Below are 556,358 nucleotides of genomic sequence, written 5' to 3' on the forward strand. Positions count from 1 at the left end.
CCCAGGTTACTGGGCAGCTCCTGCCCCTCCTACTGTGTTGGAATTGTTTTCTGGTAGCTCAAAAATATCTTCCTTCCAGGTGACCTTCCTGATGGGCAGGGTGATGGAGCGAGTGCTCTATGGGGTCCTTCCCAATCCTTTTATAGTGATTCTGTGTTACTGGTACTTTAAGGACCAAATATCCTGTCCAGCCAGGGAAGTTACTCAAATGGGCTAGAGCAGGAAGCAGAGTAGGTTTCCGCAGGAAAAGGAAATGCACAAGGAGCAGAGGCATCAGTTTGTAAATACAGAGTGCTTCATCCCTATCACCCGAGGAGCATGGGGCGTCTTCGTGAATCTTGGAAGTTGTCAAGTGCTTTTAGGTGCCTGCAAGGTTCTGTTTTGAATTTGTGATGGCATATGTGATGTCTCTGAAAAATCATCTTGGAGACTCCTCACATAGAAAATAGTTGAATTGGATAAGAAAAGGGAGCTAGAAAAAAAATCACTTGTCATTTATGAGGTGTGGGACAACTGAGCATCCTCTCTTTAGGGTTCCATCAAGTCAGGAAGATCTAGCCCTTGTTATCATCAGCTTTGCCTCAGTGTAATAGTTCTTTGAAGGCTCAAGGTGTCCTGTTCTTAGGGAGCAACCCTACGAACAGAGTTGTTTTCTAAATGTTTTTAAGGATAGAACTTCTTGAGCTGATGCAGAATATTGCAGTCAAAGAATGTGACTTGCTTTTAATGAGATGGCAGAAAGCTTATCATTGAGGCTACAGAGCATCACATTCTCAGAAGCAAAACACAATTTAAGTCAAAATGACAGCGTGGTCAGAATGCCATCGAATAGGTCAGACATTCTGCTCCAAAAGGGCACCTCTTTCATCAAAGTTAATGCAAGAAAAGCAGCTAGTTCTTGCATTTTGCTATGGCAGAGGCAGAAGTGGCTGTGCATAAATAGGAAATAGGTGTGGGATTGGGGTTCTGTGGGAAGAACTTTCTGAGCAGCGCAGCGTGTTTGTAGAAGGAGTGGACAGTCAGTGTTTAGGTAATCTCTGGCTCCACCTGAGGAATTAATTGTGCTCTCTTGGGGGTGTTATACAGAGGGAGTTTTTGTATTGATTTTGGTGAGTAAAAAGCGGGTCCTGCTTGGAAAACCGGAGTGATGAAGCAGTTCTCTGAATGCCTGTACCTCAGCCAATCCTTTGAGCAATTCCCATGTGGAAAGATGTTTCTCCTCTGGTCATTCCAAATGTGATTTTTCATATCTAGTCCCTACAGAGCCTTTCCTTGATTTCAGCAGTCTCCAAGCACAGGGAAATAAAGAGGCTGAATAATAAAAGCTTAGAAACTATTGGATATAATATAATATAATTCACTTAAATTTCTAAGATACATTATTTTTAGAGTACTAGATGTTAAGATTCCTCCTGTTCTGTAGAAATAAGAGTTCAGATCTAGTAAGAAAGGGAAAGATGCAAATAGAATCTTTATAACCTGACAAAACCACAGATACAAAGAAGAGTGTAACTTTGTTCTTTGAACTCTGAATTTTGCTTTCAGCTCAAGCACTTTCAGTTTGACCCTTGAGACACGTGGGGTTGTACCCACACTCAAGCAATTACAACTGTCTGTGTGATTTGGGAAGAGCTGTCATGGGTCAGAAGCAAGGTAAAAGTTTGTGGCATGGCATTGGGTCACACATTATTCCTGCCCACTGATGAGATGTCTGGAGTATTTTAAACAAGGGATGTCAAGTGATAGATTAATTCCAGTGTGAGGAAGGGCATCATGTGAAGATAAAACAGATCAGAGTGAGAACGTTCATGAGCAGTGACTGCAGAGCATGGGCTGACACAAGCAGGTGAAGGCTCGAACTACAGAAAACTCAGGTCTATTTTTCAAGAGATTCATCTGGAGCAACCCTGGGTGGGATGTATACAGTGTATTCATGCCTGAACACGTGTACCCATAACCTGATTTTACCTCTAGGAGGGCTTTATACAAGCACTGAATTTTTAAACAGACAGACTAGACACAGAAAGAAGAAAATGCCTTGCCCAAGCTTGTCCACTGAAAATATGACAAATGAGCGTTTTGTGTGCATTTCCTTGTTTCTCTTGAAGCTTTATAGCTTATTTCTGTAGATCTTTTGATCAGCACCTGTAAACCTTTTTCTAGTCATTGTGAGGATTTTGACCTTGTATTAGTCAGCGGACTTAAGAATTGTCTGTAATGTGATAACAGCTTTCTTAAAGAACTCATACATAACATCCATGAGCAATATCAGGTATCCTTGGGGGTGTCCTGCCACACCACACCACTTTGGAGTCCACAGTTGCCTGGCAGCACTCTGTGCCAGCCCTGGCTCCAGGGCTGCCTGTGGCTTTCAGACTGCAGGGAGAAACCTGGTTTTGTAATGCGTGAGTGTCCTCGTGCTGTCTGAAATTGTCAGTCAGCTACATAACCCTGTCTCCATCATCTAGCCGTCCTTCTGGCATTCACACACACAGCGTGGTTTGAATAGTTTAGACTTCAAGGAGTTTCAGTTTCCTTCAAGTTTTTCCAGTACGTTGGAAAAGCACAAAGGGACAAACCTCAGGCAGCAACAAAAAGAACAGGGAGTTTTGGAGAGGAAAATACTCTATTGAGAAAGATGTGTGATCGAAAATAAGGAATGTTATGTAAAGTTTAAAATACCTGTCCTTAGTCCTAATCAATCGATTCTAATAGAATCAGTTATAATGTATACATATAATGTTTGAATGCTTTACTAGCCCGTAACCTAAAGCTCTGTGGTTCTGTAAAGTTACTCTTGAAGTTGCTCACTCTCTTTCTACAGCTGTGAGTTTGATGTGCAGGAGAACAGCTGTCCAGTGATGAAATCTGTAACAGTGCTTCGAAGATTCCTTTGTTTTTCCCTATTTTAACATTGCCTGTCAGGATGCAAAAGCTGCTCAGTGTGATACAGCGTCCTTGTCACAGAGCACACGTAGAGATAAAGGTTACAGCACACTGAGCCAGAGGGAGGAGATGCTCCCAACACCAAACACCGGTGGCTGCTCTCCCTCCTCCCATCATGCATGTTTTGTAATAGGGCAGCAGCCACACGCCCCTTGGGCTCTAAAGGAAATGCAGGACACTTTGGGATTCCCCTTCTGTCCACTACCCGTGTGTAGCCTCACTCTGCTGTTTTGCATACATGGTCCTCAAGTATAAAATGCATTTGCCTCACAGGAGAGATACAGAGCCTGGGAGATTAAAGGAAAGGAACTTGGACAGCGAAGACAATCTCGTGGCAGGGCTGGAGAAGTCCCTCACAAAGCACGGTAGGACAGCACTGAGTCCCCAGTGCTGGGTTTGCCACTCGTGTGCTGCAGCTCACAAGTGGACTAGTTATGTGGCAAATTGTCTTTTTTTGTTTCCTTTTCTGTATTAGGAGTGCAGTGTTGGAATCCGTTTCCTGCTCTATTTCCAGCTGTTTTGCTGCTCTGGAAACTTTATCTCCCTTTCTGCTGATTTGAAGGTTTGTGCATGTAACAGGTAATGTTGTAAATGTTATTTAAAGGACTATGTGGTGGAGAACAGGAAGAACAAGTTTTTACTCCGAATGCTTAGAAATGCATGGAAAATGAGAGTCTTCATCTTTGGTTTTCTTTCTCTTCTGTATATTTTGTTATGATTTTTATTTTTCCTCTTATTATTTTTACTTTTAATTTTTTCTTATCATTTTTTCTATTGATTTTTCTTTCTCTCATTCAGTCTTTCCTTTTTCTTTCTCTCTCTCTCTCCCTGTTTTTTCCTTCTCTTTCCCTGTGTTTTACAGAAATGTATAGGCACACTGCAGCATTTTATTGCAGAACAGGAATTTAGATTTGTTCCTATTTTGTAAGGGTAGAGAACTGCTCATTGCACACTGTTTCTTTTACTTGGAGTAACAGACAATGTATATTTGTATATACATGGCAATGTGTATTTTCTTTCTTTAAGTGTTTGGAAATGTCAGGTTTTGATTTGTGCTATGAACCTGCTGGGGCTGATTTTGCTTTACCTGGCTTGAACTAGTCTGCTCCTTTTCTTCTGTCACACCTTCCCTAGTTCAAGAATCCATTGTAGGATGAGAAGCTATCAGAAAATGTATGTTAAAATGAATAGCATTAACCTTCTTATATTCTTAGATAAATGCTTTATATTATTTAAATACATGTATACATCTTACAAAATACAGAATCTCAGAGCTCCATTAGTCACTGGAGAATCAATACATTGCAAAACCTTTTGACTGAATTACAGACCTGTGTGAATAACAGCAACAATTTACATCCCTTTTCCTATTGTATAGTGGTGTGAATTTACAGAAGGTTTAATAACCCTTAGCAAGCTTCTGAAAAACACAGAACTTACAAAAGAAAGTGTCAAGTGTCAAGGCATGTTTTTCATACAAGCAAAGCCCATGAGTGGTTTTCTCAGACACTGGTGTTTGCTGGTTCATCAGCTGTGGGACAGTTGAAATTCTCTTGCAGTATTTCAGAAGGAGGTGTGGCTGCAGCATTACAAAGAGAACTGACAGCTTCAGCATCACTCCTCTGAGTCAAGCAGGTTTCGTTTTAAAAACAGGATATTAACCACATGAGGTCCGTTAGGCGGGTGGGTTTGAGCAGTTTTAAAGAGTTGCCTTCTTAGATAAAAGCTGACCTTGTTGGGTTTTTTCCCCCTCAGAAGTGTTTCCACATCCCACAAAACAAAATTTCAGCACTGAACTAAAACCATAAACAAAGCATACACAATGCTGTGCCCATGGCAGTTTGCATTCAGACCTCGTGCTGCTAAGAGCCAGTCTCCTCCAGAGAAGGACATCAATAATAACGTGGATGGGAAGAGCCACGGGTAAGATCTCTTACTGTCTTTTAACTGTTTCAGTTTCTCTTCCATTTGGCAAAGGAAGATGTTAGGTGTCATGGGTTCTGCAGAGCCCTGTACTGTGTTCCCAACGCAATAATATTAACCAAAGAACAGTTGTCCCTGGGAGCTGCTGGGTGGTGATGACTTGGTCAGGTACTTTAAGCTTGTGTGTCTAAGTTATGCAGTCATTGAGGAAATAAATCATCTTCCTTTCTCTTTCATAGCTCTAGATTTATTTGGTGTATTATGAAGGTTTCACGTATGCTAGGACTTAGGAGGCATGTGTCTGCTGTAAAAGTTAGCAAAGTGGTTATTAATGCTTTAATTCAGTTGGTGTTTATACTGTTTTCACACAACACTGAATAAAATAAGTGGCACATTCATGTTAAATCTCTCAGTTCTCAGGCTGTTACTTATTTCAGTTTTCTATTGCATATTGTTCTTTCTCTGCCCATTTCCTACCCAAATTAAAAAGCAGGAGTTCAGAAAGTAAGGCTTAATGCAGAAACAAAAGGAAATTAATATCAAACTATGTTATTTGCTTAATGGGCTGGAGATTGGACCTAGCTGCTCTTTTCACACATTTTCCAAAGATTTCAGCCTCTTTGTTTAATTCCTCTGAGTATTTTTTGGCCAGATCATAATTGTACAGATGTCCTTTGTTTAACTTACAGCAAGGATACTCAACCTTTACCATTCCAGGCCATATCTGTTGTTTTTCTTTCCACATAGTGATCTGAAAAGGGTTATCATAGCTTTACTACTGACTTCTAGTCCACTCCACCCCTCATGCTGCTTGGTTGGCTGATTGACTCAGTGCGTCTTTCAGCGGCAGCTCTGAGCATCCTCTACTGATGCTGGGGGTAAAACTAACAAAAACTGGTACACTGCATTATACTGAATTGTCTTTCTCTCTTTTAAAGCTTAGAAAATGATGATGCCAAATTGTATGATCTGAGCAAGAAGTGGGTAGAGATGCCACCTGTAACTTCAGCGAAGGCCACTGATGGCAGAGAGGTCTGTTTCTAGCATTATTTGATAATAACAGTTCAGACAGGTTATGCTTACTGCTCAAAGCTTCTCAGTTCTCCTGTGAGTACTGACTGTAGTTACATGAGGTTAGGACTGCTGTGAGATATTTGGATGCGAGTAAGATCTTGTCTGCAGATAAAGGAGCTTTGGTAAGACTTAAGGGAAGGAGGTGACCCAGTGGGGACTGGAGTGCCTGGCTCCTTATTCACCTTTGAAAACCCAACCTTTCTCTAAAATTGTCTGGTTCACTGTTCTCGTGAGACTGTGACTATTAAGAGGCCTTATTGAAATAATAAAGGTGTTTGCAGTGGCAGATTTAAAGTGAGTTTAAAATGGCAAATTTAAAATGCAGCTGTAAGGTATTCAGTAGGTCTGAAGATAGAATGTGTTTTTATCTTTTCTCTGTCCAGAACCCCTCCCAAAAGGGTATCAAAGCTTCAAAGCAAGTATCAAGATGTCCAAGACATGTAAAAGTAAGAAACTTGGAAAATGGCTCCAGCTTTCTTGACACACTGCACCTGACAGCAAAGGAGGTAAGATCTGGAGACCTGAACAGGGACTTTTCATAACCTTGACAAGATACAGAGTGCAGCCTTGGGTTTTGATGTTTTCTTGGGTTTCAGGTTATCAACTGCCAGACCAAAGCCTGCCAAGGGGCACTCATGACCCCAAAGGGCCTGGTGAGAGGTACTCGAGATGAGCCAGTTCCACCAGCAGAGCTCTTACCTCAGGCAACAGACTTCATCAAGCAGTGCTACAATTCATTTAAAGAGTAAGGCAGCTTTACCTTCAGTTTTCATATAAACTCCTCTCCCTACTCACCAGTCTGTGAGACTCTAGGAGTGCTGGGTTTCCTCATAGGTGCTATAGGTGACTGTCCTGTTCCATAGCATCCATTCAAAATATAGATAAGGACTATTAGGAAAGCGAAATAAAACTATTACTGCACTTCATATGTTCTATCTGCCAATCTGCAGCCTTGGGAATACAGGAATGAACTCTGCACCGTGCATTCCTCAGCCCTCTCCCTTCTCAGTGTGTTACATTATAGTTCACTTGTAATAAGCAGCTTGGTCAGGACTCTTAGAGAATGTCAGTGTTTCCTTAACACTGGATGTTGTTGGGATTAGCTCCTACTCAGATCAGACCTGGATGTGAAATATGTGCATAATGTTTTTCATTTGTGCTGTTCCAAGTATCTTTGTGTTCTTTTGTTCTGTTTGACTCTCAAGGCTTTAACCAAAGACTGGAAGGCCAGTCTCTTGCTTCTCAACCTTGCTCTGTGCTGTCATCAGCATAAGCTTGCTGAGCATGCTGAGAGGTGCACTCTAGCTTCAGAAGAGGCTTGTTCTGGCAAAAATGGGCATGGTGCAGAGACATTTTGTTGCAGGAAGAGCTGGAATATCAGATTGAGGTCCAAGAGTTTGCGGTGCCATTTCACATGATAAGTTTTCAAGTGACAATTCAGTGTTTGCTCAAACTATTAGAAAACATTATTGAACTTTCAAAGGGGCTCAGCCACATAATAGCTGCTTCTTTAGACACTTTGAACTCCTTCTACAAAGCTTTCTTCCATGTGGATCTTTCTGAAAGTCCCTGTCTTACACACAGGCTGTACTCACTTGCCAGCCTATTACATTTGCACATTGCTGTATTTCTGCTCATGGCTATTTGATCACACTGATTTACACTATCTTACATGCTTGCCCTTGATCTTTCATCTTGTTGCAAATGTGAAGCTCTCAGACAGTGCAGGCTGTTTTCATTGTGTCTGTGAGCCAACAAAACGATTTTTGTCTGTGCTGTGATAAATATTTCCTAATATTTTGACTTCATTCTCTGTTATCAAGCTAAAGAATTTTAGAGTTGGTTTCACTGACAAAGGAATTAATCAGCACTTCCCTTTAGGAATGAAAATCCTACTTACCTTGCTCAGAAGACCTGTGTCCCTGTGAAAATAATAGAACTTTGAGAGGACAGTCACTCTAATCCCACTTTGGCTGGAGCCAGCCTGTTCTCCACTGTTCATTTGCTTGTCATTTGACAATTTTCTTTTCCAATCTAATCTAGAAAACCCCAATTTAAACTTAAAACTTACACAGAGCAGCTTCTGATCAATCCATGTATGTGCTGCGGGGTGAAAGGAGGGTGAGGCTGCTTAAATACTGTGTAAATTACATCATTAGACTAGTGAGCTCTGTTGTTTGCCCTCAGTAAGGGCAGTTCCTAAATTCTGAAGCCAGGAACAGTTCTCAGCAGTCCTCAGTCAGTCTATGCCGTCAACTCATCCCTTTAGCTAGAAAACTCCTGCTTTTTGATAGCAATCATATCTCAACCTACGCCAGTGCCAATGCCCTCCCCAGAAGTTTACCTGCATTCTGGCAGAGAAAATCAGTGATGTCAGTAAAAGTCATCTCATGCAAAAGGATACTCAAAAGCTTTATGCCTTCTGCAGTGCCTGTGCTTTTCCTGACCCAGAACTCAAGGAGAGTGTCTGCAATTCAGATCAGATCTAAGTAATGAAGTTCTCATTGTGTCTTTTTGTGTCTGTTTCCTATCCAGAAAGCCAAAAATAGATGAGCACCTGGCCCGACTGGAAACAGTGACCAAAGAGATAGAATCAACAGGAACCTACCATCTGACTAAGGAGGAACTGGTCTTTGCTGCCAAACAGGCCTGGAGGAACGCACCTAGGTGCATTGGGAGGATCCAGTGGTCCAATCTACAGGTAACTGAGGAGTCTGGACATCATGTGTCTAGTTGTGATGTGCTGCAGTCATGTGCATGTATTGGTGAAATATGCCAGTTGCTTCAGCTGAGGCACTGCTCCCTCCTGTACATACCATGAGATACTTGTGGAGCTGCAATTAAACTGAGAAACACTGATTTTTCACTTCACTTCTTTTGTTAATCTTTCCTTAAATGCATAAGGAGAATACTAAGCTTACATTACTGTTTCCAAATCACTTTTTTTCTCTGTGTTTCTTTTGGAAACATGTAGGTATTTGATGCACGTGATTGTAAAACAGCAAAGGAAATGTTTGAACATCTCTGTCGCCATATTCAGTATGCCACCAACAATGGAAATATAAGGTACATCTCTTCAATTTCATTTTAAACAACAGAATTCACATCCAGTTCTGGATTCAAAACTCCACCTAAGACCTGGAATGGTCTATCTGAATATTTTGACAACTTGTTTCTGCTGTTCTCCTCCTGGTGCTGCATGTTCCTCTCTTGTACCATCAAACAGCTTGAAAATCTGTAACTTTCATGGCTCATGTTGCAAAGCCTTTTGTAATTCCTGGAGGAAAGGGATGATTTGAAGACTGAGAGCAGTGGGTAGAGAAGAGGAATGATTCTATTGCTACTGATATTTCAGAAATATAAAATAATTGCTGTTGGTAACACTTTCTTAGTAAGTAGAATGTGTTTGGTGTGCTGCTGTGCTGTAAGGGGTTTGATTGTTTCCCTGGGCAGATCAGCCATCACTGTCTTCCCCCAGAGGACTGATGGGAAGCACGATTTCCGTGTTTGGAACAGCCAGCTCATCCGCTACGCTGGGTATCAGATGCCGGATGGGTCTGTCATCGGAGACCCTGCCAGCGTGGAGTTCACACAGGTACATACAGAGCCCCAGCTGCTTTCCCTCTGTCCAACCCATCTGGCTTTTATGCTTTTTCCTTGCAGGTTTATGCAGAGGGGAGGGAAATGTGGTGGTGAGAAGTGAATGGCATGTTCTGCCCACAGGTTTTAGGTACAGGCTGAAGCAATAATTTCCTGCAATCCTGTTACAAGAATACTCCCCTTCACCGCAGAACAGGGTGAGCTAATGCCCCCCTTAAGTCAGGGACACAGTTAGTACTAGAACAACATGCCTCAACATTGTTTGAATGAGAAAGATAACCTTTACCACTTAGAATTTACCTCAGCAGCTTTTAGAGCTACCCTTTAAATGTTAACATCCTTTTGTCTTCAAATCTGGGGGGAGCGACCAACCTAAAAACCCCCAAAATGTACTTTCTTTATTTACAGCTGTGCATTGAGCTTGGGTGGAAGCCGAAATACGGCCGCTTTGATGTAGTTCCCCTTGTTCTGCAAGCAAACGGCCAAGACCCAGAAATATTTGAGATCCCGCCAGAAATTGTCCTCGAAGTTCCAATGGAGCATCCAAAGTAAGCAGCAAGATTTAGATAATTGCATTTCTGCCTCACCTTGGCAGGTTATCAGTCATTTTATGAGTTCTTTGTTAGGATGAAATGATGGTAAATAGTCCTGAGAGACCCAGTTACCACACTGTAAAGGGAAACTGCTCTGAGCTTTTGCAGACTGTGCTTCACAGGTCATTTCTCCTAGAGTTACTGCTCTTTATCAACCTGGACTTTTCTGGGTATTGCCTAAAGGGGGAAAAAACACATAAAGTGATCAAAATGCTTGTTCAACAGGTATGAATGGTTTAAGGAGCTAGATCTGAAGTGGTATGCGCTGCCTGCTGTTGCCAACATGCTGCTGGAGGTGGGAGGCCTGGAGTTCACTGCGTGTCCTTTCAATGGCTGGTACATGGGCTCAGAGATTGGAGTGCGGGACTTCTGTGATGTGCAGCGGTACAACATCCTGAAGGTAACCTGAAGGGGGACGTGCTGGTTTGTGATCACACTTGGGGGGTGATGGCTTCTGAAAAGAGACACCGTCAGTCTCTGCTGGGTCAGGTGCTGTGTTTGCATCACACACTTCAGCACTAACCTAACACAACACCCTGGCTACTGTGGGACATGTTGAACTCCTGCCAAGATCAACATTGCCAGATTGTGTGGCTGGTTTACAGTGTCCTGACAGTGTCTGTTCCAAACAGCTGGATAGAATGGTGAAACTGCTGCTGTAAAAAGTACAGAAAATGGTGTCCAAAGGGAAGTCTTCCCTGATTGTACCCTGAGTCCTGCTGGTTCAGGACTTCTGGACTCTGACCATACGTTTCTCAGAGGTGTATTTCTGTCAGTTCCAGTCTGCTGTTGACATGGCATTCCTGGTGGGTAAGTGCAGGTCTTGGTCACTTCACCAGTGCAAATTAAAAATGATGGCTTATAACCAGAAACTGCCACTTTTTAACCTGTTTAGTGCAGGAGAAAATCACTCACTGCTTTACCAAACTCCGTAATTCAAGTTATCTCTTCCCCCTTCTGCAATACATTTTCCTGCATATTAGTGTGTTGAGGTGGAGAAATCATGAGGTCTAAGTCCCACATAATGATTTTGCTGTTCTCTTTTCTCTCTCTTTTTCACATGTAGGAGGTAGGGAGGAGAATGGGGCTGGAAACAAACAAACTTTCATCACTATGGAAAGACCGAGCTGTTGTAGAGATAAATGTGGCTGTGCTTTACAGCTTCCAAGTAAGTGAATGAGTGAGGTATCTGGAGAGACACTAACTATCGGCTGCCTGTTTTTCCTCTCACTTATAACAGCTTTATACAAACACAGTGCCAGTGGACCATGCTCAAGGGGGGTTATCAAATGATTCCAAAGGAGTTATTCTTGATTTACACCTGAGAAAGCAGAGGAATCTGTATTTCCTGTTGTTGACAGAAAACAATCTCAGGTGAAGGCAGAAAGGAGAGAAAAAGAAAAGGAAGTTAAGGGCAAGATTGCTTATCCTTTTAATACAAGTCTCAGAATCTATGTAAAGTATTGGATGAGTATCTTTTATTTACCGTTACAGTTTATTTAACGTATCATAACAATATGAAAGATGGGTAAAAATGAATCCAAGGCTTTCCAGCATGTGCTCCAGTGCTGGAGAGGTAAAATGATGATGTTATAAAAAAGAGGGAGGGGCTAAGAGTCCTTAATCAAAGGTCCATCTGTATCTGTATCATAGTTGCTGATAGGAATTATTTCCCAGCACTGAATATAGTCCTTTAAATAGTAACCAAAGCAAAAGCAGTACGTCAGGAAGAAGGGCAGAAGGATTCTTAATGTATGTCTGTCTTTTTGCAATTCTAGAAGCAGAATGTGACCATCATGGATCACCACTCAGCTGCTGAGTCCTTCATGAAGTACATGCAGAATGAGTACCGTGCACGAGGAGGCTGCCCAGCTGATTGGGTGTGGATCGTACCTCCCATATCAGGGAGCATAACTCCTGTCTTCCATCAGGAGATGCTGAACTATGTCCTCACTCCCTTCTATTACTACCAGGTACACATTAGCCAGAAAAAGATGATTCTAGTGGACAACTTCAGCAGTGCAGATACAATAATATTTCATTCAGAAATCCAAATGAAAAGCCCTGGTTAATGAAAGCTCACCAGAGAGATTCATAAATACAAATCATGATTTTATTGTTCCACATTTCTTACCTGAAGCTCAACTTTTTCCTGTTTTTAAAGGTGGATGCGTGGAAAACACATGTCTGGCATGATGAGACCCGGAGGCCAAAGAAAAAGGAAATCAAGTTTAGCATCTTGGCCAAGTAAGTTGTTCAAATAAGAATCCTCATTTTGTCCAACTCTCCAGTTCTTGTCATGTTTCTGTTTCACCTTGGTTGGGTTTTTTAATGTTAATAATTACAATGGGGACCACTTGAATTGTTGAGTACTAGACTTACCTCCCATGATTAGGTAATATTAGTATCTAAGATTCTTACTCAGGGCTATCCCTAGTGCTTCTGAACAATCTTCCAAGGAAAACCATGCTCAAGTTCAGTCTTTCCTGGCTTGGTTGTGAATAAATTTGAATTACTGTTTATATTAAGAATTGTGTGTGATTATTTTTCCCCCAGGGCTGTCCTCTTTGCATCTTCACTCATGCAACGAACGATGGCAACCAGGACCCAGGTCACTGTAATCTATGCAACAGAGACTGGGAAATCTGAAACACTCGCCAACAGTCTGTGCAGCTTGTTCAGCTGTGCCTTCAACACCAAGGTGAGAAAGCCTTAATCATCCACACTAAACGGAGGAAGATGTTTGGATGGTTTCATCAGCTTCTGCAAGCCTAAACCTATGTTTTGAATATGCAGTAAATACAAGTTGGATCAGGACTTTGATTTTGTATTCATTTAACGTAGCACCTTGTAAACGTGGTCAGTGGTCATCTGACAACCAGGGATATCTAATGCTGGTTCTTATGTCTGCCAGCAGTTTCTCATGAGTTTTGTACCTTCCAGATTCTGTGCATGGATGAGTACAACATTCGTGACCTGGAAAAAGAAACACTTCTGTTAGTGGTTACCAGCACTTTTGGCAATGGAGATTCTCCAAATAATGGAAAGGTAATATTCACCTCAGAAGTATGTATGGGGCTCAACTCAAATAGTAAGACCAAAGACAACCCTTTCTTTTGCCCCATGTACTTAAGAAAGATATAGATCAGGGTCTCAGTTCTATTTTAAATCAGAGTATTTTTCTAACCTGAAGTTTTTTATGGATTTTCATACAGACTTTGAAGAACTCCTTGCTCACCCTGAAATCACTGAGAAAAAAGATCAGGTAGAACACTTTGTTGTTTGATTTGCATGTGATTGAGTCCTGCTGCATTTCATTTAGCGTAACACAGTGGTCTTTCTTTTATCTCCTCCTGCAGATACGCTGTGTTTGGTTTGGGCTCCAGCATGTACCCGGAGTTCTGTGCCTTTGCTCATACCATTGACCAAAAACTGGCCCAACTCGGGGCTTCTCAGCTTACTCCAATAGGTGAAGGAGATGAACTCGGTGGGCAAGAAGAAGCCTTTCGCTCATGGGCAGTCAGTGCATTCAAGGTGACCACATAAATAGCTCATATTTTAGTTTGTTCATTCATTCCTTTTACTTCAGTATTCACTGGCCTCCATAAAAATGGGGGGGAATGAAGGAAAACAAACAACTGGATTTATATTTGAGTTTTGAACTCCCCTTTTTATACTGCTTGCCCAAGTTGAAGAGGGAACTGGGCCCCTTTCCTCTTTATTTTTTTTAATATACACATAAAGTTCCTTTGGGATGGTGGAATGTTGAGGATGAACAAGGGTGGTAGCCTCAAACATCAGGAGGTTTGGGAGTAGATTGGGTTTTGGCTATGCTGGTCTAGAAGTGGAACCTTTCTGAATCCCTGTCACGTCACTAAACTCAATAGAATCAATAAAATCAGCACTGAATTCTCAATACAGCACTAAGATTTTTTTATATTGTCCTTATGAATAGCATTCTTTTCCTTTGTTCTAGACTGCCTGTGACATTTTCAACATCCGGGGCAAAGCCAGTATTCAGTTGCCTGAGATTTATACCTCTGATGAAAGCTGGGATCCTAAGAATTACAGGATAGTGCATGACTCTCAACCCATGGTCTTGGCTAAAGGTATTACCTCCCACGTCTTGCCTTCTCTGTCCATTTTGCTTCAGACAGGTCTGAACTGGAAAGGTTTATATAGTGACATTGGTCCTGCTAGGGGTAATGAAGTGCAGTGGTCAGAGAAAAAAAGACATTGGTTTCCATTGCATTAATCATGATCTTTTCCATCAGAACACCAGAACTAGGATACATTTGACAGCCCCAGAAGAACAAAAGCTGAGATGAACTACTTTTAGTCAGGGAAGGCATCACACACACAGGACACATAGGTGACTAATTCTAGGGCGAGCATGGTTCAGGTCTTTTCTGCACGTAGTTTGAAGACATTTTAAACAAACCTTATCACAAAATTCCCATGAGTCATGTCCATATCCTCTTTTCTCAACAGCACTTGCAAGCATTCACAGCAAGGATATCATTCCCATGAAGCTGAAGTTCAGACAGAATCTTCAAAGTTTAAAATCCAGGTGTGGTGCCTTATCCTTTTGAATATTGCCATACTACGTTTTACTGCAGTCTTAAACGTCTGAAATGTCTGGTTATAGACATCTTCTCCTGCAGTTATTAAGAAATACATACAAGTTTCAAACGATCATTAGAAGTAAATCATTATCACAAGTCCACAGTCATACATACAGTCTTAATCCTGGCTTAAATAAGAGCTGGCTTCCCATTAGAGTCTATGAATGCAGGGGAATAAAACACTTTGTGATACAGCCCTTTGCTCTCTACTGAACACGAAGCACTGAGCTGGTCTGCTGGTTTGGGGCTGAGCACAAGTAAGCTCTTGCCAGCTGCCACCTCAGATTTATTCCTGTTCTGTGCAACTCAAGGGAAATCCTGTCGACGTAACCGAGCTGGGTCTGGTCTCTTTCCTCTCTACCCAGCCGTGTTACCATTCTAGTCAAGCTTTCCTGTGAGGCTGATCAGGAAGTGCACTACCTGCCTGGAGAGCACATCGGGATTTTCCCAGGCAACCAGCCAGAATTAGTCCATGGCCTCATTGCACACGTCAAGGATGCTCCTCCAGCTGACCAGACTGTCAGACTTGAAACCTGCACCAATGGTAGGTTGGTTCTCTGCAGATCAGATAGCAGAGGATGTTGGACAGGTTTCTCTACAATTCTGAGAAGTTTTATAGACTGAATTTTCTGTATTATCCTTTTCTTAAGTTTCAGTAGGTTTTTGTGGAAGCTTTTAGTTACTCTTACAGTTCTCAAATCTGATTTTGCATACTCTGGCAGCCCATGGTAGCTGCACCAGTGTTTGCAGAGTTATCCTGGGTTGACAATGTAATTCAGTCACCGAATTGGCCACTGCAATTAAACAGAGTTTGCTCATTGTTGCTTTGTATCAGAGTCCTGAAATAGATTTGCATGTCGTGACCAACTTTCCATCTTAGTAGGAGCAATCTGCTAAATCCTAGGATTCTGACACCCAGAAAGATGATTTGTTCAGATGGAAAACTTAATTTGAAGTGGTGCTTTGTTATCAAGCAGTCCTCTGCACCAGAGCCTCCCCTTACAAAAGTCTGCAGCCTCACATTAACACCTCTTCAGAAGGGCCCTGTGGTCCAGACCTGCTGCAGCCTCATCTGAAGTGAAGGACACTGAGTTCTGTAAAGCTCTGCAGCTGTCAAATGCCGTGGGAACTGAGAAGTGTTCTTTTGTTTCCCTGGTTCCCAGGTGGCTGCTGGACAAGGGACCAGAGGCTTCCAGCCTGCACACTGCCCGAGGCGCTGACGTTCCTGCTGGACATCACCACTCCACCCTCCCAGCAGCTGCTCAAGAAGCTCTCCCAGCTGGTAACAGCAGAAGGAGACAAACAGAGGCTGGAGGTTTTGTGTCAGGTAAGTGTTAGGGCTACATTTACATTAGGAGACAGGGCACTGGGCCGTCTGATGCCCTTCCACTGGGCAGCAGAAGCTTAAGGAGTTTTGTAGTGATGGTGCCCCATTTTATGCCTCTGTTATGTGTTCTGTGTGCCTGTAAAGCCAGCCCCAGAGAGAAGGGCTGGTCTTGTGGCTCACTTGGGCATAGGAATCGAGATGTCTTCAGATGTGGCATTTCCTGTGGGGCTCTGGGTGGGTTGTGTTGCCTGCCCATGTCTCGTGCTTCCCCTGGTGGCTCCTGGTGATGTGCCACTAGAGCAGCTCACAGCTGGCAGGTGGAGGGGCTGCAGGGGTGTTTTTGTCAGCGGATTTGGTACCATGCAGTAAGGGGGATGTCACGTGGAGTAACCAGCCTGGGAACCACTGGTGTGTAAGGGCTTGCTTCTCCTGCTGGGCTCAGTGGGGCTCAGGAGGTATCAGGGCCTGGGCCCATAGAGTGTTGTGGACGCCCGCTAGCAGGGGGCTGAGAAACAGGTTCAGTCTCTATATCCGCACTGAATGAGCTGGAGGGCATGGCAGGTGTTCTGTACCTCCGTGTTCAAAACTGAAACAGCTCCGCAGGAAACCCCAGTATCACTTTAGGCAAAGTTTTGAGAACTCTGTTGATTCGCCTGCACATTTCATTGAACATAAGGCAGAAATCTTATATATAAATGACACTTCAGATATCCCCGCTCTCCTGATGCCGGTGTGAATGACCTGCTAACGTTGTCATGGTGGCTTTTGGCTTTTAGAGCCCAGAGGAATACAATAAATGGAAGTTTTACAACAGCCCGAACATCCTGGAGGTGCTGGAGGAGTTTCCCTCTGCTGAGGTCTCAACAGCTTTCCTGCTGACTCAGCTGCCACTCCTGAAACCCAGGTACTATTCTGTCAGCTCCTCCCGTGACGTGACAGCCAGAGAGATTCATCTGACAGTTGCGGTTGTGAACTACAGGACGAGAGGTGAGGACATCTGGTTTCACTTCTCTCTGAATTAAATGATGGTGAGGCTGCATGGAGGTTCAGGAATTAACTGTGGCTGCCATATGGCATGAAGCATACCGGTAGCAACAAGTTTGTATTGGGATACATACAGCACAGCGTACTGCAGTGCAGATGTTCATGCTGTGTCAGGATGGGCATCATCATCAGCATATCTTTGTTTTATAAGTCATTACTAGATATTACTTACTATTTATATTACTTACTTAAAACCATAATTTTAGGTGTAAAATGTGTCTTTTTAGAAGAGAGAGCTTTAGAACTGACAGGTGTTTTCCCTTGCTCTGAGCAGATGGACAAGGGCCTTTGCACCATGGGGTTTGCAGCACGTGGCTGAACACGATAGCTCTCAGTGAACTGGTTCCGTGCTTTGTACGCAGGTGAGCATCCGACAGAGAAACAGAAAGAAACAGAACACAGTGGTTCTTGGGGCAGCTTCTTCAGTGGGTTTTCACTGGGTGCAGGTGGTTCTCAAGGGAGTCGTGGGTGCAGGTTGGAATTATCTGAGTGTGAGGAGAGGGAATGCCCCATCTCCTGGCGATGGGATCCTTTACCTTGTCTTAGGTTGAGTACAATCAGACTGTGCTGCTGAAGGTCAGCCAGGACACAGCCACTGAGCTCCCATCATCAACTAATGACACCATTAACGTGGTTTTGCATTTTAGTGCTAACGAATTCCATCTCCCGAAGGAGCCAAGCAGGCCGTGCCTCCTGATCGCCTCAGGAACGGGGATTGCTCCCTACAGGAGCTTCTGGCTGCAGCGTCTCCACGACTTGGAGAAGAGAGGTACTGATGCGGATTGCCACAAGGGGGAGGCCCGAACCCGCCTGGAGCGGGAGACATCCCTCACCCTCCAAATGAAACCTCTGCAGAGGGGCACCCAGAGACACTGCCCCAGAGCCCTGCCTGAACCCCGCCCTCAAACAGCTCCTCTGTCCCATTGGGACCATTCTGAGGAGCAGCTCCTGCGTCCTTGCAACTGCTCTGTGTTCAGTGACTGCCCCAGGCACTCAAAACATGGAGAGGCCTGCCCAGTCAGCCCACTTGTGGAGCCTGCTCCAGCAGGTGATTCCATGTAGCTCCCCAAGGGCTTGGGCAGGTTCAGTCCTCCTGCAAGACCCTAAAACCTGAACACAGCATTCCAGATGCAGAACAGAACAGCTCTACACAGCCAGTTGCTGTGGCAGCGGGGCCCGCTATGGGATAGTCATAAGGGATAATGGGCCTTTACCAGGAAAGACAAGCAACTTGCCAATGTTGGTTTCAGGGATCAAAGGGGGTGACATGACGTTGCTGTTTGGCTGCCGGCAGCCAGACATGGATCACCTCTACAAAGCAGAAACTGAGGAAATGAAGAGGAAGGGAGTCCTGAAAGAAGTGTACACAGCCTACTCCAGACAGCCTGGCCAACCTAAAGTAAGGCTGCCTCCTCTGCTCTGTGCCCTTGGCAGTTGTAACTGGGTCTGAGAAAGAAGAGCCTCACTCTGCTGTAGTTAAATCAGGCCCAGCCTCCAAATCTGGGGCTTGTACAGACAGCGTGAAGCTGTTTTCCTGTCCTGTGCTGTGGTGCAGCACGCAGCGGGGCCAGCGCAGTTAAAACCTCACTGTATCAGCCCCCATTGAAAACCTTTTCTGGTCCTTTTTCTGTTTCCAAGGTCTACGTTCAGGACATTCTTCAAAGCAAGTTGAGGACCAAAGTGTGCAACCTCTTGCATAAGGAGGAAGGGCACCTCTATGTCTGTGGAGACGTGCGCATGGCCAAGGACGTTGCTCAGGCTCTGAAAAGGATGCTCACCAAAGCCCTGAGGCTCAGCGAGCAGCAGGCAGAGGAGTATTTCTTCCAGCTAAAGGTAGGCTGTGACCCACGAGGTGGCCTTCCCAGTGACACAGTGTTCCGGGGAGGGATATGGAAGTCTTCAGTCACACTCCAGACTTGAGGGCTGCCATGAGCATGCACAGGGAGAAAAGCTTTACGTGGTGAAAAAAGCTTATCCACCCTCTGTGATGTAAAACACCGTTCCTGTTTGGTTAGGGTGTGAGAGTGACACCTGATGCTCTTCTCTTACATCTGCCATGTGTTTCTCTTTGGGTCCTGGACATCAGCTTTGTGCTGGGTCCAGAGCAGCAAGAGGTTGAGTCTGTGTTGTGCCAGTGGAGCAAAGTGAGTTTGAGCAGTCACGGAAAGCAGAGAGGTTGCGGCTTTTTAGGACCCTTTTGCTACCAGAACTTGTCCTGCAGCAGCACACGTGTGCTGGGGGTCAGACAGGTTCATTTACCAGCAGAAACAAAAGCCACTGGCGCAGAATGTAAAAGAGCTTTTGGCTACTGAGCTCTTGCACAGGGCGCAGCGCTGAATTCATCTCTTGGCTTTCCTTCCATTTCTGCAGAGCCAGAAGCGATACCATGAAGACATATTTGGGGCTGTGTTCCCACCGGAAGCCAAGAGAGGGGCAGGAGCTTTGCAACCCAGGAGCCCAGGAGCAAATCACCTCCTGTTTTAGCCGATCCTTGCACGTTGGTGGTTGTTTTCAAAGCGCAAGGGCTCAAATCCTCTGTCTCATGCATGTTCCTGTATGTGTGTGCATGCGTGACACATACGTACGTGTATAGAACATGTCTGTGATGGGAGGATTTGAGCTTTAAACCTCAGCCTTAAGGAAAACATGAAGTTTAACTTTTTTTGCTATTTATTCTGAGACTTCATGGATTTTCTCAGTCGTGAAGATGCAAATTATTTTTGTAATGCTGTCTGCAGTCTGTATTTGCTGTTTTCTGTAAATATGAGGGAATTCCAAGGTTTTTTTACGGTGTGAGCTGCAGGTGGAACATTTCTTGAACCACACTGTATCTGTGTGAGGGTGTTGCACCAGATTCTTTCCCTGTGCACGTTTATCCTTACCCTTTAAAGCAAGTAACTGGATGGTTGTGCCGCTTGGCTACATCTGCAGCAATATTTGCAGATGAGATAATAAAGTGATGGTTCGCAAGTGGCAATACCTGCTCCAGATGTGGGTGCCTGAGGACGCAGTGGCTGCAGTTCTGCTTTGTGTGTTTCAGGTACTCGAACCTGAATTGTTGTTGTTACACAGCCCGGGGCAGTAGGGTTCGGAAGAGTCAAAAGCACTTGGTACATTTGAGTTCTGTGCTCTGATTTACTGCATTGGTGTGTAATAAAAGATGCTCGCTTCAGTCGGGTGCTCTGTAGCCTGGGCTGTGTTGTGGCTGTTCTGTGGTGCCTTCTGTGAATGACCCTGCTCTCTCTGCCCGCGCTGGGGTGTTCTATGGGATGGCAGAGCGCTGAATGGCCAGCGAGGTGCGGCTGGGCTGGCGAGGGGATGGTCCCCGCTGAGCTTCAGGTTCGGAACGCAACGGAGCGTTCCAGGGCCAGGAACGGGCTCTGCTTGGGCTGAGGTGTGAGCGCCGGCTGCTCCCGGAGGAGCGGGGGGGGGAGCTTTGGTTGTGTGCGAGAAGCGAAGGGCTCGGGGCTGTGCGGCAGGGACCGGGCGAGTCCTGCGCGGAGGGCTCCGCATCCGCAGGGATGCTCTGGCCAGGAGGGGGCGCTGCCGCGCACACAGCGCCCGGTACCGGCGCGCAGGGGCTGAGGTTTCCCGGCAGTTCCTGGCTCCCTGCTCGTGTTCGGCGGGGTCTGGGTGGGAGCTGGGACCCGCGGAGCTGAGCAGGGCCCCGGCCCCTGAACTGGGACAGAAAAACACCCGGGGGGGGGGGGCCCAGAAAGCAACCGTATCCTGGGCTGCATCCAAAGGAGCGTGACCAGCAGGTCATGGAGGTGATCCTGCCCCTTTACTCTGCTCTCGTGAGACCTCACCTGGAGTATTGTGTGCAGTTCTGGTGTCCTCAACATAAAAAGGACATGGAACTGTTGGAACAAGTGCAGAGGAGGCCACGAGGATGATCAGGGACTGGATCACCTCCCGTATGGAGATAGGCTGGGAAAGTTGGGGGTGTTCAGCCTGGAGAAGGCTGCGGGGAGACCTCATAGTAGCCCTTCAGTATCTGAAGGGGCCTATAGGGATGCTGGGGAGGGACTCTTCATTAGGGACTGTAGTGACAGGACAAGGGGTAATGGGTTAAAACTGAAACAGGGGAAGTTTAGATTGCATATAAGGAGGAAATTTGCTGTGAGGGTGGTGAGGCACTGGAATGGGTTGCCCAGGGAGGTTGTGAATGCTCCATCCCTGGCAGTGTTCAAGGCCAGGTTGGACTGAGCCTTTGGTGACATGGTTTAGTGTGAGGTGTCCCTGCCCATGGCAGGGGGTTGGAACTGGATGATCTTAAGGTCCTTTCCAACCCGAACTATTCTATGGTTCTAAATGGTGGAACCCTCCTGTGGCTGCTTCACTGGGCCGAGGGAAGGGCGGAGGTTGGGGGCTCCCAGGGGAAATGGGCTTGTGTTTTGTTTGGCTCCAGGTATGGGGGGGGGGGGGTGAAGCCACGATTCGGCACCGCTCGCGTTACCCAGAGCAAAGGTTTATTCACCCAAGGGCTCCCACGCGTGCAGCGGCCGCGCCGATGCCGGCTGCAGGAGCCACCGCAGGCCCCGCTGGCAGCAAATACAAACCCCAGTGTTCCGCACAGCGTGTCCATCGCAGCACCGGGCTCCTGCAGCAGCAGCAGCACAGCCGGACCACCACCAGTGCCTCCCCTCTGACAGAAGGGGGCAGGAGGCCGGGTCTGGCTTTCAGGAGCAGTTTATGGGTGTTAAATGCAAACCCGCGGTCAGGTTGAGTTCAAATCCCAGATCTCGTGGTTCAGGCCCGTGCTCCTCTGCCAGCCCCGAGCACCCTGAGCTGCGGCACCGGGGGTGTTGGCTCCCAGGGAACGGGGCAGCTCTGCCTGGTGCAGGAGCAGCGCATCATCACGGACAGGGCCTCAGTTAGACCCAAGGGCAGGCCAGGAAGGACAAACAGTGATGGATGGGGCTTGGTTGGGCTTTAACCACGCTGTTTTAATCGGGCTCTGGAGCAGTGCTGCCCGTCCTGCTCCTCACCAGGCACAGCCTCAGAGCAAACCAGGGCTCTGCTGCTCCCCCAGCGAGGCCCCTGCACACGGCTGCAGCAGCCGATGCGGGACGAGCTCCAGTGTCCATGGGCTTGTTGCTGACTGCTTCCTGCGGGGAAGTTCCGGGTGTCCCCGCTCCCCAGGGCAGTGGTGAGGAGCACAGGGGGCTGCTGCCCCCAGGACGTGCTCAGAGCCGTGGCTGCAGCCCCAGCAGCAGGAGCAGGGTGAAGCCCGGAGGGTTCCTGGCTTAGCTTTGGGGGTGCTGCTGTGGTTTACGCAGTGCCCACTGGGCAGACAACAGCTTAAAACCGCTGACACAGCAGTACTGAGGGGACAAACAGGAGCAGGTCTGGAGGAGAGCAAGGAGGTGAAGGCTGAACACACCGGGGTGCAGGGGGGGGTTTGTGACAATGGGGAGAGGAGGGAGGGCAGAAGCAGTGCCTGCTGCCACCAAACCCATGTTTTGTAGGGGACATGGAACAAAGTCACTGCCAGAGCACTTGTGGGAGCGCTCCCGGCTTGCCCGAGGCAGGGGAGCTCTGCCCAGCACAGCCCAGGGCTTTCTTTGCCATTGAATTCTATACAAGTCACCCGCCTGCCCCCGCATGCCTGCCGCCTTCCCTGCATCACCGGGGCTAGAGCTGCCCCCGTGCCCCTCACAGCCCCCATGGTGAAAGGGGTGTGTAGGGGGGTGCTGCTGGAGAAATGGAATCTGGGGGCTTCCACGGACCCCTCCTCACTCGTAACTCATGCACTGGAGAGGGCATGGGGGGGGGGGTTGTCTTCAAATCACCCTGCTGAGGCTCAGCCTGGGCAAACCCCACTGCAAGAGCTCCACTTTTACCGTCAGGAAAGGCAAGCTCGGGCCTGGCCTCGGGCCCTGCTGCTGGGGCCAAGGGCTCTGAAGGCAGAAGGTCGCTGCCGTTCACCGCAGACCCCGGAAGGAACTCGAAGCGGTTCTGGTTTGGGCGCTGCTGGAGCGCGGCCGCGGTTCAACCGGATTCACTGCTTTATTGTGCTTAAAAAAATAGAGTTCACACAAAGATCCATGTAAACATTCCTTACACAACCGCTGGTGCTCGGGCAGGGCCGGGCCGCCGGGGCCGAGTGCGGACACGGGCGGGAGCAGCGGGGCCGGGGCCAGCGACAGCTACAGCTTCTGGTGAGTGGGTTCCAGGATTCCCAACCCAAACCTCTCAAAGCGCAGGACAACTTTGCTACTGTTAATGCTGGAGAGAGCGGGGAGGGGAGAAGGGAGGGAAAGTCACTTACTTTGGTCTCCTCACCAAGCTACAGCCCTATAAAAGGAACTACGATGGGTTAGGTTCTGATCCCGTACAACTCCAGACTGGCCACAAAAGAGGCTTAAGTAATTAAGCAGCAAACCCTTGCCCTTGTTTGTCCTCTCTGGCTCCTGGCATGCTCTCCTCAGCCCTGTCCTCTCCCCTCCAGGACAAGGTGGTTTTGAAACTCATGAACTGGTACAGAATGGAAGCAGAGCTTCTCTACAGAGGCTGCTGTGTGACCTGCACCTCTGCAGAGCCCCAGGCGTTAGGGCAGGGGTTCTGCTGCGGAGGGATGTGAACAGAAGCAAACCTAAGATCCAGAGCACTGATCTGCAAGGGGAGGAGCAGGAGGACCTGAAGGGTGCTCTGGCTTTGCTCCTCTTTCACGCAGCAGTGCAGCTGAGCCCCGCTGACCCACGCACACCACCAGTGCCCCTCTGCCCCAGGAGACTTGCCCAGGTGACCCCAGGCTCAGGACCCCCACCCTGCTGGGCAGCGCCGGTGGCCGCCCGCTGGAGCCTGGTGCCGCGGTGTTAGGCAGTGGCCTCTTGCAGACAGGAGCTGTTATTGAAGCGAGCAGCCCACACCCAGCGGGAAAGGCAGAAAAGGAGGAGCTCAGATCAGTGTGGGTTATGTCCAGGTTAATTTCGTGGGTTGGTTTTGCAATGGGAGGTGATTGTCCGAGTTGCCGGTTAGGATACAACACATGGAAACATGCAAGTTGGAGCCCGTTATTGCACCAGTAGCTACAACCTACAGAGAAATACAGGAGGGAAGGGAAAAAGACACCGTGAGAGTTAGTTTCCAGTTATTTAAAGCAAGCCCTTGAGAGCTATTGTAAAGGTTACACTGGAGCTCAGCGCGGGGTTAGTGCCATGTTTGTCAGAGGGGAGGTGAACGCATCTTCTGTGGGTCTGGAACCTGAGCCTCCTCCCAGGTGTGACCCCAGAGTAAGGCAGCTGAACACTGAGATGAGAGCTGCTGCACTCTCATTTCACTGAGCAGTAACTAATGCTGGTAACTGATACCAACACCTCAAGTGCTTCTCCGTGTTAAGGGCTTTGAGCAAAGGAAGAGCAGGACCATGTGTGAATTGCCACGAACCACTTGTGGGGTGGGGGGGGCTCAGTTTGTCACTCAGGCAAAAGTAACTTTGAAGGGAAATAGGGACATGTCCTCTGGTCCTTCCCTTCCTCAGCATCACAGCACAGGGGAAATTCTAATGATGCTGGGGGCAGTGTGGGCCCTTTGCAATGCTCTTGGTAGATCCTCTCCAAAAGCAAACGTAAAGCAGGGTAAATAATCTACTGAGGGAAGGAGGGAGGGAGGGGAATACGTTAAAGTAGGAAATGAACCGCCTGAGGCATGCAAGAAGCTCAGTGTCAGAACCTCCCGGTACCTCAGAAGCAGAGCAGCACGCAGCTGTTTGCCAGCCCCCAGGAAGGCAAAGGGAAGCCCAGAAGTGGCAGTCAGCAAACGGAGCAGCAGGGCTGTGCTCACAGCAGCCGGTACTCACTCAGCAGACTTCCAGAAGTGCCCCGGGTGGGAGAGCCGACGGTTCAGTTTGGGCAGTTTTTCAAGCATATCCATGAGGACGGTGAAGCTCGGCCTCTCGCAGGGGGCGAAGGACCAGCACGCCGAGAGGATCTCCTGCAAAGGGTTTGTGCCTCGTGATCTCCACTCGGGTCAAGGCCAGCTCTGCAGGGCAAGCAGCTGACAGCACTGCCTGGCTCCAGCCCAGCCACAGATACCTCCTCTATTAAGGGGTCTTGGGCTCCTAATAACCCAGCAGTAACCTGCCCACTTCTGTGTGGCAGTCAGGGGCAGAGGCTTGTACCTAACCTGCTGTCCATTCTAATCTGTATCTCCCCTGCCTTTTATCTTTAGACTTCCAAGTAGGTCTCTGTAAGCAGCCCCTCTTTCCTGATCAATAGCTCTGGGGCAGGATTCCTGTAACCGAGGTACTCACATTGACTTCCTTCCCCAAGCTGACAGTTGCAAGGACTTGCTTCACCCCTTCGCCACTCCCAATCTGCCAGATGAGCGCCTCAGCGGGCTGGGTCTTGAAAGGCCACTCTCTTGCTTGCAGCTCATACCACACAGTCCTGCAACACCAACAGTAAATCAAGCCTTCGCCTGCTTGTGAGGGGAAGATGCAAACCCTGCCACCGCTCCTGTTCCTGCAGCCAGGCTCTGGAAGGTGTCTGAGGCTGAGCAGCAAATCCCACGCACCCCACGCACCTCCTGCTTGTGGCTATTGTAGGGGAGGAAAATGCATCCTCACTGGAATCCCGCCTGTGAGCAGAGGACGGCTGACCCAGAGGGCTCAGCCTGGAACTGATCTCACTTTGGAAGTTCCCATGGCATTCCCGGGTGTCTCTTTCTTACCCAAAGGCGTAGATATCTGCTGCTTTGGAGAAAGGCAGCTTGTCCTCATCCTTCCCAGGGGCCATCTCACGAACAATCTCGGGGGCCAGGTAACATAACCAGTCATGAGGCAGCTTCAGTTCATTCTCCCTCCTGAGTTCCAAAGAGAAGTGGCACTGAAACACTGCTCCATAAGCCAGGAACAGAGCACATCCGTGCCTCACCTAATGCCTGGGCTTTAGTCACCCAAATGTGTTTGCTGACATTTCATTTCCCATTTTAATGCCATATGAAAACCCACGCATGTGTTAGCCTGGCTCCCCAGCTCATTCTGGGGCTTAAGGATAGGTTGGTTTGTCAGTGTTCTGAGTCCTAATCCACATGGAACTCCCCAGCCCTGAGCTACTGGAACTGTAGCACAAACTCTGCTTAGAAAAAGAAGCCAAAGGGTATTCCAGAACTGTGTGTATGTCCTATGGCAATTGACATTCCTCATGTGCAACCGTGTTTCCCTATCTGACCATTATTTATCATTCCAGAAGCAGACCCAGCACTGAAACCTCCACTTACCTTCCTTCCTGAACCACACCCGAAATTCCAAATAATCCAAAGTCAGTGATCACAACTTTCCCATTGTCATAGAAAACATTCTTGGATTTCAGATCCTTGTGCACAATGCCCTTTGCGTGAAGATAGCCCATGCCCTGGCAAACACACGCAGAGAGAGAAACTTTTAATTGTACTATTGCTGCTTACAAGCTGCTAACTCTGCCCATGCTTTGCTTTGTAGCATACACTGACCCTCCCTACTGCAGCATCAATGATGAATTGTGAGTGGGGACACAGCAGCAAAGGTGCAAGGGAGCAGATCTCTGTAGGCTGCAGGAGGGGTACCCTGAACTGGAGCATTAAGTGGCTGTGGACCTCACGCTCTGAAGTCTGTGTGTGTCAGATGACAGAGTTGGCTCTCTGAATTCACACCATGTTTCTGCCAGAGACGAAACCGGCAGCTTCAGAAACGCTTCTTCAGTTGAGCAATATTGAAAGCCCAGAACAGACTGTGCAGCTCTGGCAGGAAACGCCATCTGCTCCTGAGCACATCAGCTCAGCTGCAGCTACCGACAGGAGGAACCCTGCCCCACACACCTTCCTTCACTGCTCCCCTCCACCCTGCACCAAAGCATGGCATCTCTTACCTTAATGATCTCCTGGGCTATCTGCCGGGTTTTGTTAATGTCCAGGGATATCTTGGGGTCCCTCACAAACGAGTGAAGTGTTCTTCCTTTGCAGAAGCTACAGGAAAGAGGAACAACAATCCCAAAAAAGGTCTTTAAGATACTGGAGGGACATAAAAGGGTAATACTGATGTTCAGCTCGGTTTCTTATCATGGTGACAGAATCCCAGTGCTCTTCCACTGCTCAGAATCACCTTCTGGACTAGGAGAGTGGCATGCCCTTGGCCTTACATAAATTCAACCTGCTCAGGAACACTCCAAAAAGCATTTAGGAGCTAAATGATCCTCATCTCAACTAAATACTAAAAACAAAGGAGGGGACAAAACCAGTACCATTGCTGCCAAGTGTCCCTCAGAGGAACAGAAAAGGTAACTGGTGCATTACCAGCCTCACACAACTGCTTTGTTGTCACTTTGCTGCACTGGAACCATTTGGAAGGAGATGGCAGAGGAACAGCCTGTTCCAAATTTTTTTCCTCCTACATTCTGGATTTTATTATTTAAGAATCCAAAAAGAAAACGAAAATTGGCAAAAAATATTGTATGTTCCCTAAAAGGAGACAACGTTTGTATCCAAAACTGAGCAACACAGCCTGTGTGCCTGCCACCTCCTGACAGTGAGAGGGTTCTTTTTATAGATAGAGAATAAATATTAACTTATATGATACATATATATTAAAATACTACTATGCTGCTCTATCCTTACCTTGTAATGATTGCTAGATGAGGGGGGTTCATGCATGCTCCCATGAAGAGTACCACGTTCTCATGCCGGGTCTGTCTGTAGTTCATCACCTCCTTCTTAAAGAGCTTCAGATGATCCTGGTTGTTCCCATCTATCTCCAGCAGCCGGATGGCCACTTCCCCGTGCCACTTCCCCTTGTAGACCTTCCCCCACCGCCCTTGGCCAATGGGATCCCCCAGTTCAATCTGTTCAAAGGGGATGTCCCACTCCTGCAGGTACACGCTGGTCTGGCTGGGCTTGCGGTAAATCATCCCTTGCAAGCGGGGCCGTCTGTTTGGCAGATCCTCCACCTCATCCTCGTCATCTTCAGGGTCTGATTTATTAGCCTCTGGTTCCTCCACCTGCTCACAAACGCAGAAGGGAAACGCATGCTGAGAGCCCCCTCTGAGGGGCAGTAGCAGCCCAGAAGCACAGGCTGCTCTGAGAGAACCTCAGGGGTTGGATGTAGGCTCTGACATCTGTATGTCTGTGTGCAGGTGCAGGCAAGAAAGGCTTCATCCCACATAGAGATGAGTTTGTAGAAAAGTGAGGGGCAAACCAGACAAAAACCTACCTCTGCTTCACATTCAACTTCATGTGTGCCTGGCTGTTGATCAGCACTGACAAGAAAAGAGAGGATTACAGTGAAAACATTTGCATATCCACCCGAGTCAGAAAAGTGGGCTGCTACATGTGCTGTTAGTGGAGTGAAAGAGGCAAATGGAGAACAGATCTTGACAGCATCAGAGGAGCTCAGAGAAAACCACACTTACTGCTCCATTTAACAGATAAGGACTTTCTAAGGTTACTTTAGCAAATGAGGGACAAAGGCTTTGAAGGGATTTTCAGTTATTAAGTGGTAGGAATTGGTCTGGCAGGGGCATGGCTACATTACTACAATGTGTTTTGGTAATGGATATTCCCATTCATGCTCCTGAGGCACCTAGATCAGAGAAGTGATTGTGAGCACCAGCAATGTGGCTTAAAATCTTTTGTATGCCATAGAATTCAGATCTTTGAAAAGATGTTTGCTGGCAGCCAAGTGTGCCATCCTCTTCTTATTAAATACCCTGGGAGTTCTCCGATAAATTCAGTTTTGGACATAACACAGAGCTGTCAGACGCACCTGAAGATCATCAGGCAACTGCTGTGCAAAGAGGAGTTTTTAGAGCTGTACTTACTTAGTGTCTGTGGCTGTTTCTGAAGGCTGTGCTGTCTGGGCAGGACTGGGAATTTCTGGGGAAGTAGAAACATGTATGATATATATTTTACACTTTAATCTCCTATAGATTGAAGTTTTAACATTGCAGTTGTGATTACTTGCTGCTTATTCAGGACTTACAAACTCAGAAGCAGACAATACGATTTCATCCTTCTATTCAGTTAAAACTGTGTTCACCTTTCCCAGTACCTCTGTGGCTGTATATTGATCAAGCCCAGCCTTCCTCCCCTTCACCTACTGATCTGTAATGTCTTTCAAGTGCTTGTCTGTGAACTGCTCAAAGGCCTTCAATCAGAAATACTTAAGTCCTCACAGAACTAGGCTGTGTGAATGCATTTGTACTGCAGGTCCTGTATTGCAAATGCACCCAGTTTGTCCAGGGTCCTTTTTTATTAGATACAAACCCCTAAAAGTGAGCCTTTTAAAAGAAAGAACACTGCTGTGTATAGATCCCCCCAGCAGAAAGCTGTTTTCCAACTGACTATTCAGAGTTTCACCTGAGTACATAAATCACATCAGTACCTCCTGCTAGGAGAGAGGGCCCTGAATTCCATCCTGAGATAAGAGAAAGTCTGAACTGGTTTACATACTCTTTTTAAAAGCAGAATTACTGTTCTCGGGCAGCATGCAAAGTTTACAACCAAGTTACTTTTAGGCAGTAGGAGCTGGTTAGTAGAATTAACCCCATCAACTCACCTGGGAAGATGAATTGTTGTCTGTGCTGAATGTAGTAGGCAGCTTTTGGATTAATTGTTTAAAAAAAAAAAAAAAAGAAAGAACAGCAAATAAAAAATACCAGGAGAAAAAAAAACACAACACAAACAAGTTAGAGGATCATCAGAGTGCTCCAAATGCATTCCATGAATTAGTCCCAGCTCAGGGCTGGGAAACAGATTAGTAGATTATCAGCCTGCTTGAGGGGGTGAATTCCAGCACATGCATTTTGGGAAGACTACAACAGATGACGCTTGTCAAATGAGAGCTAATAAGCAAACAGTCTGGTGGGGAAACAACACATTCAGACTTCAAGTGGCAGAGGCAAGCTGAGGGACCCAGGGATGCTAAAGGGTGGTGCTTTGATGCCCTCTCCTGTCTTCAGCTTTTCAGAGGGGCACCCAGAGCAGCTGAAGCTCTTGAGCAATCTGCAAACAGCTCTCTGCAATTCAGTGAATTAGAGCAGAATGTCCCAATATAAAGTAGTTGCAGTAGGATCCTTGTGTTAAACTGGCTCCACTTCTGCTCCTTCTGACTAAGCGAAAGTAGCAACTTCCACTCACAGATCAAAAGCTTGATGCAAGATACAGCAGTGTTGAAGGCTAGACAGAGCAGTTACAAAGTCACAGGCTGCTCAATTTCCAGATCAAAGGGATTAAATTTATTCTCATGATGTAAATCTTTGCCATTGTCAAGAGATTCTGGCTTCTATCGACTGTTAAAGACTGCACATTGGGTTCCTCATCTGTAAAGCAGGTAAGGTCAATTCTTCTCCACCATATGTGTATGTCGGTGGTTTAAAATTGAGTGCTTGTTGCTGGTTATTCTTTTGGAAGGGACTGGTAAAGTAATTCACTCAGGTTCTCATCTGTATGTTTTGCTCTAGCAATCAGTTTAGGATTTAAAGCCTCTGGTGACCAGCACAGCAGGCAGCATGCATTTCACAGCACAGTGAGAAGGGAGGAGAAAGAATATAATGGGTTTTTTTAGTCCTTTTCAAAAAAGGAGGAAATTAAATCATATAAGAAAGCTGCAAACATTCCTCAATAACCTGTCTCCTGCAAAGGTATCTCGTTGGTACCACTTACAAACTTGTAAGAATAGACATTTTCTTTTATCAGGTAACAAAATACCCCTTCACACCTTGCTTAAGACCCTACCATGTATTCAGAAACCCACCACTGCCTATGAAGTCTCTGTTTATATAGAGTCCCTTCTAATTTTGGTAGGGATCTCCTGAAAAGATATGTTTACCTGGGAAGTTAAAGCGTCCATCCCTGTGGCCCATAGGAGAGGGGTTTGGGGGAGGTGTTGCACTGGGAGGGTTGGAAGACTGGAATGGGGCTGGAGAAGAGGGTGTGGAGGAGGTTGTAGAAGAAGGATTACTGCTGGAGTCCAGATGGTTTATTGCTGGTGGATGCTCCTGTAAAGTAAAGGAAGTCACTCATGAGGAGACAATAAAAAGAAAGAAAGACAGACAGAATTGCCCTCAGTGTCTACTGAACATAAAGGAAAGGAAAGCTGTCCCAGCCTTGGGCACAGCAGTTTTATTACAGACACCAGACACACTGCAGTCACCATGTACCTTCTTAGTTAGTGCTTTGGGAAGAGTTCCAAATTGTGGTTCTGTTGGTCTGTCTACTGGATTATTGATATCAGAAGGGACAGACTCTGTTCTTCTTATTTTTGCTACTGAAAAACAGGTGGGAGAAGGAAGGAAAAAAGCTTTAATCAGACTTCTTAATTCTTGCGATACCATCAATGACATTGAAATGCTAAGAACTTGCAGAATATTACTTACTGGGAAGGAAGGAGATTCTACAAGCAGGTGCCTCTTTAGTACATTTGTTGTGACATTTTAATCTGAAAGAGATACATTACATGTTAAATAGCAACTTGTTCTTTCCCCAGAAGAGGAAGCCTACCCTTAATTTTTAATTCTTATGCTAATCTCAGAGGGAGTTCTGGAATGCTCCCCAGAGGAGCATGCATTTATATGAGGAATCCTATAATGTGTGTCATTAGGGTAATGAAAACCATATACATATCTTAGCATCTGATTTATTTTTAATGCAGTTACCTTCACTGACAGTCATCCAGCTACAGTCAAGCACTAAATCTCAATGCTCTGGACTAACAACCCAGAGAGAGAACTAAAATCCTCACTGTTATTCAGGTATCCAGCTCCCAGTGCAAGATTTACCCATGATCAGGTAGGAAGCCTGTGGCAAGAAACTGCATTTAGTTCATCCATGTGTTAGGCTTCCAGCCCGAAGTGTAAGTTGTGCCACAGCCTCCCTTTGCCAGTTAAGAAGCTCACAGAAAAAACGATGCCACTGCTAAGGGTGCAGCATATCAAGGGACATGTGTTACTGGCAAATTGTAATGAATCACATGCAAAGTTCTTCTGAAGATGATTGCTGTGTGCTCACCTGCAGTACTTACACTTCACCCCGAACATCATGCTCTTCTGACAGACTTGGCAAATCTGAGATAACCAAGACTTTGTAGAGAACCTAAATAGAGACAAGCAGGGAAAAATGGTGTTAACTCATGCTTAAAGGAAAATTAACCTTTGCAGGTAGTGACAGACGGGCTGGACTGCTTTAGAAATGAAGCCGAAATGCATACTTAAGGCTGAAGTTGACAAATGAGGCAACTGACCCAAGTTCAAACCTCTCTCTCTCCTGCAGCCTGTTGCTTACCTGTGTGTTACAGCTAAGCCAAAGTCTCTTCGTACCGTTTGAGGGGATCCTTGGGAGAGTTCTGGTGGAGAACAAAAGCATGGTTTAGGGAAGCATCACTCACAAGTGTACTTACCAGTCTAGGCAAAAATAAAGCGATCGCTGTCATAGATAAGGACCCTTAGCCACAACATAGCACAGCTGAGATCACTTTGCCTTCTGCTCCAAAGCTACTACCAATCCTACTCCGGTATTTGTTCTCACATGGAAGCAATGTAAGATCAGAATTGGTTGGGGAATCATAAGTCTTCCTTTTTTTTTTTGTTAAATCATTATGTTTTACATATAGGGATTACAGAGTCCATCTGATTAAGTCTAGCCCATTCTTAAAAGTGGAAAGTCAGGTTTTATTCCCTATTGGTTTACCACAGATACCATCACCCAGCTCTCATGCAGTGTCAGTACACTTCACAATATTCTTTTACACTCTGTTTTATAGACAGGGCCAGTGTGACCCAGAAGAATAAACAGATTTCTGTGAGATCACTCCAGCAGCTGGAAGTGCAGACCATGGAATGCCAGCTCAGCACTGCAGTGGTTACACCACGTCACTTCCTAAAACCCCCCAATATTTAGATTCTGGCATCTTTCCTGACTTAAAGCTACAGCCATATTGCAGGTCTGGAGGAAACTCAAGTCTGCAAGCATCAACACAGCTTCAAGGCTGGACACTGTCAATGCTTACAGAAAGCCAGTCTCTTTATCTGACCCTAGATGGCACCAGATTCTTTCTTATCGTTATTCCAGTAAACTTTAAAGGCATCTGTGGCCCTCAGCATCTTAGAACAGGCTGGAAGTTGCTTTTTTAAGGAATATCTAGTGCGGCCATCCAACTGCAGAGTCATCTGAATTAATTATAATACACCAGTTAAGATGGCTAAATCCAAGAGGCGCATATCTCTCTACATTAGCTTCCAAAGTTACAGGTTGTGCCTGGGACAGACACACATGGTCAAATCAGGTTAGCTAAAGCACTAAATGGCATTAATATGTCACTGGATAAAAACACAATACCACTAAACTATTAAACACATGAAGAGATTCATCAGCATCAGGAGAGCATCCCACATTTAAGCACATGCTCAAGTGTTTCTCAGAAGGTTGCACACAACTGTCTAATTTCATTACAGAGATACTTGGCAATGAATATACAGAGATACCAAATAGTTTGGTCTGAAGTTATTTCTAGTACCAAGAGGCATCGATAACAGCTATCTGAAGTCACAGACAGGCATCTACACCCAAACCCCTTGCTTTAGCCCTTTAAACATCAGTATTCCTTTTCCTTGCTCTTGTCATCCGAAGAGATACCAAGTACAAAAAAGACCACGTGAATATCCCGCAGATCTCCAGTAGGCCAAGCTCTTGCTAGAGTTAACAGCAGCTCTGGGACAGAAGGCCCTGTTGAGGACCTCCAGCGGCTGCATGGATGATCACAGAGCTGACAGGACAGGGTCTTCTCTCTCACAATGAAATGAAGTCAGCCCTGTAAAAATCTCTTACCGAACCTAGAGAGAAAAAAAACAGATTTATTAGACATTGACACTGGTGTGACAGGATACACACTTTGCTAGAGCAGAAACTCTTTCCTGCAGCTTTTAATGTTGGGTTTACAAAGGTCTCTCATTTTGGCTCCTGAAGTTGCTGCATAGCCAGTGTTTTCCTGCCTGCAAGGGGCAGTGTTTGCTGGGCAGAGCTCCAGCCTGTGAGGACAGTGTAAAGAGCGCACCTGAATTGTGTCTTGCAGATGAGAATGTAATTTGGGCAAAAGGGTCCTGAGTGGAACAGGCTCTGTGAGCTCTTTGAGGTGGTCAAAGAGTGTAAGTTGTAACGCCCCAGTGCCTGCTGCAGCATTTGAATGCTGACCTAAGTCTCTGATGGTTTGAGATGGGCAGCCTCTCTGGAAGGTACATAGCTTTCTCCACTTCAACCAGTTGTTATATGTTAGATTAATACACTCCATTCTACCTACACAAAAAAAGTGTATCTCAAAGCCTGGCTCAGTAAATAAAATGGTGCTGCCTTAGACCATTTGCCTTGCTATGGAGCTATAACAATGTCATAAATGTGTTTGAAAGCTCACACTAGCAGCTAAAATACACCCTAAGATAAAAACATAAAAGGATAACAACCACTGATAGCTGAACTGTGAGGAACGTTTAAAGACAGAATAGAATTCTGGTACCTGGAATTGGCTATTAGATGCTTCAGGAGAACTGGTTGGGGCCCTTAAATAGCAGCAGCCACCCCAACCTCCCCAGCAGGTGCAATTTCAAATGAATTCAAATAAAGTAAAGAACACCATTAACAAGCAGGTTTTGTGGCTATCTTAGACTATCCCACTGATACAGGTTCTCAGACTACAGCGAAACCATGACAAGGCAACTCTTTCAGAGTCAGAACTGGAGCACTGAATGCCCTTTGGTATAACACAGCCACCAGTGCCTGTGGGGAAGGAGGAAGTGTCATGCTTACTTTATTGGAGGAACTTCATCTATCCTGTTCCCCAACTGGGATTCGTGGGACTTGCTCCTTGTGAGGGTTGGGAAGTTAGGTAGCAGCTGAAAAACCTTCCTGCAAGGGGGAGGAGGAGTCCGTGGGGGCTTCAACTTGTGCCGCCGCTTGGTTTGAGGAGTGGTTGGAGGGGTGATGGTGATGCTGTGAGGAGTCCTTGGCGTTAACCTTCCGCTGTGTGCGGGGAATGCAAAAGGGTCCAGGAGGTTTTCTGCATAGATAGAAGGTCCGTGACTGGAGGCAAGAGAGTCTGAAGCTGGGACTGTAGAGACTGACACAGAGCGTGGCTGCTGGCTGTTGCCCTTGGGAGGGTGCAGTGCAGAGGGGCTCCATGTGAGCGCAGCGGGGCCGGGGGACTCGGTGGTGCCGGTGGAGCTGTTCTCTCGGCGCGCCTCAGAGAGGTTCATCAGCACATCATCCCTGAGCTCCCCGCCTGCTCACCAACCACAGCAGTGTTAGTGACTGCTTACAAAGAAAAGCCAACCTATATACACATACCACATCTTGCTGCTTTGGGATATAAAGGTGTTTTTTTTCCTCCCCTGTGTTGTACCCAGCCAAGGTGCCAGCTTAATTTCTCCTTTCCTGACAGCCATCAGCTCCAGTAGCCTTTAAAACAGGAATGGCAGCCACTACCCTTCCTTCTAATCTGTAGTTGTGTATCTCAAAGACTAAAATCAGGTTCTGTGCTCTAAGATGGGGTGAGTTTTAACAGACTGGGCCTATTGAAGCATTTGGGATATACATACCTTCATAAAACAGGCACCCACATCCCACTGCAAACCTGTGTGGATTTGGTACTAGTCTGTGTAGACAATTGAGTACCCTCTCTGCTTTTAGACTGGTCTTTGGTAAAGAGAGGACACTATTTTCTACTAGCCAACAGATGTGCTAAATACCACTTAAACTGAGAAAGACCATTAGATTGGAAATAAGGAGCATGTAGGAGCTCCTCATACTCGTTGGGCCACTTCTGTCTCCCTTTGCCATGACCCATACTGCCTCCTGCTCTGCCTAGCACTGTAGTTCTTTATGGCCCAGCACAACTTGTAGACCAATTGTGGGAATAAATGGGGAAAAAAAGGCTTGCAGGCAGCAAAGTGGGAATGCACAGAGTATTGGGATAATTTCAGAGGCTTAATTCATCAGGATAACTCTCTGTCCCTAATGACTTAAACCAAGGTGAAAAAAAGCTTCAGGGCCTGATGTCCTGTTGACCAGTCAGTGGCTGTAAAGAGATCAGATACCTGGAACTGAAAAACTACCTCTTCTTTATGAGGAGTGAATGCCATGACCTCTGAGCACAGCTGGTTTTGCCACAGTAGGGATGGAAAGATTTAACAACCCAGGACAGAAAAGATTAGAAAAAAGGAAATCTGAAACTGGGCTGTTTGCTGACTTTTCCATTAACTAATCTTTCTGATTTGCAAATGGGATGAACTGTCATAATACCAACAGGAAACACCAGCTTGCAGTGACAGACTGGTAATTGCTATGGAGAAAGACCTGATGCACATTAGTACCAGTGAGCTGTGAGGAACTCTCTCTACAAACAGATTTCACAATGCCTTTGAGCATAGCCTGGTGAAGGTGACAGGGAAGATGGTGATGCAGCACCCTGGGAATCTTGAGCCTGACTGATCTTAAATAAGTTTGTCAGATCCACTTGCCTGCTGAACACATGCATTTCTGATTACACAGTACCCTGCTTCCCATAATTTCAAGGTAAATCAGGATTCTCTCTAACTCTTGAATCTGCAATTGGAATTTAGCTAACGATTCTATCAATTTTAGCAGTCAAAGAACAATAGCAGGAGGCAAGGGGATTTAAAGAGAAGCGAATCAACTTGCACACTATGCACTACACAGTAACAAAGGGCTGTTGGAGCAATGTTTTTCTCTTCCAAAGCACTGAGCTGAACAGTACTCAGGCTTCTGAGCAAAGTAATATCTAACAGAATTACACCTTCCCTCTGAGCTGGCCATATCTGGGGAGGGAATTACCTACAAGAAATCTGATTGTATCCGTTAGGTCAAGGATATGAATGATGGAGGATTAACTGGAGCATTAGACACAACTCTGAACAGAGAGGGGATAAGGATATAGTCTATTGAGTTGGAGAGGATATTTCTACATAGTTATTTTCATTTAGTTATTTATTTGACATGCTGTCAAAACCAAATCAAATCCACAGCTCTAGATGAGTCTAATCACTGCAACTTCATGTAGATCCAAGAGCCTGGTTACAGAATATGCCCAGAGACATTGTCTACAGGACTTTGCAGATTGTCTCATATCAAAGGAAGCAGGAGGGGGCCGGGTTGCTGAAAATCTAATGCCACAGCACAACAAGGCAGGCTGTACCTGATTCAGTTGCCCTCCGTAAGCAGCTCAGTGCCCCATTGAGCCGGGAGCATTCCTCATCTCTGGCACCACATCTCTTCATTGTTTCTTTCACCTTTGACTCATTCATTTCTAGTAAGGCATCTAAGGTCAGCTCCTCTGGTATCCTCTGCAGAAAACATGATGCATTTATATATATATATTTAATACACATATATAAGGCTGTCACATGTTGTTCTGATATACTTTAAATAGTGCCACTGTCTCACTGCCTGGTCTGACTCATGGTTTAACTCATTTTGGTAGTGTATCTCTTGAGGATCACTAGGTCGGTGAGATCTCAGCAGTGCTCAGCTCCCTCTCCCCTCTGCATCACAAGAGACCAGGCGTTTGCTGAAGCCTGCTCTGTATCACTAGCGTGTCATGGTCATTCTCTGGTGTTCCAGTTAGGACTGGGGGTGATGGAAATATTCTTCTCCCCTTGTGGGAAGTCTTCCCTCAGTATTTTTGAAAGCGTAACTTTTTAATTGAAAGTAGCAGTCAGAAACAAAACAGGCCTATAACCTGAAAAAATGGCAGATAAAAGATGTCTGGCTTTTCAGTGGGGAAGTGACAAGTAAAAGCAGTGAGGAAAATGACTTCTTTTGTTTAACAAAATGAAATGTTTTGACAACGAGATAGTGACCTCCTCCTCAAGTAATTTTTCCTTCATTAGAGAACTAGCCTTACCCATATCTTGCTTGGAAAGATATTTGTGCAGAACTCCCTGTACATCTTAATACACCAAAGCCCCCACAGTGATAAGGTGTAGGTCAGGCAGACACAAAAGACACGAGAGCCTGGAAAGCATGAAATGATGTGGTATTTCCTGACACAGAACTGAGCTGTGTCACCTCCCTCCTCCCCCATTCAAAGGTTTCCAGTGTAAGGCTGCAGCAATTGTGGTTAATAAACAAAACCAGGATATTTAACCCAGATACCCAGGAATTTCCCTGAAAGTTTTGCCTAAACAAACCTCCCTGCTCCCAGTGAGATCACAAATTTCACAAGATCTGGCCTCTTTCCTAAAGTTTCAACTCCTGGAATCAAACCCTATTTAAAAGAGTTTTAACGTTTTTTGAAGGGGAAGCTCAAAAGTGTGTCTCACTGTCTGGAGAAACAAAAAACTTGAAATCCTCCAGATTCTCAAACCCCACTTCCGACAGCGAATCAAGTCTGAATGTTGTTGAATGTCCTTTAACAATTGCATCTTTCTTAATCCAGGCTCATGCCTTTGAGGTCTGACGCATGACTTTTGACTTTAACTGTGACAGTGCTAGAACAGCCCCAACCTTGGGAGCTTTGTAGGTGGGAACACAAAGAGGAATCACACAGTTTCCATTTTTAGTAACTGTTGTGTGGAGCAGAGAAAAAAGAATAACTTAAGAAAGGGCAGAAGCCTGAGAAAGGCATCCTGCATCCTCTGTCACATGCCTGAACCGGATGAAACACAACACAGCTGACGTGAGGAGAGGCCAGGAATTTAAATGAGCCGTAAGCACAAAGCACGGCCACAGCAGGGCTGGAGTTCAGTGAAGTTTGGGTATATTTGCTTGTTCTGTAATTAGTATTAGCAGAATAAAAGCACAGATACCCCAGCTGATGCTGGATATCATTATTTCATTTCTCTGTATACCCTCACCACCAAGACGCAGCAGTAAAACTGCCCCAAAAAGCTTCTTCCTGAATGACTTCCAGTTGGATAAAATGCAGGAAGCGGAGAGACTCCAGTGAAAACACAGCGCAAAATCTGCCCTCCTGGGATCCCTAACCTGATACTACACTCCAAAGGACAAAAACCCCCAGGGGTTCAGATCATATGACTTGAAACTGGAATGGGTTTCCATGACTCAAATATTCCAGCACCAAGCCAGTACCGGTTTGCTCACACAGAGCCCCAACCAAGCTGGGCTGATAACAGCAGAGTTAATGCAAGCCTTGCAGTTAGTTCCTTCCCCAGCTCCCCCTGAATTCCTCTCCCCAGTTGACAGAGGCATCTTTGTTCTGTGGTATCACAGGGGCGATTCGATGCAGGACACCCCAGCAGCTGTAAAAGGGACAGTGACGGGGGAAAAACACGAAGCAAGATTTAGTGTAATATAGTAACAAAGTAAATGGGAGTAAATGTTTCCCTAGGAAGCACCAGGGAAAGCCAGTGCCTCTTACAAAAACATTTATCCCATTTCATGCTTTTACACGGTCCTGGAGTAAGTGGGATTACAGCAATGTCCTTGAATTATCCCAAAACACTTCCTCACCCCCGCTAAGGAAACAGCCCAGATGATGTAGGCACTGTGCTCATACCATCATTGCAGATCCCAGTGCAAGTTACCCAGTCACGTTACCCTGCATCACCTCCCCTCCCCATCCCTCGCATGACACACGTGTAACCAGTAACTTATTAGAACTATTAGTAAGTCATTCAGTGAAGTGGAGGAGGCGAAGCTTTCCCATCCCAGGCAGGTCTATTGCTCAACAGTTTAATTTTAGCAAGACAGAACAGCAAGTTGTAGGAAAGTATAAGTACAGAAAAGGAGATTATATTTAAACAATCCCAGTGACCTTGAGCTGGCAGCCCAAAGGCGAGCTCAGACTTTGTGAACCTGCTGCCAGCCCCCATGACACGCGACAAAAGAAATAAGCCTTTGAAGAGGGGGGAGGGAGGGGAAGTAAGAGGCTTTCTTTAAACAGCCACTCATGTGCTGCACATATGTGGTGGCTTAATATAAAACTGGTCAACCTGATCCCTGCAAGACTGGCCTGATATGCTTTAGCTCTGTGTTAGCCCTTCGGCCAATGTGATAATGTGATCACCACTAGTTCAAGGCAGCTCCTCAAACAGGTTCTGCTGATGCTGATGCTCCAGCTCAGCTGTTGAGGGAATGAACGTCCACTTCAAAGCACCACAACAGGGTCCATCTTGGAGGAGCATGTGGTGGGCTCCAAGCCCCCAGTGCAAATCGAATTCTGGGCCCTTGCAAAGAGGGGCTACCCCCCATCTTCAGCAGTGAGGGTGAGAAATGTGAGTCCCTCTCTACCTGCTTCCTCATGGGTGTTGTGGCTTTAAAAAAATGCAGCTTAAAGGCCTGCATTAGGGCCAAGCCAAGCACCACCTCCCTAGGCATGTCTCGCCTTCACTGCAGTGACAGGGGAAGCTGCAAGATACTCAGATACTACTCTAATAATTAGGCCAGATTAAAAAAGGAACAAAGAAAAAGCAGGAGAGACAGAACCTGCTTTCAGTCCTTCAGCACCTTGAAACTGCCAGCAAAAGCTAAAGCCTTACTCACCACACATTGCTCAGCACAGGTGACGCTAGAAAGCTCAAGCCAGGAAATTACTCCACTCTGTAACAGGTAAGAGGACTTTTCTACAAAGCCCTCCTGCTTATCAGACATACAGACAGTGCACGTCATGTTACACGTGTTTGAAAGAGACAAAAGTAAATCACAGGGTATGCAAGAAGCCATCCAAAGGTTAGCCTCAATTAGTCAGGGTGAGGAGTTCACATGAGTCTTTAATCTTGTCTGGTGTCCAACTTAAATCCCTGAAACATGGCAAAAATGCTGGTATCTACCTCAGTGGATGGGCTATTTTTGGTAAAGATTCCACCCTGCAGATAAGCCCCCAGATCTAATACTGCTGCTCACAGCCTGCAGCATCAACCTGACCTGCTCCTCGGCCTGGCAGACACAGATCTTCCTCTGAAGCTGGGTAGTTGTCAAGGCCCCAGATGCCTCCTCTTAAATCAATACATTCCCTCCCAGTCATCCCCCCCATAAGGCAGCAGATGCTAGAAGAGAAAGCCCATTACGTAAAGTGCTTAAATTCCCACTGATAGCTCTAAGCAAAGCATGTAAGGATGCTCTTAAGAACATCTTGTGCCTGCTAGTTGTTATTTTGCTCTAGTTTTCTGGTGGCCAGTGGAGAAAGTACTGAAACATTGTTGTGCTATTTCTGGAGATCTAGTGGGCATTCTGGAAAGTCTCTCTCATGGAATTTCTAGCTTGCATTAAGCTGTGAGCATCCACAGGCTATGGTTTCATGCAGTCTCTCCCTTCTCCCTGTTCCACCTCTCACCCAATGGGTGGTGGAGAGGAGGTGACAGTCACAGGGCATTCCTGTCTGGTTTGCTCTTTGTGGCCAGGAGAGCTGCTGTCACTACTGCTCTGTAGGAAGGCAGATGTAGATGTTGCAATATTTCAGTGCAGGTCCTGAGGGGTAACATGAGCCTCATACTGACCTCAAGCTATGAGTGATTCACAGTGACAAGGCTTTGAGGGGCAGTTGGACCCCTTGGCAAGGAAGGGAACCCTGGCAGTGGGAGAGAATATTTTCCAAGAGCTGTTTATGCTGGGGAGGGGCCTTCAGCTGGACCATCGTGATGGAGTTTTGGATCCAGGAAGCCTGCAGGACACAGTTAATTTGCATACACACAATTAGCACATTCAGGGTCCCTGCTATCTGGCAGTCCAGCCAGAGACTCTGCTGCCATGCCCATGGAAATCCCCCCAAACAGCCAAAGTCCTCATGGTCTGTTCATGCAGATATGCTGACAGAGAAAGATGAGAGGATACAGCTGTGGAAACCTGATAGGCTCAGGCAGATCTGCCTCTCCTATTCCCTCAACCAAAGTAAGGATGCACACACATAAAGCCCATGCTTTTCCTCCATCAATTATCAGCTAGATCATAGTCTGTGCAAGTACAGCCATCTGCCACGGTCTCTCAGTGTCAACCCATGCCTGTGTCTTTGGTGTAAACACTAAATGGGGAACAAGACAAGTCTCCCAAGCAAACAGGAGGTATTACAAATAAACATATAAATTAGGAGTCAAATATATTCCCCAAGTGGAAAAGCCATAACCCATCGCTGCTCCATCTGCCCCAGCAGTCTCCCTGGTGGCACAGTTCTGCTTAGAGCCAGCAAGCCCCAGGCAGGATCTGCCCCTCCCTGTGCATGGCAGTTATCTACTCTAAAAACAGCTTTCCGAACTTGATTGACTGGAACCCCTGCTACACGGGGAACAGGGCTGGTTCAGGCATGTTTCAGAAGATGATAAGGAGATGACTATGTTCTCATGCTATTTTTTAAGATTGTGACAAGTTGTATGTGGGAACAAATAGAATAGTTAAGTTTCTGGGAAGAACAACAGTAAAGGCAGAGAGGACTTTTTTCTGTGCTGAACAAAATAAGCCAATAGAGATTTTTAATCTCTCTGTTTTGGTAGCCATGCTCCAACCCCAGAACCAAGTACCTCTGCAAGAGGCTTCTTCCATCAGCCTAAGAGTAGGGACAGCACTTCTGTTCACACCCTCCTTCCCTCCCTCCCCATCTCAATTCTTGACTCCAGCTCTAAATGGCAGCAGGACAATCCATACCAGTATATTATTCTAGGTCCCTTTTCAGAGTAACTTTTACTAACTGGAGACAACTACATAGCTTAAATGTATCTTCTGTCTATGGTTCTTTGGTTCCTTGCCCTGTCTTTTCTAGTTCTTAGTTCAAGTATCTCTTTTCCCAGTTTCAGTCCACTGTATTTAACCGTTTATGCATCATTCTCAGTAGTAAAGCATATGCTCACAGCACTAATCAATCTCTAGGACTCCCAGTCAAAACCAAGAGCATTTCCTAGAAAAATACTTTGGAAGACAGCTCCAGAACAGCCTTAGCCAAGCTCCCCAGCAGAGCCTGCTCCACACCAGCCACCATTTCTATGATAAAAATCTGTCTGGCAACTGATGAGAGGAACAATAACAAAGAAACAGAAATAGCACAGGTTGGGGTGGGGGTTCAACATTTCCTCACCCCTCAGAGCTGTGTGTTCCCAGAGAGCAAACAGCATCACCTGAAGGAGCTTTAATAGGTTAGATTGAAGCTTGTATTCACCACCTACCTCCAAGTCTGCTAGGTCCACACAGAGCAGCCCTTTCACCCTGCGCAGCATGACTGGCTCACTGTTATCCACCTTCATCGGAGCTTTAGCTGTTGCCCAACGCCACAAACAGTGCATTGTTATTACTCTAATCTCTCACAGAACTAAAGGATTTTACAAGCAGTCATTATTCTTGTTTTAAATATAGGTTTTCAGAGAAAGAAAGGAGCCCGACAAGACGACAGCAATTATAACAGCAAGAGCTTTCAAGCTTCACAAAGTCTAGAGCGAATCACTGAGCAAAAATAGTCCTCACTCTGGACTAGAGGAGTCAGCAGATACTCTAAATTAGAGCCAGTGCTCTATTTCTGACAGGAGAGCCCGGGAGCTTCTGTGCTTCCCTGCGTGGCAGCTTTATTTGGGAGAGGACTGGGGGGAAGAGAGGGGAGGGGGAGAAAGAGAAAAAGAGCATTGTTTCTCTAGCTGAGCTAAAAGGCTGCTTGCAATTAGGCTGGTTTTCAAAGGTGTTATGTCACAGATTAGCACAATCTTGAAATACTCTCTCCAGCAACGCTAGAAAAGTAAAGGGATTCAGAGCCATTTAAAAAGGCAAAACCCCATGAACTCAGGTCTTTCTCCCTGCTGCACTTGACAGGCAGTGGGCCCAGGAGAGCACCTCCTGCATCCTACCTGCTTTTCTGTTCAGATCTCAGAGGTGGCCAGGCAAGGGCTCTGCTGCGGCCGTGCTCTGAGACCCTACAGGTACCAGGCAACTTCTCCAACTACTTTCAGAGCCTGAAAGTCTCAAAAAGAGAGGGCTGCATGCATAATATCTTCCTATTAGGCATATTACAACTATACCTTAGAGATGAAAAGTCATTCCTCAGTGTATCCTGTTCACCAGCCACAGAACCAGTATGGAACATGGGTGTCTCTGTTTTTTACTGTCTGGCCTGATCAGCCACCTCTTTATCCCCCTTTCCCCAGTCATGTCACAGGCAATGTGCATAAAGCTAAGGGAAACCATTACATGTTTCTTAATAGCTAACCTATTAAAGCTCCTTCTGTCAGTGGTTTGCATTGAAAGCATTTGGCTGAGGTGTAGTTCCCGCTGTGTGAAATCTGAGCAACAGCAGGAATGATCCCACGATACCTGTAACAGTTCTGAAAGACAGCTCCTCCCAGACAAACCTCTCCCCTGCACTGTGCTGTCCCTGCCACAAACACCAATACTGGCTGCACTGTTTCCTAAGCACTGAAATAACAGGATAAAAAAAAATCACTGCAAGAACAAAGCTATTAATTTATAGCCCAGCTATTTCCCAGTTACAGCCCGTTCCAACATGTCTACTCAAAAACCATGGAATGACCCATGGGTGTTGCAGGCCTCCCGTCTACCTCCTACACAGGCTACAGGAGCTCTCTGCAGCTGCATGAAATAGATGCAGAACCATACATTTGGAATAATAGATGAATTAAACTGCTTTGTTACACCGCTGATGTTTCTGTTCCAGAAGGAACACCGTTCATTACACTGTTCATTGCCTGGGAGGGAGTAGCAAGTGAGCATGAATAAAAATAATAAACAGCTGGAAAATATTCTCTTCCTGCACAGATCAAAAGTCAATTTGTCACCCTTTTTAATGTCACACACAGGGAAGGGCAGCCTCAACCCTCTTTGCTCCCTGAATTAACAGGATGTTGCAGATTTGAACTGTCCACCTCTCCCCCTTTTCCCTCCCCCCTTTCTCTTCACCTCTTCCCTTCCCCCCTGTGTTCTGCAGCATCACAAAGGATTTTAAAAAGAGCTACAAAGACATTCTTTTAGGCTCAGGCAATTGCAGTAACCTTAGAAACCCACAATAGTTGGGAGCCTGGCAGCTTGGCCGCAGCAACAGGCAGCTTTGCTGTTCCCTCACTGCACCTTTCGTGCTACCCAAAACCTGGCAGGGCTGGAGGGTAACATCCAGCAACACATGCAAAATGAACAGTATTAAAAGGAACAGCTTGGTCCTGAACTCATCCTGTTTCACCAGAGTCGGCTTAGTTACACCAGGTCCAAGCTGGAATAACTTCCATGAAAAGCTGTGGAATTTTTCACTCAGGCAGATCCCTGCTGAAGTCAAAGAAAATTTTTGCTTGTGTAAGGATCAAAGGAAACGGAGTGGGAACACTCTGGTCTGGCCTGCAGATTCAAAAATGGGGAAAGAATGGAAAAAGCTTCTTCTGCTTGGTTTAGCCATCAGTGGGCTGAGCTATACTTATATTGTCATTAATGTTACACTGAAATGATGTGTCCCCAGGGCAGCCATGCCCAGTCCAGGTCCAAGGGATCAATCTGATGTCAGAGCCCTGCAGTCCTGGAGTTCCCAGTAACCCTCTAAACACCACTGGGATTCCAGGCTCCCTTCCAGAAAACCCAGAAGTGTCAGAGACAGGAGCTGGGGCTTGGGATGATCTCATCATTTCCAATTCCAGCACAAGTGTCAGATTATTCTGTGCTGGAAAGAGGCTTTCAGTGATTTGCATGTTAAGAATTGAATTGTAAAGATCAGAAGGAGCCATGGTCTGTGAGCATGAACAGCTGATGCTGGCCACCATGGGAGGGTTATTCATTCCGTTCTTTTACACTGATGCAATGCTCTTTGGTAGAGACTTTACTTGTGTGTATAAAATGAAAAGACCTCATTTGTTTCTGAGCACAGACTCCCACCCAGCCAAAACCCAGATCAAAATCCCCCTGACCATTACTAGGTTGCAGTAATGTTGTAGTCTGAGTGTTGTGTGAGGCTATACAGTTTAAAGCCATCATTCTGCAACAAACTTGTAAACTCTAATGCCCTTTGCTGGTCTGTGTTTAGAGGTTTATTTTGGGATCTTTCTAATTTATAATCATGGCATATATACTTTTAGAAATAAATAGGCTGTAACAACTCATCATTTTGCCCATTTGTTGGACGTGTCAGTGCACAAACTTCTAAGTCTTGGTCCTTTTTTGGCTAATACTCAATGCAGAGTATAGTATGGTACAGAATTATTATTACTTAAGAGGCAGCAAGTGATGAAGTTATGGCACCATCCTCAGACCAGCAGGCAAAAGGAGGGAAGGTTGTGGTGAGGACCTTTGGCTCATACTGAGCAATACAGCTGAGGTGTTGCTTCAGTGATATGAGAAGATCCCTCCTAACTCTGGGAGGAGGGCAAAGGGAAGGGAATGTTACAGCATTCCCGCTGGGTGGCCACTGCTCCCATGTGAGAGGAAGCTTCCTTTCCCTCACATTTCCACCTTGCCTGGAAGTAAGTTCAGGAAACTACTGTAAACCTAGCATGCAGCTGGAATGTCTTGAAAGGGTGGGAAGGGTCTGTGTGGAGCGTTGTTTTCCCCTTACCTGAACAACTTCTTTCCTCACGTTGACAATGTCTAACCAGTCGTGGAATCTGGGGTAGCTGTTGAGCTCTGCTGTCCTGTCATTGAGGGGCACACTCAGCTTACACTGCCGCTGTCTGTGGATGTAGTCAATCAGCTTCACCTGTTGGGATGCAGACAGGATGCAGTTAGAATGTGCTGTGTCTTCCTGGTGATGTGTGTATGGTACCTAGCAGGAGGGGATGCTGGTTTGGGAGTTTGTCTCTGCCCACTTGTGAATTCAGACAGCAGTGCCTGTTTGTAGTTTGTAGTTTCAGATTTATTAACAAATGGGTTCATACAAAAGTGATTCAAACTCTTCATGCCATTAACACAGAAATGCAAGTGCCACATCCTAGAAGGCTCAGCCATCCCTTTGCACTTACACTCTGACCACCCAGCTGAAACCAGAGGAACCTTTTAACTGTAACTTCCTAACATGGCTTTGGAGCTTAAGACCTAAAAGAAATTACCTTGGAAACCCCACTCGATGGTTCTCAGCCCTAGTACCTGTTTTTGTCAAAAGGGGATGACAGCACTTCCTTTCTCTGCCCTGGCAGGAGAAGTGAGGGGAGCACATTTCTCTTCCTCCTAAAGAACAGGGGATCTTGGCAACCCCCTGGGCTGGAAGTGAGGTTAACCAGGAATACAGATTGGGAATAGAGGCAATAGGAGCAATGAAGAACTGGTATAAATAGAGGGGGAAGGTCCCCTCTCGAGGCAGAAGGAAGAGGTTGCAGGAAGTTTGAGGACTACTCAATAGCCCCCAATATGCCAGAAGTCAGCTTCCCAGCTGTGCAATAGATATGTCATGGAAAGAAGGAAGCCAGAAATCACCTAAGCCTCCTCTTTTTCTGGAGGCCTTTTGGTGATGATATGCACTTTGATGTACAAACCAAAACTACAGAATCCAGCCAAAGGCAAACAAGCCAGCTGCACGTTTGTCAGCCGCGGTATGTAGGATTCCCAGGGCACTGTGGTATGTTACTGCCTCTTTCCCTGGGTCACCTCATCCCCATTCCTGGGCATACCTCAGGGTTGCTAAGCACTTTGGGAAAGAAGCAAGACTGAGGAGTGGTTCTGAAACTGGTACAGCCAGCAAAGGCCCTGACAGGTCTGTGTGTAAAAGTCATGGCTCAGCTCCTCAGTCTGATTGTGATCTGCTACTTCAGTGCAGGAACCCCCATCAGGCAAGAGCCATATTCCTGAAAGAAGGATGAGATACCAGGATACTCTCTAATGCTAGAGCTCCATGCTTAGTTATACGTAACTCTAATTTTATGCAAATGCCTAAAAAGTAGCACATGACCCAGTACAAAGCAGGGAACTGAAAGCACTGACAGTGGCAAGAAGAGGTGTGGGAATCTGTTCCAAAACCCACAGTGGAAAGCAAGAAGCACTTAGCAGCTATTTATAAGTGGAAAAACACAAATTAAGTAAGAGATTATACAAAACTCTATGCCCCACATACACATATGCAGTATCATAAGGACAGCACGCTGCTTTGAGGAAGGATATTCCTGAGGTACAGCCACTATTCTTGCATTCCCCACTAAAGTTCTCCTCACCCATTCAAATGTAACCTCACAGCATCACATTTAATGGGTAAGAGAATGGGCCTGGGCTGCAGGGAGCTGGACTCCACTCCCAGCTCTGTCAATGACCTGCTGGCTGACCATGAGCACAATAACTAACATGCCTCCTCCTCCCCACCCTGCCTGTGGCTCTCCGGCTCCTACTGCACCAGCTCCCTGGAGCACTTGTCATCCTCAACTCCTTCTGTGATGCTCAAGAAAACATGGGTTCAAGTATTTTCACTTGACAAGTCCTATCCATAGCATAATCTCCTAGAAGGATACTGCTGGAAGGCTCTCTGTGCAGCACAGATTTCAGTGTCAAACTTCTCATCATTGTTGGGACATAACAGAAGAGGAAAGCAGGCTGACAGCACAAGCCTGAGGATCTCGGATCGCCAAGTCCCGTTTTCCCATGGTAACTCCTTCACATTTACTCTTCAAGTCCAAATTTGTTGTCTATAAATAGTGTATGTGAATTCTCTCCCACCCTCCTCGCACCACGCTTCTCCCCTAGGATGAGTTTAATTTTGTTATTTCCTGCCCAGACTTTAACTAAACTACAGGGTTCAGCTTTAATGGCTGAGCTCTTGCAAAACCCTTTTCTGAGAATATAATAAAAATTCTGGGTTCAGTGACGCACATAAAAAGCCACAAACAACATGCAGGTCTCCAACCACAACCTAGACAGAGCGATAAAGCCAATAGTAAGCTACTCACTGCCTGCCTGCCAAACAGCACATCCTACTCATCACAAATGGCAAACCCCACAACAGAAGCAGCGATACTCCAACTGCCTCAAACCCACAGAGATGGGAAAGAACAAGAGCAGAGACAGGATATGGAGCAGCTGGAGTACGTGGCTGGTCGCAGGGTGTGCTCCAGCAGAGCCCTCCTCCTCTCACTCTGCTGGAGCTGACGGCCAGGACACCCCGTTCTTGTTTAGAACTGCACATGCTGCGAGGTGTGCTCCTGGGTGCACGCTGATCTCCTCCTACTGCACTCCTAAAATGAATGTCCCTTCACAGCCTGTGTGAGAATCAGGCCCAAGATGTTTAGGAAAAAGCTGCCAAGCTTGTACTTTTTTATTTATTTATACAAACTAAACAGCAGATCTCTCGAGATACAAGTTTTCCCATTTCCAGGACCTTAAGCCAGTGGTTGGGAGTTTAAATGGTGATGAACAAAAGCCAAACACACACAAGTTCTTCAGTTCACTTCTGCAGGCATGGCACAAGAAAGCAATGGCATCTGTGAAACCACTGGCACTGGGGCGCAGAATTCAAGAGCCCTTGCCAAGCAAGGAGATACGAGTTGGAAGAATTCAGTATTCCAACTGGAGCCCAAAAATTACTGACCTCTGGTTCACTGATCAAAATCACATCCTGACTCTGTCAGGGAATGTTAACAGTGGTGGTCCCTCACCAGAGAAACTGTTTCACACGTCTGGGGGTCAAGCTTCTTGTCAATTGTGGTTTATTCATGTTTAGAAAAGTGGCATCTTATTCCAGCAGGCACTGAAGGGGAAGCACATTAAACCTGCTGCAGCTTTGGCACTTGGCCTAAACCCAATTGGTCTGAATTCAATGCAACTCATCCAAATAACCTGGGAGGAAGAAACAGAGGATGGAAGAGTGCATTTTTCTGAAGTCTTGCCTAGTTTTTCACATGCTTTCAATCCACATAGCTTGGAATACCCTATAAATGCAGAAAGAATAATTCGGTTCACAAAAAAAAGGAAAACGAGGCACAGAATGGGAATTATACATTAGACATCTTGTGGGCAGCCAGAGGGTTTCTCCTCAATGTGCAGGCCCAGATTTCTTCGGAGCATCAAGTTTGAGCCCAACTTTGTTTCAGTCACACATTTCACAACCAAATGCCATGTTTTCACACTTTCACAAAGGCTCTGCTCACTGATGCCTACAGCTTTTCTCGATGACTTGAAACATATGCAATGTTTAGAAGAGGGGGTTTCACAATACCTAATCCAAACGATTGTCATTTAATCAACAAATCAAGCACTTGTTCAAAAGGAGATCAGATTTCTCCTGTCCCAGGAGATGAAATCTCATGGAGTCTGAAAGCACTTGAAAAGACAATAAATATGAGCTCACACCAGTGCTCCCGAGCTTACAGCTGCTCACTGCCCTGCAATTTAACAAGCTGGCAGCTGAAGCTTTAAAAGGATCAGATCAATGCATGACCCAGCTCTTACATGTGGCCAAGAGAAATGCAAATCATCTATCTTCCACCAGACAGGAATTAATCAGGAAGGAACTCCTCTATTAACCTCCTGCCAGGAACAGGCCCAGAGGGCAAGGGTGCGCTCCCCGAAGCAGCAGCAGTAGCTGCTGTGGGTGCAGGACACTGCATCGGGAGGTTCTGCCCCTCTGCCTCCTGAACCAGAGACAAAACTTCTGAACTCAGAGTGTGTCTGCATGGGACACTGGTGAAAGGAAGATGAGTCACTGTAAGGCATCCAGTGAAAGTGGATTCACTTCACACCTTTAGCTGACTTATCTATTTTCCCCAGTGTTGTTATATAGAGAAACCCTAAGCCAGGGAAGAAAAAAACCTTGAGCAACCTGAGCACTGAAGAGAACATAAAAAGGTCAGAATCTGACTTGCCAAATTTGTCTCTGAAGTCATGCTCAGCAACCATGTGAGAACGTGATAAAGATCTCAGCAGCACCAGGAGCCCGGCAGCGGTGCAGGTGTGTTTCAGGACACCTTTGTCCAAGTCAGCGGAGTTAAAAAGGCAGAGAGTTGCAGCTGAATTGATCCATGCAAAGGGAAGAACCAGTGTTTCGTTTCAGACCTTCTTCCTTGGGTTCGGAAAAGATGGTCATAACAGAGCTAGTAAGTCACCTGGATACCACAGCAACAGGGTGGGAATACCGAATCTATGGAAAGTAGCAAACACCAAAGCAGCAAAAGTGCTGGTCAGGACTCTGCATTTAGGGCCGAAGCGCAGTGATACCAGGTATGTCCAAACTCAAACATGTCTGCAGCTCCTGCACCACACAACCCAACACTGAACTGCTCCTTTTGTGAACTTAAGCTTCTAGCAGCTGATTCATGTGAATGCCTCCTGGCTATCTGAGCTGTTATCATCTGATCACAGCATCACCAAGCGGCAACCCAAGACTCAGAAAGTCTCATTTCCCCTCTGTGTTCGGAGAGCTAAGTTGTTCTGTGTGTAGGTATAAAAATACCTTATAACAGCATGGACTGTTCCCTTTCCAGTATAGGGCGAACTAAACTAATGCCTGATTTTGAGTGGTTTAAAACCAAATCTGCCTGGTGAGACAGGGAGAGTGGGTCTGTACCCTTTTAACATGGCATATGCTTGTTTAGCAGTGCGAACTCATCCAAACCTGTTCATAGAACATTTCGTTCAACACAGAAACCCATCATTCCCATCTGTGCTTTCATTAGGAACACTCAGATGATGCAGGATTCAGCTGGAGAGCCTTATAATCCCACAAACTTTAAAGCTACGTTGAATTCAGCATGGAATTCAAACAGCTCTGTTCACGGCAAGCACAAAAGCTGTACAGGAGGAAAATGCACAACTCAGAAAAAGAAGAAAAGATAGAAAAAAACAAAGCATTTCAAGGAAGTATTTGTAGCCTAAAAGAATGAGGCCACTCAATGTCTCATCCATGTGACTTTGCTCTCAAAACCAGGAGAACTGAACCCACAAAAGGATGGTACTTTAACATCTGTCTTCATCAGCCCCATATGAGTAAGGCCACGCCAGCAGATAAAACAGTACAAAGAACTATCAGGTAGCAGATTCACTTTTTTGAGATGATACCCGAGAAGAGGAGCTCACATTGTCAGACACCAATTTGCAGTTTGTGGAATTCATGTTCTCTTCCTTGGACCCAGCTGATTCCTTCAGCAGGACTCCAAAGTGCAAACTTGGCTTCCAGCTCTGCTCTGCTGAAACAGCGGCCAGAGCATTCGCTTCCTTGGCTCTTTTTCCTGTCCCCACTGATGATACAGGGCAGTCAAAGGCACCAGGTATGTAGGTTACCGCTATGCTGGACCACTGGCACAGCTCCCTTAGAAGCAGTTTGTAGAGCAGAGCCACTGCTTTGGATGCCCAAACCAGCCTATGACCATTAACATACTCACAAGACCCCATGTGGCAGCACCTTATTAAAAGTAAGGAAGAGGAAGAAGGATTAAAAATAATTTGCACAAAGTGAAGGAGCAGCTCTAAAAAGAGGTCACAAAAGAGTGAACTCTCAGTGCTCTGATCTAACCACCAGATCACGGCAGCATCGACTGCACCAGAGCTGCTGAAGCACAGAGGAAATCAACACAATGACAGGCTGGGCACCAGAACTCCCTGGTCCCATCTGCAGGCTGCCAGGGCAGGGAGCATCACATCACTGGGTCACTCACATCACCGAGAGGCTAGCTCAGGGAGTTCCAGTGCCACCAGTCTTGCAGCAGCTTCTGCACAGGAATGGCTGAGTGCTTGTGCAGAACCCCCATGCCTGGGCTGGCCTGAGGACTTTTGGTTTTGCTTATAGAAGAAAAGGAAATAGTTTCTCAATGCATTGCTAAACAAATGCTGCAAAACAGCGCTCACAAACAGAAAAGTGCATGGAAAAAAGTCTGCGGAAGGAGGGGGGAAAAGCCTTAAGAGAAATCAGTATATAAAAGCACAGAGAAGCAGAGGGATAGGGAGAGCTGGAATACCAGATGGATGGATTTTCCTTTGAACCTTCAGTCATGCCTGAGGCTGACACAATAGCCACTGCCCAAACACTACAGTATGTTATTTCTGCTTTGTCAGATGATGCAGACGACATCATTTCTGGGTCACTTGGAGGCCACATACCACTGCTTTTCTTTCCCCTTCTTTCCTTTTCACAATCCCAGCAACTGAGAGCTGTAAACACTCAGCTGAGGCCTCCCCAGCAAAGAGCATGAGTGGGAGGATGAAACTGCACAAGCAAGTGGTTCCCTGTGCCTGAAAACGATTCTCTTCAAGGATTTCATCCTAGAGAGGCACCCAAGCCTAATGTAGCTACAGGAACAGTCCTTTGCTTAAATATCAAAGATTTCACACCCACTGAACACTAAAAAGGAAAGCCCTCCCCCTTCCTTTTTAACCTCAGGACATGCAACTGCAACAGAATGATTGAGAGGCCCTGCAGGACTGAGAACTTACCATTTGCTGAGCACAACCCTGCTGCTGCCACATCAGATCTGCAGCTCAACCTCCTCTCAGCTCAGACTTCTCTCCAGCACCCATCTAGCTTTCTTAGCTCAGCCATGCTTCATTAGGCTTAACTGCATTTCCATATGGAGCATAGGAAGACTAAATCTTCCCCTTGCACAAAGCATATATACTGAAGGATATCATTACTCCAAGCTGGCCTAGAGAACTGTTAAGGTTTCCCATCCACTCGTTACATTAGTGCCTGTGCCATTTAACAGGCTTATGGGTTTACCCTGCTATGAAGAACACTTCTGTCCACGCACAGCACACCTCCTGTTCTCACTATTCCATCCCTTCCCCAGATCCTGTATCTGTTCACATGCAGCCAGATCAAAAAGAGCCCAGACAAACCCAGTGACCATCTGGAAGAGAATCACCATCAGTCCAGAACCTGGTCCTCAGCAGCTGAGGCTTCACAAAGCCTAGTTCAACAGAGTCTTGGCTCTCAACCAAGGTCTTTAACAATAAGTTAACAAGCATCTGTCAGAAATGCACTAGGCAGAGCGGCTCATGCCTTTGGCAAGACAGCAAAAAGGATCTCCAGATCCCTTCCAGGGATTCTGTGTTGGCTGAAACACTGACCTGCATTGTAACAACACTGAAAAAAATCCAGAGAGGCTCAGGAGCTCAAAACCTTCTATCTGCATGCAGCAAGCAAAGATCAGCCCTGAGTAAATCCTTCTGGACAGTTGGGGAAACCTCAGCTCAGATCCTTCCTCTTCTTCCTGTGCCTTGCACGCTCCCAAGCAAACCACTGGAGAGCCCCTGCAGACTTCAATAGCGAGTTAGGAGCTTACATGCTTTGATGGTTCCACATCTTACAATCTTCAAGGCTCAGTTCCTGGTTCATCAGAGCATACACAATGCTCTAACCCTGCTTCACCCAGCTGGGGAAGAGGGAGGAGTTTAGACGGTGCGCAGATGCTAATGCAACCCAGGCTTCTCAAAGGATGGCAGGTGAACAAGTACTTGTCCAATTCAGCTGTGCTAGCCCATAAAGCTGTAGAGAGGTGAATGCAGTCCAGAGATAACACTAATACTATACTTCTCCCTAGAACTATAGTTATTCAGTGTCTTGGCAAATCCATTGTATCTCTTCTCACATAAAGAAAACTACCCCACATTCCATTCCCATTTACAGTGACTGCAGCCAGAAAGCAGCAAGTGATAGGGAGAAAGATTATGAAAGGTTCATAATCTGGGGAGGAAGCAGCAGGTCATGTTTTGGGCATCGGGGCTGTGTTACAACTCACAGATATATCTGTGAGATTTTAAACTTAAAATGCCTTTAGAAAGCATATCCTCCATCATTTTTATGACTGCACTGATCATTCTCACACATCTGTAAAACAACTCTCAAGTACATTTGGTTGTCTGGAGGGGGAGGCAAAGAACCCAACAGCCTGTGCATGTGTGAACTTACAGCAAAAATACAGAATCAAGAGTTTACAGCAAAAAATGTAAAGCCAGACATTTCCTTCAGCAAGGTCAGGAAGGGAATGACTAATTCTGGGTCCCCGGCACTTTCTTGCACTTCCCTTTCCTTCCCGTTGCAAGCCTCATCCTGCAAGGTACTGAGCACCGGCAGAGACAGCGAGGGACCACGGGGCAGGACATTGCATGTGTAGCAGTACTCTGAAGGCACTGAGCTACTTTAATGAAGCAGTTTACTGCCCAGGATGCTGTCCCTAATCCCAAAACAGTTTTTCTTTTCTCTTCCCCTGCCCTCCCAACCATCTTCCTTCAGTCTTCCACATTTCTATTTGTGTACCCTCAGTAAAACACATTTCCATTCCCTCAGGTACTGGCTGGGGAATGAGGTGGATTAGCAGCTTGTTCTCGACAGGACTCAGACTTCCTATTAGACCAAGGAAAACAACCAAAACACAACAAAATCCAATCCTCTGCTTCTTTGACTCGATTACCTGAGCACTTCAAGAGTTCCAGCTTCTCCTACTCACTTCGACAACACTTCCCCAACCTGCTGCTTTGGGGAAGAGAAAGTCAGACAGAAAGAGAATCTTGGGCAGAAAAGTTTAAGCCTGTGCAGGGGCAGGTTGCAGGTCTCAGAGCTGAAGATGTTCCATCTCTGCACCCTGGGAAATCTCAGCTAAGAAACCTTATTCTCTGAAATGCTCCAAATTATTAGCTTTCCACTAGAAAGAATGGACCTATTTTGGCAAGGGCTGGGGTCACATTTCTCCTTTCACAGACACTGCCTGAGAAAGCTGCCATGGCTTACTGCTCACATTCTGTTCTTCCAAAAATCTGTCTTGCTGGTTACCATTTGCCCAGAGCAGCCACATGGGGTTTCAGTCATTAGTTCAAGCACAGAAATAGTATTTAGAATGGAGACACCTGAACTCAGATTCCCACCCAGAAAAGAACAGTTTCAGTTTGTGACTCTGAGACTTTCATCCAGACATTGTTGTGCCCATTTAGAAAGTGAAGGAAAATACAGCTGCTGACCTGGTTAACAGTTGTATGGGGAAGAATACACAGGAGACTGATAAGCAACAATTGGCCATACAACGGACAGCCTTGCAACAGCTATTTGGCATCATAGAGCAGCCAGGAAAGATTTTAATCAACACTTGAAAAATGATCACACACATGCACAAAAACAAGCTCCAAGCTGAGGATCCTTAAGCCAGATACAATATCCATTACTTCTGGGACTTTCCACAGAAGCTCCACACAGCACATTTGTCCCTGAGCCTCGTCAGAGCAGGAGCTGGGCTTTGGGATGGTTTTTCTTTGGTTTTGCTTAAGAGAAGTGTATTGTCACAGTCACTCAGTGAAAACCAAGCCTTCTCCGTGGAAGTGGGTTAGGTAGGTTGCTCATTTTCAAAGGGTTCTATGGAAACAGATCAAAGTTCTCAAACTAATTTTCCAATAGAAGCCTGTATTAAATATGTAATAAAAGGAAAGGCACCAGTGCAGGATCAGAATGGAAGCATTTTGTGTATGTGTGTGTGTGCAACCTGAGCCTGAGTTTTCTCCTCAGCTGGGGACTGGGAAGAAATCTTGAGACCAGGGAAGTTCATTTGCCACCCCTTACACCCAGATCACTCCAAGAGTCAGAAAACAACCCCAGAGCATCAACCTGTAGAAGCATTTCTAAAGTGATCTATGCAGTTGTTCATCCCCTTTCTCTGCCGAGCTTTGCAGTGTTTTACATCTTTCACTTTTTGTGCTGTACAGTGTCCTTAGGAAACACTCTTCAAAACACTTCATCACCCCTTTTGCATTCCATGTGCTTAGTTAGATCCTTTTTGTCTTAAAGTATCTCTGATCAGCACCTGGTGAGCAAATCCAGCAGCCTCTGGGCTTCACGATTTCTGCTCCATTCAAGAAGGGGCTGCTGAGGGACAGCAACCAGACATGAGAAAAAGCCATGACTGCTTAGGGAAAAATAAAAAGCCATTGTAAGAAGCCTGTGTGCTATTCTGTACTGGAAATCCTCCCCTCCTCAGGAGCAGGGGAAAGACAAAGGGATTCTACGTTGTATCTGTCTGCCTGTGAACTCACAGTTCTGAGTGCAGATACAAATTCATTCCTTAAGCTTTGAGACTTTTCACTGCAGCAAACCAGCTCTTGGTCGTTACACAAAGATCACTCATGGGATTTTTAGACTCCTTTCATTTACAGTGTTTAATCCTGATCTTTCCAAAAGGGACATACATGAATAAGTTAGGCCTTACTGAAAATGCTAACTTCCTTAGGATGCTTTCAAAACTGAAACACCACACCTGTACAGTGGAAGACTATAAACACCATTGGTACCCTACTGCACCTCCTGCTAGGTGGGATCTAAAACCCTGCTGGGAGTAAATCTTACAACACTCCTCCAGTGTAGCAAGGCCAGAAATAGAAGGCCTGCAGAAAATACTCACCTCACGTGTGTTAAGTACAGGGACAGGGGTTCTATGTTGTGGTTCAGTTTTAGTGGGTGTGTTTTTGTTGTTGTTTTCCTCCTTGCAGTCAAATGGAGGAGGGAGATGGCTGAGAAAACCATGTGGGGTGTTTTTAAATATGTCAACTGTAGGAAATTGCTTAACTGGAATGTGGCAACTTGCCATGATCTCTGAAAGTGTCTTAAAAGAGCAAAGCAGCTTTATTTTAACAAGCTGCAATGAGACTGCACTTTCTGATTGTCAGAAAGAACAAAATGCACTAAACCTGCTCTGTTCAAAATGCTTTGAACCTACAAAGCAAACTTCCTTATTTCAGCTTTTAAGAGGAAAAGGGAAAATCTTTGGTATGTTCTGCCATGGAGCAGGGATCAGAGGGTTTCAGTTTGCTCATCAGTTCTGCAGAGCACTTCCAGAGCGCTATGGACAATGTGCTGAGGCACGAAATACAAGAATGAAAAATCTGTGCAAGCATATCCGGGATTCAGCTGCCAAGCAGAAAGCAGCTCCCCCACAGCTCAGCTCTGGAGAAGGCTCCTAAAGCAATGAAAAAGAAAATGGAGTCAATGGATTATATGAGATTTCTTTACCTTTCCTCTAGGTCTGGCCTGTCAGTAGTAAGGGGGGATTCACACTGAGTTTGCTTCCTGAGTCAGCTCTCTCTCAGAAAACAAACACGTAAACCCACACAATTTATCATTCTGATTCCCTCTCTTTCTGTGTCCTCAGGTTTGCCTCCCTGTTCTCTCAAGATCAGGATCATCAGAGTCTCAGGAGATCTTCTGTGAGGTGTAGTTGAAGACAATGTAAGGCAAGGAGCACGAATCCTTAGGACATGCCTCCCATCAGTCAAGCATCCCCAGGCCTCCTCTCACGCAACACGGTGAGTAAGCACATCTCCCAGTTAGGTTACAGCACAATGAACACAAATTCCAATGATGCCTGAGGTAGCCTCAGCTGAAGAATCACTTCTCTAAAGCACTCCTGGTTTCCTAGTGTGGAAGTGTATTCCCTTCACTGTGCTGGCTGCAGAAGGCTGATGATTCATGAGATATAACACACTTTGAGAAATTTACTTCCATGCAATCAGGAACAAGAGAGAACAGAATCCTGGAGAGTCAAGCACCCCAAGACACAGTGGGGACAGGAAGGACTTCCCTGCAGGGGACTTCAGGTAGAAAAGTCCTCTCTGAAACTCCAGCACCATCCCCTGAAGCAGTCAGTGTTATTGTAATGAGAATGAAGGACTAGTTGAAGAAGTTTGGGCTTAATGTGAGATGGAGGGAAATGCTCTGAAGCAGAAGAGTGGTGTTGCAGGATGGATGTATTGATTGTTCTTTTCCTGATTTGGTTTGGCAGTTTCTGGGGTGAGCTGTGTGCATAAGCTCTACTGGTTTGCTCTGTTATAAAACTGCTGTTTAGTTGCTGGGTTTCTTTGACTGTGTTGAATGAGGTTTTGTACTGAATCTGTTCTTCTTCCTTCCTACTCCCCCTGCTATTCTGCAGGGACACAGGCAGAAAGAGTGAGGCAAGAGGAAGAGTAGGAGTCACCTCTACAGAGACAAAGCAGGATATGACCTCTGTTCCCTAAATAGGGAACATGACATCCAAGCTGGTGTCTCCCTAAAGGAAAGACTATAGCAAAGTGAAGCTGTTAATCTTGGGTTAGAAACTGTTGATTTAATGTCATCAATGGTGCTTTGTAGGAGGGACTTAACTTCACAGAACTTAAATTAGTGACTGTTCTGATGGACTCTTGCTAAACAAAGCTCAAACACTCTAGTGGTACCTGGTGGAGCCTTGACTTTGCTAAACTTTGATCTTACCAAGTACTGGTGCTGCTCCTACCTGAGAGCATCCAGCTCCCACAGTCTTGGTGCTCTGCTCAGCTGGGACAGAGTGTCTGGAAACCAGTGGGACCTGTCTGTCCAGCTCAGTGGCTCCCCTTCCCCACTGTGGCTGCACTGCCCTATTAAACTTTGCCTTTGAATTTAACAGCCTATGACACTGGTTTGTTCCCATGAGCTGCCTGACCTCTGTTTCCCAGGGCAGCACACAGATTACTAGCTGGGACAAGGCAATGACACTGAATTACCCTAAGGTAGCCTCATCTCCAGGTACACATACTGAGCTGTACCAAGCGTCATTTCTGCCTCAAAACTGTATTAGCATGCAGCAAAGTACAGCTGAAGGAGGCTTTACTGCTAGTAGCCAACCATCTTTACTAACTTAGTGCTCCTGTGCTGGCTGTAGTTACAGTCGGATCACTGATGTTGGGACTGTACAGACACCCAAGATAGTACCCCAGTGCTAGAAGTACATATTCTGAGGGTAATGATTCACCTAGTTCAGCCTCTTTAATCCCCAGTCTAGGAGAGCACACCAACAACTTCTGAACACGCTTGCCTTCAAAGCTAGGGCCTTGGGTGATCTTGTCTGTGAAGGATTCCTAGTAGTGTCCTAGATAATAAGCAAACAAAAGAGCATTGCAGTTAAGAGGACTAGCCTGGTTAGTGTAGGTAGGATGCCTGAACTCCAGAGCAGCAACACCCACACACATACCACCACAGGGGTGTGACTGCAGGTGTAATTGCTCAAGCCATTACTCTCCAATAGCCACATCTGCTGGGGCCACTGACATCTGGTCCCAACCCAGCCAAGTAATCCTGATGTGTTCTATTCAGCTATAGCCCAGTTCAAACATGGACTGAGACAAAGCTAAGAACTGTCCTCAGTACATCTCTAGAGACTAAAAAGGTAAACTTCCACTGGTGTTTTAGAGCTTAGTCCTCCATGTACATCTCTTCTACTGGAAGGGACTTTACTAGTTTATCATGGACGTCTGAAGCACTTTAACTCCATCTTGCTATTCCTGTTTAGCTGTAACACTTGTATATGAAGCTAAGTAAAACTGACCTAGAGTTTATCTGTGCTTTCCAATGGTATATGTTCTGTGTTGGAAATGAGCACCTCTAACCAGACTGACTCTGTCCTACGATAATAACTGGAAATGAACTCTGGACCATTGGTTCCCAGCCACTCTGTGCTAGATCATGTTGCGTAGATAATAGCCAAGTCTGGGGGCAGGGAACACTCAGTGACAGGGAGCAACCTGCCTTCTGCAGCCTTCTTCTAGCAGCTGCAGAGTGCTTCAGACCAGTGATGATATACATGAAACCAGCAAGCACAGCAGTGGGAGAAAAGGAGAGGAAAAACCTTTTGGGTTACACAGGAGCAGAAAGGGACGAGGCTATAAAACCAACGCTCTACAGTTTCACTTTAGCTTGAACCTTGAGACTAGCAGATAACCTGGCAGGAGTGTGCTCCAGATATCCAACCCAGATAAGCAACGCTAAGGCTCCATTTGTCTCATAACCGTGCCATCTGTAACAGCCACTCCAATGTTAGAATTACAGTGCAATACAAGTGAAGTCCCCTTTTATCCCAGCTTCCACATTGTCTTGTCCCTCAAATACTAAATAACTGAGTACCAGCCATTCTCTGAAAGGCACCTGCCCAGCTACTTGCCAAGAGAGATTAGAAAACCTGTGGCTAACTGAAATGCTGTCACAAACAGGCCGGCTGCTTTCAGTTCCCCTCAGCTGAGACTATGGTGTGCTCAGCTTTCACTTACACCAAAACTTCCCTTCTTGTTGGCCATTCTGGAGAATGAGGAAGGATAAAAAAGCACAAGTGTAAGCAGTCCTCCCTCTTATTGCAGGGGGGGAATTGTAGAGTACACAACTTCTCACCCCAGTTGTTCATTCTCAGGAGCCTTTCGAAACATGCATCCATTGTGCCTACACAATAAGAGTGTAAATTGTCTTTTCCTTCACAAAAAGCTTATGACAAATGATAACAACAAGACTCAATGGCCTGCTAAATTGTCCCTTGGTCCCTTATGGGACCTCTCTGAACATCACTTCCTAAATTCAAACATCTGCACTTATCCACTGAAAGGATACATGGCGTGTGTCATGGGAGAGTCACTTTCCTACGTGGTATTCTTGATTCCTAACTATACTGCTAAGTTCATTATCAGCATCAGGGAAAGGTTCAAGGTCTTAAAAACGCAGAGAAAGACCTTCAGAGGAACTGGACTTCAAAGCATTCCTGTCACCATTTCAGTGGCAGAGATTTTAAAGCCAGGTATGAACAAAGGAAATCTTTATACAAACAGTGAATATTATTTAGGTCATGGGTAGCAGTATTTGCATGTTATGGGGGCATGGATGAGAGCATCATGTAAGAGATTTCTTGCCACTTACATGGCCCAAAAGGGAGGAACACAAATATGAGCTGGCTCTGGATGCTGTGAAGGGGCTGAATGAGCTGGAGCAGCAAAGGATAGGAACTAGGAAGAAGGCTAGACTAGAAGGCTAGAACTAGAAGGAGGGTCAAGAGCAAGACACAGGCTTTGAAAGGTAAAACAGCTCTGATAGCATACTGTCAGTCAAGGTGTTACGTCAATTTATTGTGGTATTGGTCCTGTATGTAAGTTAGTAGCCCTTGTCACATGGTCTTGTAATCTTGGTAACAGTTCTTTGTCCTTATGCAGTGGTGTGGACAGGTAGCAAGTTGCAACTTTTGGTCTCAAAGCATCCTCCTTTAGAGGGCAGGGCACTTTCTGTGTGAATGATTCAGGTTTTTATAGGATGGAGCCCTGCAGTGACAGAATAGCTGGAAACAGGATTCTTACAATCACTGTATTCCCCTCTAAGCCCAGTTTTAAATATGCGCAAGATCACTACATCAGATTTTGTACTTGGCTGTGCAACTACAAAGTCTGCACAATTTCTGCATCAACTTTTATAGATCAGATGTAGAGGGTAAGCCAAGCCAGGATTTACTGCCTTAACATGCGTATGGCAGAAATAAAATCACAGTGAAGTCATTGGGCTGATGTCAGATATGGCCTTCATAGTGTATTAAATAGCCTTTCTCCAAACACCCAGTTGAGATTTGTGCTTCAAAATGAATATTACTGTCCTCTGTCTAGCTCAGATCACAAAGCTTCAGCTGAGCTGCATTTCTGTATCTCAGCACTATGAACCCATCAAGTGAAGCAAGACACCACGAAGAACCTGCAAAACTATTCTTTTAAATACTACACTGGAAGGAATTTGATGGAAACAAGAGAGACAAACTCTTCTTCAAAAGGATTTAGTAATTTTCCAGTCATTAATGGAACCTGAGCTGCACCCACAGACTGCACACTAAGTGTTAAAAACACACCCAAGCTCATGCTGATTGTAAATACCAAATAAGCATAACAAATACCTGGAATGAGGTTTCCATAGGTGACAGATCTGTAAGACTGATTATACATCTTCAAACTGCATCTCAATTCAGAGCCTGTATGTAAGCAGGAATAGCAGATGGTCATTGGTGTGAACCCAGGCTGAGATCCTCCTGCGCTGGAGCTCTCACAAAGAGTGGGAGCTGAACTGGGGAAAAGTAATGTTGCTGAAACAAACATCCAACAGCATGGAAGGAGATGAGATATCCTATAGCTGTAAAATTATCACCACTTAAGGGACAGGTGAAATGAGGCAGAGAAAGACTCCTTCTGTATTCTAAAAATGTCCACATTCTCACTTTATTATCCACTGCTATTTAAGTGTTGTTTTTTACTACCTTGCCCATTTAAAAACCACTTACTTTACATCAGACCAAGCCTGAAGACAGCACAACAGCACTTCTGTTTAAATAGCTGGAGCTTCAAGTGAGGGTCAAGGCCACGCTGTTTAAGGTATTCAACCTTGAAAGGCACTTAGAAAAGAACTGAGCCAGCAGAGACTAGAGCTAAATTCAGCTCTTACCCTAGTTTTGAACTGCTTCAACAACTTTGTTTTCAGCACAGTCACACTCAGTTTCTACTATTGTAAAGGAAAGTGGGCTCACATAACCCCAAGGAACACAAGCAGGGTCCTAAGTTAAAGCCAGCTGTACTCTTTGCTAGAGATATGTCACTGATGTGATCCCTTTAGCAGACCAAGTGTTCCATCAAGTGATACGACTGTAAATAATTTACCAGCAACCCCATAATAGTTGATTAAAACCTACTGAAAGAAGATCTAATTAAATTGTCCCTGAAAGAACAGATCCTGTTATGACGACTGTGTAAGAGGCAGATGGCAAGCAGAAGCTCATCAGAACATGAGAGAATAATTTAACAGAAGGTACCTTTATCTGTACTGAGCTGTGGTGATCCCCACCTGTCTGATGCTGGCTGTCCTGGAGGTCATTCCTTCTTTCTGCCTTTGGGCATCTGAAGTGACAGCAAGAGTACTGGCTGTCCTCAGGAGTGGCATTTGGGTACCTGTAGAGTTAAGTACCTAATCTCTTAGGCAACCAGGTTAGAAAGTGCTTACTGCATGCGTTAGTGATGAGCAGCAGACAGCAGGTCAAGTTGGGAACTGCAGGAGGCACGGAACAGGCGCTCTTCTTACAGAGGAGTTAGAGAGGACTGTTGGTAGCAGTGAAGCCATGAAGGAGTACAGGACTTGGTAGCCAGCACTGTAAGTGCTGCAAGAGGTGGTACCAGGCTTCTTAGAGGAAAAGATCTCAAAATATTTTTTCTCAGAGAAATGAACCTTTATTACTGATAAATGGAAAATCCCTCATCCATTCAGGATGGCTTCCAGATTTTCCTCATGTTCTCTGCCCCAAAATTTGAGGCCAGACCAATCTCAGAACCACAGCTACTTGTATTAGGGGCTGAAGGCTCAGCATTTAGAACTCTGAAGAATTCCAGCCATGTGGAGACTTGCAGTGCCTGCTGGTACTGTTCCCACAGCACTGAGGCTTTGTCAGGAAAGCTGACACAGACCGTGCTGCTAACCCACCCTGCAAAATGCTGTCTGAGTGGGGAGACTTTATCCTGTGCAGCACAAAGGCGCCATGCCTGGATTGAAGAGACCTCACACCAGGCTCCTCTTGTCAGGAATACAGGAAGGCGGAAAAGGCTGAGCCAGCCTATTTACATATAAGATCTGTAAGGAGTGAAAGGGAGAGGCAGGGATCAGACCACGCATTTCCTCGTGTGTTTCCCCTTCCCCCCTGCACCTTGGTTTACAGCTGCAGGAAAGATCAAGCCAGAACTGTGGAAAACTGCTGAGTCAGGCTATGGCTGTGGGGCCTCAGGGAGTCTGTCCACAAGGCTTCGGCCAGAGGAGAAAGCTGAGTGGCTGGGAAGGCACTGCTGGATAGAGACACTCAAGCTGTATGGGGTACCCACTGCAGGCACAAGCAGGATTCATTGGGCTGAAGGTACATAGTGGAGCTCTGCCTAGGAAAGATTAAGAACCGGAAACATTTTGCATTAACAGAACTGGAAAGGGGATGCAGGTTAAGCCTAGTAGAAGGATTTAGCTAGTTCTGGCTAAGTTAGTGCAATGAAGGCAGACAGAAGCGAGCAAGGATGCTTCTCTGACCTCCCAAGCACCCTGCTCTTTCCAAAGACCTGCACATCAGCAGTGTGTTAACCCTGAACTCTCTGGGCAAGAGCACCCACAACCCTGCATGGTCAGCATGTTTTCCAGCTCTTACTGTCCAATTCCTACAGGACCAGGCATGCTGTCACAAACACCAGCATGGGTTGATGCTTCCTCTCCTCAGTCTTCCTCACCCCCCATTCCAAATAGCTCCTAGTTGCTCCACTGCATCAAAGTTGACTACCACAGCAACAAGATTTCTGTACATAGCTTTGAGAAGGAATATCTTGTAGTTGTCAGCTCTGCATCTTCTCCCACTGCTGCCACCAAAAAAATGGGTACCTCGAAGCCAGTTGCTAAGCCTCTCCCAACTCACCCTTCTTGGCATAACAGTTCAAAAGGACACTGAAAAATCTGTTAGTAAAATGCTACAGGCAGGGTCTGCCCCTTCATTAAGGAACACAGTAAAGGCAGTTTGAGTGGACTCCAGAGAGGAGCTGTAAGGAGCACTAGCACTACCACGGGCTTCAGCTAAGAGCTGCATCACCACTGCACTGCTGGTGCCAAGCTACTCATTTCTCACTCAGTAAAGGGACAGATGCCACCACCTTCAATTTGAAAGCCAGTGTTGGAGGTGTCCATTAACTTCAAAGCTCTTTGCCTCAGACCACAAACTAGTTATTCTTGGCAACTGGGGCAATTTGAATAACACAGTAGAAAAAATGAGGGAAAGAACACATCAGTGGAACTGGAGCATGCCTTGGCAGCAGAATAGTGTTGTAGATTCAGCTTCCATAAGAATAAAAAGCTAAATATTAGTGTCACCCTAGTAGAGATAGCTAGCTTCTTACTGCTAGCTACACCTTCAGTTATGATAACTTCAGTTATGATAACGATTGGCAGATGATAACTGATAAGGCCCATTTAGTTAGATGCAAATGGGTAATTACTGCTACAATGCTGCCTTCAGCATCATTATAAAAAACATCTTCCCCTAAAGTAGGATTGTATTTCCTACAGATACGGTCTCAGCACAAGTTCAGCCAGTGCTTCAGTGCAACAACTGAAGACCTGAACTTACAGCAGCTCTCCTTCCTCCTCTGGAAACTGAGGTTTCCAGACTCCAATCAAGTCACTGGCCATGACTGCAAATGGCCCAGGAATTTAGAGTGCACACAGAGGTGTCCCACAGAAACTCTGCCTCGTTATAGCCATACCAAATGCCACCAATGCAACAGTGCTTACGTGGGGCCTGTAGCCATCAGCCAGTGGTTCTTCAAATATTACACTTGACCCACAAAGCTATACCAAACCAGTTTTAACACACATAATATCCTGATTTGACACAAATGATGCTGACAAGCCCTTGGATAGCTACTCTGGGGTTTCTCCCAGCTTAGTTGTGTGAGCAAGTGCTAAGAGACTTTGGTGCTTGTGCTCACCTTGGTTTACTTCAACAACTCCTTCCTCTTCCAGAGAGCTTCCAGACACCCTGTGCTTCAAAGGAGAAAGAAGGGGGGAGAAGAAACCTTTCTTTTTCCAAAGAGAGTAGGCTGAAACCTATGCAGATCTCTCCAGGCAGATCAATCTCCTGATAACAATACCTGTGTAGTCAGTTGTTTCCTTAAAACAAGGGGGAAAAGGGCATAGGTTCCATAACTGACTAAAATGAGGCGGGGGCGAAAGTACTGTCTTTGCTCTACAGTAGGAGAGTTTGATACTACTAGCTGGTGCTGGCCTAAGGCACTTGAACGGTCTCTAGAAACTGTGGGAGAGTTAAAGTCAGAAGCCTTCATAAGAAATGTTTTACTGTGTGGAAAGTTTCAGGTTTGGTCAGCAAGACAAAAGGCCCGTAAACTGAAATGTTTGGCTTGGCAGATGAAGAGCAGTTTATAAGAGGGAGACATCTAAAAGAGTCAGGAAGCTTTAACAAAATCTTACTACTTCTGCTTATTTCATTGGAGCTACGCAAGTGTATCCTAAAGCAGAACATGGTCCGCTAGCTTACTGTAAAGGTAAAAAGAAGAAAACACTGCCTGGAAGATGAAAACTAGAAAAATTGCTAGAATATTCTCCATGCTTTAAGCCTGGGCAGGGAAACAGGTAGAAAGGTTCTGCTACGGCAGCCTGAGAGGCACTGACACACAGCTTCCAGTACTGTATCGACAGGTCCATGTATCTCCCCTACCCAGTATCTTTTAGCAGTAATACTTAGCTGAAGTTCACACTCTGTAAACCAGAATAATTATTACTTCTTTCCACTTTATTCAGCATCATTAATAACTAAAAATAAAACCTCACACTGGAATCTCCAAGCCTTAACAATAGCCCACACACAGCAGCAGTGAGAAGCTTAAGACTTCCTTTCTAAATTTAGATTGCTTTAAACAGAAGTGAAAGTTCTTTGAGAAATCAACAAACCATGTTTTAGAAGCACGTCGGGAGAGCAGAACTGGGCAGGAAAATGCTTGTCTGCCCTGTTAAACTCACTTGCAAAAGGCTTCTGAAGGTTTTCAGGGACCCAGAGGCTCCTGCTGCATTCTGAACGCTGTGCTCAATTACCTGTCTTGGCAGAGTCAGATCAGATCCTGGATCTGCTGTATCCCAGCAGGAGTCCTCAGTGTCATGTTAATGACTGTTCTAAACTGGATCGTGCAGCTTCTGCTATTAGAGGTCTTCCATTTGGGATAACTAATAATCATGAGAGTCAGTCCACAGCCCCTGATCAAAGCGTGATTCCTTATGCTACTGGTTAAGTGTCCTGTGATTCCTCTCTGATTCTCCAAGGTGCACACAGTACAAATTAGATTTTCTCTCTAGGCAGAAAGGCAACAACAGAGACCTGGCCCCTGTTCACTTTGGAATACATTCCCGAGAGAAAAGACAGCTATGCTTTAACTTTAAAGCCAAATTTAAAAGTACCAAAAGCCATCTGGCGGCAGTGGATACAATTCTGCCTGCAGACCCTGAAAGCAGACAGGGAATGGCTAATGGGCATGAAGCAGCTTCACTGCATCTTCTCTCTGAGTTAGACCAGCAAATATCCAGGCAGGTTCTGCAGAGGGTATTTGTAATTCCATTTACACTGACATTAAAAGAATAACTACTCTTCAGCTACCTCCTGGACCGTCACTGCCCTACCTTGAGGCACGCTAGTGTTTCCTTGTAGACACATGCAACACTGCTTTGCCCCAGTGGCAAGTCTGTAGACTTGGAATTAGTCCTTTAAAACATAAAGCATCAAGATAGATTCTCCCTACTGAAATTTAAAAGTAGGACACGCTGGAGAGTGGCTTGTTTTGCACTGTGATGGACCAGGACAGCTTTGTCTCTACGGGGAGGGTTCAGAATATGATGATGATACAGTCACAGAAAAAAGTTCAAGGCAATGACAAGGAGTCACTGACCTTATTCTTACACAGAGGATACCATGGGCCTGCAGTGGGGTTCAATCCTGGCCCTTACTACTGTCCCCCCAAGGATAGCCAAAAGAAACCCATGGAACTCCTTGTTTTCTCCTTTTAGGAAAATCACTGCTAGAAAACCCCACAACAGGAAGTTGTCTCTTTTTTTCCTCTCACTCATTGAAGCATGGAAAGTGTATTTGAGTCACAGCCACCTAAGTACACATTCTGCAGGCACCACCTGTGACACCCCTTCCCCACATCACGTTTGCCTGACCAGAAGTGTTGCCAGTCAAGCTACAAAATTCACAGTCTGTATTTAGGTGGGGAGAGTTTTACTGCAAAACTGCTGCTTTTACCTGCCATTGTGGCTTTACTTGGTAGGAAGCAAGTAATTTTAGCTGTTTTGAACAATATCCTGAGTAACACCTGAAAAGGCTCAAATAGAGCCAAAGCAAGTAAATGTTCTGGCTTTGAGTTCTGTTTTAGTCTTTTTCACACTAATGTCTTCCTGTTATCATGGGCTTTGGAAGCAAAGCCACTAACCAGCTCCTCATCTCCTGTGCACCTGCATAACCACCTTGATTTCAGCAGCAATTTAAAGCATCACCATACAGGTTGTGTTGCTGGTTGAACAGTCTGGAGCTGAGGTGCATAAATCCAATGCCATTTGCACCTTCCATCTTCCTACATCCCCAACAGCTCAGACTTAAGATACATATGCTGCACTTGGAGAAAGATGAACAAAAGACTCTGCTGTCAGACTGGGCTGTGATACATGCCCAGAGAGATTAGGGCCTAAACTAAGGTTTGAGTTTTCACTTCAGGAATGCTCCAGTTAAACAGCTCGTGCAAAAGCAGGTTTAGAACACAGACAGTGAGCTCAGCCACAGAACCAGTGACTGCCAACTAGCACAGGTTCCAGTGAGCACTACAGCACCACCAATGATTACTTCATGTTTCTTGAAGTGAGTACAGCAGGAGTACAGCTGGGCTGGGACATGCCTGTGGGATCTGTAGGTGGCACAGTTCTGTGCTGCTCTGGCTTGAGGCAAGAGAGTATCTGACCACCTCTGTACTTTGGTGGTTCTCAGTTGTCCTCCCACTATAGCAGCAATATAGTTTCTCTAGTTTAACTTGGGACTGATCTTGTCCTAGATTCTGGGGGCTATGCCAGTAAGGAATAGCTGCAGTCAGAGCCAAGCCAGATTGCCAAGCTGTTTCTTAAGCATGTTGAGCTAGTTTTTTAGTAGGTTCAGACTCCTAACAAGAAGCAGGAGTGCCTGGGACACTTCTCTGCACAATTGCTCACAAGTTATTTCTTGGAAGAACTACCCACTTCTTTTGGAAGAGGTGTGTTCCCAGATTCAAAGAGTCTCTGTTCCCCCCATTTGCTAGCTGTGGCAACTCTGTGCTGCTGGTACTGTCAACTGTGTGGGATTACTCCATGGGAGCGAGAAATGAGGAGGGAGGGAAGTCTCTAAGAGATGTCTGAGTCAGTATCTCTGGGTGGTGTCATCTATATTTCATTCTGTGCCTTTCACCACAGCAGTAATCTAGTCAATACATTCTCAACCCCCCCAAAGGGTGAGAGATAGCCAGGTTTGCTTTCATTATATTTCCCTTTGAGAAGAATATTCCCTATGGGCTGAAAACAAGGATAAGAAGTCTTAGCCTTAAAGGAAAGGTGAGGGGTTTCCCTCAAGCATTGGAAAGATTATATGCTCTATGCTGGAAATATCATTTTGAGCATAACTACTCCCTAAACAATTTGGTGTGTCACATGATTCCTTTTGTTAAGTGTTCCTATTTATGAACAGAACCAGGTGATACATCTGTGTGCCACCATGCTGACTCAGAGCTGTAAATGTGTCACTAGTGTGCAGCTGTAACACTAACCGGGGCTTTCCTGGTGTAAGGTGCAGTGAACAGCTCACATTTGAACTTGAGTAGCAGACTTCGCTCAGGTGGTATCTGTGCAAGCATGAGTTTAGCAAGATAGAGCTGAGGTTCAAGTCAGACAACTTCACTGATTAGATCAATTCTGACCACGCAATAAACACCAGAATTGGTACGTGGAGCGTTACGTTTGACTGGCATGACAGACTGGGGTTCCTGTCAATGTGTGTAGGCACGTATGTACAGAGGTCTCAACTCCAGGCTCTGCCAAACCTCTTTATTGGAGTTCAGTTGCTGAAAAGGATCTCTGAGCTGACTCTCCATGAAGATGCGCAGGAGTAATTCTATTTTAACATAATACAGTGAGCATACAAGCAGCCTTAGAAAGACACAGGCAGAACAAAGCCTTACTCTGATGCTTTCTTTCTTGCTTCCCAATCAGTGCATCTTAGAATCCAACCCAAGTCAAGAAGTACATAGAGACCTTGGCAGAAAAGTGAAGAGTCTCTTGTCATATCTTCATCTTGATGACAACCTACTCATCAGAGCTTGTCCAGAAACCCCAGGTAAGTTACAACACTGCTGCTGACTTTTTGTGTCAACATTAATACAAAAATCAATGGTAGGAGATGAGATAAATTCCTTTATGACATGCAAATTCTGATCATATACTGAGATACGCTATCACAAAGAAAAGGTGATGTCTACAGACTTGATGACAATAGATTATTCTCCCTCAAACAGAATCTCTGCTGAACCCTATCTTATACAAACAAGCACAAGTCTAAGAAAAAAGTCCTAAAAAAAAAAAAAAAAAGAGCATACCTTTAAGAAAACCAAATATCCTGTATATATGCAAAAAGTAAGATGAAGTAAGAGACTCTCTTCTTCTCTTGCGTAAGGTCTGCTGGAAAAGGAAGTCTTTTCCGCTGAACAGGAGTCATAAACATGTGGCTACAGGTTGCAGTTTGGCCTGAAAAATTCACTACTCCCAGTACTTCCAATTTACAAACACACAGTCTTCCTTTCCTTAGGCATAATACATGCCCAACTTCCAGTCTGCAAGTTTGGATGATTACAATTCCTCTTCCTCTCCTTTCTTGCCTCCCCCCATTTTCTGAGCATTTGTTTCTACTTAGGGACTGCTTGGTAAGAGATAAGCCTTTTCTAGCCAACTTGCCAAATGAATCGAGATAATGCCAGAGCAAGTTCAAACATATTTAACCCACAGTTATCAATCAGCCGATATGAAAGACTGATTTGTGGAGTAGTAACTTACTTATTTGTGACAAAGCACAGCTGGAGTTCAGCTTTCTGATCTGGTGTGATATTTTCTGGAGGTGCTGACCAGAAGACATTCCTGAGGAAGAGGTCAAAGGGATCTTTGCATACAAGCCAAGAGTGTCTCTCTCACAGATATAATCCAGCCAAAGAGTAATGAGAATAGGTTTTCTTAAAAAGCAGGCAGATCTTAGCAATGTGTGCCACCACCCCACCCTTACCAATGTAAGTCATGCAAGGCATTAGCACAGGGACAGAGTAAAGACCAAGTTCTTTCCAAGGATGCTTGGAGCAACATTGAATGCTCACTGCGTAGCAAGACATTTTTCTCTTGTATGTATGGGTTAAAATTACCATTATTTTCCATTTCAGTTCTGTAGTCAACTTGAGAAGTGAGTAAACCTGCTGGGACAGAACTGAAAGCAAACCCTATACCAAAGCGTTGGGCAAAAACACTCAAGCACTTACTTGGCAGAACATACAAAACTTTTTAAGATATGCAGGACCTTGTGGCATTGGAGAACCTGTCTGCTAATAACCAAACTAACACAGTCTACTTTCCACTACAGGGAAACTCCCTGCCCTTCTAAGAAATGGCCTTCCTACAAATGCAACAGTCAGCTCATGTAACACATGTACACTCAACGCATCATTTGCAAGCAATTCCCATAGCCCTTTCTTCCTGTATTACAGAAAGTCCTCCTTGCACTCATTTGAGCTATCATGAGTGCTTATCTTTACCTGTCAAGGTCCCGTTTTGAAATCCTTATCTACCATGTGCTTTATTTTGAGAAGAGCTTATACACAAGAGGAATGAGGAAGGACTTAAAGCATTTGAGTAAATTGGGAGGGACATAAGCATGCACTCAGATACCTTTAGTTAGGTTGATGTGCTTGACTTTGAAACATGCACACATTATGAATCATGTGGTGTACATGACAGCTCTCTAAACTGTGAACAGGCACAGAGGGAAGCCGTGCCAAAAGGACCAAACTAGTATGTCTGGTGTAAAAACTAAAATATCACAAGCACTTAGATGAATGGCACTGGTGGTTTAGGCTATCAATCCCATTCACATTACAACTACTTTCAGAACTTTACTTCAGGGCTATGCTAACTGTGGGATTAGAAATGGCAATAAGCACACAGTGCTATCTGACCTGAGCTGGTATAGAGCTGAGACAGCCATATCCACCCGAAAGCATTCACCCCTGTGCATGGGTTCACTAACAGAGAAGACTGTGGTTAAGGAAACATCCCTTCACCTGTTAAGTTCATGGGTTGATGCCAAAACTAGACATTACAGAACTTTCAGAGGTGTACGAGCTAGGTACATATCGTATTATGGAAGCTTCCTGCCTTTCTGTCCCTTCCAATATAAATTGAAATCAATGAACATATTTTTGACTTAGTACACAGAGCTGTCTTCAAATCACACACATCCAGCCTCACATTTGGCCTCAGGAGCTACTTCTTCAACTTCCAAAGTCCCCTCCCTTCCCAAAAGAGTACTTCCTGCTTCCAGTTTTCTGCTTTTATCTCTCTCACGCTTTATCATTTCCTTGAGGCTTTGCTACACAGTTTACCAGTTATATTGATGCACCTATATTTTCATCATTCTTTTCCCATTAAAAATTTCTCAAGAACAGAAGATGCCTAGATTCAAATCCAAAGTACAGATGAGGCCCAGGAATCACTAGCAGCCATTCTTCAGGATCCACTGGACTCCTCAGCGACTCGTCGTGGCCACTCCAGGAAAACCACAGCAGGCTTTGGACATCTCCAGGCCTCCAGCTTCTGGGTGAACTACTGACTCATGAGGAGTTACCTACAGTCTGCACAGAGCTGTGCACAGTGAGCTCATCAGTAACACTGGCTCTCTGCGAGACTGGAGCATCCATCTGCCCATGCAAATGCCCCTGACCACGTTAACTAGGGCACAGTAATTACACCCTGGAGTGTCACAGCCGTCTGTACTGTGTACTGAGACCACACTGCAGCCCACCACCCTCTGGTGCACCAGGGGAAACAACAGACCCATCTCCAGCCTGCTTCTTCACTCTGCCCCTGCGGATGGACCCACTGCAGACTGGCACAGAGAGTTAAGAGCAAGAGTCAGGCTGCACTTGACAACACATAGTCTGGTACAGGCAACAGAGCAAAGGCTGCAGACCCATATCCATACCCACAGCTTCATGTGACGGCAGAGACCCAGTATTTGGTTGAATTCCTAGAAAAATCACATACTGGACTGTGCCTTGAAAAGAATTCTTTCAGGTAAGATTTTTTTCTGATAGTAAATTGTATGAGTATCATACAATGATGATCATGGCACCCATTTGTTTAAACAGATAAATGCTAAAGAGGAATGCATGCACACACTTGACAACGGCCACTGGAAACACCTTTTTGTTGCTTTCACAAGAATCCAAAGATGACAGCAGGTTTCCTTTCAGAAGAGGTCCCCAGCAAAATACTGATGATCGTTTCCTGAAATGATGCCGATTGACATTGTTTGAGCATTAAAAAGGCCGTCAGTAGGGTCGCCAAAAGCCTGCACAAATATTGTTTTATAAAGAATAGCCTTTTGAACATTATTTAGAGGTGGCAGGAGGAAAAAGAGTGCTACAAATTTGAAAACACAAAACACCCCACAAAACAAACCGACCAAACAAAACAGGCACACGAAAGGCAGAGGAAGAAAAAAGGAAGAACAATACATTTCCAAGAGGTTGTGCCAGAAGCCATCTACCACCTATTGTTTCACGATTTTTTCCCCAACCTTCATTTCTCATGTGATGGACTTCGCAGTATATGTGTTTGTTACGGTTACACTCTTGTAATGATCCTGCTCCCTAAAGGCCAGATGCTGTAGCTCCACAGCCTCCACTGTCAGGCTAGAGAAAAGGACCATTTGCCTTCACATGAAGCTTGTCCCAGGGGGGGTGTCATTTACTCTGCTTAGAGCAGCACTACCTGCACACAGGTAAAATGAAATGTTACTCCACACAAAAGAAATCTACATTCCGTTTCAAATACTCGTTCAGACAGACAGCAATTCTTTGAAAGCATCACAGCAGCACATGTTTCACGTTTAAAGAGTTTCATGCAATCTTTCTAAACAGCAAACATCTCTCCAGCCCAGACCGTGATGCCGTTTTGTCAGCCGCACCAATGGAGTGAAAACGAGGATCAGATTGTATCAGTGAAACTGAGCCAGGGATAGAAAGACAGGCTTGGAGTACAGGGTGGGAACCACCAGAAGCGAACACCAGAGACCTGAGGCAAAGCGTGACTGCATCCAGCCTCCCAGGACAGGGGACCCGCCTCTGCTCCGGAGCTCAGGTCACCTCTGGTCCCCATCTCACCGCATCTACCTTCACAGCGACACCCGAGCACAGCCACAGGCCCCATGGCCGCGGAGCACGGCCACACGCACCAACCGCGACCCCTCTGACAGCCTGGGCACCCCATGCCCGCCCGGGATGCGACCGCAGGGATGGTCAGCGCTGCCCCGCACCTGTCCTCAGCCTCCTCCTCCCGGCCGCCCTCGCCTCCCCTTCAGCACCAGCCCCGAGGGACGCGGTTCGAGCGGCGGGGAGCCGGTGAGGGGCGGGGGCTGCCTCACGGCCCTGAGGGCGGGCGACCCCGGTGAGGGAAGGGCTCCCCCTGGGCGGTGGCGGGTCTCCCCTCGGCAGCTGCCGAGCCCCGTACCTCCAGGGTGCGGATCTCCTGCTGGGTGAGGTCGTTGGACGCGGCGCACTTGGTGCGGAGCCCGCGCAGGTTGGACAGCGAGATGTCGATGAGGTCCTGCAGCAGCCCGCACTGCTGCAGCGTGCTCCGCACGGCCGGCAAGCCCCGCGCTGCCGCGCCCGCCCGGGGCCCCGCGCCGCCGCCGGCCGCCGCCTCGCCACCGCTCCGCTCCTTCCTCTCCAGCATGCCGGCGGCTCGCAGGGCAGCCGCTCTATCCATTCCTCGGCATCAGGGAGGCCGGGGAGGAGAGGCGGCGGCGGCGCGGGGGGAGAGCAGCGGGGAGGGAGCGAGGGAGGGCGGGCACCCGCCGGATAGCTCCACCCCGCCTCGCCTCTCCGGGCAATTACCGAGCATTAACATGCGCGGCGGCGAGGCACCGCGGCCGCGAGCGGCGCCTGCTCCGCCCAGCCCGCCTCAGCGCCCGCCTCAGCGCCCGCCTCAGCGCCCGCCTCAGCGCCCGCCTCAGCGCCCGCCTCAGCGCCCGCCTCAGCGCCCGCCTCAGCGCCCGCCTCAGCGCCCGCCTCAGCGCCCGCCTCAGCGCCCGCCTCAGCGCCCGCCTCAGCGCCCGCCTCAGCGCCCGCCTCAGCGCCCGCCTCAGCGCCCGCCTCAGCGCCCGCCTCAGCGCCCGCCTCTTCTCCTCAGCGCCCGCCTCAGCAGCCCGCCTCTTCTCCTCAGCGCCCGCCTCAGCGCCCCTGCTGCTGTCTCACCCTCTCTCCGCCCGCCTCAGCCCTCCGGCAGGTATGTCAAGACTTGCACTCTCCCTAGAGGAGCCTCGCCACTGGTCCGCCTAAGGAAGAAGGGCCGGGGCAGTGCTGGGCCTGGCCTGTTCGCCCCGGGGTGTGCAGCCCCTCGCTGTGGGCGGCGGGCCCAGCAGAGCTCCTCACGCCTCTTGGCACGGGTGCACAAGGTGAGCCTGCAGGCACGAAACGCTGAGGATTTGGAGGTCCAGAGGTTAAAAACAGCATCAAAATGGCGTTGTGTGTGTCCACAGATGCCCCTTGTGCCTTTCTGGATGAGGTGGTCTGGTGCAGGCAGTGGAGCTGCAGCCTGTGGTGTGGCATGAGCTGTTACTGAGTTCACGGACACTGGTGACCCCATTACACAAACCCAGTGCCAGCTAGAAACAAGTCACCTAGTAAGGCCATGGAGAGTCTTCCTAAAATAGCCTTTCCCAACTGCTGAATAAATCGATCAGGTACATGTTTTGTTTGACATAAGCGTTTACTTGGTAAAGACTAAGTGCAGGTCTAGTACATGAAGTGGACATTATTATAAACAACTTTTAGTGACTATAGACACTTCAGTGCAATAGTCATCTGGGCTCATTCATATCACGAGTTGGAGGAAACTTTATTAAGGCCTTGGGAACCACTGTGGTTTCAGCTTTCACAGGGGAAACACAAGAAAAAGGGTGCAGGTAACTGCTTTACTGGAGCATTGCTTGCGTATCCTGTCTGATGGACTCAGAACTGAGGTGTTGGTGCAGGAACCACACATCTCCCAGTTATTAGAAGAATTAGGAATGTTCATCTGATGTGAGGGATTTGGAAAGGCTTTTTCCTTGCTCTTTGCTGATGGAAGAAGATTGCCTCCTTAGTTTAGACTAGATTGACACCAGGTTTTAAAAGCTAAAATGACACCTGAGCTGCATGTGGTAGTACAAAGGAGATTTTTATATGTTAAAAAAAAAGGGGGGGGGGGAGAGGGAAGCTATGAATCTAGGACATGAGGCAGTGGAGCAGGGCAGATTGTCTGACCCTGAGCTGTTTTTCCCATGGTCAGAGGGTTGCTGGTATCCACATTAGGTGGTGTGTGCTTGCATCAAGTAGTGTGGCATATGCTGTTTAGTAATTTTCTCAAGAATGTGGGTCAGGTTAAGTATTTGATTTCATTGTCATTATTCACATGCTATAAATGTCATACGCACTAAGGGCTTTGCTGTATTAGGGTTTAATTAGTTTGCCATCTGATGAGTCCTGTGGTTTGGGGAAAGTAACTCACTTTGCTTATTACCTCCATATTTCTGACCTTGTGAAAAAGAGTTTTACCAACCCTCTCTTCTTTTAGCAGCACTGGAAGTTTAGCACTTGAAATTTTAGTTTCTAGAACTCTGACAGCTTGAATTCCTCAAGTACAGGTGCCCATGGAACCAAGAAATAGTGGTAACAGGGGTATTATTCTGTAGACATTCTCTATATACCCACCTGAGAACATCAGTTTGCTAACAGACAAGAAACCAAGTGTATTGCATAAGAAAGCAGACTAGGAAAATTGTGGGCTGTGCATCACAGGATACTTGGCATTCTCTGCAAGTGTTTGCTCGGCATTGGGAGTGCCGGCCTCATTAACTGGCTACCATAAGTGGGCAGCATTCCAGTCCCAGCTACAGGACTGCCCTGCGGGCCCGCATGGAAAAATGTGCTGACTAAACACTCCACATACGCCATGCGCTCCCGGCCTGCTCAGCGCTGCCGAAGGAACACGATCTTTGTGTTCATGCAGCTGTTGTGTTCACAGGAGAAGTGGGGAATCCTTGAGTGGTCCCTTATGGAAGCAGATTCCATGCAGGTGAGCTGGCACTCTGGTAGCACAGCTGAAAGAAGGGACAGAGGTGAGCACTGAACCATGGCCTCATGCTGAGGTGGATCCAGAGCTGGGCTAACACGGGGCTACAACCTTGGGTGTCCCACAGACTTACAGCCTGTGTCACCCAAGGTGACTGCTGGACAGATGTGATGCTGAGTTATGTGTCTCCTGCCCACACAAGTTCTCTGGGACACAAAATTTCCCTTGCTGACTGCCACAATAAAGCCTTGCCCTTGCTAATCACCTCTACAGAATCCTGCCCTACAGACCATATCAAGGCTTTTCAAGCTCACTGGGGAAAAACAGAGACCTTTTTCCTTTTTTCACCAAAGAAAGAAAAGCACTGATGCATTTCACATGCTGCTTTTCAGAAAAGCTCCTATTACCTTTTTAGCTAGCTTGCCCCAATTTCATTTAGCTATCACAACACTGAATTTAGATGATGAGACTGAATTACTTTATTTGATGTGTCTAACACATAATAGAAACCTGGAATTTGAAGAGCTGAAATGTTTGGTGGTTCAGATAAAAGAGGCCTTTATTACCGATGACTCCCCTCAAAGGCTTCCTCCTACACAGACAGTAAGAGTATTCCTTTCCTTTCCTTCTCATTGCAGTGCAGCACAATAACACACAGTTGTTCTGGCATGCTTGTCTGCTGTGAAGTTGAGAAATTTAAGTCCTATTTTTAGACCTGCTGCTGGATAATCTTTTTAGGATATACAGAGGGAGTAAAGATGGTGAGATGGTGATCATGGGGCAAATCCTCATCGTTTTCTGTAGTTTAAATGGCTCCATTGCCTGCAGCTGAGACAAACCAGTTCATAGCAGTTTAACATTTGGCCTGCGCCTTCCAGAACTCTTTTTGTGTAGGTCCACAGAGTTGTTCCTGCTCAGCTGCGCATTTGAGTTCATGCACAAATTACAGGAGAAGCCACCTTGGGCAGGCAAAACACCCACTCCTTTCTGTCTGCATATTTTTAACTTCTTCTCTATCACCTGTCATTAGAGAACCCAGGGATTTAATAGGAGTCTTCTGCCAGTTAAAATGGCAAGGTCAAAATTAAGGGATGGAACAACAAATCCACAGTAGAATGTGCCAGTGAGATAGGGATAGATACAGGAAACAGGACTGTGTGCTGAGAGGTGTACAAATTAAACATCACAGTTGTTCTTAAAAATCGTTTTCATGGGTGGGGAAAACCGGTTGCGCTTGGGCAATGTAAGGGAAACAATTCCTGCTCCACAGAAGGAGGACACAAGAAATTAGCTGGGTAGCTACACTCAATGTTTTCTGTAGACAGGTGAACAGAAAGGACCTTTGAACTGAGACTGAAAGGAGGATCACTGGAGCGATGCATTCATCTTACAAGACCTTACCTCCTGGAGTCACGTGAGTAAGAATTGCAGCTGCTACAGCAACCAAACACTTTCTACCTTTAAGAAAGCTTGAACACATTTTAATAGTCTATAAAACAAGCAAGAAAACTGACTTCTTTTTAGAAAAATCTCATGGGGTTTGCAGCCTTGCTTTAGCATTAGCTGTGTCGCAATAATGCTGCCTCTTTGTCTGCTGTTTGTCACCAGTCTCCTCTGTTTAGACTATAAACTGTTTGGGGCAGGAAGTGTCTTTTACTCTCTGCTTGCACAGCAACGCCTGGATCTCAGCTAGAGGCCTCTAGGCTCTGGTCTAATGTAAATACTAAAATAATGGCAGTCCCAGAGGATGTAGCCCCCACCCCACTTGGAGGCCCGCCAGGCTGCGGGGCTTGTTCTAGCAGCAGACATGCCAGCAGGGAAAAGTGACAAATTCTGTTGGGGAAAGATATTCATAGGTCTAACAGGGATAAGAAACACCCGCCTCTAGAAACAGAGGCTTATGTCTCTCTGAGGATAAACACACCCAAGATTGACTCATGCTGGCATAATCCCCTTGTGCAATTTGTATACTGGCGTTCGATGTGTGTGAGGCAAAAAGACAAATATTTGGTTAATAAAACAACACAGGGATAATAAAAAATAATTAGGCAGTTTTACCTCTGAAAACAGTGCAGCAGGTGGGGTTTTGCTCATCCCCTCAGACAGGCACACCCCTCCCTGTAAGTAGAGCTTCCTTGTGCTTGTTTTATCTGCAGCAAGACAACCAGTTCATTCGGTTAAATGTTATAAGGGTAAAAATAATAAATAAATAAATGAATAAATAAGTAAGTAAACAAAGTCCTGGAGCCCTCAGTCTGGCAAGGGAGGGGGTATACACTGTGGTGGAAAAAGCAGGCTCATGTTCCACAAGAGAGCTTTGTCAAGTGTATTGCATAAGGAGATTACAGCCCTGAGACTGAAATGCAGCTGAAGGTTTGAGTTGCCGCTACCTCTGTCATTAGCACTCTGCTGAGCTGCATCACAACAGCCCCTCTTTCATCTCTGTGAACAAGGCTCAAGGTCCATCATTACATTTTCCAGCGCCGTTACTGCACATGGCTATTAGCTTCATTCCCCAAGCTCGCTCTTGTTGTTGTTTTAAATAAAGGGAAAGGAGTTGGACAGGTTAATCATCTGTTCACATTATACCCTGTGCTCCTGAATTTCTTTGATGTGACAGGCCTGCGGAGAGGACATGAGTCCAGATTCTGCTGTGCATGCCCTGTGTAAGGCTCATCCTGTGCTCGAGGTTTTGATAATGTAGTTGAGTAGCAAAATGAGAAAATACTCCTCACAGCCCAGTGTGCCATACTTCTGTCAGGAAAACCTTGACTCAGTGCCAGTTCTTCTGGCAAAAAGGAAAAAGACCCAAACTCCTGATGCAGCCTCTTCTGTGTGGAAAGAGATTTTACCTCCAGTTCTCATGTTGTTCTGTGGGAGGCCTCATTTCCAGTTCTGCAACCCTTCTCCCACATATTTATGTGCAGTGCCTCAGAAGTGGGCTGACCACATACATTTCTCAAGCAATTTATGATGTCTCTCATCACATACTTAGCAAGAAGGCTGTTCTGGGCTCAGCAGGGCCTGCTGGATAATCCACATCCCTTTCCATGGGAGGAGCAGGACCACGAAGACCGCTAGATCCAATATCCGCATTCTTCCCAAGATTCCTTTGCACATCTGATACAGCTGTGTCCCTCCATTGCATTAGTGCAGCATCAACCCAAATGCATCTGGTTGGCATTGCCTGTTGAGTTTCTTCACAGGAGGTGGAATTCTGCAAGTAACTGCCTGGGAGTCCTGGTATTCTTCCTTGGCTCACAGCCTGCTCCTGCTCTACTGAGACCAGGTCTATGGAAACCCTGCAGGTAGTCTAAAGGAAACTTGCAACATTATTGTGAATATTTAGAAACTCAAACCTCTCCCCTGCAAAAACAACAGCTCAGCTGTTGTTCACTGCAGTGATGGTAGTAGAAAGGACACTTTATGCACCTATCAATCATTCTAGCTCTTGATGACTTGAGAATTAATCTGCAGGAGGAAAAGCAAACACAGGTCTTTTCTTCCTTCCGATTCTAAGTCCTTTGAAATCAGTGTCTTCCCAGTCAGTAAGTTTTATATTAGGTCCTTATTCCACCTTCCTTTCCTCTGTCCCTACAGTACCATGAAAATTCAGGCTGTTTCTCTTGACTTCCTTCCTCTTCATAAAATGTCTAATAATCAGCCATCTGGTGTCCAAGATGCCTTGAATATTAGGACATTTCCTTTATCCAGGGGAGGCTTGTGAGAAGAAAGATAAATGTGCTCGTGACCCATCCCTGCTGCGTGCTGATTAGGGTCTGGCATTTTTCCTTTGTTCACAATGAGTTCTGTAGTGCTACGTTGTTTGGTAGAGAAACATATTGAAAAGAAGAATCTTAGTTTCTGGTCTAGGAGATTTCATGACATTACTAAAGTATTAATTAGATTCTGTAAAACAGCATCATAGTTGTAATATATGACAGAGTGGGGTTTTGAAGGGAAGATATATAGAAAATAGTGTGTATCCTAAAGAAGTGCAGTCTGGATTCATTCTCATTTTAATTCTGTCTTACAGTGGTACCCTATTTTTCAGAACTAGCTAAAAACCTTAACCCTTTCCTTTTATTCAGTGTTGCAGAATACAGCTGAGACACAGGGCTGCAATACAAGCTGTGTGCATGGCTCTGCTCAAGTCAGTGCAGTCCCTGGGGAACGAGGGTACTGTGTACCATGCTGTGGAAAACTTGGTCAGGTCTCAAGGTAGCCAGTGGATTGAGATTCAAGTTTCAGAGGACAGCACTGAAGGGCAAGAGAAACTGTGGCAGAGCATCCCCTGGACCACTGCATTTTATTTGAAACAAAGCCTGGGGGGAGAGGGCAGATCAGATTGAAATGAAAACAAAAGCAGCAGGAAGATTCTATGGCTCATAAATAGAAGACAAAGAAAAGTACAACCCCTTTTATTCTTTGATAACTTGTAGGCCAAATTCTTGACATAAAGGAGGGTTGTGTCTTGGTTTGTGAGCAAGTTTCAAAGTTTTTGTTACCTTGACTGTGGTAGCACAAGAGATGCCAATAAGGGACTGTTCGTATTCACACAGTGATACTCCCTTCCCATCAGGATGTGGACAGTCACTAAACCTTTGTACTAGGAGTCTTCACTTGATGGTGTGTTTATAAATAGTGAATGTTGGTCAAACAGGAGTTTGCCAGGTGGAAGAGAAGTAAGAACAGATGTCCTTAAACTACTCTGAGGCTGTTTCTGTACACCTGAGTTCCCAGCAAACAGATTATTTTGAACTTTTTTTTTTTTCTTTTAAAAGTCACCTCTAAGTGCATGTGCTATCCAAATCCTTGCTGGAACTCTGCATACAGCTCAGACTGTGGATCGTGGTACTCATACCATACTTGAGCTATTTAGTGCATCCATGAATTAACCAGCTAATAACCATCATGAGTGCAAGAAGGAATAAGATAAACTAAGCTTTCTGTGCAAGACTATGCAAAACTTCATTCAAATGCAAACATTTGTGTCAGTCACTGTAAAGAGACAGAGTTTCATGCATGTACTTCTCACACAGCAGGTAGTCACTGCCCAAAGTACACACCAAGCCCAAATGTACATGCAAATGAATGTTTTCCTAATGATGCTACAGAAAATAGTGACCCACATACTCTGCAAGTACACCCCAGCACAGTAAAAGTCTTTAAAAAATCCAATGGGCATTATTTTTACATTAACATTTGACTTAAATTCCTTGTTTTGAAAGCATACCATGGTACAAATGCTCTCCATTTTGGTCCTGTGGTTATAATATATGGTATTCCTAAACATGCAGTCATAATAGTCAGAATGAAGTCTTGAAGAATTGACCATTTCAGACAAATAGGGTCAATGTAAAACCATACACGCAGAAGGCTGATTTCTGATCCATTTCATGTCAAAAAACTTCTGAGCCGCTTGTGCTGACACTTTTGCCTGCAACAGGCACTAGCAAACACTGTTAGTTATATTTATGGTTGATCATTTTTAGCACTTTGTGGTCCTGCTTCAGTGCACTGCAACACTCTGGGGAGGCAGGATGGGTAAGGTCTAAACAATCTGAAGCCCTGGGCTGTAAAGCTGAGCTGCACAGTGTTACCTTATAGCTCCTGATGCTGGCCGTGACTCAGCCAAGATTTTTAAACACAAGCTGTTGTGCTAGCATCAGACTTGGAGATACAGCTCTGGGACTTGCTGAATCAGGGCACATACATAACAAGGTGATTTAGGAATCCAGCTCTGAACTGATGCTCATTTTGCAGTGGTCAAGCTTTTATTCCTGAGCTGTGTGGGCACCCTGCAGTCCCACTGCAAACTCAGCACTGCAGTTCTGCTCTTCTGCCTGCTTCCCAGAGCATAGCCTGCTGCTGAGGCTCCTCCAGGTACCTGGGGTGGGTGGCATTGCTCTGATTTTAGAAAATCTCCTTAGACAGAAAGTGCTGGAAAGCACAGCCTGGCTCACTACCCTATTTCTGTCAGGAGCTGCTAGGCTGGTAGGGCTCAGCTGCCCCGATTCTGCACAAAGGCACATCTAATTCTGCTGATAATGGTCATGACCAGTTCTTGTCAGCATTTGACTTCAGTCTCTTGGTTTTCTTCTTGGTTTTCTCTTCTCCCTTAGTTTCCACCACAATCACTGACTTTCTCAATAACACCATCTCTGGAAATGGGTTGCACCGGAAGCAAGATAAGCAGAACATGAATGTTGGCAGAAGCTGAGCCAAAGGCTGAAAATTCTGGCTCTCACCCACAGCACCAAATAGGAAGCCCTTTGCATTCATGGCAGGCAAATATACAGGAAAGGATAAAGTAAACCCTTACCACTTTCCCTCATATTTGAGCTTTTTCCTGATCCAGCAGCTCACGTTTCTTTACCTCTGCTCTCACTGCAAAACTGAAGAACTGAGGCAGCTGAGGAGCAGTCAGCTTGCCCTGGCTCCTGCCTGCTCCTGCAGTTCACAAGGAAAAAGTCCCCATTGTTTTCTGGTGGGCAGAATTGCCTGACAAGACCTGAACACTTGATCACAATAAGGACAGAGGTCTCAGTGCAGGAAAGTGGTTTTATTCAGGACATTGCATAAGCATAGACTTAATTTTAAGTCCATACTTAAGTGCTCCAGCAGTCAGTATGACAGAAACATTTACACTGAAGTCAAGTTAGTATCTGATTTGAATTGCTGCTGTTTGGGCTTTGCCTATGCACTGCCTTGGAAGGCAGCACAAACCAGCACAGGCATCAGTATTTTCTAACTCAGAGCTTCTTGCAGTACATTTACTCACTCTGGATGGTCTCACTCTGCTCATGGAAGAGAGGGAGAAGAAACCCAGCTTTTGCCACTGGAATGATCTCTGTGCACCCCAAACTGTAAGTTATTTTCATTAGAAGAAAAGAGTTGAAAAAGCTAACACAAAAGACTTTGTACTTCCACAGGGCACTGGTTTTTCAGTCTGTAAGTAGCTGTGTAGGTCCAGTTCAGAACCAGGGGAGAAACTCCCTTGACTTCAGTTAGCTCATGGTCAAGTTGTGAGCAGAAGCCACAAGGCTGAATGACCTGCTTATCACTAGAAGAAGATGATTCACAGCCTCTGACTGAGAAGTCAGGAATTTGAACTGCAGGTCCTGAGATTGGTGCCACTCTGTTTTCTGAGCATACTGGCAGGGGAGAGAAAAATCTCTTTCAAAGCAAACACCTGTAAAAAAAAAACAGAAAGGAATTGCCTTAAGAAAACAAACCTTTTCCTTGTCTCCCGTGTGGTGTGTCCTATGGGAGCTTGGACACTCATCTGGAGGAGGGGAGAGGGAACTTTTAATCTTAGCTTGCTGTCATGAAGAGGCAGTTGGAAAGTTGGATCTGTCTGTGCTTGGGGATGACAACCAGTTTACACAGACCTCTGCCTCTCTGGAATGCTGTCTCTTGACACACACACCGATAACAACCCCCCAGTGTCAGGAAGTAATACCAGCACATCCTCTTTGCAAAGCTATCTAAAAACACAGGGAGGAATTTGTTTCTGGCTGAAGTAGAGTGACACCAGTCCTACAACAGCCATCTGCATGCCTCTCCTGCTTCCTTCCTTGTTTTTATTCTCCACTCTTTTTATAGCCAATACATTTCCAAGCACAACACAGGAGATTCTGAGTTGCCAGCTCATGGTTTCTGGTCATTTGCACTACACTAATGTGACATATTTGCAGCAGCCCTCCTCCTATAGAATTTACCAATACCACTGGAGTAACCCAAAGCATAAGCACTAAGCCATGAGGGGAAGGTGGCAGCCTACAAGGAATCAATTAGAGCAGTGTGGTGGGTCAGTTCACTAGTGTAGTGTCTCTCACATTGCAGGTGCTCATGTTTCCACCATTTGATGCAGTTTTCTGTTTGTTCTTTGCTCAATTTAATCCCTCTTTTCCCTATGAATAAAGTCACAGTTAAAGGGAAAGGAGATGTTGGCACAAAGCAGTGTGTTGTGTTTCTTTCCCATGGGAAAGTCCTGTTAAATAAAAATTGAGAAAGGCTTTCAAAACCAACAGATTCATCCTGGTAAATCTGTCTCCTCTTTGTGTCAGAATATGCTTTTATGTGTGAAGAACTAAGGAAAAACTTTATTTAGGCAGTGAAAGGAAAGCCTGTGATTGTAGCTTGGGGGTTATTGGAAGTACGTATTTCCATTACTTCAGCTTCCAGTCAGTATAATCAGGATTTCAGAAGGGAATGATGGGCCTGTGGTTGAGATACTGAGACTGGACCAGTCTGCTTCAGTTCCTGGCTCTTTCAGAAAGCATAGCTGCAGGCAGAGCATCTAATCTGCCTACTCCTCCCTGAAGTAGAGATGGTCATGTTTCCTCTATCTATTTAAACCATATATAGAGCAATTAGGATTTAAAATTACAAGGATGAAAAGAGTAGAGGTGATCCACATCTGTGCTTCCTAGGATCCTTTTCAGAAGATCAGGTTTTGCCCATTACAATGAGCAGAATGAAAAATAATCCCATTGGTTTAGTGGAGTTACTCCACATATTCAGAGAGCTAAATGAGTCGGAGCTTAGATCAGGTATTGTAAGTGCTTCATGTTGTTTTTTCTTTGATGGGCTTGTGGTCATGGCTGATTAACCAGAATGTCTCCAGCTCCCATCCATTTGTGAACCTCTTTCCAGTTTTAGCCTGTTAACATTGTAGTTCTGCATCATCTCTGAAGTTTGCAAACTTCTCCAAATTCAGCAGCATTGCTTGATTGTATTGTCTGTCTTGCCAAAACATGAAACAAAGAAAGCTCCCCTCAAATCATAACCATCAGAATTTACCCAGAATTATTCACATTTAAAATGGGAACTCTGTAATACCGGAACTACAAGCATTCAAGTGTTTCCATCGGGATGTTGGACTTGCTAATAGTTTTGTAGGTGTTCAAGCTATGAAAGGACCCATATGGTCCTTTGCAGTTCTTACTTCTGTCACAAAGTGATGTCTGTCTAATTTCAGCAGTGTTGGCTGTCCTAGATGCCTTCAGAATAGCATGTGCTGTTCCCTATCCTGTGGGGCTTGGGATTGTAGCCCAGCCAGTGCTCCCTGTACTTTCCCTACATCCCGAGCCCTCTGTACCCTTCAAACTGGGAAAGTTTCACATCAGAAAGGTCGTTAGAGAAATTTGCCCAGCTCTGCTTATCAGCCTTGGTCCCTCTGGACCACAGGAGCTGCAGATGTGTTTCTGCTCACATCTTCCTGCTCTGCCATGCCCCAGAGCTACATGACAGGGGAGCTGTTCAGGGTGTCATGGTGCAGTTTTGCCTCTAGCTCTGTGCTGAGCAGATACAGACATCTGCAAAGAATCCACAGTTCAGGATACGCTGATTCCAGTGTATGTGAAATCGCAGGCAGTCAACAGGAGTGGATGCAGTCTGCATTGCCACATGCCTGGGTGCACTCATAGAATTGCATAATGCAATGTTGTGAACCCTCTCTTCTCAGACAATGTGTTTTAGATATTGACTGCACAGAAGGTCAGCTTGTGCTAGAAAAACAAACAGGCTGCTTTGCTTAGCACAGCAGCACAGGGAGGGCTGGGAATACGCTATGGCAGGAGATATTTCGCCTTGTTAATTATTGTTCCTGTGATGTGGTCAGAGCATTTCAACCAAGCTTTTAGCAGGCCAGACTTGATGTGCTTTTTTTCGTAGGGTGATGTGTAGAGGCATTAATCCAGATTGGCTTCTGATGACATCAGTCATTACACAGGCACTTTTAAGGCCAAACCACTGTCTAAGGGCATGAGACGTATGGGTAAGAGGTGGACTGTGCATGAGGACACATTGCAGGGTGCAGGAACCTCTGTTCCACGTGGCCTCCTGCCTGTCCTTATGAGAATCCTGGGTACATCAAGGCAGCTTGTGTGACTCCCTGATAAAGTGTTAATTGATTTCAAGCAAATTTCATAGAAAGGAGAAGATATTAGAGAGAATTAAATCCTTACCTGCCTGGGGAAGATAACCTTATGATGAAAGTGTCAAGCCATAGCATGAACTCATTACTGATCAGACACCAAATACAAGTTCTCGTCAATGTCCTGCCCATGAGAAAGACTTTGTTTGGAGCACACAGTTAACCACAAAATCCAAATTGCTCTTTGCTCACGGAATTACTTGACACATCCGAAAGGTTCCACAGGCAGCCCAGCCAATTGTGTTAGGCCGCATGGCCATTCGGAGGTAAAGTGGAAATGAATGGCTGTTCCCTCTTGTGCTTGTTCCTTAAATCCAGTCATCCAGGCTCTTGCAGTCAGCACAAGAGGACATCCCCAAGCAGAGAAGCTTTGCTCCCAGAGAAGCAGTCAGGAAATACAGAGAGGTATTAAAAGTGCGGTTATGCATTAGCAGCTGAACTGAGAAAAGCACATGGGGTTTGTGTGCACCTGGAGCGAGGGAAAAATAACCACGATGACTGCAATGTGTCAGGTGTGTAGGGACTTGTCTGTCTTACAGAGTATTGCCAAGGGTCTCAGGCTCTAAATATACAGGATATTTTGCTAAATGGATGCAGGTAGTTTGACACAGCCATCCCTCACTGAGGACATGAGAAAAGCAGAAAGAAAGGGCTTAATTAACGCATAATTAATTTTTGGTTTTTGCAGAGGCTATTGCTATTCTGTGAGACACATAAAGCAAGACACAGAGAGGCACAGAAACCGTGCTGCCAGGGAAACCTGACTTCTGTTCTTGTTTCCTTGCTTCCTTTAATCCCACATACAGCATCCCTGCTGAGAGCAGGCTGGTGGAAGCTGGTGAATAATGGAGAGGCAGAACACTTAGCCAAGTCATCCCAACGGGCATCTGCTGCACAGAGAGTATTGTTATTTAACCTTTTATTTTTAATAGGTGCTTCAAAGATACATATGTGAGACAATTATATGCAGAGAAATCAAAAAGGTACCACAACAGCAAGAAATAAAAATACCAGGAGATGCAGAATAGTTACTGTGGGGTTTTTCCTAGAGTAGTATTTTCTAAGATGAAATGACAGTTGTAAGCATATCAAGACAGCCTTTTTTTTTTTTCCTGGACAGATGAGCAATGCTATTTAACTTGTGTGAATTAGGGAGAACACTGCTGAGCAGTGCCTCACATCAACCTCCTTACCACCACCCTGCAGAAGAGACATTTTCTTCCCAGGAAACACAGATGTCCTGGTGAATTAAGTGAAAATAGTGCAGGCAATAAGATATAAAAATATGGGGTGTTTCCTTGATGGGAGGTATGGAGGAGGTGAAGCAGTGTGGAGAAAGTGCATGCTTCCAACATGTTTTCAAGAGAATGTGTATTGTAGAAAGTGAATTAAAGAGAGAATTCTGCCAAGAGAGTGAGGTGCTGCTGCAGGCTGGGTCTGGAGGCAGTGCACTCCCTGGGAATCGTGACATGGCACTGGGAGAGGAATGCAGTCCTGGCTTCCCTTCTGGTTGTGCGAGATCTGTAGCTTTGGGCATATCTTACAGGTGATCTTGTGATCTCCTTGTAAGCTGGGGCTGATAAAACCTGCCTGGCTCTTTCCCCAGGTTTCTGGAAGGGTTCATTATTTCATTAACAATAATTTCTCCTGATGACTCCTATTTAGAGGAACTTTGAGAGGTGCAGGCTGGGCCCTGCACTGGCTTTAGGGACAAGTGCTCCTCAAAGCCTTGCAGGACCCAGGACAGACAGGAAGGAAAGAAGGACAGCTGGTGTCTGCCTTCAGCTGTGGGTTACTGGCAGAGCTGCCAGTGGATGCAGATCTTTCATCTGTAGCCTGGGAAATGCTCTGCAAGTGTGAAATGATAGAAGAAACTGTTGTCCCTGAGCATCAGGAAAGAGACTGGACTAGCTCATCCCCCCATGACTGGGCACTCCCTTCTGGCTATTACCTGGGATTATGATAGCAAAGAACAGGAGCGTAGTCAGGGAATTGCAGGAGAAGGCTCTGACCTGAGTCGTCCAGGAGATCTGTGCTGGATGGCCAGGACAGCTCTCTTCTGTTCCCAAGAGCTGGGAAAAATTCAGTGGAAAGCAGTGGAGCTTGCCTGCAGCCACTGAGGTTCTCTCAAGGATGGGCAGCATGCAGGACTGTTAGTGCCATCCCCTGCGCCTTGAGGTGACCAACAGTGAGCAAACAGCTACCCGACAGCATTGCACAATTCTGCCTTTTCTCCCAGTCCGGGAAACCACTTGAGTAAGAAATCGAGCTGGTTGAGCCAACGTGTTTATTGCTGCTGGCTGTGGCTTGCAGCCACCACCCGGGCAACAGAGTCCCTCAGGCTGTAAATCCCCCCCCCCTCCCTTGTGCTCCGGTTGCCGGGGGGTGCCGGGGCAGGAGCCCCCTCACCCGCACGGGTACAGCTGGCGGCTCAGCAGGGACGGGCCCTCGCCGGGTCCTCCCCGGTGCTCTGGTGCCCTCTGCAGCCGGGCGGGATGCGGGGCTGCTCCGCGGGCGAACGCAGGTCAGGCAGCAACGGGACGGTGCCAGGACGCGGCTCTTACCGTGGGGTGAACTCAACACGCCGGTGTGCCGGGGCTGAGAAAGGAGAGTGCAGCCACGGAGAGTGCCCGTGCGTGTGTGCGTGCACGGGGCTAGGGGGTGATGGTGGCTGTGCTTCTTTCCTCCCCTCTATTCTGTGTTTTCTCCGCCCTTATCCATGAATTCTGTAACATACAACCTAGAGAGCCCCCTCTGTGCTGTAACTGAGCCACATGCAGGACAGATAAAGGACCTGCTTTCTTTAAACGTGCATCAGTCAAGAGCAGCCTCTGCAATAACAGTGTTGAGGCAGGTGATGCTCAGATGCCTGATTAGTGAGGCCACAGTAGCTATTGTCTGTGCGAAGTAAGAGAGGTAAGGGTATCAAGGTACGAAGGTGCTCAGTTGGCCCTGGCTTGCAGTGCATGTCATGCACGTCACCCCAGGTCCCCTCCCTCTGTAAATACCACTCATGCGTTTTCCCAAGCATTCTCCCATGCTCTTGCTATTTTTAGCCTCTACACTCCACTGAAGAGGCTCTCTGGCACCCTCAGGTATTTCATGTGACTGTGTGAACTCCAGCAGCGCTCACTTCGCTATCTTCATCTTTATAATAGAAACAAGTCCTCAAAGACTCACTCTTAAACTTCCGGTTCAGGCTTCTTCCTAAAAATAGTGCTTGGATTGCATGTGGGCTGGAGACATGATTTCATACCTGTTATTCCTGGAGTGTCTTCCTGACCATGAGCACCACCGGTTATAACCCTCCTAAACACACTTCCTTGAGGAGACTTGGAAAAGATAAATGATGGGTGTGATGTTGCAAGCCTGAGGTTGCTTTGTCAACAGGGAAGAGGCTCTTTGTCCCATCCCGTGCTGTGATAACCACTGAGGAAAAGAGTGTTATTGATACAAGTATTCCAAGAAACCCGCGTTCCCACCACGCCTGTTCTACATGTGTTTCCTCACACTGATGGTGGTTCCTATTACTGCTTTCTTACCAGAGCTATAACATAGTAGCTTCATCTCTGTCAGCTGCGTAACTCAGCCCCTCATACTCATCTGCCTGGTCTCATCACTTAGTGTTACAGTGTTTTCACTTAAAAGCCCCATTTCCATGTAGGAGTTGTGTGGTTTCATGTAAACCTCAGCTTTCACTTTAATAACAAAAAAAATAAGCAAATTCTTCATGACTGCAGGAAAAAAGAAGCTTGCAGGTCTGGTGCTGGATCCCAGGAGAAGGTGGCAAAAAAACACATTTTTATGGAAGATTTTTAAAGTCAGCTTCCTATTGCTTTTCAGGTGTTTGAATGCATGTGTTTAACAGGTCATACATAAGGTAATGGATTAGGAACTGACACACCAAGGTGTTAAGGCTGCATGAAACTGGAAGATGATTGCAGAGATGGAAATGGAATCAAGTTACCTTGAGTCTTAAATCCAGCTTTCCCACAGCTGCTCTGCTGGAAAGGGAACTGTTACTTTATGGCAGTGAAAGATGTTATTTGCAAGACTCCCTTGGCCATGGTGAGCAAAGCAGAACATTGAGATGTTAAATTGCAACAAAACCTCAATTCTTTAACAAAATGTCATCTCTGTGTGGCAGAGAAACAAAGTCGTTACAGAGCTGGAAGCCTCTGAAGTGGTGACTGATGGCTTCATTGTGTTGGGGCAATTTCAGAATGCAATTCCTCAGTACTTGCTGGAAGAGCAGTGTTTCCACTCTTCCCTAGGCCAGGAGCCAGGCTGGTCTTTCCCAGAAGTGATGAAAATGTTAGCTGGAACACTCCTGACACTTTCCAGCAAAAGGACTCTTCCAGTACAGCCCCACCAAACAAAAGCACATTGTTCACAGGCCCATACAAATCCTGCTGCAGATGTCAAGTGAGCAGCTTCAAAAGGGGGAGCCATGTTCTGATAGATGCCAGTCTCTAGTCACCATCTGGCTGCCATCACGCTCTCAGGCTTCACAAGCAAAGTGTATCAAGACAGGCCTAGAAAGCTGTTCATAATGTGTCATTTCCTTCCTCTTCCTCTCCCAAGGCAGCAGTTCACATGTGGCCCAACTGACCTTTGCTCTCTGAAGGGATCAGAGATAAAGGCTGACAGAGGTGTGTACTTAGGGAAAGAAAGCACTCAAGTCTTACATTTGTTTGTTTTTCTGTGGCTGCTGGTGTTTCGTGAGTTGGTTCTTTCCACATTAAAGTGGGGAAGCAAAAGATGTGAGAGGTTTGTCTCCCAGCCTTGGCAGAGCTCTTTTACACTCACTGCTGCTGCTGACAGCGCATATGAGCAGATCTCCACTCACAAGAAGCCAGGGCACTAATGGGACAGAAAATCCCACCCCACTCAGTTCCCTCTGTAGAGCTGACACATGCTGTGTGCAGCAGGGTGCTGTCATGGTGCAGGGTGGAGGTGCTGCAGGAGTCTTGCCTCCAAACCCAGGCCAAGCAAATCCCTCAGCAAACACACCTTTGTGGGTTTATGACCTGCTAAAGAGCCACTTTCTCCACTCTGACCTCAGTCTCTGCCTTGGTGCATAAACATGGCCTTCCCCATCAGCCTCCTTTCCCAAATGTCCTCAGAATGGAAATTCTGCCCCTTCAGCTGGTCTGTAGGAGAAGCTTGACAGCTGCAGCCTCACAATACCTTTTGAGGAAAGGCAGTGTTATAACCATTGCAACTACTGAGAAATTAGGTCAGGAATACACCCCTGGATCTGGTCCCATGGCAGCTGACACCAAGCACATGAGATGCAGAAGAACAGAGATTTGCTACCCCAGGATGCTGTAGTTTTGGACACATTTCTCTTGTTCACAAACGATTTCTGCAGTTACGAGCAGGTGGCATCTTGAAGCTTGACAAAGGAGAGTTCCCCGGGTTTTTTCCGAACTGTGACCCAGGGGCCGTGTCCGGAAGGAAGCAGCTCCGTCCGTTTCCATCGGAGGCAATTTCCACTTCCCACCAGGTGAGCTATAGCGTGTGCCACCGGCAGAGAGCAGTGCACACCCAGCAAGGGCGCTGGGAAGGAGGATTCTCCCGGCTTTTCCCGTCGGATGAATACAGCAACAAGTGAAACCAGTCCCGGCTTTTGAGGAGGGGTTGAACAGATCCCAGCCAGGGTCAGATGGGAAAGTGAAGGCTCATTAGGATACACACAGGGTCAGGGCTGGGTGTAGGGCTGTAGCTGCACTCCTCTGAAGTGTGAGGGGCAGTGTAAAATGCTGAGCCTATCTTCAAGGTGGCTTTAACATTGATTCAGGTACTTTGGTACCTCTTGACTTTGGTACAGAAATAGAGGTCATGTTCTCAAACATTTCTTCACAAATAAAACACAGTTCTGCTCCTCCTGCTTTGAGATGAGATCCATCTCAGATAATTTTCCTCTAGAAATGGAGCTTTCGAGAGTGTTGATTCTTGGTGTGGAATCACAAGACTGGTGTGCTGGAAGAGCAGAGGAAACCAAGGCAGCAGCAAAGCTACATCTGTGATGAGTGGAGCAGTCCCTGCAGACCTGTGTTGACATTTGCTGTGTGTTCTGAGGTGCCAGACAGCCGTGTGCCACAGGGACCATCTCCCCACAGCAGGGAAGGAAGTCACATTCCAAGTCTGACTGCACTTTCCCTTGGAGTCCCTTTCTGTGCCTCATTTATTTACCTGTAAGTGAGGGATTTTGTTTGCTTTTCACAGCTTTGTCTCTTTCCTGTTTAACTTGGGGATCTTTGGACCAGAGAGATGTGTTTATTAAAGGCCTGGATGCTGCTGAATGGCTCTAATGGGGATAATTCAAACATTTACGGATTTCCATAAACATTCTAAAAGCTGTTATCTTTACATTTCTCAATAGATGCTGCTGACTTACATTATGATTAAAGTATGGTTTGAGATAATTGGTTATTCAAAATACTAAATAAATCCACAGTTAATCACATCTTCTGGTAAAGCCAAGAATGGTTATAGAGTTAAGAAAAAAACTAGACTAAACAACCCTCAGCACCACTTTTCTGATGAATTACTAGACAGAACTGATACTAAAAAGAGGAAACCATTCTCTACACAGCATATTGCACAAAGCATCCTCCCAGCTGATATCTAAGGATCTCTGGTGAGGGGAATCTGGGGTCTGCTGCTGGCTTTGATTTCTGGGGCGAAGAACTCCATAGGACAAGGGCAGTGTGAGAAGTTCTGCATCCACACAAATGGACATCTTGAATTCATTTCTTTTGGAGGCTGTTGCCAAAAGAACTCCTGATCTGGCCTATGGACATTGTGCAGACAGTAGCAGCTTTGTTTAAATCAAACCTTCCAGGTCTGATTGTGCAGATTAGTTGCAAAGAGACACTTCCTGGCCAGGCCCAGACTGCTGTGCAGTGTGGGTTCCACTACAGCACCAGGTGTTAGGCCACAGCAGGTCATTTCTGATATGAGGTGGCTCAAGCCTTTATCTCAACAGGGTCACATCAGTAGATGCAATACTTGTCTTGGCTGAATGCCTTTCTGGCAGCTCTTCTCCAAACACAAGCCCGTAGGCAGGTCAGTCCCCTGCCAGCTTCCCTCCTGTCTCATGAGCCAGTGGACATAGTAAATAAACCTTGTGTTGCCAGACGTTGTCTCTGCTTCCCCTAGGACACAGTTGCTACCTCTCCCAAAACAACATTGTCCTGCCAATCAGAGCACAAGTGTTGAGTTTTTCCCAGGCTCAGGAACCTAACCTGGTGGTCAGTTGGCACCAACATGTTTGAGTTAAACACACATGTCAAGCCATAGTACAGCACAATCGATACATCAGTCTTCCCTTTCTTTACTGCAAGTCTTTCTTTGCTGTGCATGTGACTCATTAGGAGCTGGCCATTCACTGATCACGTTGCTGGCATGATGTACTCTGCTTATTCATGATGTTATATTGAAGTGTAGTCAAGAGAGGCTTCTCTAGGCAGCGGGTCAAACTGTTTGGCAGGGACGTTGCTGGGCTCTCTAGGCCTCGGGTAGTTCCTCATCTGCCCCTGTTCTTGGGGGGATCCTTAGTTAGAAATGTCTATGGCCTGACCAAACCCAGAACAGCTCTCTGCACTGGGACAGCAGCAAACAGACACCTCAGTCTTGTGACATGCCACATCAGGAGCAAAGTTCTTCCCAAACTAAGGCTTCTCACTCCTGTTATCAACAGTGGACCTTGGGTTTTTTTCCTTATTTTTTTCCTTTCCCCTGATGCAATAAGATGAAGCAACTTCTTAAACCTTTCCTCTGGGACCACAAGGAGTCAGTCAATAACGAATAGTCCCACCAGAACACGGCCTGATGGCTGCCGTGCAGGAGCACAGGGAAGTGTGAATTTACACTGCTGATAGTACACACCCATATAGTGTTTTCATATAATTTCAGTTTAATTTTTCCATCCTGGAATTTATTCTGGTACAAGATGCTTTTCTGCAGTGGCTGTTATGTCATTTGAAAGCAGATTAAGAAAGTCTTCCCAAAGAGCTGCTTGTCTTTTGGAGCAGGAGGTAACAGAGAAGGAAGTAGCATCAGTAAAATCTTAGTGCTTCAGTTGTATGGTATAACTGAAAAGGGAACATGTTTCCATGGGTCTTTGACCTGATGAGCTCTTTGGTTTGCCATGTATATGTAGCACAACGGGATTTCTGTGGTCTGACATGACTGAAATAGTAACAAAAAGCCATAAAAGACTCATTTTGAGTTGTCCCAGCACTGGATGTGAACAGAGCTGCTCCTCCCCAGCTCAGCTTAGATTTTGAAGCTCCCTCAGCTTTGAAATATTAGTTACTGCAGGTTTAAAATCATATGTAGTGCACAAAAATGCATTCACTTACAGGATCTCACTTCATGTGTTATAGCAACACATCTTTTCTGTTTTGTTTTTTTTCAGGAGTCCAGTTTCCATAATTTCCTGGCAGTAGGAACATTACTCCCTTAGCCAGGAAGCAGATCGCCATTCTTCTCCTAGGGATCCACTGTGAAACACTGCCCCAGCCTAATAAGTGAGACCTGTTTCATAGCTGCATTTACAGCACAAGCACCTCTCTTTGGTCATCTTCTGACCTCGTGTTAGAAATCCGTATCTGCCTACCCAGAACTTCTGTCTGGAATTCTGCTAGTTATACATAACCTTGCTGATATCCAATACTGTTATAATTACTTACACAAAGTTAGTGATTGCTTATCTGAAGTTTACACTGGCCTCTTTTGTGTTCCAGTACGTCAAGAATCAAACCTGTTCTGAAACAGCTTGTTGCAGCTGAATGTGTGCTGGGTTCATGGTGCTGGTAAAACAAAATCATCCTGTGTGGGAGCCAGCCTGGTGCATCAGCCGCATCTGCTTTGCTTAGGTGGCTCTAATCTGAAATCATTACTTGGATAAAGTTTCTGCCTGGTATCTTTACCAGATTTCCCATGGGATCTTACAGAACCTCTGGCCTTTATGACAGTATTGCAACATGTGAGGAAAAGAGATAATGGAATTCATGCCCCCCGTTTCTAACCTATTCCAATGGAAAACTGTTCAGTATTACAAAAATGACTCATACAAACACTTTCCAGTGTTCTCGGTCTCTCCCAAAGTGGTTCAACTAAAATGCTGTATATGAGCATACGCTTCTGCCTGAAATTCCACTTTGCCCTGAGCCTTGCTCCTTCATCCTGCAGCTCCACTCAGTGCTGCAGGGCAGATCCTTAGGCAGAGGCCACTCTTGTCCCCTGGCTCCCAAGGCAGGCAGGCACTGGAGCCAGACTGCGAACTGTCCCTGCACCTTTGGGCCCTCCTGCTCCTTGTCTGAAGGCCAGAAGGATGGTTTGTGGGGATGGAGCTCACAGGAAGCTATGTGGAGCTGGATTTTCAGGTGAAAATCTATTTATTCTCATGGTATTTACACTGTGAGAATCCAACCTAATAATTCTGGTGCCTGCATGAAAGAGACTTTGGCAGTTAAAGCACAGACATTTCCAGGGTGGCAGAATATGGGATTTCCTTTGGAAACAAGAGGAACATGTCTGAAATGCTCCTCCCTGCTTACTCTCCATAGTCACTCCCAGTCACAGCTGCTTGCTAAGGACTGGGCTGTAAAAGCATCTGTCTGCCCAGCCTGCCTGAGCCAGAGCTTACCCCAGAACAGAAAGCACCCAACTCCATGCTTGTCCCTTCCTGGATCATGGCACAGGGGCTTTATTGCTAACTCAGATTGTCTTTTTTCTTTCCTTTTTTTCCCTTTTGCCTTTTTCCCTGATTCTCCTTGACAGCTACCACTTACAAAGAGCTCAGGGGGAATTGCTACCAGCCGGGATAGGCCTAATTGCAGTCAAGCCCAAATTGCATCCTCCTGAAGAAGCTCCTTCCCTACACCTTTAATCCTTCAGTTCCTCCCACCCAGCCCTTATTAGGGAAGGGCTTTCGTGGGGCATGCCCCATTTTGTGTTTTGCGTGAGAGCTGCTTCTCCATAGATGCTTCTCTGCTAACTGCATGCTGATCCCCAGTGATGCCCCAGACCTGCCTGCTGCAGCTCCTCTGTAAGTCATTTGTGGGTTTTTATGCTTCTGGAAATGTTATTATTGAAGTTATAACTAGCTTCAGTTCTTAAAGTTTGTGCTGCTCAGGCATCCAGGTTTGTCAGGAAGTGCTATGAGCAAGGATAATGCTACAAGGGATAGCAGCAGCTTTGTAACTCATCTATCATGGCACTTCTCAACCAGGATTAATGTCCTGAAGATACCTGACTGTCAACCGGGGCTTGAAACATAGGTGTCCTAGAACAGTCATGTGTCACAGTGATACTGGGGTTTTACTGTGCTCAGGCAGAGGAACAGAGCAGGTTAGTTAATACTCCACGTAGTACAACACGCCTCCAGTAGAAACATCTGCTCTATAATGCTGCATGGATTTAATAAGCAGTAGCAATAAAAATGAAAGCCCATCAGCTTTTCTAGTAGCAGTGCCCAGCCACAGAGGAAATGGCCAAAATCTCCTCACTGAATTACAAATTGCCACTTTGCTCTTGCCTGTTTTGATTTCCTCTATTGCCCTTGTATCCTCAACACCCTTTCCTTTTAGAAGAGCTTCTGGGCCAGTGAATCTCAATCTTTTATTTGTTTCTTTCTCTCTTCCCTCGCATTGTTTCTGCTCCTGCCAGGAAATTCTGCAGGCTCTTGCATCATCCTTCTCCTGTTAATTGCCTTTGCTGCCTGCCCTGGGGAGCTGTGTTCCAGTGTGGTGCTGTATTGCAGGACAGCTTCTGGCTCCCTCTGCTCTGTTCCTGTCAACTTTGTTGGCTCTAATACCCAGAGCACGTCTCAGCAGAGCATTGCAAAAGGATTTGTAGACATTAATTACACTCACCACAGAAATACTTGACACGCAGAGCATGTTTCTAGATGGCTGTGACCGGATCTAAACCCACTTCTGCTCAGCCCTAGCTAACAGCCACCAACACCACAAAGGTGCTGCTTTGCTCACTTCAGATTTTCTCTTTATGAGCTGTTTTTAGTGAGGCCAGACTGGTTGCAGCAGTGTACGTCAGTTCACAAGCCACTTCCACCCATCTTAATAACATTCTGGGGTACAGGTTATTCCCTTCACTCCTACTTTACAGTTTCTGTGTGTTGTTCTACCTGGCAGTTTCTGTGTGTTGTTCGAAGGTTGTAGAAGAATTATTTCCTTACTCGGTAAAAGCTAAGTGCATACTTTCTATTTAATCTTTGCTGATAACAGTGATGCTGGTGAAGAGGTGCTTTTTGGTTTGGGGTCTCTGATGGGACAAGGCAAATGAACCTCCCAGCAGAGAGCAGAGCATTCAATGCTCCAGCTGATCTGATTGACTGTGTTTAGAGATATGGAAGCTCCCTTGCAGGAAACTCTGTGCCTGAGTGCTATTCTTCCCTCATATCTATGTTCAAGTTGAAAGATGTTCTAGGGGACAGAACTTACAGTTCTTCCTTTATGTGGGCAGTGTATAAGAAGCCTTGTCTTAATCATATATATATTTAGAATAAACAGAAAGAGGGAAATTCTTGCTTTAATTAGGTAAAAAGTATTGTGCCAAAGGAATGAGTCATGGAGTAGCCACATGTACACTTTCTGTGTCTTTGCAAGCCAGATTTTAACTCCTGAGGAAGTTGTGTCCATTGGCTTTGTTCTGGAGTACCTTGTAAAGTGGAAGTTGATTTATGGTGTTTGGAAACAGCATGCAGGGAAATCTTCCTGGAGAGCAGGGCTGGGGCTCACCAAAGCAGCACGCAGAGAGTAAAGAGCCATGGCCAGGGTATGCCCCTGGACAGCCAGTGACCATCAGTCCAAACTCCATTTCCCACAGAGCAGGGGAACGAGCACCACATCTGCTTTTGACCTTTGCCCACATACCAGGTTGTGAGATCAAATTGTAGCTCACAGTGAGTTTCACCATGATCAGTGTGCTCTGTCCTGAAAAGGAGAGCTCTGGAGGGTCCTGCAGCAGCAGATCCCCACTACAGCTGCTGCAGGTGGATAGTGTTGATCCGTCAGTCACCAGACATGATGTCAGGGAACTTTTTATACAAGTTTTTAATAAAAAAATTCAACAAAAAAATATATAATGAGGCATTTTCTGCAATGCATACATTCTTTGTATCTGCAGGTACAGATAAATAACAGAAGGCAAAACCAAGTATTTTGCTTATCTTTGGCCATTAACCAATAATTACCCTGAAGAGGTATTACAGGGTTGAAGAATAATAAACCAAGTCTGTAACTTCTCAATTACAGACCAAGTATCAGGCAATGATACAGTAGTTAGATTTTCAGACATGCAAGGAAATTGCTTTAACACTGCCCAATACTGAATTTAACCTGGTTTGCTGCTATAGAACTTAAGGCCTTCTTGAGCTGATACACAGCCAACATTCCTGGGTTTACATTAGATGTACTCCAACCCTTCTCTTTCCTACTTCCCCTCACCATACATTGCACTAAAAGCCAGGCTGTACCTCCTCATGACATCAACCAGCATGAATTCTATCTGGATCAGTTTCCTCAACCAATGTACATAAGGAAGCTTAACTGCTCTCTGCCTATAAGTCAATACTTTTCTAGCTCAGTGTACCAGGAAATAACTATCCCTCCTCTTTACAGCACAGATGCAACTGATGGCTCTATCAAAGCAATATATACACGATACACATTAAAATCAAAAGCAATTTTTAAAGGTACATTGCTAACATGTAGCAGCTTATGTCTATATATGTACATGTTTTCACAGTTACAGTTTAGAAAACTGAGAACACCAGGAATACTTCTACTGTGTTTTCTATAAATAGTAAAAATTTACTTGTCAGGCATTTTGACAAAATAGGATTTAGGTATCACTTTTAAATAGCTCTTGAAAACCTGTAGAGTCTTAAGCTTAAAGGCTGTAAAGTCTGAGGCCTCTTTGATGTGTTCAGCCAGTTTCAGCAGCTGGGCCCCCTGCCAGTTTGATTTTTAATGATTCAGATCTGGTAACAAAGGAACTCCAGAACCTTGGATGGGAGGGGCAAGTTCTTGACCTGGGGGGTGGGCATCACTCTGCGAATTGCCATGCGACACAGATGCTGGAGACTGGAAACTTGTCTTGGAGTTGCCCAGAAATACACACTGCCATCCTGTGTCCTGCACAGAAACAAAACCCACCAGGATCACCCCACCTGCATGATTTTAGCTTAGTACAAATGCTCTCCTATGTCACTAGTTAGGGGGAAGGTGCTCTGGGCTATCTGTGCTTGGTTCTGGCTGTTCCAGCTCAGTTATACTAGATGCCAGTTCTTCGTTTAAGCTACAGCAGCACAGTAAGCCACTTCTGATTATCTGTGTGACAGGCCTGAGCAGATCCTCCAACAGCTACTGAGGACATCACCTGAAACAGAGCAACTGCCCTTGATTATCTACTGGTCTCTTGCCAATCCACATGTTTGTGGCTCTGTCTCTTATTTATTCTCAGAGATAAGAAACAAGTTTATCAGCTTCTTGATTTTACTGCTATTCTAGGCATGTTTAAACAAATAGTAAAAGAAATGCAACCCAGTGCTTCCGACCTGGTTTTCAGTCATCACAACTGAAGATGTTTACAACACTTTGCCAACCCTCTGTACTACTTTAATATTTTAGGAGGGAAAAACCCCAGTATATACTTACCCTGCAGCTAGAACACTGCCATCAGTAGAAAAAGTACAGCAGAGCCCATTGTTCAGAGGAGCAACTTGTACAGGATATTCTTCATCAATTCTCCAGAATCTTACCATTCTGACAAGGGAAGAGCAAAAGAATGAGTTATCAGAGCAGATGTTTAATTCAGTATTTCCTCTGATACTACATGCGTCTGCAGCAGAGCTCAGGAAACATTTATAAATACTTTCCTATGCACACAAGGTGTTTCAGATTTGGCCTGAAAAACTATGACTTCTTCATTCCTGATACAGACCTTGATCTGTATTACTTTCATCATTTCAACCCCACCAGTTAGAATAAGACTGCCCTCAAAGCTGAAATCCAGTTCTTCCAATACTACTTGCAGTGTTAGTGGAAGTTGAATGTGAGATCACAATACTTTTTACTTTGGAATCTACCACTATACAAAAGATTTATATGCACTAGTAACTCCGTCTACTTTTTTCACTGCTTACAACCCCTCTCTTCCTGGTTTAAGCTATTACATGCTTGAGTTATTCTGCTCCTCTAAACATGTCTTTCTACATTCAGAATGAACATTAACATGTACCAGACAACTCAGCTACTTCTACCAAGACCATTAGAAGTCGTTTCTCCCTTAAACCCCAAAAAGTTGACTTAGTATTTAAAAGCTCATATCATCTGGGAATAATTAGGGGAGTAAAACCCTTTCCTCATACTTACTTATCATCAGCCAGGCTTGCAATGTGTAGTCCATCGTGACTAAAAGATACTGATCTGACCCACCGGTCATTTGCACCTCCAGCAAATATTGGAGTAGGAGGAGGAAACAGATGCCTGGAGACAGAGAGACACTGAGTTAGTGGTGAAATGCTTAAGGACTAGGAAGTGTTTCCTTCAGGCCTGGCTAGCAAAGCTGAGGAAGAAAAAACAGCCTGATTTCTCCTATATGGAAACTATAGTTTTGTGGTACCAAACACTTCAGCTTTGTTGAAGATGCTTAAATTAGCACACGTTAAAACATCAGCTTTTACATTTCTCCTCAGATAGAAAGATGATCTTCGCTGCTCACGATTTCCATCAGCCACTGCTTGATTTTTCCCAAGTCTGATTTTCAGTTAGACACATAAATCCATTAATTTTCAGGAGTCATCTCCACCCCAGAAGGAAGTTCCCAGATTTGACTGCTTCACTTACCCAAATTCCATAAGAATAACTCCAGTATGTGGATCCCAGACATAGACTCGGGTATCATAAGATGCAGTAGCCAGTAAAGCTCCATCAGGAGAGAACTCACAAGCTACAACATCATTGTGATGTCCTTCAAGTTTCCGTATCATGGAGTATTTATCCATATCCCAGAGAAAAACCTGCAATTAAATAAGCTGATGTTATAGCTCTGCTCAGGGCTGCAGGGAAGCACTTACTTTGTTTTAAAGTATAGTTGCTAAGTCTTATTTAGGATTATATTAAAATCAGGCATTATGAATTACTACAATTAAGAAATATGCTCAGTGTCATACTCAGATTAAAATCAAGGGTTTTATAAAAATAATTAAAGCAGACATGCAAGTTCTAACTCAGGTTTGTTAAATGTTATTAACAAAATAAGCCAAAAAATAAGATAAAGGCAACTCAATTTAACCATGTAGCTTACTGAAATTCATGTATTACAAAACTATTTTATTAAAATGTGCAGAAATAAATAGGGTTAAACTCTACAGTCCCCTCTTTTTGTAACTACCAAAATTGTAAGAAATATACAGACAGAAAATGTAAGGTTAACATATTGTTACTCCAGTGGCATCCCTTTGAGTTTAAGATCACTTGTTTACAATTGGCTTGGATCACCAACGTCAGCCTAGGAAGAGAAACAGATACTGCAAGCAAAAAGAATTTTCACAGCCAAAAGTCATGTCTTTGGCAAAACAACAGGGAAGTCTAACCACATTATTAGAAAGGATTTATGCATTTTAAATCAAGTCAACAGTAAAACACAACATTAATATTACAATTTATCCAGGTAATTGCATATTATATTATAAAAATCAATAAAAGCTGATAGTATTCTGGGATTTTACATGCACTTATACATTAGATATAATATGGATAATCAACACTGTGCAGAATTACTTAATAGGAATGAACTATGTACTGCAGCATAATTTCATAGAAAACTAAGACTTTAGCATGAGATGTTATGTCCCTAAACAGCTCATTAGGGTCCTTGATGTCCCTGACTCACTTTTACTGCACAGATTAAACACTGACAGCTTGGATAAATGTATATGTTTGAACAAAGCAAACAGCCTTAGTGCCTCATGTACTTCCTCAAACCGACCCATTTACGGTCTGTTATAAACGTGTTGACCAATTTCTCCAAGGAGACCCCAACATTCCATACAAGTGGAAGCTAAGTTTGAGGAGTCAGGGGGTTTCACTGCTGTGAAAATTATTCAAAAACAAACAAAAAAAAAAGGAAAGAAAGAAAGCAGAAGGTGGACATCAACCAGCACCTGCGTACGTACAGGACACCTTGCAGCCGAAGGCAAGGTTACTTCGTCCTACGGTAAAGTTCGCACCCAGCCTGGTAGCCAGAGATGCCACTCTCTGCCCAGCTAACACCATTGTGCTCCTGTGTGAGTGGTGCCAGCTTAACCTCAATCACACCAATATTGCTGCCACCACCTGTGACAGGGAAAGCAAGAAGCTTATGGAAAACACACAGCCTAAAGACAGCAACGTATACATCCATATCTGCTCTAGTTAAAGAAAAACCAAACCCCAGACCTCAACTATTCTCTACCAAGTCTGCACTGAATTTAAAGTATAAAAAGCATTTGAACAGTCACCCATATAAAGTAGTATCCAAGGATTAAATTGTGCTTTTTATTCAGCATCACCAAGCTTCATTAAACTACTTACAGTGCCCCTGCCACTAGGCTGAAATACCCTCTCTGTTTCATCCTAATTCTTCAGTGCCAAGAAAAGCGGCTTATGGCATACATGCTTTACCTGCACTACTTTCAGTTCTCTAGCAGGGCATTAGAATAGGGGTGAAAAAAAAACCAGTATGCTGCTCTTCATTCTAGTCTTTAGATATAAGGACCATTTGTATTGGAAAACTGGTAGAAACATTTTTGTTCAATGGGAGACACAATGCCTGGCTCAGATTTGAAAAGCCCCTTTCATTGAGTAGGAGACAGAAAGGATAAAATCAATAATAAAATAGTTCTATGCATTAATCTAAGCATCTTTTAACACTGGAAGCTTTAGTCTGGTTTTATACTACGAACATGTGCATAACTATTTCTCAAAGAACTTTTACAGTTTCTGCAGTTAAAAGCAGTGCAAGTTCAATTCTTAAATCAGTGTCTCGATGCACCATTTGCTTGTTTAATTTCATGCACTTTTACATCATCGTAAAACATTAGAAGTTCATGACACCGAGCACAAGCTTGATGTTACTTAGATTTAAAATGATTATGCACTCAATTCAGTAGATTTAATGAACAAGGAACTCTGACACATACTGCTTTACTAGCTCCAACTGAACAGAGGATGGAAGAGTCTGGAGAGAATGCACAACCGTATACCCAGTTCTGATGTCCTCTCAACACTTTCATCATGTTTCCTAAAAAGACAGGTATTCCCATGAGAATTGGTTAAATATCACACATTTTGCAGAGGCATTTTACAGAGAAATAAAAATTCTGTCATGCAGCCTTTAAATCCCATGTCCCTGTTAAAAGAAGTCACTTTGCACACACTTAACTTAATGTGATACCAGTTTATACCTTTAGGAAGCACAGAAAGAATTTCAACAGAACACACAGGGTGATTAAGAGAAGTGATTTTTTTACCTAACTTCATTTACAGCAATAAAAGAGGAGAGTATGTGGCTATTTCTCCTACATATCGCAGCAGATAAACTGAATTCCTACCATCATCTTTCAGGTCCCACACTCGCAGTGTTTTGTCTCTAGATGCAGACACTAAAATCAGGCTCCCATCTGGGGCAAAGGTTAAATCTCGAACAACTTCTGTATGGTCCATCAGGTTAAGGAGGAGTTTTCCTGTTAAAACACCACAATTCCAAATGAAGGACAGCTTTTTCATTCACATCAATGCTTTATGGATACAAAATAGAGCAAGTAAAGCCAATGGTCTTTGTAGAAATACTGCCTCAGCAGGAAGCACTTTCAGATTCTTCAGGAAATCACCTCTTGATACAGAAAGCTAGTAAATCTCTACACTAAACCCATATGCCTCAGAAATAAAGCAAGTCTTGTCTTTTGATACACATCTCTGTTCTCAGCTTAAATTTACAAGACAATATAAATTACTCAACAGTCTTCAGTTTCATTTCTTTAAAGCTAAGGAGTTCTCTCCCAGCCTAGCAGCTGTGCCACCAGCTACTTGAGACTCCCTCATCTCAAATTCAGGCTCTTATTTAAACAGTTACATACTTTTAAAAGGTTCTCATCAACGTAATCCCTCCCTGTACTCAAAACAGAGAGTAACTTCAGCTTCTGAAAGTTTAAGTCCAGGGAAGATTTTAGTGTAAACTACCACTACACAAAGTCAGTCACATACGTAACCATTTTGCAGCAATGGAGCTTCATCTTATGTCACTAACATCTTGAAGCATGACCTGAACCTGTTCCTTCCTCCAGCAGTCTTTGAACATTTTTAGTTGGAAGAGTTTATGCTTTTTTTAGATTAATTTGTATTCAAGATTCAATTCCCGATTCATTCTGTGTGTGAATGATGACACTTCACTGTCACTTTGTGCACTAGTAACAGTTCCTCTCTCCCCTCTACCTGTGTATACATCCCATATCTTGATGCGCCCGTTGTTCAAGCCGGTGGCCAGGAGGAGCTGGTCCTGCCCAAACTTGAAGCGGTGCCATTCGATGTTCACGCAGCGGCTCTGCTTCTCCGGCACCGAGGAGCCGAACGCCAGGCTCCACACGATGTCTCCACAGTCTATGATATGCTCACAGGGTTTGTTTTTCTGAGCACTGTCACTGTTCTGCCTTGGAAGTCTTGTGCCGAGAGAGTTGGCAGCATTCTTTGTGCCGTGCACCAAGCTGCAGAGCAAGCACAAAAGAGAAACGGCAATGGCATGAAGTATCTTGAGAAAGAAACAGAACAGGGAGGTCTTTAGGATGTGCTGAAATCTGGGAGTTGCTGTAATGTTACATTTTGGTGATCTATAATGGTGTGGGTTTAATGTCAAATTATAAAAGCAGCATTTTACTGTAACTGTCTTATAACTAACGCCTGGAAACTTTCTCACACAATATAATACTAGTACTTCTTTACCCCATTTACCTCTACAGGGAACAATGCGTGAACTAACCCACTGTGAAAATAGTATTTTTAAAGCATTTACAGAAACAATAGTTACAAAAATTACAGACTTTGGGCTAAATGAGCAGGAAGTTCCCTGCAAATCACTTCCACAATAAGGGATACTGTGACCAGATCATGGAAACCAAATAACCCCTCACCAGAAGAGGGAAGAAAGGGCAGGTGGGATTTGCTGTGAGGGGAATGTAACCAGCTACAAAAATGCAAATGCTGGTTCCTGACCTCATTAAAACACCACCCAAAAGTGAAAATACAATGTGTCTTTCGGACCTTCCTTGCATTCCAGTGAGAATGATGAGGAAGGGGTTTGCCTTCAAGTGAATTCCTAAAAACTAAACAGCTTTCTGATAGGAAATTTAAAAGTCCAGCTCTTCCTGAGTCTTTACATCCCTTTTCACTGTAACTTCCTCTTATTTAAGAGCATCTGAATCAAACACCAAGTCCCCCCTGCACAGCCTCTGGGAGGCTGCAGTACAGCTGTTTCTCCCGCTGGCCCAAGCAGCAGAGATAAACCAATCGCTGTTCCTTTCCCCAAGCCTGAAAAGCTGCTACATGTGTTTAAATCTGTCAAGAACTTCCCAACAGGAGACAGCTGTGAAGCTGCTCGGGTGCATGAAAAGCCAGGTAGTTTTGTCTTACAAGTTCCTAAGGCACTGAGACCAGGGGACCAGCTTCACCACGCGGTGCCCTTGTGACCATGCAAAGTAGGATCCATCCGGAGCAAACGCCACGGTCCAGTTTTCACGTCCACACTTCTTGTCAAAGGGAGAAGTTGGGGCCAGGAGTTCTCCCACGGTGCGTGATCGTGCTGAAAGAACACGAGATTCCTGCTTTAAAACCTGACCGCAGATCTCCCAGGGTTATAAGGGAGCCTGGCAATGGGGTTAGTGTATGACTGTTACTGCGTGTTAATTTCATGGCACTGGGAAGGTGTTTCACTTATAGGCAGTGAAAAGCTCAGCTGCCAAAGGGACTGAGTCACTGCAGAGAAGCAGCTCAGCGTTAAAACGTCCTGATCATCGTGTAAGTAATGGCTCATCTCGCTACCAGAGGCAGAACTCAAACACACCGAGGCCCCGCCGCCGCCCTGCGCTTCCGTTCGGGAAGAAAGGGCCAGCGCCTGGGAAGGGACCGATGTCGCCTCAGCGCCGTTTAACGAGCTTGTGCCTGTCCCTTCGGCCGCAGGAAGATCCGAATAACGCAAGCGGTTCCCTACCGGGGCTGTGTAACCCCCGCCGCCCCGGCGCGTACGGCACCGCTCCTTCGGCAGCACCGCCGCCACCCGCCCCATCCGCGCTCCCGCTGAGACCGCCCCGCCGCACCCGCCCGCCCCATCCGCGCCTCACCGATGAGCTTCTCGTTAACCCTCGGGGGAAAGCTGGCCATCTACGGGGCCGCCCTGCGCTCGCCTCAGGACCTGCAACGGAGCGACACCGACCGCACTCACCGGGACGCGGGCACTGGGACAAAATGGCGGCGGCGGCGCAGGGTGAAGCGCGGGGCGGGGAGGGGCGGGGCGGGCGGCGGCAGCGCCCTCGCTGGCTCCTCCCACCGGCCCCGGCCCGCAGCGGGGCGGAACCGCGGGGACCCCTCCAAACCTGACCTAAACCGGGGTGTTCTGGCCGCTTTAGTGCAGCGGTACCGGTGGGGTGCGGCGTGTGCACTGCTGAGGGGCCGCCTGTGACATAAGGCACGTCTCGTGTTGCTCCAGTGCCCCGCCGCCAGCAGCAGGTGACGGTCCTGCAGCAGCGAGTTAGACAGAGGTTGTCTTCATTATCTTTGGAGCCGGGTTGTGACATCCTCGGTGGCTGTTTGACCATGGGGCTACAAGGCAACACGTAAACCAAGAGAGATGCAAAAGCTTGTGTGACCGCCCTGCGGAATGTGTGTAGGGCGGTGACGTGCACCCCTGAGTGCATCCTCCCTAAGCAGGGGCTGGAAAACTCTTGGGAGTTTCCCACTCTTCAGTGTTGATTTCTTAATGTGTGTAATTCAGCGGCTAAATCCAGCAAGGTCTGGTTTGTGATAAAGCGTTGAATTTACTCTTAACTTAATGGAGTTGTCCATAGCAACTTGGAGAAAGAAACCCCAAGGCCACGTCCTTCTCTGTGTGATTTTGTATTAACATCTGTGTATTCCCTCATCCCCTTCCTTTTCCTCTTGCTTCATCCTTTTGCATACCTAAGTCCCCCCCTCCTCTGGACTAGGTGACTCTTCCTTGCTTCCTCCGGACTTCAGAAAAGCAGAGCCAGATAATTAACTGCAGAGAATAACAGTGATTTCATTCCAAAGCAGTGGCCAAGCTGGCAGAGGCACTGGAATAGCTGCATGGGTTGGCTCTTCAGCTGCAGCAACACCCAGAAGTTACCCTTATGTAAGCAAGGCCAGCAGAGCAGACTTCAATCCTGGAGTGAGATGATGCCAAAGAAAGGAGAGGGGAGAAGTTTTGAATACTTCTGGTGGCTCAGATGCCAGCATGGTTTGTATAAACCTGGTAGCACATCACAGCACTAATCTGACATGGTGCTTTTTAGCAACAAGATCCTGCTCTATTAATCCTCTGCTGCCTGCAGATGGAAGAGCCCTATCTTCACTTTATCCCTCAACAGCTTCTTATAACAAGGCAGATCTGTGGCCAGTGAACATTGTGAAATGCTGCTCTGCAGTTACTCATAACTTGTGCATGTTTGAGCGAGGCCAGAGCTGAGCTGAGTCACGTTGTAAGATTCCTCCTGAGGGTCTGAGCCTCACACACAGCCAGGATGAGGCTGGATTCTGTTTGCTTACCTTGGGGCTGGTGTAGCCAGGGGGAGATAGCAGCTGGGTTACGCAGCTCTGGGGGAGTGTTAGCACTTCTTGCTAGTTGGGTTTAGTTTTTAAGCAAAGTATTTGTCAATTTCTTACGCATTTCAGTCCCTGTGTTTCTGTAAGTACTGTTCTAGTAGCTGCTGCTTCCTCCTCTGTGTGCTTTCTGCTCATTAACGTAATAGATTTGAGGGCCAGAAGGGACGATTCACTCATTAATCTGGTCTTGTGTAACAGAGGAGTATAGTTTAACCTAATGTAGTGCACCTTCAGACAATGAGGGTTTCCAGCAGTTCAGCCTTTACAGCACTGGAGTCCTAATGCCAATCCTTGAACTTCTCAGCCCACGTTTTGTGTGTTATGGACACCAGTTGTGAGATGTGAATTCCCAGGTGTTTGCAAGCTTATTATTTGGTGCCACAGGCTGTGCTGGAGACACTTCTGTATTCATGCTTGGCTGGAAGGGCTCTTGTGCCTCAAGCACAGAGGAGAGGTGGAAAGCTGGGATCTGCTGCAAGCCACCACCCCAACCATCCTGGTTGGTAAGATTCAGTCAAAGAAGAGATAAAGAATGCTCAGCACCCTGGCCATGTAAGTGGGCCGGGATGATTTCCCTGCTCTCCCTGGTGAGGTGTAGCTATGGAATTGGGGGTGGCACCAGCTGCACACCCTGCACAGTCACATGCTGCAGGGGCCTGCAAGGCTGCCCCATGACTCCGGGATGATTTATGTGTTTTCCATGATCCTCCTTTTCGGATGCAGTTGCCAAGCCTGCACAGCGCTGTTCAGCTGGGAGGAGGCTAATACACTCAGTGCATCTGCCTCCAGACTTTACACACTGCGAGAAGCTTTCACAAATGAAAGGACTTTTGTTGTCTGCCTGCCTTGGAAATACTCTCCAAGATCCAGGTTATGGAGCTCTTTCCCAGGCTGCTGAAGCAGCAGGATCTGCTTCTTTCACATTCTCCTGTAGTGAATTTGGTTACACTCATCGCAGTTATTTTTTCTTCTTTGATTTTTTTATAACTGATTTGTGATTGTGTGCTTCTTAATCAGTTTTGCCAAAGTCTTTTTGACTCGCTCAGTCGTTAGACTGCAGTAGGAAAGGCATCTGGAATTAATGCATGTCCCAGATAAGGGATTGTGCTGCTTTTACAGCAACTGGTTTGGGTGCTGTTTTCTTTGTATCCCCTGTAACATTACCTGAGGTTTGTAAAATGAACCCTAGTGTTTGCCTGTCTTTTAGCTACTTGCAAGACTCCGCAGTGTGTTTCCTGTGCTCCATTTCCATTGCTATGGCTTCCTGCTGGAAGGCTTCCACCAGTGAAAGGCCATTCGTTCCGGTGTGTGAACCTCAGATCTCCAAGTTCTCATGGTGCTGTTCCCTACTCAGCTTGCAGCAGAGACCCCACCAAGGTTACTCTGCTCAGGGCCCACGGGGGCTATTGGTTCCTGTTAGCTGAGGGGTTTGGACTGCAGAGCCAGAGCTCTAGGAGGAGATCAGCACAGCAAGTGTGAGATCCGAAGGACCAGAAAAGCCCGTGATGCTTTTGCAGGCCATGAGTTATGTTCCCCCTCCTCACAGCTCTCATTTCATAAAGCACTCCTGACAAATGAGAGGTGAGGGAGCAAACAAGGCCAGTCACACTAAGACCAAGGTGGCTGATCTGTGCACCAGTGCATGCATCTTGGTGGTGTGGCTGTCATTAAATATTACACTATTTATAGTCTACACTGTTAATAATTCACAAGCTCCTGCTTGTTTTGAGAAGCCTCCTTGGGATGGAGAAAGTTCAGCAAGAGTTTGTGGAGGAACAAGTGAAGGTGAAAGGAAAAAGCAGAATGGAAGGAAGAGAAAGCAAAGAAAGTTGAAGAGGAAAAGGGACTGCAGTGAAGAGAATGGTGAGAAGTTAGAGGAGAAAACACCATCAGAGTCCCCAGACGGGTTAGCTGCTGCTATTGCCCCAGTGCACACTGGAAAACTGCTACTTCTCTGTCCCCTTCTCCCCCGTTGTTCTGTAGCTTTTACTCCCTGTGGCTTATTGTGGAAATTAGAATTAGTTTTCTGCAGGGGGCCATAAATTGATGCATGTCTGGTACCTGAGGGGTTAATCTGCAAAGGTCTGCTAGAGGAGTACACTGTGGAGCAGTTGCACAGATGGAATAGCAGAGATAGACCACAGTCATTCGCATTCTTTTGGTCTCTTTGGGATTTTATAACTCTTGGACCACATCTTTGGGTATAATAAACAGAGCAGATGGCTTTGTGTGTGTCTCTGTGGTGAATTCAGCCCTTCGTGATGAGTCGCTGCGCTGGAATAAGGGAGACGGAAGTTGGAGGTTATTCCTTTCAGGTTCAAACCCATCCCTCTTTGTAAGCTCACCAGGGTGCCCTGCAAGGGAGCTGCTTCCAGGAACATCTGTGCTCAGTTTACCCACTGAAGCTGCAGGAGCTGTTATCTCCGATGGCTGAAGGTCATGCTGAGGGTTTTGGACTTGAACTGTCCTAGATGAGGATAACAGAAAAGGGTCCCTGTGATGCAGAGAAAGGTGCTCAGCCTTGCTCAGGGCCACCGTGCCCACAGCCTGCTTTATGTCAGTGTAATCTCAGTGACTGACCTCTACCACAGCTATTCCACTTCTCCTGTGAAAAATCCTTTCCAAACCGTACTGTTTCTGTGTGTTCCTCTTTAGCCTGGGTTTGCCCAGCTGCCAGTCACTTGCATTATCCGGAGCTCAGGCTCCTTGCTAGAGGAGCACAGTGCCCCACGGGCATCAGGACTCAGGCTGTGGCGTTCCCTGGGTTTGGAATGACGCTCCTGTCCACTGTGCACTGAGAAACATTACTGAGCTGATTGGCGTTCCTCTGGCTCCAGAGGAACATAGGATGTAGTCAGCAATCAACTGCTGACCGTGTTTACAGTAGGAAGAATAGGTTTTGCTTTTCATGAAACCTGTGTTTGGCACTGGGCGAGCAGGATTACACAGAAGGAAAATCAGTTGCATGCAGGGTGTCACTGTAACCTTCAATACATTGTCTGTAAGTGCAATTTCTAGAAGAGCAAGTTGAGTTTAATAGGAACAGTGAAAGGCACAGACCACCTCCAGTCTGTAAAGCAGATCAATAAAATCAGAAGGACAGAAAAAACTGGCATGTTGGGGAATTACAGGGTTGGGTCTGACAGCTTCTGCCTGGAAACAGAGGAGCTGCATTCCTGCTGCGGCGGGGTTGGGAAAGAGCAGGTTGCTTGTAGATAAAGAGTGTTTGCTCACGGATCAGAGATGGGCTGGAGGTGATGTGGAACTGCGCTTGGAATACTTGGGTGGCTCATATCCAGGCCTGTTGCTACAGGGAATGTGTGCAGAGTGCAACAGAGAAGAGTTTGAGGCAAATGGAGGATTAACATTTTAAGGCTCACAGTGTCTTTGCTGGATAATGTTAACATTGTTTTACAGATGGATACGCAAATTCAGACTGAAGATCAAGGATTTACCACAGTTGGTATGGAACAGCCTAAACAGCTAAAACTCCTCCAGAGCAAACAGCCAGCACTTCAACCTAGGTACTACCTGTTATCCCTCCTGAGGCTGATGCAGGAGCTTCACATGGGTGCTGAGTTTCGTGGGTCCTGGATACTTTCAGCAGCTCTCCTGAGCTGTGCTTCACTTCAGGCTAGAATCAGTGTTAGGGCACACTGCTGGAGCCTGCCCTGCCTCTCCCAATGCAGATATCATGTGGGAATGGCAAGAAAAGCAGTCCGTTCAGCACCCTCACACATGTGCAGAAAAGCAGCCCCTGCAAGAGGAGAGGACTCGGGATGGGTGTCTTGTCCTGCAGTTGGTGTGATGGGGCTGATGCAGGTGTAATGCTGCTGCAGGGAGTAACGCTGCATCATCATCTGATGGTGCTTGTCAGGCACAGCCATAGACATGGCAACAGTCCTGGTCTCATCCCAGTGACAGTCCAGGCCTCCAGCTTTCTTCCGGTGACTTAAACTCCTGCCCTTTCTATGAGATCACCCAGGAGAGAAGCCAGAAAGTGCCAGTCAGTGCTGAAGTCACAAGGTCTCTCTGGTCTTTCTCTCCTGTGAATCCTCTTCTTTTTGACCCCTGTTATACAGTAAATGAGTAAGGAAACAGAATGGTGGGGAGAGGCAGTGATAACCTTGAATTATCCTTTGGGGCTGAGCTGATTAGTCATCCAGAACAATTAAAATGCTGCTTTATAGTATTATGAGTAAGAACCTCTGGAGATGCTGTGGGAAAGGCACTGCTTGCAAGGGGAAGAAAAAAGTAGATGCACAAAATGATCTCATTCCTCTGCAATTTTTAGAACATAAACCCAGTGAGTGGGAGTGATTGTGAGCAAACAAACTCCAACGAGGACTCAACAAGGAGCTTGTTTACACCTCTGGGGCCAAACGGCAAACACTGACTGTGTCTTTATCCGTTTCCAGTGCATGGCACAAGTCTCCTGTTCCATTAAGTTCCTTTAGAGTATCTGAGCTCTTGTGACATCTTTATAATGCCTCAGATCAGGTATCAGGGATTAAAATCTTGCTGTTTTGCATCCAAGTGAGATTTCTACTGGAATAGAAATACTTGCATTTAGAAACTGATTGTGTGCTACAATTGTAATTATCATATTGTTGATTAGACTTTCCGGGATGAAGGTTCCGGTGTGAATATTGTGTGTGGAATCTCTGCTTTCTCTGAAGTATAACCCCTTATTCTGTGATCACTGTTAACCTCAGATCTGTTGTATTTAACAGCTCCTATTGCAGTCAGAATACAAAGGGAAATCCACGGCTTAAATCTTTAAGGGGAAGCTTCTTCACATATTGAAATCCACTCCGCACATGTCAGGTAAGTCAGTAAGAGACAAGTCATGGGAAGAATACAAAGCCACCGCTCATTTGTCAAACAAAAAAGGAATACAGGCCACTTCCTTCTCTGGTTAGTTCGGAATTCAGGGATTTGAGTGGCCTCTAATGCCCTCTAATGGACAAATCTATTGGAGCACGGTCCTCTCGGGGTGAATGAAACCATCCAGGACTCGTAGCGCTGCCAGGAGCCTGCCCAGCTTTCCCTGGGAGCCTGCCAGCTCCCAGATTAAACCCATGTTTAAGGGTTTGGAGCTGAGAAATATTAAGTCACCTCTTACCCAAAACTTGGCAGCTCTTTCCGTCCCTCCCTTCCTTCCGCATCGGCCCAGGTTTGTTTATTTGGCTTCACTTAAGAAAGGTGGGAAAATGGTTTTTGTCCCTGATCCCAGATTTGGCGCAATCCTTCCAGGATGAAATTGCCTCTGTAAATGGTGGGGGGTTTCTGGAGCAAAGCTGATACATAGAAATCAAAAAGTGTCACTTGGTGTATTTGAGACCCTTCTGGAGTGTTTGACAAATGTGGTGAGAATGAGAAATGGGATGGGAAGAATGCAGAGGAGAAATAGCAGTATGAAACACAGACTGCTGGGAGCAGGAGGAAAAAGAGGTAGGCTAATAAATAAGTAATCTGAGTTGAGAATACATGGCAGAGAAAAGCAAAAGGTACAGATGTGGGAGGAGAAAAATCCATATTGTCAGGGACTTTCCTCTTACATGTGACTCCTACCACCAGTGCCACTCTTGACAGCCACAGTGGGACATTTTTAGTGAGGAAAACCCACTGGCATTCCCACAAAGCCTGACAAGACTCTGTGGATGCCTTAGGCTGTAATTTCTCATTTTGGTTTGCACATAAGCTTAAGGAAGTGCATTAAGAAGCTCTTGCCAAAGTGTCTTAAAATAATCCACCAGCATAACCAAGAGGCACGAGATTGTCAAGAGCTGCCAAATAAATGGTTCCACAGCTCAGGAGTTATCTGGGGCTGGGGAACTTGGTGTGATTTACCTTCAGATAATACCTAACCAGCAGTTACAGACTGGTATGTGTCTGCCAGCTGGGGACAGAACCGTCTGTGTGTTCATGTGGCCAACAGATGGGATCTAGCACAGCAGTTAACAGAGACACTGGTTTTTCCTAGGCCAGCAGATCCCTTCTGCGATAGTGGGTCTCAGGCACTTTATATCTAGCCTAGGGAGAAGAGGAAGCAGTTAAAAGGAAGCAGAGAGCTTTGGGAAAGAATCATCTTGACCAAATACTGGCTGGAATTTTCCAGAGAGGTTTTGAGGAAACACTATGAGGATTTCCAGCATCACCATTCAACCTCTGAAGCTGTCCACTGTCTAAAATCTGGGAATACCACAGCAAGCTTGTTTGCTTTTAGGGAACAGATTTGCTTTGGGAAAAACACTAGGAGAAACAGGAAGAAGCACTGTTTGTTGTGTTTAGTAAGTTTTGAAGGGAAAAAATAGCCTTTTTCTACCTAAGTCAGGAGCTCCCAGTTGCTTTTCTCTCTGACTAGCCTTGGTTTCTTTCTTGGTTTCAGGACATGTTTTCAGAAGCCTATCAGTAAGCTGAAGCTCTTTCCTGCCCCTGCATGGATTATTATTGTTTAGATTTTGGCAGAACGTAGAGATCCCCATGAAGATTGTGGCTGTACTGCCTTAAGTGGATATTATTCCTGCTGGATTGCTATGGGATACTTAAGGATCAAGTATATAAAGAGCTGGAAAAGGAGACTGGGCATGTTGATAGAGGAGCACACCACTGGTGTTCTGTGTTCATTCCCTCTTGCACTCTATGTGACAAAGCCTTTTCTGTCAGCCCAAACAGGTTCTGGATGTGAACCAGAGGGACTCAGAGCCATCCCTGTCCCCAGATGCCTGCACACCTCCTGGGGGAGCACAACCAGTGGGGCTGGAAGTCCTGGAGAACAGATCCCTACCCTCATCCTGTTTTCTGGAGTCCAAGTAACCATTTACATTTGCAAGGGGAGAATAACAAATGGTGTGGGGATGCAATGTGCCTGTTTGCTTGGCTTTTGGTGGAGCCTTTCCTTGTGCTCAGACAAACACAATGGGAAAGGCGTCAGGGAGCAGCTTTACTTACATTCTGATCCAGAAGAGATGTCTGTAATTAAGTACACATATACATGTATCATGTAGGTTTGACTCTGATATGAGTATACATAGCCAATACATTAGGGGACTTTTCTAGACCAAAAGACAGTATTTGTTTTAAAATCCTTTATGAAATGTATTAATGCTGACCATTATAGAGCACTCTGCTGCAGAGTGATCAATGGCCTTCACACCACAGCTAGTTACAGCAAATGGATCATACAAAATCCAGGGCACTTAACAGCCCAGTATTGGTCTCTGCAATTTATATAAATCAGAATGCCCTCTGCATTTCCTGAATGACAAGACCACAAGTACAGACAGAAATTACAATTTATTATTCAAGCAATTGTTTTTTTCTTAAATGAAGTATTTGCAATTGATTTTCATCTTTCTGTAGGACAACTGCTTCTTCAAATACTTGCTGTGAGCCACACTCCTGAGTTTATTGCTAAAATGCAGTGGTACGGTTCATATTGTAAATCCATTGTTTGCTGTTTACAGAGAAAGTTTCATCAAAACCAGGATTTATTTATGTTGCTGTTGCTGGTAATAATTCATATGTGCTACGACAGTGGCAAGAGTCTGAGCGGAACCAAGGCCCCGCTGAATGGAGCTGTAGCGAGTGAGTCCCTTTTACTCTCCAGCTCTTCCCTATGTTTGGCCGTTTGGGAGGTTTTACCTCAAGTTACATCTTCATTGACACCGCCAGGACCTTCACCTGGCTCTGCACTAAAGGACGTTACCTTCTGCTCTGCAGAAACAGACCAGTTTATAGGGATAAAACCCTTTATAGCGACCGTAACCGTTAACATTGACCCGCAGCTCTCGCCCCTGCGTGCCTCGGCCCCGCCCCTCCTGCCCTCGGCCCCTCCCTCTCCAAGTCCCGCCCACACCGCGGGCTTCGCTCGCGCCGCTGCCCCTCGAGCGGCGCAGGCGCGGGGCGGGGCGGGCCTGCCCGGGGGCGGGGACGCGCAGGCGCAGCACGGCCCCGCCCGGCCGCCGCGCAGGCGCAGTGGGTTCCCCGCCGCCGGCTGGGTCTCGGCGCTCCCCCTGGCGCGGCGGCCGCGGCGCTGCTGCTCGGGCGGGCGGGGGCGGCCTTGGGCTCCCGCTTCCGGTGTGGTGTCATGGCGGGCCCCGGGCGCTGATGGCTGAGGGGAGCTGAGGGCCCCGCAGCGCGCCAGGGATAACGGAGACCCGCCCGTGCCCTCCCCGCGCCCGGCGCCTCTCCTGCCGCCCTCCCCGCGGGGATCCGCCCCCCTCCCTGGCCGGGCAGGCGGGGGGACATGGCGGCCCACAAGCCGGTGGAGTGGGTGCAGGCCGTGGTGAACCGCTTCGATGAGCAGGTAGCGCGGGCGGCCGTGAGGAGGAGAGAGAACGGGAGGGCCGCCGCTGGAGGCGCGGGGCTGCTGCGGGCCGGAGGCGCGGGGATGGGGCGAGGAGCGGGGGTGGCTGCCCCGCGGCCCGGGGCGCAGGCGGCGCTGAGAGCGCTGCCTCCCGCCGAGCCCCCGCCGCAGGGCTCCGGGCCGAGCCGGGGGACCCAGGGAGCCGCCCCCGCCGCTGCGCCCATTGTGCGGGGCCGGAGGCTGGGTGGGGCCGGTCGGTCCATCCCTTCCAGCACACCCGGGGCTCTCCGCGCTCCTTCGGGAGTGGACCTGGGCTCGGAGGCGAGCGGCTCCCCTGCGCCAGCCTGCTCGCGGTGCAGTGTGTCAGCGGGACTGTGCCGGGGTGAGGTGCCCGGGTCCTCGTCGCCTCTGCTCCCCTGCGCTTCCAGAAGTGTTTGCTTTTCATAGACATTCCTGGGAAATCTGCTTACTTGCTTTCACACCATCTTTCTCGCTATAAAGGCAGTAAAGCCTCCAGAACGAGTTTAAGGAGGGCTCTGTGGAACTGCTGAGGCCATTCTGCCTGGTTGCCTGTAGTGTAACCGTGGGTGTTGGTGTGCGATTTCACCCACATCACCGGGAGCACAGGCGTGTGGGGTGAAGAGTGTTTTCTAACCAGTACTGTTACAGTGACAGGCATTTGCTGCTCTTTACAACAGCCGGTGCTCGTAGTTGGCAGAAGGATTTTCTGAATGGAAGGATGAGGGATTTGTTGGCCTTTGTGTTTCTTTGATCCACATGCAGAAACTGCTTACTGGGATTAGGTGGCATGACTTCCTCAGGGAGGCTAAGCTCAGTGCTTGGACTCTGCATTTCTGCTCCCAGGATGCTCTCCTGACATGAGGCGTGAGCTTGGTTTGGGCTGAATGATCAGCTTCTGGGTTGCCTCCTTTTGCTGCACTGTGAGTACAGCCGTTGTGCCACACAAGGCAGCTCTGTGAGCTCGTGTCACGTCTGTCAGAACCATTAAGCTGGATTTATAGATTGAGTTTTGTTCACCTGCCTCGTAGCCTCGTGTCCCCCTTGGTGATGTTTGGCTCTTGACAGCTCGCAGGAGGACTGGCCTGGTTGGATAAAAATAAGCTCTTCCTTTTTACATTTATATTAAAGCTGCTGTAAACTGAGTTTATTTAGTAAAGGAAAACATCAAACTTTGTCTTTTGACATTAAAAGGATGCAGATTTTCCCAATATATTTTAGGCATATTTGCATAGTTAACTTATTCCCCCCCTTATCTTGAGTCATAGATCATTTTTTCCATAAGCCTAAAAAACATGGTACTGATTATGCTACCAGTAACACAAGAAAATGTTTCTTTGTGTACTGGTGTTAAAAGGCCCAAGGCTCTGTCGATTGCTTTGTTATGTATATGGTGGAATTGGGCTTGCCAACATCTGTTAGGAGTTAAGAACTTCAGCTTTGAAACAGAATTATTTCCCTATATGTTTTATGGGATAATTGCAGATAGGTGAATGGGAGGGATCCTCTCTTGGTAGGGAGAAAGCTGGGCTGAGTTTTGAGATGCTGAAGTACTGGATAATACACACCAAATAGTGTTGACTGTGGTAGTCATAGTACAGCTGGTGCTGTAGGGGCTATTTACACAATTTTGATCAGTTTATTGCATATTTTTGTGGAACCAGTGCACTTTTAAGGGAATACTGCACCATCAAGCAGTGAATTGAGGATGAGGCGCTAATCACGACTTCCTTGTGAGGAGTTTTCTCTCTCATTCATTAATTTCAACTCAGGGTCCTTAATTGTGTGTGTTTGCTTTTAATACATTGTTTCTTCTGCCCTGCCTGGGCTGCCAGTGATCATCACGGAAGAAAGGTGCCTGTTCTTAGCTGAATACCCAAATGCCAGGTTACAGTGACACCATTGCTACTACTGGATGTGCTGCCAACCAGTGGTGATATTTACATGCTGTTGTAACTCCTTACATCTGTGTCATTACTGGGTAGTTGTGTGGTCATTAAGTTTTCTACTTGCTACATTTTACACTGCTCAGTTGAGCATCAAGTTCATAGTCCATGAAATATATTGAATATATGCACATTATTTTAGTGGTGATGATGCAGTTTTGAGTCTGCATGCAACGTCTGCTTTTCTAAATGCAGGACCTCTTGATTCAGCACTGAGGGAAGCACTACTAATTGTATCATAGGTATGTTAGAATGAGGAAAGGCAGCTCCTCTTTGTTGTGGCTTGTTTAGTTTTGTTTTGTTTGGGTTTTTCTTTCTGCTTGGGAGAACACCAAGCTTTTCAAGGTTCCTTCCTTCCTTTACAAAGGAGGGAAATGTTACCATCTTTCACCAAAATTTATAGATGTAGACAGGCTTCCCATTCATTTGCTAAGGGCTTGAATTCATTTTAAGACAGATGAAACAACAAACTGAGAGAATGCTAATCTGTATTGAAAACCAGAAAAATCAGTGCAATCCGGCCTGCTCTTGTCTGCTCTTGTTTATTGTTAGAAATGCTGCTTTAACCCAAATCTGCTTTTGTGAGGACAAAATGACTGGCAAGAGCAGTGTTATGAGTTAACCAGTGACTGGCTTCCTCAAGAGATTTCTCAGATATACCACGTTGGAGATGACAACTGCTGCAGTGGCCTATTCCATGAGCCACTCTTGAAGGCTGTGGGAAGGGTACAGCTGGTGCAGAAGGAACCCATTGTTGGTCCATGTGAGGCCACATCTCATTCCTCGTGTCACACCTGTGTGATCTCTTGGCTCATTTCCTATGTGGTACTAGTTAGAGTTTAAAACTTCCCAGGGATCAGGGTGGCATTAGGCTGCAGTAGCACAAAGGGGCCAGGCTGTGTTTAAGGGCAGTTCTCTGTGATTTCAGACACAATCAGGTCTTTGTAAAAGAAAATTATCTTTTCTTCCCCCCCCCCCCACCCGGAAATGTTCACTTACAATTTCATGTGCTGTATTTTTATAGTATTTTTAAATGTGTTACAAGCTGAAATCATGGGAAGGCTGATGCAGGGGTGAAGAGCATAGTCAGAGGAGCCTTACTGCCTAAACCATTTAAATCTAGACTGTTTTTAAACTGTCAGATACTATAAAAGGTATTAATCCTGTATAAACTTGTGGTGACTTAAGTGATTATGATATGCTTTAAAAAAAAAAAAAAGCCCTTTATTATGTGGATTATGGTTTAGGCTTCCTATTTGTAGTTTATGAGATCTGATTGCTTTCAGTTAAGAAAGCTTTTGTATAAACTGAAAGCCAGTAGGAACATTCCACTCTTACTTTCATTAAAAGGCATTAAATTGAAGCAAATATTCCATCTTCCTGTTGATTCTCTCTGCAGCATCTGAGATCTGTATAGAGGCCTCAGAAAGCACTGGCTGCAAGCACCAGCTCTGGGGTTTTCATTGCTGTTGTGCATCTTGGTTTGTTAAGAAACCACACAGTAGTAAGTTGTATTTGAAGTGTTTCACTGAGTTCCAGTGCCTTGTCCTGTAAGGCAGGGCTGGTCTGTGCGAGTGATGGAACTCTTTTCCACAGCTGCTCTGCCTGAAACACATTTCCACAGGAGCAAAGAACAGAGCCAGATGATAGCACTGCCCTTAACCACACAGGGTGCTACTTCATCTGTCTCTAACAGAAACCTGGAGCAGCTTTGATCTTATTTTTCTAAACCAGGGTGTGTAATGTATTTCAAACCCAAGTGCTGTACTGCACACAGATGGTGTCTTGCCGAATAGATAAAGGAATGGCCCACATGCAACAGATGTTACCTGAGTCCAGTAATGAGCTGCTGACAAGCATCAAGGTGCTTTGATGGTCCTTCTGTGTGTAGCACAGCGGTTTGTGTTAGCAGTAAACACACGTTTGTTCACAGTGCCAGCTTCTAGTTAACCTTTTGAAAATACTGATTTTAGGCAACCCATATGAGATACTTTCAGAGTTCTGTGTTCTTCTGAAGCTTTAGTTGTGAGGTTCTTTTACTAAATAATGCCTTTGTATAAGGTTTATAGTTAGGAGCACGATGCCTGTTGGTTTTTAAAGACATTTGTATCTGGTTCTGATCATCATTTGTCCTGATGCTGAGGAAAGAGTGGTGCTGTGTATATTTTGTCTCTCACCAGTATGTTTGCCCAGTTCCAGTGCTGCATCAGCAGCAGATCTGGAGAAGCTATGTAAGGTAAACGGGGCTGTGTACGTGGAAGTCAAATGCATTTCTAGGGACAGGGTTTGACTTAAGCTATGTGGTCAGCAGATGCATTTTAACAGCCAGGGACCTTGCATGGCTGGTGAAAGCTGGTGGATGCTTCAGTGCTTCATCTTGTAAGTTTGGTTTTCTAGTTGTTTCAGCAATACCTGATACAGAAGATGACTTGTGTCCTGACTTCTGGATACACTGCATCTTGTACTGTACTATTGCAGCTGGCAGGCTCGGCTACTTAATGGCTTTTCCTTGTCTTCTGCAGCAATGTTCTTTAATTGATCCTAAAGGTTCCAGATTTCATCTACCTATTTTGTCTCTGTCCACTGCATTATATAAGGCAAGCAGTAGTCCAGAACACCGCTCCTTGTGCTCTGGAGCTTGTTTGACACTTCAGTGAGACACAAAGCGGATTAGAGGTGTATGACAGCATGCTGGCTGTGTGTGCATCAACATGGTTATGAGCCTGTTGGCTATTGCTTCCTATTTCAAGGGTGAAAAGAGCTGAATTAAAGCACTGGACCATCCCTTTGCTGAACAGGGATGAGCTGACAATGGTCCGTGTGTTCATAGTTTGAAGCTCCAGTTATAGTTTTTTGCTTTAATTTCTGTTTCTAAATCTAATAAAAGCTATCCAGGAAACCATTTGTGTTGGTCCTTTTCTTTTATAAAATAAAATCAAAGGCAATGAAAGTAAAATTTCAACTTTTTCTCCCTTTTTTGTCATGTTTAAATGTATGGATATTTGTATAGAAGTGAAATAGTTGCATTTTGGTCGCTCAACACTGGCATTGCGTTCCATGTGAGGACATACAGTGCTTCAGCATGCCAGTGAGCAGAGGAAATAGCTGAGAAACTAAAAAACCCAAACCAACAGTGCTAATATTTCCTTTTTATATAGTTTCCTATTTTAAATGGTAGTATAAAAAGCAGTTTTACTCCTCAGTGACCTTGCTGTTGTGGCAGGAAGCTCCAGAAGTGTGCAATCCGATGTTTCTGTAGCATGGAAGCATGCAGGGCTAGGTCTATGACACAGATTCTTTGAGAGGCACTTCTGAAGTGTTTTATCACTCAGTGCTATTGAGCTTTTCTGCTGTTGTCAGCACGGAGACTTGAGAATTCAAATAAAATTACTAGGAATGGTGAAACTTTTAATTAAATGTATCTATCTTGCACTAATGACTTCCGAAAATGTCTTGTAAAAATAACATCCAACAATGAAAACAAAGCTTGAGTCACAACTGCTGTTGGTTCTGCTTTTTCCAGTTTTCCAGCGAGCACGTTGGGACACATCTCCCTGGTTTAAAGCATTCATTGCAGCCTGAACACTAGCAAGAGAATCACTAAATGGAGTGGAAGGTACCTGGGGTGTCCTGTGGAACACTGTGGCTGTAGGAGGCTGTGCAGGCAGAGGGGTGCTCCCCTGATGCTGCACTTGCTGCAGAGATCCCACAGCCACTTTGTGAGTTTAAAGTGAGTGGAAATGAGGAGTCCTCTCACCGAGTCTGCAGAGACCCAGCCTGGCAGGTTGACCTTTAGGCACTTTGCAGCTCTACAGCTGATTGTAGCTCCTTGGAACCCTTCTTTTAACCTCTCTGAATTTACTTTTTTGTTGAAGATACCCTTTCTAATGCAAAAATACTACATTGTGGCACTCACACCGAGCTGTTGGTGTCTTGCAGAATCCACATTTCTCAAGAATTCTAGTTAAAATTGGTCAAAACATGTAGTAGCAATTCAAGTTTCTATAGGCAGTGAATTCCTGGGTCACGTTTTAAAATACAACTGGCATATGTGAGTTATAAAAAGAGGTGATGATGGTGATTCCTTTGTAGTTCCCTTTGCTTTAGAAATTCAGTAAAATGGAGTTTCTGGAGCTCCATTCCTCACATTCTCATGTTCATGAGGGGCTGGTGCTGGTGGGGAGCACACAGGGAAGGTGAGTGTGAGCCTGGGAGGTGACTTGCTTGTGACCCTCGTAGAGTCTGGGTATGGCATGAAACAAAGTGCAAAGTGTTCACACAGCAGGAGAAGCATCTTGGGTTTGTGCAGTGATTCTGAACCTTATCTGAATGGGAACGGATGCATCAGCGCGGGGCTCACAAGCTGTGGTTGGCTCCTGGGTGCTAGAAGTGTGTTTGAGGCTGACACCTTGTTGCCTGGCTGGTGGGGGTGTCTGTGGGACCCCCCAGTAACCCATGTCCTGCAGAAGTTGTTGGTGGTGGCTCCTCCAGGGACTCAGTTGTACCTCTTGGTTGGTTCTGTCCTGTGAGAGAGAGGAGGACACGTATGGAGCCACTGTTCCCACCTCCCAGCTCGCCTGCTGGCTGAGCTGCTGTGGCTCTGCCTCCTGTCACCTTTCAAGAGGCAGATATTTTTCCTTGCAGCTATCGGCCTTGTGAAGATTTTTAGTATTTAACAGCCAGTTGTTGAAATAAAGAGACTTTTCTTCTGAGAATCCTACCTTAGGTTTTCCTGCTCCTTTTGACGGTTTTGACATTTGGTTTGTGGAAAATTTATCACAAAATAGAGGTTTAGTTTCCATTCAGGTAAAGGAGTAGGTGAACTTCAGTATTTTGTTTTACAGAGAACTAAAAGAAAGTTGATGTAGAGAAAATGAAATAACCAACGTGTTTGTAGTTGTCTCCTGTAGAATGTTTATCAGGTGATTCAGAATCTTCAACCTGTCTTTAAAGATGCAGTTTTCCATGTAGAAAAGCTGACAATACTTTCCTCTTCTTGCAGCTTCCTATAAAGGCTGGCCAGCAAAATACCCACACCAAAGTCAGTACGGAGCACAACAAGGAATGTCTCATAAACATTTCCAAGTACAAATTTTCCCTGGTCATCAGTGGTCTCACCAATATCTTAAAAAATGTTAATAACATGGTAAGTTTTCTTATTTTGGATTGTTGGGTTAGGGTTCATGTGGGATCTCCAAAGCAGGTAACAGAACTGGCCATACCCTAGCAGTACTGGGGTTTATGGCTTTAGTAGGAGACTTTGCAGCAAGCTCTTCTGGATGTCAGCTGTGTAGAGATGTGCTAAAGCACTACAAAGGATTGATAAGGTCTGAAAATAGATTGTCCTGCTGATGGGGATTTTAGGCTGCTTAAAGTTTGAGAGAGAATTTGTGTTAAATAAACCCCATAGGCACGAAGGAATGTGTTGATGTGTAAGATGATTGATAAATGAGAACTATGCAGTTATAACAAGTATCTGTGTGTGATATATAGATTTTCAGAGGAAAGATCTAGCTAAGAATGCCAATAAAAAAAGTCAACATTTGCTTTGCACTGAGTTGCAAGACTTAACGTTTTTTGTGTTTGATGGATGGAGCTACTGTATGAATTGGCAACATTTTGGAAGGATTTCTGTAGCTGAAACCAGAGACCAGCAGACTGTCAGCATGGTCTTAGTTTAGCACACAGAGGGTTTGCACTCTGCTGAAGTTGAGGTAACCTCTCCAATGGTTTAAAATACAGCTTCCTTTGGGTGACTTCTACACGTGTCCCATGTGTAGGCCTATTTTTGGTGAAATCTTTTCTGCTTTGTTTTGCTTACTATTGCTGGAACTAGTTGCTACTGTTGGCAGTAAAACTGGGTGCTGGCTTCAACACCCAATGGCACTCTGCCGTCCTTCTGCATCTGAAGCGTGGGGTCTCTTTGGAGCCTCTCCTGTGTTTGGTCCTGTAGTCTGTGCTAACTTCTGCAACACCCTAATAAGCTTGTCAGTATGGATTTGTTGTAACATCAGTTCTATTAAGATGTTGGCAGTTAAATAGGTAAGTGGGAAAGAGTCAGCAGTAACTGATACCAAAATAGGTTCTGGAAAGGTATAACCTTCATTTCTGAGTACATTACAGGCCTGATGGAGGTAAGGGGCTGCTGTGCACCTCCAGTCGTGCTTTGTGGTAACTGTTCCATATTAGACTTGGCATTGCAGACTGGCCAAACCTATTTCTTCAGCAATAATGTTTTAATTCCTATTTTAATCTGATTTTCGTTGGCTTTGTTTCTAAGCTCAAACCCAGAGCTGTAAAGGAGCCATAACTTCTGTGCCACTTTGCTGCATTAATGCATTACAAGTCAAATTTCTGTGTCTCAGATGAATCTGTGTCCTTTCTACTTCTAGAGAATATTTGGAGAAACTGCTGAAAAGAATTTGTATCTATCTCAGCTGATTATCTTGGATACACTGGAAAAATGTCTGGCAGGGGTGAGTAGGCTTACACAAGCCACCGCTAAGTTGGAATCAAATGGGTTAGAGCACACAAGTCAAATGCTTGTGTATCTGTTACTACTGGTGCTAAAGTTAAAACTCATCTGTTTAGAGCAAAGTAGGATTAATGCCATTTAGAAAATTCTAAATCTTCCTGTAACTGCAATCACTTGATATAAGTGAGAAATGAATGATTTCGGGGTGCTTTTTTCCTGCCTAAAATCAGTGGGTTTTTTTCAGCTAAGAAGATTCAAATAAACTTTTGAATTTGCCGTTCCCACTACTCCACTGATTTATGGAGCTACAAATAATGTTTCTCTTTTAATAACTTGTTAACAAGAACACAGCCGTACTCAGAGACATGTGTGAACTGGAAGAAGGGAAGCCACAACCCAAATGAAGAATGAGATGTGGCTGTGAAGCTTCGCTAGGTTTTTTTGAGCTGTGAGTGCTTGTGGCATGTCCTGCTCACTATTTTTTAAGTAGGTGCATCAACACGTTTTTGTCTTAAACACTTTTAAACAATTTAAACAGAAAAAGTAAGGAATGGTAAATCATGTTAAAAGTAGCAGAAATTCAGTTCAAGTATCTGTTTTCTGCGCAAAGTGGTGGTTTTTCCTTACATTTCTTAAAACTTTCATTTTTTTGAAGTAATCTGTCATGAGCTGCTGTATACAGCAGAGACTTTGCTATCGCTATTCGAAAGATTACTTTTGCAGGTGTTTCCTAGATTGCATTAGTTCACCATGTCCAGACTTCCACTGGGAGTCCAGTCCTGAGCTTTCCAGTCAGAGCTGTGCTGCAAGGCAGTTTCTATTACCTTTGGGATGTAAACGGTTCTACAAGTTACTGTGTGAAGCTGTGTAATTGCAAAGCCAAGCTTCCCAGTGAGCATGGTTTGCAGTGGTTTATTCCTTTAGCAAGAAAGGAACTTCTTTTTGAAAGCTGTATTCCTGGAGGAATGGCATGGAATCAGCTAAGCTCTTTGCTGTTTCTCTGCAACAGTTTCTGAAGTTCTTTCTTTATAAGGTATCGACCTTACTATGGTTAGCTTTGTCAAGCAGCATATCTTGCATTACAGTACTAAAACAGGCTGAATAATTGTGGATTCTTCTAAAATCACAGAAGAGCCAGGTAAATACCTTCTCCAGAATAATCTTCAGCTTTTACAGCTGAGGTAAATGCTGCTTCTTGGCGTTTCTTGTCTTTGGTGCAGAGAGTTGGAAAAGCTGTTTTAACCTCAGAAGTTAATTCTTTTAAACTACTCCTTACATGCATGTTGTTTGAAATGTCAGTGGGTTTTTTCCTGATGATGGTATTTGAACAGCCTAAAATTGCGCTGAATACTTCTTGCTTTGTCAATTTAAATGAGAGCAAGTTGAGCCAGTGTATGTTTAATAAGACTTGAGCCAAAGTTCTATACAAAGAGCGTTGTGTTCTGCGCTATCTTCAGTCGTATTTCTTGCTCCCTGTTCTTGCTCAATGTTTCATCCAGTTCTCATGGCAACAGGACTCAGGTCAACTAAGTGGGAGTCTCTGAAACTTCCCAATTCCCTATGGTAAATTCATTGGTAGAATTTTAGAAAGCTTTAATGCTGACCCTGTGTTAAAACTTGCTTTTAGTAGAGCAAAGTTTCACTTTGAATTCTTTTGTAAATAGTTTCCTTATGTCTCATACTGTGCAAACTGGCAAAAATGAGATGTTTCTGTTGCAGGAAAGTTAAGCCATTTTTGACTCGTGTAGAGCAATCCCAGGCAAGAGAAAGGGAGAACCTCTTTTTCAGCTCACTTTTTTAATATAAAATACTTGCTGTCAAAATACAGTGGTTCAAGTCCTACCAAAAAGAGAGGTAAGGGTGGGTCTTTGCTCTTTGAGCTTCCATTCCAAACCGAGATAGTTAATGCTCTACTGCTAATACTTTACACAGATCAACAGGCATAAAGATGCTTTGCTTCAAAAACTAGTTTGATCTTTTGCTTGGTCCTTGATAACATTGATTAACCCAGTGTCCTATATATTTTGGAGACTTAGCTGAAAGTGTAAGATGGTTTGAATGACATGAGTTACTGTTCAAATGGAAAGAAGCCTGTTCTGTGCAGACTACTTACACTATGGCCAGGGGTAGCCTTCAGGCAGTTAGGAGTTTCGATTCAGGTCCTGTGCCTACTTACCAGTGGCAGATGCTCCGTGGTTTTTTGCCTCCAAACCGGAATTTCATGCAATACTGCATGTTTATTTTTAGCAACCAAAGGATACCATGCGACTAGACGAGACTATGCTGGTGAAACAGTTGCTGCCAGAAATCTGCCACTTCATCCACACCTACCGTGAAGGGAACCAGCACGCAGCTGAGCTGCGGAGTTCGGCCTCTGGGGTTCTTTTTTCTCTGAGCTGCAATAACTTCAATGCTGTGTTCAGCCGCATTTCCACCAGGTAGGTGCTCTCAGTAGCCTGACAAAGTGTGTTAGAGGATCTGCTACATAGTGATGTGTAGAACATCCATCATGAGGTGTAGTCTTCCTAAGTTCAGAAAAGTTAACTGTTTACATGGTAATTAATAATATGGTTCCTTAGTTCCTAAGTGAAACTACCCCTCAAAACTTCACTTGAGTTTCTGATTACCAAATGAACCTGTTTCATTCCCATCCTAGGTCACTGCCAGCAGAGTTTCTGTGAGCTGCATTTACTGCATCTTTAGTTTGCTTTCAAAGTATGTGTTAAATACTACTGTAGACTGCAAATAATAGTAACTCAGTTGAGTAAGTTCTTGCAAGGTGTTTTGGAAAACAAAGGCTGCTGAAGATGATGGTTGCATACATTTGCCTGTGAATTTAGAATGCACAATTTCAGCTTGTCTGCAGCTTGACTGGAGCCCAGTGCTGTTTTCCTTCTGAATTTTTCCTGCCTGAAGGCTTTTATGTCAAATCTGTCTTAGGCCTGAAGGACAAAACAGCTGGGCAGTTTGTTGGTTGTTGGGAAAGACCCATTTGTCTTCTGCCTGATTTGAGTTTCACAGCACATTGACTGTAAAAATAACTGTCTTTGCTAAGTGAGAAGAGAGACAGGCCCAAAGTTTCCATCTATTCTTTGCTCTGTTTGCCTTGTTCCACATCCTTCTGATGCTTCAGCATTTGCCAATCCACTGGAGTTGTGCATTATGCTTTTTATTACTGAAATACTTAGATGTTTTTTGGAAGATGCTTGAGACAGCTTAGCTCCAGGCACATGTCACAACTAAATCACCCTTGCTTTGCTAGGAGTGGAGCTTCGGCAGCCTCATGTGGTCCCATAGCAATGAGTGTGCCAATTTAATCGAGACAAAGATTTATATATTCCTTCTAATGGAAGAACAGTTCCTTCCCACATGCTGGAAAACACTTGCATTTTAGAAATCAGTCTAAAATTATTTAATAATTTTAAATTTTAAGTATTTTTAAAGCTTTTGCAGAGCTATAATAACTTCTGCTTCAAGAACATGGACTTGGCAGCTGGGATGGAGGATGTGGTTTTACTCAATAGGTTGATTATGTTTTGTTGCTTATGGAAATGGAAACAATTTCTTTTGCTCCTTTTATAGGAAGTACTTTTCAGTTGAAGTCTTTTGACAGTCTTTGAATCTGGTCCATGGATCTATATTTATTCATATGTATGTAGCATGGTTTAGTTCTCAAGCTCCAAATCCCTTCCTGCCATCCCTCTGAGCTGGCACACAGCGCTTTTTCCCTAACCTGTTTTTCACTTCAGATGGCTTGTACATGAACAGTTAAATATTTGACCAGTTGTTGCTGATCTCCACAGGGGTCAGCTTGCCGACAGTTAGCATTGCTGATCTTTTGACCTGTGCTTCCTGTTTAGGCATATTTCTAGGCCTTGTACAGCAGCTGGGGGATTTTTGGCACGAAAAGCACAGCACTGGGGACCTTCCCATTCCCAGCGAGGGCTGTTAAGTTGAAGAAATGAAGAACTGCTTTTGTGTGTAGTACTAGAAATCACATTCCATGTCTAAAACACATCTGTAGCTTTGGAACAAGGCATGGCAATCTTTAGTTTGTGAGAACATATGATTTAGTTATTAGTGGCTTAGTATCTGATGAGATGTTTAGTAAATCATCGGATGCAAAAGTGTAAAAAGATGCTGTTCTGTTTAAACTGGTGTGATTAAACTTGGTCCTCTTTGATCAGACCAGAAAAAATGTGGCCCTTCTTTAGCTTACAAGGGGTGGTTGTAGCTCAGTGATGTTAAGTACCATCAGTCACTGCTTTAGTCTTGAGAAATGATCTGGGGCAAGACTTGCTGTTAAGGAGCAGTAGTCTGAAGGTGTCACGATTCCACAGATTTAATATTTAGTTGGAAAGATGACAAGATTACTGCTACAGTATGGTAGATAACAGAAGGATTTAGGCAACTCTTGGGCATAAACAGACTGTCACCAGATGGTGTTGGTATCCTGTAAGACTCATCACTGATATTTCTAGATCCATTTTTCAGTATGAGGATGGAGCAAGATAAAATGTTAACTCTTAATCATTCAAGCTCCATCTTCCATTTCTAAACCTGGAAAAGTTTATCTGAGGAGATAAGATAACCCTCCCCTGCTGTTCCAATGTGTACAACCATAGGCTTGTGTTCATACCTCTCTGACATAATCCCATTGAGAAGTTAGTTTACTTTGCATATTTTTAGATTACAGGAACTGACTGTTTGTTCAGAAGATAATGCTGACGTTCATGATATTGAACTTTTACAGTACATCAGTGTGGATTGTTCCAAACTAAAGCGACTCTTGCAAGGTATGATTTGAGCCTGTGTTTTAAAATACTGTTACCTGAATATGGCTAGTTAGAGCTGACACAATGCTATTGATCTGGGTATCTTTTTATTGCTGTGGTTTACTCCAAATAGTCACGTATTTACCAATATATTTCAGAATATTTAAGTCACAGAAACATTGGTTTAAAAACTGCTTTGCACTTCAGATGTCTTTTATAATCTGTGTTGCTTTTTAGAACCAAGTATCTTTCCTCAATGCAGAAATGTTTTACCTTTACAGAGACAGTATTCAAGTTTAAAGCGCTTAAGAAAGTAGCTCAATTGGCTGTTATCAACAGTCTTGAAAAGGTGAGTATTTTAATGTTTGTCTTCTGTTTCATTGTTTATTTGCACACTTGCTCTAATTAAGGAGTAGTTGCAATTCAGTAATTTACCATGAAGTGTAAGTCGGTGCGTCCCTTCGATGCATATATGTTTTGCAAGAGATGTTGAGTGATCAGAAGAAGAAAATCTTGCTTCGTTTGAAGACATAGTTCAGAGAAAATATTTGTAAGCTCTGGAATGTAAAGATGTTTTTCATTATCTGCAGGCGTTTTGGAACTGGGTGGAAAACTATCCTGATGAATTCACAAAGCTGTATCAAACACCTCAGACTGATATGGCTGGTAAGGCATAGCCAATGATACACTGTTCCAAAGACACATTCCCTTGCATTTTTGACCCTGTCTGCTTCTTGTGCAGCCTACAAATAAGAACAACCCCAAATTTGTGCCAAGCCCTCTGAGGGCAGGCAGGGTTTATCATTATCTCTTGTCTCTCCTGACTCATGTTTTAATTAAAAAGTGATTCATTTTGTGGTTCACAGCACAAAGAAATAAAACCTAAAACGTGGGAACTCTTGAAATATATTTTTTTCATCTTGATACATGAAAAACCTTGGAGACCATCACCTGCATTTGTCTCTAGGCAAAAAGAGAGGAAAACTTAATATTTTCAGGGAAACCATGTCTTTAACTGGGTTGAGACCATTTTGCCCCTAGTAGCGTGCCAGTAACGTGCAAACCAAAACTTTTCTTCTGTGTAGCTGGAGCTATCCCTCTGTCCTTTTATACCTATTCTTTACCTTTTCATCATTAAAACTGGTATTGAACTTGGGCTTATATTTTCTGCAGATTGTGCCGAGAAGTTGTTTGACTTAGTGGATGGCTTTGCTGAAAGCACAAAACGTAAAGCAGCAGTTTGGCCACTGCAAATCATACTCCTGGTCCTGTGTCCAGAGATAATCCAAGATATAGCAAAGGACGTGGTGGAAGAAACTAAAATGAACAAGGTAAGAGAAGAAAAGTGTCTGAATTTGGGTTCTGATTTCTAGAGGATGCTTGGTTTTGCTTGTTCTGTATTTCAGGTGTATTTTGTCTTTACTGCCTAAAAAGCACATTACAATTCCATATTCATGCACTCTTTTTAAGTTCTCACCTAACATATGTTCTGTCACTGTCAATCCTTCATACAGATAGCGTGTCCCAAACAGTGTTACATCAGGACTTTTACATCTCCTTGGAGATTTAAATCCCAGCGATCTGATTTTCCCCTGGGAGCATTGCTTCTAGCTGACCAGTGTGGTGCTGGCCTGGATGTCTGCAGTGCGTGTATTGGGCACTCCCTAATAGCAGCAGCTGTGGCAGATGTTGAATTAGATGAGGCTGCAAACATGATGGTTAAGAGTAAACAACCATCTATCTTCATACCATTCTCATTGCCCTAGATCATAATGAACTTTAGTAATCATAAAGTTTCTCCAGAATGCTGCATCAAGTTGGTTTTTGCAGTCCCAATGTCCATGATTTCTGATGAGAAAACAAAGTGTTGTTTGGTTTTAATATGTAAGGATCTAAAAACCCTGCCCACAGATTACCAGAGCTCTGGCTATAACTATTCCTGGTTTGAATTGTGCAGAAACTGTTCCTGGACAATCTCAGGAAGGCACTTGCAGGCCACGGTGGGAGTAGACAGCTGACTGAAAGTGCTGCTATTGCTTGTGTTAAACTGTGCAAAGCTTCTACCTACATCAACTGGGAAGATAATTCCGTCATTTTCCTACTAGTGCAGTCCATGGTGGTGGATCTTAAGGTAAAACTGCCTGTTTCCTATTTGCAAGGAAGAAATCTGAATTTTAAGATACTGAAATACTTTACTTTTCTCCTTAATTGAATACCATGGTGGGTGGAAGTGGAAAATGTTGTATTGACAGTAGACATGGGTAGTCTTGGTGTCTGATTTATACATTTCTGGTTTTTTGGAATACACAGAATTTGCTGTTTAATCCAAGCAAACCTTTTTCAAGAGGCAATCAAAATGCAGATGTAGACCTTATGATTGACTGCTTGGTTTCCTGTTTCCGCATAAACCCTCATAATAACCAACACTTTAAGGTGAGAACTCTGCCTACTGGTAAGTCATTCTCCACATACTTTTGATGACCTGTCAGTTATGAAAGATACTCTAACAGCAGCTGGAAGCTCATGGATGAGTTCAACTGTATAGATATCTCTTAGTAATAAATCGCTCCATGTTTTTATAACTCTGTCCTTAGCTGATTTCCTTGTTTAGATTTGACAGCTTTGTCAGTTTAATAAAAAGGCTCCACTCTGTTGTTCAGTGTGATAAGAAAGATGGCAAAGACAGAGATGTTCCTAAGTAGCTTTTATGTGTTTTTATTGTAGATCTGCCTGGCCCAGAATTCCCCATCAACATTTCATTATGTGCTGGTAAATTCGCTCCACCGAATCATCACAAATGTGAGTTCTGAAAATATTTCATCAGCCCAATCTGTAATTTCTCTTCACATCAGCATCTGCTTATTAAATACAGTTTGAATGGTACACCAAATTCTGTAGCCAGAATCCATGCAGCAGGAGTTGGTTGCTAGTAAGGAAGGACATACAAATCTTTGTTCATGCTGTCCACCAGTTGGGTTCCCAGTTTAAGAGCTTGTGTTCCAGTATAACACTTCAGCAGAGATATGCTTTGATATCCTCTAATGTAGGATGACAAATGAATCTTTATGTTTTCTGGTCATATAGTAGGTAATGCTTTATTGATGCATGAAAAACACTCTCAGGACATGCAGAGTTACTCCACTTCTAGCATATTGCCATAAGAACCTGGGAGAGGAGCTGCCCTCATGGTTTCGTCCAGGGCTTTGATCCAGTATGAATTGAAAGAGTGTAAAATTTGTAGTAAATGCTGAATACCAAAAGTAGTTTGAAAGTTTGTGCAGTTGCTGACCTTCAGTTTGTTACTGTGCTTTAAGTCACTAAAATAGCACTTTAATTTTTATTCTGTTCAGTATGAAAGTAGTCAGTACCAAGAAGCAGCCAGCCTGATTTAACTTACAAAACATGTTCTATTTCATTTATCCCAACAACATAATGAAAAAGCTATACTTCATAAGAAACGGTATTAGGCACTTTAGCAAATGGGGGAGAAAATGTTCCTGTAGATGCAGTGGTGCAATACAGCTTTTCAGATATTATCAAGTACTTCAGACACCAATTTTCCATTTTGTTCAGTGTATCACAGTGAATTGAGTGCACATTGTTTGTTTTGAAGTATTACACAGGAGCACTCAGTATCCCGAAATCCCCAATGGCTGCCTGCATTTGTGGGTACAGAGTTTGTGCTTGCTCAGAAAGAGTACCATAGGAAGCAGCTGAGTTGGAAGTCTTCTGTTATATGTTTAAATCAGTAATGTTTTAAATCCTAAAAGTTTCAGAATGAGAATACAAGATTAAGGTTTGAGTGATGCAGTGTAAAATACTCACGTGTAAAGGTTGGTTACACCACAGCTTTTGTAACCTTTGGAGGTGTGAAATGAATGATAATCCAAGCCCTGCCCTGCCAGTTTGAACATTGCTGTGTTGTGGTTGCAGTCGGCTCTGGACTGGTGGCCGCGGATCGACGCTGTGTACTGCCACTCCATGGAGCTGCGCAGCATGTTCAGCGAGACCCTTCACAAGGCCATCCAGGGCTGCGGGGCCCACCCGGCCATTCGCATGACTCCGGTAAGGCTTCCAAAGGAGCTCTGCAAACACAGCCCCGCAGTTTTCCTGTGTCTCCATCCCATTCCAGCTTTTTTATCCATTAACTTTAGACTGGAAACTAGAGGGGGGGAAGAACATTGCCATCCAAAAAGCAACAGAGAGCCATACATGCTCTGTAAACCTTGCAGGCCTTGGTGTATTGACTAACTGGTTTTGGTCAGTTAGTGATGTATGTTTCTCAGTTTTCATGCTGCTTTTAAATGAGCAACATAGAAGTATTTCTTCTGTATCTGTCCTCTGTGGCTAACTGTTCATTTTAAGCTTTCTTGCTGTGTGAATAGCTAGGTAATATGTCCGTTCTTGTTTAATCTGAAAACAAAAGCATTCTGTATGTGAAGATAATGTCTGAAAACTGCAGTGCTTTTCCCACGATTGACACGAGTATCTCTTTCATTTCTCTTGCTTTCTGTTGAGCTAATTGACTGTTTGGTCTTGGTGACAGCATCAAAGTGAAAGATTTTTCAGGCATTATGAAATAAAGTCAATATTCTTGCTTGACTTGGAAAAAAATCCTTGGTAAATGCAAATTTGTAGCTCATCCAAATTCTGTAGCAAGTTCACATGCAGCTGCATGGCCTTTCTTCCACAGTTCCCACTTAGGACTTTGGATGTAGTAAGGGAACTTGGTTGTTTTAAAAGGCCTAAAATGTTACAAATGAAAATACTCCTATTGGGGTTCTCAAATGAAAGCAAATGATCAAAATACCTTCAGTTGAAAGCTACAACATGTTTAACTTGCTTTTCACATGTCTGTATTCATCTGTTGAGAAAATAGCAGGGGTTTTGTAATGGCAACTCGGACATTGATTGGTGGTGCTTTGTCTTCTGCTTCTTATTTTCCGTTCTTATTGCCTGCTGTCGCTCACATGGTCAGATGCCAACCAGTCACTGTTTTGCATGGCAGTGGGCCTCTGTTGCTGTAAGTATGACCCATTGTAACTACCGCAGAAAAGCCCTCCCTTGCTCTGACTTTTCTGTGCATAGTTACCACTGCAGTCACCTCACTCCATCTGGGGACAGAAGGTAGCGTGGTTTACACAAGAACATAGGATGGGAGGAGATCCCAGCACTACCCCTGGCAACTGCAGGGTGATCCCTTGCACAACCAGCCGAGGTCCTTCCTGGGAGTAACAGCCTTTAATTGATTCTGGTCTTTTCTTTCTACCCCCTTCTCCATCACGATGCTCTTCCAGAATCTCCCCGCTCTAGTGGTTAGAGCCATATCTAATTTCCAGCCTAAACTTATTTGTGTCTAACTTGTCCCTGTTGTTCTTGTTCCAGTGTTGCCTGTTAGCTTCAAACTGGTGTCTACCCCCTTGCTGTACCTGCAGAGAGCAGTCATGTCCCTGTCTTTGTTTAGCATAGGCTTTAGTTTTGATTGTGTGAAGTAATAAATTGCTTCACAGAACAAGTTGGCTTCTTTTGCCATGTGCCTCTTCTCAGAACCCCCTTCACTGTAGCACACTAAACTTTAGGAGAGAATTAGTTAACTTGACCAGTGTGGAACCAGTTTCTTGATTAGACGCTTTTTGTATAATGGATTTTCTGTATATTTTCACAGTAACTATCATAATAGCTCTGTCATCATGAGATTCTGTTTTGTTGTAGAATTGAGCTATACAATGTCATATCTCTTCAGTCACTGGGAGGATTATTTCCAGCTAATTTGGGTGGGGTTTTTTTTGTTCAAAATTTGTAAAGTTCAGTGAAAATAAAAAACCAGTTACTGTTGGAGCTTCACAAACTATAAACTACACAGGATAGTTTAAAAAGCTGTGTGTCTAAGAGCCTTATATCCTATCTTATGGTGAATATCCACAACAGCGATTTATTTGTCCAAGTTACTGTCCTGTAACTATTTTGGTACCTGTAAGCAAAAGTGCAATTTCAATCCCTCCTGGTATAAGATTGAAATTAATGAAAATACAAATTCTGTAAAGTAACGGAAGAGATGAAGTTCTTTTGATTTTGGACATAGTGGGGATCACTCAAGTTCACCTCTTTAATGCATGTATTTATATGTGTGTATATATGTACAGACATGCACACATACATATATTGTGTTTCTCAGAGTTTAGCATGTATCCAAGTTATTTTTGGTTGAGATGAAGGAAGAGCAGTCACTTGCCATACAGCAGTAGTAGAACATGATATGGTTCATCTTGGAGTCAAACCAGAATACCTAATGTGAAATCTCAGTGCATACCTTGCCTGTCCAAATGTCCTTCATTTCACAAAGGAGAAGGAAGTTGTCCAGAAGTAGTTAACTGCTTTTTCAGATGGGGCTAGATTTATTTCACTGAAGCAATGCACTGCCTACCTTGTGAGAACCAAAAGGTTCTTTTTTCAGAGGTCACAGAGAAGAAAATGCTAAAATCCAGACTGATGATGACAGAATATAGAGAATATTTTGCCTTTAGAAGAGAGTTCCCTGCCCTCCCATGTGTTCAGACTCACTTGGAAACATTTACTTTTATTTCTTTCTTAGACCAGAGAGAATCCCTGTAAATATTTTTGGTCCTTTTATACATTTTTCTTTGGCCACAATTCGTCTTATGCACGAACTTTTCTTATGCTCACATGCAGCTCACTAGAACAATTCGGAAGGAAACTGTAAAGATACTAAAGGGATAGAGTATGCAGATGTAAAAGGGGATTTTTAAGGAGACAGCTGTGTGCCTATACTGGAGTGAGTGTTAGATACTTTCAAAGTTCTGAATGAATTATGGATTATAAAAGCAATACACTTACAAGATGTTTCATTACAACTGCTGTGTAGCCTGCCTTACTGACAGTGACTGTGGTTTTCCTTCTGTCAGAGTCTTACCTTTAAGGAGAAAATGACAAGCCTTAAATTTAAAGAAAAGCCTACTGATCTGGAAACCAGAAGCTACAAGTTCTTGCTGTTATCCTTGGTAAAGCTGATCCATGCTGATCCAAAGCTGTTGCTGTGTGTAAGTATATCATACTACTCATCCATAGGAAAATTTACTTTTGAAGCTACTGAATAAAGCTACAAACCTGGCACTTAGGGTACTTTCCTACTCAGTCTTCTGAGTTTAATGCTGCTTTGAAAGGAGAAAGGCAAAAGTAAAAAGAAACTGTAAAGAGTTGCAGCACAAGGAAAGGGAGCATAAAGCTCTAACTCTGGAGGGGGGCAGGATGAGAGAGGAACAGAAGAAGAAAGCTAAAATAAAGGTTGGGGGAAAACAAGTCATCATTTCACTGAGTCGAAGGACAGATGTGGTCTTCGATCTCCCGTTTTTCTCAGGTCTGTTTATTGTTTAAATATTTCAGTTGTGTCAAAGATCTGATGTGCACAGGGCATTACAGCTTAAAACTGACATAGTCACTGAAAGATCCAGAAATCTGCCTGGTTAATCACAGGAAGTGGTCGGTCACTAAAATGCTTTACATTCAAAGTAACATGGTTGGTCATTAATAAGTTTTACAACTTAAACTTTGTTTGCCTGTTGCTGTTAGAATCCAAGGAAGCAAGGGCCTGAGACACAGGGGAGCACGGCTGAGTTAATTACAGGCCTCGTGCAACTCGTTCCGCAGTCCAGCATGCCAGATATCGCACAAGAAGCCATGGAGGTAAGAGAGCATGTCCTCTGTGCCGGATGAGGGGTGCACAGGCAGATCAAGGCTTTTGCAGAAGCTCTGAAGTCCTGTGTTTTGGAGTTTGGTCTCTATCGATACTTTTCTAAATGCCTGCTGCACTAAAAGTCTTCCAGGAGGTGCCAGTTACATTACCCTGCTGTCTTCAGATTCCTATTCTGAAAAATGCACTATAGTGTCTGTGCTCCATTGGCATCTTTCATGCTTTAGGTTTTCACAGGTAGACTGAAAAAGGGATTATTAAAGCTTTGTATAGTTGAATTTTAGTTAGTAATTAAGGCTTTTTTGTTTAACTTCCCCTCAACAAGAATTGCCACAAATAGTGTCAATATTCTATTAACCTATCAATATATGAAGTACACATTCTTGATAGTTTAATGGTAGAATTCAAGAATCTTTCTTGTATAAGAATAATCCTTTTTGGTGTGAAAGTCTCTGTGGGAGTTCAGGTTGGGTAGTAACATCCTGACAGTCATTTACAGGAGCTTAGAGATGGAAAAGTTCCTGCCATTATGTAATTTGATTTCAGTGTTTTGTTCAGTCTTGATTCTTTAAAAGGTTTCTTTAAGGTAAATCTACCTTTTAAGTGAAGCTCTACTTTGTTTTGAATTTAGGCCTTGCTAGTTCTTCACCAGTTAGACAGCATCGACTTGTGGAATCCTGATGCACCTATAGAGACATTCTGGGAAATAAGGTATGTAAGTTAACTTGTGTGAATTAGAGAATGGCTGGTTTGATTTGTCTTGTCTTTTGAAATAGCTGTGAGTGTTTTGGGAAAGCTCTGCAACACCAGCATGAATCTGCAGTCAAAATTGTTACGTGTATTCGTGGAGAAGTATCTTGGTTGTGCTATATGCATCTAACAGAAATGAAAGAGGAAACATTCTGCTGGTTTACAGAATGACCCTTCAGCCTGATGTTAAGGTGCCCAAATGAAAATTAGTTTGAAAAGTCAGAGAAGTTTCCCTCTCATTCAAGTGTTTACTACTTGTTTAAATTCTGTTTTATTCTTTGGGGGCTGAGGAAGTTTATGCTGGTTCTGTAAGTGTGTGTTTGCTGATCTTGACTCCGAAGCCCTCACCTAAAGAAGGTGGTAGCTTGCCCTGACCCGAGATCTCCATTTGTCTTTCTTTTGTATTTAAATAGCTTTTTATAACTTCACAGCAGCTATTGCAGTTATTTCTTGGGGAATATTAAGGGAAATTTAAGTTCTAAACTAGGAATCTGTAAGCTCAGAATGCTAAGAATTGCATGAGCTGAATAATTAATAGTAATTTGGTGATCCAATCTGGTCGGTACTGGTGTTTGAGTTAGAAGAAAGGGAGCAACAGCCTAGGAGGAACTCTTACAGCATCAGCAAACGGGCCTGCATGACTGCTGAGTGTGGCTCAAGGGGCTTGTTATGGGCTAGGTTTGGGGCTGAGCCCTGTGTAGATGGGCAATAACTGGAACTCATGACACTAATTCCTAGCAGTAGGAATGAGTTTGTGCTGCTCGGGGTGGGGGAAACACCCATTAAAATTGACACTAATTTGGACCCTTTGGCAGTTTTAACAGAGAGTGTGAGGCCTGAATGGATAAGAAGAAGGAACATCCCTAGATGTGTTCCTTCCAGAACAGAGTTGAGACACGTTGTCAGAGCAGTGTAGGTAAACTTGTACTGCCACTGTCTGTGCTGTATCTGTTCTGGGGATAAATGGAGGATTCCGAAGCGGCAGCCCTGGAGTCCGGACTTCTAACAAGTACCCAAATTGCTTAACTTCCTCTAGGGAGCTGGAGAGGCAGCTGGGCGGTGGGAAGGGTCACAGGGGAGCTTCTCATTTAAACTACACACCTATCTATTATACACTGTAAAAGATGGTGCTAGTATACGTCTAGGATATTTGGGCTAATTGCCTATTTCTATGTAAAATGCAATCATATCTTCAAATGTTATTGCTAGATTATAAAGCTAATGCTGAGTTTCATTTTGCTGCAGTTCACAAATGCTTTTTTATATCTGCAAGAAGCTAACTAGTCATCAGATGCTGAGCAGTACAGAAATCCTCAAATGGCTGCGAGAGATTCTCATCTGTAGGAACAAATTCCTTCTGAAAAACAAAGTAAGGAAATGGTAACATTTATCTGTCTCAGTTCCTGCTTTTCTGATCAGATATAGAATGTGTAGAATGAAATGTACAATACTGCTGAGCTTGGCTTCTTCAGACTTAATTACATCCAAATTACCATTATGTTAGCATGTATTCTATAGAGGAAGCCCAAGAAGCCTGTAGGGCTTTCAGAAGGCAAAGGCATCATTGTGTGCTTGCCTCAAGGTGATGTTTTTTGAAGACGACTCTCCAGATAATTTCTGAGGGGGAAATACCAATCTAAGATACGTTAATATGGGTAACTTTTTAAGTCCCTGAGAACACCAGCGTTAAAAGTATTGTGTAAATGGTGAAGAGCTTTTTCTTCCTGAAATCCATCAAAAACTGATGTTGATTTATTGTTTTCTTCCCTCTCTTCACAGCAGTCAGACAGGAGTTCCTGCCACTTCCTCTTCCTTTACGATGTCTCTGGAGGTGGAACTAGTCAGATTTCTCTTGACCATGAAGAGATGATACGCTGTACTCCAGGAGCTACCCTCAGGAAAGGGAAAGGGAATTCTTCCATGGTAAGTAAGATATGATAATAATTCTTTTTAACACTTGGAGAGGAAAACCTGTGTGCAGTACTGTAAAAGATCACAAATTCCAGCATCTGATAAGGTATACCCTTTGACAGACGAGCTTCTCAAGCCTAGTTTTGCTGCTAGTTCTGGCACATCTTTTTATGAGCAAAAATATTAATTTTGTTTTTTTAAGGTGGTCTTTTCCAATAGATTTTGCAAAGTACATGGTTATCCTTATGAAAGGAGCAAGTTCTTAGCCACTTTATATGTGCAGCAGCATGGAAGAGCTCTGATCTTGTTTAGGATTGCTTGTTCCTGATAGAATAAAAGCAGCTTTAAAGAGCAGTTTGGATAAAGCTGGATTTTAATGAAGTTGCCATATTCATAAGGAGTATTACCGAATCCTGAATTCTCTGTTTCCCAAGGAAAGCACAGCAGGTTGCAGTGGAACTCCCATCTGTCGCCAAGCCCAAACAAAATTGGAAGTCGCCTTGTACATGTTCTTGTGGAGCCCGGACATCGAGGCAGTGCTCGTTGCAATGTCCTGTTTCCGGCACCTCTGTGAGGAAGCTGATATCAGATGTGGGGTAGATGAAGTCTCTGTGCATAACTTTTTGCCAAACTACAATACTTTCATGGAGTTCGCATCTGTTAGCAATATGATGTCAACAGGTAAGAGTCGTGGAGCAGGGAAATACCTTTGTGCCTGTGTAATGAGACTGTTGTTTGTGTTTTAGCTTTAAACAGGTTGAGATTCTTGATTGGATTGCTGCTCCTGTTTTCATTAGAATATCTTAATCATTGGAGTCACTAGAAAGAGCTGGGAACTTGGGTGACTGAGTTCATGATTTTAAAGTGTAATAAGAAGAATCCTTTTCTGAACACGTTAAGGGGGTGTGTTCCTCTGTTAATAATTTAATTATTATTACTTCTAAAGATCTCATAATTAATGTGGGTGGGTTTTTAAAAATCATGGTTAAATGTACTGTGCCCCTTTGCAGGTAGAGCAGCTCTTCAGAAGAGAGTGATGGCGTTACTGAGGCGTATTGAGCATCCGACTGCAGGCAATACCGAGGTAACCTTTCTGAGTTGATGTAGTCTTTGCATGCATATTTCTTGAAAACAGAAAATACTGTTGCTGCAAGTGGTCTTGAAGTTAAATTGTGACACAATCTTCCTCTTATTTTAGGCCTGGGAGGATACACACGCAAAATGGGAACAAGCTACAAAACTAATCCTTAACTATCCAAAGACCAAAATGGAAGACGGGCAGGTGACTATGAACTTTTCCATAGTTTCAACCCTTAGAAATTCACAGTAATTCTTTCAGCTTGCTTATTTTAAGGAATTGGATTTGAATCTAGAACTTGAGCTTTGTAGGCAGACTCCATCAAAGCATCCCAGAAAAATACTTGTAAGCAGTCATTGACTGTGCTTACCAAGAAGTAATTTGACTTGAATTGCTGTAAGAGAGGTAGAGGCTGAGCTTACAAATCTGAGTAGTGAAAACTCTGGACTACTACTAGGGAAATGGTGAAATCCCTTTCACTGGAAGGTTTTAAACAAGCTGCTGCCTATCATGATTCAAACACACTTTATCCTGGTGCAGAGCAGGCCGTTCAGCCCCTTTCAGCCTTGCTTTGTCAACTTATTTATAAGCAGAGGCTCTGTGTAGGTCTCTGTTCTGCTGTTACAGTAAACTGTAAAACGGGAATCTTCAGAAAGCCTGGAATTGTAAACGCAGGACGTGTCACAGAATACTTTAAACTTCTGCTCTCTCTCCGTTGGTTTTGATTAATTGAAACAATTTCATCTCCTGCCATTCTCTTTCAGGTCACTGAAAGTCTGCATAAGACAATTGTGAAGAGACGAATGTCGCATGTCAGTGGGGGAGGCTCCATAGACTTGTCTGACACAGACTCTCTTCAGGAGTGGATCAACATGACAGGGTTCTTATGTGCCCTGGGAGGAGTGTGCCTGCAGCACCGCAGCAATGCAGGGCTGGCCACCTACAGCCCACCCATGGGCCCAGTCAACGAGCGCAAGGGCTCCATGATATCCATGGTGTCCACCGAGGGAAACACGGAGACTCCTGTCAGCAAGTTCATTGATCGGTTATTGACTCTCATGGTCTGTAACCATGAGAAAGTGGGACTTCAGATACGGACTAACATTAAAGATCTGGTGGGTTTGGAGTTGAGTCCAGCACTTTATCCAATGCTGTTTAACAAACTGAAGAACACCATCAGCAAGTTTTTTGATTCTCAAGGACAGGTAAAATGTCGATACATTCCTCCTCGTTTGTGTCTTAGTTGAAAGCATCAGTCATGTCTTTCACTTAGGAATTGACACTGAAACCTATTGGTGTCCTGTACAAAAGACCTTCAGGCATTGGGATTGAATTTTCCAGCGTGCATTAATAATTACTGTGTTTGTGATTCCAAGCTATGGTTAACATGGAGTAATTGAAAGCATTCTTGAATTCTTAGTGAACTCTGAGTACAGAATCTGTGAGAGTGTTCTTGGTGTCATTATGGCTTCTAGTATTGACAGACTTAGTCTTGGCATGTGTTGGGATTCTTTTGGCTAGGTGGTAACTGGAAAATGCTTGTACATGAGATTTTTGCAATGCTGCAGTATATTTAGTACCCTTTATTTTTTATTTTTATGTGTGTGGAGAACTAAGACCAGCGTTTTCTTTCTGTAGGTTTTGTTAACTGAGACCAACACCCAATTTGTAGAGCAGACTATTGCTATAATGAAGAATTTGCTTGACAATCACACAGAAGGGAGCTCAGAACACCTTGGACAAGCTAGTATTGAGACAATGATGCTAAATCTGGTTAGGTAAGAAATCCTATCCACCTTACTGTACAAAGTAGTTCTTGTAGCATTCCTGGTTTCCTTTCTGTACAGTGGTGGTAGTGGTTAAAAACCAGCTGAAGGGTGGATTTCTGCCCAGTCTTACACCAACAGAAAACTTCTTTAGCCAGATGAAATTTGTTGCTTGTCTTCAGTTGATACAGGGCCTGGTTTTCTGGGAGGGGGGAAACAAAAGTAGCCCAAACACTTGATTATGCACATCTGCTGGGTCAGCCAGGTTGCAGGTTCCAGCATGGAGCTGAAGAGAATTATCAGCAGTGTGAGCCTTGGAGTGTGACATAGCATTAAATATTTCGTTACTCTCTTTGCCTTTTTTTCTCCAGGTATGTGCGTGTCCTTGGAAATCTGGTGCATGCAATTCAAATCAAAACTAAGCTCTGTCAGTTAGTAGAAGTAATGATGGAAAGGAGAGATGACCTTTCCTTTTGCCAAGAAATGAAATTTAGGTAGGTATTGAATTATGCATCTTCTAGGACAGTGTAATGTGGACAAGTGTAATTGTGTTTGGTTATATGGTTAAAAATATAAACCAAAACCATTCTCACCTATTCCTGCTATAGGGATGGTTTCCCTGTCTCTGGCTTCAGAATAATTTAGAGCCTGGTGCTGCATTAAAATGTTATTCTTATAGTGGGGATACTAAACACGTGTAAAAATGTGTGTGATGCAGACTGGGGAATTACTTGGTATAATAAAATCAGTTCATCTTCAGTGTGTGGTCATTCAGTTTACACTGAACTTGTGATAATTAAGAATGATGCCAGCAGTAGTGAGTGTGTTTGAGGGAAGGGCTATTTAAAAACAAAACCAAACCTCCTCCAAATCTAAAGCAGTATATCTGTATGTAACAGGAACAAAATGGTCGAGTATTTGACAGACTGGGTTATGGGAACATCTAATCAAGCAACAGATGAGGATGTGAAATGCTTGACAAGGTAAGAAAGAATACACTTAAACTGTTCCTAACATTGCTAACAGTGTTCCAGGTGGCATTTCATATCCACAGAGGAGCTGGCACATGTGGACTGCCATAAGTGGTAGTAATTTGAAGGAAAAGAAAAAGGCAGAAACATAAGTTTTGGAGAGCATCAGCAGAATTATATTTAGTGTTAGCCTTAACTAAGGTTTTTATGATTGTTTTGTTTGTTTAACCATTGAGTTTATTTAATTCCATTTAATATCCTTTCTGATTTAGCATTAGGACTGAATGCTTTATTTTGCTGTATCTTTATATGATGCATTTTGAATAAAATCATCAAACACGATAGTGTTGAATTTGTACTTGACTGGGTTTTTTTTCAGTGGCAAATTTGGGTTGCAGTTGTTGTCCTTAGGAGATACATTGCTTGAACCTGTACCACAAAATGTAATAGGCGTTTTTCTGATAGACAGAACTTTACTAGAATAACTTTATTCTTAATGATTCTTTTCACCTTCAGTTGGATATATAAGGAAAAAAGACCTGGTACTGGATGGGGAAATTATCAAGGGGGAGGAGAGACTAATTCTGCTGAACTGATTCACAGCTTCTTATAATTCTCTTTTTCAGAGATTTGGACCAAGCAAGCATGGAAGCAGTGGTCTCTCTCCTTGCTGGGCTTCCACTACAGCCTGAAGAAGGAGATGGTGTTGAGTTGATGGAAGCGAAATCTCAGTTATTCCTTAAGTAAATAGTGGCTTTGAACTCTTTTTCTGTACAATGATGTGAAGTACATGCACTGTGTGGCACTTACTGAACGCTATGGTTTTTCTTGTAGCAGAGATTATTTCATTATCTGAACAGGAATTCTCTTTTATATATCCCATCTCACAAATCTCTGCCTCCTAGGTTTATGCAAACAAGTTCATTTAGAAAATAATTATAAAATTTGTTTTTGTTTCAGCTTAATGCAGGTGTGTGCTTAATTCCTGGAGGGACTAGCTTGCTTTGGTATTCTGTTTTTACCATGAAACCATCTCTTACAAGACATCTGTTTGTAAAGGCACACCTGTGGAGTTCACTTGCTTGGTTTGAGAACACTTCCATACATGTTAGGACAGTGCCTTCTGGTGGATACCTCACATCTGAAAGTTTGGACTCTGCTACAAGAAAGATTACTTGGGGCAGTTAGGAGATTTTTGGGGAGAGAGTCTTGTTGTGTATTTGCTCCTGTATGCACATCATTTCAGACAGCTGCCTTTGCAGGATCTATTTTACTTATGCAGCTTTTTTTCTTTAGGTACTTCACGCTGTTCATGAACCTTCTCAATGACTGCAGTGAAGTTGAAGATGAAAGCGCTCAGACAGGAGGCAGGAAACGTGGGATGTCTCGCAGACTGGCCTCGCTCCGGCACTGCACTGTCCTTGCTATGTCCAACTTACTCAATGCAAATGTGGACAGTGGTCTTATGCACTCAATAGGTAATGTAGTTAGAGATCACTGTGTATAAATGAATACATAATGAAGACATTGGTATTTCATTTATTTTTACATCTTCCTTAGTAGTTCTGGGTTTTTTTGATCAGGCTTGGGCTATCATAAAGACCTCCAAACAAGAGCTACGTTTATGGAAGTCCTCACCAAAATTCTGCAGCAGGGAACAGAATTTGATACCTTAGCAGAAACAGTGCTAGCAGATCGGTTTGAGAGATTGGTGGAGTTGGTTACAATGATGGGTGATCAGGGGGAGCTTCCTATTGCTATGGCTTTAGCCAATGTGGTGCCTTGTTCTCAGTGGGTAAGTTGATTCACACATTTTATTTCCTACATTTTTGAAAAAGTTAAGACTTGAAATAAAAAATAATGCAATTACTAAAGGTCTAACAACAGTCTGCTGAAGAGATTAGATCTACCATGCATTATAGATAGCCCTGCTTTAGAGGAGTACTGGATCTGGTTGTCAGGTCCTGGTTATAAGCTGCATTTTATAGTAAACTTCTAGTTAATGCCTAGGAATAATTTTATACACACTTATTGTAATAAATGCATTTGTTTGGGCTGGTTATTTAGTACAGATAGTATCTGCTGTATTGCAGACAAACAGAACTGTATTTGCTCCTCTGGGTTTTAGCAAGATGAATTGGGCTTTGTTACATAGCAGAATAACTGCTTATCTATCTGCGCAAACCGTTATGAATTTGCATGACTGGATATCATGAGGCAGATTTGTAGACAAGCAGTAGCATAGGAGAGATTTAAAGAGATTGTGTGTGCTTAGTTTGATATTTGTATGCAAGACTCCTCAGCAAAGACTGCTCAGTGTTTTTGCCTTGGTTCTTTGTTTTGTACTTGGCCTGGCTCACTGCTAGTCAGGTTAACATCTCATTGCTTCTTTTAAGGATGAGCTAGCTCGTGTCCTGGTCACGCTCTTTGATTCCCGGCACTTGCTCTACCAGCTCCTCTGGAATATGTTTTCAAAGGAAGTTGAGCTAGCGGACTCCATGCAGACACTCTTCCGAGGAAACAGCTTAGCCAGTAAAATAATGACTTTCTGTTTTAAGGTAAGTTACCGAATCTTCCTCCTGCTACAGATCACCTCAGTAACAGGAAACGTTGAGTAATGTAAAAATACAAAACTACCACTGTATAAATTGATCTGTTTCAGAAGGGAAACTACGGTATAGAAACACCAATATAACAGAAAACTGGCTTGTGCCAAAGCAAATCGAGTGTTTTCAGGCTCTTTTAACACAGAATTGTGGAGTGTTCCTGTGAATTTTGATGTTAACCTGGCACCCATTCGGGTTTTCTTTCTACACAGGTGTATGGTGCTACGTATCTGCAGAAGCTTTTGGAGCCTTTATTAAGGACTGTGATCACATCCTCTGAATGGCAGCATGTTAGCTTTGAAGTGGATCCAACAAGGTTTGAGATTCAAGGGGGGGAGCAGATGTATTTCTAATCATGATTCCCAGGCATTGGAAATATAAGAGGATTCCTTTTTCCTCGTTGCTAATACTTTTCTCATACTGTTATGCTTTTCCACTCCTCACTTTAACAGACACATAATTGTATCTGCAGTCCTTATACCCAGAGCTGCCCAACAAAGTGGAATGAGTTTTGCTGCATGTCCTCTAAACCCTGAGAGAGTAAGGAAGACAGGGAGCTCTTGCAGGGCCTCTTCTACTTGCTGCTTCATACTTTTATGTAGGCCACCAATATGGGGATTTCCTGCAGTACCAGAAAGCATCTGCTTTAAGTCATTGAGTTAGTTACAGAAGCAAGTTGGAATGAATGCATGTTGTGTGTCATGTTTTTGCTTTAGTTTCTCTTCTGTCACTTCAAAACTTGCATTCAGCAGCTGCTGCTCTGTTGCTTTGAATTAACTCCTGGGAAAACTCTAAGTATTTGTCTTTGAAGTAACTTACCAAAAGCGAGGCCTTCTGTTAATAGTTAACTCTCAAATATCTGTGTCTACCTCAAGAATTCCTTTCAGAGAAACAATCATCAAATTGATAATGCAGTTATCAGTTGGGATTATGTTATGCATGTCTTTGCATGGAACAGTGGGAGAGAATCCCACTTAGAGCTGCCTGGTTGTTGCTGAGTTTTAAGTGACCTTATGTTTGTACTCTGGTTTAAAATACTTGGATTGAATGATGGAAACTTGTGTGTGAAAGATCATAAAGATTTCTGTTTGCCCTGGAAGTAAGTTACTACCAAACCTAATACAGCTAATAGCATTCGCTTGATTGCTGGCCATACATGTGTGGGTCTGTTTCAGGCTGGAGCCCACGGAGAGCCTTGAGGAGAACCAGAGGAGTCTCTTGCAAATGACAGAAAAGTTTTTCCATGCCATCATAAACTCCTCTTCCGAGTTCCCACCACAGCTCCGCAGCGTGTGCCATTGTTTGTACCAGGTATGCTGGCACTGGGTGCCTGCCCAACCCCTGGGCTTTGCTCTTTGTAGCAGTAGCAGTTTGGAGCTTGGGCCAGTACTGGGTGCACTGTGTCATTGTTAAAGACCATTTTCAGATGTTCGTTAAATAGCAGGGATCTAAACATAGGGACTCTGCTCTGTCTCACTCCTGTTGCTCTGTGTAGCAGCTCAGGATCAGGTTGCTGAGTCCAGAACACTTACAGGTCTGTCTGCTCTTTGTGTGTTTCTGATGGATTTAGCTGCTGCTAAAAATGCCAGTGGGGGAATACTCCTGCTGCCCTCAGGGCCCATAGGAAATACAACTTCTAGTCCTGTTGGAGGGTCTTAGAGGAGAGCTGTGCATGGCATTGTGTTTGAGCTGTGGTCTCAGTTAAGTGGTCTGAAGAGCTGCTTTTGGCCTTTCAGCCATGGAGTCTGTATCTCAGGTCTGAGGTGAAGCAAGGAAAAGAGATTTTCAGAGTTGTGTGAACTCATTGTGCGCAATAACAGATTCCACCCAGGGCAGCCTGGTTGTATTCTTGCAGTGAAGCTATATTAATAAATACAACAGCTGTAATTCTCAGAACTTGCAAGTGGGAAACGGTGAATTTTGTGTGGTGACTGTTGTGGATCTTGGGTTGTTACCGTGAGCTGTTGGAGTGAATTGGGCATGTGAGTGACGTGTCCAGTGTAAGTTGTCTAAATGGCTTCTAATGCCATCAGTTTCTTTTCCTGACAGTGGTTGGGTTCAGGTTGGTTTGGGGTGATTTTGGTTTGTTAGGATTTCTTTTTGTTTTAAACTGGGAAATGAGGGGTGAGATTGGTTTCCTTCAAGTTCATATGGCCACAGTATACAGGCATTGGCTGGGAATATATTTGAGTGTTACTGAAGATGTCACACACAGCCTTGGGTGTTGCTTCTGTTACTTGATGCTACGTTATCCCTATGTCTTTTCCTAGAATTGCTTTTATATGCTGGGATGTATCAGCTTTATTTCCACTTCAGGGATACATTGCTAGAAATTCTTTTCTATGCAAACCATTTTTAATTCCTACATGAAATGGGATTCCTAAAAGGTACTCACCAGTGGCATTGCCAGAGGTTGTCCTATGGAAGCATATCAGTCTGTTTGCTTTACTTTTTAATTGGTAACAAGGATAGTTTGTTCCTGAAAGAGGTGGTTTACTGGTAAATAACTGATGCTCAGCTTCAACACATATTACTGTTTCTAGTAACACCTGTATTTGTATACAAATAGTGTAGCAATTATTCCTGTACATTGAAATTCCAGAGTTTTGTAGAGTCTGAGCTTTATCTGAAAGAAAGTACAATTGAAATCTGATTTTTGGTGGGTATTAATCTACTTTTAATCTTAAGAACCAAAGAGGTGATTTTAATAAGGTAACTTCATATTTGTAAGGTGAACGTGTGCCATCCCAAGCAATAGTGTAAGTCTAAATGGGACTGCATTTTGTGGTCTTTTACACTTGGATTATTAAAGTAAATGTATGTGTTCTGTAACTGATTTGTAGCTAATTTTAATCAGCGTAGTAACAGCATGGCAGCAGTTCATTTAGTTGGATATTGGGTCTACACTGGGTGTTTCCATTACCAGAACAGAGCCCTGTTTTCATCTGGGAACATAATGTAACAGTTACTGTGACAGATGTGCCCTGGCTCATTCTCAGGTAACGTATGTGAGAGTTATGTGGTCATGAACAAGCCTGATCCCAGTAACTCATACAAGGAATTTGTGCTGGATGCTTCATAAAACCCCCACAAAAAGATGTGATTTTTCTTAACAGAGGGTAATTCTACTTGCTTCCAGTGCAGCAGCCAATGGATAGAGAACGGATATGACTGCTCAGAGCTAGCTCTGTCGAGTTTGCACAGTCAGAAATTTGGCAGAGGCACCTTTGATTAAATCTTAATAGGTCCTGCACAAATTGGAGCTATTTAATGTAGCGGGGTTAGCAGCAGAGCTGGCCCTGGCTGGCTTTCACACTCCCAACCCACCTTTCTTTTTACTCTGTCACATTCTAAAGTTGTAGAAATTCTCTTCCAGTTCCATTCCATGTGATATTCTAAAGGTGATTTGAACTGTTGCTCTCAAACTGCTCGCTATGGCTAGCTGTCTATTGATAGAGGTGGTGCTTGCTTAGGGGTGCTAATTCATTGTTACAGCTGCTAGAGAGGATGTGGGATCAGGCACAGAGGCCAAAACATACCTCTGAGCAGGGGAGCAGAGCCCAGCGCTGGTGTTCTATAGCTTTGCTCAAATCCTGATGGGAAATAATGAGAGAGTGTGATGCTTCTTGGTGGGTCCCTTTACATTTAGATGCAATGCAGAACTAAGCACCAATGAAACAGTCGGATACCTTGATTTCAAAATCTCTAATAAATTAATGTAGCCCCGCTGGCTTTTTTCTTCCTTTTTCCACAGAGTGTTTTGTGGCAGTGTTTAGATATCAAAGTAGTAATAACCATGGTGATTCAGATCTCCCTAAATTGAAGGACACACAGAGAAACATTGGGAAGATTTAAAACTCTAAATTTAATTTAAAAGTAATGTGTATTTCAAAGGTATAATGCTTTACTATTTTTCCTATTAACACTATTTGGGGATGGTGAAATACATTTAAAAGCTGAATATACCATTTAACGCCCAATATCGTGTATCATGAGCACATTAATGTGGTTTGACGTTTAATCTAGCCAGAAATAGTAGAAATGATTGAAACGCAACATTTGCTTGTTTTGTATTTAGTGCTCTGTAAATAAGATGTAATAAAATCGTGGAATAAAAACTCCATCATCAGTCTTTAGTTGATATATTTCATTTTCTGTTGGTTATGTTTGTTACATTTTACTGTGTAATTTATGTACAAGTCAACATTGGTTTTTTGTTGCTGTATGTAGTTGGTGCTGTGACTTGTTTGTGCTCATCTCTGTTCTGTAGGCAACTTGCCACTCTCTACTGAATAAAGCTACCGTAAAAGAAAAAAAGGAAAACAAAAAATCAGTAAGTTTGGAGACCTTTTTCTTAGCCATTTCTTTCAAAGCACAACAGAAACCTTTTGCTGTTTGTTCAGAACATCTTCACTTCAGTCTATTTGACCTCACTGTAAAATCATTCTACTAATTCTGGCACAAAATAGCTTTCATTTCAATTAACACTGGAATTAAGTTCTATTTAAAATATTCTCTGTGTGCCTATTTGAGTAAACAAGAGACATTTTAACGTGGCTGCTTAGTGTTTAATACTCTGGTTCTTCTGCCCTTGCCACCATCTTCAAATTACCAAAAACACAGAAGAAAAATGTACTCTTTGGTTTGGGGGAAAATCTGAGCCTGCTTTAACACTCTGGCAGATAACTTGACTGCAGCTTGCTTCCCGGGGGAAGAACAAGTAATGCATATGGATTACTGAAAAGGAAAGAGCCTTTTATGACCTGTTTCTGATACATTTCGTTTTGTTTGCCTTGTGACTGAGCAATAAAATTCAGCGCTTATATTTATTTACAGAGAAAAGCAGATTTCCCAGGATCAGCGCCTTGCTGGCTAAGAGAGATTGGATACACAGATAGTGATAGTGGTGTCATTAAAAGATAAGACTTAGATGTTGACAGTGACCTCAAAATAAAAAGTATGAATAAAACAGGCAGAATGGAAATTCAGACTTTTCTTAAATGCTCCCTTATTTTTTGCTATAACTGAACAGAATAATAGCCATGTTTAAATGCAAAATCTGTGTGCAAAGTAGTATTTTACAAAAGAATAGTATCAGTAATTGCAGCACAAGGTAACTGTAATGAAGTTCCTATGGAACCAAAGGGATTCTTGGTATATAGTCTATATACTAATGCCTTTACCTGTTTTAAGAAGCATGATTTGAGATTGCACTAGTTACGTGTTGAAGTGTTTCAGTAAAATTGGGTTTAGTTTTTATTTATCTTAAACAATATAACCTAAACTACAAAGCTTGCTAATTTTGTTCTATGAAAGGTAGAATCTGTCTTGTTTTGATTGACTGTTGTTGCTCATAAGAAAATTCATATATAAATGTTGGACCATTCTGGAACCACATGTAGTACGTTTAAAAATATCAGGGAGCTTATCTTTAACTTTCCAAAGTCAAATGAAAGCTATCTAGAAATAGATCATCCTCTTAGTAATATGTAGTTGGTATGCTAAAAATAAAGGAGATTTCTCTTTTCTTACAACATTTTCAGATTATTTTATTTTCCTAGATAGCAATGAATGATGTTTTAAATCTGTAGTTCTTCTATCATATTCCTACTAGGTGATGTTGGACAGTGTTGACAGTAGAACACTGACCGTGCAGCTCTGCCTCAGTCTCTTTCCTCCTTTGGCAAATCTGTTGAGATGTAATGGTTCTGAAGAGTATTTCTACAAAGATCTCCTTCCCCAGCATTTAAAATTCCTCCTGAAGCTTTACAATGGGTCTGGCTGCTGGAGAGGCTCTTGCAGCAATGCTGACATTATAAATGCACAGAGAAAAGACCCACTAATGTAAAACAGAATTGTCTCTATTTGATGGGAAGACTGTGCAGCCCAAGTACGAGCATACAGCATTTGTCTGCTGTACTGTCAGGGTCTGTAACTCTGAAATACACCTTATCTTTGTCCAGCAGCCATTGTAGCAGTTTCACCCTAGCAAGGAGGATGGGTGAAAGCTGCAGTAAAGCCATTTAGTGCCCTGTTGCCCTGATCTGGCTGTCTGTCAAGGCAGGAGAGCCCTGCACAAATGTACTGAGCTTGATCCATGTGGGAAGAGTGCTAAAAGCTGGATTACCCGCGAGGCTTTGCTCAGCGTGCTTTCCCTTTTCCTGAATGCAGAAATATTGTTTGTAATTCTCACCTTCATAGGTGGTTAGTCAGCGGTTCCCTCAGAACAGCATCGGAGCCGTCGGAAGCGCCATGTTCCTGCGGTTCATCAACCCTGCGATCGTCTCCCCTTACGAGGCAGGGATTTTAGATAAAAAGCCTCCACCAAGAATTGAAAGGGGATTGAAACTGATGTCAAAGGTGAATCAATGAATGGTTTTCTTTGGCCGTTTTGTTCTACCTGGTTAAGTTCTGCTCTTTGACCACTGTGACTACCTGCAAGTAGGTAAACTCATAGCTGTTTGTAGCAACCACCCAGTTCATTTAACGTGCAGAGTCTGTACTGAGTTTGCACATCATGACATTAACATTGCAGCTCTCAGCAGTGTAAGTATGAGGAACAGTCTGCATGGAAAAAAGTGCTTTGCCAAAATGCTGTGTAAGGTGACAGAAAGCCTTCTGCTCCTCACTGGAGCTTCTCACCTTGCTTCAGATCACAAACCAATGTTACTTGGAGCACAGTGAGAATAATAGCAGCCAGCTATTGGTTAAGTTCATACTGGTGCCAAGGAAGTGATTTTTCCCATCTTTAATCTCATTTGGTGGGGTTTCTTGCAGAAATTTTAAAAAAGGTGTAATGATGGAGTACAAATTCTGTGCATATCACCCATTTAATGTTGCGAAATTACAGTTTTCTTTAAAAAGGCATTGCCTGTACGTGTCTGCAGCATTTCCAGAAGAAATAGTTGACATGTAATAAATGGGTTTGAAAGGTGATTTGTTTTCCTGGTCTAAACCCAAATAAGGTTTATAAATGAGGGAAGTAAATTTCTAGTATTAAAAGTATTTGAAAGAAAATACTTTGCAAGTGAACATGTTTTGAGTTTCTTGGCTTATTGGTCTTTTCTTGTCCTGGGGTTTCACAGCAAGTTAAAATGAGTTTTCTGACAGTGAAGTTACACTAACGACCACAACACTTAGTACATTCAACCTCTTTACCGTCTTTTTATGATGTAGATTCTTCAGAGCATTGCCAACCACGTCCTGTTTACAAAAGAAGAACATATGCGGCCTTTCAATGATTTTGTAAAAAGCAATTTTGATGCAGCACGAAGGTAAGGCCTTGGGGGAGCTTGCGCAGAGAGTGTTGGGTGTAGTGTTCTTCCAGCCTTTTAATTGACATCGAGTCCTGTTGGCAGATTTCCTTGCCATGCTTATGGTTATTACTGGTTTTGAATCTAGGTTCTTCCTTGACATTGCATCTGATTGCCCAGCGAGCGACACTGTCAATCACAGCCTGTCTTTCATCAGCGATGGCAACGTGCTGGCTTTGCACCGGCTGCTGTGGAACAACCAGGAGAAAATTGGCCAGTACCTTTCCAGCAACAGGTAAGTCTTCACACCCATAGTGAAGGGAGTTGCTGATGGGAAGCAGCTGTAGATGTGTGTGTATGAATAAAGAAGGACTTCTAAGTAACACGCTGTTTCTAGGGACCACAAGGCTGTTGGAAGACGACCTTTTGACAAGATGGCCACTCTTCTTGCCTACCTTGGTCCTCCTGAGCACAAACCTGTGGCAGACACCCATTGGTCCAGTTTAAATCTCACAAGTTCCAAATTTGAAGAGTTTATGACGAGGTAATGAGATTGTGTGAACTTAAAAGTTGTGAATAAAGAGGGTTTGGGGTTTCTTTTTTTATATAGTTATTTTTTACGAGGCTGTTGTTGAAGCTGATGTCAATGTATTCCTTTTCAGGCATCAGGTACATGAAAAAGAGGAGTTTAAAGCGCTGAAAACATTAAACATTTTCTACCAAGCTGGGACTTCGAAAGCTGGCAATCCTGTCTTCTACTACATTGCTCGGCGGTAAGCAATCTTCCACCTTTCTTGTCTGGAATAAGCATGTAAAGTCAAAAGGATCAAGTGTGTGTAATTTCCCCAACTTGGTAACAAACGGTCTGAAAATAGATGATCTGTCACATTTTGGTGACAGTATGATTTCTGCATTGGCCGAATATCAAGTGCAGGTGAATCTGCTTTTCATAATCATGCGTAAGGGCTGTTGATGATGAGAACTGTGAGGTTTTATGAACGGTATCTTCATGCCCTTCACTTTCAAACAACTCAGCTGCTTTGGTTTGCATCCTTATCTGAGATAGCACAAGACCATTAGCATCATGAAATGCTGACTGGGATTTGGGTGTGCGATATTCCTTGGAAAAAGGTGCCAGCTCAGTGGGTGACTGTTTGTACACAGATGCTTGAGAGTAAACCTTTCCAAGTCTGGGCAAGCCACTAATGGGCCCTAATAAAGCCAGTGTATAGATGATAAAGGAGGATGCCTCTTGTTTATCATGTCACTAAGTGCTGAGTGCAACTACAATAATCACAGTGTTGTTGTGTATGGGGTGTACATTGAAATTTGGCTGCGAAACACATCCAGAAGAGAAATTGCCTGTTGAGACAATATGTGTAAAATTGGAAAAGGAGAACATTAAACACTAAGGACTGCAAAGTACTTCTTAATTATCAGTTTACTGGAGCTGATCACACAGTGAGATAGCACTCATATAAAAAATGACAGGCAACTATTTCATCTTCTGACTTGCCTGAAATAAGTTATTTCATCTTCATCTTTGGTGCTTTGTCATCTTTCCTACTAAGAGGGATGTGGCCAAGTGGTGCCTATTTGTGGTGTTTATCTTGTGGTTCTGAGCCTGACGTCGTGTTTAAAGGTGTGAAATGTGGAAGGACCGTTTGGACCAGAGCTGCCAGGATGTTTGAGGGCTGGCAGCAGGCTGGGGGCTTTTGGTGGGGGTTTTTGGGGGGGTAGATTGAGATCTTGTTGCTAGGACATTGCTGAGTCATTTCACTGATCCCTCTGTATGGGTTTATACCCTTCTTGTGCTGTGAAATTTTAATTCCTTCTGTCATTCTTTCTTCACATTTTGTTTCCTGGGCAACAGCCTGGCTTCCGAAGCCAGTGTTCTCCTGGCTTTAATCTCCACACTGTTAAGAAATGATCAATAAATATTGATCCTGAAGTCCTGCCATTGAGTTTTAAAGCTGATCCCCAGCTAATTAATAGGAACGCAAACCTCTGAGTTACTGCTTCAGAGCGCAGCAATTTTAACCTTTCAGAAGCAGCGTGTTGCTGTTGCACCGTGTGCCAGACCTTTTTTTTGGGTGTTTTGAACGTTGTGCTGAAATGCTAAATGGTGGTTTTGGAAAAGGGAATGTCACTGGGAATAGATGGTTTGGTATTTAACACGGAGTCACTGACCAGCGTGTTTAAAACCCGGTGGCACCGGATTCACATCTGTGTCCATCAGTTTCCTTTCAATCTGACTGCACTGTTGCCAAGCAACAAGTGCACGACTCCCACGATTCCCAGCCCACTCCCTGTGCCGATATCACCTCATTTGTATTCCAGAAAAATACCAGGAAACCCAAATCACAGTCTGCTTGGTTGGAAACAGTCTCAGTAAGAGCCCTCCTGCTTGCACCGACCCCAGGCAAGGTTTGAGTGGAGGGCATGGCCCTGGGACTCGGGATGCCATCTTGCCTTGAAACCCATCCACGGTTGTTTTATATCCTAGCTTCCCAATCCTGAGTGTGTGGAAGTCCTGTGCATTTGGAAAACCCCACAGCCCCATTTGCACTTCCAGGCTTTGAGCAGCATGCTCAAGACTTTGAAGTCATCCAGTGTGGGGACTCGGTTTGCCCCAAGCACCTTCTGGAAAACAGTGTTTTTTCATAGCATCCCCTAAATCATCTCATTGTGGGTGAAACATTCATAGAGCGTTTAAAGCCGATTTCAGGCAGGATTTTTGCATGCAGTAGAATTTGCTGTCCTGTATTGCATTGTTCAGCAAAGACACGTGGAGTATTTGATGTCATTTCCTCAGCTCGAGGCAGCTGAGTCACAGCCCCTCATTTTGTGATGTCTGTCCTACCTTGCAAGCGAAGCTGCTCTCAGCTGTGTGGGATGAAGCCATATGGATGGGATAATTCTAGGAAATACCTAGTTCTGAACACAGTAAGCAGGTTGATGCTGTTTGGAGCCAGTCAGTAGTTGGCAAATACATAGTCCAAAGAGGGTGGCAGGCAGTGATGGTTTTTAATCCTGATCCCAGGGAAAATAGGTGGAACTTGTGCAAGTGGGCAGCTCTCTTGCACTGTTGGTAGCCACTTGTGCTGGCCATTGAAGGTATCATGCACAAGCTGCTTGTGGTGTACGTTGTCTAAACTTTGACTTGGATAATTAATTCTTGTATAATTAAAATGTATATGAAATGTCTTTGGGCTTTTATAAGTCTTCTGCTCTATTAAACATTGAGAGTAATTTCTGAGAGGGAGAAAGAGCTGCCTTTTTCTGCTGGCCTTAAGTGTTTGCAAGTTCTAGATGGTAGGAAGGGGAAGGGCAGACCTGTTACTGTTAACTCATCAGCTTACTAATAATATTAGTGATACATCAGTATCCAAATAATATGATTTGATTTAACCACAGTTTCCCTCTGTAAGAAATGAAGATTGAGCCAAATGTCTGCCTGCAGTGGGTTTGTATAATAAAACAGTACCTGTTCAGGGATGCTGCCACACTTGTTTGGAAGGAAGCACTGTCACAAAATCAGTTCAATACAAACGTAACTTTATTTTTACTGAAATGCCAATGAAATAACTGTACAAATTCGTTGTGTAACATTTACTGTTAGAAATTAAAACACATTTCTGGTTATAGAAATACTGTTCACAATTGGAAAGTTGTGATTTCTCTGGTACCAGTGGTTGTAAATGGTCTACAGCCCTCATTGACACCCAGCAGGAAAGGTAGAGGACTCCAGTGTCGGTAGTGAGGTTTTCTGGGTTTTGCAGCACCTTCATGCTACAATAACTGGAAATTAAATGGCCTGAAATGAATGGAAAACGTTGGATAAAGATTTGTGATTTTAGGTGGATAATACTTTTTCAATGAACTTGTTCTTCAGTTTTCAATTCATGCTGTTTGCAAAACTTCATCTGTAGCATATCGGGTACCTTTGCCACGTTAAGATATATTATTTTCCTAGAGTGGACAGGACCATGCGTGCAACTATTTCTACTCGCTGGTGGTGCAGGTGCCAGGGAGAACAGCATTCATGCTCCCCCGTGGAAAGCAGGGGGTTGGCATGTTCAAGGCCATGGACTGAGTTCAGTTCTTGTTCAAAGATTCCAGGGTTGTTCCAGTGACAACTAATCACTTCATTGATTTGTTACATAACTTGTATTAGAAATTGGCTGAGATTTCATTTTACCGATCAGAAAGTAGTAGTTTGATTTGTGATGTTCTTCTAAGCATCATACATTAACGTTTCAGACCTTCGGATAAAGTTAAGGAGTTCCAGTTCATTAAGTTGTGTAGGTAACTCCTGCTTGTTGGAGTGTCATGGCATTGAACATCTTGTGTTTTCCTCTACTTTTATCTTTCCTCTTTAAATATGGAAAGTGAGAAATAACTTGCCTGCAGCCTCTAAGTCAAGGCAGAGCAAAAAGAGGTATCAGCCCATATCACTTTTCCCATGCTTAGTTAGACCGTGTTGCCTCTCAGTTTACACCCTCTAGCAGACATCATAGCATTGTCATATTTAATTCCTAAATTCAGAACTGTTGTTCTTCACAGTTAAAATATGCTAATACATACGAAGCAAACATAGATACACATGCTAGCAGGTTTTCTCAGGAATAGCTTCTGGTTAGTGGAACAGCAGGTTTAGTGCCTTTATTTTTTCCCTTCCTTTCGCATGTCACCATAACTTACAGAGAATCTGTGCTGCTATATTACAGGAGTTGCTCACTGGCAGGTCAAGCAAGACAATGCAGATATGATACAGGCCTTCTGTTTTTTTCCAGTTGTGTAATGACAAAATCATACATGAAATCAGTACTTAAAATTCGGATGGTTTATTCTGTGCAAGTAAAATGAAAAACGTAATTACAAAATAAGCACATCTTTAAAACCAAACATGAGTTAGTTGCACTCAATTAAGACATTAAAATAAGTAGCAGCTTAGTATCAAGACATTAGTGTGCACTTCTTCAATTAAGAACTGTTATTTTCTCTAGATCGGAGTCAGAACCTTGGATTTCTTGTATTTTGATTCATCACTTCAACTGGAAGTCTGAACTCCAGCTATGTATCACAGGAACAAACTCAGTGATCTCACAAGATACAGGCTCTTAGTCAGTAAACACTGCCACTGCACTAAGCATCATGACACAGAGCAGACACATCTCACAGGTACTTGCTTGGGAGGGCACGTGAGTATTCAAAACGTGTGTAGTGGCTTCCTCCTTCCTTAAGGTAGCAGTTGTGCTTTGAGGCATTTTGGAGTAGTTTGTTGGCATTCCACTGGTGATGCTTAAAGTCAGAGGAGTCGTGGAGGATCCCATGGGAGGCGTCAGGCTGGAGTTCTCATCAGTTGAATCTCTGATGTAGATGGTGTGTGTGGCTGCTGCTTCTTGAGAGCTGACCTGCCTCGTTGTCAGCTCTTCTGGGTAGAGGAGCAGTGGTCGGTCCGTGCTCGTGAACACTACGGTTGGGCTTGAGGTTGCCAAGGTGGCGACTTCCTCAGCTTTAAACTGTTTGTGCATTTTTGTCATCTGGCTTGCCCCTGGAGAAGCAGCTCTGTCTGCTGCCTTCATCCCTTGGATCATGGAGCCGGAGTCCGTCCTTCTGGGAGCCGCTGACGTCGGTGGGGCATCCACCCAGAACACAGAGTGATTGGCACAGGGAGCCCCGACCACGCTGGCCGCGGTTCCTTGCACCCATCTGAGCAAATAAGGGATGTTTTGTTTGTCACTGCAGGCCCAGGGGTTGTTATAAAGTGTTACCACTTGGAGCTGAAGGAGCTGGTCAAAGGCTTTGTCAGGAATGTACGTGAACTTGTTGTTGTGCAGGTAGAGGCTGGTGAGGTGCTGTAGTCTCACCAGTGTTCCCGGAAGTATCTGGGACAAGAAGTTGTTGGATAGATCCACGGTCTCTATGTTGTAGGGCATATTGGTTGGAACCGTCCACAGTTTGTTGCTACTGAGATTGAGAAACTTGAGACTGCTCAGGGTGTTGTTGATCAGAACAGCTCTTTCCACCATGTTCCTGGAAACATCGAGCACTCTGAGGTTCCACTGGTAAGCTGTGTCAAGTTTCTGAAGAACTTTAATGTTGTTGTTTATGGCATATAATTCCCATAAGGACTTGGGCAGGTGAGCAGGAATGTTCTTGAGCCAATTGTTTGAAATATCAAGGGTCCTCAAATTGGTGAATCTTGTTAGCTGATGGTCGAGATCTACAAACTGGTTAAAGGATAGATTTAAATAGGTGATGTTGTCCTGAAGTCCCTGTGGCAGCACAGTTAAGTTTCTGGCTGAACAGTCCACATTCCTGTCGTTTCCTGAGCATGTACAGTTAGAAGGACAGATACCCCAAGCAGTGGGTGTGAAAAACAGAAGGACCAGGAGACAGGTAGATAGATTCAGTATCTGGTATTCCATTGTTGCCTGAAAACAAATACACCAAAATGACACCCTTTAAATCCATGTAGATGTATTTTATTTGTGGTTAAGGGCTGTCTCTGCAATGGCCACTTGCAGGAGAAATGAAGTAAAAACATCAAAAACCCCTTTGTGGCATGGTCCTTTTTAGAATTGTTCAAGAGAGACTTTACAAAGCATCCCTTCATAGACTGTCATGTTGTCTGGCAGAATGAGACTTGTTTTTTCATCTCCCTTTCCCCCTCAAGCTCAAATGAGGGCTTTCTTCCGAAAATGCAAGTCCCTTCCAAACGTTATACAATGTCTGCTTCTTGTTTTTAGTGATTTCAAGCCTATATTATGTTTGGAATAATGTGTTCTTTTATACAGGATGAAAAAATGGCTGTCAACTGGATCTGCTTTACAAATCTCTGCAGTAATGTAGCATCCCCCCCATACATGCATCCTGTTTGCTTAAGTAGAATTGGTTAAAAATACATCTTAAATTGTTCGGAATTCAGTCTGAAACCCCAATTCCATGCTAATGCTAACATGCACGTTGTTATTTTCCCTTATTATAGTGGTAATGGCATTCTCAAAGCTGGTAGCACATGTTTGGAAGCTGAATTAATGTTAGTAAGAAATCTCTGACGCTGCAGCAAATTTCTGGTGCAAGCATCTATCATCAACTGAGAATTTCGTTCTTATTCCATCTCGGGTTCGGGAGCAGGGTTTTGTGATTAAAGACAAAAAAAGCCCCAACTTACCGGGATCCTTCTGCAATATCAGCACATCGTTCCTGGGAAAGATGGGAGCTTAGAGGTCGCCTTGTTCTGGAGAGTAGCTCCAGTTGCTGCCTGGGTTGTGCCTCTTCAGCTGCATCGTATTGCTGCTGGCCGGGCTCTGCAACCACCTGATCTGCTCGACACGGGGACTGCAGCGCTGGCACTGACTCTCTTCAGTGCAAAGGGAGCATGTTCAGCAGCACGCTTGGGGTTTATAATTCCAGTTAGTTAACTTCCCCATCTCTGTGCTTTACGCTGTGTTAACGCCTCACAGCACATGCGAGATCCCTTCAGAAACAGCACCGAGTGCAGTTCCTGTCGGCTGCTTCAGCTCCAGCTCCGATTCCATTTAACTCTTCCTATTTAAAAAGTCACATTGTGATCTTTCTTTCCCTTCTGTTAACCCCTCCTCCTGTAACAAGGGTTAGTGGTAATTTAGGCTTCTTGCCTGTAGCTTTTTTTATGCTGCTGTGCCAGAATATCCTTCCCTCATTTTAAGCCACCCCGTGCTCTGCTCCTCAGCTCAGTCTGTCACTGCTCTGTCAGGTAGGGAACACCCCAGCCTGTGGGGTTGTGCAGATCTCTGGAGGAATTTGTTATCTGAATCTATCAAAATAATATGGGAAGAGTGGGTACAGTTTATAATGCTGCTAATTCTAACACGATGCAACAAGCCTGAAATCCTTATGTCATTGGGATGCTGTTCTTTAGGTGTATGCAATCGCACAGCATATATAAACGGTAAGAAGAATCTTATCCTATGCCCATGGCATGCACAGCAGCCTGGAACTGCTTTGTGCAGCTGATTACTTTATTCAGCAGGAATTTAAACATTTTAATCTGTATTGGTATAATGTGTGCAAACGTGTGCTCTGTGCAACATCCACAAGTACGTTCCCTCCCCAGGCAAACTCAGAACTACAAACTCTTTGCCCCTGTGCAGGGCTGGCATGGAAAGCTGCCCTCAGCACCTAGCAGCTTCTTTCCATAAACCAGAACATTCAGTGCTGGTTGACAAAATATGGAATGAAATGAATTTACCTCTGAGACCACCCTCCTGCTTCCCACCAGAAAGTCACTGTGCCACTCACCGTGGGTTTAGAGGGGACAATGAGCTTTGCTTGTGCCCAGGGCCCATCAAACACTGAAACACCTTGAGTTAGAGGCAGTGTGGCATCCACACAACACTAAATTAGTTGTAAAGTTCTATTAGGAATAGTGAGTGCATCCTGAAAACAGTGCTCCAGAGGAAGGAATTAGTGAACATGCACAACTATTTCTGCTAATCATTTGCTGAGTGTTCTGCAAAATGTCTCTGCTTTACCCATAAAAACCAGAAGTATCGAGGTATAAGGCAGCCTTCTGAGCTAGTTCTTCAGGTGGTTGGAGCCATTTCAGCATGCTGGTGACCACTGTGTTAACTGTTTTCTCGCCCTGTTCTCTGCTTTACCCAACCATAATGTGATGGGATTGTTGATGGTACATCCAAAAGCTTATTGGTAATATTTGATCTAAAGGAAATCTCATTGATTTTAGCAAAGAACAGCTGTTCAGAGGGTTTACTTACAATAGCTGTAAGCCGTTGTTATCCAGTCACACATGGAAAATGGCTTTGGTTTTGAATTCAAAGCTTTGTGTCTAAGCAAACAGTTGTACTTTGACCAAAACATCTTTGAATTGGAAAGCTTTATTAGAATTCACTTACATTCATTGCATTCACTTACGCAGCCCAGTAGAACAAACCATTTTTAGAAGCCCCAAGTACCTCTAGAGCTGTGCTCTTTCTTGAAAGTTCCGCATCCGTGTATGTTCCATACAGGTATGTACTGGCACACAGAGATGTGCATGCTCTGTTTCTGTGCTCTCCACCATCTGGAATTGCTGGTCCCAGATAACCAGCGGGCACAACCCATATTGTGTTCTGAACTGGTTTGTTTCAGGCAGGAGGAGGTGGTTGCCTTCTGTGAAAGCTGAAGTTAAGAAACGCTGGGGAAATGCCTGTGTTGGGGGCTCCTGTTCCTGCGGGCCTCAACTTCTCCTTTCTTCAGCTGGTTGAAGAGTACCTCATTCAAGACAAACGTGAAGTATGAATTTGAGCACTGTGCAAAAGGTGCTGTGGCTGGGGAAGTGGTTGTGAATCTCTTGAATAAGTAACTCAGGTGGTGGGGGCAATGGTTCCTCTGGTTCCGCGTGAAATTCCCAGTACTTGCTGGGATCTGATCCGTGATGCTTATGGTTCCGTGAGCCAGTCCGGTGGAGGGGGCAGGTCCGGCGAGTCGTGTGAAGGTGCTGGGTGAGGACCAGAGTCTCCTGCACAGCCTGTGGCTTCTGGGATGGGAGCTGGAGATGCCTCTGTGTCGGAAGCTGGACTAGCGGCTGCAGCGTGGTCCTGGGGCGGTGGCGGCAGTTCGCCGTTCTCATTGCAGGTAGTGCAGTCGGGTGGGTGCTCTGAGGCAGTGAGCTCCTGCTGCAGGCCTGGGTCTTGTTTGAATTTCCAAGGCAACATAAATAAAGCAGAGGAACGTTTGGTGGCCTGGTCAGAGTCCATGGGGACCTCTGGTGTGTCTCCATCCGCAAAGGGGGAGCGGCCAGCCCAGTGCGAATAGGCTAGACCTGGCCTCCTGCGGCATTTCCACAGGAGGATTATAACAATAGCTGTTATCATACTAATCAAGATGATGCCGATTATCAGTGCTGCTACCCAGCTTCCATCACTCTCTTCTGTGGGGGCTCCGGGGAACTGAGCTCGTGGTGTTACACCCGGTGCTCCAGCCAGGGCTCCTCCAGCCTTGGGGAAACTGGCTCTGGTTGCTTGCAATGGGTACAGAGGAGCTTTGCCCTCCCTTGGACTCCCCATGATGGGGGTTGCATTTCTTGTATCCATGGAAATGCTTTGAGGTGTTGCTGTAGAAAGGGATTTCCAGATTTCCCCAGAGAGAAGAAGCAGGAGAACGTGGTTGCTGCCTGTTTTCCTGCAGCCTCTTTGATTGTGTCCTCTCCTGTTACTGGGATGAAATAGAACATACTAACATGAGAATTGCATCAGTGTGTTACCAGCCACTGACACCAGACAATCTTCTGTTAACACTACCATAGTGAAAACACTGTCAGACCCCATGTTCCATTTGCATCAGCAGCAGGCTTGTCACTGACTTCACAAACAAGCACGTTTCCAACATTATTGGTCACTGTAATTAAGTGCCTTTTTTGAAGAGAACGCCTTGGTTACTGTTACCTTTATTCACCTCATCAGGAAAAGGCATCAGCAGGGGAGTCCAGCCAGTGTTTCAAACTAACATTTATCAATCATGTAAATGATTATGGACCTGGAGCACTTGCAGCAGCACTGACAAACAGGGTTGTCAGGAGTAAAGGCTGTCTTCTTGTGATGGATATAAGCCAAAACTTAAGTAAAACCTCTTCATGGTTCTCTTCTATTTCCTGCTCTTGCCTCTCCTCAGCAGTTTTGGGTACAGCGTAATAGTTTTTGCAAGTTTGCTAATAGCGATGCTGAAACAGAACCATGTTCTAATGTGAAACTGGTTTTAGAAATAACTCTCTGCATGTGGGGCACTTTCTGTAACGACAAAGATCGTGTTAGTGTGAGGTTGCTGGCATGACACAGGTTTCTCTTTCCTGTACTGTTTAGAGTTCAGGTCTCTCAATATCTCTGTGTCAATGATAAAATGCAGCTACTACACAGAGGGTTTCTATGGGAAGGCAGTGCTGTGCAGTTTGAGCTCAGTTATTAGTTACTCTAGTGGTAGTCATGGGAGGCTGTTTCTGAGAAATGAATATGTATAAATCTTTGTTGGTTTACAAATATGCAAAGTGAAATTCCAGCTGCAACAGTGAAAACACGAGCAGGGAGTTAGTGCTTCCTGAGCACATGGGGGTTTAGAACAGGTAAGAATGATTCCTTTCAATTTTCATTCTGCTCCTCTCTTTCCACTCTAAAGTCACATCATAGGAGTTCATGATAGTTCATAGTAACAGCATCAAACAACGTGCATCCCAAACCCTAATACCTTGAAGACAGACACTGCACAAGAGCTTTGAACACACCCTGCGGTCAGACATAGACAGCCCAGTTCTGTTTCAAACCAAACCAGACAAACACTAACCCTTTCCCTGTTGAAGCTGATTCTTACCTGCACCGTTTATCTTGTGTCAGGCAGGCATGGGCTCACTTTTCTGTTGGAAGCCGGAGGAACATGGACTGTGCTGCAAGTCGAGCAGCTTCAAATGGCTTGTGTTATGTTCTGTAGGTTTCTGCAGCTAAAGAGGAAGTTCAGCAGTGCTTGCTGCAGGAAGTGCCAAGAGTGGGAGAGGTACCAAGAGCCTGGTCTGGGAGCTTGAGTGTTTCACAGCGAACTTTTGAGCCCTGTTGTTTTTATCAGACTCAAATATTTACATGTTTGTGGCTTTAGTTGGGATGTGTTATGTACAAACTCACATAGACTCATTTGCTTTGTTAAAAACAGTTATTGCTACGTGAGTCAAAAGTTATGCAGATCTGGGCTGAATTTGGATCTCACTGATTTAATTTTGGTGCTGGGTTTGGTGTTCTGCTGTGATTATCAGTGGAGAAACAACCTCAGGCTGGTTGCGGTGAGTCATGGCGAGCTCTGATCACAGGGTGCTGGTTTGCACATCTTCATTTGTGCAGTTGCAGTGGAAGGAGATAACTGCAGATTCACCCCTCTCCTGCCCCTGCTCGCCAGGTTATTGTTGTGTGGGGACAGTGTTGGAGCCTGCTGCCATCACTAACAGAGCAGCAGCTTTCCCAATGCCTGCCTTTGTCCATACCTCTGTGTGTCACCCACACTATTTCCCTTTGTCTCCTGAAGCATTTTTGCCTGGAAAGGCTCCCTGGCAAGAAGAAACCCACATCTAATATGTCCTCATGGCATTCTGCAAGTGTATTTCTGCCAGTGCCAAGTAGCTGCTGCCAGCTCCTTCTGCAGCTTCTCCCATCTCCTCCTGCTTTTCCTGTTGTACCACTCTTCTGACTGCACCAGTTCTCTTTTTCTCCCTCTCCTGCAGCAAATCCTGATCCCATGCTCACAATGTATCTCAGTTTCTTTCTTTCTGATTCCTTCACCTCATCCCCATTCTTGTCAACCCTCACTGTCTCCTCCGATCTTTTGCCACAGCTCCCATCACACTGAAGGTTCTTTTTACTTCCTCTTTTTCCTTCCTTCCACTGATGTGATTGTGATTCTTGCTTTTTTTATCTGCTTTTTTCATGACCCTGCTGGTTTATCTCTGTAATCTGCTGCCTACGAGCATCTTACTGCATGCAGTGTCTCACTCTTACAGACCCTTCCCTTTCGGTTCCGTACCCGCCTGGCTGCGAGCAGTTTTACACCAAGTTAGAGTCTCACATCTGCTATCTCAGATGCTTTTTTTAGTACATGCACAGCCTCTGCTGTTGCCCCCTGTGCTTGTGGTCATTCTGGGGAAGCAGAAGGTGACTGCAATGCAGCATCCCCCTGCACTGCCCTTCAGCTTTGTTTCTGTCATCAGTGTGAGATGTTCCTCGGTTCATCTCCTTTAAGTACTAGTTGTCATCACTGATCTCTCACAGTTTGATCTCATTCTTTTCCTGGCCTTTCCCATCATGTTTAAAACTGACATAATCCCCTGTCCTCTGGCTTCTCCGTTGCTTTTTACTTGCCCTTTCAGCCACTTTTAGGGGTGATGTCATGGAACAGGAACTGGGGACTCAGTGTTTTGTCCTGAATCATACAACCAGCTCTTGTGGCAAAGATGCTTGGTACAGCTGCACAGGATGCTTGGCGCTTCACCATCGTGTGCTGTTAGCACATGTAACCAAGGTACAACAGATCGCCTTTGACCCAAGCTTCTCATCTTTCCTTAAATCAGCAGAGCTCTGCTGTAGTGGGAGCAGACTCAGCCCTCGCCAGGTCTGGGGAAGTAGAGTCTCTGAGAGTAAAGAAACGAGAAGTTGTGGTGGGTTTGAAGACACTTTTGGCGTGTTGTAATCAGTTGTATTGGGACAGACTGGAGTGTGTGTCTGTGGGGCAAGACACGGCACAGCCAGTCATCAGGGGAGACCTTTACTGACCTTCAGCAAGTGGCAGAGGAGTGTAATATTCCAAACTGCTTTGTCTGCTCTGTATTTGGAGTATTTTGACTTAGAGAAACAGTATCACGTGAGTCGTTTAAAAATGGATGTTGCTGGTTTATTGCAGATAACAAATTGAAACCATTATCATATTCTAACATATAATACAAATGCCCTGTCTTCACACACAAACTCAACACAATAAATATGATTCATGTCTCAATCTGGTTCGAAAGCAATTAAGCTGGTTTCAGAAGTTCTTGATGGAAAAACCTGAAAGGGCATTTGGAGGGGGACTAGTTCCTGATGCAGTCATTGCATCAGTGGTTACTGAATTACAGCTTTCTGGAAAAAGCAGCTTGGTTTTACCACGTACACCTTATGGTGTGCTGCATTCATCACACTACCAGGCCTTCCCTTTCTTTTCCCAGTGACCTTTGAGAATGGGCAGGCTTCTGTCCTTTTTTGTTTGATGCCCTTCAGCTCCTATCACCATGAGTTCTTGGTCACAGGAGTAAAGCCAGTCTTGACTCTGGTTTATAGAAAGCTATTTAACACAGTCTTATTCCCTTCTAGATCTCCAAGTTGCTGCAGCATTCCCACTATGGTAGATGGAAAACCCTTAAGATCTGAATTCAGCTTTCTAAAGTAACAATTCATGTTGCTTTAAAGTTAAGTTTCTGCCTTATATTAATGATGTAAAAAAGGCAAGAGACAACACTTTTTTTCCTTGACTATGAATTAAATCTCAACTACAAAATTGGTTAAAATGGGTTTGTGCGACTTCAGTGGCTCTTTGCTTCCCTGCTTGTTGTCTGCTTCTTTACTGAATTTCTTGGTAGTTTCACCTTCGGTTTCCCTTGGGATCGCGCTGTCTCTCCCTGGTATCAAGTCCTGCATTATCAGGTCAGTTCCAGTTGTCTCCTTCATCCTCTGCCACGTCCCTGCAGCCATTGGCCACAAGCTGTTGGTTGCCAGGATGTCACCGTTGCTCCTGGGCCTGCGTTTTCCCTGCTGAGCTTTCTTGAGATAAGACATTTTGTTGGCTATCACGACCGTGGACAGGAATAAGAAGGTGCAGATGAGCACGAGCACTGCTATCACAATGAAGCAGATCATTATGAGAGGCTTGCTGTCTTCACAGGTTTCTTTTGCCCCTGTACTCTTGGGTTTGCTGGAATTCCTGGGTCCTCCAGTGGCAGAAGTTGCCACTGCAGTGCAGACAGGGGAGGATGTGAGATTTTGGGCCGTTGTGGAGGATACGGATTGCATGGTCCCTGTCTGCATTTCCAGAGTAGTCGTTTTGCTGCTGAAGTTGATGCTCAGAGGAGAATCTGTGTTGGCATCAGTTATGTTCTGGCTTCCACTTGGATTTTGGCTGGTAGAATTCCAGGTTTCATTTATAAGCCCTGGATAATTGGTGTGGTTTGCACTTGTTTGCAGATACAAAGCAAAGATTATCAGGACAGGGAAGGCAGAGCCTGGTTTGCTGCGTCTGGTCTTCATCTTCCTGTTTAGTCACCTGCAAAAGTACAAATGATGGGATTTGTTTAGCAAGGGCTGGTTCTCAGAGGTTTGGGTTGGGCTCCTCAGGGAATAGCAGGCAGCAGCCTTTTATCAGAAGAACATATAACAACTACATATGTAGTGGATACAGGGGGTGGTGGGCAGGTACTTGGTGCTCTGAAAGAATGGTTGTCTCGAGCTTCTGGCAGTTTGAGGTTTATAGAGAATATATGAAGATTGAAAAAGAGCATGGACCAAAGGGCATAGGGAAGTGTTCCTCACTGACTGCTCCATGATGTAGAGGCAGACTCTGTAGTTCCCCCTCTTTGGTAGTTCCTCCTCTTTAAAGCTGGCCATACTACAGCTTGAGGTCCATCACTTCTGCTTTTACAGCCAAATGAGAAACCCGTGTGCAGGTTACAGATGGCTGCTGCTGTCTGCACCCGCCTGGCTGTGGGAAGTGTAGCTGTGCACATAAAGGTGGTCAAGTGAAAAACCTCAGTCTGAAATGTGGCTGAAACTGTTTTCTTTGTTCTTAGCACAGGTGTCAGGAGCGTTTCACAGAAATCTTTGTCTCTCATTTTTCTGCTTTACTGTACAAAAGGCAATTTTATCACAAATGTACTTCTCCTTTTTCTCACAACCATGCTGCAGATTGTGACATTTTCTGTGGAACGCCTGAGAATGATGCAAATGGTATTACCAGTAGCGTGTTCTGTCTCACATTTGTGCAGTGTTCAAATCTGTACCGGTTGAGTTTGTCTGGAGGGCAGGAAGCTGAGCTTTAGGCCAGCCTGATACCAAGTTGATAACCTTGGCTTTGATACTAAGTTTGATAACCTCAAAATGACAGTGACAAATCAGAGAAGGAGTGAAGCACTTCACTGTTGCTGCTTCATCCCGTCTGCACGTGTGAGACACTGTCAGAGTTTAAGGCTTATCCCATCCAGTGGCTTTCCCCTGTCTCTGTTAACGGAAGAAAATATTAGCTTTGAAAGTCACAGGATGTGTTTGGTTCACATATGGACAATGCAGAGAATGACCAAAAGGAACAGTGCTGTTCTTACAAATGCATTTGCTTTTGGAGGCACTGCTTTCCAGGTAACACGTATGTCTGTGGGGTTAGGTCATTCAGAAAGACTCCAGCCAACGCTCATGTCTATGATAGTCAGAAGCTGCCATGCCTGCCAGAGAGCTTGCCCCATTCACTCCCCAAAATCAGAGCGTGAACTTGCCTATCTTGCAAACCCCTGTCCTGCTGATGGCCTCCAGGAGCACGAGAGGTGACACGGCTCGTGTGTGACCAGGGAACAGTGATGGGTGCCTCTCCTTATGGGACAAAGCAGCAAAAGATAGAGATAACTTTGCAGCTTTTCTATGACATACAATCAGACTCATTCTGAGATGATTCCTTACTGCTAAGTTTGAACTAGAAACTGGTTTAGAAATCAACTGCACCTCAGGTAGGATTTTTATCTTCATAATAGTGAAGGTTGCCTCGACAGTGCCTTGTACTGTAATTTTAAAGGAAGAAAGCAAAGCCAGCGAAGTCTTTGGGAACAGAACAGCTTTTCACACAGTTTCTGCATGGCCTGCAGAGCTGAGCTCCATTTGCCAGTACAGATCCACTCCAACTTGGATGTTATGGCCTGAGAGCTGCAGCTTTCTGCCCCCTCCCTCGAGGGTACAACAAGTCCAGTGTTAATTGTGGTGTTCGGACCAAATGTGCTTTTCTTCAAAGTAAATAAACTGATGTTAAAGGCTTCACTTACAATCATGAGAGCAAAGAACTGCATTAAAGAGCTGCTTTTTCTTTTTAGTTCAGCCCTTTGTGCCTAGGTATGGACAGGGTCTTCTGTGAGAGCTCCCTGAAATCTGCAGTAACAACAGAGCCAAGGACCGACTGTCACTGTTCATTCTTTGGAGTCTGATTGTGAATAACCTTTACCAGTACTAAAAATACATCAGCCTCCCAATTCAGTGGGAGATATTTGTGCAGGGTGTTTCTGAGTCACCTGAACTTCTTTAGAAATACTTCTGCATGCAGTTTTGTACAACATCTGAGAAACTTCCAAGGGGAGCTTACAATAAGAGAAAGAAAACGTGCACTTACCTTGCCAAGATGTAGTCGAAAGAAGATTGGTGTTTCAGGTATTTAGTCCTTCACCAGTAATGTTTCTTTGTGCGTGCATTTGCTTGCTGTGAGGATGCAAGCGACCATTCACACAGAGCGAGTCGGTTTAGGCAGTGCTGGTGTTTTTTAAGCAAATCTGTAACTGAAATTATACGTCGTTTAAGTGGAGAGCTAAAACCACAGCGATGACACACTTCCTTTTCGTGACAGCTCTGCCATGACACGGTAGAGGGGGAAAACACCAACTTGCCCAGCTTAGCTCTCAGAACAACAGGAAGTAACATGGGAGGGAAGAGTCTCTTTGGCAGAGAAACATTCTGCCTTCATGAAATTTACCTCCTCTGTTACCCTGTGCCCCGGTGGTTTAGCTGAGGTGTGCCCAAGAGCAGTGTCCCAGCACACTGCAAACTACATCTGTGCTGGCAGTATTTGTTACCTCCTTCTGCAGACAGTCACTTTGCCTTGAAGGAGTGGAGCTCATGCTAGCTTGAAACAGTGGCAGGTATTTGAAGTACCTCGGATGTCCACGAGATGTTGAGTTTGATTTTCAGTTAATCCTTCCTGGTAGACTTCTGTCTGATGTGTTGGCTCTGGAGGCCTGGTTTTGGCTGATGCAGGGCCCAGTCTCCTGAGATTCAAAGAATCATTAAATGAGAACAAAAAGGTTCTTAATGTTTTACGTTATGTGAAGTCCCAAGCGAGCTTCATGATACTGGGCACTAACCTTGGAGTTAGCGTGAGCCATGGCACGCAAACCCAACCGTGTCTGCCCTGTTCTCTTACAGGTTCAAGACTGGTCAGATCAACGGAGATCTGCTGATCTACCACGTGCTGCTGACTCTGAAGCCATACTATGCAAAGCCATATGAGATTGTGGTGGACCTCACTCACGCTGGCCCCAGTAATCGCTTTAAAACAGACTTTCTTTCTAAATGGTTTGTAGTTTTTCCAGGCTTTGCTTATGAAAATGTCTCAGCAGTTTTTATTTATAACTGTAACTCTTGGGTCAGAGAATACACCAAATACCATGAAAGGCTCTTGACAGGTTTGAAAGGAAGCAAAAGGCTTATTTTCATAGACTCTCCAGGGAAACTGGCCGAGCACATCGAACACGACCAGCAGAAACTCCCAGCAGCTACCTTGGCTTTGGAGGAGGATTTGAAAGTATTTCACAATGCTCTCAAACTGGCTCACAAAGACACCAAAGTCTCTATTAAAGTAAGTCCTTGGAATGCTCTTCCTAGTGGATTGGTATATTTTCATAAGAATACATTTGAACAGGATTTTACTGTCTCTTAATTCTCCTCTCCTGTCTTGGGGAGAAAACACAAGTTATTAGTATGCCTCTTTAGGAAGTGTGTGTTTATAACATTGGAGGTGTCAGACTTTTCTCTCTGCACTGTTAACAGTAGGTGCTGAACCACTTTTCTGTTCTCTTCCTAAGGTTGGGTCGACCGCTGTGCAGGTGACATCAGCAGAACGAACAAGAGTCCTGGGACAGACAGTGTTTCTAAATGACATCTACTACGCCTCTGAGATCGAGGAAATATGTCTCGTGGATGAGAACCAGTTTACGCTGACCATTGCCAACCAGGGCACACCGCTCACCTTCATGCATCAGGAGTGTGAAGCCATTGTCAGGTCCATCATTCACATACGGACGCGGTGGGAGCTCTCACAACCAGACTCCATCCCCCAGCACACCAAAATTCGCCCCAAGGATGTCCCTGGGACGCTGCTGAACATCGCACTGCTCAACCTGGGGAGCTCCGACCCCAGCCTGCGGTACGGACCTTTTACATTAGCACCAAAGTGTGGATCATTTCTAGGCTTTCCTCAGCGTGGGCAAGTCTGACTTGAACAGAACGATTTCTCTTTCACCACAGCTCCATAAAATGTACATTTAATTTAAGCAAGCTTGTGTTTTCTATAGAGGAAGAAAGGCACGTGCACTGTCACAGTTACTGGAGGTGTGTAGGAAGCTCAATTTCTCTTTATAAGGAGAAACACTTCTGCTTTCCAATATATGTTGTTAGGTACGTCTGATTTCCATGGTGTTGAACTTGTTTAACACCATGGGAGCTGCAGCTATAGAGTAGGCTCTCAGTGGTGGCACAAAGCACTGCCTCTGCCTGCGGGCCGTGGTGGTCTCTCTCCTATTAGCTCAGGTGCACATGGAAATACATAGAATTTCCTAGAGCCGAATGCTGTTCTGAGAATTCCAGTGCCGGCTCCTTCAAGCACAGTCTTTAACCTCATCAGGAATTGTTTAAAGCAAGTGGAGGAGTAATTTCTTTCATCTCTTCAAGGCAAATGTTTTTGTCTCTGAGTCTTAACTAGTGCAGGGAAAAAGTTCAGGATTTAAATGTAATCTCTTGCATAGCAGTAGTGCTGTGAGTTGTCAAATGTCACTGTTATCACTGTGGTGCCTTGGTGTAATGCATGTGTTTTAATACGTGTCCAAGAAAACTCTTACAAGTCACGTTGCTTGCTTTGTTACAGGTCTGCTGCCTATAATCTCCTATGTGCCTTAACATGTACCTTTAATTTAAAGATTGAGGGCCAGTTACTGGAAACGTCAGGACTGTGTATTCCTGCCAACAACACACTATTTATTGTATCTATTAGTAAGACTCTTGCAGCTAATGAGCCCCACCTCACCTTAGAGTTCCTGGAAGAGTGCATTTCTGGATTCAGCAAGTCTAGTAAGTACCTCCAGTATTCATTCATGCTTTACAACTTTGCAGTGAACATGAAAACCAGTTCCACTGCACATCTCCTTCATTTGGAGGATCAAGTTCATTCAGAGAGATCACAGCCCGGGTTATTAGTTTTGTATCGCTGTTGATAGCTCTGCACAGTGAGCTCTCTGTCAGGCTCTTATTAATTCATTAGAAGTAGAGAATATTGCAGAATGAGAATCAAAATTTGAGGTCCATGATAGTGAAGGTTTGAACTCTAGAATATACACGGAAGAGTTACAGGGCTCTTTAGTCCTGTCAAGATCAATCTCTTGAGGTTGACTGTATCTCTCAGTTGGACATCTGGTTCTGTTGCACTGCTTATTACTGGAAAAAAGGATAGCAAAATGCAGCTCTGCCTTTACTGTTGGAAGCTGTTTGGAATACATGCTCAAGATTAAAAAGAGATTATCTTAAATACTCCTGCCTAATCCTGAATGTTCACATCTTTGTCACATCTATTAGTAAGAGATTAAATGTCAGCATCTCCTTGCCAGATTGCAGCCAGTGTTTCTTGGATGTGGTTAACAAAGTGTGTATCTTTCTGAAGCTCCCCTGCTTGCCCAGTGTTACTTGCTCAGCTCTGACAGTGATTATTTTGGACAATAAATACCAAGAGGAAAAGTGCTCACAAATAATTGTTTGCTTATAAATAGAGACCAGTGTTGATTCAGTGCTTTACTGCAGGTATTGAACTGAAGCACCTCTGTCTGGAGTACATGACTCCCTGGCTGTCCAACCTGGTGCGGTTCTGCAAACACAACGATGATGCCAAGCGCCAGCGGGTCACGGCCATTCTTGATAAGCTCATAACGATGACAATAAATGAGAAGCAGATGTACCCTTCCATCCAGGCCAAGATATGGGGAAGTCTTGGACAGGTACACGTTCTGCATAATCTATTGCTTTGTAAATAAAAATAATACAATCTGAATTATAGTTTCTGTGCAGTTCTGTAGCATTGTGATCTGGAGTAGAAGCTGGGAGAGCTTTACACCTCTAAAATACACAGTAGGCTTTTCTCCAGCAGGATAACAAATCACTGTGGTTGTTATGCATCTTAAAAAGGAATGATTGCTGATTTAACAGGCTGTTTACTGTGGAAAAAGGAAGTTATTCTGACTGATCAAAAGGAATTTATCATCTTTAACAGATAACGGATCTCCTTGATGTCGTGCTGGACAGCTTTATCAAGACCAGTGCCACAGGGGGCTTAGGCTCCATAAAGGCTGAGGTTATGGCAGACACGGCTGTAGCACTCGCTTCAGGAAATGTAAAGCTGGTTTCAAGCAAAGTGAGTTCCTCTTTTGCCTTGATTTCCTTTTATAGAATAACTTATATAATAATGTGACAGAGAGAAGCTTTCTGATAACTCGGTACAGGCAGTAATGCAAAGAACATGATAAAACAGGTTCCAAGCAATAGGATAATCCTAATATTAAGTTGTAATGGGGTTTATTGAAATTCGAGCTGGGCTTTTCCTTTATGTGAAACAAAACTGTTCCTTGTTTTCAGGTGATTGGGAGGATGTGTAAAATAATCGACAAGACTTGTCTGTCTCCGACTCCTACCCTGGAGCAGCACCTGATGTGGGATGACATCGCTATTCTAGCACGCTACATGCTGATGCTCTCCTTCAACAATTCTCTGGATGTGGCAGCACATCTCCCCTACCTCTTCCACGTGGTCACCTTGTTGGTGGCCACTGGTCCCCTTTCTCTCAGAGCTTCCACTCACGGTCTCGTCATTAACATCATTCATTCCCTGTGCACTTGTTCCCAGCTTCACTTCAGTGGTAAGGGTTGCCAGTTAGGCTGATTGCCGCTTCTTTGTTTAAGAGATATTGGAGTTGTATTTGCACTGTTCTGAGAGTTTGAAAATCCCGTGTTGTGGTTCTGCTTGCTGAGGGTTTGATCTGCAACAGACGAGTTTGGTGTTAAAACTGTCTGGTTTAGAGCAGGTGCATAATGCGAGTTGTTTGTATAACAGGCTTTAGAAAAAAGAAAGTACCAGCAAGATCCTGTGATGCAGAGAAAGGAGAAAATAAGGTCTGTGCTAAAAGTGGCTGATGTGCATCTTTTGAGTGGTTGCATAATGTGGTAGCAAAAAATATCAGTTACATAAGGGAATTGTGAAACTATACTGTTAAGACAGGTATTTTGTGTGCTGCTCTTTTAGCAGTCCTATAATAACTGGTGTAAGCAGATAAGTAGCTGTCACTTCTTACCACAGACTGTAAAACCAGGGAGGAAAAAAAAGTTTATGTAAATCTTTTTATGATGTGAAAGCTCATTTTATAACTATATGTATTGACAGTGAGTGTGTGAATACACATATGTGTATGTATATGAAAATAAAAGCTCTAATTTGATGCGGAGAGAGAAGGGCAACCCTTCCTGTTCAGAGGATGAATTGGAAGTGCACTGAAATGAACTGGAAGTTCAGAGCTGTAAAAATACTCAGTGCTGGGAGCAGGGCTGTCATTTTCCTCTGAGTTAAGTGGCTTCTTCAGTGCCAGAGCCAAAGCAGCGTTTGATTGCAGCTTGAACTTACAGCACGGTTGGGATTTCAGAGCAGGAGCTCTCCAGGTTCCCATTTTATGAATCAGTGTGAGGAGAAGTCTCACAGAACCACATCTTTAAGGAAGCTTCCTTCAATCTGTTTTTAGAATACACCATCCCAGTGGCTGGCTTCAGCAGTCTGTGCACAGACCAAGGTGGTTGTGGGGTACTCAGGGAATAGCAAAGAGTGATCGGATATGCAGAGTGACCTATAGGATGATTGTCTGCTTTGGTGTTCATGGGAGGGTGAGCTGTGGTGTTTGCAGCACGGGTTGAATTTCAGTGCTTTAAATCTAATACCAAACATTCCTTCCTCAGAGGAGACCAAGCAAGTTTTAAGGCTGAGCTTGACCGAGTTCTCTCTGCCCAAGTTCTATTTGCTGTTTGGAATCAGCAAAGTGAAGTCGGCCGCAGTCATCGCGTTCCGCTCCAGCTACCGAGACAGGTCCTTCTCTCCTGGCTCCTATGAAAGGGAGACTTTTGCCCTGACCTCCTTGGAAACTGTTACTGAGGCACTGCTGGAGATCATGGAGGTACGTGGGTCAAAGCAAATAATCCCTGCTTGTGCTTCCTGCGGGTGAGTGGTGTAGGGGTGCTCTTCCCAGCACGTGGCAAGGGATATTAAAGAACTTGACTTGTGAGAACTGCTCTAACTGCACAGTCTGAATTGTAAAAGTACTCAATGGTACACATATTCAAACAATATAATTCTTTTCAGGCATGTATGAGGGATATTCCAACGTGCAAGTGGCTGGACCAGTGGACTGAACTAGCTCAAAAGTATGTGACAGCTCTAAGACCATAACCCCTGCCTGCCTGAGTGCACACCTACAACTGTCAGCCTGCCTGTTGTCTCTCCATTAATGTTCGTGTTTCCTCACAGGTTTGCATTCCAGTATAACCCATCCCTGCAGCCAAGAGCACTTGTTGTCTTTGGCTGCATAAGTAAGCGTGTGTCTCATGGACAAATAAAGCAAATAATCCGAATTCTTAGCAAGGTATGTGGGTCTGTGTCTGTTTTCCTGCATGGCTCCTAAATAGCTATTTTAGCTATCCTTAATCTTCCCATCGAGTACAGAACTCAGTGTAATTTGAGGATAAATATATTTTTCCAAGCCTGTTTTATGGAACTGATCGGTTGGAAATGCACTTCATGTGGACCAAGCTTTTTATTTGAAATCAATTTGGTGGCAGTAAGTTTTGTCACTGCTGTGGCTCCTGAAGTAACAGTGGCTGGCAGTCTTGAGTTTCTGATCTCAGATGATGAGATGGATGGAGAAGCTGCTATTTAAATAAATGAGCAATGTTCTGTTAAAGCATTTGGCTGCATGCACATGATTCACAACTTCCTTGTTTTTAAAGGCAGTTAATAACCTAATGTGTTATAAATAAATGCAATAAAGAGCAGGACAGTCACTTAAGAAAACTTTGAGCAGACTGCCTCTCTTGGTGCTGGTGCTCCATGTTCCCTGAAGAAGGCTGCATTCCGTAGCACAGACACCCTGTGCTAAATGTGTTTCAGTTTAACCATTTTTTGAAGTTGATGTCCATAAAACTCTCAATCTGAGCAGCATCTGCACTGTAGAAGAGAGGCTCTGTAATCCTTGCACCCTTCCTTTTTCAACACACACTCTGCAGCTGCTCTCAGCAGTGCCTGTATCACTTCTGTCTAAATCTCCATTTGGAAAAGTTCTTGAGAGTTGGTTTCAAATGAGCTCAAGCTTTGTAAGCTCATTGAGAGTAACCATTATTTAGAGCTTTGATCCTCTTTTCCTCAAAATCTAATTACGGTTTTATTTTTAATTACTTTTTTCTTTTCCCTCTACACAAAGGGACTCGAGAGCTGTTTAAAAGGGCCTGATAATTACAATAGCCAAGTTCTGATAGAAGCTACGGTTATAGCCCTCACCAAGCTGCAGCCTCTTCTTAACAAGGTAAAACACTGGGGTTTTAGAGTTAGCAGAGAACACAGTTTATAAATGAAGAATACAATTACGGGTATAATCTTAACAAAACAAGTGAATGCTGGGGCCTCTGAAGTTCACGCTTCGCTGCTATGGCTCATGCCCAGATGCTGCAGATGGGCAGTGTCAGATGTTTCCACGTGGGACCTGTGTGATGGCTTTAAAAAGACCTCAGCCTGAGCTGTTCTGCTCCATCAGCCACAGCACTGGTGGAGCACAGGCTGCCAGTGGCTGGGGAAGGTTCTCAGCCTTGGCCCTCAGGGTTTGCCAGCACAGGCCTGGCAGGGCATGGCTTGCAGTAAATGTCAGCCTGCTCTGATTTGCCACTAACTTGGCCATCTGGATGGTGCTTTCAAGTTCATGATATGAGCAGCATTCCAGTAGGTATTCCAGTAACAAAGAGCCTCAGGCACCTAATATTAGTACATAAACCTTGTTCCTAGAAAAATCTGCTTCCTGAGACCCCAGGGTCTGCATTCCTCCTGGGTGCTTTTTTGACCTGGAGTAGAAATTGCCCGGCCAGGTTTGTGTGCAGAGTTTCAGTCCATTTTCAACATGTGCTTTCAATCTGAGGACAGGTTTCTGTTCAGTCTGGTGTGAGGCATGGTGTGTCTGACGTGTTGTGAGCAAGGGAAGGAGTACCAGAGAGAAGGAATGGCTTAGGGGGAAATAAAAGGCTTGAAATCAGTTCACTTTCTACTCTTCACCTGTTGAATGCATGAAGACGACAGGTTCGTATGAACATCTGTGTGTTGGAATGGATGTGGTTGAGGACAGAACTGGCTACAGGAAGGGTTGTAATGGATGTGCAAACCCGTTTGTTAGTCCTATTTGTCTTTCATTTACAGGAACTGACTTGAAAATCGTGGCTTTCTCTCTTTCCCTCCAGGACTCGCCGATGCACAAGGCCCTCTTCTGGGTAGCCATGGCAGTGCTGCAGCTGGATGAAGTAAACCTGTACTCAGCAGGTACAGCCCTGCTTGAGCAGAATCTGCACACCCTGGACAGCCTTCGAGTATTCAATGACAAGGTGAGCTGTTAGCAACCAGCTCTGACTGACACTGGGTTTGTGTGAGCAGTTACATCTGTTAATACAGGAAAAAAACACAGCTCCTTGTCCTCCTGGACACTGGGTAAGCAACTAAAACTGCATTAGGGATTGTTTCACTTGGGTAATACCAACTGAGATGTATGTAATTGTGTTCTGACCTGGGACAGAAATGTACAGATGTGTTGTGTTCAAAGGTGTGCTGGGTATTTCAGTGTAAGCTCCTAAAATTACTCTGTCACTTGTAAAAAGAACACCTGGAGCTGTCATGAGCAGCTCTTGGGTTTTCTTTTTCCTGGTCAGAGCCCGGAAGAGGTGTTCATGGAGATCAGGAGACCCCTGGAGTGGCACTGCAAGCAGATGGACCATTTTGTTGGGCTGAATTTCAACTCCAACTTCAACTTTGCACTAGTGGGACACCTCCTGAAGGGTAAGAACATATCTTGCTTCTTCTGGTAGAGTTGTGCTTCCTTACCCTTCATGTGAGCATGTCCTGAGAACATGCTAATGAACATACTAATGCTTCGTAAATATGCACCGAACATTAAATACGGTATTTGGTTTTTAACCCCATTTCTTAGGGTACAGGCACCCTTCTCCTACCACTGTAGCAAGAACTGTGAGGATTTTACACACACTACTAGCGCTGGTTAACAAGCACAGGAACTGTGACAAGTTTGAGGTGAACACCCAGAGCGTGGCTTACCTGGCAGGTAAAGTCAGACAAACCAACGTTGTGCTCAGTTGGTGCTGACTGAAATGAACAGATTCTTGTGGGAATTCTTATGGGTTTGGGTTGATAAAATTGTACCAACGTGAAGGACGCTTGTAAGTGGGGGTGGACGAGGGGCTGGGCTAGGCTGGGGTGCATCAAAGACAGCGTCTGGGGGCTGAAGGCTTCACGCACAGGGGAGCGGCTGCACAGCAGTGGAAACCCTTCAGGGAGGCTGAAGGTTTCTTGGTTTAAGCCCTGCAGTGTGTACCTTACAGTGTTCCAGTTCCCAGTGATCTGTGAGCAGAAACTGTGACCATATGAGGGCAAGTGTTTAAATCACGTAATTGTGACTGGATGGGGATCAGCATTCTTTTTAAATGACCTGGTTTGAATCAGAACAAAGACGACCACTGGGATGTAAGCACACCGCACTGCAGTGCACACAGGAGAAGTCTGAAGTGGGTGGGATGCTGCTCACCTTCAGTGTTGCCTCTGCAAAACTTACCTTGACTCTCTTTGGTGTTTTAGCTTTGCTGACAGTGTCTGAGGAGGTTCGAAGTCGCTGCAGCCTAAAGCACAGGAAGTCTCTCTTGTTGACAGACGTTTCAATGGAGAATGTTCCCATGGATACCTACCCCATCCATCACACTGACACTAGCTATAGGTTGGTTGTCTGACTTTTAGATATTTCACACACATTTCAGTGTCTGTGTCCTTTAATAAATTACCCCAAGGTAACTAACTTTTGTTCGTTAAAAACTCAGTCACAGAGAAATGTGGGTATCAAAATTCATACAGATTTAATTCTGAGGTCTGTAAAACTATTGCAGAGCTTAACTGCTTTGGAGGTTGTTAAGCTCTTTGCTAACATCTTTCTACAAGACCTAATTTCATCTCATTTATATTTTAGAAGAAGGTTTTGTTTGTCCTTCTATAAGTAGTCACTTTATCCGTGTCACTGGAAAATCTCAACACCTTAGAGCCTGTCTATCTGCAGCACAGATACAAGCTGAGAAACCCACCTCAAAGTGATGGGGAGAGCCAGTTTCTCTCAATGGGGAGCACTTTACTCAGTGTCTCTCAGCATCCAGTTTTGTCTTGCCTTGTAGGCTGATTTGCTTGTGTTCTTTTCATTGCTTTATTGTTTATCTCTTCAGCATTACATCCATATCAGATTGTTAGCCTTCACTAGTCAGTTTTGCAAGCAAAGTAATTACTATTCTTTGTATGTGTTTTGGGGAGATTAACCTGTTAGGAAAGATGGGTTTAATACAGGGTAGTTTGGCTATTTGAACAATTTATGCCTAAATATGCACAGTTTTAAAGATTTTCTTAATTGAATTTCTCTGCACTTTCAGGACACTAAAGGAAAACCAACCCTGGTCATCACCAAAGGGGTCAGACAGACACCTGGCTGCCAGTTACCCGACAGTGGGACAGATAAGCCCTCGAACACGAAAATCCATGAGTTTGGATATGGGGCAGCCGTCACAAGCGAACACTAAAAAGCTTCTAGGTTATTCACATAACTAATTCACTCCTTTGTCTGCAGAGTACCCCAGGGAGTGTTACTGGCGAGACATTATGCTTGTATTTGTTCTGACTTTAAATGCTTATTCCCTAGACAGAGGAACGTATGCAGTTCCTACAGAGTATGATTACAGAGCACTGTACAGTTAAAGAGGACTAACTCGGGTCTTTTGATCACAAAGGGGGGAAGCAAAAGCGACACTCAAAATATGTGGAGGAAAAAGGGGAAAAAGGAAGAAAAAGAGGTACTGCAGACACGGAAGATTCATAGTGCCAGTGTTCTGCCACCAGCCCTCTTTCACCAGAACCAAGAAGCCGAATAACGTAGCTTAGCTGCCGAGTTGAGTTCTCTGCCTTGTGCTAGAAGAGAGGGTCCCAAAACATTTTAGATGTTTTGTAAGCAATCTGATTTTTATTCATGGCCTCTCAGTGCATCCTGTGTACAAGCAAAGCCTCAGTGTCAGAGAAACAAGATGAGTTGCTTGGTGTAACTTGTGGGTACCCTTTACATTCCGTGGTGTACGTGGGAGAAGAGGAGAGTGATTTCATTATGATCCTGTTACTGCTTCCTTCTCAGTAGTCACATTTTGGCATGTTTCTTGGATGTGATGTGGTGACCAGGAAACCATAGCATGCCCCAGCATACATCTCCGAGTAAACTGCATGCTTCCCTCATACATACTGTGAAGCATTTTGGAACCTGTGATGGAGAGCGGCATGGTGTGATCGTATTTTCTTTACCATCCCTGAAAATGGTGGAAACGTCCCCAGATTCCTGTCAATGCACTGTAGATAGGAGAGTAGCGTGGCCAGAAAATCAGGAAAAGTTAGAATATGGATCTAGGTTTAATGTTTTTAATTGCCTGATAAATTGTTTTTAGGTACAAGGAAAAGTTTTGACCATTTGATATCGGACACAAAGGCTCCTAAAAGGCAAGACATGGAATCTGGAATCACAACGCCTCCCAAAATGAGGAGAGTAGCCGAAAATGATTATGAAATGGGTGAGAAACAGGACTAACATTTTCAGAATAATACTAATTATAAATGCTTTGTATGCACATACAAAGAATTATTTCTAAATTCAGTGTTTATTTGCCTAGGACACTACAAGGTAAGGGAGAAATATCTGTCTGAGCAGTGGCTTCTGGAGAGCAAAGTGTTCCTATCACTAGCAACTCAGGTTTGAATTAGAGTTGCTCAGTTTGCAGCTGTAGAGCTGTACCTACAGGATTGGACTGAAATAAACCAAATCTGGCTTTTTCTGAGCTAACAAACCCGAGCTGCAAATTCCTGCAGGAGATGGAACGTGACCTAATGCCTCGAATGCCTCTCTTCATCGTCTCCCACATCTGCTTCCTGTGCCCCCACCCCCAATTGCAATGCAAGACCAGGGTTCTGCTCTCGTGTCTGATGGCAGTCTGCTGCCAGAGCCGGAACGTGGGACTTGCCACCCCTGGGCCTGTATTTCACTGATGAGGAAATTGGGGTTATTGTTGACCATTCGATAACACATCCCATGGAACGGTCCAGTGCTGCCGGCATTCCAGCGTAGCTGTTGCTTTTCTACCTTACGAATGCTGGTGACCTCAGAGTTTGCATATGACCGAGTTCGTTGTGCAAGAGCTGGTTCTGGTTTGCTTGGGGTTGCCTTTGCTTTGGATGAGTTGCTCTTTTTTATCTGGCAGAAACCCAGAGAATATCACCACAGCAGCACCCGCATCTCCGAAAGGTTTCTGTGTCCGAGTCCAACGTCCTGCTGGATGAAGAAGTCCTGACTGACCCCAGAATACAAGCGCTGCTGCTTACGGTTCTTGTAAGGTTTCTTTCTGTCTATTCCCTGGTATTTTCTGAGTCTGTTGTGCTGTGCGTGCTCCTTGCAGTGTTTCCAGCTTCACATGGATCAGCATCCCTGGGATGTGCAAGTCGATTCTTTTGATCCAGCCTTCTAGGAATCACTATTAGAAATGTGTTTAAATGCTCCTCGAGAGCAGATACTGAATTTTCATTATTCCATCTTGCTTTGTAGAACTTGTCCAACAATTGTCCCTTTTCTCCTGGCAGATTATTATCACAGACTAATTTTATAGGATAAAATGATAGCAATACATTATACTTCTAAAGTCAAGAAGTGCAAGCTGTTGGAATCCCAGCGTAATTCAGTTTTTCAGTGATTAACTGTTAATAGAGTATGATGGTGCTTTCTACAGCTGGACCAATCCAGTCGCCATTCCTGAGGTAATTCAGTCAGATTCAGTTGCCTGCTCTTGACAAAAAACAACTAGCTAAATATTTATCAAAATAGAAGCCACTGCCAACCGGTTTTATTTCCTGCATAGACACAAAATGACTCGGTTCCATGTCCAGAGGGGACACAAATGAATCTTTTGTAATGCTTCTTTCAGAAATCTGAAAACCTTAAACTACAACCACAAAGCCTGTGTAGAACTACTCACATTCCAGATGTGCTCATTTAACCTTTTTTTTGTAACAGGCGACATTGGTGAAGTACACTACTGATGAGTTTGACCAGCGGATTCTGTACGAGTACTTAGCAGAAGCCAGCGTTGTCTTCCCAAAGGTCTTTCCTGTTGTGTAGGTATCCAACACTGTTCATGGGGACTCTCGACTTGGCCCTTCCTTTAAAAGGTCTGCACCAGAACAAGCTTGTACGAAGGGCTTATCTGTCCGTGGCTTGCTGGGACCAGTGTCCATAGCAATTTGAGAATCATCCTTTTCCCTCTTAAAAACTAATCCAAAGTTCTTCCTAGACCAGGCCTCCTCAGGTATCGCTGCTGGTGCTTCACCCCAGTCACGCTCAGGTTTTGTACTTAGCATTTCACGTGCCAGTCAAAACTGATTCAAAGCCAGGTCAGGACACTAGTATTTCTTCAGATACCTGTTAAAAGTAGTATTTGCTGGAGTCAGTCTGCGTAAGAGAAACCCAACCATCGGGACTTCAGAGGAGCAGACTCTTAGAGCTGACCTGAGCATGATGTAAAAATCATGCTGCGATTTTCTGGTTTTATAAATGGGGAAAGCACATACAAGTTGTGTGAGTTACTGAAACCACAGTTATAAGTAAGTGGCATTTGTATTAACAGAGCCCAGGGAGGGAACACTGCCACAGGGTGAAAAAGGTGCTTTGAAACTGCAGCTCTGAAATGTTCCCAAATCTAGTGAATTGGTTTTGGGTTGAAAATAATGAAACTCTTTGCAATGTAAAGTGTGAGGTGAATGCTTCAGTGGGGCACATGGCGAGTGCAGCCCTTTGGCAGCGTTACACTGAGCGCACGTAGGAATTGTGTTGTACTTCTGAAGTCACCGAGGTTTTGAAAATCCCACCTTAGCTGAAGTCATTTGGGAACTGTGGCTGGTTTGTGTTTAATGAGCAACAAATAAACTGCTTCTCTTTTCCTTCAGGCACAATTTACTGGACTCCAAGATCAATACCCTCCTATCGCTGTGCCAGGATCCAAACTTGCTGAATCCAATCCATGGGATCGTTCAGAGCGTTGTCTACCATGAAGAGTCGCCGCCCCAGTACCAAACTTCTTACCTGCAGAGTAAATGCCTTTCCTTGGTTTAAAAGCAGCCATATCTGAAGTTAGATTTACTACTGACAGTGGTTTGGAACTGCAGCCCTAAATAGAACACTCAGTCGGTCTTGTGTGGCACCTTGCCAATGTCATACTCTTGTAAACAGAAGAGTTTGCATATTACAAACCCTGCTGCCATGAATATTAAAGCTGCTCCCTGCTATTGTGCACTAAAATTCAAAGTCCTACACCAGCTGTGTGTGTCAAAAGAAGCTGAAGCTCAGTATTGTGTCTGCTAAGCAATTTGAAGGAATACAGACCAGGAGCAGGGGTAACCGATGAGTTTCAGTTTAACCCTGTAAGGCTGGGCAATTCCATAGTTTCTGCTTGTTTTCTGTCAGTTGAGAACTGTGTGTTTGTGGTAACATTTGATTTGTTGTTGCAGGTTTTGGATTTAATGGGTTGTGGAGGTTTGCTGGCCCCTTCTCTAAGGTAAGAGCAGTACATCCCCTGCACGTTTCTGTAGAGAGCACACTGGTGCTCCGGGAAGGATGCAGATCACACGATTTCTAGAGAAAAGAACCAGTCTCTTTCTTCTTCCCCCACGATGCACAGCAAACACAAATCCCGGACTACGCTGAGCTCATAGTGAAGTTTCTTGATGCCTTGATTGACACGTATTTGCCTGGAATCGATGAGGAAACCAGTGAAGAATCTCTCCTGACGCCCACCTCTCCGTATCCCCCTGCAGTGCAGAGCCAGCTGAGCATCACTGCTAACCTCAACCTTTCCAATTCCATGACCTCCCTTGCAACCTCCCAGCACTCCCCAGGTCAGTGGCTTGTTCTGTTCCGTCTTGAATGCACTGCTTTTGTAGCTACTCGGCCTCGTTGTTTCCTGGGAGGTGTTTATGCATCAAAACTCATTGCATTCTTGAGTCAAATGAACATTAAACTGTTCACTAAGCTATTAATTACACTGATATTTCAGATGTTGGGATTTATCCAGCACAAAAGTTGTCTTCCAAGTCGTTCCACATAAGCCAGTACCCTGCTTAGAATGAACCTCCCTGCGTCACCATGGCGGAATTCGGTGCCATCTGGGCTGCGCCATCCCTCTTGGTCCAGGCTGTTGGTCCCCTCTGGGGCTGCAGGATGCAGCGAGCTTAACCCCAGTCCTTGTGTTTCCCCAGGGATCGACAAGGAGAACGTGGAGCTGTCGCCCACCGCCGGGCACGCCAACAGCGGGAGGATGCGCCACGGCTCCGCCAGCCAAGTGCAGAAGCAGCGCAGCGCGGGCAGCTTCAAGCGGCACAGCATCAAAAAGATCGTGTGATTGCTCCTCTCTGAGCCCTTTAACTCTGTCTGGAGACTGACGCACGCGGGCCCCTCGCAGGGCCCTCACCGGTTGTGATGCTGCACTTAACTTTTCCAGTTCCCATCCTGTCAGCCGTGTTGCCAGATGATCAACTCCTGAGACATTGCCTGAGTTTTAATGCCTTCATTTCCTCCCTCCTGTGTCTGGTTTCAGTCAGTGTTTCAGAACCGCTCCCCTAGATCCTGACGGACTTTGCAGCCGAAGGAGGTGTGGAGTTCTTTAACACTGCAGAACCGTGTCGTGTCCAAACTCGAAAGCCATTGCCCGTAGACAGTTCTACCTTGCTTCTGTTGTCTGCCTTGGTTGCCTCTCTTCTAGAGGGACGTGTTCGTCCTTAACCCTGTTTGCACACATTTCAAGGTGGTGGCTTTATGAGCCAGAGGAAGTTCCTGTAATCCTGGTTTTAATTCAAACCTGTAAGATTTTTAGCTGTGGACTTTTTTTTACCATACTTTAAAAGAAACTTAGGACAGCTGCAGTGCAATGAGCTTAACCATCGTGGTGGGTTAGGTTAAATTCCTGGTAATCAGCAATAAATTTGAGAGGAGAAGGAGGCCCCACGAGTCTCTTCCATTCCCCACCCCATAGCTGCACATGCTTGGACTGTGTATGGACCAGACTGGACAAACTGGCTTTTTTCCAAAGCAGGGTTTTTTGCTTGTCGTGGTTTAAGCCCAGCCGTAACTCAGAACCACGCAGCCGCTCCTTCACTCCCCCTCTTCTTCCCCCCCTGCTCTCGGAGGGATGGGGAGGAGCATGGAAAGAATGTAACTCCCACCGGTTGAGATAAGAGCAGTCCAGTAACTAAGGTATAACACAAACCGCTGCTGCTACCACCAATAGTAGTAATGATGAGGGAAATAACAAGGGAAGAGAATACAACCACTCACCACCCGCCGACCGATACCCAGCCTGACCGAGCAGTGACCTAGCCCTTCCGGGTAACTGCCCCCCAGTTTCTATAGTGGGCATGACGTGCTGTGGGATGGAATACCTCTTTGGTCAGTTTGGGTCAGGTGTCCTGTCTCTGCTTCCTCCCGGCTTCCCCTCCTCCCTGGCAGAGCAGGAGGCTCACAAAGTCCTTGGTCAGAGTAAACATTACTGAGCAGCAACTAAAAACACCAGTGTTATCAGTGCTGTTCCCAGGCTGAAATCCAAAACCACAGCACTGCACCAGCTACTAAGAAGGAGAAAAATGACTGCTACTGCTGAACCCAGGACATTGCTGTACTTGAACTGCACTAAACAGGTTGTATAGTGGAAAGAAACTATCGAGAACTGACCATTATGCTGTCATTGTAGCAGTCTTGAAAACTTAATTGCTTCTTTCTTCTATTTAGCATCTACTTTAGTTTTGCCCTTCCTCTGAGGAATTCCTGGCAGAATAACCCGTGGGGTGTGTGGGGAATTAACCCTCGAGCTCTGGGAGATGGCGTTTGGCAAAGCTGCTTCCGTGCTGCCCGAGCAGCACTGTAAAACCAGCAATGTTTGCTTAAGGTACATGAATTTAAAGCCAGCCGACACCATGTGGAGTGCAGGTTATGTCTGAGTGTTTGCAGTGCAATCCCTGGTGTCAGTCCAGGCATCCGCAGCCAAACCCATCTCACAGAACAACCCTGGGCTTTCAGTCCGTGAGGGTTCGTGCTTGGGGGTGACACAGAACTGAAGCTGCTGTCGCTGTTAAGCACTTGTCAGCTCAGTCGTGCGTCGCGGTGGACGGCTGTGAACGTGCTGCTATGTCTGAGGTGTCGGGCGCAGCGCTGGGTGCTGATCTTGGGGTGAGCAGGAATCCTGGCCAAGGGCCCATCCATCAGCTGGGTGCTCACTGGAGGGCTCTGCATCTCCTGCTAAAGAACAGCTGAACTGCCCAGTGCCAGAGCCCTGGTTTATGTTAGGTCTGCAAGTGGCTTTAAAGGAAAACAAAGGCATATCCAGTAGCTGCAGTGAGACCCTCCAGTGCAATTTCCTTAGTGGCTTTCAGTAAATCAAACTCCACAGCTAAATTATTAGAGAATGGTACAAGTAAGTGTTGAGACTTTATTGCTATCGCACATAACTCACATGTATCCACACAGTAACGATGTAACATGTATGTAAATAAAAATACCTTTATTGTATTGATTCCTAACATAACAATTTAATTTCTTTAATTTGTTTACAGTCCTGGAAAAACTCTGAACACAAACTTCATATGCAAATAGTTTGCCAAAACAAGAGGAAAGCTTAGAATCAGCAGTGTTGGAATAGAGGCGCTGGGAAAGGCAAAGGCTTGTGCAGTCAACCAGACCTCTTTATTCCTGGTGGTAGGAATGTGGTTCCTGAGCTGCCGTGGGACTGTGAAAGGGGTTGTGAGGCCAGAGCTGAGCGCAGGAGTAGAGCAGTGGCTGGGGCTGTCTGGAGCTGCTGTGCACAGACAGCTCCGGGGGTCACTGATGTAAAAGCTGTTCTCATCTCATAGGTGATGTTGCAGAGCCACCTTCAGCATCGCTACCAGCGAGTGCTTGTTAGTCCGAATCGAGCTATTCCAGCCCTTTCTGCTGTGCTGAAGACAATGAATTGTAGAAGCCTGAAGGTTTGTAGGTAGGAGGGAAAAAGAATCTCTTGTAATTTGCTGGTAGAAAAACGTAGTTTTCACTTTTCTCCTACAAGCAGATTCTCTGTAAACAGAAAGAGTAATTCCAGGGAACAGCCAAAGGGGTTTTGTTTGACTGGGAGCATGCGAGAGCACCTCTGCCAACGTTTTTGCATTGCCTCTATTAAGAGAGTCCCTAAATTAATGCATTGTTTGAAACACAGAGAATGTGAAACCAAAATGGACAGCGATTGCAGTTACCTTTCCTGGGAGAACTATTCCAGACTCCCAGTCCCTTCTGAAAAAACCTGGTACCTTCATAAAGGAAGTCAACAAAACTGAATTCATCCTGTTTCCTGGAAAGAGGGGGAGTCATTTCATGTCTTCACTGCATGGCTCAGTGAGAGGACCTGAACATTCTTAGAGCAGGGGTGTCAAACACGTGGGTCACGGGAGCTGGATGCAGGCATAGTTACAGCCGATGACCAGGGTTTATTTTGGGATCACATGCACTCTGATACATGGGGACATCATCTCCCAGTACCAGTGGTTGAGAAGCTTGTGCTTAGATCAAGGAGGGGACCACGGCCTTTCTTTACTGATGAAACTCCTATTAGTAATTAGTCGTTCAGTGCCTTACTGTCACATGCATCACTTGGCCTGCTCCCTGTAACAGCCAGTGCTCTTATTTTGCCTTTTTGTTTTCTTGCTCGCATCCTCCTTCATTTGCTCTCTTTTCCTGGTTTTTCTCCACCCCGCTCCATTTCATTCTGGTGAGCACCCCTCAGCTCCCAGTCCAGCCTGCTTCCATCCCCTCCTTGCCCATTACTGCTCTCTGCTCATAGTGATCAGCAGGTAGTTAGTTGCTGGTGAGGATTTGAACCTGATCTAGCGAGCAGGAGACAGATCCAAGCGTTCCAACCTGCGACTGGCTCCTGCAGGCAGCCCGTGGGCTTCCAGGCAGTCACTGCTGCACGGCTGCTCCTGCAGCATGGAGTCAGTGTACTTGGACATGAGACTTAGCTTCAGGAAAACCCAGGTTTCACACGCGGCCCATGCGAGGACATCATGGGGACTGTATGTTTGACACCCCTGGTTTAGAACACGTTACCCATCACGCACTAACTACAGTTCAGTACTGTAAAGATGATTAACATTTTGTTTGTGTTTGTATTTTCCCTGACTTAAAGATAATTCAGTAGTATTTGAATAGTGCATAACCTACCTGTTAATTATGCCAATGTTTCTGCTTTGATGTGCATGAGGTTTCTGAGAACAGGAAACATTTCACCTAAGTATTGTGGACCCGGGAGCATTCTAGTGCTCTATTCCTAACTGGGTTGTAGGTTGTAGGGCCTTTTCTGTTCCATTCTAAGGTTAATTTCTTTTCCAGTGTAATGAAGCACGTCTTATTGTTATGCAACAAACTTACCACAGAAAGTCACTTTTAGTGTTGGTCCCACCATTTTTTTTTAATGCAGTATATTCACCTGTAAATAGTTTTTTGTGTAAAATTTGACAGAAAGGTATATTTACTACACTGTAAATACATGTGACAATATATTGTATTATTTTGCTTTTTTTGTAAAGCAGTTAGTTGCTGTATATGTATAACATACAAATTTGATTATTCTAGTGTTAGTAACTGGTAACTACTACTACTCCTTCCTGCTGTTGCGTTATGTCATTTAAAAAGAGATGCTGTGTACTATAAACTCACACTGTGTATGATACCTTACTAGTTCCAGTTGGGCCTCAGCTTTGAACCCGTTTCCTTGATCCACAATCCTGTTGCTATTGTAAGCAAGAGTGCGACAGCTGGCAAGAGCCCGGCCAACTCAAAACGCCAGTGGTAACTGTAGGTGAAAGGGTAGAAGGCTGGGTTCAGGTAACTCTTGTTCACCCCGTTTCCCCTCATGTATGTACTTCCCCTTTTTTTTGAAGTAAAATGTAAATTCAACCTGCTTCAAGTTGTTTGGAGGTCATTCGCTGGTGCTGCGCGGTGCAGTCTGCAGTCCCTTCTCTGTGACAGTGAGATTCGGATGGGTCGCTGGGGTCTGCATTGCCACAGGTGTGGGATCAGCCCTAATCCCAGGCCTCAAACCCCTCTCTTTCTGGGGAAAATGAGGATCCAGTTGAACTCCTGGGATTTGTCTTTCCAGCATGGTGCTGCTCTGTGTGGGTCATCTTGCACAGCTCTAAATAATGGCAAAACCGATTGCCTGAGGATAACCGAGGACAGGATTTGGACAGAATAAAGCCCACTGTCATGAATTTCATGTCACTTCAATAAGATTATCATAATTGAATAATAAATCAGAATATTTCTTTTTAAATTGTAAATTTAATATTTTAATAAAGCAGCTGCTTGGTCTTTAAAGAACATTTCAGTATAATTTGTCTATTTGAGCTTTTCTAGCTTAGAAGCTTGAAGTTTCAACTGTCAGGCAACTTTTATGACAAATAATTAATCAAATCTATTTTTCTTTCAAGGGAATATATTACTTTCCTATTAAAAATGTATAAGTACTTATATTCTGGCTTTGTGAATCATAAAAGGATGTAAAAACACATTAAAGCTCGACTGCATTGACTACTTCTGAGACATCTTGTTCCTGTACACTGAACAGACCCCTAGGCCCACTGAGCTGCAGACAGACAGACATTGTGCACAGGCCTGGTAACTCACTGCAGTGCTCCTGTGCTGTAGGGAGTGCATGACTGGAGAAGCTTCTGCATGGTTCAATGGCAGGAGCACATTTTCTTTCCTTTAGAGGAAACGTTCATTAACCCTAAAGCAGAAGCAGCACTGCAAGGAGTGGGGAGCCACCCAGGAGAGATTTCCTCAACAACACTGCTGCTAAAACCACTTCTTAAGTACCTCTCTGGACAGCTGAGCTTCCCTGCTCCTTGAGATCACAAAACACACTCCAGGCATGGTGAGGGAATGAAAGGAGGAAGAGCTTTATTTTAGTTATGTCTTTAAAAGGTTAGAAAGTCTATTTAGGGAAGAACTTGGAGCAAGCAGTTCTGTCTTAGGAAACAGCTTCCAAATCCCTGCCCAGTTGCTGCCAGTGCTGCTAAAATACTTCACAAAGCAAAAAGATAAAGTAAAAATACACAACTTTCTTATGTGGGGGCATAAATTCTGCTTTTGAGTTAAGTCGGGCAAAACTACAAGGAGGAAGAGAAAGGAAGTTGTTATTCAGGGGCAATAAGACTGACCCACAGTGTGAGTGGCCGATGATGAAGTATTCAGCTGTCTCACTGGCATAAGTATTTCCAAAAGCCTCTAACTTGGAATAACAAGTCTCCACAACATTCCTGTTAACACATGAAAATACATATGCATTTTCTAATCTGTTACAATTTAAAATACATGACTCTATAACCCAGAAGTTTCATACTAAGTTTTTTGTTCCCTTAAGAGAAGACTTTCTCAAGTAGGCTGAAAAAGTGCAAACATGCACAAACATTAAGAGCCCTTTCCCAAGGCTGGTGAGATGCTGCCACTACAGGGAACGGTGGTGCTAATCTCATGATGAATGTGATGCCTCTGACTGCCAGCAGCCCTGATCCTGTCAGGGATGAGGTGAGCCTCACCTTGGGCTGCCTCACAACTGCGAGACGCCAGTCTCAGGGAACGAATCAGGTGCGCAGGGGAGCAGCGGTCCCGTCCGTTGCAGTGAGCTGTTGTGAGGGTGGGCAGAGAGGAGCCTCCTGTTCCTGCTGCAGCTGCTCTGGAGCTACCTGTGAAGGTGACAAACACTGCTGTGGGTTAACTGTGCTACAGCCACACAAACAGCCATAGGCGGGACTTGATGATCTTAAAGGTCTTTTCCAGCCTACTTGAGTATCTGATTCTATGGGGTTAGATGTGGGCCCTTGCATCCTACCACAAGATTAACTTCTACTGCTACTTGAATGTCTACTTCAGCCATTGTCTACTGCATTTTCTTACCCTCCCCTTAGGCCCATCTGTATAGGAACGATGTAGACTAACACCCAACCTAAATAGATACAACAAGGTAAGTCTCTGGGTGTCACAGAATTAAAGCCAACCCCTTGCAGCCACAAATTGTGCTACTGGCTGTTCCAGTTCAAAGCGAGGATGGCCTTTTCCCACTGCTACAGTTCACGATTTATAGGTGTGACTCCTTTGTGTCTTGGAACATCAGTTTCTTCACTTGATGGCTGCCGTGTTTAACAAGCTCTCAAATGAAAACAAATCCCAGGGTTGTGTGGGTGGGGAGTGCAGAAGAGCATCTCCCATGGTGTGACTTGTTAAAACAAGTACGGGTTTGTTCATCAAAGCAGCAATGAAAAGAGTCCGATGATGCATCTTCAGGGATATTGAAATGATAGTGCTATAAATAGCTGTGAGTAACTAACTGCATGTTCCAGAAATCCCCACTGAACTATTACATTGCAGTTTAATTTTTTCTCATAGCATCCTGAACTTTGGAAGAACTAGAAATGTCTGTTCTGCTGCTTCTCCCCCCGTCAGTGTGCGGAGAGACACATTCCCTTTCCACCAAATTAATATCTATGAAGTTCCTCCACTGTGCTCCCCAGCTCCTTGCACTATCAGCCAAGGTTTTTTCCCCTTCCTTAGTGATTCTCGTTCCCCTTACTAAGTGGAGCTCACTGTGATACAGCCCTTGTCATTTCCAGTGGCCTGGAGTGCATTTAGGGCAGCATCAGTCAAGAAAGCAGGTTTTCAACAGCAGCACATGCAAAATGCTCTGTGTAGCATGAGAGAGACGCACAAAACTGTCTATAAACGGGCATGACTGAACATGGGCCAGAGACAGTGGCTCTGAGACAAAGAAGAGGCTGGTTCAGAGCAATACAAAACATACAAAGGCTTAAAGGCCCCACCATGCAAACACACGCGAGGCCATTGGGGTGCTGGAGGCACTGCAAAATGAAGGAAGGAATTTCTGCATTTGCCCAGAACAGTTGGCATCCAAGCCTCTGTGCAGTAGGGATCAAAGAGCAAAGTGTGCTGTATGTTAACAACTCACGTGAAGAGATGCTCAGGGAGAAGAAGAGGCCTCCACAGGCTTTGTGTGCTCTGCCCTTTCCAAGCCTGCACTTGTTCTCCAGGGCTGACTCCCCCTCCAGCCAGGCCCATCCTTGTTTTTAACTCCTGATCTCACACAGTTCCTGAAAGAGAGAAAAATTACTGCTCAAATCCCCTGCAAAGCAATTGGGCAAGTACACCTCTGCTGGCCTCAGTCTGCCAGCTCTGTTTGAGATGTTAATGGCTACACCTCCAATTTATAACAAAGAAGAATAAATTGGCCTCGAGGATGCCGACATACCTTACCTGTTCTTTTCTCAATTTCAGTAATCCTTTTACTTTGTAGGGTGCCAATTTGCCTTGCTGGGAACATGTATTTGCTTTTTAAATGACCATGAAAATTGAACTAGCAGGTTAGAAAGCTGTTCCTCACTCAGGCAAACTTCAGACCCATGAACTGCTTCTGTAAGAACACAACTTGTCAGACCTGGAAGCAGCCTTTGTTTTATTTGACATCCCTGTCATTTTATTAGTACTCAACAGAATGTATTTTTCTTTCCACTTTAGTAAAGCTTATGGCCTTTGAGTGCTCCAAGAGCTTGGCTGTGCACTGCACACAGAGCATGACAGCAGGTTTGTCCCAAGAGCTTCAAATGTTGATGGTCACCCTGTGTCTGACACAGGCCGCCCCCGTGATCTTGGTCAGATCCAACACCCTACAGTCAGGAGCCACCAACACCCCAGCTGCCCGACTGTAACAGTCAAGTATGGCTGTCAGGAGAATTCCTGCCAGAAACTTCTGAGCTCTTCATTTTAAAGACATTAAATGGGCAAAGTCTGAGCATTGTGTTTTTTCTGCTTCACACGTGGCATAATTTCTGGTCTTTAAGCAGGATTTATTAGTAATTTCTGCCTGCTCTAAACAAAAATGTTGAGGCAAATCAGGAGCTTTTCATAGAGAAATACCTCCACAAATTACAGATTCTGGAAGGCCAATCCTGCTCAAACATGACTGTGGTTTTCTTAAGTTACTCATTGACACTCTCTAACGTGATGCTTGCTGCATACATGTGTAAATAAACAACTGAGTGGGTTTAACTGCAGGCAGGCTGGTGAGCTAACCCAATGAAAGCCCAAGCTAACCCAAAGGTTTTCATGCTGCACTCTGGCTCAGGCTCTGCAGCTCCAATCCTGCACTGCATGCTGTACCTGCCGCCTCATGCACTTGCTTACTAACGCGTTTTGTCACCAGCAAAGCATTCATAGCATGTCTAAAGCTTTGTATAAGACAGGCTCACCTCTGTTTACTTCTCTGAACAGCAAGGGTGAAGACAGCAGCGTCTAGCTGTGTAAGGAGACAATCAAGTGCTTTGGCTCTGGGGCAGAGATGAGCTTCATAATCCCAGCAGAGAACAGGGCTGAGCAGCTGGAGTGGGTGAGGGTGCTCAGACGCAGCCTCTAAGAACTGTGAGAGGAAACAGCCTTTGAAGAGATGACTCAGGTGCCCAAGGCCTGGCCGATGCACAGCACACAGCAGGTCCTGCCAGTGAGAGGAGGCAGCTCCGCACCTCGAAGGAACGCCGGGGCAAAGCTCCCCAACGGGCGGGCTGGGGGCAGGAAGCGCTCCCCACATCCCGGGGCTGGAGGGGGCTCCCGCGGGCCGCGCTACGCCAGCAGCGGGGAACCCTCCATTACCGCGCTCCCGGGCGGAGGGTGAGGGACACCAGAGCTGAGCGGGCCGCAGCGGCTCCGCTCCGCTCGCCTCATGAAGAGCGGGCGCGCGCTCCCCACCAAATGCAGCGCGGAGGGAGCGAGGGATGGGGGCGGCCAGAGCCCTCCCCGGGGCACGGAACAAGAAGAACGGACACGAACCGGACCCATTGCCGCGCTGTTTGCCTGAGGTACCGACCTCCGGGGCAACGGGGAGTGCAGAGGGCGCATGCGCAGCGTCTGAGGAGACGGGGTCTCGCGAGAGCGCTGCCTCTCGCGAGAGGGGCGTGCCGGGCGGGAGGGGCGGTGGGAGCCGCTGCAAGTCCGAGCCCGGCGGCCCGGGCGGGCTGCACGTGAGCGCGGCGGCGGCACCGGCACGGGCACCGGGAGCTGCTGCGGCACCGGGAGCTGCTCCGGGCCCCGGCGCGGGGAGCGCGGCGCCGCGCCGGACAGGCCGTGAGTACCGCGGCGGGGCGCTGCCAGGCCTCGCAGGCAGCGGCGGGAAGCGGGCCGCGGGCTGTCACCGGCAACGCTCGGTGTGGGGCTGAGGGACTGAGGTGGCTGAGGTGCTGCCGCGCTGCCGCCGCGTTGTCAGCCCCGTGGGCCGCTGCTCCTCAGGCCCCTGCACGGTCCCGCCACGTCCAAGGTCAGCGGCGCCGCGGTCCGGCCCTCAGGTCACCCCCGGCGGGAGGGGGGCTCCTCGGGACCGGCGGGCTGAGGGCCGGGCTGCGGCGGGAAAGGGCCCTCAGGGTGCCGGCAGCTGAGGGGTGCTGTGCGCCGGGGCGGTGCAGCAGGCAGAGGGGTGCCAAGGCCTCCTCAGTGACCTGTGGTGGTTTGGGGGTCTCTGAGTGGTTTGACGTGGTTTTTACTGCTTATTTCCCACTTGGCAATGGCAGAGTCCGGGCATCGCTGAGGGGAGCGGCTGTGCAGGCCGGAGGAGCGTGTGAATTGGTGTTGAATGTGATTCACTCTCGCGGTGAACTCTCCTGTAGCTCCTTAGAAATGAAAGTGGGAGATGACATAGGAGCGGCAGACGAGGTAGTGAAGATTAAGGGTGCCTTGTGTTGTCTCTTGTGTGTCTGGTAGGGCAAGGCTTGCTTATGTTATGGTAATGGTCGATAACAACTGTTATTAGCAAGCTTTTCATATAGTGTGGTGACTTCTACTTGTTTGTAAGGCAGCCTGGAATACATTCGGGAGCAAAGGATTTAAATTGTGTTGCTGTTGAGGAAGGAATGTTTCAGTAGCCTTGCTCCCTGAAAGAGGCCTTGTTATTTGACTTTTATCTTTTGTTTTTCTTTCTTCAACCCCTTCTCGAAGCAAGTGAGATCTGCGTTACTCATGTACCAGAATGGGGCTGCTTGGTCTGTGCCTGGCTGAGCTCTTTATCACAGTCCAGTAAGTTATATCATGAAACAGGGAATGCCAAATGAATGGGCACCCTTTAATGAGAGTTATCTGCAATAGTAAGGATTAGCAGCAGAAGCTGTGGTTGACCACAGCCAGTCTGCTACAGGAAAGTAAGGGGCTGCAGAGTGGAAGCAATTCTGGCTTTGCATGTTCACAGGGTCTTGTGCTGCCTCTGTGGGCTTGGTGGTTGTGCCTGCTGAGTGTTATCAGAGCCTCTGTGGACTTTGTCTCAGGTGAAAGGAAATGGCTTATTGCTGGGGGAGGCAATAGTGGGAGATGGTAACTTTCCTTTTCTCCTGCTTGCTTTCTGCCTGTGAATGATCTACTGAGCTGCAGCCCAGCGTGTGCGTGCGGTGCAGCCAAGGAGGAGCACGTGGCGTGCTGGAGCGCGGCACAACTCGTGAGGGAGGGATGGCTTTCTCTTGGAAGCACATGGACCGGAGCTGTCGGAGCAGTGCAGCTGAGCTTGCTCTTCTGCCAGGGCTCGCTGTGTGACCTGGTTCAAGTCACTTAAACCCTTCATTCTTTAAAGAGCTAACTGAGCAAAGGGTGGAGATACCGTGCACTGTATGGTACCTGTCATCTACTAATGTCATGTACCTGTGCTCCTGGTACAGGACAGTATGGCTTCAGTGCATGTATCTTGATGGCACAGTGTAGTTCTTAATTAATTGGTTTGCTTGCATGTGCTGCTCATGCACTAAATCATAGAATTCCAACCTGGTTTGGGTTCGTAGGGACCTTAAAGCTCATCCAGTTCCAACCCCTCTCCAGATTTCTTGTTGGCAAGGTACTTCAAGGGTGCAGTAAGGTCTCCCAGGAGCCTTTTCCAGGCCAAAGAAGCCTGACTCAGTCCATGCATATGTCCATGCATACTTGTGCAGCAGTGGAGTGTGCTAGTTTAGCTGAAGAGCAGAATGTTTTGAAAACAACAAACTGCACTTATCCGTGGCTCTCGTCTTTCATGTGCACTTACCTGATATCAGTTATTTAACATATTTCTAGTGTCCAGGGTGACTGTAATAAGATGAGGTGTCCATAGCAACATTTAGGAGCAATAACAAAAGTTAAAACAATTAATTACTTTTAATTGTGTCATGTTTCAGTTCTAATGAGTGGCTTTTTTAAATCCTGATTTCTAGCTACAGTGCTCTTCCTGCAGATGGCTGGTTAAACTTCATGAAGCGATGATTAACTTCAGGCAGCTTCTTTCAGACACTTGGAAGAAGCTGTTTTATTCAGCAGGTGCTTAATATTTCCTGGAAATGAAGGCCGTTGAGTTTGCTTCTCGTAGGGCTTGCTGAAGGTGATGAGGAGTTTGCCTGTCACTGGCTGCTTCTGTAGATGATTGTCTTAAACTGTGTTACTGTGGGCTTTCATTGTCCACTACATGGATTCTGTTTCACTTTGCTGCTCCTGGCTGGAAGCTGACCCTGAATTGATGGGTCCTGTACCTTACTGCTGGCAGAGCCGAGTATTTCATGGCAGATCATTTAAAAGCCTGCCTCAGCAAGGCAAATCACTGCTGGCAGACCCGAAGAGCTCCTGGTTGCCTTTGACCTCTGCTGCCACCTGGCAATGAGGATGAGAAACTTTTAGCATGTGCTGTGGCTGATTTTTGACTCCTCTGTAGAAATAGCAGCAGTTCCTGGCAAAAGCTCCTGATCTGCGTGTGCCTCTTGTGGTGGGGACATCAGCTTTGCATAGGGATGAATCTGGGAATTGGGAATACGGAATGAGGATTGGAGCGTGTGTCTCCATAAGCCTTAGGGCCTTGCTTGTTACTAGCTTGGACTTGTATTCCGTTTCTTGTTGAAATGCAGAGTTAAGGAAAATATTTTGGTGTTGGGGGTGCAGGGAAGAAATCTGCACATCACGTCCCTAAAGTATTCCAAGTTGGAGTGTAGTGTTCTGTTTGCCTGGGGAGAGGATGGGCTCCTCTCTCTCGAGTTGGAGCACCCATTTGCCATTCATGGGTTTCCTTCAGCGTGACGTGACCATAGGAAGGTGACTTAATCTGTCTTGGCTTTGCTTTTTAAAGGAAGGGCTGCCAAAGCCGAGGCAGGGAGGCAGCCTGCAGGCTTCAGGGGAAGCCTTTCTGTCTCTGAGAGCAGCCCCTGGTGTAATTTGGGCAAGGGCTCGTCGCTGCTACTGGAATAGAGATCCAAGTGAAACAGGCCTCTCTCATCAGTCTCAAGTCCGTTGTGGGACTCCTCTTAGCAAGCTGGTTCAGTGCATAGCAGTTACCTTCCTGTTTGTCCAGTCCAAATGACTCTCTTGGAACCTCTGCAGCTCCTTCCTAGCGCAGATGAATATAAAGTGCCTTTTCCACTAATATTTCTGTTATTCTCTGGGTGCTTCTGCTACTTGCTCTCAGCAAGCCAAGCCTCAGGCACAAACCTTCCAACTGAAAACCACTACTCCTTGTGTTCTGTTTATGTCTAGTGCAGCTTTTGTTTTGAGGAGCTGCTGATCAAGCTCTCATTGCTGTGCACAGTAAATCTAGGGAGTAGGTCTTGATGCTGTTCTACAGATACCTGCTTGGTGTCGGTGCTGCCTCTTTTCTCACTGTTCTTACAGTGGTATCAGCGTGATGTGATTTAAACCTTGCCAATCTGTCTCCTTGAAAATGCAAGTCTGGTTCTTGTCTCGTGTGCAGAGAATATTGGAAGCCTTTGCTTTCTGCAGTCTCTGCTCCAGAGTGTTGTACATGCCTGTTCTGTGGGAATCGATCTGGATATCGGGCACTTGGCTTAGCTGGTTGCTTTGAAATGTCCCTGTATAAGCTGCCCTGTAGTGGACACTCCACTACTGCCCATAGCAAGGGCTGCGTGGGCTTCCCTGTGGAGAAGCAAACACAAAATGCTAAGCATTGGGTGTAGTTTATGAGAAATTGTGCTTTGCCTGGATTGTGGAGGACGCTTTTAGAAGTAATGAGCAGACTAAATGCTTTTAAAAGAGTGGAATCTGGCCTGGAAGGTGTGTTGGGGAGGCAGCCCTTTGGAAAGAGTCCCGGCAACTGTTACTAAGCGGGTTCTTTGTGACATCCAAGATCACCCGTTGGCTTTAGGAGCGGTGTTGATTCCCCAGTCAGAGGTACCTGTGCACAGAGTGCATTAGCCTCAACCCAAGGACTTTCACTGCAGTTTAAAGACAGGTGAGAACAGAAAGGCCGTGTGGCCTCTGGGTGGCTTTTGGGTGGCTTGAGGCAGAACATTTGACCTGAGTGCTTCTGGAGAGGACCCCAAAGCTGGCAAAAGAATCCAGCAAGAAACTTCCACCGAATTCTGAGGAACAGCCAAGAAAGATAGAGGTGCTGTTGGTGAAGTGCTGCAAAAGCAGTTTCTGAAGCCCGCTTCTGCATCTGAGACGCCTTTCTGGCAAAGCGGTGTCTGTAATAGAGGATTCACAGGGAAACGTTCCTTGGCTGAGGAAACCATGAATGATGAAATGGTTGGAGCAAGAAGATAATAGGATAGAACATGCATTAAGGAGCTTGATAGTCAGATAGGGTTAATGTTAACTACTGAGTGTAACCTGTGTTGAGTTGTGTAGCAGGAGTGATGAGCTCAGGGGTCATCAGTGCCTGCTGGCAGGGTTGCTGGTGGTCGGTGTTAGTGTATACAGGTGCTCCTTGGTGATTTCCAAAACATCAGTAAAAAGCCTGCTGCAGTTTAACTAGGCTGATGATTGCATTGCAAACTGAGTGTAACATAGAAACTCTTTGGGGTTCTGCTTTGGCCCAGAAGTGGTGCTGTGGAGTGTGGAGCTGTGCTGGGACAGTGTTTGGTGCCTGGGGTGTGAGAAGGACACAGAAGAAGTGACTATAAGATGAAATACTGATAAAGCCTAGGCCATCAGCAGAGCAGCCTCATCTGCAAAGGTGGGGAGTGAGCTCTGGTAGGAGCATCAAGAGCAGCTTTTTATCTCGAAGATAAGGCAGCCTGGTGTTGGTAGCAGGTCTTGTTCCACAGCCCTACTTTAGCTCTACAACAACCAGCTTTTTCAGCCTTTTACTTATGTCATAATTTACTCCTCTGCACATAGGACTTAGTTCTTAAATAGTTTAAGGTTGTGGAGTGGCTTCACTGGTAGCTTTCATTCACAGAGGAGCCTGTTTCTTGAGCTCTGTAGCCTGTGTTGGCTGGGCTGTGAAAAGGTGGTATTGCTGAAGGTGTCTCTTGCTGTTCTTGTCTCGCAGTACTGGTGTTTGAAGCAGCAGAAATTGATGCACAGCCCTTACCTTTAATTACTGAAGCACAGAGACACTTACCTGTTCAGTTCTTTTCAGAAGTGCTATCCAGATGAGACCTTGCTCGCCTGGCTCCTGCCTGTCTTTGGGTGCTTGCAGCTACTGAGGCATTTGGTGGCCCCCACCTCTGGGTGATGGTTGCTTACCCCACCAAAGAGAGAGGTACATAGGAAGGCTGTACAGCCTGGCTGGTGCTCAGAGTGTGCTGTGCCAGGGCCTGCAGCCTGGGGGCATGGGCACCAATTCAGCTGTCAGTGAAAACACACCTGATGGCAAGGGTAGGTTGAATAAGTCTGTTTCTGTGCAATAACTGATTTTTAAAGGTGTGGCCTCCAGTTCTTTGTTCCTGTGCCTCCTATAAGGCAGAGCATGTGCTACTGGTTATTTTTAGCATGGAAAGTTTTAAGAGCGCACGTGGTCCCAGTTAGTTTGAGCTCTGCCAGCCTTGGCCAGTCTCTTTCACCCAGATAGGATTTATTTCCATGAGTGCTCTATCACTGACTATAGGGTCTGCACGGAGTCATCCTGTCTCTGCTATTGAAGCTGCATTTCCAGTTTAGCTGCCTGCTTGGGTGCTCTGTGATCCTTCAGGATGGTCTTTAATTCCAGCCTCGGTTTCCACTGCTTTTGGGGTTTGGAAGCGTAACCTCTCGAGTGCTGGGGCAGGAGGGAAGTGGAAGAGCAGGGACCGGCAAAGCTGTGGGGAGCGTCCCTGCAGGGCATGGGGGCTCCATCATTTGGGAACTGTCCTTGTCTCCCTTCTTCTAGAGACTCGAAGTGGCTTGCCCCCAGAACAGGCCTTCCTGGCTGTGGAAAGCCCTGGAAATCTGGAGCAAGGGCCTGCTGAACATTCCTTTCAGACCTTGAGAATGAATTATCTGGCTTCTCTGAACCTCGTGCTGCCAAACATTTCTAACCTTATACTGATATAAGGAAAGCAAGTGCCTGGAAAACACAGTTAAGATACTTTTAACTTTGGTCTAAGATAGAGACCAATGTTTGTGTTGTAAGTCTGTGGTGTGATAACATAATTTAGTAGTCTTACTAACAAGAGTGAATTATTTCTTTCCATCCTTCTAATGAGTGACCATCCTTCTAATGATCAGTTAGTTTGGAGACAGTGACTCCCAACCATCTGCTAGCTTGGGAGGCAGTAAGTTTTGTGGACGAAGGTCCCACTGTTTGAAATCTTTGCCAGCGATCAGAAACTTGCAGATACGGCTGGTTTCAGCTCATTTGTGATTACTGGGGTATCTGGCTGTGCCAAAGGTGAAAAGTGCACCCTGAGGAAGACTGCTTACTTCATCTTGAAGACCCCTGCCCACGGCCCTCAGAAGGCAGTGTGCAAGTGCCAAAAGGGAGGAGACTTATGATAATGAGTACCTAAACTAATTGTTATATGCATGTTTGTATGTAATAAGTATCTGCTTGCTTAACCCCTTGGTGTGTAAGTTAGGAGGAGCCATCCCCCTTGCACCCGGTGCCATAACAAACATACCTGCTTTATAACTCTCTTTGAGTTGTAGAGTCTGATTTCGTGCTTCAGTACGGACATGTCTTCCAAAGGGTTGGTTGTGCTGGTTAGAGAAACGAGGTGGCTTAAAACTGCTCTGGGATCCTAATGCGAGCCAGTAGGATAAGTTGACTGTCCTTGCCTTTGCTTTGTAAGGTAGGCGAGTGTGTGGGTTCATTCTTGTCCTCATCCCCCTGATCTTTACCAGGAGTTTTCCATAAATCAAGTCAGGATACAGATTTGGAGAGCGTCTGACCCCTCTTCTCCCCTTGGTGTCTTAATCCTCTCCTGACCTACCCTGGGCATTATTTAGCAAGTTGGAAAAGCCTCGTGCCCTCGCTGCAGCTCCCAGTGCCTTGACAGAAGGTGTGACATTTAGAGTGGATTCCTGACATGCCAGGAGGAAGAAGTGGAAGTGGCTCATGGTGTGGGGCAACCACGTACAGTGCATGAGCTCTGCACTGTTTATGGTGCAGGACTGCACAGAGCCCTGTGTGTTGGGGAATGGCACTGGTGCATCCAGTGTTCACACTGGTTCTGGCTTCCCTAGCCTGCTGGTGTGTGGCCCAAAGCTGCTGTGCTTCCCCAGCTGGCTCCTCCTGCCTGGAGAGCGCAGGGGGTGCTGGGCCAGGCTCCTCCAGTTTGGCACTGCTTAAAGCCATGTGATTTGACAAGTTGCCATGTTCTGTTCTGCTGCTGGCAGGAGAATCTCAGGCTTGCTTCCCCCCCTCCATGTGTTTAAATGATCCCTTTGCTCCTGTGGTCCTGAACTGGCTGTCGAGTTGGCAATGGGAAAAGGGTTTTGTCACTTTTCAACCTGTTGGACAAAACGGATGCAGGCTGTAGGAGCTCCCCTGTGGAAGAAATGAGGGAGAAGTATGTGCTGCATCTTACAGTGGTTGTGTTGAGCAGGTTAAAAACCGCTGTCTTCAAGGCATCACATGAAAGTGGTGTTGTGACCAGCATATTAAAATCAGGCCACCAAAGTCTTCCTGTCATGTTTATGCAAGGAGATGTTTGTTAATGCTAGCTGTCCCCTGGCCAGCCCAGTGCTTTAGGATGTCTGCTCATGTCTTGTGCAGAGCCACTGCCTTTCGTCCCTTTCTAGCTGATGGAAGGATGTGGAATTCCCATTTAACACATCATTGGTAGTATAATGCAGCTCTTGCTGAAACTAGTCAATTTAAAAGCATGAAATGAGATAAGCTTTGCAAGGAGCGGTCAGTTAACCCACCATCCCCACTGATCTAAACATCACAGAGTAGAGATCTTTAACTTAAATATCAATGTTTAAAAGGACTCTTGAAATGGCTTTGTCTGCCAGGCTTTGGGATGGGCCTGGCCCTCTGTGGGGCATCCTGCTACTGTCTCCCTGTGCTGCAGAACTGTGTGGGACCATTGTACAGTTGGTGCAACTTAATAGGGAATGAGGTGATAATAGGGCTGTCTGTTTAATCAGGGAAGCTTGCTGGGAATGGACTTGAGTGCTACTTTGAGTTTGTGGTGTGCTGGGAGACAGCTTGTGGAGTGGTTCTGCATGAATTAAAACAACTTAAGCAGGCAGCAGATGAGCGCTTGCAGTCACTCACAATGTGCCATTGTGCTGGAGAGCAGAAATGGGTATCTTTTGTTTCAGGAATGTGTGTACAGGCTTCATGTTTTCCACTTACCAAGTTCCCAAACCCAAACATCCAAATCGCTGCATAGATTTATTGTGGTGGTCTGTTTTTTAATTCCAAGTCTCAGGTATTGCTGTTAACTGGAAGTTCCTCCTCAGCAATAAGCCCTGCTGTCTGACTGGCAGGAACTTGGATTGAAGAGACATCAGACACGAGTGTCACAGAGTGAGCAAGACTCAAGTTTCCTGTGTAGATCAACACTGGTGATATGCTGGAGATGTTACTGGACTTCTTAAATCCTGTCTGCAGCTGACTTTGATTTGGGGTTGAGCAAGACATTTCCGAGCTCCTGTTTCTGCTGTTCATTTCTTTACTTGCCTCGGCCAGGTTGGCCTTGGAGCAACCTTCTCTAGTAGAAAGTGTCCCTGTCTGTGACAAGGGTTTGGAAGTGGATGAGCTTTAAGGCCCCTTCCAACCCAAACCATTCTGTGACTTGATGACTGTGTGACTCTGCAGCAAGCGGTGCAGAAGGCAGGCTGGGGTCTGAGATAGCTTGGATGAGGTTGTGTGTTTGTTCCTGTGGGACAGGAGATTGTGGCTGGAGGAGGTGAGAAATCTGAAGTGTGTATTAAATGCTCCAGGTCTCGGAGGCTTGGTTTGGGTCTGAGGGAGGCATGGTTTTGTCCTTAGCTAGAGTGTGATCGGCTGCTGTGAAGATCAAGGCCCTGAAGGGGGTATCTGGAAGGAGGTTTGCTCTGATAACAAAAGGTGTTTTCTGGTTGAGACAGACGAAGCATAGTCGAGAGACTGTCTCATCTTTTTATATGCCTTTATTTTTATGAAGAAGAACTCGATAGCACTGTTCTTTTGCAGTGGGTGGTTCCCACCCCTAGGATTTTATCTCCTGAAAACAATCTTTCCCTTTGTTGCTTACTGGTGAAGGTCTTGGGGCCCGTTTGGAGAAAAGCCTGTTGTGTGTAAGCGTTGTCAGACACGTGGGTTCTGCTTTCATTCCTGCCCAGTGAAAATACAAACTGAGTGTCCTTTGCACTCTTTGTTCTGGGGATGTGGGGAACTTCAGCTCTGTGTGCCAGCTGCTGGCTTTCCTGAAGGAAATGGAAAGGCCTCTCAGCCCTGCCTCCTGGAACCTAGATGAGGCTTGTAGATGGAGGAGCATGGCTGGCACATGAGTCCCAGGCGTGTCCAGTCAGGGAACGGTTCACACACTTTCTGGAGTGAAAGCTTTCAGCTCACAAGTCAGAGCAGCAGCTGTCCATGTAGGGAATTTAATGTGGAATAAACTGTTATGAACCCAGCCTGCTGCTGGAGAGACTGCAGTGCTGGATGCTGTCCCTGTGGGTAGCAAAGGGGAGGCAGGGGAAAGAAGGTGAAACAGGTTTACATGGAAAGGGGGGGTAAGGTGAAGCTGGTGACTGTAATGGTGAGAAATGGCCAGAGATCCTGGTCTTAGGTAAGGATCTCATTCTGTGGTCTCTTGTAGAGCAGAGATGTGAATGGAGCATGTGTAGAGCAAATGGAAAACAAGCCTGTTCATACTACTAGAGGTACCTCAAGGCATTTATGAAACTTTAGTCTTCCTGTTCCCTCCCCTGTGGCTATTGTAACATGTTTTCTGTTTCTCCTTCTAGGCAGAACTGCTGAGACTTTCTAAAATGCCTTTATGCTTCCGGAGTTTCGTCACTTTTGCCGTACCTGGAGTGCTGGCACTTCTTGGGTGCTGGTGGATTTATTCCCATAGAAAAAAGCATGGAACCTATGAAGAGGAACCAGCAGTAGCTGCTGAAGAGCAGCAGGAAGAAGTGGCAGAGCAGGATTCAGCACCAGGAACAGAACCATGTGTTCCACAAAGACAGCTCTCCTTGCTGGAAGAGGAGCACATAGAGAACAAAACCTCGACCTCCCTGCTGACAGCAGGGTTGACGATGCCCTCTGTTACGTGTCACACTGGTGAGAGGCTGGATCTCTCAACAGACTTGCCAGTAACAACAAATCAGCCCAGCACCCTTGAGAACGACAGTGAAAAACTAGAAGAAACGGGATCTCAAGATGAAAAGAGTGTCCCTGTTTGTGTTTCTCTCCCTTGGGAGCCTGCCTGTTCAGCGCAGCCAGGGGAAGAAGATGTGTCCAGGTCAGTTGCCAGTACTGTACCTGTGTGTCAGGAGGAGGAGGACACACAGCCAAAAGGAGATGAACTGAGAAGAGAGAAGGTCAGAGGAGTGGGTTTGTGCAAGGAAGACATTGAGAAAATTGAGCAAGTGACAATACAGATTGTTTCTAAGGTTATTTTGGCAGCAACTGAGGAAGTGCTGTCAGGTGTTGGGAGTGATGGGTCCACTCAGCTCTGCCAGGCTGCTGCTAGCCAAGCTGAGACACCTCTGGAGATGGCAAGTGCTGTTTCCGCTGGTCAGACACTTGTAGAGGAAGCTGCAGTAGCTGATACGAACACTGCTGGAAAGAACGATGCTGTGGTACTGACATCCCCACAGACAGAGGAACAGGCTCAGGATGTTACATGTTCAAGCTGTTCAGCACAAAGCCCCACTGAGGGAGCCACAACAGACTGTCAGATGAAGGCTCCTGTGTGCAGTGAGTCCCAGGGAGGTGGTCGGACTCCTGTGGAGATCCACAAAGGTTCTCCAGAAAAGTCACCTTTGGTTAGGGAGGGCTCTTTGTGCAGCACATCCACGTGTGAAGGTGGGGCATGTGTGGAGGGCCTGGTGCAGAGCACAGTGCTGGCTGTTGCATCGGGCCAGCATTCAGAGTTACTGAGTTTACCTGCAAGCGGAGACACAAGTGCTGGGCAGAGCTCCGGGCCAAGTGAAACTCAGCCTCCTGTGAGGCTGCCTGAGGACAATGACGTGCCGTACAGCACTGGAGTGCTGCGAGAGGATGGTCCAGACCTGTGCAATGAGTGTAGCAAGGCACCAGGAATAGACGGAGACTGCCCACAAGGTAAGCAATCTGAAAATCCTCTTACACGCACATGGTGAGCAAGCATTTTATGTGCCGTAACCCTCCTGCATGTGCAGATAAAGCTTCCTGTTTAATTTCTCCAGGCAATGCCTGTTTAGCCCTCAGGTGCAGGTGGGTCTGCATTTGCTCTCAGAATTCGTATCTCTGTAGGATCCAGCGTTAGCTGGGTGATCTTCAGGGTATCTGCAAAGGGGTGAACAGGCTGGTTGCTGTTCAGCACAAAGCTTCTTGTCTAAGGCTGAGCATGTTCTCGAGTAGCCCAGTGAAAGGACTGTGTCTGGATGTAGGCCAGGCTGCTGAACACCTTGCTGGTTTGAAACACTCTCGTCCCAATGGTTTCTGCTTCAGTTCCAGCAGCCTCTAGCAAGCCCTGGGCTCTTCTCTGTGTCTGTGAGCTGCTGCTGTAAGGGGCCATGAGGCAGGTTTCTGAGGTGCTGCTGGATGAGGCAGGGAAGTGCTCTCATGAGCTGGGATCAAATCAGTTGGTTGCAGAGCAATTCCCCTGAAGCCTTTTTACTTGGAAGGGAAGGTGCGGGCCAAGAAATCCCAACAGGGAACGGCGGTCCTGGAGTTTCCCCGTCTGTCTATGTTGCTTTTGCCTTCTAGATCCTGGATGATGTGTGTGTGGCAGAATGCAAAGCTGTCTGAGCAAATGTTAACCTGGGTGACCTTGGGATGGATGTTCAAGTCCCTTAGAAGACCCTGTGGTGCCAACAGCCCTTAATGACAGGGTGCCTTTTGTAATTGCTGCAGAGTAGTTGGAAGGCTGCTTGTTGCAAGGCATGTCGATGGAGTTTGCCAACAATTAAGGATTAAACCCCCAGAACACTTCCTTTAGTGAGAATCACTCTAGGAAGATCGTGGGTTTGCCTTGTTGTGAACGCTGGTGTGGCAAAAGGTACAAATGTGCTGTGGAGCCTGGTGGTGATGAGCTGAGACCTCAGCACCCAGAGAGCTGATGGGCAGGGAGAGGGGACAGAGCAGGGTGCTAATGTGGGATCAGAGGTCACACAGCTGACCCTCACACCCAGGCTTTGAGGCTTCCATCCCCATCCTTGCCTTTCCAGGCATCCGTGCTGTGTTCCTAGTTAAGATGTGGCAAATGTGAAGCAGGTGTTTGGTTTCTTTTTCTCTTTGGTCCTGCACTGGATGGCCTGAATACTGGCAGGCAAGTGAGGGTCTTCACGCTTCTGCTTGTTAATCTGAAGGAAGGATCAGCCGTGTGTCACACTGCTGGTATGTGGGATGTGAGCAGGAGGAAGACTTTCGGGTTTGTCCCCCTCCCAAGTAGACACGTTCCTGGTATCAGCTGATGGTTTGGGAAGAAGCTGTAGCTTGGCTCTGGCACCTTGCTGCTTCAGGCCTAGGACAGATTTGGGCAAGAGGCAGTCCCCTACCCCCACTAGCAGTGGACCACCCCTGGCACTCAGGTCCCTGTGCACCATCTGCTGTCAGCACAAAGAGCAGATGAAGAGGTTGCACGTCCCTCCTTGCCCGCTCAACTCCCTGTGAAGAGCCCTGCCATTCCCCGTGGGTAGAATGCAGAATTCCTTGGGCAGCAGCAGGCTCTCCTTCAGCTTTCGGTAACTTTGGCTTCTGGTGTCTGTGTCAGCCGCTGCGTAAGAGGTGCCTGTGTTTGAAGGCTGATGGCTCAAGGCGGGCTGCTTCCTGTGGCATTCCCAGAGCTGCGCAGGCTTTTCTCCAGGAAGAAAAGGAACCTTTCAGTAGGCTGCACGTGATGGGAACCCTTTCTGACACACTGGAGAACCCGATACAGGAGCACCCTGAGCCAAGGCGTGAGAACAGCTCTATGTAACCTCTCTATGAACTGATGTCTTTTCATGGCCTTGTGCCTGGGAGCTGGGCTGGACTGAGGGGGTTGTCTGCATGCTGACACGTGTGCGTGTCTTGCAGGATTGGATGGACATGGTACGGGTTTTGTGAACAGTGGCTGTGCCATGAAGAAGGCAGTGACTCAGCAGGACACTGAGATAGGGAGAGAAACCAGCAAGTGCAACCCCATCATCTGGGAAATAGTAGTCCCAAAGGTAAGCAGCTGCTGGCCTGCTCCTGCATCCTGCCCTGCCCTACACAGCCATCTTCTGGCTCTTCCTGTCCTGCACTGGCTTGGTGCCTTCCCAGGGACATCAACAACAGGGGAGGGTTGAAGTGATTCGCTCCCATTAGGACTCAGCAGGAGGGAAGAGCCAGGACAAACTGTAACCATGAGGCTGTGGCACTCATTATTCCTTGTGATCTTCCACCCCAATCTGTTGGTCTGATGCTCTGAAAGCATTCAGAAGGTTTTGAGGGTACACAGTTCTTAAGAGCAGGTGATGAAATAAGCTGCAGAGAACAGCGCTGTTTGATCAATATTTCTCTTGCTGACTGTTCCTTTCTTGTCCCCTTCATCAAGGAATTAGTTCACCGCTTGATCGGCCCACAAGGAAAATTTATCAGCTTCCTGAGGCGGAAATCTGGTGCCAAAATCTATGTCACGAGAAAGCCTTATTTGCGTGACTCCCAGGTCTGTCACATTGAAGGTAAGTGGAAAGTCTCTTCATTCATTGTCCAGTATGTACCTTGGGGGCCTTAATTAGATGGGCAAGGAGTTTAAACAGGGTTAGTGCCTCTTAGTCCCGTGCTTTACAAAGCTTTCTGTTCAGTGCTCTTACGGTAGAGGTCTCTGCCAGGTCACCTGTGCCTTGGCATGTGAGCCCTCTGTTCTAGAGGTGAGAATGTGTTTTAATGTCTTCATCTGCTCTAGTTTAGCCAACAGCGTTTGTAGGATCACTTTGGGCCTCCAGGAGGAGCTATGGGATGTGTATCAGCTCGTGCTGCTTTCATACCAGGTTCCATGGCCAATGTGCTGAAACTGAAGTTGTTGCAGAAGGCTTCTGGTAGCTCTGTTGATTCAGGTGGCAAGGCTGGGGTTGTCTTCACCAAATCTGTGCTACAGACCTGTGGAACTTGTGTCTTCCAGGTTTCCCGCATCGAGTAGAAAAAGCACTGAGTCTGATTGGCAGGAAGTTCAAGGAGCTGTGTCTCACCAACATCCACAATCTACCTCCACCAGCACCACTGACATTTTATCCCCTCATGAGTGCCTGGGTGAGCCCCAGCTTGCTGGCTATGCTGATGTCAGGGTGGAAGACTGTTGCTGGTCACTGCCATTGTAGGATGCTGTATCCATGTGGCTGGCTCACAGATGCCCTCCAACCCAGTTTACTTTTGTGTGGCTGGTTGTTGTCCAGCTGATTTAACTGTTAAGAGATCAGGTTTATCTACCTGTTCTTCCACTACTGTTCCCATTGTGCCTGTAGTGACTGTGCACGTAACTGTTTCCTTGGATGTGAAGATAGGCTTTATCCTGGAGAGCTGCATTTATGCTGGGAAATTCAAGGCATTTTGGATGTATTCCAAGCACAGGAATGCTCAGAAGCTGCCCAGCACAGTGGCTCTCCAGCAGCCAGGGAAAATGACTTTGAAAATGAGGCCTCTGTGACAAATCTTGGACAATCCCTGTGAAGATTCCCTAGATGTTTAAAACCTCCATGGGCAGGGAATCCTGGCAAGTTGCACAGTGTTGATAGTGCAGCATGGCTTGAGCCATCGTTCCTGACTCTGCTGGCTGATCTCCTTGGGCAAATGAGTCTTGCAGCTGCTCTGTGCTGATAGTCTTTTTGGGTGCAAGATGGGCCCCAGCCCAAGTCTGATTTCCTGGAGAACAGCACGGAGTTAACAATGGGTAGCCTCCTGCTCCTGATCCAGACCAGTCTTTAGAAGTGAAATACTACAGTGCCATGGCTGTAAGCCTCAGGAGGTGCTGGTGGGACAGGGAGCTGCTGTGAATGAAGCTTGAGTTGCAGTGAACACTAATGAGAGCTTCTTTCCTCCACGCGACAGCTCTTCCTCCCGGATGGAGTCACTGTGGAGGTGGTTGTGGCACACCAAGTCGATGCAGGGCACATGTTCCTGCAGCAGCCCACTCACCCCACTTTCCATGTCCTGAGGAGCCTTGAACAGCAGATGTCTGTCTTCTACTTTCAACCCCAAATTCCAACCCTGCCAACTCCAGTAGAAGGCAAGTAACTTGGCTGCTCACAAACTGTTCACTTGAGAAACTTCAAGGGTCAGGTGAAATCCTGCTGCCCTGCGTTAGGCTTGGGAGGCTTCCCAGTGCGTGAGAATGTGATCGTTCCTTTGGTATTCCGTTTATTTGGGCCTTTTTTAATAGATAAAGCACAAGGTGTTGCTCTGTTCTTCCTTACCCCACTCATCCCTGAATACCTCTCCAGCCACTTAGTTGCACACTGAAATTCAGAAGGAGAGCACTCAGTCTTGGGTTATTTCTTATCTACCTGGCACCTGGTCTATTTCTGATGACAAAGTGTGGAGCTACTCCCACATCTTCATAGTGTCACTGTCTGTACGTGGTCTGAAGTGGAGGGTGCCTCCCATGGAAAGGAGTTACTAGTCATAACTAATGCCTGAAGTGCTGATTTCTGGAAATCCACTGAGCTTTCTTCTCTCTACCCTTACGTTCTGCAGCTGGTATTATCTGCGCAGCTCCAGGCCTGGATGGGGCATGGCTACGGGCTCAAGTTATCAGCTACTTTGCAGAGACCGGTGAAGTGGAACTCAGATATGTGGACTATGGAGGATATGACAAAGTGAAGGTCAACACCCTCAGACAAATCAGGTCTCTAGCTCCTCTTCCATGGCCTGAGGCCATACCTGGCTCGAATCTTCATCAGAGGCATCTGTATTGTTTGAATTACTTGTAGGTTTTTCCACAGCTCAAGTGGGAATTGGTAGGAAGGTTTGTCTGGGCAGCAGGGGTGGGCTCCCTGGCAGCACAGCAGGCTCTTGCAAGGCTTTACTGCAGGGGAGGGAAGAGGAAATTGTGACTTGTGTCAGTTCAGCGTGGCAGCTGAGCAAAAGGATGCCTTTGGGAGGCCCCAAGGTGTAGTTAGCTGCTGAGCTAGGAATAAGATTAGGATTCTCTATGCTCCAGCCCCGCTGTCTGGAAGTACTGTATTGGAAGAGGGTTTTCTTACACAAGCCCCTTAAATACTTGATTGTGCCCAGAGGTGGGAGGAAAGCAGTCCAGGCTCCATGGTGGAGGTGTCTTCTGCTTGGAGCCCAGTCCAACCTGGCACGTTCATCAGACAATGGATTGCTGCTGCTTAGGGTGCTGGGAGGTTGTTTTTGACTGTCATCAATTTTAAACTAAATCCCTGTTACAGCAATTGATTAATCAATGTCACCTGAAAGAACACAGCAGTGACTTCAAGCCCTGTTCTTATTCTGATGGATTCTCTTTTCTTTAAGGTCTGACTTTTTATCGCTGCCTTTCCAAGCAGCAGAAGTTTTACTGGACAATGTGGTGCCTCTTCCAGGTAATGGAGCTCCTGACAAGTACTGTTGGCAGTCCTCCTGCAGTGTCAGTGGGTGCCAGCAGTGGGCAAGCAGGGATTGTGCCTGAAGCTTCCCTCTCCTATTGCAAGCAGAGCCTCTGGTGTGACTAGAGCAAGGACTGGAAAGAATGAATTTTATCCTTCTAAATGTGCTAGCATGGCAGAACCTGTCAGACTCCATGGGAAAGATGATAAATGTCCAGGCTTTTTCCTGCTTGGAGGAGAGAGCGAATTACTCTCCTAAAGAGCAAGTTGGCAGGGCTGGCAGTGTATTGAGTGAAGTAGCTGTAACTACTCTGCCACCTTCTGTCATCAAGTAGCTGTACATGCAAGCTTAGTTCTAATGTGTTAAACCAGTATCCGATACTTTCCTACTGAAGTGACTGACGTGTATGGTTCTGTTTTCAAAATGCTACTGCTCAAGCCCTGGCAGAGTGCCGTGGTGGTAGAGATGCCTGATGGCTGGGGGCCTAAAAAGCTGCCTTGTACGGAAGGGGCTCCTGTAGGAGCTGGGGGTCAGGTGGGTCAGTAGTGTCTTCAGGGTCAGTGAAGTCCTGAGGCCCTTGAGCTTAGTTTATTAAGGATCAAAATCCTAACAACAGCTCAAAGGTCCTGCAGATATGCCCTTTTCTATCTTTAAAGCCTCCTAATTCACCAGCCACTTAAATTCATATTAACTTAGCTAGTGGCTTTAGAAAGCGCTTCATTCTTCCCTTCAGCAACACAGCAGGCATAATGCTTGTGTGATCTCCAGCTTAATAGACTGGTTTCAGCAACAGTGGGTGAGGATTCAGTGGCCTAATGGTCAGGCAGGATGAGCTTAATAGTCCCTTCTGGCCTCTAAAGCCTGTGACCCTCCTTTGTTTTCTCCTGCTCTTCCCCAAGACGAGGATCGCTTCTCCCCTGAAGCTGACGCGGCTGTTGGCGAGATGACCAGAGGCGCGGTCCTTGTGGCGCAGGTACGTGGAGCTGTTGGGGAAAGTCCTGCTGCTGATGGTGCTGCTGCTGCTGCGACTCTGGGCACCCTGCATCCTGTGTGTGTGTGAGCACAGACAGCAAAGCCAGAGCCTGCAAGTCTGGCTGCTGGGCAGGGGCTTGCTGAGAAATCGTGGTGCTGAGAACTTCCTGGTGTAGCATCAGGTACCGCTGAGGGCTGTGTGGCTGGGAAGGGATGAGTGTTCTCTCTTGTGAGTGATGTGGGCAGAAAGCCAGGGGAGGGATTCACGTGATGAAACTGAACTTGCCCACAGGGTGTTCCAGCTGCTGCCTGGTGGCAGGAGCTGCATTTCCTCCAGCCTACACATAGGAAGGGTATCTGACAGGGAGGGGAGGATGCTGGCCTTGCGTCCTTCATGGCTCACACCACAACTGCTGCCCACTCTGGTTTTTCTGTGTTTCCAGGTAGCAAATTATGACAGTGCAACAGGACTGCCACTGATACAGCTGTGGAACTTGATGGGCGATGAGGTGCGTGTGTTGACATACCTCTTCTGTTGGAGTTGATGCTGATGCAGGCTTTCTACTGTTGATTAGGAACTTGCTGATTGTTTTTTTTCTAATGGCTTGTTCACCTTTCTACTTTTTGTTTTCTTTCTTTTCACCTCCCTTTAGGTGGTGTCCGTAAACAGAACTCTGGTGGAAAGAGGCCTTGCTCGGTGGCTTGACTACTAGCAATGTCCTACCATTTCCCTAGAAACACATACCTCATCTCAGTGAAAGGGGGGGTTATTAAAAGCCATAATGACAAATACTGTAGCTTTAAAGCAAAAAATCGTCTCTGGCCTCTGTTCAAAAGCTGAATGGGAAAAACCTTAAAACCTTACGGCTCATTTGAAGGTAGCAAATGCCCCTTAAGCTTTGGTCGTTCCACATGTATAATACCCATGAACTTCATGTCTGCTTTTCCTTCCAAGTTACATTGGTTGTCCTTTTTTAACAGGCTCTGCCTATGAAATTAACGAATGTGATTAAGGAATTTAAGGTTCAGTTATGGATTTCTCTATATTGTGCCACTAGCCTGCATAAACAATATTCATCTTGTGTCTTCCTTATGCCAGGAGGGAGATGAATTGCATTCGTTGCACTTACTGTGGCACATGTCTCCCTGCAATCATGGTTTTTAGGCTTGATACGCTTAAAGAAGAAAGCTGCTCTGTGCAGATGCTTGAAGGCAGGATGTGTTACCACTACAATTTTTGCTCTGAAATGATGTGTATTTAAAGAACTGATTGCCAAGCCCAATTGTAGATTATATTTTTCTAGCTGTGCAAGTCTGTAAATATATATAAAAAACCCAACACTGTAATATTTTGTACAAGAAAAACACTGGAAACAAAGGGAACTTTACAGAAACTTTTTCACACCAAGATGTCCTCTGTAGGTAGAACTGGTTTGGAGTGCATTAGGGTAGCCAACATTGGAGCATCAGAATGTTGGGAGTGTTTCAGCTCTGCTGTAGACAGGATTAGGATTCCCTTAGGTTGCTGTCTGGTTGGCCTTGTCATCACTGCGTTCTTTACTATGTTGCTGTACAGTTCTGTTTAAAAAGAAAGTGATAACTTGGTATTAAAGCTGCAGTGGTGTTCCCCTCTCTTTCCTTTTATTTTCTTTTTTCTCCTTTTGAGATTTCTGTGACATACTTAAAATTCTGCTCAAATAATTTAAGATGACTTAATACTCTTTAAACACGTGGCCTCTAAAGTGTATCATGTTAGGTATGTATTGAGCTGGGATTTATGGCTGGCAGAGAAGATACTTGCCAGGAAGAGGTTGATGTAGTCAGTCCTCAGAAGCTTTTTCAGGTGGATTCAAGTATGTCTTTGCATCCTATGAGCTAACATGTCACTGTTTGGATAGGTCCCTACAAGAGCATTTGGTCCAGCCATTCTGATAGGATGTGGTTATATCTCTTTCTTTTGAGTTCTCTCCTGTTCAGTGCTTATGATTTAACGTTCATGTTTGCAGTAACATCCGGTGAAAACTCAATTTGATAACTAAGTGGAATCTATAAAACATTATCTTGGAATGTTTCTTTCCATTTCAATTAAAGCTCAAATTTTAAGCTGTCTTAATCAAACTGTGATGACTGAGAGCCTTCATTTCCTGACCTCTGGTGATGTAGGGCTGGGAAGGGAGCTTAATGGGGTAAGCAGGTGAGATCAGACCCTGATCCTGGCTTTGCAAGAGATGCAGAAAGGTCATGCTTCAAATCTCCAGGGCTTCATTTTACTTCCAGCTGAAACCCAGGTTTATTTTTTATGATGAATTAGTTATTAGAAAGCCTTAGTCTGAGCACTGGTACTCAAGGCTGTTGAGACTGTTGCGTATTTGTGGAATTAACTTGCTCTGGATTCAGGGTGTCCCTTTTGTCACACTTGTGCGTTGAAAAGAGAAACTGGGGAGTCTGTTTGTGTTGTGCAGGCTATAAAATCCCCTCTTTAAGATGATGACAGGTTTCTTGTTGAAGGAGTGCAATCAAGCAGTGCAGTGATGTCAACAGTTTGTCCTTGCTCTCAATACTCAAGATATTTGAGCACCTTGCAACCGGAAAAGTCTGTTCTTGCAGTAAGCTGTATTCATGCTCCCTGTCTGGAAAAGGGAGGGCATGGGCTGGACTGAGCACAGCGGGGCTGCATCGAACCAAGTGTGTTAAACACGAGTTACTGCAACAAGACAAAAAGACTTGAAGAGAAACCATCCCACAATCCTTTTGATGCTGTGAGCTTGAACCTGCCAGTGCTGGTGCTGCTTCTGCGCTTCTGGAGCCGTGGTGCATCCTCCTGCTGTTGGCGTGTCTGGTGGTGGGAGCGCTCCACCTTCTCACAAGTAAAGGAGCAGTTCTCTAAGCAGGGTATTAGCAGGAACTGCACAGAACAGGCAAGTCTGGAAATCCTTACAAGACCTGTGACCACCCAGGTTCAGCTCCACCAAAAGCAGGAGGCTCACAAGTTGAGGATGAAACCAGACAAGCTTTATACCTGATGCGTGTCTGTTCCCGAGAAGCTCTGGATGTTCTCTGCAGGCCGAGGAAACTGTTAAGTTTTGCTAAAAGAGTAAAAAAACAAAGTTGAAAAAGTGCTTCCTGTTTGTTTCCTGGATTGCCTGGAAGCATCCCTGGCTAATCCATCATCCTGAGACCATGGGAAAGTGAGTAATGGCCCCTGCTTTGGCTTGTCTGTGCTGCCTGCGAGTTTATAGACTTCTCTGTCACCTGTCTCTGTTCCAGGCTGAAGCATCTGAGGTGTTTAGCACCTTGGGTTGGAGCTGGTGGATACCATACCTCCTCCCTGACACCCAGCCTCGGCTTTCTTAGCCCTGTAGTGCTTTTCCTGAGGTGAATGCATGCCAGAAGCTTTCCTCCTTTTGCTGAATCAAGTGGAAAAGGTGCTGCAGATTCCGAGGTGAGTATTTTGGTGTCTAAAACCAGGGTTGGCTGTTTATGAAGGTTTTCTCCATCCTTGTGGAGAGCAGGAGGTGACAGGAGTTGTGCTGTAGCTGTGACTGTAGCAAGGTTTCAGCCTTCCCCTGGGAGAGGGGAGGTGGATCAAAGGGACTCACTGGTTTGTGTGATTCCTGTTGCTCCTTCCCCAGGAGGCCGCTAAGGTTTGGTGGCCTTGGTTTTAAGCACGAGAACAGGGACCCTCAGCTCCTGAGCCCAGCTGGGTGAGCAAAGCGTGGTGCTCATTGCCTGCCCCATGTTGGAGCACTGGGAGCAGTGGGAGAGCAGCAGATGGCACTCGAGCCTCAGCCGAGCATCGCCGCCGGCCGCCGCTCTGCGTGGTTTCCGCACTGGAAGCGCAGCTATTCCGGCTCTCAGCCCTTGAAGGACCACGTGTAATCTTGAGCCACAAGATGCGGCTATAGGACCTTGATTTACGTGCTTTGGATGTTCTTCTCTCCTCGCAGGTCCAGATTGTATCTCTGCTTGTGCTGATCTGTCCTTACACAGCAGCTGGACTTGAGATGATAACGCAGAAGTGTTACTTGTCCCTTGCAGAGACGGACCCCTGATCTGCTTGGGTTTTCCTCCGGTGGCTGTGCCTTTCTGCACACAGCTACCCCAGAGCACAGAACCAAGATTGCTTCTTCAGTCAGATAGTATCTTTCCCACCCCCAACCAAACTGAAGTGAGCAAACTGTGCTCGTGCTGAGAAGTGGACCTGTGGGTACTGAAAAGCACAGCTCTGTGTGCTCTGTGCAAAGAGGCAACGGCCACACAAGTACCAGTGAGTCAGCAAAGGGAATTCCTGTGAGATGCTGCAAAGACAGTGCGTGAAGGTGTTCTTATTCTGTTTAATTACAACAAATTCAAACCTTATTTTCATATTTCTAGGCCCATTTGTATTTGAGGCGGTCACAAACTGAAAGCATGGCGTTACTCTGACACAAGCAAACCCTGTGCTTTTAGGAGCCTTTAGGTAGGTGAAGGATGCTGTACATCACTACTGTAATCTCACTTTGTTTATTAAGACCCAACAGAAGTAGTTCAAAGCTGTTCTCAGCACTCAATGGCAGTGAGCACTGTGTACATCTTCTTGGATGTGAGCTTGTGTTATCAGGCGCAGAGTGTGGCAAAGAAATCATCTTGCACCAAAGCCTGGCTCTTGCACAGGTCTGAGTCAGGCTGGGGACCTGTGGTGGTGTCTGTGCAGACACACGCCTTTGAGGGCTCTTTTTGAGCTCCTGTAGTGCTCTGTGCTGTTACCCTGTTCCCTGCTGTAGAGCCCAGCCTCAGGCTGTGTGTGCCTGGACCCTCCGTTATGGAAAATGGGGAGAAAAAGCTACTCCTGAGGCCCTAGCTCTCTCGTGTGAGAGATCCATAGAAATACATGGACTTTTGTTAGCAGCTTGACCTCTCTGGCACTGTTCTTGCTCTGTAGTGAAGAGGTGCACTCTTTCTTCTACTCGTCTGACTCCTGTGTAATAGAAGGGCTAAATGCTTATTACCTTTCTGTAGCCTTTTCCAGTTGCCAGTCAAATGTGTCTGGTTTGGGGTTTTGTTTTGTTTCTTTGTTGCTGTGACTATGCAGGATGCTCCATCTCACTGTAATTATGGTTCCATCATTGTTGTGGCATGGAAACATCTGCTGTCTCCCTGCAATCTCCACTTCTGTTTCTGTAGAGAATTTCATGGATCACGATGACCTTCTATTTTCCATAACATCTCATGCATCTCGGCTGTTTGTCTTGTGATACCCTGCCTCTCTATCTACTTCTTTTTCCTACCAGCATCTCCACTGCATTCAGGGTTTCAGCTCATCTGGTTGTCAAATCAGTATCTCGCTCACCGTCTCCTCTGCATCGCATCCACTGTAAGCACAGCACCTCTGCACCTGACTGCCTGGGCTGTTTTCTCCTCTGAGCTCAATTCATCATCCAGCCCATGTCTAACGTTTTTGTTCTTCTCATTTAACATCTTAAAGTTAATTTTCTCAGCCTTTTCTGTTTGGATGATGTTGTACCCTCTGGCTGTGCGGGTTTGAGGCCGCTGCTCCTCCCAGCAGTGATGTGCCACAGGATGGATGGAGGATGTTGCCATTCAAGGTGAAGTTGCTGCTGGCTGCTTGTGACAAACTGCAGTGAAGCCAGAGCATGGCCAGGGTTGGAGCTGAGGGGCTGGAGAAATGCAGGTTCAAGTACTGGGTTTGTGTGACCTTGTTTAAAGATCACAGGGTCCGTGAGTGTGATGAACAGAGACAGTTCAGTTTTTATTTCATTCTGGCACCTTTTATCACCAGGACTTTACTGGTGTACCTGTTCTCTTAAAAAATATTCATAAAAGAAGTCAGTCCCATATCTGCTGCAGAAGGGCCAATAAAACTCTTGAGAATGACAGGGTCTTAAATCATAGAATCAGTTAGGTTGAAAAGACCTTTCCCATCAGAGAGTCCAGCGTTGCCATACCCCAAAACCTTTGACCAGATCAACTTGAGGGAGTGAAATTCTTTCAGTCCTGTTACCTCTTCCAGCACTCCTTGCTTTGTGCCCCACCTGTAAAATGCACATCCCAGTTCTTCACCTCCTGGCCCTGTGTCTCTCCTGGCAGCAGGAACCCCCCATCCCACAGCTCCTCCGTATAGCTCTAGCACAGTGGCCACCAGCCTGGCCCAGGGCGCTGGGATGATGCTGCAGCAAACCTAATCCTGAGAATATTAAAGCACATGTTTGGGGTTTTGTTCACCCTCAACCCGTGGTGTTCATAAACTGAGGCAGGAATGTCCTATTCTTGAAAAGCTTTGGCACCTGGAAGGTGTGACTGAGAAATGGCTCTTTATATGCTGGCAGAGAAGAGGGTGTTGGTAGAGAGCAGAAGGCAGGGTGGAGGTTAATGAATCATGCAATAACTTCTTAGAAGGGTGGAAATTAAACTGTGCAGACATAGTTTCTTTCCTCTTTCAGGAGTGTAGCTGTTTATGAAGGGATGATGTGTGTACTTTTTTATACCATTTTATAATATGCAGTACTTGTGTATACTTGTATATAACGAAGCCTGCAGAGTCATAGGTGAAGGGACCTATTCATCCAAAAGGAGTTACGTGGCTGTCAGTGCCTATGTGTTTGGTCAGGATTTGGCACACTGTGTCCTTGCCCAGGCAGAGCTGCCAGAAGGGCTGCATTCACATGGACCTGGCTGGAATTCCCTGCAAGCAGATGAAGCTAAACAAGCCTCTGCATGGAGGGATGCTGCAGTGTGAGGGATGCTGCGGTGCAGGTGCTCCTCTGCTCTTAGGAGGCTGCTTGGGAGGGTAACACCAGTAACATGAGGCACGGGCTGGCTCTCTGGCAAAGGCAGATACCTTCAGAACACCCTGGTGCTGGTTTCTGCCCTTACCTCCCCGTGGCTGTGCTGCCTGTCTCTTGGGCAAATGGCTTAGCCCCTGAGCCTGTTAAATGGTGTGATGAGGCTTGTGCTTCTGTCTCTGTAAAGGGAAAAATGCTGTAGTTCCCAAACAGGGTTCAAGTGCTGGGCCAAGTGTTGATCTGGAATGGGCTGAACTAGAGCAAACCAGACAGAAATCAGCTAGGGAATAAACATTATAGGAAGTAATCTCCATCACTTCATGCTCCAGTGGCTTTGAAATAATTGGCTATTTCCTGGGCACATCCAGATGAGCTGATCCGTGTTCTCCCTGTTCCCTTTTCTGTACTTGTGCTCTTTTGGAGACCTGATTGTCCACTTCTCCCTTCCCCTTCCCCTCTTGGCTCCCCCCTCCCCTAAATTTCTACTGGAGTTTGCATTTCCCCCCCAACAATGTCTCTGGAGAACCACAAATGTGTAATATGTGTCCCAACGCTTGTATTTCAATAGCGTGAAGCAAAGCACATCAGCAGAGGCAATTTCCCATTCACCACATTATTGCTATTTAAAGCACAGAGGTATAAAGATGATTGGCAATCCAGCTCTCCCAGCACTGCTGGCTGCTGCTGCCTGCCAGATTGGGAGGGTTTAATGTTGGCTGCTCCATGCAGTCATTCCCTCACCTTTGACTTGCAGATTTCCTGGTGTTGAAATAGGGAAATCATTTTTTGGTGGCAACAGGCACATTGCTTGCTGCTGAAAAGAAGGAATTATTAAGTATGTATACATGTGTATATGCACAGCACCTCCATCCATAGAGGGGCTGGTCAGGTTTTCCAGCTGAGCAACCTTCTGCAGTTCCCAGTTTTGCTGATGTGTTTTACCTGAGGTTTTGGGGGGGAAAGGGGCTGGACAGGAGGTGAGAGATGGTTTTGTGTCTATTACTGTTATGGAAGAGGGAGGTGATCTATGAGGGCTGGTGGTTTTCCTTCTCTCAGGGCTCTAATAGGGCTCTCTGGCTGAGCTGAAGGGTGGTTATGGTGTCAGTGCTGTTTACAGAGATGTGTTGCTCTGGGTTAATGTGCAGTGTGATTGAAGATTAGACCTTTATGAATTCCTGTTTAAGACAACCTTGCCCTGGTTATATTTAAGTATGAAGTGACAAACAATAGCTATTCTTACATGAAAATAGGACTTTGTCTTTACTGGAAATAGTGGCCTTGGAGGTGTTTTATATAGATGCCGTATAAAATCTCATGAATACAGCATAGGTGGGTAGGTTTTTTCCTGATGTTGCTTTTTGAGGTCTATACTCCGTGCCCTGCTGTGGGGTGTCCTGTAGCCCCATTCCTGCCCGTGGCTCCCAAACCTCCCTGTCCCGCTCTGCACTGTGCCACGCGGGCTGGAGCTGTCGTGCTGTGTTAACGGTGTTGGGGGACACGAGTGGCTTCTTCACCCTGAGGTGGTGTCTCCATGCTGTGATGCTGGTCTGCTTGAAGCAGTGGTGTTGGTGTGAGCAGAGCTGTTGTGGGGTGCTCTGGGCTCTCTGTGAGGGCTGTGGGAGAGCCGAGAGCTCCAACAGGCTCCTGGGCTGGGAAAGGGAGGAGCTTTTGGGTGATCCTGGAGGAATGTTGGTATCCTGGAGGGGCATGGACAATGCAGAGCCCTGGCAAAAGCTGCCTTTGGAGCCAGGGAGCCGGTGGCAGCACTTTGTCACCATATTTACACTTGTACTGGCCCAATGTGAAGCATTTGGCTCTCCTCCACTTGCGGAAGGGATTAGTTACTTCATAACATCCAGACAAGATAATCTCTCCAGTTTTGCCTGGAAGAAGTCCCTGACAAAGAGCAGCAAAGCTACACTAACGCCAGATGAAACAGTAATTGAGTTTGCCTTCTTATTACTTTCTTGGCTAAGCTTGTGTTGGTTTTAATTTCATTTTTGTTGCTGTTGATAGGGAACAGCTCAATACTGCCCCTGTATTGATTCGAACCAGCAGCACTGCATCTGTGGTAAACTGCAGCCACCCAGGGTGCTGAGCACGAAGGGGAGGGAGGAGGAACTCCACAAAGTTTGGAATGATTCCATGGGGTTTGAAAAGAGAAAGGAATGGGAGCTGTTCTCCAGACACCTGAAAATGGTCCCACCCGTCCCAGCTGCACACCCAGAAGGGAATAAACCCAAGGATCAAAGTAAATAGTCCAAGTTTCCCAAAGTTCCTGAAAACAATGAGTGAAAAAGTACTGTCTGTCCTGAGCTTGCTCTTGCTGGTGGATGCTGGGGTGGCGAGAGGCTAACACTATGTGACGAGTAATGCATCACTGGAGCAGTGCTGCTCTGATGATGCATTGCACTAATACATCATGGGAGCAACAGAGCCCTAATGATGTATTACACCAAAGTGGCCTCGCTCGGGAAGAAGGAGCCCAGGAGGCTCTGTCCACCCCAGCTGAGCACTGCACAAATCCCCCAAGTGTTTTCTTGCCTTTGGAAGAGTATCCTGATGGGACATGAAGGGCACAGCTGAGGATGCTGGTGGGCCTCCAGGCCTGGTTCCCAGCTCGTGGGGATCTTGATGTGGAAAGGTGAAGCTGAAATGCTCCCAAGTGCCAGCTAAGCAGATGTCACCTTCTGGAGTGCTGCCATGCCCTTAGCCCAGCCTCCTCAAGCATCTGCACCAGCTCTGCTGGAATCAACAGCTCAAGTGCAGTGCCTGGTCCTGCAACATACAGCAAACAGCATCCGTACAGGAGACTTTTTGCCAGTGCCAGCTTATCCCACCACTGTTTTAAGGGTAATACAAGAGGCTGCTGTCAGTTCTTGCCTCTGAGCAAGACCTGTCATCCTTATTTCCTTTCTCTGCTCACTAAGTAATAGCCTCGTATATTTTTAAAGGGATTGTCCTTTGGGTTCTTATTTGTGATTTGGTATCAGAGCTCTAAAGGTCACGTCCAGCCCTTCCCTTGCAGCTCCAAAGACCGTGCATTTATTTTAAACAAAGAGAAAAAACCCAGCCATTTCAGAAAACCACTCCACACCCAGGGACCTGGGAAGGCTCCAGGCATCACCACCAAAGCTCAGTGATCCCAGCTCAGCTCAAGAGCAGCTTCATTTTGCTTAGCTAGAGTTGGTTCACAAGTGTCTTTACACTTAGAAATCGCATCTCTGTAGCTGTGCCTGTTCAAAACCAAGTTACCAAAACCGAGTGTTGAATCCCCAGTTCTTATTTGAGCTAAATGTGGTGTCTATGGCAGTTTGATCTGGTCCGGGACAATATGCAGTACCTCATCTGGCATTAAGTTAGAGGGGAGGGAGGAGACGATGCCCCATCCAGCTGAGAGCCTTCAGTATGGAATTAACCCATCCTAGTAGTTGGAGTAAGTATGAAGTGGCAGAGTGACTTTATACAGGGTGCTGCTCCACATGGGACCATGGCGGTTCTTTATTCGGTGTCTGGAGCCTGAAAATGAGATTTGCTGTGCTGTAAGGTGTGGCTTGCACAGGCTTTTATACATGGTCAAGTGTGGATGTGAGCTGCTGCATGGCAGGTGGATGATACAGGAAAAGAAATGAAGGACCCAAAGATCTGGATCTGGCTCAGGACCGTAGGAAGCATTATTACAGATCCTGTTGCCCAGAATCCCTTTCCTGAGGAAGCCTGTTCAAATTATTTGCATAGCTTGATCTTGACATCGATGAAAACTCCAGCTGAACTTCAGCCAGGAAGGGACAGGTATGTCAGCACCGATTGCTTAATTATGTTTGCATCCAAATTGCTGCAGTAGATCTTTCCTTCCTCGAAAGTGATTTTGCTCTGCTCTTTAATTCCATGGAACGATATGAAAGACATGAATCTTCATGAAACTGCACTCCTAATGCAGCAGAGGCTCCACAGCCATTGCAGGCTTTGCTTTTTATCACAGGAAGTCCCGGGGGAAGTTCAAGGTAGGATCCTTGCCATCTCAGCTCAGCAATCACAAAGAGGCAAATAAATAAAGCAGGAATTTGGCAAAGCCCTGATTCAGCAAAGGCGCAAGCACAAGTTCAGCGTTAAACTCTGCTGAAGATGATGTGGAGCAAAGGAGTGAATCTTGTGGATGCCCGAAAGTCAGACCAGGAATCCAGGACCTTGACAGTCAGTGCATCGGTGTTTTAAATCTGTTTTAAAGGGGAGAGGATGCTTAAAGATGAGGAATTTCTTGAACATGGGAAAAGAGTGCTTCTCATATGAGGATATTTCTTGGTATTAAATCAAAGACTAGTTTTGGTCCATGGCTCTGGCATGATTTTGGCCAAGGCACTGATGCCCTGAGGGAGGCAGTGTGTGTGTATGGACAAGTCCAAAGGAGGCTGTTGTGGGGGCCCAGTGACTCCTCTCTCCCATTGCTTTGTTGGGCTCTGGGCTGGGATGCTGGAGATGCCTGGATAAAGTGGGGAAGGGCTGGGCTGGGGTCGTTGTGTCCCAGCAGAGCCTACAAGTACCAGCTTCATCTCTCCTGAGGTCTTTGTGCTTATCTGATCTGCGCCTCTGTAATGATGTGGTTAGAATTAAATTAGGGTGTTTTAATGCAGTTACAGCTACATTTACCAGGCACATCTCTTCCCGACGTACAATGCTGGAATTTAAGATATGGCCAGAGGCTGCATAGGAGTTTTTGTCTCCCAGGCTTGTTGCAGCTTTCCCACTGGCCACCCCCAGGCCCTGGCCAGAAAGGCAGACTCGGGATTCCAATTCACATCTGCTGCTGGAAGGCCAGGGAATGATGCTAAAGGTAAATCCAGGAGGGAGAGACCAAAGAGCCTTGGTAACGGCCTTGGTCATAGCCAGTGGCTCCTGCCAGCACGCAGCCGTACTTGAGGCTGTAACGGGACCAAGTGTTGCTGAGGACACAGCCCCTTGCATGGAGAGGTTCACACAGTGGGACTGGAGCCTTTTTATCCTGGCTTTTCATCTGCAGGAAGATACCTTCAAAGGTGATGCACGAGCGTCCCTTGTTAGTGGAACCCTGACAGCTTTATACCCATTGAAGATCTGTGCTGAGATATTCCTTGTTGTGTGGTGGTTCCAGATCTCGTAATGGGCTCCCTCACATAGTCCCTGTTAGGGGTGAACTCACCTGACATGTGGGCATCCCCAGTGAGCCTGACTCCTCAGCCTTTCGGGGTGTTTTCATCAGTGTTGATGTGCCTGATGGAAATTCATAGCGACGATGCCCTCTAGGGAGTGCCTTGTTTTTCCTGCCCCTGATTCAGCTTCAGACTCGTGCATTTTAAGTGCATATGCATATCTAAATGTGTGTATTTATACAGATCCTGCCAGTGCGTGTTTTGCAGTAATTCTCCTTGGATGCTCTTGCTTTCTCCTGCAGTCAATTTGTTTGAATGACATGGAACTGATAATGAATGTGGTTTTGGTGCCGAGCGATCGGGCTGGCTCCTCTTCATTCCACCTCTCCTCGTTTTGAGCAAGAACGTGAGGACTTGCTGTGTCTGGTTTAGATTCCATCATGAAAGGAATAATTGAGATTGAGATTCTTAGTCACTCAATGCAGAAGGTCAGGGAATTAATGCTGTGTTACATTCAGACCATTCATTTACTGTGCCTCCTTTTTCTTCCTCCCTTAACTGTCTGTGGAGGAAAACAAATGTGCCACAGAGAAGGTAACATATCTTCAATGCTGTGCACATCCCCAGCCTCTGATAATGCACACTGTTTATCTTTATTTTGGGGGTGTTCCAGGGTACTTTTATCATCATAATTGATTCGTGGTGGCAGGGGAAAAAACATCCCGGAGTAAGAGGAAGAAATGATTCCAGTGAATCCATTGACTCCGTTGTAGCATTGATCTCCTTCTGGAAATTATTTATAGGAGAAGATTCATAGTTACTAATACTGGTTTGGACGTGGGGAACAGTTTATCAGAGGGTCTTAAAGGCCTTTGGTAACAATCAGGTAGAGAAATAAGGTAGGGAGCCTTGTTTGGGGAGAGGGGAGGAAATGGCATTACTGGCATAAATCTAGCTACAGGTATTTGTGGGCTATAAAGTGTCTCCTTAACACAGGAGAGCTGCACAGGGGCAAACCCAAACCTCTTCTTCCCCTGCCTCGCCTCCCTGTTCTGTTTTTAACTTGCTTCGTCTGTATCCTGCAATTCCGCAGGAGGAAAAGCACATCTGAAAGGGCAGGGTTTGTTTCAAGGGGTCTGGCTGGGGTTTTTTGGTGTATATATAGAGAATTGCCTGGAAGTCGTGAATAGAATTAAACACTCCAGTTCTGAACAACAGAATTCTCAGGGCTGTCTGTTGGTTTCAAAGCTGATGAAAACAAAGCAGGCTTTGAAATCTTTCCTCACAGAGCTTCCCCTCTCCCCCTTATCTCAAAGATGGGCCTGATAATGTTTGGGTTTTATTCTTCTGAAACAGTTGGAAAATGCTGTTTTCCCAGTTCAGATGAAAATCCCGATGTTTTTAATGAGGTCAGCGTGACATCTTCATTAGCAAGGTGCTGAAGTAACTTCATGCAGACCTGGAGCTTGCACTGGGAAAAAAATAGTGTCTACCCCAAGTCTAGAGCCACGTTTGCCCTAGGTGGGAACTGGGATCGCTTCCCGAAAACTAAGGGTTCTGGGGTAACCTATTTCAGTTGGGGCACTGGCTGGGGTGTTTTTAAGCATCTCCTTTGTGTGCAGTCAAACTCCAGTGGTTTTCCCTGGTTTCAGGGAGCTGCGAGTCCCATGGAGGGGCAGTGCTCTGATGCTGGGTTTGGGGTTTAGCTTCACGTGACTCCAGGGTAGTTTTGTTGTGAGTATTGATTAGTGATTGAGCAGCTGGTAGTGGAGAGGGACTGACAGTGTGGGGACGGGCAGAGCTCTCCACTCAGGGATGCAGGTGGGTATTGAAGGGTGGGCAGCCCGAAATAGCAACATCTGTGTTCTGTGGAAGCTTTGCTCAGAACTATCACAGGGAAGCTGCTGGGTGCTGTGTGTGTGAAAGCCTGTCCTCTGCTGTGACTGCTTAGGGTGCATGGAAAGCCTTCACCAGCTCTCTGGAGATGTCCTCTGTGTCTGACCAACCTTCCCTGACCCCCAGAGAAGTCTGAAACCGTGGTCCCCAAAGACATCGCTTCCTTTCTTTGTGCTGTATCTCCTCTGAGGCAGAGCTGATCTCCCAGTGTGTTCCTGTACCTTGCTGCAGACACTCAGGGGAACACCAAGGGCAGAGATGCCCCAAGACCAACTCTGCAATGACTTGTTCTGCGTTTCATGTGATCTTTGATCTCCTGGCAGCAACCCATGTATTGCACCTCCGTGATGCTGCCTAAATGATGCTTGCAGGTGAAGCCACATCTGGGTACCAGGAAGCCAGGCCCCAGTGCACACTGTCAGGCACCAGGGAGTTCCAAAACCCACCAGCCAATCAATCTCAAGAACTAAATGATAGATGGAATATAATATAGGTTATTATTTCTTCCTTATGCACAAAAATGAATTACTCAGTAAAGATTTAGATCCTTTTTATTATGACACTAGATTTACAGAGCATACAAAACATAAATGCAGATTTCTCCAGCACCAGACAGATGAGCTCATCCTCCAGGCAGCCTGAGTTAGATGCAGCCATTCAGCATCGCTGCACGGCAGAGACAGGATGTCCCGACAGCTGCAAGGTGGGTACCAAGGACCTACACCTCCTCAGCTGCCAGCTTCCTTACCCTGCAGAGGATTCCCCAAAGCCCTATGTTGGTTTAGGAGCCCAGGATGTGTTTATTTCAGGAAGCAGGCTCTCAGGACCCATGCATCTTGTATGGCATTTAGAATCACGTGTCACTTGGGCCCTATAAATGCTTACCTTAAACTCTGCATCTCAGCCTCTGATCTGGACAGACCTGCTGTATATCAAAAGGAAATCAATTGTTAATGAGAAGTAGGTGCTATATGACTATGTGGATAGTGTTCCTGAATAGCTGTCTATGGAGCTGCCCTCTGGAATTTGGGTTGGTTTGTATCAACAGCAGTACCTGTTTGTCAGTGGAATAAATGTTCCTATTTTTAATAGTGCGGCTGGGGAGGTGGTTCCCAGTGACCAGCAGCTTCATTAGCTGCTTCTGACAGTCTGCTGGGAGCTCAGGCTTAGCATGAACAGGTCAGAGAGAGGAGAGCAAGGGGCAAGGCTGGCAATGCTCCCTGGGTTGGAGAGGAGGCTGGAACAGCACCTTTGGTGATGGGTGGTACCCAAGGAGCAGGACAGCAGGTCCTGGTTTGTCACTGTGGGCTTCAGGCACTGAAGCCACCTCCAGAGCATCCTTGCTGAAGTGGGTATGGCTTTTGCTTGCTGGGACAGGGAAAGGGGTAGGATACTTTTTTGGGGCTGTGCTGACCATGGAGGGTTTGCTCCTCATAAAGGTGGGGTTTAATCGCTTGTCATGGGTGTGTGCTGACCAGGATGCAGTGGCAGGGCACTGGGCTTACTGGTTTGTAGTGACATTCCAGAGCATCACATGCGCTCCACAGGTGCGGTTGGGCAGTGGTTTGCATTGGGCTGTTACCTAATGCTGCAGCATCTCCCACTTCCCTGGGGCACACTGTGTTCTTAGGAAGCAGAACTGGTTCTGGGCAGCTGGAGCAGAGGGGAGAGCCCTACACCCCTTGTCCTGCCTGTGCTGCCCTCGGGTTCCTCACAGCCAGTCCTTAGTGGGGTTTCCATCTTTACATATGAACAGCATTTAAAGTTTGTAAACCTCAACCCGGTGCAAAACCAAACACCGAAACTGGAGCCAGGTTGGTGAATCTCAGCTGCGTGTGCAGGGGAAACAGGGAAAACCACTGCACAGGTTGGAACTGCTCACCTGCCCGAGCCCGGCTGTGGCGGGCGCTGGGAGAGGCGGAAAAGAGGAAGTGCGATAAAGTCCTTCAAGAGCCAGTTGACCTTTACTGCTCTCTGACGGGAGGATAACAGTGCCAATGGTGTTGTAAGAGAGAGAAATCCACGTTTTCTTCTCACGGGAGTTCCCTCGGTCCAGCAGCCAAACCTGCCTCGTGCTTCCTGACCCCAGGAAGGCGGAGGGACTGAAGGGGTGATGGGAAGCCCGGGAACCACACTCCTCACTTGCAATTGACTGGTGATTGTAAGGAGAAATAGCCACGATCGACAGGAGGGAAGGAAAAGGCTCTTCTTTATAAACCCCGTCCCTTTATTTGCACACTGGTGCTCCTTGCCCCGCGGGGCCAGGGCCTGGTTGGTTCCCGTCCCGGCTGGAGTAGGGATGCGGTAACCCAGGCCGTGGGGGTACCGGGATGCAGGAGTCTAGGCGCAGGGATGCGGTAATACTGGGGCTCGGCGGAGGACAGAGCGTGTACCGATGGCCGCCGGGGCTTGGGGACGGGATAAACGCCCTGCTCCCTAAGGCTCCGCTTGGCCTCCTGGGCCGGGCCCGTCCTTCCCGCTCCAGCGGGCTGTTCCCAGCCTCTGGAATTACCTCATGGGCATCAGCGCTGCGGGGAGGGAAACGGGGGGGGGGAGGAGGAAGAGCTCGGTGCCGCGGGGCGCGCGCGCGGCGGTGACGTCACGGCCGGGCCACGCGACGGCGGCGGGCTCCGCCCCGCGCGCGCGCGGGGAGGGCGGGGAAGGAGGGGCTGAGGGGAGGGGAGGGAGGGGAGGGGAGGGGAGGGGAGATGGCGGCGGGGGGAGGCGGCCCGGCGCGGCGCTGAGCTAAGCCGAGCCCACGTGTGACGGATCTGGCTGCTGCCCCAGCGCCTCTCCAGTGAGATCCTCCGGTAGCGGAGGGAGGAGGAGGGGGGAAGGGAAGGGGAAAGGCAACCGGAGCGAGCCGAGCCCCAACAGGAGCCGGGCCGGGGGGGGGCGGGTTGGGCGGGCGGGGGGGGTCCTCTGAGGGGGTCTCGCTCGGCGCGGCCATGGAGGCGGACGGCAGCCAGGCTACCTCGGGGAGCCCCGGCGAGGCGCAGCACGACCCCGGGTAAGTCGTGGGGCGGGGAGCTCAGCACCGGCCGTTCCCCCCCCCCTTCCTCCTGCCTTCACCCCTCACCCCCCGCCCCGCTCCGCGCCGCGCCGCCGTGAGGTGCCCCGTCAAAATGGCCGATCCCGCACCGGCGCTCAACTCCGCTCTCTTGTCTCCCTCCAGCAAGATGTTCATCGGCGGCCTCAGCTGGCAAACCTCACCAGGTACGGGCCGCCGGCCCCCCGTGCCCCTCACCGCGCGTCCCGCCCCGCGTGGGCCGCGTCCCGCCGCGCCGGGGCCTGCCCCCCCCCCCCCCCCCCCCTTGCCTCCGCTGCCTCTCGGCTTCTCTCTCTCCGCAGACAGCCTTAGAGACTATTTCAGCAAGTTCGGGGAGATCCGGGAGTGCATGGTCATGCGGGACCCCACCACCAAGCGCTCCAGGTAACGCCGCCGCCGCGCTCGCAAACTTCGCGAGTTGCCGTCGGGCCGGGCGGACCCCGGCCCCCCGCTCCCCTCCGCTGCCCCTCACGCGTGGCTCTGGGAGCTTCCCCCGCGCCGCGTCCCTCCGAGCCGGGAGGAAGGGAACAAAGCGGCCGGTGGAGGCGCAGAGGGGCCGGGGGGGGGCGGGGGGGAGACACGGGACGACAGCGCTGTGGGTTTGTGGGTTCTCCCCCAGCCTCTGGTTCTCATCACCCCCCATCCCCTCGCTCTTTGTCTCTCGCAGAGGCTTCGGGTTCGTTACGTTCGCGGATCCGGCGAGTGTAGACAAAGTCCTGGCTCAGCCCCACCACGAGCTGGACTCTAAGACGGTAGGTCCGTGCGTGGGGCTGCCCGCCCGCCCCTCGTCCGCGGCGTCAGGGTGACAGGCGACGTTACAGGGACCCTGCCCTCGGCCGCGGCTGCGGCTTCGGCTGGGTTTCTCTGCGGGGCGGCGTCAAGCTGTCATTGAGCGGGGACTTGGCATGGCCGCGTTTGCCCTGGTTTTTCCCCCAGGCTCTGCCTTTAACTCACCGAAAGCGGTAACTTTGGTTTATTTTTCAATGCCACTTCCCCCCCACCGCCCGCTGGCTCCTCCCCCAGCCGCGGGTTGCATCGAGCGGTGACATTGAAAACATCGTGGAGTAAAACCCAACTTTTTTTGTCGGTGTTCCGGCGCAGAATGCTTTCTGCAGGGAACTCTCCGCTTCTGCCCATTGATTGTTCCTCGCTCGGTGCGCGTGTGTCAGGGGGGGAGTGCCCTGCTGCCAGATCCCGGGAGCTGCTTCCCGTGCCGTTTCCCAAAGTCATTTTTTGGCAGGAGCCCCCTCACCTGTGTTGCCGGGGCTCTTGGGAAACGTGGATGTTCATCTATGGGAGGCTCTGCGAGGGCTCCGGAGTGGATGCGGTGGAAAAGCACAAGTCCTCGTTTGTTGTTGTTTCTCCCGAGCTTTTTGCTGTGCTCAGTCTCCAGTGGGTAACGTAAGGAATATGCTCCAGGGATTCAGCTCAGCTCTTTTTTTTAATGAGCATTACGCTTGCTTTTATTCAAGCAATATTTTATATTGCTTTTTTCAGTCAAACCCCTATACATGCATTTTCCCCCCTTGACCTCGTACTTTGGATTTGACCTGCCACTGAAACTGCCGTATGGGGCGTGTGTATCTCTAGGCCCTGTTTTGTCCGTGCCATCAAGGCCATGCACAAAGAATGAAGTTTTGTGCCTCTTACTTTGTTGCCATGTAAAGCCTCAGCAAAAAAAAGGAGGGAAGGACACTGGTAGAGGTCATTATCGCTTTGGTGCTGGTCGGTCTGGAGGGGGCTGTGTTTGGGAAGGGAAGGATGGTGTTGGTGGAACTGTGTCTGGCAGAGCTGCTGCTGGACGTACCGAGTGTGCTCGTTGCTGTCACTGTCTTTTGTAGTGTGCATGCTGGGTCCTGAAGGTTTGATTTAACGTGAGCATGGTGCTAGGAGGAATCCTGACTCGGTGCTGGAACGTCTTGTGTGTGCCTGTGTGTGCGAGATTACGGTTAAACGAGGGAGAGACAAAGCAGGGAGCAAACACGAGTGTGTGACTTTTTCCAAATGTAATTTATATGGAAACAAAAAGCCCAAAGCTCTCATAGAAGCAGGTGGAATCTCGTGTTTTAATTCGACCCATAAATTCTGCTGGGCTTGTCTAAACATGTAGCCCATGCTTGCACATGCCTTAATGATTTGATTTTAGGTTTAATCAGATACGGTAAGATAACTGATTCAACTGTGCTCCCTGAGATTAAACTCCCCAGACTTTTTGTGTAGAGCTCTGTTCTCTATATGTTTTTAAAGCTAATTTTAGATAAGAAGAACAAAGGCAAACAATGTCTTGAACGAGGGTTCTTAAAAAACCAAATCCTGGGAGGACACCCTGTCATATTTCTGACTATAATTAGGTCCTCCCCCAGCTTTTTCCTGTAGCACAGTCTCGTCCCTGCAATGTATTAATTTGCTCAGCTCTGGGGGAGGGGTGAGAAGCTTCGCCAGGGCAAATGTGCCTCCGTTTTGATTGTGTGATAATGACTGAATCAATCTGAATCAGAAATTAACCTCGGAATCAGTAAAGCAGCTTCAAAGTACCATCCAGAGCTAGGCAGGTTCCCCTTCAGCCCTGTGTGTGTAGACATATTGTAGTAACTGTTCTTTAGCATAACATAGCATTTGACTCTGTTTCAACGTTCAGCGCAGGAGGCAGATCGGTTGGGTATTGGCATGGAAACGTCGCTCTTGTTTACAGTTACGTTAAAAGCTTTGTTTAGGTAATGGCCATTCCTATCAGAAATAGTATTAGAGTCATTCCTAGAGGACTTGTAGATACAGTAAGTAGAGTTGTACCTAACTAACTAATTATTTTTTTGGTAGAAGTTTGTTTCTTTTATTTTGGTTGTTTTTTAAATAGTTGACAGGGATATGCAAAAGGTATGGATTTGCCGTGTCCACAGCTACTGTTCCTCTTGAAGCCCCACCGGTGCTTATCCAAAAGGTTTTGGGAAGGAAAATCCAGTTATTTAAGCAGGGCTGTCGCTGTGGTGCAAAGAACTCCATGCTCTTTGAACTGACCTTCAAAAATGAATGTGTTGCTTTCGAGCTTAATGGCCCCTTCCAACTTTTTCCCAGCGGGACTCTGCAGTGATGCCCTTCTGGTGGGACTGGTGCTCTTTGCTGGGGAAGACTTCGGCTTTTGAAGAAGCAAATGTAGAAACGTGCACATTTGCCTCCACATTTGGGTATTGCTGTGGAAAATCCGTACCTGTTGTATTTCCCCAGTAGACAAATGCCTAGTCAGTGCTGAATATATTTGTAGATAATGTTAATCTCTCTGAAAAGGTTAGCTTTCTAGAGAAATAATTTTACTTTTGATGCTTTTTGAACAATAAAGTGGCATGTAATCGCTCATTTCTCAGGTGTGTCCTAAAAAAAAGCTACTACATTTATATCTGATGCAGGCGAATCAGTTTATCAGTTGCGCATCAAATGTTTGTGATATTTCCAATTTTGACAAATTAATTGAGTAAAACTGCTTTTTAGGAGAGTCTCGTGGTTACTGATCAGTGACAGGAATACATATCACCGCAGCAATAACAGTACCAAATGGAAACAGCTCCTTTTCATGATCAGGGTTAGCTTGAGGGGGGAAACCTGATAAAAACCAAACCGAAGCTACTAATGAAAGCCTCTGCTTCAGAATATGCCTTAACACAAGCAGGATTAGTTTCATCAGCGTGTTATAGTCAAGACACTGAAAGCAGTTGCAGGTAGCACAGTTAAGGTAGGATTTAGACCTTTAAACCCTCCTTTTCCAGATTCTTTATTTAGAAGATGCCTGTGTGCAGATGCTGCTAAAACCAGAGGTGAAATCAGCAGCACGGAGCCGTTTTATTGCAGTCATTTTTACAGATGACAATTGAGGCTGGGCAGTTGTTGGAAAGGTTTTTCTTCCCCTCCAGCCATGCCTCTGCGGTGGTGTCTTTTTGTTCTTAAGTGATTTTTGAGTGGTAGAGAGGAGCCACTTTCTGAACATGACCTGTGTGAAAGTTGGTTTTAAAACTGCAGAATTAGCATTTGGGCACACTTGGGAATGGGAGTCGATGCTGCACCTTAGAACAAGGGAGCAGGGGCTAAACCAAGGGTATTTTTGCTTCCTTTTTGTCTCTGTGGTGGTGTGCTTCACTGGGGAATACTCCAGGTAATTCCTTCCTGGAAAATAATTAAGAATTTGGTTTCTCTGGTTTAAAACACTCGTACATTTTATGTGCCTTGCTCCCCTCTGCCCACCCCTTCCCATAAATGCCCCTTTATAATTTTTATTACTCATATGTATTCTTTGAGGGGGAGCAAACCAGATCAATTTGGCATCTTTTTGACAAGGATAACCTCGTAGTCCTTCTAACGTTTTAGTTTTAGCAATTGAAAGGCGAATTGGCTTTGTGTTCTCATTTCTCTCTTTGTGTGGGGTTGCCAAGTCAGTTGACAAAACAAAGCAGAAAAGAAAAAGCAACCCCAAACCCAACTGAAGGAAGGTGCAGGTGTCAGGAACAGCAGGTGAAGATCTGATCAGGCGTGCTGGCCGTCTCTGTGCGGCCTCCAGAGCATGCAGATAAGGGTTAACACGCAGTTTTGGTTGTAGAGGCAGCACCTAGAGACTAAGAGAGAGCTCCCTGAGCACCAGTGGAGGTTGTTGCCTGGAAGATGCTGGAGGAGGTGTACAGAAGAGATGTTTTCTTCCACTCTTCCTGTCTCCTGTTCCAGAGCAGTTCTGGATGAGCCTGTGTGCTGAATGATAAGCCTGAGAAATGAGGGATTAATAATTCAGTGATTTAAAAACAAAATAATATAAACTGACAACAAAAGCTATCTTGTTGATTTCCCCTTTCTTTTTCCTCAGATTGACCCTAAAGTTGCATTTCCCCGACGAGCACAGCCTAAGGTAAGTAGGAGGATCGATAATAGGATTTTAGGCACACAGAGAATCATTGTTGCCAGGCAGTTCAGGTTTCACACAGGGAATTGGCAATGAAAGCTTTTAAAGCCGGTGCATGGCGTCTTAAGGGTATCAGCGTATGGCTGTGAAACTACAGGAGAGCTGCTCTGTGCACTGTTACATGTCTCCAGTTTAACTGTCTCCGTGCAGAGTCCTGGCCGGTCGAGGCTGGCTGAGGAGGGGAGGCTTCTCCCGTGGTGGTGGTGGGAGATAGTTGCTGCATTACTCGTGTTCGTTATGCTGTTTTACGCAATGTGTTTTGCCTGGTGTTTATGAAGAGCAGTCGGATTAAGTGCAGACTTCAGGCTTGTTTTGAGCTGAGCTTTCAGTTCTGTGGTTGTGATGGATGGGAATATATCTCTGCCTTCATTGTTTGCAAATTTCCTTTTGTATAACTTCAGAGATGTGCTTGGAGACTAATAAGCGCTGGGTAGCAAGTTGCTGGTGAAGCTCTGAACTCTTCAGGCCACGGGGTATTCTTTTGCAAGAACAGTGAAACAATGAGCTTTAAGTCTCCAGCCGATGAGGCTGGCTGGAGGAGTGACCTCCTCCTTCCAGGGGACTTGTGATAGTGCAGCCAGCTTCCACGCTGGGACAAAGGCAGTGTAGTGATGTGCAGAGGAACTTTGTGTCTGCGTGTGCTTACTCTGACACGTCGCTGGTGCCATTGCTGCTGGAGGAGTTGATTATGGACTGGAAGTGGTTGTTGCTCTTCAGGCTGTGCCTAACAAAACCAGCAGATCCGTTTTAAATCCAAATGTGCAGCCGGTTGGATTTGGATTTGGAAAGCCAGAGGTTGAAAGAAAACTTTTGTAATTGACATTTTCTTTTGTGTTTGAGAGTTGGTTCAGCTGGTGTGTGTCACTTGTATCCACTGATCAGCTTGGGCTAGCTCAGTATTCCCCTGAAAATGGAAGGGCAAGGCTGCAAAGCTGCGGATGCAAGTCAGTAAGGAAAAGTGCTTTAAAGTTGGTGGCAGGAGATGTCTGAACAAGTCAACCCAACAATTTTATTGCAGATAGCTCCTCAGGAAAGCAAGCAGTTTAATAGCGTGTGGAACCATAATGTTAAATACTGTACAGAACACACAGCTAGTGTGTAATTTAAACCCCTGGGTGTGTAGCAGGAGAGGTGCTAGTGATTTCTGTAAAAGAAGAAGAAAAAAAGAGATAAACCCCAGCATTCTACTTGCAGAATTTTAAACCAAACTAATGTAGTCAAATATATAGAGGTTCTTTTCCTCATAGGCCATATCTAATAACTACATAGTGAGTAATGACGTGCCTGGCTTGCTTCTGTGCTAGCAAATTGCTTCTTGTTTGTAGGGTTTGTGGCTTGTGGATTCTGCTGTTGGAGTAATGCTGCCTTTAAAATCCAGTTCCAAGTTATCAGGATTTTGAAGGGTTTCACAATGGAAGTATGAAGATGATCTTGTGCTGTGACTGATGTTCCTTTTCCCCTTCCCAGTACCTTTTAAAGCCTTATTTACATTTTAAATTGTCTTCAATTACCTCTACAGTGTTCTTTGTACAAGTTTAGAACTTGGAGCAGAGCTGTTAAGCTGTCCCGTGTGATTTCTTCTATAACAATTAAAAAAAGCAGGGCATGTCTTATGCCGAGGATATTAGCGAGTTAAATTTCCGTGTTAATGTAAAACCAGGTCAGTTTTACAAAGGCGAGTTTGTTTTTCTCCACGTAGGGTTTTTTTTGGTGGTGGTTGTTTCTTTTGGTAACAGACCTCTTTCAAGCGTGGGGCAAACGCTGGAACGCAGGCTGGATTCCACTCTTAGCAGGGACTCACTCTCTGTAGAGGTCATCAGGATCTGCTTCTGCTTTTTACACACGTCTCCTCCTTCCTAAAGTGTCAGGATTTCTATGGGCTCTTGAAAGAAAAGCTGAAGATTGGAAAGAGCCTTATTAGAAAACTGGAGAAAATACAGCTGCAATAAAGAGCAGATTGGTATCAATTGTAACGTTATCCTGGGCAGCATTTCATCATCTGCATTTTCTTGTTTTCTGTTTTTTAATTAGATACTGAATTAAGGTTTTGGACTTGTTCCTTCATCCCAGCTGAATAGCGAATGCTCAGTGTTCAAGTGTGACTGTGCTTTAGTCTAATTAACCAGCGAATGCTGGGGTCTGTGGAGATTAATGGCATTTAATGAAATGTCTGTGTCTTTCGCTCTGTGCAAGGGGAGATATTTTTTCTGGTCTTCCTTCCTGGTGCGTTCAGCAAAATGGGGATTGGGTTTTTTCTGTCACCTTCCTGGCAGTGACTGGGTGCTGATGTGGGGGCAAGGCTGGGGCGCGTTCCCCCTTCTTGTGCAGACAGACCTGGCAGGCTTCCTTCCATCCATCCATCCCATCCCCTTCCTTCAGGAGCCCTTTTGACCTGCCTCGGCAGGATTAACTCTTCAGTGGGCAGCAGTTCCCGGGCTCCTTTGCCAGCTCACATGCTCGCTGTGGCTGCGGGGTCACGCTCCCTTATTTGTGCAGGCACAAGAATCCCTGCTCGCTCCTTCCCCCCCTTTCTGATTCACTTTAATTGGCGAGTCTTCCCCTTTCAAACGGCAGCCCAGTAAAAGGCTTTCTTTGGGGCTTTTTAAACTGCATCTCCATGATTTGACACCTCTCTGGTGATGCAAATTGGTTCCTGAGCAAGAAGTGGCAGGTTGTAAGAGCGGAGCATTCTTCCCTGATTTTCTCAGAATGACCCTGGCAGAATATCCTGGGTGATTGCCTCCAGTGGATGAAGCCAGGGTTTGTAATCCTGCTCTGCTCCTGAAGTCCCAGAGCACTTGCAGCCATTGTTTTAGGAAATTTGCTGCAGGGTTGAACTTGTTGAGGCTCTGGTGTATGGCTACCAGCGAGATGGAAAGAATAGAATAGCCCTATGCTTTCTCCTGGCTGCTGTTCCTTGATAAGAATCTGTCTTGCTTCCAAGTGCTGGAAGGCGCTTTGTAACAGTTGAGCATTTATAACTCTGCTGACTTAAAAATCCTTAAAAAGCAGCAGTGATGGGGTAGTAGTTTTGTATCTCCTTTTGAATACTGAAGACTACGGTAATGGGACTTTAATATACGTCGCCTGTCAGTTCTGACGGTATCTGCTGTATTAGGTGGAGAAGCCTTATCAAATTTAGCATGTTCAGTAGATATTCTCAGTTGTAAGCAGTTCCCTCCCTCACCCCTCTGCCTTGGGGATTTACTTAGAGAACAAAATAAACCTGAAGAGCAAAAGGACAGCAGCCTCAGTCCATGAAGCAGCTCCGTGGCCATGGACGTATCTTTGTGTGATTTATTAGTATAGAAATTTGGGTGCTTTGTCATACAAAACCACATATGAAACGGAGGCAGATAAAGCTTCAGTCAGAGCTTACAGTTGGTGAGATGACCCACTGAGGTTTTTGTGCTCAGGTTTGTCCAGAGTGGGACTGAGGTCCCTGTTCTCCCCAGCGCTTACTACATGGGTGTAACAGATGTGGCTGGGAATTGCTCTGGCAAATCAACAAGCTGCAGCTCCTTGTAGTAGTATTCAGTGTCACAATTTTGCTGGCATTGTGGATGTGACCTGCTGGCTGTAGTCTGTATCCTTCCTCTTCAGTGGCTGTTAAATGAAGTTAAAATCGAGTCTGTGTGGATTGGGTACCGTCTTCTGGTGACCATTTCATCACAAAACAGCAAAAGGGCTTTATTTGATGAAGGACATCAGATGGTGATGCTGAGTATTGATGGTTTTGTCAGATGTATTTTATTCTAACGGGGGACAGTTCAGAACTGGTAACTGGTTCTGAAATCTGCACTCCAGTCAGTCTTATCTGCAAACTGTGTACCCTGTGTGTGGAGTAGCTGGTTTCCTGTCTGGCAAGGCACATGGGCTGTAAGAGGTGCAGTTGTGCACATCTGTTCCTCCTTCTTGGGCAAAAACCAACGGTGTCAACATCTCTCTTTTCATTTGCGTGGCTGCTGGTTGAGCCCCCGTGAAGCTGGCTATTCCAGAGCAGAGAAAGGAGGGCATGCCCTTTTGGAATAACACCCAGGCTAACCTGGGAGAGATTTTTAAAAGCTAACCAGTGGATGTGGATGTCTGATTCCAATTAAGTTGAGTGTGGGTGGGGTGTCTGCATCCATTGGCTGCCTGATAAGTAACAGGGAGAGAGTTCATTCCAAAGCAAATGGTGGACCTTGAAAATCAAGAGTTCTGTTGCTTGTTTCCTCCCGTGCTTCTGCCTGGAAACTCCTCCAGGTTAGTTCACTGCTTCCCATCTTATTTTAAGTATTGGGGAGGCTTTGAAGTCTTTTTCAAAAGAATGTGAACTGAGAACTCCGGGTTCTTCCTTTCCTGCCACCCTTCCTTCCCCACCAGGCTGTGGAGAGCAGCAAGGTCAGACCCGTTCCCTAGGATTCCTTTTTGTCTTTTTAAATTCCTCTGCATTTGCAGGTCTGGATGGAGTAAGAGGAAGTGTTTCCTGCTCTTTCCAATGGGCGTTGATGTGTACCTTAATAACGCTGCTGTATCTGCTGCATACAGAAGTCCTTACCAGGCAGGATTTCTTTTCACGGTTGATGGCTAGTGTTTGGGCATCTTCTTCAACCAGCCTTGGTGTGTAGGTCCCTTGCCCAGGGTAAGCTGCTCCTAGAATTTGTCTGGTTTTGGCACTGGATGGTTAAATGGAAAAGTTCATGAGCCTGGGTATTGGCAAATCAACCCAGGTCTTCTCAGGTAGGAGAGGATCAGGGTTTTGAAACCCGTTATACTGGACTCGGATTCCTGCTCTCTGTGACCTGTTCAAGCAGAGCATGATCTCTGTTCTTCGATGCAGCCAGAGGAAGGAAGTGGCTGTGCAGGCTGTTTTGTGGAGTGTAGTGAGTTGTGTCAGGAGCAAGAGCTGAGCTGGGGGTTTGTTATTCTGCTGGTTTGGGCGATACAAACACTCATTTCTTCCCCCCCAACTACTCAGGTGGATTGTTCACATTGACCTTAACCCCCACAGACTGTCTTTACTCGTGTAAAATGGATGTTTTTCCATCATTACTGTCTAAGGATGTCTTTCATGTTAAGAGTAGTGCTAATGTACTAATGTCCCTTTGCCTTACTGCTAAAAATTAAAATGAACATCATCTAACTTGGGAGTTTTAATTTTTGGGGTGTTTCTGAAGAGGATTCTCCATTCCCTGTGCTTCTCTGCATTGCTGGGTTCTTTTTAATGGTGTCTGCCAGGTAACTTCTGTACCCTGAGACTTTAGTGCTTGGATACACCAGGAAAGGGTCGGCAGTGAGAGGGTCAGGGAATGGGAGAGCAGCACCACGCTGACACCCTTGTGCGCTCCTCTCTGCTTCCAGATTGAGCACATCGAGTCTGCAAAGTGCTGAGCCTTTACCAGCCCGGGGGTAGGTCTGCTAATGACTGATCTAAAACCATCAAATTCATTTATTTGTCACTGCCAGTGACAGGCCAGTTAATGCTAATGGATTCTTTTTTTAGCCTGTTGACTCTGGTGATAGTCTCATAAATGTTGTGAAATCCAAAGCATTAAGGGAACTTTTAACTTATTTTCAGAGAGCTATTGAAACAGGGTAATGTGCTGCATGTGGACCAAGGTATATGTTATGTTGGGAAGGAAAAAGAGCAGCTCCTCTGTTTCATTAAGCTATACATAGATGTCTTTGCTGTTCCTAATAGTTACTTGACTTTTCAATTGTGTTTTTGTGTTCTCTTTAAACACATTTTGGGTCATGCTGTAAAGGGAGGAGAAGCTGTAAATAGAGCCAGTCATCTTGGGAAAAAAGGGCTTGTTTCAGATAATGGCTCATCTGCAGGGCCTGAATCTTCTCTGTCCCTATTGTGTGAAAGCACTTAAGCGTATACTTAAGTTGGCATAAGCATGTGGGTGAGTGCTTTGCTGAATCAGGGTGGACTAAAAGCACATTATTAAATGCTTTGTTGTACTGGGGAGCCTGTAGCAGGAAAAGATTGAGGTGACTTTGTGTATCTGACAGTACTTTGTATATGGTCACTCCCATCACTTCTCTTTCAGAGAGGGCCAGTTTCATCTCTCCTTTTCTCCTCCTACCAGATGATCTCACTCACAAGAAAATATTAATCTGCTGATTGCTAGGTCAGTATTTAACAAAGGATAAAGTAAAAAATCATTGTCTAAGCTTAATTTAGTCTTGGCCTTGCAATCACACATTCTCTTTGCCTTAGTCACCGGAATAATTCTTTAAACTATGTGAGCAGTGTTCAACATGGCTTAGGTTGGGAAGAGATTATTGCTGTAGAAGTTGTGGTTTGCTGAGTAATTTGGAAGTTACTGTGGGTCTCTGTGCTCAGGGCAGCATGAGGCACTAATAACTTACTTCTGACTGCTGGCATTTTGCTGCTCTCCTCTTGGAAAGATTTCCTTCATTCTCTGAGTGCAGAGAAAATCTGGAGCATGTTGGGAAGTTCTTCTCCCTGCTCAGTCATTCCTGGTGCCGGGACATCTGCAGCAGCTGGGTGTATTGTTGCGTAGGATTGAATTAAGATTGTACTTTGGGTACTTTGTATTATAAAGAAGGAGCCTACCCTGCCAAGACTTGAGCAATTCTACACATGAGGAATAGCTGCAGAGACCTCAGCAAGCACAGATAAACGCGGACAAGGCTTCTTAATATGTTGGTGAAGTTCATGTGGCAAGAAGGGTGATGGAAAAGAAGTATTGACAGCAGCAGAAAGCGTTGTTCCCTCTGCCCTTCCCTCCCCCAGCAAAGACTTGCATTAATTTCCCATTGACTCTGATGTACAATAGGGAAGAGGTTTCAAGCTGACTGAAGGGGCAAAGGTCCAAGGAAACTACTGTAGCAAGAACTGATGCAGAGTGACAGTAATGAGGTGGCCTGGCAGGTGGGAGGGAAAATGGTGGGGTGGGAGAAAGAAACTAATATCTGCTGAATTAAGTAGTTCCCAGGGTTTGAAGTTGTTAAGTCCTCTTGGGTTTATTTCCCCCTGTATGTGCCCTACAACTGTGAGATACGGCTGGAGCTGAGAATATGGGCAGGGTCCTGGTGCAGGTCCTTGTGCTTCAGTGCCCGGTCTCTGGCAGTGCTGATGCTGCCCAGAGGACACGGAATTCTTCTGCAGTGTCCCCAGACGTGCTCTGTGCTGTTTTCCTTTGTGTTTTAGTATTCCTGACTTTGAGCTCATGGTTCTGTTGTTCTGGGGGGCAGTTTTACATCAGAAAAGGAGGTGAGGAGCAGAGGGTGGAGAAGTGTTCTGAAATTCTGATTTATTTAAAGTCGAGACTGCAAAGTGCTGGTAAGACTTCCAGTTTCTTGAATGCTGGTGGAAATGCAGTGCCTGTTAGAAAGTCAGTAGAGGGTTTTATAACAGCTGCTGACCAAACATCACTCGGGAATCTTCCCAAAGGGTTATTTGGTGTGTGAAGAAGTTGCAAGGAGCTGAGCATTTGTCCCAGGTATCTGTAAATCCCACTGGACTGAGAGGTATGGCTCAAGTGAGGGGACAGCTTGTGGCAAGAGCTTGGTTTTGCCTGCAGACCCCCAGTGCTGCAGGTTTGCTGTTCTGCTGCTGGAAAAGGTGTTGCTGAAGAGGATGTTGTGGTTGTTCTTCTGTAGCCGTGCTGGAAAAGTGGAACTTGTGTATCGTTTCCATTTGACCACGTCATCAATCATTTATGTTCAGAGATGTGTCAGTGCCTGGTACATAACAGCCTCTTGCAGATTGTTGTGAGTGACTGTAAGGATGTCCATTTGCTGGTGAAATTCACCTACTCCTAGTGACCTACAGAGCCCAAAGCAGTGCTGGGTGCTCAGAGAATGGTGGGAGGGAGCAGAAAACATTGGAAAGCACTCTGAAGTTAATGCTGAGCTGTCAAACAGGAGGAGTTTTCTGAGGATGCAGTGGGGATCAGCCCCACCTTGGGGTCTGAGGCTGCTACCAACCATTGGGTTGGATGGTGTCTCTACCATGTCTTTAGGGCCCCTGGAGATGTCTCCTGAATGAGCCAGCTGCAGTGAGGGATGCTGGCTTCCTGCAGCTGGGGCTTCCTCTCCTCCAATAGTCTCCAGTATAAGGTGTTTGGGGTTCTTTTGGTGTGTTTGTACTGGAGAGCTCGCCTTCCTCCCCAGCTGCTTTCTGTAGGTGAGCTCTAACTCCAGGCCTGGATGGGTGGCCAGCTGAGTCCTCAGTGTACCTGCCATTCGAACCCTGTCCCATTCAGATGTTACTGGGTGGAAAGGCCCCTTTGAACCCTGCTGTGATCACGTCCCAGGAGCACTGTTAGCTGGGTTTGGCTGCTGAGTCGATGCTGGTAAGAGTTTGGTCTTTCTTGGTACTGATGGGGCCGTTGAGCCTGGAAGAGGCAAGGCTGGGAGGGAGAAGGGCAGTGGGATTATCCAAAGCATCTCAGTGTGGCAGAGAATGTTTCCTGGTGCCCAGGTTTGGGACCATGCAGTAAACGTCTGCTTCTGGCTGAAAAAGCTGTTGGTGGTGTCCCTGGACGTTGGGAAGGAAGTGTGTGAGCGCAGCGCTATCGAGCGCTGCCAGCTCTTTGTGCCTTGTGTCCAGGGGTTAAACTGAGGCTGCTTTTGTGTTTTTAACGACTTTTGATTGGAAACCTTACAAGGGAGGCCCTGCCTGGAGGGGCAGCGCTGCGGGGTGAGGCAGCGCTTCCAGCTGCGGGGTGCTGAGGTTCCAACTGCTGTGTGCTGGCGCTTCCGAACGGCAGCAGTGAGGTGAGGCTTCAGGCAAGGGGGAAGCGAGATAAGAGACTGGGAGAGGTAGATTGGTGTATGAATTATGGCTGAGGCCGGGTGGTTACAGACTCATGCTGGGCCTTGGGAGGCAAGGGGGGCACTGGCAGTGGATTTAAATGGGCTGAGCAGTGTGTTGCAATGCAAGGTGGATCCTGGTGCCCTCAGTGAGGAGAGGAGGGGAGGAAGCACGCTCAGCTGCAGGTGGCCTGGAGTCCCTCTGCCTCCAGATAAGCACTGGGCATGTAGACATGCCGGGCACTCCTCCACCCCATGGGCCTGCTCCTGGAAGCTGGCTTTCTCCTTTGTGCTGTAGGACCGTGCCCACTGCTCTCTGGGTGGCCTGTGCTGTCGTTCCTCCCTCTTGGAGCTTGAAGGGATGGATGCGATGGCTCCTCCATGGTATGCGGAGGAGGAGTGTGTCCTGACATGCTTCCATTGCAAAGTGTGGCACTGGAGATGGGCTGTGCTGTGATTGTTCCCCCTCTGAGTGGGGTTTCCTGCCCTCGCCAGCCTGGGATCCAGGGGTGGGTGGATGCAGGGAAAAGCACCTGGAGAGAGTCTGCTGCTGCAGTACCTTTGTGCATTAAATTCCTGACTCAAATAATCCCATGAACTGTGATCAAAGCAGCAGCTGATGCATGCGATGTGCTGGGCAATGTATGTATGAAGAGGGAGTTGTGATCAGCTTGTGTGATTTTTAATCTCCCACCCCCTTTTTCATCTGGTCCCATCCTCTGTGTCATTAATCTTCCAGATCAAATAAAATGATAGTTGAAAGTCCTCCATAGTTATGATTCCCCTGAAATTTTGTGAATATGGCTTTGATTTTGTTGTAGTATTAGAAGTCAGTTTAGATTTCTGGAGCCGTGTTTTGTAGGTGTCTCCAGTGGATATTTTAGTAGGGATATTTCTCTCTCAATCATGTATGTGTATGCCAGAGGAGAAGAACAAAATATATTACAGAATAAACAGCAATTTAGTTACCAGTCCGAAAGCTTTAATGCTAAGGAGCCATGAAGTATAGTTTATTGAAGCTATAATTGCAGACATAAGCAGTGATTATCTGTCTTCATGCTTTTATAGTCCCCATCACTGTCATCTGAACACATGAAGCTGATGAGAGTGTGTGCAAAACGTTATTCAGCTGATGCTGTTTAATCCTCATGTCTTGCAATATGTGGAAAGTAAAATAAAGTGTCAATTCATTTGAAAATTATGGGGAAAGAAAAAGGAGGGAGAGGGCAAGTGTCCTTGCAGAGAACATAACCTTATTGCATCCAGCTTGGGGCTGAAGGCATGCAGTTGACAGGGTAAGCATCTTACATGGATGTGGTCACAAGGAATTTTGCTGTTCCTTAATGGTCTTGGAGGTCCTTGGCAAGTGCAGGACTTCATCTTTGGAGGAGCCTCCCCTTGTTGCCTTGGAATGCTCTGAATTGCCTGCAGCTGAAGGGAGGGCAGCAGCACCTGTTTGTCCTGTGCTCTGGAGAGCGTTGGATCAAGGCAGACAAATGGATGCTGCCAAGTGCTTCTTGAGGTGGAACAGAGATCAGAGAGCAAGTCCTGAATTGCTTGGCCTGATTATTGGTGCTGGTTATGCAGGTGAAAATGTGCTCTGGGCTGTGAAGAGGCAGAGGGAGGAAGAGGGGATTTGGTTGTGTGCAAGGTTCTTTTCCTGCTGCTTGGCAGGCCTGAGGATCTGAAATGGATGGGCAGGGTTAACGGGAAGCCTGGGAGCCGTTGGTGAGCTCACTGGGGCTTCAGAGGGCTCAGCTGAGCTGAGTTTACTTGATTGAGGTGGGTCTGCCTGGGTCTGCTTGCGGTGTTGCTGCCCTGCTCTTCACCCAGGTGTGTTCATTGACTTCAGTAATTGCCTAATTATCACTGAAATCACCTGTGTGGGGCGGGGGGAAGCAGAGAACAAAGGAGTAGGAGGCAGAAGGTCTGCGACCTCGGAGGGGACAGCACAGGAATGGTGCAGAGCTGCGTTTGGGCTTTAAGAAGGGACCTGTTCTGTGGTGATTTTGGGGTTGGGGGGTGCATGTCTTGGGCAGGAGATTGGTTGTACTTTATTTCCTTTTTTCCTTAAAATGTGGTGACAAAAAGCCTCTGTTTTGAGGGAGGAAAGCGGATGCAGAGGAATCTGGAACTTCTAAATCTGTTTTTATGTACTCTAGCACTGAATTAGGAGCAGGTCAGGAACAGAACTGGCAATGTATGTGTTTGGTGGGCTTTTCTGAATTTTGTAGTGAAATTAGCAGGAGTTAACCACTAAATCCTGTTACTAGAGCAGGTTAAACTATTATTCAAAATGTAGCTGAAAGTGTGTGGGACATAGGTTCCTGGAGGCCTCAGCATCCTACTTTCACCAAAGACTTATCTGCTGAAATGACTTCAACTAGTTTAAATCTGACCCTTGTTCTTATCATATGGAGATGAGCTAAGAGATTGTCATCACTCTTGTTTTATGGAGGAGGAAAACAGGAGTGCTGTTCATGTGTTCTGCAGTACTCAGAACAGTGGGAATTGCTGGTGCCTTGGGAGAGGGTTATTCCAAACCTGATGCACTGCATGTTTCCATGTGTTGGTGAAGAGGAGATGTGGCTTTGGCAAGCCGTGTCCTGGCTGTGCCATGGTCAGTGCTCTATGAGTAACTCTGTTTTCTTCAGCCCCCACAGAGTGACGAAGTGATGTGCAAAGATTGCCTTAGTGTTGCATCACTGGAGACAGGCATGAGTCAGGCGTGAAAACCCTCTGCAGAGGGCTTTTGGAGCTAATACTGGCTTATTGGAAACAGTTGTTGGGAAGTGGCCTGGTTTCACTGTGCATTTGAAGCATCTTAAGAATGGTGCTGGTGGTGCTCAAAATCCGAGCAGGGCACAAGCAGAGGCTATAGAATGTTTAAGATGGAGGGGAGTGTGCCCATCTGGTGCTTCAGAACCTGTAGTGTGGGGCAAGGAAAGCAAAGGGCACAGAGCTGCTCCCTGCCAAAGGTTGATTAATTTCTGGGGGAGGCTCCATGTGTGTGTGAATACACACAGCACAAAGCAGTGCTGGAAGCAGGGCTCTGTGCACGGAGATGTGCTGCTGAGGAGTCTTGCTGTCTGCCTGGTAAGGGGAGGCAGTGCTCTGTGCTTGCTTCTGAGCAGTATTTAACCTCTCTGTCTGCTTCCATTGCTGTGAAATGCTGCTTTCACAAACACCACCACTGCTGCCATGGCTCTGAGCACCCTGCACACACTCAGCATCCTGCTGCCTGTGGAACGGAGCTGCCCTTCTGCACGCAGATGACTTGCTGCATGGCATGTCTGTAAAGGAGGGATTGCATCCCGGGCTTGGGGTCCCAAGCTGAACACCCTGCAGACCTTGCTGTCCTCCCTGGCTGCTGCAGGCTCCTCTGCCAGGCGAGCTTTGGGATCCTCTGGCAGGCAGGGCTGTAGACATGAGGAGTATCATTGTGTTTTATTGTGGCTTCTAAGAACGCAGTGTGTTTGTGCTTCGGGGAGCCCCAGGGGCTTTGTTTTGCACCAGGCCCCAGCTATTCTTCAGCAGAGCCTTCCCGGAGCGTGATCTAGTTGTGCCCATTAGGAGTGAGAGACGGGCCTGACTGATTTCTGCTCCCTGCTGCATAATAAATCTGATACTAAAATTAGTGCTGGTCTCCCTAGGCCATAATTCTTGCTGAGATTATAGAGAATTGTGTGTGCAGAGAGGAATTGTGGTTTGTGTTTGGGTGTTTTTTATAACCTTGAGTGTCCAATTTCCAGGTTTTTTACTAGCTCCCCCCTTGTTTTTCCCCCTTTTCCTCTCTTTTGGGAAGTGCTTAGCCTTTCTGTGTATTTTGGCTATTTAAGCCTCTGTCACTGCAGGCAGATGAGTTCCTTGGGAGCTCTTCTGAAGGTTTTGTAATTGAGTCTTTTACCACGGCAACAGGATATTATTAACCTTCAGTAAAGCAATTTATTTCATAGTCCTTTGTGGGGATAAGCTTTTTTCCCCCCAGGAAAAGACGGCTGTGGGAAGGGTTGTACGTGCAGGGGTAGCTGGACTTGCAGCAGTGATTATGGTGTAAAAAAAATTAAGAATTACCATGAAAAAACAGGCAGTTCTGTTGGTGTCAGTTTAAAGGAAACCTTTAGTCCTGAGTGGCTCCCGCCCCTGCCCAGTGCTTTATTTTAAAGAGCATCCCTTTTGCCTATCGGTGCCTTTGAAAGGAGGTTGTATTTCATCTTGCAGCTCCGGCTATTCAGCCCCCGTGAGCACTAAAACATTTTGTTTTCATCTTTGAGACGGCTTTAAAACTAAACTGAGAGCTGGAGGCAGGAGTTGTGTGCGGGTCTCCCTCTTGGCATGGCCTTTGCCCTCCAATCAAATGCAGACTAGTCCCGAAGCCGTTAAAGATTGGAGAGCGCCTGGAATAGCAGTTTCCAGTGGGCAAGCGGGAATGCTGGATAAGTGGCCAGCCTGGCTGAATAACGTGTATTTGCTATTGAGCATGGGGCCAAAGGATCCGGGCTGGTCTGTTGTGTCATCGCATCTCCCAGTGCCTACGTTTGTCTTCTAAAGGAGGATGAGTCTTTTCTTCCCCCCTGTTTAGTTAGACTTGGCTTTTTGCTTAGTAGACTGTTAAACTTTAAATGAGCAGCATGCTTGTCCTGGTTGGTGTCTCACTTCAACCTTTGCACTGTGGCAGAGCCTGCTTTCGAAGGAGTTCACCTTGCCTCGCTCTATGAATCTGTTCTCTTAGCAGCTCTATGAGATAGACGTGGTGTTATTGCCCCATTCTACACGAGAACTTGGACGAGAGTTCAAGTCTTTTGTCTAGAGCTTGACGTTGGTTAGCACACTTGAATCTCTTGGCGCTGTGTGCAGGCTTTAATTGCAGAGTCATTAGTTGTTCTACACTGTGTGTCCTTAGCATGTGAACTGCTTCTGCCTTCCTGCTGAAACGAGCATCCTAGACAAAGTATTTTGGTCTGTGAGGGTTTGAAGTGACCTCTGCTAGGGCTGTGCTCCAGAACCACAGGCTCCCAAGATGATTTTCCTGCCTTCTACCACTTTCTGATTTTCCAGATGCATTCAGTTATTTTTATCCAGGCTTTCTAGCACCAATGCAGTGGTTCCATCCCTTTTTACATTAGATTTCCATAGGCTGTGTCAGGAAGCTGCTGCTCTGGACTTGCTTTTGCTTTGAATGTGGGCTTGTCGTGGCAGGGGCACTTCCAACTTGATGGCCAGGACTTTCAGCAGCACTGGTGTGTGCCTGGCACGTGTCTTGGTGCCAGAGAGAGGAAGGTTGCTGGCCCTTGCCAGCCCTGCCATCTCTGGGATGCTACAGGAGGTCACTGAGCTCTGCTGCTCATGTCCACAGCTCAAGTGGGCTTAGGTTATGCACTGTGGCACAGAGCAGGGAGTAGGGCAGTTGCAGAAAGGATGGGTCTGAGCCCAGGGGCAGCAGGCACACTGCTTTGTCTGGGGTGTGTTCCTGGGAGCAGGTACTGGTGGTAATAAACATGTTTTGTTGGGATAAAGGGGAAGCACACTGCCCTTCAGTGGGGTGCATGGGTCTGCAGACCAGACCTGCCCCTTCCTTTGAGGTTTTGGGTATCTCGGTGTTGTGGGTAGCATGAACTGAGACTTCTCAGAACAAAGATAAATGCCACAACCTTGCTTTGATCCTGCAGTGGTCAAACACCAGCAGTTCAGATCCTGTTGAGTCCTGTGGCTCTCCAGGCACGGTGTGATGGTGGCGATGCTTCAGGGGACCAAGGGGCTGCTCCAGGAGCTGCCCTCCCGTGATGCCTCTCCTGTGCTTATTCCCCCCTGTGTGGTCCTGCAACCTCTGCTGAAGTTCCAGAGATGTGTTACACGCAGCAGAACCTTTCTGTTGCCAAAAGACTTTCTGGCCCCTCTGCATGCTGGTTTTGTAGAACTTTGCAGCTGGTTGATTTATTCTTAGGTCTTCAACCAAGAATCTTTCTATTTTAAGATGCTCAAAGCACCTTTCCCCCCCCCTTCCTGCTGCACCCATTGTTGTCAATGAGCCCCACAATCTGTAAAAAAACATTTTTCTTTAAAGCTTCCCCACCAGAGATTTAATTAAAATATTGTGAAAGGCAGTCATTGAAACGAGAACCCTTTGGAGTGGAAGGCACCCTGGTTTCCCTCCGCACAGCTTTTTGTCACCATAGAGATGAAAAGAGAAGCTCAAAATTGCACTTTCCCCTTGTGTGTTGCTACTGAGGCAGGTAGCAGCTGCTGAAATCCGAAGGGATGGGCCTGAGGGGAGCATGGCTGGGGCTGCAATGTTAACTCTTTAGCACTGGATCAGGATTTCTTTTCCCAGTGGAAGTTTTGTCTTGGTTTGTTATTCTGGTTTGATTTCATGTAGCTCAGGGCTGGAATTATGTGGGCTCACGAAGGGGAGGACCAAGGAAGCCCATCCTTTCTGTGTGGATGAAGCAGAGCTGAGGAGCTCTGTTGGGTCTGCACCGGGGTGTTGGGAGCACCACACTGTTCTCAAGGTGGTTTTGTATCAAGCCAGTGTTGAAATCCAGCTCAGCCTTTTAATGCCATCGTGTGAGCGTATAAATCAGAGCTGCCCTTGCTCTGCAGCAGGGTTCAGGCCTGTCTGGGCCTTACTCAAAACATCTCAATGTTAGGGCTTTTCTGGTTTATTTTTCTTTTAAAATGAATGGGTTAAGGTTTTTTTCCTTCCAGTGACCCCTCTGGAAGTGCAGGGATTAAACCAGGAATCCGTGCTGCGAGCGATCGCACTGCTCCGATGGAGTTCTGCAGCCAGTGAGCCAGATGAAGAGCACTGGAGGGTACGTGGCAATGGGCAGTGTTTGGCTTTTAATCATTTTAAAAACAAATTTTTCTCCCTAATTGAGGGAAGAGGAGGCTCAAGTGGATTCTTGGCACAAACACCTCAGACAAATGAAAGCACAATCTATATCCAGGCTGTCTGCTATTGTGTATTTTACACAATACCTGTGTCTGTGCCTGCTCTCAAATGGATGCGATGGTTTAATTTTAAGCTGTTTGAGCGAGACCTGTTGTGTTTAAACTTCCAGTTAGAAAGTGAACATAACCCATGTAATGGCATTATTAATGGGGAGTAGCACTAAATTGTAATTTGCAAATTAATGGTTTAACTCTGAGATTAAATATACAGCTGGGTTCTTGTGTAATATTACAAGGCAAAATTAGATCACGTATTTAAAACCAGAAGGGCCTCCTCCAAAGCCAGCGGGTGCCTTCCCAGGGACTAAGCTTTTGTGTTCAGCCTTTTCCACCCCATAGCAAGGTGCAGACCTGTAACACCAGCAAAGTTACTTGAGTATGGATTGTGCCCTCAGGAGCGGGCTGTCAACCTCTGACTACCTGCGTTACTGGTGTATTTGGACCAGAACAATAAAATGACCTGTTTCCATGGTGGGAATGACTAGGGCCACCCATCTGTTGGGTAGGTTCAGCTTGTACCTGGCAGGCTGGTCAGAGCCATGCTGTTGTACGTGTGTGTTTGAGCTCTTGCAAGATTATAGATGAATTTTTAAACAAGGCAGGATTTGGGAGCCGGGCTCAGCTCTGATGCAATTTGCCCTTGTGCTTTCCTTGGCTGTTGCTAATAGAAGTGCTGGCCTGAACCAGTGTCTTGGAGACTCATCGATTTGCTAATTGCAGATAATCAAGTCCCTGCTCACGCTGAGACCACTTTTGTTCTCTGCCGTTGCACCAGGATTCAGGCAGTGCCACAGCCAGAGAGGTGGGGATTGAGCTCTCCTGTTGTTAGCTCCCGGAGGTGATGGAGTGTTTGGTGTTGCAGCTCCATGAACAAGGAGCTGTTGTGCCACTGACCTTTCCGGCCGGGGCTTGAGCTGGGGGAAAGGGGTGCTCAGGGGGCTGTGTGTCACAGCCTTCAGCGCTTGCCTACATTTGGTACAGGCCTTTTTCCATTCCCCAGCTTCATTGAAGGATGGGGGGCAAGGGGTGGTAATGGCTGACAAGCCTTTCTAATGGGTGTACGTAGAACAGCAGCTGATCTCAGGCCATCAAAACCCAGGAGGAAGTAAGAGCCTCTGAGGAAGACCCCATCAGCTATGGGCATGCCTTCTTTTTGTAGGTGTTGCTTTCCTGGGTCACAAGAGCAGGGCACATCCTCTTCAGCTGCCCTTGCTTTGCTTTGCAGGTGGGGAAGCTGAGCACACTGTCTTGGCTGAAGCATTTTGCAGAAGGAGTGAGGGTTTTTCCTTTTGCCCATGTGTGTGCAGGGTAGTGCATGCCTCAGAGGTGGAGGAGCAGGTTGGCTTTTCCCAGTGCTTACTGCAGGGATTGAAGCAGGATGCAGCATTTGAATGGCAGAGCAGAACCAGCTTTGGTCTCTCACTGTGTAAAGCGTGTTAGCGGATCTTGCAGAACTGAGTAACGTGTGTGTGTGATGCTCAAAGAGCACAACAGTTGCAAGTGTCTTGGGGTGCACAGGATGAGGGATCTCAGCCTGGGTCTGCCTAGGGCCTGCTGTCATTGTGCTGCTGCTTTAAAGCTGACCCAGAGGAACAGATGATCACTGGACAGCTTAGGCTACATAATCTCTTTTGGGTTTAATGTCAGGCCTCCCTGAGCCCCATCCAGTGCCAACTCCCAGTCTGGCTCGTAATGCTGCTGAACGTCCTTTTAATTTCTCTCTTTATTAATAGTTCTCTCACTGTAGCGCGCTCTCTCGCTGGCTCGGTGCGGTATGCGTGCCTCGGAGTCTGTTCCTCTGCTCTCTGAGGGCTCCGCTGCCCGTGCCTCCTGCTCCTCCACCAGCCTGCAGCTCTCCACATGGGTTTTCTTTGCTGATTCCAGAGAGGTTTATGAAGGCGGCTGTGGGGAGGGCAGTGGGGGGCTGGCACGAGGAGTTGGCTCTTTGCATTCATGAGTGAAGCTGTGAGGGAGGACGCAGGCCTGGGTAGGGAAGACCAGCGCAGTGGTGGTGAAGTGATGAAGCTGATGGCAAAGGTGAGATAGGAGAGGCCGCGGCTGGATGGCTCTGGCTTCACCTGGGTGGAGTCCTGCTGCTTGCAAGCACAGATCCATCAGCCAGGCTGCATTTTACTTAAGCTTATTTGTTTCTAAGAGAGCTGTTTCATTTGTGTATGGAGTTACTAATTGTTGTAAGTAAAGTTCAGGCTCTTGTTTGATCTTCCTCTGATCACTGGCATGTAGTAAAGACCAGCAAATGTGTGCAGTAGAGCAGTGGTGGTTTTAGGTGCTCAAGGGTTGTGTGTCAGGATGCCAGTGCTTTTTCCCTCATCTCTAACTCCATTCCCCCCACCTGCTGGGATTGTTACTGATATGTTTTACGTGTCCTGATGGCAGCATGTTTCTGGCAGTCCCAGCACTGACTGTGCCCATGTCAGTCCTTATTTAAAAGAATCACATAATTAAAGTATACCCCTACATATGTATGTATATTTGCAGGGGGGAGGAGGAACTGAGATGTTCTTTCAGATCCAAGTCTCCGAATCAAATGGAAGTTGCAGGACGTGTGTTCAGAGCAGGCTGTGATTTAGCAACACCCTCGAGCCCTCAGAACACTTCTGCACCCGGCGCGGCAGCTTCCCGTGCATTAGCTGTTGTGTAACGGTGTCGTGTCGGTTAAAGCAGTTGGAAAACGTTGCAGGGAAAGTATTTAATGTGTTGTGAACATCAGTGCAATGAGGCAGCTGCTTATAAAGGTAACAGTAAAGCCCTGAAGAGCAGAGAGCAGCACTGGGCTTTCTGCAAACACACTGGTGCTGTGCTGAGCCGAGGTACAGGATTCGAGCTCTTAGTGTCTTTTAATCTCATGGGTCCTTGATGTATGTTTGCTGCTTTAAATGATGGCTTAGCTAGGAGGGAGGTTAGGTGAGGGGGGAAAGGGGTAGGGAGGTGGGCAGGACAGATATGTTCCCTTTCTGTTGTGAACATAAGCAATATTGCCATTCCCACCTTGTATGGCAGTAGCTAGGACTTCCTAAACTCTTAGTGTCAGTGAATTATGAAGCAAAACTGATAATGCCATCATGATCTTGACCGGGAGCCAAATTGTGCATAATCCGGTAGTGTTTCTGGATGTCTGAACCACCCCAAATAAATCACAGAGTGCTGGTACTAGTCAGCTGTGGCTGTTTGCTGAAGTGGTGGATTGCAGGTGCTGATCCCGAGGTGAGGAAGTCTGTAAATTGTGTTCAGAGATGGTGTATGGCATTGCTGGAGCGCTACAGCCTCGTTGCACTGCACAGCATGAAGGAGCAAGAACCCAGGACTGCTGTGTTTTCTTTGTTTATTTTGTTTTATTCAGTTTATGGGTTTAACATTTTGGGCTGTGTCATTTTGATAGTAGACGTGTGCAAACAGAAGTCGGGACCGAGATGTGTGGGGAACATTGATTTGATTTTATATATAAATGTATGAGCACACATACACATGTAATGGATGCCAGCATCTTTTACATATTAGTGTTTGTTCAAGTGTACAAGAAATGTGATTGACACCACTGAAAAAGGGAAGGGGAAAGCAAAATGAGTTATAGCTTCTGGTCCCTACACCGTTATTTCTTACAGTATCCTGGAAGAGCCTTCCTGCTAATGATGCTGAGCAATAAATAACAGGGAAGATTAATAGCCACCTATGGTAGCAAATTATAGTTGATTTATTGCCCATAATATATACAGGTGCAGTTAATTTAATTAAACACAAGACCTTTTTTAATGCTGTGAACACATGGTGCTCTAAAAATGCAACAGCACTCTGGTACCATAATAAGGCTTTAAGTGAAATAAGCATCATTACAAGCAGAGCTTGTTGGGCTGATCAGCCTCCCATGTATTTGGGGGAGGGAGTATTTTTCCATAACCATTAATGCCACTTTGAGTCAACTTACGCCATAACAAAGTCCAATTTAATAGACTGATGCAAGTTATCCCATCTCTGCTTCCTCGTGGAGCAGCAGCTTCCATGAAGCAGCATATGTAGCTTGTTATTTTCTTGGCTGCCTTGATGTTGCTGTGCGGGGAGGGCTGGGGCTTGGTGGTGTGGGATCTCACCCCAGGGATGTGAACATACAACAAACAAGAAGTCATCGTTCCCTGGAGCCTCTCCACTTCTAGTGGGTTGTCTGCTATTCATCCCCCATCTGAGGCTGAAACAGTGGGCTGCGTTAAAACAGGCTCTGGTAGGAGAGCCTGTACAAGGTGTATGCAGTCAGTGCTCTGGGTTAGCTTGTCTGCATGCTTGCTTTTTCTGAAGTCCCTTCTTTCTTTCAAATCTAGTAAAGTTGGAGTGGGTATTCATGGCTGTGTGCATAAACCCACAGCTTTGGCCTGGCTTTAAGCTGTTCCCCCTGCTCTGTATCCTCACCGAGCAGGGGATGGTGAGCCTGCCCTGCAGTGGAACCTTTTGCAGCTCATCATGATGCAGAGTCAACTACTTCTCCCTGCACATAATGGGAAGATGCTCTATGATACTCTGCCACCATTACTTGATTATTTGTGAAAGTGTAAAAGGCTCAAGTAGCTGATTGATTAATTTTTCTCTAAGCTTTTCTTCCCTCTGTTGCCTTCATTTGGAATATGTAATCAGCAAAGGAAAGTGTATCAAGAATAGATGGGGATGCATATGAATGCTTAATTTTCTCTAATTCAGGCATTCCTGGGGGCCCGTGTATCCTGGCGCATGCTGTGCCAAACAGATCCCTTCCAGCGTTTGCTGGGGAGGGCAGAGAGGAGTGACAGCGGCTTTGGTGTGTTTTTCTTCTTGTGCGCTGTAGTTTCTCTGTTGTGCAGCAGTGGAAGCTGCTCGGGGAGTTTGAGGAGCGTCCATGGGCACGGCTGGAGGGGGCTGCGTGCGAAGCGCGGTATCTCCTCACACAAATCAAACATCTACTTGACCTTTCTATCCCTCAGCACTGGGAAGAAGTCCAGCAGCTCTTTGTCATAAATCTTTCCAGCCCGATTGCTTTGGTCCAACACTTCAGTTAGGCACTGTTAAGGCTTCTGATTTTAGCTTGAAACAGAGACTTGTTGTCAGGAGCTGGGGGGAATGCGGGATCACCCACGAGGGGGTTGAGGTTGAGAGGAGCTGGACAGTGGTCCATGTAACCCTGGGTACCTGCAACCATGTGGTAGAGGGAGAGCAGTGGCTGTGCTCGGTGTGGTACTGAGTGCTTCCGTGGCTGTGCTTCCAGGTTCGGTAATGGAAGCCTCCAGGTAGTGTGAATTAAGGCACAGGAGGAAGAAGAGCAGAGATTCCTCATTTGGGCAAAATGTGCTATTTTAAATACTTTTCCAAAATGAATAGCATTCCCAAGCAAAAGAGAGCAAAAACTATGCTGATGGCAAGTACAAGTCCATACCTGCCTGTATGAAAGCAACTGCTTCCTTTCTTTCCCTTTTGGGTTCTTTTTCTGTAGAGGGCTGGCTGCCTGTGTGCTTTCTCGATGAGGATCTCCACATCTCGGTTTCTTACCTGTTTAATGGATGGAGTAACAATTAATCTCGCTTCTCAAGGATTCTGTTGTGAAGTGCCTATGAGCAATTGGGGCTGAAATGTCACATTTGATAAGGCTGCTTGAGAGCTTCATAAAACCTGCTTTTTAATCCAAATTATGTTTGATGATAAAATACTGCAAAATGTACTGCTTCCCTCTGGCTTTTGCTCTTTCTCTTGGTCACTGTCTATGTTAGGATGTGGAAGGGAGCTGAGAACAAAACCTGTACCGTTACTTTTATGCTTTAGGCAGAGGGGGGAGAGTTAACTGAAAACTTCATTGAGAATGGAAATACTAAAGGTATGTTTTAATTTCCCATACAAATGAAGGCTGTGTTCTAACGAGGTCCAGTGTTTGCCCTTCTGTGCTGTACTAATGCTTCTTGTACTCATAGTTCTGATTCCGTTCCCTCAGCCGGTGCTTCAGGAAACGTGTTCCTCTTTGAGCATGTCTGGTGACTCAGAGGCGTCTCCTTAGCATCTGGTGAGCCTAATTGTCATTATTAATCTGCCCCATGCCAATCTGTCTGCAGAGCAGCAGTGGGAGGAAGGGAAGGTGCTGCATGACTGGGTGTACATCCCTCTGCCTTGTTCTGCAGAGAGCTGGGACTTGGGACGAGAGCTTAGTGAGAAGCCTGGGCTTGACTGATACTCTTTGGCTTCCCATCATTGCCTCCAGTACCATTGGAAATGGTTAGCTCTTGATGGATGTTGTTGATTTGATGGGTTAAGTTGTGTTTATGGAATCAAAGTGTGTGTTGAAGGGACCTTAAAGCTCATCCAGTCCCAGCTTCTGCCATGGGCAGGAACACCTTTCGCTAGATCAGAGTGCTCCAAGCCCCTGTGTCCAACCTGGCCTTGAGCACGGCCAGGGATGGGGCAGCCACAGCTTCTCTGGGCACCCTGTGCCAGCGCCTCACCACAGTCTCCCCTCTGTCAGCTTAGATCCATTGCCTCGTGTCCTTGTTTAGGGCATGAATGTATGCGGAATAAGAGTCTGAAGGGAAGCAGCTCTGCATGGATGAAATACTGTGAGTTGGTTTTTAATGTACACTGCTACTCCGGCTGGCTTGGACAGCAGTGGAAAAATCTTGGTGTGAGCAGTTACACTTGCACGTTACCTCATTAGAAACTGTGATGAGATTCCCTGGATCCCACTGGATTTTCCTTAGAAGCTGCTTAGTTTTCATGCAAGCCTGCTGGTGTCTCTTACAAAGCCCCTACACGCTGCTCTATGGCTCTGCTGTGGTACAAGGCAGCTTCCATGGCTCTGAAGGAGGAGTTCCTTGCTTCAGTGGCTGGAAGCAGTGTCCTGCCTCACTCGGCCATCCATGTTCTAATTATGTAATGCTTCTATTCTGGATGCTGTGGGCGAGTGTGGGGTAAGCTAATACCTCACTTCAGAGTCCAGAGACTCACTGGAACCAGATACAACTTGGCCTTATCTCCAGAGCATTCTCACTTTTAAACACACTTGAATGAAATCTCCCACAGTGAAATCCATTCTCCTCTCTGGGTCCTGTAAGGGTTCTGCTTTCCTCTGCTCTAACCACAAGGTGGGCAATACCTTGGTTTTGAAATCATCTTTTCCCTTAAGCCCAGACACTCTCTTCCAGTGCCTGTTCCTGGGGAGGGCTTTCAACACCTTCTCTGCTCTCTATCTTTAGGGCTGTAACTCTCACTTCCCCGTTCACTTAATCACAGGCTTCTCCTTGGTTCTCGTCGTTCATCAAACTTGACTGGCTGCTTAATGCCTTTTTTCCCCCCTTTTTTATCCTGACACAGTGATTTTTGCTATTACTCCATACCAGCACTTTGTTGCCTTTGGCTCCACAATAAATTGGGGAAATTAATAGTGCATGATTGAGAGCGTCTACTTTAAAATAGAACTAGAAATAGATATTTTTATGACTATAAAACCCCCTCTTTTTTTGGCATTCCTTTTGTTTTGAGCGAGGGGCACATTCTGCTTTAACAATTTTATCGTATGTGTGCTATTGTAATTTACATAAATGAATTTTAAATACAGTTACGAGCTGTGGGAAGATGTTATTGTCTCTGCACAATGAGCGTGGAGATTTATGCTGTGCATACATCTTGTGTTAGATTAACATTTGTTCCCCTGTCTCTGTTGGATAGTGTTGTGATGGAGACTTGAAATCTTTACATAGGTACTTCTCAGGCTCATTTGAAGCAGCAGTGGAATTACTCTTCTTTCAGTCCATTCATTTCATGTAAATATGCTTTTTGGATATTTGACTTAATTCTGACGGCATTGACAGAAATCACTTGTGTTAGAAAGGAGATGGAGCTGCTGATAAAGGCCCTCCCATCCCCAGAGATAAACCAGTTCCTGTTTTTGCCCAGGTTTGTGTGTGTGGCAGTCAAGCGCTTGAGCTGTTCCAGTGAAGTGGGTCCAACCATGTGCTGAACCTTCTGTTGCTGTGATGGATTGGGACCTTCATCACAGACGTTTTCTGCTGTGTTTGTCTGCCTTTTGTCCAAAGCCATCAGTGGCAGAAGTTGGTTCAGCTCCTGCCAGCGCTGTTACAGTCCTCAGCTCTGCTGCTCGTGACCCGAAATCAAAGCGGGTTTACACGTGGGGAGTTGGCAGCCTTGCCATGGTTGGTGCAGGGTGAGCAGACCCCTCCTGGGGTGAAACCTCAGGGGAGTGCAGGCGTGCTCTGTGTGTCCCAGGGGAGGTGATGGCAGGGTTGTCAATGGAATTACAGCAGTTTGGACCCAGGATCCGCGCTCTTCCCATCCAATTCCTGCTTTTCCTCCAAAGGGAAAACCTGCAAAATGCCTGTTTGCAAATCCTGCACGTTCTTGCTCAGGATGATGTGATGATGATGAAGCATGCCATGGAAGAGAGGACTTTTTTTAGCTGGAGGTCTGGGTTTGGACAGTCTGGTCACATAGCACCAAAATGAGTAAGAGACCATTCCCAAACACGTCTGGAGAGGAAAGCTACCCAAGTGTAGCGAGGCTGCTTGCTGACTTGCCAAAACCCAGCCTCTGGTAAATGCTCTTGTGGGAGCAGTTAGCATGCACGTTGTGAGGGGGGAATACAATTTGACTTCAGGCTGCTGATTATCCTGTTGCAGTGGTTGAATTCCTTCCAGCTGTGGTGGTGGTCTGAGTTCTGGGGACAGTCACCAGCTCTTTTAGATGTCCCTTTATTTCCACAGCTTAAAAACGGCCATCTGGAGCAGATCCACCTGGATAACATGGCTTGCTTTCAAGGCTACCTATTGAATCCTGGTTACCAAGAACTGGATTTTAAAGAGCTTCCCAGTCAAGTAAGGGCCTGTTGCTGGGACCTGGTGCGCACAGGCACGCGGAGGGGTGTGAGTGAGGGGAGGGTGCCCACAGGTTATCTGTACACACCAAAGGGAATAGATTGTTATTCTTAATTTATCCTCCGCACAAGCCTCCATCTGGATTATTTAAAGCAGACTTCCTTGGGCAGCTGGTCAATTAATCTTGGTTTGTGTCAGCGTTGCCTAGAGAAGGGGGATGGCTTTTCAGCCGCCAGCGGCACAGGCACCCAGGCAGTGCTGCTGCACATGCACGGTGCTGGCCATGGCAGACCTGCTCTGTGGGTGCTGAGGTGCTCCTGCACACCCTGGTTTGCTGCTCTGCAGGTGAGGGTGTGCAAAGCAAAGTGGCTGAGGGAGGGATCCTGAGCCGGGTCAAGCATTCCCCATCCTCCAGCCCGTGCTGGGGGTGTCCTTAGCTGCCAGAACGTGTGTTGGTGGTGTTTGTTAACGTCACAGCCCTTGCTTTCCTGCCAGCTGGAGGCTTGGCCCATTGTGACTGAGAGCAGAGCGCTCGCCAGAAATGTTTTCTCTTAAAATAAAAATGAAAACAAGAAAAGCACAGAGGTTGGGTTGTGCCCGAGGGCTCCGCTTGCAGAAGGGAGCACTGTTATGCAAAGCCATGGTTTTAAATCTTCCAGCTGATTTGGGAGGATAAGGGACAAGAGAGGGAGACTGAGGCTGAAGAAGGGAGAAAGCTATTCAGATAATCCACCTATTTTCTGTTCCCACTGTTTTTTGTTTAAGAAGGAGTTTATGTGTTCCAGGGCTGAGTAATGACTGGTTATCTGCAAAGGGAAGTTTCTTTTAGGGGGTCTTGGAAAGAAAAGAGATTTGGGCTCATGGGATAGTGTGGTTTTGGTCTTTTTTTGTTTAATCGTTACTTGACTGAACCAATTCTGCTTCTAAACTGTGCCTGAATGTTTCAGTGAGGGGGGCTTGTGTTATCCAGTGGGTACAGTGAGAGCACTGTGTGCTCTGAGCTTGCCCCCTTGCTCTTTCCACTCCTGCTCTTGGCATTGCCTCTCCTGCCCGAGTCTCGTTTTGGGGCTGTCATTAGCTTCCACGGAAGGGCATCAATAACAGTTTTTGTTAGGTACATGAAGGTGCTGCATGGTTTCCCATAGCCCAGCGCTCGCCTGGAGGTGGTTTCAGACCTCTCTGAGGAGTTTCCTGGAGGATTTGGTAAATTAATCTGCTGGGAGATGTCCTGCTGGGCAGATGTGGTCAGGATCTTCTGGCATCTCTGAGGCCTCTCTGGAGGCCTTCATCAGGGGAAGTGACTCATTGGTGCTGTGGGAGTGTATTTGAGTTACCTTCAGGTGCCTGTGCCAGTTTCAGGGCTTGGATGCAGGATGCCTGCTGTAACTTTTTGTGTAGATCAGCTGTTTGTTCACTGAGGGCTATGAGGGAAGGCAGCTTTGACAAGATATTGCTAGGCTGGCGTTGCAGCCATTCACATATGCCAGGGTTGATTAAACTGCTGAGGAATAAGTGCCCTGGAACACAGTGCTGCTGGTCCACTGATGGTCCCTGCCTCCCCTCCTGGAGTCATTGCAAAGGCACCAGGAAAAGCATCTGGAGTCAGAAGCTTTATCCTCTGAGACAGTGACTGCACCGGCCTTGCCGCAGAGGAGCAGCGTGGACTGGGAAGTCAGGGTGTGATTGTCACCGAGGTGGATGCTGTGTGCAGGGATGCTGGCACAGGGTGCCCAGAGAAGCTGTGGCTGCCCCATCCCTGGCAGTGCTCAAGGCCAGGTTGGACACAGGGGCTTGGAGCAAGCTGCTCCAGTGGAAGGGGTCCCTGCCCATGAGCTTTAAGGTCCCTTCCAACCCAAGCCAGTCCCATTCTGGCAGGAATTGTCTCCTCTACTGGTACTGCAGCATGGGAGGAGCTGCTGCTACGGACTGTGCACTGGTGGAGGAGCACACGCAGCTGAGAGGTGGTCTCCTTTTCTAAAGGCCTTTCATCCTGTTGACAGGATGGGGCTAACGTGGCCATCCCCAGTTTGACCTTACTTCTTTGGCTGCACAATAGCTGAGGGAATGGCCGAGCCTTGAAGTGGATGCAAGAGTTCTGCTCTGCAGCCTGTTTTGTCTTTGGTGTCTTTGAAGGTTCCAGCTGGTGTTTCTGGCCAGCCTCACCCATCCCTTGGGAGAAAACATTAGGTCATTGCGACTCCATTTGCAAGGGCACTGAGCAGGGTAGGAGGCAGTGGTTATTTTGAGCTTTGACTGACCAAGGCAGGATTTTAGACAATAAAAAGGGTTTGTGTTCTGCTGCCCATTGGCTCTGGTTGTCCAGATGCAAGAGGTTATATCATCTGGTGTGGAAGGAACCAGGCAAGAGGAAATGACTGGCCATGGGAGTATGTTTGTGCAAGTGTTTCTGGTGGGTATTATGGAATGCTTGGGCAAGCTTGGCTCCGACAGCCCTGTGAGGTAATGCAGTGTATTGACACACTTTGGGTTGTGCTGAAACCTGCCGATAGTGGCAGAAGCACGTGGCAGCCCTCCCTCTCACCCCCAATAGCTGCTGCAGGGTTGTGTGTGTATTTATAGTCACGTCTTTCGCTTCCGAGTTTCTCCTTTCCTGTGTGCAGTGCCTCATTCCCGAATTCCACACTGCTTTCCAAAGAAGACCTGACTACCAAAGCAATGCCAGGGCGCCGGGGTGCTGGGCAGCCTGCTGTGCTGGGTGTCCGACCTGCACCCAGCTCCTTCCGGGTGAGTTGGGGCTCCTCGTGGAGCCTCCAGCGCTTCCCTGTCTCTGTTTCTCTTCCCTGCTTTCTCTGTGAGTGTTCTGGAGCAGGACTCCTGCTCTGTCAATGGGCAGTGCTGTAACAGGGTAGGGCCTCATCCTCTCTAGACCTCCGTGGGTGCTGGGATAACAGGAGGAGAGCAGCAGTGCTGATGGAAGCGTCCTCAAATGCCGTTTGACACGCTGCAACTCGAATTCCACCTCTGCCAAAGGAAAACGTTGTAGGCAATTTAATCCAGAACGCAGGGGAATGGCAGGGAGTTGTATAAATATTGCAGGGAAGAGCCACTGGTTCCAGATGCAGGGAAATGTTGGACTGAGAGAAGGTGGAAGTAGTTTGATTCAGGTCTTGTTTGTTTGCTTGGTTTGGGTGCTTTTTGGTTGGGTTTGGGGGTTTTGTTTAGGTCATTTCAGTTCAGCAGAGTCTCCTTGATTTGGGAGTGGAAGGGTGGAGGAGGGAATGTTTGCAATTAGCTCCTTACATGATGAACATATATATCAGAGTGACTGATCTATCTATCATAATGTGATTTCCATCACTTTGATATATTTGGGTGATACTGAGGGGAGGGGAGGCTTGCTTTCCCTGCAAAACGGATCTGAAGTGCATGTTAATGTTGTTTTCTGTCCTTCCAGTCTCCTCCCTGACAGAGTTTAAAGTCTGGGGGGGAAGCAGCTTTAGTGCCATCACTGTCGTGCCTTTGCATCTTGAGATGATGCTTGCAGCTGCCATCCTACAGATAAAAACTTGTTTCCTGAGCCAGCGGGACTGCTGCTGGAAAATCTGATGCGTTCCCTTTTGCAGGCACTGAGGATTCCTCTTTTCCTTGGGAGTGAGGCCCAGGGACCCTTGAGGTGCCCTGCGAGGTTGTATGTATGATGTTAAGCAAATAACTTCTCTTCTGCTTGCTGTTTTTTATGGCTTTCCCCTTGTTTAAGGGTGGGTGCTTGGACTCGGTGTTTACTGAAATCCCAGTTTGCTGTGAGACCGGAGTATTTGCCAGAATATAAACAGCCGTGACCTTGGGATTTGGAGGCCTTATTCAAGGAGCCAGGGTAGGACAAGGTCTGCTGGGATATGGGATGTGGCTGTGCGTAGGGGAGGGAGCCGCAGGGAAGCGCCATTGGAGCTTTAGGATCCAGCTGAACTTGTTAAGGATGTTCCTTGCGGCAGGAGCTCTGTAGCCCAAAAGAGGAAGAGTTTGCTGCCTGGATCAGGAGGGGAATATTGTTAAACATGTTGCAGTGTAAAGACTATCTCTTATTAATGAAACCTGAAGGGAAGTTCTTACTGGAAGGAATCTCTTGAGCTCCCTTTAATGAAATGTGAGGAGCACTTCTAGTGCTCTCTTTTAGGTAGGACAGTGAGTGAAAATACAAGAGCCTGAGGGCAGGACCATGGAGAATGCATTTTAAGGCCTTAGTGGAGACTCTCCTCTCATTCCTCCCTGTCTTTAGCCACCTTTATATTGTCTGATTGTGGTCTTCTTGCTCCAGCTTCATTTGCACAGCACCGAGGTCTCAGCAGCAGAGGTGGTGCACTGCCAGAGTATGGTTTATTGCACCCATTTAATGATGGAGCGGAGACCCAAGACTGACCAACGTGAAATGGAAGAGATTGAAGCAAATCTTTCCCACCTCCTCCATAAAATCAGTATTTTCTATCTTGAGAACTTGAATGTTGTTTCTCTTCTGTTGACTTGTGTAAGTTATGTCTCCATGAGCAGCGGGCTCCTCCTCTTCCATAGATCATCCTGAGATCCCTGGTTTTGCTCTGTTGCAGCAGGAGGGCGGGTGGCACGAGGAGCTGATCCATGCCAACTGGGTTTTAAACATTCCTAGTTTCAGCAATTAAATGTTGTACCAGACTTCCAGATTTGAGGTGGTTTTAACCTCCTGCCTCTGAGCTAAGACAGCTCATCTGCCTCTCATTTTGTATTTGAAGCCATATGTAGAATATGTAAGAGCTTGTAGCTCTCGTGGTAGCAGTTAAAGAAGGGGAGGGAGTGATGTGAGTGCCACGGGCTGCTTGACAGTTAATACTCCCCCAGCTTCTGATTGGAATTCAGAGTGGGTTTGCACCATTTGCCTTCCATCTCCTTTTACAGCATTAGTGGTTAACCTCAGCAGGACACTCCCATATTAGTATTATTTTCTTGCAGGAAAATTGCCCAGAGAAAATGAAGTTCAAGTCATATCAGGCAGGGATTTTAAGCCTGTAAGGGGAATTCCTCTGCACGGGGCACCGCTGGGGAAGGAGGAGAGGCACCAGCCTTGGTTAGAGAGAGGTAAATCAGATCTGTCTCCTCCCACAGCCAGCCAAGGCTGGGAAATATGATGGTGCAAGGGGCTCATAGTTGCCCTCCTCTTCCTCTTGCACAGCTTCTGATGACATTGCCAGAGGAGGTAGTGAGGAATATGAACTGTGGTGCTACCAAAGCACGTGTTAACACGTGCACTGCCAGCCTGCTTTCATTTCACTCTTTCAATGAAGTAATCTGCCCTCCCAAAACTCCATCATCTTTTCTTTCTTTGCTTCCGGTCCCTTGTGTTACCATTATTGTGTGTTGCTCTGGCGATGGTTCTGCACATCTGACCGTGCTGCAGCAGATAGGTTGAGTCACTTTGGAAGGCAACTGGGATCCTTGAGGACTGAAAGGCTGCATGAATGAAGGGGATTTTCTGGCTTTGTGTGTATCCTTTGTGCAAGTCTGTGTCTGTTTTTGTACTTCTGGTTTTGACTAATGATGGTTTCAAGCTTCTTTAAGGGGTGTTTTACAGAACACGGTTGGTGCATGCCCTCTTCTCTGGTTCTTAGTGTTCAGGTAGCAAGCTGTGTGGCTGAGTGTTCCTAACCGAATGTGGAATGCTGCGCAGGGATGCAGGTGGTTTGGATGATGCATGTTTCCATGACTCTTCAGCTGGATTCTGATTCCAGTGGTCAGGTTTCCATGTTCGGAATGGTTTTGGCGATAGGAAACGCTTACTAGAAAAAGTGATTTACTGTGCATTTCTCTTCCCCCTAAAGGCAGATTGAACACTTGGTCCTGCTCTCCTAATCTGAAGTGCTCTGTGAAAGCTTAATTTTAGAGTGTGCTCCTGAACCAAATTTGCTGTTCCCCACTGGCAGGCAGTTTTGAAAGCGGATCTATAACATACACACAGGATGGTGAGGGGGAGTCATTTTAACCTCTGCCAAGAGGGAAAACACAACAGTTGGGAGAGGCACAATGTAATGATAAATATTTTATTGACATGTTCCAAGCATATTGGATGTAAATTTACACTCGCTGAGGGTTTCTTGAAGTTTCCCTGTGAATTTTCACATTCCTGTGAATCTGCGTTCACTGAAGTAGCTGTAAAGGAGCAAACCTCAAGCCAATCCTTCTCCAGCAATGGGACCTGTGGGAGCTGTGATGGTGGTGGGAACCCCCCTGTGTGGATGAACCCCCTCGGACAGCCCTGCTGTGTGCTGGGCTTGCTCTTCTTCTCCTTGGGAGGTGCTGGCACATGGAAGGTGTGCATGAAAACCTGCTTGGCTTGGTCTTTCCCCCAGTGCAGTGGAGAGAAAACCCACCTTTGTGGGAGTGAGTGAAGGATGGGGCAGTAGGTGTAGGAAACTATTCCCCAGCTCCTAAAGAGAGCTGGGGGCTCTAGGAAGGGGTAAGTTGGGTTTCTTGTGTAACCTTAACTCAGTTCTTGAGTAGCTATGGAGAAGCAAAACAGCCTGCAGCAGAAGCAGACATTGATCCCTCTGCTCCATGTCCCCAAGCACATGGGATTCTCATCCTCTGTGTTCTCTTCATAGGGCAGGAGCAGAAAACTTGGGGTAGGAGGAGTGAAGAAGAGCTCATGGATGGCAAAGTGACCCTGGCTGGGGGGCTGGTTCCTGGGAACACTCACCCTCCCATTGCCAAGGAGCAGCTTGCTGTGGTTGTACTGGGATTTTAGAGGTATCCTTCTGAGTTCATCAGCCTCCTCATAACTTGAAGGGTCTCCATTAGATATGCAGTAGCAGTTTTGACTCTCCCAGCGTTCTGCTGCCTGCCCTTGGCTGTTGGCTTTCTAATTGGGGATGGTTAGAGAGAAAAAAGGAAGCCCAGGTTTGGATATACGATTTGGCTGCGAAAGGTTAGACAGCACTTACTCCATTGCAGTTGTACAATTCCTTTGCTGGAGTGTTTTGAGGCTTTTGTGATTTTTAGTCTGTCTAATTAGATTTCTGGGGCTTGGAAGCCTCTGCTCTGACAGAGCCCAACTGGCAGAGTTAGCCAAGGCTTTGATGCCATGAGGAATCCAGAGGCAATAATGATGTCTGTGTTTCAGTAGTTAACTGCAGGGGTTTGCAAGAGCAAGTGACTCGAGCTGTGTCTTTCCAGCTGAAAGTGGCCCGGTGGCAGCGATTGCTCTGCTGCGTTGGTTGTAACACCGGGGGGATGGTGTGTGAGTGTGTTTGTGCCTTCGTTCTTCCATGGACTTTCCAGGAGTCAAATCTCCCATTCCAATGCAAGGTTAGGAAAACAGCCTTTGAAAAATAAACAGAAGAGGCTTATCTGCTGCAGTGAATCTCCCTTCTGGAGCCTCAGCCTGACTGAGGCCGTGCTAGCTTTGTTTGAAAGATGCTTTAGAAAGGAAGAGCTTGGGGGAGTGAATAAATCACTGGAGGTGCCGTGGGCCTGGTGCAGGGGCTGTTGAACTGACCCTGTCTGCAGCCTTCCACCTCCCACATCCTCACGGTTCAGTCTCATCCCCTCCAGAGAGCAGGCCGTGGAGATGAAGACTTGAGTAATGCTTCCAGGAGGGTGCTTGCAGGCTGGGACACCTGATGCTGCTTTGTTAAATGTGCTTTTTCTGATGTTTGCTGGATTATCACAGGAGGCAGGCAGGAAATCTGTGTAAGCGTGTCTCATCCTTCATTTGGTAGCATGTCATGCAGTAGATGTACCCGGTGATAACCCATTTGTTCATGTTGTGCATAGTTAATTCTGAAGGTTTTTGGAGCCTGCCCCGCTCCTGCACTCTCTTGGTGACAGCATCACCTCTGCTGCGAGCTCCTGCTGCCAGACCCCATAGGACAGCACTGTGGGAGCCATTGGAAGTGTCCTGCTGCCCAAAGTCACGTTCTAGGCATGTGAATGCCCCTGACAGTAATGGGAGAATAGAGGCTGTTACTATGGAGGCTGTTCTTTGCCAGCTACTAGCAGTGACACAAATCCTGTCAGTCTACACTGTTGCCTTCTTACCTGCCTGACTTTGGTGGGTTTTTTCCCCACTGTCTCTCATTAGGTTAGCTGTTGGATGAGATGGTGGTTACAGTCTCCAGCTCTGCCTTTCAGAAGCAGGACCTTCTGGGTAACCACAGCAGAGCAAAACAATTAAACTTGCCAATAGCCCCAGGAAATGTGGCTTGAAGGAAGCAGGAAGCACAAGGCATCTTTACCTACAGACTTCATTAGAAATGCTCTGCATCATGCAGTGTCTTTCTGCTCTGTGCCCATCTGGCTCTCACGTGGCCCTGTTGAGGAAGTGAGTTCATATGCAAACACCAAGGAATGCAGTTCACAGGTCTGTAGCTCACCAAAGAAAATGCCTGTAAAAACTCTGTTGAGGAGGATAAAGGGAAAGATCAAAAGGAGCCAACCTTTTGTCATCTCCAAACAAGCCAAACGCTCTTCCCAACTGTTAGCTATGGAAATATCCCTCATACAGAAAGGAGTTTGGTCCTCCCAGCGTTGTGTCTAATCTCCTCCTGACCTGAAAGCAGGCAGCCTTTATGCACATGGACTTCTTTTCCTCCTGCATCTGCTTTTATCTTGCTTAGCTCACCTGGCTTGGGCCTGTCTGGTGGTATGTGCGAATGTGCCAGTGCAGATGTGATAGGACTTGAAGAGAGCTGAAGATTAGCTGAGCAATGCTTTTTCTCCCTCTTTTGCCATTTTAATCTTGGTTAAACCTCTTAGTCAGAGGGTGATTTCCATTTCATCTGTAGTTACTCTGGGCTTCCATGGCTCCTTTCAAGCTATAGCTTGCCTCCTTAAACTTCTGATGTAACCCCTGTTAGTGCATTACCCTGTTGGCTGTGAGGAGCCGTACCTGCTCCTGGGTGTCTAAATGTGTTCTCTTCTTTGCCTTCATTTGTCAGTGGTTTGGGTTTGGAATGAGCAGAAACAGAAAAGTTTATGCTCGTTTCAGGGGGAAGGCAACAAATGTTTATCTGTGATCAAAGCAGAACTTACAGGGATATACAGTGGAAACTATTCCTGGCTGTTTAGAAGCTGAGGTGCAGGAGTAAGCCAAGAGGAGGAGGGATGAGTGCACCAAGTTCACTTTTTCTTCCTAAGTCGGACTTCTGGGCCTTTCCTGCTCCTGAGCTGCAGCATCCTTTCACTAAGCCCATGCCTTTTCTTTGCCTGTGTCTGATACATACTATGGATTCATGATGTGAAAAGCACCGGCCCTACTTCTGATGTGCTACCTCAGTGGAGCCACAGAAAGTGATGTTTTTATTCTGAGTTGGTTGGTACTGGAAGGGAGCTGATTCTGTAGGAAGTAGGGGTTCATATATGTGCCTTACATGGCTTTAGCAAATATATTTCAACACTTGCAGAGTGTTACAGCCAATGTAAGATATGTCTGAAGGCATACTTGGCATGGAGTTGTAGCAAGTCTGCCGCTACAGCAAAGCTGTAACTAAACCTGGTTCTTTGATAAATGAATTAATTGTATGCTGTGTTTTCCTCCTCTCCTTGCATCAGGGAAGTGCAGGTAGCTGGTAAGCTGACTCTGCAGCCTCACAAAGAGCCCCAGGGAGGTTGGTAACCCTTTCCAGGCCAGACCTGGTGGGAATTGCTTTTCATCTGCAAATGGTAGTCCGTGCATGACCTGGTGGCCTCATTCCTTGGCTTTGGCAGCCCATGGCCTCTCCTCAGAGCACAGGAATGCCTCTTGATTTCCTGACTGAACTGCTTGTTCCTGAGGAGAACCGAGTGTGTCTGCAAGGCTCATTTGGTAACAAACCCCGTGAAGCCTCTGTGCTGTTTGTTTTACCACGAGTTAGGATCCTTTAACTTGAGCCAGCTCTCTCCTGTCTTGTTGAGAGCTTGCCTTTGGGCCTAGGGGATAAGACCCTCTGCCACCACAGAGTGGGCTCTGCACTGATCTTTGAGAGTGGGTATGTCAGTTACATCTGCCTCTGCTTTCTTAAATACTTTGCCTCCAAGTTCAACCTGCTGCTACCGGATACATCCCGATGTGCCCTGGACAGGAGCGTTCCCGTAATACTTTGCTATTCCTTGCAATGGCAGCTTCAGGCTGTTGCTGGACTGACAAAACCCTTTCATTATGAAGTGGAAATCAATGTAGTTAACATCCTACCAGCTAAAGCTGGGCTGTGTTTAGAGGACTGGAAAACTAAAAGTGTTCAAGGGCTTCTATTGCTTTCTTCAAATCCATCAGCCCTCTCCTTGCTGTTTTATCTGGAGATAGTCCTGTATAGCTTCTGAGATCTTGCAGAACAACATTCGTGTTGTGGAGCTCATGTGGGCCATTTCCAGATGGATGAAATAGCAAATGCATGGAGAGTGTTTTAGAGTGGGAAAAATAACTTTGTGTATCTCATATTTAACGCTTTCACTGTCTTTTAACGACAACCACCATGGCACATGTGTCACTGGGCAGCATCACCTTGTGACGGATGAGGATGAGCTGATGGGGAATTGGAAGAGGGAAGAGCTGCCCTGTTTGCACCTCATCTCCCCCAGCACTCCGCAGAGCTGCCAGTGCAGCAGGACCCTCCACTGTCTTCCTCGTGATCCCGTGAGTGCAGCCTCACTCAGCGCCAGGTTCGAGCTGCAGAGCCAAAGGTTAGTGCAGCTCTTCCAAATCAGCCGTGGCTCCCTCCCACACTTCACATCTGAGCAGCAGCCTCCAATTATGGCCCGAAGACGCTGCAGGAGCCTCACTGAAGGGTCATTATTTAGTCACCAAGGTGACAGTTTGTTACCCTGCCAGTTGTCTGGAGTGCAGCAGGGCACTTCACATCCAGCTGACGTGGGTTAGACACGTTTTAGTGCACAAACTGGAAAGCTGTATCTGTGGTCCTTGCCTGTCTGAAAAAACAGTTCCCAACAGTTGCATCTGTGATGAGGCTGCTTTGAATTGGTGACTTCTGCAGCAGTTGTCTGCTTTGTCCCTTTTCTGCTCGAAAAAGGGGACGTGAAGAGAGTTGTCCTGATTTGGAAGTGCTTTTGGAAACATGAATCTTCAGAAGGCGCTGGGAGATAGGGAAGTGCTGGTCCTGTTTCTCAGATGGGTAAACTGAGACGTGGCACAGTGACTTGTGCAGAACTGCCAGAGGCCACCCAGGGTTCTCCTCTTAGACTGAAACCAGGTTTCTATGTTTATATTGACATATATTTATAATACCCCCCTTTAGGAGGGCTCTCCAGACTGTCCACTGTGGATTTATACTGCTGGTCATGAACCTTTGGGGATGCCAAGTATAGGTTCAGGGTTTTAATTCTTCTTGTTTGTTAGATTTTTATGATGCACCTCAGTAAGTAATGCTGAAGGTGCTGCTTTGCCAACAGCTAAGTACTGAACAACCATCCCTTGCTACAGGGGAAAGAAACAACATCTCTGCTGTGTGCCTCTTGCTCTTCTTCAGGGCTGGATTATGTGCACAGCATTGAAGTTGTGTTGCACGTAACATCGTGGTAAGCATTTAACAGCTCTGGTTGCCACAGGTTGTGTTTTGGAGGAATCCTCTGCTGTCTCCTCACAAGAGGGATGAGATTAATTTCAAACTCTCTTTCCATTTTAAGCATGGGCTTTGGCAAGGGCTGGGTAAGACTTTGCCTTGTCTGCTTCTCCTGCAGTGCACCCACCTCGTGCTCTCTGCAGCATGTGGGGCAGAGCTCCCAGCAAAGGAAACCAGTGGAAGGGGAGCCACTGGGAGTAAAGCAAGCTGCTGGAGCTTGCCAGCTGGCTTTTCTTAGTGCTCTACCCTGTGCCACCTCTCGGAGTTGCTGGTTAACAAAGGTACCCTCAGCCTGGGGAGCGCACTGTAATCCTGACGAGTCACTTCAGGCAGTGTAGGCAGTTAAAGATTAATTTTGCATGCAGTGACCTCTTTACTTTTAACTGCTTTTGCCTCCTGCATCTTCAGCAATAACAAACAAATGCTCCGACCCCCTTGGAAAGAGTGATTTCACTGGGGCTGTGGACATGCCATACATTACATAAATATTGGTGCTTCCATGCCTGCTGGTTCTTTGTCCTTGGATGCTGAGCCCTCCAGCCCCGCTGGTCGTGTTTTGTAAGAGCCTGGGAGGAAACACAATCAGCATTTAAGGCACTGATGTCACTTATGGGTCAAAACTGCTTCTTTAGCTCGGGCTGCTTAGATGTGTAGATCTCTATTAGCGTGATCAGACTGGTTTATCTGTTACTCCAGTTTAGCAAACCACAGCTGCTGTTGCGCTCATCTTGAGCTTTCAGATGTCTTTGTGTTGGTTCTTGCAGCATGCAGAAGAGCTTTACAAACACAGTTCAAGCCTTGTGTCATCTCTGGAAGAGAAGTAACAAAGCCTTATCCTTTTGAAGGCAGGGGGACGTAGAGCAGTGATGCACAGGGAAATTGTCCTTGTAGCACACTTGATGTGTTGCATTATGCCCCTTCCTCCCCCAGGGCTTCTGCACGTGGACAGCAGTGTTCTCCTCCCGCGATGCAGTCATGCTGCTCTTTTAGCTCAAGTAATGGGGTATTGTGTTAAGGAGCTGCAAGTCCCAGTTTTCAAACCCTGCTGCTGGCTGGTGGTTGAGGCAGTTCTAATTTCCTGAAGGCGACATAAAACTCCAGTGGAGCTCGGAGTTGTTCTCTGCTTGTTTCTGCAGCTAGGCCACACTGCCTTGCAGAGAATGAAATCTAAATCTCTATGTGATCTAACAGTTGTTTCCTAAAATATGAGCAGAATCAAAGACTGAGGAGTGTGTGTTGTTAGAGCAGCTTGAGAGGCTGAAATACCCACTGAGGCAGCCGAGGGCAGAGAAAGAGGGGGTTTTATGGGGTTTTTCTAGAGTGTATAATGTGTTAAATTAATCTTTGCTAGCAGAGCCTTTTAAATGAACTCAAAGTAATTGCGTATATGTGCTGCTGTAATTGTAAGGTCACTACCCAGATCCAGGCCCCGGAGAGGATAATTCTTGGTGCATTATCTCACTGCTTGGATCAAAGATCCTTCATAAAGAACTGGGATGGATGTGTAAGATAACTGAAGTGTAACCTGCAGGAACGTGGGGCTGGGGGAGAGCCTGGTAGACTTGTTTGACCTTTGACTGCCTCTTGGCTCAGTGGCCCTTGGATACTGCTACTTCATGGAAAAAGCTCTAAGTATAGCTCTCGTTTGTTGTTGAATAATGACTTTAGAGGGTGGATGTTGGAGTTCCCAGCTCCTTGCAGGGCTAAGCAGTGCAGGAGCTACGTCCTGTAAATGAGACCATTAGTGAGGATTGAGGTCAGTAATACTGCTGAGCACTGACACAATTTACTTGTTGATTTATTTGTAGAATATGCTGTTCAAAGTCCAGCTTAAAAAGCTCCCCGAGATGAAACCTGAGGCTTGGTTTTGCCCCTAAATGATGATGTTGCCTTTCCAGTCCCTTTTTGCCTGGTACAGATCAGCTGCCAGGCACAGGACCTCGCTGTCTGTACATCTGCTTGTAGAGCTGGAGGGATTTTGGAGGTAAACAGAATGGGCAGGAGATGTTTTGGGCAAAGGGATCAAAATGATCATCCCTGCCTAGAAGAGAAGGGCAAATTGAGGGGCAGGTGAACAAGTTCACTCAGAAGTCTGTGATGAAGCTGGGGTCTGAACCTCTTGTTTTTCAGCAGCCAGTCCTTTAAGTGGACGTTCAAAAACCCTCTTGGTTTTAACCACCCAGTGGGTGAATCTGCTTCCTTTGTTGCTCTGTTTTCCCAGAGCTTTTACCTTAGAAGACCCTGCCATCTTGAACAGTTTCCCTGTATAATGCTTGCTCTGCTGCTGTTACATTTCACTAACTTTCACTTGAAAATCAGATGCTTCCCTATCTTTCCTTTTTACTTCCTTATACAGCTTTTCCCTGTGCTGTAGCTCATTAAATTGTGCAGCTGTGTGTTATTTAACATCATAAAGCGCTTTAGAGATATCATTCATAGCAAAGGATACAAAATGAATGTGCATTGTAATTCCAGTCTTGAGGTAGCCAACTTCTCTGCGGAGTTGCGACTTTAACTTTATGGCTTTGTAGAAGCCCTTTTCTTTATTTAGTGCTTTTCTGATTCGTAATGATTTGTGTGTAAATACGTTTATGATGCAGTTATTAAGTAATCTGTATAATCATGTACGTTAATATAGGCACGAAGCTGGATGGAAAATGTCAGTTGTTTTTCTTTCCCCCAGTTAGCAGTGGGTGATGTGCTGCAGCGGGCTGCTGCTGCCTGGCACAGCCCACGGGTACATCCTGACCCCTGGGCAGAGGGTTCCTGCTCTGCTGCAGGCTGATGCAAACAAGAGCAAGCAGCAGCCCATGCCCTCCAGGAGGCCGGTGTGCTAATGCCAAGGGGCTGACCTCGGAGACAGAGGAGATGGCAAAGCTTTGCTTCTCAATGGGTTGGTACTGGGAGTGTTGCTGGAGCCTGGCAGCGCAGGTTTGGAGCAGCCGGGCCAGCTCTCCTCTGTTGTACTGGGGATTCATAACTCAGGATTGAAGGGTAGCTGGCTTCTGCTCTGCTTTGTTTTTCCTTTCTAAAGCACGTTACTGAGCATTTGTGTGTCTGGGTTTTCTCATCTGAACCATGGAGGTCATGTATTTCCTCCCCAGGAACACGGAGAGCCTCAGTTGATGTCAGTCACTTAGGAAGCCGGGGACGATTCGACTGGCTCTGTCTATATCTGATTTTCTTGATGTTTATTTTGTGTGTGTGTGGTTTGTTGTTGTGTGGGCTTTTTGTTTGGTTGGTTTTAAATTCAAGTGCTTATTTTGGGGCCTAATTGCCATTGCTTCTGCCTGGATCCCTGTCAAGGAGCTTGCTGGTAGCTCTGCAAAGCTGCTGGTATTGGAGCCCGCAGGGATGTGGGGGCAATGAGGGCTGGTGCTGGGAGCTCCAGCCTTGCTCCTGGCAGGGAGGTGAAGCAGCCTCTGCTGCCTTCAGTGGTGCTCAGCCTGGGGTGATGGGGGAACTGGGCCAAGTTGTTTGTGGGTGCACGTGTACAAGCTTGCGTTGGGGCAGTGGAATCTGTCGATGTGGAAGTGTGTCCCACGGGGCACAAGCACGGTGCTCTTGAACGTGTGCTTGCTTGTGTTTCCATGAGGGATGGATTGTGGATCTTTTGCCCAATAGTGGTGGGTGGGAGATGGCTTTTCCCAGCTTCACTGCGTGCATGTGAAAGCCGCGTGGTCCCTTGCATGTTTTGCAGTGGATGTAGGATGCCTTTAGGAGCATCCTTGTGTCTTCAGAACATCCCAGTTAATACCTTTCCACATACTCCCTTAAATAATCATTCAAAGCATTTTTCTCCTTTTCTTTTTTAATGTAAGTATCCTGGCCAAAGCAAATAGGATGAGGAATTAGAGCAAGCTGAGGCTGGTATAATGTACTAACCCATGACTCTAACAGCAATTAATGCAAAGGAATGAATGTTTTACAGTGCCCTGCAGTTATCCTTACTCCTGGTGGTAAACTGCAGTAAGCCTGGTATCTGTGTGCTCACCAGACTAACTGCCATCTTTATTACATTACACGGTTTATTGCTCAGTTTTTCCTCCATTTCCAGGCTTCTCTCAGGCTACTCTCCATCCCCTTCCAGAGTGACCCCCAAAGAAGAATATTATGGTTGGTGCAGCTGATTTGTGATACAGTTGAGCTCTGATGCTTGTGCACTGCACAGCTCAGTGTTGCACCATATTGTTCTGCTGCCAGGGTTGGAGGTGGCTGGGACAGCCTTTCCTGTTGGAGGGGGGAAGAGATGCTAACTGTACCCTGTTACTCTCCAGTGCTTTGTCTTGGACTCCTTAACCTGTAGTAAGTTTGGGGCAGAACCTGTACATAGAATAGCACATGTGAGCATGTTTTGGCTGTGCAACCATGAGACAGATAAGAGCAGAGCTGTTGATGCTTCCATAGTCAAGGTTACCAAGTCTAGCCCCTGAGTCTTACCAGTGTTTGTGCAAAGGAGGAGATGGGAGGGAGCCTGAGCTTTAGGAGCTTGCTGCACATGTATAATATTGATGAGTGAAGACCATCTGCATGAAAACTTGAAGAGCTGCACTCTTCAGGCAAGGAAAAGAATGTGTAATGCAAAACGCTGTTACTTAATACATTCTTTGCTTGGAAGCTATAGTCAACACATGCTGTAATAGTTCTCACTCGTGTGATACAGTAGCAGCGTGACACTTGAGATTTATTACTTTTGGTTTCTCTTTAAAGAAACCCGGACTCTGGAATCAGAAGAATGCTGCTTGCTCTTGAGCTACAGAAGGGAAAATGTTTCAAAATGACATAAATCAAAAATATATTAAAGGCCAGCAAAAGAGATGAAAAGTTTTTTGGAAGATTGTCTATAATGTTTGGCAGAAGAGCCGAATGTGCTGTGGTTTTTGGCTGAATTTGTAGATGTGAAATACTCCAGGGTCCATCTCCTTGAAATGAGCTGGCTTTATGTATTTTATATATAAACCCAGCAGTACTGGTGTGTGAATATGATGTATGTGTTAGCATGTGTATAATTTGTCAGATATATATTGCATGATATAAATTCATGTGCAGTTTTATATAGAATACTGAGTTACTTTTGTAGTGCACTGGATACCTTGATCTCAGCCAACACACTCCTGTATCCTCCTTCCTGTTGACTACAGGGCTGGCAGTCCATAACTGTTGATGTAGATTCATTTCTCTCTGATACATGCATCTGTAGATAGATTTTATAACAAGCATGTTACTGTATGGATGTGCTAAGCCGTTTCCTGATGAACTGCACCTTAATCCTTGGGAAGGTGCACTGGGATTGAGGGAAGCCAGCGTTAGAGGCTCGCCTGTGTCCTGGGGCGACCAGGTGGGAGTAGTCAGGCCAAGGGGACCAGAAGGAGCTGGCTTTGTGTGTGTTTTCTTTCAGTGAACTTCTTCATGACATGTTTCTTCTTCCCCTTTTAATGTGTTTTTAAGTTCAGTTCTGTGGTTGTGCTCTGTGTAACCAGCTCACACCACAAAGGACATAGTGTGGGATAATCAGTTAAAGCCACTGCTTCCTCCTCTGATGCTTTGGCCTTCTGCCTCTGATTTCGAGGAGGATTCTGACATTATGGGCAGTCACCCTCTGACTGTGCCTGTTTACTTCTAATCAGGGGTGGTTGTTTCAAGTCAGGTTTCTATAGCCCTTCCTCCTTGATGGAGGGATCTGGTACCATCACTGCCCCATTACTCATGCATTACAAGGCTTTTCCCTCCTTCCCTTTTTCTCCCTAAATAGAGACTGAAGTTTTGCAGGGGGAGAGATTTGAACCCTCATACCCCAGTCACTTCAGTGACCCTGTCGGGCACAGTTTGCACGCCTAAACTCAACTGCAGCCCTAGGGCTCAGGTCTTCTTACGGAGATCTCCACATTTCCATCTTGCGTGTCTGTGGATATAGCAGCTCCTAAATTGTTACTGACACTCTTAAAGTGCTTATGAGAGGCTGACACTTGAAAATGATCCATTAGAAGTGAGTAGAGTGATGTGAAAACAGTGATGGGTTTGGCTTCCAACATGAACCTCCAGGCTGACCCTCCGGGCATGGCTGCTGGGTTTGGAAGTGAAGTGCTGGAGAAGTTGGAGCCTTCTTCCCCTCTGCAGGTCAGTGCAGACTGAAGCTAACAGTGGTATGTGAATGAACAGACTCCAAAATAGCAGAGACTTACCTTCAATCTTTCACGGTAGAACACAGCCAGTGGTTAATACCAGTGAGGAGATGTGTTATGATGAGGAGTCTGTGCACCTTGACCCCAAAGGACTTCCCTTTTCAAGGCTGTTGGTGCAGCATCTCCTGCTTTGCCTTGAGTTGTACCAAGGAATGCATTGTACAGCAGGGCTCTAACTACGCTTACTTCCTTTCTGCTATACATCTTTCCCAAGGTGTAGCAGTGCCCATAATGCTCTGGAGTTTTGCTGCTTGCAGCGGGGCCCTAACAACTAAAAGCTACATGTAAACAGCTTTGTTGGCTACTTTTACTTTCCTTGCTTATATTGTACACCTTAAATGTGCTGTTTCTTTTGGCATAATGGCAAAATCGCTGCTTATGGGAACTGCCATAGATAATACAAAAAGCTCTTTGAAAAGAGCTTTATCAGAGTACAAAGTACTTGGAATTGAAAGCCCCTAGAGGGTTGCTTTATTTTCCCCCTTCATTCAAACTTGTAGTGGTGCAGGATCGAGATACATCATGCCCTATTTTCAGCTGATTTGCATGTTAGAGAGAACGGAGTAATTGGTGTTTAACCAGAACAAAAGAGGATCTGTTCGCTAAAAGAAAAAAAATTCTTGAAGTAGACCCTAATACATATACTGCCTTTGTCTCTCCTCTCATTAAGGATTGAATAGGATGGCCTGGTAATTAGAATGTGGAAGGCATTGCTTTGGTGTTGATGCTTTTTGAGCTAATTGGTTTGAAAATTATATTTGATGTAGCTCTGAGGGATGTTGGCACAACACCTTCTTGGGACATGGACATCCTGTACTCCATTCAGCTGCAGGAGCAGGCGCTCTGAGGCAGGGGTTTGTCTTTTGGGTCTTTTATTTATTAAACCCATATTTACCTTCCCAGTTGAATACACAGGATGCATTGTCACATGTAAGTCATTCATCTCTCGCTGGTATGAAAACCTTGAAGTGACCTTGGAAAGAGATTAGCCCCTCTTTTCCCAAATAAGTACTTAGACCTCAGCAGAGCAGAGATGGGAGCTAAAGTGGGTTTGGAATTCTGCCTTTCTGCATTCTTGGAAAGGTTTCGTTGTTGTTGCTTGGTTGTTCTTTTGCTTTTGTTTTGACAAAAAGATTAGAACAAATGCAGTTCTGGAGCAGGCTGGAAGAGGAGGCAGATCTGGAAGCATGAGTGGGTTGGCTTTGGTCAGCGTTTGTGCTCCTCCTCTTCCGATGGTGAAGACACTGGGGAGATGTTGATTGCCTTTGTAGATCCTTCCCTTAAATGCTGAAATGGGATCGCTTTAACCTGGAAACCTGCAGTCAGAAACTTCAGAAACATGGTTTGGATCTCTTGGAGCTGCAGAGGGAATCTTTGCTTTGAACAAGCCCATTGAGTGTGTTTCTGTTTCATATCCCCTACATGCACAATGGACTTGGGGTGGGTGGAGGCGCTGGGGAGTTCAGAGAAGGGAGATGTCTTGCTTAGACCAAGCGATAAAGGGTAGAGAAGCAGCTGTACAGAACAGCACAAACCCAAGCAAGATGGAGTGTTGTCCATAAAGGCTTTTACCCTTGGTATTCATCCAGCACATGGGTGGCTCAGGCGGTTTCCTGGCATGCCATTCCTTCTTGGCTGCAGTTTGGATATCCCCAGTGGCACCACAATGCTGCTCCTGAGGTACCCACAGTACCTGCAAGTGCATTGGGGTGTATTTGTGTCATCAGTAGCATCTCCATAAGATGGAGCTTGGAGGAGAAGGGTAGGAAGAGAAACTTGAAAGACCACACGTATATTGGAGGCCGCAATGCTGATACTTCCTTTTGTTCCTTTCTTATGAGTTCTCCCTGTGTAAAAGTGGGCCTAAAGGACAGAAGATTTATCAGGGGTTAAAGAAACTGAAAACAAAGGCAGTGTATTTCTGGTCAGAGTTAAAACAAGATGTTGTGGGTTGACTCAAAATGAAACTTTTCTTCCTTTTGCTTTCCCCCCTTCCCTTTAAGTTTTGCCAGCAAGCCGAAAACATGTTTGTTTAATCACAGGCAAGCTTCTCCTCCCGCTTTGGTGGCTCTGTTTTGTTCTCAGTTTAGCCAGCAAATTGCAAAATGAAACTGTTCCGGCAGTGCTGCTTCCAATTGGGATTGCTCCGAGGAAGCCGCGTGCATCTCCCTCTCGCACTTAGCTCTAGGAACCATCCGAATACCTTCACTGATGAATACCTTGGAAGTTATAAATGAACCATATGGAAGTGCTTCCCTTCAAGTAACTTGTATGTTCTGATGATAGCTAATCCCCTTAAAACATGTTTTTAATGACCAGTTTGCTTTCACCTGGGGTCATTAATGCTCTGAAAATGGTCGTTAACTGCACCAAAGACACAGTTTTTTTGCCCAAGGAGGAATGCTGCTGAGCACCATCTTTAATGGTCTAATAACACTTTATTCCTGCCCTACCTTCCGGATACACTGGCTCTGCTTTTAATGGCTGTGTTGGAGAAAAGCCGTTTATTTTCTGTCTGCTAATGACTGATCTTGCAGGCTCTGGAGCGAGCCATGTGCAGTGTGCGGGCACTGAAGCAGTGCCACGGGGCTGTGCAGGGACCGGGTGCGGGGCTGCGATACTGGGAATCGTTGAGTCCTTAAGGAACATTGAAACTTCAGACCAGGGGCTGTGGTAATTCTCCTGCCTCCTTCTGCTTAATTTGGGTGCTAATTTATTGCTTCTCTCTATTCCTGCTTCTATCACCTACATGCAAATGCCCTGGCAGCCTGCTTTATGGATAACACTTAAAATATAATGGTGCAATAATGGCTGGTGAATTGCAGTGGAGATCTTGCTGAAGTGCTTGCAGTATCCGCATTAATTTCAAATGAATTAATTGCAGTTAATACTATTGTATTAAAAACCTGTCAGAAGCCATAAGGATGATTAGGGTGTAAGTGTAAAACGTTATTTTGGAGCAGCATCAACATGTTTTAAAATAGCAACATGTGGTGTTAAAGCGTGCCTGACCTAATGGCCATCACCAGCATCTTTTGTGCGAAGAAGAGATGAATCAGAAGTATCTCATTGAGGAAAAAGAGGGGCCTTAAGCCCATTCATTTTTATCCTTGATATCACTGAGCTCGTTCTTTACCCCAGTGCTGTAGTTAAGCGCAGTGGCAGGATGAAGGAGGGGGTTTATCCGGTTGGGCTTTGGATGTTATTGATCTCCGGTGCTTGCACACGCTGCTGCTAAACCTCATCTGTCACCAGTGGGTGGTTCCAGCACAGACGCAGGAGAAAGTGGAAACAGACTGCATGGAGCTATGAAAGAAGCATTCATTTTGTGTTTATTTCCAGTCCCTCAGAACAAATTGATGCTGTGGCAAATATATTTATTACTCAGCAGTTAATACTTTAAACCAAAAATGTCCCAGTGCTTTTTGTTTGAGTCCTTGCGAGTGATGCCTTGAGCATCTGCAGCAGTGCTGGGAGTTTCCCCCTTGGGCATGTGTCTTTACTGAGATGTGAGTGGTGTGGTTGGTACGTGTGTAAGCCTTCATGGGATGAGCTGACACTGGTTGGAATGAGGACGCCTGCAGCACTGCTGGGCTGCCGGAGGGATTGCAGGCGCATCCCAGCACTGCTCCGGTGCTGTGCGAGAGGCCGGGATGCTCCTCGCCTCCGGGGGTGAGGCACAGAGCTGCCTGCCTGGATGCGGTGCTGTGGCGTCGGCAGCGCTTGGTGATTCAGCCTGCAGAGCGGGTGAGAACGGGATGTGGGCTGAGGGCTCTGCGCTTCCCACTGCCCCCGCTCCCGCAGGGCCGCGTGGCCCAGTTTGAGCACCCTGGGAACCGGAGGGAAGTGACTGAAACACCAAGAGATCCGCAGTGGTGCTGCAGGGAGGATGCGCGGGAAGGGGCCGGTGCCACGGATCGTCCCCATGATTGCCTCTCTCATAAGGTGTTGATGCTGCAGCAGAAGTGTGGCCTTCCCACGTGTCAGCCCCTGTCCCCATGCAGAATCTGCTCTGCTGGCTTGGACCCATCCACACGACCAGCCCCAGGTCCTGCTGCATCTTCATCACTGTCCACAGTGAATGTTACAGCTGAAACCCTTTCCCAGCATTTACTGGTGGGGATATGGGGTCCTTAAGGCTGGACTGGTAAGGTCAAAAAGATCAAGTCTTTAAGGTGAGACAAGTGTGAATGGAATTGAACTTTATTTAGTGCTTTCCCCAAGGTAAGAGCAGTCAAAGGCTAGAGCCAAGGATGTGGTAGCACGTGGGCAAAAGGCCTCTGCTCTGCTACACCTTCATGAAACCTGGGAATTTCAGAAGAGCAGGGAGTAAGAGCAAGCCACTGCTGATGTTCTACAGTCATCACCTCATTCTGGGCTCCTGCCACACCATCAGAGAGGGTTCCACATCCTCACAGATGGCTTGGAGAAACAGGCATGTGACTTGTTCCAGTTTACACTTGTATTTCTATTTTAGTTCTTGGTGTCTGCCTCTGCAGAGCGCTACACCTGCAGGTTGTCCCCTGATGGTGGAAAGCACAGGATACAGCTAACAGGTTAAGACAGCTGTGTTTTGTTCATCTCAGGCATGAGTTCTCTTTGATGACTTGTAGATGTAGTTTCCATCTGACACAAAGGTAGGGGTTCCAAGGCACATCTTTTTCTTTAAAGCACCCAGGAAAACCCCCTTGATGTGTTCCCTAGTTCAATAATCAGTTTCCATGGTCTCTAATGAAAACTGTGCTTTAGCTGGTTTAGCTGCATGTCTTGATACACAAATGATTTATAAAGGCGGTGAGCAAAGGATGTGCTAATCCGCAGTGAGTGATGCTCTGTGCTGAAGTCACTTTGTGCTGCTTGTGTTAGGTATGCTTAAGTGTTCGGTCCTCCCTTTAGCAAGGAGTTTGACTTTGTTCTGTGAAAGGAATGGCAGTTGTACTGTTAAAAGCATTTTATTGGTGTAATTTGTATGTGTGTTTACATCTATATATAAATGTAATTATTTAGTGGAGATTAGCAGGCAGTTGAGGCCCTATCTTTCCATTTAGTGTGTTACTAGTCATTTGCAAATTCATTTCAGTGCGGGTCAGAAATTCTGGTTACCATTAAATATAGTACATGGAGAGTTCCTGATGCACCATTTCCTTGGACAGCCCTTCTGCTGCGAATCTTATCTGATTTCCTAAATGCAGCAGGGAGTTCATTGTCTTTCCTGTTGTTAATCCATCCTGACATGGTAGTTTGGTAGCCACTTCCTGATGAAGAAACCCAGGCTGTGGAATGTACTGAAGCCACAGATAACCCTCTGTTTAGTCAGTTACCTGGTAGTGGAGATGTAGGATTACATGAGTGCATCTGAGCTGTGAACATGCGTGTGGCGTTGGGCTGCTCTGTGTGGATTTCTTGGGTCTGGTGCTGTTGGCTGGTGGGGTTTCTTCATGGTCAGAGAGCTGCCCCATTGACAGCACTGTGGTGCGTGCTAGTGTCACCTCCCTCCTGTGCCCCAAGACCAAGTGGCTGCTGGGCTTGGTCCACGTGGTGCTCCAGGAATGATTCGAACCATTCTGCTTCCTCCACTCTCTCTCCCTTCTCTGCAGTGAGAATAGAATGTGGGGCCTGAGGGTGTCCTGGCTCCCTCCTGTAATTGCATCATTCCCACTATTAACTGAAAAGAGCAGGTTCTTCCTTTTTAATAAAAGCTTTCTCCTCTGCATTCCTGAGCGTTGTTTCAGTTTGCAGCTCCTCAAGCTGGAACACATCCAGACACCGAGTCCTGTTTCCTTCATGTCCCCAAACTCTCTTCCAAGCAGTTTGCATTCCAGCCCTGCTCAGTTGCACTATGCTCAGTGGAAGGGAGGAAGGCCCGTGTGGAAGCGTATGCTGATGTACACATGGTGCTAGTAGGAGCTAATTGCAGTGTGGATGCTTGGCTTCCTCCAGGCAACCAGAGCAGGATATTTCTGTTGTAAGATCCTGTTGGTTTAAGGTGAGAGGTAAGTCAGAGCGCGCTCTGCTTGATTTACAGCTGGAATCTTGGTTTGAGGTTTGGTGGTGAAGATCTGAGGCGCTCGGGGGGACGGGATCAAAACCAGGGAGCTGAAGGCTGTTCCTTTAAGAGTTGTTGCAAAAACTTAGGAAAACAAACTTTGCAGTTCACTAACTGAAAATAATAAAGGGAAGAAACACTGCAGGGCACTGGTGAGGAGCAGCATGACGTGTCATTTGATGGCTCAGCCTTTAGCAAACACTACAACATCACAGGCAGCTGTAAAGGTTTGTCACCATGTCCCAAGGGCAGATTTGTTGGAAATACATGAGTTTCCAGGTATCAGAGCATGCTGATCCGTCTTCTGTGTCGTGTAACAAAATCAGGAGTGGAGGGGGAACGAAACAGGGAGGGGAGACTAATAAATCCCAGTGTGCCCAGGTAGGAGGTTTCCGTTCCTGTTCCATGGTTGTGTGAGATGCAGATGGTTCTCAAGCCTCCCAAAGAAAGCGTTTTCCCTGCTTGCGTCTTCAATTTGGGCTTTCCCTTCCCAAGCTGGTGGGATATCCTGGTTGCTTTTCTCCTTGTGTTTTGTAGCTGCAGCATGGCTTCATGATGGAAACGAACCTCATACTGGAACTCTACGCAGTTCTCGCAGCATCCTTCCCAGGCGCTTCCCAGGGCTTTACATGGCTGTGGTCTGACTTTGGTAGCAGCAAACACTCCGTGTTTTGAAACCCTCTTAATTTGTGCTGTGAGGAAACAGCCATACAAATAAAATGGGACTGCGCAGAGACATCAGGTTGAATTTTGACTCCACAGAGAGGGCTGCAGGTGGTGATGGCGCAGAGCAGCGCGTTGGGTCCTTGTCAGAGAGGTACCTCCTGAGAGCTCTGGAGCTGTTCCCTCACCACATTATCATCATCATTAGTGTTGTTGCTATGATCATTGTTATTATTGTTGTTATTACTGTTAGTTGCAGTTCTGGGAGTGAACAGTTCAAGACAGGTCGGGTGCTACACAGAGGCTGACCTCTGCTCACAACACAAGGAGCCAGTTCTTGCCCACAGGCCTTGTTGCACATTGCAGTGGCAAGTGGAATGCAAAGCTTCCTCCCATTCTTGCCTTCCTTTGATGAAAACACTTGAAACACCTTTTTAACTCTGTTTTAAATGCTCTTTTATAGCCATGAAATATACCCTTCTGTGGTTTTCAGGGCTGTTTAATTTTTAAAAGCCCTCCTTATTGCTGCTGCATGAGGAGAAATTTTTAGATTATGGGCAGAAGCAAATGTGACATTCTGTTCTGTATTAAAAGTTAATTTAGGGCAGAACGGCAGACCAGGAAAAGTGTCTTTTCTTTTCTTATACCTCCTTGTAATGTAACTGACCCCTGGTACCTCTGCAAGGTCTGGCACTCCAGCAGTGGAAGCCGACTGCCCTGGGGTGCAGCGCGAGCGCAGGGGAAGGCGTGTGCCCAACCAGAATATATACAGCTTGCTGCACCGGAGGGTTTTAAAGCAGGTCTGTTAAAGCATGTTCTTGTCTGAAGCAAAGCTTGAGGCTCCAGATTTGGGCAGGGAGGGAGGTGAAGCAGGTTCCTTGTGAGGGCAGAGTGGGGAAGGCTGCTTTGCATGGGTCTGGAGGGGTGAATTCAGCACAAGGCTCAAAGCCTGGTTAGTCTTTAATGTAGATGGGTACCTGGCTGTGAGGACTCACCCCTAGGCCACTGGGCCTTGAGTGCAAACCATGTGCTTTGTTACTGTGAGCTATAGTATAATTGCTGTGCCCCAACTGATGTGAAAGATATACCTCATGCTACCTCCAAGTCTTAGCCCTGAGCCAGTTTATGTCCTCATCTCTTACAGGAATGCTTTGGTCTCGTGCTGACTTTATGCATAGCAGACTATTAGGAATAACAAATTATGGTGATGGAAATAAGGTTTCCTCTAGGACAGCTGTTGCCACTGTAGAGGTTGGTAAAAGCCTTTGATACCATGAAGCTGGAGAGAAGATTTGTAAAACATAAAGGCAGGAGACATCCAGGATGCTCTGAGCCTTCTGGAAGGCAAAACACAACTGTGCCGTAATCCTCATGGCTCCCTTCCTCCCCTGGCAGCATTAAGTGAAGCCTCTCTGCGACTGCTTTCTGCAGGCCCTGGTTTGAAGGAGTCGCAGGCATCTTCCATCCCTCCGAGCGGTCCCTCCACGCTGGAGCTGTGGGGAGGGCAGCCCAGCAGCATCCCTCGGCCCTGCGTTAGCTGTGTGGTCTCCACAGAGGTACCAGCTTGGGGGTTGCTACTGAGCCTTAATTATGCACTTGTAATTTTCTATAAAATGCATCATAAAACCTGTTCGTGCCTTATATTGGCTTGAAGGGGTTATTCTCCTCTCCGGTTGTGGAATACCCACAGTAGGAAATGGCCTGGGTCTGTGTTTGTGTTGGAGCAGCGCTGGGCAGCCCCACAGCTTGCTAATAAATATTTCATAACCTATGAAGGAGTATGAAAATAATTCATATATCTGTGTGACCAGCTGTCCTTGGCCCAGGCAAGTACCCAGAAGTTCTGATTCTGTTCTGGGACCTCGCTTGGCATGCCACTGGAATGCCCTAAATTGTAGACTCTACGTAAACAGCGGCTTGTTCTTGTTGGCTTTGAATGCCTTTGCCACTGAATCTGATTCACTTCTTTTTAGCAGTAGTAGGTAAAATGTATTTTTGTGCTTCCACAGCACTTGCAAGGAAGGATTTAAAAATATCGAGCATGCATTAATTTAGCATGAGCCCCATCAGGGCTGGGAAATGCTTTTCCCATTTCAGCAGTCAGAAGGGTGGGAGGAGAACCCATGTCTCCACCTGCCTCAGTTCTTGTGTTTTATCCCTCCCATTGGTAGAAGAAATTAGAAGGGGGAGAGAGGCTGACACAGCAATCAGCATAGCTGAGAAATGGGTGAGTGTAACATTGGTTTCCTACAGTGTTGTATTTATTTCCAGAGTGAGCTTATGCCAGTTAAGCTCACAGAATCCCAGACTGGTTTGGGTTGGAAGGGTCCTTAAAGCTCATCCAGTTCCAGCACCCTGCCTAAATCCACTTAAATCAGCTGCTGCCTTGCAGGGTCCCTGCATTGCTGACCACGGTGGGGCTGCCCAGGAGTCTGTGGGATGGAGCCCCTGGAGCAGAGCAGTTGTACAAGTCATTTGTGACAGTGGTCAAGCCCAGATCCAGAACTGAGCGTGCTGTGTGATGAGCTGAGCTGGGATTGCTCGGGAGCTCGCATCCTACACGTTGGCTGAGTTAGTTACTGCTCAGTATGGGTAGGTCTGACAGCCCATCTCTCTTTATGGTGGGGTTACTCCCAGCAGCAAGTCGTATGTTTGATGGTGTTTGTAGGCTTTTAAAGCTCTTCATCGTGTTAATTTGACATTATTGAAGTTCTGTTTCCCAAACTGCTGCGAGTTAAAGGGAGAATGACAGCTCGATCTTTATTTGAGTGCGCAATATTTATCTATGTAAATTGCTAGTATATTTGCCTTTATCTGCAGATATAAATAGAAGAGATGTATACAAATATAATGAGGAGGCACAGGAAGCTGTTTTGTTTAAGCAAAGCACAGCACATTAAGCCGTCATGCCCTGACACTTGTTCGGTGGTGGAAGACAAAAAGGGAAGCATCTCGCTTTTGTTGGGAGACATGGAAGTTGCTGCTTCTTTACATGTGGGGTGTTACGGCTTTAGCACGCTGGAATCGCTGGGGGTTTTATTATTATTATTTTTCCTTTTGGCAAAGACAGAAAACAGAAAGACAAAGGCTCAGAATAAAGCCCCTAATTTGTGCTGGAAGTGTGGAAACGGGGTTAGTTGTGCCCCAGCAGGCGGCTGCGGGGCTGGATCGGCGGGAACCAGCAGCGCGCTCCCTGCAATCAAAGTTAAGTGCAGAGATTTAATTAAATGGCAGCAAGTTTGTCAGGCAGCAGCACATTGTCACACCCAGCAGTTACTTCAAGGAACACAGCCCACAGATGGCGTCTAATTGATAAATGAAGGTCCTGGTGCCTGATTCCGCTTACGTTTAAAGGTTTCTCTTTCCTTAAACAAAACCTTAAAACCGTGAGTGATGTGAAAGCACAGCGAGCTGTGTTTCTGCACTGAGGGATGCCCACTTGCTGTGTTAAATGGAGAAGGCTCTTGTGTTACCTTTGCCTTGTCTGTTTTCCATCCTGAAAAAGGTGCAGCATGTTGTTGGTGAGGTGCTTAACTGGAATCCCGGGTATTTAGAGCTCAGCTCCTGTGGACCTCCCCCGTGTGTGTGCTGGGGCAGGTAGTCACAGAATCCCTCCCAGCTTTCAACAGCTTTGCAGCATGCTCATCTCTATCTTAAAGCTCTCTGACAACTTCTGGGCCTCATTAGCAGCAAATGGAGATCCTTCAGAGCTCCATAACCTGCTTGGCAGGGCAAGGCTGGTCAACAAGGGGACCAAGCCTGGAAGGACTTGGTGACTAAGTGACTAAGATCTCACTGCCATGGTCACCTGCATGTATTGCTGATCTGTTATATCTGTATTATATATGTAATACATTATATCTACGTACCAGAACCCCTGTATATTTTGGGGGTGTGGGCTGGTTTGATGTTTGCCCCCTTGCTTGGGTTTTGCTGAGAGCTCCCCACTCTGTTGTGTTGTTGTGAGGGAGCCCAGAGTCCTGCGGCAAACCCGGGTAAAGCTTCATGTGACATTGTGGATGTCTGTAGTTGAGTAAAGCAAGCCAACAGGCCCTGTTTTCCCTCTCTTAACCTGAAGATAGATGAGGAGTATTTCATCTTTCTGTGTTTTTGATTTCCATGGGTAAATACAGTTCAAGGTTTAGCACAGCACTTCAGAGGAGGGGACAGAAGAGATTGCATCCAGCTCTTCAAACACACTTTGCATGATGCAAGATGCTGGAGAGGGCCTTCTGCCTGAGCTAGTGGCACCTTCCCTCTCAACGTAAGTGCTTTGAACGAGGCTGGGAGTTGAGAGGGAGGGCATCAGGCTGTGTAATGGATCTATGTACTGCATGTGTGTATACACATCTATAAGCATTTGTATATCTAAACATACAATATTCATTTGTCCCTTGCTAAAACCAGAAGAAAATTGTTGACCTTCCAATGTCATACTTCAGTCAGGCAATTCCAGAAGATGCATGCGAGAGGGCAGTGACCATTTCACTGTAGATGGGATGTAAACCCAGGGCACAGACAGATCCCCTAATTGCTCTCCTGAATGTGTTGTGTGTCTTTTCTGGCATTGCCCTTGTGGTAGTAAATTCTCCATTAGCTGGATTCTACGTGATGGAGCTGAATCCGTTCTGAGCGATGGAGCTGAATCAGTGCTTGTTATTTTTGGTTACTAACAGTATACTTGAATTCAGGAACTCGACTGCTCCCTTCCCCCTTTCTCCCCTCTGTGCCTAAATATATCCAGCCAGTCAATCAGCACTGGCAGGCATCAGTGCTATGGCTGTCAGATTGAGTTAGCTGTGGATAGCCTAAACTACCCGCTTGTTTTGGGGCTTGAAAATGTATTCAAATAGTGGCATCGTAATTTGACTTGCAAATAAGTACAGTCTGGTAATGGGGCCCTTGTACAGAAAGAATGATGCAGCACTTTAGACAAATATATGTCTCCTTCCCGCGAAGCAGATTAGGAATAATACAATACATGCTGATGTTTATGGCTGCATGCTCAGTGAACAGAGACCATTCTGAATTTTCATTAATGGTGGGTTTTGTAGTTTTTAATGGAACAAAGGAAAAACACTGGAAATTAAAGAGACGCTAATGGCTTCCTGGGAAACTTGGCAAACATTTGGGTTAGAGGCAGATCTGCTCCGGTCATCGCTTTCACTCTTCATTTCTCCCCCTCCCTTATCTAGGCTTGTTGGTTGGTTTAGAGCAACACTTCCACAAACACATTATCTCTGTTGCTGCTCCTTCCCAAAGTGAGGGACCGGGCTGTGCTGGTGACGGCATAGCTATTGCCACAGCAACCAGGCAGGATGTCACAAATTCACAAGTGTGGTTTTACATGCAGAACAGCAGCAGGAGCAGATGGATACTGGAAACAGAATCCCCACCCCCTCCCTCCGCCGCCTTACGCTCCTTCCGAAAGGAATAACAGCGTTCCTCACAGGGTCTCTGTGCGAGCCCTCCTGAATGCAGCACAACTTCCATGGCTTGCTTCTGTGCTCTTGTTTCATTGGCTTTGATCGTGGCCCAGCTCTGAGGTTAATCCTGAACTTAAAAGTGAACAGACCAACCCCCCTCACGTGGGGCATCCAGACACATTTGGTACCCATCTCGCGTAGAAGTTTATGGTAACACCCACCCACCGTGTGGGCAAAAGCCTCAGGAACATATGCTCAGTCTGTTTGCTCAAAAGAGATAATATTGGGAACAGAGAGAGGGGTTTGCACTTATCACAGGGGGAGTCAGGGCCTCTGCTTTGGAAAACATGGAATTGGTTCAGTGTCCTGGTTGAAGACTCTCCGAGCAGCTTGCAGAAGTCACCGTGGGATGGACGTGCACCAAGTAAAGGTGGGGTGCAGGAGGAACCCAGACAAGCTGTTCTTGGTGCTCCCTGCTGAAGCTTGATGAGTGCAGGAGCAGTGAAGCCCGATGGGTTGGAACTTGATGATCTCAAGGTCCTTTCCAACCCTAACCATTCTGTGATTCTATGTCCACTGTTTGCACATCCCCAGCTCGTAGGAGATGGTTATTACAGCATCCTCAGATGGGCAGGAGCTGTAAGAACGTGTTGGGACACCCCGTGCCAAAAGCAAGGGCAGAGAGGGGTCAGTGTCCTGTGCGGAAGGGTTGGCATTACCTGGGAGGGATTGTCCCCACTTGCCGATGGGCTAGTGCTGTGTAGGGTTTCTCCTTACTGGTAAGCTGTGGATAACAGATCCTGCGGTGCTCAGTGTATTCCTCCTGGTGTGTCAGAGGAGTACCTGCAGGGTGATGGGTGAAGGCTGAGCATCGAGGTGCAGCACCCGTGCCGCTGCTGACCCCCTTTGTCACGGCCACCTCTGGCCTTGCATTTCCTCCTCCCGTTGAAGTATCCTTGGCACTTCTTTAGGAGCCTGATTGATCTTGTGGTACTGTAACACAAGTGCTCGGGTTTCAGGAAGCGTGCCAGAGCCTCGCAAATGTCAAAGGGATGCGCCCCTGTGGGCTTACCATTGACGAGAAGCAGGGGAACCTCGGTGATCCCCGTCTCAGCTCCTTCTGGTTGTTCCTACAAAGCCTTGAGCAGCGTCTCCTGTCAGCCCTCCAGTTACCAGCAAGTACATTGTAGTTGTGTGTGTGACAGCCACTTCCATGCTGATGCGGGAAAGGAGCAAGACCTGGGGAGTCCTGGAGCCCTGGGGAGTTATGGAGCTTCCATAAACTAGCCCTGGGGTCCTCGGGGTCCTGTTGTGGTGGGATGCGTAGGCTCTGCTCTGCTGGGCTGAGGCAGGCTGAATTGCCCTTAAGTGTAAAGTTTCACAGGAGCTGGGTGTCAAGCTTGCACTGCCTTGAATTTCAGCAGGAGCTGGGTGTCTATTTTTGTCTCGTGGCAGCAGGGTTGCAGCCCAAGATCCCCTGTATTCTTACGTTGTTATTTGACTTTGAACACACTGGCTGTGAGCCTCTGTACCGTCATGGGTATGGATCACATGAAGTTCTAATTAGCTTGGGTGAAGGGAAATTGTGTAATTGATTTAATATACAAACACCCCTCTGCTTTCTTTGGTTTATGTGCTGGAAAGATTGTATTAGAAATTTTCTGTTACAGGGGAGATTTAAATGAGGTTTTAGGATTTTCTTGAAATCAAAACATGCCTCTAAACTATCTAGATGTACTATTGATATTTCCCTATTTCAGATAAAGTAGATAATAAACCCAATATTATTATTGTTATTATCATTAGCTTAATAGAACCAGTGGTGGAATTGATGCAGTTGGAGGTGACTCAACAAATCCAAGTGCTCTTTGGTTCAGCACAGTCCCTTTGCCATGAAGGTTACAGCACATCTTTCATTGCAGAGGGATATAAAGTGTTTTCATCTGCATGCAATAGGGATTCATGGATGTAGCATCCTCTTTGTGAAATGCAGCCTGAGGTTCATGTCGTGGTCACTGAGCGAGACCGAAGCAGGAGCCCAGCTCTGCTGGGGATGCTGAAACGTGAACCAAGTAGGTGGTAGTGCTGTCAGTCAAGTGTCCTCTGAGGCATGGCCAGGGTGGGCAGGCTCTGCTGGTGTCACTGTGTCACACGTTGGCGGGTGGTTTTGCTGGTGGTTAGTGCATTTACCAGGTTTACCCTCGCTGTCCCTCGAGGGGCCTGCGCTGGGTAACAAACGCAGTGTTGGTGGTTTCTGATAAAGGCACCTTCACCGTCAGATGTGGGCACTGGGAAAGTCAGGCTGTTGTCAAAGGGCAAAACTGAGCAGCTCCAGGAATGGTCGTTTCCTAGGAGGAGATCCCAAAGCTGAGATGTGTTTGATCTGCAGCTGGTTGTGGACTTCAGTCATCCTCTTCGGTTTTTATTTCTTCAGAATATTATGGCATTCGCTTTTATTGTCACTTTCCCACAAAATTTCCTGTAAAGAATGACTTTTTTTCTCTTGGAAAAAAAGAAAGCATCAAAACAAAAAACCCAAGCCTGCAGGGCTTTGTCAGAAAGCAATTTAACCTGCCTTAGTCCATGTTTGTTCTATAAAGGGCCATTAGTTAAGCTTCTCGTGTTCCAGTGTGCCCAGAAATTCCCTTTTGGGCTACGGAGATATGTTGTCTTCAATGCTTTATGAGGTACAGCACTGGTCCTGGCAAGCTTTTTCACTTGGGAGATGCTGTGATGGATAATGTCCAAAGAAACATTATCCTTCCACTTTGCCCTTTGAGGCTGGTGCTGCGATCAGGGGATGCTCTCAAATCAGGACCTGTCAGGTACATGTTTCTGTTTCAGGAAATGATCCTTTCCTTTCCCCATTCCCCTTTCCTGGTCCATCTTGCATTCGTCTGCAGTGCCACTCCTTTCACTGTCACTTCAGTCTTCCTCCCAGTTAATTGACTTGGGAGATGATGCTAATTTTCCCTGGTTGGGGCTGCCACCTTTGCTTTCTCCTCATCTCGCATGCACATCCTCTCTCATCACCTGGCTCCTCGGTTCCTAAAAGTCTGTAGGCAGATTCCCTGTGCTGCACAGGGAGAAACCCAGCACGTGATAGCAGCTTCTGCAACAAGTGGTTGTGTCTCTGTGGACTGGCTTTATCCTGGAGGCCAGGTTTTATTTCTCAGTGCAGACATTACTGCCAGCAGCAGGACTCCTGCTCTTTACCTGTTCAGAGCCTTTGGTCTTTCCTCCTACCCCTGTTCCTCACTCATTTCATTCCTGTTGTTCTTTGCATTCTTCTATTGCATGCTGCTTAAAACCCCATAGACCCGGAGCACCTCCAACCTCCGCAGGTTGCTCCATAAGAAATACAGCGACCCTGATCTTAATACCTGTTCTATCAGGGATAGGCTCTTAGCGCTGGAAATGATCTCTCTTCTCCCCCAGTACTTTACAGATGAGCACTGAAAAGCGTCTTTATTCAGTTTGACTGTTGCTATTATGTGGCGAGGCATTCAATAAAAGTTGTGATTTATGAGATGTGTGTGGCCGTTGTTGTTTTTCGCTCTGTCATCTATCAGGGAGAAGAAAAGCCAGGCCTGATAATTCTTGGCACAGAGCTTTTTCAGTTAAGAATGTCAGCTGTCAGCCTGTCAGGAGAAGTTATTTCTCCGGGTTTGTTTTAAATAGGCAGAGATCCTGCTTCTTGCTGCGCCCCGTTGATAAGGGAGCGCTTTCTGTGCTGCTGAAAAGTGTGTCCCATGGCAGGGCCCTTAGTGCGTGCCCACTTCAACTTCCCCAGCTTTGTGTTTTCAGTGTCTGACAGCACTTGATTGCTTAATAGAAAAATGCATTCAGTGGCTCTTTCGCAGCTTTTCTGTGGGATTTTTCCCCCTTTCTCTCTCACTGAATGCAGTGCCCTTTCCCCCCCTTCTCTGTGACTAGGTGTTTTAAAAGTGGTCTTTTGCAAACTATGTGCACATTAGATAATCTGGTGTTGCATAAAAGCTCTTTCGTATTTGGGGGGGCTTTGTGCATGCATAAAGTAGACCTAATTGAAGGCAGAGGCTGTTTGGCACGAATGCGAATACAAGTGTGGGGGACAGAGGGGAAGAATTATGTTAACTCAGGGTGCTGGGGTTTTTTTCTTATTAGTTATTTGCACAAATGTCTCAAAAAGTCATTTTGATGCAGCGTACAATAGTATCACAAACTTGTGCTCTGCATCCTAAGTGCCTGGTTAGAGCACCGTTAGAAGCTGAAATCATTCCTCGATTAGTCCCTGGAGTCCTATCTAAGTCTTTAACTCTCAGCATGTGGTCTGTGCTTTAACAATGGATGAAGGATTGCTGAACTCGAGCTGAATGTATAACCTGACATTTCCAAACCCGCAGCCCCTTTGCTTTCTCCTCTCCCCTTCCTCCTGGAGAAGATCCATCAAACCTCGCCGCAGCTGGCAGCGTATTTGCCTGCAGGGCAGAACTTTGGAGCTGGGAAGAGTGGCAGACCACGGTTCATGAAAATGGATGGGAAAGCACTATCAAACAGAGGCAAGGAAGGTGTCTGTGCAGTTCTCGGGCATTGCATTAGGGCTGTAAGTTCTCTTGGAAGGCAGGAGGGAATTGGTCCTGCTGTCTGCATGCAGCTGTGGGTGCAGCTCATGATGACCTCCTTATTTTGATGCTTTAAGCCTTCATGTAAAGGGAAAACATTTCCCATGCATTAATTCAGTCTGGACAGCTCATTTACATACTTCACATCATTTTAAAGATATGAGGCTGGAAAGGTGGGATGTAAACCTCTGTGAAAGGTTTTGTTGTTAACCTGCATGAGCTATTTTGATGTACAGCACCACGCACTTAGCTTATAGATGCTCTCATGGTTCATAGGTTATTTCTGACAAATGCTGGCGTGGTCTCCAGGCTATGGGAGTCCAGGCACAGGGCTTCTATCTTACATTGAAATGCCCAGTGTAGTCACAGAGCTCGTGGTTCCTTGGGAGGAATGAAATCCCCCCCCCCACGCTGTGAAGTGGCTTTCTCTCTGTGTGCCCTTTAGGACTTCAAGCTGAGGGAGGTTTCTCCAGTGCTAGCATCTTGAGGGGTGACCTGCTGGGAAGGGAGTTGCTGCTTCCCTCCGGGCACTGTATCCTCTGCATCTCTCTTCTCTGATAGAGTTTAAGCTCCCATTGCAGGAGATAGCTCCAGAGGTCTTCAGCTCAATACCCATATACCAGGCAGGAGGCACATGTTAATGGCCTTCAGATTTGGCTTGAGTCACACTACGCAAGCGGCTGTTCATGGGAAGTTGTCCCAGCTTTTCATGTCCTGCCGACCTGGAAATCCACTCATCCCAGTGACTTGGCCTTTTAATGTGAGCTTTTTGGCAGTGTTATAATGATGTAGGTACTTTCAAGTCTGTAAGTGTATTGGGCTGTGATAGTCTTTGATACTGGCAGAGTTCTCGTAGTGGGGAAGGGAGTGTGATTGCAGCCAAATGCTTATTTTCAGTAACAGAATTATTATTGGAGACCTTTTGGTATTACAGATCAGGGAGAACGAGTCCCTTCATCATAGCAGGCATTGCTCTGGGAGCCAGCAAGGCACCTACACAGGATAGAGCCTTGGGGGGAAGGAGGGAGCCAGAAGCCCCTCTTGTGATCCTTCAGGAGGTAGGAGGCTTAAGCCGGTGACCGAAATGCCACAATTCAGTGATTTCTTTGAGCTCTGCAGCTCTTGCAGCCCCAGGGGGAAGAGGAGATGACAGGACTGTCAAAATGACAACAGTTTCCTTTTAATCCACTCCCTGTGCCAAGTTCTGTGCGCGCTGGAACATGGGGGCCTCGAGTTTGAGAACAGAGAGAGAGGCACAGGGTGAAAGTGCCTGCGGTTTTGATGTCCTGGTCTGCAGGGAGTTCGTACTCGCTGATCTCACTGGAGGGCCGGGCTCAGAGTGGAGGTGCTGCCCAGATGTTCAGCTCGTTTGCATGCTTGGCTGACAGGGAGCAGAGTCTGTGAGCTGCGGGGTGGTTTGCTGGCTCCCTGCCTCCTGTCCTGGAGCTTCCCCTTACCACATCATGCGTTTCTTTGCTCCACGTCCTCACTTTGCAGAGGAAGCTGTGATGAGGCCGTCCCAAGGATCAGTCAGACCATGGCTGCAGCACAGGAGTTGGCTTGGTCTGGTGGATTAAGTCCGCCTGAACCCATCAAGGTCTTGCTTGGAGATGGTCTCATTAAAGCCCGGGTGCTGAGTCACTCGGTGTGTTCTGCCATCCAAATGCTAATGTATAAACACATCCGTTTGCACAGAATCTCTTGCCAAGTACTTGGGTTTACAATGTTAACAGCTTTAAATAAATTCTTCCTGGAGATAACTGATTTATTAGGCTCCTACCCTTCTGAAGGCAGAGCTAGTCACAATTAACAAACAAAGCAGCGTGAGGCAGTTATCATTCTGGGTAATAAATCTCTCAGTGTTGGGTACCACTTGCTAATGGGCTTTGGAAGTGCAACTATACGTCAGTCAGAGCATGCCTTCAGCCTGGGCAGCGTGTGCATGCAGTGCAGTAGCTGTCAATGTGCTGCAGTGCTGATTGCTGTTTGTGCACCCAGGCCCGTGCTGGGGGGAGTGATGGGTTTGTGAGGAGCAAGAGGCAGCTCTGCGGTGGGTGCAGGGTCCATGCACTTACCCCTTTTCCTGCCCCTGTGTCTCAATGCCAGCTCCTCTTTCAGCCCAGCGTCCTCTTCTGACTCTCGGTCTTGATGGCACATGGCTAAGAAATGAGCCCTCCAAGTTTTGGTGGTAGTTGTTGTTGTTCCCTGACAGCATCTTTGGTTGGCAAACACTGGTCCAGGACCTGTTAGTGTGGTTCCCAGCGCTGGGAGAGATTTCTTGCCGGGGTTTGTAAGAATGATGTAAATGGATCCGACATCCTGGCTATAAAACATCTGTAACATTACACATTTAGTTATGTTACTAGGGACTTGAGTTCATTTTGATGGGTGATATTTTATCTGCTACTTTCCCCCTTCTGAAAGCAAAGCTTTCTGGAGAGGAGGATTTATAGAAATATATTCCCAGCACAAAAAAAAGTCCTGCACATTAAGATGTTGGAGTAAAGGAGAAATAATGTCTTTTTGTGGAGACCTTGGCTGATTTATCTCTTGCTTGGTAGTTTGGTGTGACCTTCCTAGCTAGGAACAATATCTTTTTATTCTTCCTTTAGTAACAATAATGTCACTAACAATGTCTTGCGCTATTCCAGCATCTTCAGATCACCCTTTCAGCGGGTTGGATGTTTCAGGAGTGAAGCCTCACGGGCTCCATTGAGCTGTGGGGCTATATTTTTGTTCTTTTTGTGGAAATCAAGGCACATCGCACTCGATCGTGCAACGTACTCAACCTAATGAGGCTTCCCCAGATGCTGGGTGTTAAAACGTGTGCCTCAATGCTGAGCCCTGCAGCCTCCAGCTGAGCTGCTCCCCAGGCTCTTTGAGACATCAGCCCTACAGAGACTGAAGTGACTTGCCCCGTGGTCAAGAAGGGAGTAAACATCACACAAGGGAAGGAAGCTCTTGTAGCTGCACGGTGCTGCCTTCCCTTGGAAAAAAGGAGGAATGTTTTCTCTTGTCTTGCTTCCACTCTCCATTCGTGATGCTGCTCCTCAGGGGCCCTTTTATTCCTCGTCAAGGGTTATTTGATGTGCTTTAGAGCGACAACTATGTTGCTTTCATAATGGCTGGTGGGTTTCCTCCCTGGCAAGGGAAACATCTCTCTTTTGTGAAGGTAGGAGTACTGTAATTCCTGCAATTCACCAACCCATTTGTGGGGGGGGGAAGAGGAGAGAGGAAACTGCAGCATTTGAGAGAATGGTGGAAGTGTTTCAGCAGCAGTAACAGGCAAATCTGGACATTTTTCAGGATTTCCGTGGTCTCGCATCAGAGGAGAAGATCACCCTTGTGAAGAAGCCAAGCAGCATGTTGCATAGACATTAGCTTGACTCAGCAGATGAAGTAAAACTTGCTCATCAGTAACTGATTGCCATGTGCATCCATATTATGTAGATGAAATTAATCAAGGCTAAGGGTTAAAGTTTTCCATTTGTTCCTTTCAGAGAAATCATCTGGAGTACGCTGGGAGGGAGGTGAATTGCTTCACCCGTTTCTCTTCCCTTCCTGCGAATTCTCCTTGCTTGAGCAGAACATGATGGAGACTCTTAGCAGAGAGCTCTCAGCGCTGATTTGACAGGGTTATCGTGAGGAATTAGTTGATGCTAACTTAGAAGTATTTAAATTATGTTCTGCTTTCTGCTCTCTAGAGGCAATAAACTTCTCTTTGGAGTGACCTCAGTGCTTGGAGCTGGGAGAATTTATAAACTCCCTCAGAATGCCTCTTCTCAGGCTCTGCATTGGGCTGCGCTCTTGGGGTTTGTTGAATGCTGCCTTAAACCTCCAAGTGCATGTCTCCCTTCTCCTTTTCGTGAGTGCATGCTGAAAGAAAGGGTCATTGCCAGCACTGGAAAGTCCATTGTAGCTGTAGACCCACATGTGTTTGGGCATACTGACAGAGCAGGCTGCTTGCGTGCTGGTGGAATGGTGCAAGTGCTTTCTCCATGGTGTGGCAGTGTGAGTTCATGGGCTTGGGAAGCCCGCCTGCTTGGTGGACTACGGCCTGTGGTTGAACGTGCCTTTGTCTGAGCTTCCTTGGGCCATTTGATGCTCAGCCTTGGGAAGGGCTTGAGGCTGGCGAGTGGCACCACAGCTTTTCAAGTGTGGGCCTTTGGGATCAGCTGTCTTGGGAGCCTTCCATCACATTGACCTTGAGCATCCCTTGTAGACATGTTCTTTCACAATTGGAGGACACAGGTTTTCTGGTTGTATTGTGGGTGTGGCACATGGTGGTCATTTCTAGAAGGAGGTACAGTATAAATAGTGGAATTGATGAAGGTTGTAGTGCTCACTTAATGCTCTGTTCCCATCAGATACTGCTGCCATGTCTTTGAACGCGAGGTCCCTGGGCACAAAGCCATGTCTGCCTCTTGCCTGCACAAGGTGAAGTTTTACCAGTAGCCTGTAGATTTAGGACTGGAGTCTTAATTGCTTCCCACTGGGACCCTTGTCCCTGCATTACATGGGCATTGCAGAAATCCCCCCCAGTGCACAGTCACACTGGGCAGTGCTGTGCATCTGTAGTCCTGAGGTGTGTTCATTTAGAAATAATTATCTTAATTTAACCTTACTGCTGCAGGTTTTAAGCTGAGGAGTAATCAGGCCTTAGAGGAGCTGTCTGCACTCAGCTGATGTGGAGAGAGAGCTCCCTTCCTCACCATACCGTGCGTGAGGAGCTAAAGCAACCAGGGGCACTGACATAGCTGTTCCTCTGTGTTCCCCCCTTCCTGCCTCTGAGCCTTCCTTCTGTCACCCCTACAAGAGTTATCTGCTAGAGCAGGGTGGAAGGGAGCAGCCCTGGGGGATATGGTATAACTGGTTATAGCAGGGCTGTGGGGCTGTGATCTGTTCCTGCTCTCCGGAGGGGGGGCAGTTTGGCTCGGGTGGTTTTTGCTGTATCTTTTGATACGAAGCTTGAAGCCAGATTCTGGGGCTGATTTTCAGGAGATTGGGTCTGCCATGAAGGGAACTCTTTGTGGTGGTGCATGGGAATGGGTGGCTGTGCCCAGGGTGCAGGGGGTGGCTTGCAGGGTGCTTTGGGGAGGGTATGGGATGCTCCCCCCTGTTCCCAGGGGTAGGCTGTGGCCTGTGATGAGCTGCTGTTGGTTACCTGTACCTGTGAGTGAATGAGGGGCTGGTCCTCCCAGGGGGACAAACAGGAGGGTTCAGTTTGGTCGTGGTTGGGGAGATGAGCAGGAAGGGCTGTGCTGGCCCCAGGCCAGGTTTGCTTGTGAAACTCCACAAATGGCTTCAGTGATTGCTGCCAATTCAGTCTGTCACAGAAAAACCACTTTGTGTGTTCTGCCTCCTGCTGATGCTATAGGCATGGAGGGAGAGAAGGCAAACACCAACCCAAACCTGACCCTCCCAAAGGTAACAGCAAAACCAGAGACAGCCAAAACAGGGACAAAGCCAACGGTTTCCTTTATGGATGGCTATGGAGAATACAACCCATCTGTAATGTCCACAGCAGTCGAGGGAACTGATTTAGCCAGCTGGGAATCTGTGCTGCTCCTCCGGATCAAAGAGCCCTTTCATTCCTGCATACCTTCCTAGAGCTCGAGTTGGTTCTCAGGGGATGGCGTTAGCTTGCACAGGGGTCAGGCACAAGGTATTTGCCCTGGTTAAGTCTTGCTGAAATCCTGTTTTGAATCCTTAAGGCATGTTACCTGTGGCATGTAAAGCATTGCTGCCTTAGCACAGGATGGAGTTCCTCTTGCTGTTGGGGAGCTCGAGAGTCTCATATTTGCTTAGCTGATGGTACACGGTCAGCAAAACACGTCCATCATTTGTCAACCGCACAGTAATGCCTGGGGGCTGGGATGCATCCTGGGTGTTCTCTTGGTGAGCGCAGGAAGGATGTCAGCTTGCAGCACATGTTGCTTTGTATCGTGTTCCAGTTTGGGGTTAATAGCTTTTTGGAACTTCCTGCAAGGAGCCTGGAGGCAAAGGGGAAAAAGCCTGGAGAATTCTTGCTTATGGTTTGTGCTCTGCCAAAGCAGCCCAGCAATTCAGTTAACAAGATCACTTCCCCTCTTACATGAGTTAGTGTTGGTTTTAATTAGAGGTAATGCTGTGTAGTTTGAATGTACAACACAATGGGGTATAAAATGCAGTTCAGCATATATAGCAAAGATGATTTTTTCCAATTATAAAGCTATTTAGAAGCACCTTCTAAACGTTAGAAGTGATGCTAAGTCAAGCTGCAGGTTAGGTGAGCAAGCTGGAATGCGCGTGCACACACACATCCGTGGGGCTGTACAGGAAAGAGGGAAGTGCTCTGGAAAACAGGTCTGTGGGCAGAATTATCTCAGTCTGACATTAATGCTAATTTCAGCATTAGTGATGCAGGTTCACTCGTAGTACCCTGGTCCACTCCTACCCCACGGAGAAGTTGAGGATGCGAAGCTGTAACGGATTCCAGAGGGTGTGCACCAGAGCCGAGTTCCTGCACAGGTTTCCGGGGTGTTCTCCAAGCCTTACATGTATTCCTTTGCTTCAGTGCCTCTTCCTGCCTCCTGCTCATGGAGAAAGTGCTCCTGCTTTAAATAGAGGCTTGGAGAACATCCCGGTGTTCCTGGCTCCGCTGCTGAGTCACTTCTTAACTGTATCGCACCTCTGGGTAACCCGTTCTCAAGGCACGTGTCTGAGATCTGAACTTCTGGGAGTTCTGCAAAGTATTTCCTGAGCTTAAACTCGCCTTTGGTCGTTTTTAATGGCTGCAGTGTCAGACAGTTTCAGTGGGGAGGGAACAGCCTCCAAGAGACTAAGTTGGTACCCGAGTATGTGGGGCTGCGAAGGGAGATGGAGCTGGAGGCCCAGTTCCTTCATTTTCCTTGAGCGGTTTGGGGTTAGCTCATGGAGTGTATTGATGTGTTTGGGGCAGGATTTTTGTTTCCAGGGACTTTGTCTTCATCCTGTGGTAGAGATTCCCCCGATACGTCCCATTCCAATCTTAATTACAGCCTTAACCTTGCAGGAAGTGGCATACAATCAGAAGACTCATCCTGCTAAAGCAGGGCGCTGTTTCCTTGCTTCTGCACCACCTGGAGCGTCTGCTCAGCTTCAGAACACAGAGGTGAATGTGTTTCTCAAAAGCCAAGGCAGTGAAGAGCTTGTCACCTTGCCTGGCTCTTCACAGCAGTAGTCACACGTGTTTTGATTAACTGCAACCCCAGCACAGCACACAAACAAAGCAATTCTGCAGGTACTTACAATTAACGGGCTCTGTAACCAGCCTTAGATCCCACTGTCCCCTGTCGATTCCTTCTGCAGCGACACAGAGACGCCTTCAGTATACAAAGCTTCAAACCCATCTCAGATCTGCTTTTGCAGAGCCCTGTGATAGTGAGTGATAGATGAATTCTGCTGCAAATTCCAAACAAAGACATGAAGCTGGAAGTGGTGCGGTTTTGGTGTGACCCAGACCTCTCGGAGTCATTCATAAAACACAGGCCTGTGATTGATTCACACAGATCACTTCCCATTGCCCAGATGCTGCTGTTCCACCCCAGGCAAGGAGCAGATGGAGCCGCTCTCTGAGGGGCATGAACCCCAAATCACTGCGGGTGACTGAATCCCTTTGCTGTTTGTGGGAGCCCCCCCACTGCAAATGACCTCCAGAAAGCAGATTCTAAATTAACTCACAGGGAAGGATGAGGCTCCTCAGTGGCTTTCACTGGGGAAATGCAGGCTGGGACCCGTAGGTTATAATAAAATAATTGGAATGTGTGTTTTTCTTAGATATACACATAAATGGTTTTTTATACTTATGTTTTCTTGTTATAGATATGCTGATTTATTTTCTGAGCCAAATGAGAAACTTTGATTTTAAAAGCCCTTCAGTTTTTAGAAGAGAAACTCCTCAGTTGGCTCAGTTCCTTGTGCTTCTGATCATTTGTCATCTTTAATGTAGTTATTTCTTCCTAATCTAACTCTCCCCTCTGGCAGGTTCAAGCCATTCCCCTTGTCCTGTCCCTACATCCCTTGCCCAAAGCCCCTCTTCAGGTTTCCTACAGCCCCTTTAGGAGCTGCTCTAAGGTCTCCCCTTCAGGAGCCTTCTCTTCTCCAGGCTGATGCATCCCAGCTCTCTCAGCCTGGCTCCAGTTTAAAACCTGTCACTGGTGATTCAGTGACTGAAGGTGCAGTAAAATCCCGGAGATGGGGAATACTTGTGGGTATTTGTGCTGTTTCTTGAATGCTCTCTCATGTTTGGCCAATGTGTTTGCAAACCTTTGGCATTGGGCTGTTTGTGCTGCGAGGCTCGGGGCTGTGGGTCTGGTGTGGGGCTCTGGGGGAGCTCTGCAGTGTTCCCCCGATGAAGCCCTGCCTCCTGCCTCCTCTGTTGGGCTGGAGAAGGAGGATTTGCAGGTTAGAGCAGGACTTGGAGGCGTTGTTTGCAGTTGGTCCCAGTCCCACCGCAGTCATCTCATACTTGCGGAGCAGTGAGGCTGTACCAGCACGGACACGTCACCAGCGTGCAGCAGTTACCTGGCATTGGGGTTGCAGACAGCACCAACAGCAGCTCCTCTGCTCACCTGGGGCTGCCCTGGGTGCCATGGGCTCCATCCAAGCTGAGCACAGTCACCACTGGCTGTGGGCAGCCCCATGGCACTGTGGTGAGATCCAAATCCATAGGGGCAGAAGGCTGGTTTTCCACCCCATCGCAGTGTCTTGGCCATGTCTCCTGGGCTGATGGTTGGGTTGGGGGTGAGAAGAGGACTCCATGGTTGAGTCAGATGGGGCTGAGCCCATGGTGGGTCTGGGGTGTGCTGTTACCTTGTGCTGTGGGTGAAGGGAAGGCGATGAATCCTCCTGTTGAGGCATGTCAGGATGGGAGAACTGCCCAGGCTACCCTTTACCTCTGTTCCTTTGCTGAGGGGAAGACGTGTACCAGGGCAATCGAGCCGTCTCTTCAGGAACAGGCAGATTGTAAAAGCAGGCTTAATTTTGTGCTTCACTTTTGTACCAAAGAGCTGATTTCTGAACCCATTTCCCAGCCCGCAACACATCTCAAGGCATTAAAATATTGTGAATTTGCTTGTCATTGCCAATATTTCCTTTGACTGAAGCTATTGAAACAAAGTAGGGTTTTTTTTCCTTTCTTCCTTAACCTTCAATCTTGCCTCTAAAAGAAGGAGCTCTTTTCTGTCTTTCTTTCTTGGTCAAATATAAAAATGATGATAATTTCAAATATTGCTTTAGAATAATTGCTTTCCTCCCCCTTTTGTATGACAACAGAAGCTTGGCCTGATCTTAAATCAGATGCTGGCAGGCAGAGGGCTCTTGACAGCCCTGCAAAATCCTTTAGTTACAAGTCGGCTTTAGCCAATTCTTTATTTGTAAATGACAATTTTCTACAGAAAAATATATGCTTGGGCTTCAATTTGGGAGCCCAGATTGCGGCCAGGGAAAATAATTGAATTTTTACACTGTTTTTTTCTGTCTTTTCTTCCTAACTTAGGAAAAAAAAACCTCAAGTGAAGCTCTGTGAAGCACGTTAGGAGGGGAAATATCCACCCCGCTTCATTTGAGCAGCAGTGGAGACAGCAGGGATGTGATGTTTAATGTGTTCTGCACTCCGAGTGTTTGGGGCTCCTGCTAGGTTTGGGGGGGATGGCTCAGTTCTGTGCCGGTGCTGCACAGCACTGTGTGTCACAGAGCCAGGGGGGCAGTTTGGGGAGCCCCACTGCTCACAGTGGGTCTGATGTGTGTCCGGCCAACTGCCCTGTGGTGTTCCCTTTGCATTGCTTCAGCATCCGCCGGCCGTTGTGTCACCAGGCAAGTCCTGGTGCTGGAGTTTAGGGGGCATTTTTTGCCTCTGGTCTTTGTAAGTTGGCTCCTGTTGTACAGAAACCAAACTCGGGTGCTTTACTGCATGAATCTGTTAGTGATGTGAGTGTTGGCTTCAGAACATCTCGATGTGGTGGGGTAGGCTGCTAATACGAGGTGTCTCCAGTTGTAAGGTCGCTGCCTGCTCTAAGCTGGGGCATTTCCCCTCTGTCCAAGGGTATGGGGAGGATGCCAACCCCATCAGAGCATGGTGACAATGTTGTCCTGGATCTGCCTTGATTTAAGGTGGCCCACAAGGATCAGATGGTTTTGGATCAGCCCACCAAAGGCACCAGCTTCCACTGGCACTGTTAGGGATTTGGATCCTGCCCATCTCAAAGGGCTTTGAGCTGTGGGTGATGGGTTATGTGACAGAATGTTCTCCGTAGGAGTCCAGTGTCATCCCTGCACTCAGTATGGACCAAACTCAGGTGTGGGGGTCAGCAGGAGGAGCTGGGTGCTCAGCTGGGGTCTTGGGGAGCGCAGAGGAGCTTCTGATGGGCCTGATCCAGCCCTAATGGATAGTGATACGATAAGCATTTTGGGTGGAAGGTGGTCTGTGGCAGCTGGAGGAGCACTGCATCAGCAGCATTCACCATCTTCCTTAGTGTGATTGTTTCTAAAGTAACTGCACAAGTTCCTTTTAAACTGACCCGTGGAAACTGAGTAACACAGCTCTTCAGTTCCATGTAATCACCTTTTGCCTACCAAGGAGCGTGCGCTCTGCCTGTAGGAGGGGAAATGGCTTGTTGTCTTTGCGGCAGCTATGAGGATACCGCACTTGGACTCCTTCACTTCTCTTGGCATTGAGAAGCACAATAAAACCCACTTATTAAAACAAAATATCCAGGGGCTGAAGTTGTTATTGAGAGGCTGTGCTCAGCCGTGCCTCGGATAAAACCCGAGCAAGACGGGGGGCGGAAAGCATCAAATCAAATAGAATCTGAGCTGCTCTGGAAAGGAATATTCCCATTAAGTGGGTTAGGGATGCTGTTGCTGTTCTGCACTGTGCTCTTTGAAATAACCTGGTTAAACCATGTGCTTGTCTTGTAATTTCTTACAGATGGTCACAAGAACAAAGAAAATATTTGTAGGTGGATTATCGGCTAACACGGTAGTGGAGGATGTAAAGCAATACTTCGAGCAGTTTGGCAAGGTAAGTCCTGCCCCCGTGCGCGGCGTGGTTTGAATTCCTGTCCTCTGCTTGCTTCCTCCTGTCTTATTGAAGTGTGGCTTGAAAACAGCAGTGCAGGGAGTTCTGTGCTCGGGGGAGGCCAGGCTTGGTGCCTTGCAGGGTAATCTGTTGTAGCCTCTGGAATCCCTGTTCCGTGTGGTGCATGTGTACGACATTGCCAATGCTTGTTTCGTTAAAGAGAGTCACTGGGAGGTGAATCTGTGTGTGTGTGTGTACATCAGCCTTCTGTTTAGCCCTGACCAGTGGCAAAAGGAGCAGATAGACCTGTTGGAGGGAGCTCACTGGGTGGTGAAAATGCCTGGAGGAGCCAGTGAATAGGCAGAGTAATGTGGAAGTCACCAGAATCTCCATCCCATTTCTTATTGAAGCATCCTCATGCAAGATCCTGTGGAAATTTATGTAGAATCCTGACATCATTTAAAAGAAAGTGTATGTACAGCAGGAATCCTGACCCTTGCCAGAACAGTCCTTTCTGTGATGGAACAGCTCAGACCCCAGGCTGTGACTGGGGCTTAGTGCCATCACATTCCTGGACCCCAAGGCTTTGGGATGCTTGCTCAGGAGTCCAACAAGGTGAAAAGCTTGCAGAGCCATCTGCTCCAAGAGCAGTTCATGGTGTCACCTTCCATGGAGACTCCTGTCAGCCCCACTGCCTGCAGGCTCCATACAGCTCAGTTCCTATCTCTCAGGTACACCAACTGATGGTTTGGGTACATGATTGCATGAAGACACAACGGGATATCCCAAAGCAAAGCATCTCCCACTCCTTGGAGTTCGTTTATGTTTCTCTTATCTACCCCCAAAGCCTTGGTCGTGCAGTGCTTTGCTGGGGGCTGAGGGGGTGAGTTTATAAATGGTCCCTGTGCTGGACTGATGGTTGTTTTGCAAACCTTTCATGTTATTTGCAATAATAATCTTCGATTCTGGCAGGATGTTTACAGCCTGCTGAGCCTTTTATTAAAGGATTACAGGAGCTTTTGGTTGTTTCTTCTGTAGTTACTTCTAATTGCAGAACTCTTCTAACCTGTATTTTTGAAGTTAATAATAGTTTCAATAGAAGTGCTTTGCATATTGTCTGGATGCTGCCTTAATATAATCTTTTTAATTTCACCATCTGGTAGTTTCATGCTTGCAGTTTTCCAGTCCCTGAGATTGCAGACAACGAGGCTGTGTTTTTCAGGAGTGACTAGTGATTCGGGACACTTGAGTCCTGCCTTTGCTGAGGAGGCTTAAAAGGGGTTTTCCTTTCCAAAGGCAATGCTTTTGGAAAACCAAGCGGTTTTTTCAAGTGTCTTAATTTGAAGGCTTAAATTAAGGTGCTGGGAATAATTGCGCAAGGTGTGATGGAGGCTGGAACCTGTTCCTCTGGCAGTCAGTGCTGCCGAGGCTGCGTGATCCAGTCCTTAGAGACCAGCTCCTGTAGGACTCAGGCTCACAGGGCCTGGTCCCTGTGATACCAGGCGACATCTTCCAGGTGGATCCCTGTTTGATGCTTTCCCATTCTAGCCTGTGAGGAGGAGATGAGTTTGGGGAGGTCGGTGATGTTTTGAGGAGAGGCTTCTTGGGCCTGTCACTGTGTCTCAGCCTCGCATACAGGCATTCAGGATCTCTCTGCTGTGCTTTGCTGTTCATCAGAGACAGTTTGGGTTGTGGGGTGTCTCAGGTGCTTCTCCCCAAGGCTCTGGTGGTGAGGAGATGCAGAGCTGGTTAATGACCCAAGGAACCTGTGGTCCAGCTGAGTTAGAAGACTCATTAATGTGCTGCGGTGGGTGTGATGTTACATTCAGCTATAATGACCCAGAACTGGTCCTGTGTGACCTTCTAGGAGCAGCTTCCTTCTCCATTTGCTTTCCCACCTTTCCTTGACTCCCTTGCTCACATTGCAAGCTCTTTGTGGCAGGTACTGGTGATCCATCCATGCATTGCTTAGAGGACAAGCTTTGCTCTCCACTCCAGCCATTGCAATGCAGACAGGGCATGGTGATGGATTAGCAAGGTTTGCATTTGCTTAGCACCTCCTTAAAATAAAGCAAATTGCCTTAGCTAAGGTGCAGAGGAGCCGCCCATGTTTGATAAGAGCATCTCAGGTGACTTGCTCTTTGAAATGCTGAGCTTATTTATTGGTGTGGAAAGAATTGCTTACCTGCTGCTGCGATTCCTGAAATCCTGTTTGTACTTGCTGCAGAGAGGAGCTTTGCAGCCAGGGGAGGTTGTTTTGGTAACTGGATGTAGCTCTCAGCATACCCAACGTGTTTAGAACAGCTCCCAGCTTTGGGGCTCGCTCCTTTAACTGGAGCTGGCAGCGAAGGCCGTGAAGTGTTGAACTGGAAACTGCAGCTTTTGGGGAAGTAAATGCCAGGAGCTTTTTGTCCTCCAATAAAAAGTGCTTTAATGAAGCCTCTTCCCTGACTGCACCACTGAAAATGCTTCCTGTGAGAGCACCAAAATGTGTGGCAATAAAAACTCCTGAGACTGATTGTGAAATTCCTGATAGTGATTATTATTTCTTCCTATAAAGCCCAGGATCTGCAAGAGTCCCAGCTTTGATTTCAGGAAGATGGGCATCCCTGGCTGCTGTAAGCTGTGGAGGAAAACTGGGGAATCAGAATCGTGGAATGGTTTGTGGCTAAAGGGAACTTAAAGCTCATCCAGTTCCAACCCTTGCCATGGGCAGGGACCCCTTCCACTGGAGCAGCTTGCTCCAAGCCCTGTCCAGCCTGACCTTGACTGTCCTGGTACCTGATCCTGGTAGTAGAATGCAGATGTTTCTGTGATGCTCTGTTATTTCAGTCAAAGATGTTTCTAACATTCTGGCCAACAAAATACTTCATTGGCGACATGAGCCATGAGCAACACTGCCCTTGTGCTGAGTGAGAAGCTGGCTGTTCAGACCAGGTTGTAAATGAGGAAGTGCTGGAAGTGAGGAGATCCAAAGGGAAGCTCAGTGGGGCTGCGCTTCCCTCTCCTGTGGAGATGCCACAGGCTCTGCCTGGAGCCATCAGCAGGTCTGTGGCTTTCTGGAGGTGTAAGCAAAATAGTGCTGGAGGAGATCAGGACGAGTTGGAGCATTTCAGGCTTCTGGTATCACTGAAATAAAAGGGGGAAAAGGAGCAAGAGCCTCTGAAAGCCTCACCCTGGTTGTGCCCAGCAGCAGAAAGCCCCCAGCCGCTAAGGAACTGCACTTCTCAAGACGTGAGTGTTCTGCACCTTGTCAGCTGGAAGGGGCTGATGATGAGGGGGTTCTTAGGGTCCGTTTTTACTGGGTAATGCTCCCTTTAGAGAGCTCCTGTGAAAGTTGTGCAGTCCTTAGTTTGCGACTTGCAATTATACTTCACATGGCGAGCTGTGTAATTAGTTTGGAAGACTTATGCCTAGTCATTGGTTTATCCTAATCGGCTTTGGCTTTTCCCAACAACAAAGTGAGCTTATTTTCCTAAGCTGAAACAACTCTGCTCCCTTTGTTCCTCTCTTTTATTGTCTCATTCCTTTCATTCTGTTTTACTGCCAAAGTTTTGTTTCATTAGGCCTACAAGTCATTTCCAATCCAGTGGGCTGCTACAATAAGGCCTTTATAACTCAGCTGCCCTGGTTCCCATGTCCCTTCTGGTCTGGAGCCAGGACTTGCTGTTTGACATGGGATTTTAACCCTTTCGGTGCCCCAGCTGCCAGCACCCCCTTTATCCTCATCAGAGAGGTGAAGGCTGGGATCAGGGTGGATTGGTGGGACCATGGGATGAGCCCATGGACCCAAACGGTGGCGTGTGGCTGTTAATGGATGTGTCCATGTGGTTGGGCTCCAGGTACAACGTTTGGACCCAATTACCACAAATCAATTCCAAGTAAAATTCTTCGTTCTGGAATGCTGTAATGAGCTTGGTGGGAACAGCCCTCTGAATGAAAAGGCCCCTGTGTCCTTGCAGCCGCTGCTTCCAGCACGATGGGAGCAGGGCTGTGTTAAAGGTACGTTTCAGTTGTCTTGAGCGATTAGATCAGCCCGTGTATGAGTGGTGGTGTCGCAGAAACGCTGCTTTGTTGTGTGGGAGAGAACCCGTTCAGATTGATACCCTTGAACAAGAATGGTGATTTGTAGATGAGATGTGGAAATAGTTCTGTGGGTAAACAGTAGTTTTCCATACTGTTATTTCTAAGTGCTGCAAGAGCAGTGCTGCTGCTGGTGCTTCCAGCTGCTTTCCTCCCCCGAATAATCTCAAGCAGGAGCATTTGCTCTGCTTTCGTTCCTTCACAGCAATCCTAAAGCAATTCTGGGGGAATGGGGCTGTGGCATCTGCTTTTTACTTGGGATTTTCAGATGGAATTGGAACCGTGCGCTGTGCATGAATCCTGTTTTCTGTTCTGGCTTGCCACGAGGCCCCAGACAACTTGCAGGCGTGTTTCAACTCTGCTTGGAGTATGTTGCTTCCTCAAGAATGGCTTTTAAGGTTTGGGAATTTTGAAACAAGGCAGGATTTCACAATTACCTCTCTGGATCTGGAGGGTTTTGTGCAGACACTTGTTATTTCCTGTGAGACGCAAAGCAGGCCGGTGGAATAACAGCATCTTGCTGCTGCTGATGGGGGGGGTTTGCTGTGAAACTGTTGAGCTGCTGAAGGCTTGTTGTTTTCTCACCTCTCCCTTCTATAGGCAGGACTTGCTGTTTAGTGGCAGTTGAGCAAGTGAGAGGAGAGTCACTTCTTTGCTCCAGGCTCAGCTCAGGAAGCTAAGCTGGAAGCAGCGAGGAGCTTGTGGACACAGAGTGTGAGAATGAGAGTTTCTCCTTTGCTTGTCCATCCCGACATGCTATAACACAGACAGCAGTGCAAACAGGGAGCAGTTTAACTGCTGCAGTTGGTTGTAGCAGGGTCCCTCTGCTTTCTCTGTGTATTGGGAAGGGGAAGGTGTGATCCGCACCGAGGCGTTGAGCCCGATGGGGTGGTTTTACATCCCGTGCTTCCTGCATGCTTTCCTCTGGCAGCTGTGCAAACAGGGGAGAGAACTCCTCCTTGTTGGGCAGAGCTGCCTGGCTGTGAAGGAGTTAACGCGCCCTCCCAGCATTAACCACTCCAGTGGTTTACTTTTCCCTGAGACCTTGAGCCTGGCCTCTGAAGATGTTATTACAATAGAGTTGTTAGCATGAGAAAAGGTGCTTTTCTCGCCATGGGTTCATTTGGGGGGATTTGGGAGTCTCTGTGAGCTGGGGCTAAGGCCAGAGGCAGGAATTCTGCTTGTCTGAAAGTGAAAGCTCAGTTAATTTAGCCTTGGCATCCAGTTTGAATTGTATTGTTAGTCTGGGGGACATTGATATGTAGATTTAATGGTCAATAGGATGGTCTATTCTTAAGGTATTTGCTTTGCAGGAGAGTTGGGTTTTGGTCTGACAAGTTGTTAGCCTTTCATGTTTTCCAGCGCTGTATTTCCAGGTTCAGTATTGATGAATTGGTGACATCTTATGAAATGAAGGGACAGATCTGGACTCTAAGTTATGTTCCAGTCTGCAATAGCCAGAGTTCCCAACACATCTGTGATATGCAGTAAAAGAGGGAACGTGTTGGCATTGTTTTAACTGCTGCTAACCTCAGCGTTCCCTTGCAGAGTGACTCTGAGCTCAAGACCTGGTGTGAAGTAGCTTATTGCTCATTATATTCTTTTTTCTATCTGCATTATGTACCCTGGGAGAAGCTGCTCCATTTGAATTTCTGCACCTCCTCAGAACAGCAAGCAATAGGCAAGCACATCATCGTTTGCAGCGTCCGATGAGTTTGGGGTGATAAGAACCAGAGGTTGGGGGTGCTGTTCCATTACAGTGACATGGAACAGGGTCCAGCCTTGCTCATGCTCCTGCTCTGCCCTTTGCTTGTGCTTTAAAGTGCCACTATGTCCAGACTGCCTTATCAGAATGTTACATCCATGATATTCCAAAGGATAATGAATGTTCTTCAAGTCTTTGCTTTGCATTGTGACAGAGGCATCTGGGATACAGGGGTCCCTCATGGCCTAAAGCACTTTGATCGCTCCTCCTCCCTCCCACACCCGGTTGCCTCTTCAGTTTTTCAGCATAGGAAGTCATCTTTAGGTGGTCTGCGATAAGACGCGCGCATTGTGGAAGTGGTTTTGTTCCAAATGAGACGTTGGTTTCTACCTGCACTTCATAGAAGAGGAAATGCTGGGCAGGGTTTGTGGGCACCGAGGCTCTATCAGGGCTCGGCAGAGGTCAGAAGCAGCTTTAGTTCCCTTTCTACTCTGGTTAAATGAAATGGGAGGAAGCTTCTGTGCTGCAGCGCTGTAACCCGTGTGAGGTGAGCCCCTGAGCATCTGTCTTCTGTTTCCTATGTGCCACCCGCTTGCTGTCTGACTTTGGGCAAGCTGCTTTGTCTTGCCTTACGTTTCCTTGCCTTTCCTACGTGGGGAGCTCTGCAGGGCATGGGAAATGCAGATAGGCCAACACTTGGGACACACTTTGTCAGTGCGGACTCGATGCAGATGGGCACAGGCATCCCGACTGTGTCCATGGCCATGGTGGCAGCACCCAGGCTGGTTCAGGTCACAGAATCGCAGCCTGGTTGGAGTTGGAAAGGACCCCAAAGCTCATCCAGTTCCACCCCACTGCCACGGGCAGGGACAGCTTCCCCTAGCCCAGGCTGCTGAAAGCAGCCCAGCTCCAAGGAGCCCTAACAGCAGGGCCTGCATCCTTTGCTTAAAATGCACTGGTTTTAAGACAAACAGATGAGCTTTCGGGTTCCGTCCAACCCAAACCATTCTAAGACTCTATGTTTCCAATACATGCTGCAAAATTGCATCAGATTCTGCTTTGACACTTGAGGTGCAGGCTCCTGGCCTCTCCAGGAGGTTCTTTACAAGTGGAGGCGCTGCTCCTGGCATCCATCAGATGCTAACCTGCATCCAGAACTTGTGTTCTTTGGGTAGCTCCAGCTGAGGGTGCCAGCGCTTGGTCTTGGGAAAACTCAGGTTTTAACATTAGTTCTCCAAGGACAAAATAGCAGTGGTTATTTAGAACTTTGTGGGGAGCAATTGAAGCTTGCACTGGGCTGCTCACGGATTTGGGGTAGGCTCGCCAGGTAAAGTGAGCTCCTTAAAGCTCAATCAGTTGGAGAGTGTGTTTGATCCTTGTCATTGTGCTCCATAATGAACACAGCAGCACTGAGTGACAGGCTGTGAAACGGGAGGGCTTTTTAAAGGCAGCTCTGATTCTGGGCCCTTAAGAAGAGGGATTTTAAATGTATCCATGAGGAACTTCAGATCAGTTGTTCCAAATGTGGAAGAAGGGCACAGGTTGCTGGAAGGAGGTGTAACATCTTTACCATGTGAAAATGAGTGGTACTGGGTTACCCATCATCCACTGAGCTGGTGGTTCTTGTTTTGGTTGTGTGCTTGTCTTTTATTTATCCCTGTGGTTTTCCATGAGGGTGCTAAAGCTCCACAAGAGAGTTTTTGGGCAGTGCTAGAGGTGCAGTAACCCAGCTTTGCTCTCACATACAACAGTGAGGTACAACCAGCTTAATTAAACTCATACTACTTGTGCAGAGGTGGAATACGCGGTTCATTGACATCCCTCTCCCACACGTGTATCTCTCTTAGGAGAGCTCAGTGTGTCTTTTTCTGGGGAAGAAATGTGCCTGAGAACATTTTTTTCCCTAGAAAACCAGTTTCTGGTGAAAAAGGTGTGTGTTGGTGCAGTGGAGCAGCAGCCAAGCGTGGCAGCGTGGTCAGCATCAGTCCTGTCAGTAACCATCCGGTACTGGGTGATGTGCCAGCCCAGGGAGGGGGAATTGTGGTGTAGTGTATGTATTTAGAGAGAGGCATGTGGTGCAGTATATGTATTTATATAGATAACTTCAGAAATGGGGACAAGGGCAAAGTAGCTCAAATGAAGAGCCAATTAAGATAATCTAAGCAGAATGGGGATTAGCTGCCTCTTAATCTGAAGGATACCTAAAATGCATGTGGCCAGTTTAGATCCATCAAATGTTGTCTCTGTCAGGGACATTCAGAAGAGATTGGGGGTCAGTAGGAATTAACAGTGGTGCTTTCAATTTAAAACGTTGTTGAAATAGTGATCTGGGCTCTGGTGGGCCCTGCCAGCAGAATATATCACAGGATATGCCTCTTTGCTGTAATGTCATGGCCGTGGAGGTTTGAAGGAGCATTGGATCTATTGTAAAGATTGCTCATATAAAAGGAGTTCAGCTTTTGCAGTTTTCAGTGGCAAATCTATGAGGGAAAAAGCTGCTGTGTGTTTTCTTACTTAAAGTGGGTTGCAGAGCCCATCATGCCCTTTGCTGAGGCTCCAGTGGGACAGGTTGGTCCAAAGGAGCCAGTGGTGTGCGTTCCCGTACCACTGGCTGGTTGTGACGTTGAGGTTATGTTTGCGCCGCCGCTCCAGGCTGTGGATGCTAAATCTCATCCAGCACACACGTGTGCAGGGTTCCACTGGGTATCTCCATTGTAGGGCTGGTGTTGGAGGAAGGGGTGCGTGGTAAAGCAGGCGCTGGCTTTTCAGGAGAAGGTCCCTATGTTGACTCTATTACTCTGATGAGTGGTTCAGCGAGTTCAGATCGGTGCCATGTTAATTGTCAGGCCTGGGAGGGTGGGAGCAGATTTCACCGGGGGCAATGGAAGAGATCCAATGAATTTCCACTCTGTTTCCCTGCTTGGCAAACCAGCACTTACTGTCACTTTGCATAAATAGGTTTATTTCCAAGGGTCAGCCGTCACCACTCCCCCCTCCTCGCCTCCCGGCCCACCCTCCCCTGAAGGATAGGAGGCCGACGAGCATTTAATTTCCCCAACAGCAGGTGCTTGTCATCCATCTGAAGATAGCTGCCAACATCTGGTGCAATTGCCTCAGCAAACGCCGTAACAAGGCGGCCTGCAGTTCAAACGCAGAGAGAGCATTGCCTCTTTAATGATAACAAGCTGTTGGCTTCCCCTCGGAGATGAATTCATCTCACAGATGTTTGTCTAGTTTTGGCAATCTTATCACTATAGCTTTGGTGATTATGCTCAACTGGAGACTATTACTATAAAGGAAGTTTGAACTTGTTCCATTTTTGCATTATTTATTTATTTAGCCATTTATTTCTTTGCTTTCTGGATATAATTTGTATCAACAACTGTAACGTTGGGCCCATTACCCAAGCACCCTTATGATTTTGTACTGCATCTGTTGAACAGTAGCTCGCTACTTGACATTCCCCACCGGCACATGTCTTTCAGCCACGCTGACGTTTCTAACATTCCCCATCAACAGCTTTGTGGTTTGAACCCTCTATTTAACACTACATTTTCTGGGATGACTTGGCTCTCACTCTGCCTCTTCTCTCTAATAAACTGCAATAGAATGACTATTTCTGCAAAGCAGGAGTCGCCAGGAATGTTCTGGGTACTTCCATTTGGACGGGGGCACGCTGGTGACCTTGGCAGGCGTTTGTAATGATAACGTGGGACCATCTTCATTGTTGTCTCTTGAATGCTTCCAGCCTCAGAGTGATCGTGTGGAATGCGGGGACCTGGAGGCCGAAGCCTTCAGAGCTGTTTGCTTTTCTAACATGCCAGTTTCGTTGTGTTCTGTTTGGTTTTTAAGGAGATGTTTTCTCCTGAGCGTGTGGAAGTTAATTCTGGTAAATAGGGTTTATTTTTGGAAGCATGCTTGTGAATAGGTGACTCATGCCTCAATGAAGATGTGTCACTGTTGGTGGGGACACCACGTATAGCATTTCTTAGCCTATAAATAGATGTCAGTCCGAGTATTGGTGACACGGTGATGCTTTGCATGGACTCATTAGCTGCAGAGCGGCTTCTGAGGAGAGCGCTCAGTGTCAGTCCCTCCTGCTGGAGCAGTAATTCCTGCTGATGCTTAAGGCATAAACATCAATAGCTTTATAAAATACTGGGAGTGCTTTAATTGGCCCAGGGAAATCAAAACTGAGGCACATTCCATGGCCCCATCGTGGGGTGTGCATTCATAGTGCTGCGTGCCACTGCAAAGGTGGGAGAGACTGAGCTGGGGGGTTTGGGTGCTTGTCAGAGGCCAAGGGTATCTCCTGCATGGTCCTGGATTCAGACACACTTGCTCGTGTCACGGGTGCACTCAGTTCTGTCACTGAGGGGGATGTTAAACTGAACACTGAGGATTAGAGATCACCACTGTTTTCAAATACAGGAATTAACAGTTCCTTTTTTCCCCATCACTGATGCTAAACTGGTTCCGTGTTGTTGATGTTTGCTCAACACCATTTACCCACCGACACAGCACATATGGTTTAATGTCTGTCCTTTTTTTCTGCTCCCGCTGTAGTTACAGTATTATTAAAAATCCATTAAATTTTGATGTACATCATAAAGTGTGTGCTCCCCTGAATGCGAGCGCGGGTAATTATTTCTGATGAATAAACCAAAAGGACAAGTATGTAAGAAGTTCATCCTGCAGCTTTCAATTTTCATTATATACATCTCCTTCAGGGGCAAGCGCTGTGATGCTGCAGCCGGTTATTTCTGTGGCCTGGCTCTCCTTAGGGATGGGTGATGACAATGCAGGCTTGAACCGGCACAAGTGGGTTTGTGGGCAGATTTGCAGAGAAATGGTTAAGCAGGGGAGGTGCCTCCTGGGGAGGGGGAGGATGCGATGAGCACTGCAGCACAACAGCAACTTTCTGTTGAGTTTGTGTGTGTTGCGTGCGGGCTTTGTGGGATCTTGGAAAGTAACCCAATTATTTCTCATTAGGGTAACCCAGAAATCCAGCAACAAGCAAGGTGTCATTGCTGAAACCCCACCAGGAGGCTAGGCAAGCTCCTCTTGGTTTCCAGGGCCTGAAGCAGGCAAGGGAATCATTAAAAATAATGCATTACAGTGTCCATAAAGTTTCATGCAGTATATAGCGGTCCATAGGGGCCTCACCTAGTTTCCTGTATATGATACGTACATAGTGGTTACAGCATCTCATTAACTTGCCCATAACACTGAATGTGCTTCTCTTTAACACCCCCTTCAGGCTTCACGTGATGTGCCGAGCATTTCCTGATAAGCAGGAACTTCAGTGTTTATCATGCTTGTCTCCTGTCCCCACCAGGCTGAAGAAGCTGTTGGCTCTCTCCTGTCCATTTCATTTCCTATCCCTGGCTGCTTTGGACAGAACCCAGCTCTGGCAGGGCCCACTTCTCTCCCTGACAGCATTTCCCAGGCTTCTGCTCTGGTTTTGAGTCACCCCCAGGTATTTCTTGAGCTTAAGAGGGAGTGTCTGTACCCAGAGAATGAGTCTTGTACATAGAACAAGGGCCCTGCGAGGGTTTTAGCAGCAGCAGCACACAGCTTTTAGCTGTCCTAAATAAGAAAGCTCAATTATCCCACAAGTCCTGTAGATCCCATCAAATCCTTTGTTACCTGTGTGGTTTTTTGCACTTGGGTATTTGTGCTGAAACTGCTCAGGACTTGATGGGTCCTCCAGGGTGACTTGGTTGCTTTTTGCCCAGGAAGGATGCTTTTCAGGGCTTTGCACTGCTGAGCTGGGAGGTTTAGCTGAGTTTCGATAAGTTGGCACTGAGGAGAGGTGATGTTTTGAGCTGTTGTGGCTGTCAGGGGAGCTCAGGGGGAAGGAGGAGGAGGACAGAGTCCTGATAGTGCTGAGGCCGCAGTTTAGGAGTTGAGCTTTGCGACGTGGCACTGATTTGCTTTGTTATTTTGGCCTTATTTGGCTTTCCATCCAAAATCTGGGGCAAATCGCGTGGCTTTCGTACTGCTGCTGGAAGCACAGGCTGCTCCGAGGGGGAGCGAGCGTGGCTGCGTGCAGCACCTTGCCATGACCTTGATCAAAGTCACCGCGCTGCTGCGATACCCAGGGATGACAAACAAGCTCACCTTCATGCAGTTTAGTCTGGCTGGCTTTGTTCCTTCACCCCCACCCTCCCTGGGAAGGATTTTGTTTGCTTTTCCTGAATGGAAGAGGCCCTGTTATCCATAGTCCTCTTTGAAAAATAAACCTCCAAGAAGGAAAACAGAAGGGAAGGAACAAAGCTCAGATGCTGTCTGATAACACAGAGCAGAGGCTGATCTGGAGTTCAAGGCAACTTGAACCAGAGCTTTGTGTAAGCATAACACAAATCCTAACATTTTTGGGTGGTTTGAAACTCCCCCTCTCCCTCCTGTACCTTTGGAAAACAGGCAAAAAAAGAGAAGAATTCTGGAAGTAACATGTATTAATCTTTTTGTTATTGTTTCCTTCCCCCCTCTCCATCACCTTCAGTTAGATTTATGCTCTCGAGTTCACAAAGCCCGGTGCTGTGGAAAAGCTGTATTTCATTTGACCTTCTGACTGTATTTTCACTTTAAGAAAGTAAAAAGTACTCAGTAAAGAGCAGGCTGCATCACTTCGAAGCCCAGCAGCAGCTTCTCAAACTGGGAGGATAAACAGGAGTAAGAAAGAGGGGATGCCTTTGCCTGCTGCCAAGGGGACCTGTGGGACCACAGTGTCCCACCCCATGGGACAGCAGCTGCACAGGCCCCTGCCAGCTCCATGAGCTGCACTTTGCTAAGTTCATCAAGCTTTTGTTGCTTTTATGTACTCTCTGGTCACTTGAAATGCCTTATTCCTGTTTGGAGCCTGGAAGCTCTCCTGTCTAATGGACATGAGGTCTCCATAGCTGGTGATGTGGGAGGAGAGTGAGCTGTGCTGGCTGCTTATGAGATCTGGAGTCATTTACTTGATGGACTCTTTAGGCTGTGATGGCTGCGGAGGAGCCTGTCGTGTCGGAAGGAAGGAGCCACAGAGATTAAACACCAGTGGCTGTGAAAGCAAATGAATCAACACAGACATCACTCCATGGTGCTGCTCCCTGCAGCATCACCTCCTCTGCTGGTGCTGCGGGGTCCCCGATGCCACCACAGTACCTGTGCAGGGGAGAGTGTCCTCTTGATGTGACCTTGAGTACCCAGATCTGCCTGTCCTGTGGCTGGGATCTGCATCTGCAGGAGGAGATGATGGGGAGAGAGAAGGGGGCTTGGGTTCCTTGTAGTGAGGAGTTCAGCTTCTTCGTCCTGCAGGTGGACTAAGGCTGTGTTGGGTTTTTACCAGGAAAGCAGGAGTGAGCATTAGAATCACAGCTGGTGGCAAGGTGCCCTCTGCCTCGCTGCTGTTGATGCTTCAGAGCACACCACATAGCATAGCCGACTCCTTTTGGTCAGCTGGGGAGGCTCATGCACCTCACCAGGCTTCCTGGTGGCAGTGGCAGCGTGGTCATTGCAACCCCAGTGCTTCCCTTGCTGAAAGTGGGGCTCAGGAGCACACACACGAGCGGCTGGGTCACACGTGGGAGTGCTTGGGGCACTGCAGTCATGTTGGGTGGCTCCATGCTGCTCAACAAAGGGCGTGAGGCTTCCTGCCTGGCTTAGCTGGAACCCAGCCCCTGGAGCACCACTGGCTTAAATACCTTCAGTGGCACCAGCACATGCATCTTTAGCACTTTGTGGTTGCCTTTCTGGGGTAAATGAGTAGTAAATATTGACTGTTCCCCACCCCCAAAAGGCCGAGGAGGATAAAGGAAAACCTCAGTAATGCCAGACCTGCACCTTGCTCATCAGTAATTAGGGTGCCGGTTCCTGGAGGAGGGAGCTTTGTGCTCAGTTGACTCATAGGTCATGTTTTCCATTCCTGCTTCCCGGTTTAAGTGGATGGGTTTACATACTGTCCCCTGACCTAAAAATTTGCTCTGTAAAATGTACAGAAGGTGCAGTCTGAGATAGAGCATCTTTTGGGACTGGAGGCTTGCTTCTGACCTCTATTTACTTGATGTAAATCAAAGTGGAGTTAGAGTTGTGGAAATAGGACAGGCCAGCTCTTGCGTCAGGGGCTGTTCAGCCTTAGCCGTGGTAATAACGCAGTGTAAAAATGCTAATGCGTGGTACAGCTCTGCCGTGGCCTTTGGTGATCAGAGAGCAGCTCTAAGAATAAGAGAATTGGAGATAATTGATGATGCCAGCCAGATTGGTTGTGGATGCGAACTGGCAAAGCCCCTTGAGATGAAAGGAGCTGTGCTGGTGCCATGCTGGTTGACGTGAGCTGTGAATGGGATATGCGTGCTGGAAAAGACATCCCTAGTGAAGGAAGGACCTGTTGTGCTCTTCTATATCTCATTTCTCTCCATACTCATGGGGCCTCCATGAGCAGAGGGTGGTAGTGCAGCACCGGTGTCGCACACAGCCCCAGCAGGAGCCTGTGCTGGTCTCTTACAGCCCAGGAAAGAATCACTCGTTTGCTTCTAGTGCTCCTGAAATATTAATGCAGAACAAATCATCCAGTTTAAGCCAAACATCAGAGCGAGGAGAGAGAAATGGTGTGTGATGCTCTCCGTGGTTTGTGAGGGAAGTGTGCCTCTGCTGTGACTGAGGCCTCCTGGCACAGAGCCCTGTGATGGGGGGGCACAGCATCCCTGGTGCTGGGGCAGTGAGAGCTTTGGTCCCTCACCCTGCCCCGGTCCCTGAGGAGCTGCACTTACCCTGCGTCATCTGTGGATGATGGGGAGGCTACCTGGGGACTTGTTCAACCAAACTGTTTAAAGTAGTTCCTTTTCCCGGATGGTGGATACAGGAGACATCCCCAGCAGCCTGCTGGTGATAATAACACTTACATGGCACTTTACATTTTCAAGGTGCTGTCCACGTAGCTGATCTGTCTTGTCTTTTGGAGCGATGTGTAGTTAAACTGGAAGGATATTGGCCTGAATTTGCAGCAGTTGATCAGCCACGCCTGTGGGTGAATTTACTTTTCTGCTGTTTTGTGCTATGCGAGTAAACTGCTTTCTCCTGTGTAGCTTGACATTGATTCCAGCCTTTCATCTTGGTAGTGAAGATGATCTTTAAGCAGAATGGAGGGAAAAGATGTCTGCCTGCCTGTTGCACTACAAAAAAGATGAGACAGCTTTACAGAAAGAAGATGTTCCCTTTTTTCAGCCTATACAAGTACAAATGAACTTGGACCCTCTTAAGAGGAGTGTGCTTTCTTCCAGAGGAGTGACCTCCCTACCTCTTAGCCACACACCAGCTCAGTATGGGCTTTATGTACTCAGGTGCAGCTAACGGCAGTCAGTGTTTGTTGTTTCCTTGTCACTGGGGTGAAACTCAGCCCTGTTCTGCCCGATGGAGTTCTGGAGCTGTGGGATGGTTCACTGCCTTAAACCCAGATTTAAACTGGTTTCTGTTTCCTTAGTTCGGAGGCAGGGACAGGCAGGGGGGCAGAGGTACTGCAGCTGACAGCTTGCACCTTGGTGTGGGTCAGAGGAGGGTCCTTGCAGACCCCAAGCAGGCTGGATGTGCTCTGTGCCCTGGTTGCCTGTCTCCATGTGGCACCCAGGCTGCCGCTGTGGCTCTGCCATGCATCTCTTGGATAACCTCCCCAAGGGTTTTCTCTCCTTTAAAGGTGTTCCCAAAGCACATTAGGTGAGGCAGAGGAGCTGCCTGCAGTCAGGTACGTTGTTTTTATGCTCCTTAATGTTTTATGACAGTCGCAAGCACAGCCTGTGCAATGCAAAGCTGTTGTTAAGCCAAGTGCATAACGCTCACAAATGAGCTGCTCCACACCCAGTCCCTTTTCCTATTCCCTCAGTGCCTCCTGCTCCGTGCAGTGGGCAGGTAGGAGCCCAGGATGTCCAGCCTGGGCAGGAACTGGAGCGCGGAGGCCCCCCAGTGCTGGGGGTTGTGGGGAGGGTGGAGGAAGGAAGCAAGCATCCTTAATGAACGGGGCCAGGGAGAGAGCGCCAAGTTCCTAGAAAGAGGACCTCACAAGGAATGTGCAGATGACATGAAAAAGTAATTAAAAGGAAAGCCCTAATGCGACGTTAGGGGGAGATGCAGCTGGAACTTGAATAAGCAAATGTAAAGAGGGAATTAGTTTGCAAGCTTTCCTCTGAGGAACTGATGGGGAAAACACGGCAGCAGCTTCTGCTGATGGAAATTGGCATCGAGTCCCTTTGCTGAAGAGCTCTGGCTTGCGAGTCTGGTTCAGCTTACATTTGCTAGTCCTAGACCTTGAGAGCACACAGGGAAGAGGATGTGGCGCTTTGCAGAGGTGACTTGAAGGACACCAAAGCGAAGGAGACTGCCTTCAAAACCAGAGTGAAACCCACGGTAGCATAGCTTGCCCGGGGCAAACCAGTGGTTTGCTATAAGTAATACTAATGGAAGTGTAGAATGCTTTAAATTATCGGGATGATTTAATCTGTGTGATTTAAAAAAATCATTTATCAGCGCAGCTCTTGAATAAAAATAAAACCCCAAGTGAAACAGAAACCTTCAATTAATATTAGCACTTCTCGCTGCCTCTGGAGGGTAAGACACAGAGACATTTATTTTTAGCCCCGCAGAATTTGCATGTGTGTTTCCAGATGTATTCTTAGACTTTGTTCTGCTTAAAATTCAGCTCCCACAGTATGGAGGAGCCACATTTCCTTCTCGTTCGTGGCGTGCTGCCTCGGCCACTTTGGATGTTATTTTCCCCCTTCTTTTTCCCCTCTGTTCGCAGCAGGGTGCTGGGGAGGGGATGGTTTAGGCAGCCGGTAGAGCTCTGCTTCCTCTGAACTTTGGTCCGTCTGTGAGGGGTGACCTATTTAGATGAGGCCCTTTGATGCCGTGGGGAGGTCAGGGGAGGTCGGAGCACTGGTCCTGCCAGCAGTCCCACAGATGCAGGAAGCCAGGCTCTTGTGGAGGCTGCGGTTGAACCAGGCCCTTGTTCCTTTCTCTCTGTGTGCATTTGTTCTCTTCCTACATTCCTGGGACACAGAGGGCCGGATCCTCTGCAGGGCAGGGGTGAGGACCCGGCGCTGGATTCCCTCTGGCTCCAGTTCCCTGATGGGTGATCGCTCAGGGCTTCCACAGCCGCATGCAGATTGCCACCCTGCCTGCCCAGCTCCTCCTTCCCAGCCCCGGCGGGGCTGTCTCTTCCCTTACAGCTTGTTTGCTGGAGCAGGGGGCTCTGCAGATGTGTTACATCCTCCATCCAGCCTTCTGAGCCTCCCTAATTGCCATGTGGAAGAAAGGGAAGGAGGAAGAAGGCTCCTCTCCTCAGCTTGGTTGTCCCAAAGTAAAATCCCAGCTGAGCAGCTTAAAATAGATGGTCAGCTGGTTGTGAGGGCCGGGACTAGCCCGGGGAGCATGGCATCTGTCTCCCAGGAATGCTGCCTGGCCATCAGGCGGGATAAATCAGGGCTAGTGCTGGTCTGTGTCAGCGTGAGACAGGCTGTGCTGAGGATGGGGAGCTGCCTTGCTCCAGTCCTCTGACATCTGCCTGGGACTCTATAGCTCACCGAGCATGGACATCGCAGCTTGAAATCACTGATGTGGTACCGCTGCTCCTCTTTGGTCTGCCCAGGAATCCCTGTCTATGAAGCCACTTTTAATGGTGCATCTAATAGATGAGCCAGCTTTAAAGGAGAGTTAAGAAATAGGATTATGGCTGTGCTGTCAGCGCAATGACCAGGTCTGTGTTTTACCTCCTGGTCCTTCCCTCCACGCGCTGCCTCCCTCCATCCCTCCCTGGGGCCGGGCTGCTGCAGTGACAGCGCTGCTTTCCCTCAGATGCAGCACAAAACACATTTTTCTGGTGGCTGAATTTAATCACTGAGATGCAGAACACTGATAGACTGAATCAATTTAATTCCTATTGCTCACGACTGGGAGGGGAGAGAGGGGAAGGGGGGAAGGTCATGACAATTTAGCAAACAACAGCTTGGCTTAGACATGTCACCACCAGGTCACTCGTTGGGGTGGCTTTTGAACCTGCCCAGGCCAGGGAATGTGGCAGACTTGGGAAGTGGGAAAGATGCTCTCACACGGCAGGGAGAGGTCATTTGTTGCTGTGTGAAGGCTGAGATGCTGGGGCTGCTGCAGAGCTGGAGGAACACCTCCCGTCAGGACATGAAGTTGATGCTACCCTTTCTCTTCTTGAGGGAGCTGCTGGAAAAGCATCTTTTGGGTCTCTAAATGTCTGGAATGATGCGTGGTGTCTGGGTATTTTGGTGCTGTGTTTGCCTCAGAACACCTCTGCTGATGGTGCCGGGAGCCCTCAGTGACCTCCTGTGGCACAGTCCTGCTCGCAGAATAAGGGATTTAACTGGAAGTGGAGCATTCTGTGAGGCTTCTGTCAAAGTAAGGCCTGGCTTTTCCTAGTACCCCTTGCAATTACACTGAACCCATTTCATATGGAGCCCAAAACTGAGGGTTTGTGGCAGGACTCTTGTGATTTTTCCAAGGCTCTTCAGAGCATGGGATGTGTGGGTGTCCGTCCAGCCCCACATCTGGGATGCAGCCAGTGCTTTCAGACAGCACTGCACTTTCAGTGATCCCAGGAGATGAGACTCCAGTGACAAGAGATCCCTGGGATTCACCAGGTGAGCTGTTGATGTCAGATTCATCTTTTACAAGCATCCAGTCCTCCCAGGAGAAACCTGAGGTGCCTCAGCCAGCCTGAGGTGCATTTCTAAAGGCTCTTTAGCAGTTTCTCATCCAGGTGGGTGCTGTCACTTCTTCACTGGGCAGTGATGCTCTGCTGCCCTTTGTAGGGAGCCCACCTCCTCCAAGGTAGCGTCCTGCTGGACCGGGCAAAGCAGCAGAGCCCCGCATCCAACTGCTGCAATGCCCCGGGAGCTGGCATTGGAAGCAGCCTCTGTTCCTCAGCGAGACACGCAGTAGTAGTGAAGTAAAAAGCAAACTTGGCCAGCTTGCCGGCAAGCTTGGTAGCCTGCCACAGCCATCAGCCCATATGTACAGTGGTAAATAAAAGCTGTAGTTGAATTTCTGTCAAGTTTTATATAATAGTCGTTATGATATGGAATGGAGGGGGAATCCCTCTTCGGAGTATTCCTACCAAGAAAGAAATGTGAATCTCTCCTTCATGAAGTAGCTGTGCAAAGGGCAGTGATGCTGTTGCAGAGGGAGATCTTGTTCATTGCAGCCTCTCTGCTGCTTGTGGTAGCTCCAGGAGCTGCCCCAGGGCTGCCCTGTGCAGGCTGGTGGTCAGGGACAGCCTGAGGCTGAGGAGCTGCACAAGGATGCAGCAAGCTCCATATGCAGGCAGCTAACACAGAGGTGTTTGCCTGCTCTGCTCCTGGAGCCTGCTGCTGCCTGCACAGCGGAGCAAGGACGTCAACCCCAGCAATGACAGTGGGAGCAGAAGGGGAGGAAGTTCGACTGTGCTTTAGCCGTGGTCAACTTAAAAATAGAGCCCTTTATTTATAGCTTGGCAGCACGCTGCTGCCCCGCAGCGAGTGGCACAGCCTGTCTGCAGCCACGTGTGTGCAGGGAGCTGATGTGCGGGCCTCAACACGCTCCGTGGGTGCAGGGAGGCCACGTTCCCGGTGGGATGGGGGTGCTGGAGCCGTGGGGTACTGGGGGTGTTGCTCCATCGCTCCTCTCCCAGCCGTTTGCTGGTTCCTCTCCAGCACAGGCCCGTGCTCCTTGCTGTCTGGTCCCCATGTGTGGGGTACCAGTGACATCCCACCCGCCACGGGGCTGTTACTGTGCACGTCCTTGTGCTGTGTTTCATTCCAGTGGGGCAGAGCCGTGTCCTTCCCTGAGCTCCAGCACTTTCCTCGTGATTGGCCTAGGAGCAGACCAAGACTGGGGGGAAATCCAGCAGCACAGTGCCTTGTGTGCCATGGCCAGGAGGCTGCTTGTCCCCGGCACTGTGAACCAGGTGTTGTTTGCGATCCTAATTCACTTCTTCCTTCCTTTTGTTCCTACACAGATGTTTTTGTCACCACTGATGTTTTCTGAGCTGGCTTTTTTGAATGTAAGTGGAAAATGGAGATGGTTTTGACCTAGTGGGGAGGAGAGGAGTTAGAGCCTGAGTGGAGAGAAGCTCTTAGGATGGCTCGTGCTGGAGGTGACGCGGGGTGATGGTGTAGGGTTTTAGTTGTACAGTCCCTTGCGTATTCAGTTCTGACCTATGGTATTTCTGGAGTAATCAGCAGCAGAGTGTAAGCTTTTGACAGAGGCAGTGTCAGTCATAAAGGCTGGCACTCGTGAGAATAAACGTGGCTTTTAGGAGGGATTTGAATAGAGAGGAAGGTCCAGTACCTGCCTGAGCTTGACTTCCCAACTCGCAGCATGCGAGGCGGAAGCATTCCAGCCTTTCCAGCAACTGCTGACTCTCTGCCTAAATCTATTCTTACCTAGAGGACCCTTTGCCTAAATTAGACATGAAGCCTCAGTAACATTTGTGAGGGAGTGTTTTGCGCTTGAAATGAAACCAACTGGTTTGATTCCAGAGAGCATATTGAGGGGAGATGAATGTCTTCCCATGCCCAATCCATCTACGAGCAGTTGTCGGTTCTTTTGGGGGCTGTTTTGTACTGAATAGGGATGTTGTGTTAAGGTTTCAACCCTGGACTGGCAGTTCAGGTTAGGAAGTTGGGGCTGCTCTTGCACTCGCTGCTGTACACTTAGGGGTAGGATTTCTGCTTCCGTTTTCAATCTCTGGAGCTTTTGTCATTTTTTCTCACAACCTCCTGTGCTATTTAAACACTTTTTTATTTAATCAGTTATTCTTTTAAGCAGGCTTTATTGTATAAAGATTATCATGCATAAGAGACGTCTATAATTAGAAGGGGGAATTGGTGCTATCAGACAGTGTTTTAGTGAAGAAAATTACAGTGTTCATAAACTGTTTGGAGAATGGAGGCAGCATATATTAACATTGAACAAGTTTTGTGTAACCCTAACCGAGGATTGCCTCTTGCTCACTTGGGCTGCTCCCGGCTTCCTTCTGCAAGCTTCATCCTTGGCTCTCATCCTTCTTGTCCTGTCTTTCCTCCTGGCAGGGAAGGGGAAACAATCCTGTCTCTGCTTTATTGCAATGCCATGGGGCTGGCTTGGAGAACTGAACGTTACGTGCAAGGTTTAGTCCATTCAGTTCAATGGCAGGTGATGCTGAATGCTGGTCAGTGGAAAGCTTCCACAGTTCCTGCTCTGGCTGGTTTGTGAAATCCTGATGCAGGCTCTGGTTTGGAGTTCTCTTTTATGGACATAGGAAACAAAATCAGAATAGCTTTCCCCTCCTGCTTGGAAGCAGGCATTACTTCTATGGTGAGCATCAGTTGGCAGCTTGACATCGGTTGGGCTTTCAAAGCCTGACAAGAGATGTGGCATTACCTGCTCCACTGCCTGTGCTCCCCTGCTCCTCTCACTAGTGCCCAGTGGCTGCTGGGGACCTGCCATCATTCAGATGGGCAGCCCAGATGATTTCCAGCTCCAAGGATTCAGCAGTGGGATGAACACAAGGGGATTTGTGGCCTCCTTGGTGTCCTCCTGTTAACAGTGTGCATAAGCAACAGTACAAATGAACATACAAAGCTATTGCGGTATTCCATATGCAGGTAGGTAATTTATTGGCAACAATTACTCTGCACATCGTTTGTGAGTAGGAATGAGCAGGAGAAGGTGGTGTGTGCTGCAGCTTGGCACTCTGCCTGCAGAAGGTGTATTGTCAGAGTTTCTTCTCCCTCCATCTCCTCCCCTTCCCCATTGAGCTGACATGGCAGCGGGGGACCATTGATTTCTGCTCTCCACGTTGGTAATGAAAAATTCCTTGTTGGCTCCTACTTCTCTAAATCCTTTGAGACAGCTGCAACAGTTTAGATACCCAAGGAGCAAACATGCCAGCCCGTGATGGATGACTTTGTGAACTTTCAGGGGACAAAAGGGTAGGCTTTTGTTGGCTGAGAGAGACTCCTATCCATGGAATTACTGTGTTTCTGTAGCCAGTTTGCTGAGCTCATTGTGGTAGCTCAGTACACAGTTTCCATCTCGGGTGGCAGATCAGATTTATCACATTTCTTAATGCTTAATAATTCTATTTAGAAATTTAGATCCAGCCCTGAGACTTGGTGATGCTAAATAAAGGCTTCTCCTCCGTTTCCTAGGACTCCAAATGCAGCCCTGGTTTTCTTCTCTGCTGCACATCTTTGCCAAGCTACAGCCATTAATTTTGAGAGAAGGGAAGTATTATTTTAGATCACCTTGTAATGCTTTGTTGCCACATTTTATGTTCCTGGACAGCACGGTAGTAGAAAGCTCTGTTTTTATGAAGTGTAGGGTACAGATGGCAGCTCATTAAAACTTTAGTGATAATCACCCTTCCTATGGAATTACCACTTAAATCTGGTTGGTGGAGGAGGAGTGTCACGGAAACATGCTTCTTCAGGGTGATTTAAAAGCATATGGGATGGAGTGTTTTATGTGCACCCCCTTGTCAGGAGTGCCCAGAGCAGATTGCCAGAATTGGTGAGCAGTTAGAGTTTAATGGAGGTACAGGAGCTTTTGCTCCCGATCCCTTTGACAGTTGAGCTGTTGCCTTCAAGTGCATTTAAAAGGAAAGTCTTTTAAATACCCCTCTTTTTTCTAGCAGAATAAATGGAGGCCAGAACAAGTGTGTGAGGCAGCTGGTGAGGAGCTGTTTGGTCATTTCAAGGTTGGGAAGTGTTCTTTGGGGAGTAATGCATCATTGTTAGATGGCTTCAAAGAAAAAAAGGTACTTGCTTGTTTGTCCTCACTTGTGCAGATGGGAAGAGGAATGGTCCCAAGGGCTCCCTGAGAGCCTGGAAGTGCCTGGGAGCTAGGAAAATATTTGGATTCAAGTCGCAGCACTGCTACAGATTTTCTTTGGGGCTTGAAGCAAGTCACTGATTTCTTTTCTGCCTCGGTTTCCCATCTGTAAAATCTGATTGTCACTGCTGTTACTGGAGCAGAGTACCGGAGGTGTGTGCAGTGGAGATTAGGAAGTATTGAGGTATGAGCAGGATTGAGCATTAGCTATGGGCAGACACAGTCTTGCCATGTATTGTGAGAGTTGGAGGTAGGAGTGTAACTGGTGAGGCCCTGATTCCCAGAGGCAGGAGGGGATGTCTCCTCCTCCAGACACCTGCATCCAGAGGGTACTGAACAGCATCCTGAATGTACCAACACATTTCAGCCCAGTGGTGCCTGGGAAGCCCCCCATGTAAATTGCTCTTGTTAAAAATGTGACCATTTTCTTGTAAAATACTGTTTTAAAATGGAGCTCAAGGGTTTGGGTTTGTAACCCTGGAATGGGCACCAGGGTTTCTGGCAGTGACATCCAAGGCTTTTTCCTGGATTGTTTTTCCTCCGGTCACCCCAGCATCCTTTAGTGCCTGTTTGCTGCGAGGAGGGCTTTTCATCTCATGCTAAACTGCTTCGAGTTGGCAGAGGGGATGTGTGATGCTTCCTGGCTTTCCCTGTTCCTCCCTGTCCTCTTTTCTAGCAAGTGCAGCATCTCCAGAGGTGACTCGTGCTCAGAGAAGCCAGGACGAGGATGCTGGATGAGCCCAGCACACCTTCACACAGTGCTATCGCATTGCAGCAGTGTGAGCAGCGCAGCCCAACTTGGAGCAGCCCAGCAAGTTATCCCTTACAATAGCCTGAATTATCTGGGTAATGCAGGTACAGGCAGGGCCTGGAGCCCTCTTTTCCCATTCCAGGGACTCGTGTGGAGGTGCCCCTGTGTGCACAGCCCTGCAGAGCTGTCTGCTCATGAGCTGCACTGGAGGGCAGCCAGTGCTGGGCCGGGCTCTGCTCCTGCTGTTGGCTGCAGGTTTGCTGGCGTGTGTGGGGTGAGCCACCAGCCCGAGCTTGGCTCCTGCCCCCTCTGAGTCACATCTGTCTGCTCTTCTGACAGCAAACAGAAAAGCTTTGCTGCTTTTTGGGTGCTGCAGAGCCAAGAGCTGCATCAAGCCTGCGCCCTGCTTCACTCTATAGCTGTTGTGGGCAGGCCTGTGCCTGGCTACAGCGCTGGCCAAGAGCTTGCATTCCGTGTGCCAGGGAAGAGGTGGATGTTTGGGGGAGCAGAATGAAACGTTTCGAGCAGCATCCTGCCCTCAGTTGGTTTTTACATGGGGAAAAACATGATGCAGGGTGGGACTCGGCAATATCTGTTACATATGGACCCTCGTCCTCGTTACATCTATATTGGAAGCGATAACTGTCTATTTAGTGTATTTGAATGAATCCCTGATGGTGTCCGTGCATCTTGCAGGCTGGCTGTGGCTCATCTCCGCCCTGCACTCCGCTGTCACTCAGCCAGTTGTTGGAGACTGGATTTAAGTGCCTTTGGGTGCTTTGTGCTTATCTGCTAGGCTGCGTTCTGCCTTGTTCGTCAGCAGTCAGAGCTTCCTGCAGCCTGAGCCCTTGCCTGACAGCCCTGACATGACTGAGAGACAGCAGAGGTGACCAGCAGCTCCCTCTGGTACCGCTGCGGTAACGTGCCCTCCTGTGAGCTCTTGAGGGACCCCAGGACCATAAGTGAGGACACGTTGGGACCTGATGGATGGGCTCGTCCATTGTCTCGGGAGCGTGGAGGTGCAGAGGAGCCCCATGTGCTCACCCAGGGAGTAGGGCCTGCCCCCTCCAACAACCAGCAGCTCTTGGCCTGTGGAAGGATCTGAAACCACAGCCCAGGAGCTGTGGGGTGCCATAGAGCATCACAGAATGGTTTGGGTTGGAAGTCGGGTTCAAGCCATTCCCCCTTGTCCCAAGCCCCTCTCCAGGTTTCCTGTAGGCCCTTCAGGCACTGGAGCTGCTCTAAGGTCTCCCTGGAGCCTTCTCTTCTCCAGGCTGAACAAGCCCAGCTCTCAGCCTGAAGAGGCTCTCTCAGCTTTGGAGCCACGTGTGCACTGCCCTCCCCTGCGGTGGCTGTGGGAAACTCAGGCAAAGCAGCTGAGTGTGGGGTTTTCTGCCTGTGTGTTCGTGTGCAGGGCAGTGAGGAAGAGCAGAGCCCAAGCTCCTGAAGGGGTCATCTCCACACAAGGCACACTGCACAAAACACAGTAAGATCTGTGTGGGTCGTTTGTTCCAGGGTAAACACGTGCTCAGCAGCAGCAGCAGATGTGGAGGCCGTGGGGCTGAGGCATCACACGTGCGTGGCTGGGGAGCGCTGTGACCCGAGCGGAGCTGCTCGTGTGTGCATGGAAGTGCTCAGTTCTGCTTTATCACCACCCCTACCCCCAAAAACAGGAGGAAAAGGACATCTGCTATTGCATAGCTTCAAACAGAAGCTGCAAAGGAGATCCCGCTGCCTTCCCTGCTGCTGAACTCAGTGGGAAGCTCACCGAGGGCCATGGGAGCTGCTCTGTGGTCAGGCATCACACCTTGACACGTGTCTGTGGCGCTGCTTGGCGGGGTTTACGTGCAGTTATAAATGGTGTGTAATAATAGGCAATGCATATTAATTTTTAATGGCACTCTGCAACAGCTCCCGATGCTGAAATATGGTGTCTCTGTTGACAACTGCTATTTTTGGTGGATACAAACCCCGAGGCCTCTGCAGAGCTTCTGTGTGTTTATAAACACTGCGATGAGGAAATGTGGTTTTTAGCATCTCAGAGCAGTCCGTAATTCTTCTCTCTGATACATTGGAAAACTTCAAAGCCACTTGCTTGGGCTACTGATTGCAGCAGTCGACTGTTAAGTTCCCTTTATGCCCTTCTTGTCTTTTAAATGCATTTAGCTATCAAGTGCACAGATACTGGGAAGTGGGGGTAATTTAAACTGAGACACACACACACCCCCACACCCCCCATGCTTTTTGTATGGCTCCAGGAAAAGTCTTCCTGTGAAATCACAGTCTCGAATGCATGGGAATGCTCTTGATGCTGTAAGCACGATGTTTTGTTTGTTCTCTCAGAAGGAAGACCAATTCCAGGTGCTGGGGCATTGCTGTTTGGTCTCAGGCACTTATAGCTGCCTGTTCAATCACCTCTTGTGTTTCTAGCATCTTTCCCAGTGGTCTTTGGAGATTTAGAGGCATTTTTGGCTCCCCCAGGAGCATGAAGAGTCCTTGTGGCTCTTGTGGGGGTCTGTGCATGTGTATATCTCAGTCTTTTCCCAGTTACAGTAGTTTAAACCGGGTGAGGTCTCTGTGCTGGTGGGGATGTGCAGTGTGCTTCCAGCCGCTGCAAGGGTATTGACCAAAACCTAATAACGAAATAGATCTGTTTTAGACCAAATAATCCTCACTCAGCTCGGTACCCAGCAGCCCTGGGCAGGCTCTGAGTGTTGTGCTGGTGGCGATGGTAGGACACAGGGGACCTCTGTCAGGCTCCCCAGGAAGGTGAGTGAACAGTTAAAGGCAGCATCTCAAAACTGAGCAACGCCTCTGTAAGGGATCCAAGCTCTCAGTGTCTGCCATGGAAGGGTTTCTGATATAAAAGGAGAACAGGTCCAGATCTTCGTTGCAGCACAGCCCAGCAGTGGTGGTGGTGGTGGTAGCGTTAGGCTGGCAGAGCTTTGAGCTGGCTGGGGCTGGCTTGGAGCACTCTCTATCAGGGGTTCTCACTGTTTGCCCCCAGGCAACCCTTTACCCCTCGAATGAACCCATTACCCCTTGTCCTATCACTACAGTCCCTAGTAAGGATACTGGGGAGGGACTCTTCATTAGGGACTGTAGTGACAGGACAAGGGGTAATGGGTTAAAACTGAAACAGGGGAAGTTTAGATTGGATATAAGGAGGAAATTCTGTCCTGTGAGGGTGGTGAGGCACTGGAATGGGTGCCCAGGGAGGTTGTGAATGCTCCATCCCTGGTGGTGTTCAAGGCTAGGTTGGACAGAGCCTTGGGTGACATGGTTTAGTGGGAGGTGTCCCTTTCCAACCCTAACTGTTGTATGATTCTAGCCATGGTAAACAGGCAGGCAGCACATGAGTTAGGATTTGATCATTACCAGTTCTTTTGCCCCTCTGTCTTCCAGCTTTTCCTTGGTTTCAGGGATTCTTCCCTTTGCCTGGAGATGAGAATTCCTCTTAGTCATTTTTCTAGGAATTGTTTTCTCCCCCTTCCTGAAAGTCAGTCCAGAAACAGCTGGAGACGGATGCCTCTAGAGAACTTGGGGCTGTTTACCAGGCACTTCAGTCCCTGCAGCAGTCATTGCAGTGTGTTCTCCAGTGTCAGCTGGGTCATCTGCACGGGTTCGCCTTTTACCTTTACCCTGCACCAGGAGCAGACACCGATAGCCACGACGCTGCTGCTTTTCCCTGTGGAAGGGTTGGGATCTGGGTACCACTGACTGCTCACTCATTGTTGAAGAGGGTGAGCATGTACGTACTGACTTTTTCACGGTGAAGGTGAAGATTGCCACTGCCCATACGCCTGTGGCTGTGTCTGTCGTTTGCCAGCCCATCGAGAGGGTTTGTTTTCCCAAATAACCCTCTGAATGAGTCTGTGTAATTAACTCATGAACTGATTTGAAATGATAACGGGGTAGGGAGGAGGAGAGGAGCCCAGTAAGCCGATAGCAGGGCCTCACCTCTCCCCACTGCTCGCAAGGTCGCCTTCGACAGCTGTTGAGGCGTAATTAGCCAGCGCGGGCTCCATGGGCTGAACAATTGAGAAATTACAGGGGTCAGTGCCTCGCTGCCTGAAATTTTAATAAGTACATAAAAACAAAGTGCTGGGGTATTAAAAATTAATCCCACCAAGCGGCGCCTTCGCCTCCCTGGTGATGGAGAGCCCGAGCGGGGCCGCGTGTCCAGCGGGGCTGCTCTGCAGGCAGCAGTTCAGTGGGAGCATGCAGTTTGGTTCGGAATGTAAGCAAGGTCACGTTCTGTTTGTGCAGCAGCAGAGTGAACTGTGGCCCTCCGTAATCCTTCCTCTCCTCGCTAGCTCAGCCTTTGTAATTCCTCTAAGCTGCTCATAGAGCAGAGTCGGGATATTCACACAGTCAAGTGGATATTGTGCAAGTGTTGATGATAGTGTGCGGCTCGTCGCTTCCTAAGCCCAGTGATGTTCTATTAACATGGGGGTGTGTGTGTAAATCTGTCAGCATTAACATTATGAGCCTAATTTCTTTACCTTATTTTTCTCCTCTCCCTTTTGGAGCCTGGTTCTAAAACTTGGATCAGAGCTTAAGCACAGCGAGGGCGCTCTCTCCTCTCCATGCGTTCCTCGGGAAGCATCCAGCCAGGGTGTTTGTACAAGAACAGCTCCGGGAGCTCTGATGTTACAGCTTCTGTGAAGCCCCCAGGACTTGGTGCAAAGCAGGAGACCCCCTTCCCTGACCCACCTGGCGCTGTGCTCATTCCAGATGAGCGGCACGTAGAGCAGGGAGGATGGCTTGAGCCTGGGGGTGGGTTTTGGTAGGAGACATTTATTTCCTTAAGTCGTGTGCAGGAATTCATAAAGGAATCCAATGAGAATATTTGCTTTTATTTAAACATGAAAGTATTGGGAAGATGCATGTTATCAGAGTGCCCCGGGGTAGCTAGGAATAAACCAGGAGGTGCATTAGACACACAAGCTGACTTTTCATATCGCTGGAGATAGGATATTAGATCTTCTTCCTCCATTCCAAGCACAGTCTTCTGAGTTAGCCGAGGTTGTTGCTGACCAGCTTCCAGCCTGCATAATGTGATGGGGTTATTATAGCAGTTCATAAACAACAGCTCCAGTGAAACTTTGGGGACCTTTTGGCCAAACTCCCCTCATAGGAGGAGAGAGCTGGGGACAGGGATATCCCTGGAGCTAAGCTTCCCAGTCCTGCTCCGCTCCCTGCCAGTGTGACATTGCACTGCTGGAATGCACAGCCAGGAATATGAAGGTTAAACTGCTGCTTCTTTTCCCTAATTCACAGCAGAACGTGCCCTGCCATGCAGCAGGGTCATGGTACAACCACTGGACAGGCTGCAGGGGCCATAGGTGCTCTGTGTTCAGACTGGGTGAGAAGGTGCATACCCACCAGCATCACGATGCTCCCAGTGGAAGGAACCTGCTGAAAAGAACACTGCTACTTCTGAGCGATGCAGGGTGACAGTGGTGATGAGAGGTGGCTCCCTCCAGACCTATTTCTCCACCCTGCAAAGAAAGTGGGGTTTTTTTACCCCCACCCCTTCAGTAAGGACTCAAGGCAGGGTTGCATGGGGCGGGATGTGGACCTCTCCCTCATCTGGCTGTCCTGAGGGGTGATCGCATCCTTTTGGAGCTGGCTGACATGGAGCATCCTCTCCTCCCCACAGCCACCTGCACCCAGCTGCCTTTTGCCATCTCCCCTTTTGTAAGCAGGGAGGTAAAAGAATAGCAGGAGCCTCATTAAGATGTCTTTAGATAACGTTTGCTCAGCTGCGAGACGGCACAAGGGTTCTCGGCGTCTATTGGGCAGCCGGTGCCGTTGGATCCCGAGGCTGATGTGAAGAATTGGCCCCTAATGGCTTACAACTGGAATAAATCCCCAGCAATTGGACCACGGAGAGAAGCTCGTGTGTGCAGGGGAGCCCGTGGCCCTGCGAGGGGCTGCGTCTCGCTTCAGTCACCAGCCGGGCCTTTCCCCTCCTAATTAGGGAACGTGAGGAGCTCAGCTCAGCCTCTGTTCACTGCTCTGTTTTGACAAAGCTGTTGGATGGGGAGCGGGTTGCTGGGGGATGCTCTGCTCCCCGCTGGAGTCTCTTTCCCCCCTTCCCTTCTCCTGCTGCGTTTTGTAAAGGCCAAAGCCAGAGAATTCCTGAAAAATTAATGGGGCCTCAATGGGTGCTTTGCATCTGCTGCTCCCCCTTCATCCCTGCCCACCGCGGGGCACTGCTGAAGAGCTCGCAGCATAATAACTGCACAGCGGCTGCTCTTTTGTATGTAAATACGACCTAAAGCAGTGCAGGGAGCCCCTTGGCCGCCGTCACCCCAGTGTGGACTCAGACCAACACGCTTTGGTCTCTGAGATGCTCCGTTGGGATGCCACAGATGTCACCGGGAGCTGCATCCCCGTCCCGCTCCATGGGTGCCACCGTCTCCTCCATCCCCAGATGCAATCACTGTGCTGCTCAATAATTTAAAGAGCTGCCTCAGAGGAGCCGGGGGTAGGGCAGAGGGCTCTGCCTTCAGAAAACATCAAGTCTCTCATTTTAGTGTTTGAAATATTCAGGAGCATCCTAGAGGGCTCTGAACTCATAAGCGTCTGCCTTTTTTCCATTACCAAGCAGTCCGGTGTGGTTTTCATTACTGTTGTTATTACTCTATTTCCAGTTAGCCCGGGCTTGTTTTCCAGCCTGGCTTTCAAATGGAAGGTGCTGGGAAAGCTTTGTTTTAAAGTCAGGCCTGGCTGTGTAAGTCTTCCATCTCCTAAGGTTCCTGACTGTATCTCTTCCACCAGGACACAGACATTTGCTTTCCTGTCCAGGTTTGGAGCTTGGCTGAGAGTGCTTATGTTAAATCTCTCCTCTTTTCCTTCAAAACTTGGAGTTTGCAGTTTGCTGTAGTGATTACTTGCTTCATCCAACGAAACAACCCCAGCCTGAGTGCTAAGCCACGTTTACCATCAGGGATGGGACTGGGGGCTATGCTCCTGCATCTCCCGGGCTTCCCAACCTTGACCCGGTGCGTTAAGAGTGGAGGTCAGAGGCCTTCCTCTTTCCCTAAGTAGCCTGCTGTTGCTTTTATTCCCTTTGTTAATACAACACACAGCCCCAAAGGGGAAAAAAAGCCCAAAATGAAGTGAGAAGTCTCCTCAATTTGGCACTGTGTAAAGGCTTTTTAAAGCTAAACAAGAAAACCAATTATTTTTCTAACTGCTTTACTCCTTCAGATCTTTCACTGTAATGGAGATTTAGAATCCATCACTGTTTAGCTATTATTTCTGTGTAAAGAGTCATGCCCTATTGCACCAAGCAAACAGTCAATTTTTTCCATTATACTTAGCTGCAAATAACAAGGGTATAGGATAGATGGCCCGGGTTGGAGCCTATTTTTCTCCATGTGGAGCTCTGCATGCCCATGGCCCTGGAGGAAGGTGAGGAGGGGTTAAGGCATTGCCTGGGCTTTCAATGGACATGCTTCTCCTCACTCACCATAGCTTGTGCCCAGGGAAGAGGATGCAGGGATGACAAGAGCAGCCACTTGCACATCCAGACCCTTCTGAGCCCTTCTGTGAAGGCAAACTTGAGGACTTAAGAGCATCACAGTGACTGTATCCACAGCCCCAAACCTGTAGATGCCTTGTGGTGAAGAGCTGGCCCACAGGGAACCATCACCATGGCTGGTTCTCTTCTGCTGTTGTCTCCTTTGGGTGGGAGCTGCCTGCACATCCCCATGGGCCAGCGTCAAACCGTGTTCTAGAGGGATGCAGGGGGTGCAGGATGTCCCTGGCTGCCTGGGAGCAGCTGGGACTCGGGAAGGTTGTTCTCATTCCCGTTTGAGTTGGCTCCATCTGATGGGTGTTTGAAGCAGGAGCCTCACGGCGCTGTGTTGTGTTAAAGTGTGGCACACAAACATGGAGCCAGCAGCTGCTTTTTAGACTTAAACAGACACTTGAGGTTAAACCCCCCCGAGTTCAACGTAAACTTCCTTCTGTGCTATTGAGTTTGGATTGCATCCAAAACAGGGATAATTTCACTTTATGTCGTTGACTCTGTTTAGGTTTTGCATTTCATGCACGTGGCACTGTTGGGCTTTGCTGTCCCATTGGTTTCAGGGTGGGGTGGTCCATACCCAAAACCTTATTCTATCGTATGAATGACTATTTATCAAATGTGTTTTAATGAAATCAGTGCTTCTGACACGGGCACAGGGTGCCCAGAGAAGCTGTGGCTGCCCCATCCCTGGCAGTGCTCAAGGCCAGGTTGGACACAGGGGCTTGGAGCAAGCTGCTCCAGTGGAAGGTGTTGGGACTGGATGAGCTTTAAGGCCCCTTCCAACCCAAACCAACCTGTGATATAGGATGTCCCTTCCAGAGCTGAGTTCCCATGACTTCCCCAGTTACATTTCACTCCTCTTCCATGTGTTTGACCTGCATGATGAAGAAAGAACTCTTTTTTTTTTTCCCTTCTTTCTTTTAAAAGTATTTCCTGTATTGCCTGTTCCCAATTGAGGCCTTATTGAGAAACAAATGCTTCTGGTTAGCTTCTGTATGGAACACGGCCAGCTTTAAACCATTGCCATGAGCAAAATTCATTGATGGTGAAAAAACCCCAAACCCAAACATTCACTGAGTTGGGGCCCTTCTGTCTGTGGGCCAGTGGGAATTGCTTTAAAGGAAAATAACATTTCTGTATATTACAATGGATTAATGTATACATGCACATGTAGACAGGCAGAAAGAGCCCCTGCGCTGCTGGGCTGCAGAGCAATGCCGTGGGTGGGTTGGGTTGTTCCTTCACTTGTCTTGCTCAGAGAGCACAGATCAAACCAGAATCTCATGGGGAGTTGGGTCCTCCTCATGCAAACCTGTTTGCCTCTTGTTTTATCTCCCTTTGGGCACGGGAAGAGCCCAAAGAAGTAAGGGAAACCCAAAGATCAGCGCTGTCTCTGCTGCTTCTGTCCTCCTTCTCCCCTCTTTTTTCACTGCAGAGCAGCGTATGGAGTGGTTTGGTTTGGTTGTAGCTTTAGTTTTCCCAAAGTGATGCACATGTGTCAGGCAAGCAGAATGGAACCATTTGCAAATAAATAAATACAAGGAATGGCAATAACCTCATGTCAAGTGGCAGGAAAGCCCCAAGATCAGCAGCATCGGCCGCGCTCCCGACGAGCCACACAGATGCGCATCAAAGGCACATGTGCTTCCTGTGAGGACCCCTGTATGGAGGCATCTCTGCGATGCACCCGCTTCTGGGGCTGCACGAGGAGGCTGTGGTGAGTTTGTGTTTGGGTTGGTTTGGTTATTTTATGGTTGTTTCCGATCTGCTGGGGTTCTGATACAGCCTCTTCAAGAGAGCTGTGTGAAAAGCAACACTGCTTAAACCCAAACCTCCTGCCTGACCTGTGGTAGGTTTTCCCTTCACTAAATGCTTGGAAGGATGGGAATTGCTTTGCCTTGCTTTGGTTTCCCATGTATCAGCACCTCACCTGGTTTGGAAAACCGTGCTTGTTAGGAGGTGCTTGTGGTGTGGATGTGGGGCCCTTGGGTCATTATGAGGGTTATTGTTAGAGTATGAATGAACTGAACCCCATCCTGTCACAGGAATCCTTAGCAAGATATTTATTTCTCTTTAAAAAGGGAAGCCAAATAGTTTCTTCCCTTTTTTATTAAACAGTAATATAGGTTCTGTTCTGGTGAGTCTTTAATTGGCACAAAAGGGCAGTTTAGCTTCATCTTAAGGAAGAGTTGTCAAACCAGCTGGAATTGTTTGCTGCTCAGAAGCAGAGAGAGCTATATACTGTGATTTGCATCTTCTTTTCAGCCATTATATAGTGCAGCAAGTTGCTTCATTGGCATGAAAAGAGCATCTAATGAGGACACTTCTCCATCTCTGATGCTATCCCTGCAAGAAATAGACTTCTTAATAGAAATCTAATTTCTGGGCTGGAGATGGCAGATTTATACCCTGTGTGTCGTGTCTGAGGGTGAAGTAGCTCACTTTGGCTCCTGACTCCATGGAGCAAGGACCTAATGAGCCAGGCTGTAATAGGCTCCGCATTAAATAGAGCCCAGGCCTGTGGTTTGTCATTCCCTATCCCCATCCCCTGCACTTCTGGAGGTGATAAACCCCCAGATCTTGTTTTGATCAGCGTGTGGATGTTCTGGAGCATCTTGGCTTGAATCAAAGCAGCAAGAAATTGGTTTTTGTGAAGAAGCTTCTTAAATGAAAGAATTCCATTATGTAGTTTTTATATTTTTAAATCCACGCAGTAATTCACAGTAATTCCTTTCTGTTCTGCTGTGTCTCTTGTATAACACAGTGGTTTGGACTGTCAGCTGCAGCGTATTTCATTTAACTGGTTTTCTACTTCCTGAGTGTGTTCTGGGGTTCTCTCTCCTGGTTGGAGAGCAGATACCACCCCATGCTGCAGGCACTGGCATGGGTCAGTGCATACTCAGGGTAAGGGTGGAGGAGAGAGCGCACTGTTATGGCTGATAGTACAAATACCAGCCTGGGCCTGTGGGTGATGGCACAAGTCTTGCTCAGCCTCCAATGGTCACTTGAGTTTTACATCAGAAACCGAGGCGGTCTTCTCTGCCAAGATGTTCATTTAACCTTTTGTTCTAATCCCTTTTGTTGCACTGATGGTTTAGGAGAAGCCCAAGGAGGGAAGGGAGCGCTGTTATTCTTTATAGGTCAGGACCAGCATTGCCACTGCTGCGTAGGAAGGAGGCATTGAGGATGCAGGAGAGGGAAGGCAGAGCACAATGAGCAGAGGTACAGCACGTCTATGAGGAGAGCACTGGGGAGGTGAAGAGGGGCTGTGGTTGAGTGGCTGCTCCATAGGGAATGTGCACCCAGCATACTCAGGACAGTTGCTGACGCTCTCTGTTTGTCCAGGGAGTTCTGTGCCCTGTGGACACGGGATGTGCTGCCGGAGCCTGATGGGAGCAATGCAGCCAGCACGGGTTGTGTCTGGTGCTTGTCATGGCACAGATCTCTGCTGCCCCTTTGCAAGCGTTCTGTGCTGCATCTGCAGCACGGCATCCCCACGTGTGGCCTCCAGCACGGCACTAAGCAGAGCAAGGCTGGCACTTAGCAGCTCCTGGAAGAAGCTGCACAGCCCAAACAGTTGGCCATTTACTGCAAACAATGCACCAGCATGTCTTAACCTTTAGGTTAGCTGGGAACAGCAGAGATCTGTCCTTTGGGTTTCATTGAAGTACACAGCAACCTTTTAACAGCGGAGGAGCTGCAGCAGCTCTTCCAGAGCCTGGGTCTGATGCCACTTATTGATGTGGGGGGAAAGGGGCACCCGCTGTGAGTTCAGCTTCTGCTGCTTTATGGCACAGAATTAAAACTTCCTGGCAGAATAATGAGGGATTCAGCCTAAACCCTCTCCATTGCCGTGCTTGTGGCTTGAGTGCTTGTCCCCAGGCATTGCTCTCCTCCTGGGATGGGATGTCCCGTACTGGGTGGGTGCTCTGCAGGGAGCATCAGTCTAGTGCTGACCACTGAGCTGTCTCCTGTATGCAACGCTCACTGAAGTCATCAGCAAAATGCCCCCCCCCCTTTAAAGGTGGCAGGTGTTTTAATAGCAGTGGTTGAGAATTTTGCTTGAAAACCCCGAAAGGAAGTGATTTTGTGAAGCTCTCGGTGGCTGTGTTGTGATGGTGGTGCTTGGTGGGCTCCGGTCTGAGAGCAAACCATGAATGCAGATTAAGCTGCACAGTGGGAGCAGGTAATGTTTGTTATTCCTGCAGATTAAGCTGCACAGTGGGAGCAGGTAATGTTTGTTATTCCTGAACTGTTTTATTTGAAAAATGATCAAGATCCATTTTATTTTATGGCCTTAGGAAGATGGGAAACTTTTCCTAAAGGATCTGCTTTAAAGGAACTGAATAACCTGGTCCCCTCTGGGCAATGGTCAGTGCCTTGGGGGCTGGTATCGCTGGGCTGGGGTACAGTGCCCCGGGCAGTGCCCGTATCCCAGTTGTAGGCCATGAAGGTGAGGTGCCAGCATTGCAGGGTGCCTGGGGCAGTGTGATCAGTGCTCATGAAGTGCTCAGCAGTGTCTGTGGCCGGTGCTCTGCTCCCATCACACCACTGAATTCCTGGGGTTGTTATTTTTGCTGGTTCTGATGCCAACGAGCGCTGTGATGCCTGCCCTGCAGTCCAGGGGAACTGGGAGGGAGCAAGGAGCTTTATTTGGATGGAGACAGCTTTCAGGTCTTGGGTTTCATTTTGTTGTTGTTATTGTTGTTCTCCAAATTCCCTTCCAATCCATCTGCTCTCCTGACATCCCTTTTATGTTGTTGGAAAGGCAGGCGGGTGGCTGCATTGCGAGTGTGCTCAGGTCAAACTCCTGGCTTTTATCTTTGTTCTCTTGTAGGTGATGGGTATTTGGGGAATAAAATGCTAAGCGCAGGGTTTAACAGGCCTTTGTTTGCTATTGTCCAGCTGTGCTCCAGGCAGCAGCAGAGATGGGGAACAATAAACAGTGAAAGGAAGTGGGGATTTTAAACAGAACTCTTTCTTTTCCTCTTATTCCGGTGTTCCTGGAATATGGCACATTCTGCCTTTTAGTCCCAACTACATTAGTAAAAATAACAAGGCAAGGTGCATTCAGCACAGCTCTCAGCAGTTGGGGTTTGGCTTAATTTTTTGGTGCATGTATCTCCATCTTAGTGTATTTGTGTTTATGGGGGGTGAATGTATGTTCTGAAGGTGCTGAAAAAGAAGTAATTATGTTTAATGACTAACCCTCCTCATGTCGATATATTTGCCACATAATTGTCCCTTGGGTACCACGATGGTTTAGCCTGGGCTTTGGGGAGCACCACGCTGGAAGGGGCTTCAGAGCCAAGCTTCTTGGGCAGCCTCCCAGGGTGACCTTTCCAAGACTCTTCCCCTCCCTAGCACTGCTGAGAGCTGGTTTGGCACCTTGCTGCTGTGATGGCTGGAAGCAAGTGCCAGAGTCTTCACTTGTTTCTACACTGCCAGGGATGGGGCAGCCACAGCTTCTCTGGGCACCCTCACAGGGAAGAGCTTCTGCCTCAGAGCTCATCTCAGTCTCCCCTCTGGCAGGTTAAAGCCGTGTTGCACACTGAGGTAAAGCTTTCCCACTTAAACCCTTCTCCGTGCAAGCTTTAGTCTGGTTTTGCTCTGCCAAGCACTGCTGAGCATCCCCAGACGCAGCTGGTTCTTCCCCATCACATTAAAAAGCCCAGGGCTCCCATGTAATAAAATAAAATGTCCCCACTGTTCTTGTTTCAGATCATAAATACCAAGTAAGTAATATTGTGCTCTCCCTTCTTTCATCTGGTTTTAAAATTGAATCTCCAAGTGATTTGCCTGCTGGGTGCCTGCGGACTCGTGGGAGATGCTGTTTGTGTCCATGGTCTCTATGGGCTGTGCCAGCACCAAGTGCTGCCGGCTGTGCTGTGCCATAGAGCCCTGCCTTGGCTGCTGTTCTCAGATCCTGGGCTCTTAGGACAGGTTTAAGGAGGTGTTGGTGCACCCAGGCTCTGAGGTGGGGCTGTCTGTGTCCCCCTGTACTCGCTGGGCTTCAAACCCACCGCTCCTCAGTGTAAGTTACCTGAATCTCCCTTTGAAAATCACCTGCTTCAGAGCCAGTGTTTTTAATAGCTGCAGTGTTCTTCGGTTTTAAACCCCGAGAGTGGCTCTCCAGTAGGAATAGAAGCTGAAAAACAAAGCAATCAAAGGGAAGCTGTCCCGCTCGCTGGGCATGTTTGGTTAGCAGCATCCCGCGGGATGCTGGATCTAGTTCTTTACACTGATGCCTCTCCATGGGGTGAAAAGCTGGAAAGTTGCAGCCCACAGCATCTCTCAAACTCATCCGTGGCTTGTAATGTCTATGGAATGGAGATATCCGTTCTGCTAGGGAGCGTATAGCAAAAATAATCTAACCTATTCCACCCAAATAAATCAGTCTGAAAATAAATCTCTCGTCGTGCTGTCTTTATAAATACCTTTTAAATTGAGTATGAGTGACAAGATGTGGTTGAGTCACTAGAAGAGCATCTCTGATAGTGTTGGAGAAGCCTTTTTAGATGTATTTTATATCCCAATTGTCATTGCAGCCGTCCGTACCACCTGCGCTGCCCTTCACTGGCTGCAGGGTTTAAAATGACAATTGGGAGATTGAAGATGGAGATAGACCTCTGAATGCTGCTTGGGGCTTCCTTGATGGGGCCTGGATAGCTGGGAAGGGGAAAACATCTCCCTGCAAGCAAGGGGCACTGCTCCTGTAGGCCACCTCCCCATGCATGCCCTTGGTACAGGGGACCAGGAACACGGGACGTGGGAGATGAGGCTGCGCATCCCTCGCCCGGAGCAGGGCGCCTGCATGTGCTTATTAGATTTTCAAATGTTATTTAGCTTGATTGCAGCCTTTTTACAAAAGGAGTTAAGACGTGGGTATAAAAGATAATAGAAGTATAAATTGCAAGGCAGGTTCTTATGAAATCAGTGGATTACTCATTTGAGCGCTCGGTGCGTGCTAATTTCACGTTGCTATGGCACCTCCAGGTGGGGGGGGGGGCAGCCCGCAGAACACGGGGCCCGTGGACCTCTGTGCGAGGCAGATACCGCCCTGCACACAGCCTGGGCTGAGTGATGAATTGCCTCTATCTAGCACTGTCCAGGGCACACAATGAAAGAGGTGTCTCTCAGTAGCGAGTGTTTTCTGGACTTAGACCCAAAATCGCCCATTTCAGCCTGAAAATCTGTGTGCATTGCCTTTAGTGGCAGTGCTTCTCCGTCTGGCTCTGGGGCAGACAAATCTCAGCAAGGTGAAAGTGAATAGCTCTTTGGTCCATTTGCAGAGCTGCAAGGGGCTGTTCTCAGGGTTCTCTGTTGATTCCTGTGTTGTTGGACACTTGCATCTTCACTCCTTGGCATTCCCAAGGTGCTTGGACCCGTCATGCCTTTCTCCAGTGGATAGTGATGCTGTGCTGGGGCCACTGAGCCATCCTGAGAGAGGGCTGGCACTGGAATGTGATGGGAAAGGGGAGGCACAAACTTGGTCTGGAATGTTTGTGTCTAAAAGGTGCTGAGACTCGGTTTCAGTGCAGAAACAATAGTTTTGGAAAGCATTGAGTTTGGAGTTTTTTGGGTGCAGCAGCCAGGCAAGACAGGTTCTGTATTGTGCTTGTGTCTTAAAAGTACGGAGTGTTCCCTAGGCAAGCGGATGTAGGACAGGCAAATCCTCCGGGCTCATAAACCCCAGGTATGTTCCATCAGACACACGACTCCAGGCTGGCATCTTCCCTCCCCTGCTGGCTGTGCTCCCTGCAAGCTCTCATCCAGCTCTGAGCACACTGAAGCAGATCTGGGGGCCTTTGGTACCCGTGACCAGAAGGAAGGCAGCATTACCCAGAGGTAAACCCCTACTGTTCCACCATGCTGGTACCTTCTCCTCAGTGCTTGGTTAATTGAGCCCAGTGCGAGTGCTCAGGAGCACGGGTAGCTAATTCTTTTCCCCCAAGACACCAAATGCAGAGAATAGCTGTGTGTATATGGGGAGGTATTTGTGATGGTTTGCACTGAATAGTCTTAAGTCTTCCTGCTGGCACACGTGCTGACTGCTGCTGCACTTCAGGTAAGAAGATAATGATCACATCATTAAGACACTACTACAGCTGGCATTACTTGTTAGGTCAACATATCGATCTTGACATTACGCTGCAAGATTGTTTTTAGATAATGCCTGTCCATCCTGCCTCTTGCTCCAGGAGGAGGAGAGGGGAAATGCAAAACCAGAAGCACCTTGGCACAGATCTTTCCCCTCCAAATACAAGCTCTTTGCTCCTAAAAGGCCTGTTCTGCTGCAGAGGCTCCTGCCTTGTCGCTGCTGATTGGATTAGTGGAAGATTTCCTTTAAGTCAGTAGAAATCCCAAGGGTTTCCTGGGCTTGTGGGTGGGTAATTTGGTCATTCTAAGAAAAGGCTCTCCTTCAGCCTTCTGTGTCGTGTTTGTGGGTGATGCTGGTTTACACCCACCATGGATGATGCCCAAAGAGCTGAGGCAGGAGTCTCAAGCTCCGATGTGCTTGGGGTCCTCCTGGACTCAGTACATCCTAAGAGGAGGTTGTGTCTGCCATTGCATTGGACTTTGCAGGGCTCCGTGGGTGATGGGTGCCACACCAGACACGCTCTGTGCTTGCCATGGGCACCAGTAGCACCAACAGGCTGTTGCCCATCCACAGGGAAATGGCCCATCAGCTCACTCCCTGTAACACAGAGCTTCCCTCTGAAGCCTGGTGTACATTTGCATTGTGCCTGTATTCCGAGCATATTAGAAACGTTGGCAATACCATTTCTATCTTGCTGGAGAAGAAAACACCTCTCACTTTTTAATAAATCTCTGCTTGTCTTGTTATCTCTGCTGTATTGAAGCTGTCCAAGGCAGTTTTTCTCATTTCATTGGGCTCTTTTTATAGCAAACTACTTACAGGCATTTTGTAAAAATAGCAGTAATGTTACTTTTTATATATCAGTGTATGTGTTTTATATCACTAAGGCTTTATTTGGTATTTTAATCTGGGCTTCCTGACTGCACTTTCAAATCAAAAGTGATAGTTCACAAAATGTGTGATGTTTTCAAGTCTCTGGCTTGCAGGGAAGTGATGCTCGCACAGTGCTGAGCTACTTTAGTATCCCCCTCTAAATAAATTTCATTAAGAACGGTCCATATGGTGTGTCAGGGAGAAGGGGAATGCAGAGCAGAACCTGTGTCTGCCAAAGAAAACTGTTTTGATCTATTGCTCAGCATAGTACAACTTTGGGGGGAAGAGAAATAAACACTGTCAGATGGGTGCTGCCAAATCCCATGAGTTACCGAGGGTTTCAGGCTGTTCAGTGATGGGTTTTTTTCTTCTGGATACTCCAGTTTCTGGAGCCTTGTGATTTACACAGGACTGTTCATTTCCATTTAAAAACACTGCAGGAAACAGCCTCAAAACACAGCCCCAGGAGGCTCTGGTGTCACAGGTTAATAGAACCCTCAGCTGCATTCGATGTGAGATCTGGAGGCTTTATAGGTGCATCCCCTGCTTTGGAGAGGGTGGGTTGTGCAGTAACTTGCTGCAGAGACAGTCGATGCAGAATACCTCCATAAATAATAGGAATTGATGTCTCTATGATGCTGTGTTTCCATAGGTTTTGGTAGTGCAGAGTTGAGAGGAGCCAGGGGGCTTCATGCTGATGGGCAGGAGCTTTGGTTACCTAAACAGGGTGTTTCACAGAGCTCCTCATGTGGATCAATGTAAAACCTCATTCAGGTTGTCAGTGAGCTTGATGTGAGTACAGGGTCTGTTTTCATGGTATTACAGAGTGACCCTTTATGGTAGCTGTGTTGTGAGTAGTGACAAGTAACTAAGGTAAAACATTTCTTTCCATCACCCATACTCTCCTGGCATTAAACTGCTGGGAACGCCCTCGGGGACAACAGGGCCTGCTCAGGAAGGGAAATCACTGCGTTTCCTCCTGTCTGGGTACCATTTTGGCTAATCATTACAGCAGTTGTTCTAAAGGGTGTCCCAAGCTCTCACTCAATGGGCTGGAGGAGGGGAGGGATGGTGAGTGTGACAGGAAGGGCCAAGCAAGTGGGTACCCCTGGGAGGAGGAGATGCCGAGTCCTGCACAGGGTCTGTGTGCTGGGGGTGGTTTGTGCCTCAGCCTTGCGGAGGTGGGATGGATCCTTCCCCTTTTCCTTACAGTCGTTCCCCAGCTCACAGCCAGCACCTGGAAACGTGCTGTTATAAATCTGTGAACCTTTTCATTGCTGGTTTCAGGTCCTTTTCCTTTCCTTCCTTTTCCTTCCCCCCCCCTCAATGTTTTTAGCATTGGCTACAAAATAAACGCTGCGCTCACTACAGCCCTTCATCATCGCAGACACTCAAGAATTAAATATGTACAATTTCCATAATACTGATTATCCCTGTTTAAGTGCTATTTTAGAGGGTATTAATTTCTGTTGCACTCACAGCCTCAGCACTTACCACCACCAGCCCTGCTTCGCTCAGTGCCTGAGGCTCGCTCTGAGCCAGGATTTGCCCTGCGTCGCTGCTTCTAGCCCTCATGTCCATGGTGGGGAGTTGGAGCTGGGTTTGATGAAGGCTGCCTCTGTCACTTCTGATACCTTCTGGGTTTTTGCATGCAGCAACACAAAGCACAATTAGAATACAGTTATATATTCTCATAGTTATTAAAGCTTGGATTAACATGACATAAAGTTTTGTCTGGGGAGCCTTTTGCTATGGCTCAGGGAGCATTTTTGTGTGACAGTAATAGGCTGCAGTTAATATACTTGAATGATACCAGAATCTGTGTAATAAGACAGAACAAAGGGGGTTTATTTGAAGCTGAATTACAAAGGTGGAATTATCATTGTGAACAATCCACTGAGATCGCAGCTTAATTATTGCATCTCGCGTTACTTCGGCATCATAAAGTGCAGTCAGTGAAGCGAAGTTAAGACAAACACGTACCCACAATGCCCTGTCAGTCATCCGGGATTGAGGTGTGGACCTGACACCTTGTTCTGAACACCCAGATCCTCTCTTTGCCCGTTTTTTGCCGTTTGTTTGATTTACAGAGCCTGTTTGCTGTGATTCAAGAGGCTCTTGTAACGTTTCTGGGAGAGAGTCGTCACTGGATGTAATCCATTCAGATAGCTGTTGGGCAAGAAATAAGGAGTGTTTGAAGCAGGGAGGGTTCAAACAAACCCTTCAGAGGCAGCTGTTGGGCCCTGCAGAGGAAGAGGAGGGAGGGCTCTGTTGTTCCACGGGGCTGGGGAGAAAAGGAGTGAAGAGGTGGGAGCTTCCTTTGGAATCGTGTTTTCCCACTGTGGGTGAGTGCACACAGGTCTCTGCAGTGAGGTGTTCCCTTGGACCAGGGGGGCCTGGGGAGTAAGGAGAAGGGGACAGTGTCCCCTTTAAACCCACCCCAAGGTGGTGTTCAGCCTGAACTCCCTGAGCTTGAATTAAAGGGGGCCAGGCTGGAGCAAGCATCCGAGGTCTTGAGTGATGGCAGTGGCATTCCATGTCCAGTGCTCCTCATGCTGTAAGACCCTTGGACGGAAGTAGGCTTGATGGTGGCTTGGCAAGGGGTGGTTGCTGCCAAGGGTTACAGGTAGCGATGCTGTTCTGCATGACCAGACTTAAGGACACAGTCCCACAAGCGGCTCTGTGCCTCTGTCCTCCCATCAGGACTCGCTGGCGTATTTTAAAAGAGGTAAAGGAGGAATTTAGACCCACAACCAACGGAAATCAGAGCTGGAGCTTGCTTTGTGTTATTTCCCTGCTCCTAAAGATGGGTGATGTGATGCTGGCTTGGGATTCAGACTTAAAACAGGGGAGATTTAGGTTAGATATGAGGAAGTTTTCACTAGGAGGGTGGTAGCCTGGACCCCTGAGCTGAGAATTTGGCACCCTGAGTGCAGCTCTTGTTATAGTAAGGTCTGAGTGGTGAATGCTTTTGCCATAAATGAAAACCATCCCTAAATGTAGCGCTATAAACTGTGTGAGATTTGGGGTCGAAAGACAAGGGAGGAGAGAATTCTGCTCAGAAGAAACAGCCCTGGAAAAATATTGTTTAACATGCAAGTCAGTTTGAAAAGAACAATAAAAGGAAACAGGATCTCGCAGGAAATAAAATGAAACTTTTTTTCATTACAGTCAAGGGAAACTTAGATGAGTTTTTCTTTGCTAATAAAGCGCACTGTTCGTTTTGCAGCTGAGCCTTCGCCGAAGCTGACTGTGGCAATTGTTCATCTTTCTGCTTGCCTTTAAACTCTGGGCAATAAAAAAGCCCTTCATGCATCAGGAAACATAGTAATGCAATCCTTGCCTTATCTTCACACTTATTCAGCAGGTATTTACCAAAGGGCAGCAGGAAGCTCTTTAAACTTGATCCTGTGCCTTTGCTCAGGATGTCTCTCAATCAGGTCTGTGTACCTGGCTCTGTCCTGTGCTGGATCGTGCTGCAGAGGCAGCAGGAACAAACCCCTTGGTTCTTGTGAGCGGTGTTCTCAGCATACCCTGTACAGACACAGCCCCAAGCTCCTGTTACTGTGCAGCTTAAGGGCACTGAGCAAAACCCCTGTAGGTTATTATGGTCTGTTTAGTGGGTAAGAAAGACTCATGCTTGAAATGCTGTGTGTCTGTACTCCCATGTGGGAGAGGGAGGTGTGTGATTAGGTTATTTCTCTGTCAGCTTTGTCAGTGGGTGAACAGGAGCTTCTTTTCTGCTCAGAGTGATGGGTAACACAGGGATGCAGTGAATTGTGGTGTGCTGACCCTTAGGTCTTGATTCCAGAAGGTGCTTGAAAGGAAAACAAGTAAATGCCATTGATGTCTTCAGGAGCCGCATCCTAGAAGGATTTAATTGTGCTTGACTTTGAGTCATACTTAATCAGAGCATGGTTTTCTCCAAGTAAATCTTAAATAGTAAATAGTTCGTAGTAGTTCCCACTTCTTAGGTGGTGTTCCCGAAAGGGCCAGTATGCGACTCGGAGACACGTTGTACTTTGGTGTTCAGAGAGACGGTTGCTGATGCTCTTTCTGGCAGGTGGCTTTTAATGGTCCCTCTGCATCTCATTCTCTGGCATGTACCCTTGCAGTAAACCAACCAGCTGCTCCCTCAACAGGGAAGGAGCAGACTTCACCCCGTGTGCAGCACGCTTCACCTGAGGACCTGCAAGTGCTCCACAGACACTTGAAGCTCCTTCTCCTCTGAGAGAGCTTGTGGCCCTATTTGTTGTGGGTGCTGCTGGGTCCAGCTCCCCTGTGGAGCCCTGGAGGAGGCTGGATGCTACCAGACCCTATGGGAGGGTCTGAAGGGAGCCATCCTCTGCCTGTGTCCATATGGAGCATCGCAGCGGGGTGGTGGGATGCACATATGTATGTTCCTGTCCTCTGACCGGTGTTTAACAGCCCCAAGGGTTCCAAACTCTGCAGCTAACGGGCAGCACCTCTCAAGTGTTGTTTGGCAAAGCACACAGCTTGCAGCTTCCCGGTGCTAACGCGCAGAGGAGGGCTGTGAGGGGAGGAAGCATTATTCCTGCTGACGGTAGCTAATGTTCTGTGACACTGGAATCACAGAGCACCTGCCTGGCTGAAGTGCTGAAGGAGCAATGTTCCTCCAGAGCCCCTCTGGTCCAGCCCTGCCCTCCAGCACCTCTTGGGGTATGGAATGGGGTGCCAAGGCTCATCTGATGGAGTGATGGAGCTGAGCTGAACCTCTGTGCTGTCGGCTCCTGTGCTTGTGCTGTGGCTCTCATGTTACCTGATATCTTTCAGCTTTGGTTTGAGTGATGTGGTTGTGTGGAGGTCTCAGTATTTGCTTTCAGAAGAGCCAAAGTTCTCCCTGTGTTTCAGTGGCAGCTTAAACACATAAACCTTGATGAGCTCCTGTGTGGGCACCAAACAGACTGTGTTAAAATCATTGTGATGCATTTAATAAGTGCAGCTTGTGTCTTTGCCTCATGGTTTGATCCTGCAGGCAGCTGGTGAAGGGACAGGGCTGGAGCAGGACGGATGGAGCTCGGGCTCTTCATTCAGTTGTGGATCTCACAAGAAAACACTTACCAAAAGTTACTCAGTTTTGGGGGGAATTTGCAGGAAATAGTGCACAATAGGTGCATGTGTGCAGGGAGAAGGGACGTGTCGAATAAATAGCCAGACAAGGATGCCTGCGGGAGGGAGATCTCCTGATGCTGGCAGGGAACCAAAGGCAGAGGTTTCCAGGATCGCGGCTGGGGCCACATACGGGCCACTTGCAGTGCTGGTAGCTCCGTTTCCCTCCTGGTCCCTCCCTCTTCCTTGCCTGTGGGATGGGTGAAGCCCAAAGCTGTCTTGGGGCAGGGTGAATTAAATGCTTGTAGCAGGGTTTGGAGGCTCTCCAGCCTCGGGTTTGAACTAGATTCTGTTCTTGCCTCTCCAGCGAAGAGCAGCAGCGGCAGCACTGGGATGTAACGCTGGCTTCAGATGAGCGAGGTCAGAATCTGCTCCTCCTCTCGCCTTGTAGCACACACTGGAGGGTTTCTAGCTGTTGACACGTATTTGTGAGTTCCCAGCCGTGCCCTGTCTCGTGCTGTAGCACGGACCAGCTTTGATCAGTGCAGGAATGCCTGTGGCACCGGTTTCTGGCAGGATTGGAGGTTGGAGTTTTATTACAGCAGAGATGGAGGTGCTGCTCTGATCCATAGATACGGTTTTTAACCAAATGCTGGTTTGATGGGAGCTGAGACACTGGAGAGGCAAGAGAGGAGCAGCAATGCCATGGGAGACGTGTCCCCAGGAGAGTGGGGTCCACAGCATTTAGCGCATTGTTCTTGGCCCATCTTTTGGGGATCTGTGCCCAGATGCAGTTACCAGTGACCATGTGTGCCAGGTGCGTGCTGGAAATCTGATGGGAACAGGGGAAGTTCTCAGCCAAGGCAGCAGCTTAAAGGAAAACTCCAAGAGCCCTTACGTATTCTATAGCTTGAGTATGGCTAAGAGCCTTGCTGTCATCAGCGCTTCATGTTATTGGTGATGGAGAAGGAATAGTCATCTTTAATTTGCCCTGCTGTGGAAAGCTGTTTTTCTGCACACCATTAGTCATTCTTACACCCCCCTTGGTAGAGTAAGCACTGAGTAACGTGTTGGTGTTTTGCAGGAGCATTTGGAAGTCCAGGAGTAGCCACTGTGCACTTTGGCAAGCAGTTGGGATGCTCTTTGCCATGTCACGGCTGGTGAGCAAGCCCTGAGATTAACGTGATTGAATGGAGGTCTTAATTTCAGCCCTGATGGAGCAAAATTAGTCACAATGATATGTGTGTGTTGAATAAAATTGTGGTTTTATTAGCTATAATTGCTGAAGAAGACTTTTTAAAGCCTTGACTGCTGGGGGGGGGAAATTGCTAGGACTGGAATTTGTTCTTGCACAGTATGGCTTTGATTATTGTCACGGTGCATAATATGTCGGGCCTCGGTTGGTAAGTTGTCACTGTGGAGCACTGGGAATGCTCTGCCAGGGACCTGTGTGTGGGATGAAGGGCAGTGGATGGTGATGAGGATGCTGTGGGTGCCTTCAGGTGAGGAGCTGTGATGGGAATAGCAGCTTGACAGAGGGGGGGAAAAGGTTAAAGCACTTGTTGCTTTGTCTGATTCCCCTGTAATGACACCCAGAAGCTTGCTGGAGCAGTGTTCTCTTCCCTGTCTGGTGCAGGGTATGCATTTGTCTCAATTCCTGTGGAGGGGAGGCTGTAAATCCACAGGAGCACGTTGCTGATGCTTGGATTTCAAGTAAGAGCGCCGGAGAGGTTACTGACAAACAGCTCAGAGGTTGTCTGCTTCAGAAAGCAGAACAGTGGAGGGGCTGTGCCATGTGTAGAAAGGATTTGAGGAGTTAGACCAGGATATCCAGCACTTCCTGGGAGAGCAGAAGGGATAGGCCTGTAAAGTTCACAAGCCAGGGATCAGAGGGGATGGGAGCAGCCCAGCTGTGTGCAGCTCAGTGTCATCCTTCTGGGCTCTCTGTTCTCCTAGGGCCCAGTCTGTTTGACAACACTGTGTTACTTCATTTGTCTGCCCCAATTCTTCTCCACGTTGAAGGGATGGAGAGCGTAGCACCAAACCTGCTTGGGAATGTTGAGGGGACACTTGAGCAAACACAGGAGCATCTCAACCTGCCCTGGATGTGTCAGAAACTCAGGGGTTGGGTCAGGAACATCTTTCCTGGGCTGGATGAATAGTGTGAGGCATGCAGAAAGCCGGTGTAGTTATGATGGATGCCCTGTGGAGGGTTTACTCAGTGAGTAAACCTGATTCAAATACCAAAACAAGAGCTTGGAGGTGTGAAGTAGTGGCTGTTGTTGCTCCTGGGGGCGTGCAGCACCTTGTAAATGACCACTGCCTTTACAAGCTGCATGTACGTGGGGCACCTCTTGGCTTTGCTGCTCCATCACATGGCTGTAGAAATACAACCAGAAAACATCCCGGTTTGGCCATTCCAGCAGTCTGGAGTCTGTCCTTGCTCTGTGTCTGTCCTCCAGAGGCCCTGTGAGTCACTGCTGCTCCTCACAGGCACTCAGCCTGGTCATTACAGTGCGAGCAGGTTTGATCCTCGCTCATGGCTCAGGGCTGCCCCATGGAAAAGAGGAGCTGAAAACCCTGAAGAGGGAAGTGGGAGGAATGAATGGAGAATATTGTGTGTTCCCGTGCCGTGCCAGATCAGTTGCATTAAATTCAGAGCCTTTCTGAGTACAATTAATGGTCATTTTATTTAGGTCACCCTGGTTTTGTTGCTTTAAATGCACACCTCCATTAAAGTGGGAGAAAATCAAATACATTTATCTCTGTGGAGCCTTTTGTGAACTGGTTGGGCATATTTTAAATAACCCTGGGAACTGTTAGGATTATTAAAGCCTTTGGCTCCTCCAGGTTTTTTTCTTTCCTCCTATTCTCCCCTGTTCCTCCTTCCAGGCAGTGAGTAATGAAGTGGTGCAGCCCTTCCTTAGCTCAGAGCCCCAAGTGGGTTGAAAAAGAAAAGTTAAATAAACTAAAGCCCATTAGTTAGGCTTTATGTAAGAAACTGGGTCTAAATTGGATGTATGTAAAGGATATGCTGGGACAGAGGAGTCTGGTTGGCTTAAGTGTCTGCTTGTAACTGGTATTATCTGGCAAGTCCACATTGTCTTTATTTTATTTACGTTATGTGCTGAGGCTGTTGGTTGTGTAACGCGTTCTCCTGCCCAGGACTAGCTCAGATTCATCAGCTCCTTTAAGCCTCCATATTGAGCCATGCTGCATTTAAAGATGTACGTTTGTGATGGCTCTGCTCAGGGGCTCAGCATCTGCAGGGATGGAGCCCAGCTCTTTGGTGTGCTCTGCTTCACCATGCCCAGAGAACGAGCTCGCAGGAGCCACCTCAGTGGCTGGTAGCTGGGCTCAGTGCTGGTGGGTGACCAGCCAAGCCTCAGGGGTGGCAACTGCATCTCCCAGCCCTGTTTTAACCCAGGAGAAGCTTCTCTTTGTGTAATCCAGGTTGAATGTGTTGAGACCTGGCCGTTTGCACTTCAAGCATCTTTCCAACGCTGGTTGGTGGACGGGGTTAACGTTTGGACACTCACAGCTCCTCAGTGTACTTGAGTTTCATCTTCGGGTTGGGGTTTTTTCCCCCTCCTTCCCCCAAAACAGGGCTCAGTTTGCTTACTGCAGGGTTTACTGCCGGTTACCTTGACTGCATCCCTTAGTTCTCCTTGGTGCAGACTTGAACAAGCCGCTTGTGTTTGGTTCACCGAGACCCGTGAGAACCGGGCTGCGTGTGCGAGGCGCTGTGGGTTTCTCATTCTATTCAGCCCTTTGTATATTCAAATTCCTCCAGTTTCAGTTCTTGCTGTTCTGCCAGGTTTCCATGCCGTTGATGGGCTTTCTGAATTAATCAGCCTCTTTCTGCCCCCTCCCTCCCATACCCTCACCACCTTTTTGGGACTGGTGAAAAGTTCTCCCTGCGCGCTGCCCCCTCGCATTGATTTCCCTCTCCCTTGGCCGAGCCGCTCTCAGATGTTTGATTTTGCAGAGCCTGAATAGAATTGTCCCTTTGCCGTTGCACTGTCTCTATTCAGGAGGTTTCAAGAAGTCTCATTGTGTCAGCGGACTATGGAGGCAAGAGGCTATTCTTCTGCTACAATGCATGCCCTAAAAAATAACGCAGGGTGGGGTAGGCTCCGAAAGGGCAGAGACGGAGATAAAATGTTCTGACCTTAGGAAACAGAAAAGATAACCAATTAGACATTGTTGAAAGGGCACCAGCTGGCTTAAAGAACACCCCACTGATTATTCTTTCTTAAAGACAGGCTTGGTCCACATCTGAAGCTCAGCTGCGGAGCCGCTTCTCCCCTTTGCAGGTTTGAACTGGTGGGGCTGACCCTTTCCAAGGTAGCTGTGTGTCTGGTTCTGATCCCAGAAGCAGGTCTGGGGGTGAAATGCCCATCTCCAGGGTCCCGGCGTGCCTGGGGTCCCAGCCAGCCCATGGAAACCTCCTGGATCAGCCCATGCAGGCTGCCTTGTTACTGCTAATAGGGGTTTATTTGCATAAGAAAGCCCTCTGCCAAGACCATCATTCCAGCAAGCGGGGCTCTCATACACATGGCACAGAACGTTGTTTGCCCATAGGATGTGTCACGTTGTGGAGGTGGGAGAGGTGAACAAAACTGCAGCTCCCTATTGTGACCAGGGACTGTACCCAGGGCCCCTCATCCCTCCCAGTGCTGGTCTTGTGCCAGGACCTGTCCTTCTGCCACGGCAGCACTTGGAGGAGCAGGATGAGGCTGCACAAGAGGTTCAGATCAGACCCGTGGTGATGCTGCTGAGCCCAAGGGGGTTGCACCCCACAGCTTCGGCTGCCAGGAGACTTTGGGCTCAGACGTGGCCATGTTAAAGCGAGGCTAGCATCGTGCCTCATTTCATGTCTCTTCTCCCCCTAACAGGGATGCAGGCAACCCTGTGAAAGTCCCAGTAATGTCCTCTAAGGAGGAGAAGTCATTCTGAAATGACAGCCCTTTCAGTGGGGGTCCAGCCTGCAGCCAGCATCACCTCCTGGGCAGGGCACCAGGGCTGCAGTGTGTCCAGGACCAGTGCAGGCTCTGCTTTGGGATGTGAGGCAGGAGGGTTACGCTGGGAGAGCTGAGTGTTAGAATTTAGTGGTGTGGTTGGCACACTGGGGTGGACCGAGGTGGAGGAAGCAGCGATGCTGCAGGAACCTGCACGAGGTGCAGCATGTAGTTCTGGGATGCAGGGAGGCCAAGACCTGTGAGAATGAAAAGTAAAGATTGCTGTGCAAACAGAACCCCGAGGGCAGAGATAAGCGGTGCTGCGGGGTGAAGGGCAGCTCTGTCCTTATCTGCCTCCTGGTATTGCTCATACTTGTGAGTTTTCCTCCTTGGAGTGAGGAAAGACAGCAGGACAAATAGCTCTGTGCTTAATGTGCTTTGGATTTTTCAGTGCATCAGCACCTTTAGGTCTCGCTCGAGATGGGTATCGAGGAGCCATGCTGTTCCCCACCATCACAGCCCGTTGCTAACCCAGTTTGCAAACCACTCGGAAAAGGTTAAGTACAGAGGCAGGTTTTAGATGAGGACGTTTCCTGCAGCACACAGGACCAACCTGCCCCAGCTCCTGCAGGCTCGGAGCAGCCGTTTGAACATGTGATAATGCTGGCAAATAAACTCCAGCACAACATCCTTCTAAAATAAGTGTAAAATGCTAGGTGTGGCTGTACGGATTAAATGGAGGTGGAATAAATCATGCAAATAGTAATGAAAGTTGAAAGCAATTTGGTTGCACTTCAATACGTTTCATCAGTCATCTCTCTTCTGAAGTGGAAATGCCAGGCCTGATGCGAATTAAACCTTCTCCCTCCTCCCTTGCCCCTCTTTCCTCTGGCTTTTCAAAGGGCCTTTTGAAAGCCTCTGAATACCTTTCTTGCCTGACCAGGTTTTACCTTGCTCATGCTTCTTGTAACCTCCTAATTCTCAGCCAAGACAGTGACTCTAATTTGGAGAAGACATGGCCTTGATTTGCAGCCACGGTTCCTCTCTTGATCCTTCCTTATCTCCCTGCAAAAGGGAAAAAGGCTGGGATGAGGCATAGCCAGGGACCGACAGGAGGAGGGATTGCTGCTTAGATACGTGGTTTTTTAGGGCAGCGGAACTTTGAGTGCTGGCTGTTCTGCTGTGGGATCAGGTGTCAGCTGGAATGGGGGTGGAAAGCAGCAGATTCCCAGAAGGAAGAGCTGACTGAGCACGAGGAGATCGGATGCATCGTTTGTACCTGAGCTGAGGCTGCTGCTGCCCTTGTCTCCCCTCCTGTCTGCCTGCTGTCTTTGTGAAGGTGTTAAAGCACACATCTCCCTTCTCTCTTGCAGGTAGAGGACGCCATGCTTATGTTTGACAAGACGACCAACAGGCATAGAGGTAAGAGAGAGCTCAGGCATCACACTGTGGGCAGCTTCTGCATGCGAGCACAGCCCAAATCCCTGTCAGCGTGGTGACCCGGTGCCTCAGTCCAGTGGTGCTGAACCCCCCTGTCCTGCAGGGGCTGCAGAGGAAGGGCTGTTTGGCACACAGTGCCGTGTGTTGTGTGGATTTGCTTATCAGAGTTGGTTTCTCTGGTCAGTCTAATGGCTTATCTTTGGGAGGACAGTTGCTGGGCTCTGTACCGTGGTGGCTGTCATTAGGTTAAGCTGGGTGTAAGGCCAGTGAAGCTGAGATACCAGGAAATTAAGGTTCTGAACCCCTCTGCTGGGGTTTCAAGCATGCTGGAGGTTTGCAGCTGAGGACTGCTCGTCCTCTTGGCAATGGTAGCTCAGAACAAGCAGGATCTGCAGAAGAGGAATTTCCCTCCCCATATTTCACAAGAGAGACAAGGTTTCATCACTGCTTGTACAGCTCAGTGAAGATGAGCTGAGGATTACTTTCAATGTTATGGCCATTCCTTTCAGCAGAAATAAATGATGCTCCTCTGTCTCTCAGCGAGCAGCTCATGTTATCGCTGCAGGCAGAGAGCAGCTCAGCATCCGCTCTGTTCATCTGGGTTGGGGTTAGATGTACCTGGGCTCTCAGAGGGGCACCAGAACTGCCCTGGGGACAGGCTCAGAGCCCTGCTTCCCTTTGCTCTGAACGACATTGATTTTATGCCACCAATCTCCCTGCTCTAACGTGTGTGTTTGGAGGCAGTGCAGGAAACCAGCGCAGCTTGTGGCTTCTGCCCCCGTGCGACAGCATGGACGTGTAGCCCCGAGGCTTGTCCTTTGCCCTTTGCACTCTGGCCTCTTTGAGGGGCTCTCTTGATTGATGTGGTTGCTGTCTCCATGGTGGATGCAGCCTGTTTGTTTAGAGAGGCTGCTCTGAGGTGTTAAGGAGCCTGTGCCCGGCCAGGCAGCGATGGGAGCATGGGCAATGGGAGAGGGGAGCAGCCCAGCTCATCCCCATCTCCATGGCAGGGCAGAAGAGCTGACCTCCCAGCGCTGTGTGCATCATTCACTGCTCTGAGGCTCGCCTTAACAAGGAGCTTGGTTTGTGTGGGTGGTCGGGGGAGTCGGGAGAACCTCCAGGATAACGTTCCCCCCTCCAGCACTTCCTTCCCAGGCACTGATCCCTCTCTGATGTCAGGGATCAGAGTACCCTGCAAGACTTGCTTGGAAAGACAAGCTCTTCAGAGAAGGCAAGTGACCCAGCAGTGCCCATCAGTTTGTAACAGGAACCAAGTGTTCAGAACCCTTACATTGCAGAGTTCAACCCCTGGCAACTTCCTTTTATACCCAGGAATTTTCTACCCTTCTCTTTGCAACCGCCCTGAAACGGGCCATAAATACCCTTCTCCATTCAGGATCTTGGCATGTTGTTTGTTGCATTGAAAGCTGTGTTATGTGATGCTTTTGTGCTGGGCACAAGGGCCTCGGCCCTGCTCTGACGTGATCTGTGGGCAGCTGGGCTCTGGTACTGGGGGGTCTGGTCCCAGGAACACACGTACTCAGCAGACTGGGCCCTGGTGAATGTGTTCCAGCAAGGCTCCTGTTTGTATTCCTTGTTTTAAACCGTTCCTTAACCTGGCAAGTTTATGCAGTGTGCATCAGGCTGGAAACACACCCTGGTGGTCATCTCCATGAGGCTTTTGCAGCCTGTTTTCCAAGTCCCCATCCTTGTCTCTGCCCGTGTCACCCCACAGAGCAGGTCTTTGCTGTCTCTCTCTAAGGGAGGGCATCAGGGGCTCCACAGGGCTGGCTTGTCCTGGAGGACATCAGCCTGTCCTGTAGCCCATCAGCAGGGCTGGATGGCCCCAGCAGCTGCCTCGTCTCCACATAAGGGCTCTGCTCCAGAGGTAGAAAGGCTCCATTTGTCCCAATGTCCCAAATCATGGAGCTGGTTCTCACTGGGGCTCTTGGCTGTGCCCACAGTGAGCTCTGTTCCTCCCCACCAAACTCAGTGGTGCTTGCCTTCCCTGGGATTCATTGCAGGGACAGTAACAGAGCAACGTGCATTAGTCCTTCCTTTGCTTCCTGCAGGCAGGATGCTCATCCCCTCCCTGTGTACCTCAAGGTGATCCCTGCTTCGTCCCCGCCGGTGGCACTGTGCTGCTGTAAGCACTTTGCAAGGCGCAGGGGCACCAGGAAGCGTCCGTGTTTGTGCTCTGCTAGTGCTGAGCTCTGCGCTAACAGCTCTGCTTCAGCTTTTCTGTGCTCTGTGGGGAGCCCTGCTCTCAGCTGTGCACCTGAGCCAGCAGCCCCACAGGATGGATGCCTCTTCCCAGAGCATCTTTCCACCGTTTTGTCTGGAGAAATGGTCCGGGGCTGCGGATGTGGGGGCGCTTCAGCTGCCATGCAACCTTCTGTGTCCTCCACAGAAGGGCTTTGTCCCCACAATGTCTGTTGGAGACAAGAGGCAACAGGTCTCCTTTTTTTCCCCAGGAATTCTATGACTTTATTTCATTGTTTTATGTTAATAGCCTGGTTTACATGCAAGCCACAACATTCCCCTTTGTATTAGCGTTCTTGTGTAATCTCTTTACGTGAGATATAAGGGGGAGGAACTAAGAGTCCAAGAGGATCAAAAGCAGACTCCAAATGCTGTTGAGTAGAGGTGATGCTGCCGTACCTCCACTCCAGTGTGCTCCATCAGAGTCAGACTCTGAACACAGCTCTACCCCTGCCCATGTGGTCCAGGGGTGCCTGGAGCCCCCTCCCCAGGTCTTTACCCTGCAAGTCCAGGTGGAAGGAAGAAACAAGTGCAAAAGGCAGAGTAAAAAGTCATCTTCATCTTCACACTTGAATTTATCCGGTCCTGAGTGCCATTTGTCCTTCTCAGCACAGTAGCTTAGGGCTGATCAGGCTGATCCACTGGCTAGTGGGCTCTTGTGATGGAGCGAGTCCTGCTGCATCAGTGGCTGATAAAATCAGCCCAGATTTTACAAATGGTGCCATTCTGATAGTGTAGGAAAGCGTGTTTAAAATGCAGCTGCATGCAGCAACAGTGCTAATGGCAGTTGTGAAATCCACTTGCGGGTTGCAGTCTGTATCTTCACATCAGCCAAGGCGAAGAGGAACGGCAGATAGAGTACCCGTTGTGGTTTACTGTAGGTAGGCCATGCCTGGAATAATCAGCATGGGCAAGGGAAGGGAAAAGCATTGATGTTCCCCTCCCTACTGCTCCAAGGGGAGATGAATTTCCTGGGAGCAGACTGGGGAGATCTGTTGGCATAATTCTGGCACACGTGTGTTACTCGTGTGTGCGTGTTCCGGTAGCGTGTAACCCGTCTGCACACGCGGCGCTGGCCCGACACCAGTTAGTAAGTGCAAACACACAGATGTCACCAGATGTAGTAACAGGGGTTTCGAAGCTGCTCATCATCGCTTGGAAACCCTACCTAAAATAAACCTCAGAGCCTTGCCAATGGAGCACATAACTTCAGTAACATTAAAAGTGTCATCAGACTCATCGTGATGGTGCCTCCGCTGGTGTCTTTCTTAATGTCCAGCTATTTCTGGTGTTCTCTAAGGAGAATGAGACTCGGGGCCATTGCAGTTCACTCCTGTCTGTAGCGTTATTAAAGGCAGGCTGCAAAATCTGTATTTGATAGTAATAAGGAGCAGTTAATTTGGGGAATATTATAGGTAAAACAGTCCCTCGCTTCAATGGGATGCAGCATCTTCTCAGTAGGATTCTCCTAGCTTGGCTGCTTAGTTGTAATAGCAGAACGCAGTAAAGTAACACTTACAGGGCACATGTCTCTGGGTTAGTTTAATTAAAATGCCATTTCTTCTTAGAAACGAAGTGTTGGTGATGCTGTTTCTGTAGCCTCTGCTGTACTTCTGCACTCCTATACAGGGAGCAAACCCGCACTCAAAAGTTCTCCAAACACTGTGGAAGATCACTTTCATCTCGTTCTTCACTGCCTAAAGTTTCATAAGCTGGAAATTACTGGGTCAGTCCTGAAAGGATTTAGTAATTGGAGCAAAGAAAGAAAGAAAGAGGGTGGTGTTCTTTAGTTACCCTTGCGAAGTGTAGATAAAATCTGGAGTTCAGCATTAGTTATTGATCTTTGGGGTTGGAGGGAGCCTGGCAAGATGATGGTGTCCTTCTGGCTTCATTATGGAAAGCAGCTCCGGAAAGCACAGCAGTTCACTGCCAAGCACAGCCACCAGCGGGGCCACATTGTCCTTGTGTTTTGCTGGGTGATCCCAGACAGGAGCCTCGGCTGCTGCATCCAGCTGTAATGGAGGGAAGGGTTGGATGGAAGTGTCTGAGCCGAGGGGTGCAGGAGCAGGCTCAACCCTTCCCAAGCTTTGCTCTTGCAGTGGAGTATCTCCTGATCAACCTTTGCAGCTCCCTTTCCTCCCGTTTCTCTCTGCAGTTGTTGAGCACCGGGGTAGAGATGAGTCAAGAGAACGTGGTATATTGTTTAGTTAGCATAATGGGATGCTCTTGAGCACAGCTTTTGATGCTCTCTACCAGCATGTACTTGTTGCTGCTCCAGAAGCTCTCCTTTTGTGGCAGTCCCACGTCTTGAACTTGCAAAAAGCCAAAGCTTTTGAGTGATTGAATCCCCCAGGCTGTAATTGCTGGTATTGAATGGAATACTCTGTGTTTTTCAAAGCCATACAGCCCCCGGAGTTATTTTCATATCAATTAACTCTCTCTCACGGGTGGCAATGGCAGGGGAGAGAGGAGGGAAATGACAACATGTGATTTGGACTTCTTGAATCTTAGAACTAAACAAAGTTGAAGACACTAACAATATCCTACATGTTAGGGGTTAAAACAGCTCCCGAAGACAGGCAGTGACTGTGGCAGAGCTTTAAAATGGCTTGGATTTGTAGAGGGAGACTCCTGGTACCCTCACGAAGCATCGCAGCAGCCTTCTGGAGGTGTGGGAGCTCTGGAGATGTGGTTTGATCTAAACCCACCGAATTGAGACCAAAAGATGCGTTCACCTTGTACCACTGTGCCTGCTGCGTCCTTCCTGTGCCTCCGCTCTCAAGGAGGAACGTGAGGGTCGTGCTTCGTGTTTGCGCGATCCCCAGCTGCAGATTTCAGTGCAGGAAAGTAATAGTCCAGGTGGAAGCGGTTGGTATAATGGTTGTGTTTATTGGAAGAGACAGGAGTGATGCTGTTAGTGAGATATCGTCTGTGCCTGGGCAGAGGATGATGCTTTTCATGGGAGAGAAATAGCCTTTTGCATCCTGTGTGGCTGCCAAAACCTCGGGTTCGGAGTTGACCTCTGAAGTTATAATTGACATTTTTATAGATGAGATATAAATATAATTAAGAGCCGCTGCAATTATTTGTTTATCGCCATCTCCCTCAAGCAAGGCAAGGTCGTGTGCATGTGCAAATACCTCCCCAGGCCCTTCGGAGTAAAGAGCAGTTAAAATATATAGAAATAAGTGCCTAATTTGGTCATTCTCAGTGTAGTTTGTCTTGGCAGCAGCTCTTGGTCTGCTCACATAGTTCTGTTCTCAGAAGGATGGAGATGAAGGCAGAGCTGCTGTTTGGCCACGTTCGACCACAGGATTTAGGAGAAGCATCCACAAACACAGCGGTGATGGGGTTTTTTTTCAGAGCATAAAGTGCTTTGAGGGCTTTGGATGAAAAGTGTAACCTCAGATATAAATGGAGGCAGTATTATTGTTATTGCTTCCCCGGATGAGACAGGCTTTTATTTCCTTGTCAGTTGTACCACTTCATAAATGGGACTCCAGAGAGTGCAGTTGTTTTGTGGGAAGCTGAAATTCATCCCGGGGACCTGGGGATTGCAACGGGGAGAGATGTACCCCATGCTGCACAGAGATGCTGCGTGTTTACGTGCTGCCAAAGGCACGGTGGATCAGAGGGCTTCACATGAGGGCTGTGAAGAGTCACCGGAGCGGTGGTGGCTGGGCACGAACACCGTCACTCAGACCTGTCTGGTTGGATTGCAGCTGTGACACTTTAGATGTGCGTGGTTTTAATATTACACCCTCCCTTGTAAATATTCATGTCCTAAAGCTCATTAACACTGACGAGCGATATCCACATCCCTGCTTCATGTTGTGAGCTCGCCTCCTTCCCGACTGGGCCCAGGGTGGGAGCTGGGATGGCTGACGGTGTTGAGATAGAGCACAGGGGAAGGGCTCATGGTTTCAGCCCCGCTCATGGGGCTGAGTGGACACAATCCACCACTTTTCTTACTGGCATCCATTCTGCTCTCCCCTTAGCCTTTGTATCAGGTGGTAAGGACTATCTCTGAGTGTTACCCCCTCTCAGGGTGACTGCCTCTCTTGGGTTGGTGGCATTCACACAGGGCCATGCCAGTGGCCACGAGCTCGATGGGCTTGGTGCTGCTCCCTGCTTTGGTGTTAAAAAACACCAAACAGGAAGGAGAAGCTGCTAGTTCTTGGATTCATCTCCATTGGCTTTTAATTTCCTGGCCAGCGCCTCTTGCTGCTGCATCGAGGCACCGTACGTGGAGTGTAAAACTAAATGCATTCAAGCCAGTGTGAGCCCTGCATCCCAGTAGACTCCGTTTCAGAATAGCAAATAAGGCTCCCGGCCACGCTTTTCAAGGCGATTATTGACCGTCTCGGGTGGTTACAGTCATCCTGCCCCAGCCTCGTGCTGGATAACGCCACCTGAGGCTTGGAATAATTGCCCAGCTCTGTCCTGTCTGTCATACCTTATTGCTTAATTTTATACCAGTAATGAAAAGTGCATCCAGAGGAGGAGAAGGAGGGAGCAGCTGCACTGGCTGGGGTGCACGGAGGAATGGATGTGTGCAGGTCTTGCTCTGAAGAAGGGAGAGGCTCAGCTTGGCAGCAGCACTCAGGAGAGGACTTGACATTTTCATTCTCTTGTTTAACAAACAAGTGCAATAATAATAATAATAATGGGGGGAAGAAAAGATCCCACTGACCATTAAAGGATGCAGACACAGCCCAGCAATTAAGTTTGGAAGTCTCCAGTTACACAGACTTTCAGGTAAATATCAGCTTTAAAGTACATTGCAAAGGACGGTAGGTTTGTAAAACTCATTTGTATCTTGTCTTCATAGTTCTGACCTTATCCAGCCTCTTTCTTATTGAGCCTAATACTGGCAGTAAGAGGCTGGGTGCTCTCCCTCAGCACCCTCTCCTGCAGTGCTGGTCCCTGGTAGCTCTGCAGAGGGTGTCAGGCACAACCAGAGGCAGGATCCTGCTCCTGCTCTCATTCCCGAGATGGAAGCGGCCACAGGAAGGGAGGGTCAGAGCCAGGGCGTGAAACCTGCAGGCAGGAAGAGGAGCAGGAGGAAATCTGGTGTTTTCTGTGGCCCTGTATAGGAGATATTAAATGGCTTTTCAGGTATCAGTTAAGCTTTCTGGGACGCAGTAAATGATGGGTTCGTATCTTGGCAGAGGCTGGCACCCATTTGCCTCAGATGGGAAAGCAGAGACAGAGGAAGATGGGAGATGGTCTCACAGAGGTCTCTGTGTGGTGTCCAGGGCTAGGCATAGGCAGGACCATGAGCAGAAAGCTGGGTGTTTCATTCCTGTAGAACTGTTGCTGTCTTGAAAAGAAAACTCTTCCTATTCACTTGTACTGACCAGCATCAGTAACTTGATGCAGTTGGGCTGCCCTTGTATTGCAGAGTAAACCAGTGGAGCCTCTCTCGCCTCTGAAAGCTTCTTGAGGAAACGTAAAGCAAGAGTTGTGCAAACAGTCAAGAACTTCCTCCAAATGATGCTCCAGGCTCTGTGCTGCTCGCAGACGGCCGCGGTGGGAGAGCTGTGCCGGGGTGAGGGCTGTGTTGGAGCAGACACCGTGATCTTCCCAGCTGGGGCTGCGCTGAGGAGACGGAGAGGTCATTTTCATACGCCTTCAGTTTGCTGTCTTTATTGTCACTGCTGAGCAGCCAGTGTGAGTGGCAGATAAATTAGCAGGAATCTGATGATCTGTGAATGGAAAGAAACTTAAATGCCCTGAATAAGTCCTTGCCTATGAATCTAGTGTGCTGATGAAACCAAACCCCTTTGCTTCCCCGAGCGCGGGAGTGAAGTGATTAGCAGGTAGCTTCAGGTCTTGGGGGACTGTTTGAAAATGTTAATTGAGGAAAGGCCAGAAACAGGAGGAGAACAAAATGCAACATTTACATAGAGAGGCAGCCTTCCTGCAGCAAGCAGCATTAAAATCAGCGTGGTGACCTTGAGAAAATAAGCAGCTACTCGCAGCATCCCCGTGCCCAAAAATGTGATGTGAAGATATGGAGATGCAGTGCACAGCTTCAGCTCCCTGGTGTGTTTGCTGTTCCCAGTGGATCAGTGAAAGCAGACCAGGCCAGTCCTTTCAGATGTGCATTGGGCAGGGAGGAGCTCCTGTTTTTCATGTATCTGTGCTTTGTATCTGCTGGTTATCATAGAATCCCAGCCTGGTTTGTGCTGGAAGGGACCTTAAAGCTCATCCAGTTCCAAGGGACACTTTCCACTAGAGCAGCTTGCTCCAAGCAATAACAAATCCCCTGTCCCCAAAACCTTGAGATTCAGCAGAAACTCAGGTTACACAAACAGTGCTGGTAGCAAAGGCTTTTACCCTTGAGTGGGCTTTTCTGCTTCATCTCTGCTGTCCTCACCATCCCTGGCTGCGATTTGGGTTTGCTAGGCATTTATCCACTCAGACAGTGGATACTGGTCCAAGCTGTAAGATCCATCTGTATGGGAACATGAATGCAGTCTCCTGCCTTGCTGACTGGGCTGGCGTGCTCAAGCATGTGGCTGTCCCCACAACCCCACTCTGTGCCCAGGGTCATTTTTGCAAGGCAAAAGCTCTGAGTGCCTGGTGCCAAAGGATGGCTTGGCAATGGGGATGTAACTGGAGACATCCCTACCCTGCAGTGATGAGTTCAGAGCTCTGGCACAATGTTTCACCTGATCACAAAGGCAGATGAGAAGCTGCTCAGATCACCAGTGTAGGTACGTAAACTGTGTGTGGGGTGTGCAGGCTCACATGGGGTCACCACCGTTTCGCATCGCTGTGCTCTTTCTTACCTGTGCTCAGTACTGGTTTTCCCAAAATGTTGAGTTTTGACTAAGGATTTCTTTAATTAGGTTGATTAATACGTGCTGGTGAGGAGAGATTTTGCTTATTCTGGGTGTTTTGTGTATATAAGCAGAAGTCAGAACATCTGGTGCTTGCTTTTTGCTGGATCTGATAGAATAAGTTGAAAAATGGCTTCTTTCAGAAAAGTGCAGGCCAGCGGGTTTGGGTGCTGGGGTTTTATTTACTTGAATTTAATGAGTGTTTTCTGGACCAGGAGGAGCATCCTCACCTGCTGTAATCATTCACAGGTTGCTCCCCATGTTAAAACACCCAGCAATGCTAACAACTTCCTCAGTTTTCTGCTTTGGAGTGACAGATACAACACTAGTAACCCTGCTCAGCCCTCCCTTGAGTGATTTCAAAGCTCTTTGCAGGCGTGTGGTGAATTAAGCTTTGCATTGTGCCAGTGAAGCCAGTAAGGGTAAGGTGGGGATCAAGGTGCGGGGTGATGAACTGTCTTGGTACTGAGCATGGGCTTCAGTCTGACTCTGTGGCACCATCTCTCCATGCTCACTCTTAGTGGGACCATCACCAGCCCCAGTATCAGTCATCTGAGAGCTGTGTGGTTGACTTCAGTCCCAGCAAGGCTCTGGTGGTGGCAACCATCCTCCTCATGCGCAGCACGAGTCACACGTGAACACACGTGTCCAACAGTGTGCTCAGAATTAGAGCAGGATCCATAGGGAGAATCCTGGCAGGAGAATACGCTTTGAGCATCACTGCAGCAGCAAATATTCCCCCGTCAGCTCGCAGGATGTTCGGATGAGCTGAAATCACTTCGAGCCATCAGTGGTGGGTTTGGCTGTTGCCAGTCCCTGTTCCTGCAGGCCTGTTTCCCCCTGGAGCAGAGGAGCAGAAGGTTTGCTGCCCTCCTGCAGAAGGTGCTGGTCCCTTCCTAAGCTCTCTGCAGGCTCCTCACCCCAGGGAGGTCCCTTGGGCATGGGCTGGGGCCAGGCCTTGAGCAGACACCCACCAAGAAGATGGTGAGAGCCTGTTCTAGCAGCTCGATTCCTCTTCACCCACAGAGCAAACTAATAAAGCAGTAAAAACATTTGTTTTCCAACAGTCTGTGGATGTAATTGCAGGAAAACAAAACAGGAAATCAGATTCCTTAAGTGTGGGACTTGTTCTGCTGCAAATCGGGAGCCTGTTCCCCTCGGCACAGGGATTCTCCTTCATTTCCCTTTGTCCCTCGCAGGGCAGGAGCCCGGGTGCTGGGGTTGTGGGGGGGTTCAGAAGCAGCCCGAGGGTGGTGGGAGCTGGAGGTGGGCTGATAACCTGCCTGTGTGCTGGGGAAGGAGCAGCTGCGGAGGGAGAGGGGAGCAGCTGTGGGTATGGAATTAGTCATTCTGTGAAGAAATGGGTTTGATAAATAATAAAACAGTGGTATTAACAACAGATGCTTTCCAGGTCAGATGACTTTGATAAAAGCACCCAACAGCCATGGCTAATGGTATGAAAAATGTGTATCTATATTTATAGCTCTATCTATATGAAAAGGCGTATAAACAGGCACGTGTTTGTGTGTGTGTGTACATGCTCACGTCTCAACGTACCTGGCATTTTGTTTCTGTTTTCAAGTGATGGGGAGAGTGTCGCTGCTCCTGTTCTTTGCAGCCTTTTGAGGCTCACCAGGAAAACCTGGAATGTGATCCGTGTCTCCTGCCCTCCTCTCCTCGGCTCCGGTTGTTTCTGCGTGAGGAGCGCAGGGCCTGGGTTGCAGGTGGGTTGAGGAGGCTGAGGAAGGGGAGGAAGCACAGTGGGACCAGCTGGGGTCTTCTCACCCAGCCATTGCCTTTGAACTCCCCTTGCCACGGCAGCCCCACTGCAGCGGCCTCCATCACCATGTTGCATCCCTTGTATTGTGGTGAATGCTGGTACTTCAGCAGGTGTTGGTACCAGCCCCTTCCCAGCGATGCCAGTGGTTGTTGAACGTTTCCCTCTCTTTCCTCCTGCTTAATTACTATTAGTCTAATTGATTTTAGTCTAATTATTGCCACCACCAATGCTCCGCACCAGGGGAGAGGCAGGAGTTGGCTCAGTGCTGAGGTCAGTTTGTTTTCCCCGCAAAGCCATAAAAGCAAACGTGGGGATCATGGTGTTTTTACAGGGTGACCCAATGTTGCCTGCAAGTTTCCAGTGCATCCTAGTAATTGAAGTGCTTTGGGATAACTGTTGGTTGTGCCGGCTGAATGTGATTTATCAGGGGAAGGCATCAGCAGTGGGAATATCAGTAAATAGAACTGTCTGACATGGCAGGTCATTTTTAGTTTAATATAGTAGATTTAATGAACTCTTGTCTTTATAATTCATGGTACTTGCCGAATGCATCCATTTCCCCTCCGTAATGACGTTCGTTACAGATCTGTCCTTCATTAAAGGCTTTATTAGGGCTGGCAAACTCAACTCACTGAGTTGCAGCGCTGCGTTCCCCCCGTGCAAAGGGTTGTCTAATAAATTGTTGCCTTTTGCATCCAATGCTATTAGTACTAAACGTGGCCAAAACCATCCCTGAGCAGTTCATGTATTATTAATGGTGATTATTATTGCATGTCTCGGAAGGCCCTTCCCAAAGCCCTTTGGTGAGTGTTTTCCCAGCCCTTGTTGCCACGACACCTCTCGCGTGTTGGAGCGTGTTTGGGTCAGAGCCGACAGCAGTCCCCAACTCTGCTGTCAAGTGATTTAATAGCATTTGTGTCCAGCCTAACCCAATCTATCGCACCTCGCCGAGGAGGCAAAAAATAACCCTGCTTCAAAATTACTGCTTTTGGAACTGTCTTGTCTCTTTTGAGTGGGAACTGGAGACAACTAGACAAGCTTCGATGAGAGCGAATAAAGAAACATTACTTTCTGAACACAATCTTCTGTTACCAGTCACTTTTCAACAGACATTCAATCAAAATGCTAATAGCAAAGGCAACAAGGGAGCAGGGTTATTGTAATACTAATTGATAGGCTGCGGGGATGGGTTTTGATAAGTGCTGTTGAAGATAGATTTTTTGAAATATGATTCTCTTTAATTACAATGATAACAATAAAAAAAGAACAAATGATTTAATGATAGTTTTCTAGGTAAGAGGTTGAGGATTTTTTTTGTTCAAGTTATTTTGTAGGGAGTTTTTTAAGCCAGAAATCACCTTAAAAAATAAAGCCATAGAGGAATGTAGTGACTTTATCTAGACTTGTATGGCTACTTTGCATCAAAATTAATGCTGTCAAATCTGAAGCTCTTGAATAAGAAATCCAGTCATTTATTTATACAATAGACTCTGCTGAAAGCCCACAGTTGAAGCCACGTTGTGTGTAGGAACACATTTAATATCTAATGCTATAATAATTAGGATCAATTATGCCGGCAAGGATTTTAAAATGCATTTTGAGGGAGGGGAAGAATGGGCTGAGGGCGATTCACTGAGGTTTTAAGTTCTGTGGGTTTATCTGGTTTGATCGTATTGATGGAGATTGTAATACTCAGCAATGGGAAGCTCCAAACTAAGACCCTTTCCCCTGTGCAGCAGCTGGTTTTCCATGTCCCAGATGATGGGAGAGCAGTCCCCAGCCATCGCCATCCCCATTTGAGCCTCTTCCAGCCTCCATGGGGCGCGCAGCATCCCACCTCCTCTGGCCCCTAGGAGATGGGAAGGCGAAGAGAAAGGGCAGATCCATCAGTAACAGGCAGCCTCTGCTTCAGCTAATTTGTGATGAATTAATTGATACCAAACCAGAGAAGGGGGGCTGAGGGAGTGTGTGTTTTGCCTTTGTTGATGTGGGGGGGCTCTTTCTTGGGCAGGGAAGGATGATCTCTCCTGCCTTTCAATTTGTCAAGCTCTCTCTCAAAAGATCTGCCAGAGAAGAAAGGGTAATTAATAGGCTTGAAGTCATTTCCGATGTGTCAGTATTTCTGCCTTGCTTCCAAGTGATAATGTTCGCTGGCTCCAGGCCTCCAGGGAGCCTTCCATCTTATTAACTTGTCTGGGAGAAGCAGTGAGTGGGGACAGCTTGGGCCAGTGGGTGACATGAAATAAGGATTTGTGGTGTAGTGAGCTGTAAACACGGGGGCTGGCCGAGTGAGGAGTGGAAAGGAAAGGAAAAGAAAGGAAGAGAAAGATATTAAAAAGGCCACTGGTCTCATGTACATGGGGGGGGATGGAGTTTATTTAGGGCAGCCTGTACCCAGCCTGTAGGGATGGACCTGGTGGTGTGCTGTGTCGCCCGTGGGCAGGTTTGGCTTTTATTGAGAAGTTCAACACAAGGGGCTTGGTTTTCAGCAGGCAAAGGGCTGGATCCTTCTCCTCATCACTGCTGTTTGCCAAGTGTTTGTGGCTTTTCTTAATTGCATTTGAGAGGTTAAGTGTTAAACTTGGGGCACTCCTGCCTGAAGACACCTTCGTTGTCAGAACACTGCGAGGACTCTGTCAGGGCAAGCAGTAAAATGGTTATAGGTGGGTTCTGGGTTTGGATGTGCTCAGTTCCCTTCTTGCCTGTGCCTTCAGTAAAAGCTGCAGGATGCCCTGGGAAAGAGGGAGAGAGGGGGATGAGTGAGTCACGTCCCGAAGTTCACCGGGATCAGACAGGAGATGTCTCGGAGCAATTCTCTGTGCAACTGAGCTGATGGGTTTGCGCAGCATTGAGCATCGCTGCCGCTGGAGCTCTGCCCTTCAGCACAGACGTGGCCTTACATGAGAGCGATGCCTCTCTACATATTTAACCTTCTCTGCTTTTCCTGGTGTGTTTCCAAATTCTCCTTCGTATCAAAAGCACGGGAGCGGTGGCGTTAGCCCCTGGAGGAGAGCGGGATGGAAGCAGCGCTGGTCTCCTCCACGTACACGCTGTTCCTTGGAGATTGTTCCCTTTTCCTGTTTGAAGTAGCAGACCTCGGCGTCTCGGGTCACTGGGAAGGAACAGGATGTCTTTCACATATTGACAGGTTTTCTTCTTCTCCTCTTCTCTGATCTGGCTCCTGTTTGTCAGGCCCACTTCTCATTTCCCAGGGAAACGATTATGACTAAACAGCTCTGACAACCTCTTTGCAAAGTGTGCGAAGGCTACGAGGGGAGGGGGAAAAAGGGGGCACCTCAAAGCTCTTCCCTGAACTGGCAGGCTTTCCTCTTCTGCTGCAGAGCTGCTTCCATGCAGTGGAGGTCCCCTTGCAAGCACTTATAGGGGGGCTCTTGTATAATTCAGTTAAAACTTGGTTTAATATCCTGTGGCAATGAAAACTGAATGCTTCCTGTTAGAAAGAGGGATGTGCAGGTATTAGTCCTCCATGGCTTGTTGTTGTTAGCTTCTTCAGCTGTTAACACTGACATGCTCAGAATGATGGTTTGCATCCATTAACAGCGCTTGCTTCTCCAATGATGAGTGATAGATAGGGATAGGTGAAAGCTGGGTGCTGGACTTCATTCCTTATTTTAATGCTGATGTTACTTCCTGGAGGTAAGTAAGGGGAGGGGGTGCTGTGCTGTGTTACCTGTGAAATGAAAACAGTCTCATTATTTGAGGGTGGAATTTGGTGAAGGTTTTCTCTTCATCTGAAGCTTCATTCTGAATTCTGGCAGCTAATTGCCTGCTGATGAGTTGAGACAGGCACTGCTAATGCTGGCCTTGAGCAGGAAATCATCTCCTGCAAAGCCTTGGGCTCAGAGCGGGAGCCCTCGATAGGGTGATGGTGTTGTTGCAGGTGAACATGAGGATGGGTTCTCCCTGATCCCCCATTCCCTGCCCAGCTGGATTGGGAATAGGAGAGGAGAATACAGCTGTGGGACAGGATGGAGCCACCCAGCAGAGCAGGTCCCTGTGATTTATACTTCCTGCCTATCCCCAGCTGCCACCAGCCCCAGTGATGCCCATTCCAGGTTTTGGGATGCCTGTGCCATGCGGAGCATTGTGCTGGCTGCGAGCACGTGGCAGCAGCATTTGCACTCCCTGGCTGCCCGTGTGCTTAATGCACTTTCTGCATTCATTTACAGTATTCTTTCCTGAGACCTTTGAGTTCTTCCCATTTAGAGGACATAGAGAGCCAGGGTAGGTGATGGAAGTGGTGACCTCCAGGTAGCAGGTAACAGCAACCTCCCTCCATTACCAGAAAGGCAGAGCATCTGCAAATACCCGAATGTTCCCCCCTCTTCCCCAGCTGTCTTCCTGAACTTGGTTTGACACATGCTGCAGGTATCTCTGTTGCTGATCTATTGGAAGTCTCCATCAGTGACTGGCAGCAAGGCTGCTTCTGTGTGTGCCTCGCTTGTGGGTGAAAGATAACTTTCAAAAGCACCGTGTTTATCTGGAGAGAGCAGAGTGGTGAGGCAGGAGCCCCGGGCCAGCCACGGGGATGGATCAGAAGCTTCCTCTGCACGGCAGCAGAGATGGGAGGATCTGCCATGGAATGTGCTTCCAAAATCCCCTGCTCCCTCCTCCTCCTCAGGGAGCCAGGCGCTAATGAATCTGTACCAGGCTGCAGGGACCCAAAAGCAGCTCCGTAGTGATGGCAACTTGAGAAATGAGAGCTGCTTGGGGTATTTGGAAGGAGAGCAATTTGCTCTGCTGTTTCCGAGTCCTGCACTCTCTGGCAAAGGATAAAGTGAGTCCCAGGCTGATGAAACACTCGGGCAGGTTTCAGTCTTGAACGACAATGGCATCACGTAATGGTTCAACACATTAAGTCTTTAAAACCATATGTTCGATGTGTCCTGTCACCAGAGCTTTATATTCTTGGTGATAACAATCTGCAGCACGTTATCTGTGGGCTCTCACTTGTATGTTTCTTACAAGCTGATAAACTTTGAGCTGGGTGAGAACCAAGCATGAGCGTGCTTCCTTGGCAATGTCTTGATTGGGGCTGGTGTAGCCTGCCTGGAGGTTGGTAACAGAGGAGCCCGTTTTGGATGAAGCTCAGCACCTCTGGTCCAGGTCCTCCCGCTCACAGGGTTCCAAGCATTGCAGGGATCCTGCTGGCTCTGCCCCCAGTCCACAGCCAGGTTGCTGGTGGCCACAGAAATAACTAATACCACTGGTGTTTCAGAGGAAGGATGCTTCACCTCCCTCAGCATTTTAATCTCTTCCAGCACCAGTTGGAATAAGCACTTTTTTGGTGCGCAGTGATTTATTGTGCTAAGAACGGAGGCATTATTCATAATTATGCAGTTTATGAGAGGATCCCTGGCAGTTTCCTCCCCTGGTAGCCTGTGGGAGCTGGCTTAATATTTAAATACGGGCCCTGGGGACAGGACACGCTTGCTTTCAGCGCGGGGCTCGGTGCGGTTGTGGGCTCAGCCTTATTGAACCAGTGTCTAATTACCTCCATCCAGCACCGCTGCTCCCTTATCAGCCGGCCGTGGGGCAAGGCCAGCGTTTAAAATGATATGGATTGTTAGAGAGCATCACACTTTTTAATACAGTTAATGATCCCCAGCTATAAATAGTCTGCTCCCGTTGGCCGCTGCAAGGCTTTGCTTGCCTTGTTGGGGTTTCTTTCTTCTCTCTGTGTATACTGTAGGTCTTGCTGGGTTGGGGAGTGAGGGTCCTGCAGAGCAGGGATTTGCCCGAGGTCATGTAGGGGGTTGGTGGATGAGCAAGGCTGGGACTGAGAACTTTGGCAACCTATGGCAGTCTGTGTGTGCTGTGCCCCCACAAGTTTCCTTGCTATCTCTCGGGTTGAAATAGGTTCATGGAGGAGGGTTTGGGAGCAGAGCTCGCTGAGCGCGGTGCCTGTACTGCTGAGGGAGCAGCTCCTCAGCTGCAGCCCAGGACTGGAGTCAGCAAGGACCTGGTCCTCGTCCTGCTCCGACACTAAATCCTTGAGCAAGAGTCACTCTGCAGAGGGGAACTGTCTGTGTGGAACCTGCCCAGTGCCTTTCTCTGCGCTTGAGCCGCATCGTGAGGAGTTACTGTGCTCTGTGAGCGCTCCCGGATCCCTGGGGACTGCTTTACCCTTTACAGGATGGGGTTTGAACCGGCAGAGAGGTCTGAGAGCAGCACTTAAAACCTGCGAGCGCTCCGAGCCGGCTGCTGGGAGCAGTGTGAGGCTGGGGCAGGGAGTCAGGCTGAGCTGCCCTCGCTGAATACCCCAGTGGAACAAGAGCAAGGGGAAAACCCTCCAGCCCTGATCCCACTCCTTGCCTTCCCCAGCAGCCATAAAACGGCCGCGTCGCACAGAAGCTGCAGTGAGATTCTGCCCCAGCTTTGTTCTCAGGTGCCTGCAGGCACAATAGGGAAAGGTCACTGCATAAACACCACTTCTCCAATGGCAATTCCTTTGTCTGTTCTGAAAGCCAGGAAGCAAAGGGGATTCTGACCTGAACTGCTCTGCAGTGACAGCACCAGGAGTGCTGTCACCCCCCCTGCTCCTTCCTGCTTTCAGGCACATCCTAGGGCAGGAGCCTTCAGTGCTGGACAAGCACACTCAGCCTGCAGGTTTTGGCTAATAGGTGCCGTGTGTTTGCTCCTGCTGCGGGTGAGAATGGAGCCTGGTGGGCTGGGACCAGCACGGGTGGGAGGGATGCTGGAGGTCTGGGCTGGCAGCACTGGAGTGTGACATCAGTTCACCTTTTCCTCTGCCTGGTGGCACTTTTGTGCCTGAGCGTTGTCCCCGAAGGTTTGAACAGAGGTTGGGGAAATCCATAAACCAATGTCACTGGGAAGGCAGGGAGAAGAAAGCTTTTAATAAAGCACTGCTGCTGGGCGATGCACCTGGGAACCGCGCTGGGATGGAGGCTGCTGGAGAAGGTCACCTCTAAAGGTGGCAGATGAAAAAGCAGCATGGCCCTCGCTTCTGGGGGAGCACTGGCAGGAGCCCATCGGTCCACAGGTGTTTGCTTGGCCTGTCTCTGGTGTGCAGTTCCCTGCATCCCAGGGCTTGGCTGAGCATCAGCTTGAGGAAGGTGCTTGTGCTTGGATCAGGGCAGGGAGTGATGGAGGGGAGCAAACTGGAAGGGAACCATCCATATGTGGTTGTAGCTGCCCTGAACAGGATGTCGGGGGGGCTGGAAGGTGACATTAAGGCACTTAGGGATGACAAAACCATGGGTATTTGATGTCCCATGCTCAGCAAAGTGCCTCTCTTTTGCCTCATCTATCCATGCATGGTCTCAAGGAGCAGCTGCAGAGGCAGGAAAGCATCTTCTGCATCTGAGGAACGGTAGAAAGCTTATTGAAGTTATTGACACGATTATTAGCAAAGGGCTCTGGATTTTGTGCCTGCAACGTGCCTGCCTGAGCCTTGTTTTCCTTTCCCATTACCAGCAGATCTGTTTTATAGAGCTGTTGGCCTCTGTGTGGTCCCTATTAAAAGTTTCCTTTCCCAGGGTGATTCTGCTCCTTTGCTGCATCTGGTTCTTGAGCACTTTGTACTATCAAACAGCAAAACTGCTTTTATTGATGCAGCAAAGAACATTGGGATTTTCCCCACAGTGCTCTCAAAATACACTCTTGGCATGTGTTTTTAATGCCTGGCTTCTAACAGTGGAAAAAAAATGATGAAGATATGTGAGGTTCAGTGGGAGATGGGCAGTATCAACACCGGATAGCGGCAAAGTCATCCCATCCACGGTTCTGATGAGCATAAAGGCTCCTACAGTGTCCTGCCTCTGGTTAGGGCAGCCTGAGAGTGGTCTCGGGTGCACAATGCAGAAGATGCTTCCATAGGTATCCTTTGGTTTGTGATACCCTTAAAAACAAGCAAAACCCCCAAACAGAGGGCAGAGTTGTGTTTAGGCTGCACTGCCCTGGCAGAAGGGCGCGTTTCCAGCCTTGGGGGACACAAAGGGGTTGAATTCCGTGAGTGCCTGTGCTCTGTCATACCGTTATTTATCAGTTCATTTGGAGGGTCTTGTTATGTGGCCTTTGTTTTCCTTCAGCTGCAAGGTGCTTGTTACAGCCCTTTACTGGCCTGCCTTCCCCTCCTGAGCCGCCTCTCCGCAGCAGGCTGCATGTGGTGGAGTGGGAAAGAATCAAGTCTGTGTGCAGTGACTGAAGATCCCTGCTTTATAGAGCGCCTTTGAAAGACAGAGTGTAGTGCATTGGAATCAAAGCCCCGCTCCCTGGGATAAAGGGCCCTGCAAATTGACCACGGGGGCTTTCAGAGGAGGCCGGCTCCTTTTGATACAGGGGGAAATGAGGTTGTGGTGCCGATTCCATCGTGTTTACGTGCGTCCGGGCTCCCGACAGGCTGTCAGCCCACAGGGGATGGGGAATGGAACGGCACCCGGTGCTCCTGCTGCCAGCCAGGGAGGAAAACCACAGGAAGAGCAAGTCCCTGTCCCTTAGAGCTAAAGCTGCTTCTCCGGATGTCAAGGGAAAGCTGACGTGGATTTTAGATGGTGGTGCTGTAACTGGTGAGAGCTTTTCCCCCATATACCAGCTCTGGTATAGAAGGCAGCGTGGAGACCTCAGAGCAGCCTTCCAGTATCTGAAGGGGGCCTATAGGGATGCTGGGGAGGGACTCTTCATTAGGGACTGTAGTGATAGGACAAGGGGTAACGGGTTCAAACTGAAACAGGGGGAGTTCAGATTGGATATAAGGAGGAAATTCTTTCCTGTTAGGGTGGTGAGGCACTGGGATGGGTTGCCCAGGGAGGTTGTGAATGCTCCATCCCTGGCAGTGTTCAAGGCCAGGTTGGACAGAGCCTTGGGTGACATGGTTTAGTGTGAGGTGTCCCTGCCCATGGCAGGGGGGTTGGAACTGGATGATCTTAAGGTCCTTTCCAACCCTAATTATTCTATGATTCTATATGTAAGAAAGTTATTATCATGGGATGCTAAACCTGAGCCGGTCCACTCTGTAAGTGTTCGTGTACTGAAGGAATTGATGTTACCTCTCTCTGCCAGTGGTCTTGAACAAGAGCACACTTGGAGCTTATACTAAAAAGGGCATTTCCCCCATCTCCCCTATTTCCTCTCATCAGAGCTTCCCTGGGCACAGCACACATGGGTATTAGAGCATGTTTGAGGCTGTATCTTGCACCCCTGGGTCAGGCTGAGCTTGCTGACCTCCCCTCGGTGGTGGGAGCTGGCTTCCAGGAATAGCTCAGCAAATACTTTGCTCTTTACATGTGTATCCAGAGGAACAAATGGTGCGTGTATTGAAAGCATCTGTCATGGCCAGGCTCTCTTCCTCACAGTAGTGTGTGCTGTTTGCTTAGGCAAATGCTGATACGGTGCATGAGCAGCAGGGATGGAGTCCTGGCCAAGGATATTAATAGTGTCCAAGAATGCTGTGTGCTGCCTGAAGCTATAGCCTGGAGGGGTCATGCTGCACAGCTCAAAGGTATTATTGTAACCTGAGGCTAAACTTCTCATTGTTGCTGGTATTTGCCTTGACCCTGTCAGCATTTATTTCAGTTCCTTCAATAGGTTTTTTGTTGTTTGGTGCTGTGTTCTTTATTCCTTTGCATTGATATATGTCAAGTCAGCAGAGCACATGCTCTCCATCCCAGCCAGGACTTGCAGTGCTTTGGGATGCAGCCCGGGGTGGGTAGAGCACCCGTGCAGAGTGCAGACCTGTCAGGAAACACATCGCTGAGTGTTGTAATGGGCTTTTTCATGCAGCAGCGTTGGACTTGGCAATGAGCTGCAAATACAGCAGGTAACCTACAGCTGTGACAATTGGATTAATGAAGGATGGGGACGATTTGTGGGTCCCTCCATGGAGGTGCAGCCTGTAGCAACGAGTCCTTGTGTGCTCCTTAAGTGATCTGTGTGTTGCTTCAGGCACCAAGCCGGTAGGGGCTGTGGTGATGGGGCTGTACCAGTCTTGCACTGGCTCTCCTGTCCCCTCCCAGTGCAGGAGGCGATGATCTACTTCAAGATGTTGGGACCTTTGAAAGGTCCCTTGCAACCCAAGCCATTCTATGACTATGGTGGGATGTTCCCACTGGAGCACAGCCCTGGCTGGGTGCTCTGCCTGTGGACTGCAGCCAGCAGCACCCTGCAGCCTGCTTTTGGAGCAAGCCCAAGGTAAAGCATGGCCTTGCACCTCCCCACTTGTCTTGGCTGACGCTTGTGTGTTAATGAGAGGACAGACACCTGCATGTTCGCAGTGAAGCGCCCTTTGCTTTGCATTCCACCCTCTGCAGTTGCGGAGGGAGGGCTCAGCATCCTCCGCTGGCAGTGTGATGTGGGGGGGGGCACAGTGGGTCTGTCCCCCAGCCCCAAGCTGTCACCGCGCCAATGCACTATCCAGGTAGCAGGAGTCACCTTGAGCGCAGCCTCGCAGCCGTCTGACGCATCTCCCCCTGCCAAGTGCACTCTGTCGGCAGCATCGTGTCCCTGGGTGCTGCTGGGGCTCTCCGGGGTGGAGGTGAGGGTTTGGAGGCAGGAGCAGGGAGCAGGGTCTGGGGTTGGTGGATTGGGAGGGAGCAGGGGCAGGTCTGGGCTCCGTTCCTTCCCTGCGGAGCTGCCTCGCGCCTCCCCTCCACTGGCTGACATCAGAGCACAATTCCCTGTCTGTGCACATCCCGGTTTTTGGCTGAGGGACTGGTCAGCTCCGAGCACATGGGAACGGATCAGGGCTCAGCAGCACTGGCTTACCATGGTGGTGGTGAACCCATCACCAAACCCGGGCTGTATCCACACCAGGGGCACTGGTTTCCCAGTGCCTCTGGCGGCAGGTTGTCTGGCCTTGATGGGGGCAAGCTGGGGGTCTGTGGGATGGGTTGGAGGTGCAAAGCCCTTTGCAAGGTCAAGCATGCAGCACTGTGGATGCTCTGCTTTCCTCTCCTTTCACCACAAGCAGAGCTACTGCTGTCCTGAGCTAGGAACCATCCCCTTCCTCATGCTGTTATCAGTCTCTGTATTTGCCAACTGCATCCTCAGGATGCGAAGGCACTTCACAGTTCTACTCTTTACTTTTGCAGAGTTGATGAATACTAAAAACTCCTGCTCCCTGGTCCATCGGTGATGTTTTGGGAGGCAGGGAGCTCTTGTGGGCTCTGTCACAGGAGAATCTCCTCTGGGGAAGCATACGTCCAATTTTTAATAATCCATTTCTATAATTGAAAGATTCCACTTTTCTTTTGTAAGAGCAAACGTCTGCTTAAACATGGAGACAAATACAGCCGATAATATGTACTTGAAATTTAATGCAAGCTAATTCAGTTTGGCACTGTCCCAGATATGCTGATTAAATGGCCTGTGAAGTGCTACAATATCTTGATAATGTACATTCTACATTTGATTATATCATCAATTATGTGGCACCTAATAAAATCTGGAATTAGGGAAAAAGCTGGGAGCAGATTGTGCCCGTGCAGAGCGGGGTCTGGGGCCGCCTTGAACAAACTTGTGCAAGGGAAGGTGTCTGTGTGTCTTCAAAGGACCAGGCTCAGCAGAGCATCCCTGTTCAGCGAGTGACTTGGTTTAAAATGAGATGAAGTGCCTGCAGCTCCTGCTGGCCTTGCTGTATCTCACAGGGATGTGTGGCCGCCCTGAAGAGGTGACCCTGAAGTGGATGCACAGCATGAGTCTCCTCCCTGACTCCTTTTCCTGGAGTTTCTCCTGGTTTCTGGAGCACAGAAGGGAGGGATGTGGGCTCCTCCTGGGTGCCTGTTGCACGGTCAGGGTGAAGAGGAAATAGGGTGCAAGAAATGTCTTCCCCCATCATTCCCTTGGTTTTGCTTGGCACATTTACTGTTTTCTGTCAAGAGATGACCTTGCACCGTGTTTTGAAACAGTTTATGGCAGTGATTCCGTGGTGGGTTTAGAAGGGAAGTTCCCCTCCTTGGCCAGAACCAGGGTTCACCTCTGTGAACCGGGGTTTTCCTGCAGCCATCACTGGGCGCATCCTCAAAGCAAGAGCAGAGCCAGCCTTCAGCAGTTCCTTGCTTGGGGAAACCCAAGTGTCCATCCTTGGGTTGGAGAGCGCATCCCAGCCAGCTCCTCCATCATCTGTCACTGGTGATGCTCGGCATGGTGGGGAGCCCCGAGCTGTCACCCCATCTCAGCCACACACCCAGGAGCATCCATGACCATTTGGCAAGCGTTTCTCATCCCTTTCCAGGGCAGTTAGTGGTTCTGGGTGACTGGCTACAGCAGGTTAGGGAGGATTCAGCCTGGATTTTACAGCCCTCCCATAAGGGAGGGTTGATGGGAAACAAATGTGTTATGGCCTCAGACAAGCTGTTGCTACATTTTTTGTTTCATTTTAAAGCAGCACTATCAACCAGTTGGAATATAGGCCTGGAGTATCGCAGGGAGTAATCTAATTAGTATGAAGTCAATTCACTAGTTCCTTTTGTATCTCGTGATTAAATAAGTGGGAAAATGGCTTGAAAATTAGGTGCTAGAACAACCCAATTACATTTCTGTAGCTTTTTGTATTCAATTTCATAAACAATTTTGCTCTTCGCTGGTTAATCAGTGAATGCCTTTTTCCAGTTTGAAAAGCACTTTTGAAATTATAATGCAATTAAATTGTGTGTGGATGTTCTGGCATAGCGAGTGTGAAAGCTGGGGGCCTGGCAGCAGGCCACGGTGTACCTTGACAGTAATGAGTTCCTGAGCTGGCAGCTTGCTGGTGTCACTCATAATACCGTCCATGCTGGGTTACTCCCTTCCAGCCAGGATCCGGGTGTCAGATCCTCTCCTTCCCTCTGCACTGGGGACAAGTCCTTGTTGGATCCATCACCACTGTGGGCGCAGAGACCGGACCGGACGATGTGCTTTGTGGGGAGCAGGTCGGGATGCATGTGATGGGCAATGAGGATGGAGAGGATTGAGTATTATTTTCCTGGGGGATATGACTGGGACAAGTAGGAAAACATCTCAGCATCTTGTCCTTCTCCAAGTCAGCACAGGTTTGCCCTTGGCCTCTTTGCCTGGTAGCTCTTGGCTTGGGGAAGCAGTGCATCCAGTCAGTGTCCTCTCACTGGGCACCTTCTCCCCAGGTGAGCTTGTCCTATGGGCTCTGAGGCTGCTGTTTCTCTTAACCAGCTCCAGAATCCATAAGCACTGGGGTGTTGTTTAAGCTCTTCTCTTCCCAGCCAAAGTGCCAGTGATCCATGCAGTATGTGAATCACAGTGCCACATGGCATCTCATCAGATGCCAGCTGCAACCCACTTGCAAAGGCCGGCTCTTTAAGGCCATTAGGCTGTGAAGACCACTGCCTGCTATAGGTTTCTGCTGTGCTGTGGCCTGTCTCTGTGGGCCTTTTAAGGTCAGAGTGTTTCAAAGCATGGTTTTTATTCTTGTGGGGTATTTGTCTTGTGTTCAGCCTGCTCAGGGTGAGCAGGAGCTAAATTCAGCCTCTTAGGGGAGGCAGCTGAGTGTGCTCACTGCCTCCTGTGATTTACAGCCGAGCACCTCACGAGAGAGGTAGGAAGCTGTGTTAAAAGAAAAAGAAATAATGTTAGAAATAATGACTTGCTTGGCAGGTTTTAACAAGTTCAGTAATGGCATTAGGTGCCCTTGGCTCAAGATAGTAACCTCCTCTTAAATGATCATTACCTGGCTAATAAAGACCTCAGAGCAGGTCATTACAGCTTAATTTAGACATAGCATCCTGTTTGGTTTGCGCAGCGTTGCCATCTTTCAAGTTGTTGGATCTATTGCCTGAATGCCGTGCTTGGGATTGGGATTTGCTTGGGTTTTTCCACTGATGCTGTCTTGAGCTTAGCAGCTTGTGGGGATGGGGATGGATGTACATGGGTAGGGGAGAGAATGAGGGGGTTTTCCAGCTTGCCTTCAGCTCTATCTTCATGAGCACTGGTTAAAGGCAGAGTGATGGGAATGGATGATGCTGTTTGGGAAAGCTCTCAAAACCTGTTTAATTTCATGTCTTTAAAATCAGAGGGGTTTAAATGAAGGCTGTAGGGCTTTGCTCTGCTGAAACACATCGTTTCCCTTGGGAAGAGAAGGTGGTTTCAGAGATGGGTGATGGGAGACAGGTAGGAAGGTGTGCAGGAGCAGGGGTACAGCCTCGTACCCCCTGTGCGTCCACCTCTGCTCGCTCACAGATGAGCCATCACACTTCCCTACCCGCATTAGCACCAAGTCCCAAATGCCAGTAATTGCAATAACCAACCCCCCCATTATTAATACTTTGAAGCCATCTCTTTGATAAGCCCATCTTCCTCCCCTCCAATTTCCTATTTCCACTGCAAGCGAAGCCTCTTCCCTCCCAGTTTTGTAAATCTGTTGTTACAATGAAGAAAAGGAAATGGAAAAAAGGATGGTCCCCACCAACCAAACCGTAACCCGGGGCTCGGTGCTGCGCCGCCTTTGTCAGCCCCGCATAGAATTATGCATCATGAATAAAAACTGCTGTCAACATGCATTGGTTTGAAAACATCAGAGCATATGGTATGTGATTATCTGTATTGTCAAATGCAATAAAGTGAATTTGGATATGATAAAAAATGTAATATTTTAGAGATTTAGTAATAAACTGTGGAAGAATTGACAGGCAGAGAGGGTTTGACGCCTGTAGGCAAGCAGATGAAGATGGCAGGGTGTTGTCTTGGGTGGGCAGCGGCTACTGCAGCTGCATGGGGAGCTTTTCTGATGGGGGAGCCTGGCTGGGTTTGCTGGTACCCAGGGCACGATGGCCTCCATCCCTTCATCACCCTTCACACTGCTGCTCCGCTTGTCCTTGTCCTCTCCAGGCTGGCAGGGCCAGAGCCTCGACACCACCACCACTGGCTCCTGTGGTCACGTCTGCACCCTTTGGCTGCAGGAGAGGTGGCAAGTGGTGTCCGAGTGGTGAGGAGTTTCCTGGCCTTGCCCCATGGCACAGTGAGGGGCTGCAGGGTGCTCATTTTGGGGACAGAAGTCAGTGTTCAGGTTGGTCACTGGCTCTGTGCGCTGTGGGTCTTGCTAGGGAATGGTTGGAGATGTTCATTTGGAGCATGAGGTTCCCGTTGTGCTTGTGGATGGATTCATTGCATTTTGCAAGCATTTGGGGTTCTGTTCTTTGATAGCAAAAAGAAATCTGTTCGATGAGGCCACATTTGTCCCACCCAGCTCTTCCATCGCTTTTGGACTCATTAGAGCTGAGAAGTTCATACCCGACCTGAGCAGTGCAGTGAGAAGCTGTGAGGAGCAGGGGTGGGTGGCCCCAAATGCGAGTTCAGCACTGCCACAAAAGCAGACGCTGCCCACGACAGCTTTTCCTTCACTATCTCACATTTCAGCTGATGCTTTGATTCTCGAGGTGCTGACCAGAATGTGCCCATTGAGAAATGATCTCTGCAACGGAGAGAAGTTGAGTCAGGACCAGACTTTGGGCCCTCCTGTGAGAAAATTCAGCTGCAGAAAGTGCAGACGCAGGAGTATCACACGTACGTGCAATTTGTCTTAGGTCACCGCTAATGCTTCTAAATGATCTGTGAATTCATTAATGGCTTCTGTTAATTAACAATATGATAAAACTGGCATTTAGTGAGTTGCGGTGTAGGGTGTGCTTCAGTCATTATGTACTCAGCGCTTTGGGTTGATTTCAGGACGTTAATAGGAGCGCGTTTTAATGAAGATTTGTTGTTATGAAGAATTCATTATGAAAAGTTCAGGTACCACTTCTGTGAGAGACTGCGGGGACTTCGGCCAGAACCAGCGTCCCAGCCCCTGCAAGGGAGGCAGATATACCCCCCAGCCTGGAAATATGGCCAAAAGGGGTTGTTTGAGAGAGGGACGAGTCCCTTTTCTGTGCCTGCATCCTCCCATCCAGGGAAATCATTCCCAAAAGGCAGCTAGGGTGGGTTTTTGCCTGTTCACAGGGACAGGCTGCTCTGTGGCGCAGCGCCTGCTCATCCTAAGGTGCCTTTTTGTTTTCCTGAGCAGTGCTCCCATTGCAAATGTCACGCAGCCGTGGGAGGACGGAGCAAGGAGCCGGAGCCTTGCAGCTTTCCAGAACAAAAGCAAAGGAGAGTCTTGCTGGTGCCCTTTATCCAGCTGCGCAGCTGACCTCAGCTCTTGGCTCTCCTGCCGCGCTGCTATTGAAGCGCTCGCACCTTGTGTGGAGGGTTTGATCCAAGGCACTCGGCTGCTGATTTAATTCTGAGGATTCACTCTCATGTCCTGGAGTATTTATTGACACTTTAAATACCTGCCCGTGGCTGCGGGAGAGCCTGACTTGGTTTCCATACCCGGCCCAAGATGTGCTTAAACACCAAGTGGATGTGGGGGCTGATGAGAGCATTCCCAGAGCACCCTTCAGTTAAATGAGGGTGATGCTTCCTGTCCTAGACCATAGGTGTTAACCTTCTCTTTCCTCCTCCATCTCCTGGTGCATCCCTCTCCCTATCTGGTTATCACAAGGGTGGGATGAGTTCTTGTTCTCTGTGGAGCAGGAGGTGCCTTCAGGTGTGTTAAAAGCCTCTCCTTAGAGGAAGTGTGCCTCAGACTAAGTCTGTGTTCTGTGAATGTGGAGAGAGTTACTTAATTGGAAATCGAATCCTCTCCTTTGGTGTGTTTGCAGCCCAGGAAGTTGGAATAACAGGAAACAAGGAGTTAGAGTTGACAGATTTTGTCATGGGTTTTGAGCTTTAGTGAGCTGAGTTGCAGTACAACACATGAGGAGGGGGCTAGAAAGTGGGGGGAAGAAATGTGGGACCTGGACCACAGGGAAGATTTAAGTGACTTCTCCAAAGACCCAGTGTAAGGCAGCAAGGTCACGGCTGAGTTTTCACATCCTGTTCTGATGCAAACAACCAAATGGCTTTTCCCAGTACACCACAGGTCCCTGTTCCCAGACTCTCAGGGTAATGACTTGAATTACCTTTGCAGACAGCAAGGGGATGGGAACATCCCTGGTTCACTGTCTGAGCAATTAAAATGTCCCAGCCCCTCATTCTGTTTGTCTGTGAAGAGGAGATCCGGTGGCAGTGATTACAGGACTTGGTTTCCTCCCTTCCCATGCAGGTTTATCATCATCATCATCATCATCACTGTTTCTCTGAGGCGGTTTGGCAGTCTGGGGTGCCTGGCACTAAGTAACTTTTTCCCCTCTGATTACAAGGGATGTGTGAATAAAGGAGGACGGTATCGATTCACACCAATCTATGCATCGACTGTGTGGGAGCCACTTGCAATTCCCAACAGCACCAGAAAGCTTTGCAACAGGGAGAAATATGACCAGGCAAGTTGAGAAAATAAATTAAACTGGTGTCAACGTTCCTTGTTTCTTCCCTCATTATTAATGGATGGAACGGGGCTCGTTTATCAAGAAGAGGAAAAATTAATTGACACGGGCTCTAATGCCATTATGCCTGGCTTGTCTGGTCGCATTGCTTTAGTTTGAATTTTTCTTTATGTTTTGAAAGGCATTTTATTAGAGTTTACAGGACCAGCTGCCAAAACCATTGCTATAAATAAGAAGCAGGTGCATAAATAATGCCACAGCAGGACTGGACCTTTCTCTGTTTCAAAGCTTAAGAAACTTAAATGTGGGGAGAAGAGAGGAGGCGTGAAGCAAACACAAATGAGCAGGTCAGGTACTAGGCTGAACACAAAAGGGGAATGGAGCCTGAACTGGTGCTTCCTCATTAGGAGTCAAACTAGATATTCCCATCTTCACCATGGAGTGCGATGGTAGGATGAGAGGAAATGGGTTCAAACTTAAACAGAGAGATTTAGGTTAGATGTAAGTAAGAGATTCTTTACTTAGTGAGGGTGCTGAGGCGCTGGCACAGGGTGCCCAGAGAAGCTGTGGCTGCCCCATCCCTGGCAGTGCTGAAGGCCAGGTTGGACACAGGGGCTTGGAGCAAGCTGCTCCAGTGGAAGGGGTTGGAGCTGGATGAGCTTTAAGGTCCCTTCAACCCAGACTATGTTGTGATTCTGTGGTTCTGTCTGTTGGCACAGCCACTTGTCAGGCAGTGCTAGGGGCCAGTAGGACCACAGGGACCCAGGGCCAAGCTTCATAGTGGAACTGTGCTGGCTGGTTGGGAGTCTGGAGCAGGACAGTGCTGCTGGAGCGTGTTCCATGTATAAGAGGAGGCTGATCCCGCATTAACAAGAGCAGCAGCAGGCGACTATGGGGTTATTCTTGCCTAGCAGCAGGAGTGAGATTTAAGCAGAGCCTGCATCACTTATTGGTACGATGTGGACTATGTAAATCTCTTCCTTTCTCCTCTCCGTGCTCTTGTCTCCTGCCCTTGGTCTTTGGGATTATTGTGCAGGCACAAAAGAGCCCTGGTGATTACTTACTTCCCAGAACCCTTTAAGGAGCTCTCTGGTGCTTTGGTGTGCTATAAATGCAGTAAGAGGCAGTCCCAGCTGCACAGGCCCTGCCGGCTCACCAGACAATACAGACTCAGCCTGGGTGAAGAGGAGCACTGCAGATGAGACAAAGCGACTCTCTCCACATCATCAGGTGACCCCAGGACAGCCTGAGAGCCGAATCAGACTCCTCCAGCTCTTGTCCCAGCGCGTTCCCCCTCCAGAGCATCTTTCCTGGTGGATGGAGAGCCTCTGCTCAGAGCAGCAGTGCCTGCAGCGGGCAGCGGTGTACGTGCCTCTAATGACAGTGGGTTTGGCTCAGGGGTTCCAGTTTGCTCATCAGAGCCCATCAGTGGCTCACCCTGGCATTAACCTGGGTTTAACCTCTCCGATGCAGGATGCAATCACCTTGTTTTCCTTGTTTTAATGCCAGCATAGGTTTGAAAGAGCGAGACCTTTAACCTGGTAAGCTGCTTTCGTGCCATTCTCCTGATGAGTGACGTCCTCTGTGTGTGCAGACGCAGCTGCAGTAGATAACACTGAGCACACAGCTAAACCTCGGGCTGGGGAAAAGTTGCTGCCAGCAAGCACGGGAAAGCAGATATATTTCATAGCAATGGTGTCGTCATCTCGGCTGTATTTTACTGAGGTTGACATAAAACCTCTCAAGTGATGACAAAGGTGTGAAATATAGTTGGTTCGAGTGTGAAAAAACCCAAAATGCAGAACACGGGAGCACTGACATTTGGTATCTCCAGCATGGTTCTTAATATTATTTATGGCTTCTACCCAGTGTTTTTAAAATCATTTTAATCTTTTGATGGTTTCAGTCGTTTTGTCTGAACAATGTTTCTCTTAGTTCTGGAATACCATAGCAGGAAGTGCTGCAGCTGAGCTCTGCTTCACTGCCCAGAGCCATGCACCCTGTGCTGTTCAGCTTTCTTGGCTGAACAAGGCTCTGGATCAAAGGGGCTTCTTGGAGTAACCAAGGTGGGTCAGAGGATGTCCCCTGCGCCGCTGGATGTCAAGTACCTGGGTTGTGGCTCTAGGCTTATTGTAAACATTTTTGGGGGACTCAGGGTTATTTGGATGCTTGGGACTATCTTGCCTTGTGCTAAGAAATAACCAGATTTTCCCTCCCCTGTGAATAATGCTGTTTCCTAGTGAAGAAATCCCCTTTTGTGAGTCACCATTGACAAAGCCTCGTTCTGCAGGCATCCAGCCCTAAAGGGACCTGGTCTGTAGGGTACCAAGGACCTTCAGCTTGGGGTACTTCAACTGAAGACAGCTGCATCCTCTGGTAACTGACCCCAAGTATTTCAGGTTCTCAGTAGCAGATGAGTGAGTAAAAGAAGTCCAGCTGAAGCAGTGGCCTCCTGTTCACTGTGTGTTGCTGTGGGCAGGAGCAGTTCCACAGCTGGACCAGGCTGGAGCAGACCTGGGATGCTGGAATGAGCCCTCCTCTCACCAAAACCTGCTGCCATGGGAGGCAGAGAGGTTGGACTGGATGGAGACAGCAGAAGTGCCCAGGTAGAGCAAACCCTCTCCCTTTGGAGATCATCCCATTTGGGCTCAGGAGGATCCTTGTGCATTGTCTGGGTGCTTGGCAGTGCCCATTAACCACCAGATGAATAGAGTGAAATGATTCCATTTTCTGAGCCAATGCTAAAGGAATGGTTTGAAACTGAAGGTCAGAAATGCAGGTCTCAGCTTCCTTCAGTGATCAGGTTTGGCTTGAAGCCTCTCGTTTGGGGGGCATCCGTTTGCCTCTTACTTTATTTTTTCCCTCTTCTTTGTCTTTTCTTGTACAGCAAAGATTATTCAAATGAATATTCAGTTTTATTCATTTGAATAAAAACCCCAACCGTTTGACTCTGTTAAATGCTTATCTCTTAAATAGAGCTTGTTAGCTTCCAATAATAGCTTCATTCAGAAGGATGCGGTATAATTTCATTTTTAAATGGGTGCTCCTTGACAACCGGAATCCTATTTCTGTCACCATTTTAAAGAGCCGCCTTTGTTTTGTGTTAATCTTTTTCATACACTTTCCCAGAACCATTTTTTTGTTGTTGACTCTTAGTACCTCTCAGCAGAAATAATTGTCTGCTCAGTCCAGGCAGGTTCCTGAGAGTTTGGGTAATTTCAATCGAGCATGTATTCATTATGCTAACTAATAAGGCATGCATGCGGTGATGTGCGTGTGTGTGTGTGTGTGTGTGTGTGCAACTATTACAAGTCAAGTATTACACCTATTGCAGTCTGAGTCAAAAAGTGACCCATTGCCCATCACTTTCATGAAGTTTTTCAGTCTGGGGCATATGATTTCTTGGGGAGTGTTTGTTGAAGGAGTGATGGCATCTCTTGAATCGCATCCGATGGGTTTGAAGTGCCTGTATGTGTGTAGATTAAAATCCTCTGGTTGCTTCCCAAGCAGTGAAGCTGTTGGTAATAGTAAAGGTAAAATACCTTAAGCCTTTGACTATGGATGGAGTGCCCCATGTGCTGCTGGAAGGAATAAAAGATAGAGTTGGGTTTCCTTACAGACCCCATCCCATGATTTTCCTTGCCAAGCCAGCTAGACTGGCCTGTGTGGAAGTGACATTGATCTTCTAAAGACCTGCAAATGAGTGTGGACACCTAGGGGTTGTTATTTGATTCTTGTGCTGAAATCTGTAATGCGGAAAGCTGGGTGGGTATCCGATGTAATCAGACAACTAATTCCTTGATAAACCTGTGTTTAAGCCATATGGAGTGGGATGAGAACGGGAAACTTCTTTCCTGAGTCCAAATGTGTAATGACTGCAGTGGGCTTTCTGGCGGTGGTAGGCATATTAAGGCTAATCTCCTCTAAATTCCCTGTCTCCCTTCCATCCTGGCACTGAGACCTGCCTAAAGTTGAAAGAGAAAGCCCTCAACTGCAGAACTCGCTAATGAGCTGCTAATGATGAAGATGTTGCTGGTGCTCGAACAAGTAATGACTTGTAGCCCTGGACCGGTCCCATTGCTGGTCCCTGGCGAGGTGCCGGTCCCAGCTCCAGCGCCGTGTGCTCCGGGATTCCTGGGATGCCGTGTGCAGGCAGTTAACCACAGACATTCTGTTTAACTATGGGTCTGTGTCAGGGAGGTTTAAATGGAGTAATTTAGAAGGCAAATGAAGGACTGGGGTTAAGTAAAATACTTCAAGCTGCTACGTGCTTTAAGTGCAAAGGAAAGCAGTGTTCTGAGTGCTGGGGTTGAGCCTGATGTGCTGCCGGGTGATGTGCTGTGCTGTGGGGGAGCTCTAGAAACCATTTCTGGTGGGTTTTCCCCCAATAAGAGGGTCCAAAGAGGGATGGAAGCATTCCCCGTAGCTACACGTACTGTGCATTCCCAAACAACGTGTCTGGGAGCTGTTCAGAGCTCACCTTGAAATGTACTTCACAGCTTCCAATATTGTAGCCTGCAAAATACATCTTGTACCTGTAGGTTGCTAAAAAAAACCAACCCTTCTAGTTTAATATTTCTGCTGTGCCCCACTGCAGCAAATGTGTGTGTTTAGAATGATGAAGTACTGCTTTGGGACCCTGGCACAGCAAGTACGTGTCGCTGGGCACATACTGGGAGCACTGGGTCTGCTGGGGGGAGCAGGTTGCTGGTGCTAATTGCAGATGAATTGTCTATAGCAAAGTGGGCTGGAGATGAGGGTTCACTGCTGTCTTCCCAAACAGCTGGGGGACTGGGATGGGCAGCGGATGGATGGACATGCAGATAGGAGACAGCAAAGACAAACTGCTCTAATGCTGTGCATGGCTGAGTGGAGGGATGCTCACAGTGCAGAGCTATCTATGGAACACATGGACAATAACACTTGGAAACGTTGGATTCCTACCCCTTTTCCGGGAGTAAGGGGTGCTGCTGGGGATGCTCCAGCTCTGCTCCTTTGGCTGGGAGCCTGGGGTGAGGAAGACATCAGGTGCTGTTCCACCAGTGTTGGAAACAGTGCTGGGATCTCCCCCGTGGGCGTTCCCAGTGCAGTCTGGAGGCTGAAGTTCATCTTGTGGTCACATCTTTAAGATTTCATTAGCTCCATTGGTGTCAGTGTTGACTCCCGCATCAAGCCTTTGCCGGAGATGTAGCACATTGGCTTGGTTTTTGTTTGGGAGCTCGGTTGTTATTTTCTGCTCAGGAACATGACTGCAGAGCTGGGGTGGGCTGCCAGGTTTCTTTCATGTGGCCCCAGCAGAGCAAATCCCATGTACAGCTACAGGCAGGCAGCAGGCATCAAACGGCCCTAAACCAGCCCAAATCCAGGGCTCCTTTGAAGCAGCAGCAGAGAAGAGAGGAATTATTAGATCAGAGGCCTTCAACGTAATGGTTTCTTGGAGGCCTCAGGATGTCCTGATGAGGTATTAGAGGAAGTCATTCAGGAAGAAAGGGACAAATAACCACCTCCGGAGCGCGCTGCCCCATGGGGCCGGCTGCATCCGTGCGGATGGAGCTGCTGTGCCTGTGCTGCTGGCCCCAGCACTCAGCAGTGGGGACCTTTGGTGCCCCATCAATGGAAGCACAAAGTGCTGCTGCCTATGTGGGGAAGCATTGGGGTGGGATTTTCCTTGCCTCTAAACGAGGAATCATCTCCTGTCTTGCTGTATTTTTATTTCTTTGGGTCTCGTAATGAGTGAGCTCTAATGGAGAGGTCCTGTGGAATTAAACAAGAGATAAAATCAATATGGTTCCATAGAAATATAATTGGGTTTTGTCGAGATTGCTCTTAAAAACCTATAAGGTGTGAAAAAAAAATATGGCCTTATTGTAGTTTCTGAGCCATCATGTAACTGGGGTGTAACTATCCATTAAATTCTGCAGGATGGATCAAAAAATCCATATGGAGGTTTTAATTCTCCATTAAATCCTATGGAAGAGCTGGAACAGAACCATATTCATTTTCCTAGAGACAATGCTTCTTCCCTCCATTAGTCTGTAGCAAGTTCAGCAGCAGCTCCATAGACAGGAGGTGTATTTCTATATCCATATATAAACTTTTCCCAGCTCTCTAAGTGATGCTTTACTGGGATGAAATTGGACTTAACTCGTGTTTTTCTTTCCCCCTCCCCTCTTTGTTTCTTTCTCAAACAGGATTTGGCTTCGTAACTTTTGAAAATGAAGACGTGGTGGAAAAAGTCTGTGAAATCCATTTCCACGAAATCAATAATAAAATGGTGAGTTGGGGTTGTCCTGCAGTGCCCATGGTCACAGACACGTGCCACGCTGGGGGGTGGCCCTTTGGGACAGCCTCCTCCATGAGGTTCACTGGGTGTCAGCACACTGTGGCTGATGCTGCCCTGGTGCTGCTGCTGGACCCTATCCCCTGGGAAGTCATGGCTTTGCCATCAAGCCACAATCAGTTTCCAGGCCCAGGCCAGGAGTGGAGTTTCTCCTAAGTGACACTCAGGTCCCAGGTTGCGGGTTGCCCTGTCAGTAAAGCCACTGCACCAGATGAAGAAGGGCGTTTGTGTTTCAGTTGATGCAGTAACTTTGATACTTTCAGCTAAAATACTCTTTTTTCCCTTTGTCAAAACATCCCCTGCTTCTCCAGTGTGTATTCAGATATGCATTGTATATTGGTCTGATATGTGTTCACAGACTTTAAATTCGATAATAGAGCTTTTAGTGTGGATAAGATCAAAGCAATCTCCTTGGCATATGCTGGAGGCCTGATCCAATATTTGACTTGCTAATTTTTCCCAGGGCACCAAAATAATATTCCTCATATTGTTCCTTACTGCAATATGCATCAGAAATAAAAGGAAGGGTCCCCTTGGCAAGCTGAGAGGTGGGATGGCAGGGCAGGGCTGGGGCAGTTCCCATCTGGCTCCATCTCGGATGGGTACCACAGGCTTTGCCTCTGCCCTGTCCAAGCATCTCGCTGCTTCCCTGCCTGCCACCAGCGATACCTCGCCTGAGACACGTGTGGGTTGTGGAGGGGGCTCATTTCCCTATATAGAGTTACTAAATGCTGATTAATCTGCCTTAAAATAAACCACAAAGAACAAACCCCAGCCACCCCCACAACATATAGCCGACAGACCCAGCAACAGAGTATTAACACCCAGAATGTGAATGTAGGTAAGATTGTCACTCAAGAGGGAAGAGCTGCAGCGCCACACTCCAGGGTACTCCTACTGCTTCATCACGGGTGGGTGCATGTCACATCACACTGTGTGGGTTTGGTTACTTCACACAACAAGGCTCAGCCTCCCCCTGGTACGAATCAGTGCTGCCCGGTATTGCCCTGGCGAGGAGCTGGATGGAGGATGCTGGTGTATCCCAGCAAAACCAGTGGCAGCAGCGGGGCAGGACCCGTTGTTTGATGCTTCATAACAGGAACTGCACTCGTGCGTGGTAAAACTCATGTTGGCACAGCCCCGTTAGGGGAGGAGTGGTGGGAGGATTTCTTCCCAGATGCAAGGCTCCCCGGGAAGGTGGCAGCAGTGCAGGGAATGCGGAGGATGCGACAGGGCAAAAGCACTCGAGGAACATCACAAAGAGCCAGAGAAACAGCGTGGGCTGTTGGTGTTCTGTTGTTGTGGGTCATTCAAGCGTGCCTGCTTGGTACACGATCCAGGTGCCAGGAGGCTTTGAGCGTTCTCCTCTTGTCACTTCTTCTACAGCAGTAATTTTAAAGCAGCCCACGAGGGAGGAGATGAGACACGATCCTGTCTTGGGACTGACTCATCGTCTTGCTGATGTGTCTGCAGATGAATTACCAAACCCATGCAGGGCCGGGAGAGCTTGTGCAGGCATGTGTGACCGGGAGCTGGTGCAGATGGCCAGAGGTGACACATAACCTGGCTGGGGGTTAGGGATAGGCACTGCCGGACCTTCCACAGCGCCCTTGGAACCTGACCACCCTGGCTTCATTTTTAATATGTCCTCCTCTAACACTGAGCTGCGATGGGGACGGGTTCCAGCTCGAGGTGATGAGGTTTGCTCAGTGGGATAGGACAGGGATGCTCCATCCCCATCCCTGGGCTGCTCAGATGGAGCATCTGCAGCTCCATGGGTACCCGTTTGCCTGGCGTTTGCTCCTCCTCATCTCCTGAACGCTGTCATTTCCCAAACCATGGGGGCAGGCAGAGAGTATTGGGGCTGCTGTTGTGCAGGAGCCTATTTCTAGCCTCCCGTCTCCCTGGCAGGCTATTTTTAGCATTCTGCTTCTGTTGCCATCTGTAAAGCTTAGAATGTCAAATGTAATATTAACCGAGCAGTGTGAAAGTGAAAAGAAAATGCCAGCGAGGTATTTAATAAATGAAACTTGGAATTTACGTGGGACGGCAAAGATGCTCTCCAAACACTGCAGGGAGGGGGAACAAATAGAACTCAACCAAGCTATCCCCTGAATATAGTTGCTTTGATGCGAGGAGAGTGCTTTGCAAAGAGAAACCTGGTTTTCTAAAGGGGTGCAAAAGCAGCTGGAAAAGAAACAGGATGGAGTAATTTGTTTGCCTTCAGATCCCACTGTGATGGAGTGCTTCACATCATGGGTATAGTGGGATAAGTGCTGGTGAGCAGTGTGGTGAGCCCGGGCACTTGCATGGAAGTTGGGATTTAGAGTCAGACTGTGGAGCAGCTGATTAAGGTGCTAGGCTGGTTTAAACGAGGTTTGGATGCTGCACAGCACCTGTGGCTGTTTCTCACTCTCACGGTGGGGTTTGTGGGGCTTTTTGGTGTGGGTTTTGTTAATGCATCAGGCTTCTCCCTGGACTGGAAGCCTTCACTGTGTGCTGATGCTGTAGACATATGTATCACACACCACGTGCCTTTGGGTTTTCATCCATATACACTGTAGTCTAAGGCACCTCCATCCCTGCAACCAGCTTGTTGCGTGGCAGGGTGTTGTGGGAGAGGTGTGTGAACAGTGATGTGAAGAGGCTGATGGTCACAGTGGTGGGTGCTCTGTACAGGGCTCATTGCAGCGAGGGTGACAGGACCCGGTGCTGGGCAAGCGGGTACCCAAGGTGTCACTTATGTCTGTGGTGCTAGGGAGAGGCTGGAGGTGCTTTGGAAACCCGCCTGTCAGCTGAAGGACACTGCAGACCTCTTGCAGGTTGGATGCATTCCTATAGCGTTGTCTTCAGTGTGCTTTAAGTGACACCACTCCTGAGCTATAGAGTGACGCTGTCCTTGCCAGGTTCTCCAAGGGTGGCTGGGTCCTGCAGGACAAGGAGGAGCTGGCTGCTCTGGGGACAGAGTGAACTGATGAGCCTCAAGAAGCTCTTGCAGACTCTGCTCACCCATCGCTGCTGACTTCTCTTACAGCCTGAGGACATGACATCCCATTGTCCCTATGCCACCTTCGGCGATGATCTAATGCATGTGTTTAAATACACTTCTAACATTTCTTCTGTTTCTGGTGTAGCCCTGCCTTTGCAGCAGGACTGCCTGAATACTGATTTCTCTGCTAGGGGAGGGATAGTCTGGGCTGGAGTGGACATGGTGTCCCCAAGGTAATCGAGTCTCAGCTAACTGTGAACCGCACGTTGCTGGCAAGACAAAGTTGCCTTGTCTTTGGGTGGTAAAATGGGGGTTTTGTGCATTGTGAATACAGGAGCATTCTGCTTCCCTCAAAATAGCCCAGGTTTCCTTGGGAAGCTTTAGCCATGGGGGTTTGAGACATCCTGGTGCTGAGAGCTGACAGCCTGTTTTGTTGCACTGGGTATAAGAGGCTTTTCACTCCCCATCTCAGCCGTCCTTGGTTCCAGTGGCTTTGACTGCTCGGCTTCACGCAGGAGTACCCCAGTGGAACGTTCATTCTCCAAAGTAGACTAAACAAAAATAGTGAATTTTACTTTCCCTGCCTTATTTTATTTTCTTAGCCTTGGAGTTAAAACTTTCTTTGTTGGGCTGCTCAGGCGAGGCACATCCCTCGTGCAGGGGAGGTGGGGAACCTGGAATGTATGAAGATGGACAGAAATGCTGCACTGGGAGTTTGTGCAAGACCCAGATTTATGTACGGGGAGCCCACGTTGGGCAGGCTCTTGGGGGTGATCATGTACAGAGCTGAGCATGGACTCGTGAATCCAGGTGTGTTCCCTCTTGTTGCACATCCCGGCACACTGTGATGTCCCTGCTTTCTCCAGGGTTTTACCCTCATGGCTGTGTGATGGTTATGGGCATCTCCATCCCATGCCCCATAAAGGAGAGGGATGGCTTCTTGCACAAAAGCAGCCTGGCCCCTATTTTTCCCCTTTTCCTGCTCTTTTGGTGTAGAGACACCATCCAAACCCACCACATTACCCACTAACGTGGGGCTGCACCTCCTGTTGCTGCTTTTCCCCTGTTTGCCGATGGAATGGTGCTTGAGCAGCTTCTGAAGAGCCCCCCCAAGGCCTGGCATTGCTCAGTGGGGAATGTAAAAATCTCCCCAAGATGTGCTGCCAAGGATGGGGTCATGCAGCCCCTTCCCAAGGGATGGCATTGAGGGACAGGGCTTCTTGCATTTCATCCCTCCCAGGAGGGAATGGTCTCTGTTGGGTAACAGAGAATATTTTTGCCCTCGGTATGGGGTAAATGTGTTTACAGAGGATTAGGAATTATTTTTCTTCCCTACTGGTGACTTTTCCTTCCCCTTTAAATCCCAGGTAAAACTCCTTTGCAGCTCACTGCCATTCCCTTTATATCCCGTGTGCTGTGAAAATCACAAATCACGCTGGTCCTTCAGAGAGCAGGGCTAGGCTGGTCCGTGGCTGCAGAAGCTCATTACTGGGTTATTGTTTCTAACGGTGCTAATCCAAACTTCATTTTCCTGTTAATTGTCACTGGAGCCAGGCTGGATTGGTTTTGTCATCCCGGCTGTCTGCAGCACGAGGTGTAACCAATGCTGCCACGGTGCTCCCAGCGCTGGCCAGCCCAGAAAGATGCAGTTGTGAAATGAAATGACACACTTGTGGTGCTGCAGAGATTAGATGGGCTACTCCTGTGCAGTGACCCCAACGTGATCCCAAATAAGGGAAGGACAGTTTGAGGCAGTGTTGTCTTGGTGAGAGGAGGCTGGTGCTGGTGCTCAGCCTTTGAGCTTGTGTGTCCTGGAGCTCTCGAGGTGGTTGATGGAGAGGGCTGTGGGGCTTCTGGAGGAGGCACACAGCCCCATTAAGCTGAAAGTCAACCATCAGGGCTCAGGCCTAAGGCTTCCTGGGAAGCTGTGAAGGCTTCATCCCTATAAGACAGTGATGGAGCTGGGTGCTAAGCACACATATCAGCACTGTGCTTGTCCCCATCCCTGCTCTGACAGCAGCACCTCCATGTGCATCATTGCATGGAAGTTTCCTTTCCTTTCTTTTTCTCTTTTCTCTCAATATTGGGGCTTAGGAACCCTGTGGGGCACCTTGGGGGTCTCCATTGCACACTCAGTAGTGTGTCTGTATGGAATCTGTATGTGTGTGTAGGGGGTAGGAGTGATGTGCAGGTTGGTGACCCTGCCAGGAGGATGCACTGATCCTCACCACAGCCCTTGCTGGGGTGTTTCTCTCCCAGAGGTCTTGCTACCCCAACAGCACTGAAGAGGAGGCAGAGAAAACCCTTGTCCCCCTCTGCTCTTATCCCACTGCCTCCTGCAAGGATCCAAACTCTTCTTGGCAGAGAAATGGTGAAAGAGGAACTCCAGAAGAGTTTTGCTTCGAACTTCACTGCGTTGGGGCAGTTTGTGTGCAAGAAGAGTGTGTTTTGACAGCATTGGCAGGGTCTGAGCGTTGTAGCTTCAGGAAGTGTTGCCAGCAAGTGGAGTAAATACGGTCTGTGGAGATGTGCAGCAGGGAGGGAGGAGTAGGTGGTTTTGTTTAAAATCCTCCCATTACAGGCAGTTAACCTTTATGGTACCTAAATGAAAATTGTATAAACCTGGAATTTCCACTGATCAGGTTGCCTAGGAACAGGCGGTTGGTTTTCATAAGACAATGAACACACAGTCACTGATCGGGCTATTAGGCACCTATTATCCTGCATCCCGGCTTTGCCTGGGGTGTTGCCTGCTTGTGCGAGTGATGGAGGTGATACAGGAGGCACAGAGAGCAGGCCCATTCCCAACCCCTTGCCTGCAGGCTGGTGATGATCCCACTCTGGCCAGGCAGGGATGGGGGGTACCTAAATGGGAAAAGAGGATTCAAGAACTGATTGAAGAGCAAAATTAGAACCTCTGCATTCAGGGTAAGACCCTTAACCTCAGACCAGCAATTCTCATTGTGCCAACCATACAGATGGGGCAGGCAGCAGCTTGGAGATTCCCTGCATCCCATGCAGGGCTGCACTGTATGCCTGCACGTTTTCCCTTTGCTCAGAGCAAGGTGTAGAGCCATAGAAATGGGTTGGGATAACTGGTTAGTTCCAGAGCAGCTTACTGGCACAGAGGCAGTCTGGTTGAGGGGGCAGCTTGGTGGTGCCGGAGCTGGAAACCATGGGAAAGTGCTTTATTTCTCCCTTTCCCTGCCCAAGGAAAGGCTGGGAACCATGACCTGGTGGGGTTGCTGGCTCCTGGGTGTCCTGGTGCTGGCTGGGCTGGATTGCAGTCTCTCCCAAGGCATTGGTGGAGACTCGCGATTGCTTTGAGTGGCATTAAGCAACTTCAGAAGGCAGCAGGAGTAAGTGGAAGTGAAAGAATGCAGAGCATTTATTAATAGGGTTTACAGAAATTTTCTGCTGGGTAGAAATATCGATTCTTTATTCCTATTTTAAAAGGAGCTTTTTGTAATGATCACCAAGAGTCATTTTCTGTTATCGATTGCAATAGAGCTGTGCTGGAGACCTCCCTCCATTCATTCCACTCCCGCGAGTACCATTGAGAAGGGAACACAGCCCAGGTTTTCCTTTCAGGAACTTCTTAAATCAGCACTTCTGTCATCTTTCCAGTGGGGTTTGCTCTGTGTGTTTAAAGAGACATACACGTTTGCTCTTTTAAATCCGTTTGCGCTGTTCTTAAAGTTCACCGTAGAGGGGGGAGGCGGTGTGGGGAGGCAGATGCTAAAAATAAACCTCCCACCCCCTTAAGTAGATCAGTTCTGCATTTGACATTTACATGGAATTCATTTGCATCTCATTTGTACATGTTTCTGCTCAATAGGTAGAATGTAAGAAAGCACAACCTAAAGAAGTGATGTTTCCGCCAGGGACGAGAGGAAGGGCACGTGGATTACCGTATACCATGGACGCTTTTATGCTAGGGATGGGAATGTTGGGTAAGTGCCGTGGCCACCACACGTCTCCCGCAGCCAGCAGCTCCTGTGTTGTGTCTCTCCCTGCTTCCTGAACCCTTCAGCCATAGGGGTGAGCAGATCCCTGCACCCGCATGGGTGCGGGTCTAGGACTTCAGTAGGGATGGAGTGGGGAGAATGATCCTGTCTGTGGTAAATGATTAACTCCCCCCCCTCCCCCTCCTGGAATACAGACATTTGCATTTAAATGGCTGTTTTAAAGATGCTGTTTTACTCTTCCTGGCAAAAATAGAATGATGAAAGACGCAGGGTGTTCATTCTGACTAAAAATGATCTCTCCCCTCCTTTAGAGGAATTGAGTCACACATTATTCCCCTTCTTTTAAAGGTATCTCTGACAGCTCAGCATCAGTAATTGAAAATCCTGCCGGCTCCTCCATGGCCTGCAGGATGGGAGAGCAGGGAGGAGCACAACAGTGCAGGGCGCAACAGTAATTACAAGTTTGAAGGCGATGGAATGGTATTTTAGTCCAGACTATTGTGTCCAGGAAATACTAATTAAATGGGATAAATGATATTTAATGGCAACATTCTATTTGTGCACAAGGTCTGCTTAGTTACAATTGGTTCTCATTTGTTTCTGCCTAGGTAGTTCTTCTTTCTTTATAATGTGACAACCTCTTGATGCTCCCTCCTCAGATTTGCTAAGCCAGAATGCTGCTGATCCATTGCCAATGTACTTTTGTACAACCCCCATGCATTTTCAACCTCCTGCTCTATTTGTATCACTGGACTGTCCCTTGGTTGTCACCCTCTGTTTCCATAAGGCGTGCATGAACAAGAGGGCATCTGGAGGTGTTCCCAGGCAGAAATGAGCCTTTCCCAGGCTGGTGTCTCTCATATGTAGCCTCTCTGCAATGCTTTGAGTTTTCTGTCCTGGGTTTAGATGATCCCAGAAGCCTGAGCATAAAAACCAGCCTTGAAAGCTGGTGCTTGGTTGTCCTGAGCTCTGCCAAGCAGGTTGAGATGAGCTGGCTGAGATGCTGGAGGATCCCAAAGCTCCTGGAGTGAGCATCAGGTCAGAGGAGACCGTTCTATGAGGACCAGGCTGTTACACTGAGGCACCTGACTTCAGGCCTTGCTTGATTTCATAGGGAAAACTTCCCTGCCTTATTTGCTTTATCTCTGAATTAATAGTGCTTCTGTTCGCGTGGCTGGAGCGATCCATTTCAGGGATGCGTAATTCAGTTACTTCCACTGATCATCTATTTTTCTGTCCCCACAGTCCACCACCACCCTGCCCCATAGTGTTTGGAAATCGCATTTTATGGTTAAAATATTTATCTTGTCTTCATCAGCCTGTGATTTGGTGGCCTGCATGTTCCAGGGTGCTGGAGCATAGGCACTTCATTGCTCTTGTTTCTCTGTCTTTACCACTCGCGGTGCCTGAGGTTTGGGGTAGTGAAGGTGGTGGAGGAGAGAGCCCAGGTCACCCTGAGCAGGTCAGAAGGCCCAGGGCAGGATCAGTTATCCACACACCACAGGCAGAGCAGCCTCAACCCTTCTCCCTCCAGCCGGGCAAGGAGTGAATGGAGCCAGAGTCCACCCCAGTGACCTGAAGGGAAAATCCAGTCCTTGGTTGCAGTGTGATTCCCACCAGGATGCTGCACTGGAAAAAGATCATTTCAAGCCATAAAAAGCAAGAGAAGAAGCCCTCAGCGAGCAGATCTGCATCTGCACAGAGCCAACAATTGGGGTGCCCCTGTCCCATTGCAATGGGGTGGGTCAGGTCACCCCAACCAGCCCTGCTCCGGCCAGTCTCACAGCACACTGGTTTGATTGCAAATCAGGGTGACTTGCTCAGAACTAATGATTGATTCATGTTGAAGGCCAGATGCTTCATTATCTGCTCGAGCTGTTTTTTTCATCTTCCAAGTTCCTGCTTTGCTACAGTGGCACCGTGTTAAATAATTGAGTGCTGAACAAGGAAATCACAACACACAAAAGCAAAGCTGTCTGGATGGCCATTATAAAGCCCCGTTTTCAAAGGCTACCTCCAAGTGTTGGGAAGGGCGATGATGGGCAGCGAGCCTGAATTGCTCCTTCCCAGGCCCTGAAGCTGCTCGAGGTAGGGCCCCATCCCAGAGGGAGAGGGGGGTAATTAACCCATCAAGTGATGAGATGCACAAAGTAATGTCCCACCGGAGGCTGCGTCTGCTGTAGCCAAGGATCCCGGGAGGCTGGTGCCAGCCCTGCCCCATTCCTCCTTTGCTGGACTGAAACAGAGCGACTGGGGCTGCTCTTGGAGGGTTTTTATACCTGTTTCCAGAAGCCCTTGTTCAAGGTCACCTTCTCCAGATGCTGCTCATGGGCAGAGGAGGGAATGGCAGGAAGGAACGCACAAGACAGCCCGAAGGAAAGAGCGGGGAGCGGCTCCCTCCGAAGCTATTAAGGAAGTTGGTCTTTTTCATTAATCACAGCCTCCCCGAGGAGCCTGCAGCAGCCGGGGTCTAAAGGTGCGTAGGCAGCCGCTTCTGCGGTGATTTGGTTGATTGGAACAAAATTAAAGTGTTCTTGTGAAAGGATTTTCTGACTCGGAGAGCGTGGGCAGGCTCAGCCTTTTGCCAGGGCTGCTCCTGGGCTGTCTCCGGCTCTGTCTGCTGCTGGGACACGCACAGGCTCAGGGAAGACCAGGGGCATCCGTGAGCCACTCTGCATAAAGAACAAGCTGGCGTGGGTTCAGTTCCAGGACCTCTGTCTCCCTGGCAGCCCACCCGGTCTGAAGAGCTGCTCCCCAGTGCCAGGGATGCTGGTGAAGAGGCCCCGTATCCCTCCTCACAGGCGACACACATCTGCGGCTGAGTGGGGGATGTCCACTGGTCCAGAAGCTTGCCGTGTGCCCAGAAGCCTCACGTCTGTCACCCAAGGGCATGCAGGTGTCACTGCATTGCCCCACTGCTTTTTGCCCCTCCATTCAGGACTGCAGACTTGGAAAATGAGAGAAAAGAAGGCAACTGAGGAGCAAGGATAATAGGAGTTGTCTCCGTCTCCCCTCCCAGCTGAAGCAGCTCCCTGTGGGACGTCATAGTTGCTGTTAGGGGGTTCAGCTCTGGAGGCAGCTGAAGCACTGCTCAGTCTGAGCTGGGGCCCCACAGGACTCACTTCTTCTGGCAATGGGCGTCTCAGACCTGCTGGTGTTTAGTATTAAAGTTGGGCTCTCTTTAACTTGCAAACCCCTCCAGGGACAGGAGCACTCGGCACGTAAAGCTTACACTCCTGGACAGCCGAAACAGCAGCTGTATGAACACCAGATTTCAGGTCTACCAGGCTCCTTCTATCACTGCTCAGCAGAGCAGGCTCTGCGTTACTGCACACAGTCTAGGTAGGCTGAACTCATGCATAAAAGAAGCTTGTGCCCTTCAAAGAAAGTCATTCCTTTTTTCCATCAGGCTGTGTTTAATAGAGTAGCAGCTGCCTCTGAGGCAGGATTCGGGATGGGGAGCCCTGCGTTAGCACTGGATTCCTGGGGGCTGGCACAAGTCAGTGACCCCCCAAGCTCCCACAGCAGCACCTGCAAACACAGCCTCAGCTTTGCTCTTTAATTCCCATGGAGCAGGAGACAGGTCAGCTTTGGAGGGGGTGGGATAGAGGGGTCAGGAGTACAGCTCGGGTCTCCTGTCCTCCCAGGACCCTTACCCACCAAGAGCATGATGGGCTGAAGGTCACCCAGCCTGCAGGGTGGTGCCTCGGGCCTGCTGCCGCTGGGCTCAGAGGCAGGAGCTGGGTGGAAGTGGTGCTGGGAAAGCAGGTTTGGTTGATGGTTGGAGTTCAGGAGGGTCTCACTTTGGAGGAGGTAATCCAGGCCAAACTTGGGGGTTTGGTGTAGCAGCAAGGGATGATTAGAGATTGATCATTCCCCAGGACTACTGAAGCGACTGAACTGCTCGGTGCCCAGTGCAGGATGAGAGAATGGCATCTAATGGGAGTGGTGGGTAGGTCAGCGTGGCCATAATTTGGCTTGATGAAGCATCCACACGGGCATGGTGTTAATGCGCTATTGATATTCAGCCAGGCAATTTCCCCTGCGCGGCTCAGGCTCTGACTCGTTAGAGCAGAGCTGGGCACTGCAGCAGCAAATGAAGAGGAAAATTGAAGTAATGTTGTATTATAAATTTATGATTTCATCTGCCCGACCTCGAGCGCGCGGAGTGCAGGTGATGCAGGCGGGAGCCCCCCCAGGCAGCGCTGCCACCAGCATCCCGGCGTGGATGCATCCTGCACGCCACTGCCGGCTCCTCAAGGTGGTTGGATCAGACCAAAACTTTGTGGTTTCCACTTGGAGAGGACAGAGGTGTTCTTGCTGGTGGGGCTCTCAGCGCTGCCTGCTCGGCAAACAATCCATTTATCAATACTGTTCTTTAAAGAAGGAGGAGGAAAGATCTGTAAAGCTTAACTCGGAAAGAGCTGATTTAATGACAGAGGTGATTAATTTCTAAGGGAATCCAGCTGCTGAGCTGTGAAATAAATAAGCAGGGGCTAAGCAGTGTGTACACAGCGCTGAAAGCCGCCGCGTGCTGTCCGGGATGGCGGGGCTGCTTTCCCCTGGCACCGCTTAATCCCATAATCAAAATTCATCCAAGCATTTTTATCTTCCGGTTTTAGGTTATGATTAATAGTGCATTCTGTGTATGGATAAATCTCATCAGGAGCGGAGGGACTCGCAGCGGCAGAAGAATAGCTGTGTGATGTAGGAGTGGATTAAAGAAGAAATAAAAGCAGAGATAGGAGACCCCCCAGAAGAGCCGCTCGGCTGCTAAACGTGTGCCTGGGCTCCAGTGGTTTGGGTTGGAAGGGACCTTAAAGCTCATGCAGTTCCCCACCACAGGAAGGGACACCTTCCACTAGAGCAGGTTGCTCCAAGCCCTGTCCAGCCTGGCCCTGGTGCTGTAACTCGAGCATCTTTATTAAGCGGTGTTCTCATGATAAAGCTCAAAAGCTGCCCGAGGTTGGATGTGTTTCTGTGCCTGTCTCACAAGCACTTCTCATGGCTGGGTTTTTAGCTTCCTGAAAAATTAAAAGCTCTTTGACTCCCCGGCTCATTGCTGTGGCTGCCTCCAACTCTTGATGTGTTAACTGTTGTCCTTCACACTCCCGGGATAAAGAATTACTACTACCTTAATCTCCAACTGTCAATAGCTCTGAAGCAAAGTACATTCATTGTAAGCTCTCCAAATGTCAGAGCAAACCTGTGTTATGTGTTTAGCCTTAGCATTTGGCATTTACTCTTCCAGCTAACAAGTATGCACAGTCCTTGGACTTGAGATACCAAAGTGCATGTTAATTACCTGAGTGACAGGTCTCGTGCACAGAGCCCAGCAGTTAGCGAGCAGGGAGGGCAGCCAGCTCCAGGGGTTTCTGTTGAAGATAATACCCAAGCCTTTGGCAGCTTGGCATGAGCAGAATAAATCTGGGGGTTTGATACCTTCGGTAGCATCGCCTCACCCATCCTCCATGTCATTTTGCATTGTATTTAACAACAAAAAAACCCTTCATTCATCTTCCAACTTCTCTTTCTTTCTCTCTTTTTCTGCATTTGATCAAGGTTACCCAAATTTTGTTGCAACGTATGGCCGAGGATATCCTGGATTTGCCCCCAGTTACAGCTATCAGTTCCCAGGTATGTACCTTTCATTTCCAGATTTACTTTGTTCCCCTCTTTCCTTCCTTTTCTTCTTTTTCTCCTATCTTTTTAACTCCATAGCTGCAAGCTGAGAAAGGCAAGTCTGCAGGGAGCATCTCACACACCAGCAGATCTTCTTGCTGTTTTAAAATAGACATCTATATATACATCCTTTAAATCCATTTTTTGCTAACGTGTAAATTGGTACTGGTTATTTGAAAACAAACTTCTTAAAACATACAGCAACAGAGATAATTTAAGAGCTATTACTCTCCCTTTGATGGGTTTTTCCTTTCATGTATATTATAGAGATAGACGCACAAATTCACACACACATTCCCATTCTGTCCTCTGGTAAGTGTGTATTCATTACAAATGCAGTCTTGGAGTGTAAATCCAACCTTCCTGTGTTCTTTATCGATACCTCTGGTGTCCTTCACAGTTTCTAGCCGTGTGCTGATCGTTCAGTTTGGCTCTGGTTTGGTTTGCCTCTTTCCTTGCTGTGGCTGCCAGCAGCCGCAGCAGTGGGGCCGAACTGGGGCTGAACACCCTCATGGTGTCCTTTAGGGTGGGTGAGGATGTGGAGGGATGCTCGGCTCTACCCATGGCCCACTGGGGTGAAGGTGCAGCCTCGTGTTTTGCTCTGGGTCATTAGGATGAAACACTGTTGGAAGCATGCATGTTACTTACATCCATCAGACAAACAGTGTCCTTGGGACGGTAGTTTCTGGTTTTTGCAGGACTGGTAACACCAGAGGAGGCAGTGCTGTTAGGATTGGTTTTTATTGCCATTTCCATTCACAAATGCTAGGGCTCTACTTAAAGCTCATCTGCCTCTTTCCCACCCGTGCTACACCCTCCCAGTCGGAGCCAGCTTCGAGACAAGCGGGTGGCAGAGGTCCAGGCTGGCAGGGTGCAGCGTTAGTTGAATTAAAGAGGAGGCTTCAGAAGGCATTCGCATGTTGTCTCACACTTTCCTCCTCCTTTCCTTGTACCAGCTGATTCGTATGAAGACAGCTGAATTAGAGGCACCTTTGATAAGTTAAATGATGGAAATCGGCAGCTTTTAGATGGCTTTAATTATAAACATGTCTAAAATGAGCGTGTCTGCTGGCTGACGGCAGAGGCACCGTTTGACTCCAGCCATGCTCATGTTGATAAGGGCCTTGTTTTTCAAACCAGGCCTTCCAGTTATTTGCTGGTTGTTTTCAGTCTCTTGCAGAGATTGAATAGGCAGGAGAAAACCAAAGTGGATTGTCAGCCCTGAAAAGGAGGTGCACCCCCCTGCAGGCACCAGTTGTGCCTTCGGCAGCAGGGCAGCCAAGGGGAGAGGCTCAGTCCTCTGTTGCCTTGCTTGGATTTCCCTGCTCTGTTGCTCTGCCCGTGTTGTTTGCTCCAGTCGCACTCAGGTTCTTTATTCCTTAACAGCAGTCAGAACCAGTCCTAGGATTGTTAGGTGGTTTGTCCCAGGTGGTGTGGGGCTCTGGTCTCTAGAGCCATGACCTGTCAGAGCAGTGCAGTGCACAGGAGCCTGGCCAGAGGCACAGTGCAAAGGGTTTGATGCCCATCAGCAGGATGGGGTGAGCTCACTGGAGCCAGGCATTGGGAGGGAGGAGCCCTGTGCCATGGGAGCACAGGTCAGGGTGCCCATGGAGCAAGTCAGGAGCTGAGGATGGGGATGTGCCAGCATTTGCTGCTCACGCCTGCAGTGGGAATGGCAGTGGAAGTGTCACTGACATGGTTGTGTCGTGCTGCGTCCTAGCTGTCTATGGGGCTCTGCCACTCTCCTTTCACCCTTCTCTGCTGGAGGGAGCCATGTCCTGTGGCATCCAGCGCCTACTCTTCCCCCAGACACCCATGGGAAGGAATGGAGTTGGCATCCTGACTGGCCGGCCATGGAGAAGGGGCACTTAGTGCTATAGGATGAATAGCTTGAGCGTGCTTCCAGCACGTGGTCATCCACCTCAGAAGAGCCTGAACACCCCAACCCTTCCCTTACAGTGTTTTGGCACTTGCAGAACTGGCCGTGGCACCCACAGCACGCCTGTGGCTCAGGGTGTGAGATAGGAGCACGTGTGAACCTGAGAGAAAGCTGTGGTTTTAATGAGCCATCTACCGAGATGCTCGGTGTCTGATAGGAAAAGAGAAATCCTTGGCTGTTCCTGCAGGAGCATCCCAGGCAGCCCCGCCTGCCTCCCAGCTCCACGATGCCTGAGCAGCAGTGGGGTTGTGACTGCGCTGATGTGTATGATAAGTGTAGATATAAAAATCATACATTAAATAAAGAGCTGTGTTCTGAGGCTCGTTACAGAGACCTGGCCGTGCCTTCTGCTGCAGTGCGGTTGTGGTGTGAGCCTGTTCTGCTGCCGGTGCTGCAGTACACCAGCCTGGGCTGGCACCAGGGCTGTCCGGTGGGGGGGGTTCATTGTCCCTGGGGGGTGTCTTCACAGAGCTGTGCTGGTGGCAGTCACCACCCCCCAGGCTCCTCGCCTGCCACTGGGTGTTATTCCGGGTCCTCCTCGCGTTGTGCTGCCTGTTTACTTCATTAACAAAGTCCCAAATGGAATGCCCATCTGAATTGAACTGTCCTGTTGGTGCTCACCACTGTCCCAGTGCAACGAGGGTACAGATGTCATGATCCATGTGTTTGCATTTCAATTTCCATACTGGAGCTGCTGGCAGGTCCCCTGGATGGGTCCAATCCCGCATCCTCCTCTGCTCCCTGTCCGCACGGGTGAGGTGCACGCGATCACTTTGGCGACTGCTGTGTCTCCTCCCATCGTGTTATTTTTCCTCTGTAACTCAGTCCAAAGCCTTTTCTTTTCTTCCTTTGCTTTTTATTGCAATCACTCCCTTTCTGTGTCTTTTTTTTTTTTTTTTTTTTTAATTTCTGGGACTTATCTTTTCAGTTTAATCTATTAATTTCTGTTCTTATTTCACTTTGCAGACTATTTGCCGATTTCACAAGACATAATTTTTATCAACTAGTTCTTAAAGATGCATAACAAATTAATCGGGGTTTACTACAGTGCTAATGAGAGCGAGACAAAGCCTGGGTGGTCCATGTTTAATATCAATGTCCACTGAAAAATTGCTGCTCTTACTGGCTGGTTTGAATGACTGGACTCTTTAATTCTCTTTTTTTGAAAGGCTCCATATCCTCACTGCTTTGAGTTTGCTTTTTATTTCCTTTTTGGTTTTATTGGGTTTTTTTCCCTCTGCTTTGTGATGAGTTTTTAATGCCCACTTGGAATGTAACTCACAAGGATGGGGATCAGGGGCGTTACGAAGGCATGACTTCTCACAAACTTCTTAGACGTGATTTTATCATGGAAGCAAAACATGGTGATGGGGGTCTCACAAACAGCCCCAAAGAGGGACACTGGCTCCTGTTAACACAGAGACATTGAGCAGTAGCACGAATCATCACCAGTGTCTCCTCTCATAGGATCATTAGCAACACAGGGTTTAATTGCTCAAAATGAGTGTCCTGTGCCTGCAGGTGACCCTGTGGCTGGTGGCTGTGGGTGCAGCAGACCCACATGTCATTTCTCCTCTTCTGTTCCCTTTGGTTGCTGGCTCTTTCTAGAGCTCTCATAATCACCATGGAATCATGGAATGGTTTGGGTTGGAAGGGACCTTAAAGCTCATCCAGCTCCAACCCCCTGCCACGGGCAGGGACACCTTCCACTAGAGGAGGTTGCTAGAAGCCACCAGAACCGGGGCCTGGAGAGCTGCTGCCCTGTCCAATGCCTTGTCACCAGTGATGCTCTCACATTCTCTGTGTGATTGCTTCTAATTCCAGCCTTTGCTTGCAAATCATGGGATGAGCTCTCCCCTGCCAGCTTCAGCTGTATCGCACCTCTTAATCCCCCCAAATCTCAGAGGAGCTGCAAGCCCATGTGGCCATGGCTCCATCCATTGGCTTCATTAACAAGACCAAGTTCTGACATTTGGGTAGCAAACACACATCTTATTTAAATGCTGGTTTTCCTGAAGTGTTTCTACCCATCTCATAAGTTTGTGAGAAGTAAATTGCATGCTTACAGTAGAACTGTAATGCATTTTAATGTTTGTTAATCCACTTGTTCAAAATGTCAGTGTCAAAGGCTCTACAATACACGGCTGTGCTGTTCATTTCATTAAAGATGCTTGATGTAATAATTGGGTAGTTTTCTTTTGACTTTCCTGCAGGCAATAGCATTTTTTCTTTAATCTGTATGGCTTCTTATTATTTTGTTTGGGGTTTTTTTGCTATGAATTGCTTTGCTTTTGTGAACTTGTCCTGGTGTGCATGATTTGCAAACATTTCTGCTATTGTGAATTTTCTCATTTTTTGTAAATAGTCCATCTGTGCTTTTCTTTTTTTTTTTTTTTTCCTTTTTTTTTCCTTTTTTTATGCCTTTTCTCCTGTAAGTACCTGAGGTAGAAAATGATAATAAATTGTTTACAACGGCTGTGCTGTGTTGCTGCTCTCTTAGCTTGCAGGTTTCATATATTGGTTTGGACGCCCCAAATAACCAGTACCAATGACAGTTGAATAAAAGACTAAAACAACCATCACTCACAGTGTGTGACCCGGTGTTTGAAGAGCCTGCAGATGAACAGTTACGTATGAGGTGTGTTTACAGCAACAACTAAACCCAGTGCACTTGTAATTGGGGGAGTGGAGTGATGCTGGGGCACAGTTAAAGTGTTGCACCACTGCGGTCAGCGCGGACCGTGCCAGCGCCTGAGGTGGGTTTAAGCATCAAACCCATAAGTGTATAGAAACCCTTGTGGCCAGCTCTGCGGTACTGAAGGGCAGGAATCTGTTCCTGCTGTTTGGAAACGGAAAGGGAAATGGGGTGGTTCCTGTCGCTATGAGGGGCCCTGGCTGCAGTGGCAGCTTGGGTTCTCAGTTATCCCGTCTTCCATCGTTACCTGGATGTTCAGGGATCCTCAAAGCTACTTAGAAGCCTTCAGCTCAGGAATTTAATATTAGGTTTTTTTTAATTAAGGGTTTGTTTGCTTGTCTGTTTGTTAAAGCTGATTAAAACCTTTGTGTATGGGGAGAGGTGGGAAAAACCAGATATTTCCACAAACTTCTCAGAGCTTGGGGAAATGCACTTGCTTATTAATACTGGTCCTCCATAGCGTGCAGAGCCCAGCCTTGAGTCACACTCCTGCAGTGCCTGGTGCTGTGAAAACAACACAAGACCAGTTTGAAGTCTAAATTGATGGGTTTTGTTATAAGAACGTTTAAGACCATCTTTCTGTTAAACTGTAGAGGTTAATTTGGTTTCTTTGCTGATGGCAGTCACAAACTGTTGACTTGTCAGCCATAGGGGCTGGCAGGAGGTGTTCTTGTGTGGAAGTTACTTGTGATGCTTGCCTGGTAGGTCTAATCATTATTTTCTGAGTGAGGAAAAGGAGCTGGTACCAAAGACAAGGGTGATTATTACAGTAATGACATGCTTAAGGCTTCTTTTTCATGGTGACTGAGAAGAGGGGAGGTAAGGAAGTTCCTGTATGTTATGCAGGACACCCAGCAGTACGAGACTGGGCACCTTCGGGTCTCACTCTTGGTTAGTAACCTCTTGCAGGGAGCACAGGGGGAACGAGAGGAACAGTTTGTAGCACCAGCATACTGCAGAGCTTACCATCCCCTCTGTGTCAGGTTGTGGTGGCACAGAGCAATGGCCACACTGAGGAGGTGCAGCTTTGCCGTGCTGAGCGTGGCCTGGCAGGCTCCAGGAGCTGGACCCCTTGGAAGGAGCAAAAACCAGAGCCCACATAGCACTTAGCTGTGATTCACCAGCCAAGGTCTGGCTCCCAGTGTGATGCACATGGTGCCTCAATGACCCAGAGCCACATTCCTATGTGCAAAAGCACCCAGCTAGCCATTGTGGTGATGTAAAGCGATTTTAAAGTGGAGCTGCTGCCTACACGTGGCTCCTTTGCCAGCAGGGAGTAATGAAGTCAGTATTAATAAGAGTCAGCTCTGTAAAGCACTCATTTAAAGCGCCGTTACACAAGTCTAAGATTGTATAACATCAGTAATGGGAGCAAAGTTTGTCTGGTCATGATACCTTAATGGTCAAACTTAACATTAGGAAAGCAGGAGAAATTGCTGGCAGCTGCAAAATAGGAGGGAGCAATATAAAAGATCCTTTAAATTGTCTGTTCCATTGGTTAAGCCTTGTAACAGTAAGAGATGTGGAGCAAAGCTGGGAATGTTTTCACTCCTTTGTCTAATCATTAACTGCTTAAAATCTGCTCTGCCCATCCCTGTGCTGCATGCTTTAGGTTTTTTCCCCTTAAAATGTTTCTGCATCTGCATGGCATAAAAGAGCATTTACAGAGTGCATTTGAATCTGCTGGAGCCACCTTAACCACCACTCTTCAACTTCTCCGTTTCAGCCTCCGTCAGTGGAAACAAAGCCTGTAGACTGGACCTGATTTAAAATTAGGATCTGAGGGGGGGGTTGCTGGCAGAGGGCAGGCTGAAGAGGGACCATTCACTTTGCAGGTGCATCCCTGGAGTGAGGAGCAGCTGGAACTGCAGACAGCAAACTGAGAAATTAATATAGCAAACCCATCAATTCCAGGCAGAAGGTGCTGCTTCAAGTTCTGCTTAGGTGACAGAAGCTTTTGTTTTGACACAGGAAAAAATGGTACCTGGAGGTGTGCCCTGAGGCCAGGCAGAGTTTATGTGCTTTGCCTCTTGGGCATCTTTTTTCTGGGAAGAGCTGCATTTTTGTAATGTAGAGAATTGCATAAAATCCCTTTTTGATTTCCCATTTTCCCCACCACTTAAAATAGTCTCTGGATGTTCAATTGAAGGTGAGGTTTTCAAGGGATGAGCTGTTGATCCGAGTCGATGGTCCAGCCTCCACCCATTCCTGTGGCAGCAGAGAGTAGTCAGTAGGAAAGCTGCCTGTCCCTCTTTCCTGCTCTCTCTGCTTGAGCAAGGCTGCTCTTGAGGCTAAGGACCAAAGCTGCCCAGATCCTTCATCATCCTACTGATACCTTGGGTGACTGCTTGAGCAGTAAGAACATCTTGAACATTGAACTTCAGTGCTGATTGTCCTGTTCTTAACTGCTCACTGATCCATGCATGGAGTTTGGGACAGGCTTTAAAACTTCAGGGTCATTGCCCTGAAAATGAGTGATCATAAAGGGACAGGGAGGAGAGAAGAGGAATAAAACCCCCAAACCTGCCCTTCTCTCAGGGGCTCTTTGCATTTTGGGGTGATGCTGCAGCAACAGAACTCCTGAGTGATGGTTCCTGCTGTGAACAGGCCACAGCTGCAGCAACTGGGAAGTGTAAGGAGACTGGTTAGTCACAAGAGAAAGGAGGCATAATGCAAACACACATGTATGGAAGGAAGAAAGCATGGATAAACCCTATAGAAAGAAGAACATGATCGGGTAATGCTAGTTCTGCTGTAAGGGATTCCACGTGTCTGAGCTAGCCAGAAGCACAATGGCTAGCTGCTTTTACACCTTATGTCTTGGTAGGTACAGCTTTTAACTGTACAGCTGGGGGTTGCAGAGAACTGAAGGAGATTCCTCTCCTTAAAGCGCAAAAACATTGAAATGGGAATGTTTTTCAGGCACACTTGGTACGATTTCAAGCTGATAATTAAGCTTCCAAGTCCTCCTTTGCCCAGAGGCGGTAATATGTACTCGCCGCAGTGATGCCCTGAAGGTTTCTGGCCTCAGCATCACAATCCTCTCCCCTGACCTTTTTCATACGGTGGATTAGGAAATCCCCAGGGACACTTCCTCCAGCGAGGCAGTGGGAAGCTCTGTGTCTGCCAGCAATGGCTGTTGCTGCAGCATCCCTCTGAGAGGAGCATTCACTTGTGGCTTCAACTCACATGGGTTGTGAAGAGTTTCTCTACCTCTGATAAGCTTGTCCTCTGATTAATTCTCTTCTCTTTTGCATACTTGCCTCTTGTCTGCATTGAATTTTTCCACCTTCAGCCTCCGGACATTAGTTCTTCCTATGCCTTTGCTCATCATCAAAGATCTGTCTTTTAATAATACTTACCCAGTTGAGGTCATTCATAAAAATTTAACCAAGCAGTTTAACCAAATAGCTCATTTTCTGTACCATCGAAGCAACTGAAATGAGGCTTGAAGCAAATCAGTGCCACTTTGCTGAACTTTATATATATTCCTTCACGCGGTTCCATCTAACCTGCCCTTGTTCATTCAGCAGCAGGTGACTGAAGCGCAGAGCTGCTGTGCTGCCTGGCAGCCCGGGTGCAGGGAATGCACAGGTATTCCTCCCGCTGCAGCGGTCCTTTCATTTATACTTACCTGGTTTATTAAAAATCAATAGCAAACTTTTGGCTTTGGGCTTTCAAATGAGAAATGCTTTCATCAGCGCGCTCAACTTGGTATTAAACAGAATTGCTTTCAGGAGGCGATTTGGTTCAGCTTCTCTTTCACCCACATCAGCTGCATTCACTTCAAGCTCATAATTCTCTGCATTTCACCAGTGACTAAACTAGGGAGAATCCAGATTACGTATTGAGTTTGACTGGTGGGAGGCATCGTTTTCATAGGACACATCACAGAAGTCTGGCAGATGCCTTGAAGCTGCTCTAGGATGGGAGCAGTTTCTAAGTAGAGTAAATAAACTCCATCAGCTCCCAGCTTTGGCTTTTTGGTTTGCGGCTGTTTGAATAAATAGTTTTCTTAGAATAAACTATTTGCTTTTGAGAAGCTTCCCAGTTTTCTGCACGGTGAAATAACCTCCAAAGGGTTCTTGCACTTGAAACAACACAGAATGATAATTTGGAGACAAACAAGGCTTTGTCTCACTGATGCATAAAGTAATTACTGCATCATTCTCATTTTAAAACCCATGGCCTGAGAGTGGTAACAGCTGAAAAATGGGTCATTTGCTGTACATAAAGTGGAAGTGCCCGAGTTGAAATGAACTCTTATTTGGGGTTTATTGTTTGGTTGGAATTCCAAAGCAGAAGTATTTGCTCATAACAGCATCCATCTGCAAACACGCATCCGGTGCGGAGCGCGTTCCAGTGGCTGACATGGGGAATTCTACGGAGCCCTGCCACGCGCGGTCCATTTTAAGCAGGAGATGATTGTGCCTTGGCTAGCTGCAGTGAGCTGCTTAATGAGGCTTCCATTATGCGTGATGGGCTGTAGCTGAAGCGCGCTAATTTTCTGACCTGCTGAAATAGATTTTAATAAGCTTGATGTAACACAGCCTATAAAGACAAAGGGAAACACTTAATGGGGCTGTCACAGGCAGGGGCTCTGGGTGGGCTTGGAGGTGCTAAAAGTGTTAATAGAATTGATCAAAAGCTTAGGAAAGCAATTCTCATTGCCACGGAGGTCTGCCCTGCGCCTCGCCTCGTCCCTTCTGCTTGCTGTCGTGTGGATGCCGCTATCCCACTGCTTTAAAGGCAGACCAGGTGGGAAACACGAGACATTCCAAGCAGGGCTTGGAACTGCCTCCGCGTTCGATTCCTACAGCAAGAGCTGTGGGAGAGTCTTCAGTCGAATCCCAAAGAGTTAATTGCTACTAAACTGTGATAATGAATTGCGAATGATTTGGTAGAATGCCGATCTTTCATCAATTCTCACTAAAACCTGGTTTCTCTGGGTATATTCTTCTCTAAACATTGAGCGTTTAATCTAAAGCTTCAAATGGGAGCAGGGGTTTTTTTCTTTCTCATTCTTGTTTCCTTATAGAAAGTTGGGGGGGAGTCTGAGACAGAGAGGCCTGAAAGATGAAGGGATTGAACATAAAGGGATTGTTTTGGGACGGAGCTTTCCCTCTTGCGTGCTCACCATTAAAGGCTACATTCTGTCCAGTCAATTGGACCCACGCCTGCCTGCCTCCCAAAAAAAAGCCACCAGGCTCTTCTGCTTCATGGGTTTGAGTCTCGGATACTTTTGAAACGAAGCCTAAAGATCCTACAAAGAGGATAACGCTGCCTAATGGAAAGAATAATGCAAGCGAGAACCCATTTGAAATGACAGCTGTGAGCCTCGCAAAGCTTTTCGGTGCTGATCAAAGCCGCTGGTAACCGTGTTTGAAAAGAGGGGATCCGTTTCCCCCTCTCCTTTTCCCACTCAACCTGCAGATGATTTTATATTCCAGACTTTGCCCCTTGGCAGAGCAAGTGAACCTCCTAAGTGATGGGTGTTCGGATCAGCACACTGGGGAGCACCACTGGGGCCAAGTGGTTTGGGGGGGGTACAGCCTCAGAGCTCCATCCTGTGTGCATAGGGCCCCCCAAACCCCCCACAGGGAGGATACTGCAAGCACTCCATAAACACAGAGGGAGGATTCTGCTTGCTGGGCGCAGTTCTATGGGGCCCTTTCTGTTACTCTCCCAGCGTGTCCCATCATTGGGGTTGTTTGCTGAAGTCTGGTGGTGATTGGAGCATCTCAGCTGCTGGGTTTGTTCTTGGTTTAAATCCCTGTGCTTACTGCTGGAGTATGAACAGATGCCCTTGTGTGCCCCAAGTGCTTTTGCCGTTACAAGCAAAGTCTTTGCGTGATATTTTTTTGATCTAAGAACTAATTTCATGATCTTTGTGGCTATTTTTGGTTTGATTCCGATGGCCTGGCTGTTTGTAGAGAACGGGGTCTCGTGTCCTTTGGGGGTGCGAGACATTTGGGGTCTTCAGGGGCTGAGCAGAGCAGGTCTGAAGGAGTCAGTGATTGATTGCTCATAGGGAAAGCCAGGGCTGCACACAAGTCCTGGCAGCATGCCTGGAGTAAGGGGTTCCCAGTTGCTCCTGGGGCCTCGAAGCCAGCTTCAGGCTGGGGTAAAGGAGAAATCGGTGGTTTGGGAAGGAAGCAATCCCACTGGAGCGGGATATGGAGCAGGAGGGAGCGCGTCCTTCCCCAGGAGCCCTTGATCCCCTCGAGTCCTCCCTCAGGCACCGTGGCTCCCACCGGATCTGTTCCCAAAGCCTTGGGAAATCCACTAAATCCCAGGCTCCTGGTGGTGGCTCCTGGGTAATGCCAAGTGCAGGACTGAGCATCCAGCCCGGATCCAGCCCTGCTCTGGGCTGCCCCTCAGTCCCACTTCTGCAGGCTCTTGTGCCCTGGGGAGAGCAGTCGCTTGCAGGCAGCCACTGACTGAATCTGTCTCCTTAGGGCAAAGCACTTCAAGCAGCTGTGTCCATCTCCCTGGCACAGAGCTGCCTCAGTCGTTACAGTGGAACTGGTGGTGCAGGGAGCAGCAGGGTTTATCTGTGAAGAATGGGACTTGGATACTGGCTTTAGCTCATTGGGAGCAATGCGAGAGCATGGAATGGGTGTGAATCCTCAGGACTTCCCTGAGCAGTGTGTGAGCCTGTTGCAATACATTTAGTGTGAGATATCTTCTAATTGCAATGGCCAAAGTGGGCACCTTTGTCCTGTTGAGCAGCTTTGGTGCCTGGCTTTCTCTGGGCGGTTGTAAGCAGCAGATGCACAAAGGACAGGGGTCATTTCAGCAGGAATCAGAGTGCTTTAAACAGGCACTGAATGAATTGTTCCCTGCTTTTCGCTTCCCAGTTGACTTCAGAGAGCAGAGGGCCAGGGGAGGGCACTGTGCAGGCACACAGCCTTGCCCAAGCATCAGCGTGGTCTGGGGGGCCAGAAATAGGCTCTGTGGACAAGCAGGTTCCTTCTGGGGGCTGGCGACCAGCAATGCTTGCTAATGCTTTCCTCTCCATTAAAGAGCTGCAGATAGCTCAGCTCTCAGATGTTCATCCGATGGGATGAGCACAGGCGGAAGGGTGGTAGAGATGGGAGCTCTTGGAGTACACAGAAGAGGGTCAGTGTTAATGGTACTGTCACTGTGGTGCCATCCTTTGAAGGCTTTGCTGGCGTGGAAGTTTATAAACAATGGGAGGCAATAATCCAGCGTGACCAAAGGGTTTAAATATGGCCCTGGGGCTGGTACGAGGGGAATTAGAGAGATTAGTGCTGGAGCTTGAGACCAGAACCTGTGAGCATCCCTGCCTGCCTGCCTGCAGATGGCTTTCTCAAGTCGTTGTGCTTCTGTGTGCCTGGTTTGATCCCGTTTGCCATCCCTGCTGCGAGGTCCAGGAGCAAACAGCACAGTCGTGAGCAGCATTAGTGCGAAGGAGCTGATGAATGCAGTGCCTGGCAAATGTCATTGCAGTGGTGGGGATTGCTTACTTTCAGTACCTTGGATTGATTTCGGGATCCTCCAGTGATGGAGCCAGCCTGGGAGTCTGTATTGGTGAGCAGGTTTTGCCAGTGATAATCAGTCCCGGTTCCATCTCCCACTGTGGCTCTGCCCTGCTGCCAACTGCAGCATTCCCGGGCAGAGCACAAGCAGCCCATCACACTTGAGTTGTTTGGAATGCCATGTCGCGGAGGTGCTTTTATCTCAGAACCGGGATAATGCCTTTCTTTGGGGTGGAGGGATTAATTTTTCACACATCTGTCCCCTGGAATGCAATAACAGAGCCTTTGTTCGGGCTCCTTCTGGTGAGTGCCTTCTCCACCCTTGTTATTTCATCATTCGTTTGCATGGCAAAACTTTTTGTCCTGCATTTCAAATAGATACTGAGCGTCCCTGGCACTCGAACAAGAGAAACAAACTTTGCAGCCCCGCTTCTCATGCTGTTTGCGGGGGATGCTGGGTGATTCGAAGGGGATTTGATTGGTTTTGGCAGAGGCGTTTTATTCCATGGAAAATCCGCAGCTCCTCTGATCCCTTAGTGACGGTTTAGGGAGCCCCTGGAGTCTCCAAATGCGATTTGCTGGTGGCCAGCTGGTCCTGGATGTGCCATGGGAACGCTGAGGACACTGCTCCTGGGACATGGGCAGGGAGGGGAGGAGGAGAGGCTGTGGGGATGGTGCCAGCTCTGCTCCTGCCTTACCACAGCAGGAGGGCTCGGGGCTTGGAAACAAAGACCCAGAGCCTCAGCCCTTGTCCTGCAGACGTTTTCCTGCTGTTTGGAGGTTGGTTTGACTCTAACACTGAAGTCTTCTCACTCCAGCGTATCACAGCTCCAGCCCTGAATGTATGCTGGGGGTCCCAACCGGGGTTGGTGGCTCCATCACCAGCAAGGAGGAGTTTAGCACTTGGGTATTTGGTTAGAATAGTCCCCTATCTGGATGCACTTCCTCCTACATCCCACTGCACGCATCATAAAACCAACCAGATTCCCACTGACATGAAGGGACAGGATTTGCTCTGTGTTTCATGGGTTCTGTGCACGGGGAACAGCAGTCAGGGGTAGCAGAGCCTACATTTACCTCTACTGTTTTCTTTCCCCCTGCAGCCCTATTACCATATTTAAATGCAAGTATGTCTGGTTTTAATTGCTGTTTTCAGTAGCTTCAAGTCACTGTAGCCTAGTTGTTCTCTGCTCCTTTCCTCCTGGTAGATTGCCAGTAGCTGAGGGGATGGTGCTAGCAGCAGCGGGGCTTGTAGGCTGCTCGTGCCTCTGGGTCTTCTCTCTTCTGTCGCCTCAGTTGTTCCTCTGTGGTCCTGCAGCATCGCAAAGCAGCTGTGATCAAAGCCCTGGAGCCCTCTCAAGGGGCAGGTCCATGGTGGTCACTACCCCCGGGGTTGTCCTATAGGGAGCAGTTGGAGCTCCCCATAGACCAGGAAATCCGAGGGCTTGGTTGTGATGCAGCAAGGGGGTTTGGGGTTCTTGCTGGTCACTGGCCCTTATTGCCCTCCTCAAATACCCATGTTTGAAGTCAGAGCCTCTAGCAGACCTTTGAATATTAATGAAGTAAAGAACCTAAACCTGCGCTCTCACCAGCAGCATTTCATTCCTGTGTCAGGGCTCGGGCCCCTGTAGCAGGGTGCGTGTCTTAGAGCGCCTTGATCTGCGGCTGTTTTGCTTTCAAGAGCTTTTCCCTTGCTCTCTTTTCTGTTTTCAATTGCATTCCAGTGATTCTTTTTCTGCTTGATCCCAGCAAATCTGTGCTCTCGACATGAGGGCCTCCTCCTATGTTCCATTAGTGCTCTGTCTATAGATCAGCATGTTATTATCACTTGCAAATAAGCAAAGAGGAGGATTCCCTGTCGTTCTGGGAACCGGTCTGACCCCAGCCGGTCGAGAGCCCGGGGATGTAAGCGGTGTGCCATGGCCAGGCACCGCCAACACATTCCTCTCTGCCAAGGGGATTTGGGCCACCTTTGTGCCAGCAGAGGCCACTGGCAGCGGGCACGTGGCGATGGCTCCATTGGTGGCATGGAGATGGCAACCATGCCCCGCACTGACTCGCGGTACCCGCTGGCTTCTGTCTTTACCCTTCTCCTTCTCTCCACGGCCAGGTTTTCCGGCAGCGGCCTATGGACCAGTAGCAGCGGCAGCCGTGGCGGCAGCAAGAGGATCAGGTAGGGGGGCCCGTGGAAGAGCAAACCCTCAGAGTGCAGGGTCAGGTAAAAGCTCTGTCGGTATTCTGTGTGGCTGCAGCTCTCCATCATTTCTCTGATTTCTTCCTCACACTTATCCCGGGGACCTGAAAACAAACGATCAGAAACTAAAAATCATAGAAAAGCATTAAATCAAATCAATCCCAGTCCAACCCCAAACCACAAGCAGAGGCCATGGAGCACCTTGCAGGAGATTGGCATAAGAACTGCCAAACCCGGGGTAGATATTCTGATTTGTTTCTTTCTTTATTCCTTTATTACGTTGGTTTCTTTGTTTCTTTGGTTTAAATTTGAGGTTATAAAAGACACACCCCACACCCCCCCCAAAAAAAAAGATTAATTTGTGGTTTTGAAGAAAAGCTTTGGTTCCTCATGGAAAGCTGGTGCTGGGTTGAGGTGGTGGCAGTGGCACTGGGTGCTCCTGCCATGCCCGGAGCCGCTCTCGCCTCCTCCACCATGGGCAATATGAGGGGTCCATGTCCCCCTGGGGACAGTGCCTTCTCCTGGCATGGGGTGAGGCATTGGCTGCCCCTGTGTGTTCAAACCCAGGCTGCCTTCATGAGGAGCATCAACGCTTTCCTTCCTGCCCTTCTGAAAACCTTTATTTTTTTCCCTTTAAGGGAAATAAATAAATAAACCGTTGCCAATTTACGACCTTAGGTTTGGAATTCAGCTCAAGAAGCGAATTCTTTGCTCAGGTGAGGAAGTGTTCAGTGCAGCCATCAGTGAGCTGCGGCCTCAGCTCAGCCGTGCCCGGCTCGTGGCTCCGGCAGCGGCTCCGCAGCTCACTCATGGCACAGTCCTGCAGCGGGGGCTCCTCGGAGGCTTTTCCGGCATTCCCGGGGGATAAACCCGGCTCTTCCCGAAAAGACCCGACCGACCCGCTGCAGGAGGGCTTGCGAGGAGGGCGCAGGTGTGTCTCGAGTGCGAGCCTGATGCCATGGAGGCCAAAGAAAGACACCAGGAGAACTCCGTTCCATGCAAACTGGCACTGCTTGCAGGCTACAAAGGATTATCTGTACCAGTTTCATCTTGTGGCATGTAGAGAGCGCCTAAGGGGTGACTTGCCAGACTGGCTGTGGGCATTCCCCATCTCCCGGCTTCTCCTTCTGCCCCTTTCTGGAGGGGAGCAAAAACCAAACCCCAAGAAAACAAAGACAAAACGAGATTGATTTTCCATGCGATTTCAGGAGAACGGACTTCATCGGTTCTGCCTCTTCCCCATGTTTTGCCCTTCAGGTTTTGTTTTACGTGCAAACAGAGCTGGTGAGTTGCCCCTTAGCAAGGCACAGAGGGTTTGGCTGGATTAACGTTGCTTCCCTGATGGTTATTCCTTTTCTTTTTAATCGGAGTGCTTTTGGTGCCCATTACAACTGAACTGAGCATTGATCAATTCTGTGCCTGAAAATCATTTGTCTTTAATTTGAGTGTCTTTTTGGTTTTCCTTCTGTTGGGTTTCCTGGTTTTGGTTTGGTTTCTTTCCGGTTTTTTGTTCTTTTTTTTTCATTTGAACTTGCAATACGAAACTAAACCTAACCCTAAATTAACAGCACCCTTTCTGGCAAGTTTAAAGAGCAGTATGGTGTTTGGAAACATCCTTCAAGCCTCAAAATTGCCTGTGTGCACTAAACTGGCAAAACTGAATCAAAATGAGCCCCCTTCCTGTCCCCAGCCCTGAGATCTCAAGGAGGAAGATGGGTTTGTCTCTGGCCCGGTTCACATTGGCAGCGGAACGTGCCCTGGGAGCAGTGATGTGTCACCTAGAGTCATCTCCATCCAAAGCCAGTTTTTGGAAGGGACATCCTGGGTTCGCCACTTCCATCCAGCAATGGTAGTGAATTGTATTCAGGAGCAGTCGAGAGCAATCGATCTTGTGCTGCAGTGTATGGGCCCGATTCATTACAAGAAAAATGGTTGGGGTTTGGGGTTTTTGCCTTCTTTTTCTTGGGTTTCTTTTTCCTTTGCAAATTTGCACAGCCCTCCTTCACACGTGCCCAGTCCAAAAGCACAGCTGGCCCATACTGGCTCCTTGCTGCCGAAATGGAAAAGAGCTGGAAAACATCCAGGCAGGAGCATCCCACCACCCCTCTGCTCACTGGGCAGTGCTTTGCTGGAGGTCCCCATTGCTGCTGCCCCTTCCTGCAGCACTCCAGCCCCATCAGCTCGCTCCAAATTGACCTCCTCTGCTCTCTGGCCCCATCCTGATGGCTCTTCCCCACCTTCTCAGTGTCACTGCCAGCACGGTGGGCACTGACCACCTTGTTTCAAACTGGGGTGTTATTCCTCCTCTTAGGAAGCCATCCAGGGAAAGGAGCCCACCCAGGGGCAGTTACCTGCATGGGGGCATCTTCCCTGCTCTCACCCCTTCTTTGCCCATTGCAGCATGTGGGGGTGCAGTCACCAGTTTACCGTGCGAGATAAGCAAGTTCTTTGATCTATCACAGCAGCTCCCTGCTGCAGCCAGCAGAAAGGGACATTTCCCCTTACTCGTGCTCAGTGCCACTCATAAATCCAGGTCTAGCCAAGCTGCTCACGTGCTGGCAGGGTGAACGCAGCGATGCTTCTTATAAATCACATCCCCAGTCGACATGCCAGTGACAGGGCGAGAGCTGAGGTCCCTCGAGCACCCAGAGGGCTCTGGCCACATCCATTCACGCCGGGTGGGATTGTGCTGCCGAATCCCTCGGCTCCTTGTGACAACCTCATCCATTCTGGTATTTTTTTTTAATGAATTGGGACCTGAGCCATGGAAAATGAGCAAACTCGAAAGCCCGAATGTGCAAACTCCTCCTAAACAACTTCACTATCAGTGTCACGTTTCGTTTGCATTCACCTGACATGGTTTGCGTGTACAACATTCTTGTCTTGTACAGAAATGCAGTCATGGGGGGGGGGGGGGGCACGCACATTTTTGACATGCATTTGACATGGGAGGGATTCATCTGGCAGGAGAGCGAGACAAGGGAAATTTGCCAGGAGAGGGGTTTCATTCCTCCCTCTGTGCTTCATTGACAACTCTGAGATTTTTCCAGTTCCCAGCCTGTTGCCACCAGCTATTCCGCCCTGAGGACTGGAGACAAAACCCGTAAGGCCATCCATAATCCAGCCCAATTCCCACTGCTTGGCACCAGGAGGAGCAGCCCAGGCTCCCATGGGCATGCTTTGCCCACCGAGATGGCTGGTGGCACACAGAGGTGGGCCGAGGCGGTGCCACGGCACCAAGAGCTGCTCCCCCGTACCCCAACCCCTGGCACATCTGGATTTTGGGCGCCAGTCCCCGGCTTGCCAGCGCTGCCTTTGAGCCCTGCGCCCTGACAACCCCTTACTGTACTTTATACTTGCCAGCTATAACAAATCTCGTAACGTGAGCTACTGACCTTGATGGTGAGTGTGAGCAGTTATGTTTTGTTGTTTTCTCTCTTGCTTGGTTGGGGCTGCTGTGAGAGAGGGTGTCTCTGAGGCATACTTTCCGGCCTCTCTTACACTCGGACGTGCACACCTCCTCTCAAACACTCTTCTGAGCGCTCTCAGCGGGAAGGTTTGTCCACACCTATTAATCCTCTCTCAGTGTCCAGCTTCTTGTTAGTAGCAGCTGGTTGCATGTTTTTTGCTTGTTCGGACGAAACGGTTCAAGAAACGACTCATATCAACTCTTGAGAAATGTCTCTATTTTTTTGTACACTTTCTTTCTTTTGATGTTTTTATTAATTTCCCTTACTTAAAAAACAAAAACACTTGTCGTCCCGTAAAACATTTCACATCTCCCCTTGCCTGTTCTTAGAGTGTATGTATCTGTGGGACTGAACTAAATGCATGCACTGTAGTAGTCGTACTGGTAGCAGTAGATGTAGTTGTAGAACATGCATTGTTGAGTTGATATTATAGGTATCGTCAACGTGAACTAGCGTGGCAGATAAAAGCATAGCCTTGGTCTGATTGAAAGCGTAGGACTATCAATACAGCAGAGAGCTGCTGATGGCTTGGATCCATAGTGCCCTATTCATTAAATCCTATTATCTGGAAGTTTAAATTGAAGCCGGCTGTAGGTAGCCTACACCTTCTGCACAAGAACCCGCACATGCTCTTATGTTGGTAGGAAAATTGCCTCTTTTTTTCAAATTAACCCCCCTAGGAATTAAAACAATGACTATAATGAGATCCCCTTCTTTTTATTTTGTATTAAAAAGAATCTGAGATATTTTTTAAGTCATTTTACAATCATGGTTTCTTCATCAGCCTGTTACTCGTCCATATTAGCCCATAGAATCATTCGTTGGCAGTCGTAGACCAGATGTGCCCAACGCAGATCACTCCATTTGGGTATCTAAGTGATAGTGTGTGTGTGAAGCAGCTTCCCACAGACTGTCCTGAGACGTGAAGCCATCAGGTTTAGGTCATAAACCTCCAATGTTGTTATGCAGCCGAGACTCTGAGCGAGTGATGGGTCGTACTCATTGCCATGTCACCCAGCTTAAGGACTGTTTTAAAATGAAGAGTTAGCATTTCATGAATAGCAGCATGAGGATGTCAAGGCACGTCCATCATCTCTGCCATCGAGCCAGCACGTGTCTTTGCTTCCTGTGCCCGGGTTTCTGTGCTGAACTTCTTCCACAGATGAAGCTGCAGCCTGTACATTTAGCAGCTGGTAACTGAGATCCTGCGTTAGGCTTTGGATTATTTGTTTGGTTTGTTGCTTGACAGAAAGCATCCTGCTGGGGGTAGAGAAGATCCTGTCTGGCATGGTCACACCTTCCCTCCTCCCCCTGGCTGTCCCCACAGTCCAGATGTGCTGAGCTGGAGCATCTTCCCGCTCCGCTGGGGGTAGTCAAGGCAGGCTTTAGTGCACGTATTCCAGCAAGAGCTTGCAGGGGAGATAAAATATCCAGAATGGGCTTTCAAAATGTAATTAAGGATTTGTATCTGCTCCTTACCTCTAATAGAACACAAAGTAAATCAACCAAACAACCGTGTGGATGGGGCTGACGCGATGCAAGCCTGCGCGAGGCAATCTGAGCCACCCCTATTGCTTTCCTTAGTGCTGCCAGGGAGCTGAGACACTTGTGCATCGGGGGGGGAGGCAGAATAATTTCCCCCTTAGATCTCAATCTGCCAAGGAGACGGAGGACCCACTGTTTAATGCATCAGGCATATGATGAAGTGAGGAGTGTGTCTGAAAGTCAGCAGAGCAACAAATTGCATGGGGCTTCGGAAGCCTTGTCTTACACTTAAAGAAGGGGCTCTAAAAATCTAATCTTGTCATTAGGCACCCATAGTGTTGGCAAATTACGGCCATAAAAAGTGGGACGAGGGTCGGTCTGCGTGTGCGGAGGGAGAGGAGCCAGCGCCAGCTCAGAAATGTCCTAAGGAGCGTTTCAGAGAGCCAGCTATGAACCAATTTGGGATTTATACGGCCCGTTGATAGGGCTCCCTTGTGGCACAGCGGCTCTGATGGAGCTGCTCTCCCTCTTTTATTGTACTATATAAAAGTACATAAAGTTTAAGGCGAGCTGTGTAATCTCAAAAGCCAGAACCTAACAAGTGGACCACTTGGGAGCAGCAAGCGGGCTGGAATTTCTCACTCCACTGGAACCGCCGGTAATTGTGTGACAGAACCTGGCAGCTGATGCATCGGGAAATGAATGGCTGCATCACATTTTATCCTTTGCTTATCTTCATAGCAGAGGCTCTGGGGAGCATTGCAGGGGGCCCGGCAGGGAAGGAGAGATGGGGGGACCCCCCAGCATGGTGGGCTTTGGTGAGGGATGGACACAGAGGCAGCGCTGTGTGTTAAAGAGAAATCAGAGCAGCCGGGCTGTGGTGAATACACTGTGCATCTCTGCTTAGTGTGGTGTGGCTCTAGAAGAGGCCACGCTGCATTTCTTCGGTTGGTTTTGGCCTCATTCTGGGCAATATCCTCTTTTCTGTAGGCATTATAGTTGCTTTTCTGACTACTATCCCAAATAAAGAAAGGGAGTCATTTCTGTTTGGGTACAGCAGCACTGTGCTGGTCCAAGGTGGGAATCGCACATCCGACAGTGCCAAGGAGAAGATTCAGTACCTCTAAAGCAGTTGGGCCCTCCTGCTGTTAGGCCTTGACCACAGCAGCAGTTGTTTCACAGGGCTCCTGGCTGAAGTCTATTGTGGTTAAAATACATCAGCTTTAATCGATAATTTTGTAATAGAAAACCTTGTGCACTTGCTAAATCATCTCCAGTGCAATTAGTGACCACCTCTGAAGTGCAAGGCTTAAGTACAGCGGAAGTTAATCTTGAATGAATTTAGCAGCTAACTTTTAATAGTCTTTCCAATCAGGAGAATTATTTTCAATGGGAAAACACTCCTCATCTGAGCTCATCCCTGTGTCCCTGCTGCTGCTCTTGGCACACTGGAAGTGGTAATGGCGTGGATGGTGCCTTGTGCAGGCTCATTGCCCATTCAGGGACTGGGTTGCTGGTACTCTGGACCACGCCAGCCATTGGGCAGTTGTGCTCCAGCCCTGCAAAGCCCTGCAGCAGGCAGTTACCAGTGTTCCATCCCCTTTCTCCCAGTGGAAGTGGAAGGTTGAAGCTCTTGGCTGTTGTAATCAGGCTTTGTTCCATGGGAGATGCAGACGAGTCATTGTAAAGTTTGAAATGGGGACCTTCATCATGAGCTCTGCAGTGCAGTGAGATACTTGGGCCCATGAGCGCATCTCATACATTTTAATCACCAAACATGTAAAGTATTGACTGAGCTGAGGGGCAGCTTGTCTGGCAGCAGTTGCAGGCTGCTCCCCATTAGTGCAGCAACTCCTAAATGGGACAGGGTGCATGTTTTACTGGCGTACTGTTGTGTTTTCATGCTGATTCTTTCCCCAAGTGCTTTAAAAGTTAATACATAATTACAGTTATTTTTTTATCCCCCTCTCCTTTCTGAAACAGAAAACAGAGAAAGCAGCAGTGGAGTTTTGCCTTGCAGCAGATGTTAGCGTGCATCTGGCACTGAGCTTGAGCGCAGTGGATTAGTGGTTGCCAGAGAATGCAGAATTGGTCTGCAGGTAGAGAAACTTGAGCTATTTACAAACAATAAACTCACACAGCGGGGTCTTTTTAAGGGTGTTTTCTGACAGTGAAGAGCCCAGAGCTGTGTGCCATGGGGAGTCTCCGGTGTCTGTGCCCAAATCGTCCCTTGCCAGAAGCTGGGGTGTTAGGTGCTGACGGCAGCGCCGGTGCCACCAGCTCTCCCCAAGCACCATGTGATGGGCAGCAGCTTCTCTTGGTGTTTTCTCATCAGTGAGCTCAGGTTTTCCTCTTGGGATGGGGAGGGGGGTGTTACCACCCACTCATGCCATTGAGGACCCCTCGCTCCACCTTGCTCAGCCATGGCTGTTGATGTCTGTATGGCCAAGCAGGGATGCTCGAAGTGCCATCTCCTGTCTCTGTGCAGGCGCCTGGTGCAGACTCTCCCACAGATCATTGCATAGAAAGCAATGGGAGTTGTGGGCAGGATTTCTCTTCTGCTCCCAGGATAACCCCTCTGTGCTCCCATCCATCCATCCATCCATCCATCCATCCATCCCACCGGGGGTCCATCAGCAGTGGGAAGGTGCCCCCTGGGCAGTGCCCTCCTGCTACGGCAACTTAACATATGCAGCAAAGCAAAGAGCAGCTTTTGTTTTAATTTCCCCCCTCTATTGTCTGTTATTGTACAAAAGGCTTCAATTTAAAATTAACAGGAGTGATAGCCAGTTAATGCGGTACAGTGGGAGGCCAGAGTTTCTGTTGCTATGGCAATGGAGTTCGGCTCATTTGTTTTGTAGATGAGTAATTACTACGCAATTAGAGGAGGCTAAAAATAAAGGGGCCTTTTGTTCCCTGTTACTCATTAATATTAATAAAAGACCTGTCCGGGCTGTGGTAAACAATTAATGCGGATGTGGTTGCCCGTGGTAAAAGTAGCAGCAGCTTTCGTGCTCCTCGGCGCGAGGTGGAAGCGCCGGCGTCACCTGGCTCGGCTCTTCCTTCGTTATAAAGAGAAGAATGATTAGAGCGAGGTCTGCGTTAGCACAGCATCAGCAGCTTGAGCCTTGTTTGCCTCTTGGATGGATGGTAATAAGTGTTAGAGCTTAATGTGCAGGCACAGACAGCAGGTACCGTGCGGGGGTCAGGTCCTGCGAAACAGGGAGCATCCGAGTTGAGAGCCAGAGAAGCACAATGGCAGCAGGTCCCTGGTGCAGGATTCTCTCCATTCATCCCCCCTTGCCTGGTGTTGCCCAAGGAAAAGCCCAGGGCCATGCTGGTGCTGGTGCCTTCTCCAGTGAGCAGCACAGGCTGCAGATGCTCCAGTGCACTGCATTGACAACCATTGAGCACCAAAGAAGAGTGAAAGGAAACCCTCGCAAGCACTTGGTGTGAAGTATGTAAACATTAAAGCATGCCAGATTTTAAATTAACTGTAAAACCAGTTAAATTGACAGAGAAACCTGTTAGGAAGATGACTAATGGGATGGTTTAGTTAGCTCTCTGTTTTATTTGCTTGTCGCAAGCAACTGATGAGCATCCCTTGCCTGCAGGGAGGACAGCAGAGCTGGGCCATGCCTGTCTGGTGGGTACAAAGAGCCATGGGGTGCTGGGCACCCCTAGAAGTGGCCATAAGTGAGGTGGAGCCTCTCCAACAGGCAGCAGAGGCACTAAGTGCCCCTGACCCAAACCCCTCGAGTGCTGTGCTGGGGTGTGCTGGGGGGGGGGGTGTGCAGCCAAATGGGAGCTGCATCCCTCCCAAACTGTTTAACTAATGGAGGGAAGCGTAGTACAGCCTTTGTAAGGTCGACATTTGTTTGTTGTTAAGGATCTAATTAGAAACATGAGAGGGAGCTGAATGGCTGCTTGCTCGGCTAATTAGCGACATGCACGAAGACCACTTTGAACTTCAAGGACACAAAGCTATTAGCGCTTACATCAAAAATGGATTAAACTTCTGTGCTTTTATAATGATTAAAGATGAGCCGCTCGAGAGGAAATCCTTTTGTAAGGCTGTGACAAGAGCTGGCTCCCTGATTGCAGCTCCTACAAGCGCAGCTTTGTGTGGCCTCTGCGTAGCGCTCAGCCCGGTGCGAGGGTGACACGGCTAACTTGCAGTATGGAAAAGGTGATTAGGCAATAAAGAGTGATTGCTTGCAGAAGATTGCAGCCAAGCTGGAAGTGCATTTATTTGTGCTGCTACGGAACTGCAGGGCTTAGAGAAGATGAATGCAATGAATTTTGTGTCTTTTCTTCTGCAAATTGGTGCAGATCGACAGCTTCCAGGTGTTGCCGATGCTTCGGATGCGTTAATCACAGTATTTCGTAGAGCCATAGAATCCCAGCCTGGTTGGGGTTGGAAGGGACCTCAAAGCTCATCCAGCTCAGTCCCTGCTATGGGCAGGGACCCCTTCCACTGGAGCAGCTTGCTCCAAGCCCCTGTGTCCAACCTGGCCTTGAGCACTGCCAGGGATGGGGCAGCCACAGCTTCTCTGGGCACCCTGTGCATCAGCACCCTCACAGGGAAGAGCTTCTGCCTTACACCTAACCTAAATCTCCCCTTTTCATTTTAAAGCTGTATTTAGCAGAAGCAGGTGCTGCTCACGTGCCTGCAGCATGCACAAGAGGGACAGTGGTTGCATTTCCAGCTTGCCCAAGCTCGTGGGACCCCCCAGCTCTTGCTCTCTGCTCATCTAAGGTAGTTTAGCAGTTAATATTGTGTCCCTGCCGCCTGCTCTGCACTGTGCTGCTGCACGAGTCCCTGTGCTGCACAGGGGCCGTGTCAGGAACAGTTGCCACAAGATCCCAACTTCCATTATCACCGTGACGTGTCCAGCTCGGTTCCCAGCCGCTTGGGCTGCTGCGGGTCCGAGGAGTGCGAATGGCTGTCAGCATCCCTCCCCGAGCCCTGCTCACTTCCAGCAGTAATTGCTGAGCTGGGAACCTGTTCACCACCCACTGCTTTCTGTCGTTAGCCCTGCGATGTTTTGATGTGTGAAGCTGTTTCCGAAGGGGCTGCAGAGGCAGAGCAACCTTTTAAAGTGTGACTGCAGATAGAAAATAACGTACAAATAGTACCTTGTTACGGCAGATAGCTGCTCTCGGTGTCTCTTGGCTTCAGCACCACTTATTTTACTGATGAGCCCAACACTTGCTGTATTTTTCTCCCTGCAGGGCCAGTATAGCTGCAGGGGAGGGACAAGTGCTGCTGCTAACCCAGGGCTGCCTGCCTGCTCCCCCTTGCAGAGCCGTGACAGGGGAGGCACAGAGCTCCTGGTTTGATTTTCCAGAGCCAGGACTGAACTGGCTGTCAGAGCCAAGACATCTCCGGGTCTCTTTAGTTGCAGAGGAGCTCTGTCCGCCACGAGCATCTTAGAGAGGTGTTTGCTTTTCAAGGCTGCTTGGGAAGAGCAGAGCAGGGAGGTCCCCATGAGAAATGTGCTAAATGGCACCTCTAATTGTAGCACAGGGTTTATTTGGTTTTCTGGTTTGTCTCCCTCTTTCTGTTCCAGTTAGTTGGGAGCTGTTTGTACATTGTTCCTGCCCAGAATATCTGTGTGTGTGCAGCTCATTATCTCTGAGACATTTCTGAGTTGGAGCATTGATGTGAACTGGAGGTTGTGCCGTGTGCTGCCTCAGACATAAAGCAATACTGGGTGTAAAAGCGCAGGTACAAGAAAGTGATGCTTCAGCCTGGCTGCAAACGAACGTGTGTGTGCCTCTTGCTGGAGCTGTATGCAGGGATGGGTATAGAAAAGAAAGAGCCCGAATGTGAGCATTTAGTCCTTAGTGCTGTGCCTGTGCGCTCCTGTGGCCTCGACAGGCAGTGGAGGACCAGGAGCACTGATGTCCTGTTGCAGATTGGCATTCATTTGTGCATCCAATCTTGGCTAAATCACATCTTGCTTGTTAGCATCTCTGAAAAGCAAGGGACAAGCTCCCATTAACTTCAGCCACGACTGCACAGAGAATTAGTGTTGGCCAGGCTGTGTGTAACCCGGGTGCAGTGCTAGCTAATGGCATTCATAAGGCTCTGAGGGCTAATGATGTTTGCATGTGGTGGTGAAGTTTTCCTGCAGTCCATACTGTGCCTTGTTATAAAGTGTCAGCATCCCACTGTGGTCGCTGGTCACGCACACTGCAGTGTGGTGTTAGTGCTTATGCTACACAGGATCCCCAAGGAAGGATGTGATCTTCCCTGCTCCAGTCTCTGTGGGTTTACTGTAATGTCCTCTGCTGTTTGTGTGTGGGTCATTGCAAAGGCAAGGCAGCAAGCTTGAATGCTTGGGAATGGGGTGTTTCTTCTGTGAAAAATCTATTAAAATCCAAATGGCTCCAATTCAATGCCTCCAGACTGTGATGCAGTCTCCTGTCCTAGCTTGGCTGCTCAGGACCCTGCTTTGCTGAACCCATCATGGGCAGAGGGACGGGCAGCAGTGTACAGATAAATACCATCCACTCACTCCCTGCTGCCACCAGGGCTGGGGTACCTGCTCCCCATCAGCTCACCCTGCCAGGCTGCCACCAAATGGCACCTCCCTGCCCTTGCCCCCGTGCCTTGCCTGTTTCCATCCCTGTCAGCAGCATCCCATGTTGTTATATCATTTACTGCTTCGAGCTGGTAGATGGTATTTGCAGCGTGTTATATGAATTTTTCATAAAGATAGAAAAACAGCCTAATCTTGTGAGCTTTGAGTCTTGGTAGTGGGTAATGGCTTTGATTTAAAGCGTTTTGTCTTAATGATAGTTATATTGAAAATTTCCTGCTGCTTTCAAGCACATTTAGTTATTATCATAAACATTGATGGTAGAAATGCCTGCCAAATCGTGCGTGGCTGTTTATGGTAGATGAGAGAGTCATCCAGAAATTAGAGAGCTGCATCAACAAGTTGTCAGGAAGCCTGTTGGTACAGGCAGGCACCCCGGGGCTGGCGGGACAAGGCAGAGACAAGGGGGGCATCAGAGGACAGAAGTGCAGATGTGGCTCTGCAGGGTGCAGGTAGGGACGTGGGTGCTTGGGATGGGGAGAAGCTGGGGCAGCTCAGCCAGCTCTGTTCTGCTCGCTCAAGTGCCAAGTGTATTTGTGGCTGGGATAACTGCGCTGTAGCTCGTCCTGACGTCTCCTGCCTCTTCTCAAAGAGGAGATCCAGTAAATCATGGGCTGGTTTCTTGCAGTCCCGAGGTGTTTGTCTCCTGTGCTCTGTGGCTGGGAGGGCAGCCACAAGTCTCTGTAACCACGTTTTGCACCGCTCTTCACCTTCCGTCCTTCTGGCTTGGTTTGACTTTGGAAATAGTCTCATTTGTTATGTGTTAAAGGCAAGCAAAACCACAGTAGTTAACAGAAGGAGCCAGTGGTGTTTTAGTCCTCATGGTTTGGTGCTACAGGAGAGGGATCAGTGTTGTCACCAAAGGCTCCATGTGGGCTGTGTGCAGGGGACAGTGATCCCCATGCAGGGCCTGTCTTACACCTCAGAGCACATTTCACCTGCTATATTTCCTTTGGAATACAACGTGCTTAAAAGCGTTGCTTTGTCATCACATCTAACAAGGCCCTAAGGGACCAACCGTCAGCACAGTACCAAGCAAGTTCTCCTTGTCAAAATCCTTACCTTTCTTCTCCCTTTCCCCCCCTCTTTCCCTTCATCATCCGTGGCTGCCCTGAGTTTATTTGGGTGGGATTCCAGCATCCGCCTTGTGCTTCCCCAGCCGCCTGAGGCGTTCGGAGCCTCATTAGTGTGACGCACTGCTCACCAGGGCTAATGCCATAATGACTCTAGAAATTTCTCTCGAGTTCATTGCAGGAGGGTTTATCTTTCAGTGGTGACCTTTCTTGTTGAGCGCAGATTAATGCGTGCAGGGTCTGTGTTAACATGGCAGTGTGCAGGAGAAGGCACTCGATAAGCGAGCACCATCCCTGCTCCCAGCAGAGCGTTTGCAGCACCGAGCATCCTGCCCCTGCATGAGCCTGGGCTGCCGGGTGCATTTTGGGCTCCAGCTCTTGGCTCCTTGACATAAATCACTTGTCTGAGTGGTGCGTTGAGAAGCATCTTACACGCGTGTTAAATGTGGATAAAGGCAGCTCTGCTAAAGGACACCAGGATGAGTCAGTAATAAACCAGCTTTGCTTGTTGAAGCACTATCTTGAGGCTATGGATGCATGTTGAAATCCTCTGCAAATTCGTGTTTATTTTAGCAGGAAGACTTTCAGCAGATTCTCTTTCAAGGAGATGCAGCTTGGGCAGAGGAGAGGGGGCAATGAACAGGCATGGTTGCACTGAACACATCCCTGAGATGGGATGGGCACAAGCTGCAGCAGGGAAGCACAGCAAACCCTGGCCTTTGCCAGCAAAACCTGACTGCTGTAAATACTAAACGCTGGCAGTTGTATGTGGCAAGGCACCAATGTCCTTTTATCCATTTCCAGCCTTGGCAGCAGTGACATTCCTCTGTCTCTTCCCATCGCCTCTGGAATACGGAGGCAGCACCAGTGTTTGTTGTGGCTCTCCCCATCACCCATTCAGACAAGGTCCAGCTCTCGCTGTGCCAGCCAACACTTTGCATTTTAAACAAGCCTGTTCTGGGGCTGCTTTATGAACCCACGGTTGCTTCAGTGTCTCGTGCCCCTTCCTGCTTTTCCCTCGTTGCTTTTCGGTGCTCCCCAAGCCAGGCAGCGCAGGGCTGAGGCTCCCCAAAGCCTGTCCCTGTGGCCTGCAGGCAAGCGTTCGCTCTGATCAAAATTCAGAGGCTCAGAGAAAGTTAAGGTGGGAAAAACCACAGCAAATTCAAAGTGAAGCAAGCGCCATTAAACTTCCTTGCGCCCATCACTGCCACGTCTCTTGGCTGCTGTCTCTTGATCTCCACCGGCATAGGAAGGAGCTTCTGTAACGCAGAGGATGGGGCATCACTGGGGCTGAAGAAGATAAAAGTTGCTTAGCAGTGACTTACAGACACATTTAATCTTCTGCACATCTTTGCTGACTTTGATCTATTCCAGGGCTTCCTGGTGATACTTGGGATTGCAAATTATGTGTAGAGGAAACCCTTGAGTTGGAGGCACTTACCTGCAGTCTCGGAGCTGTGAAAGCGTCCAGTGCAGGGTGGTTTCCTGTGCAATTGGTTGTTAAATTGGAGCTGACCCTTTCAGAGCACGCTGGAAATGGGTACTTTGACTGCCAGGCCTTTCTGAGTGCTGGCAGTGCTTGTAAGGGGAGGAGATGGCCCTGCCAGCCCTCAAGCAATGGTGAATCCAGGAAATGGGTCCTCCCAAACCGAAGTCAGGAGCACAGACAAGGCAACAGGTTGCTCCTGCTCTCTATTGACTGGCATCGACATGGTCGGTGATGCCCTCCCCTTTCCTGGGACAGCACAGTCCCCTGATGGTTTCTCAGCAGTGTGCTTCCCAACTCCTGCCCTTAATCATTCCCATTCTTACCGCAGGATGTCGGTGGCCAGGGGAGAATCTCGGATTCCTTCCAGCCTGAAAGGCATTAATCTTAATGATTCCAGCATCTCGGAGCAGCCACAGCTCTTGGACAGCTTCTGCTTCCTCCAGCAACTGAGCTGCCATTGGGAGCTGTGTCATACATATACATGTCCCCAGGGAGCCTCACGTTTTCTTTGAGGACTGAAACAGTGTCTGCAGGATTCGGGTTTTGGTTTTTACTCCTTCAGTTTAGTCCCAGATTGTTGCAGGTGTGTGTAAAGCACATTTGTTCCCAGGTATTTCTTACCAGAGCACGTCATGGTTTGCATGTTGGGAGGGTTGTTCAGGGTCCCTTTGCTGTTGTTTCAGAGCGATGGTTAAAGTGCCTCCGGCTCCAGGTGAGCTTGTGTGCAGCTATTGGAAGAAGACAAGTATTTAGCAGCTCACCATGGCTGAGTGAATCGTTTCTGAGGGGTGCTCACCCTCCTGGCAATTACAAGAGCTTTTCTGTTTCATTTATTGGGGCTGGAGCAAAGTGTCAGCTCTGTAAAAGCTTCCAGCCCTTTCTGTGCAGCATTTAAGGCAGGGAGCACGCAGCAGTGCCGGGGCATCCCAAGGCTCCGCAGCGGTTCCCGGGTGATGGAGCAGCAGGTGTGCTTTGGGCATGCCCAGCTCTCTGCAGGCACTCCTGTGAGCAGTGTGGGGTCCTCAGCTGATGTGCAGCAGGTAGAAAATTACCTTTTCCTTACATTCCATACCCACAGTCAGAAGGGCTTTTGAATAACCAGTTACCAGCTCTTTCTTTGTGTATGAAAGCTGGGATTTCCACTCTTCTTAGGGGTGTAAATGACAGTGGCCAGGGTGGGATATTTGGTGGGGACAGAGCATCTCTCCCTGGCTTATCAGTCTCTGCTGTTCTCTTTGTGAGGTTTAAGGACATGACAAAGCGTGTCCCCTTGTCACCTATGCACGGTCTGTAGTTGCAGGTTAATGACACAGAACTGTCCCTCTGGATGCCACGGTGTCTGTCTGTCTGTCCTATTAGCCACAGCATCACCACACTCATCAGCACATGGTGTGGACACGGCAGTGGGTGGCTTTGGGCACCATGTGAGCCAAGGCTGGTCCCTGCTCCTAGCCCCAAGGTGTCAATGGTGCCATGGGCTCTCCTGGTGCTGCTGTGGGGCTACACAGGAGTACATTACTGACAGGACCCCCCCTTCCCTTACCCTGTGCCTCTGCTCGCACCAGCCAACGGGGTTTTCTGTGTGCCTTGGCAGTAAAACTCACATCCATTTTATTGAACCAGGAGGAAGAAAGAGGGGAAGAAGTGCTAGCTTATAGTAATAAAGGGCTTTTGAACATCTCAGCTGGATATTTTTCTTCATGAGTGAGCAGGCCAAATGTTATCTTGACATTTAATCTTTAATAATCAAAAAAGGCGCTTTGTTTGCCAGTGAATTCCAAAATCTGTTTATTCTCCCATGCCTTATTTCTTTTAACTTGCTAGCTTAGATGTCCTACTTACTTTCCCCTGCTGCCAGTTCAGAGCTGCGTTAAATCAGTCATTTTGTGAGATTTAGTTTCCTGTCACCGCAGAGCTGCCAGCTTGGCTCTTTTTTGACCAGTTAATTCATTCGGTTGAGAAATGGGGACCTCTTGGGTGAGTGGTGCAGAGGGAAGGGGTCAGGGCAGGACTTGTCCCACCCCAGGCATGTGTACACCAGCGTGCTCAGCCTCAGTAAGCAGGAAGGCCAGTGTTAGCTGTTTGCAGTGTGTGTCTGGGTGCTGCCAGTACCTGCATGCAGCAGGGGTGTGTTGGGATGCAGTGGGCGCGGGCAGGGAAGTCTCCATGTGCTTCCAAAGGATTGTGCAAGTACCACTCAGGTGTAGCTCCAGCTTCCCACAAGCCATTTCCATCCAGCTCCTCCCAGTCCGCTAACTTTTCGTTTGCATTGAAACTCCTTCCTCATAAACCCTACATCCAAAAGAGCTGTGAGAAACGCCAGAAGCCTGATCATCTAACATGCTTTAATACCGAACCTTCTTCTTTAGTGTCATCCTTATTTACATCGTTTTTCTGTCTCAAAACTAAAACAAAAAAAAAAAAGAAAAAAGGGAGGAAAAAAAATCAGGTTTTCTTTTACTTCCACGTTAGGAGGTGAGTTCTCATCCCCCCTCTGCAGTTCTTTTTTGCTTTTGATCTTTATTTCTTTGTTTGATTTTGGTTGATGTCCCAAGCATGGTTTTGGAGACGAAGGTAGGGCTTCGCTCTCCAAATCAAAAGGAAAAAGATTAAATAAAGCAACACTCTCCTTGCTTCACATTTAAAACAAACAAAAATCGATCCAAACCGTTCCATTCCGTACTGTTTAAAACAGACAGAAATGAACTATTGAGCTATTTCAACAGCTTTCTGATTGAAAAGGGCGGGTTGTTTTTTTCCCAGAGTATCGAATGGATCCAAAAACGATTTTCCTAGACGTGATTGAAGTTATTTGCTGTCAACATTTTAATATCAATATTACCACAATGTGTAGTCTCAAACTAGTTCCTTTGTAGTTTGCATGGGATGTGAATGCTGTCTCGGCGTGCCCAGACCTAGAGAACTTGTTACTACTGCATGAGCATCAAGTCAGATGTTGAAAAATACCTATTATATTTTGTGATAATTTGGTGAAAATGAGCACCTCCAGTCTCTGGTTGCAGTAGTGTGTTGAATGATTGTTCTTTTTTTTTCATATATATCCATATATATATATATTTTTGGAGCTCTAAGCTTCGTAGTAGTACGGGCTGACTCTTATCCAGTACTTGCTCTCCTATCGCATGGCCTTGGTTAAGTGTTAGAAGTTGGGCCTAGGCTGTTTATTCTGGTGTTTGGCTTTGTAATAACGGTGCATGCCCGGCGTCTGGCCTCATACCCAGCTTTATTCTCTGCACACCAGTCTTGAATAGCTACAGTGCTCAACCGAATTTTGGCGCACCCGCTTCCCCGGCAGGCTCCAACCCAGCCCGACCCGGAGGCTTCCCCGGGGCCAACAGCCCAGGGCCCGTCGCGGATCTCTACGGCACGGCCAGCCAGGACTCCGGCGTGGGTAACTACATAAGCGCCGCCAGCCCGCAGCCGGGCTCCGGCTTCGGCCACGGCATCGCCGTAAGTACCGCGTGCGCGCCGGCGACACTGGGTCATGATCAAGGGGGGGGGGGGTCTTTGTTTAATGATGGGGGTAAGGGGGGTGTTGGGTAACTGTGACCTGATGGCGAGCGTGGTAGCACCTTGCTGTAACCTGCTAGAGCTGCGCCCAACTGGAGATGCCAACAGGCTGTGCTATCCCAGGTACCATCCGCACTGGAAGCACCGGTCTGGTGTCTTCTGATTTGACTCGTTTCAAAAGGAAATGGTTAATAATTATGGGCTTTAAAGTTCCTGCTTACCTACAGGGGCTTTATATCGGCCCAACCACCCATCCCAGCTGATGTGCCTGTTTGTAGACAGCGCACTGGTCCCTGCTCCCACTTAAACAAGCAAAAAGGGGCTCATTAATTTAGCTGGGAAAAGGGGTTCATTCATTTGGCTGGGAAAAGGAGCTTGTTTATTTGGCTGGCAGGACCCCAGGGTAGCCGACAGTCACCCCAGTGAGGGGATGGCTATCCCACCACTGCCTGTTGCTCATCCCTATAACTGCAGCATCCCCATGCACTGGGATGGATGCTGGCGTTTGCTGACCTCCTGTGTCACATCCAGCCGGGTGCAGCATCCTTAAATCCTGCAGGTTACAAGCAAGTCGCTTCCACTCTGTTGTCAAGTCGTTGGGAAAGTGCCTCCTGCCTGACGCGTGGGTCTGCAGCCGCACTAATGAGGGCAATGAGATCTGCTTAACAGAGCTGCATGCTGGTTTTCGGATCGTGCTGTTTTACCTGTGTGTGTTAGCATGAATGTGGTTGGCCCTCTTTGGTGGCTGTCAGTCTCCCAAACAGAACAACTGCAGCTGAAGTTGTTTCCCTTCCTGTAGTAAAACAATGAGGGTTTTTTTCCTCTTATGGTAAAGTACAGAGGGCTCCCCCCAAATCCCTCAGCCTGAGCAGAGGATTTCACTCTCTGACCCCATTGGATGAGTGGGGAACGCAGGAGCGTAGTGCAGACAAAGTTCCTGAGGTTTGCTATGCTTACTCTATAAGCAACCAGTGCCCCAAAAGACAAAACCCTCCGTTGGTGACCCTGCGCTCAGTTCCCATCCCAGTCCTGCCCCTCCCATGGTCACACCAGGGACTTGACAACCCCTTCAGGATCAATTCTAGTACCAAACAGGGAATTTGACTGCTCTGCTCAGAGCTGCATCAGTTTAAACTGCCGTCTCTCACCACTTCCAACACCTCTTATTTCCGTTTTTCACCTGAAGAGAGAGACCTGTTTGTTCTTGAAAACTTGGGCACTTTGACCTCAGCAACATCCTGATCTTTCAAGTAATAGGATACGAGGTACAAGCCTGGGAGCCCGGATTTGTCTGCACTAACACTTCTCCAAAGAACTATTCTGTATTTGACTTGCAGATTGGCAGCCTCTTAATTCCCCCAATAACTGCAAAGAGTCCTGTAGCTTTTTTTCTGTATATCTTTCTTTAACACTCGCCATTTACTAACTCTGGTTGAAAAAGAAAGAAGGGAAAACCCAAAGCTTGGTTTTGGGGGAATGAGAAGATGATGGTCTTGGAAAGGTAACCCTAGGGTGCAGCACACCCAGTCCCTGGTGACCAGAACAGCTCCTGGAGATACCTATTCATGCTGGCAACACAGTCCTTTCAAGTCCTGTGATAATTTCTTGGCAAAATTAATAATCAGCTGTTCCCGTGTACCGAGCACTGATGAACTTAACAATTGTGCAATTTTAGGGCCCTTTGATTGCAACGGCTTTTACAAATGGATACCATTGAAACGTTACACATGGTTGGTTGCCATCTCACTTGGAGGTATTACAGTATATACCATTTGTACTTTGTGCTAAACTACCATCTCCCCTATATTTACTTTAAGTGAACAGTTTTTTTATCTCCATTTTGTCTTTCCTTGGCCTTTAATCATTCCTTTCTGTGATTTGTGTTACTCAGATCGATCTCCTGGGTTGGAAACTGGAAGGCAAATTGGGAGCTAAACCCCCCAAAAGTCACGTTTTCATAGCCGTGGCACTTAGTGCAACAATTTAGAGAGTCAAAAGCCCCACAGAACACAGACTGATCCCAAAATCCAGTGGGGAAACAACCAAGTGCCAGCTGACGGCATCCTGATTGGGGTTATAGATCCTGCTCTAAAAACAGACAAGCCCTAGTGCCTTATTACAGAGCACCCATCATTCTGAATTAAGTGCCGTACCCGATATTAGAGCTAAAAGATAACATTGGAACTAGTAACCGTAAAGCGATTATCAAGATTGAGCCAAAAATGAAACCTAAGCAAATGAAATGAAAGCCATTACCTGTGTAATGCCCCCTTGGAGCGCCGCCAGTTTCCTCCCCTTTGAACTAAGCTTGAGTTAATTAAATGTTTAATTATTATTATTTTATTTTCCTGGCCTTTGGCATGTTCATCCTTGCAAATAAATACTCTTACCCCGGGAGTAAGAGATGAGGGAAGTCACTCGGTAAAGCAGAAGTTACCCCCGTGAAACAGCACGGGTTTCCCTTTAGAGCTCTTAGTCCAGACAGACAAATGTGATGGATGCGAGAGCTGTAATTGCTCTGCCTTTTACCCAGCACGTCCTGATCGATGTCACATGCTTTACATTCAAAATCAGCACATGGAATTAGAATTACACTTAGTCAAGGGGCTGGGAACTGCGGAAAACATTCGGAGGCTTTAAATCACATAGAAATAGATTTATATCTAAATACTAGTGGATAAAGGGGGTTTCTGTTTGCTCTTGACCCACTCACACACACCCCAGATTACCTGAAATTGCGCCATTAGTTGATTTGCTCCACCAGGTAGTATTTTTTATGGGAAAGAAAGCGGCTCGAGCACTTTTGCTTTGATCCCTGTTATTATTTGCATGTATCAGTGTGTGTTCAGGGATCAGTTTGTTAGAACCCTTCACCTTTCCCAGGCCGTCAGGTGTTGTAATACCACAGTGGTACACCCCACCGGTGGGAGACCTCAGCCTAACACACGCTAACAACGCTGCAATAAAGGCAGTGCTCATCATACTAATGTATTGTAATCATTTTACACTTACCACAGCACATCAAACTGTAACCATCATTTACTGGCCAGTATTAAGATCCAAACCATTAATGGCTTAAAACCAGAAAGTGCTTTTAATGGTGCTCATTACTAATTAAAGTAGATTTTTGCAAGGAGGAAATGAGCCTTATTATTAATTCTTCAAGGACCACTGAATTTGAAATCTTTATTGTGGTGGTGCATCCCGAGGCGTCTGGTCCCTCTGCTGCCCTGGGGCAGGATGCGGCTGTAGAGGATGGATTCGGCTGAGCTGTGGGTCCCTGGGGCAAGATGTGGCTATTCCCGTAGACCTGTGGGTGCTGGTGGCACCTCACCTTGGGCACAGACACCTGGGGGTGGTTTTGGAGGTGATCCCCAAAAGTGAGTGACCAGGGTACCAAAAATGAGCGACCAGTCCTGGCCATAGCCAGCCCTGCAAGGGCTGCTGCAGAGCTGGTCCCCTGCTATTTATTTCCATCCCAACATTAAGCACTCTAGGAACAGAGCTTTAGATCCTGAAGCTTCTGTTGCAAAATAATCGTCAGCGCTGCAGTGTACCCATGTCAAAGTTGTTACTTTCCAAGTACTTTAGCTGTGCCTTTAGAAAAACCCCATTTTAGCCAAGCTGTGTAAATTCCTGGCTGTAACAGATGCCCAAGGAACAGGCTTTGTCCTTCTGATATATCAGGCTGCATTTTATTGTTCCGAAAGCAGACTGGCACACAGCTAACCCCATCCTGCCTGGAGTCCAGGCTGCTCTCCACAGGGCTGGAAAGTAAGACCAGTCGATACATTAAACACATTCCCAGAGCTGGGAATGCCATTGCATTTCAGCCGTGTCGCTCTAGTTCACCCTTAGTGTGGATCAGAGCACGCTGCGGCTTTGCAGAACATCTAGAAGCAATGGGGGGGGTTAAAAACCCTTACTTGACCTCGACTAACTCCATGTCCTGGGTCTCCCTTCTCCTCCCTGCAGAGTCTCTCTGGATGTCCGGGCAAGACGGGGCGAAGTTTCTGACGGGGCCCACGTTGGGGTGATCTCATCAGACTTTGAGCACATCATCATCACCAGTAACGCAAACTGGAGGTGGCACTCGACGGACTTAGGTTGTCTAAAAACAAAACAAATCTCTCTCATCATCTCATGAATCTGCTGTACTATAAAAACAACAGCTTTTAAAAGTATGTATATAAAACCCATTTCTTGGTCGTTTTATTTTCTTGATGGGTTCCCCCCCCCCCTTTTTAAACCTCTCCAAACCACGTTTTTTTCATAGCGTTTTGACATAGTCTTGTAGCCACGTAGTTCTAATTCTTTGTGTATCTAGCAAGAGCCTAACCATAGTGTAACTGTTTATATTAAGAGGTTTCTTTCATTTTTTCTTTCCCACCTCCCCTCCTTGTCCCTTCTGTTTTACGTAGTTGTTGTTGCTTAAAGGATGCTGAGATGGTGACAGGAGTCTCAGCCGCTGGTACCAGCTCCGCAGCCGGCGGCAGGCACGGTTACGGGGTGGCCTTGCAGGGCACGGGGGGGGCACGGGTGAGCAGCAGGTTCTCTAGCCCTTCTTTTCATTTGTGGTGTCTTCTTTAACCTATAATTCTCTCTATTTTGGGCAATAAGGCAAGGACTACAAACTTTTTGTGCGTCCTTTTTTTCTATAAGTGCTTTTTTTTGTTGAAAGAGGTGATATAAGGTTTTTTGAAATCGTGAATTCTGAAAAAAAAAAAGAAAAAAAAAAGAAAAATACTGTAAATACAATTCCATTAACTACATAGAAACTATTAAGAAAGAGAAATACAAACCTATTTTTGTGATGGAGTCAGCCTAAGGCAGTTTCTCTATGAAACAAATGGAAGAAAAGAGACAATGTGTTAAGAGGTTTGCCGGCCACCGGCGCTGGCCCGCGGGAGGTAGGTGATGCACACACTGCTCGGCTTGCTCCGTAGGCATGGTAGACCTTCCAGCTCTCCTAGCATCATACCAGCATCTTCGCTATCAGACGTGCACAGCTTACAAAGGAACAGTCTAGTGGTATTGGTTATTTTCATTTCAAAACTTGCTTTTTTTTTTTTTTTCCCCAAAACTGAAAAAAAAAAAAAAAGAAGCTACGATTTATTGGTTTTTGGTCCTATTTAATGCATTTACGGTTCAAAGCACACCTTTCATTCTGGGGGTTTTTTAAGTTGTTTTCAACTCGATCAACTTGCTGTCCAGTCATTTCAGCTGCTCTGGGTAGCCTGGGTGGAGGTGAGGTCCTTCCTCCTCCTCCTCACTCACTACTGCGGGCAGAGCAGCTTCCAAGCTTGCATGGTTACCTGTTTCATCCATTACTTTCCGTAGTAACAAATTACGAAAGCAACTTTCAGTTGTGGTTTTTTGGGTTTTGTTTTTTTTTTGGGAATACCTCAGTGCTACAAGTTTCACCCTAGAAGCAACGGAAGATTTTTTTTTTTTGTTGTTGTTGTTGTTTCCTTTTTTTTTTTTTAATTTATTGTAGTTATAAACAGAATTAAAAAAAAAAAAAAAGAAAAAAATAAATAACTATAAAACATCATTGCACTGTGACTGGTAGGGGAAAAACTGACAGTTTCCTATTTGCACATGTTTAATATTTGGCTGTTATATATAATGGTCCTCTGTCGGGGGAGGAAACTTAATGAAGGATGTTTTTTAATTTAAGTTTTGTAATATGGGTCGCTAGGGCCTGCAAACAGCAAACCTAGAAGTACAGCCTGGTCGAGGTGGCATTACGGACATACTGTAGCGCGGATAGAGTTCTTCTTTTTTTAACCTACTCTGGACAAGGGGTTTCTTGCTATTTTTTTATCTTGTTACGTTTATAAACTTGGTACTTTAGGTACAGGCAGTACAAGACACTGAATGCGACATTTGTTAACAAGAGCTGCTGCACTCCTATTTTTGTAACCTTTACTAACGAGTAGACTTAACGTAGACGTTCACTAGACAAGGTAGAGCAAGGCATCTGTAACAAAAACAAGGCACCATACTGCGAACCGAGAGGAGAAATCCTTGGTTTTTCTTGTTTTTAAACAACAGAAAAAAAAAAGAAAAAAAGAAAAAAAAAAAAAGAGAAAGAGTCATGCTTTTTATGTGATCTTTTAGGTTTTTTTTTTCTTATTTCCGAACAACCAGGTTTAAGCAAAATGCTGGACGCTTTTTAACTCTTGAGACTTGATCAAGTAATAAAAGAAATGAAACAATTCTTTAAAAAATAAAAATGTTAAAAAAAAATACAAAAAAAAAAAACAACCAACCTACAAACCAAATTCCCTGGTATTCAGTGTACTGTCAGGGAATTTTTTTTTGCTATTTTGTCAATGTTGATGATGTACTGTACTACCAGTTGGTTTTCCTCTCCATTCCCTGTCACCTCATAGACTCTTCTTTGTTGATCATTGTTGTATGTTAATAGTGTATAAAATGCTATCTTGTAAGAGTGCTGTCCTGATGCTAGTGTAGTGAATTTCTCCCCCCCTCTTTCTCTCTTCCTCTTCTAGTACATATTGGTAGGTGTATCGTAATTAAGGTTATAAATTTAGATGTAGTTATTCAGATTTAGGACCAGTAAGGATAGAACTTTCTCTTATTTAAGGAAAAAAAAAAAAAGCTAATAATTTTGGGAAGGTTTTCCTTTTTTTCCTCCTTTTTTTCTTTGATTTCCTTGATTTCCTTGGTTTCTTCTTTCTTTTGCTGATCTGATGCGGTTTCAACTAACCAAAGGTCTCACAATGTTAAAAAATGCTGGCAAACTCTTTTAAGGCATTTGTAGATCCCCCCCTTGACGTTGAGAGGGGATGTGCCATACTACCTTAAATGCTAATGCTAGATATGCAAAACTGGATTTTTTTAGTTTATTTTTTAACAGAGGGAGGCACGGTATATTAAAAACGATTTTACTAAGAGAAAAACAAAAAATAAAACCATATTTTTTTAAGAATGCTCAAAGAAATTGCTAATCTGTGTGAATATGTTTTAGATGTTTATATACCTTTTGAGAAGTCCCAGTGGCCCATAGCACAAATGTCGTGGAATCCGATATGTTTTGATGTGGCTACCTAGACTTAAGGTTCACGTTAGTCCCCCCCAGCTCATCTAGAGATCCATTTCGAAGGGGGTTTTGGTTTATTCTTTCTTTGTTTAGGGAGTTTGGATCAATTTTTTTTGGCACAAAGGTGCAGTTTCACCTTTGTTTTAGTCAAGAGCAGCGAGGGAAGGCTCAGCCTGAGGGATGTTGCCCTTCTCGGCATCCTGTTACCCTCAGAGTGACCAAAAAGAGCAAGAGTTCCATCTTAAGCTGGATGAAATGGGCACCCAAAGCACTGCAAGGGGGGTCATCCCCTGGCCAGCACTCCCGTGCCGTGGGATGGGCTGTATCCCAAACACAAGGGACATTTAAGAGCAAGCCCAAGAGCTCGGGTACCCTCCCCTTCAAACTGAAGCAGTCCCTTGCCACGGGCTTGATTAAAACGAAGCCTGATCTGTCCTGTTTTAGTTTTTCTCTCCTCCATCATTGTTCATTCTAAGTTGAATTTGTAGCTTGGACTTTAAGGTAGCATGGCTCTCTTTGCTGTAAGTTGATTTCTTTTTCCATTGTACAGCAGTGAATGTTACACATCTTTGCTAGGCTAGTTCAACCATCGTTGTTGGTAATACCGACCTGAAAGGTGTTCACGTTTCTTTTCTTCCCCGCTCGGAAGCCTAGGATGCTGTTTTCATCTGTAGTGTGAATGAGGGCTAGCGACTCCAGCCACAGTTACCTTCCTGTTTCGTTTCTGCCATTCACTCAATGCAACATAATCAATAATAAAGCAATATAGTTTACTGCATTTTTACTGAAGGCCAGCCATGGTTATGTATGATATTGCATATGAAACTGTTTACAAAAACAAACAACACTAACTCATAGCTGTCTTTTATGCTATGGAAATGTCTCTTGGGTGGAATTTTCACTTTGTTTTAGTGGTTTGGGGTTGTTTTTTTTCTCTTTTTTAAGTGAATTAGTTCAAAACAGAGAAGTGAAGTTAGTGTAAGGTGAAGAGACAGGATGCATCGAAGACACACCGGCAGATCCCAGTCTGCGCACAGACACTGTAGAGTTTCATACGTACAGAATCCGAGTCAAGCCCATTGCCGCGTGCGAGCACCACGCGAGGCGATTCTGTGTAAGCTAAGCAATACTTTAATACTGTAATTTAAATTACCAAAAATGGGAAAATACTCACAAAAAAGAGTAGTTTGAGAAAGCAAATCCTCGTGATCTCGGGTCCCAACCAGTCCGACCGTGTTGTCTCGAGGGGCAGTCCCGGCTCCGTCCCTACCCGTAACACCGCGCGCGGGCTCGTGTGTCGCGTCGACCGTCGTAGGTAGCAACCCCCCCATCATCCCCTGTTGTGCGAGGTCTGAACTCCATCAGTACTAGGATGCAAGTCTAAAGCATTTCAGGTGGTCATAAATGTACCTAAATAAACTATGGCACAGTGGCAGGCCTAGCCCTTCCTTTTATACTTTAGTATGAACTGATGAGAACTTTGGTAGTGACTTTTTTTTTATATATATACATATATATATGTATCTATATATATCAAGCATCTTTCAGGTCTCTGTGTATGGCTTTCTAAAGCCCTGTTGTAAAATACTATGTGGATGGGGGTCTCTCACATCACAGATGTGGAAAGTATAATTTTATATTTGTATTTTCAAATAAATAAGTTTGTGAAAGGTTTCCATCCTCTACTGTGGTCCAGAAATCAATGTGTTTGTCTGACAAAAAATACAATAAACTGTTTTGAACAGATCCCTGGAGTCCCTTTCATTTTGGGGGTGAAATTCCTGGGGGGATGCCGGTGCACAGCCCCATCATCCTGCCTGCTCCCATAGGGCAGGGCTGGACCAGCACATCCCTGCCCTCAGCCCCTTTCCCAGTGCTCCAAGTCTAATCCCTTGTAGTGTGCACCATGAGGCACCGTTTTGGCATCACATCCCTGCCCCAGGGAGTGTGTCCTTCCCTGGAGCAAGTCCAGATTAAGGGGGATGTGGATGCGAGTGAAAATGTCACCTTTTTTAATGGATTTCACTCAAAATCCTCTTCCTAACCCATGTCTGGGGGGCTCAGGGCCCTGCTGAGAAAGGAGAGAATAAACCTCACACAGGAGAGAAGGGAAAACAGCCCCAACCTCCCCATCCAGGGCTGAACTCCAGGCCTCTATGACAAAAGGCAGCAGAGCTGGGATGCGAGCTCATCCTTGCTGCGGCAGCGCTCATCCCGCTTCCAGGAAGGGCAGGGGATGGCAACGTGCTCCCAATCCAGTTGGATAAATTCCTTGGCCCCGTGCAAATGCTCATTGCTTATTTTTCCCATTAAGAGCAATGCACATCCCTCGTCCCAGCTCGGCTGTCCCACCGGAGGATGTTTTGCTTTGGTGTTTGGACTGTAGCACCAAACCCCCTTCCTCCTACCTTAAGTACTCACCTTATTCCATCCGGGATGACAAGGATCCCACAGGCAGGGATGTGGGTTTGGCCTGGGATGGAGGGAACGGTCCAGCCCCACTCACACCTCCAAGGGCATCACCTCCAGGTCCATCCCTTCCATGGGGTCCGGGGGGGGGGGGATATAGCAGCGCCGGGGGCTCCGTTGGGCTCGTGCCGGGCCGGGCTCCTTCCTCTATGGGAAGCAGGCAGCGCGCAGCCCGTGATGGGGCTGCTGATGAGTGGAGCAGGGAGGGGAACACGAGATGAGCAAACCCAAATGAAAACCATTTTGGAAGTGGTGCTCATTGGGGGTGGAAGGAGCCCGGCACCGCGAGGGCCGCAGGAAAGCGTTTGACTGCGAGCCAGAAGGAAGGGAGCGCGGGTCTGGAGTACATTAGTGTGGTGGGAGGCCGGGAATAGCAGCCACTTAACCCTGTCATTCAGCAAACATTAGTGAATTATGAGCGCGCTATGTGCTGGGTTGTGTGCGCTGAGCAGGGCCCGGGGCCCCGACAGCGGCACTGAAGCGGTCGCAGGGGCTGGCTCCGGAATAAAACCCCAGTTTTGAGCTCGCCTCCAGCCCCTGCGCCCAGCGGCAGCCGGAACCGGCTGTAAAACAAGCCCAAAGTTCCCTGCCCTGTCAAATTAGTGCCCCGCTAAAGCAAACAAGGGCTGTAAATGTGATTTACTGCTTTTCCCTCCCGTCATAAACATTTATGACCCAGCCATAACGATGGCTTTCAGGAGGCAGCCGGGGCTCTTTGGGGTTTTGCCATAGAACCCGCAGCCGGGCATGGTACCACCGCACTGCGGTACCCACAGGAGGCTTTTGAGCCCCTGCATCCCCATCCTGTGCCCCGGAGCCCTCCAAACCTGCCCCATGGGGCACAGCTGTGTGATGGATAAAGCCCCATGGCACAGCCTGTCCTGGGACACGGCTTTATTGACCTGCACCAGCACCCTCCACTGTTGCAGCAGAGCTCTGTATCCCCCATCAGCATCTTGAGCTGTAGTTCATTAGCAGAAACCAAGCCAGCACTTATTAATTACGAGCTTAAGCACTCCCTTTCATGGTTATTTACAAGGGCCGCCTCGTTGCTAATAACGAATAATAAAATCAGAGGTTTTTAAAGCTCATTTGTTCCGCAGGGCATCGATCCCTGCCGTGGGCACGAGCCTGGGTACCACCCAAGAGCACTGAAACTGAGCCTAAAGACACCTCACACCCCAAACCCCTCCCTTTGCCCCGTCCTGCATTCATGATACAAGACATGGGCAATTCCATCAGGCTCCCCGTTCCAAGGGTGCCTGGCTGTGGGTCTCAGCAGGCCACGAGCTGATGGCTGCTCTGTGTATGGAGAGCTACTTGTCATTCACCTGCTATTTGCTAAGGGCACCAATACCTTCATTCCCGAGCCAGTCGAAGCTGCTGTTTACCTCCATGGCAGTGGCTGTCATCCGCAGTGGCTCCCACGGGCCAGGCTTGCATCTCTCGCTCCATCATTTCTCATCTGCAGGGGGAACAAAGACGATTCAAGTGTCTTTATGGTGTGAGTGGAGGAGCCTGGTCCCCAAAACCACTCCATCCCAGCGAGGTGGGTCCCCAGCACCCGGCCTGACCTCACAGACACTGGTACCTAAACCATGATGGGGCTGGCGATGCTCGGGCACATCCCTGCTGATTAACACCAGGTTAAAGAGGCAGTGGAGACTGAAACGTGCATTAACAGAGAGACCCCGTCTCGAGACAGCCATGGAGAGATGAGAGCAAACACAGAAGCATCACTTGCAGCATCTCCAGCACTAATCCTACAGCCTGACCTTCCCCAGGAGCTACAGTGATGCTGTTGGATTGAGTTTAAATGAACCTGGGGGTGCAACGCATCCTCAGTGCCACATGGGATGCACCCGTGGTGCCGGCGAGCCCTGTGCCCAGGATCCCTCCTCCCATCCCATCCCTGTCCCGTGTAAGGCAATGACAATCCAACCATGCACTTCAGCAGGAGTAACAGCCTCGTCCCCAGCTCCAGGCTGCCACAAAACGAGGGTGGCATTAGCCAGGGATACAGGAGGACAAGCAAGGTGGGAAGGGTGCTGGTGCCTGCCTCTCAATGGGAAAACAGAGGTAACTGCTGCTGTTTCTTACCCTGTCATTGAAGGGGCCGTTCTGTGCGGTTTGGCAGCTGGGGCAGAACAAGATTCCTTTTCTTAGCAAACCCCTTGGGATGCAGCAGCCAGGGCTGTGCTCAGCATCCCTGCCTGGACACCGGGCTCAAGCAACCAGTGACACACACACACCCCAGCCCTTAACATGGGGCTCAGGCAGCCACTGGGGCATCAATAACCCGGTGCTGGCAGCCCGAAGGACACGCACCCGAGCTGTCAATGTCGATGCCTGTGACACTGTGTAAATGCAGCCTCCCCACGCCGGCCCTATCGATCCAGGCAGGAGCGTCCCAGGAGCGCGGCCAGCAGCAGGTCAGGCACAGGAAGGGCACCAGCGCATCCCAGCCCCGTCACCCTTTGCTGCACCAGCAAAGGCAGCTCTGGGTGCAAAGCCTCCCCCTTTGTGCCGTTCGCATCCATCAGGCTCAAACGAGGTCCCAGCCGCCGGCCGTGGCGAGCGGGAGATGCAGGCATCCCTCCCCGAGCCGGCACAGAACAATGCGGTGCCATCAGCAATCAGCGCGGCCCGCTCCATACAAAATCAAGAGGCAAAATAATTGATTCAATAGTGACACGAAAGGATTGCTCCTTCTGCCCTATTCTTGTGCGAACAATCCTGCGGCAGGGCTCAGGGATTCAAAAGCTCGGGGAATCAGAAAAGGGAATTGATTTGATTCAGAGCTTCAGCCCGGGCTGTATTTAACACATCATTCTTTGCTTGCTCTACATAGAATAGACGCTGTTTGAAGGCGGAAGGGCTGCCTTCTGCACACGGAGAGCAGGAAGCACAGGGCCAGGAGAACATTCCTGATGCGCTGCTTTCCAAAGGGTGGCTTGGACCCACGGTGTCCCCATTGATGGACCCTGGGGACCCTCCCCGTGCAGTGACACCCCCCGAGCATCCCCCAGGCACCCGCATCCGCAGTGTCCAGCTGGGCCGGTGGGGAAAACGGGATCAGGGATAATGAGGGAAGCAGCGAGTGATGCGGATGGGTGCTCCGTGCCCGCTCTGCTCCGCCGGAGCCGCCGCAGCTCCATCCATCAGGCTCAAGGGCAGCTGCAGTGGTTTAAGGGCGCAGGACACGGCACAGGGGACACTTCCCCTTGTGAGAAGGCAGAAGATGCCTTTGGATCCCCCCCATACCCAGGCAGGGTCACAAAACCTCCCTCTGCATTCAAGCAGCACAAGTGAAAAGGCACAATTCCCACCCAAACAGGGGGATGCATCCGTTAGCGCTGCCCAGCAGGTCCATGGGTGCTGCAGCACTCTGCCTGCACCCATCTCCTGCTCCCCTCTCGGCAGCAGCCATCACCAGCACTGTGAAAGCAGCAAGTCCTACACAGGGCCAAACCCAGGTGTCATTTAGCACAGGAGGAGCAGACAAAGGAGCTGCAGCCACCGGAGCAGCTTGCTCCAAGCCCCTGTGTCCAGCCTGGCCTTGAACATTGCCAGGGATGGGGCAGCCACAGCTCCTTAACACCCCGCTCCAGCAGCCCCCCCCCCCCCAGTATCCCAGTTACACCAAAGCTAAACCAGGAGGTGCAGAATCCCTCCGAATTCCAGCAAATGGGAAGGCAACGACCACTTGGAGAGGTCCAACAACAAGAACAACCCCCAGAGCCCCTCACCCGAGGGGTACAGAGCACAGCTACACCCCTGACAAAGCCATTACAGCACCAAGGCAGCTCAGAGCATCCACTCTGATGCGAAGTCAAAGTCAATTGCAGAACAAACCCCAATATCCAACACTTTGGGCAGAGGAAGGGGAAAGCACTGAGACCACCCCAAGGTGTGGGAGCACCCTCAGGGTCACTACACCCTGATACAGCAGGGACCCCAGCCCAGTGCCCCGGCCCCATGCGATGTGTTGATGCTCAACCTGTGCTGCTGGGATAGGAAGTGTTTGGATGAATACCAGGGTCAGGAGTTGGGGAGTTGATATTCCTCTCGTGTGATGCAGTTTGCACAGTGTCACTAATAATTAAAGGGGCTTTTTGCCTAATCTGGTTGCTCTTCCTAAATATACTCTGCTCTGTTCAAGACACTCACTGCAGCAGCCAAGTGATCTTCGAGGTTATTAATCTCCTTTGCTCCACAGCTGGAGCACATTTATTTGCTTGAATTAGCATGTAATAAACCTGTAATAAAGCTGCCATAGCCCTTGCTTTAGAGCCGGCGTTTGGGTAATGGGGAGTTAAATCTGGGTGATGCAGCCCTAGTCTTTAGGCTGGGAGAGCAGGGCAAGTTAAAGAGGAGAGGTATTGCTGCGTTACTGCCAGTGCTGGGCTTGCAATGGGAGCCCTCCAGGTCAGAGACCACTGGAGGGAGAAGAGGGCAGCTTTTCCAGGTGGGAACTCCTGGCTTTGCCTGCAGGAGCTGCCGGACCCCACCATTAACATGCATTGAAACAGAGCTCAGGGACACTGCGGACCCAGCCACGTGTCCCCGCATCCCGACCAGAAAACCAGGGATGCCTGCGACCTGCTGCACAGGGGGGATCCTTTCGGCACCTTCCCCAGCCCAAAAGCAGAATTAACCCCCCAAAAGGCACCCTCGGTGCTGGCCACAGCAAAGACCTGCTTGGAGCGCTGTGGGTGCTCGAGTTAGCACCAAACCCACTAACACCAGCAGGACACATGGAGAGGGAATGCTTTGGATGGGGCTGAACTCGGCACAGGGTGTCCAAAGGGGAATGCATCTGCTTCAGTTCACTAAGTTGACCCTTTATAGTCCCACTTCCCCTCAAAGAGTAAATCCCATCTCTTCTCCCTGCCCAGCAGCCACTGCACAGTGTTCCAGCCATCAGGAATGGGAGGATGGAGACGAATGTGGGCAGAAACCAAAGCTGAGCTGCACGGGGGGGGCTGGCCCCCACCCCTTCTCCTCAAAGGCTCTTATTCACAGGCAGTAAATCATTTCTCTCTCTATCTCTTTCCATTTCAGCTCTTTTCTGTTCCTGCCGTGCTGAGAAGGGCCTGGGCATTAGCCAGAGGTGTCAGAGGTGTTAGACAGGGTATTAAGGAGGTGTCAGTGGTGAAATAGCTGGGATTACAGTAAAGTCTAAATAAGGTGTAAAATAAAACCAAAGGTGATAAAGGCGTTGATAAGAAAAGCTGGAGGAAAATAGGAGTGCAATTATTTTCCATGCCAGTTGTTCACGCTCGCCCTGCATTGTCTGCGGCTTTGCAAAGACTTAACTAAGATGTTCTCCCTGCTCTATGGGGTTCGGCTGGGCTGCTGCCCGCCCTGGATGAGCACATCCCATTGGAGCAATGGGAGCTCCTCTGCGCATCCAGCACCAGCACCCAGATGGCCCAAGGGAGCCAGGTGAGGGGTCCCTCTCCACCAGCACACCCAGACCCATCCCAAACCCCTACTTCTTCCCATACAAAGCAGCCTGGACAGTCAGCACCTCTCCAAGCACATCCCCACATTACTGAAACACTCAGCATTCCCTGCCTTGGAGATAGCCGAGCATCCAACAGCTGGGAAAACCCACTTATGTGTTACTAAAGCCACCTCCACTGCACATTCCTTTCCCTCTGACAGGCCCTTTTCCGTCTCTGCTGACATCTTTTTCCACCCAGAGCCCACCAGGACGTTAAACCATCCATTTGCAGGGACTGGCCCTATCCTGACCTGCTTCAGCACCCACCTACCCGCTATGGAAACACTTCAGTGCGCCCAGGCAGGTTCAGCATCGTTGGGACCAGAGGTTGGTGTCCTTCAGAGGCAGAGGGACCAGATGCAGACTGCGTTAAACACTCGCCTTGCCCCAGGGCTCGGCCATGGGGACGCTGGAAGGACTCACCTGGTGCAGTGGAGAGAAGCATCTGCTATAAATACTGCAGCAGCACCAGCCTCTGCCCAAGGAGATGCCAAACAATCCATCACTGAAGGGCTTCACCTTGGCTCTGCCCTCTGAAGGCCAAGTGCAGGCCTGACCTCGCTGCTCCTGCATCCTGATGCTGAGGATGCCCCGTCCGGTGGCAGTGATGGAGACACAAACCAGCCCTGCAGTGAAGTGGATGGGGGGGATAAACAACTTGAGGGGCTGCACAACAGAAATTACTCAGTTCCTGCATGTCCAAGTGCAATTATTCTGTTTCTATGCAAGCTCTGGCACCTGAAGTCCTCTATTAGGAGTGTTCAACCACTGCAATCTGGCTCCATCAGGTCCTCCCTTTCGGGGTGTTTCAGGCACCCTCATTTGAACAGCTCAGGTGATGGCTGCTGCCCCATTTTCCCTTCCACCAAGGGTGGATCACACCCAGCACCAGCCCAGGGACCACCCCGCACCAGCCCTGGCTCAAGACACACATCTGGGAGCACCCTGTGTGTTCTGCATCGCAGTAACAGGGGATCCAGCCCTTGGGGCTGAGCATCCCATTGTGCCAGGGACACCCCGGCCCCTAGGAGCTCACCTCCTGAGCAGGAGATGCCCAAGCATGGGTTCCACAATGGTCACCAACCCCAACTGCCCAGCAGCTGGAGGAGCAAGGACTCACAGCGTTCCTTGCTGCCTGACCTCACAACCCTCACCCCTTCCCACCATCAGTGACTGAACCAATCCATCACCATCAGGCAGAGCCCTCACCCCGCAGGCACACAGCGACCTGCAGCAAGGGGCAAGCCCCGACCTCTGCTATGGAGCTCTCTCCCCCTCCAGTCCTTACCCATGGATCTAAGGGGTTGTTCTGGGGAGGACACGGGAGGTTCGGATGCTTTGACCTTCGCAGGACACACGCAGGGGCGAGCAGAGCCCCCATAGCACAGCCTGCCATTGTCCAGGGTGGAAAATTACAGGGACTTGAAGGGGAGGGAGCTGGCGAGGGCCGGTCTCCTCCTGGCTGTCACAGCCAAGGGACTCACCTTCTCCTGCAAGAACACATCAATCACCCTGACAGCCCTTAATCAGGCAGAAGGAGGCAGGGGATGGAGCCTGGCGCTTCCCCTGCCCTCCCCAAGGCAGGCAGCAAATTGTGTGGGATGGGGGGGGAATGATGCGAGGAGTTATTCCAGATGGCAATCAACAACTGAGCCCCGATCACCCTCCGGGTCCCAGACCTGCTGCTCTCATGTCCTGCAGTGCTCATTCCCATTGCTGGGGCTCTATGCGGCATCCTATGGAGGGACCACCCCGGGATGCTCCCATTGGATCCTCCTCCAGCAGCTGGAGCCGCTCTAAAGGACAAAGGTGCCTTTGCAGGAGGATGCGATGGTTCTGGGTTCTGAAAGCAGCCGCCCTTTGTGTGAGATAGAAACCGAAATGAGGGGGTTTTGTCTTTTTTTTTTTGCAGTAAAAATCCAGAGGAATGGTTCTGACAAGGAAAAAAAAAGTTATTTAAAAAGCTTCATCTGCAATTCTGCCGCCGCCGTGAAGTGTTATTCACTGATTGGGACCTGCGCATCGCCGAGCCTGATTGTCCCCTATTTGCATTTCCCTTGGACAAGCAGCTCCATTGAGCTCCCATGCTCCCGGCAGGCACCGGGCCCTGCTCCCCAGCCCCAGCCCTGTGCCGTGACAGCAGCACCACAGCCGATGCATCAGGAACAGCTCTAGAAGGACCCCTAAGGTCTATGGCCACCCGGGGTCCCATCCCCTGGGATCCCCCCTCGCCCACAGCCCGGGAGCAGGGAAGCAGCCACATTCCAGACATGGACTTTTTGAAGTTAATTTGGTTTGATCCTTTTCAATGGCACAAAGCTGCCAGGCAGCTGCCATCAAGTGGGGGGGATCTCAGCAACGGGTGAATCCAGGTGATGGATGGATGTGCTGGTCCAGCACAACCCGGGCGAGCTCAGGTGCATGGGCTTGGTGCGCCCTCCCTGCTTAGAGCCTTCATTAACAACGTCTTTACAGTGAAACCATTTCCATCATCACAGCTTTGCAATCGACGCCACAACGCAGGTCACCGCATCCTGCTGCTATTTCCATCTTCTTACAGAGCAAGCAGCCAAACAAGGGAGATTAAAACCCAACAGAAACAGCCTTCAGTGTATTGGAGGGGGGAGTTATTTACGCACAGGTTAAACACTAAGATCCCAGGCAGAGGGGAAGGCAGCAGGGGCATCACTGCTCTGGTGGCCTCATGCATGGGGTCATTAGAGATGTGACATGAAATAACACGAGCAACATGAGGCAGGTACTGAGGACCTGTCAGGCTGATGGGACCACACCAAGCACAAGGGGGGGGATGCCAGGAGCACCCCAAAGCTGAGCCTCACGGTGCTGTAACCCCCATCCCCAGCAGCTTCTTTCTGCTGCAGCCCAGGCTCCAGAGGAAACAAGCTGGGACACGTAACAAATCTGTTCTTCACTCTGCTCATCCATCAAACCCTCCCTCCCTTCCCATCTCCAGGCCCACGGATGGGAAGTGTTTGCACACCGAGGCTGTAGGTGCCCGCTGGGCAGGGATGAAGCCCAGCCTCTCCCCAGCCCCATGCATGTCCCCACCACCACCTCTTACCAGGGAAACCTGAGTTTTACAGTGCATGGGCAGCAGGAAAAGCACCTCCTCATCCAGGGCAGCAGGGATGTGTGTAATTTCTATTGCAGGCACTTTGGGGTGGTGTAAGCACATTGAGGCATCACAGCTCCTCTCCCCAGTGTCCCCAAGGATGCTGCTTTCATCTCCCAGCACTGGAAACTCTCCTGGTTTGTCAGACAAGAGGTGCTGGGTTAAAAACACAAGGTGCCATTGAAAAGGCCCATGAAGCAGACTCGTTTGCCCAGGTTTGCGTTAGCCAGGTCTGAACGGCTCCATCACAGCTCACGCGTCCCTCATCCCGCCAGCGTGTGACCCACCATGGGCTGGGGCTGTCACCCAGCACATCCTCACCCTCACACACAACACGCAGCGGAGGGAAGCAGCAATATTAAGTGGCTGATTTACATAGTAATCTGCAAGGGGAGAGATGTTCGGGGCTGCAGCTCAGCCTTAATCATAACACTTGTCATATTTGTGCTTCAATTCGAGGGGGAGGAGAAGGGGAAATGAGTCCTTGCTGCTCTGCACATGCTAGTCTGTGTGAAAGCAGGGACCTGCTGCAGCAAATCACACCCAGGGTCCTACCAGCACCAATGGCTGGATCCCAACAGCCCCCTTGTAGCATTTGGGGTCTTAACAACACAGGGGACTCATCCTGCTGCCCCAGGTCAGCCCCTGCACCAGCCTGGGTACATGAGCAGTGAGGGGGGCTGAGGAATCGGGCACAAAATGATCAATATTAAAGTTCTCAATGCTACAACGGGTGCCATCACACAGCCACGCTGAGGCTGCACCCATGGGTGCCCCTGCTCCCCTCGCCAACACCTCACTCGTGGTGTTAGCAATGCATTCCCACATTTTCCTTTTTACATATAAGAGCACTGGTATTTATGAACAGCTCTGTCACTACCATATGTCGTGCTCCTCTCCCATGTATGAAACAAGCTGTTGTCGAGCTTTTAATCATCCAAAATTGAGCAAAAGGCTTAGTAGAACCATTAGATAAAGGGGAGGAAGGGAAATCATTTCTCCCTGTTCATACAAGCAGATGCAAGGGTTTCCATCTCCTCGCAAGGATGGGGTTGTGGGTCAGATCTGGGGCCAGATCTGTGGTCACCTCAAGATAGGGGATGATTCTACCCGCCATGCGATGCTGAGCTAAGAAGGAAGACCTAGATTAGATATAAGGCAGTTCTTCCCTGAGGCACTGGCACAGGGGGGGCAGAGAAGCTGTGGCTGCAGGGAGGCAGCAGGCACAGCCCAGGGACATCAGTAAGGTGTAAACCACCGCCTTCTCCTGCTTCTGGCCCTAAACTATCCAGGTTGTGCCGTTTCTTCTCTCATTTGAGCCTGAATTTCCCTCACACAGACAAGTGCAGGAGCAGCCCTGGCCACATCTGGCCCCTGAGGCTTTGGTTTCAGTGGAGCCACCCTTTACAGCTCCAACCCCTAAACTGAGTCCCCACTCTCAATCCCATGGCCCAGGCGCTGCCCTGATTGCGGCAATCACAGCCTGAACCAACGCAGATCAGCTATTTCAAACCTGTCAGCTCTTATTAATGCAGCTCGAGCAAGCCAAGAGAAAGCAGCGATTTCATTAGTCCCTATGTGCGTGTTGTGTGCAGGTGCCATGTCCCACCTCAGCCCCTCTGCCCTGGGAGATTAACACATCACAGTGAGGATGGAGAGAACCCAGTCGGTCCCCAAGGGCTGGAATGGCAGCATCCGCAGGCAGGAAGCTCTGCAGAGCATCCAAGCCTGGTGCAGGGTCTCACCCTCCCTAAACAGGTGTGCACCAATGCTGCACCCATGCACAGGGTGCCATCCTACCAGCTTGGAACACCCTGGCATGGCCACCATGGACTGGGCACGCTGCAAGGCTCCACTTCCCAAAACAGCTCTTGGACCCTGCATCCCCATCACCGCAACACCGGCTGCCCCATCAGCCCTGGACCAGCACACAGGTGAGCAACACTGAACACAACCAACAAACCAAGTGAAAAGCCAACATTTTGGGAGGAGAGGGCCCTGCATCCTCAGGGTTATTTGAAGCTTACGAAATGCCAGCTCTAAATAATCAAACTCCACGGCTGTGATGCAGAAACCACCACATATGGGTGATGCTCCGCTTCGAAACGCATCCCCAGGTCAAGCTCTGCAAACTCTACATTAAATATTGATCAGCCCCGGAGTGGCTAGTGCAGGGTTTAGCACGGAGGGGCTGAAGGGCAGCAGCTCAGCCTCAGCATCTGTCCCTATCCTGTCCCAGGCACAGCAAGGGCTCCACAGCAGGGAGGTGCTGAGCAGGAACAGAGGCCTGGATCACCAGCGCTTAAAAACACACAGAGGAGAACAGCAAGGAAGCACCCCAGCATCCCCGTCCGTCCTGGAACTGATGCTTAAAGAACCATAAGAAACACTTAAATATGGACACAAGAGGAGCAAGGAGGCAAGTGCTGCTGCTGTGTTTCCATACACACCTCAGTCAGAGGACTGCAACCAGCTCTAAGCGTTCACCATCCCCTGCACGAGAGTGACAACTGCATTCCCACGTAATTCCAGTTACACCATCAGGTGAGATGGGCAATCGCTCCGATTCCCCAATTCACACCGTAACAGAGGCTCACAAGGGGGAGGCCTGAGCCACAAACACTTCCAACAATCCCATGGAGAAGGGGTTTAACTAAAACACGGTTGTTGGCAAATGATGCTTTTATTTCTGAATCCCCAAGCACTGCACACACACACACATATATATATATATATATATGCCTCTAGTGCTATGAAAATCATACTTGAAGCCCAGATTCCAACCCCATTTCCTATAAAATTTTCATTACAGATTAGTGCCCTGTGGTGGAACAGAGGGCAACTTTATTAGGAGCTGCAGCAGAGGAGCCTGGCAGCAGCAGAATGAGCCCGTCGACAGCTCCAGATACTCCTCTGCGAGATAGAGCAGAGTGCTGGGAACGAAACAGATTATATATAAAAAAGCAATCAGAGCAATTCCTAGTAAAGAGCCAAAGACCCATTTAACTCAACACTTACATAGACAAGGCTTCAAGGGTTTAACTCTGTTAGAAAGAGGACTGCAGGTGATGGTTAGAAACTCGGGCTCAATTTCCCCCCTGTTTTCTGTATTTCTTGTTTAACCAGCCCTGCTGGTTTGTGCCATCCTCGGTCTCCTGTAGGAAAGGTCCTGTCAGAGAGCCCTCAGTGCCTGTTTGACTGCTGCTGCCTCCCCTCCTCTTCCTCCCTACCTGACACAGGTCCTATGCTTCCTAAAGCCTTTGCCAGCAGCAATGTCTTTGTGTACAAGCCATGGGGGGGGGGGGGAATGATCCTCCCCAACACAATCCTGCTCTTCCCCATCTCCCCCCTCATTTATCGCGCTATAAAAGGGGCAGAGCAGACAATCTCCTTCCTCTGTGATTGATGAAGGCCGCGGTGGGACCCCGGGGCGCGGAGCATCCCTGGTACCTGCATCCTTCCCAAGGTGCTGCAGCTGCATCAACGTGACTTCCCCCCCGCTGTCATTTGTCATCTCCTGACACTGATAAAGAGCTTCTCCGGTGCTGTGTCTTTGCGAGGGAACATATCCATATCAAAGCTGCTTGGATCATCCCTTTGCAGACTATAACTAGCTGCTGCTGCTGCATCTTCTGGCCTAGTTTCCTTTCCAATCTCAGACTCTTGTTCTTTCCCTCCATGAGCTCCCATATGCACATGCCCCACTCCATCCTGCCCTGCAATGATGCTCCCCCAGCACCCAGGGCTTAAAGGCTCTTGGGAAACACGAAGGGGTCACTCATCTTCCACACTGCTCAGCACCACCTCTTTGCTAACTCAGGTTAACACCACACATCAGCCTCAGACACGCTCCTGTATTTTAACTGCAGCATGCACCCAGTTGTATCCAGAGACCGAGGCTCCCTTCCCTGGTCAGCACATCCTTCACACTCGTTTGGCCCTCAACCCTTCAGTCTTTTAAATGGCATTAAAAGGTTTCCATGTGCAAGGAAGACCCATTCTCCAGCAGCATCTGACATGGGATAGGGCTCCCTAGGACATGGGGATGGACGTGCTGCAAGCAGGTACATGGAGCCACAACCATCTGGGGGAGGTGGCCTTGTGAGAACAGCACCTAAATCCCAATATTCCCTCAAGTCACCCAGTTTGCTCAGTAGCAAGGCAAATGCCTCCCCTGGGATGCATCACAGCTATAGGAGCAGGTTTGGGCAGCCAGAACGTCAACAGTGTAGCTGTAGCCATTAGGAAAGTCATCTGCTGCCTTTCAAACAGAGCAAATTTCATCTGGAAGACCTGGGAAGGGAGCAAGAGGGAGTTGCAGCATTTCTTTTATAGTGAAAAGCTTTTCTTTTTATGATGGCACTTTAACAAGAGCTTAATGAACAGCGTTTTCTTGTGTTTGAGAGGCACAGACAGGCCAGATAAAGCTACCAATTCATTAACATCCCATCATGAATGTAGCCTCCGTATTCCCCAGCCATATGGTCAGCACGATATGCTTCCAAAAAAAACAGGGACATCTACAAAGGCTTTATTACCATCAGCCATCATGTTAAAGTAGCCTGTGGTTATATGGGGATGGGGAACAGTTTATTTCAGGATGCTTTGGGAGTGAAGCAACACAACATGGTAAAGGGAGGCAAGGTGACTTTGTGGGATGTGAGCATCCCTCTTACTGCTGGCAATCACCTCTTGGTCCTGAGCAAAACAGTCTCCAGAGGGGATGGATACACCTCTTCAGGAGCTACCTGCCCAGGTGGGAGACACGGCATCTGCTTCCATCTCTCTCCAGATTAACTCCCCATAAGATTAATTAAACTGCCCAGCAGGCTGAATCCTGCGTCCAGCAATTAGCCATATCCGAGCTGAAACCATGGAAAACCGAGAGGTTCTCCCCATTCCCACTACATGCAGCCCCCAGCAAGCAGAAGCAGCATCTGCAGGCAGCATTAGGTGCCCATAAATAGATGTTAAGTCACCATATGCAGCTGCTGAAAGCAGTAATCTGTAAAAGGCTCCTCACTCTCACCAAGACAGGCACAGTGCCACGCAAACCCATGTGCAAAAGCACCCAGAACTAGTGCAGGTAATTATAGCATCCTGAGGTAGCAATCACGGAATGGTTTGGGTTGAAAGGTGAAGCTCATCCAGTCCCACCCCCTGCCCGTGGCAGGGACACCTCCCACTAGGGCAGGCTGCTCCAAGCCCATCTAACTCAGCCTTAAACACTGCCAGGGATGGGGATGTCCATAGACCATGGGGGCTCTTCCAGGCTTTCCTGGAGGAGCAAAGGAATTAGCATTGATGCGCATGGACCAGCTGCAGAGGAGCACATGGGGGATCCCATGGCCTGATTCCTCTGCTCATACGCATCCTGGGGATGCTTGTCCTTGGAGCCCCTGGAAGGCATCTCCCACCCTTCCCAAGACCAAGCCACCACCTCCTCTCTTCAAGCACCATCAAAACCCGCCTCTGGGTTCCCAGCACCAGGCTGTGAGTTTCCCAACAGGAAAATCACTTCTTCCTTACTCCGGAGCTCCGTTTGCAGCTCAGTGAGGCACAGCGGGAGGGTTTGTGCTCCTCCTGCATCAGCCAACCTCTGTCAGCATTTCATTCTGCAGCCCTGTAGGGTTTTCAGTGTTTTGTAAAGAAGAGGAGTTTTCAAAGCTGTAATGGCTTTGAAAACAACGTGGAGAGTTCTCCTTACTGCAGGAGAGGTTAATGATCCCCCTCTGCTACAGAACCAAACCGGACATCATCATAAATAATTGTAATAAGACATAAAGCATCACCTGGAGTCATTCAATACAGAGAACGGGAAGGAGTCGCGACGCATTTCCATTATTCAGGGTAACTGCTAGGTGGGAAATCTTCAAAGTGAAGGCAGTCAATTAAAAAATGAAAAGCAAAAGCCTGCAATTAAAATATTACTTAAATAGAAACAGATTATATCATGTCTTGCCTGGGAAAACCAAACGCTCTGGCTCCTGGCTGTGGCTGCAATGCGCAGGGGTCCCTTCTCCTCCTCCCTGCATCCCCAGCTGAAGCACCAGCAGTGTGATGCTGTGCAGCCCTGACACCCAAGCCCACGGTGGCACTTGCAGGTGGGTTTCAGACCTCTGCTCTCCCTGTGGTCCTCACTCCAGCCGCCCTTGGAGGTGCAACTGCCTTGGTTACGTTCCCACACACTGGTTTTATTCAGGCACGTCCAAAAGGACATTGCATAGAATGGTTTTGGAGGGGATCTTAAAGCTCTTCCAGCTCCAACCCCTGCCATGGGCAGGGACACCTTCCACTAGAGCAGCTTGCTCCAAGCCCCATCCTACCTGGCCTTGAACACCAGGTATGGAAGAGACCTTACAGGAGCATCCCTATTTGGGTTCATAGAGATCAGAAGCATGTTGTTCCAGCTCTGCAGCCACTCTGCCCCATCCCTGTGCCAGGGATGAACATGGGTTTGCAGGGGTAACACAGTGGGTACTCCAGGGAAAGCAGGCCTTGAGCACAATACAAACTCCATCAGGAACATCAACAGCAGCACTGGGCAGTGACACAACCTTACAAACCCCAGCACAGGGGTGACAACCCCACTGCCACCCCCCTGGCACCAACCCTCACTCATGGACCAGGATCGTGAGTCCGTCCATCACCAGCAGCAGGAGGTACCCTGGTGCAGTGTCAGTGGGAGAACAGGATCAGGTCCATATCCAACGGCATTAATCACCTTTCTGAGGCTCTGCACATGCTGGACAGAACTATTAATCAGGTTCATATCAGCCCTCCAGCCTGGCCAGGGCCCCTTTGTGCAGGTCCCTTCCCATCACAGCCAGATAAGATTATCAGTGACGAGCAAGACACCCATTGAGGAGCACCCAGCCTGAAGAATGGGATTATTTTGATGTTATTTATCCCCCCTGTCTCGGAGATGAGCTGTTTCTTGTCTTGTCAAACCACATCCTTTTCTTTCAAGAGCCAGCTTTAAGAATCCAATTTGTCAAGCTGGACAATCATTGGAGAATCCATAAAAAGCCTCAGTGACTTTATCAAAAAAAATAAATCAGAAGGTTTTAAATGGTAACAGAAAGGGATTTGGAAGCGGGTTGAGTGGCCTCCATCAATTAATCTTCAGACAGCGGGGGCTTTGTGAAGCACAAGTGGCAGAGAAGTGGCAAAGGCTGGGTACCGGGCTGGAGGAGGTGGAAGTTGGTCATATTTCTCCTCTCCTTTTCCCCTCTTTCCTTCTTTCTCTGCTTCTACAGAACACGGTAATGCAATATCCCCTGCAACAGGGCACTGAGAGCCAAGAAGGGCTGGGTGGCCAAGGCCACTCTTTCCTGGTGAGGTTCTCCTGCAGTCATTCCAGTGCTGGATAACATCCAGACCTGCTCTCCCACTGAGGTCCCTGCCACTGACACTGGCGCCAGGACAAGGCTTGGAAGGAGCCATTGGACACTGCTGACACTTAAAGGCAGCTGGGGATCCCAAGGCACATTATGAAAGCTGAGGGTCCAGCCACCTCCATCACCAGCTCCGCTCCATCTGAGGAGGGAGGTAAGAAGGGGACAGAAGGTAGACAGCTTCAGCTCAACCCCAGAGCTTTACAAAGCATTGCAAACCAACAGGAGGACATTGGGGCTTGGTAAAAGCCCAAATGAAGCAGCCAGTAAAGGAGATATTTGGCTGAGCAGACACAGACCCTGGAACAGTGATGAGTTTCCTCGCACGTGTAATGAAAGCAGACAGCCCCTATTGCACTTCAATAGCCAGCTACGTTACCACCCTGAGGAACACATGGGATGTCATGATGCTGAGCCCCCACAAACACAGTCAGGAATTAGAGAGACTCAAGAATTAGGGGACACACAGATGAAAACAACAGACTGGGGAGTTTGCTACAGGGAGGAATCAAAGCGCTGCATAGAGAAGGGCCACGCTGCCACTCGCCAGTACCAGAAGCAGGATGTGAGATGCTCCAGATGGCTTTTTGGTTTAGTGCAATAAAAAACCTAATCTGACAGGCGAGTGTGGGGCTGGGTAATAACAACACAAATGATTTCCTTTAAAAAAGGCAAAAAAGAGGAATCTAACAGCTCAAAGATATCTTCATCTGCTGCAAAGAAAAGGACTCTGTTACTTACTGCTGTCGGGCCTGTGTTCGCGAGCTCTCAAACGGCATTCTGCTGCAGAAGTATAACGTAAGGACACTTTACTCACTTTCCAGCCTGAGGAAATAGATCTGCCTTGGAAAGAGGCCAGAAGGGCTGAAGCTCGGGCTCTGAAGTGAAGGTGATAACTTTGCCAATTAAATATGGATGTGATTGTTTTCCCCTCTCCTTCCCCTGAATACTTTTGCACTGTCATTAGGTGATGATATAAAGACATAGGCCTCCTGGTGCAGCATAATTGCTCACATATAGAAAAATGATGAGCTCTCTTGCATTGCACAAGCACTGCCGTGGCTGCTGCTGCCTTATTAATAGGTGATGCCAGCACCAGCTTAATTCTTCTGCCCCAGGAAGAGCAGGGGCAGAGCAAACCCCATCCAGCAGCGTACTTCAGCACCCACTCAACTGCTCTGCTCAACAGCAATGGGCTGAGAACAAGCTTCTATTTGATCACACAGTTAAAGCTTTTTGCTGAGTTGATGCTTGCTGTGCACGAGATGGGATGGACTTCCCATTAAGTGAGTTCTCACTTCCATATCCTTATATGTTTTCTATTGTTCCACAGTGTGGATGATCCTGTGTTTTGCATTTGGTGCTGAGTGATTTCTAGTCCAGGTTGAAGCCTGGGCAAGCTAAGGATGAAAAAAGCATGGACCACAGCACTTCAGAAGGGGACAGCCTGAAGAGGCAGAACACTGAATTGGAACGGCTCAAATGGCCAAAGGATGCTGCCTGCTTAATAATAATGATAATAATGATGTTGATGATGATGCTAATATTAATAATTAGTAAATAATAAGAATACAACCCTCAGGAAAGCAATGTTACTGCGTGTTTTCGGCCTTCACTTCCTCAGCATCCAATAGGGCACTCCTAAAAATCCCCATTTCTGCTTGCTCTTTCTATGGGAAAGCTTTTAAAGGGATTGACCCTCTCCCCCCAAAAACTGAGAACTGCTATGTGCAATTCATGCTGTCTGCATGAAAAGATGGGCACAGGCTTGGAAAACCTGGCTGCAGGGGCAGGGGGTTTGCATTTACATCTGCCAGGGCTCTGAAGGCCAAGTTTCATTCCCAAATAAGCACAGGAGGGAGCAGGGAGAGGCTGAAGCTAAATTGATGGCAACAGCAAAAGCAGGAGGTACAAATGGCTTGAGAAAAGGTGTGATGAGATGTGACTGCCCTGGGTCCTGGGACTGGGAAGAGCAAAATGGGAAAAGACCACCTGGACAAAGCCAAAATGCTTCTGATTGCTCAGGGAAAAACGGAGCTAAAGATCATTGGAATGGACAAGGCAATCTGGCGGCAGAGCGGAGCTTTGATTGCTTCCAGCACCATGAGGGATGCAGGGAGAGGGCTGCAGCCCTCTGAGGGTGCCTGATGCTGAGGAGGGATGGAGACAGTCACCAGCACAGGGCATCATCACCCAGAGGTGATGGACATGTGGGTGCTGAACCCATGTTTCAGGGTGCATAACTCAAAGTCCGGGTTGGGATGGACCCATGCATCTGCCCTAACCCCAAGTGATGCTGCTGCACATTCCGAGAGCATTCGTGCTCTGTGCTTTGGATTCACACATTCAAAGGTTTTCTAAAGGTTATGCAAAGGTTGCCACACAATTAATGCACAGAATCAGCACGCTGGCTCTGTTTGCCTAATTTCCAATGTCTGAAGGCTACCAGGCAGCTCAACAGCACGGCACAAAAGGCTCCAGCTCCCCCCGTGTGCTTGTACCGACACTTCAGTCCTAAACCACATTCCAACACACAGGGAGATTGCAGTGATGAAGATAACACGAAATAATGATGCATCCATTCCCTCTACCGTGGGCATTTTTAGGTTCTCATCTCAGAAATGAGCCAATTTGAGCGCTTTGCATGATGACCTGTTGGTCTCTCTCTCGGTGACAGGCAGATGGTTGGGTTTGCATCCACACAATGCCTCCGATGCTGTTAGTCAGGCTGGGACCCCAGTGACTGCTCCACTCCAAATTGACCCAGCCTTCTGTACCTCATCTGCCTGAAGGCCTCCGAACTGCTGCGTTTCAACAGGGGAGGCAGAGCCCAGGAAGATGGAGCATTGAGTTTGCTGTGGGTTACTGAATAAACTGGCAGCAGGCTCAGGAGTCCGACCGCAGTCTGTAGCTGCAGGGTTAACGTTATGAGCAGTACACGCAGAGATGGATGGGTTCGAAACAGGCACAATACATATTCTTTTCCAATGGCCCTACTCGTGTTATTAATTATATGTCTCGGGTTACTAAGCACAAGCAAATTAGGCTGATTTCCTTCCCAGCACCGCCAGCCTGCAGCTCCCTATTCCCTTTCACTCAGGAGCTTCATTCTCCTTGCAAGACAATCTCCCTGTCAGGCTTCCCATGTACGAGCACGGCTTCCCAGCTCCCAGCATTTAAACCCAGCCAGTCTATTCTCATTGCAACCCAAAGTGCTTCACAAACTCTTTGACTGGTACTTGCAATGGCACATTCCTAAATACCGGCTTTAATAGGAGAAGCTGCTTCCAAACCAAATGAGCCAGGAGAAAAAAACATTGCAAACCATTTTCACTTGGGCGTTTGTATTGTGAAGGGCATTTTAAAGGCAGAGAACATAACCTGGCTCCTGCTGGTGTTCATAAGGACCTCATCATTACTCGAATGAGGAATAACAAGTGAGTATGAGAGTGCAGCAAGGAGGTGATGTTTGCTATGACATGCAACTTACTTCTGCAGTCATCCCAGATGTCCCACGGAGCAGGGCAGGCTGGTGGCCTTGGCTGTGCTTAAACAGGTCCTGCATGAGAAAAGAAAGAGCCATGAGCAGCAGCAGATGGGGACCAAACAACCTTGCTGATCCCAAGGGATGGCAAAAGCACGTGCATCTTTAACATCTTTATTGGGCCCCACCATAAAACCGCACGTGAAGAGCCTCAAGAAGCAGCTGCGCACGGTGGAGACATTCCCAAAACAAGGAGCAGCGATGCCACTGTGGGGCAGGCAGCACCGGCACATGAAGGCAAACTGGATCTCAGACTGGATGCCTCCCAGGAAGAGCCTGGATTTCCTCCCAGCACTTCCCAGGGTGTCACAAGCTGCGGAAGCCGCGTGGACAGGAGATGCTGAATGAAAGAGCTTGCAAATGTCTTATGGTCAAGCCCCATAGGAGACCAGACTGCAACATGCAGCTCAACCAAGGCACCCACTCACATCGAAGGCACCCTTCCTTAGGTGTTTATTGGCTATTACAGCTGCTTGGTGGAGGTTTTCAGGTTGTTCATTTCCCCCCAGCACCTGATGGTGGGTGCTGGTGGTCCCCAAGCCCCCCAGGGCACCCCCATGCACCCATCCTGCCCCACAGAGCCAGGAAAGCCACAAAACAGCGGCAGAAAGTGGAAAACTTCCCATCTGCCTCCTGTTAATTAGGACCTTATTTTGCACAGGGAACCCGTCGCTCAGGCTGCTGCAATGGACAGCTTCTATTCCAGTGCTTCCTCCACCCTATTATCTTTGATCAAATCCAGCGGGCCGGGTGATGGATGGATAAGAGCCGGCGCGCTTGGAATGGCTCTCACGTGCGCCCAACTTCTGCATCACCTTAAATATTCCACTTGTTGGAGATCTTTATTTCCCATTTCCATTTCCTGCAGTACAGAGAATTTATCTCAGTCACCCCAAGTCAAGCTCTCCCCCATTCCCTTATCTGCTCCTCCTCTGTACAACTGAAAGCACCTACGTTATCGGTGCTGCCAATAGCGGCTGTGCCAATCTGCAGATCGCACCCAAGACAAAAGGGGACCTTGGGAGCCCCATGCTTGGAAGTTCATCGCTCAAACCCAGCACCAGCTCCTCCTGGGGCTGCCTGAGGACCCTGAGGGATGGGGACAAAGGCAGATGCTCCTTGGGTCTGCAGTGCGAGGGATGCTGGTCCCCATCCCAGACACAGGGGAAGAGGATGAGCCCCATCCTCCTCCTCCTCAGCAACACTTGCTGCTTCCCAGAGCTCAGCAATGCCTCATTCCTCATCCCAACTCTTCCGAAAGCAAGAGGCTGCCTCGGTTCTTAAGTGTTCCATAAACATGCACAACCACCTCCTCATTTTACTGCCTATTTACATAGCCAGAAACAACACCAGAGCTTTCCATGGGCTTGGGAGGATGGGACGGGGCTCCTGGGGTACCCCAGCTATGGAAACTGAGCCAGGACTGGCGACAGCAGTGCAGTGGCTGTGCACAAGGAGCAGAACAAGAGGGTCTCGGTGTGCTTGGGGGGGTCCAAGCACAGGGCTTGGGATGCCCTGGAACTGCAGTACCACAGCAGTGCATGAGGGAAAGGGTTAAGGCAGTGTCTCCCATGGCACAGCATGGAGCATCACAGGGCACGGCGCAAGCCTGCACGTCACAGATGACATTTAAGAGTATATAAAGATCCCAAGATACGTGGCTCCTTTGTGCTCCCTCTGCCCAGCCCTGGCCTGCAAGGTCCCAAAGGGACCAAAGAGGACACAGTGACTCCACACTGAGCCTTCCCCTCCCTGCTGATGCCTGGAGGGGTTTGCCGTCACCTCCACGCCTGTGGAAAAGAGGGTCCCTGCAAGGAAAATCCCATCTGGGACCATTTGGGATGCCCCCAATGGAGTGGGCTGTCCCTAGCAGAGGGGTCTGCAGCAGCCCTGTTAAGGCTGCTGGAATAAAAGGGTGTCTTTTCCCTTAATAGACCACAGAAGGGTAAGTATCTCAACAGCAGGGAGAGCATCCTTGGGAAGCCATCGGAATAGCATCCTCATCACCCCGGGGCAGGAGCCGGGAGCAATCAAACAAATCCACCAGTAAGAAAAGCCACAGCAAACAGGTAAAACGCAGTCACCTTCTCGCTGTTCCTTTGGCACTGCAGCATCGAGTGTGATCAGGCAGCACCCCCTGGTGCCATCACCATCGCCCAGGGCCGGCTCTGCTCTGGGGTACCCCGGGACTGCGGGGATGGAGCTGGACCAGGCTGGGATGGGGAGAGCAAACCAGCAACCTGAGAAACTGCCCGGCCAAACCTTAAGGGAGCCATTAAGGGAATTAAACCTGGTTTCTCACACACAAACCTGTGCTCAGTGAATGCTTCAGAGGCTGTGGGTGCAATGAGACAGGCAGGAGAATGTGGCCTGCCCAGTTCCCAGCACAAACACACTGGTTCGGGACCGTATCCATCCCAACAACCGTGAAGGATCCAGGGGACTTTGATGGTTTCCTTCTTGGGTACCAGCTCCCACCTTGCTGGTTACAGCACAAGGAGCTGGGGTCCTGCCCTCGCTGTGCTGCTGTGGTCAGCAGCAACTCATGCGACAGCACCGGCTCTTTTATCCAGGATGCAAACAGAAAAGGATGCTCGCACATCCTCTTACAGCATCATGAGGCTGCAAAGAGCATGCTGGAACTTGACTATGATTATAGAGCAATAAACTGTTTCCGAGTGTGTTGAACAGGGGTTTTACACACCTCGAGGTGCTTGTTGCAGTGGGAAGAGGCAATCAGACTTCACTTCCAGTTTGCTCATGGCTTTCCAGCCCCAACAAGGCAGGGATGTAGGGAGGAAAACTGACTCCATCCTAAGCTCATGCTTCAGACTTTGTTCCGTGCTTTAGTCCCCCATTCAGTGAAAGCTTTGGGGGTGACTTGAGTCCTTGGGAATACGGGAATGGGACCAACCCCCCTTGCACAGCAGCCCGCAGCTGAACACAGCTTTAAGGCAGGCTGCACTCAACACAGCAGCCTGAAGCAAGGAGCTCACCAGCCTCTTTCCAGCTCTCGCAGTGGTTTTGTCCCCCGGGCTCTAACGCAGCAGCAGGACACCCAATAAACGTGTCTGCAGAGGGGTGATTTATCCGAGGGAGAAGCCATGGAAATTCCCAAGCCCTCTGAAATATCTGCTTCTTGGCTGTGAACAGTCCGGATCTTGCCAACTGGGGAACGTGTATGTTCTGCTCCCTGCCATCTATTCTCTGCTTTTCATTCTGCTTTGCTAAATAATACATTACAATGAGTTATTCATCACACTCAGCAGCCAGTCCCTCCTCCAGCCAGGGCAGCTTCACCCATAAACCCATGGCTTCACCCATAAACCCAGGGCATTGCTGCAGCCCCAAGGGTCTTTTCCCCTCTGTGTGCCCAGCACGTTCCCAGCCAGCCCCCAGGCTCTGCCCTGAGCTAACACCCAAGTTAAACACCATCTCTTTCCCTTATCTGTCTCTGTTGCTCCTCTCCTTGATGCCCAACCCGGACAACAGGGAAAGGGGGAACAGAAGTAATAGAAGAGACAAATGCAGATAAAGGAAGCAGAAGAGAAAGCTCCGTTTCTCCCATTCCTGCGATTGGGACTTTATCAGTAGGAGAAGCAAAAGTGGCACCAAGAGGTAAAGGAGAGTACAACTCATTGGAATAAGGCTCTGAGGCTATTTCTGACCCTCAGCTCTGGGTTCCTCCTGGATTCAGAGGACACAGGGATCCAGTAGTTTTCCAGAGTGGGGAATTCCAGCCTGAGTCACACAGCAGGGAAATGGAATCAGTTTATTCAAACCAGCATTGCAACCTCCCTCTGCCTTGCAGAGCTATGCCCTCAGGACACTGCAAGGGAGCCTTACAACATCCATCCCAAACAAGCAGTGCCTGGGTTTGCAGGTGGGGAAATCAAGGCATGGAAGGGGACAAAGAGCAGAAACAGGAACAAAACCCTCTCTCTGTGCTTTAAGTGCAAAATCATCTTTCCTCATTAGCAGCTAACAGAAATACCAGAGGGGAAGGGATTGCAGACAGGGTGGAGAGGGGAGCAACAGAGAGAAATACAGACATCAAACCCGATCTGCATTTAGGCACTCATTTATCACAGGCTCCCAATCTGGGGATGCCATCTCCTCAGCCTAGCACAGCTCATGGGCCAGAGGCAGAAACCACCTCAGGAAGGGGAGCATCCCCAGTCCGGGGCTGGGCTCAGGAAGTCCGATGCTGCTTTGCCTGATGGATGATAAGAAACCACCAATCCCCTTTGCAGCCTCCTCACCTCTGTGGCATCCCTGCTCTCAACCCGCTGTACCCTGGTGATGGTTTGAGTGGCTCTCGGACCCAGGGAGCAGAGGTGGGGTTTGGTACCCGGTTAACCCGGGTGCTGCATCCCGCGCCATGCTGGTGATGATGCTGCTGTGGGAGCCTTTTGGTGAAGGCCAGCACAGACTCAACCATCAGACATCAGATGTTTGTTCTTTATCCCAGCTGTGCCTGGGCTGAGCAGCCCCATATGAGAGGTTCCAGCAGCAGCCCACGTGTCCCTTCTGTTCTGAACATCCCCATGCACGCCCCTACCCACCTTTGTGTACTTAGACACCAAAATCAGCAATTCGGGGGCTTTCTCCCCTCTCTTTTTGCCCAAAAATGACTTGCAAGAAGCCGAGTGCTTTATTTACTGCAGGCAGAAAGCGCTTCATCTTCAAACTCCTCTTTCCTTAGTTCATCCCCAGTTTCCATAAGTGAGGAAACAGACACAATCCATGACATCCATCCAACCACAACCACGGTGCCACACTGACTCCAAGGCATCCAAAGGGAAGAAGCCTCCATAACCCAAACCAGCCCCAGGATGCTCAAGCAGGTCATTTCCTGCAGCATTCCCAGCCTCAGGCACAAGCCCATGCTGGGAAATGAGGAACATGTATTTAAACAAGAGGAGGAAATGGTGTCTTTGTGTCAGGCAAGTGGAAGAAACGTGGGACCAAGAGACTGCGGAGCCTTTCCACTTCAGACAGCAGGTGCTCTCCAAGATGTGGTTATGGCAACAAAATAAATGATGGATAATTGCTTTTGTGACAACTTGCCAATTAAATTAGACTCAGCAGAATAACATAATGACAATTTGTTATGCTCTGGTGGGCACTAACACACCAATCATAATTAAATGCTATGACTGAAATAGAATGCTGCTGTACACAGGAATATATAACCCCAATTCCCTCCCAGTGAAACATTATAGGTTCAGACTTGATTTCAATTTCTGGAGGATAATAGCATTAGTGCACATCAGAATGAGCTTGCAATATGCAAACAGGCAGCGGCGGCACAGGGAGACAGAGCCAAGGACAGCTGAGCCAGGCCCAGGGAGAGCCCTCCCCTGCATCCCTGATGCTCCGGGTTGCAAAGCACCGGGGGACATCCCGAATCTGGGAAGATGTTGGGATGCTGTGGTCCCATCACAGCCTGACCGAGCTGTGGGATGGGCACGACACAGTCAGCCCTCCCTTGGGTGGTTGTTCCATGTTCATTAGAACAAAACCCACTGCAGCACCCTCACTGCTTGTGCCCACAGATGGGTCCCTCTGGGGCTCAGCCCTTCCGGGTGATCCAGCCCCAAACTGGGGAACAAAACTGCTGCTGGCCCTTGTCAACTGATGGGAACTGAACAAGGAGCAGGGCAGGTCCTGGGGTTGCTTAAAATGTGCTGGTAAAACAGCCTGAGCCTTTGCCATCCTCATGGGGATGCGCCGACCCTCCTGCCCTGCCCAGGGCTATTGTCCTGCGTCTTGTTCATCCCGGAACTGTTGGGCTGGGGATTACCATTGCATGGGCATTGCTGGTGCTGCAGAAGCAAAACACTACAGGGAGCATCAATCCCAATTCATTGAAAAGCTTTCATTTTTAACAGAACCAGGCAGATGGCAGGAATTGATGCTGTGAGATCTTGGAACCCTCCCATCCCAAAGCAGCAGCCACCCATGTGCCATCCCCTCTGGAGAGCAGCACCAAGCCCTGCTCCTTCAGCAGAGCCAGCAGTTCATCCAAAGAAGAGTGATCCATGCAGGTGATGCAGAGGTGGCTGCTGCCCCAGCTCAAGTGCCTCATCCCTGGGTTGCCCAGGCCACCATAACGCAAACAGATCTCAGCATATCTTTTATCAGGTGCTGCATAGGGAAGCAAATATAAAGGCATAATACAGCCGAGCCTAGATCCTAACAGATACAGGTTTCTGGAACATTCCAAAGCTCAAAGTAGTGAGATTGGAAGACCAAATGTGTGTGTGTATGTGTATGTGTGCAGGCAAGAGTGGGCAGGGGTGAATCACAGAACTACAGTGCAGCAATGCCAACATTGCCATATCTTACTCCGAGCCACACTCCAAGTGTGGCTAATATATTATATTATATTATATATAATAATAAAGCATTAAAGGCTTTATTACCTGCCTCAGTGAAGCCTGGCACTGGGGAGGGTAGGATCACTTGGTTTTCCAGCAAAGCTGGTGAACCTTTCGGCTACTCCAGACATCAGACCTGATGCCATTAAATCCAAATGTGTTCCCTTCAGTGGGACACATCCTGATGCTCTTCGGCAAAGCACCGGTCTGAGTAACACCACAGCATCCCTGGGAACCTTCCTCCCAACCACTCATCGCACCAACACATCTGCATCATTCACTGCCTCTCCAGCCATTCACAAGGTGCCACAGCCCAAGGCCAGAAGCATCCCTGAGTGTTGATCCCCCAGTATTTCAAATGGGAAAGGGCAGGAGTTCCCCCTCCCAGTGAAGCCACTTTGGTGGTTTCATTGCTAACCCCACTGGGCAAGCTGCACAAGAGCAGCAGGCTTTGCAATCCAGCCTTTGCTCTCCTATGATAGGACTCAATAGAGAGCAATGTTCTTCATCCCGAGATGCACAGCCGAGGCTCCCAGCTTTAGGAATCGACCTTGGGAAACCTTCAGCCTGGCTTTTGGAGCTGTAGACCTGTTACCGCCTGCCTGCGACCGCCTTTGTGATGCCTCGAGGAGCAAGGAACCTTGTAACTGATCCTTTGGCATTTATTGTCCCTTAAAATAGCCTGGCAAGCAGGGAGCGGAACTGCCACCCACACTGCGAACAGGAAGGTCACACAGCCCCTCCAAATGGGCTGTGGGGTGAGAGACAGCAGAAGCTTTGCCCTAAGGCATTAGCAGGCATTACAACGGGACAGGGCAGGTATGCCCAGGGAATGGGGCAATTCCTTGGCTGCCCTGCAAAGGAAAGCGCTGGTCCCATCACGGATCCCACAGCATGGCCAGTGCTGGGTCACCCCCATCAAACCCTGCTCCTGCACAGCCACTGCCCTTTGCCTGGCAGCAGGAGGGGAAATAAGGGCTGATAAATAATCCATAACTTCCCTCCTCACCCTTACTGAGGTGGCTGAGTTACCCTGAAGCCACAGGGATGGGCATTTCCATCTCAGCCCAGCCAACCCATCCATCAAACCAAAACCCCCCAGAGCTCTGGGTTTCATTGCTGTTTTCACCTAATTGCACCAAAACATGAACTCTTTTGGCTCACATCCTTTACCCAGCAGGTTCCCCATTACCCACCAGCTGTAACCAACCCGCAGCACAGAACACCTCTCCCTGCTTCTCTTCCCAGAGCCGCACGGATGGAAGCACCCCCTCAACACAGGCAGCCAACAACCTGCCCGAGCCCCAGGGCTCTGCCCCAACAGCTTCTGGTAAATAACTTCATAGAATCCCATACTGGTTTGTGTTGGAAGGGACCTTAAAGCTTCTCCAGCTCCAACCCCTGCCATGGGCAGGGACCCCTTCCACTGGAGCAGCTTGCTCCAAGCCCCTGTGTCCAACCTGGCCTTGAGCACTGCCAGGGATGGGGCAGCCACAGCTTCTCTGGGCACCCTGTGCCAGCGCCTCAGCACCCTCGCAGGGAAGAGCTGCCTGAGATCTGCACAAATCCAGGTTTCTTTATGGTTTCCCAGTCCCAGCTTGCCTTGCCAGGCTCCCTGGGGCTGGGCTAGCAGAGGGGCAAGTGCAGCAAAGCAAAAGGAAGAGACAATCAAGCTCAGCAAAGCTGCGAGGCTGAAGCAAATCACAGCAGATGATAAGGTAAAAAGCTCTTTAAGTAATGCTGGCAATTGTTTGGAGAAGCAACAGCAAACAGGAGGCCACCGAGCTGAGACTAAAGCCAGGGGAAAAGCTCCTGGGTTACCACATTCAGCTCTGCGGCGCTTCTCCCTTTAAAGCACTTCCCTTTGCAGCCTTTGGCAAGCAAAGAGCATCACCAACAGTTCAAAACACAAAACAGGGTGCTCAAAACAGAACTTTTACCTTTAAAAATCCAGAGCAGGCGAAGACTTGGAGCTGCAGCACAGGAGACCCGGAGCTGTTGGTCCTTTCCCTTGGGCTGGTGGCAGTTGTTTGCCTGAGCAAGAGAATTGGGTCCAGGTGATGGCAATCACATCACAGGTGCAGGTGATTTACTGAGGAGGGTCTTGGTCTGCTCCTGAGGGGGGGAAACCCCACCCGAGGCTGGCTGCAGGTGAGCAAAGGGCTCATTATGGCTCACCCGCAGCACATGGCTCCTTCCCAGGGCCATTTCAGGTCAGCTCCCATTTTAAATGCTTGTTTGTTATCTATTTACATTCAAATTTGAGCATCCAAATCGGGCTGGTTCAGCCTGGAGAAGGCTCCTAAAGGGGAGACCTTAGAGCAGCTCCAGTGCTTAAAGGGGCTGCAGGAAACCTGGAGAGGGGCTTGGGACAAGGGGTGTAGGGACAGCACCAGCGGAATGGCTTTAACCTGCCAGAGGGGAGTCTGAGATGAAGCTCTTCCCTATGAGCTCCACAAGGAAGAATCCACTCAGGCATCCTCCAGAGCTGGCAGCCCCATGGTACTGGGAAAGGGAAAGGACTTGCTGCTCTTTGGCATGAAATCCTGCTCCCTGCTCCAGTTACAGACCTAGGAATAAAGTTTGACCTTCCAAGGATAACTGAGGAATTCTGCTGTAGTGACATTGCTACGGGGAAGCAAATGAAGCCACACAGAATCAAACCACCAGCATTGTTAAACCCTCTTTTCATATATATATATTTATTAATATAAAATAACACAGAAATCCTTTTTGTATAATACAGATTCTGTATAACCCTTCTTGGGTAATAGTTTCCTTGCCTTGCATGGCAGCAGTAGCAGTGTCACCAAATTTTGTCTGGAAGGAAGGCATGAAACCAAAAGGAAAAAGCCCCATTCCCATCATAGGGGAGAGCCAAACAAAGAGATGAAGAGATCTGACATTGCTTTACTGGTTGGGTTTTGGTACTGGTGGCAGTTGGGGCTTTTAAAAAGGAAAACATACAAAGGAGTGAAAGCCACAAGCAGTAAATGGGTTTAATACAGCCCAAAAGTCCTTTAATAAGAAGCGAGGCTCTGGATCTCCCCAGCATGGTAGGGAATCCCTGCAGGATTGTTTCTTTACATTGCTCTATACCAAGGTTTTTGTGGTTGTCTTGCAGCAGCACTCAACTTCCTCCACAGCAATCAGCTCTACAGGTGATCAACTTCCTTAAGTCATTATAAAGCTGCAAAGGTCCAAATTACCTGCTATTGTTGCACTTTATCCTATGCTGAATTTAAGCAGGTGATGGACAAGGAAGATCTTATCACAACATTTATATTAACAGCAACTCTCCTCCATAAAGGGCTATAAAAAGAGGACACTTGAGGCAGCTGCTATAGAGCATCAGGCCAATGGTACCTGCCACTTCAACAGCAGGGCTGTCACTAGGCCTGACCCATCAAGTGCAAGAAGTTAAGAAACATCTTTCCTACTGCAAATAAGACACCTGAAGAGGCAGAACTTCCAATCTTTAACGAAATTGTTTAATTTTCCATGTTTATACTCATGTTTTCCAGCTCACAATTGGAGAGAATAGTCTTTAACCCCCCAAAATAATTATTAGCTCCAGATCTCATAAACAGGGAGATGGAAAAACACATAGGGTGTGCCATATACACAGTCAGGGAAGGCACTAGAGCTGCACAACTGAGGCATACTCCCCTCATCCCACAGCCACTGGGTTGTGGAGGCAGAATGCTGGCTCCAGGGCACATCCTGCAGCTGAGCAGCACAGGACAACAGCACAGCCCTTAGGGCAAGGGGTTCTCCTTCTGCTTTTCTGCTGGCTCTGGTGTCTGCCCCTCCTGATCCTTCTTCTCCTGCATCTCTTCCAACACAGCTTGGAGACGCAGGTGTAAGGCAGAATCCCTGGTTTCAGCATCCTGGTGAGCCTCGTGTGCTACCTACAGGTGAAGAGAGAAACAGTCACACACAATGTTTCTGCCTGAAGGAAGGAGGAACAAGACTGCCTGTACCCAGGAGCCGGTTCCTCTCTTGTACACCCAAGAAAACAGCAAGCAGCAGCACAACACTTTGGAAAGCAATTCTGGACAGTTATTTTCTTCTCCTTTGATACCTTTAAAGAAAATAAAACCCAAAAATCCCCCAAAACACAACCACTCAAACCGCAAGATTTAGGCAAGAAATTCCACTTTGGGATCAAGACTGAAGACCAAGACCATCCCAACCATCAGGCCTGTGTGGCTGCAAGTTCCATTCACACCAACTCAACGTTAAGGGCCTAGAAATGAAGTGTTCTGATCCACTGGCCAAATATATAATGAATAATAATAAACATAATGACTATGTCAGACTTACTTTCTCCGTCCCTCTTCTCTGTAGCAGTATCCCACTGGCTAAAAGGGCCTTTCCCGTTTCTTCAAACAATTTTTCCTCTTCAATTTTCCCTTCTTGCTTCAGTTCATTGTATTTCTCCACGAACCTACATGTCAGGATTGCATTTTTACTCTCAATACCACTGTGATTCATTCACTTGGGGGCGGGGGGGGAAAGGGAGATGCTTCCAGTTCATTCATCCATAAGCTTTACCTCTGGCAAGTAGATTTGTAGTGCGATTGCGACAGGTCGAAAGGCCTTGGGCCACTGCCATAAACTCTGTAAAATCTCCTATTAGAGAAAAAAGAACAGTTTTGTTTTGCAACTCATTTAAAAGCGATGCTTTGGAGTAAAGAACATCGCTAATTCTGCAAGGCTGTAAGGAGGAGCATTCATGAAACTAATTCTCCTTTTCCCATTAGCTATTATATTATGCAGAGATGCTTGTCCAACCTTTCTTAAATGCTTTAATAACCCTACAATGGGTTGGGCTGGCTCCAATGGCTCCAACCCCTGCCACGGGCAGGGACCCCTTCCACTGGAGCAGCTTGCTCCAAGCCCCTGTGTCCAACCTGGCCTTGAGCACTGCCAGGGATGGGGCAGCCACAGCTCCTCCGGGCACGCTGTGCCTTTGGGTACCACAAACACACGGCACAAAGGCACGAAGCCGTTTTCCTGCCATAGAAGCAAGCACTGACCACGCTGCTGCGGGGCTGCTCGCACCGGCCATGGGGCAGAGCGAGGCCTCCGCGGGCCGGCGGGGCTCCGGCAGCCCTCGGCGGCGGGAGGGAAGCGGGTGACTCACGCTCGCACTTCATCCTCGGGGTACAGGACGGGCCGGATGACATCCTTCACCTTGCCGTAGCGCGGCCGCGGCACCTTGTAGAGCGGCTCCCTCCGCGGGGGGAAGGCGCAGTACACATCGAACCACAGCGGCTTCTTCACCACGCCGATGCGGAGCAGGTTCCGCGTCCTGCGGAGCACAGGAGCTCAGGGGCCGCCCGCACACACCCAGCCCTTGTACCCCCCTCCCGGGGCACCCCAAACCCCCGCACCGGCTGAACACGCTCCCGGTCTTGTGCAGGCGGTTCCCCGCCATGGCGGCCAGGCCTCCCTTAGCAACGCGGCCGCCCTAGCAACGGCCCGGCCTCACACCCGGAAGTGAAAACGCGCCGTCCGCAGCCGCCAGGGCACGCAGCCAATAGGCGAAGGGCGGCGGTGGAAGGGGGCGCTCAGGCAGCGGCAGCCGATGGCCGAGCGCAGGCTCAGCCCGATTGTGCCCCCTCCCCTCTATTTAAAGGGCCAGCGCCGCCGCTCCCTGCGTTAACGGGAGCACGTGGATCCGGGGGGCTGAGGGGTACGGGGATGGCAGCCCCTTCCATAGGGCTTTGGGAGCCCTGTGGCTCCTATGGTCTCTGGAGGAGCTATTGGGGCTGTCCCAGCCGCTGCAGTGACCCAGGGCCAGGACGCGGTGCCAAGCGAACGGGGAGCCGGTGGCACCCACGCTGGCCGGGGACACACGGGATGCTGCTGGCTCGGGGATGTGGTTTCTCTCCATAGGCAGGAACGGTGTTCCCGAAAGCTGGAGCTCATCCTCTCCACTTTGCATCTGCTGTCCTATAAGCACCATTATGTCCCCGTTGCAGCTCGGGTACCAGTGGTGACATTAGGCTACAAACCATCACCAGCAGCAGGATCACGGAATCATGAAATGGTTTAAGTTGGAAAGGACCTGAACATCATCTATTTCCAACCTTTTGGTGCTGGGTCTCATCCCTATGGGATTTGCCACCGTGGTTTGTACAAGCCCTATCTGAGGAGTTCATGGCCTGATCCTGCCCTGACCATGGCGCAGGAGGTGGCCAGCACAGAGCCCATCCTGTGTTCTCCACCTTGGTCCATAAGCAGCTCCATCCCGGCTCCCTGCTCCCTGTGAGCCGCTTTCCCCCATCCCGACGGGAGGATGCGCGGCAGCGAGCGGTGCTTGGTCACTAGGTGCAGCCCTTTCCTTAGGAATGAGCCGAGCAGGGAAAACAGCGCAGCCCTGCTCCCATCTCCCGGCCTCGGGAAGGGAAGGAAAGGAAGGGGGCAGTACATTTCCACCGCAGCTCCTCGGTGCCAGCGCGAACACCCCCAGCCTTCACCCTCATCCCACCTCGGCGCTTCAGCCCTGGGCTTAATACATGGGTTTGAAAGAGCCTTTCCCCATAGAGCATCATTCAAAAGGCACTGCTGGGACCGCTCCAGGGCTGCATCCGGGATGCTCAAAAGCCTCGGTCCTCCTTTGGAAAAGCCCTGGCAGGACGGCAGCATCCAGGCTAGCCTCTGATCGCAGCTTCAGACCCTGGCTGAAACTCCAGCATGGGGACAGTGGAGGTGATACAGGAAGGAAAGGGATGCACAGAGCATCCTCTGGTGTACCAGGGCTTTGCCTGAATCCTGGGCTCTCCATGAGCTCCCAGTGCTCTTCTTGCTCTCTCCCATTACAGGACCTGCTCCTGAATCAGGTGGAAGCCGGAACTGCTCCTGGATGGAGAGAGGAGCTCACCAGTGATGGGTGTCCCACAGCACTTGCTTCCTCCAGATAATCACTGGATGTGAGCTCAGCACTGCCAGGAGCAGGAGGACACGAGCCAGGGCACCTGCAGCCATGAGGGGCAGAGCTAGAGCTGGGCTAGAGCTGGCATCTCCCTCCCATCCCAACTTCCTTCTTTTCCCCCTGTAAAGAAACAGGAGCAGAAAAGCAAAACACATGCACATGTTTCAGAGTACAACGGGGCTTTATTTGTATGAATTACTATGAAACATCTGTAAGAAAAAATCACATCTGGAAACAAACTCTAAACCAGCGACCCTCACAAACACCACCCAGTTCTCTGCTTTGTTTAACCCTTTTTGTATAGAAGTAATACAAACATCACCGAGGATTGACCACCTTTATGTCAGAAACACATTCTGGCTTCCGAGCCGGTTTTAGTGGCCTTTCTACCCGTTAGACCTGATTATTTCCTGCGTAAAGGACACAAACCCAATCCCTCTTCACCCCCCATCCCAGTGATGCTTTGTGCCTCTCCGATGCGTTGCAATGGCTACAAATGGAGTGACATCATTCAGAGAGGCTTTGCCTTGGGGACCGGAGGGTGGGTGAGTTGTTAGAGCGTGTTAGCAAAGACATCCCCGAGCCCCTGTGAGGTGCAGGGGTTGGTGCTGGCACAGGGCGCACTCAATGCAAGGCTGGGTTGGATGAGGTTTGGAGCAACCTGCTCCAATGGAAGGCGTCTCTGCCCATGGCAGGGAATTAGGATGAGCTTTAAGGTCCCTTCCAACCCCAACCTATGGATCTACGGACACAAAACCTTTGCTGGCAGGGTAGATGGAGCTCAACCACGGGGTCTGCACCCACCCCATCCCATCCCCACGCTCCAGCTCCTCAAACTGCCCTTCCTCTCCCTAGGCTCCAGGTCCTGGGTACCATCGCAGGGAGCAGAGGATGCACACTGGGGACGTGCTCAGCCCCAGAGGCAGCCTCAGGGCTCCTCTCCGTCACCAAACTGCAGCAGGGTTCCAAAGCTACAACACATCCCCTGACCCCGGACCCAGGAGAGGGTTCAGCACCAGGCACTCGCTGTGGTTACAGCCAGGGTTCGGGCCCAGCACCACTGACCTGTGATGTGACGTGATGTGAAACATGGCTCTGCCCAGCGCCAGAGCTCACCGCGATCCCCCGCAGCCACAGCACCCGTCCTGCACCCAGGATGGGGAGCACAGCAAACCCCATGGGCTCGGCAGCGCTGGAATCACCCCGGGATGCTGGAATCACCGGGATACGGGCGCTTTCCTCCCCGCACAACAACCTCCTGGTCTGGGAAAAGCGGGATTCCCTTCCCAGCAGAGCCTGTTGGTGCTTCCTGCCTTGATAGAAACCGCGCTGGGAGTAAAGCCCTCGGTAGCTGAGAGGCGCTGGAACACGGACAAATGGAGCTGGTTCCAAGCTTGATTTTCTTCCAAATATGCAGAAAAGCTGCTTGGGATCGGGAGGGAGCAACAGCAGCCTCCTATAGACCCCAGAGGCGGCGGAGGGGAGGGCAGGAGCCCCTCCTCTGCATCCATCAGTGTCAGGATGGGAACAAAGTCCCACCCAGGGGCTCAAGAACCTTCTGTTCCCAGCTTCACACTCAGCCCCTTGCAGACAGAGCCAGGCAGGGCCATGCCCCTCCAGACACGGTGCAGTTCCAGCACTGGAGCCTGCGCACGTCAGGGCAAGGCCAGCGTGGCTTGGGACGGCTCTAACCTGCTGGCCAGGCCGCCGTGACTCAAGGGATGCTCCTCAGTGCTTCCTTCCAAGGAAAAGGAGCAGGCACCGACGCTGGGTTGGGCTCAGCAGGGTGCTACTTGGGCTGCTTTGCTTTTAGGGAACCCAAAGCTCGCGGGCATCCTGCGATGCTTCGTCCCAGAGCATCCTGCCCTCACCCTGCGCACCCTGGGCTTGGCTCCAGGGACCAGGGAGAGGGTGAAGCACCCGCATCCCCACTGCTCCCAGTGCATCAGCTCACAGGGAATGGAATCTTGGCGCCCACTTCAAAGGCGTGTGGGCTGGGGGGGGGGAGGGGGGGGTTAAAAGGATCCTGTTGGGAGCCGGCGCCTGCAATGTGGACTCTTGTTACCAAACCCTGCGGAGAGGCAGGGAAAACAGTTTCATGTGTGGTGGAGGGCCGGGTGCCTGCGTCTGCCACCTTCGCAGCTCCCGTCTCGCAACAGTTGTGCTGCTTTGCAGGAGCCAGGAAGCGAAGCAGGCACGTCTAGAGCCCCCTCCTGCCTTCAGCACTCAACAGATTCTGCCCATAAAGGAGAAGGAAATGTGCTGGCGGGAGCGATTCCTGCCTTCACGCTCCTCACTCATGACTTACACAGGGAAGGAATTCGTTTACATCATTATTTTTAGCCTGACAGCATCCCCGAAAGCTGCAGTGATTCAGGCACCGCCTGCCAGCCCCACAGCCTGGGATGGGCACAGGGAAGGATGCTCCCGCCACTGGGCCAGCCCCAAACCCAGCGGCGCTCACAAGCCCTTTGCAAACCCTCCGTGCCCAAACCCCACCGGCCTCAGCTTGGGCTCTGCGCCTTACCTACGGCAGGGGCATCCCCGGGGCCATGGGTGCCCTGCCCCGCAGCCGGGATCACCACCAGCAGGATGCTCCCGATGGGATGTGTCCGGCTTCGGCAGCGAGGGTGGCACCGGTGCCAAGTCCAGCCCTCGGTGCTGCCCCACCGGCACAAAGTGTCTGTAACTTCAAGGCAGTTTTAGCAATGCCGAAGGCAAAGGTTTAATTCCAAGTAAAACACCTAGGAAAAGAAGGCCTTTCCTTTTAGAAGCGATTTATGTATCACCTGACTATCACCTGGTCCGCATCTCCTAGCAAGAACAGACACCGGCTGTAGGTTCTCCCTCTCCCATGCTCTGGGTTGGTTTCTCCCTGTGTGCGCAGAGTAAAGTCCCACCAGATCACTACAGAGATATGGTCAGGAGTGCTCCGGCCAAGCAGATCCCACACGGAACGCATCCTCCTCAGTACAACTGATCCCATTCCTCCTGCACCGCCGCTCGCGCTGCTCCTCCCAAGCCCGAGCTCCGCCGGCTCCTCACAGCAGCTCCCGACCTGCTTTGACCCTCATTTTGATTCCTTTTTGGCTGATTTGCTACATAGAAGTTGTTTTCAAACGCCGGGGAAGAAAACGGAGCCTCAGCGCTTTGCACTTCCGAGGAGAAGAGCAGCAGAGGGGGAGCAGCCAAAACTCTGCGGGATTTGTTGGGTGTCTTGTGTTCCTTTTCCAGCCACCTTCTCGTGAAGCTTTGGGCACGTTCCGTGCCAGCACTAAACCCCAGCGCTGGGACCTGCAGCGGAGGAGAAGGGGAGGGATGGAGATGCTCAGCCTTAGCTGCATTGTCCCTGTGTGGACACTCTCTGGTCCCAACCCAGAGCAGCCAGGACTGATGGATGGATGGATGGATGGGACCGGTCACATGCTCATCCCCAGGTGCCTCTCACCATTTACTGCCCTTCCTTCAGCATCTCCTCCTCCTCCCGGAGCGGCTGCCTCCGCACTTGGAAGTCTTCATCTGAAAGGAAGAATCAGGACGGGGCTGTCGGGAGCCACAACTGGTTCCATGCCAGGACACCGCTCACCACGCTACGGTCCCAGCTCCAGCAGTGAGGGACCTGGACTTCCTCACCCAGACAATTCCCAGTGACTGGGACACTGGGACAGCCAGCACATGACTGGGAACACTGGGAGAAGGTTTTAACCCACAGGGGCGGATTTGCCAGGTCTGTAACTCAACCCCAGGAGAGCCACATGGGACCAGGGATGAGCCCGTAGCACCGGCGGCCATGCTCCTGATGGGAATCTCCTGTGGGGCAGCACAGACGTGCCACATCTGCCATTGCTTACCGCATGAATGTCCCTCGACGTCATCGAGAAGATTTGCCGTGGAAGCCGCTGTCCCCATCCTGTGCCCTCTGCTAAGGAAAACCAGGACATGCCCAGGGTACCACAGCTGCCATGGGAGCCAGCCAGAGGCTCCGGGTGCACCACAGCCATAGGGAGTCCCCATCAACAGCCAGGTGGGGGCACTCCAACAGCCCCACACGCCCGCCCCCAGCTCCCGTTCCCCTGCAGGATACACCTGATGCTTCAACAAGTGTTTTCTCTTGGACTTCCTCATCTTTGTCTTCTCGGAGAAGGCTCTGGCGAGTTCAAAGAGCTTCTTGCGCGTGGCTGGGGGGAAGCAGGCACGTGAGGCTCTCACCCCAAACCCTGCCCAGAGCTGCCACGGGTGATGGGCAGGACATGGCCATGGCCAGCGGTGTGAGAGCAGCCTGCATCCCTATGGTGATGCTCCAGGTCTCCCCTGGTACTGCCAGGCTCGGAGAGCCGGGTCCTATGCCCAACAGGGACACATTGGTCCCTGGCTGAGGGGGGATGATGTTTTTACCCTCTCACTGGGCTTTTCATGACCTTCCCCACCCACAACTGACCCACACACCCCAGTGTCTCAGCAGGCTCACACAAGCTGCCCAAAGACCTCAGGCTGTTTTGTGATGGGAGAAGGGGGCTGTGACTTGCTAAGAGGAAAGTACTGGAAGAGTTAAGCAACCCCTTGGCTTGCTCTTATAGGATCCACACGAACCTCGCCCAGCATCCTCAACTCATGCCATAACCCACACCAGAGGCAGATGGAAAGGGGAGAACTGGGGCATCAAGACCCACGCCTCCATCTCCCATCTGTGCCCGCACCCAGCCTTGCTGTGCAGCACGGGAGCTCCCTGCCACTGGTGAGGGCCAGGAGGGGAGCACCCAAGGATGAGGATGCACCAGCCTAGGGCTGTAAAATGCAGTCCCAAGTGGGGGATGCACAGAGCAGGGAGCTCGGGTGATCACCCCTCTTCTCCTGCTGCCCCATTCCCACCTCCCCTCCATCCCTGGCAGGATCCCGCTGCCAGCCCCCAGACCCCACTCACATTTTCCCATGTGTTTCAGCTTGTCTCTGAATAAGGCATCGTCAGACACGGCACCGCCGGCCTCGCTGGGCGCAGAGGGGGCTGCGTCACCTGCAAGGCAACCATCAGCCAGGAGCATCCGCAGGGATCACTGCCATGACCCAATTCCAGCCCTGCCACGAGCGGGGCCGAGCGAGAGCAGGCAGGGTGAGGGCACTGGCACACCACGGATGGCTCTGGAAGGGGACCCTTGGGGGTTGTAACCCAAGAGCACAGGTCCGGGTACCCCTGAGCAATGCCACATGGAGAGGGCCATCGATGGACACCAGCTCTAACGGTGACTCTGGATGACTGCTCCACTCACTGAGGTTAACCAGGATTAGCCAGGAACACTCATTACACCTCCCAGGCACAATCCCCCACTCTGGCTTTGACCAGAGAGGGCTCTGACACCCCTGGGAACTGGATCCCAGCTCCCACCACAGGAATGGAGAGCAGCAGGATGCAGAAATGGACAGAAGCAGGATGCAGGAATGGAGAGCAGCAGGATGCAGGAATGGACAGAAGCAGGATGCAGGAATGGAGAGCAGCAGGATGCAGGAATGGACAGAAGCAGGATGCAGGAATGGAGAGCAGCAGGATGCAGGAATGGACAGAAGCAGGATGCAGGAATGGACAGAAGCAAAATGCAGGAATGGAGAGCAGCAGGATGCAGATGGAAGAGCAGGGGATGGAGGCAGGTGCAGATGGCAGGATGCAGGATGGGGCAGCAGGATGCAGGATGGACAGAGCAGGATGCAGGAATGGAGGGGGTGGGTGGGGGGTGGGTGGCAGAAGCAAAATGCAGGAACGGAGAGCAGCAGGATGCAGGAATAGAGAGCAGTAGGATGCAGGAATAGACAGAAGCAGGATGCAGGAATGGAGAGCAGCAGGATGCAGGAATGGACAGAAGCAGGATGCAGGAATGGAGAGCAGCAGGGTACAGGAGCACTTCCACATAGGGAGGGCAGCATCAGCCATCACCCATCAGCTCCTCTCCCATGCAGGGGGATGACAGAAGGGAGGGCTCAGCCAGTTTCCCTCCCCACAGCCACTTTGGAGGGCAGAGGGCTGGGAACACAGGAGCTGTGGGGTGTCCCGCTGCTGAGAGGTGATGCTCAAACCCAACTTGGAGGTTACCTGGTAGCACAGAGGAGCAGCTGAAGTCGTTGCTGGCAGCAGCACTGGATGACCTGGACTTTTTGGACTCATATTTCAATCGATCTGGAAAACAGAAAGCCCAGAGCCCGCTCGGTCAGAGCCCCGAGGCAGCGCACGCAGCTCGGATGGATCCCCTCTCCCCTCTCCTCCATGGCTGTGGAGGGCCAGGCTGGCAGCAGTGCCAGGGAAGGCAAGGGCAGCTCTTTGCTCAGCAGCAGATGGGGAGGGCACAAGGGCCAGGCTGGGCTTGGAGGGCATTTCCAAAGCTCCTTGCTATGGATCATTACAAGAGCACATAGGGATACAAGGGGGGAATAGCTTCAAGCTGACAGAGACTGAGCTGAGCTCTTAGGCAGAAGCTCTTCCCTGTGAGGGTGCTGAGGCGCTGGCACAGGGTGCCCAGAGAAGCTGTGGCTGCCCCATCCCTGGCAGTGCTCAAGGCCAGGTTGGACACAGGGGCTTGGAGCAAGCTGCTCCAGTGGAAGGTGCTGGGACTGGAGGAGCTTTAAGGCCCCTTCCAACCCAAACCATTCCAGGTTCAGTGATTTTGCCAGGCTTTGCCGCAGAAGTGGGCAGGCAGAGGAGAGCCTCACGGCCGGCAGCTGCGCACCAGGAGCAGGCCACCACCACCAAGCCCCATCCTGCGCTGGCTCTGCTTGGGCACCAACCCCTTCCCACCTCTCTCCAAGGCGAGCAGGAAATCCCGGTTCCTCTGGAGCTCCTTCATGAACTCCTCGTTCTGCAGGAAGAGCGCGATCCGCTCGTCCTCCAGGTACTGCTTCCAGCGCCGCTCCTGCTCCAGCGAGCCCTGGCCCCGCGCTGGGGCCAGCCCCCGGGGCAGGGGCTGCCGGCAGCCGGGGGAGCCCTGCAGAGGCAAACGGGGCACGGGTTGGGCAATGGGCTCGGTCCCTGCACTGCTGGGTGCAGGAGGGTCCCTGCAGGGCCGCAAGCTCAGCTTGGCCTTTTGCATCCTCCTGTACCCCGCATCTCAAGGCATCATCCCCCTGGCTGCGCTGCACTCGGGATGGTGCTGCTGCAAAGGGGACAAAGAAGGAGAGAGCCGGGCATCCCATATGGGAACAGGGAGCTCTCGCTCTGAGACCAGCACAGAACTGGTGCCTCCATTGCAGAGCACAGACCTGCAAAGGTTTAGGGCTTACAACCACGGGGTGAAGCCAAGACCAAACCTGGTGTGGAGGTGAGCAGGAAGGCTCTCAGCCACTACCTCTGCTTCTACTTCCCCCTATCTCACAAGCAGAGAGTGCAATTTCCCCCTGACAGACATCCCCATGGGAAGCACCTCGTGCTCTCCCCCAGCTCCCAGGGCAGTCACACCGCGGGAGCAGCAGAGCTGCACTCCCCAGCTGCAACCTCCTCCTCACCTGCACTATTGATCTGATTTGTGGCTGCTCTCAGAGAGCCAGAAAAAGCAAAAGCACACAATTACTGGGGAAAGAAAAGGGCAGCTGCTGCTCTCCTCCCCCTGAGCCCAAGCGAACCGGCACGTTCCTATTCCCAGAAAGGTAATATAGCCCGTGAAGCTCAACTTGCAGGGCAATCATTTATGGAAACGTGGCAGGCTGCCTTTGGAGGCAAGAAGGGAGGGAGGGGCTGATGCATGGGGTAGGCAGGAGGCCTGCAGCCCCACAAGTCCCTTGCTGTGGCAGGAAGGTCCTGACCCCACTTGCAAAGGGGCCAAGGGACGCCGTGGGGATGTGATGTGCCTGGAGCGGAGCTGGGTGCTGCCCGCTGTGGGCAGAAAAGCACCCACATCCCCAAGCCTTGTGGCTCTAAACCCACCACAAAGCACATGGGGATTCTGACTTCCCAAGGGCAAACCCTCTGCTCACTTCAGTGTTGCCTTGAACAAGAAGATGCGCGCCAAGACTTCCAGTTTAATCCATACCCAGGTGGTTTCAGAGCGCTGGCACTGCAGCTCCGCGCGGCTGAGGACCGGGTTTGGTGCTCCATGCACCCCATGGGCTGGAAGGGGCAGGAAGCCTCACCTGGGTGCCAGCTGCCTGCTGGGGCAGGATGCGGAGGAAATCCTCAGGGAGGTTGCCCAGGAGAGGGGGGTTCCAGTTCCTGTAGTGCCCGGACACTGGGGTGCTGCCGGGGGCTGGCACATCCGTCCTGTGGGACCAGCACAGACAGTGCCTTTGGCAAGGGGAAACCCTCAGCAGAGGGCACAGGCCCACAGCAGCTCCCTGCCCGGCTCCAGCAGCGGTGCTGGGAGCCAACAGAGCACAGCTCCCATCCCACAGCAACAGCATCAGCGCTGGAGAGCAGGCGGCTTTCCTAGCGAGGCTGGGATCTGTGGGAGCTGCTCTTCCAGCCTCGCTCCATCTCTCCCCAGCCTGGATTCCCTTCTCCTGCCCAAACCCCATCCCTGTGGAGCCCCAGCACCGCACCAAGGTCTCCAGTGCCAAGAGCCCGATGTGCAGGGCCCCGGCTGCCGGCACCTGGTGTTTCTGAGCAGAGACAAGGGCTCCCCACCCCAGGGGCTGATTTTTGCCATTCCACACGCTGCTGGAGCAGCTTCCAGGCCCCTCAGCTGTTCACTTCTTAGGGCCTCGTGGGGATCTTCTCACCAGCTGTGAGCTTCATTCATCTCCTTTGGCTTTGTCCCACCCGACCCTAACAGAGTGCTGCCACATCCCCCTTGCTGGGGAGCTCACACACAGCAAGCCATCCCCCCCCAGCACCAACACAGGGTGCAGGAGACCCAGTGCAGCCACAGCATGGGGCTGGGGGCTCACCTGGGTGGGGGGGTGGGAGGTGCACGGGGGTGCACCTGGCTCTCGTAGGCAGGGGGGGAGTAGACAGGAGGGGGCTCCTCGTCTGAGCTGTCCGGCTCCAGGGTCCGCTCCAGGATCTGCAGGGAGAGGATGGGGTGAGGGTGAGCAGGGGGAATGCTCCCTATTGGGCTGGACTCAATGCATGGCAGCAAAGCCACTGCAGAGAGGATGGGGCAACCTCCTGGCACTGGTCCCCCTGCATCAGGGGGCTTTTGGTGGCGTTTGGAGGCGCTGGTCTCAAGGGACAAGGCATCACATTTAGGGTGGGTTGGAACTAGATGATCTTAAGGTCCTTTCCAACCCTAACCATTCCATGATCCTATTGAGCCTGTTCCTGGGTTCACAACTGACTGCCACCTGAGTGCAGCAGAAGGGTCTCTGTTGGGTTTTGGTGGAGGAGGGAGGACAGTGGTTTGGTTTGAGCCTCAAGCACCATCCAAGACAAAACCACTCAGGCTGCACATTCCAGACCAGCTGAACTGGAAACCCAAACCTCTGCCTGCCTGTACCAGCTGAGCAGCACCATGTCCAGGCAGAAACAAGGCTCATGATGGAGCCAGGACCCGACACCCCCCCATAGCCACGCGTTGGGGACCACCGGCATGGGTTACCTCGGGGGGGATGCTGTCCTCCGAGTCCGAGCTGTCATCGCCCCCGCTGCCATCCAGGTTCATCTGCAGGAGCTGGTCGATGGTGGCATCCACGGCGCCGTTGTTGGCTCTCAGGACGCACTCGATGATGTCGTAGTCCATGCTGGGGAACATGGTCTTGAAGTCCTCCATGGCCTGGTTGAACTCCAGGCGCCGGACCTGCCTGGCGGGCCGGCTGTTGTTGAGCTCCTGCGCGGAGGAGCCGCTGCCGCGGGCGCTGCCGTTGCTGCTGCTGCTGCGGCGGAAGAGGCTCGTCATGGTGGGGCACGGGCACGGGGCGCTGGGGGGCACGGGTCACGGGGCACGGCCCCGGCAGCCGGTGGGGACCATGGGGCGGGCAGCGGGGTCCCGAGGCCGGCGGCTCCGTGCGTCAGCCCCCGGCGCGCTGCAGCATCCTCCCACCTGCGGGGGACAGAGGAGAGGGTCACCCGTGGGGTGCAGCACATCCCCGTGTCCATAGAGACCTCTGATTCAGTTCCATTGCACAGAGAAGCTGTGGCTGCCCCATCCCTGGCAGTGCTCAAGGCCAGGTTGGACACAGGGGCTTGGAGCAAGCTGCTCCAGTGGAAGGGGTCCATGCCTGTGGCAGGGGTTGGGGCTGGATGAGCTTTAAGCTCCCTTGCAACCCAAACCAGGCTGGGATTCTATGACCCATCCAACCACATCCTTGTAGGACCATCCCATCCGTGCGGCAGGACCAGCACACTGGCACCTGGATGCTGTACAGCCACCGTGCATGGTGCTGTGCAAACGAATTGCAAGGTATGAAGAATGGTGTTACTGCCCCTGCCATGGTACTACTGCCCCAGGTAGAACATTTCCAGGTGCTGACAGGTATTTAGAAATGCACTGAAATCTCTCCTTAAAACAAAAGGAGTGAGCTCAAGAGGGTTTCAGAGCAGGGGCTAAACCACTCTGCAGCAAACTGACCCTTGGGAAAAGCCATCCAATCCAAGATTAACATTCCCTTTAAAACCATAAACAGATTATACAGCTACTGCTTCTCGTTTGGAAATGCGGGGCCAAACTCAGCTCTGGATTAACGCCACTGTTGAAACAGGAACAGTTTTGATCCATAATATCATTTCCAAAGGCTTTTCCCTAAGCTGCAGGCAGGGAGTTCAAGGTAACTGTCCCCAACATGGAATTTCATCCAGAAGAAGGTGCCAAGCACATTTCTTAGTGAAATACTCACATTCGAAGCCATTAGGGGAGCAGTCATCTCTGAAGGGCACCCAGGCCCTCCCCTGCCCCTGGCCATAGGTGACAGCCGTATCCCCAGTGCTCACCCAGCCTCAGCCATCCCAACCTGCTCCAAGGGGCTTCCAGAGGCTGCCGAGAGCAAAACACACTTGAAAACCATGGAAAAACCTTGGAGAAGGTTCACTTCCGTGCTGCTGGTTCATCCCCGTTCCCATTCCCATCCCCAGAGGAATCCCCAGAGGCTGGGGGATGATTCCTGCTTCATGGGCACGCTCCGCTCTCCTTCCCTGCAGTTTTGTGATCATGGATGCACCTGCATCTGTGAGGGGCCTGAACAGCAGCCCCATGCAGCACCAGCCCAGACCCGGCCCCACGGCCACGTATGATGCCAGTGCCACTTCGCTGTGGCATTCACCCATCCCACAGCACAGGGTGCATGGAAGAACTGGGAAAACCATTGCTCTGCATGAGGGGATGTTTCCAAAGAGCTCCAGAAGCCCCCAGCTCGCTCCCTGCTCTCGAACCAAATGCATTGAACAGATTGCTCCCTGGGGATTGTCTCCATCCCCGCAGATCCCAGGATCCCTGCTTTTGGGAGCCAGGCTCGGAGCAGGAACAATCCCGACAGCCCTGCCCGGCTCCATTCACCGAGGACAAATAAATGTGCTGGAGTCCATTAATAAAACACAGCCTCTCCTCTGTGTTCCTCCTCTGCCACCACGAGTCATTGCCAGCAAAGAGCCCGCATTGTTCACACCTCTGGTGCCATCCTTTAACTACAATATTGCATGGCTGCTGCTTTAGTCACGTCTTCAACCGAGTTCTAACACATGCACAGGGTACACACACTCCTTAAAACATCTGGCTGCTCCAAAGGGATGGGGAAAGAGCCTGGGCATCCAGGGGAAAACAGCTTATACAGGATACACTGCAAACACGTGCATGATCCGAGTGTGGGAGCTCCTGCAGAGAAGCGTTAGCCATGGTAGCCCAGATAGGAAAATCAGCCCCAAAATCAGGAAAAAACCCAGATCTACTTAAAAATCCCAAGATCTACAAAGTAAAGTGGTTGGGGGGGGTCTTTGGCTCCCAGCAGTTGAGTCAAATAGTTAACTCCATTAGATATAAGGATATTCAAGGTCTTCCCTGTAACCAGGATGAAGGCCACTGGCAATCCCCTGCAGCCCCCTGCCCCGCTGGAGAGGGACCGGCTCCTCCTGATGCAGACACTGCCACAGCGTGCCATGAGCACGGCACCGCTCACAGCCCGTGCCTGACCGAGCATCACACCCATGGAAAGCTTCTGGCCAGAGGAAGAACTGAATTGGGGAGAGGACAACAGATTCCTGTGCCAAATAAGCTCTGCTGAGCATCTGCCTTCAAACAACCCCGAGGGATCCAGAGGCTGCTGTGAAGGGCTTGCTGGGCAAAACCGAGGTGCAGACCAGGGTGGTTCCACTTGCCCCATGGGCAAACGCTGCTGCAGGCAGAGGTGACAGCAATGAAACACTCCAAATTCAGGCTTCTGAACCCATTTGTTAAAGTCCAACTGCTAATGCAGAGAAACGCAAACCATTACACTGGCATGAGCTAAAACCCAGAGTGAATCAAGCCCTCCATCAGCAGGAGTTAGTTTAAAAGATAACCAAATAGTTGTATGTGCAGGATCTTCCCCAACTCCTGCTTGTCTGCATCAGCACCTCCAGGTGAGCAGCGGGGAGGCCAACAGGACCCCAGGCACCAGCATGGGGAAGGGGCTGGGCTCGTTTCTGGCCCTTATTGCTGTGAAGGGCTGGGAAGATGCCAGGAGAAGCAAAATCCTTTGGATTTCCCAAAAAGGAAAGCACAAAGCTGGTGTGTGCCTGCCAGCCCGGGCTGGAGCACAGGGCACGGGCTTCCCTTCACCTCCTGCCCCCGTTTGCAGGATGAGGCTGAGATGCCTCCTTTAGCTGGCTCCTAATCGAGTTAAATAAGTCCTTGTTCTGCTGTCATGCAGAGAGGACCCTGAATGCTGTTATTCATTCATCCAGACCCGGGCACATGCGTAATCCTTCACCCTTCTGCTGCGCCCATCCCAGGAGGAGCTTAAAGGCTTTGCAAGCTCTGAGTGCATGTGTCCCCATCCCGAGGGTCATGGGGAGCAGCGACGTGGGAGCAAGGGCACTGATGGGGCTGGCGCTGCCCCTGTGCCCCCTATGAGCCCTGGGTAAGACCTCACAGGGTGAGGGCACTGCTTGGCCCTGGGGACACGGTGACAGCTCTGGATGAGCCACCTCCACATGAAGTGGCTGCGGTTGTCCCGGTGCTGACCTGTGCCACGCGGTGACATCCCGGCTCCAGGCTGGGGGCAGGCACAGAGCCACGGTGCTGCTGCAGCATCCAGCCTGCAGGAAGGTTGCCGTGTCCACACAGGCTTTTATCCAAGCAGAAAAAGCCCAGGTAGTTTTTGCCACCAGGACGGCACAAGATGCTCTTGTGCACACATCTAGGGTTGCTTTCGCCTTTGGGTCCAGCTCCTGCCTTCAGCTCACCGCTTAGGAAACATTAAACAGGACCAAATGAAAGCTGCTCTTCAGGAGGAGGCTCAGCCCTGCCAGCCCATGAGTGCACCACAGCTCTGCTCTGTTAAGGACTTGCACAATCCCCATCCACCCTCGCCTGAGCCAGAGCCAAGAACAAGACCTCAGTGACTGAGGAACCCTTAATGAAGCTCATCAGGGAGCTGATGGGATGTGCACAGCCTGCGGGAGCGCGTCCTGCATCCCGCTTTCCTCCCATCCCTGTGAGCGGGGCGTTCGGTACCTCACAGAGACGGGCTTTCCACATCAAGGGATGGCCTGAAAGGCTTGAGGTCAGCTCCAGCTGGGAGCAAGCACGGAGCAGGCGGCCTGAGCTCGGCATCATCCATCCGGAATGGCGCAGAGGAGCAGCTGGATAATCCCAGGGCTTGGTCACGTCATGCTGGGAAGAGCAGTTGCTCAGCTCCGGGAGGAGCGCAGCCGGATGGGAGCAGCCAGCAGCTGGAAAAGCACCGGATCGCCAGGGAAGAGCCTTGGCACCAAGTGCAAACGAGAATATTCCTTTCCCCAGCGCCTGCTGCAGCCCAGGCACCAGATGGGATCGCTCAAGCGCCGCTGAACCGGCCCCTTGTCCCCTGCTCTTGCCACGCTGTCTGTAGATCATCCCTGCAAACACACTGGAGCTGGGAGCCCCTGCTCACAGCCAGGACTGGGGGAGACTCCATGGAATGCTTGCTCCCAACAACCCAGCACTCACCCAGGGCTTGGCGGCTGCAAGCCCAGGCCTGCAGGGACTCGATCCTATGAAAGCACAGGAGGAATTTCCATGCACAGGGATATCCAGAGACAAGGTCTGCCGTGGGGGGAAGACTCAACACCAGGGACAGCTTTGGACAGAGCGGATCGGGCGAGCTCTGCCTGCAGCCAGGGATTGCTCAATCCAGGAACGGGAATGCTGGGCGGCTGCAGGTGTGCCTATAATTGGATTGAAACTGTGATGGAAAGTAAATAATGGGAACAGAAATCACAACAGTGTCCACCAGCAAAGTGGAAGGCACAGCACACGCTGAGGATGTGCGGGATGGGGCCTTACAGTGCCCCCACATCCCCCTTTCTGCCCGCCTCGCACTGGGATGAGTGTGCTCACCTCCTGGGAACACTGCTTGCGAGCAAATCCTTTTTTCATGGAAACATAAGCACCCGAGGATCCCCTTTAATACCTGTCCCATCACGCATTACAGCGGCTGCGTTTAAGCCCTTTACAAAGTAAAAAGCAATCAAGGGGCAGAGCAGAAGGCAGCCCTGCTTGAGAGCCTGTGCAGCACGTACCTCTGCAGAATGGAATCCCCCTCTTGGCTCCCAGAGCAGTGTTTAGGACCAGAGGACAAGGGAGAGCCATGAAGCCCTCCTGGTCCAGGCACTGATGGCTTCAGCAGGGAGCCTGTAGCCAGCCCCGCACTGTGAGAGCCACAATAACCATGTTAAAGAGAAGTGGTGCTGCTGCTGCCTGGGGTATCCTCTGCTCACCCAGCCGCAGCCATCGATGCCATCATCCATCCCCCTGGCGATGCCACCCCCTGCCCTATAGCGTTGTGTCGCGCTAATCCCCGGCTTTCACCCCATTTTCCATGCTGGAATTACAGCCCCCCCCCCCAGCCGGAGCCTGGATTAATGAGGGAGCACTAGATCTTAATCCAGACGTCGCCTGCCTTGCGAGGCTGCCTTGCGCTGGTTCCATTGAAGGTAATTTGATCTTGGTAGGACGACATTCCTAAAATAGTTGAGGGAATTCAAACATGAAATAAGGTTTCCAGGAAGGGATTAAGAAAAAAATAGGTCAAGCAAGTGTGAGTGATTAAAGTCACCCAGCATCCCTTTGTGCGCTTTAGCTGCATCCCTGCTCCACTCGATCTTGTATCAACGTGTCAGGAGTTAGATGCAAGAGGCTGCCGAAAGCAGAGGCTGATAGGAGATTATTCCACGAGGTGGTTGAACATCAGCGGCCTTTCGTCCTCGGGCTTTCAGTGCTGACATCAAACACACAGGTCCCAGCTACAAAAGCAGCTCAGAGCTTGTTTGGAACAGTGAGGAGCAAGCGCTGCCTGGTGTGAAGAGGTGACAGCAGCGCGGTCCGGGTACCGGTGCTGCCTCCATCCCATAGGAATGCCCTGTGCCCATCATCCCTCTGCCTCAGTTTATCTGAAGCCTTGCGCACCCACATCCCCGCAGCCATCATGCAAAGCCCTCACACCATATGTCACACCAGCCCATCTCTAACCGCTTAGCCCTTCTCCCTTTGTGCTCCAGCTCGGCACAAAGCTCCAGGAAGCAGCAGGGAATGGAAGCAAACCCAGGTTCCTGCAGGGATAAAGGTGTGCGGCTCTCCCCAGGCTGGAACCACGGCAGGAGGAGTCACCCCCAGGCAGTTTGGGGCTGGATTTGGTCAGTGAGCACCTATCAGGGAGTGAGCGAAAGCAAAGGCAGGCCCCTGGTAACTGGAGCAGCTGATTCACGAATGCTCATTTGCCATTTTAGGTTAAGGGTCAAAGAAATTAAAGGATGGGAAGGGAAAAACAGGGAAAGAGCCTGGGAATGGAGTGGAATGGACTGGGATTAGCCATGGTGGTGCAGAGCATCCCTGTAGGATCTGGACAGGCAGCACAAATCAACACCAATGCAGGCACCAAGTGCTACCCGACCACCAGCATCTCCTGCCACTGGGGTTAAGGGACACTGCTTAATGTGTGAAGGCAAAAAACCCCATATCGATTCACCCAAGGCTCCATGGACCACACGGGTTCCTATGGAAACAAAATTAGCCACAAAACTGTGGCTGACAATGAATTATTCAGCAGGACAGGGCCCTGGCCATTAGGGGCTGGTGAAGAGATCGAAAGGTGAACACTGCTGGCCTCCCTCGGGGCACTAAACCACAGCCAAGGAGGAAGAGGAGGAGGAGGGTTCCATGCCATGTGCATGGTGAAACTCAGCATGGGAAGGTCCTGCACCTCCATCACCACATCTGCAGCTCCTGGTGTCCCCAGGGAGAGAGGATGAGGGCAGCACGGGGGGGAAATGAGGTTGATGCAGCGATGGGGAGACTGCGATGAGCAGGCAGGAGTGTGGAAGAGCTGCAGGGGTCTGAAGCTGTCCATTCCCAGCCTGCCCTCCCAAGCAGGACCACTTGCTTCTCCCTCCTCCCCAGCCGCTTGCTCCATGGCACAGCAGTGACACAGGGCATAAAGGCAGTGGAAAGGCGAAAGGGCTCCTGCCTGATGCCCGCTTTACAGTCACCCACCCTCAGCATCCAGGATGCTGCTGCCACCCCGAAGGCAGGAGCCGCAGCCCCGCGCATCCCACGGTGCCTCAGCACCTCACTTCCAAGTCGGGATCGCTGCAAACCGAGCCCAAGAACCACGGAAGAAAGGGATTCATTAAGCTGGGAATGGAGAAGCTCTTTTCCCTCTGAGTCACTAAGCCAACGGCTGACGCAAGCCACACGCCAAGGAGCCGTGCTGAGGATGGGACGCTGCCGTCCCCTCGCTGTCCCGGGACACAGCATCACCCTGTAATTGCATGGGTCCTTTGTCCTCCCTCCCAGCGGGTGATGCTGCTCAGGAGAGGAGAACCCGCTCGAGGCGCTACACCTCACCAAGGACAGTTAACAGCAATACATCAGGCCCTCCACAAGAACAGGCTCCTCCATCCTCAGCTTCCAGGGGAGAAGCAAGCCCTCGAAAGCTGAAACACGAGTTTGCTGCATTCCCTCTGCTCCATCAGGGCTCAGCACACTCCACACAGTAATGATACAGGATGCTAACCTGGATGTGGAGCCAGACAGGGCTCGGACAAGCTCTTGGTCTCCTTTCAAGCTCAGCAGCAGTCTGGTCCCGCACCAGCACAGCCTTCAACAGGAGGGAAACCCAGAGCTCTGCTCACTCCCCCTTCACCCGCTGGACACAGCAAGTGGGGCGCATTCTTCTTCAACATCCCACCTCATTTCTGTTCCCACCTCACTTTTGTGCTCTTGTTTAATAATTACCAGTTAATAACTAACCCTCATACAACCCCATCTCCATCCTTTCCCAGCTGTTCTGCACTGGCCTGACCGTGGCCATTGCCAGGGAGCTCTGAGGATTCTATAAGCAACAATTCTGTGTGCAAGGCTGTGTGTGCCTTCCCTGGGGAAGCCAGCAAGGGCAGGGATCAATGAGCTGCCAGGCACAAGGAAGAAACAGCACTTCCATGAGTCAGGAATCACTTCCCAGCGATAAAAGCAGGCTGGGTTGGGAGAAAGCACGGCCAAGAGGGATGCACATCCCGCATCACTTCAGCCCCTGGTAGGAAGTGATCCAAGGGCTGCAGCTTGAGCCATCAACAAACACTCGGTGTTAAGTATAGCCCTAGATTGGGCTCAGATTGGTGGATAAAGGATCTGCCCTTCCCTACATGGATTATTGCTGCGGATGATGCCCTCCACATGCCAGCCTCTTATTCCCAGCTCCTGGCTACGGCTCCTCCAGCAGACAGGAAAGGAAACTTTACTGCTTCCTCCCGGGGCAGGGAATTGCCCTGATCAGCATCCTCCCTTCCGCTCCATCCCCTTCAGCCCCATTATCCCCACACACACTCCTCTGGGAACCCAAGGAAGGGCCAGAGCATCCATCGCTGATAAAAGCCATCTGGCAATGAAGACCTGAAGCGTTTGCCCTTTTCCGTGGGTGGATTTTATCTCCCTTCCCATCACGGTGTGCTGTGGCAGCGAGCTGGCAGCCTGCCTTCCCCCTGCTCACTATCACCCCAAAACAACCCACATGGAGGCAGCAGCACCAGCGCTGGGGCCATGCCAGAGCCCTGACACGCACAGCCCTGGCAGGAGGGGACGGTTCCTGCAGGGCTCCGAGCTGGGGGTTTAAGGCACTTGTTTGTTTCTTTGTCACCGGGCAACGGCGAGGATGGAAAGAACCATCAATGTCACATTGTCACCTCTGAGTCACCGCCGCTCCTCCCGCTGCCAAGACCCTGGGGCACCCCAAAAGCAGCTCTGGGTGCCCCAATGACACCTTCCCCATCGGTGGCACAAGGACAGCTTCCCAAGCGCTGGGATTTGCATTTCCTCCCGTTTCCATGGCAGGTTTGGTGCGCACCCCGAGAACCGAGGGACGCACAAAGGGGCCACAATGGCCCTGCCACTCACACACATCAAAGGCAGGCGGATGGGGCACTGCAGCCTTTGTGTTCCCCCCTCCCCAGCATCAGGGTGCACACGAGGGGGGACCCCAGTGCAGCGGCACTGCTGGAGCAGTGGTGGGGATGCAATGGGGCTGCTTCATGGATCTGGACCACTGTCACCTGGAGGTGGGAACCACTCCGTGCCCATCGGAAGTGGTGCAAGAGCCGGACCCAGATGTTCCACCTCTTCTCATTCCCTGTGGGGAATCCCTGGTCCCAGCGCCATCAATGAGAGGCGAGGCTCCAGCCGGCATCTCTCCACACACACCCTGGCCATGGTGATGGAGATGCTGCCACGCCGGCCACGGCACAGCAGAGGAACCCATCACTAAGAGCTCCGTGCTTCAAGCCCTTTCCTGTCTTTATAGCTTACAATTATCACCATCATCATTCACTCACGCTGCCCCAGAGCTTCCCGGCTCTGACCACAAGCACCCTGTGATGCTATGGCAGCAACCTCCTCCCTGCGGGTCCCACCCTGGGATTTCACCCTCATGGCACAGCCACTGGACACGAATGACCTGCAGCTCCTCTGCCAGCAGCTCCCAAGCCCACAGCACGCAGCATCCCTGTTATCTGCTCCCTCCCAGAGGGTGCTTGTGGAGGCAGATACGAACCAAGCACTCGCTATCGTGCTGGGAAGCCCTGCTTGCTCCCATCAGCCTGGGGTGAAGGGGAATTGCCATGGGCAAAGCTGGCTCAGCCATGCAATGGATGTGGTCAGGGACAAGGCTGGGCGCTGGTGCATGGGTCAGACACTGTTTTGTTCCATTTTGTCTTAAAGAAAAGCTGGTTTTCAATAAAAAAGCCAAAACTTTCCTGGGCACTTCGGGCTGGGAAGAGGATGAGCACCTTTGATGTGTGTTTGAAGTGCTTTTGGCAATCAGCTGTTCCAGCACCAGGAATGGGCTGCAGACACCCGTGGATCGGTGCGTACGGCTCTGCTGGCACCAGGCACATCCTCACTGCAGCAGTGGTCAAACGCGGCAGGGAAGGCAAGGCCCCGTGCATGGTAACAGAGAGCAATGAGAAAGGCCCAGCGAGCTGGTGATGGGCTGGCTCTGCTCTGCCATGAGCACCACCAACAGCCTCTACCCCAGCACCAGCACCAGCGCTCTCCCTTCCCACAGGGGCAGGGCTCCCCTGGGGTCTCGCTGCTCCATTCAGGCACTTCCACACTTCCCACGTGCAGGAAAATCACGGCGGAGCAGATGCAGCAATGCGCCGGTAGAGATGAAGGAGGAGGAGGATGAGGAGGCGCGGAGAGCCACAGCTTCCCCCAGCAAAGCCCTCGCAGGTCATCCCGGGATGGAGGCATTCCCGCACGGATACCCATTCCCGCACAGATACCCATTCCCACATGGATACCCATTCCCGCACGGATATCCATCCCCCATGTTTGCTGTCAGAGGCAGCAGCAGGAGGAGGTGTGAGGAGGAGGTGAGACTCCACTGTTTAAAAAGTCATAGAAAGGAGCCTTGGCATCCCACCCGGGGAGACTGCATGGGGAGCACTGCCTTGAGCAGGGGCTCCCACAGGCACTGCCCTGAGGGGCTCCCACCGGCTCTCCGACCCTTCTCCATCGGTGTCAATTCCACTGCAACCCGTGTCAGTTTCAGCGGTGCCGGGAGCAGCCTGCTGGGACAGTGCGCTCCATCCTTACGGGATCCACAGCGAACCCCGAGCCCCGGAGCTGACACCGAACCCAGCCCGGGCTGCGGAGCTCACCGGGCAGCATCACCACGGCACAGGGCGGAGGAGCGGCCGCCGTCCTGCAGCAGGAAACCACCGACCCGCGGCCCTGCCTGCACACCCCGCGCCCCGCACGGGTCACACCGCGGCTGCCCCACGGCCGGCGGCCCCATCCCGGCCCCGGCCCCACGCACGGACCGGGACCCCGCACCCTGCGCACCCGCAGCCCCCTCTCCCGGCTCCCACCCCGCCGGTGCCCGCGGCCAGCGGGGCCTCTCTCCGGGCCGAGCGGCTGCTCCGGGGCCAGGCCGCGGGGCTGCAGCCGCAACAGGCGCCGCTCCGGGCCGCGGGCCCCGCTGGAGGCCGGTCCGGCCGCACCCCCCGCTCCCCCCGCCGGGGCTCGCAGCCCCGCGCTCGGCCGCGCTCAGCGCCGGGGCCCGGGCTCAGCCCAGCCCAGCCCAGCCCAGCGAAGCTCCGGGCCGCGGCCCGCACAGGCCGCCCGCCCGCCCGCCCCAGCCCTGCCCGGCTCAGCCCCGGCGCACAAAGAGCCCCGGCCCGGCCCCCCCTTACCGGCGGTGGGCGCCGCGCTGCGGGGCTGTGGGCGGCGGCAGGCACCGGTCACGCCGGGAACCATGGAAGGGAGCCGGGACGAGACGTGCGCGGCTGCGGGCGGGCGGGGGCGGCCGTGCCCGGCAGCTGGGGGCGGCGCGGCGGGGCCGGGGCCGGGGCCGGGCAGGCCCGGGGCGGGGGGGGGGGCGCTGGGAGCGGGGCCTAGCGGCGGCCGGGCCGAAATGCAGCGGGGACGGGAGGGGGGCGGGCGGGGCCCGGTGACCCCCCCCGGGCTGGGGTTTACCCCCATGTCCGCACGCTTCGGTGTCGGGGGGGCCGGGACCGCAAGGTGGCCTCAGCCCCCGCGGGGATGCTCGGTCCCTGGGGGGGTCCCATCAATCCCCGTGCTGCTCCCAGGCTTCCTTCCCCTGGGAAGTGAGGCACCCCCGGCACCCCGAGGGGAGCCGCTCTGTTCCCGGCTCCTGGATCTTGGACCCCCATCCCGATGCGGAGGGTGCCGCACTCCTGCCCCAAGGGCTGAACACGGGAGGCGGATTCTAACAGAGCATCACTTCGACCACAGACAGAAAGCAGCCGCCTCCGGTCTGCAGCGCCTGACAGCTTGCAGCCATCCCGCAGCACAGCCCAGGCCGGCGAACGAGCTCCTCTTACAAATCACAGGAGCCGATTTACACAGGGCGAACGCTTCCCGTTCTGCGGGGACCGCACACGGCAGCGGGTCAGGGCCTCCGCTTCCCTCCCCACCTCCAGCCCCTTCGGGACACCGCAGCTCCGGGTACCCAGCTCGGAAGGACGGCCCCGAGCACACGCTTGGGATGGTCCAAAGCTCCCGCAGGACAGGCTCCATGCCGAGGTTTACCCCCGCGTCATCCATGCCTGGCAGCGAAGCGATCCCGAGCCTGGCTGGCGATCTGTAAGGCTTTGACAAGGAACACAAGACATCAATAACAGTGAGAACATCAGAAGCAAACCTTGGGCTTTCAGTGCGTTCATCCCAAAGTTAACGCAGATGAGCATCTCTGCCGTGTCACAGCGAGATCTGTTGACTGCAATGATCTCTTTTCCTGATCCAGGCTTCATTGGGGGTGGGGGGAACGGGTGATTTGGTCAAGTTTCTTTACTGTCCTTTGGTATGGCCCTTAGGTGCTAATGGCACTAGGAAGTAAAGAAGAAATGGGAACAGAAATACACAACTATAAGGAATTTCAACAGTGACTTTAATTCAAGCAGTTCCAACGGAATCAGTAATTCCCTGCAAAACAAACCTGGCACAGAAAACACAGAACACAAATGGGTTTGTCTTGACAGCTGGGGAGCACAAGCCAAAAGGTGAATGGAATCTCTCTGCCTTCCCTGGAAAACAAAAGGTTCCACTCGCTCTCAAAACACCCCTTGTTTTCTTACTCCTTGGGTCGGGTTTGGAGGTAGCCACTGGAAATGCCCTGTGAGGAAAGCCAAGGTCTGGGCCCTGCCACAAGCAGTAATTCCAGATGCCCACGTTGAAATGCTTTACAAGTATCTGTCAAAAAGTGTTCAGGTTTCCTTAAAGAAAACCCCAGGACTTTAACAAAAATAATTCAATTTAACCCCAAAAACCTGAAGAACAACCCCCCCCAAAAAAAACCCTATTAATTTTGCAAACCATAATCCCACCTTTCCCAGCAGTCTTTACTTGGGCTTCAGGGAGACACAAGGCACGAGGGAGCGCTCCGCTGCCGAGGCTCTGAGCCTGGGATGAGGCCTGAGCTCCTGGCTCGGCTTCTCCCAGCCCTGGAATACCTTTTCCAAAGCAATACCAAAAAAGGGTTGTTTCTAGGTCAAGACCTCAGCGCTCGGTTTTCAGCAGGGGCTGACAGTCGAATGTGAACACAGCTGTAAAATGGATTCGCAATGGGAGCTCAGGCATTCTTTTTCTGATGAGGAAGCAGTCCCTGAGCCTTGTGCGCTTAAAGGTGAAAGCTATTTTTGACATAAAAATGAGCACGTAGTTCCTCTGTCATCCTTCGGTGGCTGCTCTGGAAGCTATGAGTGAATGATCCAAAGATAAGCAAGGAGTACAAACATGCGGAGTTACACGAACAGGTAGAAGGGGATGGGGTTTTATTCTGCCTGACAATTAGGAGAGGAAGAGATTTCTTTCCACACTCCCTACTTAGCCTGAGAAGCACTGCTAAAAAAGGGCCACTTAAGCACTGAGACAGACCTCGATGGCATTTAAAAACTGGAAGTGCTTTTAATAGCTGCCTTTTGAAAATAATGTTAAGTCTATTTTTGAGATGGAGAAACTGAGCCACCAATAGAGCAAGGCAGGATCCAGCACTGAAGGACTGCAGTCTGCTTCCCCACCCAGACAGGGACCCCAAGATAAGAAAACAGCAGCGGACTGGATGCTCTTAAGTGTTCTTTAAACCCAAGTTCTCCTTCCTTCATTCTCTGGGGGGAAGCTAACCCCGAGCCTTCGAAATTAACCCAAAGCAGCTTGAGAACTCGGCTCAGAGGGACTGCTGCTAAAATAAAAGTGAGCGAAGAACAAGCAGAACGCGGAGGGCTTATCGCCACCCGTAATGCCCCCGGCTAATCCCCAGCCCCTTTATGTAACCTGGGATTGCTGCAGCTCAAACAGCTTACTGGGGTGTGCTGCTTTCCTTTAAAGCTCTCGTGGACAAATGCAAACACGTTAAATACTTGGTTTTCTTCTGCCGCTCGCAAGAAAAAGTTATTGTAAGAGGGGGGGAAAAACCCCAATGTTTTATTTGTGAACAATGGCAAACAGAATGTAACTCACACACTGAGAACACGTCTGTCTTAGCCGTGATCTTGACAGAAATCTTCCCTCTTTGCAACACCCGGGGTAACTCTGACACAAAAGGTCGAATCCCACATTCCTCCTCCCCCCAAACACCCTCTGGAAGCGATGGGGTGCTCCAAACCAAGGCAACACCGTGCCCGAGCTACACCTTGGGCGCAGCTCCCGCAGCACGGGTGGCTGTGCTCTCATACTTACTTCCCTGTGCCCACTTGCCCGCAGTGCTGAGCCAGCACCGAGCCGGGCACCGGTGGCTCCCTTTGCCCGCAGGACGAGCTCTCGTGCCACTGATCTGCTCTGACTTTCCACTGCACCGATCCTTCCAAGGCAAAATGCAACTTCCAAACTTCCAGTCAGTGCTAAGCCTAAGGCCGGATGCTTATGGAAACTTAAGGAGGAAAGAAAAGAAACCCCTTATTGAGCTCCTTGCAATCGGAGACCTGAGCGGGCTGGATCTAAACGCCGCACGCATCAACAGCAGCAGTAGGCTTCCCTGGATGTTGGACTAGATCCAGCTTAAAAGTTTCCATGAAATAAACTAGGCTAAGCGCATCAGCTGCATCGCAACTAACTCGGTGTAACAGGAGCATCTGTTCTTCACATCCACCATTTGCTTACAGCCTCAAACTCCCCGGCGCCGCAGCGACACGAGCTGCCGTGCGAATGGCTCATCGCTGTCGTGACACGAGACGTCGTCTCCCGACAGCAGCCGCCTCGTTAGACTGTGGATGAACCAGCGATTAGAAGGTAGCATGCATGCCGTATAAACTACTTGACCAGGTAGCTTTTGGGTGTCAAAAAACAGCTTAAATGTATTTCGTACGATGGCATTACAACGTGAAATTCATGTCCGCGTCGAGACAGCCGAGGAGCACACCTCGGAACCATTTATACACAGTACAAAGCAAATGTTTACCCAAGTACAGATGAAACAGGTTGACAATTAGCTAATGTAGCTTTGTGGACATAAACCAGGTACATTCGAGCAGAACCAACATAAAATAAAAGAGGAAACAGCCCTTTTCCTATGCCCTGCTAAGAGCACCGGGGTTTAGTGGTTTGGGAAGCCTCTGTCATGTTGAAAAGTCTCCTTGCCGGTGTTTAATGTGTTTATTCTACTGCTACGCTGCTGGGAGATAAGTAACAGCAGCGGGGCTGCACAGACCCACTGTCAATGCTACAGGAATTGACAACATACAATTAAGTCTCACACCTGTTTATTGTCAGTAATTCATAGATAACCACTTCTCGTACACATTTTCATCTTGGCTTTTAATGCTTCTTGGGGGTTGTTTTAAGCTCAGGGACACCCAAACTTCATCTAAGGGTCATCTCTGCAGCATCCCCGGATGCAGAACGCTACACACCTAGTGTGTCAAACTGGTGCGAGCTGGTGTCAATGCCACGGGTAGCAGAGATGCTTTGGAAACTACACGTCCCAACATGCAGGGCCCCACCAGCACGGGCTGCTCTATGCTACGGGAGGAGGGAGTTTTCCTGGGGTGCATTCCCTTCACATGCCTCGTTCCGGCCGGATCAGCCTAAGTCATGCAGCTCTCTGCACGCAATGCTCTACACAGTGCAAAAACGAAGACCTCTACACATCTGGAGTAAGAACAGTGGTAACAAAGTCATAGCTACATATTCTTCTCTACATTTTTGTTTATTGAGACAAACTAATTAAAAGGCACAAACATAGGGCATATGTTTACATGGACATTATAACAAACATATACATTAAAAGTGTAGGAATGTGTTTCCTTTCTGCTAAACAGAAAGTTCCTAAGCTTTTATATATACAAAAGTTGTACAATTTGATGTCCTAAAGTACAAAAGATCATTTATAAAATTATTTTACACTAAGCTCTATTTTTTTTTGTGGGTTTTTTTTTTTTTGTTGTTTTACTATGTAGTCCAAGCCCCTAGAACAGTTTCACGTAATGATACAGATACCTGTCACCTGAGCCAGCAGCCTGGCAATCACTGCTTGTTACTGACACGGCAGGGTAGGAACGGAAGCAGCCAGTCCATTTTGACTAGTCAGTCCTGCTAGCACTCTGTGAAAATGCACACACTCTAATCTCTGTAGCTTTCAACTTCATTAAGATATAAACATCTCAACTGTAATCTTTATTTTATTTCTCTTTTTAATGTAGAGTCTTGGGTTTAGGGTGGTTGTGTTTTTTTTTTTAAACAAAGGTTTAAAAACGTGAATATGTGACATGATAGTCGAAAAAGTATAGCTGTTTCCCTAGATCTTGCTTTCTACTTTATGTACAGATAAACAGGTTAAGAAATAAAAAGCACATGTAGCTTAAACATGTGTGACCATTTGTGGAGAAGTTCTGGGCTGTGCAGTTGAAGCCATCACCCCAGAAAGTCCCACAAACTGATAGAAATGTGTTAACACAATAGAAGAGTAACGTAAAAATGATGATGTTTGCAAATATTTACAAAGTTGAACAGATTTGCACAACACTTGATTAAGAAATAGGGGAGAAATTAAAAGACGCTCTCTGCTTGTCCTGGAGGGGCATCCTACCTAGTTAGTGGTTAGAATAAAAACTGTATACAATTTAATATAAGACAAAACTTCTAGTGAACAACTAACACGTCTGTCCCCTGCTGCAACACCAGCAGGCTCTGATTGGGAGGCAGAGGGCATAAAAATCATACCCAGTGCCTCCAGAATCTTCCAGCTTAAAGCAATATTTCTTAAGTTTCAAAGCACTCCTTTTGCTCCTAGATAAGAGTCCCATAGGGGTCTGACTGTTCAGAGACCATGTTTACATACATCTCGACTCCTCTTCTGTCAGCCACGGCTGTTTCTCACCAAACCATAAGCTTTCTTAAACAAAATGTTGACTACAATGCTCTATTCCCTTAGGGTAATATGTTGGGTAATATTTACATCTCCAAATATCAGGTCACAATCCCTATTATACGTTGAAGTTAGAATGATAAGTTATCATATGCTTTGCATATCAGAGCTGGTATCACCTTTCCCATAGGGAATGCTGCCTGAAATTACCATATTCCCAAAGGTAAAATGCATATTTTTCTCCAAAATGCATTTTTCTTTTGTTTTAAATGACAACATTGTAATGCATTTACTCCTTAAAAGAAAAAACATCAACACAGACAAGGATTCTACACTAGCTCAGAAACTGAAACAACTGCCAAGTTAAGATTAGCCATCCGCCCTGTTAAACACACAGAGGGGTCTTTGCTAGTGCTTACATTAAAGTAATTCTCTAAGTTATAATTTGGGGGATAAAACATAAAACTGGTTTTTTTTTTTAGTTATTTTTTTTTAAACTCTGGCAATAAGTATCTGCTCTAATTCAGCATCAGTCAGCTAAGAGGGAAAACTTGCGCTAACTCAAGTGCTCCAGTGAAACTCAAGGTTGAACCATACAAGCCAAATCAACAGGGGAAGATGCTACTATGGTCTCTGATGGTGCATGTTGCCCCAGTGTCTTAGTCTGAATTTATTATTAACTAAACCAAAATGAAACAAAACAAAACAAAATAACCCCAGCAACAGAAATAATAATAATAAACCCAAACAAAAACCCAGAAAAGAACTGCTGGTAAGGATTCCATTTTAATCCTTTTTAATACTGTTTAGAAACTCTTTTTACCAGGGAGGAGACGTGGGCAAGGCCTGGGGCAGGAAAGGCATGCTCTCTACCGGTCTCATGGCTATATTTAAGGGACCAGCTAACGTCATGGGCGTGGGGAGGTTCATGGGAGATGTTATAGTGACTGGATGTGCTATATTCACTGGAGCGGTTACTGGGGTAGGTAAATTGACTGGTGTGGTGAGCGTTAATGGAGATGTCATGGATAATGGACTTGTTATAGTTACAGGATGCCCTAGGTTCATCGGACTGGATATATTAACTGCACTTGATACATTTACTGGACTTCTCATGCTCATTGCAGCTGCCACTGTGACTGGGTTTGTGATAGTCCCAGAAGCCACAGAGGACGTTATATTGAATGGAGTAGTAAGAGTCACAGGCGTAGTAGCAGCAGTGGAGGTTTGGCACAAGTTAGCAGCTTCTAAAAATGAGACATAAAAAGACAAAAAGGTTTTAACACATAAAAAAAAACCATGGACAAGATATATATAAAAAAATAAATAAATAAAAAGGCAAGAAAACGAAAAAAAAAAAAAGAAGAACAAAAACAAAACCCAAACAAGAACAGGCACAAATTCTGGCATCATTTTCTTTAGGAATTATTAGTAAGTTAAAACTGTTAACATTCTATAGCCTACAAGAAATACAAACTCTCATGCACTTCATTTCAATGCAATATCTTTTGTTTTTTTCCTGAGAAGTCAAGCGAGGTTGTCTTATAAAGAGGGTTTCCATGTGCATAAAAACAGCATTGTACAGTCAAAGAATCCTCCCAAGAGGAACATTATAAATAGAGGAGAGAGTGTACATACCGAATGGTACGTACTCTATAGCCTTCTCAAAGGTGAACTGACATTCTGTGAAGGTTTTAAAAAGTCATTATTAGGGACTGATTAAGCAAAGCTCGTTTCAATATTTACCTGCTTATTTCAGTCTTAATTATTGCTACTAAATACTGCTCCACTGATCACACTTAGCGATTTTCAAGGCTACCCAGTACACCCTTCCAACCCCCAGCATCTCCTCAGCTTTCACATAAGCTACAGCTCCACACCAGCTTGGTTTGCTCTCTGGGGTTTTGGGTTGGTTGGGTGCTTTGGGTGTTGCAGCAAGCAGGAATTAAGTGCTGAACAAAGCAGCCGATGAGCAGATCAGTGCCCGGCCCTGCTGCCATGGAAGGGGGGGTGCTCTGGCAGGGCTGGGCACTGAGGAGCGGGCAGAAGCGGTCCAGGACATGGAGAGATCACTACACATCCATCAGCACCACCTGCCGGCTACCCATACTAGAAGGCTCCAAAAACAGAAGCGGGTTGGTGGACGCGGGTAAAGGGAAGGGATGAGTGCTAGAGAAATCAACAAAAATACATCCTACATCAAAGTTACAGCACTTCTAAGCCATGTCTTGTTCCACATTTGTAGGGTAGGACACCAAGCTCAGTCTACACCCACATTTCAGGAGGTAAGCCAGGAGCAAAGAGTCCACTCTTGCCACTTGGGCAATACAAATGTACCAAGACAGAGTTAACTTTGAAAGCAACATTAGCCCCATTCAAGGGTTACTGTTGGTTCTTCAAAGTCCATATCTAGGAGGGGTGGAAAGGAAGGGAAAGAGTAAAATAATAATAATAATAATAAATTGTGAAAATAAATCATATTAGACTAAAAAAAAGTATTCCATAATGTGTTGTAAAACCAATGCAACAGGGGGCACAAGCACAGGAGAACCAGCATGGAAAGAGCAGCAAGGGGGCATGGCACTGTCTGGACTAGCTTCACCTTCCAAGCACAGTACTACACTCAGACACATCCCACCCGTGCCCCTTCCCAGTTCAGTTAAGCTCATATCAACTGACAGCACCTCTACCCACCCACCTCCCTCACCCACCAGTCTGCCCCAACCCACTCTTCGTGTGAGAGCATATTCAATCATCTGAACAGGAAAGGAAGAGGGAACAAGACATAGGAAGGAACAAGCAGAAACCCCAAATTCTCAAGATTTTCTAACTCTGACAGCCTTCTGTTTTATCTAGTGGCCTGATGGTCTTTTAACGTTTCTGTTATCACTGCATCTGAACATGATGAAGCTGTTTCTACACTGTCTGATCACAGAATTCAACTGGAATAACAACCACGGCGAAAGGAGCTAAGCAGCCTAACACACAAACAAGACCTAGAAAAGAAAAAAGACTGAAGATACTGAAAGTAAGCTTAGGAGAAAAGGAAAAACAAGGTGAGTCAATAACATTTATTACTAGAACAGCTAGCGAAAGCAGCAAGCAGTGGCTAGGAATTCCTTCTAAAAGGAGAGTCACAGATAGGCATTAGAAATCAAACTGTTGTGAAAGAGTAAGAAAGCAGTAACTGAAGACTTTAAGCTACTGAACTCCCACACTAAACTGAAGCAACCTATTCTTTGACACAAACCGACACACTGACCAACAACGGGAAGCCATTCAACTGCAATGGCAGCAGCACATATGTATGTAAGCTGTAAGCTAGTGATAATGACAAATGGGGTCACTTATGAGTTAGTTCTGTAATTAAAGTAAGTGAAAAATACCACAAACAAACAAACAATGTGTTCTAGAAAACCTTGTGCAAAGCCAGTTACATGATGCTAAAGCCAATGGAATAAATTGGGGGAGAAATGATGAAAGGGACACAGAAAGCACCCACATGCAAACTGATGATGATGCAATGACCGAGGGTGTTATGTATGTATATACATATAAATATATATGCACACAAGTTAACAACTGGTAAATATGCACAAACACAGCTGAAAACCACATGCAAGGATAAAAAACACACTCTTGCCTTGGAGCAGACACAAGCATCTCTTTATAATGATGACTGCTATGCGCACACACCAAAGGGAAGCGGGTAATAAGGAGCTCATTTACAACAGGGTAATTTTGGCCACGTTATCCTCCTGCTAGTTTCTAGCTATTACTAAGAATGAAACGTTCCTGTAAGACATCCTTCTCTGACATCTTAAACTCCCTGTAGAACTACCAACACCAGTATCTTACAAAGCCAAGACTGTAAGTATTGGTTTGTTTTACCTTTCTTCCTTGCTTTGACGGCCTCTTCCCATAATCTCAGGGTCTCTACCTGCTTTCCAGGCCAACTTGTTACATGCTGTTGCTGCTGCTGCTGTTGCTGCTGCTGCTGTTGTTGTTGCTGTTGTTGTTGCTGTTGCTGCTGCTGCTGCTGCTGTTGTTGCTGTTGCTGCTGCTGCTGTTGCTGCTTCTGATTGCTGGTCTCTTCACTCATGCATGCTAGGCCAATTAAGTAAGAACACAAATTCACCTTGAAAAGTTACTCTGTTTTCTGCTGACATCACAAAGGCTTCTTCCATAAAGAGCGTGTGGAATCTCACAGGATTCCAAGAGCAAAAATCAAAGGTGCTTAAAACCACATAATTAATTCTGTGCTTTAGAAAACTACTTTTCCAAGAGCTAAAACACAAAGTGCAAGTCGGGAACATCTGCTTTGACTTCCTTTCTGATTATTTTGTTTGCATTTTAGGAAGAATGGAAGAAAAGTCTCCAGGCTCTAGACTTCGAGCTGCTGAGCCAACTGCACTGGTTCTAAATCTCAGCTTTTGAAAGAAAAAAGCCTTTTAACTTGTTATTCCAAGTATGACCTCAAACTTTCAGTTTACCTTTACATCACAGAACAGTGCGTTACTACTCTCTGGCCACCCAACAGCTCATCATTTCCACCTCTAACAACTGCTGTAAATGCCTCATGTGAACTGGCCGAGCAGCCCCAAACTGGCTTGGGAAGCCAGAGCTGTAACCCTATACCTTGAAAAATACTTCACACCCAAATTTTGTGTTAAGCTCAACCATCAAGCATTTCAGACATTCCCAGGACCTTCAAATTAGCCAGGAGTAACAGGCACTGAAAAGATGCTGTAAATTAATACTGTTTAAAAGGCTTCAAGGACAAAGTTTCCAAAGACAATCCTTACTTCTCCCTCTAGATTGCTCTGAAAACCCATTCTATATCATTAACCATGAGGTTAACTTAAGTTACAGGTATTTTAATACGGAAGATGCGAAAATCAAGCCTTTCCTTGCTTACTAGGCACTCCCAGGTTCAGGCTTCAGCACTTCCACAGACTTTAAGACTAGAAGGAACTATTACAAGCATCCCATCTGAACTCCTGCACACCACCAGGCAAATGCCATTAATGCTCAAAACGTTTTAGGGCTGGACTTAAATGCTCTTCCTGTCAGTTAATGCCAATGGGAGGAATAATCGAACCCAAAGGGTCAAAGCTTGGAGGAAGCACAGAAATCTTTCTCCTGTTTTTGAGGAGCTTTAGGGGAGGCTTCGCACCTGAAACTTGCCAGATCTTAGCAGCTCTTAAATATCCTAAGCTCTCCAGAATTATCTGCTGGACTTTTAGGCCTGTAGGGTTCAGCAAGTACTTAGAAACTGAGAAAACCTGGGAACTCTTGTTCAAAGGGATGGGTTACCCTCACAAGTTGCAGGGATAAGAGCACATTCTAGCAGCAAACCAATTCCACACAAGCCAATTCTTGAGCAGAAGATTGTTATCAAACATCTATTTTTAATAGGTGTGAACAGAGCATTCACACCTATTAAAACGCACCCTCAGGACTGAGGGGTGCGTTTTGGCATTTTAAGTCACCAAAGGCAATTCCCTTTGCAAACACACTGTTATTAGAAATGTTTTTAAAACGTTCACCTACTTTTATTGATGCCTTGTTTACAGGTATTACAGTTGATACTTTGGCTCTGCCCGTGTGTCTTTAAGTGGCTGGTGATATATGCTGCACTCAGAAGTTTACCACAGATATTACACGATACCTTTCCTTCATGGCGCACCATGTGTGTCCGCAGTCTGTCTTTGGTGGCAAAGGCAGCAGTGCACGTCTATATAGAGGACAACAGTTACACTTGAAGTGCAGACAGCATCGTTACAGTATGAATTACATGCCCACCATAAGGCTGGTTTACCTTGTACGTGCAAAAATCACACTCTATGCTACTTGAACTGTCTTTAAATAGTGGTTGCTTTACCTACCATAACAAGAGGTATCTTATAAACAAAGCCTAGAACAGGCAAAGTTGGGTTTTGATACAATTTAACTGTACAAATATGAACCTGATACCCTCAATTGCTCAATTACGTTTGTTCCTATCCAAATCAGAACAAGGAAATGAAACCTTCTGCTAACGCTATTCCTTTTACACAAGGCTTTTATTTAATGCGATGAGTCACTAAAACACAGGTTGGAACAAGCATGGCTATTCCAAGCAAAACAGTTAATTGTTCCAGGGCAGTCAAGTTTTCTTCTCTTAGACTCAGTCATAGACTTACACCAACTTGCTTTCACCTCCCAGCAAAGTAACGGACCCAGAACCAACTATTCCAACCCGTTTTACATGGATATAGCGAGGAACATATGTAACTGAAACATGCTGAGAAACACACTGCACACATGACTCCAGGAAACAGCACTGAGCTGAGGATGCTGTTACAATCCTACTGCTAAGTTAAGCATATCTTAAAACAGAGCACCTATGTTGTTCTCCAAGAAAGCAAAAAGCCTCTCATCTTCCTTAAACAGCAGCCGCAGCATCCTTTTAAACGGCATCTACACTTCCATCAGAACTACAGTGCTGCTGGTACGCAAGGCAGATGTAACTTTATTCCTAAGCTTCCTTGTCAACGAACAGTCCAGGAGCAAATACAGTTCTGGAAAGATTATTCACCTGAGATGCTAATGTTACAATAAGGCATTGTTCTTAACAAATCACTTTAGCCCTTACTTGGCATTTGAAGGGTCTCTCTGTTGAGTGAACATGTTTAACGTGACAGCTTAAATGATCAGGCCTGCAAACAAGAGAGGAACAGAGAAGAGAATGCACACTGTTACAAATACATAGTAAGGACACGGTGGCTAGCGGTGCTGAACACTGCTGGTGACCCCTTGCAGCCCACCCCCTCTGCACAGCACACATAAATCCCTCCCCTCCCCTACGCAGTGGCTTTCAGCTAGAGTAACACACAGTTATGCTGAGACCCGACCTGCTGTGTAAAACTTAACCACGTTCCTCTTAACACACCTGAAAATGGTACGTTTGGTGGCACCCTGTGTAAAGGTGACAGAGCAACGGCTCTAAAGGTTGAAGCTTGCTCTCTGTCACAAGCACAGGTGTAAATACAGCCAGCAGCAATGCAAGCTCCCCCGCACTACTCTGTCAGTACACTTCAACCCTGCTACCAGACAAGGAGGCAGTCTGCCCGCTGTGCCATATCCAGCCACTGACCAAAGGCTGGTCAAGGGGCTCCGTGACGCCCATCAGTGACACGGACACGTGTCCTATGGACCTGGATGAGGTCACAAGATCCTTTTAAAACACTCCCACAAAAGAACGAGCACTTTTGGCTCAGAGCAAGACCCACACCCTAGAGGTAAACAAGGCTCTTTATCCCCTCACCAATCTTCTAAGATGTCTGGTTCTCCTAGCCCCTCGCTATGATAGCTTAACCCTTCTTGGTTATGAAAAGCCAATACTTGAGCTCGCCTGGGATTTTCTACATGGTACCTCGAGAAGCCTTTTCCACAAACACCACAGGTGTAGGGTTTCGTGATGCCACCTTCGTGGGACCTCACGTGGTAGGTCATGCGATCCTTCCTCTTGAAGCGCTGATTGCAAATGGGACATTCAAAGGGTTTTTCATCTGAGTGGGACAGCTTGTGCCGGTTGAGGTGGTAGACATCCCTGAAGGCCTTTCCACACATCTCACAAGCGTGGTTCTTCTTAACGGGCTTGCTGGGCTTCTTAGCTGTCTGAGTCACTGCCATGGCCGTCGCGCCGGCACTACTGCTGGGGTTGGTGGCAGAGGAAGACGTAGTGACTGTGGACAGGATGCCTGCGATAGTCGACACCAGTGAACTTCGGCTGTTGTCACCAGCGATGGTGGAGATAAGGGGCACCATTGTGGTGGGAGTTTTCTTTGGCCGTGACACTAACTTTATCCCTGTGTGGCAGGACTCGTGACGCCTCAAATGGTAGCTGTCCCTGAATGCTTTGCTGCAGTAAGTGCACACAAAGGAGGTTTTAGGTTTTTCCTTTTTAATCCCAACAATAGCATCCTTTAATGTTTCTGGTGCAGGCTGAGGTTTCTGCGTTATTGGTAAGGGCAGAATCGGCTTCTGATCGGGTGGTTCAACAGCAGAGCTCAGGAGAGGCAACAAACTGTTCTGTGCTGCCTGCTGTTGGTGATGTGAGGCTTCGTGTGCCTAAAACCAAACATTCACACTTAAATTCTATTGATGGGTGCTCGCTCTGACACGGTGAGAACATTGACAACCTACAGGAAAGCGCATTCTACACCAAAAGCCATTGAAGTAACAACCGGAAAAGGGAACAGAACTCTGGTGTCGGACAAGAACACACCCGCTCACGCTGTACATGCATTGGCTGGGCAGATTCTGTGGCAAGCAGAGGGATGGCACACATCATAACAAGCAAATAATTAATAAGTTTCCGGAGGGCAACACTTCCTATGGAAAACAAGGAGGCGCTTGTCAGATCTTTTCCTAACACAGCATTTGATCTTTACATAACAGATAACTTGTTTTGCTAGCGATCGTATCAGATGCCACCTTGGGACTATCTTTGGAGCTTATGAAGGCACCGACAGCAGTTGCAAAATAATGCCCCACCTTTAAGCCGAGCTTAGAGCACGCTGAGAAGCAAAGTGCAGCCACAGGGAGCCAGGATGCGCTAAGGTGTCTTATTTAAACAGCGGGCTCGTACTGGTGTGTTAGCACTGAACCAAAGCAGCTTGAATCCAGGGCTGTCTAAAGCCACATTGCTATACTTAGCAGGTTCCCATCGCATTTATACACTGAACACCGTGCTCTTTGCACCTGGAAATGAATGAGAATAGTGACATGTCCTTTTCCTCTTCGTCAGCAGCTACTCTGTGATAGGAAGAGGAGCTAATCGATGAGCGCTGTAGATATCTAGAGATGCTGGAGAACACAGCTGGGGGCGTTGGGGGAAAAAACCAGCCCTGAGAACTGTTTCAAAACAGCCAGTACCAGCTGACTGCGAACTACAGAATCAGTGGGAGAAGCTAAAGGGAAGAGACAGAAGGGGATCCCCCGCTCAGCTGAGCTGCAGCTACAGGCTGTCCTACACGCCGCTTGTATTCTGAGGCTGTTTATTCTAAGGCAGAAAACACGGTGATTAAAACTCCTCCAGTCAGACTAGGACAAAACCCTAGCAGATACAATTTTAAAGTGGTTTAGAAACCACACAAACCAATTCAGCCTAATGGAGCATTAAAATAAATCACTCTAGCACCCTAAGCCAGTTTAAGCGCATCTGTATTCAAGATGTGCCTCGCTCTCATCAGACCAGTTTTAAATCAGTCTCGTTATTAACGCAGCGTGCCAGGGCTGAAGCTGAGTTTGGGGAAACTTGCATTCCCATTGGATCACTGCTGCAGCCTTCCAGGACTTCTTCCCTATGGTTCCTGTCACAAAATAACATGACCCGAGGCTGTCAGAGCTGAATAAAACACTGCGCTGACTCGTGCCCCCCAACCTGTCTCTGTTTTCAGCAGTTCAGGACGGGCAGCGTTACAAACCACGCTCAGGCTAATACTCTTCCTATGGGAACCCATTCCATCACGTCCTCTGGAGAAGTCAGTACCTCCAGGAGCTCACTTAGGGACTTGATTCTTAGTCGCATCCAAGCTCTGGCCACTTTGCCTCTCCCAGCTGCAGCAGCAACTACAGCACCTCCGTGGGGCTGCAGGGGGGTCCCACCTCCTCCTGCCACCGCTGGGGCCCTGCAGCGTTCGAGGCACTCACTTTTCAGGAGCACGATGCCGGTGATGTTTGGATAGAAGCCACCGGTGGACACAAACACTGACCCACGTGGGTGTGAATACGTGCTCCCTAACACTCCAAGCCTATCTGACAGGAAAACGGCTCACGGGAGAACGCTTGGATTTGGTGTGACAACGTGCAGGACTCGGCAGGAGCCAGGCCAGCCTGTCTGGTTGGATCCCATCCGCGCTGGAGCTCGGGATGCAACAGGTAGGTTGAGAATTACCACACCAGGCCTGGCCACAGAAGCCACCTCAAACAACAGCCTCAGGGCCTGCTCTGTGATTGCTGAGGAGCCCGAATGTAGAACTCTCCTGGAACCAGCGTGGTCCAAACTCCAGCATCTCCACTAAACTCCTGCCTGACTTCAGTGGCAAACGTGGAGTTCCAACCGCTCCTTTTCCATGTTTTTACAAAGCCACTGGGACACCTACGTTGCATAAAACCAGCATGCACGACACACATCGAAAGCACAGTATTAAGCAAGTTGTGTACTTAAAAGACAATTTTAATTTAAAAACTAGAAAATCTGAGATGTTTTACAGCCAGCTTGGAATAAGAGTTAGACAATGTTGTTAAACTGCATCAGAAGACACTTAAGAGCACCTAAGGATAGCTCCAGAGATACAGTTACAAAGGCAGAGCTAGCAGATCGGATAATAGAGAGCCCAAATCCTTTGGACAAGGTTCAAACTTACGCAGTTTATGGATATTTTTAAGCCTTAAAGAACCGTCAGCACTTGATGGTAACGATGCACTTATTGCTACGGAACCGATCCGGATGGGAGCCATAAAACAATGTATATTCATAGGGCTACAGGCTACCGAGCCGCTGCTTATATAAGTCTGCTTATCTTGGTTCCCAGATAGCCAGTGCTATTAGCAGGGCTGTCTTCCTAACAACCCCTGTTTGCAACAAGCAGTATCCCTCCTGCTGCAGCATCAAAGCCTTTTAGCAAAGGAGCAGGCAGTATTTGTTTCACCCCCTGCTCCAGAAGGGAGCTGGCACCTGCTGCACGCCCCTGGCAAGTCATTCCTATTCAGGCACAGACCCGGCTTTGCTCGACCCAGCATTCACATCAAGTCAACAGTTCTGTGATACTTGGCTCGCCCGGGCCAAACCCCCCTGGGTCCTAGCACTGATTTGTGCTTTCCTTGGGGGGCAGTAAACACCAGCGAGCTGTAATTCCTGACCCGCAGTGCTAGGATGTGGCATTGTGAACTCCCAATGCCAGAGGCGAACATTTTTTCGCGCTCCAGCCTTAATGTGAGAGCAACAAATTAGCATGAGTCATATCTCGAGCGCTCTGCTTGATGGATGAGTCCTCCTCACATTAACAGATACAACTTTCACTTTCCCCAGCACATACTTAAAGTGGGTTTCAAAATGAGCATTTCAGGCACTACTAAGATCCCAACGAGAACTGCTCCAAACAAGAACCGCTTACTCAGTAGCGCAGCCTTTAAAGAGAGAGCTACAAGTCATCAAAACGCCACCTAAACACAATCAGACAACTTTATTTGGAAGGAGCAATTTACAGTCGCGCATCCCGTCGCCGCCAAGGCTCGAATTAAGGCATCCAAGCCTCCTCCAAACACATTTAGCTAAGAATTACAACTCTACACACAGTGCCTTGAGCTGTCCCTGAGAAATCCTGTCACAGCTGGAGCGTGCTAAAAGCCCCCTAGAAGAATGAGGGGTTTATTCAGCCCCTGGCATTTGTTATTTAACCAGTACCGAGGAGGGGCCGGGAAGGGCTTTTAAATCCACTTTTTCCTGCTAGTTTTAACTAATCCCAGTTGGATCTCGGCTGACAGGCTGCTGGGGAGCAAGGAGGAGAACTAAACTCACATCAGGAGTTGTCTGAACAGTGCTTTCTGCCCGGTGCATGAGGATGCTCGCACCCTACATGATTAGTTTGAACAAACTGACTCAAGGGACGATATCCAACATTTCTTCCGAGGTCTGAACGCTTTACTCTTTGGGGCAAAAATAAAGGAGTCAGAGGAAACCTTCCACGCCACGGCTTTACGAAGATGCTTCCAAGTCGCACAGAGCTGAGCACGTTAGGAAAGCGAGCTGCCGACTCCTTAATTAGAAGCAGCAAAATCCTACTCCTAAATCCAAGCGCGGCACGGCTATTGCAAAAGGCAGAACCCTCCTCCAGCATCCAGAGGAGCAGGAAGGCGCTGGACACGTACTTAAAAGTATTACTCGGCGTTTCTTAACGGAGGCTCCTGCAACGCCACGCTGCCAGCCTGGGAAACGCTCAGCTGGGAGGCGATAAAAGCAGCTCCAACTAGGAGGGAGATGGCCCTAAACTAAGGAGATTAACTTCTTAGCGTGAAGTTTCCTACGTGCGAATCACAACTGCCCACTAGAGAGGGGAATAATTCGCCAGCCCTCAGCCAAACTCGATGGCATCGCCCATGGCGAAAAGGCGGAAAACCCAGCTCCCGGTACCGGCTCCCCGGGAACATTCCCGGCGTGTTTTTGGAAGCAAGAGCACCCGAGCAGTGACTCATCCCTCGGTACTTGCAAGGGAACGATTCTGCCCTTCTCGGAAGGAACGGTGCTGGCTCTCGGCGGATTTATTCATTCAACTCAGGCTTTCGAACTCGTGTCACGGGGCGGGTTTGGGATTAATCCCGAGGAGGACAGGGAGCGAGTGCCCGCCGCCACGAACGTGCAAAGGGGATTATTGTACCTTGACAAAGGTGATGTGCGGGGCTGCTTATTTCTGTCCCCTCTCCCTCCTATTGCAGTCACACATTCCCAAGCTCCGAAAGAGCAGGAGGCACCAGAAAACGATCCGGCGTGAAAGGGCTCGGCTCACAAAAGCCAAGGGAGGATCGTGCTTTCTTTTTTCCTCCTCCTTTTTCCCTCGCTACCCTGCCTTTCCCTCGGAATTACATAAACAGCGGTGCTCCGAAGTCAGCCTTTCGCAGACACAAGGGGGGAAAATAGTGACTCAGTTGGCAAAGGGAGGGGTTGCCCGCTCCACCGGCCCTATTCCTGCCCGTTACCGTTAGCATTTCGCCAGTTTTCACACGAATCCGGCCCGCTCGCGTCCCATTTTAAACGAAAACAAGCTCCCCCGCCAGCGGCCCTGAGTCAGGCCGGTTCAAGAGGGATTAATGCATTCTCCCAGAGACGGTGTTTGTTCCATCAGGGTTTTGTTAGCGCCCGGTGGAAGGCTGCGCTGGTTTTTATTGTTGTTTTTCTTTTTGGCGGCGGGAGGGGGGGGGGGGGGGGGGTCGGGAGAAAAGCAACAACAACAACAAAAATAGGTTATTTCGGGGGAAAATGAAAGGTACGGGATGATATCGGCTTTCTCTGGAAATAAATAAATAAGGGAGCAGCATCGCGGGCGGCGGCGGAGCGCGGCCAAGCCGGGAGGCGGGCGGGGAGACACAGGCGAGGAGGGAAAAGCGCTGCCGGCGGCGCGGGGCCCGGGGCTGCCGCTGCCCCAGGCGGGCCGAGCCGCTCCGCTCCGGGCCGGGCCGGGCCGAGCCCCGCCGCCGCCGCGGGCCCGGCCGGGGGGGGAGGCGGGCGGGAGGCCGGGCGGCGGCGCTGACTGACAGCCCCGGCCTAGCGGGGAGCCCGGCGGGCGGCCGCTGAGGGGAGGGGGGGGGCGCGGGCAGCGCCGGCCGCCGCGGGGCCTCACCTGAAAGAGGAACGCGGTCCAGTTGGCCTCCATGGCGGGGGCGTCCCGGTCCTCGGCGGGCGGCGGCAGCGGCGGCTCCGGCGGCGCGGTCCCCCCCCTCCCTCCCCCGGGCCTCAGCTACATGGAGCCGACAACAAAGCGGCGGCGGCGGCGGCGGCTCAACATGGCAGCGCCGAGCGGCCGCTTCCGCTAACCTCCGGGCTGCACCACTGCGGCCCAGAGGGGGGAGGCGGCGGCGCGGCGGCCCGGCGGGGCGGTGCGGGCCCGGGCCGCCGCGGCGCCGCCCCCGCCGCTCCCCTCACCTCGGGGCGGGCGGCGGACCCGGGCCGGCGCGGCGGGGTGTCAGGACGAGCGGCGGGGCCGGGGCGGCGCGGAGGGCCGGCCGCCCCCCCCGCGGGGCTGGCAATGGGCCGGTCCCGAGCTGGGGAAGCCGAGGCGAGCTGTGGCGAGAGAAGATGGAGGAGCGGCCGAGCTGTCCAGGGCCGCCGCCGCCGCCTCGGCCCGGCCCGCGGGGGCCGCCTGCGCCGCCCGCCCTCCTCCTCCTCCTCCCTCTCCCCTCCCTCCCCGCCCGCCGCCTCCGCCCGCCGCGCAGGGAGGGAGCCGCGGGGGCGGCGGGGGGCGGCTGCGCCCGCGGGTGCGGGACGGCGGCGGGCGGAGGCCCTGCAGGTGCCGCCCCGCCCGCTGCCGCCGGGGCCCGCGGGGATGAGGCTGCGGAGGGGGGGGTCCCCCGGGGCCGCGCTGACCCCGGTCCCCCCGCGGGGCCGCGGTTCGAGGCTCCGTCAGCGCAGCGCAGCCGGGATGCGCGGCCCCGCGGCCTCCAGCCTGGCCCCCGCGGGGCTGCTCGGCTTTACCCCCCCTTGCTCCCCGTATACATTCGGGTCCGAACTGACCGGATTCCTCGCATGGAGGCAGCTCCAGCGCAGCACCCGAATGCAAATCAAAGCCGCAAGCAATTAAGTGTATACTTACCGTTAATTACGTGTTTACACACATCAAGCACATCCCAGACAGGCGAAGGACGGGGCCCTGGGCTCCCTGCGCCGGGAGGGCTCCTCCTGCTTCCTGGGTGCTCCAGGAGGCAGCGAAGGATGCGGGGGCACCGCAGGTACCTGTATCCCCACCTGAGGATGAGGGAGCCGAGGGATGGGTAGCGGGGACAGGCAGAGCGCGGGTGTGCGGGTTGGATGCTGCAACAGGAGGGGGTGTTCTGACACCCAGACGCTGCTCACACAAGGGGGGAGATGACACAGCCTGGCAGCACTTTATTGTGCGCTCCCCCCTTAGCTCCGTTCAATCCCGTGCTCGCTGACCCCGCTGCATCCGAGGCCTCGGTGCCCGCTGCACCGGCTGCTGCACAGCCTGACCTCAGCAAGGAGCCGGGTTGATCTCGCCTCCTGCTACCAGTAACACGAAGGCAGGTCCCAAAGCCCCGGGGCTGCGCCGCTCCGATGCCCCATTGGGGGTCCCAACCCTCCCCGAACGTTTCTTTGCTTTCCAGGAGCGTTGCAATGGAGCCGTTGTTCCCCTCGGGATGCTTGCGGTCGTTTCACGCCTCCCTGGCCATGTGCAAGCTGTTTCCCTTGAATCCCAGTGCCAGGGTCAAGTGGTGACGTCAAATTCTGTTTGCGTTCAAAAGAACAGTCATAGGGTTTCTTGGCCGTGTGCTCCCAGAGGGAAGTTTGTGGGAATGAGGCTTCCCGGAGCCCTCTGACCCCCACTTTTCCCTTGGGGGAACATGGAGCCTGATTGCTTTTGCCCACCCCATCGGCACCACGCAGCCCCCTGTGCCGGTGCTGGGGATGCGCAGATGTCGTCCCCCTGCTGTGCAAAAGCCTTGGATTGGGAAAACCAAACCCAAATAAAGGAGCCCAAGGGGGTTCGCGCATGGAGCGCTCCGAGCCCCGCTGGGACCACACCGGGCGGCTCGCAGCTCGCTCACAGAGGGGTTGCGGCGCTCGCAGGGATGCTCTTCCCGTCGCGGCACGGGGATAACCGCAGCACCGTCCGGTCCCCTCTCCTGCCCTTCACCGGTAGCAGCGACCGCTCTCAGCAGAGCAGGGGCTGCAGGGGAGCCGAGGGGAAGCACCGCGTTGGGAACAGGGGGAGCGCCCCTGCTGCTCCTGGCTACGTTCCTCGCTGTTGGTCGGGTTTGTTTGTTAATGAAGACCTGGGAGGGCTCGCACTGGCTTCAGTTAAAGGTGAAGAAAAGTACCCGAGCATCACTGAGTCATGGGAGAAACCCCGATGAGCACGGAGGAGGCTGAGCCCTGTTCTTGTGGGGCTGCAGCCGAAGAGGGGCTAGGGAACAAACCTGGGAACTCAAACCCTGCCTATGGGGTCAGAGGAGAAGGAAAGGGAGCTGGAAGCCGCTTTCCTTTCACCAGCATCCAGCTGAGGCATCCAGCACATCCCACAACAGCGCACACTGGGAGAGGAGCTGCGTTGGGAGCAAAGCAAAGCAAGAGCTCAGAGGAGCTCTGTTAATAAAGGGCAAGTCTGTGCCAAACCTGACGAACTTCCCTCTACCCAGGGTTGTAACTGGAAATGCAAAAGCCGCAGTGTTTGAAAACACGTTATTTGCATTATTTATGTACATATACATTATAGATGTACATATACATTATATATGCCCCAAAGCAGAATAAACAAAGGTTTGATTTGCAAACTCCCCATCTTCATTAAAGCAGCGCCGCTTTGGACAAACCCACATCACAGGTGGCTCCGAGTGCTCTGCTGGTTAACTTACACCTTCCAGCTCCCTCAGCCATGGAGCTGGGACAGCGACAGCATCATCAGCCGCTGCCAGCGCTGCCGCTCAGGCGCCCGTGCAGGGTATTTCTAGGGCACCAGGATGCGTGGCCCATTTAACGCCATCCCCAGGGTGCTCTTTCCTGCCTTTCCCAACACAAACCTGCCTTCCTCTCTCCCTCAGCGCTTCCCAGGCTGGTGTTGGGAATGCTGCTGGGGTATCCCCCGCTTCCAGTGCCCCACCTCCAGAGGAGGCAATACCCATGGGTCACGGTTCAAAGCCACTTCATGGCACGACTCATATGGAAAGGAGCTGCTTCCTCCACCGTGCTCAGCCACAGGACTTGGTGAGGTGCCTGTTTGCATGGGCACCAGTGGCTGTTGCTGCGGCAGGATGCGGCTCCCCTCCATCCAGGAGCTGCAGAAGGGCTAAACTCTAAACTGCATCTAAACTCTATTCATCTTATCCCGTTACCCTTGCAGAACCCCCCTGGAATGTCGTGGAGGGGAGTGATAAAGTCATAATGTCTGCTCTCTGCACATCTCCCATGGCTATAGAGCAGATGGGCTGTGTCCCATGGCAGGGACCCTCCTCACCCAGCACCTATCAGCCCCTATCTCTGGCATGCCGTGCTCTGCTCCCTCTGTTGAGCTGGTGTTTGCATCGCTCGGAATAGAACACATGGAACATTTCAGTGCTGGAGGAGCCCCTCTCTGGTTGTGTCTGCTCCCCGAGTGGATCCCACAGCTCCGTGGGGCTGAAGAGCCCTCGAGTGTGTAAATAAGCTGCAGCGACAGAATGTGCTCCCTGCAGGCAGCTTCCCTTCAGCTGCTTCCCCAGCTCGCGTCTCCTCTGGCGTCTCTCTTTGCAGCTTCAACTTCCCTCTCCAAGTGATGAGGGAAGCTAAAAGGAGACAGTCACACACGTCAGCGGGGAGCACGCACTGCAGGCTCGGCCGCCAGCACGGCTGCCCTGTGCCAGCTACACCATGGGATAGGGCAGCATCCTCCAAGGAGCATCCCACTGCCTGCTGGACAAGCGCATCCTTGACCTGCAGCAAACACACGTAGGAGGTGCTGCAGGGGTGAAGAACGTGCTTGCATGCACAGGGAAAGGGAAGGCTTTTGCCATATGGCTGCCCACAGCCATCCCCTGCTGCCACCCATGCTCTCTCCATCCTGTGCCATTGAGTACCAATGCCAGGACCACCACATGCACCAGCCCCGGGGCTTGGAGGCAGCCCTGCTGCTGCTGCTGCTGGTGCAGAGCGCGCCGTCGCCTTCCCATAATTAGCACATCTGAAGGCTCGCTCCAGTTTTCAGAGGAGGAAAATAGGATGCAGGAATGCACCAGCCGGCTCGGCTGGATCGCTGCGGAAGGCGTGATGGCAATCCACGGAGGAGCAGCAAGGAGCTAGCAAAGGGAAGGAGCCTCCTAAGCAGGACCCTGCGGGAATGCTGCTGCGTTCCCTGTTTTCATGTGTTTGGCACCAAACTTTGAGGTGCTGCTGCTGCAGCCATGTGTATAGGGAGGAAGGAAGGACATGGAAAAGCCAGTGTGGTGCCAAGGGTGGCAGAGAGACTCCCAGGTCCATATGGACCACCACATTCACCAGCCCAGGGCTCCCCCAGAGCCAGGCAGGAATAGTGTTACGGCTGCTCTGTGCTGTCAGGCATTCCCTGGTGAAAGCATTCCCATCCCACAGAGCCCTGCCATGGCCAATCCATGCAGTTCTGAACACTTCCTTCCCTGCTGTCCTGCTATGGGAAACCCTCCCGCTTGCTTCCCTGGAATATCAGCCTCCTCCCTCTCTGCCATCCCTCTGAATCCAGCACCATCCCAAACACAGGCAGATCCCTGCCTTCCTGCAGCCCGAGCTTTGCCTTTATGGCACACAGCACCGCTGGCTCCCATCTCCCATAGCCATGAGTGATGCTCAGTGCTCCGGCCAGAGCAGCGGCGGGGCCGGGAGCGATCCTGGCTATGTTTAGCAGGGAGAGTGCCCTTATCTCTTCCCACCTCCTTGTCCCCAGCTGTGCCTGCGCTAATCTGCACCCTGCACCTTGCAGCCCCACACTCCACATCCCCTGCCCTTGGGGGTTATTTTGGGTGTCCCCATCACAGCCGCTCTTCCCACCACGAAGCTGCTGTCGTTGGCTGCACCGATGGAGAGGAGGGGCAGGGGAAGCTGCTGCTTTGAGGCTGTCCCCAGGCATGTGCAAAGTGATTGCCCCTGCTCTAAACGGGGCTGCACGCTCACTGGGGACGCCCCATTGCAAGCGGTACATGGAGAGATGCACAGGAGCCAGGGCACTGGGGCTGTGCAGTGAGGATTGCCCATGCTTAGCATCAAACACTCAGTTCTATGCATGTAGATGACTTATGCATCTAGGTTGGTACATGTATATTGACGTGTGTTCATACACATGTATGTTTTACAGAGATAGGCAGATATAAGGAGGACATGGGAGCTGTTGGAGCAAGTCCAGAGAGGCCATGGAGCTGCTGCGAGGGCTGGAGCAGCTCTGCTCTGGAGCCAGGCTGAGAGAGCTGGGCTGGGGCAGCCTGGAGAAGAGAAGGCTCCTTAAGGGGAGACCTGAGAGCAGCTCCAGTGCCTAAAGGGGCTGCAGGAAACCTGGAGAGGGGCTTGGGACAAGGGCCTGTAGGGACAGGCCAAGGGGAATGGCTTGAACCTGCCAGAGGGGAGACTGAGCTGAGCTCTTAGGCAGAAGCTCTTCCCTGTGAGGGTGCTGAGGCGCTGGCACAGGGTGCCCAGAGAAGCTGTGGCTGCCCCATCCCTGGCAGTGCTCAAGGCCAGGTTGGACACAGGGGCTTGGAGCAAGCTGCTCCAGTGGAAGGGGTCCCTGCCTGTGGAGCAGGGATGCTGTGCCCGAGGCTCCCGCTGGTGCTGGATGCTCATTTCTGTGGGATCAGCTGAGCGATGCAGCCGAATGCACACCCATCGATTGCTGTGGAGACGATCCATAGCTGCCAGATGGGATTAACCAACACCCGGGTCCTGGGAAAAGAGAAAACAACAGAGAATAAGGAAAATGGGGCACGGCGCTGGCAAAGGCACAAGCGGGTGCAGTGGGACCGTGGCCCTCCAGCCGGGCACTAATCCCCGCCGTTCCCTTTCCCAAAGGATTTGCGAGCTCTTCCCCGCTCTTAATCGCGGCAGGCCCGTGGGGAAGGTAATGCAGCATTATCCGTGTGTTCCAGCTGTGGCTGCGAGCAGGGAGGCAGCCGGCTCGCCCGGGCTTTGCCTTGTGTCAGTGAAAGATCAGGGATTAGCACCCGGATTTCCTCGCTGCCTCGGCTGCTCTAATTCCGTGGCCGTGTTTTTCCCTAAATGCACTGACCTTACGTGCCTGGTGCTGTCAAAGCCATTCCCCTTGTCCTGTCCCTACATCCCTTGCCCAAAGCCCCTCTCCAGGTTTCCTGCAGCCCCTTTAGGAGGTGCTCTAAGGTCTCCCCTTCAGGAGCCTTCTCTTCTCCAGGCTGATGCATCCCAGCTCTCCCAGCCTGGCTCCAGAGCAGCGCTGCTCCAGCCCTGCATCCATGCTGGCCCGTGTCCCCAGCAGCCATCTGCGTGGTGTAAGCTCATCAGCTCCATCACGTCACAGCGACGCAGAGCACAACCGAGGCATGCGAAACAGGGGGATGTTGCTTAAAGCACTGTTATAGCCAAAGCAGGGCTCTTTGGCTGACTCACAGAAACATGAAACTCAGTGCCGGGATGAACGGGAGCTATTAGAACCCCGAGGTAATTACTCATGCGAACAATGCCCTTCTCAGCTCTTTAATGATTACACAAATTAGTGCATAAAATTATGCTAATGGCCCTACAACTGTTGCACACACACGCAGCGCTCCGGTGGGGAGGGGGGCAGGAACAGGCTGAGCCTGGACCCTGGCACCACAGGGTGCCCAGAGAAGCTGTGGCTGCCCCATCCCTGGCAGTGCTCAAGGCCAGGTTGGACACAGGGGCTTGGAGCAAGCTGCTCCAGTGGAAGGGGTCCCTGCCCATAGCAGGGGTTGGGACTGGATGAGCTTTAAGGTCCCTTCCAACCCAACCCATTCCCAGATCCTATGGCCGAGGGGCAGACGAGGCTCTGTGCCCTTCAAGGAGCACACAGTGTGGCTGCTTACATGAAGCCCTGCAAGTCTGACTCACCTCTGCAGGCATGCAGGAGAGGGATGTCAGGGAACATTGGTTCCACAGGGAACTGCCTGGAATCTTGATTTGATGGGGTTTTTCCTCCTGAAGAATTCACCTTTCTGTTTGAAACAGGCTCAGCCGCAGGTGCAGCGAGGCTCATTCTGCACCTACCCTTACTGGAGCTGGTTTCAGCCAACACAGGAATTGCTCCAATGGTGCTGTACAGCTAAAAACTGCTGTTACCAGGAGCAAGAAACCTGAAGCCACAACCGATACGAACAGATCAATGCCTGACTCTGCTGTTCTAAAGCAGAAGTTTCTGTTCATTAAAGCAACAAAACCCCCCCCAAACTGTGGTTTGGGAGAAACCACAACTTTTCCATCTGTTTCCATGTTAGGTTTATGAAGCTCTGCTACCAGTGGGATTAAGGAGGACAGATTCCCTCCCTCACCGCTGCGCTTCCCCAAGTGCCTGCACAACGCCAGCAGTGCTGGGCTGCCAACAGGCAGCTGCGTGCAGCAAGGGCAGGGCAGAGGGACCACGCAGCCCCAGGGAGGACAATTGCCCTCAGTTGTACCAACAAAGCAGCACTATCGGAAGCACAGGACCATCGGAAAAGGCAGATTCCCCTGCGCAGGAATGGCAGAGCTGCTCCAGCACCGCTGTGTTAAAGGCAGGGACATGAATCAGCTGCAGCAGCTCAACATCTCTTCCCTCAGGGTAGAAAGAACTCCAGCATTCCACCATTCCCTTCCTTTTTCCAAGTGAAAGCACAGCATTCCCACTCAGCAGGGAAGGCCAGCAGTCTCCTGCAGGGGTACAAACGCCCCAGCAGGTCTTTAAGAACTCAGTGTTAAGAGCTTAGCACAAAGGTGATGTGGTCCACAAATCCCAACATGGAGAACACTGGTGTTTCCTCATCATCCTCCTCCCAGCATCCGGTGCCCTCCTGTGCTGCCACCAGGGAGGAAGGGCCTTTCCACGAGGTGATGCTTAACCACGCTGCAACCACTTCAGAGCTCGTACAGGTACTGCTGCATCTTGGAATCAGCTGAACCCCTCCAGTTAGTGCCTCAGCACATTAATCAGCTCTTTATGCCCAGAGCCTTTGGACTCCCTGGGTCAGAACCCAGACCCTCGTGTTTCAAAGAGGGACTTTAGCCCCTCCATCCGTGAGGGTCTCAGCCTCCTTCACTCCTCCTAGCCCATGAAGGTCTCCTTCTCCCCAGCCCCTAGGCAGGCAGAGGGATCCTCTCCAAGCACCACTCCAATTCAAACCAAACTCTTCAGGTTTCCTTTTGTGCAAGAAGAGGTTTTGTTTTCCTGAGTGCACTCAAACCTCTGCTTTAAAGCCGCTCCCATTTCACCTTCCTTGAGCTCAGGCCACACAAGGGTTTGGGGTTTTTCAGGCCAACTTCCCCTCTAACAACACATACCTACGTGCCATTGAGCACACACTTCCCCATCCACTCCCCTGCTTCCCACTCCCTGACAAACAAACCTCTCTGGCAAGAGCCACCCCACCTTCACGCTCCCCATCCCACTCCTCCCAACAGCTCTTCCCACCCAGCATTGTCCCACAACCACTCCAGCAGCCAAGTGTGTTCTGTGTGCAACATGGCTCTTACCTTGCCCTCAGGCACAGGGCTTTGCCATCAGTTCATAACTGTTTAAGAGTACATCTCACAGACACATCTTTGGCTCCTCACACTCATTCCTGCTCCAGCACGGGCTCCGCTCCCCGTGGGATCACAGGTCCTGCCCTGACCCTGCTTCTGCACAGGCTTCCCACAGGGTCACAGCTTCCTTTGGGAATCCCTCTGCTGCACCTCCAGGGGCTGCAGGGAACCCATGCTCTGGTGCTTGGAGCACCTTCCCCCTCCTCCTGCACTGACCCTGGTGTCTGCAGAGCTGTTCCTCTCCCTTTTCCAGCTGCTGTTGTGCAGGACTTACCCATCTTCCTAAACCCGTGATCCCAGAGGTGCCATCTCCATCACTGAGGGCTCAGCCTTGGTCAGTGGCAGATCCATCTTGGAGCTGGCTGGCATTGGTGCCATCAGACATGGGGGAAGCCAACAGCAGCTTCTCACAGGAGCCATCCCTGCAGCCCCCTGCTACCAAAACCCAGCCCCAGCCACACAAACCCAAGGTACCCGCTTAAACAGTGACCCAACCACCCAGCCTGTGCCCCCCAGGACAGCCCTGTACACCGCACTTACACCGTGCAGAACCACAACCCCTGTGCTCCCCACTGACACTTTAATTCCCTGCAAATTTCACACAAACTTTAATAACCAAAGGAATTTTCATGGACTTCATACTAAGCAACGAGAGTCATCACACAGGAAAGGAGCCACAGTCCCAGGCTGGATGCTGCGGGTGGTTGCGACCGGATTACATCAGCTCCTCTGTAATCATCTTCACTTGCTGCCTCCAGCCACCACCAAGCCCATGGACACCAGGAAGGCCTGCACACCCCATGTGCCCTCAAGAGGACTGCAGGGCCAAACCTCCCATTTTCCCTCCAGTATCACTAGCAACATGAATATTAACACATCCTCTTTTAAGCAGCGAGAAGTCTTTCTTTCCCCCTTCTCCTGTAATAAATTCCACCCATTTCCCAGGGAACGGAGCCCTTTCTTTGGGAGCAGCTCAAACACCAGCGCTTCCTGTGAACACTACATCTCTGTGGAGCACAAAAGGCTTTTGTGCGGCCGAGCGGGGCCACGGTGGCGAGCGGAGCCCTCGGCTTGGCAACAAACCACAACCCCCGGGTGTGTTTCTGTAAAAATTTTATTTGTTAAAGGAAAAGAAAAAGGCAGAAGCCAATTGAAAACCTGCTCAATCTTTAACTCCAATTGGTCATTAAATTTAGAGAAACGACTTCGGTTTTATGTTTTAAACAACCCCCCCCTTTTTCCCCTTTAAGCGTTTACCATCTACTCGTGCTGAATCCTTCCAAGGAGATCGCTCCAACGCACCTCTCCAGGTCCTCGCTTTGCTCCTTTTACCAAAAACCATGGAAAAACTCCATCGTGCATCTTAAGGGCTCCCATCGTCAAAAATAGGAAAAAAAAAGGTATCTTTGGAATAGCCAATTGAGTTGAATAACAAAAAGACTCCACACGAGTGCGGTTTGGTTGGGGCAGGAATCCACTCCTATGTTCCTGGTAATCTGATCCCGCTCCATGAATCCTTGTAATTCAGCCTCCCTATCCTATCCACATTATGATTTGAATCCAATGATCCAGCTCCAAGGATTGGGATCCAGTGAGCCCTCTCCAATCCAAACCTTTATAACCAGCAAAACCAAAAAAGAGGAGGCAAAAAGTTAGATACTGTAATGAAAAAATAGGATTCTGGGGAATGATCAGTTATGTTTGCCATCAATTAACAGAGATGTACAGTAATAACTATCAATTCCCCAAAACAAACTCGTGAATGGTGATGCTCAGATAATTCTTTCTTAGAAATGTTAATTACTACTGGGAGGAAACATCTGTCATATTTACAATATGTCAACTGGAAATGCCAACATACTCATCGCTCGCACAGCTCTGTGGTCGCAAAAAATGGGCTACGAAACTGGAAGAGCTTTAACTGCCAACACTATCCACCTGCTGCAGGCCTGAGCTACAACAGCATTCCCGGCTGGAAGGGAACGCTGGGAACTGGAGTTTGCAAACGGATCGGTGAGTCAATTGACAATTAGTCTGAGGGGGCAGGGCTGAGACTTTACGTTATTCCCCACTTGGTTGTCTTAAGTTGTTGGTTGTATTTCTGCTTTCAGTCTGATACTTTAAGAAATGCAATAGCAATGCTGTATCAGTCACACAGAGGACATGCAGATTTTAGCAGTATTGATATTATACTCCGAATTAAAGATACCCTTTGATCTACCACAACTGCACGAATACTACAGAACATTTAACACTTGTAACCAAATGCTGCGTGACAAAGTAAACCGAAACTCCCACCCCCAACCCAGTTTATTCCTTAAAAAAACTAAAAATAGAATGGAATAATAGACTAAGCAAAAGCAAGTATTTAGCCACAATTGCCCCCCCAAAAAAGAGTTTTAAAGCAAAGAGCAATTGTAGCCTGCGGTAACTAGACCATGCCTGACGTGACACAGAGGTGCACGCGCTCCATTAGCCTGGCTCTCGGTATAAGGTCAATACTGCCAAGTTCATCTGTGACAATAGCACTTGGAGTCATACCATTGCCTCCATTATTGATCTGATCCTCCTCAATCCTCCTTTTGACAATCCTAAAATGATTGACATGTGCTCCACAATCCTTTAATCCAAAGCATTCTTAATCCATCTCTTCAGATATGTCTACAGAAAGACACACGAAAAGGCAAGATAAAATATAAGATCCCCCAGAAGAGACAAGTTAGCCACAAACATCCCAACATCCCCAGCTCGTATAAACCATAGCTGAACACTGAGACATTTACACAGCAATACCACAGCTCCAAGAATGTTGGTATTTGAACTAGAAACTAAACCGAAACAATCCTGACTGACATCAGTTAAAGTACAATTTACCAAAGACATGAGGGGAATGTCGATGTGAAGGAGCAAATACTCACTAGGGATTTTACACAAGAATGCAATTCAACACTTTAGCCAATTCGAGTAAAACAGTTGGAATTAAAAAAAAAAAAAGGATAATGAAAGACTGTACTAAAGGAAAACTGTGTACAACATGGGCTTCTACAAAAAGATCAGAGCTAGTGATCGCTTATGTGCGAGATCGGGATCTGCTGTGGCGGGGAGAGTAGCGTGGAGATCCTCTGCTTCTTCTTGGGGAATAACTGCGGCTTCTGCTGTTGCTTCGACTACGGCTTCTGCTACGACTACGGCTGCGTGACCGAGATCTTCCATAGCTTGGACTTCTTGGGCCATCAACTTTAACACGGATGTAGGCAGTTTCTCCCTATTGAATAGACAGAACTTTCGATTGAAAAGTCTAGGCTTTAGGGCCATCTTTTTAGGCATGCTGACAGACTGCAGATATCGTTTACTAGCAGCATGGAGACAGACAAAGCTTTAAAGCCTATCTCCTGACAAACTGACCACAGACTTACTCAGCCGCTTTGTATATAAACGAACATCACACGTTCCTTACCTTCAAATCCTACTGTTAAGCCCCTTGTATCCAATTCTGGCCAAAGAAAGTATGAAACCTACCTCATGAGATCTAAATTTAGTGTTATCCAGTTTTCGCACAGCGTAGGTCATATCTTCCTTCCGTACAAACTCCACGACACCAGTGCCATCTCGGAAAACATCAGCATAACATACATCACCTGCTTCACGCATGTGATCCTTTAAATCCTGCCAACTTCCACTTGGAGGCAGCCCTATGTAAAAAGCAAAGAGCAACTTTCAAACCGGGTTGTACTCTAGCCTCGTGTAGCTACAGCATCAGCTCAAAGGAATCGACAGAGGCTGTTGAGGAAGCCAGCAGGGTGCCCCGAGGAGCTGCTTGCAGGCATAGCGTTCCTCCCAAGCTACGTGAAGCAAAACAGCTCGGAGCTGCACCACCTCTCCGCTGGGAAGCCTGTCTGGAGGGCCTCGGGGGAGCACTGGGGTTAAGAGAAAAGAGCAAGGACTCACCCGAGACGATCACTCTGTACTCCGAGCGCCGGGACGGGGGGCCGTACCTGCCCCGGGGGGCTCCACCCCCTCCGCCGCCGCCGCCACCTCTGCCGGTGCCCCGGCCGCTCCGAGGGAACTCCACGCGGAGGCGATACCCATCGTAATCGTAGCCGTCCCGCCCGTAGACGGCGTCCTCCGCGTCCCTGCGGGACGGGACGGGGCGGTGAGCGCGGCCGCCCGCCCCGCCCTGCCCATGCACCGCCCCCCCGCCTTTGTTCCCGCTTCCCGCCCGCCCGTCGCCCCCCTCCATGGGCCCCCGACAGCCGCAACGGTGAAGGGCCCGTTACCACGGCGCAAAGAGCCGAGGCCGCAGGGCGGGGAGCGGTAGCGCAGGCGGCTGCCCGCGCCTCAGGCCCAGCACTGTGGGACACGCAAATGGGCAGGCCGCAGTGGGTCCCGGGCCACCCTGCCCCATGGGGGGAGGCTGTGGGGGTCTTACCTGGGGTCCTCAAACTCGACGAAGGCGAAGGGCGGGCCCCCGCGGCGGTTCTTGAGGTCGATGTCACGGATGGCCCCGTACTTGTAGAAGACGTCCTCGATGTCCTTGGTGCGGATGTCGGGGGGTAGGTTCCCCACGTAGATGCGGCAGTCGTTGTTGCCGGCTGGGCCGCGGATCACGCCCCCTCCGGACATGGCAAGGTCGGCAATGGCTGCGGCGGTGCAGGGCCGGGGCGCAGGGAGCGGACGGGCAGCGGGCACGGGGCCGGGCTGGGCACACGGGAGCGAGCGCGCCGCCTCCCCCAAACACCTCTTCAAAATGGCGACCGCGGCTCCCCTCACGCTCCGACTGCGCGCAGGGATTTCACCCCGGGACGCAGCACCTCCCGCGCTCGCGGCGAATGAAGGGAAGGCCGGTGTCTTCTGCCGCGCCCTCACTCCTCGGTACTGCGCGTGCGCGGATCAGGTGAAAAGAAGTCCCTCTCTTTTCGCCCCTCAGCGGCTTCGCCCAGAGCAGCCGAACGCGCGCTGGCAGCACGGCTCCTCCGCGGGAGGCCGCAGCGGGCCCGCTTCTTCCCCGTGAGGCTCCCGGTGCCGGCAATGAGGGAGTAACGCAACTGCCGACCGCGGCTTTTACAGGGGCAGGCCATATGACGTCACGTCCGGTGCGGCGCCCGCGCCAAAAAGTCCCGGCCGGGGCAGGGGAGGGTGTGTCCCACAATGCACCGCGGCGGCTCTTGGCGCCAAGGAGCGGGGTGTGTCCCACAATGCACCGCGCGGTGGGGGGGGCTGTGGTGGGATCGGGGGTAATGGCGGCGGCCCCCGGTCTATGCGTGCTGGTGCGGGCATTGCTCGGCTCTGTCCCCGCTCGGTCCCCACTCGGTGTGCCCAGGAACGTGTGCTGCTGCCGGGGCGGGCGGGAGGCCTGAGGGTAGGGCTGGGGCTCGGGCACGGTGAGGTAAAATGGCTGCCCTGAAGGCACGGAGAGCCGAGTGCAGGCTTGGATGCGCTGCTCAGCCATGTGAGCATGCTGCCCTCAGTGCCCTTCAGCAGAGAGTTAAAGTCAGGTTTTATGGCTACGGGGTTATGGTGATGTTGGTTTTAATCCCCCTGACACTGCTGTGTTGTGGATCTTAGGGGCTCTTGCATCAGACTCGTCTCATGGTGTGCTCTGGAAGGACTCTGAAACAGACACAGAGCACATCTGAAAGAGTACTTGGCTTTGTTCCGTGTCTGTAAGTTAATAACACAAAAGCACTGGAGGTGGAGGCAAAGGCACATCTCAAGTGGACACGTTCATGAGCACATGGCCTCCCAGGGGCTGTGTGCTCCTGCAGAAGTGTCTGCTGTGTGTTGTGCTTGCAGAGTTACGCCAGGAATGGGCCCAAAAGAGGGTGGAAAAGGATTTCTGGAGAAGCAGCAAGAAAACACCACGACTATGTTACATTCATAAGGTTATAATTTCAATTAAATCCGTTTAAAGCAGAGCATATCCACAAGAAAGAACAGAGGTGGGAGGGATCCTTGTCAAAATGCTTGGAAGAGTTGTACTCCTGCAGCCTGGATGTCTCTTGTTTATCCCTTGGCATCTCTTCTATCAGCACAAGCAAATCCACACAGTGCCGGGAGGGTTGAGGCTCTGCAACCACTGTGGTGGGGTTGGAGCAGTACCTGAGCACGTAGCAAACCCCTTTAGGCTCCCTAAGTTAATTAAGGGATTTGAGAAGTGTGTCATGCCTCTTTAGCGCTGTTGTGGGTGCTTCATTCTTCATTAAACAAGCATTTTCCTCTAGAAAACCCAGCTTAGAGAAAGGCTTGCAGGGCGATGGCATAATGTGTTTAACTTACAGATGGAGGTGGCATCAGTCATGCTTGGCTCTAGTGATTTTAGCACTGGTGATACCTGTATTAGATTGCCCATGGTTCAATAAAGACTGGGATTAATCACTGAAGGATGTTGGGAGAAAGCCCTTCCTCAGAAGAGGGGGTTTGTGAAGTCTAAACTAGCATCTCTCTAGGGGTTTTCTATGTCTTTAAGAGTCTTAAGGCTTCACTGTTTCATTTGTAGTGGAATGGTGACAGTGACTGCTGTAGTTCCAACACTGATTTCAGTGGGTGCTTTGGAGCAATAAAACATCACTTTAAACCAGCACAATTTAACCAGCTAATTCAGTTATTTGCCAGCTCACTAGAAATACTCATTGTCCCTTAAACAGCCCAAAGAACAACTCATTTCCTCACAAAATAATCACAAAGACCCTGAATATGCTCTTCCCCAGTGCAGGAAAGGCTCCATCCTTTGCCAAGAAATGAGTCTTTCCTTTCAAAAGCTTATTAAACCACTTTATTTCTTAAAGGCACCATAAAATACTAGTGAGTGTGCCCAAAAGCCCGTTGCATAATTTCTTTTGTGTGTTAATAATCCTTTAAATGGCTGCTTTAATTACCTTAATGAAGTGTCTCTTTATAGAAGTATTGGATGCTTTCTTCCTCATTACCTTTTTTAGCCCTGTGTTATCCGCAGAGGCTTGAAACACTTGGATAAGCTGCAGAGCATTTGTTTGCTTTGTCTGAGTCGCTTTTGGCTTTCTGGCTGAATGTGTATGTGGAGAATCATTAGACATTCATTATGGAGGAAAGAAATGACTGGGAAGGAAATGGCAAATAATCCTGGTGGAAAAGGCAGCTACTGTAAAATGACAACGTTTTCCTTCTCGGAATGGGAGTGATGGAAAACAGGGATTTCCAACTGTGAACATCAGTGGATGGTGCAGAAATGGTGTGTCGCAGTATATGGAAGCAGGGCAACTTCCACTAGAGCAGGTTGCTCCAAGCCCCTGTGTCCAACCTGGCCTTGAACACTGCCAGGGATGAGGCAGCCTGTGCCACAGGTAGTTCTTCTTATGCAAAGATACTGAAATGCTTTATAGTGGGGCCACTTGGTTTCATTTCGGAGCCGTGGCTGAGCAGCCTGCACCGCGGTTCTGTGAGCAGCTCCCATCACCTTCACCGCTCGCCTGGCTCCATCAGACAAAACCTGTTTTTCCTAATCCCCGTACTGCACAATCCAGCTGGGATTAGTCTTCACTAATCTTACTTGGTGGCAAAATAACAATTCATCAAAGCCCAGATTGTTTGGAAGAAAAAGGTCATTTTCACAATGGCGCCTTACGTTGTAACAGGGGGTTTTGAGAACTAAGCTTTGAATTGTCCAAACTTGCCTTTTCCTTCCCTTAACAGTTGTGAATATGCCGCTCAAGTGGTTTCCTTTGCCATTTTGACAGTAACATGAAGCTGCACAGACAGTGTCTATGGAGATTGAAATGTAAAGCTCATCTTTTGGGGGCCTTTGATTTTAAAGAGCGCCTCAATGTTATCAAAGTTACTCATTTTCCTGTAGAAAAAGATAGAAAGAATAGAGGCTATGATTTTCTTTCAGGGAAACTGAGTACAGATAAGGCAAGGGGAGCGTGTGCAAGTTGGAAACAATTCCCATCAAGTGCACGGTGACAGAGCTTGTTCTAGTTATGTAGGTTTAGATGTCAGCACCACACTTTCACACGCACATGCTGCAGCATGTCTCGATGCAAACAAACACCACAAAGCGCTCTTGACAGCGTGATTTATCCTGCAGGGACACACGCAGGTAGGGATTTAAAGCAGCAAAGCCGCCCAGAGGAGAAGGCTGCAGGAGAACCCTGGTGTTTTGTGTAGATAACACCACCTGGATTCAAATCACGCCTGGCAGGCGCCATGGAAGTGTTCATTTATAGATATTCTGAAACCCTGCTCTCTTTATGTCGTTAGAACAGGCACAGCATCGCAAGGCTTGGGCGTGATGTGCTCAGCAGAGATGTGATCATATGGAGCAGATGCCTGGGGCCCTTCCAAGAGCATCCACTGCAGCCCGAGTCCACCCCTGCAGGACCACAAGCCACCTCATCCCCCCACTCCAGTCTCTATCTGCCCAGCTGGCTGGAGGGACACAAGGAAATGGGATGTAGTTAAATCCTATGTGGTATTTGCCTGGCTAGTAGCTACTAAAGGTTAAATTAATTAATAGTTAATTAAAGTTAGTTAATTAAAGGTTAATTTAAAAACCATTTTCAAAGAAATAAAACTTTGGGATTAGATGCGATTTCTCCTCTCATGTTTGTAATTTACTCTGATTTTCAGCGCCTCGTTTCACCTTTGATTCCTGCACTGTATCTGGGGGCAGTGGTTAGCACAGACTGTAGAGTTTAAATGACCCCCTTGCCAAACCTGTTTTAATTGATTTCTATCCCTGGGAAAATGTTTATGTTCCTACAGCCTGATGTGGATGGAGGAAAATGGATGCAAACTGTTAATGAAAATAAACAGCAAAAAGGAGCATATCTGTTTGGGTTGCTGATTTGAGTACGATCCTTGTGGTTAGGCAGAGACCTCAAATGCTCCTTTGCTCCTTTTTCTGTTGCCATTTTTATTTCCCTGTGCTCTTCCTGCAGTTCCCTCCTTTCTCCTCAACACCTTCCCACGTCCCAGGCACCAGCACCAGGAGCTCACCGACCCCATTAGACACCTGCTTTCCCACCACTTGGGTTTTGTCTTGGAGCAAGTGGTGCTGTCCTGATACAGGGAACTGAAACAGCGAGTGGTGACAATACACTGAGTGAGGCAGCCCTGTGCTGCAGGGCTGTTAGGCTGTATTTGTCCATTACCAGTATTGATGGCTTCTTATTTGACACCTGGCATCTGCCACCTTCCCCACCAGGAAACCACATCAGTGAGCACACTGCATTTAGATATCCTGTGGGCATCCTCATGGTGGCTGTGCCACCGAGCTGAGCCCTGGGAGTGTGGGTAGAGCTGAATCTTTTTGTCCTCCCAAAATAACCCTCATTTGCTAGGCCTGAGTGGCTTCTAAAAGGAGGTTTTCCATCTTTCCATTAGCTTTCCATCAGAGAGCCGTTGGCAACGATGCCACCGTCCCCGCTGCCTCCTCGGCTCGGGGCTTTCAGCGTTATCAGGATGCAGCCCTTGTGGCATCAGTGTGGGTTTGCTGAGTTTATTTTAATACAAGGAAATAGAATGAGTGAGAAAGGCATTAAAATATGTTTCAAGCAGAGTATTTTTAAATGCAACTAAAGTTTTTGGAAGTGTTTCATTGACGTGCATAATTCCATATGAACAGCTGAGAAAGGTGAAGGTAAAAGGTAAGTGCTTTTAAATGAGCAAGTTAAGACTATGCAGTCAAATGAGGAGTGGAAGCACCCTGGTTATCTGCTACTGGCTGTTCTGCACCAAACTATGTGGGGCAAAGCAAAACCAAATCGATTTTCCTGTCCTTTATGGTATCAGGCTTACAGCCATGGTCTTGGGCTGTCCCTTGCCAGGCTTTTTTACTGTTAAGAGCAGAGGAAGAAAGAACAATGAATGTGTGCTGCCTGGCTGTATGGGCACACATAAAGCAGAGCCTCCATGTACTTTTGTTTGCTCTGAGAGCATCAGAGATGTCAGTGAGTAATTTTTTCTCTTCAGGGCTTTCTTTTTGTTATTATTCCCCATTTTACTCCTCCTTATCCACAGCAGAAGGCAGCTTTGCTCCCTAACCGATTGCTTGCCTGTTTGGGAGTTAAACACAAGGTAAGTGCTGTGATGGACCAGAGTACCCTCTGAGCACTGGTGGGACTGGGCTGAACTGGAAATGCACCTTCCAGACACCCACATGGTGGGTTTACACGAAGGAGAGGGGTTTGGGTGCTCACTGGAGCCTGGGGAACCTGCTGTGTCCCTGGTGCTCCATGGCACAGATGTGTTTGCTGCGTGGAGCCCAGCACGGAGGCAGAGCCATCTGAGGCCACCGAAGCTGTTCCCAAGGACACATGCCATCTGTGTGGAGGTTTGCTCTCCTCCACGGATGTTTCCTTGCCAGGGGACCTCAGCAGCTGCTGCATTCCATTACCAACCACCACCTTTGCAGGCTTTGCCAAGTTTCCTCACTCGAAACCTCTCCTTTTCCCTTGCCATGAAGTGCATTCCTGACACCTCCTCCCTGTCTCGCCATGAATAACCAGCACCCCTCACGCTGGGGATGTGCGGGGGTGCCAGGCAGGGGATGGGATGCGCTCACAGCCCCTGGAGTGAATTATATCCCAATAAATCAACTCTGGTGTGTTTTGCTGTACTTCCACGGCAGATCAAGCAACAGGCAGAGTAACCTTAAGCATTCCTCTAATTAAAATAAAATCCCTCGTGGCCTCTTATATACAGAGAGATATTCCAGACTTCAGGGATGTATAATACTTCCATTATTGATGGGATGAAGCACTGCAGCTCCTTCCATGGGGTTCAGTGGGAGCATTAACAGAGGAGAGGCCAGGCTGGTGAGGAGGGCAGGGAAGGTTTGGCTGGTGCTGTCACTGAGCCTGTGAACACTTGCCTGTATAAATATACATTTATATACAGGGCTGCCTTACGAGGCATCACCTCCAGCACCTGCCCCTCATTTCTGGTCCTGCTTTAACTAGTGTTTGTGGGTTTGCAGAGTTGCACCCACAGTGCAACTAAATCCATTCACGATGGTTGTTTTTAGCATTGCAGGATCACTTCTGGTAAAGCCTCAGCAGTGATCAAAGGACGGGACGTGTTTTCCACTGAGAAACAACCACTCAGAAGCTTTTTTGGGCTAATTTTATGCTTAGTAAGTTGCTCTACCTTGAAGAACAACCCCAAGTAATGTGAGTGTGTAGTGGAAACGTCTGCCAGCCTGGATGGAAATGGTGCTGGCTGTAGCTTCTGCAACATAAACATTACAGAAAAATAGTGTAAATATGGGGGATTCTGTCTTTTTTTCCCCCTCATTTCTTTCCTCACGCAGGCCAGGAAGTGCTACAGCTTAAATAAATCACTGCAGAAGTGAGACTGACCTAAATCGTTCTACACCGCGCAGACCTTCTCGCCTGCTTTTGGAGCAGCTCGTATTTATACCGTGCCAGCAGAGAGTTTAAGCTGTCTGTGTGGCAGTAGCTGCTTCCCACACCCTGGGGAGCTCGGGGGAAGGTGTGAGATCAGCTCCCGTGTGGCTGCTGGGGAAACAGAAGCACCAGCTCAGCGGGTATTGTGGTGCTGCAGCATCCCATGCCTGGCACTGGTGGGATTCCCTGCGCTGTGTGGGAACGCTGCTTTGCATCCAGTTGAGCCGTGCACAAGTGCCCAATTAATTAATGCACAAGCGTCTAATCAGTGAATGCACAAGTGCCCTGTTCATTTACATTTGAGCACCCAACTTGCTCATGCATTAGCACCCAATTAGTGCATCAGCACCTAATCAGTTCACCCATGAGTGCTCTGGAGGTGCAGGAGTGCCTGACCAGTGCAGGAGCAACCAAAAAGGTCCTGTAGTGGACCTGCACAGAATCACAGTGAGCTCATGCACAAGTGCAGGATTAGTCCATGCATGAATTCCCCATTAGTCCCTGCATGGGCACACAGTTGGTTTGCATATGAATGTTAGTGTGCATGACTGCTGAGCTATTCCATGCATGAACACCAATTTACACTGGTTTCCCAGTTGGTTCCTGAAGCAGGGACACCCCATGGGACTGCAGCCTGTGGCTCACAGCAGGGGAGGAAGGAGGAAACAGAGAGGCTTCTATGGATGTGCTGCAGGAGGAAACCCCAAACCTGCAACCACCCCAAAGCAACCCGGCATTGCCTTGGCACCCACAGCTCATCCGAGAGCAATGCTCAACCACAAACCCAACCCCGGTGAGCCCTGTGGCTCACAGGAGCGTGCAGTAGAGGATCCCAAAAGCACTTCCAGCCTTAAGAGATTTAGGAAGCCTTTGATGTGCAGGCAGGGCCCCTTGTAGGACCAACTTCCTTGTAGGACCAAACTCCTTTGTTTACATTGTCTCCAAAGCTATTTTTCACTTCAGAACGGATCAGATTGATGCGAGTTCCCAGCTCTCTGCACCCAGCTGGTCTGTTAGCCAGGGCTGGGCTGCATCACCCCTTATCCCTGGCATGCTCAAGGCAGTTGTGTTCCTAATAGGACCCCTCTGAGATTCCAGGCTCTTATTTACAGCTCCTGCATGAACTGCACACCGCGAGTCACTTGCAAAAACTTGCAGCGAGTGGATGACCTGATTCCATATTAATAAGGCTCACAAGTGGTTTAGTATTAGTTTTTCCTACCTCGCTTGCAGGATGCCAAGGAACGCAGTACCTCCTGGAAAGCAACGTTAGACAAGGAGCCATCTACAGCTTGTCACAGTTTTAAGCCCGTTTGCCTTGGAGATGAGCCCAGGCTGCCCTGCTGTGGTGCCACGCTGCAGCTACCACTGCTCCAGGGCAGATCCAACAAGAGACATGAGCTATTGTCTAGTGCACAAGTAGACAAGTCTAGCTATTGCATAGTGCACACTGGACACCAAAGGGCTTTGGTGCCTTTGGGGACAGGGCATTGCATGGCCCAAGGATGTGTCTGGGGGTTTGAGACCCACTGATCCCAGCAGCAATAATGGGTAGTGGCCCTCTTCCCAGCTGGGGAGCTTGGGGGACAGCTCTAGGGCTGGTTTTTGTGCACTCTGGACTGAAAGCCTTTATAGATTAGGCATGGATGAGGTGCTCGGAGCACCAGGCACAAGGAGAATGTGGTTCCCATTCCCTACGGGACGTGAGAGTAACTCATGGGAGACAGAAATGAACCCAGACTGGATCTGTGCCTCAAAGAGGATGGCAGGTAGTGAAAACACTTTATCATCCCAAATTTGTGAACCATAAACTGAAGGACCTGGGGTCTTATATTGAGTGTTTATGGTCACCAGACCCTCAGCATCAGCATTGCAGGTCCTTGCTGGAGTTTTACGTTTCCTTTTGTAGGGCATTTTCTTTTTCCACGGGATTTATTCAGGTTCTATAGCGGGATTCAGGGAGACAATAACGTACATTAACCAGGGCACTGCAAACTGCTTCACAGACAAGATTGATCAAAGCACAGCCCTGGACTGATCACAAACCCTCCCTCATGCAGTTTGCAAAGCACTTGCCAAAACAATCAACTCCTGGTACAAAATAACAGGTGAGGATGCGGCTGCAGCAGCTGGGAAGCTGGTGGATGGGGACTGCAGCCTGTGGAAGGGCAGATCCACCTCACCCCATGGCTGCCTCATGGGTGGGCTGTCACTTGCAGGGGAGAATACTGCATTTTGTGAGGGGTCTGACCCTGCAAGGCTCCCCCGTGGCAGGAGCTGGGTGCTGGTTGAGCTGCTGGCAGTGCTTCCCTCTCACCCTTACATCTCCTTGCAGCGCATCTCTGCAAGGAGCTGCGGGCTCCCTGCTCGATGCTTCAGCCACAGGAGGATGATTATCAGTGATTGCAATGTCACCAGACAGGAAGAGTGCCCGCAGCGTGTGATGTTCGTGCTCCAGCTGCAGCAGGCAGGGCCTGACAGAGAGGGTTTATGCTGATATGATGAAGTGGCCAAACCTCCCTTAGTGTGGAGCGGCGGCTCTGCTCCAGGGTGCCTGGTGCTCACACACATCCTCTGGGACATGTGGGGAGAGTGAGGAGGGGAATTAATAAAAGAAGGTTCTTTACTTCTGCTGGTTTTATTGATTATTGGTGAAAGAGAGTGACTGATGCTGGAGCCTGGAGAAGCACAAGGAGACACGAGGGAAGGAGACAAAGGTGACATTTCGACAGTCATCTGCTACAGACACATGCTTCAAAATACATCAGTGTGCCACGTCCATGGCAGGGCAGAGCACAAGTAATGGGCTAAGTTATAGCAAAGTAGGTTTAGATTAAATAAGAGGAAAAATCTCCTATGAGGGGTGTTACAGTGGAGGTGCAGGATGGATGCACAGTTTGTGGGATGCTGCAGCCACACTCCCAGCCTTTGGATCCCAGATCTCTGCATTTCTTATGGCAGTTTGTGGGTTTTGACTTCAAATCTCCTGGGATTGGAAATGTGTCCCATGGGAAGTGCGTGGCCACAGGGCAGGAGGAGCAGAGCCTTAGATGGCAAACAGCTCCTCGCTGCCAGGCCCTTTTCCTGTGAATCCCTGTGAAGTGCCTTATATAGTGACTCAGAGGAATTTCTAAATAAATGCTTTTTGTCACCATTCAGGAACGCAGCTCCCTCCCTGGCATCTGGAGCACTTTATTCCATCAAGGCCGTGCTCCTCCACATGCCAAGGGCAGTGCCAAGCCACAGCCAGGCTGTGCTGGGCAGGAGCACAGCTCCTTCACCTCCTCATGCTGCAGACTCTTTGGGGAAGGAGGCAGGATTGATCTGGGAGCCAGAAGCAGCCACTAATGCTGGAGCACACTCTGTGCACCCCTGACTGCCCAGACAGGGCCTTTCCCCCCCTCCTCAGCCCCAAGATCAGCACCTCAGCCCCCTCCAGCCATCCAGAGCCCCTGGAAACAGCACTATAACAATATTTACTCCCGCTGTTGTTGAGATGGGAGCTCATAAAGGGCTGTAGCTAAGCCTGTTACTGCATTAGCACCGGCATGCAGCCCAGCCAAAGCCAGGGGCCCAGCTGGGGTGGCCTGTGCTGACCCAAAGCATGTCAGTGGGTGCAGGGCATCGCCTGCATCCCAGCAGGATGGGCACTGTCCGCTCCCCTTCCTGCAGATGGAGCAAGGAAAGCCAACCTGCAGGAGAAGGCAGGAAAAACACTGCTCCAGGGGTGCAGGGAGAGTATCAGCTCCTTCTCAGAGCAGTGCAGAGGGATCTCTGTGTTTAAGCCTGAGGCTGCAATTTGATGGCTGCAGCCCAACCCTCTGCTCTGGCTGTGTATTCAGTTATTGACACTACTTCTCAGCCCAAGCAGCTCTTGGTGCTGCCATGGGATGTCCACTGCTCCTGTGTGTGGTGCCAGGCAGAGAGCAGGGAGCCACAGCCATTCCCAACTGACGCACTTGATGTGTTTGGGGTCTGAGGGGATGCTGACGCCCTCATATTACCTATCTGAAGGCAGGTCCTGTGCCACCAGCACTGGGTTTACAAACTTAGTGCAGCCTCACTTTTGCTGCTGCTCTCTGGCTCCTGCAGTCTTGCTGCTGAAGCTCAGGTAAATTTGGGAATAGTAAATATCTTACTTGCTGGTGGCAGTTTTGACCAGTACCTCAGAGGCTGCAAAGGTCACACCATAAAATACCCATCTCATTAGCCAAAAAGGATCAGCCCATTCATGGGCTGCCTGCTTGAGCGGCAAATACACAGCCATGGAGTGAACTCCAGCCTGTCCCCTGAGTGCTGTTACCAGCTGTAGGCTTGTCCTCCCTGAGCAATCACATTAGATAGATTCCAGTACCTGGTTCTCAAGGCCACGCGTGCAATTAACACTGGTCTCGTTGAGAGCCGGATGAGCGCAGGCAGCACCGTCTCCATCTCACCACTGCTCACAGCAGGGAACCGGGACTGTGTTCTGCTGGGCTTTCCTTCAGGTGGTTCCTTTCGCTCGGCACCTCTGCTCAGGTGAAATGGAGCAACCCAAGCAGGGGCTGGCAGGTGTCCATGGCAGCCGGGCCCATGGGGCAGGTGCGTGCCCGGAGCTCCAAGGGGCCGAAGCAGCAGCATTGCAGCAGCGTGCCAGGATCCCGCTGGGTGCTCCCTCGCTGCCAGCCCCAGCGCAGGGGTTATGAGCATGAGTCTCCTTTGCTGTCTCCCACCCTGAGGTGTGCACGCAACGATAGCATGAGGTTTGACTGCCAGCCCCTGCCCGCCGCAAGGATCCTGCCACAGCGATGCTGTGGTGGATACACAGCACTTTATCCTGCTCTGATGGCACTGGCACCTGCTCACTTGCTAAGGCTGAGCTTTACTACGGCTTTACTTCAGGCAGAGCAGTAATGCAAACCAGGGTATCACAGTGCTGCATGGGGAACAGAGTTCAGCAGTTACCCCGCAGGAGATCAGGTCTACCAGAGGCAGCCGGCCCCTCCCAGGGGCTCACGGTCACCGCGGGATCGGGGTCCCCAGGGCAGAGGGGACTCCCACAGAGGAGCCATGGCTCCTTAAGGCAGCAGAGACCGCTCCAAAGGAATCAGCGCGCCCGGGATCGGGGGCCCTGGGCCGGTTCTTGGGGGTCCCGGCGGCTCCGGGACCCGTTCCCTCACAGAACCGGGGTAGCCCCGCCCCCGCGAGGCCCCGCCCCTCTCCGCGCTCGCCCCGCTGCATTGTGGGATGAAACAGGATGTAGGCAGAACAGCGCGGGCGGACGGGCCGGGGCGGCGGGGAGCGCCGCAGAGCAGCCAATAAGAGCGCGGCGTTCCGGGCGGTGTAGCCAATGGGGAAGCGACGGGCCGCGCGCCGCAGCGGGCGGGGCGGTATTTGAGCGCGGCGCGGCGGTGAGGCGCAGAACGCTCGGCGCGGCGCACGGAGCGGAGCGGGTTGAGGCGGAGCGGTTCCGGGGCCTTCTCACACCTCCTTCTGGTCCGTGCCGTGCCTCGCCCTCCCGGGGTGGCCCTGTCACTGTGAAGGTGAGCGACACTCTCCGCCGACCCGGATGGTGGGTACTGGTTGCTCCGTGTGCGAAGAGGTGGCGGCACGGCCGGCCGGCCGGGAGGGAGGCGGGGGTAACGGCTTTGGCCGGCCGGCGGTTGCGGCCTGAAGGGAGCTCCCGGCGGCGCTCGGAGCCCGCCACGCCCCGGTGGTTTGTTGCCGGCTCCGCTCCGGGCAAGGTCACCGCTGCCTCGGGCGGCCCCGGGGCTCCCCCCGTGAAGGTCACGCGGGGCTCGGGCCTGCACATGCGCCCGGCTCCTGGGAGCGTCTCCCCGGGCCCCCTTGTGCCGTGGTGGGGAAGGGGCTGTGCCGCACCTCTCTTCTAGGATCGTGATTGAGGAAGTGGTAGGTGCTAGGCTTGGGCCTCATCGCCACCTTCGGGCTCCGTGCTGTCCTGGTGGAGAAGTGATGGGTGCTGGGCTTGGGCCCTGTCCTGCCCAGTGAGGGAAAAAGTGCGTGCGGGAGCTTGTGCCTCATCCCGTTTCTAAAGCTGCATCTTGTCCTGGTGAGGGAAGGAGCAGGAGCTGGTCTTGAGCATCATTTAGCTCTCAGAGTCCCATCACTGCCCTGCTGGGGGGAGTGGTTGGGTGCTGGACTTGGCTGTTACGCTCTTTCTAAGAGCTCATCTTGCCCTGGTGAGGGAAGGTTTGGGTGCTGGTTTGGGCCTCACCTCCCACCCCAGGACTTCATCCTGCTCTAGAGTTTCTGCTGGGACTATGGCCTTTTCTTCCTCAAGGCTGCATCCTGCCCTGGGCTGGGGAAGGGGTGGCTGCTGGAGTGGTACTGTTCTGCCTCCCAGCCTTGTCCTGTCCTGGGTTGGATGCAGAGGCCTTGTGGTTGTTGTCTGAGAGGGCCACACTCAGGTGGTGAGGCCCTGAGGGCTAGCCATGATGTTGTGGTTTAGGGACAAGAGGTGTATGTGGTGTTGCTGGGATGCTTGTGGGGAGGATGCTTCTGTAATCCCGTGGGGTAATGAGCTGGGACTGGGGCCCTGCCCTGTGTTGTGGAGTGGGGTGACCCCTGGAGCTGCTTCCTGCCCAACTATGGGTACAGGGGACCATCTCTGCAGCAGTACTGTCAGCTGCCAGTCCCTGCTGTGGGTTGGCCTGTGAAGGATGCTGTGCTGTGGAGCAGTGTGGTGCTGTGGGGAGGGCAGCACTTGCAACTCTGCTGAAGGAGAATCGTTCTCCTTTTCTATGGCGCTGTTGGCCCTTGGCAGTATGGGCCTGCACTGAGATGCTCCTTGCCTAAACAATGAGGAAAGGAGATGCTTTTTGCAGGTCACTCCGTGGCTGGTTATGTAATGGCCCTCTGAACTCAGCATGTAGCAGAGGTATGTGAAGGCTTGATGTGTGTGAGAGCTTGCCACTCCCCCTAAAGAAGCTTTCCTGGAAGAATGAGCCACGAGTGGATGTTTGCTACTTCCTTTCCCTGTGGGCTGAACCCCCAGAACACTTTTTTCCAAGAGACTGCAAATCTACAGGCGGTTGGTTGGGCTGCTGTGAGCTGTACCTTGTCCTGCTGGGCTTTCTGCCCCCAGTTTAAACCACAGCATGGAGAGGAGCAACCTGCCTGGAAGTGGCTTTTCCAGAGCTGTGGTAGGGGCGTGTGCTCTCTGTTGGCATTTGAGCTCAGTTCCTGTCATTCCTCCTGATGCTATTAGCGTATGTTAATAGCAGTGCTCTATTAAACATTGTATCTAAACCGTATAAATTAAGGTTGCAATAGAAGCCTTCAAGTGCAGGCAGAGTGAAGAATTGAAGTATTGTAATCATAGGGCTGCAATTATGTAAGTGGATTCTCTTTCTCTCTGGGTAGCAGGCTCCTTTAATTGCTGTAACAAAGCTACTCCTTCAGTTTTCTGGGACTATTCCAGGAAGTGATCATTGCAGCAGATTTTCTTCACTCCCCAGTAGAGCTAAAAATGTGTAGTTTCACTATTTCAAAACATGCTTGGTAGTATCATTCAAGACTTAGAGCACTGTAAAAAGACTTAGAGGTGCCTTGCAGGCTTAATTGGAGGTACTCCTTGTCATTAGGGAGCTTATTCCCATATTTTTTAACATGCTCTGGCAAGAGCTGCTGTCAAGATGAGCAACTGGTTCTTGGTGAAGACCTTTGCTTGACCAGTCCCCCAGATAAAACATGTGCCTCCTGACTGGGCCTCGTGTGGCTGGGGGGGTTGCAGGGGTCTATTGGAGGCAGGTCTGCACAGGGCTCCTTCTGCAAGGCAAGTGTGTGGCCTTTGCTTGAAGAAAGGCTGCAGGGCTGGGATTGCCCAGTTTCTGTTTTCTCCAGTAATACAGACTGTGCTGGAAGTTTCCCAGTGCTCCGTGTCTCCCTGGGAAGGCCATGGCAGATCTATGTGCAAGTGGCTTCAGGGACTGGTATGACAGAGTGAAGGGGGCTGCATGCTCAGCTGTAGTATACAGCTTTTGAGTTTTACTAGCACTGGTGTGCTGGTGTCTGACATCTGTGGTGTGGCTCTCAGGTGGGAGGGCAAAAAGGAGGCTGCTTTGCCAGGCCCTGGCTGCGCCAGCTCTGTGATGGGGCTTGCTTCCCCTGCCCCTGTTTCTAGGCTGCAGCATGGTGTTAACCTGTTTCTAGCTCATCAGACCAGCTTTGTCCCGTGGGAACAGCTGAAGTCTGGGTTACTGAGGTTGAGGGAATGATGATAGGCTGAATGTGGAACAACAACACTCCTTCCAGGCTAAACTAGCAGTGGTAACTATAACACCTGGGATGGTGGTGGAATAAAAGCACTGCTGCTAACATATGCTTCCTGAGCCTCCCTATTGGTGATGGGCAGTCTGGGATCTTGCAAGGCTCTGAACAGATGATGCTCCAAACTGCTGGTGCTCCTGGAAGGCAAACTTGGCTTTAGCCTACTGATCTATAGGAGGGTTCTGGCTCTCTGCAGATCCCGTCTCCTCCCACACAGTAAGCTTTATCTGCATGAATTTAATTCAGGTGTTGATGTTGGGCTATCTTTGATCTCACCTCCAGGCACTGCCAGTGCTACAGTGCTCCAGCTGTAAGGTGCACCTTAGCCTACAAGGGACTACTGTAGGCTACCCTGTGAAACTCACCCTGGCTGTAACAGGGGGCTTGTAGTATCTGCTTGTGACGCAGCGTGCCATAGAAAGGACAACCTCTGATGCACAGGAAGCTTCTCCTGTCTTGGGAAGGAATTAAAGGATTCTATGTTCTGTCTTAGGTTCACGATGTCTGACAGAAAGGCTGTGATCAAGAATGCAGACATGTCTGAGGACATGCAGCAAGATGCTGTGGACTGTGCTACACAGGCAATGGAGAAGTACAACATAGAAAAGGACATTGCAGCATATATAAAGAAGGTAACTACGGGATGAGGGGGCTGAGACTTCCTGAAGCTCTTAAGTATGTGTGCCTGTCGTGAGCCTGAGTGTCTGAGGTTTGATATGTGTGTGTTTGGAGGGAGAAGGTGCTTTCTTCTTGGCTTTTTTACTGCTGTTCCCAAGAGGATGGAATGACTTCTCCAAGGTCAGAGAAGGGCTATGGCAGAGCTCTGGCAAGCTCTGAGCAATGTTGAGTACTGTCCCTCTGGATTTGCCAGCCTAGAAAGAGCTGGCTGCAGTCTCTGTTTAGGACTTGCTCCAGAGATGCTGCTGCCTCACTTGCAGTACCAGTGCAGGGTGGGATTACTGATTCACTTGAAGTGGGCAGCTGTGCACGTGCAGTTCTCCCCAGTGTGTTCCTGGCTCTGGGGTGGGTGGTGTGGAGGAGGATGGGGCCTTGTGCTGGCTGTTGGGATTGTGCAAGGTGCTGCTTTAAAAACATGCAGGCGGCTGCCCTGGCTTGGGAAGAGGTGTCTCTTGCTTGATGGCATCTGGGGAGCTGTAAGTTCTCTCTGTAGCCACTTCTCTGAATGGTCAGGCAAAGAGCTTTTGAAGGAGGAAAGTGACTTCATAGAGAGTGCAGTCCTGGCACCTGGCTTTTGGGCCTTGCTTGTAATCTAAGCTTGAATAGAAAGGGTTCAAAGGTGTCTCCTAACCTCTCTGATCACTTTGAGGCAAGACTTCTCTCAAACTGCTTGGGGCAATGAAGCCTGTAAAGTGAGTGAGTGGCACAAAAAAGGCATCTGAAAAGAAGCTGCCCTTTATTTCCTGTGATTGTGTTGGGAGGAGGAAAGCAATTTGATGGCCCTTCATGCCCTGGCAAGAAAGCCTTTTCCTTACTTTAAAGGTTACCTGCAAAGAGCTCAAACTGTCTTGCTGCTGTCTGAGGACTAACACTGGCTTTAATCTTGAACGTTTGGTCTGTTCTTTCAACTCTGTCTCGGTGGAGGAAAGGGTGTTCTTGGAAGCTGTGTATTCACTAGAGGGAAAAAAATGGTCTTTAACCCCATCTTAACTGCTAAATAGAAGACTATTAGGCCAGCATTCAACTTATCACCTTGGACCTCTCAGGTCTCCATGTGCTGCCTGGCCTGTAAACTTGCCTGCTTGCTTTCAGTGTACATTATCTCTCCTTTATGTGAAGAGACCCCAGCAGTAAAAGCCAGACTTCTCCATCCTTATTTTAGGTGACCTTTAAGCTCAAATGCTTTTGCTGGAACAGACATGCCAGAACCTTATTTTTTGTGAGTGGGTTTGGAATGGGAGAGGAGAAATATTCCCCTGAGCAAGCCTACACACAGGGCTTGAATAGGCTGTACCAAGCAGAGCTCTTGTGTCTGCTCGTTCTGCCAGGGCTGATGGGTGCTCCAAGGCTCAGAAGCTGATTTGCTTGTGTTCGATCATTCAAGCTATCCAGTGCAGAGGTCTGGTTGCTTAATATGACAGTGTCTTGCAGTGGGGAATCAAAAGATGCTGGAGGTGGGAGGAGAGGCAATAGTGAGTGGACAGAACCAGCTAAGAATTCGTGCTTAGAACTATTTTCATGTGGGCTTTCTTGGCCTTAATGCCTCTCTTCTCTTTCTTCAGGAATTTGACAAGAAGTACAACCCAACTTGGCACTGCATTGTTGGCAGAAACTTTGGCAGCTATGTAACACACGAGACAAAGCACTTCATCTATTTTTACTTGGGTCAGGTTGCAATTCTTCTCTTCAAGTCTGGATAGGAAGTAGGAGCAAGTGAAATTCGGACTGTAATGCACTGATGGCTGAAGCCACGACTCCCTTTAACATGGCTATGCCGCTGCATGGACTGTATACTATATTTAATGTGTATATGTTGCAGTAAAAATCTACTTCTGTTTAGTTGCCTGGGAAGAAGGCGGCATTTTTTTGTTACTGCTTTTTTTGGTTGTATTGCACTAGGAAACCTGTAAATGCTTAAAACAATGGCCTTTACGTGGGAAGAAATAAAACTATTCCACAACAGCTCCCTCAGTGGTAACTCCTTCTTTGAGGCTGGGAAAACTTCTTTGGGCAGGCCAAAAGATCCTGACTTCCTTACTGAGTTTTATTAGACTGTTAATCTTGTAAAGAGGAGCAAAGCCAGTGTGAGCCTCTGTACCCACCCTGCAGACTGTAGAGAGCTGGCTCTCCCAGTAACCTCAGTGCAGGTACTTAGACCTTCCCTGAAAGCTGGTGGGGTGGCTCTTGATTATGTGGCTTTCACACCGAAGTTGATCTCCACCTCGGACTGTGATAAACAGGCTTGCAGCTGGCACCCTCAGTGTTCTCTTTCAGTGTCCATCACTGTATTTTTGGCGCTGCTGAAACATTGACCTAGACTTGTAAGCCAACTCAGCCTGGTCTAGAAGACTTCAACAGCCATCCCCCTGAGCTGCTGCTTGCTGCAGAAAGTGGCATTCTGTGGCTGAAGTCTTTAGAGCTTGACACTGAGATCTAAAGCCACATGGCCCATCCCCGCAATGGAGTAGGATATCAAATTGGTGACTACTGACAACAGCTCTATTTGGCATGTTCTTAGCCAGTTGTCTCAACACTGCCTTAACTCGATGCTCTCCTTAAAGCAAGTTAGTCATGTGGAAGACTTGTAAGTGGCCACTGTCTCCTTTTTTTATTTTCTGTAGCTGATAAGCTATTTCTGGAGGAGTGTCCTCCATGTTCTGATATCTGCTTTTGTTCTTAAAGCACAGTACCAAGAAGTTAAACTTACATGTGATGTTTGTGTGAAGGAAACTCATGTGACATCTGCTTCAAAGGCAGACAAATGTCTTGGTCTCCAATAGGTTCAGCAGTGATGTTGTCTTAGTATGTACTGACTTTTGGATTATGCTGCAGGAAGTTCTTCTATCTGGGTGTGGAGAAATGCTGTGTGATGGCAAGTAAATACCTGGTGCTTGTCATCAGGTCTGTTTATTGGTTTGTTAACTGATGCACAGACAATATCACTAGGCTGGTTGCACCTAAGTTGTGTCACTGAGATGATCTTTGTGTTGGTAATAAGTCATTGCTGGGGGGGTAAAAGAGCAGTGAAGGGACTCTTTGTTGTGAAAAGACTTGATGACCCAGGTTGATGACTTCCTGAAGTAAAAGTCCGTCTTGTCTCTGTGCAAAATCCAAAGTATGCCTAATTTTGTAATATCGATAGAACAATGTTGTAACTAGAACGAATGTAGCTGTCATAACTTCACGTTGATGGAAATGTCTGCACTGGGGTAACATGCCTTGGGCTGTCTGGGGCACTCGTGTGGTCTTTGTCTATTCAGAACTCCACTGGGGGTCTGAAAGGAGAATGTTTTGGGTTTGGTTTTTTCCAAGCATGAGTCTAATGTGAATCTGTTCACGGTCTCTCGTGGAGCAAAGTCTGTTCCCTTCATAACTGCAATGGCTCAAATACCATTTATTTTTTTCTTTTTTTTTTCAAACATTAAAGGTGAATTGACACATTTAAACAGCTTCTAGTTTCTTCTTCGTTACCGGCTGTCCCAAGCAAAGCCAGCACTTGTCCACAGAGGGTGCGCAGTGAGTTCTTTGCCCTTGAAGGTGCTAATGACCCAAAGGAGGCATGTCTGCAGAGGGAGAACCTCAGCCTGGGGAGTGCATGTGGCCAGTCTGCTGGTGCTGACTTCCAGCCCTGCTCCAGACAGTGGGACTGAGGGGAGTGTGTCTCTGCAGGCAGCCCTGATGGGATGCTGCTGTGCTCAGTAACCTGGATGTGCAGGTTCTGGGCCTAATCTCTTAATGACCCCAGTGGAATGGGTTGCTATAACAGCTGGGGCCTTGGCTTCTGGGTACTCTGCGCTGTCTCTCTGCTTTGCAGGGAATTAGGCTTCCCCTTCAGGCTTCCTCCCTGCGCTCAGGAGAAAGGTGAGATCCAAAACTCTTGCTGGTTGCCTGAAGCTGATGTATATTTAATGCCTCCAGCACTGCAGGGACTGTGGGCTTGGCCTTAAACAACCCCCTCAGCTTGCTATCTTGCTCCTGATGCAACCTGAATGTGGGGTTGTGGCCTCCTGGTATTTTGGAAACGTTGTGGGTGCCTGCCAAGCGCTGTAGTGTAACAGCTCTGCTGTGGGACAGTAACACCAGCATGAGAAAGGAGGGGAAGCTGAGCTGCAGACAACCATGACTCATGCAAAGCAGCTCTAAAATGAGCTGAACCCGAAACTCCTGAGCAGGCAGCAGTGTGGCTGTTACACACAAGCAATCTGCTGTAACCTACGCCTGGCAGTGCTGAAAAGCAGAGGTGGTTTCTCCTTTGGGGAAGCTGGGAATGATGCTCCTCCCTCATTAGTCCCAGTCAGCCTTTTAGCTGGAAGTGTAGGTGCAGGGTTTAAGCAGGTCTGGCCTGGTTAGCTCTGGGTTAACACTGCAGCTCCGGGAAAGCTTCTTGTGGGATGGTTGGGTCCCCTTGGTGCAGAGGGCTCTTAATCAAAGCAAGTGCAGCTGCAGCATAGGAGGGCTCATCCAAACCTGAGGTGAGGAGCTTCCCCAGCCCCAGTTCCACCCTTCCAGCCATGAATCCAGTGCCTGTGGTGCTGCTGTAAAGGGATGGATGGGGAGGCCTGCCCTGGCTGGAGGGACAGAGTTGACACATGCGAGTAGAAACTGAGTTTGGTGCTTCCTTGGATGTGTCACTGCAGTGGGAGTCCTGCTTCAGGCTCAGGAAGAGAAGCTTGCACTCACTCTTAGCAATTAGGCAGTGAAACTGCGCCCTAAGCCCTGCAGTGGACACTGGGTACTCAGCCTTCCCCCTAATCCATCCCTTGCATAGCCCTGGGGCTCTGGAAGACACAAACTGCCCCAAGGTGTGCAGAGCTTCCCTCTAAAGGGCTGAGGGTGATTGATGCAAGGTGTTAACACAGAGCTCTCTGTCCTTGCTGCCAGCCCCTCGGCCTCCCCAGCAGCTGCAGGACACAGCTTTTGCCTTTGGCTTTTTCCATTGCTGGGCTCCGCTTTGTCTCCGGTTTCCACCAGGCGCAGGTGTCCTGCATTGAGCATTAACTGTTCCCGTGCTGGAGGAGCCAAGGGTATCCCCAGGATGGCTGCTCCGTTTCAACGGGGGCATGAAGGTGTTTGGAAACATCTGGATGTGGGGCACTGGCTGGAAGGTATGTATCCGGGGAAAGAAATTGCTTCCAGATGTGCTTGGGCAAAATGCCACTGAAGTGTAAACTCAGTCCATGTTACTGCCTTGCTTTACAAGGTTCAGAAGATGTCTGCTTGCAGGGGAGCCTGAAGTGCTTGTGGGTGGGGGTCTGGGTGCAGGGCAGTGTCTGCAGATGTGCGTGTGTGTTTGCTGTGGGTAACTGTGGTTTGTGGTTGGAGAGAGTGTCCTGTTACTTTCTGTTGTACAAGCCAAGTTACTCAGTTCCTCACATGGAATATTTCTTCCAGATGTGGCCTTTGTGGCACTGGAGAGCAGGCAGGCTGTTTGTGGGTAGCTGTGCTCCATGTGTGTAACTGCTAGCCATGATCTGGGATTCATTCTGTGGAGGGAGCATGGTGCAACGCCCCAGGAGAAGGTGTGAGCAGGGAAAGCCAGCCTTGGTCTGCCTGGGGCACAATGTTCTTCCCTTTCTCCATGACCACTTAGGACTCCAGGAAGGGAAAAAGTGATGGCAGCATCCTCCCCACCCTGGGCATCCTGCACAGGGACCGGGCGTTGCACCCTGCTCCCATGGGAACACCCAGGCTGCGTGTCAGTGCTCTCCTTCCCTCCCATCCAGCCTCAAGCACGCGGAAGCAGAGCCTGCTGCTGGTGAACGTGGTACCCAGGGGATGGATCCTTCTCTCTGTGCTTTTGTGGGAGATTTGAGATGAAGACAGAGGACATGGAAATGGTTTTTACCTCACTTTCAGTCTCCATGGGGTAAGTCCTTAGGAGGCCGGTGGCACGCGGGGAAGGAAGCAGGGCTGTGCCATCCCTGCCCACTCGAGGTTTCCCTGCTTTGTTCTATTTATTGAGCAATGATTCCAACACCCTTTCTCAGACTGTGACTCATAGCAGCAGTGTCTGTGCATAAGCCATGTGTCTCAGAGTGCTTTATAGATACAGGAGCTGCAGGAGTCAACTGTGTTTATTAAAAGATGATCAGATGCTTCCTCCCTTAAGGCAATGTCTCACTGAGGCTGAGTAATAACTCATTACCAACGAGACAAATAACTGCTTATTGTCAGGTCAGTGCCTCCACCAGCCCTGCTGTTAGGGGGTAGGCACCTTGCTTCTACTGCACTGAGCACCAGTGGTCTCAGCACCCAGCACAGCCTGAGCAGGGGCAACCCCAGGTGCTGCTTTGCTCTCAGGATGTGGCCTTGGGTTAAACTGGAGGGACAGTTTTATCCAGCCCTGGTGTAGCTTGTTTCCTCCTGCCTGTGGGCACAGGCTGCTGTAGTGGCCTCACTGTCCACTTCTGTCCCAGCTGGGGACTGAGATCAAATGCACAGAGCTTGCTGTGGCCTGGTGGAAAACCCAGTTTCCACAGCTCTCATCCCATCTCAACCACAGCTCTCATCCCATGCAGGCCTGGTCAGAGGCTTTCCTCAGACGCCATCCTCTGGCGTGGCTGCCAGCGGCCATGGCACCTCTCCATGTCCTTTGTTCCCTCCCTTGCTTACACATCTCCATTGATTTATGGCTGTTGCAGAGCAGCCTGACTGCAGCTCAGCTGCTTGCCAGACCCTGCCTGCCTGTGCCCCTGGCCTGCTGGACAGGGAGGCTTCTGGGGAGAGATTCAAGCCCTCCATGCAGTAGGCCCCCCTGCATTTAAACACACCCCCGGCCTTTTCTTTCACCTCCTTGCATCCCGGGTGTGAATGGAGTGCTTTCAGGGGGAGGGGATTGCTGGGAGCTGTGCTCTCCCTGTGCATTGGTTGCAGCCCATAAAAGCATCCGAGGAATTCACCACAGCAGTCCCTGTGCAGGGTGAATGCAGTGAAAGCTGCCCTTTGTTCCTGCAGCCCTGGCCGCTGAGTCCTACCCACTGATGGGGCTGGAATCTGCAGAGCTGGATGTGTGCTCCCACCAGCCCGTTGGCCTGAGCAACCCCTGTGTGGGTGCCCCGGTGCACTGAGGCCATCGGGAAGGGTTTTCCCGTGTCTTACCCCAGCCAGGGTGAGCAGCAGGGGGTGAGCAGCATGAGGAGGACTTCCCCAAGGTTTGCCAGCAGGGCTGAGCTCCAGGGTGTACACACAGCGTGCCCCAGGCTTTAGCTGCTGAAGCTGAGTCAGAGGAATGTAAATCCCTTCTTACACAGATCTCTTTGCACCAAGGGCTTGATTACGGGTTTGGGGTTTAATCTCATGCCCTTCTCACAGGCAGGAAAGGACCCAGGGCTGTCACGGAGCTGGGACGTGCCTCTGCTGCAGCCTGCACGCAGGCAGCTGGCACCCGGCCTGGAACATGGCTCTGGAAAGAAAGAAATGCCTTTTTGTTCTTGAGGGAAGCCCAGAATGCTTCAGCAAGGACAAAACCTCTCAAATCCACTTCTAAAAGCCCTTATTTCTCTTAAGGGTTCCAAATGCCCGGGGCCAAAAGTGTCTGCTCCTCTGTGGCCTTTGGGTCAGCTTGGATGGGCTCAACTTGGACCCACATTGTGAAGGCTCCCTTTGAAACCATGGTTTGTGGAGGGGCTGCACCCATGTGTCCTCCTTCAGCAGAGACCCACCCATGGGTGCTGCTGTCCCCCTGGCCAGGGGTCCCAGGACCTTTGCGGTGTTGTAATTAGCAGCAGAAACCCATTGGGTGACTCAGCACACATCGGGTGCCGGGCCAGGGCTTTGACACTGCTGCTGTCCTCCAGCACTGATGAGTGCAATTCAGGCAGAGCCTGGGCTGGCTGAAGATACAGGGACTTAAATGCT

The 556,358-nt window shown here is 48.4% G+C and overlaps 14 protein-coding genes and 2 long non-coding RNA genes across 62 annotated transcripts; 7 read left to right on the forward strand and 9 right to left on the reverse strand.

Annotated features, from left to right (window-relative positions):
- Positions 1-3,419: 3,419 nt before the first annotated feature.
- On the forward strand, positions 3,420-79,015 carry NOS2 (nitric oxide synthase 2). Of its 6 annotated transcripts, none has more exons than XM_061363302.1 (28): positions 4,729-4,869; positions 5,808-5,901; positions 6,327-6,449; positions 6,540-6,688; positions 8,479-8,644; positions 8,918-9,009; positions 9,397-9,538; positions 9,952-10,091; positions 10,362-10,536; positions 11,203-11,304; positions 11,915-12,109; positions 12,301-12,383; positions 12,693-12,837; positions 13,080-13,184; positions 13,352-13,401; positions 13,496-13,670; positions 14,113-14,245; positions 14,628-14,706; positions 15,127-15,305; positions 15,925-16,088; positions 16,865-17,075; positions 17,407-17,494; positions 17,780-17,901; positions 18,383-18,531; positions 18,771-18,965; positions 58,067-58,220; positions 70,519-70,642; positions 78,998-79,015. In XM_061363302.1, exons 1-26 carry the CDS (start codon positions 4,769-4,771, stop codon positions 58,130-58,132), a joined length of 3,423 nt encoding a protein of 1,140 aa, XP_061219286.1. In that variant the 5' UTR covers positions 4,729-4,768; the 3' UTR covers positions 58,133-58,220; positions 70,519-70,642; positions 78,998-79,015. The 6 variants fall into 6 exon arrangements, with proteins under 6 accessions (XP_061219283.1, XP_061219286.1, XP_061219285.1 ...); XM_061363301.1 differs by lacking the exon at positions 78,998-79,015 and adding an exon at positions 72,926-72,942; XM_061363299.1 differs by lacking the exons at positions 58,067-58,220; positions 70,519-70,642; positions 78,998-79,015 and adding exons at positions 3,420-3,508; positions 19,503-19,877 and having other exon boundaries at positions 4,705-4,869.
- Positions 23,126-75,478, reverse strand: KSR1 (kinase suppressor of ras 1). The gene is made up of 20 exons (XM_061363342.1): positions 75,073-75,478; positions 46,588-46,728; positions 37,306-37,453; positions 34,902-35,373; positions 33,930-33,934; positions 32,388-32,448; positions 32,115-32,198; positions 31,484-31,545; positions 31,268-31,374; positions 30,937-31,105; positions 29,665-29,706; positions 28,928-28,982; positions 28,321-28,366; positions 27,729-28,108; positions 26,984-27,080; positions 26,358-26,491; positions 25,809-25,940; positions 25,390-25,525; positions 24,937-25,070; positions 23,126-23,363 (listed from the first exon to the last, which is right to left on the reverse strand). Exons 1-20 carry the CDS (start codon positions 75,328-75,330, stop codon positions 23,285-23,287), a joined length of 2,742 nt encoding a protein of 913 aa, XP_061219326.1. The 5' UTR covers positions 75,331-75,478; the 3' UTR covers positions 23,126-23,284.
- A 13,864-nt stretch (positions 79,016-92,879) lies between the features above and the next one.
- LOC133217655 (uncharacterized) lies at positions 92,880-94,765 on the forward strand. The gene is made up of 2 exons (XR_009726914.1): positions 92,880-93,128; positions 93,551-94,765. It is a non-coding gene; the product is annotated as an uncharacterized LOC133217655 (long non-coding RNA).
- A 4,923-nt stretch (positions 94,766-99,688) lies between these two features.
- Positions 99,689-108,190, reverse strand: WSB1 (WD repeat and SOCS box containing 1). The gene is made up of 9 exons (XM_061363291.1): positions 108,030-108,190; positions 107,323-107,491; positions 106,132-106,400; positions 105,252-105,383; positions 104,841-104,941; positions 102,505-102,677; positions 102,031-102,144; positions 101,314-101,421; positions 99,689-100,791 (listed from the first exon to the last, which is right to left on the reverse strand). The coding sequence occupies exons 1-9, from the start codon at positions 108,067-108,069 to the stop codon at positions 100,632-100,634; spliced, it is 1,266 nt and encodes a 421-aa protein (XP_061219275.1). The 5' UTR covers positions 108,070-108,190; the 3' UTR covers positions 99,689-100,631.
- A 6,112-nt stretch (positions 108,191-114,302) lies between these two features.
- On the forward strand, positions 114,303-116,891 carry LOC133217844 (uncharacterized). Its single transcript, XR_009726973.1, has 2 exons — positions 114,303-114,354; positions 116,197-116,891. It is a non-coding gene; the product is annotated as an uncharacterized LOC133217844 (long non-coding RNA).
- A 645-nt stretch (positions 116,892-117,536) lies between these two features.
- NF1 (neurofibromin 1) lies at positions 117,537-192,667 on the forward strand. 4 transcript variants are annotated; one of them, XM_061363295.1, is made up of 60 exons: positions 117,537-117,838; positions 124,805-124,948; positions 126,195-126,278; positions 128,525-128,715; positions 130,967-131,073; positions 131,334-131,401; positions 131,643-131,718; positions 132,226-132,383; positions 133,010-133,183; positions 133,363-133,485; positions 133,777-133,851; positions 134,986-135,117; positions 136,031-136,075; positions 137,976-138,110; positions 138,640-138,753; positions 139,392-139,471; positions 140,756-140,879; positions 141,290-141,433; positions 141,856-142,102; positions 142,432-142,505; positions 142,620-142,703; positions 143,264-143,704; positions 144,138-144,277; positions 144,637-144,759; positions 145,165-145,248; positions 145,863-145,979; positions 146,533-146,714; positions 146,820-147,031; positions 147,633-147,794; positions 148,055-148,158; positions 149,018-149,153; positions 152,113-152,175; positions 154,044-154,202; positions 155,019-155,116; positions 155,244-155,390; positions 155,493-155,639; positions 155,758-155,868; positions 172,810-173,242; positions 173,469-173,809; positions 174,527-174,729; positions 175,453-175,646; positions 175,919-176,059; positions 176,281-176,560; positions 177,645-177,859; positions 178,045-178,106; positions 178,210-178,324; positions 179,159-179,260; positions 180,180-180,320; positions 180,642-180,768; positions 180,920-181,051; positions 181,582-181,717; positions 182,412-182,569; positions 183,465-183,587; positions 184,272-184,399; positions 185,078-185,178; positions 186,007-186,149; positions 186,568-186,614; positions 186,738-186,954; positions 187,315-188,148; positions 188,718-192,667. In XM_061363295.1, exons 1-59 carry the CDS (start codon positions 117,779-117,781, stop codon positions 187,455-187,457), a joined length of 8,547 nt encoding a protein of 2,848 aa, XP_061219279.1. In that variant the 5' UTR covers positions 117,537-117,778; the 3' UTR covers positions 187,458-188,148; positions 188,718-192,667. The 4 variants fall into 4 exon arrangements, with proteins under 4 accessions (XP_061219279.1, XP_061219281.1, XP_061219280.1 ...); XM_061363297.1 differs by lacking the exon at positions 152,113-152,175; XM_061363296.1 differs by lacking the exon at positions 136,031-136,075.
- Positions 158,637-163,051, reverse strand: OMG (oligodendrocyte myelin glycoprotein). Its single transcript, XM_061363309.1, has 2 exons — positions 162,276-163,051; positions 158,637-161,535 (listed from the first exon to the last, which is right to left on the reverse strand). The coding sequence occupies exon 2, from the start codon at positions 161,527-161,529 to the stop codon at positions 160,219-160,221; it is 1,311 nt and encodes a 436-aa protein (XP_061219293.1). The 5' UTR covers positions 161,530-161,535; positions 162,276-163,051; the 3' UTR covers positions 158,637-160,218.
- Positions 163,965-165,103, reverse strand: EVI2B (ecotropic viral integration site 2B). The gene has a single exon (XM_061363292.1). The coding sequence runs from the start codon at positions 164,956-164,958 to the stop codon at positions 164,524-164,526; it is 435 nt and encodes a 144-aa protein (XP_061219276.1). The 5' UTR covers positions 164,959-165,103; the 3' UTR covers positions 163,965-164,523.
- Positions 168,481-181,657, reverse strand: EVI2A (ecotropic viral integration site 2A). Of its 2 annotated transcripts, XM_061363337.1 has the most exons (3): positions 181,559-181,657; positions 172,004-172,652; positions 168,481-169,906 (listed from the first exon to the last, which is right to left on the reverse strand). In XM_061363337.1, the coding sequence occupies exon 3, from the start codon at positions 169,888-169,890 to the stop codon at positions 169,126-169,128; it is 765 nt and encodes a 254-aa protein (XP_061219321.1). In that variant the 5' UTR covers positions 169,891-169,906; positions 172,004-172,652; positions 181,559-181,657; the 3' UTR covers positions 168,481-169,125. The 2 variants fall into 2 exon arrangements, with proteins under 2 accessions (XP_061219321.1, XP_061219319.1); XM_061363335.1 differs by lacking the exon at positions 181,559-181,657 and having other exon boundaries at positions 172,004-172,671.
- Positions 192,668-204,021: 11,354 nt separating the features above from the next.
- AKAP1 (A-kinase anchoring protein 1) lies at positions 204,022-217,091 on the forward strand. 2 transcript variants are annotated; one of them, XM_061363294.1, is made up of 11 exons: positions 204,022-204,138; positions 207,251-208,574; positions 210,510-210,643; positions 211,012-211,138; positions 211,579-211,706; positions 212,502-212,679; positions 213,147-213,297; positions 213,930-213,997; positions 214,901-214,974; positions 215,417-215,482; positions 215,627-217,091. In XM_061363294.1, the coding sequence occupies exons 2-11, from the start codon at positions 207,275-207,277 to the stop codon at positions 215,684-215,686; spliced, it is 2,286 nt and encodes a 761-aa protein (XP_061219278.1). In that variant the 5' UTR covers positions 204,022-204,138; positions 207,251-207,274; the 3' UTR covers positions 215,687-217,091. The 2 variants fall into 2 exon arrangements, with proteins under 2 accessions (XP_061219278.1, XP_061219277.1); XM_061363293.1 differs by lacking the exons at positions 204,022-204,138; positions 211,579-211,706; positions 212,502-212,679 and having other exon boundaries at positions 207,147-208,574.
- Positions 217,092-231,496: 14,405 nt separating this feature from the next.
- MSI2 (musashi RNA binding protein 2) lies at positions 231,497-444,298 on the forward strand. 30 transcript variants are annotated; one of them, XR_009726918.1, is made up of 16 exons: positions 231,498-231,787; positions 231,953-231,993; positions 232,129-232,210; positions 232,494-232,578; positions 236,667-236,708; positions 306,741-306,833; positions 358,148-358,196; positions 392,584-392,666; positions 399,560-399,674; positions 405,252-405,326; positions 418,611-418,634; positions 419,618-419,725; positions 423,118-423,257; positions 437,143-437,297; positions 439,033-439,110; positions 441,333-441,384. XR_009726918.1 is itself a non-coding variant. In XM_061363318.1 (16 exons), exons 1-15 carry the CDS (start codon positions 231,726-231,728, stop codon positions 439,072-439,074), a joined length of 1,038 nt encoding a protein of 345 aa, XP_061219302.1. In that variant the 5' UTR covers positions 231,502-231,725; the 3' UTR covers positions 439,075-439,110; positions 441,333-444,298. The 30 variants fall into 30 exon arrangements, 23 of the variants coding, with proteins under 23 accessions (XP_061219296.1, XP_061219298.1, XP_061219307.1 ...); XR_009726921.1 differs by having other exon boundaries at positions 231,499-231,787; positions 423,166-423,257; XR_009726924.1 differs by having other exon boundaries at positions 231,500-231,787; positions 419,618-419,680; positions 423,166-423,257.
- A 32,032-nt stretch (positions 444,299-476,330) lies between these two features.
- On the reverse strand, positions 476,331-478,414 carry MRPS23 (mitochondrial ribosomal protein S23). The gene is made up of 5 exons (XM_061363344.1): positions 478,261-478,414; positions 478,011-478,178; positions 477,419-477,496; positions 477,188-477,311; positions 476,331-476,772 (listed from the first exon to the last, which is right to left on the reverse strand). Exons 1-5 carry the CDS (start codon positions 478,302-478,304, stop codon positions 476,620-476,622), a joined length of 567 nt encoding a protein of 188 aa, XP_061219328.1. The 5' UTR covers positions 478,305-478,414; the 3' UTR covers positions 476,331-476,619.
- A 4,087-nt stretch (positions 478,415-482,501) lies between these two features.
- Positions 482,502-500,718, reverse strand: CUEDC1 (CUE domain containing 1). 3 transcript variants are annotated; one of them, XM_061363347.1, is made up of 11 exons: positions 498,680-499,274; positions 489,314-489,754; positions 488,664-488,779; positions 487,911-488,037; positions 486,583-486,769; positions 485,884-485,967; positions 484,726-484,815; positions 483,889-483,982; positions 483,656-483,714; positions 483,253-483,323; positions 482,502-483,098 (listed from the first exon to the last, which is right to left on the reverse strand). In XM_061363347.1, the coding sequence occupies exons 2-10, from the start codon at positions 489,608-489,610 to the stop codon at positions 483,256-483,258; spliced, it is 1,122 nt and encodes a 373-aa protein (XP_061219331.1). In that variant the 5' UTR covers positions 489,611-489,754; positions 498,680-499,274; the 3' UTR covers positions 482,502-483,098; positions 483,253-483,255. The 3 variants fall into 3 exon arrangements, with proteins under 3 accessions (XP_061219331.1, XP_061219330.1, XP_061219329.1); XM_061363346.1 differs by lacking the exons at positions 482,502-483,098; positions 483,253-483,323; positions 483,656-483,714; ... (1 more) ...; positions 484,726-484,815; positions 498,680-499,274 and adding an exon at positions 493,358-493,800 and having other exon boundaries at positions 485,683-485,967; XM_061363345.1 differs by lacking the exons at positions 482,502-483,098; positions 483,253-483,323; positions 483,656-483,714; ... (1 more) ...; positions 484,726-484,815; positions 498,680-499,274 and adding an exon at positions 500,569-500,718 and having other exon boundaries at positions 485,684-485,967.
- A 4,300-nt stretch (positions 500,719-505,018) lies between these two features.
- Positions 505,019-519,813, reverse strand: VEZF1 (vascular endothelial zinc finger 1). Of its 5 annotated transcripts, none has more exons than XM_061363349.1 (7): positions 519,581-519,813; positions 513,505-514,310; positions 512,833-512,896; positions 511,749-511,932; positions 510,087-510,302; positions 507,834-507,878; positions 505,019-507,442 (listed from the first exon to the last, which is right to left on the reverse strand). In XM_061363349.1, the coding sequence occupies exons 1-7, from the start codon at positions 519,611-519,613 to the stop codon at positions 507,015-507,017; spliced, it is 1,776 nt and encodes a 591-aa protein (XP_061219333.1). In that variant the 5' UTR covers positions 519,614-519,813; the 3' UTR covers positions 505,019-507,014. The 5 variants fall into 5 exon arrangements, with proteins under 5 accessions (XP_061219333.1, XP_061219335.1, XP_061219336.1 ...); XM_061363351.1 differs by having other exon boundaries at positions 513,592-514,310; positions 519,581-519,812; XM_061363352.1 differs by having other exon boundaries at positions 513,613-514,310; positions 519,581-519,811.
- Positions 519,814-529,267: 9,454 nt separating this feature from the next.
- SRSF1 (serine and arginine rich splicing factor 1) lies at positions 529,268-533,248 on the reverse strand. The gene is made up of 4 exons (XM_061363354.1): positions 532,601-533,248; positions 532,120-532,304; positions 531,691-531,863; positions 529,268-531,436 (listed from the first exon to the last, which is right to left on the reverse strand). Exons 1-4 carry the CDS (start codon positions 532,792-532,794, stop codon positions 531,242-531,244), a joined length of 747 nt encoding a protein of 248 aa, XP_061219338.1. The 5' UTR covers positions 532,795-533,248; the 3' UTR covers positions 529,268-531,241.
- An 11,669-nt stretch (positions 533,249-544,917) lies between these two features.
- DYNLL2 (dynein light chain LC8-type 2) lies at positions 544,918-550,463 on the forward strand. 2 transcript variants are annotated; one of them, XM_061363356.1, is made up of 3 exons: positions 544,918-545,077; positions 548,317-548,455; positions 550,064-550,463. In XM_061363356.1, exons 2-3 carry the CDS (start codon positions 548,324-548,326, stop codon positions 550,199-550,201), a joined length of 270 nt encoding a protein of 89 aa, XP_061219340.1. In that variant the 5' UTR covers positions 544,918-545,077; positions 548,317-548,323; the 3' UTR covers positions 550,202-550,463. The 2 variants fall into 2 exon arrangements, with proteins under 2 accessions (XP_061219340.1, XP_061219339.1); XM_061363355.1 differs by lacking the exon at positions 544,918-545,077 and having other exon boundaries at positions 548,298-548,455.
- Positions 550,464-556,358: the final 5,895 nt, after the last annotated feature.

This window comes from Neopsephotus bourkii, unplaced genomic scaffold, assembly GCF_033783945.1.
Source record: "Neopsephotus bourkii isolate Nb327-2 ecotype Australia unplaced genomic scaffold, CSIRO-AGI_Nbou_v1 NB_1154, whole genome shotgun sequence".
NCBI classification, from domain to species: Eukaryota; Metazoa; Chordata; class Aves; order Psittaciformes; family Psittacidae; genus Neopsephotus; species Neopsephotus bourkii.

Excerpts from the sequence above, each read along its gene's own strand:
- NOS2 (XM_061363299.1), top strand. The coding sequence starts at position 4,769 with ATGCTGTGCCCATGGCAGTTTGCATTCAGACCTCGTGCTGCTAAGAGC. Across the intron at positions 4,870-5,807 it reads GTGGATGGGAAGAGCCACGG|CTTAGAAAATGATGATGCCA; the intron begins GTAAGATCTCTT and ends TCTCTTTTAAAG. Across the intron at positions 18,966-19,502 it reads AGTATTTCTTCCAGCTAAAG|AGCCAGAAGCGATACCATGA; the intron begins GTAGGCTGTGAC and ends CCATTTCTGCAG.
- KSR1 (XM_061363342.1), bottom strand. The coding sequence starts at position 75,330 with ATGGATAGAGCGGCTGCCCTGCGAGCCGCCGGCATGCTGGAGAGGAAG. Across the intron at positions 31,546-32,114 it reads GTGAAGTGTAAGTACTGCAG|ATTAAAATGTCACAACAAAT; the intron begins GTGAGCACACAG and ends TATCTCTTTCAG. Across the intron at positions 25,526-25,808 it reads GCAGATATCTACGCCTTTGG|GACTGTGTGGTATGAGCTGC; the intron begins GTAAGAAAGAGA and ends TTGGTGTTGCAG.
- WSB1 (XM_061363291.1), bottom strand. The coding sequence starts at position 108,069 with ATGGCCAGCTTTCCCCCGAGGGTTAACGAGAAGCTCATCG. Across the intron at positions 106,401-107,322 it reads TCTCAGTGCCTTAGGAACTT|CTTGGTGCACGGCACAAAGA; the intron begins GTAAGACAAAAC and ends CTTGCTCTGCAG. Across the intron at positions 100,792-101,313 it reads GGCAGTGTTCTAGCTGCAGG|GACACAGGATGGCAGTGTGT; the intron begins GTAAGTATATAC and ends GTTTCTGTGCAG.
- NF1 (XM_061363295.1), top strand. The coding sequence starts at position 117,779 with ATGGCGGCCCACAAGCCGGTGGAGTGGGTGCAGGCCGTGGTGAACCGC. Across the intron at positions 140,880-141,289 it reads AATTCCTTCTGAAAAACAAA|CAGTCAGACAGGAGTTCCTG; the intron begins GTAAGGAAATGG and ends CTCTCTTCACAG. Across the intron at positions 144,760-145,164 it reads TGCCAAGAAATGAAATTTAG|GAACAAAATGGTCGAGTATT; the intron begins GTAGGTATTGAA and ends TGTATGTAACAG.
- OMG (XM_061363309.1), bottom strand. The coding sequence starts at position 161,529 with ATGGAATACCAGATACTGAATCTATCTACCTGTCTCCTGGTCCTTCTG.
- EVI2B (XM_061363292.1), bottom strand. The coding sequence starts at position 164,958 with ATGATAACAGCTATTGTTATAATCCTCCTGTGGAAATGCCGCAGGAGG.
- EVI2A (XM_061363337.1), bottom strand. The coding sequence starts at position 169,890 with ATGAAGACCAGACGCAGCAAACCAGGCTCTGCCTTCCCTGTCCTGATA.
- AKAP1 (XM_061363294.1), top strand. The coding sequence starts at position 207,275 with ATGCCTTTATGCTTCCGGAGTTTCGTCACTTTTGCCGTACCTGGAGTG. Across the intron at positions 210,644-211,011 it reads GGGAAATAGTAGTCCCAAAG|GAATTAGTTCACCGCTTGAT; the intron begins GTAAGCAGCTGC and ends CCCTTCATCAAG. Across the intron at positions 211,139-211,578 it reads CCAGGTCTGTCACATTGAAG|GTTTCCCGCATCGAGTAGAA; the intron begins GTAAGTGGAAAG and ends TGTGTCTTCCAG.
- MSI2 (XM_061363311.1), top strand. The coding sequence starts at position 231,726 with ATGGAGGCGGACGGCAGCCAGGCTACCTCGGGGAGCCCCGGCGAGGCG. Across the intron at positions 306,834-358,147 it reads ACTTCGAGCAGTTTGGCAAG|GTAGAGGACGCCATGCTTAT; the intron begins GTAAGTCCTGCC and ends TCTCTCTTGCAG. Across the intron at positions 405,327-418,610 it reads TTACAGCTATCAGTTCCCAG|CCCTATTACCATATTTAAAT; the intron begins GTATGTACCTTT and ends TTCCCCCTGCAG.
- MRPS23 (XM_061363344.1), bottom strand. The coding sequence starts at position 478,304 with ATGGCGGGGAACCGCCTGCACAAGACCGGGAGCGTGTTCAGCCG. Across the intron at positions 477,497-478,010 it reads CCCGAGGATGAAGTGCGAGC|GAGATTTTACAGAGTTTATG; the intron begins GTGAGTCACCCG and ends TTTCTCTAATAG. Across the intron at positions 477,312-477,418 it reads TACAAATCTACTTGCCAGAG|GTTCGTGGAGAAATACAATG; the intron begins GTAAAGCTTATG and ends CCTGACATGTAG.
- CUEDC1 (XM_061363347.1), bottom strand. The coding sequence starts at position 489,610 with ATGACGAGCCTCTTCCGCCGCAGCAGCAGCAGCAACGGCAGCGCCCGC. Across the intron at positions 486,770-487,910 it reads AGCAGGCAGCTGGCACCCAG|GGCTCCCCCGGCTGCCGGCA; the intron begins GTGAGGCTTCCT and ends TTGCCTCTGCAG. Across the intron at positions 483,324-483,655 it reads CGTCGAGGGACATTCATGCG|ATGAAGACTTCCAAGTGCGG; the intron begins GTAAGCAATGGC and ends TCTTCCTTTCAG.
- VEZF1 (XM_061363349.1), bottom strand. The coding sequence starts at position 519,613 with ATGGAGGCCAACTGGACCGCGTTCCTCTTTCAG. Across the intron at positions 514,311-519,580 it reads GGACCGCGTTCCTCTTTCAG|GCACACGAAGCCTCACATCA; the intron begins GTGAGGCCCCGC and ends GTTTGGTTTTAG. Across the intron at positions 507,879-510,086 it reads CGTCAAAGCAAGGAAGAAAG|AATGTCAGTTCACCTTTGAG; the intron begins GTAAAACAAACC and ends AAACCTTCACAG.
- SRSF1 (XM_061363354.1), bottom strand. The coding sequence starts at position 532,794 with ATGTCCGGAGGGGGCGTGATCCGCGGCCCAGCCGGCAACAACGACTGC. Across the intron at positions 531,864-532,119 it reads GTACAGAGTGATCGTCTCGG|GGCTGCCTCCAAGTGGAAGT; the intron begins GTGAGTCCTTGC and ends CTTTTTACATAG. Across the intron at positions 531,437-531,690 it reads CTAAATTTAGATCTCATGAG|GGAGAAACTGCCTACATCCG; the intron begins GTAGGTTTCATA and ends TCTATTCAATAG.
- DYNLL2 (XM_061363355.1), top strand. The coding sequence starts at position 548,303 with ATGTTCTGTCTTAGGTTCACGATGTCTGACAGAAAGGCTGTGATCAAG. Across the intron at positions 548,456-550,063 it reads TTGCAGCATATATAAAGAAG|GAATTTGACAAGAAGTACAA; the intron begins GTAACTACGGGA and ends CTCTTTCTTCAG.